The sequence below is a fragment of the Callospermophilus lateralis genome, chromosome 15 (genome assembly GCF_048772815.1).
Source record: "Callospermophilus lateralis isolate mCalLat2 chromosome 15, mCalLat2.hap1, whole genome shotgun sequence".
Classification (NCBI taxonomy): Eukaryota; Metazoa; Chordata; class Mammalia; order Rodentia; family Sciuridae; genus Callospermophilus; species Callospermophilus lateralis.
The window spans coordinates 16,756,370-17,327,869 of NC_135319.1; the positions used below are offsets into that span (position 1 = coordinate 16,756,370).

The 571,500-nt window shown below is 36.5% G+C and overlaps 3 protein-coding genes and 1 pseudogene across 13 annotated transcripts; 1 reads left to right on the plus strand and 3 right to left on the minus strand.

Annotated features, from left to right (window-relative positions):
* Nucleotides 1–75,686: 75,686 nt before the first annotated feature.
* Nucleotides 75,687–76,589, minus strand: LOC143381548 (geranylgeranyl pyrophosphate synthase pseudogene; annotated as a pseudogene).
* Nucleotides 76,590–221,110: 144,521 nt separating this feature from the next.
* On the minus strand, nt 221,111–348,530 carry LOC143381360 (uncharacterized). Of its 11 annotated transcripts, none has more exons than XM_076834926.1 (6): nt 348,451–348,530; nt 345,149–345,394; nt 343,667–343,728; nt 307,876–307,950; nt 285,448–285,570; nt 221,111–221,665 (listed from the first exon to the last, which is right to left on the minus strand). In XM_076834926.1, the coding sequence occupies exons 2-5, from the start codon at nt 345,250–345,252 to the stop codon at nt 285,515–285,517; spliced, it is 297 nt and encodes a 98-aa protein (XP_076691041.1). In that variant the 5' UTR covers nt 345,253–345,394; nt 348,451–348,530; the 3' UTR covers nt 221,111–221,665; nt 285,448–285,514. The 11 variants fall into 11 exon arrangements, 10 of the variants coding, with proteins under 10 accessions (XP_076691041.1, XP_076691039.1, XP_076691042.1 ...); XM_076834927.1 differs by lacking the exon at nt 221,111–221,665 and adding an exon at nt 252,664–252,790; XM_076834928.1 differs by lacking the exon at nt 221,111–221,665 and adding an exon at nt 261,194–261,463.
* Nucleotides 348,531–348,638: 108 nt separating this feature from the next.
* On the plus strand, nt 348,639–457,788 carry Ankrd30a (ankyrin repeat domain 30A). Its single transcript, XM_076834225.1, has 34 exons — nt 348,639–349,019; nt 353,000–353,114; nt 353,274–353,447; nt 357,169–357,286; nt 359,674–359,727; nt 361,865–361,898; nt 363,685–363,757; nt 365,900–365,960; nt 366,053–366,204; nt 374,961–375,081; nt 375,333–375,394; nt 379,025–379,115; nt 380,842–380,940; nt 381,529–381,557; nt 381,651–381,723; nt 386,361–386,431; nt 388,997–389,163; nt 391,718–391,885; nt 393,876–393,909; nt 394,399–394,540; nt 403,598–403,811; nt 412,597–412,780; nt 413,731–413,868; nt 422,769–423,725; nt 424,794–424,946; nt 431,397–431,467; nt 431,860–431,953; nt 435,548–435,660; nt 437,711–437,840; nt 442,902–443,195; nt 443,796–444,010; nt 445,335–445,560; nt 455,555–455,600; nt 456,749–457,788. Exons 1-34 carry the CDS (start codon nt 348,775–348,777, stop codon nt 456,877–456,879), a joined length of 5,049 nt encoding a protein of 1,682 aa, XP_076690340.1. The 5' UTR covers nt 348,639–348,774; the 3' UTR covers nt 456,880–457,788.
* Nucleotides 457,789–530,794: 73,006 nt separating this feature from the next.
* On the minus strand, nt 530,795–567,016 carry Znf33b (zinc finger protein 33B). The gene is made up of 5 exons (XM_076834999.1): nt 567,002–567,016; nt 565,911–565,963; nt 562,895–563,039; nt 562,537–562,632; nt 530,795–533,004 (listed from the first exon to the last, which is right to left on the minus strand). Exons 2-5 carry the CDS (start codon nt 565,917–565,919, stop codon nt 530,924–530,926), a joined length of 2,331 nt encoding a protein of 776 aa, XP_076691114.1. The 5' UTR covers nt 565,920–565,963; nt 567,002–567,016; the 3' UTR covers nt 530,795–530,923.
* Nucleotides 567,017–571,500: the final 4,484 nt, after the last annotated feature.

The window sequence follows — 571,500 nt, forward strand, 5'->3', positions numbered from 1 at the left end:
CATTCCATCATCGGCTAGCTCCGTTTCTCTAGGCCTGTGGTGAGACAGAACATCATGGTAGAAGGACATGGCACAGTAAAACTGTTGAGTTCATGGAAGCTGAGAAAATCTGGATGTGTATTTGTGTGTGTGTGTGTGTGTGTGTGTGTGTGTGTGTGTGTGTGTAGGGGGGCACACACACATGGGGTAAAGGAGCCAGGCAAGGGCACATCCCTAATGATCTACTTCCTCCAGTCATGCCCCACCTGCCTACAGTTACCATTCAAATTATTAATCCATCAAATGGACTAATCCATCAAATGGATTAATCCAGTGATGAAGTTACCGTAATCTCTTCACCTCTGAACATCCCTACATTGCCTAACATGTGAACTTCTCAGGGACTATACCTCATATCTAAACCATTACAAATTTGTAAGCAGCAATGGAGAGATACCTATAGTAGAACAGTGATTCAAATTTTAAATATTACAGTTTATTTCCCTATAAAATAACGACTCTGCATGTATAGAAATGAGATAGAAGCCTGTCCCTCAGATATCAGCCCATGAATTAGTGCTGGTTTTAAATGACTTTTATATCAACTCATGTCCACTGACCCATATGAATCATATTTATAGAAAAACACAGAGAACAATAAAATAAAAATATCCATACCCATTCCCTAGCTGCAATAACCATAGCAGAGATTGCCATGTTTCCATCTCTTAGGGGCACAAACTGTTAAGAGGAAAAGCAATTTTTCCCCTCTTTCTCTTCCATATTTTTTACCTATCTGTTTTCAGAGTGAGCCATTTTAAAAAATTGGGTGAGTATCTTTTATCCATATATTTTCATATTTTCACATCATCTTTTTGGGTTCATAAAATATACACGATTAGGTTACACATTTTAAAAAATTATATTTAATGGTATGATACTGCAGTTATCCTTCTGACATTAAAGATTATGTTTTTGAGATCTATTCATGTTAACACAAGTATTTCTAGCTTAATCACTTTAATTGTTTTCTGGAATGATTAAGCCACAAGTTATGACTCATTCCCTTATTATGAGCACAAAGGTTATTTCCATTACAAACAATGCGGCAGTGAATATCTTCACATTGCTCACATGTTGAGATTGCTTTAGAAATACACCTACCTTGGATTACCAACGGTGTCACAGTACTTATAAACAGTATTAGTTATTGGCAAATATAACTCTGGATAGACCTGTAGCAACTTAGGGCTCCCAACAGTAGGACCAAAAGTTCCATTTTTTTTCCATATCTTCTCCCAAATTTGTGAGAGCAAAATTGCTACCAACACAATGATGTGATGTAGCACTTCATTATTCAACTAGCACTAACATCTTAGCAAGTGAGATGAACATTTTTCCGTGTATTTATCAATCCTTTGGGTTTCTATTTCTCTGAACTACCTGTGTATATTCTCTGGCCATTTTGTACTGAGTGGTTTGACTCCTTTTATGTGGGAGTTCCTTATATATTTTAGATCCTAGCCCTCTGTTATCTAAATATTGTAAACAGCTTTTCTTAGTCTGTTCAAAATTTTATTAATTTTCAAATCATGACTTTGTTAAATTTATTAATCCTTTCCTTATGGCTTTTGATTTTTGTGTTTAAGAAACCCTGCCCATTCCTCACACCCATTAAGATGGCTGATATCAAAACAAACTTCAAAATAATGAGAACTGGCAAAGATGTGGAGAAATTGGAACCTTTTGTGCAGTTATGGTGCGAATGTGAAATGGTGCAATTGCTGTAGAAGAAAACATGGAGTTTTCTCAAAATAAAAAGAGAAGGGGATTGGCATATAATCCAGCAGTCCCACATCTAGGTGTATATCCAAAAGAGTTGAAAGCAGAATCTCAAAGGGAAATTTGAACACTGTGATAGCAGACCTATCACTGACCAAGAGGTGGAAGCAACCCAAATGTTCCTCAGAAAATAAATGGATTAAAAAATATGTTATGTACATATGATAGAATAATATTCAACTTTAATGGAAAACAATCCTGTCCAGGCTACAACATGGATCAAATTGGAGGACATTATACTAAGCGAGAGATACAAATCCTGAAAGGACAAATTAATCATGTATGAGCCCACTTACGTGAAGTATCTAAAGAGGTCAAAATGTTTGTAACATTAAGTAAAATGTTGGTTTCTGGGGACTAGGGGGAAGTGGTTTTAATGGGTATAGAGTTTCACTTTTTTAACAAAATTTTTTAGTTGTAGATGGACACAATACCTTTACTTTATTTATTTTTATGTGGTGCTGAGGATCGAACCTAGTGCCTCACCCATGCCAGGGGAGCACTCTACCACTGAGCCACAGTCTCAGCCCCTAGAGTTTCACTTTTTGTAAGATGAAAAGTTCTGGAGATTTGTTACACAATTATGTGAATACACTTAACACTGCTGAACTTTATACCCCAAAATGGCTAAAGTGGTAATTTATATATTTTTTAATTTTTTTAACCACAATTAAAAACTTCTTAAAATTTGAAAAGGAAATCCTGCCCAAATTAGAAATCATAAAGACATTTTTTCAATATTTTCTTTTAATAGCATTAATTGTTGATTTTTGTCCTTAGGGATTTAATATAACTAGAATCTACTTTTGAATAATGTGCTTGTTCTACCCCATCTTTGAATAGTCCATCCTTCTTTGGTTATTTGTAATTCTGTTTCTGGTCTCCTTATTTTCGACAGCAGAAATCCTTCTTCATTTTTTTTTCTTAAAAAAATCTTGACTGTATCTTCTATGAGAAATCTTAAAAGAGCTTGGAAAGTTTAACAGAAAAAATCTTGTTTAGATTTTGTTATTTCATGCAACTGGAGCATATTGCAAAGTTTATGATATTGAGTTTCTTATATTCATATTTTTTCCCTTTAGTTATTTATTTACTATTGTGCATGAGAGCCTTCTTTATGCTAGTATTTTTCATTTGATTCAAGTTGACAGGAAAGCTATTGATTCAGGTACATTGATTTTTGTATAGAACAACCATGTTGTGCTCTTTCATTAGAGTGTATATTTTGTGTATAAATTCCATCAAGATTTGTATGTAGAAATAATGGGAATTTGCTTTTCCGGTCTTATGCACTGTCAGCATGTTCTGTATAAGTTGCACAAGAGTGATGAAATAGCCTTCTTCGTCTTATTCCTGACATCCAAGGGAGAACTCACATGTCATGGTTTAGTATTTGTCGTATTTGCTGTAGGCTTTGAAAGATACTCATTTTCAGGTTATAGAAGTTCCCTTCCATTTCCTTATTAATATTTTTTGTCATGATGGGGGTTAATATATTCAAATGCTTCTAATAACTTTCTAGTTTGATTATATCATTTTTATTTTTGATCTGTTAATGTAGAATTTATTACTAATATAATGTCATATTATGACATTAATGTAAAAGGCCTTTCCACTTTGCACAAATATATACATACATATATGAAAATGTCACATATACTGTTAGATTAAGATTCTTAATACTTTTCATCATTTTCACATCTATGTTCATAAGTCATATTAACTAAAATTTTTTAAATTTGATCAAATTAATTATACATGACAATAGAATGCATTTTGACATATATAAATGGAGTATAACTTCTTATTCTTCTGGTTGTACATGATACAGAATTACACCAGTCATGTAATCATATAAGAAGATAGGTTAATAATACCCAATTTATTTTACCGTCCTTTCTCTTCCATTTTTTTAAACAATACCTTTATTTTATTTAATATTTTTATGTTGTGCTGAGGATCAAACCGAGGGCCTTGCACGTGCTAGGCAAGTGCTCTACTGCTGAGCCACAACCCCAGCCCTCTCTTACATTTTTAATAGACAAATTGGTAGCATTCCTTGAATCAGTTTTCATGAGGTAGTAATTATTTGTTTTTGTTCATTTGATAAAGTTCAAATATAAAATCTACTGGGCTTCGAATTTTTAATAGTAAATGTTTATTATTTTGTTGTCTTCAATGATTTAAAATACCAAGGAGACAGAATCTGAATATAATCTACTTTTTATAAGAAAGAAAGATCCTTTAGTCTTTTTTAATTTTTTTTTTATTTGTAGATGGACGGACACAATACCTTTATTTAATTTATTTAGTTTTTATGGGGTGCTGGAGAGTGAACCCAAGATCCTTTGGTCTTTTATAAATGACAAAAGAAAAAAATAGCATATATAAGAGAAAGAGGGAGGGAAGGAAAGGTGGAAGGAAGGAAAGAAGAGTAGAGAAATAACGGTAGAGAGTATTACAAGAACAGTCAGTCTTGTTTCTACATTTTGATGTAAACAGACTGAATAGCTTGCAGCTAGCAAAACAAACCAAGACCAAAACCTTGGGAGTTTAGTTGCTGAACATATTGACATGTTCTGAGTAATGTAATATCAGAATATCCTTCTGTTGGCACCTTCATGTTAGTTAGGCAAGGTCTGCACTATTTTAAATATAAAACATTTCTCAATTCTTTTTTAGCTTAAAGAATCTCCCAAAGGAACAAATTTGACTTTAAGAGTTTTTAGTTTCTCTGAGTGCAGAATCAGCACTTAGAAGTTGGCTGAATATTAGACAGCAGAGGAGAAATAAAACATAGAAATCACAAACATGAAAAAAAATATTTTGAAGGTATTTTGTATTCACTTTTAAAAGTCTGGTTAAGTGTAACCAGGAGTATAGATCTCAAAGACTAGTTGGATCAACTTCAGTTTACGAAGTGTTTTTTTCCATGCAATAGATTGATCTTGTTTACCCATCTATATGGAGTTGATCATGGCACAGACTTCACTCTGGCTGGCTAGTAATCAGGGAAATTTTATTGTTTAGAACTATTTTAATTAACATTTTATTATAATCTATTTGTCCTTTAAGGATTTGATTGCTGCATTTGCTATTTAAGTCATAATCAAATTGGAAATCACTTTTTCTGCTTTAGTAAGTGGAATAAAAATCCTTTTATAAACCGGTGAAACCTAATGTCTTGGATCCTTCTCTAAATTTATTATGTATGATTCTTAATAAAATGTTTCCTTAGGATGTTTGGAAAGGTCAGATGAGCATGTTTAAATATAGTTTGTCTGATTTTGGAGGGAAAAAAACCAACTTCCAACTGGAATTGAAATATTATGTTAGTGTCACTCATGTCTTTTTCTCTGTTATTATCTCTAGGATTCCTTATAAACCTGTGAAAATATTAATGACCATAGATAATTGTTGAGTCCTGGAATATAGTTAATGTATATAAATATATCAGGATTAACAGTACTTTAGAGAGTTTTTTGAGGCCAGTGGGAGATTTAAAATTTTAACCATTGGGAGGTTTGGAAGTAAACTATTAAAAAGAACTATTAGAAAAAAGGAACAAGAAGATACATAATAAATTTTAAAAAAAGCAAAAATGTAAATGTAAGTCTGATTGAGGATTCCCATCTAAAAGCGTTGGGAGGAAGCTCTGTGCTCATGAAATCACCTATTCCACCATAAAACCTTTAAGGGAATCGGTTACGTTAATGTATACTATTTATAGAGGTGTTTTAGTGAGCTTCAGGGTCAGATCTCTATTTATACTTAGATGTCCAGGCTACAGAGTTCTAGGCATATTTACATCAGAAAGCATGTATTCATAAATGTATGTCCTGGAGCTTAGGGCGATATTTATAATCAGAAGTGCTTGAAGTAGTCCTTTCCAATATGGCTGAAAGGCTGACTTTCACAGGCATCTCATAATATCCTTCTTCCAGCGTGTCTCTTGCGGGAGGAGATCATAAAGCTTGCCTATGTTGAGCACGTGACAGACCTTCAGGTTTTTTTTATAGTATTTAACAAGTTCTTACATACCTAAGCAGAATCTGTTAGAGGAGGATTCAAACCACGTCTCAGAAGTCTTTCCATAACAATTTTATATAACTAAAGCTTACAGGAATATAGAAATGTAGATCTCATGGTCATTATCATTAGGGTAAGAGGTGAAAGTATGGTTCATTGATATTTTTATTCTAAAATATTATTGTCTCTTATTTTTAAAAAAAATCTGTAGGGAAACTTCTGTTTAATAAATAGTTTTTAAAAAATATTTCTCATATAAAATTAAGTATTTTTTAATCACTGGAGTGTACGGGACACAATACCTATGTGGAAAGATAATATATAAAGGTATCTTTTTTCTTTTGCCAACAGAGATTGTTGGTGAGAAAAGAATTTTAATTAAACCAGATAATTTACAAATTATTGTTAAAGTATATTAAAGTTTGAATTAACTAAATAAAATTCAGACGTAAATGAGCAAATTAGAGTAGAGGTCCTGAGTATTGACCTACCTTTGCGGTTTTTCTTTGGTTACAGAAATGTTTGGCTACCCATTCGATCTATGGGAACATTTTTCTCCCCAGAGGTTTTGGAAAGTTTGAACTTTTTGGAAAGTTTATAAATAGATAGGAGGAATAATCTCTGGTGTTCTACTACACAGTGGAGTGACTATATTAACAATATGGTATTGAATATTTTGAAATAGGTAGAAGAGAGGAGTTTGAATGTTCTCACCACAAAGAAATGAGTTGGTGGGTGTTGTCAGTCAGATTTTCATCACAGTTAGCAAAATACCCAACAAGAACAATTCAGAGAAGATAAGGTTTATTGTGGCTCTTGGTTTCATTGATTTTAGTCTATGGTCAACACACTCCATTGCTCTTGGCCTGAGGTGAGGCCAAATGTCATAGTGGAAGTGGAAGAAAGATACTTGGCTCCTGGTAGCCAGGAAGTAGAGAGAGAAAGAGAAGAACCAGGGAGACATGGTATAACCCCCAAGGACCTACTTTACCCCTATGTGCTCCACCTGTCTACAATTACCACTCAGTATAATAGTCCTATCAGATCATTAACCTGTCAAATGGATTGATCTACTGATTATCAATCCATAATCTAATCATTTCACCTCCTACATTCACAGGAGTTTGGGGGGGGATACCTCATATCCAAATCATAACAGTGGGTGTGCTAATTATACTGATTTGATGATTATTCAATATGCACATATTAAAACACCACAATACCCAATAACTGTACAGTTATTATATGTCAGTTAAAAAAAGATTTAAATTCATTGAGGAATACTTTATGTATAGTGTAATTTCCCTGATTATGTGGTCTGTTCAGTTTTGACAAATACATGCAGTTTTGTTCATGGTGTAAAGATCTAGAACATTCTTCCCATTCCAGTAATTTCCCTCTTTCTCCTTTGTCTTCAATTCTTCTCTCCAACTCCCGTCTCCTGGAAATCACTGCTCTAATTTTTATCCTACGGAGTTACCTTTTCCAGAATGCTATCTAGGTGAAATCGTAGATATAGCCTTTTTTTATCATTTGGCTTTTCTGTCTTGGTACAATGCTTTTGAGATTCATCCAGATCATGATATCATATGTATTTCATTCTTTATGATGCTGATTGGTGTTACATTAAATGGTTTTATCATACTTTGTTTATCCATTTTCTAGTTTCTTTTTTTTTTTGTCAATTTTGAATAAACCTGCTACAAACATTTATCTACAGATGTTTTAATATCTTTTGGGTAAATAAATACTTGGGAGTAGGGTTGCTTAAATGTTAATGGCAACATCTTAAGTGCCCATGGGACCACCTGAGAAGCTGATAATTGTCTTCCAAATTAGTTGTACCATTGTATTCTGACCAGTGATATATGAGAATTGTAGTTGCTGTGTAGTTTTGCTAGGACTTTTATTGACAGTTCAAAATATTAAAATATTCTTTGGTAAAGTGTCTGTTCAAATCTTTTGTCCATTGTTAAAGCAAGCTATTGTTTTGGTCTGAATTGAAAGAGTTCTTCATCATTTACATACACATCCTTAATTAGGTAGCTGTATGCTTTGCAAATATTTTCTCCCACTCTGTAACTTCTTTTTTTTAAAAAAAAAAAACAATTTTTTTATAATATCTTTGAAGAGCATCAGTTTTTTAATTTTCAATAAAGTATAATTTATAATTTTTATGTTTCTTGTCTTTTGTTTCCTAAGAAATCTTTACCTAACCCAAATGTATTTTTATATAGTATGTTTAGTACCTTTTAAAAATAATGACAGGGCTGCGGTTGTGGCTCAGTGGCAGAGTGCTTGTCTAGCATGTGTGAGGCCCAGAGTTCCATCTCCAGCATCATAATCAAATAACATAAAATAAAATTAAAAAGTAAAAAAAATAAAATATGATTGATGGTTTTGTTTAACCTCCAGACTAACATCTTTTCAGTGAAACAAATGTCTAAAATTTTAGGAATGGATTCACTCATTTGTCAAAAAAGTACAACATATACATTATTTTCTGTTTCTAGATTGTTTTTGCTATTGAGTAATTTTTTTTCCAGATTGACAATTGAATCTTCTGCTTTACATGTAGAGATACTTTACATGAATGAATATTCTCCAAGTGTCATAATTGCACTTCTATATGTTTTCACATTTAAAATGTTATATATAAACATATATTGTATTAATATATATATTAATATATTATATATATAGTATTAATATATATATATATATATATATATATATATATATATATATATAGTTGTAGATGGGCACAATATTTGTATTTAGTTTATTTATTTTTATGTGGTGCTGAGAATCAAAACCAGTGCCTCACATATGCAAGGCAAGTGCTCTACCACTGAGATGGGCCCCAGCCCCAGACCCTATGTTTTCACATTCTATCTCTGTGTTGAATCTTAGATCACTAGCTCAGAGTCATTTTCTGGCTTGCTGATTTTCTCTTCGTCTATTTCTAATCTGTTGTATTCTATCCACTGAGCTTTTGATGTTAAAGGTTATACTTTCTTTTTTTCCCCTCATTTTGAAAATTTCTATTTGGTCATTTTAAAATTCTCCTATTTTCCAATTGTCCTGCTTGGTTTTTAAAGGATTCTGGTCATTTGATTTTATCTTTAATCATTTAAAACATATTGTTTTGAATTTCTTCCAAGATTTTTTTTTTAATGAATCCAAGTTCCTTGGGGGATAATTTGTGTGTTCGATGAAATACTTCTTCTTTTTGTGACCTGTGTCCTCAAGAGCTCTGCAACTTTTAATTCTGAATTGATGTTTTAGAGAGGAATGCATGTACATGTGTATTTATGTGCATTCTGTGGGCGTGCTCTAGGTCAGGAAGTGAGAACACAGAGCAATTTTTTATGTTCATTTGCTGAAGGGTCCTGGGGTGAGGGTAAGGTGCGGGTGGGGTTGTCAGTGTTCCCGGATGTGTTTGTATTAATTTATTGGCTTGAAATTCACACATCTGGAATATGGCATATGTTCAGAACTGTAGTTGGTGCAGGTCTATGGATGCTGTTTCATGGCCTTGATATTAAACAATATTCTTGCTTCTTCCTCAGGTGGTGGACAGATGTGTGTGTGTGTGTGTGTGTGTGTGTGTGTGTGTGTGTGTGTGAGAGAGAGAGAGAGAGAGAGAGAAAGAGAGAGAGAGAGAGAGAGAGAGAGAGAGAATAAGAGAATAAGAGAGCAAGGAACTCCTTCTTCTACATAGTGCAGGCTTGTAGTAACATTCTCTCTCCTTGAATGGGTGTCAAAATCTCTCTGACCTCTGACCTTGATCCCTACTCCCAGGCCCTGTGGTCCCAGTAGCTTAGTGTTCAAGCTTTGCCTTCATTCATAATATCTTACAGCTGGGTTTTTCCTACATTTTAAGCTTGTTTATATATTTGGGAATACTTTTTTACTTATTGTTTAAGTATTTTGCTTTTCACCACAGGAACAGGTGATCCATCACACTTTCAGAAATACAATCTCTAGAAGATTCTGGTTTCTTTTTCTTTTCTTTTCTTTTTTTTTTTTTTTTTGGTGGGTAGGGGAGGGTGTACCAGGGATTGAACTCAGGGGCACTCGACCACTGAGCCACATCCCCAGCCCTATTTTGTGTTTTATTAGAGACAGGGGCTCACTGAGTTGCTTAGCGACTCGCTAAATTGCTGAGGTTTGCTTTGAACTCGAAATACTTCTGCCTCTTCCCCTTGAGCTGCTGGGATTTCAGGTGTGAGCCACTGCACTTGGCAAGATTTATTTATTTTTTTATCAATTTTTGAATAGACCTGCTACAAACATCTATCTACAGTTGTTTTAATATCTTTTGGGTAAATAAATACCTGGGAGTAGGGTAGCTGGAATGTTATGATGACATCTTAAGTGCCTATGGGACCACCTGAGAAGCTGATAATTGTCTTCCAAATTAGTTGTACCATTGTATTCTGACCAGCGATATATGAGAGTTGTAGTTGCTGTGTAGTTTTGCTAGCACTTTTATTGACAGTTCAAAATCTTAAAATATTCTTTGGTAAAGTGTCTGTTCAAATCCTTTGTCCATTGTCAAAGAATTTTTAGAATTACTTAGAATTTAGTCTCTGGATTTATTTGTTATTTATTTCTGCTTCAAATGTTTTAAGTCAATTGCTGCATTGTTTTCCAAAAGAATAGATGATGAATTTTTCTACTTGAGCTTACAACTTTTTTTTTGTAAAAATTATATTATTACAACTTTTTAGATTTTTATCCAAAGAAGTTCTCTTAAAAAATTCCCCTTCCAGACACTTGTGCCCTCACCATCTAAGTCTCTATTTATTTTTCAACTTTATTTTCCAGTTAAATAATTTTCACTCTTAAGTTTTATTCATTAACTATGCCTTTTTCTCTTTGAATTATCAGGATTACTAAAGGAGCATAAATTTTCCTCTTATTGCTTTTTTTTTTTTTTTGCTTTTCTTCTTTCATCAAATAATTAATGCAAAAATATCCGACATGTCTATTTACTACATTTATGCATTTGGAAGTTTATGGAGAACAGAAAATTCTTATTTGAAGGAGCATTCCATTTTAAATCTGGAGCAATGTGTGAGGAACAGAAGAAAAGAGTCAAACCTGGTTACACCAGATAGCTTTCTAAAGGGAAGACTGTATCAGAATAGGAGGCAGCATGCAACCCTGCCCAGTAAGTACACAGAGAAGTGGGCAGCCAAGGAAGGAATAGGAAACAGGAGAAGATTCTCTGAGTCTGGTTGGATGTGAAGACACTGAAGGATTTGGAAAGACAGAGAGAGAGAGAACTTATCAGAAGCATCTCTCAGCACCTCCCTTCATCTTGTCTCATGATGGTTCTTCTCATAATGATTCCTCTGTTGCCAGTCCTTAGAAACTTAATTTTTCTCTAGACAAACTGAGTCACACTGGCAATCTTTAAGCAGCCCTAGTCTTGGTGGACAGAAGATATGCATTCACTGTTTTCAGTATAGACTGCAAAACAAGAGCCACAAGGGGTTATTTTTACAGGACTTTCTGATGTTCCCACCTGTGACCACCAGTTGTATCTCTGTCTTTTATGCTGAAGTTGATGGGAGTTTCACATTCTGCCCTGGATTCTACATGGGTTCTCATCCTTCAAGGGCAAGAACAAATTGCTGGCAAGCTCTTATGAACACATGTTTATAATCACCAACATTTGCATCGCTACAAATAAAAGATGCATTTCTTCCTACAAAATTCCAACGAAGATGGTCAGGGAAATCTGTTTTGAGTTAAACTTCCTCCCTTTGATATGTGTTTCCAATTGCTAACCAAATGCTGCTCTAATTTTGTTTGTAGGAAGCTGAACCCACACCAAGCAAAAGAAGTCTGTTGTTTGGACTGTTTTCGAGACTTGGCTCTTCCAAAAGTTGATGTCACCAACACTCAGATATCCAGGAAGAAGCCACCTGTTGGATTTAAGAAAACTCAGTAAGGTACTGTAACAATTATCCCCCCCCACCCCCGCCGTGTGGCTGCAGAGCAGAGGCCTAATTATCCAATGCACTTTTGCGTGGGAATTAAAGAAAACTTTATCTCAGACTGAAGAACTAGTGGGACCCGTGGCAGTCATTAACAGTTGAATGGAAAGTCTTTCCTGCCCATGCATGGTCAGCTGAGGGCAAACTTCTGCAGGTGGGCTCAGGTTTCTTATCTCTCTTTTACTGTGTCCTTTTTGCTCACAATTATCTCTTATTAGTAAATCTTATTACTCTTCCCATTCATGTTTCTGGGCTCTTTTGCTTGTTTGCTCCCCTTCCTCCACTGCACACTTCGCCCTGGTTTTTCTGTCTGGATCACATATCCACCACTTCTCCCCACATCCCTAGCTACTCCTCTTACCAGCCAGGGCTACCTTAGCTCTGTGCACAAGAAACCTCTTCCTAACTCCTTAGCCTAAGTGGAGACACCCATCCAGCAATATCTTTACTTGCTTTCCCAGTTTTGTTCTTCCCGTTCTTTTTTTCTCTTTCTAATCATTTTCTTGTGGTTTGTTTGGTGGATTGTTCTTTATTGCCCCCACCCACATAAAGAATATAGAGATCAATGCAGGAGTTCATTTATTGGGTATTTTTCTCCATGTCTGTGTCTACATCTGGGTTTCTTCCATCTAGAAAGAAGGCAGAAAAATGGAAAAGGCAAAAAGACCAAGCTAATTTCCAAAAGTTGTCAAGATTGAGAAAACTAAGGTCTCCTGTGGAATAGTTGTGCTCCATCCCTAATTGGAATAGTAAGTCTCCAGAAGAGTTTCTCTGAAGTCATTTGGGTTTTAATGAGGTCAGAAGTAATGAGGACACTGAAATTGGTATCATTGTCATAAATAAAGAATAGAGAGCAATTTCAGCTCTTATCATTAGCAGGCAGACAGATTGACGGTATTTGGTCCTAAAGCTAGGAACCTTCCTACTTCTCACTAGAATATTTTCTTTAGTTACATTTTGTCTAAAACTGTTTTATTGCTATTGTTCTATATACTCTATATGAGACACTACACAACTCTCTTTCAATCTCTTAACTAAGATTTATAGTAATTTAAGTACATTTCTTATAGTTTATTCTGTGGTCCACAGTGTGGTATTGAAACGTCGGCTGATGCAGTGAATTTCTCTACACTTTTCTTTGGACGGCAGTGTAAAATAATATTGGAACATTCATTAGAAAGAAGCTGCCATTTCTTTCTCTACTTTGCTGACTCAGTCCTCAACTCCAAGGCAAGAGAAAAAAGGTGACATATGCCCCTCCCACTCCCGGGTATAGTAACATCTCCAGCAGTGCTCTGCTTGCTCAGGATTGCTTTGACTATTCTGGGTCCCTTATTTTTCTAAATTAATTTTGGGACTGTTTCTTTTCCCTCTAATTCTGTGAAGAATGTCATTGGTGTTTTGATGGGGATTATATTACATCTGTATAATAATTTTGATAGCATGATCTTTTTGACAATGCTAATTCTGCCTATCCACGCACATGGGAGGTCTTTCCAGCTTTTTGTCTTCTTCAATTTCTTTCTTCAATGTTCTATAGTTTTCATCATACTTTCATCTACTTGATTAGATTTATTCCCAAGCATTTTTTTTAAAGATTATTTTGAATGAAATAGCTTCCTTGAATTCTTTCTCAGCAGATTCCTTATTGGAGTATGGAAAAGTGATTGATTTATGTTTGTTCATTTTGTATCCTGCTACTTCACTCAATTTGTTCATCAGCTCTAGAAGTCTTCTGGTGCAGTTTCTTTTTTGGGGGGCAAGGGGCAGAGGGAGTCCTCTAAGTATAGAATCATGCTATCAGAAAACAGAGATAATTTGGCTTCTTCTTTTCCTATTTGTATCTCTTTAATTTTCTTCTCTTGCCTGATTGCTTTGGCTAGAGTTTCAAGAACTATGTTGAACAGGAGAGGTGAGAGTGCATATCCTTGTCTTGTTCCAGATCTTGGAGGAAATGCTTTCAGTTTTTCTCTGTTCCGTAGGATGATATTTCTTTTTAGACTACTATTTTAAAACAAATTCCAGACCACATTATTTCTCCTACAAATGCTTCTGTTTATATTTCTGTTAAGAAATACCATTGTCATAGTTAATATTAACAGTGATTTCTTGATATCATCCAATTCTTAGTCTGTATTTCTTCCCCAAATTTTCCAAATAAATTACGTTTGACAAAATATCAAGATAAATATCAAAATAAGGAAACTGTATTACATTTTGCTGACCATATCTTGAAGATATTTTCCTCTAACATTTAACAGTTTTCCATTTTTCTTTTTTCCTAATATTTATGGGTTAAAGGAATCAAGTACTTTTTCTGTAGAACTTTCCACTTTGCATATTGGATGATTCATTTTTGAGGAACTATTTAACATGTTTCCCTACTCAATGTTTCCTGTAAATTGGAAAATGTATCTAGAGGCTCTATTTAATACAACTTCACTTTTCTGGCAATAATATTTTATAGGTGGTTTGTGTACTTCTAAATTGTACCCAAACAAGTGGCACCAATGCCTGGTTATCCCACTTTTAGTGACATTAAAACTGACCATCAATGTTAAGTATTCTGAGTTCAATCCATTAATTATAAAATTCTCCATCAGCTTCCCATCAAAAAGTCTTTGGTACCATTGTTCAAATCAAGGATTGTAAAGTTGAAATTTCTGCATCTGCCTTCTTTTGAATTTTTTAATCAGAACTCTTATGTAAAGAGGTTTCCCTCATCTACTATTTCTCTCCTGCATAATGCAGAGCATACAAGAAAGATCAATACCCTTGTTTTCAATTTTCTGATAATAAATTAATATACTAGAAACAGTATTGAATCAGAAATTGTTATGTTAGTTTGAAACTTTAATAACTTATTTTACATATCATATTCTATAATCTGATGCATTAAATAGTAGTCAATCAAACAATGTCCACAGGGAGCTCCTTTAACTTGGTCCTGTGTTTGATGCAAACACCTTCAGCTTCCTTGTCTCCTGGCACAATAAGAGGTCTAAGGTTCATGGAAATCTCCTGTTTCAAATGGGATTGGCCATTTTATAAGGGGTCCTGGTTCCTCTTATTGTTTGGTCACTAGGGTCATTATGTCCTGTAGACTTAAGAGAACATGAATAGTAGCTTACATAATGGTATAGGGTATTTATTTAACCTTTGTAATTTTTTATTTTTATTTTTTATCTTTTTTATCTCTTTCTTTTTCACATTGAGAATCTTGGCATCTAGTGCTTGTATGGCTTTCTCAAAATCCCACAGAGCAATTACTGCAATGAAAATTGGGAATTCCACGAGACTCCTTAGGAGGCATGTATGGCTCACCCATCTCTTTTGGGTGCTTAGTATTACATTGCACACACAGTAGGTACTCCATTCTTCGTTAAATTGAACTGAAGTCCAAGTAGTTTGCTGTTTTCCAAGGCCCTGGGGAAATAGAGGACCTAACTTCAAATCATCTTAGCCATTTTTTAACCTTCCCATCTTATTCAATATTGGGAAGGCAGCAGACATGGAGTTAAAGCAAGTGCATAGGACTAATGCAAAGGAAAATACACAGAATATGTAACTAAAATATAAAGCCAAAACACTAAAACTGGCTATTGAGAGCTATAGGAATATAAATGATGAAAAAAGAGCTGGATGAACAAATCATATCAACTCTATTAAGAACGGCCTCTTGTATATCTAGTGGGGAATAGAGAATGAGAAAGAAGAGCAGGGGGTCATGGTTTGTCCATGACTGGGGAAATGAGGCAGCCTTTCTGTCTTCTGAGGGAAGGCTCAGTTTCTCAGGAATAAATTCACCTACAATTGTTACTTCTGCTGGAGATAGATTTGCCCTTCACCTCTCTAAGTATAAACAGCAGGTTGCTCAAGTTTAAGCAGAGAAGGTGGGCAGGTGTGTTTGCTCTCTACCCCCAGAAGTCTCCAGAAATAAGCTGCCATGCAGGTAGACATTCGATTGAGTGATTCATATTCCTCAGATCTTCACATTTCCTAAAGTCTTTTATTAATTTTTAGGAATTGATTCTTTGGTTGTTGACTTAAAAACATATTATTTAAGAAAAAGCTTTTTAAAAGGCTGGCTACGTATTTCTGCATTTTTGTTTGTTAGAAAGCAATGTGATGTTTTGTAAAATATTACTGTTCCCATCCAAACACATTTCCCTGGAATTACAGATTAGTTCAGTGTATAAAAACTCAACCAATAGTTACTGAATATTTCTAAGATGCTTATAAAGGAATAAGTCTATTACCACGAGCAGTTGGTTGCAATTTTAATCTGCAAGTTAATAAATACATAAAGGAGTGTATTATATGTGCCACTAGAGTCATTTTACTTCCGGTGCTTAGAAAATAACCCAGTAAAAAAATGAGCCTTGATATGCTTTCTATCTTTTTGATGAGCACAAGCATTCCTATTTCAGTTTCATATTTTCATATGTTTATCTGGGGGATGAAACATCTCCGGGCAAGCAGCCATCTGTAAGCCTCTCCTTGGATTTCTCCTTTGTCTTTGATATAATAGTCCAACCATCATGTTTCCAGAGAATATATCTGTAGTGAGTGCCAATTGTCCTATGTAATGTGTATCTTTTAATAAAAAGTAAAAAAAAAAAATGACATTTTTTTTTAATTTGAAAAAACCTTTACAGGAAAACTTACTTACTAACACATTATACAGAGGAATTGATGTAACAGCTGTGAAGAAGACTTATGAGCCCTTGATTAAAAATTAAACTGGAGATATAGGTAGAACTGTGCCAAAGCTATAGAATTTCCTTTAATTTTAAGTGCTTGCATTCTCAGACATGATGAAATTTCCACCCAGTTGGTGTCTTCTTCATCCCCACTTCAGTAACATAGACACTTCTACACCCACCTTACAGCATTATTAGATTGCATATTTGGATTCTCTCCCTATTCAAAAGCAAATAAGTGCCATACCAACTTTTGCCGAGTAGCACCCTGATGTACTATCCACTTAAACCTAGAATAACAAGAGCATAAGAGCAGGGAATAAAAATCATAGCTATTTCAGGAAAAAGTGTCAAATAAAGTGGAAGAAAACCCCCATTTAGATTTAATGAAAACTAACCTAACTCCTTACAGGCAAGGTGATTGCAAGGAATTCCAAAAGGATTCCGATTATGGGTCACGAAGGAAGCATGTCTCACACATATCCTGTTTGGGGTGGCTGAGGATGAAAGAAGTGTAATGTTACCTTTCATCGGTGGAAGTAATAGGGAATTGAGAAATTATGTGGTGGATGGTGCTGTGTGGCTCTGTGAAGTACTTTGCTGTGTTTCCCCCGAGTGTGAGAACACTTTCAATGTAACTGTGTTTTGTCTCTTGCTGCATGAAAGCCCTGAAAATGAATTTTGGATGGTTGAGAATGAGCCCCAGGAGGAAATCCGGAAAAATTTTAAAAATATGATATGAATAGTTGTTACAATATACCTAAAAAAAAAAAAATGAAATGTGTTTTGAAGGAAGGATTTACTTGGGCTTATCTCACCACAGGACTGTCTGGGTTTTTACCCCCAGTGGAAAAGCAAGGCGGCTTCCTTTCCAGTCCTTTCCTTAGTTCTGCTACAGTCATCCATCCAAATCTGAAGTGTGCTAGTTTCCAATCACAGATTTCTTTCTCACCGCCGCCGTGGGGCTGAGGCATTTGATGGTATTTGGAAAAAAAATAAACATCCTCTGTAACAGGCCAAGATGGCAAACCCTGGTGAGTGGGATCTATCAAAAGCAAACTTGGGTAATGATCAGGGAGAAAAATCAAGCCTTTCTTCTTGGCTGCTGAGAGTAATGCCATTCAGCAAGGCTGTTCTTACTTTTCTTGGTTAGGGTGAATTTAAGTACACCTAACACCCAGAGGGGATAACACTGTTGAAAGAATTCAAACCTGAAGGCTTGTAGAAATTCTAAAGTTATAAACACATTTAGCTGGGCACCATCAGCACATTCCATATCTTAGGGTACTTTATTTTCAAGTTCTCATTCAGTTCCCATAAAATCCTTGCTTCCTCTTTCTCAGTCTTGGCTAAAGGACTGGACCCTGGACAGGAGTTGGAAGAGCCTTATGGATGTCCTGTGATCTGCCCCCGGCAGCCTGTGGATGCCCGAGATGCCCTGCCTGTCAGTTCAATCTCACAGTGCTGCCTAATGGGCACCATGTTGCCCCAGAGTGCTTTTCCTGGAACTATTTTAATGACTGTGAATAATAATTTGAAAGGCCCAGTACCTGATCTTCTATTAGCAGACCTGGCTATTTTGTTGTTAAATGTCCCCGAAAGCCAATTTTCCTGCAAATTTCTGATTAAGGTGTACCAATTGGAATCACTGAAGTGTATGTTTCGGGAACTCTCCCTGCAGTCCACATTTGTCCAATTGTGGTTGGATTTTTATGTACAAAACATTTCTTTTTTTTTTCTTTTCATTTTTGTCACATTTCAGAATATTTACAGTGTCTCTTGCTGTTGGTAACAGAAGGGAGGGGCCGTAGTCTGGGATTCGTGTTAGTCAGCTTTTCATCACTGTGATTGAAACATCTGACAGAATTTGGAGAAGGAAAGGTTTATTTTGAATTGTGGTTTCAGAGGTTTCAGCTTCTGGTCAGATGGCTCCAAAGCAGAATATCATAGTGGAAGGCATGTCAGAGAAAATCTACTCAGCTCACGGCTGTTGAGAAGAAAAGAGAGAGCCCAGAAGGGGCAAGATGTAATTCCCAAGGTCATACCCCATCTGCCCAGAGTTTTTACCTCCTCCCAGTAATCCATTCAAATTACTAATCCGTCAATGGATTAATCCACCGATGAGGTTAGAGCCCTCACAATCCAGTCACTTCTCCAAATCCCCAGCCCTGGACATTGCTGCAATGGGGACCAAGCTTTTGATTCGTGAGCTTTTGGAGAACATTCCAGATCTGAACCATAATAGTGTTGAACCTCTCGAAAGGCAGTGAGGCAGTGAGCAAACCAAACCTCTCCCAAGCTCTTACCGGACTTGAAGGAGGACATTAAACCCAAATGTTGATTTTTTTGCTTGATGTGATATTTTATATCAAATTTACACAAGACCTAATATCAAAGAGGATTCTGTTCAAACAGTGGGCCATATTTCAGGGCAGGGTTGTCAGAACCTGGACAAAGAAGATGCCATCATCTACCTGGAACCAATCTCAGTTATTAGGAGGCCCAGGGAAGGAAATAAACACTGAAGAATTTTGATAGGAAAATTTTCTAGCCTTCAAATTGTTCTCAGAAGTATCTGCTAAGCGGCCACTGGGTAGGGATTAAGAACACCCAGCTTCATGATGGCCTGGGTTTTCTGTGTGGATTTCATTTGCGAGTCACATAGCTGTCCCCACCTGCATCTCCTTTTGGCATATCCAGGGCAATTTGATGATACTCATGTTTCTGAAAGGATGTAGATTTGGGGAGGAATGGTAGGTGGTGCCTGGCACATAGTAGGCAATAAATATTGGTTGGCTAAATGCATGACAAAATTCATCTTTGTTTATTTTTACTTATTAAATGCAAAAAGTCTTAGTCTTGGAGGAGAGCATAGTATTGTATCTGCTACATCAGTTTTTGTTTTTAACTATCTTGGTTTTACATTCTTCTTATCATTCTGGCTAAGCGGAAGCAGACAGCTCCATCTGGCATGGAAATAATTAGAAAACATTTTTGTAGATTTTCATTTGTTACGTCCTTTTGTACATGTTGTAGCTACTAGGGGAGCATGGGAGAGGAAAGGTAGTGGTAGTATATTGTCAAATATTTGGATTTTTGCCAATGTGTGAGTAGAAAACTTTTAATCTACATTTATTTTCTATGAGCAAGGTTGAGTATCTTGTTATATGATTAAGGACAACTTGCATTTCTTTTTTTTTAAAGCTTTTATGTTGTCAATTCATGCCCATTTATATTAGGTTGTTTGTCTTTCCCCCCTCTACTTTAAGAAGCTCTTTGCACATAGAGAACATTAATTCTTTGTCTGTCTTCATGAGCCATGTGACAAATATATTTCCCTAGTTTGTCATTGGTCTTGTACCACTTCAAATACATTTCAATTTCCTATAGCTAAATGTATCAGTATTTCCCCTTGATGCTCTGTGTTTTAAATCATTATTTGAAATGTTTATACAATTCCAGTTAATGAAGAAATTCATTTTGTTTTCTATTCATACTTTTGTTTTTGTTTTTAAAAAGTATCAAAATTGTTAATCTATTTTGAAATTTCCTGGTGCCAATTCTATATTTTAAAAAATATAACCTATTTTATTGTCTTTCATGACATAACTCGGTTATTCCATATTGTTATAGTTAAAGCTTCGTCCCGGGGTTCATAAACTGACTTCCAGACCACTCCCATATAATCTAATTAAGCCTTTATTAACACACACCGGTGGTGACTGAACAGAAATAAAGCTGTTCCCCTGATCAGCCCTGAACAATTGCAAGGGCACTCCTTATAAGCCTGAAAACTGCAAAAGGCTTGTTGTGGGGTCTAGCCAATGCAAGCAAGCCAGGTTACAGAAACAGGAGAGTGCAGTCAAGCGGAGGGAAGACTAACCAGTCAGTTAGCCCAATCACCCCAGTTACAGAAACAATGCCCCATTAGGTAGTTCCATGTTCTTAAAGGTTCCTATAGCAAAAGGAAAAGAACATCTTGCCCCAGTCATGACCCTTCTACTAGGCATGGTTGTTTTACAGAATGGAGTCACAAAACAAAATGGAGTCACATTTGCTTTTACTATCACAATATCACTTTGTAAGAAGCCAAGTAAGAAGCTAACACCTTGGGACTGGGTAGTAGAACACATGCTTAGCACATGTGAGGCCCTGGGTTCAACCCCAACAGCCACACACACATGCACCCCAAATCCACTCTTTCTACATTGATTTGAAATTCTGTCTCTCTCACATGCAAAATTTTCACATGAAACTAGGTTTATTTCTTGGTATTCCATTTTGTTCCATTAGTCTCCCTGTATATTCATGAATCAAAATTATGCTATTTTAAATTATATGGACTTTATCACCTAAACAGTCCATTATCATTTATGATGCTATTTTATGTAGGGTAGGAAAGGTTTCCCCACCCATTTGACCTGCTGTGCTCTTTTTACAGGGTTTTTTGAAATTCTTGCTTGTTTGTTCTTCCAAATGACCTTTTTGGCTACCTTGTCCAGCTCTAGGGAAAAGAGCTATTGACATATTCCTGAGAAGGCATTAAGCTTATGAATCAATTTAGGGAGAACTGACATCTTTGTAGCACTGAGTTCTTTCACACCAAGATATCTTTCATTTTTCCATTAAGTTTTTAGGTTTTTCAGGCCACTTTATGAGTTTCCTCAGATAGGTTTTATGTATTTCTTAATCTTGTTAAGACTATGCTCATTTTCTTTTCTAAATGTAAATAGATTTTTTCTTTTCTATTTTATTTTGATTTGGTTTTGTTTCATATGTGAGACTATTTCTTTAAAGTGTTAATTTAAAACTCCTTCTTTCCTTCTTATTGTCTGTTTTTTTTTTTTTTTATGTTGCTGGAAATTGAACCCAGGAACTCACCTATGCTAAGCACGTGCTTTTCTAGAAGGAGAGAAAACATGAGCAAAAATGCAGGTAATAGGGTCTCAGTGTTGAGCATGAGAGAGACAAAGAAATCTTAGAAACTGGGTTATTTAAAATTAGGACTTGAAGATCTTCGTGAATTTATGGCTCATATGAAATGTATCTTTAATGCTTAACATTTGAATGCTTCCATTTTTTTTTTTGGAAGCATTTGACATAATTGTTCCCTTAATGGTGAAACATCCATATATTCATGGAAACGTTTAACCTGATTTATTTCTTTTGCTAACAAACAATGAAGGATGAGTGAGGGTTTAATTTGGATAAGAAGGCCATCTTATGCCTTCTATCTAAGCCATTTCCCTAATATTCTCCTAACATTAGTTAGGGTTTCTAGTGTCAAGTTTTCACCTCATTGGTTTTACAACCACCAAACTGAGGTCTTGCTCAAAGGTATAGAATTCATAAGAAGCATAGAGGATTGAAAACCAGGACTGCTGCCTCCCATGTCAACTGCTCCTAAAAATGGCCCTAACTATTAGATGTGAACGTGCATCCTTAATGTGTATCTTTTTGTGAGATGTTCTGGGGTAGGTAGGTTTCATGGCTGTGCCTGAAGTAATCTCCAATTATCTCTAAATGATCATTTGTGCTACCATTATAAAAATTTTAATCATGTTAAGAAGCTAGGTGACCACATGGCTTTGGCACATCTGTTGACCACAGTGAATGACTCAGTGTATTACCCTGATGAATTGCATTTTAATTCTTTGAGGAGGACATTCAGATAAGGAAACCATCTATCTATCTATCTATCTATCTATCTATCTATCTATCTATATTTGCTGCACTATTACTTAATTTTAGTATAGTTGGTTCATGAGACTTCCAACCGAAGAGCCATGGCCATGACAGATGGCATGTTTTAAGATTTCTCTCTCTGCTGCCATCTGAATTATTTAGAGTAAAGCTTTAGAAAATATTTTTTTTCAAAAACAGATTCAAGAATGAGTTTTTGCCTTTTTTAGAGAATAAGCTTCACATGTCTGAACTGAATGAGTTTCACATGCTTTGTATTAGAATAAGAGTTTTTAAAAATACTCTATGCTTTTATGAAAATGTTTTGTGATGTTTAAAGTGTTATGCATAAAAATAATAAGAGAATTAAAAGGAAATATATATATATATATATATATATATATTTTTTTTTTTTCATTAGCAAGTATTCAGCAATGTGTCAAATCCTGATACAAGCTAATTTGTCTTATTTGAACTTGACTTTTGGATTTCCTGATTCCAATTTTTCAAAAGTTGACAGACATCATGTTATTGTCACTCATTCCTCCCACTCAGCTTGCAGAGGTTCATTGTTCTAAGAAAGAAGTTGTCATATCCCCTCTCCCCTGAACTGGTTCATTTTAAGAAAGTGAGGCAGATGGTACGTCTTTTGCATGTGCCCCACCACAGGCTGACATTTGATTCTGGAACATCTTGAAACCTGTTCTAGAAAGTTTCAAGTCTTTATCCTCTTCATCTTCTGCTCTTCATCTTTATGACCTGATTGTGGCTAAAGAGGAGGGCATCAAATATGAGTTTGCTGTTGTACCAGTAGGAGGAAGCCCTTAAGTGCTGAGAATATCTCTTCTAACATTTGAGCTTACAAGACAGATTGGTAGAATCCAGTTTCATCAACAGGTCAGCAAAGTCAGTTCCATACAAGGCCATTACATGTACTTATAGAGCACTCCTGTAACTTCCCTTTGAAGTTCAGATACAACCTTTTCCATGGACCACCCAGGCTGAGATGTTTTCACGGTTATTTAGTATGACCCAACTGGTGGACTCTCTAATTTAGTCTAATTTTGGTTGCGCCATGGTAGTAGGCAGTGGTAGGTAGTAGGCAGTGGTAGGTAGTAGGCAGTGGTAGGTAGTAGGCATGGTAGTAGGTAGTACTCAGTCCCCTTCTGACAATGTGTCAGGATGAAAATTTAAAACTTTGGACTAATAATGTTGGTATTTTGGGGAAAGCTTTTGTGTCTGTGTGGGTTAAGCCTAACACTGAAGCCTCTGAGGATAGTGGCAGACACACTGGTGGCTCACTTTTACAGGCAAGGGATACAACGAGGTGTCCAAGCTTATTTTAATTTTAAGTAAAAGACCGATTCTTGCTATTTATGATTATACAAAATATAGGTTCATCCTACACATTAGTAGGATCTTGGGAGGGGATCCCAAAATTGTCAGATCAGCTTATAATATCTGCTATCTCAAAGGGTTCTTGTAAAAATTAAATGAGACACTATTTGTAAACACTAAGCATGATGCTGAGGTGTGGTTGTTGTTACTATTCTTGGTGTCTGTAAATGATCTTGTATTCTATTGACATTCCTGGGATCATTTTGAAATAGTAGAATGGTGTTTATGGGAGAGCACTAAGGATAAGTATCAGATATGGCAGATTTTTTTAATCAGAAAATATGGATTCCAGAGGCCGGAATCTAGATTCTCTTAATGACTGGCTCTGTGACCATGGGTATGTCACTTATTTGTGTTTGCATTTTCTTATTTATTGGGGAGTAAAAAAAATTGTCCCAATGCCCTCATATGACAGGAAGACCATATGGATCAAAATAAATCATACATGTTAAATTATTTTTTAAAATATTAGGCATGAGGGGCTGGGGATGTGGCTCAAGTGGTAGCGCACTCGCCTGGCATGCGTGTGGCCTGGGTTCGATTCTCAGCACCACGTACAAACAAAGATGTTGTGTCCGCCGATAACTAAAAAATAAATATTAAAAAATTCTCTCTCTCTCTCTCTCTCTCTCTCTCTCTCTCTCTCTCTCTCTCTCTCTCTCCTCTCTCACTCTCTCTTGAAAAAAAAATATTAGGCATGATACCCAAGTGTGATAATTGTGTACTGTATGAAAATTAATGACTAGAGGCACTTTGGTGAAATTATCTGCCTGGTGGGGTTCCACTGGAAGAGGCAACTTGAACATTATTGCTCATGTGTGGTATGCTCCTTGTGTCTAATTTTGGTGATTGTCTTGGCCATCTCATCACAAAGCCTAATGAAAAGCCCATCACAGAAGCACCAATGAAGAGCACTTACTTTAGATGCACTTGCTTTACCTCTCCTTGCCACTAGGGCTAGGGTTAGGGAACTGGGTTCCAGCCCCCGCACCCCTTTTCCAGATGTGGGATTTGGGAGAGGCCAATTCACCTTTCTGGTCTACAGTAAGGGATTGAGAGCATGTCTTTCAAAGCCATCCAGTTACCATCTGCTGCCTAATGGGTGTGCCCATCTTACTGCCTCACCGATCCTTCCTCCATGTTTGTTTTCAATGGCCACCTTCTGTGACTTCCTGTTGCCCCTGGAGTAAAGAAAGCCCCTTCCTCAGGCCTCTTGGCCCTCCTGGTCTGATCCATATGCCTCTGCAGACCCACCTCCTATGTCGATTTGCCTTGTCCCCCTTCTAGCTACACTTTTCTCTTCTCACTTCTCTCTCTGTGGTGGTCTTACCACCCTTGTCTGGTCAAGCTTTGGTCCTGACCCTCCCAGCACTGAATCTTTCCTTCCTCGCTCGCGTCTGCATTGCATTTCTATACTACTTATATATAATCATATGATTCCTCTCTGTTTCCTCACCTGAACACAGCTCCTGAGATCAGAATCCACGTTTATCTTTATTCACCATGTATCTCTCAACCTGGATTGGCACACTGAACTAATTTTTAAATGAATTAGATATACGATAACTGTAAGATAATTTTTAAAATATCACGTATTATGATTCTATGCGTTTTCTTTTACCTACCAATTCGGGGATATTCAGCATAATTCTGATATGAGATATTCCAGTGTTCTATGGGGTGTCCCATCAGTTCTAGACATCTAATTTCTAGGATTATAATTCTAGGGATTTGGTAATTTAAATGGACACAGGTGTTCTGGAATTCTTTCAAGGGCATGAAATATCAGCCAAGAAAGGAAAGGAACCAGAGGTTCAGTAGATCCCAGGGGGTCAGTACTGAACCAACCTTCCCTGTTGACTTTGATCAGATCAGAGTTGGCCAGATTCTCTGCCAGAAGGAAGCTGAAGTTAGAACTGTGTTGGAAGCCTGGCTGTTCTTTAGCTTTTGGATTGCAGGAACCTGTGATACCGTGATCATCCTTAGTCCGTCTTGGTCCTGTTGACCTTCTCTGGCTCCTTCTTCTTTTCTAGGCTATGATTCCCCTCCAAAAGTTCTTGAAGGATGAGCACAAGCCCCATTTTACTTATTAAGTCTATCAATTCCAGGAGGCAGCAAGCATCCTGCCTGATGTGCACCTCTCTCCCCATCACCTTCCAGACACCAGTAGGCTTTGGTCTTCAGTCTCTCTCCTTCCTTGTGGTTTCTGTCCCCAAGACACCTGGCTTTGGAGTTCCCAGAATGACTCGGTATGACTTCTTTTAATTTAAGTAGACAAATTTTAAGAGCTCTGCATTTCATTGGAAGTGAGCGACAACTTTCCTAATTCAATGAGCTACATCATCAAAATCTTAAAAGTATATTAAGAAACAAGACCCCTTAAAGCTGGCTTTCTATAAGACAGAATAGGTGAAAGAAATGGAAAGTCAATAGCTTGAGGTAAAATTTTTCAAAAGGCAAATTTTCTCAAAAAAATCTGAGGCAGGAAGGCAGTTTCTGAAGCTCCAGGGCATGTGGACCTCTTCCAAAGCAGGTGGCATGCTTCAGGGTTGAGACCCAGTACTGCTGATTCAGAGGACTTGTCACCAGAGCTCAGAAAGCTAACTGTTAAGGACCACAGGTGATTCTGAAACTGAATCACCTGACGCTGAAGCTGGTGGACAGAAGCAGCAGTACTCACAGCCCAAGCATGTTTTCCTTTGTGCCACCTTCTGGGAAGAGCAGGCACAGTGGAACAAATTCCTAGGTGAAGACTCGGAAGAACAGGTCTTGGTTAGACACGAGATGGACTGCCCTCCTCTGAGGAGGCAACAGAAACTAAACATGGCAAGTTTGGGTCACAATTTAAAAACCGTTATGATGACTTAAACAGCTGTTGGGTGTGGTGGCACATGCCTGTAATCTCAGAGGCTCAGGAGGCCGAGGCAGGAGGATCTCAAATTCAAAGCCAGCCTTGGCAGCTTAGCGAGACCCTCAAAATCTCAACATAGAAAAAAAAAAAAAGAAGTAGGTATGTGACTCTGTGATTAAGTGTCCCTGGGTTCAATCCCGGTACCAAACAAAAAACTGGCTTATGAATCAAAAACTTATGATGACACTATTAAGAAGATATTTTCCCTTTTTAGATGAAGAAATGATGATGTAGAAGAATCCAGTGCCTTACTCATTTTAATTCTCAAAGGGAACTACTGGTTTGTCACTGGTATTTCTCTGTAGGTTTTTGTCCATCTTTGCTTTGTGATTTGGAGTAGAAAAGGGTTTCTATTCCTCAGTCAAGGGCAAACACTTTTTTACCCCCTGATATCCAGAGACATTTCATTCTCACTGCTGCTTGTCATTTAACTGTGACTACCCTGCCTGCTGGCCTGGGGAATCAGAGCTGTTAGCTCTGATTATGTGCTGTGGAGTTGATGGGCATGTATCAGGCTGTGCTGATGGCTGGAGTGGGTGAGAGCAAGCTAGTTGTCTTCCATGGTCACCAGAAGATAGCAAGAAGGTCAGTAAGTTGCTTAGGAAGCAGTGAGTGAAGTTATGAGAAATTTATGTCTAGAAAGAGGGTGATTCTGATTATCAAATTCATCAGAGGATTCTTAAGTGTTTTTTTAACCATAAAATTATAATGGGCTTAGTAGAAAAAAAATTAGATAATATCTTAAAGTATAATGAACAATATAAAAATTTCCTGTCAACCAGATACTTGGAAAAAACTTCAGCAACATTTTATATATATTCCTTCAATATGAAAAATACATATTTATTTATAACTTCTATTATGCTATTGATATATTGTATACATACATATTCTATTTCTAAAATAAACAAATAGAATGTATACATATAATATTTAAGATTATTTAAGTTATATTTATGTTAAATATATAATATATTTAATATTGGGAAAAATTGCACTAGTTATTTTTATATTACTTTATGTATGTAGTATACATATACACATATATATATAGAATATATATTTATATATTTTATATATATATATGTGTATATATATAAGTACACACACAGAAACACACACACAGAAACACCTACGAACTATTTTTAAAATTTGGAATGATTGTATTTTACTGTTTTCACTTAACATAATGTTGTGACAGTTTCTCAGGAGATTCAGTAGCTATATAATATTCAATGTCAAAACAAACTATTATTTTATTTTGGCCTCTAATATTGTTTCTAAATATTCATTATTATTTTTAAAAAAACACTTCAATGGGTGACCTTGAACTCACATTTCAGTCTGTTTCTTTGATAAATTTTAACTTGTGTTTCCTTCAGTAAGTCAAACCTAGGGATGACTGTGTTCTAATTTATCACCTCCCTGGGACTGAGTCAAGCAATGGTTGCAAAGTGAATTAACTGAATCGCTTTCCAAATCTCTTGCTCTCAGAGGAAGGAAAGGAGCCTGGGAAAGCTGCTCTCCACCTCCTTTTCCCTACGCCTTCACAAAAAACAGCCCTCTTCTCCCTCTCCTTCCATTATGCATCTGCAAAGTCAGTGGGTACCCTTGTTCATTCTGGCATTGTGGTAGGAAAAGCAGTGTAAGTACCTTAGCAGCTATTTCTATAAAACTTTTCTATATGCTATTCATATATCTCAGAGGACATAACTTGGCTCATGGAGTATCTGATTTCATATAGCAAGACTTTGTTCTGCTGGATCTGGGGAGGAGACATACCAAGTTGTTAAGAAAACAATCCACAGAATTTTGTCAGACAGGATGTCATGCTTTGAAAGAGTTTAAGATTGCTACTAATTGATTGGTGTCAGACTCATCAAAGAGATGAAATCATTAATACATCATCTGTCTTAAGATGTGTGAGACTAGAGTTCTACAATTTCCAGCATCGCCAGTTTCAGTTAAATCATGACAAAAATGCAGAATGTAATTTTATCACCAGCTTTAGTAATTAGCCTGTAAAATATGCTTTGGTACACTGAGAAAACATTAGTGTTGGTTCAACTTTAACTGTGGGGAGTGGAATTTTGGATAATGAGTTAGAGTTACAAAGAAAAAGACAATTCCACAGGAATATGATTAGAAGCACATTTCTTTATCCAATGTAGATGTGCTGGTGGTTCAAGTCTTGTCTCTGGACAGCTTCTTTGGGGTGATGCCTCAGAAGATGTATTTGGAAGAGATATTTGCGATTGATGTCTCTGAGGGGTAAGGGACATCCTCGTTGTATTCAGGCTGCAGTCATAGCTCTGAGATACACCCTGAGCTCAGAGCAGCCCTGGGCTTTACTTCTGTCATGTACGGAGGATACATGCCTGCCTTCTGTACTGCTTGGATATTCTGTCCTTCTACTGTGTCCCTGGATATCCCTTGACCTACCACACATGGCCCTGGTAGGGAGTCTCTGCCCACTGCCAGCCCTTACTTGCATTGTACTCTTATGTTGTGAGTATTACCACCAGGCATGTGTGAGTTTGCTTTTTGTCACTGTAACCAAATATATGACAAGAAGAGGAAAAGATTATTTTGGCTCATGGTTTCTGAAGTTTCAGTGCATGGTTGGCTGACTCCATTGCTCTAGGCCTGAGATGAGGAAAACATGGCGGAAGGGCATGGCAGAAGAAAAGCTGTTCAGTCCATAGCAGCTAGGAAGGAGACAGGGAGAGGGATAGAGAGAGAGAAAAAGAAGGAGGGGGAAGGGAAGGGACCAGGGACCAAGGGAATGGCCCCAGGGACCTCCTTCCTCCAGCTACACCCCACCTGCCTACAGTTACCACCCAGTAATCGATTCAAATGATTGATCCATCCAATGGGTTAATTTACTCCTGAGGTGACAGCCTTCACAATCCAGTCTTTTCACCTCCAGACATTGCTGTGTTGCCTGACTCATGAGATTTTGGGGACATTCCAGCTCCTAACCTTAACAAGTGCTCTTGCCTGCTTAGGGGATGGTCCCCAGCTTCACCCCCTTTCTGGGTAACCTTGAGGTATATATTCAGCTTCTCTAAACCTCCATTTCTTCATCTCCAAGATGAGCCTAATAAATGGAGTAGACGTCATTAGGCTTTGAGGCTGAGATGAGGTAACAGATACCTGAGACAAGGCCAGGATCCTTTGAGTGTTTGCTCAACAAATGGACCATGCTATTACAATTTGGAAATCAGTTCAGAGCTCATCCAAGTCAGAGAATTGGCTTTAAGCTTCCTATGTTATCTTTACAGGACAGAACAGGGGAGACTCTCAATACTTATTGGTCATTTGATTCTCTTACCTACAATTTGATGATTTTCTGTTACCACAGTCTTCTTAGAGGTGCTTGCCTTTCCTGACTGTGTCCTGTCAGGAGCCTGCAGCCTCTAACCATTTTACACACAATCAGTGATGTGTTTTTGAATGTTTACTAACAAACTAAGAAAGAAAGAAAGAAAGAAAAAGAAATAAAGAAAGAAAGAGAGAAAGAAAGAAAATGATAGAAAGGAAGGAAGGAAGGAAGAAGGAAAGAGGAAAAGAAAGACAAAGAAAGAAAAGGGAAGGAAAGGAGGAGAAAAACACCCTGGTTTATGGATTTCAGTAATAAATTTACCATGGCCAACTTCAAGTCACCATCATGCTGTGAAATGGCTTGCAAAAGAGACATTCTGCAATTATCTCTAAACCTGTATTTGAGGGGATTTGTGTGCTGCATCACTCTGAATTCACTGAGGATGGGTTAATGTCCTGCATGCCGTTGAACTTTCATGGGACTCTGAGTCAAATCCAAATTCATAGCTAACATCCATCATTGAAATCACAAGGCAGCACTTTGGGCCATGATGCTGGATCTCCCTCACAATCCTTGGTGTCACAATGAGAAATGTCATATTTTTTTCTGCTTTACAGTTATGGTTTGTAAAAATGGATCAAATTAGCAATAGCAATAGATGCCTTGGAATTCTGGCCTGTTTATGCCAAACATATATATATATTTTCCTTTATAACCTATCATTCAACTAACAAATGAATAAGGACAGTGCAGGTAGTAACCATGTCCATTAGAGTGTCCCCAGGACTGTGGCATATAGTCACATGGGTTGTACGTGGCATGGCTCCAGAACTGCCTTTCATATCAGTTACAAGTGAACGATGTCCCATGGAGTAGAGCAATGCTGCTGACCTTTCTATTTTTACTTACATGTATTCCCTACCATGCTCAGTGGAGAAGTTGACAACCCAACAGCTAGAACATCAGAAACATCAGAAGTCTCTAACACTTACACATTAATAGAGCAGTTTCTTACATCTATAGAACAGGAGTCAGTGACCATTTAACCAGAGAGCAGATGAGTTGCCTGTATCCAATTCAACAAAGATCCATTGAGTGGTTACTACATCTAAGGACTTGCTAAGTGCAACTCTACTACATTATAGTGCCCTAACGTGCCAGCACATATTTGCTGCTACCAGTTGCTCAGCCTTAGAAATTTCCTTTATAAAGTGATACACTCTTCATCTTCAGTGGATCAAATCATATACGTCGGCAGATTCTCTAATGTGCCCTACTGGGCATGATAGGGGTAAAAAAAAGGCAGAGAACAAAGGCCAGCTTCAAAGAACTTCCACATGTGCACACATGCCATATGGGAATAAGAGTAATCATGTCACTCTACAGTGATCTGCTGACTTGATTTAAAACATAAACATGAGAAATGTCATCTGTTTAGATGCTTGCTGAGTATCTTAAATGAATTACTTTAGGAATTAAAATAATTGTCTCAACCACTGCTACTATTGTTCCAATTCTATTTTCATCTCCTCTTCTGGTGTTTGCCTGCAGATTCCATAATAGGTTCTCTCTATCTCTCTCTCTTTTTTTAATACTGAGGCCATTTATTTACATTAAGAAATAGTTTGTATTTAAAGCTCATTATTGAAAAGAAACGTGGATCATCAATCACAAGGGGACTTTAAAGATAAGAAATAAGAGGATGACCTAAATAATTATAATATGTTCTTTTGAATAACCAGTCTCTACAATGTTTTTCGAGGATGGATTTAGGACTAATTCTTTGATAAATGTGTATGCTTATAAACTGACTATGAAGATGTAAGATATTATAGGTTGGTTTATTCAATATGCATCTCAACCCAAACCCCTGGTCCTTGGTCTTTCTTTATTATAGAAAGTGGGAAATTGAAATATTCAATCCCTGGCTTCTGTGTGCAGTTCAGTGTGGTCAGACAATGCAGTTCTGGTCACTAATATGTAGATGAAGTTTCTGTTAAGGATTCTTTTTCCCTAAAGAAAAGGCAAATCTTCAGGTGTGAAATGGTTTTGGCCCTTTGCCTTCTTCTATACCTATGTTCAGGATTCAGGGACTATTAGCCAAGTTGCAACCATGAGAACACCTTGGGTACAAAAGCCACATTCTCGGGGTATAAATCATGTGGCTTCCATCCTGGTCCTAGACCGCACAGCTTCTGGATGTCCTGTTATTTGAGCAAATATATACTTTTGACTTATTAAGCCCTCGCTTATTTGCTTATCTGGAATGTACAGCTGAGCGTGTTCCTAATAGAGTCCTGAAGACCATTCCTTCAGAATTCTAAACATGTCTCTTGCCATAGCAGAAGTATGGAAGAAGTACTGCTTTCCATCTGTATGAGGTCCATGGCTAAGATTTAGATAAGTGGAGAAAAGGGAGGGAACTAATATTTACTGAGGGTCTCCTTTATGCCAGGCACATTTCAGACATTATTTCCTATAATGATACCAGTGAGTTCAGAATGAGTATGATTCCCATAGCCACTAAGGAGAAAAGCTGGGGTCCAACCGAGGGTCTGTTTCACTCATGGGATTAGGATATGTGTAAAGAGAGCAGGTGTGTGTGAAGCAGGGAGACCAAGGGCATTTCAGATGGAAAGCTACATAAACAAGAACAATTGTAAATAGGGAACTTGGTAGGAAGACTGGCCTCACTGGAATTTAGATTTTTTTTTTTTTTGGTAATGCTGGGATGGAACCCAGGACCTCACACATGTCAGGCCAATGCACTACCACTGAGTTATACTTTCAGCCCCCTATGATTCATTTAGAGAAGTACAGAAGACAAATGTGGGCTGAAAAGAGCAGAGGCAGATTCTGAAGGGTCACAAATCTTAATCCATGATTAGATTCACTGGTCAGTAGGAAACAATCCCGTGTTCTTTACAATGAGGATGATTCAGTGTGTTTTCCTAAGAGTTATTTGGCACCAGTTTTCACTATAAATAAAAAAGGGAAATAGACTTAATAAAAGCCAGCTAAGATTACTTTGCCAACATGCTACTTCTCAGATCTTAAATACTGAACACCCAGGGACACTTTCCATGACTAGATGGTATACAGTTCCCCTGCTAGAAATCTCAGGCAGGTGCAGACAACAGCACAGATGTTCATGATATAAAGGGAAGAGGGATTTGCTTCTTCTTTCCGTGTACTTTTAGCAATTTGGCATTCTTAGTGCTCTTATTTCTTGGAATTTTATAAAGGATAGAAAAGCATATTAAGTCTAGGATAGGAGGAGAAGGCAAGCAAATTCTTTGATAATTTCAAGTTGTGCAAAGTAGCAGAAAATTTAAGTCTGATGGTCTTAGAGGCCTATTTCATGATGTAAGCTGACCACTAAGTGTACTTAGTCTTTAGACACAGACTCGTTCTGGTGTAGTGATAACTCTAAACAAAACAGTTAAATGTGAGCTGCTTAGCATAGCTTTAATAAAAGAAATAGCTCACAAGATTTTTCTTCTCTTCCTCTTCCTCTTCCTGTTTAAGAGGCCTATCCAATTTAGGAGGCCTCACTAGAGCAACTCTCACAAATTAACTACAGAAGGAGTCTTCTGGAACCAGAAGATCAAACTTGACCCTAAAATTATGGCTAAGTGAATATAAAACAATTTTCATCCATAGATCTCCTTGGTTTCACTCAATTGTGTGATCTTTTCTGATCGTAATGACTAGTTTCCATTTTCTTTTCCTGCTAAAAGATTATCTATTAAGTCTCGACTAGACTCTAGGTTCAGCCTTCTAGGAATAAGTTGACAGTTTTGCAAAACTTAGCTTTCAGGATCTCCTATTTTTTACCTTTTTGTTTCTAGTTTAAAATCAGATTGCCATTTAGAAATGGCTCACTGAAACTTTTATTTGAGTGAAAAATTTCCTTCAATTTCGTGCAAATTTCAACATCTTCAAAGTCCGTTAGGATTTAAAATAAACTACAAATAGCCCAGTTCAATTATATCAATATTTCTATAAACAAGGACATATAACTTAATATATATAGAGTGATTTTATATTTCAGTAAAATATTCTATTAATTTAGCTTCAAGGGAGATAAACTAATACATATCCTCACCCAAGATATTTCAGAATAATTAACACACTGTAGTTATGCATTGGTATGCAAGAAGTTCATTTATAATGTCTTATATATAGCCCTAGTATGAATCACCATTTTGGAAGTAGATTTTCATTATAAACCAAGATATACATATTTTTAAATACAAAAAGTCAAACTCTTGCCTCTCTGCAAGTTAGAATGCTTAAGCAATTACTGATGCTTCACAAAATTAAACTTTCTTTTTGTGATTTACAATGTATCCTAAGGTTTTGGCACTTTAGGGAACATATTTCCAGAGGCTTCTCTGCATTGCTAGAACTGAAGACACATTAAAGCTGTATTTAGCTGCAAAAGCTGATCATGGGTTATCTAGAACCACACAGCCTGCTCTGGAGCCTGCCTGGGTGGGGAGCTGCCTCCTACCCACCCATTAACTTTTCTTTGATAAATCAGCTACCTGTCCTTTGCACAGGTCTCAGTAGGAAGCCCTCTGTAGTTCAGAGGTGAGGCAGCCCATTGTTCCTGAAGAGAGGTAGAGTATCAAGGAGACCAGAGACAGGACAGTTTCACTGTGATGATTCAGTCTCAGCCACAGCAACTGTGCTGCATCCATCTGTTGCTTCCCCAGGGGCATTTTAAATTTCCTTTAAGTGCTGGTATTACTCTCCCAGCAGGCACTCCATTCCTAGTTCTTCATCCTGAAACACCCTCCCTGCCTATTTTTCTTAATTCTTCTTGCTTCTGTAACAAAGCAATGCAAATTTTCTGATTTTTTAAAAAATTTTTATAATCTTATTCTTTGGTTTATTTATAGACAAAGACTATTCTAAAGGATTTGTACCTCAAATCAAGCAATGTGTTGCAGGACTTTAAAGCCAACTTTCCTGATCTGCATGTGGAAATTTCATGATATCAGCAACCACACTTTTAGTATAATTTTTATTAATGTATTTTGAAGTCTTTTTTTTCCATACACATAGACCAACAAGTAGATAGTGAACAAAATCATCAACAATCAGCCTAATTAATTATTTAGAGTATAAAATAGAAGAATTTTGGGCTTTGACAGATAACTGGTAATATTCTTCAAAACAACAACAACAAAAAGACACTTTGTAATTACACACACACACACACATACACACACACACACACACACACACACACAAACCATAATTCTTAGAATAGTAAATTCAAGCTGGGTATCTCAAATAATTTAAGAATTTTCCAAAGGACATTGTCATCCCAAGAGCAATAAAATTGAAATAGGTACATTGTCAATATGTTAGGTTAAAAATACTTTGTATTTTGAATGACAATTTTAGCTTTTAATTTTAGCTCAGAAGTTCTGCAAATACCTGAAAAGATCTCAGCATTGCTCACCATGTCTCCTACACACCCCTGTCAACTGCATATACTGCTGATATGATCAGTATTAGTACTTGTGTGAATTTTCCATGTGAAGTTGGAATTTAGAAGTGCTGCTTTTTTTTTTTTACTACCTTACTTTGGATAATTTCTACTTCTTTAGGAAGGATGAATAACCATATCCTTTCAAGCTTTTTCATCAATAGTGCACAATACCTGAAATAGAATAAAATATCACTGCAAAACAAACAACAGAAATACCCCCACAAAACTGCTAGGAAGCACTGGCATTAGGACTTGCCTCAGAGGAGCAGGTTCAAACATTCAGTCTGACCTTTGTGAGGAGTGAGGATCAGACGAAGTGCCTTACTTTAGCAGGTATTGATGTCTAAATAGGCTTTAGCAGGAAATGATAGAGTGTGTGTCTATGTATGTGTGCAGATCATTAAAAGGAGTATCTGTTCTGTACAAACCTGGCGTCTTAATCAATTTTCTGTTGCTATAACTGAATATCTGAGTCTGGGAAATTAATAAAGAATAAAAGTTTATTCAGTTCATAGTTCTGGAGGCTGTGAGATCAGTGGTTAAGGGGTCACATCCAATGAGGTTCTTCTTGACAGAGGGGACTCTGTAGAATCCTTAGGCTGTCCAAGGGAGCACATAGTGATAGAGGCATGTGAAAGAAACAGAACCAAATTGGCTTTTACAACAGACCTACTCTAGAGATAATCCATTAATCAATTAATCCATTAATATATGAATGGATTGAAACCTAATCAGATCTTAAAGGTCCTATTTGGTTCTCTTAGTATATCACAAAGGAGATTAAATTTCAACTGGAGTTTCAGTGGAGACATTCAAACATAGCACCTGGTATACTTATCCAAGTCCACAAGACTTTGGATGATCAGTGGGAAATGTCATTAGCTTGAGGGATTAATGGAGCTGCCATGGTACCCAGAGATCTGCAAATGGAAGCAGGTACTCCAAGGAGCTTGCCTCATTAGTTTCCAAGAAAATGGTGGAAAAAGATTTAGTCATGGGGTTAAGGTTGCACTTTACTTCTCAAGGAGTTGTTTGTATTTGTGGTCCCAAACAGTGAGAACTTTATGAGAGGAATTTGTCAGGCTATCCTTCAACTTTTGAAGAAATATTTTTCTACAAAGTGGATTCTACCTCTGTAGGAGGACAGATGGCCTAGGCAAGAGTATGCACCTGCAGGAATGGAACATCACAGAAGGCCTACATTTCTTGGTAAAATACTTGTGAAAGACCTAAGCAATTTCGTTCTGCTTGGGATCTTATTTTGCTCTGAAACTTAACCTCTGACTTATTGTAATCCTAAAGTCAAGAAAAAAATCTACAGAAAAGCTCTGTGGAAACAGTTCAGTTCTCAGAAAAGCCGGAAAAGTCGCAGATAGGCCAAGATAACCACATATCTGAAATTCCAGATGGCTTCCACCTAGGTGTGGTGACCAATATCTAAACTAGAAGCCCTGCAGTTTGGCACGTACTCCCCTTGCAACATCCTCATGGTTTAAACCAATCAGTTTAAATGAATCCCCCTCTTGTAGTGACCAATCCCTCCTACCCAACTTGTTCCTGCCAGTGAATGTGCTAATCATGTTTTAGAATTGTTATTTGATTTTCCCGCAGTGTGTGATGATTTGCTAGGAGATGCTATGATGTATGTGGGGGTCCCTGCCTTCTCCAAAGAATGTATAAAACTGCTGCAAAACCTGGGCTTGGGGCCTCTTAGCGTCACCTGTTGCTGTGTGTGTGCGGAGGACTGAGGTAGCTCGCAATAAACACCTCTTTGCTGCTTACATCGATCTTGGGTCTCTGGTGGTCTTTTGGGGGTCCCGAATTCGAGCATAACACTTGAAAATATTAATTTATGGTGGTGACCACAACTTCAGTAGAGTTCTCAAGTATATTGGGTGCCTGTACTCTATATACCAGCCTCTGCTCCAGGCTCTAAGGGTGCTCAATAATAAGACTGAGCAGGTCCTGTCCTGGACCAGCTTATGTTTTATAGAAGGAGACAGACAATGTTCTAAGAAGTGATAAATAATAAGATAATGATAGAAGAGGAGAAGAGCCAAAGAGGCATGTCTTAGACCACTTTTGTTGCTATTGCTGAGTATCACAGACTGGGTAATTTATAAAGGAAAGAGGTTTACTTAATTCATGGTCCTGGAGGCTGGGAGTCCCAAGAGCATGGCCCCAGCATCTGGTGTGGGCCTCCTTGTTGCATGTTAACATGGTGGAATGCATCACATTGACAGATCCTGCTGGTTTGGATCGCTTTCCATCTTCCTATAAAGTTATTAATGCCATGATGGGACATCTCATGACTTATCTAATCCTAATCACCTCTTCATTTCCAAAAGCAATTAGCAAATGAATTGGAAGATTAAGTTTCTAACACATGAAGTTTTGGGAGACACATTCAGACCACAGCAAACCACTAAACAACAGGGTTCCCATAGGAATGTGACTCACTCTTCACTACTCACAAAGGTCAGACTGAATGTTTGAACTTGCTCCTCTGAGGCAAGTCCTAATGCCAGTGCTTCCTAGCAGTTTTGTGGGGGTATTTTATTTTATTTTGCAGAGATATTTTATTCTATTTCAGGTATTGTGTACTATTGGTGAAAAAACTTGAAAGGATATGGTTATTCATCCTTCCTAAAGAAGTAGAAATTATCCAAAGTAAGGTAGTAAAAAAAGTAGCACTTCTAAATTCCAACTTCACATGGAAAATTTACACAAGTACTAACACTGATCACAACAGCACCCCATGCAGAAGAATGTCTCTCCAAGTGGTGGCTCTCATTGTATAGGATGAGAAGGACCCAGAAGTGGAAAGAACCAGAGGACAAGTGTTCTGGGTGAAAGGAACAGCAACTACAAAGATGTTAGAATCCTTTTCATTCAGGGAATCACCTGATTTGGGCCATCTATGAAGAGAGATTTGCCGCAGTCTGCCTGGGCACAAAATCACGAGCCACTCACAGCCTTGTAGATTCAAACAGCAATTCTTTATTCCTGAACTCACACCGGCACTCTACAAGCACATTCTGGGCAAAATCCACACTCTCCACCAGGCTCTGAATCCCAAATACTCTCTGAATCCCGCAAGAACTCAACGGGAACTCAAGGCGCCTGAGGCAGCAGGATACGCCCTATTTCCAGCAGGAATCACCTTAAACCTGGAACTGCCCTAAACCTGGAATGCCCTAAACCCTGATCCGCCCTAAACCCTGATCCACCCTAAACCTGGATCCGCCCTGGTCCTTGAGCAAGGTCACCTTTCATGCAAAGTCACTGCAAATGACCTGGGTCCACAATGGAGAGTCCTTCCTCTAAGCAACATGGGGTAGGCTGACAAAGAAATTGCCATGCATCATTCCTACTTGGCAATGGCTCTCAGCAGAGATTGTGCATCTTTTGGCTATTTTACTTGACATTAGGTGTGAATAGATAGATGGACTAACTTTCCAATGTTATGTTCTGGGATGGAAATAAATAGAGTGCAAAGTTTTCTGATTTGTTGTTTGATACTCTTAGAGCTCTTTTTCAACCAGAAACAAAAACATGCCTTTAATGTTAATATCTGATTAATAATAAATATACATGTAGGCATACCTTTTCCCTCTGTTCTAGCCAACATCATGAATATAGCTTATTTTAAAAGTAGTTGTGAAACACAAATGGTGATGTCACTAGAAATCACATATTTTTGAAGGGATATAATCCTCCCACAAAACACTATCAATGGGATCTATTTTATTATAGAGAACCCATTGTGTTCTACTTTGTTGTTTTTTAATAAGTTGAGAATAATGTTCAAAATAAGGTGGCATTTTAATCTTTTTGATAAAGATAGCAAGTGTGCTGCTTTGAATTTCAAAGCATGACAGCATTATTACTCAGACAGGTTTCATTCTCTTTTTAAATAGCAGAGTTCTTTTTCTCAAACTGTTGTAACTGAAATGAAGTTAACTTCAACAATAACATAGTTAAAAATATTAAAATTCTAGAAAACAGTACCTAATATGTTAAAAGGAAATTTGTGCTTATATTTAAATCAGAACAATGAATCTATGTTAAGTTTTTTATAGAATCCTATTATTTTTTATAATAAATGGATATTTATGATTTTGGAAACATGGTGGAATTTACTTTTCATCATGCTGCCAGTTTGGGTTGGTGCATACTACATAGCAAAGAGGGGGAATCCACAAACGCTCAGTTGTAAAATATGGGCAGTGGGCCAAGTAATCTATTTTCAAAATGCTGCTTTATCACAAAGGACTTATCTTCCTCATGCCCAAAGGATCTAAACCAGACTCACTGCATGAGCCAAAGAAAAGCACAGAAGGAAACATTGTTCGTAGTGTGTTTGTTTAATGTTGTTTCAGCTCAGGGTGTTAGGTATTGGAGCATCTAAATAAAACTAGACTGCTACAGGAACTATTAATGCAAAGAGCTGAAGTACTTCTCTGACGCCCCCACCCCTCACCCCCACCAATTATCTGGAAGGTGTGACTTTTCTTTGTAAAGGTACTGGGGAATTATAGTGATTTCTTTGTGATTCTGCTTCAAAGCCTGGGACTGTACAAGAAGGGAGGCAGAAGGCAGGAGAGTTAGAGGCAGATAGGCAGGCAGCAGAGCATGCAGGATGGTAGAAGTTCTGCACCTTGTGTGATGCCATATTGTACAGACACTGATGTACCTTAAATATCTTCCAGAGAGTCTCGGTTACTCAGTTCTCCAATTTCTCATATACCTGGAAACTTATTACAAATATAATTTTGAACCCCCTTCTGTTGAGGTTCCCAATGCCCTGACACCCCTTCAGAGCTCACCTACCTGAGCCTGCTGGGTTGCCGGTTCCTCTCTTCTCCTGTCTATCATCTTTGCCTGACCCTCTGTGTGGCTCCCTCTAGGTCACAACCTTATTCCTCTCTGTGAGCTCTATGAGAACACCAACCAACTCTCTATGGCTTTCATTTTTCTCACAAGTCCCCGACCCAGGTGTTCATTTGCCTTCTGATTGATTTCTCTGGAAGCTTTAGACTTTCAAGTTAATTTAGGTTAATCCAAATTTAGGTTAATCGCCATCCAGTTTAAAAACTATCTGCTTTTGCTGGAGAATGCCTGCCAGTCATCTATTTTTCACAGAGTTAATTTTGACTTCAACTTCTTGGTAGTTCCCTGGACATCAGGCACTCTCAATTCTGTGGCACAAATATTTAAAACTTGAGAAGTCATCACAGTATCCTGCTTCCAGTCCCTCACTATCACAGCTGTTCCCTGCTATCCCCAACATACTCTGTTGCTTAAAGTGGTCCATAGAATCTCCTCTTTCAGTCTAATTGTGATTAGGATGAAGTTCAGACCCAGCATTACATAGAGCCTTTTAAATTCAATTCCACTTCACTCTCTCCTAGGTTCAAGTCAATAAATATTACTGCACACCTAGTATGTGCGAAGGCACTGGGAAAATAAATACAGGTAAGACACTTCATCCTGAAAGGGGAGATAAACTAGCGTAAAAATAATGAGACGTACATCCATCCAGTTTTTATACAGGCATACTGACCTCCTCCCTCTTTCCCAAGTAGTCTGAGCCTAGAGTTTATATGCTGACTTTTCTTCTTGGAATTTCCCTTCACCCTTTTCTGCATGGTCAATTCCTGCTCAGCATTTCAGAGCCCTGTAAGGACAGCTTGCTTTGTGAGGAATTCCCTGTCCACAGCTGTTCACTCCTTGCTTCATGGATCCTAGTGCATGAGGGTCATGTTTCTATCACCTTGCTGTCTCTCAGAGTGCTGGGCTGCCTTTTCTGTCTCAGCATTCTTTTCTTGGCACTCAGAATATGCCTCATACTGCTCAGTAAATAAATGAGTCCCTCATTGGTTCAAGGTCTCCTTTAGATAGAAGCAATGTGCCTGGAGGGGAGCGCACCATCTCCCTGGAACTCACCAGTCATCAGTACATCCAGGTATCAGGTTATCTAGTTAAAGTCTTAGAAAGCAAGGCTTCCATTTCTGCATATTCATCGTTGCTTCTATTTACCAACCTCGAGTATAGAGAACCTGAAAAGTGCTAGCATTTGGAAGAATGGGGATGGTGGTTGGGAGGTCACCTGAGGGCTATTTGGGGAAATCTTGGAGGGAAAAAGAAGACTGTGGAAAGCCAGGGCAGCCTCTGCCCCTGGGACAAGCCAAGGCTCATGCACATGCATTGTTCAGCCACTTGTGTGTCAGTCCGTTTTTCATTGCTGTGACCAAAATGCCAGATAAGAACAACTTAGATGAAGGAAAGTTTATATTGAGCTCATGATTTCAGAGGTTCAGGCACCATGGTGGTGGAGCACTCTCACCTCATGGTGGCAAGAAAACTGAGAGAGAGGGAAAGAGCCCTTAAGATAGATGAACCCTTCCAGGGCATACCCCCAGTGACCCACACCCTCCAGCCGTGCTCCACACACCCAGGGTTACCATTTAGCCCATTAAAACTAGGAAGGACTGATGAGGCTACTCTCACAATCCAATAATTTCCCCTCCAATCATTCCTGCATCAACACACAAGCTATTGCAAGACACTTCACATCTAAACCGTAACAGATGGTGAATAGGGTTCCACACAATTACACTTTTACAACATAATTGGTAATAGCTACACAATATTCTTTTCATGTTTGTCCTATAATTTACTCAACTGAGCCCCTTTTATTTCAGTATATCTTTCAACAATCCTGAAATGTTTTTTTTTTTTTGTTATAATTTCTACCTTGGAGATAAGCACGCCAGGTTTTATAGATCCTGTCTACTATTGCATGACTGTAACCTGCCAGACCTAGACCTGAATAAAGAGGTATGATTCTGGACAGAGGAAATGACTCTGAACTTGGGGTGTGACTTCAAATAACAGGGTGCTATTCTGAAGTTTGTCATCTTTCCACGGTACCATGCTGTCTCTAGTGTTTTTTTCTTTCCACTACTTTAAATAACAATTTGACGTTTATTTTTTGCATGAAGAACTGTATAAATTTCACTTTCTTTTCCTAAGGGCAGATTTGATGAGTATTCTTGAAACAAAATAATTATTGTAATCAGAAGAAAGAGTGAGGCCACTCAAGTTCTGAAAAAGGGAGATGAAAAGGAACCAGGGATCAATGCATTCTTAGGTCCACTGTAGAAATGGAGACTCAGCAGACACTTACAGATAATGGTCTTTTCTTTCCCCTGTGTCAGTTATGAACTCTGCTACTACCACTGCTATTATGTTATTATCATGGTCATTACACATTCTCCCCAAGATGACTTCAGATCTTAATATTGCCCAGCAGAATTTTGTGTACTACAGAGTATTTCCCATTATAAGTTGGTTCCAAATCATCTTATGTGATGTGGGCTTTGTAATGAACTTTTGTTCAGCCCCCTGATACATTTCCAGTTGAGTTGAGCTGAGAAAGCATACGCTGCAGTCCAGAGAGATGACAACTGTCACACCAGTCATTTACAGCATGGCTGTGGGTTTCCTGCTGCATTATGTGTAAGGAAAGGAAGTATGTGTGGATTTTCCTTTTTGTAAGTACAAAGTTGGCATCTGTCATGTTCTACCCAGCCATTTGTGTTGGTTGTCAAAGGCAGCTGATCCTTTCTTAAAGAAGGAAAGATAGAAAGGGATACTTATATACCATTCTCAAGACTTTTCCTTATTAAAGAAAACTATGATCTTTATCCCAAGGGTTATGCTGTATCTCTCCCAAACCATGTGTTTTCCATCTTCCCAATGCATGAGTAGAAGCAAGGAAGCTGTAGCTCTATTGTTGAGTTAGGAATTCAAATAATCCATGTCAAAAGAGAGGAAAGCCAGAATGAAAGAACTGCAGGTAGAAAAGAAAAATTGCAGCTTAAAAAATTCAAAGAATGAACACTGGGATCTTCGTGTATAATTAAAAATTAGAGCACTTAGAATACAATTACAAAAACAAATTGCACCTGAAACGTCTATGTCTAATTATGTGATTTAATGCCGCAGATTTTTTTTAAAAAATCACTACTCATTTTTATTCATGTGTCAAACATTTAACTTCCAAATGGTATTTTTCAGGGTCCATTTTTATTGTTGCAGAGAAATAATTAAAGCTTTTATAATTAACTTTCCCATGACTCAAAGACTCTGAGTAATGTGAGCACCTGCTGATATATGAAACACAGAATAATATAGTGTCATTAAAAATACTGCCAATTTAAAGTAATTTGATACTTAACGGTAAATTTCCTCAGGAGGAAATTTCTGGAATGATTGTTGGCAAAACTAAATACAACTCAGAAATTACTAAAGTTTTATTTAGGGCTTTATTTGAAAGATGCCCATGGTTCAAGGAGATTAATTCATTATGATGGTAGGTGGCTATAAATTAAAATACCCATGTCATGTTTAAAGCAACAATACATAGCTCCAAATGTGAAACTCTCGGAGAACCAGTTTCAGCCTTACCTCCCTTATAGCCACATAGAAAGAGATGTGCTGGGGGACTCAAAAAAGAATTGGCGAGAGTCTCAGAGGTCCTATTTTCCTCACTACCTTCCAAACTGGGTATCATTCCTACAGAATCCCAGTCAATCTCTTAGGTGCTACAGTAAATTTTGTATCAGGCTGAGTCTACTGCCTTGTTTTATTCAATTGGCTGCTTCACTTTTCAATTCATCATTTTCCCAAAGACAAGATGCTGAAGTCTAGGCCTTATAGTCACAACTTCCTGCCACAACAATAGGGAAATGATTACCCTGGTTGTAACTACAGTCACAATTCGATGCCATAAACAGTCAGCCCTCTGTGTCAGGACATTCTGCATTCTCAGATTTGACCACATGTAGACTGAAAATACTTGAGAAAAGAAAACAAGTAAAGTTGTACAATGCATGTACATACTTTAGTCATTATTTCCTAAAAAAAATATAGTGGAGCAACTATTTGCATAGCACTTACATTGTATTAGATATTATAATCTAAAGATGATTTAAAGGGAGATTGTGGTAGGTTATATGCAAATACTATGTCATTTTATGAGGGACTTGAACATCCTCATGTATTGTTATTTGAAATTCCCTAGGATACAAGACACGACTGTATTGTCTTATGAAGGAGTTGGTGACCTACTGGTTGACAATGAGTTGTTACTGAATTAACAGGAACAGAAGCTTGAGTTCAGATTTTGGCTTGGTTATCAGTTGGTTGCGAGACTTTGAGTATCAGTTGGTGTTGCTTAAACCTCATTTTTTCATCCTTCAAGAACATTATGATGCTTGTTTTAAGGAATAATGCCTAAATTTGGGTGGCTTCTTATTACTTTCTAAAAATTGCATAAGTTGGAACCAAATTTATATGTTCTTAATATAAACTAGTGGTATCAATGGTATGAATCTTATAGGTATATGATTTAAAGTTCCTTGTAGTAGAGGTAAAATATTATAAGATGACTCTGAGACACAAGCCATACTCTTAGAATAAACTGCTTTAGAGGGAAATGAACTTCCCACTTTGGGAGGTAATTGATGGCCAGAGACCAAGAAATTCTGTAGCCACATGCCAGATGCTATAAAAGAGCTTCAAGTATCAGACTGGTGAGTGCACAGACAGACAGGTAAGATTCCTAGAAAGCTTGAGGGTCTATGATACTATCTTTGAAAACTGTACAGTGTTGTACAAACTAAGGTGAGAAAAGCTGAAGATTAAAAGGAAGTCTTCTTTTAAAAAAGCTAGGGCTGGGGATGTGGCTCAAGCGGTAGTGCGCTTGCCTGGCATGCATGCGGCCTGGGTTCGATTCTTGGCACCACATACAAACAGCGATGTTGTGTCTGCCAAAAACTAAAAAAAATAAAATAAATATTAAAAAATTCTCTCTCTCTTTCTCTCTCTCTTGCACTCTCTCTCTAAAAAAAAAAAATAAATAAATAAAATAAAAATAAAAAAATAAAAAAGCTCACCCACTGGAGATTTTAATAAAGGGATTATCCTTTTTAATAATTCAGGAGAAAAATATTTTAATTGCTGTGTTGGGAAGTGTAGTTGAATCTTTTAAAATTTATTACTTAGAGTTTATTTCCGAGGATAAGCAGTATGATAAATTCTTTCTTTTCTACACTTCATATGCCTTCTCTCATGCTTCTCATCTTTATTCGTTTAGCATCTTTTGTACATTTTGATGATTTAGAGTTAACTGGGCAATTATACCACTGTTCCTAAAGGCCACGGCAGACCTCCATGTGACAATCTTTGTAGATATGACATTAGTCAGGCTGTTCTCTTTGTACTATTTAATAAAGAATAAATTTAAAAAATGATAACTCTCTGCTGTAATTCAAATAAAGGTGCTATTTTTTGAAAAAGTCAGGGAACTAAATGAGATTCTGGAAGAGTTGACATTTTTTCAGAATAGGGTATGACAATGGTTATATATTTTAATTGCCACAAAGAACTAGTTTAGTGTTGGATGATATAACTCAGTGATAGAGTACATATTTAGAATGCATGAGTCCCTGAGTTCAATTCCCAGCACACCACACACACACACACACACACACACACATACACACAGAGAGAGAAATAGGGAGAGAGAGAGAAAGCTTTAAAATCCTCTAGATGTAAGATTTACAATGCAACACACTATTACAAAACACTTCCTGAATGGTAATCAGGTACCTCAAACTCTCTACTAACAGAAGTGGTTTATATGACACATTTATCTCCCTCACCCTAAAGAGCAAAGTCTTATGCAATGAGGGATTTTGAGCCACCATTTGAATGATTTCTTGTGATTAGAAAACCCTTTTAACTGGGGTCGTGGTAATGAAAAAAAAAAAAAAAAAGGTCCTTATTGTTCTGATTTCCCCAATTTCTCCTGCATAGTCAAGGAGTGTAGAAAGGAGGAGGAATGGAGAACAGAAAGAGAATTTAGTTATGATGTAATGAGAAGAAGAACATTTAGCTAATCAGAAGCCTTCACTTTGGTGAATACAGTGTCTGGAAGGTTAAGGGCATGGGGGACTGGTGAGTCAGGCAAGTGCCCTCTGCCAATTCCTGCACGTTCTCTCATGGGAGACATTCCTACCTTAGAAACACAGGGGAAGTCTCTTGCCTGGGGCAGATGGTTGATTCAATATGGGGTCTCCTAGAGTTGTGGGGCATAGACATTTTAGAATCTGGACTCTTCCTATATTTCCATCTTGTTATCAAAACTGACTTCTTGCTCAGCTTGTGTCTCCCTTCTTAATCTGTTCTTGGATGTGTGCTGTCTAGTTCTCAGATAGCTGTTTTCCTCTCATGTACTTCTCTGCCCTCACTTACCATAGTTCTTGGCATATAATTCATTTTTATTAAAGATAAGTTGAATGAATGCACGGTTATGACATGGAAATTTGCTTTGATATGCCTGTCTGAGTCCAGTTAGATTGCTATAAATAACTACTCTAGAGTGGATGGTTAAATAAAAATTTGGTTCACCCAGTTCTGGAGGCTGGGGGTCTAGATCAGTGGGCCAGCAAGGTTAGGTTCTGCTGGCGCCCTCTTTCAGGTTTGCAGTTTGCTGTCTTCTTACCACACACTCATGTGGAGATAGAAAGAGGAGCAAGCTCTCCAAAGCCTCATCTCCCAAACCCATCACATTAAGGCTAGGGTTTCAACATACGATTTTGAGGGGACACAGTCAATACATGGCAGTACCTAGTTGTCTAGAGACCCAAGGCTCCTCAAAGTCTCCCCAGTTTGCAGCTGTTGTTGCCCAGTGTATACTTCTATATATGTAACTTCCCTGGGATGGATAGCCTTTCTGTTTGTTTTATTTTTCTTTTTATCTATATTTAAAACCTCTGCAAACTGAGGGCTGATCACCTCTGACTCTACTGGTGATCCAAGACATGTGCTTTCTGATGTTAATTCTCCCACTGGGCCTAGGAACCAGGGGAGTCATTTAAACTTGCTGTATTTCATCTTTCTTATCTACAAAGTGCAAATGTTGTAAATGCTCTCCAGGATACTAGAACTTCTAGTTCCAATATCTCCTCACTATAAGAATGCCCCCTAACATTCCTTTCCTCTCAGTGTGTTTGATTACTGTTCATCAGCTTTTTCCTCACCATGACCAAAATGTTTGATGGAAACAACTTGGAGAAGGAAAAGTTTCTTAGGGGCTCATGGTTTTAGTACATGGCCAGGGGACTCCCTTGCTTTGGGCCTGAGGGGAGGCAGATCATGGTGGAGGCAAGATGCTCGACTCATGGCATCAGGAAAGCTGATTGGGGGAAGAAGCCAGGGACAAGACAAGTTCCCAAGGGCATGGCCTGATTTCCTCTAACCACATCCCATCAGCCTGCAGATTCTACCACCTCCAAGTTGACCATTCAAAATGATTAGCCCATCAATGGGTTAATCCACAGTTGAGGTTAGAGCTCTAAATCCCCACCCTTAAACTTTGTTGCTTTGGGGACTGAGCCTTAAAACATGAGACTTCAGGGGACATCCAGATCTAAACACAGCAATTACTTAAGTTCAACGAAGTTGAGAGGCATGGCTACGCTTTCTATTTTTTTCCAACAATGACTATGAATTTATGCCCCGCCCCCCTATTTTTTTGGTATTTTTTAAGCTTCAAGAAAGTATCACACAGATACCATTTTTGGATTTCTTTTACCTACAAGCTGGTTTTTGTATTCTACTTCATCAGTTGTTATGATTCTAGAACAGGGCACAGAGAAATAACCCTCAGGGAGGGAGGAGTATGAATGAAGGTAAGTGGCTCCTTCTAGCACCTGGATTTTGGGAGACAATCAGCAAAGCTGTGTGCTGTTTTCAGCCCCCCTGAGCCTACATTTTAGAAATGGGTGGTATTAGAGGGGATGGGAGTTCACTATCTTGCAAAGGTCCCACCAAAAGTATCATGCAGCCACATCAAAATAAATAAAATAGCCTTTGTATATATTTAATTAGAGAGGAGAGTCTGACTTATTGACTACGGGTTTATTTTGACCTTGGATGTCCTGGAATGTGTCTTGGAGTTCCCATGTATCCAAGGGAAAAGTTGGGGAGATTGATAGTGAGCTACTAAGTGAGCAAGCTGAGGCCTTGCCCTGGGGACATGCTGACTCCATCAACTGGTCTGCAGGGCAGGAGAAATAGGGCCGCATGCAGGAATACACTGACAGAGATAAGGTTGCCCAGGTGTGGGGGTCAGAAGGAGATGTGAGGAGGGCCCAGGTAGAGAGGACTCCTTTGCTGCAGAGGCCAGGAGGGGCCAGACAGAAGTGCCACGTCCACCATCCTTCAGACCTGAGACCCATGTTTCCCATAAGTCAGCTGCTGTCATAACAGTGGGAGAAGCATTGCCAATTGAAATGACATCTGGGAGGAGAAAAGATGACAGAAACCTTCAGACAGTACTGGTCAGCTTTTTGTCACTGTGACCAAACAACTTGGAACCAAGTTCATTTTGGCTCATAGTTTCGGAAGTTCAGTCCATGGTGTCCAGCTCTACTGGGCCTGAGGTGACACAAAATATCATGGTGGAAGGGTATGAAAGAGGAAGCTGCTTAGCTCATGGAAACTGGGAAGAAGGGAAGGAGAAAGAGAGAGAGAGAGGGGAGTCAGGGAAAAGATACAGTTCAAGGGCATGCCCCCCAGTGACTTACCTCCTCCAATAATCTCTTATCTGCCCACAGTTACCATCTGATAGTCCATTCAAGTTATTAATCCATCAAATGGATTAATCCACTGATGAGGTTACAATCCTCACCATGTGATCATTGATTAAAAGCTCCTCCTCTTAATCTTGCTGTATTGGGAACCATTATTTAAATACATAGGCTTTTGGGGGGAACATGTAAGGTCCAAACCATAACTATAGTATAAACTGTCAAGTTTCAAAGTCCTGTTCCCTTCCTCACTATCTGGTTGGGCTGCTGGAGTGAGAAACTAAGGAAGGAAAGATTAAGAGCAGAAAATGAATCAGGCCAATGTTCTTCCCTCACCTGAATAGAAATGAGTAGAATTTCAATCAACCATGGAAGGGTAGTAAAAGCAAACTGGTCACTCTGGGTTTCCTATACAGTAGCATGCTGCTATCTGTCCTCCTTTTGTCTGCCATACTTTTCTAGCAGGTGGTCCAAGCCCCATTGTTGTCAAAAAGAGGGACAATTTCCTTATTTCCTCTGGGACCAACAGTGCACAGAAGGGATGGTCTTGATGGGGGAGAGATTATGAATGCTCAGTTACAATACTGCTGTCCCTGTCCTGTGTCTACTGAAGGTCTCTATCTATAGGAGTTGTTCTTTTCTGATAAACAACTGCACATGAAAGAAGAGAAAGGGTAGCTCTCATGCCTGGCACATTCTATTTTTGTCACACAGAGCACTGCTAAAAGTCCTACTTAGATTTTTCCATGGTGCATGGAAATGGTGAAGGGTAACAACCTTTATCAATCTACTGGAGAACCCATCTAGCAGTAGGTCAGGTAATAGACAATGGATCTGAATTCTTGCATCATGATGCATTTGATCCTAAAACCTCTTAGAATTGGGATGGATTTGTTTAAAAAAAATCCCTAGAACAAAATTAATAAGATTGAAAATGTCTTTTCCTTTCCCCTTTACAACGACTGTGCCAGGAAATGGCATTTGCAATCTCACACTGAGAAAAGATACACTGTAATGGGAGAGGGGGAACACTGAACATAAGTGGCAGAGGGGCAAGGAGGGACAGAAACACAGCTTGTCAAATTCCCCTGCATTGGAATAATTTACTTGGCATAGCCTCGTGTTCTCCTAATAAAGAGAGTAACTATCCTTCTTCTTTTCCCGCGAGGCAAAACAGATGCTGTCTCTATGACAAGGTGCTTACTCTTCAGCCCAGCAACCGTTGCCACAGCTAAATAGCTCAACAGCACACTCAAATTCCTAGGCCAGATGTCCTCCCTGTGTCCAGCCCTGAAGCAGGTGGAGGTTGTGCTTGCCTAGAGCCCCAGCTGGGGTGTGAGAGTAGTGCAAGGGGGGAAGGGAGAAATAGAGGGGCAGGGGGAAGTTGAGATTCATTCTCTCCACACCCACCCCAAACTGACCTCATGGAGTAGCACAGGAGAGAGGCAACCTAGCCACTGGCGATCAGAGTGGAGAGACCCCTGGTGTTCCCTTCTGGGAACAGAACACAGGCCTTGGCCTTCCCTGCAGAGGCCCTAGAGGCTATGTGTAACCTGGGAACATATGGGCCCATCAGTCACATGGGACATGCAAAGAAAAGGGAAAAGTACTTTGACCTCAGGAGCTGACATGCAAGGAGGTACCAGGGTGATATCTGAATTGTGTCCTTGAACTTAAAAACCTTTTTTAGGAGTTTTTGCTGCATTTGTTCCTTACATCCAATCTGTGATATTTTCTTGACAGGTTGTGTTATTATCTCCTGGTATGGATGAGAAAATGCAGGGTTTTAGAGTCCACCCACTGCCCCGGCTCCCAAGCTGTAAGTGGCATAGCCAGGATTTCACTCAAGTCTGCTAACTCCACACTGATGACCCTTCTTACTATATCTCATTTCCTCTTGCCGCAGTCCGGCTGCAGCAAACTAACTGGGGGATGATGAACAACTTGTGTAGATTGATACAGCAGGAGTGGGAGCCGTTTATTGTAGGACAACAAAGGTATTTATACATTTCACACAGCTTATCTAATTAACATAAACTAGATACAGCAGTCAACCAATAAGGAATCTCCACACTTAATGGCTCGCTGGCGTTACTTCACAAACCACTCCCTGTGGCAAAATGCCAGGCGCCATCCTGTCTTGTTTACAGACTCTAACATCCTCTTACAGCATTCATCCCTCACATGACTCAGTAGAGACCTGATAGAGTTTGTGAACCTGGGTCTTCAGTAGGGCTAGGTAGATGGGATCAGTTATGGTATAATGTGTGCCTGTCCCTTCAGGTAACAGTCACCGTTAGACGTTATGAACACTTCCTTTAGTGAAGAAAGAGGCTTATTAGGGTATAATATTTCTAGGTAACCTGAGGGAATTTGCAAAACATAGTCTGTTTTCTCTGAAAGTTTAGAACAATGTTGAAGCACTTCATTTTGGTTTTGTCCATTAATAACATACAGCTGGAGGTTTATCTGAAGTCATGCTCAGAGTAACACTTTCTCTACAGTAGACAATGCATGTCAGCTCCCTGGGATCTTCCCCTTTATTTCCAAGGTATATGTCTTGTCAAAACAGTAGGCACAGAGCCAGACATGGTGGTGGCATGCTTGTAATCCCAGCCACTGGGGAGACTGAGTCAGGACGATCTGAAGTTTGAGGCCAGCCTTAGAAACTTAGAGACACACTAAGAAACTCAATGAAAGCCTGTCTCAAAATAAAAAACAAGGTCTCAGAATATAACTCAGCGGTCTTGAGTTTGCACAATTCTGTGCATTAGGAGCACTTTGATCAAAAAAGAAAATTTCTCTCTGTTTCCAGATCTACTCCTTCTTCCAAGGAGAACACACTTGAGAAAAACAAAGGGAAATAAAGGGCACAAACATTCAACAGATACCTGAGTACAGGCCCCGGTCTTGAGCAATCTGTCCTCCTTTGAAAAGACCCAGATGAGCATGGTCAGCCTAGGTTCAAAGGAGGTGAAGGTTGTGCTGAATCTTGTCATCTCTCCATGGTACAATTGCTTCTGCCCTTTAAACATTCTACTGGTGGACTTGAGTGTTTGGCTGGGGATTAGGAATTCATATTAGAAAGTTAAAGTTCCAACTGGGCAGACCTCTCTGGGATACTTTCATTGGTGAAAGCCTCCTGTTGAGACTGCATAATCCCAGGCAGTGGAGCTGGAGCTCCAGGATGATCTGCCTGGATCCTTAGCTATAACACCGTCTTCTAGACCCCTGTTTATAGCTATTTACTGCCATGGGTATATTAGTGGCATGGCAGAAAAGAAATGCAAAAGCCACAAGCTTCAGTTGCATGAGCCTCACCTAGCTCACTAACTTTCCCTGAGGACAGGGGGAGGTGAATCTGCAAGGGGGCACACCTCACACCTCTTCATATCCTAGCAGCAATGAATGCTCCAAATAGCATCACCTGTCAGAGTGTGTTCAGTTTCTAGATTGTTAGGCAAAAGCCTCAATTAGAAAGAGCACAAGAAAAGAAAACCCACCAGGAAACTTAGTTTGAGAGCATGTCACATTGCGGGGAATGTGCCAGTTCCAGGAAAACTTTTCAGAAGGTGAAATATTCATGGTGCTCTACAACGGAACCCTGTTCCCAGTGTTGCAATGACTAATTCTAGGGTTTTAATTCCTCTTCTGAGAAAGACTGCCACACTGAGATGCTTTGGGACATGCAGATGGAAGAAACCAAGTCTTTTATATCCTGCGGATGGCATCCACAATAACAAGGAGATTAAATCTTACAACTGTCAGGAAAATGGATTTGCTGCCAACCACTGTTCTTTGGGCAGTTTATTAAGACTAGATTAATCTTAGGCTGTTCTGCCCTCAACACAAAATGTCAGCTGAAGATGAGAATATGTAATGAGAGCGGGAAGGCAAGATGCACAAAAGGGAGAAAGGTTTGTTATGGGTGATAGGTGAAGTGGAATGTGGCTTTCATGTCCCCAGTGTCCCAGGGAACATGACAATACAGATGCTTCTTTAGAAAGTGGTTTTGAGATGACCAGCATACTCCATGCCTTTTCCATTCTTGTTCTCAAAGAGAGGCAGGAGTACTTTAACTTTTTGGCACAACCTACTGCAAAGGGTTTGCCAGGTTCAGTCTTGATTGGGCCATGGAAGGACTATTTTGGGTGTTTTCCCTTTGAGCCAGAACTGCTAAGTGTTCTTCCAGTGCTGCCTATCATCTGAGTTTCCACATAAGAGGTCCTTAGCTGGGGGTTGGAGTACCTCCCTACATTAGGTTGTGTCTCCTCAGTTTGTGGATAATAGTTCACTCCTCTCCTGAGAAAGGCTGTCACACTGCAATACTTTGGGGGACATTCAGACTTAAGTCTTTTATATCCTGTGCATGACTGATGCCTCTGGATTTTTGTCTTGCCTCTCTCCATTTTCTCAGTGGCTGTGTGTTCATAAGAGGTCCCGTTCCAGATTTCAGAAAGTATGGGAAACTGAGAGTTTAGACAAATTTAGAGTATGCACCGGTTGCCTTTATTACTTATATAGCTCTGTGACTTGTTTTTATGTGATTTGTGCACCTGGTGAACTGTTATCCACAAACTGAGACGACATAGCCTACTGTTCCCTGTGTGCATTAATTGTGTTCTTTTATTTATTATTTATTTATCAATTATTTTCTGTTGTTATAACAAAATACCTGAGGTTTGCAACTTTGTAAAGAAAAATGGTTTATTTAGCTCATGGTTCTGGTGGTCAAAAAGCAGGAGAACAGCATCTGCTCAGCTCTAAGGGGGTCTTCTAGCTACATCACAACATGGTAAATGGCATCATGGTGGGAATGCATATGAGAAGGAGAGATCGCGGGGTGAGACAGAAAGCCCAAGAGATTCAGGGATCAGGATTGCTCTTTTAATAACAACTCACAACACAGGAGCTCACCAGGATCTCTTGAAAACTATACTAATCCCTTTAGAGCACAACACTGGAGGATCTAATCAAATCCTATTGGGCCCCATCTCTTAAAGATTCCACTATCTCAACATTACCACCCTGGTGACCAAGCTTCCAACACAAACGTCTGGGGGACAAACAACAATCAAACTATGCATCACTATGCTTTGACCAAATATCAAATCCCAAATCTCAACCTTTCCTCAATGTGCTTTATACTTTTCTATATCAGTGATTTTCAAGCAGCTGTTTGGGAGATTTGGAAATCTCGCTCTTCTTCTATCTAGACACATTCTTTAAAGTCTAGACTGAGACCCAACTCTTCCTGTGTTGGTTATGCCAGTCTATGAATTTTTTTCCTTTCTGCTCACTGTGTACCAATTTGCCTTCAAGTTACTTTTAGTATGATTGTTTTAGAAATACTATTTATCTTGTTTTACATTTTTCCTTTCTAAAATGTAAGTAATGTGCATTTTATTTCCTTGGATGCCTATAGATCAGCATTTAGAAAAAGCTCAATATTGATTGCTTTGTAACATCGCCTGAGATGCTGGGAGGACCTGGTTTATGTGTGCTCACTGGAGACCCTCAGCTGTGTGTGTGTGTGTGTGTGTGTGTGTGTGTGTGTGTGTGTGTTTATGTTTTGATGGACATCAATCCTGTTCCATGTCTTAGGAAGTATGTTCAGGCAACTGTGAATTCAGATAAATCTAGAGTATCCACAGTGTTGTGTTTAATGCATAAAAGTACTGTGGCTTATTATTATTATTTTTTGGAGGGGCTGGGTAAGGATACTAGGGGTTGAACTCATGGGAACTCAACCACTGATCCACATCCCCAGCCCTATTTTGTATTTTATTTAGAGACAGGGTCTTCTGAGTTGCTTAGCACCTTGCTTTTTGCTGAGGTTGGCTTTGAACTCGAGATCCTCATGCCTTAGCCTCTTGCGTCCAGCTATGGCTTATTTTTATGTAGTTCGTTTTGTATCCCCCTTTCTTTTCTCTGCCATTCTGTGAGTGTTGTCTCTGCATCTGCAGGATCCAGCCCAAAGCCTTGCACACAGTAAGTACTATGAAAAGGTTGTTGATCAGAATGAAACAAATCATCTGGAGTAAGCATGATTATCTCCCTTCCCCATTCTCCCATCTTGAACCATAATAAGAAATACCAATAATGATAATAACAGCAAATAGGAAGTCCTTCCTTTCTGAAGTTTTAGAGAAAAGTAGCTTCCCTCCTTCTCTTGCCCTGTGTTTGCCTTCCCCAGGGATAAGGGAGCAACTAGTTCCATTGTGAGACCAGGAGAAGGAGCAGGAACTCCCATCTTTGGGACTGTGTCTTTCTCAGGACAGCTAGTCCTAGAGCCACCTGCTCCCTCCTCCCTGTGGAGAGTTCTGATGTCTTCCAGTTCTGTCTGTGAACCAGGTGGGGAGTGCACATGGATGGCAAGAGTAAGATGCCTTATGATGTCCCTGGGTGCAGACTTCTTTTTTTCCCAACAAATCTGAAATGCTAACCTCCATCTGTCTGCCTCTGAGTCCTCCTCAATTATCTTCTGAACTCTGGGCAAGGAAAGAGCCATCATTAACTGTCACTCTTTGCATCTCAATGAGTACAAGGGGATAATGCTTGAAACAACATGAATGCATGCCTGGCTCTCTCCCTGCAGAAGCCTTGTTCAGGTCTGCTCAGTTAGTGCTGCAGTGCTGGTTGAACCCTGGTGGGTGGGTGTCTCTGGATTGCATAAGGAAAACAGTGATGAACTTTCTTGAGAATCCCCTTTGCCCCGGGCTGCCTCCATTCTTTTGGTGGCTGTATGCTCACAAGGGGGGCTAAGTAATTACTTTGAGAATTCCAGTGAAGATAGATGAGGAAAAGCATAGAATGAACTAAAATACACTTCTCCAGAGGTTTGGAAGGAAGGCTTATGTAATGGACCATGCCTTTTATTTTCTCTGTACTTTGACAACTTGGGGCCTTGTTGACTGCAGGAACTATTCCTCCCAGGGTTAGCAAAGTTTTAGAAATAACAAACAACTCTCATGGGAGCTCATTTTTCAGATGCAAAACTACCAGTCCACAGCTTACCTCCTCTACTGGTATTTACCCTCCTGGCCACTGTCCTGCCTTAATCACCTCTGGCTTAGGGACCAAACAACAAGGGGCATTCTAAGGTCCAGAGCCCTGAAATTATTCAAACTAGCAAATCCTCAGTCTCTTTATTTTGTCTTCTGTATTCTTCCACGTGGAAGTCATGCTAAAGACTCTGGCTTCTGTGTGGCCCCCACTCTCTCTGCTTCTCAACTGCCTCTTATGCTTCTCCTCTTGGCCCCCATAATATGACGTGCCCCTTCCTCTTGATACTTGTGAGTATAACAGCAATATCTCCTGGAGTGTTGGCCTTGTCATATTGAAATAATAATAAAAGCTGTGTTTTCAAACAGTTGAGAATTACTAACCAGAGGGAAAACTGGAACTGGAATAAGAAGAATAACACAGCTACCTTTCTTTGGAAACTTACTTTATGCCAAGCCTTCTTATAAATACTCAACATGCATTAGTTTGTTCAGTCTTTATGCAGCCTTTACACTAAATAGATGTGTTTTTTTCAATGAGGAAAATGGCTGTTACAGGGGAGGTTCAATTACCTTCCTAGAGTGACACATCGAAGAAGTGAAACAGCAGGAATGGAAGATAGTACATGTTTGTAGGAAAGAAAGAATACAGAGCAGCTTCAAAGTGAAGCATTTCAGGTTTGTGAGAAGAATTGGAAATTGCTCCATCATCTTCATCTCGAATTTGCTGCAAATAAGCCAGCTGGTCCTTGCACAGGAAAGATCTTTGCTCCTGGTGTTTCAATACATGCTAATGAAAACCAATGGGTTGGCTGGACTCCCATTGTAAGTATTCTGCTTATCAACCAAAGACAGGGCTGAGCCTTCACAAATCCCTGCCAATTTTAGACTCCTGTTCTCACACCCCAGATACCTCAGAGATAACTGGAAGTATTGAATCATATCAAGTCCTTTCCTGAGGGACAGTTTCTCATTGCCTTGCTGTGCTTCTATTGCTTAAAGGCTCCAGGGAGTGAGTTGTGAAAACCCCAAATCTGTTTTACAGTTGAATGTCAACTATAATGTCTTTCTTACTCCAAGGAAGTAAAAAAACTAAATTTCTCCAAAAGTAAACTCCCCAAACTCTGGCTTTGGTTACATCATGTCAAAACAACGAGTTGAAAATTCAAGTTCAGTTACTGCCCCCTGCCTCCCTGCCAGTTTCATTTTGCTATCAGAGAGATGAATAAGAGCTGGATTTCCTTTTTTTTTTTTTTTGGCCAGATTTCTTTTGTAACTTAAAACCTATTGACTACAGTCAATTAATGTATGTGGTGTAGATAGTCCAGGGGTTCCAAGTCCATATGGACAAGTCACCGTACTTCAAAGAAGAGCCCAGAAGGGGAAGCTTTAGTGCTTCCAAATTCAGTGTAAGTTGATGGTCAAAATCATCTGGCAGATTCTACAGAAGTGACCTCAACTAAGAACCCTTTGACACAATTTGCTAGAACCAAGCTCAATTGAATCAGCTCTGATTAATCACTTCTCCCTTCAGAAAATCCTGCATTAGCTTTTCTTTATCTGGGAGGTTCAGAGACAAATCTTTCTCTTTAAAAAAAAATGGTTGAGACCTAAAGGGTCTGGACAAGAGGATACTTTGAATAATTCTTATAAGATTTCCCTGCTACCATGGACCACCCCATCAAGGATGAGCATCCTCAGCATCTTCCAGAGAGTTCAGTTGTGGGTACTAGCAGTACACAAGGAACTGATGTTTGCCAACATTATGCCCTAGAGGAGAAGCCAGCATCCCAGGAGTCGAGTCTTGGATCCATCATGTCTGAAGTTGATAATTAATAGACTGCGCCATGCAAATTTGCCATTTTGGTAGAATATATGGAAATAGTCAGAGAGTCGCAGTTCTGTATGTTTGGAGCTTATTGGGCTCCATCTTACTATGATCCAGAAGAGAGGGTGATCAACATCTTGTTTGCCTAGAACTATCCTCGTCCCAGTTCTAGCATTGAAAACTCACATCAAGGGAAACCCTCTGCCATGAGCAAGTTACAGCGGTTCATCCCATGAGAACCAGATTCAAGCTCCTCCTCTTGGTGTATAGGGAGCCTCATCCCATCTACCCCCTCTGCTCTGTGATGATTTCGTTAATAAGGTTAAACATCATTATAGTCACTAGGTGATGAACGTTGTACATGATCTCTTTAGTCCTCAAAACAATTATCAGAAGTTTAGAGAAGTTAAGCAGCTTCTAGAATATCTCATCTATATCGAGGATGGAACTTTCCTGGATGCCCGAGCCGCAGCTCCTGCTATGTGACAGATATGCTGCTAATCCCTGGGATCAAAGTGGCGAAGAAGCCAGACAAGTTTTCTGTCACCAGAAACACACATACGTCAAATAACTCCTATTCAGTTTTCAGAGAACATTCTTTTGAAAATGTAGGAATGAAGAACATTGAACTTCAATCCCATATTGGGCTTGAAGACACTGAAGTTGGTTGGAGGCACTGTGGGGGGCTTGGTGGCAGGGGTGTGGTTCCTTGAGGCTCATTGTGGAAAAAGTGGGCAGGAGGGGAGACACCCACAGGATGGGTGATCTGGCTGAGAGGGGAGACCTGGGCAGGCAAATTGGCTGCTCCTGAATCCCACGCCTGACTATTCTGTTTGGACATTTGAATTAATCTTTCTTTAGGGTTCTCTTCCTATGGATTGCTGCTGTTATGATAAGCTATTTCAGAGGGAATTACTGATGGCTTTTTCTCCTTCTCTTCCTCCTCCTCTTCGTTCTTCTTCTTCCTCTCCTCCCGCTCCTCTCAAGAAGAAAACTTGTCAGAGCAATAAAACCGTCTTTCCAAAGATAGCCAGTGACCTCCTGTTTTAACTGTATTCCTCAAACTTGGGTGGGGGGATGCTGTGATTTTTCATGTCACTGATATATGATCTCCCAGTGGAAATGAGAAAACCTTAGTGCAAACATGGGTGTCTTGGTGAAGAGTTGATTACAGCTGAAGATTTAGGAAATTTTTCTCTGTTAAAAACCTGATTCATATAAGAGATTGAGTAGACAATTATTGTTAAAGTTTTATATAAAACTTGCAGAATTAACAATTTTGAAGTTATTTCAGGTTCTGTTTCTAGGTTCTCAGGTCACAGAGGTAGAGTTTGAGGGGCACTGCATTGGACTGCAGTAATGCATCATAGAGACCTGAGCTCACACATCACTCAATTGTCCTCTGACCTTAATTTTATCCTAATATTCTCTGTAAAATATCTTTTTCCTCTTTGGTCTTGTGGGTCACCAATAATGTGGGATCCATTTTATAGTGACGAAATTACTTTTAATCAAAATTATAAGTTGGTGAGGATGATGAGACATGTAACTATAATTTTCTGAATAGATTTTGGATATCTGCTTTTGAAAGCATCTTAAAGTGTCTACATCATAGTAAAAGCTTGAATTAAGCTATTTGATACTTCATAGTCATTGTGGTTTGGTCTCTAAAATTATGCAAATTGTCATTGAATAAAATTCTCCTTAAGCAACTAGAATACCTGGTTGATTTTAAGTGACGAATTGTTATAAGTATTACATGAGAGCACCTGAGGTACATTCTGCCTTAAAAATAAAGCATGGCAAACTTTCCCCTGGTTTGCAATTCAAATCCGATGGCTTAGAGTCATTAAAGAGCAAGTGATAAGAAGATAAAAACCTACTTTGTAAAAAGGAGCTATTTTTGGTCCTGTCTTGGCTTTGCTTGAAAGAATTGTTGAGGGCTGAGTGTTGGCAGTAAGGTTGATGTAGGAGTGGGGCTCAGTTCTGTTTCATTAGTTCAGTTGGCCAAGTCATTAGCCTAGCATTTTGAAACGGAAGTATCAGAAACTCCAACCATTCCCCATAAGCACAGAATGAAGAGTGATTTACACATCCAGAATAAAGGAAAAGTTGCTGTGATGTTGAGCAGGCTCTGTGGAGGAGGGCAGATGAAGTCAGCAGTTTTCTGGCCCCTCACGACTGAATCTTTGGGAGGATGTTGTTCAAATGGATTTATGTTTTGAAAATGTCTTAGATTGTTTTGATGAAATCGGCTTAGCAAGAATGTGTTTGTTTCTCTCCTCCCTTCTGGGTAAAGATTTTTATATTCTTTGAACCATCCTGTGGCTTGTGATTGTTCTCTTTGTTAGGAGAAAGTTAATAGATAATATACCCCCTTTGCCCTTTCACTGTTCTCAACACATTTTGCCGTGAATGTGACTTTTGTATTGCATTTTAGTGACAGTGCTATTATGCAAGGTAGCAAGCATTTAACAGCTATCAAGAATTAAGTTAGATTCAAACCTGCCCATACAGAATTTCATCTGAAGCTCAAGTTATGGATATCTTTCTTTGATTTTCATGGATTTTGCAATTTGTAAGCAAACAATATTTCGATACTCATCTTCTCAGTAAGACACAAGAAAGCATCTGAAACCTTTTAGCCATCTCAGAGATGATTCCTCATTTCTTGTTTTTCTAACAGGGTATTTCATTTATAGGTAATCAAAGGAAGTGTTTCACAGAGAGTTATGGGTGAAATATAAAATCTGTTTTTCAGTATCAGCTAACGATTACTAGGCAGCACATTGGTACAAAAATGTGTGTTTGAAAAGGAAAAAATGTGAAGGAGAATTATTGTTGTTTATAAATTGCCATTGGCACACCAAAAAAGAGATTAGAGTCATCCAAGAGTTGTAAACTTGAGTTTCTATTATTTTGTATGTATATATAGGGAATCAGACTAAACAGCTAAGAAAAGGAAAGAGAAAGTAGCACTGGGGTTATCTTGGTGCAGTAAGTAGATAAGAGTGATCACAGACTGGTGGCTTGAGCAATGCCTTTTTATTTATTTCAAATCATAGTGTTTTGGAAAAGCAGCAGATTTCTGTGTCCCAGGGCTGCCTTTGAGAATGAATGATGTTTGAATTAATTTGTTTTTCAACATCTTAGATGATTTTGATCTGATAATCTTGGCAAAGTGAATGTATCTACAATAAATTTTAAAAAGACTAATAAGGTAGTATTTGGGAGCTGGGGGTATAGTTCAGTAGCAGAGTGTGTGCTTAGCATTTGTGAGGACCTGGATTCAGTCTCAGGCATCAATAAATACATACATAAGGTAATATTTGTAAAACACAGGGACTCATTGGAGCCACTTCTTTAACTCCTAAGGAGTAAACTCTGATATTAAATTACAGGGCCCTGCAGTAGAAAAATGTGTACTATTTTCTCTCAAAAAATTTCTTAACTATTTTTTTTTATGTATTACTCAGTCTATCCATGGTCAATAACTAAGTATTTGACATATATGATGAAAATATTAAAAATTTTGGTAACAAAATAAAACCAAAATTGATAATAAAAAGATAACAAGTAAGCACTGGATTTTGGTTCACTGTGGTTAATTTTAAAGGGTGTTAATGTTATATAATCTTAGTATTAATCATTATTAGTTATTTTATGTATAAGTCTGGTTCCAGTCAGGAGAGAGAAACCACCTAGAAGTTTGAACAGAGAAATTTATCAAGAATCATTAACTGTGGGCCTGTGAGTACAGCTCAGTGGTAGAACACTTATTCAGCATACGAAAGGCCCTGGATTTGATCCTCAGCACCACAAAAAGGAAAACAACAACAACAACAAAAAAAAAAAAACAATTAACTCTATCAGTACTGGAGCAATTTGAGTTTGACTGGGAAGAGGTAAAGAGAATTCTAAAGAATACAGGAATATCAGCTTTTAAGGAGCAGCCACCACCCCTAGGGCTGAGGAAAGGAAAGGAAAGGCTGAGAACCAAACCTCATGGGGGTTAGGGGGACACAATGCCAGATCACTGGATGACTGACAAGTTATAATGATGTTGCACTGGTAGAATTTTCTGGAAATTCAGCCTCTAGAACTTCCTGGAAATCGTCCCTTCAAGGTGGCGTGGAAGCTATTCGTGGAGATGTGTCTCCATGGAGCTATTGAAACTCTGCCACAACACTGTCTGAGAGGAACCACTGAGGGAAGCTACTGGGTGCTGGGTGATGAGGCCACCATTCCCTGCAGGAGTCTTCCAGAAGCATGAAGCAAATCACTCCTTCAATGTCTCCCTAGTGGCCTTTACTGACAAAGCTTAACATCATAACAGTTAGCAAAGGAAAATATTTAAATGGCTCAGCACCATTTTTATAGAGCATGAGAAAAAGGGGGAATTTGAAGCTGAGCACCCAATATGGATAATTTCCAGTAAATAATTATTAAAATACTTTTCTAGACACACATGCAGAATATACATGGTAAGACAAGAAATAAGTGAATATAAGGATACAAGTACACTATAATTTTTCTTTCTTTCTTTTTTTTTGTTCTGGGGATCAATTCCAGGATATAATTACCCCGGTCTATGACAGAGAGCCTGGGCTGTTTTATTTTGCCTCTCTGTATGCTTCTTCTTCTTATGCTTTTCGGATGTGAAGCTCACACTGAGACTCTATTAAGAAGCCACATTATGAAATCTGGGTTCATGGCTCTAAAATATTGAGAAGAACAGTATTCTTCATGTTACCTAGGGTATTCAAATGAGAACTCTGTAGAGAGTTTTCTCTCTCTCGTGCACTTTGCTAAGCTATAGCTCTTGCTTCTCTTAGAAGGTGAAGGCAAACACCAATCATCACTGGATGTTAAATTGAGCAATTGACAGGATTTGGAGGAGCTCTAAAAGAAGAAAATAATGAAATACATAGTTCTTTTTTAAAGAAAACAAATAAGACTAACACAAACATTCTTAATATAAATATATTTCCCCAAGTATAACATAAATTTTGTCCTAGGCTTTCTTTCCAGTAGCCTTATGAATTAATTAGTACTTGATTGATGGATTAATTACCAACAATTGTAGGTATTAACTAAATTGAATCAACTGGAAATAATGCCTTGATTACTTTGTCAGGATTAGTCTTCACAGAGATTGAATTTGGTAAACTCAAAAGGGCTTTCATTTTTCAAAAGTTCCTTAAAACACCCTATCTCACTATCTTTTTTTGGTACCAGGGATTGAACTCAGGGTACTTGACCACTAAACCACATCCTCAGCCCTATTTTGTATTTTATTTAGAGACAGGGTCTCACTGAGTTGCTTAGCCCCTAGCTGTTGCTGAGGCTGGCTTTGAAATTGCGATCCTCCTGCCTCAGTCTCCAGAGCTGCTGAGATTACAGGGGTGCACCACTGGGCCCGGCTCCCCTCCATTTTTTCTTTTCTTTTTGCCTATGTATTAACTGCCTACTTTTTTGGGGAAAAATGTTATTTGAATATCTAAGGAATTAAATCTCACTTGAACGAATGTTACCTTTAACCAAAGGCAAGAATTTTCATTAAAAGAAGAAAAAAAAAAGACAATAATCTCCAAAAGATGACTTTTGTGCTTACATTTATTTGACTTATTTAAATCTGTTGAAGGAGACATGAGTGTCTTATAAACATTTGTATATACATTGACCTTTTATGTCTATTTAAAAAATGTCTATGGGTATTTCATATTTGTATTTCTTCTCTCGCCATTTAAGATCCACCTCATTTCTATTGGGAAGGAACTACGTATTCTCTGCTTAAAACAAAAACATTGCACAATCAGCTTTTATGGTCTATGCTCAGTATACAGAAAGCAAGGAAGTTTAGCATGACAGAATTTCATTCCTATCAATTTTATATGGTAGTTAATGAAAAGTACGTAGGATTGTTTGCCAGTAACAGAATTTATGAATGCTTCCTAGTTCATCTTTTTGGTGATCTTTGTCAGCTATTAAAAACTGGTTTCTTTTTAAAAAAAATCTTTCAGCAAAACATGAGTAAAAACTTTTCTTGATGCTTCTTGGAACTCAGCCCCATTCCCTTTACTCATAGAATTTGGATGAACTTGCCCCATTCAAATGCTATGTGTTTAGTGGGAAGAACACATGAGAACAGCAGGAATTACTATCTGTTGCATAAATATGAATTCCTAATTAGGCATAATGAGAACCCCAGAATAGCTCATCATCACAACCATCCCCCAAACCTGTTGAGGTTTTATCAGGGGGAACTTTGCCATTTATGATCAACCCAGACAGATACTTGCTGTCTGGGATGATGTTTTCTGAGAGAATATTCAAATATTTGTACTTAAATCAAGAGATTAATGAAAAATGTCAATTAATTCTGAAAGAGATGCTTACTGAAATCATCTGTGGGAAAAATGGAAGCAGCATTGTTCCTCTCAAATAAGAAGGCTGAAGAATAATTAGACATCAGTAACATACCAGCACATTACTTGGGGAAGGGAAGAGTACAGAGACTTCTAAAATTCACAGAAATAAAAATCAACAGGGACCAAGTCCCTCACTTGTACTGAGTGGTGAGATGACTACTAACGTTGATGAATGGCCATTTAAATTCTGCATTCCAGAATATTCCTTGGGATTATTTGGGTAATCAGAAAGCAATATATTTCACAATTCTTTTTGTATTTAAAATGATCAAATTCATCTTGCTAACATTTACCTAAATCAATACAGGCTGCCACAAGCCAAGTTCAAGGGTGCAATTTAGCATACATTCAGTGTTACTTGCTACTGTTAACCACTACCTACTTCTTTTCCTTGAGTCAAAGCCAATTAAGATACATATAGAAGATTTTAAAGCAGAGATCAAAATACCAGTTTTACAGCTTATCAAAGCCAAATGGGAGTATAGGCACTTATGTATGGGCCAAAGGGTACACCAATCCCCCTGCCCCATGAACAGAAGTCAACCCCTAACATTACCTAGGACCATGCTTTTCTGACACTGGAGGGGAGAGGCTGAGTGTTGCCCCTTATAGGAGGTCCCCGGTGAACACAGGGAGCACCAGATACCAACGAGCCTCTCTTTGGCTGTTCTTCCACAGGCTGTGTATAAACATGTTTTCTGTGGATTCTAGTGTGCAATTTTCATCTGGATTGACTCTAAAAATTGCTTTCTGTGTAGCCATGAGGGAATGAAAATCTTTTGTCTGGTAGATCCACTAAGCTACTTCCTTATTTCTAGTCAAGCTCATGCCTTCTCTTTCCCTTTTAACTATAACTCACTAGTCTCTGGGTTAATCATATTCTTCTCACTTCAAAAAATAAGTTGAAATGAGACACTAATAAAGTATGATAAATATAAACTAAAATTCTTGCTCATTCTTACCAAAGTTTCAAGAGCTGGTTCTGGAATAAAACGAGTCAGAGCTCAGAATTTTCTGGTTCTAATTCAAATAAAGTTTGTGCAGTGAGTTTATGGCAAAGTATGAACCGAATGTCAGCCCTCCTATCTCCTAATCAAGTTCTCACTTCCAAGTATTTGCCACCCTAAGACCTTAAGTTCTGCAGGGTAGCATAGCAGTTGAGGGAGAACTCTGGAGGAGCATGGATTGAGTTTGAATTTCACTTCTCTCCTTAGCTCTGTGACTTTTAGAGAGTCCTTGAGCTTCCTCAGCCTTAGGTGCTTCCTGTGCAAGGCACCCCATCTCCCATGCAGTCCTACTATGTTTATAGAGTTTGACTGGGTTTGAAATGTGTGCCCAGCCCATGGTTAGCACTTAGCAGGTGTCAGTGTGACCCTCATAAAGCTGCACTTAAACATAGCACTGCACTTCAAACTCATGTTTGAGCTCAGGAAAACGAATTTCTTGTTCCTCAGTGTTGAAGATCAAACACCTGAGAGACCTTGAGTCTAGAGAGCAAGTTTTATCGAAGAAATTGAAAGAGACAGACTTCTCCAAAGAGAAGGAGACTATTGAAGCCGAAAGCCTGTGGAAGGGGTGTGACTTGCTTTTCTATAGATCCCAGATTTCCCCTTCTTAATTATGGTCTTATCTTTCTTCCCCCACAGAACCCCCTACTTTTATCACTGTCTTCTCTGTCTTCCCTGTATATGTGGCCACTGTGGGAATGCAGAGGTTAATTGTTAACAGCCTATTGTTGTTTCTTTGATAACTAGTCATCATCTTTTCCACCTGACCATTCACTACCTACGCTAATTGCAGACTTTTGCCCCGCCTCAGTTTTCTGAGGAATGTGACATGCTGTGCACTTAGGCCAGGTGGGGTTGCAGGCAAATTGCTTTTAGGCCAAGAGAGCATGTGGGGGGGGGGGCGTCAGCACAGTGGGCCCATTTTAAAGAATTTTTCTCTTAACATTTTGGTTTTACATGAGGTGTAAATGAAAACCAATGGGAGGCTACCTCAGTTGCGTGAATGCCTCCTAGTAGATGCCACCATTAGAAGCGCTTCAACCATGTCTTCTTAACTTTCTCATATTCTGGCTTGAGTTGGGGGCTCCCCATTGTTTCTCCTTCATGGAGGCCTTGGGTCCACATGAAACCCTTGGGGTTTGTCCCCCATCTCTATCCTTCACATCTTACCAGGAATGCCTTTGCTTCTCCTCACAGCCTGACTTTATTTTAAGGGGTTCTATTTTCAAGAAGTAACTTAACAGCCTTAATAACTGAGATTCTTTTGGTTCTATAACAATTCAAAGCTATCTCTTTTTTTCTTATAAAAATTTATTTAACAAGTACCAAGTAGTACTTCCGAGGTGCCAGACAGTATTCTAAGCACTCTGTAAGTATTAACTCATTTTATCCTCATAATATCTTTATGAGTGGATTCTATATTTAATCCAATTTTTATATAAAACAGGAACCAAGATCTTAGGAGGCTGAATGACTTACCCAATGTTACATTGTTAGAACTCGGTTCCGGAGCCAAGTCTCAGTCTTTGGGGTTTCATCGGCTTGGCTCAGCTGCCTCTTGGCTGCTCTCCTGAAATTAGCTTCAAATCTCAAAATGCCTAATTGTAGGAATTTTAGGCTTAATTACATGAGGGTTAAAGAATTTAAGAATGTAAATTTTAAAATTTTCAGCACCTCAAATATTTGTCATTTCTTTGTGGTGAGCACATTGAAAATCTATCTTTTAGTTGTTTTGAAATATATAGTACATTTTATAATTCTAGTCACCATGTTATGCAGTAGGACGCCAAACCCTATTGCTCCTAGCTGAAACTTTGCGCCCTTGGTTCAACATATCCCCCTTTCTCCATCTGTCTTCCCATCACATGCATATCCAAGTATTTGACAATTGGAAGAAAAATAAAAAATAAAATAAAACAAAGTTCAACATCATTTGCATTTTCATTGCCCAAAATACTGAAAGGAAAGCTGGTTAGGAGAACATCAGGTTTTTGAGGGTGTTTTTGGTTGATTGGTTCTTTTTTTATTGGTAGCACCAAGATGTGAGAGTTCAGAGCACAGAAAATGAGCAGGGGCCAAGAACTGGAGCAAGAGACAGGAGAGTTGCAAGATGTCAGGGTTGAAGTTGCAGACCACAAGAGGGAAAGTTGGCTGAGCTTCTGGGACTGCTATAAAATTTACCATTTGTAAACTGGTAAGTCTGGATCTTTAGTTTCCCCCCAAATCTCATATGTTGAAGCCCTGGTCCCCAATGCAGCATTGCTCAAAGGTAGGACCTAAGGGCTCTAACCTCAGGGATAGATAAATCCACTAATAGATTTACAGCTAAATGTGCTGTTGAGTGGTGGTGGAAAGTTTAGCAGGTGGGCCTGGTGGGAGGAATCAGGTCTTTGGGAGCATGCCCTTGAAAAGTGCTTTTGGTACCCAGGTCCCCCGCATTCCCCCACCTTTTCCAGCCACCAGGGACTGGGCAGCTTTTCTTCACTTCTGTCTTATCACAGCACCAGAAACAAGAGATCTAAGTGACTATAGACTGCAGCCTCTGAACTGTGAGCCAAAATAAACATTTCCATCTTTTAAATTGTTTACCTCAGGTATTTTGTCAGAACAAAGCCTGGAGGTGAAGGATGCACACTGGATAAGGTGTCAGCAGAGACCAGACTGAAATTTGATGCCATCTTTTCTCAAGCAGGATTAGCTGTGCCATTTCTTCTGGGCTTTGTGACATGCTAAGTTGGGGGCTGATTGTGCCTTAGAGTTATACTGTTGGAGGCAATTGATACACACTAAAAACAAACGTCACCATCAGAGGTATGAGTGATCCTAATGAAGGCAATGACTGGAAAATGTCTAAAGCTGGAAGGTACCACTCTATAAACTTTATATCACAGTGTGCAGGAAAGAAAAAATAATATGTGTTAATCATAGCAGAGAACTGCAGGAGCAAGACAAAATACCACAAAGTGACATAATTCTTTTTAAAAATTATTATTTAAATATTTTGTTTTTCAAGAATACAATACACTGTCATTAAAATCTATAGCCACCAGGTTGTACCATAGATCCTTGAATTTATTCCTCCTTTCTAACTGAAGTTTTGCATCCTTTGACCAACATCTCTCCACTTTCTGAACCCCTGGTAACCACCATTTGACTGTGTTTCTGAGTTTGACTTTTTTATACTCCACCTATAGGTGAGATCGTGTGGTCTTTATCTTTCTGTATCTATTTCTTTCATTTGATATATCCTCCAGGTTCATCCAAGTTGTAGTAAATTGTAGGATTTTTTTTCTTTTCAAAAGTTGTGTAGTATTCCATTTTTTTACACCACATTTGCTTTCTCCATTTATCCCTTGGTAGACCCAAGTGATTTCATATCTTGGTTCTTGTGAATACTTGAGCACTGAGCTGGAAGTGAAGATATCTATTGAACATATCAATTTAATTTCCTGGGTTTGCTAGATCATAGGGTAATTTTGCTTTTAAGATTTGGAGGAACCTCCACACTGTTTTTTCTATGGCTATACTGATTTATATTCTCACCAACAGTGTATAGGGCTCACTTTTCTTCATTTCTTTTTGTAGTGACCTTTTGTCTTTCTGGTAACAGGCATTCTAACAGGTCTAAGGTAATAACCCAGTATGATTTTTCATTTATGTTTTGATTAGAATTTTTCATATATTCATTGATCATTTATGTGCCTTCTTTTAGAAATGTGTATTCAGGTTCTCTGCCCATTTTAAAATCAGGTTATATGTTTTCTTGTTATTGAGTTCTTTATGTTCCTTATATATTCTGGATATTAATATCTTATCAAATATATGATTTGCAAATATTTTTTCCCATCCTAATGTTTTCTCTTCACTATGTGGATTGTTTATTTTGCCATGAAGAAACTTTTTGGTTTAAAGTGATCTCATTTGTCTATTTTTTCGTCTGTTGCCTGTGTTTTCAAGGTCATATTCAAACAATCCTTGCCCAGGCCCATGTTATAGAGCTTTCCCCCTATGTTTTCTTCTAGTAGTTTTACAGTTTCAGATTTTATATTCAAGTCTTTAATCCACTTTGAATATGTTTAATTATTTATTTTTTGGTATGGTATAAGATTCAATGTTCCAATTTAACTTTTTTCCATATGGAAATTCAGTTTTTCAGCATCACTTATTGAAAAGGCTATCCTTTCCCTCTCTATGTGGTCTTGGCATATTTGTTGAGTAAAGTTGCACAATTCCTAATGGTAGTGTCAGAAAAATAAAACCCAAGAAAACCGAGAAGTAATAGGTGCTTCTGATATTTTCACTTATTACCTGTGTGATGTGGAACAAGATAATTAAACTCTCTGTGCATTCAGTTCCTCAGCAGAAAAGTGCAAAAAAAAATAATACCCAATGGTGTCAGTTAGAGATAACATTTACAAAGGGTCTTGTTTAACACCTGGCTCAGAGTTTAGGTATTTAAATATTTGCTGACTGAAGAGTAGGAATTAAAAAATACTAGCTATCCACTGGAAACAACTTATATAGAAAAATCCTATTTATACTGAAAATTTACAAAAGCATAGAAGAGTGGGAAATAGTTTATCAAAGTCCACAGTTCTATCACCAAGAATGGATGGTCATTACAAATTTGTTGGAAGTTCTTAATTTTCTGAATAAAAGAAAATAAATAAATTATTGTTTCTTTCGACATTCTCTTTGGATCTAGGAAATGTACAGGTATATTCTCTGAACAGGTGATATATGTGGAAGAATTGGGAAGAAATACAGCTTTTGCATAGTTTCTCTTAATTTGTGGCAAGTAGGAGGATATTTTAGAGTAGGAAGACTCTAGGCACACAAATGATCTGAGTTCTTTTTCTAGAAGCATTTTGTCTGAAGACAGAGACAAACAGGGATGGTTCAGTATACCATAGGCCACCTGTTATTGGAGGAAGAATGGAGAACATGACATTTCCAAAGAAGAAAAGGAGGACAGATATTCTGCTTTTCCAAAGGAGAACCAGTTGTAAACTGGTTTACATTTTTTTGCTCAACCAAGGCTACACAATGGGTCAACTCTCAAATGAAGAGTTAGGAGGAACCTTGAAGAAAAAGAGCTGATTTCTGGGAGTCAGCACTGTTTCCTCAAGAAAATTCCTTCCAGAAAGATTTATTTTTGAATATGCAGTTATTCCCTGTTTAACAATGTTTCAGTCAATAACAGTCTATGTTATATATGTGGTCTGTTAATGAATTTTAATGCATTCTGCTGTAATACATAACAATTTTTTAAATGAAAAAAGCATGAAAGATTGACAAAACTTAGTTATGCAACAATGTTCCCATATGGTTGTTTTACCCAATGATGTCATGGCTTAGTGTATGTAAGTATACTATGATAGTCTCACAATGATGAGATCAGCTAATGATGCATTGTTCAGAACACATCCCCCATTGTTCAACCATGCATGACTGTAATTATGGACATCAGGAAAATGACACAGCTAATTTTAAGTGAGGGCTTGCTAAATCCCTTATGATAACTGTGGATGAAATGATGAATGTAGGTAGGGTGATGAGAAAATTAGGTAGACTATTAGGTGGTGGAAAAATATTCATGTAGGATGCTGAATAATGGTGGTGACAGCTTCTGGTATCTTCAGCAGTAGTGAATTGGTTATGTTTAATGATGAAATAGCACAGACCACGCTAAAGGTTATTTATAGGCTTTCAACATTAACATGGAGACACTTTCCTACAATTTCATGTTTCCTTTTGGAGAACTTATTGATTAAGTTTAACAAATGTCATTTAGTAAATGTTAAAGGTCAGCATAGGAATAGAAAATGATAAATCCCTAACATTCAGTAATGAATGTTTTAAGGTCAATATCACAGACTTAGAATTATCTTCAGAGAAGCAAAGTGGGAATAAAACTCTTTCAACCTTTTATTAACACTTCAACACTTTAGGTCTAGTATTTTGTCAATCTTTCATACTTTTTTTTTCATTTTTAAAAAAAATTTGTTATGTAGGACAGCAGAATGCATTATAATTCATATTGCACATATAGAGCACGATTTTTCGTATCTCTGGTTGTACACAAAGTAGAATCACACCCTTCGTGTCTTCATACCTATACTTTGGGTGATGATGTCCATCTCATTCCACCGTCTTTTCCTACCCCCATTCCCCCTCCCTTGCCCTCCCTCCCCTTTTCCTCTTTGCCCTATCTAGAGTTCATCTAATCTCATCTTACTTCATTGCATGTCCCTGTTTGTGTAGTCACTTTTTCATTGCTGTGACAAATACCCGAGATAAAACAGGGGAAGATTTATCTTGCCTCATGGTTCTAGAGGTTTCTGTTCGTGGTTGGCTAACTCCATTGCTTTGGGTCTTAGATGAAGCAGAACATCAGAGTGACTGGAGCATGATATGAAGGAGGCTGTCAACCCATGATGTGTTGAGAAATAAATAAATAAGCACAAGCACGCGTGTGCACACACACACACATGGAAGAGGCGTGGTTTGTTAATGACTGAAACATTGTTATGCAGTTCATGACTGTATATCCCAAAATACACACACACACACACAACCACACACACACACACACATGTGCTGGGGAAAAGATATACCTTTCAAAGGCATGCTCTCACTGTCCCACCTCTTCCAACAAGGCCTCACCTTCTCAAGTTGCTACCATCTCCCAACAGCTCATTCAATTATGAAGCTATTAATGGATCAGTCCATTGATGAGATGCCAGCCCTCATGATCCAATCACTTTCTAAGAGCTGCACCTCTCAACATTGCTGCACTGAGGACCAATCCTTCAACATGTGAGCCTTGGTAGTCATCAGAGTTCCAAACTATAACACTCCTCAGTGAATTAAATTCCTAATAATGGAATTACAGGTATGTCTTTGAGAAAAAAAAAATGCATGTTTTTTTTGGTTGATTTAATTCATCTAGAAAACAGTAAAGTCTTTTTCTGTTTGGATAGTGGAAAGCCTCTGGGATTGAATTGTAATTGATTGAGGTTGATCACATTAATCCCATTTCTTTTGTCAGTGATTGACCCAGTGACAATGTGGTGGCCAGTGAGCTGGTCCAAAGTGGGGGCATGTAATTGATCCAGAAGTGTGAATTTGACCCAGTTAAGATTGTGCAAACAAAAACTGTGCTGGGGATTCTGGAAAAGATTTCCCTCATTTATAGAAGAGGGTGGAGAAAGGAGGCAGTTCCTTTTTCTTTTCTTCTTTCTCCCTTTGAGTACCTTTGTGTGAGCACTTGATGTCTATAAAGAAGCAAGCCTTAGTGTGAAAATCCACATGCTGAGGATCCTGGGTGAAAGACTGGAGACCATAGAGTCCTTGGAGGTGATGTAGCAAATCAGGTTAACCCTGGGACTCCATGCCTCCATATTCTACTAAATAAATGACATTTGAAGCCTTGTTGTACACAATTGCCATTACCTCCTGAGGAATGCTACCTAATGAATGAACTGTTGTCCATGGCTTTTCGTAGGCCCCAGAACAATTTATTCTAGCTACTTAAGTATAAGTTTGTGTCAAAAACCTGCAAGTTCTAAGACAGTGCATTTGTTTACCCCAGAAGTTAATATGGCCTGCTAATGTTCTACTAAGGAAGAAAAAAAAAATATGGCATAGCCATTGAAAGATTGTTTTTTGTGTTTGGTGTGTTCTTGATATGGAAATTAAATTAATTTGGAAGTCCCCTTTGAATGGGCAATTTGAAGATAATATTTAAACATTAAAAAGATATATGTGTACTAAAAAAGCAAAATTAAACATAAATGAGATCTGATATCCTCTTTGAGTACATTTTTCACTTTTATTCTCTACGCTATTTGATTTATTAAGGCTTTTTGGCTGTGAGCTTATCATACTGCAATCTTCCCCAGGAAAAAGCAATTTAAAGGTGGTTGTGGCTGATGGCGCATTATGATGGCGGGAAATCAAATAGCACGCTAACTTTCATTTAAGATTGTCAACTTAATGGATAGAATGGTGTTGACTTAAAACAGACAAGACCTGATAAAGATGTTCAACTCCCCACAGGTGGAAGGCATGTGAAATGACAGTTAAATAAAAGATTTTATTGCTGTGTTCTAGAAACAATATGTTTTGCTGCTGTTGAGCATAAAGACATAATCTGAGTTCTATAGTCTTTCAAACCCAAACCTCTTTAAATAATGTTCATTTTGATCAACTTTGAGATCATATATGTACATTTTTTTCTTCTTTTTACTTTGGTAGGAATTTTATTTCTTAGCCAAAGTTTTCTACTTAATGTGGAAAAAGAATATGCCTTTTCCTGTTAACCCATTTTATTTTCTCATTTGGGATAAAATCTTAATCCTGTGTGATTAACCTTGTACTCTGATTTTTCTCACATAGTACTTAGGCAGGTCCTGATAATCACTCAACATTATTTATTCATCACATATATGGATTTCTTAATTGGTCATGAGATACCAAGAATTGTAAAACACATATATAATTAAAATTATGGAACTCCATCTTAAGTTTCTTGAAGGAGTAGTCTGTGGATCCTGATCTGGTTTTTAGGGTCATGGGGAATTTTTCTAAGTTTGCAAATTTTGAGTCTAAACTTGAAAAAGAAAATTTAACACTTATTTAACATGCATGTTTAATATACATACAATGTAAAAATATACATATTATTTTTATCCAGTGTTGTTTTCTCACTTGGTAATTCAATCTTGGGTATAGATGTGGTGCTCAGGTGATTTTCCTCTGGAGAGAACTGACCTGAAATTCAGATATATGGAGAATCAACACCCTCCCAGTGAGGTTAGGAAGGTGATTATCTAAGTATTCCAGAAATGGCCCAGAAAAATCAAGAAGGGAAAGCTCAAATGGCAAGTGTTGTGCTGGGATCCATGAAAATAAAATCAGGTTATTAATCTTACATGGACAGGACTCAATTTTATTTTCATCTCCTTTTATTCAATCTTTGAGAATCACAGAATCTCTGAATAGGAATAGGAGCTGTGATGAAAAATCATCACACACAGCCCTTAGCAGAGGTGCATCTACCTGCTGTGAAGCACACCTAGATATTTAGAGGGCAGTTTTACAAGGAAGGACTGAGACACTAAACTAACATTTTTATCAGGTACCATATTTGTGGATTTTCACAGCTCGTTTATCATTGGAAGACTTGTGAAAAGACGTTTTAAGTAATACAACATGATTCAAGTTTAAGGAATGAATCCTACAGATTTACCAGAAATGAGAGTCAAACATCTAAACTAATAATTTCCACAATCTCTAAATGTATTTATTTAACCTTATCTTATCTCCCTCCATCCCTTCTTCTACTTATCTTTCTTCCCTTGCAAATAAAATAAAAATCGCATAGTCCTATTGAATTCTTAACATGTACCAAACTGAATATAGAGGAGGGATATAACAAGGAACATTTGCTTCTTTAAAGGAGGCACTTTTCAGAGGAAGAATAAACAAGTTGTTATTTGCAAAAATAATATTGAAACAGACTAAATAAGCCTGTGGATGGAAGTTTGGAGAGTTTTATGAGATTATAGAAGATGGGCTTCACATAAACAAGTCAGAAATGATGGAAGAAAACATTGGGTGATTTGCACCAACAGACTTTCCAGGACATAACATGGTTCAACGTATGATTTTTCAGCTTTATGATGATGCAAAACCAATATGCACTTAGAGGAATTCAAACTTTAAATTTTGAATTTTGATCTTTTCCTGGTCAGTGATATGTAGTACGATAGTCCCTTCAGAGGCTAGGTAGTGGTAGTGTGTGGCAGCTTCCAGTCGGCCAGTTGATCCTGAGGGGAACACAATATACTGTTTAATGCACTGTTTTGGCAAGTCTATGATGTTCAGTAGGTTAGGAATATTGAATGCATTTCACCTTATGATATTTTCAACTTATAATGGATTTATTGGAACACACCCCCACTATCAGTGGAAGAATATATATATATATATATATATATATATATATGTACACCAGTATTACATAGTTGATATCTATATCTTTTTTTTCCCTGCAGAAGCTAGTACTTTTTATTGACAGAATCAATAGAATATTCGTGTAGTATGACAGAGTTGGCCACAATATCCTTCCAAAACAACTTCTAACATTCTAATTAGACCTACACAAACATTATTTTTTTTCGTACTTTTAACTTTGTATTACATATGTGGAGGGGTTTCTACATTCAAACAATTACACTCACACCATCTCTATTTACTCAGAGGACTCAAGCTTGGTCCAAATTTGTGAAAAGATAATAAGCTAAAAGAAAAACCAACCAACTAAAAGAAGCTTTTGGACCCAATCAAGAATGGCTTAATATTATTCATTTTCTTCATTGAACATCTTACTTAAGTGATTTATTAGAGCCACTAGCTCAGTGTTCCTACCATGTGCCTCAATTTGTTTACGGGTTTTTAGATTCAAGGTCTTTGAGAGTATTCCAAGTATATTCAAAAGAACTTACATCCTTGAGATAATGTTCATAATATTTTTTTAATATCTGGGTTTTCTGCAGCCATAAGATGTTCTGCACCTGGGTGCTTTCAGGCCTTGACCAAATAGCATGAATAATAAGAAATGTGAATTTTCCCTCTGTTAGATCTTCACAAAACCTTTTTTTTTTTTGTTTTGACTATATTCTTTGGAGTGCAGATTAGCATAATCATGTCTAATTTAAAAAAGAACCCAAGTGTATTACATAATGGCTTTAAATCTTCTTTGTAGTCAGAGAAAAACTGCATGAGACCTACTACTAATCCTAACAGTCCACCTGTCTTTTTCAGCACCATAGCTTGATATTCTCCTTCAGTGGGACAAGTGTAATTATCCCTCCAGTACATATCCAGGCCTTGTCCCTGATGGAGTTCCAAGAGCTGGGGGGTAAAAGTTTCACTGCATCTGGATGATGAGTTAAGACTTTCTCTATGCCAAGGAAATATACATAATTGGCAGAATTGATGACAGATGGAATTCCATAGAAGCTGTGTACCACTGGAAAGCCACGTTGGAGTTTTGACCTGTCTTTGAGATCCTCAATGAGTAAACTGGCATATGCAACATTTCTGCCACTTCAATGTTAATCTGTAATTTGTCTTCTGGAACTTTCAGCCAATGATTAAATGCCTGTGAAAGTTTGGTTCTCACTTGTTTACCTGGTAACTGAAGTAAGCACTTGCAGGGCTCCAGAATAATTCTCTGGACAGTTTCTTGAGTCTTCTCCATTGTTTCTAAATTTCAAAGCTGATGATGCCACGTTGATTTCACGACTTTTTGCCTTAGGCAGCAGTACTCAGCATCTACATCGAACTCCGTAGTGCAGACCAAAACTCTTTCCAGAGCCTTCATGAATCCCTTCTCCTACTTCATCACTAAACTCTCTGCTCTCATCTGCTGTGGTGGCACACGCCTGTAATCCCAGCAGCTCAGGAGGCTGAGGCAGGGGGATTGCCAGTTCAAAGACAGCTTCAGCAACTCAGCCAGGCCCTGAGCAACTCAGTGAAACCCTGTCTCTATAAATAAAGTACAAAAAGGCTGGGGATATGGCTCAGTGGTTAAGGGCCCCTGGGTTCAATCCCAGGTACCAAGAGAAAAACAAAACAAAAAACCAAACAGCAAAATGCAAAATCTCTCTCTCCTTCTCAGCTACCAGTGTTGCCACCTTACTCCCAAATCTATATCTTACATTGGGGAAAAACTTAAGAATGAATGAATTCTAGGTTCTGATAGGCTAAGTTCACTGGTTCGAACCATCGATAGGTCAGATATGTGTTCTTTGTACTGGACTTCAGCTATTATGAACTCATGATGGTCTTATATGATGTACACCACAAGATTATTTTGGGTTCCAGACATTATATAATTATATCTGTGTTTTTGTATTTGTCTTTATAAGTTAATCCTTGTTTTCTGAAAGCATACATAGTCTACTGTTACCTAAAGTATTAACAGTTATTTCCAAATATTATCACATTATTCCATCAATTTTCAAATTTTTCACATACATTTTTCCCCAGCTGATTTGATTAAATCAGAACCCAACAAGATTCACTAATTACATTTGGTTGATAGGCAGTTTAAGTCCTTTTTCATCTACAAGTAACCATATCTTGACATTTTTGCTTCCCTGCAATTTATTCATGAAAGAAACCAGGTTGTTTGTCCTGTAGGACTTACCTCATTCCATACTTTGATGACTAACAGAATGGGTATACAATCAAGCTAAAATAGTTAGCATGTTCTCCTAAACAGTGGCATTATAGAAAAGTCTATGATGGTACATCAAAAACAAAACAGAAATTCCTTTGAATGAAAACAAAAAAACAAAAACCCAAAAACAAAGCAATGGATTTCTAAGAAACAGGACTTATCAGGTAACTCTTTATTTCCCTTTTTACTTGTCTTACTTTGCATTTGCCAAATAGGTGAAAATGATAACATGATGAGGTGAGGAGATATTCCTTTGCTTTTCAATTCTTCCTTACTAATTTGTAGCCTAGCGTAAAAAGTTGGTAGAATGTGCAGGTAGCAAGAGGTGAAATGAAATGATTAGGTTAGGTTTATGCAGTGTTTCTTTTGGTAAGAACAGGTGCATATCCATGTGTGAACTAGAAGATGATGATTGCCTAAATTTGGTGATTCTGCATTCAATTTAGATGTCTTTATATTTGAATTTAAAGCAACAGAAATATGTATGACAAAATTTGTGCTAGTAATTCAAAGTTTTAATTCGTTTTCAGAGTAACATTAAATAGCAAATAAAAACCACTAGGGCAAGTAGTGGGATAGAAATCAAATAAAAAAACTGTATGTTCTACTATATTGAATGGCATTTTTTTTGTGCTACTTTTCAAAGAGTCCCTAATTTCAGTTTGCAATGGGCCTTTCAGCTTATGCAGCCAGCCTTGTCCATAAGCACTACCGAGTTTTATGAAATTTTTTCTTCCCAATGTCATTCTTGATTAGTTTTTTTCCCCTTCTCTTGATTCTTTTGTTATTTTTGATAGTCCTAGAAAGCCTGACTTGATGAGTGACTTCTTTTATATTTAGTCAGTGCAATGGACTAAATGTTTGTCCTTTCCCAAATTCATACGTTGAAAACCTAATCCCCCAAGATGACAGTATTAGAAAGTGGGGCCTTTGGGTGGCGATTAGGTCATGAGATTGGAGTGCTCATGTTATTAAAGAGATCCCAGAGATTCTCCGTCTCTTTCTGCCATGGGAGGATACAAAGAGAAGATGGCACCCTGTAGCCCAGATGTGTGATCCAGAACCCAGCCCTGCTGGAACCCTAATCTTAGACTTTCAACTTTCAGAATCATGAGAAATAGATTACTTTTGTTTATAAGTTACCCAGTCGACACTTTATCATAGCAGCCCCAACTAAGATCATCAGTAAAAGGGTGCTTCAAAAGCCCCAAACTAAAGTAGTTTTAAGATTTTTGCTTATTTGCAGAAATACAGGGCCCTGGAGGAGGAAGGATGCTTAGTTGATGTAATAATCTTATAAACCAATTATTCTGTCATATTATCTTACATTTAAAATTTCATTCAAAGAAGAGCACAGATTCAGGTTTCCTCTGAAGGGCAAGGGAGATTCATAAGTGACAAAGCAAAAAGCCCCTCTTGCATGTAGTCAGCTCCTACAAGGCTTCATTCTGGCCATAAAGTTTGTTGTTAAAATTGAACTTCAAATTGATCAAGTTATGTTTTAGTATTTCTTGGGGTGCAGAATAACAAAGAAAGGTCACTGGCTGAGGTTTTACACAAAAATATAGCAATTAATTTATTTTCTCTGGTTTTTCTATTTTTTTTAAATCAGACTATAATAATACATGCTACATTTACCATTTTATTAACTTTAAAATTATCATTTTGTAGTTTGAAATATTTTCACATTGTTGTAAACCCATCACCACTATTCATCTGCTATACTTTTTCATTTTTATGAACTGGAACTCTGCACCTACTAAACAATAATTCCCATTCCCTTCTCCTCTTTAGCAACTGGCAATTGCTGTTCTATTTCTTGTCTGTATAAATTTGACTACCTTAGGGACTCAAATCATGTCTTCAAGTTAATCCATATTGATTTTTTTCTTCTTCTTTTGCCTTTACTTAACTTAGTGTCATATCCAAGAAATCATTGCCAAATCCATTAGTCTTCGATTCATAGTTAATCTTTGTTATTGAAGCTTACCTTAAACCAACTTCATCTTTTTTCCATGTGGTCTCTCTGTTTTTAAGGAAAGCTTATTATTACAGTTCTGGGTTTTGGCTCCCCTTATGGGTTGCCGTTTACCTCTGTGACTCTTTTATTCTTTTTTACTCATTTTTTTATCTTTTATTGATTTTATTTTTTTAAAATATATGACAGCAGTGGAATGCATTACAAAAAAATTTTATTACACATATAGAGGACAATTTCTCATATCTCTATATAAAGTATGTTCACGCCAATTCATGCCTTTATACATGTACTTTTTTTTAGGATTGCAATTCTTAATACACATATATACCACAATTTTTCATATCTCTGTTTGCATATAAAGTATGTTGACACCCAATTCAAGTCTTCATACATGTACTTTAGATAATGATGTCCATCACATTCCACCACCCTTGCTAATCCCCTGCCCCCTCCCTTTCCCTCCCACCCCTCTTCCCTATCTAGAATTAATCTAATCCTCCCATGGTCTCCCTCCCTACCCCACTATGAGTCAACCTCATTATATCAGAGAAAACATTCAGCACTTGTTTTTTGGGGATTGGCTAACTTCACTTAGCATTATCTTCTCCAATGCCATCCATTTACCTGCAAATGCCATGATTTTGTTCTTTTTTTAATGCTGAGTAAAATTCCATTGTGTGTATATGCCACATTTTTTTTTATCCACTCATCCACTGAAGGACATCTAGGTTGGCTCCACAGTTTAGCTTTTGTGAATTATGCTGCTATAAACATTGATGTGACTCTGTCCCTGTAGTATGCTGTTTTTATGTCCTTTGGGTATAGTCTGTGGAGAGGAATAACTGGGTCAAATGGTGGTTCCATTCCAGCTTTCCAAGGAATATCCATACTGCTTTCCATATTGACTGCACCAATTTTCAGTCCCACCAGCAATGTTTGAGTGTATCTTTTTCCCCACATCCTTGCCAACACTTATTGTTGTTTGTCTTCATAATAGCTGCCATTCTGACTGGAGTGAGATGATATCTTAGAGTAGTTTTGATTTGCATTTCTCTGATTGCTAGAGATGATGAGCATTTTTTTCATATATTTGTTGACTGATTGTATATCCTCTTCTGAGAAGTGTCTATTCAGGTCCTTGGCCCATTTGTTGATTGGGTTATTTGTTTTTTTTGGTGTTTAGCTTTTTGAGTTCTTTATATACCTTAGAGATTAGTGTTCTGATGTGTGAAGGGTAAAAATTTGCTCCCATGATGTAGGCTCTATGTTCACCTCACAGATTGTTTCTTTTACTGAGAAGAAATTTTTTAGTTTGATCCCATCCCATTTATTGATTCTTGGTTTTAATTCTAACACTATAGGAGTCTTATTAAGGAAGTTGAGGCCTAATCCCACATGATGAAGATTAGGGCCTACTTTTTCTTCTATTTAATGCAGAGTCTCTGGTTTAATTCCTAGGTTCTTAATCCACTTTGAGTTGAGTTTTGTGCATGGTGAGAGATAGGGGCTTAATTTCATTTTGTTAAATATGGATTTCCAGTTTTCCCAGCATCATTTGTTGAAGATGCTATCTTTTCTCCAGTGCATGTTTTTGGCTCCTTTGTCTAATATGAGATAATTGTAATTTTGTGGGTTAATCTCTGTGTTCTCTATTCTGTACCTTTGTTCTACCAGCCTGTTTTGGTGCCAATACCATGCTGTTTTTGTTACTATTGCTGTGTAGTATAGTTTAAGATCTGGTATAGCGATACCACCTGCTTCACTCTTCCTTCTAAGGACTGCTTTAGCTATTCTGATCTCTTATTTTTCCAGATGAATTTCATGATTGCTTTTCCTATTTCTATGAGGAATGCCATTAATATTTTTTATTGGAATTGCATTAAGTCTGTATAGTGCTTTTGGTAGTATGGTCATTTTGATAATATTAATTCTGCCTATCCAAGAGCAAGGTAGATCTTTCCATCTTCTAAGGTCTTCTTTGATTTCTCTCTTTAGGGTTCTGTATTTTTCATTTTATAGGTCTTTCACCTCTTTTTTTAAGTTGATTCCCAAATATCTTTTTTTTTTGAGGATATTGTGAATGGGGTAGTTTTCCTCATGTCCTTCTCAGAGGATTTGTCACTGATATACAGAAATGCCTTTGACTTATCGGTGCTGATTTTATATCCTGCTACTTTGCCGAATTCATTTACTAGTTCTAGAAGTTTTCTGGTTGAGTATTTTGGATCTTCTAGGTATAGAATCATATCGTCAGCAAATAGAGCTAATTTAAGTTCTTATTTTGTTGATTCCTTTGAAGATAGCAGTACTGGTTACTAACCTAATTCATTGATGAACTTCATAGAATTTATTTTTTTTTCTTTTTACATAGACATACTAAAGGTTGCTTATATTTTGCTACTTATAATTTTCCCTTTGTTTCTTCTTTTCATTGGAGCAGCTCCTGTTCCACCTGTCCCAAGTTGCTTAGTTCTGTAAATAGCAGGTAGTTTCATACACTGTTTGTTGAATATTCATAGACAGAAGTTGCAAATCAAGAAAGCAAAGCAATCTGGACACAGAGTCTAAAGAAAGACCCTCACACTTGGACCTTCTCAACAGCTTCCTCTCTCTTCTTCTAGTGCTATCCCCTCTCTACCAGCAGCTAAACTGGTCTTCCTAAAATGTAATTAGACTATGTCATGCCCCTACTTGAAACCTGTGAATAGTTCTCTCTCTTTTTAAATTTATGGATTTAAAATTTTTAGCAGTTTTAACTTTGCAAAAAAGGAAGAGGAAGGTAGAGATTTTCTAGCTTCCTCCTGCCCTAATATATGCATAGTCTCCCCATCATCAACATCCTTGACAGATTGGTGCAGTTGTTATTGTATCTGTCTTGATACATCTATCTTGATACATCATAATCACTCAAAATCCATAAAATCCACTAGGATTCATTCTTGGTATTGTATATCTATGGATTTAGCTGAATATATAATGACATGTATTCACTATGACAGTATCCTACAGAATAGTTTCAGTATGCAAAAATCCTTTGTGGTCCACCTATTCATCCCTCTCCATGCTCAGCCTGTGGCAACCAGTGATCTTCTTATTGTCTCCATAGACTTACCATTTCAGAATGTTATATAATTGAAATTACATAGTATAGAGCCTTTTCAAATTTTCTTTCATTTTGTAATATGCATTTAAGTTTCCTTCATGTATTTTTGTTGCTTGACAGCTGATTTCTTTTTAGTGCTGAAAAATTCCACCATCTGAATATACTACAGATTATTTATCCACTCACCTAATGAAAGACATCTTGTTACTTCTATGTTTTGTCAATCAATTAAATTGCTACAACCACCCATGTGCAAATTTTTGTGTGAACATATTTTCAAGCCCTTTGGTTAAACTCCTAGGGAACTGCTTACTGGATTGTATGATGAACACACACTTAATTTTCTAAGAAACTGTCAAATTGCCTTCCAAGGTGGCTGTACTATTTTCCACCAATGGATGGCAGTTTCTAGTACTCTCCATCCTCACCAGCATTTGGTGTAGTCAGTGTTCTGATTATTGACCATTCTAATAGGTGTGAAGGAGTATCTTGTTATTGTTTTAATTTTTGTTTCCTCAATGCCATATGATATAAGGCACTTTTTTATATTTATTTATTATTTATAAATATGCTTTAGTGAGATGTGAGTTAAATTCCTTGGAAGATTTAAAAAAAATTAAAAACTTTTTGAATTTTAGAAATTCTTTGTATATAATTTTTATTTTTCCACCTTTACCAAGCTATCATTTACAAAAAATAGTCCTCATTTAAGGTATAGATCATGGTGTATCAATGTAAATATGTCTTGTCTAATGATCCTCATAATGAAGCTAACTAAAATATCTATCACCTGATATAGTTATTTTGTGTGTGTCTAGTGAGAACACAAAAGATCTGTTCCCTTAGTGAGTTTCAAGTTTCAAGTACTTAATACATTATTATGAACTATAGGCACTATGGTGTACATTAGCTCTCTATAACTTATTCATCTTATATCTGAAGATTTGTACTTTTTCACCAATATTTTCCCAACTCCAACCCCAGACCCGGAAACCACCATTATACTCTCTGTTTTTCTAAGTTTGCTGATTTTAGATTCCACATGTAAGTGATATCATTCAATATTTGTGTTTCCGTCTTTGTATAATGTTCTTTATCAGCTGTATCTTTTACAAATATTTTCCTAGTTTATGGCTTGTCTTCTAATTCTCTTGAGACTTTCTTTTGCGGAATAAAAGTTCTGATTTTAAAAAGGTCCAACTCATCAATAATTTATTTTACAGATATGCCTTTGATATTATACCTAAAAAGTTGACACCATATCCAAAGTCATTTAGAATCTCTCATGTGCAATCTTCTAGTATTTTAGTTTTGTATTTTAAACATAGGCCTGTGACCCATTTTGAAGTGTTTGAGGTCTGATTGTTTGTTTTGTTTTGTACTCAATGCTCTGTTATTTCAACATCATTTGTTGAAGATACTATTTTTTTTTTGCCCTATTGAATTGACTTTGCTCCTTTGCCAAAGATAAATAGAATTACAAATATTTAGGCAAGTCTATTTCTGGACTTTATTCTGTTTTATTGATTTATTTGTTTTTTTTTTCTTTCACCAATATCACACTGTCTTGATAGTATAGCTTTACTGGATGTGTTAAGTTAAAGAGTGTCTATTTCTCAGTGTGGTCCTTTCCTTCAATATCATGTTGGCTGTGCTGAATCTTTTGTCTCTCCTTATAAACTTTAGAACAAGTTTGTTGATATACACAAAATAATTTTCTGGGATTTCCACTGGGATTGCTTTGAATCTGAATATTATGTATGGAAAATACTGACATATTTATGAACATGGACTTTGATTCCTTTGTTCAGAGTTTTGTAGTTTTTCTCATATAGATTGTAAATATTTTGTTAGAGTCATATGAAAATATTTCATTTTTGAAAGTGCTAAATGGTATTATTTTTATTTAAATTTCTATTTGTTTATTTGTTGGCATATAGGAAATCAATGCATAGATTTTTAGAGCCCTTCATAGTGTATAAAGCAATAAGAACAGAAGACTGAGGCATAGTCCTGGGCAGCATCAACATTCAGAAAGTAGGAAACCTTGTTAAAAGAAAACAGTAGGTAGAAATGTGAACATGCAGAGTGAGGAGCAGAAGAAGAGCACAAATCACACACACAGGGAGATATTTTGGGAAGGAAGCTAAATGACCACTGAAAGGGCCTTGCCTAAATAAATTATACTTCATGCCACATGGACATGCAGAAAGTATCCTCCAACGAGGTAGAATGGACAACAGGCTGATGGAATCATTTGAGGAAATAACACAGTCACTATTCAAACCATTGCTGTCGATAATTTTTATTATAGATTAAATTTAACCAAAATTTTAACAAATACAGAAACTAATGTAAACAAACATACCTGTAAAGTTTTGTACTGAGGCCAAAAAAGGAAAGGTTCATCTTCACAGAATCGTATGTTCAAGCCATTTAGCTAAGAGCAAAAAATTATGTGCATGGAGGTCAATAGCTTGCCCCTTCAATTGCATTGAAAAGGCCAATGGTCTCAATTCTATTGCTATGCTCATCCCAGGGTCCTCCTGACACTTACTTGTAATTGCCGCTCCCTTTCCTGGAATGCTGTTCCCCAGACACATGTGTAGCTCATGTCCTCACTTCACTAGTCTCTAAATAATCTCTTAGAGGTATCCCCATTGACCATCTTATTCTGAGTACCTCCCCCTACACTTTTAATTTCTACCCTTTGATTGACTATAGTTTCCCCAATGACACTATCCTTGACTGAATTTTATTACAGGCTCATTTGTTTAATGATTGTTTATTTCTGTTTCTAGAATGAACAATCAACAAGGGGCAATAGGGTTTGTCTCATTCACCTTCACGTTGCTGCCTTTAAGGGTGTTATGGTTTGCAAATCCTTGAAATCTCACACGTGAGGCAACACAGGCATGTTCAGAGTTGAACTGACTAGACTGTGAGAGCTATATCCTAATCAGTGGATTAATCCATTTTATAGATTAATAATTAGAGAGAACTACTGTATTGGGTGGCAACTGTAGGCTTATTATAGGATGTAGCTGGAGGAAATAGGTCACTAGGGGTGTGCCTTTTAGGTTTCTATTTTGTCCCTGGGGAGTAGAGCTCTCTCTACTTCCTGGTTGTCATGTCCAGAGCTGTTTTCCTCCACAACACCTCTACACAATAATTTTATGCCTCACCTTGGGTCCAGAGCAATGGGCCGGCTGACCAGGGACTGAACCTCTGAAATCATGAGCAAAAAAAAGCCCCTTTTCCTTCTGTAAGTTGTTATTGTCAGGTATTTTGGTCACAGAAACAAAAAAGTTGACTAAAACAAAGGGGTTCATTCTGGACCTTTCATTTGCATTATATAGAAGGCATTGAACATTGATAATAGGCCATATCAATCCAGAGGGTCCTCTGGCATGTTAAGTCTCTTTAGAGGCCTTCATAGCATATAAAGCAATAAGAACAGAAGACTGGGACATAGCCCTGGGCAGCATCAACATTCAGGAAGCATGAAACCTACAATCTCTCTCTCTCTCTCTCTCTCTCTCTCTCTCTCTCTCTCTCTCTCTCTCTCTCTCCACACTCACATCATTATTAAACTGTAATGAGGAGAACAAATATTATTACATGAAGGGTTGGTATCAGAATGTCTTTAATATACCTCTTAGGAGAGAAGGAGAGACTTTTCTGAACAGGCTCAAGTAACCCTTGCTAAGAATAGGATCTAAAGGAAACTTTGTGGTATTTTGGAGGTGGTGGTGGGTGACTGGAGTGGGAAGAATGAGGAAAAAGAAATATCAGGAGAGAAACTGAAAGAAGCAGAGGTCAAGGGGTAGTCAGTGAAATGCCAGGGTTGGAGTAACAGAGGACATTTCAGGAATATTCCTATTTTATTGTACCTTTACTTGTCTACAAATATATCTTGAGGATAGATTTTTATTTTGTGCTATCGCAGAAAGAGGAGATCCAAAGGCAAAACACTGCCTGATGTTGTAAGCACCTAGAATTTGTTCCAGTCTGGGCTAGTGCTTCAATTATTATGTGCTGAGAAAGTTGGAGTTTTAAAACAATATATTGATACCCTGACAAGGCAGGGGGAAAATACCTGGGCTATAAAATATAACTACATAATGGACTTTGAAGGTGAAAGAGTGGGACCTGGTTCTCTTGGCTTACGTATTATTATTTTTTTTTTTTTATTTATTACTGCTTCTCTCTTATCTCCCAGCAAATCCTTGTACCTTTCAGTGTGGAACACACAGTAGTCAGGGCTCATTAGTGTTTTGTGGAGTGGTTCAAAGACTGTGGTGCTGGACCCTGAGATCAAATACCAGCTCACCATTTTTTTTAGTTGTATGGGCTTCCATGTGTCCCTTAACCTTTTTTTTCCTGACTTGTCCATCTTTTAAAGTGGGGATCCTATTTCCTAAGAGTGCTGTGAAAATTTGAGCTTAGATGTAATTCATGTTACATAAGAGCCATTTTTTTTCTTATTCTTCAGATAGAGTAGAGCAAGGTTGAGACTTAAAAACATAAATTGGTTAGCCCAAGAAAACTGAATGTCGTGACTGAATTGAAAATGAAATCTGGCTTCTTGAATTGCATCTCTTCTGAAAGGTTCAATGTTATTTTGAACAAAAAGGAAAGAAATATTTTATAAGCTGAGAACCCTTCTCCTCCCTCAATTAGATGCTAAAAATCTCAAACTTTATCGAAAGTTAAGGTTGAAGTACATTTTTTTTAGAAAAGGGGGACATTTCCTTTTTACTGACTCTCACGTTCTCTAGAAGTTTCACAGCTGAATTTGAATTACCCCCACTCTCAACAACTCAATCCTGTAAAAGATGTATCCAAGTCAATCCTAAGTAAGCTGTGGGCAATGAGTGTTGGGTTTGGCCACAGCAATATCATAGGACAGAGACCTGGTCAAGGTGTTCTTGTGTTTGTGTTTGTAGTCTTGCACATAACAGGAGATTGTAGATTCTTTATGAACGCTGAAACTTTGCTTATGAGTTCAAAGAATAGCTATGCATTTCTAGCAGCTATTGGACCAGATGAGGATCTCAACCATGCAGAGGAAGAGATCATCATGGCTGGTCTCTCAGGTTCCATCCAGATACCATGAAGCCACAGGGACTCTTGACAACCTCATGGGGCCAGTTCTTTCCTTCTCCTTGCAGAGAAAGGGGCTGGTACACCGCCACACTGGAAGCCCCCCATCAGCTTTTGAGCAGTCAAAAAAGGAGGATGGTATTCATAGCTGTTGAAAAGACAAAATTGAGTATAGCCCGGAGGTTATGGGACCCGTGGAAAAGTCCCACATCTTGCCCTACAAAAATGGTTAGTGGGCTGGCAGATATTTGAGGCCATGGGCCAGGATCTGGCTGGAGGGACCTAGGGAAATACAAATTGATCTTACCACACTAGAAGAGGAGAAAAGTGTTCCTAGACTGCCCATTCACACCAGATAAGAGAAGATGTGCCACTCTGTTGCCAGGGCAGAGGAGAGGCAGTTTACATCAGTTACAGGAAGTAAAGGGAGAAAGTAGAGAACCTGTATTCAATCTATGAATTTATACTAAGATACAGATGAGGGTAGTGGTATGGGACTCACTTGTGCTGCTGAAACTGTAGCAATTATGCCATCCACAAGCAGGTGCATGGTGAATGTTGTGGTTTGGATGTGAGGTATTCCCCAAGAGCTCACATGTGAGGCAATGCAATAAGGTGCAGAAGAAAGATGATTGGGTTGTGAGAGTCTTAACCCAATCAGTGATTTAATCCCCTGATAGGGATTAATTGAGTGGTAACTGAAGTGGTGAGGTGTGGCTGGAGGAGGTGGGAATTGGGGGCGTGGCATTGGGGTATATATTTTGTATCTGGAAAGCAGTGTCTATTTTCTGATCATCATGTGAGCTGCTTCCCTCTGTCACACTCTTCTGCCATGATGTTCAGCCTTACCTGAGCCTCAAGGAATGGAGCTGGCTGGCTATGAACCGAGACCCCTGAAACCGTAAGCCCTTAAATAAACTTTTCCTCCACTACAGAAACTTTTCTTCAACTATTCAGTTGTGATGGTCTTTAAATTACAGCAGTAAAAAAAGCTGAGTAAAACAGTGGATATGTGTTTCTATGTAATGAAGAGAGGACTCCATGGAAAACATATTTTGGGGATAGATCAGTATAAAGGCAGTTGGGGTTCTTAGGGTTCTGGTTACCCTCATGCATTTTCAGCCTTCATTGTTGTGTTGAATTTAAGGCTCCAGTCTCTCAGTAACTCTAAGGACCTTCCAGGATTAAGAATGCCTAGAGTCATGGGTAGCGGCACATGCCTGTAATCCCAGTGGCTCTAGAGGTTGAGGCAGGAGGATTGTGAGTTCAAAGCCAGCCTCAGCAAAAGTGAGGCGCTTAACAACTCAGTGAGATCCTATCTCTAAATACAGTACAAAATAGGGATGGGGATGGGGCTCAGTGGTCGAGTATCCCTGAGTTCAATCCCTGGTACAAAAAAAAAAAAAAAAGACTGCCTGGAAATTGCATCTCACTCTGGTCCACTTGACCCAGGAGGGACAAAGGATGGTGAGAAGAGCCTTCCATGTACATTATTCTGTGGGGGAGAGTTGTGGTCTCTTTTCTGTTCTTAAAGTCCCTAGAGAAATCTGAAGCTCTTGCTATGACTATCCATGTGACACTGGGAAAGATTCTTGGTATATGCATGCCTTCAACTTGGCATTGTGACTTCTGTGACTTCCTGTTAGACACCGGGTGGGACCTTGTCAGAATGCCCTTGGAGTTGTGAGGTAAGATGATTTGCCTTTGGTTCATAAGGATCTCCAGGGACTTACTGTCCACTGGGACCCTTTGCCTTTTCTGCCATACAGGGATGCAAAAGAAACAGAACTCAGTTCCTGTCCTTAAGAAACTCCCAATGGAGGCAGGGTGAATGCATATGATAAAAGACATTTGAGTCCACCAAGAGGAAAATACAATTTCTTGGTGATTTAAATATTCATTGTTCCTCCTATTTATTATTTGGATTGTATTGGATATCTGTCTTTTTCAATGAATGTTTCTGTATCTAATTACAAGAGAGTGACTCACTCAAAAGTTATGGATGGACTTTAATTAGTTCATAAAGTATATAAAATGAGTTTATATAATAATGATAAAAATTTCCACTTTTACAAATGCCAAAGAAAGTAGGAATTTTGAACCACATTTTGTTATGTGAATGTAGCTTGTTTAATTTTTCATCACTTAATTTCCAATGCACTGAAGTGTTCTAGAGAATTCTTAAATGTTTCAGCTTCCGACTTCCGTAATTTGTTTTTAGAAATACTGTGGTGTTCCCTCTTGACAAAATTTCCATACAAAAATTATGCCAGTTCCCATTTCTTTAGTCATTGTGGCCCCAGAATTCTCCTCAAGGGTTTCTACGACTTTCTAAAATATCTATCCTTGAAAAAAAAAGGCACAAAGATAGTCAACATTCATTTAAAAAGGAATTTTAGAATTGATTCAAGAATTAACACAGTGGTTTCAGGCCCATCCCTTGCTTGTAGAAAAGGAGATGCCATTCCTGGGAAAATAAAGCACTCAGGGAGGTATGATATCTAAAATGTTTTGAAGTCCTCTGTAGAATCCTTTATATTTTTATGGATAAATTTTATGATTAGGGTGGAAGATAGCAAAGTGTTAGAGCTGTTGTTAAATAAATATTCCCCAGGGTTAAGGACAAGGGACATGACCAGCCCGAAGCAGCCCCAAATACCTTAGTATGAATTAAGATCATATTTACACTAAAAACAATTTGGAGATTATGTACTGCATATTCTTCAATGAATCTATGAGGATCCTGAGACCCAGAGGACATTGATTTTTGCCTGCAAGGGTGATCCCAGTATTCAGCCTCAGAGCTGGAATATCATTTTCAACTTTAATTCTACTTCTGGGCACTTTGCAGTGGGACCATACTGACTCTGATAGGCTGTTTGTCTTCACTGTTGGTTATTTGAAGGCTTTCCTGAGACATCTAGGAGGTACAATTACAAAAGAGAGCAGGGACATTTTCTGGGTATGCAATGTATGGGTGTGCTTACTTTTCTGGGTGGTGGGGGATAAGAATCTGTGTGAGGGGAGGTCTGGGAGGCAGGGAAGAGCCAGCAGGAGATAAGAACAGAACTGGTAAGCACCAGGACACCAAGGTGCTGCAGAGAAGCCACTGAGAGGGAAACCTCAGGAGGCCCAGGAACCCAGGCCAGTGTGGTGCTGAGGGGTTACTTTATTAGAACATTTTCATCAGGTGAGTTATATTGACAGTTCCAAAGGCAAGTTCTTGTTTACATGAGACGTTCCAGGGTCTTTAGAGATCATAGGCACACTTTTCTGTTCTCATCTCGCCAATAAACAGGGAGCAAAGTGTTTCATTGTCAAGAAATTAATACTCCCATAATAATGAGCAATTTATCCCTTCTCTCTACTGAAAAAAAATAATGGCCCCCTGGAGAAACCCCTTGGAGCTACTGAGGCATCTGGGGCACCAGGGAGCCACTTGGTTTATTTCCCTTATTGGTTGTAGTTGCTAAATTCCTGTCCCTAATGAGCTAATAGACCTAGCATGCACATAAAGCTCATTTATTTCCTTTGATAAGTTTACATACTTATAGAAAAACAAACCCCTTTGAGCACTGAAGAACAAAGTCATGCAGCTGCCTAAAATACTTTAATTATGGCCGAAAAGACTCTTTTATTTTAAATCAGTAAAACAAAGTTAACCCAAAGCTCATGCCTGACAAATGTGTTCTCCCAAACAGACTGGGTTCTCCAAGATCAGTTTACTAGATATTTTAATTCATAGACTTTATAAGAAAATCCTGACCTTGGTAATATATTTTGCCCCCAGAAGCATCAGATTTGGGATCTTAAGTTTAACAATGAGAGGCTTTTAATGTTAAAAATTATTACTTAGGAATTACAAACAAAAGCTTGAGTTCCCTATTGGAGGACATGGAGAAAAACATTTAATCAGATAAGGAAATTTATTTCAACAATCTCAATTATAGTTGTATCCCAAATTAACTATAATACATAGAGAAGTTTGATAAGATTAAATTTATGGGAAGTCTAGCATACTCAGTATTTGCTTCAATCATTAAAAGATTTAAAATTAGGCAAATATAATTAAAAGTTTATTTTCTCATGACTCCAGGAGAATTTGGTCTTATTAGAAGCATTTAATTGTTTTAAGTTTCTAATTTTACAATTAAAAATATACTGATTATATTTCCTTGAAATTGTTTCATTTTGGAGAATAAATCCTAAATCCAAATATGTGTCAGATTTCAGGGTAACTAATATTTTGAAAGGAAGTGAGGAGAGGAAGGAAACTCAAGAATGTTCTCAGGAATCAATTTTATTGAAATGGTGCTCTGAATTTGATAACTGGATATTGAGATTCTCAGATCTTTGTTGTTCCAAATATTCCAGAGCCTGTTTAAAACCTGGCAAATAAAGAAATTGCTTTAGGAGAAAGAAATCAGGCAATCCTTCATAAACTACTTGAAAAATTCTTTTTCAAATAAAAAAGAATAAAGACATACTCTAACATCTGAAATAGTAAAAAACAAACAAAAAATCCCCCAAACTCTTTTTTTTTTCAAAGTAAGTATTTGACCTCAGAATTCCCTATTCCTAAATCTTAGCCTGTTTTCTACCTAGTGTATATTGCTACCCCAAAATTGTTTTTTCTACATACAGTGAAGCTTTTGCCTTATTCTGGAAAGCATCCAAATAAATTTGTTTTCTTCCAAATTTTACAGGAGCCCAAGACTCAACACTGAGGGGCACTTGAAAATTTTCAAACATTTTTTCTATTTCAATTCATGACATCTTGATATGTACCATAAAATGTAATCGACACTAGCACAAAGAATTTATTACTCAGTGAAGCTGAATTTTGCATGTCACTCCAAATGGCAACAGTGAAACAGTTCATGGCTGAGGTCACAATTTTGACTGTGATAACACAAAATGTATTTTTCCCTCCAGAAGAGGCAGGCGGTAAATTGAACTCACTGATAATTTACTGGGCTCACAGATTTATTGCTCATTCATTCAATATAGTCCACAAAGATTTCTCAAACAGCTGTTCTGTGTCAAACATCTTGTTCTGCACTGGAGATGCCTTGATGAAAAACAAAAATACCTGCTCAAGGGACATCCTGGAAGGGGCTTCAGTGTGTGTCCATGTGAGGGAGCACCAGAAAAGATGGCATCTTCCCCTCGCTCTGTAAGACAGCAATCTGTCACTTGTTTATAGGCAATCAAGTGCAGCACTGTGGAATATACCACACTTACCTCTTAGTGTGTGGTTGCAGAACTATAGAATAAATCAAGAATTTAATTTTACTTATTGAAGAGTCATGGATAAGCCTGAAAGCAGTAGTCTTGGAGGTGGGAAAGGATGTTCCCATAGGGAATACGAGGTACAAAGGAAGCAACTACATACTCACCCTCAACCCTTCTCAGATGGACATTGGCAATGACCAGCTTAGTATAGAAACTCTCTGGATGACACGGAGCATTGCCTGGTCTGTTGATCCATGTTGAAAGGAAGCCTGTACCATCTGCCTGGAATGGGCAAGATAAGAAAAGTCAGCCAATAAGTAGAATAATAGAATGTCAGCCAAGTGCCCCTCGACCTGTGCATTCATAGCTAGAAAGTCCCGAGCACCTGGAGAAATGTTTCTACACACACCCATTCAGTTTGGTGATTCCCATGTTGAGCACAGAGCCTGGTACCTAATAAATGTTGGTTGAATGAATTTGTACCAAGTTCCTCTATTGCCACTTGCTTATACACATGACATAGTACAGAAAAAGATAAATCCCTTCCTTCATTCATTAAGAACTTGGTGAGCTCATGATTATGAATTTCTAGAAATTAAGACAAAACTTTGGCTTTAAAAACAAAGCAGTTTCTTCCTTCCTTGGGATGGTCCTTTCCTTGCAAATTGGCTGTCTTCTCCAAAAGTCTGTGAACATTCTTATGAATGAAAGGAATCTGCTTTTATTTACATCAATCTCACCTTATTGGCATTCTTCTTCTTACTGTTGCATTGTCTCCAAATCAAATGACTTCAGGGAAAAAGCTCATGATAAAGTTGCAAGAGTCCTGCTGTTACCAACAAGAAAACATAGATGCATTTTTTTTATCATGTTCTATGTGTCCTATAGAATAAATCTTTTATTATTCCTTTTCCAAGCTAGAGCTGACTACTACATTTTTTTCCCACAGGTAAAACCCTGCCTCTAATTTTAATTTGTATCATTACACTTCTGTTTGATTCAGATAAAGAGCAAAACAATAGCTTTTTATTTAGAAAGGTTCCCATCATATACAAAAGCAAAGACAGTCAAAAAATCAAAGTGTGCTCACCTTTAGTTTCCATAGCTGTCAGCGTGGGGTTAACCTTTTCCATCTAGACCTCCACCCACTGCCACCTGTCAAATGTGATTTTGAAATAAACCTATATATGATATGGTCTTAGTATATATTTCTAATAGAGGAAGATTCTTTCAAAAGCCTACAAGATCCTTATTACATGTAAAAATTAATAATTTTTAGTGTCATCAAATATCTAGTTAGTAATTGCATTTCTCCAATAGACTGATGATTTGTGTTTGAACAAGAATGAAATAAGTGCCATCCATTGAGATTGGCTCATCACTTCATTTCTTTTCACATTCTGTAGGTTTCCCCTCATCTCTGCTTAGGATTATTTTTATTGCGATGATCAAGTGGTTCATCTTGTAGGTTCATATTTCTGTGGATTGCATGCCTTTGAGAGTGTGAAATATGTTTTTTGTCCCCTTAAATTGGTAGTTAGGCCCGGAGGCTTGACCATTCAGGTTTGGAGGGATATTTTTGCGGGGGAGGATAAGACGTTTCTGCCTGCATGGTGTTCGTCTTCATTGGGAGATGCTGAGGTCTGGCTTGTCTCTCTTCTCATCAGGCTATCAGCCATTAATGAGTAGTGCCTAGGTTTGCTACTTTCCTAGAAACTGTGAAATGGTGGAATTCTAGTTTTTATTTATTAGCTAGAAAAGTTCTATAAATAGCAATCTCTATAAAAAGGAATGCTTGCCAATTCTTGGGTTACCCTGGTGTATGGGTTGCATTGAAAAGCCAGATTAAATGGTTTCCCCTTGATTTACTAGTTTTCAAAATAATGACAGGTTCATTCCTAGCTTCCAAAGATAAACAGCACATTTTAAAAGTATAATTATAAACTTGTGGGTTGAATGTAATTACATTTACCATTTTAATCCATTGCAGTTATCATCCTCACTGATACTCAAATCAACATACATATGGCAGTGGGTGCCTTTGATACAGCTCTAGGAGTCTATGATAGTTTCCTTGTTTTTATTATATCCAGATAGTAAATATTTTAGGCCTTGGTGGTCATTAATTATCTGTTGCAATTGCCATTGATGGTATGTAAATGAAAAAGTCTGGCTGTGTTCTTTATTCATAAGACAGGTACATGCATCATGGTTGCAACCCCCTGCTCTGAAATATGAAATCTATGTAGTAAGATAAAATTTAATATCTTATAGCTGAGCATGGTGGTGTATGCCTGTAATCCTAGGAGTTTGGGAGGCTGAGGCAGGAGGATCGCATGTTCAAAGCCAGCCTCATCAACTTAGTAAGACCTTAAGCAACTTGGTGAGATCCTGTCTCAAAAATGAAAAATAAAAAAGGGCTGGGGAAGTGGCTCAGAGGTTGAGTGCCCATGGGTTTAATCCCTGGTACCAAAAAAATTTATTTTTTATAAAAATATAAATCTATGTAGTAAGACAACAGTGCATTATTGTTAAGTATATCTAGCCCTTGCTCTGTCTTTTCACCTTACCAAAAAGAATGTCTGCTTAACGAGTATGAAAAGGAAAAGAAGACAAGCATGACAAAACAGAGATGGAGTGGGTGGCAGGGGTAATGGTATTGCTTTGATCAAATAATAGTGTTAACTTCTTAGTGTGATTAGAAACATTTTACTAGGGGCTGGGATTGTGGCTCAGCAGTAGGGCGCTCGCCTAGCAGGGGCGGGACCAGGGTTCGATTCTCAGCATTATATAAAAATAAAAGGCATTGTGTTGTGTCCTTCTACACCTAAAAATAAATAAATAAACACATATTAAAAAATTAAAAAAGAAACATTTTATATATATTTTATACATTGTATATGTTACATATGTGTGTCTGTATATACATACGCCAAATATATATAGCGATATATAACATATATGTACATGTATATACATATGTAACATATATTTAATATTTAGAGAGATACAGAGAGAAGTAAATGTCTCTGTGTACATGTATATACATATGTATGTCAATGTCTTGAGTTGCTTGGAAAAATGCTGACTTGTTTTGTAACTATAGGACAATATTTAATATGATCCTCTTAACAGCCCACTGGCTAGGTTTTTTTGGGATAGCTTGGAGGTCCTGATGGTAAGTTCCAGGCATCTAGTAGTTGAATGGGTTCTCCGCTTATCTACTAGAGCCCTGCCTAGTGTGTGGCTTGCTTTATGAGGCAATCAACAACTACCAACAGACACCATTTGATCATGTCTAGTGATGAAAGGCTCACTTCCTTTAGAGACAATCCATTCCGAGACTGTTTCTTTAAATGATTTTCTTTGGGTAAAGCCCATATGTGTATTTTCAGGAATCACTTCTATGTGGAAGTCATTCCTATCCTCCTGGTTTGGTCAAAGTCTTTTCTTACACGTTTTCCTATACCTTGTGCTTCCCCCCATCATACTTTTTATTTTTATTTATTTATTTTTTTGTAAAACTCATGTGTGGATATTTGATTAGTTGTTCTCTCTTATACTATACTCTAAACTTCCGGAAGATAGGAATTACAGATGTTTTTATTCACTTTATATACCAAACATCTAACACATGTCAGAGTCTCAAGAAGTATTTGTTAAATGAATGAATTCACTTCTATCTTTTCCTTTATAGTTATTAAGAATGAGTGCAAGTCCTTTAAAAGTTATACTGGCAGTACTGTAGTCCTTAAATCTTATTTTTCTTAGCACGAGCATCTAACCCTCTTCTTCCCATTGCATGGTTTGATTTATTGTTACTGTGGATGTTTTCCTTTGGATGGCTTCCAGTGGGACACTCAAAGTTGAACAATAGTCCAGATGTGCCCTGACCTGGTACCATGATGGCACCATCATGTCCTTGTTGCAGAGATGGAAGTGTATCAGACACACCATTCCCGTGATGCGTTAAAAGTATCTTGTCATACTTGTTTCTAGTTAATACCAAATCCACATGTGATCAATCCTCTTGGGATGTTTGACTTATTCAAATCTATTGTATTTCCAGTTTCTGCCCCCTACCCATATTATATCGGTTTATTTAAATATCCTACTTACCATATTTATTTTATATTAGTGATATATAAATATAAAATGTGTGTAGAATCTCTGAGTAGCGCAACTGAATGTAAATACATTATTATTCTTCATCAGACAATTTAAAAACTAAGAGTTACTTCATGCATTTGACTCAGCAGCCATCTTCCTGAATGATTTAAGTCTTTTCCCAATGCCTCCTGACAACAACATAGCATTTCAGTTCACCAGGAGTTTAGTCTTTGCATAGCATACTCTTTTAGAAGCTTCTTTTCAATATATTTTAGTTTCTCAATGCCTACCAACCTATAATTTCTGAGCTGCTTCATTTTGGATCATGATTTTTTTTCCAGAAGACTGCAATAGCAGTATCACTTTCCACACTCCTGATTAATGCCGCTCTCCACCCAAGCAAGCTACCTTTTCTGTAGGATTTGCAGTAGTAACTGAATGTCTGGATCAGGCATCTGTTCCCATGAATCCCTTCCCTGGAATATATTCAGAAACTGTCTAGCATCTCTCTCACAAACACCATGGGCCTGGAACATTGTGATCTCTCTTATTAATTAAAGGCACACAGAGCTTGGGACCTGCCGCTCTGAGAGATTCCAGATCATCAAGGGCTCTGGTGAATAGCTGACCCATGCAGAAATACTGGCCAACCTCTTCCCTCCTGGGGTACATATTCATCTGATTTTCATTCATTTAAGGAGGACAGAATGCACTGAATTATAGATTTCCTCTCTGCCCTTATAATATTTCATGGACACCAGAGTCATGGTATAAATATGGATGATAGAATGCAAACTATGCAGGGTTTTTGTGCAGTTTTAGGATGCAAAGGTTAACTTAGTGTCTCTAGTCTTTTTCTTACCTTCTTTCTGCTCATTCTCAGATGTTTCTACCATGTCTGTTTGTATTCTGTTGCATAGATTTTCAAACCTTTTTTTCCCAGGCTTTAGGTCCAGGATTTTCATTACCAGTTAGATATCTCCATCCAGATTTTATAATGTTCCCTAAACTGAACACATCTAGGATCAAAGTCATTAACTTTCACTCCAGAGTCTTTCAAAATTCCATCTCCCCCTTGATACTAATAGCAGTTATTTGGTTCCTTAGACTGGATGCCTCAGTGTTACCCATCTCCCTTTGTTCACCTTATGTCCATCCAGACTCTAGCTTCTGCTATTGAAATACCTCCTTATCCCTTCTCAAACCTCATCAAATGTTTAGTCCACTGTATATACTTGAATCTTGCACAAGCATGCCTATTAGGTGGACATACTCACAAAGGCAGGGACTACGATTTTCTTATTCATGGCTGTATTTCTGGCACAGAGACCTGTGTCTCAGACATTGAGAAGTGTTTTTCGAATGCCTTGGAAATGCCACAAATTTCTATCCCGTGTCATTGTGTGCTGAAGGACTTCTTAGCTTGGGAGTCCCAGTGTTCCATGATTTAGCTCTATTCCACTACTCAAAATCAAAGCAGTTCATCAAGATACCAAATCTAAGGATGAATAAAAATACTAAACAATTGATTTCAATGAAAGGCAACTGGCAACTTGAATTTTGTTTTCTTTTCTCTCTCTCTCTCTCTCTCTCTTTTGCACAAAGAGGTCTGCCGTGAAAGGCAAGAACCTTCATAGCCCATTTCACAGACACAGCAATGGGCAAAGAAAAGGGAAAGAAAGGCTATTATGACATCATTTGGACCACTTTACAGAGAGGGTTCAGTTTTGATTTGGAACTAGTCCAAGAGGTGGTAAGACTGCCAAACTCCTTTTCATGGTGTTGAAATAGTGGAATTGCTATAATTTTGAATGATTTCATGGCTCAAACTTACTTTGCATTCAATAAGAAGAAATCGCAGCCCATTTTGAAGTCTATACATCAACAGGCAGCTGACCCAACATCTGTGTATTTATTAAGTGATTTTTGGGGTACTCTTTTCCATTAACTGTATGATGTTAAGTCTATTTTGTTGATATTGTTGTTTTGTATTTTGGAGCCTGATGGAGAATGAATGATAGGAAGGCAGGTAAAAGGGAGCTCTGGGAAGGAGGTTCCCTGAGCCAGCCCTTGGCTAATTAGTTGAGCTTTTGACTAGCAGAAAACAGCAGCAATGAGGCAATTTAACTCACAGAGCTGGTTTCACAAGTGGACATTTGCAGAAAGCAGGTGCCCATTTGTTGTGTGATTGATCAGAGGAGCCAGGAAGGACTTTTTACTCCACCGAGTGTCAGCCAGTGAATGCCTGGACTTTTAGGTTTACCATGCACCATGCATTTGCTTCCAGGTTTCTCCTATTTATGTGGAATTGGCCTTGGGTTCTTAACACATCATGCCTTTGTAGTCATTTATACCCTTAGGATGGTGACATTTATTTATTTATTTTCTCAGAAATGAAAAAGCTGAGGAGCGCCACAGAGCATACTCTGGAGGAAATGGTGAAAGTGGAAGGGGGCACTCTAAGTTCTTTCATTCCATAAATAATTATTGAATTACACCATGGTCTGTTTTGAGGGATGGCTTTGCATAGACTAGAGGTAATCCCCATACTTGGTATGAGTGTTTCTTAGGATAAGGACCTGAGAGGTACAGCGTGCAGAGAAAATGGTGACCTATATCTGAACAAGGGTCAGGGAAGAAGTGTTTGAGGCAATCTAATTCTTACAGGGATTGCATCAACTTTTTTTTTATTACCTAGGCTCAAACTTACTTTTCTTTATTATTCAAAAATTGATGCATCATAGTTGTATATATTTATGTGGTAAAAGTGTTATGCTTTAAAAAAATACTATGAAATGATTAAATCAAGCTAGTCAATATATTCAACACCTCAAATATTTAACATATTTTGTGATTAAAACAGTGAACATTTATTGTTAGTGAAATTTAAGCATGCAGTATTTGATTGTTAGTTATATTCATCATGCTGTGCAATTGATGTAAAAAGAGAACTGTAAAGGAAAAAAATCCAACTATTTCTCCTCTCTGAGGTTTTGTACTCTCATCACCCTGGCCCAACCTCATTGTCTGGTAACTTTCTTTCTACCCTCTGCTTCTATGAATTTAATTTTTATCAATTTCACATATTAGTGAGAATATGCAGTATTTGTCTTTTCTGTTTGGGGATTATTTCACTTGAATTTAGAGGCTGTCCTTAGAGTTCATACCACAAATGTATGTGTATTTGTGTGTGTGTGTGTGTCTGTGTGTCTGTGTGCTCAAACTGATGGGTATGTGTGATCTGTTTATTCATTAAACACATATTTCTAGAGCATCTTTCATGTGCAAACTTTGCTTGGGGCATGAGATTCAATGGCTTCCCAAAAGCTCCCCCTACCGGCTCTAACCCAGCAGGGAAGACAGGTATGAATAGGTAATCACATGCATGGTTAGGTGCTGTGAAATACATGGAGGAGTGGATTCCATGAGCGTGCAAAGTGAATTTTGGGGGAGATCTCTCAAGGATTTCATCACCAAAGGAATAAGCAGATGATTTAGGAAGTTCTAGGCTGCTTATTGGTCTGGACTTTACCCCTAGGGTCAAAGGGAATTGTTGAAAAGATTTTAAGCTGGAGAGTAACATCATACTTAGATTTTCACAAAGAACATTTTGTTGCAGTGTGGCTTGGAGAAGATGTGGGGGCTTCTGGTGACCATTGTAGGATTTCAAGGAGCAGTGATGTTGAAAAGGTTCAGTGTAAGTTGGAGAGAAGTAAATTGGTGAGAAAGACAGGAGATAGTGGGTTCCACACTGAAATTTGCCTGGAGGTGCCAGTCATGATAAGGAGGAAAAAAGAAAGCTTCCAGATTGTCATCTTGAGCAAGTGGGTCGGAGGATGTACCATGTCCCACTCCGGGGGAGGATGGAGACAAGCAGGGCTGTGGGACAACTCCTGAGTTCATTTTTCTGGACATGGAGTTTGAGGTACTAATGAGATGAGCACATGACAATTTTGAGTGGATATCTCTTAGCATGGCAGAGCCCACGGAGGAAAACAGATTATTCCATAGGCTTTATCTTGCTGCTTTGCATTTTTAAAAGGCTCCTCATCTCCTTTTGTATCAAGTCTAGTATTCTAGGATGAATCATTTTCTGGCAACAGCATATTTGGACTTGTTCCCTTGATTTGGTCAGGAAGTTTTTAACCTTTAGGTTATGTTGGAGATAGAGGGAGCATAAGACCTCTTTGGAATGCACAAGAAAAGCATGATCAGGTAGACCTGTTGCTTTAGGCCTCTGGTGCGTTTCCAGATGGCAATAATGAAGAGTATGTGGGACAGCAAATTGCTCAGCTTCTGTCCAAAAGAGAACAAGGAAGGAGCCTTCAAGGGCACAACTCTAATCACCTAAGGATCTCCTGCTAGCCCCATGTCTTAAAGGTCACCCCACTTCCCAGTAGTACTGCCCCAGGGACCAAGCCTTTAACAGATGAGCCTTTGGGAGACATTCAAAATGTAAACAACAACACTTCTTTCTTTCCATTTTCTCTCTGTGTCTCTCCTTCTTTCACAGGGAAATGAAAAGTCCCCAAATGTCCCTCTCCTGTGAGGTTCTCTGCACTCGTGTGTTCTGCTGGCCAACAAGTCCTTACTCTGGGCTCTGTTCTCTCTCCCCCACAGCTTCCTGTCAGGTAATAGGCTGGTATATCACCAGCACAGCTCTGAACTCAGCTTTGTACCTGTGTAAACTCTGGGAAGAGAAAGGAGAAAGAAACGTTATGTTGTGCTGGTTTTATTTCAAAACAAACTTAATTACCATATATTAAAAAACACCCTTTTCCCAAGTTCAAGTTGACACACAAGTGAACTGTGTTCTGGAGAAATCCCTGCATTCATTCAGACTCTTTGCTTCACAGGGTTCTGCCAGGAAGAGCCAGCTTTGCCAACCAGGGGGTGTGCCCACGTTTGGCAGTCCTTGTGTTTTTGGCCACACCCTGGAGTGTTCACATATCCTGTATCCTCCTGGGGTTTCCATTCAACTCTTAGGAGAGTTGGAGGACTCTGGACACAAATCATCCACAGCTTGAAATACTCATAAGCAGTTTGACCCCAGCTTTCAGTCAATTATTTCCTGTCCTTTTAATAATGTTAGTGTAGCTTATCTTTTCAGTGGCATCTATGTCCTTTCTCATGGAGAATCTCCTCCAATCTCATTATCAGAAATACCAACTACAGTTGGGTCTGGTGGTGCATGCCTGTGGTCTAAGTGACTCCAGAGGCTGAGACAGGATGATTGCAAGTTCAAGGCCAGTCTAGGCAACTTAGTGAGACCCTCAGCCACTTAGTGAGATGCTGTATCAAAATCAAAGAAGAAAAGGACAAGGGATGTGGCTCAGTGGCAGAGCCTGCCTGTTCAATTCCCTGTATCTGCCTGAAAACATGAAAGAAAGAAAAGAACATCAAGCATTTATTCATTAAGCTTCATCATCCTTTCACAGATTTTAAAATTTTTTTTCCATAATTATTTATAGATGATAGTAGAAGCACTTTGATAATTCGATACATCATGCATAGATGGAGTATAGTTTCTCATTCTTCAGGTTGTACATGATGTGGAATCCCACCAGTCATATAGTTATATATAGGTTAATAATTTCTGATTCCTTCTAGTATTCTTCCTACCTCCATACCTGCTCCCTCCCTTCACTCCCTTCTACCTAAAGTAACTCTATTCCTCCATAGCCCCTCCCCTTATTGTGAATTAGCATCCTTTCACAGATTTTTTATTCAATACATGCAGGAAAAGAGAAAGAGAGAGACCAAGAAAGAGAGATGAACTAATTTTCTCAGAGTTAGCTGGTGTTGTAAACAGTGTGCTTTGCCTTTTCCCCCCCATTTTTGGCCTTCTTTGATGAAGAATCTAGGGTACAGAGAGGCTTTGTGGGACTCCATCAAGGACTCAACCAGTCAGCAGAGAAGCTAGCACCAGAAGTCAAGTCCATGTGACTCCACTGTCTCCTACTATATACCATGCTATGGGTGAACCCATTTTATTTGGGAACCAGCATAGACTCTTGATAGAGTGAGACAGAAATGGATAAATAGATGGGTAGATAGATATCTATCCCAGGTGATTTTATACCCTTTAAATTCTAGTTCCTTTTCTTCAGTAATACCAAGGCACATTTATAAGTTCTTAGCATATGCCAGAAACACCATCATAGAAAGACACCTCATTGTCTTTCAATCCTTATAGCAACCTTATTATTTTGCTCACATGAAAACTGAGCCAGACATACATCTTGCCCTCATAAGTTTGAATCCAGGCAGGTGACCTCAGAGTTCTTAACTACTCCTCAATATCTTCTTCCATCTCTTCTCAGATACTCTCTCATCCCTTTGTGTCCACCCTGTCCATACCCTTGACTGCCCTATCCAGAAATATTCCATATACAATGAGATCAATCTGCCTTGTTCTTTCAGGCTTTCAAGAACAGGACTGGAATTGATTGAATTTACTATTTTACAATAATGAGGCTAACACATAGGAGGGTTTTAAGGGCAAAAGCAAATTGGTGGAAGAATTTTGGAAGAGAAGATGGATACATTCATTTAATCACTTAGTAATTACATTTAACTTTCACTGGGGTACAAAGCATTGCAACAGACAGATGTTGGGGGTAGGGATACAAAATGATTTATAAGCCCCAGCCTTCAGGAATATATGATGTAATAGGAATAACAAACCACAGAGAATTACTTTTGGAAATGGAAAGAGCTGAATATATTCAAGGGAGACAGATCATTTGCAACTAGTAACACTGAAAGCTCAGTTCCTGTCCCTGATGTCAATCCAATAATGAGGGCAAAGTTTTGAGAAAAAGGAAAAAAGAAGTTTTATTGCTTTGCTAGTCAAGGAGAAAAGCAATGGACTCACATCACGGAGGCCACAGTCCAACTTCCAGGGGGAACAGAAGGCTTTAAAAAGGGGGATATAAGGGCTGTTTTCCAAGTATCATTATCAGCAGATCTAATTAATGTTTAACTTACATCCTTCCAGGTCTGGAGTTTCTTTATTCTTGTGGACTGTGAGTGAAAGTGTGGATAACTTGACTTAGAGCAGGAAGAATGTAATCTTGTTTCTCCTGCTGCTAGGAAGAGGAGGACTGAGAAGAAGAAAGAAGGAAAAAAATATCTACTTAAAAATAATCCACCAGTGGTCAAGCAACAAATTTTATATTCAAAGCATGAAGTTGACCCTCATCACATGAGAGGGACCCCTGTTTGCCGCAGTCCGGCTGCAGCAAAATAACCGGGGGGTGACGAGCAACTTGTGTAGATTGATATAGCAGGAGTGGGAGACATTTATTGTAGGACAACAGAGGTATTTATATATTCCACACAGCTTATCTTAATTAACATAAACTAGATACAGCAGTCAACCAATAAGGAATCTGCACACTTAATGGCTCGCTGGCGTTACTTCACAAACCACTCCCTCTGGCATTTTGCCAGGCACCATGCAGACTTGTTTACAGACTCTAACATTTCTCTGGCAAAATGCCAGGCGCCATCCTGACTTGTTTACAGACCCTAACACCTGTTACATTAGCAGAGAACATTGGCAATACTTAAATAAATTTGAAGTTCAATAAAATTGATTATTAGGTGACGGGTTGGACAGGGCAGCTGGGCAGAGAAAGCCTTGGCTCCCTCATGTCCTTAACACACTGTAGAGTGGCCACAGATTGCTGCAGCCTGCATAGAGCACCATTCTCTTGACTTGATCTCCCATACCTCAACCTGAGGTCTAAAGGGATTGGGAACATAAGGTTATAAACTGAGATATTCAGAATGTAATCATATTTGAAGTGGTGTTTGAATCAGACTCCAAATCTTTTAGAAAAGTTGAGAGGCAATTCCACATTTTTTTTTCCACATTTCCTGAAAATTACCAAAGAGATGATATTTGTCATTATAATCTAAAGGATTATGATGGAGGTCATGGTTAGTCACAATATTAAGGGCACTTGAAAAATAAAACTTAATACTGGGAGGCAAAAATAGGTCACTGAAAAAATAAATTAGAGAGGCACTTTTGTCTGGCTTGATTTTCAAGAGTCCTATTGAAAACATTGAATACTTCTGAGAATTTTTTTCAGTTCTAAGAAAGTTTGCCTCTTCACTCTCTAAAAACAAAAGAAAACTTTAAAAGATAAAATAATCACCTTTTGTTTGCTCTAAGCAATTGTTATCTTTGAATATTTAAAAATGTCTTCTCAAATCATTTGGACAAATTTTTTTTTAAATGCATTTGAGATTGCTCAGAGGCTGGGAGGCTTGTGGTGGCATCCTGGTATTTTCCCCTTTTATACAGTGAATAAAAGTTGTAGAAGGTCATTGATTTGCTCTAGGTTTCTGTACTGTGCTCAAGGGACTAAACCAATATCGAAACATTCATGCTAAATGTACCTAAGTTGAAAGTATTCTCATGTAACAAGCGTTTGAGTTTCAGCTAGTTACAGTAGCTGAGTTTCAGTTGATTATAGATAGTCAACTGTTTCAAATAGGGCAAACCCTTTAAGTTCTTCTGTTTCTATACCTCACGTTCATTTTCTGTCCATAAATTTTGCCTGACCATGTTGCAGCCCTAGGGTTGGAGGACTGCCTGTTTCTAGAATTGTAAATAAAACCCAATCAAGATCTTTAAAATAAATTTGTTTTTAATTTTGTCTTTGGACAATCAGTAGTCCTCCTACTTGCATGCACTGTTTAACCTTCTGTGATTGAATTTCAGATATAAACAAGATTTATAACTTTAATTAACTTTTATTATACCATATTATGATAATGGTTCTACTTTATTAGTAGTTGCTGTTAATCTCTTATTGTGCTTAATTTGTAAATTAAACTTTATCATAGGGATATAGGTTTAGGAAAAAAATGTACTATGTGTAGGTTTGGTGCTATGCACCATTTCTGGTATCTACTGGGGGACGTGGAATGTATCCCCTGCAAGTAAGGAGGGGAGCTACTATACTCATGTGTGACTCCATTAGGTTGAGATACTATTTCCTCCTTACAAGGCTACATATGGAGGAAGAAAACATGTGTTTTCCTTTCTGAGTTTTACTTGGAATGGAAACATATGATGCAAATGTGTAGCTTTCTCAGTGTGCCTCTATTTTCATCTCACTATTTCACTTTTGGTTTGTGATTTGAAGTGCAATCACACTTTGGTGGTTTGCCTTCTGTTCAAACCTCTAAAAAGCAGAACCAAAGGTTTGTCCTTTCTTAGACGCTGTATGGATCTGGAATGTTCCCCAAAGGCCCATGTGCTGAAGGTTTGGTTATCAGCCTGTGCTACTATTTAGAGGTGGTAGAACCTTTAAGAGGTGGGGCTTAGCGGGAAGAAGTTAAGTCATTGGGGGTGTGTCCTTGAAGGGGATATTGGCACAGAGCTTCTTCCTGTCTTTTTCCATTCTAGCTGACATGAGATGATCAGCTTTGGTGAACTATATGCTCCTGACATGATGTACTGTGCTACCTCAGGCCCAAAGTATGGCCAAGAAACCATGGACTGAAACCTCTAAAACCGTGAACCAAGATAAAGTTTTCCTTTCTTTAGGTTGATTTATCTCAAGTGTTTGTCACAGAAATGGAAAGCTGAAAAGAATGTGAGCTTTGGTCCCAATTCTAAGGCTTTCCTTTTAGATAAGAGGCATATTCAACCTAGGTCATTGGTTTGATTTCCTCTGCTCTGCCCTGTGGAACAGTATCAAAGGATTTAAAGTACTTATATCAGGGACAAAGAAATGGAACCCTACTTTAATAAGAGTATAAGCAGGCAGGTGTGGGGGTTGACAGGGCTTGCAATATTTTATTTAAATATTAGAAAAATATTTTTACTTGGAGTAAAAACATTGTTTAGAAAATTAAAGAAAATAATAAACACTTTTGATTTCAATGTGCTTACTGATGTTTACTAACATGTCTGACAGTGAGTGAAAAGGTCTGTTATGGTATGGTATGACACAAAACCCACAAACACCTCCAGTCAAACAGTTAATAGGGAAAGGTTATCCTGGTGTAGTTAATTTTATCTGAAACAAAGTCAAGGGAGGAGTTTCAGATGGATAGTCACTATAGAAGGAAAGGAAGTCAACAAGGCTCAAATATGACCCTAGTGAAATCTCTTAACAAGCCCAAGGCAGCCTCAGCCTCAGGTCTTGTTGACTGGAGGTATCTCTGTTGACTGGAGTCACACATCTGTACAACCCCATTACCTTTCCAAGTCTGCCATGACTTTATTGCTGCTTACAAGAAAACCTGGTTTCACCAAAGCTAGGCTTACGTAAGGCAGGTTCTCACTCTTCTTGCTCAGAGAACCCCAGAAACCTGCCTCTTGGACTGCTCTCCCTCCTCTTACCTCCCCTGGAGGTGTGACTGACAAAGTATTCGCAGAACAGCCAGAACCCGGTTGAGCATCCAACAGCCAGCCCCCAGGTGGGTTCCCTTGAGAGTATTGGATGAATGGTGACTGTGGCAGGGACTAGTGAGAGGTGCAAAGTGGAGAGAATGATCTGGAAATAGCCTCCCAAAATCTTGTTGGGAAATTGATGCACACAAAGAGGGCTCAAGATTATTGAAGTGGTCCCCTCCAGTCATGGATCCCTCTCTCTCTTTTGTTTGTGCATAAAGCAGGCATTTTTAATAATGTCGCAGGAAGATGATTTTACAATGCCCTAATCCTGTACTTCTTAGGTGACCCAGTGGCATTTCTATCCCACTCTTAATTATCTTTGAGGACAGGATACGTGTAGGCCAGAAATTCCTCTCCAAGTGGGCTAGACAAAATCAATTGGGTTGAAAATAGCTGTCAGGTGCCCGCCCACCAGACAACCTTTAACTTTATTATACTTCCATGTGCATGCTAAATGACCTCTCTCCAACAGTGCTGTGACAGTTGACAATTACCATGGCAATGACCAGAAAGAACCATGAAAGCAAAAACAGGCAGAGCCCAAATTCCTGGAAAAGTCTTCCTCATTCTCTGAAAAGATTTGGACACCTCTTCCTGTTACTAACTATCCCTCTCCTCATTTATTTTGCCCTTTATCTGTAACCTCCCAACCTACCACAGGACAAGAAGGTGATTTGCTAGTCTATCTCCCACTCTTTCTACTATTGGCCAAGAATAAAATTCTCCTTCATTGCTCAACTGGCACTGGGTCTTATAATAATTGTTCCCACAATTCCCAGAGGGAAAAAGAACCTTTTTTATGGTCAAAAATTGTTGACAATGAAAGATGATAACAATGGTTAAACTTTTCAAAGGTCAAATCTTATGGGCTAAGTACTTTACAGCATTATTTTGCTTTCTCCTCACCCACCACCATCTTTGTGACAAGAATTATTATCCCCAATGGACAGATGGGGAAACAAAGACTTAAAATACTAACTAATTTATCTAATGTCTCAGGGTTGTCAAGTGATGAAGCCAGTATCAGTAGTTAGACAATTTGAATGCAGAGCCTACACTTTTCAATACTGCATTCTACAGTTTTAATTAAGGATGTGAACATTCAAAGTATGAGACAGGAAAATCATTGATGTGTGTTCAGTGCTTGTATTGACTATCCCTCCTTGACCAGTCTTGAGACTCCAGCTTGCACTGCCTAGGTTAAAAATGGTAATTACCACCAAGCCTCAGATTTCTACCCTGAAAACGTGCGTAACTGACTAGGTGAGCCCTATTCTTTCAACTTAAATAACAATGATACCTTTGATTGTCTGAATTTTGGCAAGGCATTTTATACATGTCAGTAAATTTTTGATTTTTCATATTTAGTCATCTGCAAAAGGGACAGAATTCTTAAGAATTTTCTTTAAATAGAACTAGGTGTGGTAGCACATGCCTGCAATCCCAGCAACTTAGAAGGCTGAGGAAGGAGAATCAAAAGTTTGTGGCCAGCCTGGGCAACTTAGTCTGTCTCAAAATAAAAATGATGGAAGTTAGTGGTAGAACACTCTGGGTTCAATCCCCCAGTATTGAAAAAAAATATTTTTTTTTCTCTAAATGAATGGACATGAAGGATTTTCTGGGGGATCGGGCCCACAACCTAATAACATGAGATCCTGCAGTTGTCATGGGTTGGGAGCCTCCACCTGTTGCACCGTGATTGACAGAGACGAGGAAGACTGTTGGGCAGGGTGACTCTCATTCAGAAACTTGTGGCAGGAAGAATTACTAAAGATTGGATTATTTCTGTGTGCAAAATGCTTGCTGGTTCATTTTTTTTCTCTATGTGGACCTACAAATAAGTGAATGGACAGACCTAAGCACATGTAGACAGGCTTTCCAATTAGGAGGTGGTAGATCTGCTCACAGAACAGTGGTGAGGGGTGCCTTAAACATGAGTTTTGTTTAGTGGAACATTCTCTATGCCACTAGAGTTTCTGTCATGGTTCCCATTTCTTAGTTATGTTCATATTAATGGATATGATCATTTGAATATATATACATCACTTCCCTATCTACTGGCACACATGTTGGAAGAACATCTTTTGTATACCAATGTCTGCTGCATAAAATATGGTGACTAGTGTCATGGGGCAGTCTCCCTAGTAGCCGAGAGCCTAGGAGCCTTTTCTTGGATAGCATCTGGCTCAGGCAGCCCCAGACTATGGCCAAGACCCTAGGGGATGGAGTTGCATGTAGATACTCAAACCCAGTCCACATGAGGCAGTCAGCTTTCTTTCAGAACAAGTTCTATCTCCTGGCATCCCTTTTGTCAGCGACACCATGATTCCTGTTGGCAAAGCAACAATTTAAGTGGCTCTAGTAGTCACAGGTACTCCAGCTGCCAGTAATTAGTCTTCCCAGTTCTTCCCTCAGGAACCTCCTGCTGACTTAATAAACTAAATGCAGAAGAGGCTGTTTCCTCGGTAGGTGGGAAGAGGCTAAGCTAAGGCAGGAAGATGTTCTGGAGAAATGATGTGTGAATCCCAAATGACTCCCGGGACATGTCAGTTCTGCTGAAGGGCCCAGCTCAGACACACATACTGTATGCCTTAGAGCTGAAGCTCTGCTCTTTATTTTCAATGAACTCCAAGTAAGTGGAGAGATGGAGACAATAGAACATAATCCCTTTTGTTAATAGGGAAAGATGCTTTACTGGCTCATGTTTTCATACATGTTCCCCAATTAATAGATGAGTTATTTCTGACCTTCTGCTATAATAGAGCCAACTCTACTATGCAGACACTAAGCATTTCAAATCCTTCAGAATGCAACTCCTTACCAGAATACCAGAGTAACTTCTAACATCCAAATGAATGTTCTAATATCCCTAATTGAATACAGATATATGGCAAAACATTTTGCAATTTCACCCAGTGCATTTTCTGCTACTCAATCATTTGTTATTTTGTTTTCTTCCTGCATATTTTCTGTTTTAATGAAGTTAAATCTTGGAGTTAAGGTTGATTGCCTTGGGAAACGGAAGGATTGATCAGTTTTGCATTTTGATCTCATCTCTTGAATTTCAAATCAGCCTTTAAAAATTCCAGCATGAGATAATAGTATTCATTTAAGAAAATGAAAGGTTTTTTTCTTTTTTAAAGAACTCTTAAAGCTGACTTTACAATGAAGAGTCTTAGAAGTGTTCTAGCTAGAACAATTAAGAAGTGATAATGAGACAGGAATTTGGAGATACATAGAAAAAAATGTCATACTAAGTCTCAAAAGAAAAGCACCTATAAACCACTGGAATGCAGGAAATGCCCATGAAGGTAAAACAAGAAATTCAAGAACAACCCAGTTCATCCTTGGCCCATTTTTGTCCATAGAAAATGCTGTTTGAGGGCTACGAGTAAGTGCTGGAAAAAAAGCACCAAATTACACAATTCCACACCAACTCCACCTCCTGCCCAGCTCCTAGCTGCTGTTCATCTATAAATATTAATACCCCAGATCCAAAGGTTGCTGTCTTTTGCTCTCAAGATGACCCACATTGTCCCTTGAATGTGCCTCTGCTTTCCTAAATAAATCTGTCTGGGTCTCTAATTGACATGTCCTTAAATTTGCTTCTGCGATGTTTGTCAAGGACCCTAGTGGTCCTGAGTTCCCCCTCTCCGGGAACTCCAGGGACCACTTCTGGTGACAATAGAATTAGAGTAACACAGTTTTTCAATGAACAGTGATATATTCATTGTATTAAAGATCTAGGTCATGACCATTGATGACTACTAACTCTACAATAAAAGAGAGGATCAGATGGTATGTTCTTCCTGACAGAACACTCTGCTACTTATGGTGTGTTCTTGGGGTGAGGTCGGGGCGTGAGAATCAACAATTGATTTTGATAAAGCCTCTGAGTCCAACCTTCTACTTATAGGAAATGAGATCAAGGAACATGTTGACCTATACTTCAGGGGGAGTAATCAACAAAATCTAAAATACTGGAAAATCTACAAGAGTCAAAGTCTAGTTTCTAAAGAGAGAGAGAAATTTCACAGAGAAGAGATTTCAGATGCAAAACCAAAATGCATTGGGTAGACATTGTAACAAGAACTCAGAGGCTGCTTTTGCTAAAAGTTATGACTGTTCTCTTGGGCTGAAGATATCTGCAATGGGTATCTGAAAGAAAGATAAAAGCTTGGCCTCCTAATTACATCTATCTTCTTTGCTCTGAGCCATTCCCTCCAGCGGTCACCTTGGATTCCAAGAACAATAGGTGTGACAAGGGTTGAAACTATCCTGGAGGCAAGAGCAATTGTCTTATCTTGGATAAGGCCCCTGCCTCACTAAGCCCAAGATAAAGACTAACCAGACCACAGTTTGTCCAAGATGCTTAGGAATGCCTGATTCCATTGTGTTTCCAATATAGCTATATGGAATAAATTTCTTTCCCTGCCTTTCAGAATTACTTTAAAAAATGATTTTGCTAGCGCATAATAATATACATAACAGTATGGTGATCTTGACATGATCACATGTGCATGGAATTTAATTAGCTCCATTTCAGTCCTGTATCTCCTCTTTTTCTGCTTACTTTCCTTTATTCACCTTCCTTTCCTTTACTGACCTTCTGCTTGTTTGTTTATTTATTTATTTTTACTTGGTGCTTTATAGATATATATAAAAGTGGAATTCACTGTGATATATATTTGCACATGGTCTAATTTTGTCAAATTCACTCCATATCTCCTCCCATTTTCCAGCCCTCCTCCCTGCCCCTCAATCTCCTTCTTCACTGATCTTCCTTCAATTTTTATAATATCTGACTACTACCCCCCAGTACATTCCTCCCTCCTCTTACTTTGCTCTGGCTTCTTTATATGAAAGAAAGCATTCAACCTCTTGATTTTCTGAGACTGGCTTATTTTAATTAGCATGATGTTCTCCAGTTCCATCCATTGACTGGCAAATGTCATAATTTCATTCTTCTTCATTCACCATCACTTTTTATGTTTGACTTCACAGATGAGTAGCTGGACTTGATTCATTAGGGCCCTCAAGATTCAGGCCTCTGGCCTTGGACTCAGTCACAATATTTAAACAAACCATAAAAATATAATATTTAGGAGTTAATTTGAACAGTGTTTCATTCATGATATTGGGAAATAGTTCTTTTGTTTCTTAGCATGTTAGTGATAATGTGTAAAACTTAGGTAAGATGCATGATAAAAAATTACAGAAAAAATTGAGGTGGATGTGGGGTTTACTTCAAAATAATCTGGAAAAAAGAAAGACAGTGGGGCTATGGTTGAAATGAGATTAATTATGGATTGATAATTACTGAAGTTGCATGACAGGTCTTTGGTGATTGATAATAATTATGCTTACTTTTGCGTGTCTTTGAGAGTCTCCATTTAAAAAAAATCTTAAAATTGAGGTCATTAATAAAATAAAAATTCTAGTGTAATCCAATGATAATGTGATTTTCCATACTCACATTCAAGAAAATACCCATTTCAAGCAACCTCATGAGCTGCCCCAGTTGGATACATGGTGTTCTTTAACCCTGGAGAATATTACTCACTGCAAAATATTTTAAGGCTTTGTTCATCTAACAAATACCTCAAGGTCATCTCTAACTGTTAGTCAGTACTTCCCTCCAGTACAAAGAGTCATGCCTCAGAAAGGAGCCAGTAAACTAGACTGTCTGTCTAGAGAAAATGTAACCAGGGCTTCCTTGAAATATCCCTTTCTTTCCCTCTCCCTTCTGCCTTTCTGCCCCTCCCCAAACCTCTGAATGAAGAGAATCCCCAGTTAATCTCAACTGCCAAATCTTTCTTTAGATTCATAGAACTCAGATGGCCTTTATAACACCATTCATAAGTGTTATGGTTTGCGTATGAGGTATGCCCTGAAATCTCATGGGTGAGATAATGCAAGAATGTTCAGTAGTGAAATGATTAGACCCTGAAAACATCACTAGTGGATTAATCCATAAAAAGGATTAGTATTTTGAGTAGATTCATGGGTGGTAACTGTAGGCAGGGAAGGCCTGGCTGGAGGAACTGGGGACATGCCCTTGGGGTTTATGTTATTACTGGTAATGTTATCACATTGCCTCAAGATCTCTCAGCTTCCTTGATGTCATCAGCTGAGCAGCTTTCCTCCACTGTACCCACCTGCCATGATGTTCTGCTCTATCTTAGACCCAGAGCAATGGAATTGGCTGTCCATGAAATAAACCTTTGAAACTATTTATTTATTTGTTTATTTATTTATTTATTTTTTTAAAGAAAGAGTGAGAGAGAGGAGAGAGAGGGAGAGAGAATTTTAATATTTATTTTTTAGTATTTGGCGGACACAACATCTTTGTCTGTATGTGGTGCTGAGGATCCAACCCGGGCCGCACGCATGCCAGGCGAGCACGATACCGCTTGAGCCACATCCCCAGCCCTGAAACTATAATCTAAAATAAACTTTTCCTCCTCTAAGTTGTTCTTGTCAGGTCTTTTGGTCACAGGGATGAAAACCTGCCTAACACACTTAGTAACTGCTCTAAGAGGTGGAAATCCATGTGTTGTTCTGGAGAAGATGCACACCCTAGCTGATGAATACCTCACCTAGCCTGCAACCTTACTACCCCTATTACCTCTCCATGACCAGTCTTCACACCTCTGAGTCCCCGGCCCCCAAATGGAATTTTGAAGAGCTAATCTTTATATCTTCTTTAATGCCAGCTCTGACTAAGCCTGACTCCTTCCCACCAACTAATTCCTGAATTTTGGTCACTTTAGGCAGTGAGTAGCCTGAACATTTGATTCTGGCAACAAAAACAATTTCAAAATGCAGTACTAGCACCGAGGGGGAATGAGCCCTAGCCCACAATATGTATAGAACTCCAGGGCTGGTTATAAAATACTGATTTATCCTGGATTTAAAATGGCTTTATATAACAACATGAAAAATGTATGAAAACAAGAGACAAAACTAATTAGCCTACCATGACTTACTGGATCACATTGTTGAGCTATTAATGTAAATCATTATAATTCATCAAAAGACTTTATTTAGTATATTCAAGAACTGCATGACCCCTTGAGTTTTGTTCCCAAACAACCTGGTCTTGATATATTATGATGAGTTGCTATGAGAGCAAAGAAACAGGGTAGAACCAATGTGATACTGCAATCTGTACATGTGGAAAGATAAGAATTCATACCCCACTTGAATCAAATGTATGATATGTCAAGATCATTGTAATGTTTTGAGCAACTAATAAAAAAATTTAAAAAAAGAAGTGGGAGAAGAAAGCAAAAAAAGAAAAGAAAGAAAGAAAGAAAGAAAGAAAGAAAGAAAGAAACAGGGTAGAAAGATCCAGAGTGAAATTTATTGGGGGATTTACTCACAGAAGCATGGTCCTGAAAGGCAGGTGGATCCCTGCTATTTGGGTCAGAAAGAGGAGCATATATATTGGTTAGAACAATATGACTTCATCCAATTTGGACTGTACCTGGTTTATCAAAGAGTCAGGCACATCTCTGGCACCAGGGTCTGTTGCAAAGCTCCATGTGCTACTTTAATGGTTTTGTCTATTTCTATTCTATTGGGAAACTACCGGGGAAAACTGATTTGGGGGGTGACCCAGGGGCAATCATGGTGGTTATGACTCAAGATGGCTGAAGTCATGTCAAGCTGAATCCATTCAAGTTCTCACAAGAGAACTGTTTAAAAGGAGCAGTGCTAGCTCCACCCATCCTCTTTTTTTTTCTGTTCTAGGTGTGACTTTTTGCTTCTTCATATGCATACTATGGATGTTGTGTCATGTTTTAAGCACTTTCAAGTGTATAGCTCAATAGTATTAAGTAGTTTCATATTGGTCTGTCAAAGCTCTTTTAACATACATTTTCATTTAAATCTCATAAAAATTTTTAGAATTCTCATTATCAGACATGCAAGGAGAAAGATACATTTAAGGAGTATATAAATTATCTCATAAAAAAGAGAAAGGCTACGTGTGTGTCTGTCTGTGTGGCTTGCTTATGTCTCAAGTTTTTGTCTTGGAATCAAGCCATTGATTATGTAAATTACATGCTAATTAATAGTTTTCCTAGAGAGAGATTATTTTGTTAGCCTTTCTTCTCAAGTTCAGGATTTTCAGAGTCAGTGAACCTATCATATTTAGGATTAACAAGAAAGTTTCACATTATCACCTGGTGAAAAATCCATTTAGCTGCCCCAGACCAGAGCATCTCTCTGGCAGCAGGAGGTTAAGAATAAAACAGATTATCAGTGGAGGTTGTGAAATTGCTTTCTTGGAAGAACTTTGTGAGCAAGAGGAAATACTGTGTGTCTGGCATGATTGATTCAGTTCTTCAGCACTGAGTTTTTCAACAAAAGAGCAATCTAGCTTCTTACCAGAGGGAAGTCCTGACTAATGTGATTTCCTTCTGTGATCTGTCCCCCAGGAAGTGCTGAAAAATTTAATACTGGATGTACACATTCAGAAGGAGGCAGAAACAAAAGTTGAAGGCAATCAGAGTGATCCAGAAGGCTACCATTTTCTACCCTGGGGGCAACTGTGCACTCTCTTATTTGTCCTTTTGAGCCACACAGTGGTGACTCTTGGTTGGGATGGCCATTTTTTTTTGTCATATAAACAGACCAATAAGCATTTATGAGCTTATTATTGTGAATAAAATAACTTAGATCTTGATAATTTTAGGTACAAACATAGTAGATTAGCAAAGTATTTCAATTGGCACCATGTACCATAAAACTCCATGTCTATGCCGGGCTTGGTGGTGCACATCTGTAATTCCAGTGGCTGGGGAGGCTGAGGTAGGAGTATTTCGAGTTCGAAATCAGCCACAGCAAAAGTGAGGTGCTAAGCAACTCGGTGAGACTCTGTCTCTAAATAAAATACAAAATAGGGCTGGAGATGTGGCTCAGTGGTCAAGTGCCCCTGAGTTCAATCCCAGGTAGCCCCCTGGTCAAAAAGAAAAACAAAACCAAAAATACCCTCCATGTCTGAGTCCTTTGGAAAGAACACATGGAAGATCTCAATTGTGCTGCTTCAGTCCATTCGAAATTATGGATATTTAAAACCAGAGGTACTGGCTAGCCTTCCTACACTTGCGCCTACATTTTTTGAAGCAAGACAGGCTCCAGGTATTTGACTATCACATGCCTCCTTGAGAGTTGAGAGACTGAGTAAAGTCACATGCATCTTTGCTACATCTTCTCTTATTGCTGACTAGTTGAAACTAGAAAGTGTTTATATTTATCTACATATTAGTAGACATCTCAGTGATTATTTGTCAGTTCATGGATGACCTGAAGAGCATCCAAGTTTTGCTCATTCTGGTCTAGCTGTACAGTTCTGGAGCCAATCATTATGTGGACAGCTTCCCCGTCCCCGCACCATAGCATTTGATGTGGTGGAGTGACTTCTCTTGGAAGGTCAGTTCCTTGGTATTATATATCTTTTCCCAAACTTTAAAATGAAAATATATATCTAGGATGTAAACAACATTCAAAAATGACAAATATTATTTTATATAGAATTTTGATGGTGATAGAAAGATTTATATATTTTTGTTAGCAAATTGTACATGTTTACTTGGTTCTCAATGTAGTTCTGCATGTAATAATGAGTTATTTGATGTAGAATATTTCTCCTTTAAGGGAAAGTCATTTTCTTTTGCATCTGCTTGATCCTTGTTTGACTAGAGGATTGGTTCTGGATTGGTTGTTATAATGGAGCATCTTGCATAAGTGTTTAAGCAAATCATTGTTGTTCCTCTCATGAAAACAATCTGGATGCTACACATTCACAGATCTGCTGCTCCAGGTAAGCAAGTAAACAAAGCACTTGAAGAATGGGTATTTAAAACAGATTGCTGTGGCAGAAACTGTGAGGAAATGCTGTTAACATCTCTACTTCAATTGAGGAAGCAAGGTAATTCCTCTGTTAAAACGAAGATTTCATTTTAATTGTTATGTAGGCTGAGGTATATAGGGTTAAAATACTGAAATTTTGTATCAGAATAGACTAGAAGAACAAAGAGGCGCCATGGATATCTACTTAGGTGTCCTTAAGATCCCTGTGTGGATAGTTATAAAAATCAGCAAAGTTCTCAGGTAAATGATTTTTTGAAAGCATAGTTTTCCAGGAGGGAAGTGAGATAGGGAGAAAAGTACAAAATATGATTAAAGAATACAAAAAAAGAAAAAAATTAAAAGGAGCATATTTTGCTGTTATCAGAAAAAAAATTAAATACAAACTTTCTTCTGAAGGCCAAATTCTGTGTTCAACCCACAATCAAAATTAGATTACCCCAAGCAAGACATCACAGCCTTTCATCTCTGGTATCCAGGGATAAAAGAGAAAGAGGATTATACTCATAGGATGAAGAAATTATTCAAGTATTGGCTGCAAAGGTGAGACAGAGCAGGATTGGGAACTACAGTTAAAGAGAAGAATTAGGGGAGGACTAAATAATTTAAAAATAGCAATGATAAACAACAAGTAGCATCTACTGAATGCTCACCGAACTAAGCACTTTTTTAAAAAAATTTATTTTTTAGTTGTAGATGAACACAATATCTTTATTTCATTTTTTATGTGGTGCTGAGGTTTGAACCCAATGCCTCATGTGTGCTAGGCAAGCACTCTACCACTGAGCACAACCCCAGCCCCTCCCCAACTAAGCACTTTTGTAAAATCATCTTTAATCCCCTAAAGTGAACATTGAAGTGGATGCTATCTCTGTTGTACATCTAAGGGGATTGTTCCTTAAGGATATTCACAATGTGCCTGAGGACACATCCTGAAAATTAGGTCCAAGATTCAAATCCAGGTCTAGACCACTCTCAGTCTTTACCTCTCCCCACAGAATCAGGTATCAACAGGAGAATTTTCCAGTCATATCAGGAAAAGTGTGAGAAAGCTTTATATCCTGGGGAATTTACAACCTTTCTGAAACTCAGTTTCCCTCTCCTATAAATGGGATCAATATCAACCTCACAGTATTGGTTCAAAGCTTTAAAAGTCATAAATGAGGATGCACTTTGTAAATGGTCAAGTGGGGAAGAAAGGGCTGTAAGGTCACAAGGGGCTACACTGGCTGGGTCTGGATGCAAAAGGAGATGGAGTTTCCCCAGCTACCCCCAGGAAACACTGCATGTGAAGGCTAAAGTCTGGCTTCAGGGGTAGGTGTTCTTGGGGACCTTGGACTTGGATTATGTCAAGTTAGAGATATCCCAATAGGTAGGGCGCAGTTGCGCACAGGGGATAGGCAGTGCAGATAGAATGACCATTTGGCAGCCTGGAAATTTTAATGCTAATTATTTTATTGTTTTTAGTGTTATTTTACTCTTTTAAAGGAGATTCACTTTAATATTTTGACTCCTAAATTATTCTAACCTTATTAGACAATGCTCTTCAGAGTATTCTTTTTTCATCTCTATTACCTAACAGCATGCCCTACCACACTCATTTTTTCTCTTCCTCCTCTTCCTTTCCTTTCTCTTCCTCTTCTCCTTCTCCTCCTTCTCTTCTTCTTCATCATCATCTTCTTTTTTTAACAGTTAAATAAATGCAAAGTATATAGACTCTATTACTAGACTCTAAGAATACTTCCTCAGATATTAAAAAATAGGGCAATAGTTTATTTCAACATTTAACATCATTATATGGGTCCTTCTGTAATGTCTAAATAGAAGACTAAAACATTGTCTATAAAAAAGAAACAGCCTGCTCAGTTATAGACCCTACTACCATTAATTAATATTTATTGAGTACTAAGTGCATAAGGTAGCTGCTATTTTATAGGCCATCAAAAAGCAAATGCTGATTTTATGGAAAGAATGACAGCATTATAAAGCCAAACTGCCGACTAAATTGAACAGAGCTGGAAAAGTACAAGAGTGTATAATCAAAATATCAATTTACAACCTTCTGTAGAAACTGGATGATGCTCAGCAGGCCTGAGAGAGGAACAGATCTTACCCAGCTAATCAAATACTTCAAAGCTTGTGGATAGAGTACTTCCCTTATGATAAGTGTTAAAACCTTTCATATCCCCTGAGTGCTAATGATCAACAGGAACATTTTCAGATCAGAATAAAGAAAAACATAGGTGGACATTTTACAGCAACAGTGTGAACCCCTGGGAGATGAAAACAGATACTGGAACACTTTAAGACTGAGTACTCTTCTTAAAACTGGGATTCCAATGAAAAGAAACACCCAAGAATCCACATATAGCGGTCTTGAACAGATAGCCACTTTCAGCTTCTGATAACCTCCAAAGAAGAAGTAATGATTATTATGTGTTTTTGTTTTTGTCCAACATTTCCTCCCATGATGAAAGCATAAGATTATTTTTATAGCTTCCCAAAGAGCCCCATGCATGACAGCAGAAAATAGCACAATAAGAATGAAAAGTCCAGATGACATGGGGATGGGCAGGTCAGGGGAGGAGCTAGGAGGCAGAATCTGAAAAGAAACACTTGTCTGGGATGAGGATCCCAGGACACTGGGTGTGGGTGCTCACCTGCAGATGTGGGTTTTCTTATCTTGCACCTAGGGTTTTCCCTTGCCAGACTGACATGACAGGAGACGCCAGACACTTTAGCTTGAACAGAGATAGCACACTTGTTTTCATCAATTTGAGCTTTTAATTTTCTTTGCTTATCCTTCCCAGGGAGAAATATATATACATACATACATATGTGTATATATATATACACATATATATACACACACACATATATATATATCTATATAGTTATCATATATATATTTAGAAATATATATATCATATATACATATAAGAAATGTATGTATATATATATATATATATATATATATATATCAATGCTATACACACACAACCATATATATATACATATACATGTGTATATATATATACACACACATATATATACCATTGTGTGAGTGTGTGTGTGTGCGTTGCATATATATATGTATATATATATATATATATATATATATATATATATATATATATATACACATACATATCCTTGACTCCTTTGTTTAAATATAAGGTTGATAAGAAAAGTCAGAGAAAAGTATTAGTGAAAACAGTACCAAATTATAACAAGATGTTGTTCTTACAAAATCATGTTCAATAGTATGTTTTTTGAATATTGTGCTTAGATATTTTAATAAATGCAAATTATATTTGAGTTTTTACTTGAGTCTCAGATAACCATTCCACAAAAATTCCAAAACATGCCTCTGCCTCTGCCAGCAGGATACCTGAGCCTTTGTGAGGTATTCAACAGGAAATAGCTCTAGGAGTGCTGTGAAGTGTAAAGCTAATCTCATAAAGTAGGAATAAAACCACGGGAGAAAGAGCAAAAGCAACAGTCAGTTAAAGGAATCATCAAAACAAGTGAAACCTCCTAGTTTTATTTTTTTTTCTCTACTTCTCACAAGTTGCTTGGAACTCAGAGAGAAATTCCATCAAATGAATCCAGGGATTTAAAGTTTCAGCTAAAGCTGATCTACTTTGGGTAATTTTCATATCACTACAATTTTGAAATTAGTAAATTTAGTGAGATTTATTATCTCTGTCAGGGATACTTCCCCCCGGCCCCCCAGTTCTGGGTTTGGAACCCAGGAGTGCCTTACCACTTAGCTACATCTTCAGCTCATTTCTTTTTTTAAATTTACTTTGAACAGGGTCTTGCTAAGTTGCTCAGGCTGGCCTTGAACTTGCGATCCTGCCTCAGCCATCTGAGTTGCTGGAATTACAGGTCTGCACCACTGTGCCTGGAAAGGATATTTTTTTATTAGCCAAGTAGCTGGGGTACAGATTTAGTTCTTGGGACTACTTAAAAAGTTACTACTAAACAAATTCTTATGACCTAAGTTTCACAGGGAAAAACTAGGATTTAAGTATAGAATCAATTTATATTTAATAAAATTCACACAAGAACGCTGAGTTTTAAATACAGGAGAGATTATACACAACCAAATCTGGGGGCCAATGACAGGTTACTAAGGGAAGAGTGATGGAGCTGGAGTAGAAGTCAAGCCCTGTGGTACCCACCCTCTGAATCTGGACATCATGCTAGGCATTTTACCCATATTATTTAATATGGACCTGGACTATTCCATTATGATTGAAAAAAAAATGAAGCTTTTAGGATAACTATCTTGAATTCCATGGCTAATAATGCTGTAACTTGGATTTAAACCAAGGTCCATTTGGTACCACAGTTCATTCTATTTTCAGTATATAGGTGAAAATGAGAGGAAGTCAGGGGGCAGGAAGCAAAGTCATAGGGAAACTGCCATGATCACCAAGCTTCTAAGTGAGCTTATGTGTGGTTTACCTTCCTGAATTGATGGGTGAGTGAAGAATGAATGGGTTGGACTAGACTAATGGGTTAGGGGCAGGGCTGTTAAAAAGCTATGAAAATACTTAAGATTGAGGACAGGCTTACCAACAGAAACCAGAGTAAAAGCAAGAGTCTGCCAACTGTTCAAATCAAATCTGTATGCCACGGAGATTGGTTTGATCTTTTCCTACATGAGGAGGTGGCTTCTTGGGAAGACCCCCTGTTTCTCCATGCACTGGTGTAAAATTGCAATGGTTGTGAGAGATGATGTCTTCCATCCATTCTCTCATTAATATCTGGGTTTAAAGGCTTCCAGATAGCATTTGTTCTCCATGTAGGTCATTCAAGAGGGGTTACCTTTGTTTCAATACTGGTAGGTAGACTCTCCTTCCCCTGGCTAATGATCATGAAGATCAATTGGTACTTGCTGGTGACTAGAAACCATCCCTTTTTATTCTGGTGGAGTAAAATTTGAAAAACTAAATACAAGTCTCTCCTCTATGGTATATGATACAGACTGTCAGGGTTTTCTTAGTACTTCAGTGAAGTTCCTTGGGTATAGATTTTGTTTGGCTGTTATACTTCTTTCTAAGTTCTATAGTATTCAGATTTCTATAAACTGTGCTTCAGCAACCTCACAAGAATCCAGTAAGGACCAGTCCTTTCACATTGTCCTCATCCTAACACAAAGGATTTTGGTTCAATGGTTCAGCACTGTCCATCTTGAACTCTTAAAACTATGTCTGAGAAGAAAACATTAAAAACGACAAATCAGTATGTAAACAGTCATTGCCTATATAGTTATTGTGACATGCAGAAAATTCCTATACCATTGCCTTTTATAAATTGTACTCAGAATTATTTAGTTTCAGAATGGTTGTGAACCAAAATTGAAAGTTCTGTAATCCCTACCTCTCCACCCGCGCCCCCATCCTTCTTAAGGGTTGTCCTATTTGTATGTGTTCCACAAATTCATAAGTGATTTGAACATAAAAACCATTTTTTCCCATCTGAACAATCCCTGGACAAATTGTCTTAAATGTCACTGTGAAAAAAAAAATTATTCAATGATACTTGTTGGCACATGATGAGGAAGACTTTATTCAGGGCCTTTGTGATTATCATAGGACCACAGCAATGTGATTTTGCAGTGAGGAAGTGTTTAGTCATCTTTTACACCATTGTGACAAAATACCTGACAAGAACAACTGAGAAGAGGAAAAGTTTATGTGAGGCTCCTGGATTCAGCGGTGTCAGTCCATAAATGGCTGACCCCATGGCTCTGGGCCCAAGATGCAGGCAACATATCAGGAGGAAGGGCTGAGCAGAAGAAAGATGCTCAGCTCATGGTGGGGTCAGGAAGCAAAGAACAAGAGAGAGGAAGAGGAAGGGGCCATAAGGAAAAGTTATCCTTCCAGGGTATGCCCCCAATGACCCACCTCCTCCAGCTATGACCCACTTGTCTACAGCTACCACCCAGTCATTCAAGTAAGATGGACTGATTAGGTTATAGCTCTTGTAATCAATTCCTGCATTAACAGGAGCTTTGGGAGGGCACCTCATATCCAGAGAATAACAGGGAAAGTGATAAGACTCTATTGCCAATACAGTATGTAAAAGTGGGAATTTACAGCCAAGGAGCAGGGTGGGTGTCAATGGATGGAAATCTAATTTTAGCAAAGAGCCCTGCCAAGGTATTTAACAAGCTACCCTCAATATCTGATCAATATTGATATCAGATTGGTTTCCTATTTTCTTCTATCTTCCCCTAGATGATGACTGGTCATCCAGGCCTGTCTTTATTAAGAATCCTGTTAGGGCTATTTAGCCAGAATCTCCTTATATCCTGATGTTTATTTTTAGTGATTTTCTGTCTATCAACCACACACCCCTGCTCCTAGTCCATAAATTCCCATGTAACATGCTGTATTTGGAATTGAGTCCAATTCCACACCGCAGTCTTCCCCCCCTATTATAATAGTGCTGAATAAAAATCTGTTTTTACTGTTTTAACTACTGTTCATCTCTGGTTTTTCTTTGCCAGCTTCATAAAGGAGCACTAATTAGTTTTATAGGGAGATGTCTTAGTCAGTGCACGATACTATACCAAAAGTACCAGACTAGGTGTCTTACAAACAAAAGAAATTTATTTCTCACAGTTCTTATGGATGGATGTTTGAGATCAACATGGTTGGGTTCTGGGGAAGGCTCTCTTCTGGCTTATAAATAGCAAGTTTTTTGTTTTATCTACAGGGGGCAAAAAAGAGGTGATCTAACTCCCTAGCATCTTCCTGTAAGGGTACTAATCCCATTCATGAGGGCTTCACCCTATGACACAATGATCTCCCAAAAGCTCGGCCTCCTACTATCATCACATTGTGGGAGAATTAAAATTCAATATATGAATTTTGGAGAGACACAAACATTTAATCCCTAATAGGTCTATAAAACTCAAACCAATATTTTTGGCAACAACTTATCTGCACAAATTACTAGAGGATAGTAATGGTTTCAGTCTTCTGTTTGCACTCATGGATTCACTCTGCCTCCCCCTAGCATACATCTCCCCTCTCAGGTATCTGTTACCTGTTCCCAAGGTAGAGAAGCAGAGCTCTTGCATTATTTAGCATTACTACAGGGAGATGTTGGTCTGTGTTTCTAAAAGGGAGGAATAATTTATTGTGTTGTTATTGAAACAAGGCTTCTAAAACATGTAGTGTTAATTTTCATCTATGCTAAATGGAAATATTACTGTGCTACTCAAATTGCACTTCTAAGTTACAAATCAACAGATTTTATGTTTAGAAATTTCACACCTGTGTTTATTTACTGTTCCTATTTAAAGAAAAAAAATTTAAATTGCTAAACCACATGGCACAGAGACACTACTATACAGAGAGCAGCTGAGTAATTACCAAGGAACAATAACTCCTTTCACATGGACTGTCCTTCTGGGTTTGTGAAAAGAATGAGAGCCAGTCTAAAAAAGAACCATAAACACAAAATGCCAAGCATATACAGTTAATTGTTTGCATGGGTAATAGCCAGAATTAAAGAAAATTTCTTAAATAAAATGGTTTCTCATTAAGATTTCAAATTATGTTGGAAAATTGCCTCTGGTTTATTCAAAATATGAGTGAAGTTTTGCATAATCTCTACTCACAGTATCACTAGCCTACTTTAGTCCCTTGTCATAAGAAAGGTTAAAAGGTATTTAGGAATTGTAGTTGAATACTATTAAAATGACAATTTCCCCTCTCATATTATTGTAGTTAATTATGAGTGTTGTTAACTAAGGTAAAGTCACAGGCTCCTCTGGTCTTCAGAGCTAATACAGAAATTAGATGTTGGCCTCATTTTCTCATTTTGAGGAATAGGAATCTGAGTATAGGGGATGGTCCAGGGTATCCCAGGTAGACCAGTGGCCTCAGGAGCCAGTCCCAGATATTTCCTACCATGTGTGTACTCCACCAATGCAGAGGAGAGGACTTGTGCACATTTACTTTCTCAAGTCCATTTCTTCTGCCTGCATTTAAGCTTTTATCATCTATTGTTGGATATCATTTATATTCAGTCCTTTATATTCTATGGCACCATGCCAACATCACAATAAAATATCATGTTGGTTTGTTAGCAAAAATAACCAGTTTATCTTTATTCTTTCTAAAAATACAGCTGAACCATCATTAAATACCAGGATCTCCTTTGAGAAAAATCACTTGTGTGATGTATTTAAATAGGCATTTAGCAAAAGTTTGTTGAAATGATGGCTGGTTTTTGTTTTTTGAAAGAGAATGAAGTGGTTTGCCTACACTTTTCTATTTAAATTCATTCTCCACAGAATTTCCAGATGTCCTTTCAAAATTTGTATCTGGCCATGCCATTGTCCTCTGTGACAGCCAGCAAGTGGACACAAGATGGCACAAGCACGGACCCACGTCAGTGGCCTCCAGCATTCTATAGAGCAGCACAAAATAGTGGTAAGAACACAAATTCCAGAAAACCACTTAGAAAATCAAGCCCAAATCAATAGGAAGCTGGGACAACTGCTGAAGTGTAGTGAAATTTCATTTATTTCCTATTGTCACTTTTTAATTAAAGGCTATAGAAGAGTGATTCTAATATTCTCCTTCAGTGCATTCACAATGTGATCTTGGAGGACAGTCCAACTAGCAGTGAATTCGTTTTAAGATGCAGAATACAAACTACCTGCAAACTTCAATGGATTTTTTTTTTTTATTTCTTCAGATTGTCTGAACCCTTTAGCTACATACAAATGCCCAAATTAGATACTGCTGAAGTTAGTGTGAAGCAGATCAAAACAAACAAAGTTGAAACAGGGACATGAACTTGAAGTTATATCTAGGTCTGGGAGAGGTTTGATACATATATTGAAAATATTCCCATAAGGATATGTTCAAAAATTTTTAAAAATTAGATCATGTTGGTATACCTTTCATTCATAATTTTCCAACAGTGTAAAATAGAGTTAGACTTTTATTGGATTTTCTGCATGACCTTGTATGGGTGAGATATACACCATTGGTTGTTAATCATTTTTTTCTCCAATTTGATAGTTGGGTACCATTGTATGAAGCTCTGTCCTTCCATAGATCAGGAGATTAGGGCTCCATTAACTCTGTTCCTAACGTTTTCATAGTCAAAGGAGAAAAAATTATAGATGTATTCATAACAGAAAAGAAGTCCAAACCTTGGACATTAGCTCTGTACAGTCCTGTACATTGTTTGAAGTCCCAGAGAGCATTTCCATTGAGGCCTATTGAATAATGGAGTTTACTGTGACATATTCACATAATTTGCTCCAATTTATTCCTCAGTGCTTTCTCTCATTTCCTCCCTCCCTTTGTTCTCTTTCCTCCATTCTTCTGGTCATCCTTTTACTATATGTGCATGTGTATATACACGTATGTACACACAAACATATAAAAGAGGGATTCATTGTGGTATATTCATACAAACATATGCATGATTTTGTCAGTTTATTTCCCAGATCTGATTTCTTTTCCTTCCTCCTTCTCCCTTGGTCCCCGAGTTAGTCATTTTTGCATCACTGATGTGAATATCTTACGGGGAGGAAAGGGAGGAAATTTTATTTCTGGCTTCTGGTTGCAGAGGTCTGGGTCCACCAATGGTTAAGCCCATTGCTGAGGGCCCCAGGTGAAATAGGACATGATGAGGGAAGGTCATAAGGAAGGAATACTATTCACCTCATGGTGGTCAGGAAGCAGAGAGAGGGAGAAGGGAGAAGGGACCACAGGGAAGATGAACCCTTCAAGTCACGCTGCCAGTGACCCACCTCCTCTAATCATGCTCCACCAGCCTACAGTTACCACCAGTTAGTCCATTCAAATTAGGGTGGACTGGTTAGATTACAGCTTCATGATGCAATAATATTACATCTGAATATTGCAGCATTAACAGAGGAGATTTTTGGGGGGACACCTGATACTCAAACCATAATAATCCTCTACCTATACTCTATTGATCTCCCTTTCATTTAAATGAGATTACCACCCTTTTTAAAAATTCCTTTTTTCCCCCTCTATAATGGACCCAATGAAAAAGAAATGAGAAAAACAATTCCGTTTATAATAATCTCAAACAACAACGACAATAAACTTGGGAATAAATCTAACCAAGGAGGTGAAAAGACCTCTTCAATGAAAATTACAGAACACTGAAGAATGAAATTGAAGCAGATCTTAGAAAATGTAAAGATCTCTCATGTTGTTGGATAGGCAGAATAAAAAATTGTTTAAATGACTATATTATCAAAAGTGATCTACAGATTCAATGCAATCCCCAGTCAAAATTACAATTGCATTCTTCAGAGAACTAGAAAAAACAGTCCTAAAATTTGCACGAAAGAATAAAAGACCCAGAATAGTCAAAGCAATGTTAAGAATAAGGCTATAAACATCATAATATCCAATCTCAAATTGTATTACAGAGTTATAGTGACAAAAAAGCGTGGTAGTGGCATAAAAATAAATATGAAGATCAAAGAAATAGAAGACACAGACAAACCCACAAAGATATAATCATCCCATCTTTGACAAAAACATAGGTGGCAAAAACATAGGGTGGAGAAAAAGACAGTCCTTTTAACAAACCATGTGCTGCAAAAACTGGATACCACTTATAAAAGAATGAAACTATCATCTTGCACAAGAGTCAAGTCAAAATGGATTAAACTCTTGGGAATTATAACACTAAAGCACATGAAATAAAAGTAAGACTCAATATGTGGTATGCCATCAAATTAAAAATCTTATGCACAGCAAAGGAAACAAGACATGAGAAGACAGCATATGTATGGGAGAAAATCTTTGCTTCCTACTCTTGTGACAGAAGATTAATATCTCAAAAACCCATAACACCCGAAACAAAAACAAAACAACAACAACAACAAAATAACCCAATCAGTAAATGGGCAATGAACTAAACAAACCTTTCTCAGAAGAAATGCAAATGGCCACCAAATATATGAAAAAAAATGTTCAACATTATTAGCAAACAGGAAAACACAAATCAAATCTAAACTGAGATTTCATCTCACCCAAGTTAGAATGGTGAATATCAAAAAATCTGGAACTACTCTGGTGACTATTAGTCTTCTAGAGAGTCCAATAAAGCAGTAGCACAGAGGCTTAACCAACAACTTATTTTCTCATAGTCTGGAGTCTGGAAATCCAGAATCAAGGTGTTGGCTGGTTTGTTTTCTCCTGAGGTCTCTCTGCCTTGTGGATGGCCACCTGATGGTAATATCCTTACATTGCGTTTCCTCTGTGTGCACACCCATTTATATGGAAAGTTCATTTCCTATAAGGACACCAGTCATTGGATTAATGCCCACCTTAATGCATCATTTCAAGCTAATCCCCTCTTTAAAGGACTTAACTCTAAACATTGTCACATTTTGAGATTCTGGGCATTTAGAGTTTAATGTTTGAATTTGGAAGAGGACACAGCTCAGTTCATAAGAAGTGGTTAACTTCATGTCTACACATCTCTTTTTCCTCCTAATTCTGCTGCCCTTACTTCCATGATGAATCCAGTTATTCATGAGTTCAAATAGTGATGATCCTTGAGAGGTACAAGGTGATAACCTGCCCAATGGAATGTTTTGGGTCTGAGCTGTTCTCAATTGGAATAGACTTCAGTTTTCATTCACTATTTCCCACATCCTATGTTTTCACCAGATGTCCTTATAGAAGAACCTGTAATCCTTCTCTCCAAGGTTCTATAAACCAAACTGTGCAGTTGTGATTGGATATGCACTGAAGGTGAGTGCCTAAAGCCTTGGGAGTCTGGATAATATTCTCAAAATGACTATGAACCTACAGATGTAATGAGTTTCCTAAGTATGTAAGATATGGCATTGTGTTGGTTGAAGTACCATTCATTTGTATGCATTTCTGACTCTTGTTCCATGTTGAGTCTGATCCTCTGTTTGAATTATCTTTTAATTGGATTTTGAGTTATTTTGCATTGGGAATTGTCATTCAGTACTGACCAAATATATTTCTATTAATGTAGAATCCAGAAATAACAGTTATAGAATAAATATTTTGCAGATGGGGAGAAAATAGGAAGATTATAACTATTAGTCAAATATATTATCTTGGCACCATTGGATGTTCCCATTCTTAGGATAATTTATCTACATTTCTAATCCAAAATCAATTAGAGGGTTTGGGAGTTCATAAATAATTCAAATACTTTCAGAAAATGAGAGTTTATTTTCAATTTTGTCTATCAAGCAATGTGATAAAAAACACAATGAGGAAACATGTGCTTCTGCTCTGTAAAACAAATAGAAACTTATTTCATTCATTCTTCATGGCCATCTGAATTCCCAGCACAAATGACAGGACTCTCTTATCCTATAAAATGTGTCATTTCTTTACTGATTAAAATTATAATTTGTAAAATGCTTAATATATATTTTCCAGTATAAAGTTAGTAAATATGACATGCACAACATTCATACATTTTCCAAATTAATTCATTCTCAAATAAGTAATTATCAGCAATGACAATCATGCAGATTACATTCAAATAATATGATTTCATGAGATTCATCTTCCTAAGAAACTAATAAAAATTCAACAGCAAAAAATAATCTGAAATAAATTAATAAAAAGTATATTTTTAAAAGAGCTATAGAAACTAACTATAATCAATTGAGTGAAATTGCCATGTTTTTCTCAATTGGATGTTGTTGTAGCATAAATAACTGACTTCATAGATGAATTGAATCTGGATAGATTATAAATGACAGGCTTTTAATTTGTATTCTGTAATTAATTGCTTCAAAATTTTGCAAAGTAACAAAGTGAAATTATATTTCTATGCAGTGAAATGAATGTCACTTTTATTTTGGTTTGTTTGTCATGAAAACATTCCCTTCCCTGCAAATATCATTTCTTCAATTTAAAATTTTGCAAAAGCTTTCATAAAAGTATTAAAACAACTAGCTGCTTTTGGATGACAAGACTTAAAATGACCATAGTCAAAATTTAATGCAAATTTTTCATGATGCAATTGACAAGGGAATTTTGTTATTTCTGTAGTATACATTTTAGCACAATAATAAAAATTTTGACTGGTAACATTTTACCAGGACTTATTATATTTCTAGGAATTTTATACAGTTTCTGGGACACTAGAAAAAATATTTCTTTTAAGAGAAGACTCAATTTTCTTTCTTTCTTTTTCTTTTTTACAGTATTGGGGATTGAACTTGGGGTGTTCTGCCACTGAGCTTTTTATTCCTCAGCCTCTTTTATATTTTATTTCTGAGACAGCATTTCCCTAAGTTTCCTAGGCTGGCCTCCTGCCTCAGCCTCCTGAGTATCTGGGAGTAGCTAGATTTCAGGCATAGTGCCCGACTACAGTTTTCTTAAGCAATCAAATACTTAATCAAAACAATATGAAGCACAGGGAATTATTTTCAAAAAGTCAAAAAACATATTTGTTTTGAAGCAGATGACTCAAAGAATTAAGGGAAAAAATTTAATAAAGATTAGCACTCCAAGAAAACTCTGTCCTTCTAACAGAGGAAAAACTTGCTTCTGGTTTTCAGTCAATATACTATAATTTTTTTTAAAATTTATTTGTTCTAATCAGTTATACATGACAGAAGAAAGATCTTTGATTCATTGTACACAAATGGAGCACAATTTTTCACTTCTTGGGTTGTAAATGAATAGGGTCACACCATTTGTGCAATCACACATGCACCTAGTATAGGGATGTCAATGTACTTTTGATATTAAGGCTTTTTAGAAAATCCTTGTGGCCCAAGTATCTATAGAGAATGTCAATATCTAGGCTTGGATTTTGCTAAAAAAAAAAGTTACTTAAAAATTAATTATTTATTTAGAAGGATTGTTACAATTATAGTAAGACCCTCAAATATTTTGTGTAAATACACAAAAGAAATGTTTATACAAAAAACAAAACAGAGCTGGGGATATATGTCAGTGGTAGAGCACAGGCTTAGCATGCACAAGGCCCTGGCTTCAAAACCTACCATCATCAAAAAGGAAAAATCAAACCAGGTTTCTATATTAGATATTTATATAAAAAGATACATTTATATAAAATATTATAAATTTTTGCTACCAGGAGTTATTTGATTCTCTGGTTAAATGAAACATATTGGTTAGAGTTACACGGTACTGTAGTAAGTATAACGTACTTATTTATAGATAGTAAATACATAGAATTCAATATAATAGAACAGGTGTTATTAAGACAAAAATATGATGCTGGAGTAGAATCTGGAAATACTTATTAAGGGAAAAGTGAGCAGTAGGGCAAAGATTATATTGGTAGAGCTTTTTATAGTTGACATCTTTTACATACATTTCCATCACATTTCGTCTTAATCAGTCTTGGAGGAAATCAAAGCAGCGTTATAATTTGCATTTTAATGAAGAGGAAAGTGAAGATGGGTGATGTAGGTTATAAGAGGTTGCACAGCTGATAAGTGTCAATCTGTAACAAGCTTCATCTGCTTGCATACAGAATCCAGAAGGCACATCTTTGATAGGAAATCCAGATGGTTCTACTCAAAGAAGAACCATTGTGTCTGGCATTTAAGATTGAGAGAGCGGGGAGGTGTTAAAGGCACCATGAAGCAGAACTTTCAACTTATAAATCTGCCTGTTCTCATAGGCAGGTTGGATGTGCTTTCTCAATCGTTGTTCCACAGGTGGCAGAGAGAAAAGAGATCAGTACTAGAGACTCTACTAGGATATCATGGTCATGACCTCCAAGCCATCTCCAAAGTGACCACATCACAGAAACCACATAACTAGGTGGAAAAAAATGATGCCAGGGAAAATAAGTATTTCAGATTCAAAGACATTCCAAGAAGAGACATAAGACCGTATTGAAGCAGCTCCACAAAGTTCTGGAATGAGAATCAAAAAGTGTAAACTCAGATCATGTACTAGATTGAATGGGTGAGCAACACTGATTCACTTCTTGACAAAATCCTTTCTATAAACTACCCTTCAAGGAATTGGAACATATGTCTCAATTGCCTTATTCTCTATGTTGTTAAGCTTCATTTATTTTAAATACTTTTGAAATGCTTTCATACCTACCTGTGTTTGAAGCAGATTCAGACTGGAGTACATTTTGCATACTTCCATACTGACTGACAGTTTGATGATTTTTTGAAAGATCTATTTGTTTACAGGTGAAGTGAAAACAGTTTGTCTCAACTTGCAGAAATAGGAGTGGGATGGGGAAGAGAGCTATTGTATCAGTCAGGCTTCTCAGAGAGAGGGAGAATGAGAGATTTTAAGAAATTGGAATTGGTTCATGAATTGTGGAGGGTGGTAAATAGAAATATCAAATCACAGTCTGGCTGGGGATTCAGGTAATAATTGAGGCCTGGAAACAAATAGTATTTCTTTATCACATCCTGGAGGCAGAATTCCTTCCTTTGGGGGAAACCTTAATCTTTGTTTTTAACCCTTCAACCTATTGGATGAGGCTCAACTACATTATGAAGGGTAATCTGCATACTCAAAAGTCTACTGATTTAAGTATTAAAATATCAGTCAAGTTTAAAAAAAAATACCTTCACAGCAAGTTCTGGACTTATTTTGGAAGAAACACCTGGGTACCATGGATAACCAAATTGATATACAAAATTAATCATCACTGTTATACAAGAGGCAGTATGCATTCTATTTTAGAGTCTTAATTTATTTTGTTCTCAATACACATTCCCTCCTCTTTTTGTTGGTTCTAGGGATAAGAATCAAAGCCAGGGCCTTGTGCATGCTAGCCAAGAATTATTCTACTGAGCTACATCCCCAGCCACATCTATTACCTATGTCACATAAATACAATGAATGACATTGATAGAAAAGATTCTGGTGTTGAGAGTAATTATTGTTGTTGATTTGGGCATATGGGAAAATTTGTGAAATTTTAGCACAGAATTTGGACAGAAAGAGGGGTGTTATAGCTATCTTAATGAAACCTGCTATCCATTTTTTTTCTTTTACACATTAGAATGTTTCCTTACTTTAATCATGTGCTGCTAAGAGTGAAGGGAAATCCATTTTAGTATGGATCATCCTTAGTTACAACTTTGATTCACATTTCACAATAACAATGTAAAATTGTACTTAATACTATTTCTGAAAGTTTATGTAGGCATAGCAGAGACTTCAAACTTCTCTGATCATGCTTCAAGCTCATAAGAGGTTTTAAGAGGTTTTTCAACATGCACCTCAATGTTAATATGTGATTGCATTTGGAATTTACATACGTAATGTTATATATTGCATACATTACAAAACATAAAAAACATAATAGAAAAAGTGAGAGAAACAGAAGAACAAATGGAGGCTCTAATATTTTTCTTGCTACCCAGTGGATTATCCTGGGTAGAGGAGGCTGGTATTCACTTCCTAAATTGCATATACTGTTTGCATTAGAGACAATTGAAGTGTACCATCTTGGAGCACCAAAACCAGTTTTGAGAATTTTTATAATAATCTTCCTAAATTGTAAAGCTCATTCAACTGCCCTTTGAAAAGAACATACCAACATAATCTAACTTTTTGGAGTGATTCATGGCTGTCAAGTTTTATGTAGAAATTTCCACAGCCTATAGAGGTAAGGTTATTTGATTCTTCATTAAGTGGATCCCAGAGCTTTATGCTGCTCTGTCTTCTCCCTGAAGTTGCATATCCTTGGCCATGCTCTGTCCTTCAGGGGTCATTTCTTAGCAACACAAACTCTTTATCTTTTCCATAGTGCTTCTTTTCTGTCTTTAACAAGGAAAGCTACAACAAATAGTGTTATGTTGTCATAAATAACTACCATGAAAATATGGAAAATAAATCCTACTAGTAAAGTAGAATTGACTTTCATTTTCTATAATTAACTCTAACAAAACAAGAAGTAAAAAAAATATCAATTAGCAAAACCAAGCCCTGGAGATTAAGTTCTCCCAGGAAACAGGGAAAGGTAATGGGAATCAATGCACATATCATTAGAAAGTATGTTCTTTAAAAATATTGGAGGGCTGGGGATGTGGCTCAAGCGGTAGCGCGCTCGCCTGGCATGCATGCGGCCCGGGTTCGATCCTCAGCACCACATACAAACAATGATGTTGTGTCCGCCGAGAACTGAAAAATAAAATTATAAAAATAAATAAATAAATAAATAAATAAAAATATTGGAAACAATTCTAGATGTTTATCTTTGAAATAAAAACAACAACAACCACATTCTGGGAACACTAAATCCTTTACCAGAAAGTGCTAGTTTTCCTGAATCAAACTTTTTGGTGATCTAAGAAAGCCAGGACCTCAATGTAGAGCTCTCAAACTTGGCTTGGCTTGCTGAAAATTAAAGTCTTTTGCATTTAAATATTCACTGTTTAAACCTCTCTTCAAAATATTTGTGTAAATGCTGAATCTTTCTCCAAATTTTTAGAATGTTCAGAGTTAGATTTTAAGGGCCTGAAAATCTCTATTATGTTGGCTTGGGAACTGAATTCCTCAACAAGACTCCTAAAGTGCAAGAAGTAAAATCAAGAATCAATAAATGGAATGGTATCAGACTAAAAAGTTTCTTCACAGAAAAGGAAACAATTGAGAACGTGAAGAGAGAGCCTACAGAATGGAAGAAAATCTTTGCTACATACACTTCAGATAATCTCCAGGATATTTAAAGAAATTTTAAAAAAACTAGCATGAAAAAACAAATAACCTAATGAATAAATGGGCTAAAGAACTGAAAAGACACTTCACAGAAGAAATACAATAATCAACAAACATATGAAAAAATGTTCACAGTTGAAAAATGTTCATCTCTAGCAACTAGAGGAATGCAAATTAAGACTGCGCTGATCTTTCACCTTACTCCAGTCAGAATGTCAATTATCAAGAATACAAGTAACAATAAATGTTGGTGAGGGTGTGGGAAAAAGGTACACTCATACATTGCTGGTGGGACTGTAAATTGGTGTAATCAATCTGGAAAGCAGTATGGAGATTCCTCAGAAAACTTGAAATGGAGCCACCATTTGACCCAGTTATTCCACTCTCAGCATATATCCAAAGGACTTAAAATCAGCATACTATAGTGACGTGGCCATATAAATGTTTATAGAAGCTCCCTTACAATAGCTAAGCTATGGAACCAATCTAAGTGCCCTTCAACAGATGAATGGATGAAGAAAATGTAGTATATATACACAAGGGAATATTATTCAGCCATAAAACAGAATGAAATTATGACATTTGCTGGTAAATGGATGGAACTAGAGAATATCATGCTAAGTGAAATAAGCCAATCCTAAAAAAAACAAAGATGGAATGTTCTCTCTGATATGCAGATGTTAACACACAATGGGAGGACAAGGGAAGAATAGAAGTTTATTGGATTAGACAAAGGGGAAAGAAGGGAAGGGTGGGGGGACAAGAATAGGAAAAACAGTAAAATAAATTGGACACAACTTTCCTAGGTTCATTTATGAATACACGACCAGTGTAATTCCACATCATGTGCAACCAAAAGAATGGGAGTTAATACTCCATGTATGTATGATATGTCAAAATACACTCCACTGTCATGTATATCTAAAAAAGATATCTAAAATAGGATAGTAAATGAATTTTTTAATGAAATAAATTTATAAGATTAAAAAAATAGATTTTGAGGGCCTGGCTTTCATCTCTATGTTGGGTGGACATAGTTTGAATTAAGTTTCTCCCTTTTGTGTTATGTTCTCAAACCCATCTAGCTGATATAGAGATCAGGGAATGAATGCTGACAATTGTTCTGTTTGTTTTCTTTTCCTTCCCTTTAGGGGGAATGAAGTAAACCATGGATATATTCAAAGTCATAGATTTTTAAAATTTTGGTACATAGATAAAAAGTCTTATTTTTTTTAAAAAATTGCTGTTATAGACTTACTGTGCTATTAAGCTTTCAAGCAAGAGTTAGGAAACATTTCTATAAAGGATTAGATAGTAAATGTCTTAGGCTTTGTAGGAAAGAGGAAAAATCAAGGCTATTATGGTATGTACTTAAATAAAAATGGAAAAAATCTATATTTTATTGAAGAACCTTAAAATATAGTAATAGTTGAGTATAGAGTATTTTACAAGATGGGCCTATTAGAGAGAAGAAAGGAATGATTTTTTTCAGGTTACAATGTTTCACTTATTTGGGATTTAAAGTTAGTTTTCCCTCTCATCAAGTTGATTGTGAGTATTGTTTCTAAAACCATGCTAAGCTTGAGGGCCACAAAGACAGAGGTGATAATCTGATTCTTGCTCTGAAGCAGTGATTCTCAACGTTTTATTGTCATTTTTTTCCACAGTAATTCTTTGGGAGATTGTCTTGAGTACAGATATCTGGGTCCCAGTGAGAAGGTTTTAATTTCATTTGCCTGAAATAGAACCTGATACTGAATCTGATATCCTTGGTCTCATGCCACATTAAGGAGGACATAGAGTAAAGGCCTGAGATTGGTTTTAGACTCTCTGCAAAGCGAGCAGAGAGGTCAGGTTCAGTTTTGAAAGTTGAAGTTGAAGATTCAGGGTCAGAGAATAAAAGGGATTTTTAGTTTTCTGCAGGGGGAAAAAAATACTTTTCAGGCCACCCTCACCAGTTTCCACGGCCAGAAGTTCTAGGCCCACTATTTTTCTCTCTGTTCAGGAAAGTCTCCTTCACTTTTGACTGGTTGTAGCTGCAGAAGTCTAGCTTTGGGGTTTGTGAGTACTATAGTCTATCAGGGTCAATTCTAGGACTCGGTCCAGTTATGATTCCATGTTCTACATGCTGCTTGTTCACCTCTCTCCAAAACCTTGCAAAACTTTGTAATAATTGCAATTCTTAAAAAATTCCTTTTCTAAATATGGCTTACCAAGGTACTTAAAGTATAGGAAACTGATACATTCCTTGAGTAAAAAAGATGAATTTCAAGTAGGTTCTAATCATTATCTTAATTTCTTGTTATCCGTGAATGCTCCTAAACTGAGGAGACGTTGACCAGTGCCAAGGGATGTAACAGAAAAGCTACAAAGGCAATGTTGTATGCAAGTAGGTTGTATTTGGGAAGGGAGAAAGAGGCATTTGAATTGAGTCTTTAAAAGGTAGACTTTAGATATATGAACAGGGGAGTATGGGAGGAACTGGCACATGGGGAGGCATTGCAGATGAAAAACTAGAATGCAAAGACATGGAAGTAGGAAGTGTTGGTATGGCCAGGTGTTGGTTTAACTTGGTAGCATAAGGGAGATATGAGAAGAAGAAGTAACACTAAAATCTCACAAGTTCAAATTCCTGAAATGAATATTTTCCGGTGGAGACCTTCTGAAGATATCTGATCAAGGACATACGGCAAGATCTGTTCTTTAAGATTAGTCTGAAACCAGATTATGGTAGGACTGAAACACAGAGAGAGGAGAGGATCTAGTGGCCATTACTATGATAATATGAAGACCTGGCTCTATGAAGGTGGGGACATCAGGGCGGAAGGCGGAAGGGAGCACATGACCAGTCTCAAGAATAGACAAGAATATGAGAGAAAAGATGCCAACATGTGTGTTCCTGGGCCCTTGTGAGGATGCTGCACTATTAGCAGATGATGACCACAGAGGGATAGGAACTGGTTTGGTTCATAAACACTGTGCATGCACTGCAAGGTAAAATTCCTCAATCACACAGGAATTTAACATTTGCTTAGAAGAAGGTGGCTGTGTTGGGCAGAAGCAGAAGCACCACTGAGGATCCCAGAGCATCCGCCAAGGCCTGCTCTGACCATGACCATGAGTTGGACTTCACTAGGTAGGGCAGTTCATTTCTTCCTGAACACCATCAACCTAGTCAGCAGCATAGGCCCTGGAGCCAGATGGTCTATATGTAAGTCAGAATCCTCTGCTTGGATGCTTGTGAAACTCTATGCAAGGCACTTCGTCTCTCTTGGTGCCTTTTGTCCTTCATAAAATGGGGATAAGGGCAAGGCCTACGTCTAGGGATGGTATGATAATTAGATGTGAATGTGGGGAACATGTGTAGGACAGTGGCTGGCACCTGATAACTTAGGAATTAACTGTGTTGACATTGACATCACAATTTAAATATATCCCAAACCACATCACTAATATCTCTGATATGGGTAAATGTATTTCTGAATGTTGTTTTTCAAACAAACTCAACATCAGAACACTCCAGATAATTGGAAACTAAATCAGTATGAAATTGATGGAGTATTTTCAAAGTGTAATAATTACACTTGTAAAAGTTTCAGGCAGCAACTTGTCTAGGTAAAGCTAAAGGGATGCCTCAATAGTTGGTAAAACATTACTTCTAGGGGTATGTGTGAAGGTGCATCCAGTAGAAACTACCATTTCAATCAGTAGATTGAGTGAAAAAGATCTGCTTACTCCATTAAGAACCTGGATGAACCAAAAGGCAGAGGAAGGAGAATTCCCTCTCTTCTTTTTTTTTAAAAAAATATATATGTGTGTTGTATATGGACACAATACCTTTATTATTTATTCATTTTTATGTGGTGCTGAGGATCAAACCCACTTCCTCAGTTGAGCCAGACAAGCACTCTACCATTGAACCACAATCCCATTCCCTTCCCTCTCTTTTTGACCTAGGCATCTACCATCTCCTTCTCTCAGAGGTTGATGTCTCTGGTTCTCAGGTCTTTGACCTTGAACTGGATCATACTAGTGAATTTACTGGTTCTCCAACTTGTAGATGGCAGATCATGGAACTTTACAGTCTGCATAGTCATGTAAGCTCATTTCTCCAAATTTCCTCTAATATATCTATATAAATACTTTGGGTCCTTTTTCTCTGGGGAACTTTCACTAATACAATGCTCAAAGGTAAACTTCATTCCTTGAAGAATTAATATCAATGATCAATGTACTTATGAAAGAGATTGATTATAAATGTCCAGAGCTCCCATTTTATTTCTTGACTCATTTAAAGTCTTTCAAACCTCATCCTCATTTTTGGCAAGAGTGGGGTCAGCACATATGGATCCCCCTATAGCCTCTCTCCTTACACCAAAGCACTATGGAACTCCTTTGAAAATACTCCATCAATTTCATACTGATTTAGTTTCCAATTATCTGGAGTGTTCTGATGCTGAGTTTGTTTGAAAAACAACATTCAGAAATACATTTACCCATATCAGAGATATTACTGGTGTGGTTTGGGATGTATTTGAATTGTGATGTCAATGTCAAGAATTAGTGAATTCTTTCAACTTCCATCAGAACAAATCTGGTTCATGTAGAATAGAATAAGACATGAAGTCAATGCTTCTGCCAACATTATCAGCCACTCATGGAAGCTAATCTCTTTGCTCTTCCTGAACCAAAGCTTGAAAGCCTTTGGAATCTTGAAATCCTTTGGAATCTTGAAAGCCTTTGGAATTCTGTAATTTCATTTACTAGTCCTTCTGACCCTGTCTCTCGATGCTACTTATAGTTCAAAGTTTTACCTTTATGGATCCCAAGTATTTATTTGGAGCTGCTTGGTTTTCATGTTTCCCTTAGAAATTTTAGCCATCCCTAATACTTCTCTATGTATGACTTTCAAAATGTTAATTTAAAGCCTAGGTACAATCTCTAATTTTTTATTATATTTTTTACTCCACATTTCAGAGCTCCCCCATCAAATTAATATGTCTAAATATAAACCAATCATCTTCCCACACCCAGACTTGCTTCTGAACTTCCATATATAGGTCAGTATTTCTCTATGCTTTGTCATCTTGTAACCAATCTACAAGTCCTACTGTCTTAGTTCAGGCTATTATACCAAAAATAACATTGACTAATTCATTAAAATAATAAAACTTTATTACTCATAGCTATGGAGGGTAAGAAGTTCAAGGGCAAGGTGCTAGCAGATGTGGTCCCTGGTGATGGTCTGCTTCCTAAGTAGTGGGTGGGTACCTTCTTCATTCTGACCTCACATGTCTTAGGGAAAGGTAGTGCAAGATCTCTGATGTTTCTTCCCATAAGGGCACCAATACCATCATTTCAGTAGATCGTGTGATGCTTATGACATAATGACCTCTTGAAAGTGCCATCTCCAAATATCACCACATTGGGAATTAGGATTTCAACATGTAAGCTTGGAGGAAAACATTCAGTTCATTAAATCTACCAATCATTCTGCACCATCTTTCCAATCTGGCACTTTGTTAAATCTAGTCTAATGCTTTGGTTTCCTTCTCAATATGCCATTATACCTACAATATCCTAGAAATAGTCTGGTTATCATATTTCTATTCTATATATTCTTCACTCTATTTGATTCTGTCAAGTGAATGTTTGAGGTAACAAAGCTGGACCATGTGTAGTTGTCCTAAAGTACTTTGAGGTAAAGTTTGAATGCCCTTACTCCCAGAGATACTGAAGGAATCTCCAATTAGGGAATATGAGACCTTAGAAGACCACTTAGACATAGCTTGAAGGAGGCTCTGGCAAGTGTTCAGTGCCATAGGCTGGGAGGGTAGAATTACAAGAAAGTAATTTGGACTATGTCCCTTTGGAGAGGAGTCCATGACACTGGGCAATCCTATAGAAAGATAACTGGATCTTGCTTGGTTCTGCTTGAGTAGCTCTTCTTTAGAGAGGATGGTCCCTTGCTGCACACATAATCCCCTGATAAAGTTGCTAAAAATACAAATGGAGTCTGAGAAAGAAGGTCTTGGATGGGTCTAGAGTCTTTGCATTTTGAAAGCTCAATGGATAGTTCTAGGCTGGAAACTGAATTTTAGGGTTTAACTTCCCTTTTGACCAGAGAATTAATTCCCATAGAACTACACTGGTTTTTCTAAACCAGAGCTGGTTGTTTGAGGGGAACTGGAAGCCAATTCTGTAGGCCTATGGTTGAGGAGTAGGAGTGGTACAGATATTCACAATGACCCTTTCCAGCACAAAATGGTCTTCAGAGGCCGCAGTTCATAAGTAGGGCAGAGCCTTCTATGAAACAAGGAAGAGGTCATCTGAACTAGATTGCTTTGATTGGCTCAAAGAAGGGATCTTTGAGATACATTGAAGTCATAATCCTCAGTATCCGGGAATGTGACTACATTTGGAAATAGATGTGATAAAGAGGGGGCAAGTAGGCTGAGTCCTAATCCAATATAACTTTTCACAAACAAAGAGGGAAAGATAGTCATGTGACAATGGACATAGAGACTGGAGTGATGCATCTATGAGCCAAGGAACATCAACAATTGTGTATAAGCACCACCCTAAGAGGGAAGGAAGTGTTTTTGCCTGTGGGTTTCAGAGAGAGCACGGCCGTGCCAACACCTTGATTCTGGATATCTAGCTTTCAGAACGAGAAAAAAAAAAACTTCTGCTATTGTAAACCCACTCAATTAGCTGCACTTTGTTCTAGTATCCTAGAAATGCATACAGAGCACTTTCAATCCATTCTCATTATTTGAAGACTGGGTCACCCACACTGAAGGGTCCCAGTGATGATCAGAAGCTGCATTAACCCACAGGTAATACTGATGGACTTAGCGAGAGGGATCACATTGAAAAACTGGCCTCTAAACCTCCAATTAGAGAATCAGAAAGAACACATTTAAACCTTTTAAAATATCTTCCACATTTAATCTTAATTCTTTACTTAGAATGATAAATTCAGAATTAAATTATTAATTTTTTTATCAAGCAGTGTTTATATTTTTCCTTTAAATATGTGAAGATATAACTTCCTTTTATCTTTATGCACTCTGTGACTCAATTTGGAGGTTGGCAATGTCCAAACCAAAAGATTGTGATGATACCTGAGATGGTGTTTCCTTACATATTCTTGTAAAAGGTCTTTCATGAAGTAAACTAAAATTCATTTTCCCTAATTTTTTTATAAACATCATTTCACTAACTAACTTCATACTTCCTATTCACTCTCACACACATCACCCCATTTGTTAAGGAAACAATAGAATTGTAAGGAGTATAATTAAAGACAGATGAATTTTGCTCTTTCATGAAGGCAGGGGAAGAAAGGGTAACAGTCACTATAATTGAGTTGAATGTAAAAGGTGCAAAGTTTGCTGTGTCCTTGAGTCTTATCTAATATCTACAATCTCTCTTCCATTTGCTCTCAGTTGGAATCCAGTGTACTATTTCTTTTTAAAAAAGTATCTGTAATAGAACTTTGTTAATTTTTACTCATGCAAGTTTATGAGTACATATAGCTCCTTAGAAGTGTAGTCTTGGTTCCTAAGAAGATACTTCCTACAAAAGCCTTTATCACTGAGAGTGAATGATAATAATAATAATGATACTAATAAGAATAGTTAACATAATATAGTTATATATTATGCTGTATTACTAAGCATAATATATACATATATGTATATATTATTATATGTATATATTATCTTCAAACATAAACTAGTATCTTTGTTATACAGATAAAAAATTGAGGCTTTTAACAGGTTAAATAGGTCATTCTGAATCGTTAAAAGAACCTCCAGGCTTTAAATCCCTCCTCTGGGTGGGTGGCTACTGGATGTCTGGCCCATATCCCAACCATCCAATGGTTCGTGGTTTTAGAGTTTGAATTGTCTAGTGTGACTAATGTCTTGTATGAATGGACAACATTTCATTGTGTCTCAGCCTATTTTCTGTTACTATAACAAAAACAGTAGGTGAGAGTGGGTGATTTATAAAGAAGAGAGGTTTATTTTGGCTTATGGTTCTGCAGGCTGTAATGTCTAGGGTTGGGTGGCTACACCTGGTGAGGACTTCAAACTCTTTCAACTAGTGGCAGAAAACAAAAGGGTGAAGTCATGTGTTGACGAGACAGAGTGAGTGACAGACTCATTTTATAACAACCCACTCTACCCATAACTAATCCCATGGAACGCAAAAATATACCTCCGTGAGGTGGCATTGATATATCTGTGAGGACTTTTTGCCTGTGACCCAAACACTTCTCACCAATCCTCACCTGCCAGCGCTGGCACATTGAGGAATTTAGCTTCCACATGAGTTTTTTTTTTTTTTTTTTTTGGTGTGTGTGTGTGTGTGTGTGTGTGTGTGTGAACAAACCATAGTGTAGTGGGTTTTTTTTAATCAGTAGATTTCAACAAGGTACCTGTATATTTACTCTTTAGATTAGAACCTAATTTACTTTATTAGCTCCCTGTTACTGTGGTAACAAATTCCTACAACTGAGAGGCTCTAGGGAAAATTCCTTTCTTGTGTCTCCCAGTTTGTGAGAGCTGTCAGATGCTTTGGTGTATAACATTTTTCTGTGTTCCATCTTTGTTCTGCCTTATCTAGGTCTATTTATTTTCCAAGTGTCTATTTTATTTTTGACACCAGGGATTGAACCCAAGGGTGTTCAACCACTGATCCACATCTCTAGCCCATTTTTAATTTTTTATTCTGAGACAGGGTCTTGATAAATTGCTTAGAGCCTCACTAAGTTGCTGAGGCTGGCTTCAAACCTGTGATCCTCCTGCCTCAGACTTCCAAGTTGCTGGGATTATAGGTGTATACCACTGCACCCAATTTTAGTTGTCTATTATATAAAGATGCTTGTGATTCCATTTGGAGTCTACCTGGATAATCCAGGATAATCTCTCATAATATTCTTACTTAGTATGTCATTTCCCATTCATGGTGATATTCAGTCTTTTGTTACATAAATTATAATCACAGTTCTGGAGATTAGGACATACCTGTCATAGAGGGTCACTGTTTAATTCAGTACGTCCACCAGATACAGAAATGCTTTCTCTATAATTTCACAATTTTCTTTAATAAAGTATTTGCCTTTTGCACTTTTCAGAAAATACATACACAAGTTTGGTGCATAATAAATGACCAGTTCTGAATTTTCTGCTCAATGTTCTTCCCATTGCCTGAGGCACAGCTTGATTGAATCTCTTCTTTGTAGACAAAATCTTTTTTATTTTTAATTTTCCTTTTGCACTGAATACTAGAGTTCTCTGTTGTATTCATTTATAATATTCTTTCACAAAACATGAAGCTTTGGAATTGAGAGATCTAAATATTAAACCAATCACCCAATTTTACAAAGGAGCCAATGAAAATCATACAGCAATAGTAACAGCCATGCTGTAGAATTTGTGTAACTACCAATCCTCATCTTTTCTTAATCTATCCTGTTTTTTTTAAACCTTTTATTTAATGGACAAAGGTATTATTCATTTATCTCTTCAATCAATGGGACCACTGAGAACTAGGCTCTATGCTTTGCTTATCTGGAATATATAAAAGTTATAAAAATTTTTGCTATTAAAAATTATTTTTATATGTCAGATAATTTTCCAGTGCTCATTGCCTGGAGACATCTTATGTTTTTCATTGGTCAATTCCTGAGGGCAAAAGAAAGGAAGACAAAATAGAGGTTTTCTTGCTCTTCCATGTTCCCATTTTTTTTCTTCCTATGTTAGGAGCAGGATTTTTTTCCATTTTCCCCATATCCCAGAACTTCACGCCATTAATTTTACTGGCTACTCACATCTCTGCTTCCTTCCTCTAGGAAGCTCTAGGAGACAAACCAGTGCCCCATCTTCACATAGGAAGCTGCATATGAATCCACTGGTTCTTACCCAGAAGTTATGAGATTTGATTAGAGTCGTCTGTATTTTTTTCCTGGCTTGACTTGCAAATTATCTTCCATTTTTCAAGGTGGCCTTTGGCTGATTAGAACCAGAGGATGTCATCAGTGGCTGTTATTAATAGGTCATGTGATTTAGAAAAAAATGTTTGGGACCTAATTACCTTATGATCAGATAGTTGCCCTATGAATTCCAGATAAGTTTTCTATGAGTATCATCTTCAGGTTCTCTCAGCAAAATTGTCCCTCTGCATTCTTGGCTTCTATATCTGTGGTTCTATATTTACAGATTTAATCACCTACAGTTGAAAATATTTGAATAAAAATTTGTGTTTGTACTGAACCTATACAGACTTTTATTATTTCCTAACCAATAAATATAATAACAGTTTGCATAGCATTTACACTCTATTAGGTATTTTAATAATCTAGAGGTGACTTAAAGTGTTCTTAAGATGATGGAAATACTAAGCCATTTTAAACAGGGGACTTAAATATCTGTGGATTTTGGTATCCATAGAAGTTAGGAGCATTGGGTAACATCCTGGAACCTATCCCTCAAGAATACTGTATTTATTTCAAGAAAAAAAAAGGCAAAAATCACCTCTTACTTTGCTAAAATGATAGTAAATGATACAACTTGTTATCTTGGGAGTCTAACTAGGCTCACTAGAATTAGTGTAATAGTAAGTATCAACAAATATTATGTGCTCCATGTTAAGTATCATGACCTAACTATGTGCTGATAGGTCTGTTTCCTCCTTTAGACTATACAATCTTCGAGGACATGATTTGTGTCTTGCCCTGTTGGTTTCTTTATGCCTATCATCAGACAGGCCCACAGGAAACCCTCAATAAATACTTTGTTGGATTGATTCTATCTGTACTGTGGGGATTCTTTTCCACCATTTATTTTATTCACCAATTGTAAGAGAAACATTGGTCTTTTTCTGGATATTTCTTCTTAATTTGAATACTATTGAAGTAGTAGAAGAATACGCCATACAAAAATTAGTTATTTAAGGACTGAATGATTGAGTCATTCTAATTCTTTTAGCTACTCTTCTCAGTTTTTCACATAGGTTGCCTCAGCATTTTGTTAAGATTATGGCTCTTTCCAAAATGACAAAATATACAGGGAGTGTGCACAGGTGCATGGTGCAGGTGTGTGTGTGTGTGTGTGTGTGTGTGTGTCTATGAGCATGGTTAGTGTGTGCTTGCACACACAAGTGGTATAGCAAATACAAGCAGATTTGTAAAAGATCTCATGACAAAATTCCATCTTTAATTACTTTTCGTTTTTTTTTTCTGATGTGAAGAAACACCAGAATGAATTAGCATTAGTGGCTGCAGACTGTTAATCATGTTTGAAAAGAAGGACATGACACCGCCCATGTGAGTGCTATGAATTGCACTAATTACAGGAGTCATTACCATGCTCCATCACAGCACTCAAGTGCTCTTGTGTCTGCTATTCACAGCACAAATTCAAATGTAGCCTCATCAGAAACTTCCATAGACCCATCTAATTAGACCACATGATGAGGTGGCATGTCAGGAATCTGATCAATGGGAAGAGCTCTAGGAAGAATTACTCACGCTCAAAGAATATGCATATTGTCTACGTGGCTAGAAACATAATTGGGATGGTTGAGGTAGAAGAAAGCAATGATCAAAGTAATCATTGCCTCAGATATTAGTATATTTTCTTGTTAAATTTATGTGCAGAATGGAAAGATAGGTTTGAGGATAAACTTTGAGTACATGAGAATTTAAGGATGATTTCAATGAATTAATCTTCTTTCTAAAAAAGCATTTTAAAATATTTTGAATACATAGATAAGTAAACAAATTATATTCAAACATGCCAACAAATTTTCATATTCCACAAATTTTCACATATTTTCATATTTTGCCATCTATGCATCTAGCACCCATATTAAGAAACTGAAGATCACCAATACCTCAGACCCTGACTCTCCAGACCCTGCTCCCCATCCTGTGAGCACCATCTTGACTTCTAACTCTATATATTTATTTTGAGGCTGGAATTATTTTGGGGGAATACATACTAGCAAAGTAAAAGGATAAAATAAATATTCAGGAATTTCAGGATCAAAAATCCTCTGCAGAGCCAAAAGCAATTAGGAATTTTGGGTTGTTTTTGGTTTTGATAAAGTAGGAGAAATGGAAGGAGATGGCAAAGAGGAAAGGAAAATGTATAAGGGAGTGAAAAATGATTTTTTTTTTCAGAGCTCTCATTGTAAAGTGTATCATTTGGTTATTTTGGAAGCTATTTTACAAATACATACATGGTCTTTCTGATAGGTCATACATGTTTTGAATGCAAGGGCTTCTAGAATCTCTTTTTAGTAACTTTTCCAAAAGAGAATTTGAACAGTGTTGATATTTTATTCTAAAATCACAGTTACGTTTAGTTATTGGTGTTGTTTGCAATGCTGAGGATAAAATCTAGGCTCTCTCGTATGTTAGCCAGCATTCTATCACCACGCTACATCTCTGCCCCTGAGTTATATGTTAAATAAGGCCAAGGAGAAAACATTTAGAGGCAGAGAGATAAGCTTGTCATTTGGATGTTAGCAGTGGTTGTCTTATGGAGGACGATGACATCTGTCCTCACACAGAGCACCTGTACCCAGAATGTGCCCTAGGTCTTGAGTGTGAGCAGGAAGAAGGCAGATGGGGACTTTCTGCAGAAGAGAATAAATGAAGAATGGAGAAAGGAAAGTGCACCTTTAATCTGAGGTTTAATTATTTCAAGAAGAAAGCAGTGATAAGTAGTAAATAGTTCAGAATGGAAAGATTTAAAAAAAAATGTGAAAATCAGGATCCTTGCTAAATGGAGTTTCTATGGAACATTGGCTATAGAAGCAAGATAAGGGTTAGCCAAGAAGATACATCCTTGCCCGGTGTGGAGGAACCACTTAAGTCTGCCTAATAAGCATAAAAGTATATAAGGCAACTTACGTGGGTGAGATATTCATACTCTTTTCACGTTCACATAATGATATGCCCCATTGTTCCTTTTCCTTTAGAGAATATATTTGGCACTTAAAAAAATCTAACTAGCAGCAGTATAATCGCACAATTAAATAGCAATACCTAGATTAATTTTGGCAATTGAATGCTCACTTGAAGGCTTGATGGCATTTATTTTAATATAGCTAATTTAAACTTTCTATAAAAGCAGTGTCAGTTAATGCAGGTTGTAAAAGTACAGTGCACAGCTCATTGAAACCACCCCCTGGCACAGAAGAAACCTATCTCTAGATGATTTAGCAAAAGAGCTACCATTATCTGATAACTCTTTGCATCCTGGGTCTCAGCATCTCAGTAATGGATTTGTCAGACTTCTTAACTCCAGCTGGTGTATTATACCCCATTGTCAGGGAAGAAAAATAGTGGGGAGAAATACAAGCAGCAATGATACCTGCTGCCAGCTGCAAAGACCCTGCCAAGTCCACAATCAATAACATGTCAATTTGTTTTTAAATGGTTTTTGAACTGATTGTGTTAAAAGCTCTGTAACTGTAGATGGTTTTTCTGCACCGAGTTCTGGTTTACTTGGGATGGTGGAAATTGGTTAGCAGAGGATGTCAATGTGCCTAAGTTTCAAAGAGGAGGTTAAGAAGGGATTTGCTTCTGCATATGATGAGCCCCTTAGAACCAGTGCAAACTCAGAAGTTGGTGAAATATGAAGGGAAAAAAGATATGGCACAAAAGGGGTCTCATGCCTCAGGATCAGCAATTCTACATCTAAAATATTACTTTATCTGTTAAAATTGATCAAGTCACAGGGTCAAGCAATCAAATATCAAAGTCAATTGGCCAGATTAATGGTAATGCAGAGTCAGCATCTCCCCGTACAGAAAATGCTTCAAGATTGACTTCACATTCAGAAATGGAAACTGCTCTGATGCAAGTGCATTTTAAAACCTATTCTTAGTCTAACTAATGAAAAGTCATTATAAAGTTTCTATATACATGTTGGCAAAAACACTTTTGAGCCAAAAGAATCACAAACTCTTATTTGAAGGTCTATTTTATAGTGATGTGATTTTTTTTTATATTATGGAGTACATCAATTAGAGTTGTCAAAGAAGCAGAATCACAAAGATATAGTCTATATAATGTATTTATACATTAAAGCATATCCTAGCAAATATTACCTATATATAATACATAATGTTTAATATATATAAAGGAATTAATTATAGGGACTTGGTTCTATACAATTGTGAGAGCTGGCTCAGTCTCATCTGTAATGTTACTTCTTCATGCATGCCTTATCTGGACCTTGGCTTTGTAGGAAAGGTAACTGGGAAAGACAGAGGAATATAAAGAGGGGGGAAAAGGGCAGAACTAGAGCCTAACCCCATGATCTGGAACCCAGGAGGATGGACTAAACCTCCATACCTCAAACTTCAACATTGTGAATGTTTTTTAAAGAAGAAATAGTGCTCTTTCTTCCAGATTTAAAATTGATTAAAAAAAAAGCCAGCCCTTGGAGATGCTCCAGAAATATAAGATGGAGCAGCTACGGTACCAGCTGATGCCCATTCCGAAGAGAGAAACCAGCAGAACAGTGAATGTGTGAGCAGCAGAAGCACCTGATGCCCACGTGGCTGCTGGTCCACTTCTACTGTCAAATGCTTCATGGAATGTCTTTCGTCCCACCGTAATGGGAAAGATTCTGGGAAGCGAACTCTGGAAATCATAGCTTAGTTTAATCAAGTTGACACATTATGAGGCCATTAGTCTACCCCTTGTCATCATGGCATCCCCAAACACTCTAAAACCACACTTTAATTATAAATAGTAAACTGATTTTTCATCTAACATACTACAGTTATCTCACGTATAATATTAGAAAACATGCTGAACTTCCCCCCAAAAAAAGACGCGGTGTCCTTTCTATATTTGTGAGGTGCCCTTCTTCTAAGTCTCACTCTTTCTTTGATATCCAGTAATACTGGGATACAAAATTTGCTGTTAACACACTTTGTGATAGCTGAGATGAGACTAGGAGAGAGGAAGTAAGGATTCTGGCTGTGGAAATGTACAGGGCAGCGTTCCTCTGGTGAGCTAACTCCTGGGTGGTGACAAGTACCCTGTTTTCCACACTTGGAATATTCTGCAATTTCCCCCAGGAACTAGTAAGATAACTAATGCATGTACAATGCCTAGCTTCTGCGGCAATGCCCTGCATGAGGAGGCTCTATGCTAGAGTCTCAACCTTGGTCTTAGGTACTCAGCTCCTGGGAATATAGGAACTCTCTTGTTAAACAACCACAATGTTTCCCCAAGCTCTGCTGAGCTTGAATCTGTCCACATAACAGTAACTTTAAACAGTGGACTTTCTTAGCTACACAAAGCTCTTAACATTGCACATTGCAACTATAGTATGTAACAGGAATAAGCAGCATAATGTTGTTAACTCTGTAACCTGCCTAATGACAAATGAACATTAATGTACTACTGAGCCAGTGACCTAATGAAACCTATTGATATAAATAAAGCTGGCAGCTTGGACAAGGGCTTTTCAGCCTTTGTGCCATTCTGCCATCCTGCCAGTCTGCCACTGTACCACTGCACCTTGCTTCTGTCTCCTTTTGTTCTCTTTACAAGAGGATAAAACATTAATATCTACAAACACATTAATATTAAAATAAGGAAAGTGCTCATGATACTGAGTTCTTTTTCCTGCCTCTGGTCATACAGAAATAGCTGGTGCTTACTTCACTACCCATTCCATATCTCCGTTGCCCCCAAGTAGGGGTTTCTCACATATGGGGTAAGTTAGAACTTCTTCCTAAAGAAGTACTTCCTGAATTGGATTGCTGAAATCTCTCCATGGACTGAAATCAATGGACTTGGGCATATTAAATGGCACTGTAGGTAATCTATAATTATCCAATCAATAGTTGCACACTAGGTGCCTGAAGTTGTGTTGATCTGCTCCAACAATGAAGCCATATTTGGAAGTCAGCTAAAATTGGGGTCACTAGCCATTTATGTGTTCAGTAATTACTACCATTCACTGGGATCCATTTAGTCTCTGCCTACGCCCAGTAGGTTAGTTGAATGGGGATGTGGCAGGAATCACCACTCTTATATATTTTAGTTCCTCAATAGTGGTGCTTATCTCGGCAATCCCTTTTGGAATATAGCATTACTTTTGATTTATTTATGAAGAAAGAGGCAGTTTCAGTGACTTCTTGCTATTATCACACTCACTATAAAGGCAAGGACTTTGGGAGTGGCTTAGCTAGGCAGTTGCTCTGAATGTCTTGTGATGCTCCAGTAACGATGCTTGTCAGCCCATCAACTACAGTTTTGACTGGAGCTACGAGAAATCTACTTGTAATCCAGCCAGTGTTATTAGTGTGAAAGAATTGACATAAATCCATGGAATAGAGTCCAGAAATAGACTTACATACACATGATCAAATGAGTTTTAATTAATTTATTTTAATTAGGTATATATGACAGCAGAACGCATTTTGATTTGTTGTATACAATTGCAGCACAACTTTACATTTCTATGGTTGTCCATGATTTAGTGTCACACCATATGTGCAGTCATACATGTACCTAGGGTAATGACGTCCATCTCATTCCACCATCTTTCCTGCCCCCATGCACCTTCCCCCCATTCCCTCCCCTTTGTCTAATCAAATTCCTCTATGATCAAATGATTTTTGACCAATTTGTCAACTTAATTCCATGAGAAAAAGAAGTGATGTTGAATCAGCTGTCTGTCTTTATGGGAGAAAAGTGAACATTAACCCTTACTTTACATGATATCCCAAAATGAAATTAAAAGGTCTTTGCAGACCTAAATGTAAAAGCTAAAGCTATAAAACTTCTAGAAGAAGTATGACAATATTGGCAACATTTTTGTTGTTGTTGTTGTGCTGGGGATCAAACTCCGAGGCCTCATGCATGCCAGGCAAACATCCCCAGCCCTTGGCAATGTTCTTGTAGGCAAATATTGATTAGGACACCAAAATCATTACCCTATTAAAGAAAATTTAAATATTCAACTTTATCAAAGTCACAAATACTTTTAAGAAAAGGGAAAGAATCTAATAAAGGACTTCTGAACATATAAAGTACTGGTTAACTTTAATAAGAAGTAGTCAAATGATCCTCTTAAAAAGTGTAAAATATTTGAGCAAACTTTTACACAAGATGAAAAATTAACAACAAAAAAATAAGCTCATGAAAAGTTTTTGAACATCGTTACTTAACAGGGAATGTAAATGAGGTAATCACCATCCCTTAAGATAAACAAATTTAAAAAGACGGGGGCTGAGGTTGTGGCTCAGCAGTAGAGTGCTTGCCTAGCATGTGTGAGGCCCTGGGTTCGACCTTCAGCACCACATAAAAATAAATAAAATAAAGGTATTGTGTCCAATTTACAACTAAAAATTAAAAAAAAATACTGACAATACCAAATGTTAGTGATGATGTGGTACAACTGGAACTACTAAACAAAATGTAGGAATGAAAAATGCTACACCCAATTGGAAAACATTTGGTTAATTCATTAAAAATTAAACATATCCATGATATGCCCCCAGCATTTTCATTCCTGGGTATTTATTCAAGAGAAATAAAATTTAGGTATACATAGGTCTTGTATATAAATGTTTATAGCAGCTTTATTTGTGATAGTGAAAAGCTAGAAACAAATCAAATGTCCATCATCAGTGGATGGATCAATGAAGTTGGTATGGCCACACAATGGAACAGGTCACTGATCCAGCAACAACTAGGAGAAATCTCAAAACCATCCTGCAGGTGAGAGGAGCAAATATAAAATAGCATACACTATATGATTTTATTATAGTATACTGTGGAAATGAAATGTATACAGTGACAAAAAGCAGACAAGCTTATTACTAGGGACCAAGAGAGGGAGGGAGTTTAAAGGGGCATGAGGGAGGGTGTGAGGCAGAGGAGAATGTTATGTTTTGAGTTAGACAGGGTTTCCAGGGAGAATGCATTTTCAAAAGTCAAGGAACTGTGTATTTTAAATGGATGCAGTTTGTCCTACGTGGATTATACCTCAATAAAGCGGTCATTGAGAAAGTAACAAGCAAAAAAGGCTTCTTTTCCACTATCTGTTGACCCAAAGCCTATGCATTCCTAAAAGCCCTGTTTGTGGTCACTCCCTTAAAATTCATTTTGTACCTGAACTTTGGTGGCCTCAAACATGGCCAGCCTCAGAGACTTCAGCTGTCCCATACACAAGAGAAAAAATAAATCAACTTAACAAGCACATTGTATTGTCTGTGTTCATATCACTGTGAAGCAGGTCCTAAACCTTTATGTTAGGTTGAAGCTTTTCATCATGTAGAATTTGCTTTTTTTTCATATGTCTCTTGTTTACATTCAGTGGGTTAAGATCAAAATCAGTATATGTGTGTACATGTGAACGAGAGAGGTTTCTAGATTAAAGTTTCTTTCAGTGTGCGTGTGGGAGGATAGTTTTTATGTGGTAAAAATGAACTTTACAAAAGAAGCTGGGTTATCCTGTAAAATCAACTGTTTCTCGGCAGAGAAAACAGAGTTGCAATGTTAAAGTACAGTCCATTAGGGAGGAACAAAAGTAAATTGGTTGCATGTAGGAACTTCTGATTTTCAACGAGGCTGGGTTTGAATCTTAGGATGATTGAACAGAGACTATCAAAATCAATCTTTTATAGACTGATAGAGCAGAGGAATGAAGGGCAAAGAGATGGTAAAACTCAGGATAGGCACCAAGCTGCCCAAAGCCAGTGCAGGTGGGTGAAGTGGAATCCGGAGGGGTAAGAGGGTGAACAGGACAGGACTCACTGACACAAGACATCTGTAATGAGATTCCTGCACATGAATCAGACTTTCTCTGGGTTTCCACCCTGGAGTTATATTCAGATCAGTCTTCAAACTGAAACTAGCAGTCTTTGCCATTTTCTGGTCTCTGACTTTAGTTTTACTTCTTTATATCATATTGCATAGTGGTTATTTGATGTGTGTCTGCCTTCATCTGCAAGATTTTAATCTCCTTAAGGGTAGGGATTCTACCTCCCTGTCTATCTTTCTTTGTTTCTCTTTCTTATCACTGTGTGCTCAGCATAAAGGAAACTTCGAATGTTTCTTAAATGAAAGAATTATTATTAGTGGCATATATCATATGTAACACACATATATCTTATACATAATTTCATTTGTACTGATTTGTATTCTATTTTCAGTTTATGCTTTTGTACAGCTGCCTTATCTTTATATAGCATGTACTTATGATGTGAATTTTACTACAAATTAACAAAAGTAATTGCTCTTGTAACACTACTGTTTTAAAGAGAAAAACAATTGATTTTACCTTCTCTGTAGTGTTGCCTTTATTTGAATAAGCTTTATAATGTTATGGATTATCCTCACTCTGTTCAAGTGTAACAGGGTCCAATTTTTCATCAATGTATGTTCTGATAATTTGAAGTTAGCATAAAATTAAACTGTCAAGAAACCAAAGGACACTGATAATCTTAAAGTCATCATTGAGAAAAATGATTGCCTTGAATTCTTCTGTCTTCAGTTTTTGATTTGCAAACTGATATTTCAGAGTGAATTGTTCATTTAACTATTCCAATTTAAAGTCCAGTCATGGGAAAATTTTAATATGTCAGTTGTCATATTTAATTCTCCCTAAAACAAGAGTGGATATTGTGTAGATCCTTTTGAAGTCAAAGGATCTTCCAGAAAAATTAACAGCTGTCAAAAAATGAATGTTCTTGCAAAACAGCTATTATTTATAACAATACCAAAGAGAGTTGTCTCATTTCTTTCCTGAGTTATTTCAAGATACCAAGAATGATAGATAACAGACAAAGCGACAGGCAGGGTACAATTAAAATCCTAACCTGTTCCAGCTGGTTAAATCTGCATTTAAAGATGCATTAGGTTTTTTTTTTTTTTTAAATCTGTATCTGTAAAGCTCTTATTAGCTCAAGTTAGTTTTGAGTCTTTCATCTGATGAAGATTAAATGAAGGATACTGCTCCATAACTTCTTGTGTGTGTGTGTGTGTGTGTGTGTGTGTGTGTGTGTGTGTCTGTGTGTGTGTGTGAGTGTGTGTGTGTGTGTAGTGGTGGGGAGTGCTCAGAATTTGTGAGAAGCAAGTCAGTTCATGTTGCTTCTCCACCAAAAGCTATTTGCTGGATTTCCACTGGTTTTTAAGAAATAAAAACTGAAAAGCCCAAATGCTTGCTTTTCATTGGTCTATGATGCCCTTCCTGATTCGGCTGTTACTTCCTGTCCATTTCCTCTCATATCCTTTCGCCTCTTGCTCACACTGACCTCCCATCACTTTCTTAAACAAAAGGCCTCTTTCACCCTTGAGGCCTTTGCATGTGCTATTTCCTTTGCCTGGGCTATTCTTTGACTCTGGATGACTGGTTCCTTTCCCTACTTATATGTCAGATTAAACAAGAAGCAAAGATGAATAGTAGCAGGGGATCAGGGGCAAGGCAATAAATAGGTCAGTCACCATGCTAGTCTCAGGACTCTCTCTCTCTCTCTCCCTCTCTTTTCATTTTGGATGGATTACCTTTTGATAAACCCATAATAAATTGAAAACATAAGTCAAAAATGTATCCAATACTCCTAACCTTCTGAACATCTTATTCTAGCAGCACAGCACACTATAGAGTGTTGGTCACTCACCCTCATGGCCATGGCTGACTGGGAGCTGTTGTTGGCTGCTGCCCAGTATCCCAAGAAAGAATTATGAAACACATTGCTAGATTGGGAAAGGATCCAAATTTAAACTTTGAAGTATAGTTAATACTAAATGAATATTGGTTTTGCATTATCATGATGTAAAAAAACTCAAGTCAAACCATTGCAAACCAGGGCCTGTCTATGTGTAAATATTTCCATATTACTCCATTACTCCATAGACTATTAATGCAAGAATAAAGATCCATACAGGCATTGTCAAAAGATTTTTAAAACCACATTTTGAAATAAAAATATTTTTCTTGTTAATTTTGAGTAAAACAAGATACTTGCTTAACTAGAGAAATGTGAGCCTACTGTAAGCTGATTGAAATTTATTGCTTAAAGAACAGGACACTACTTTCTGATAATATAAAAGTCTGAGATAGAACAGAGATCATGAATGGATAGGCTCTTCACTCATTGTGTAAACAGATGTATAGTTTAAAACCCACAATAATATAAGCAGATTCAATGAGTTTTCTCTACTTAGTGTTTTGAGGATTTTAAAACAAAATACCTGTATGTCAATTGTGAACTTTATTTAGTGCAAAATGAATTACATACATTTTAAAATACAACACTGGATATTATACAATCAATAATTGGAGTGAAAATAGTAGTTACTTTTGAACATGAAGTTTATGGTTTAAAGAAATCTGTGTAAACCCTGTATGTATATATAATGCATTTTCAACATTTAATCATCACTTTTAGATAAAACTTGCATAGATTATACCACCATAATATTAAATTAACTTCAGGACATTTTCCAGGTATGTATAAATTGCTTTAGGAAACTTTAATTCAATATACTGCTATAAATAAGATTGTGGAACACTGTTTGTCAAATTACATTCTTCCACCTTAAAGGAAAATTTGTTTTCCTGATCTGAATTCCCAAATAATAATTAGAGGAGATTTTTATGATTAACTCAATAAATGTTAAATTATGCATAATTACAGAGCCCAGTTTAAATATGACTTCAGAAATATTTTCTTCCCAAGAACATAAGCAGCCATTCTATTGGAAATGGTGGAATAAAGATACCTTTTGAATTCCTCTTCTTCATGAAAGTAAACACAGATACAGACAACGACTGCCAATTAAATCAGAAGCTTGAGAGTAGAGCTTATGGAGAACCCTCTGAAGTAGGTAGCCACACTGTACAGTGAAACAAGTCCCCGTTGTTTGTAAGACAAAGATGAGGCAATGCTGTGGCTGTAGGAGCACTCCTCATGCAGAAAAAGTTGTGGGTAAAAAAGAAAGGGAAAGCGGAGATACCATTTTTTTTTCCAAAGCAGATTTTCTATGTGAAAGGAGACAAAAAATGTTAATGGCAAAAAATCTAATAGCTTTGGATCTTGTTGCATAAGAAAGGGCTATGCTTCTACCCTAACATACACATGTACCTACATTGGCACATTTTAAAAGTTTAGGAAAACTAATTTTACATGAAGATGATCAACAGATAACTGTAAAATTCAAATCCTGTACAAAATTACCCTAGGAAAATAAGTGACTAAAAAAATCAATGCTTTAGAGTCAAGAACATGCCAGAAAGTTGTGCACAAAAAATCAATTAAAACTAGGACCTATTTTTTTCAAGACGAGCTAACAAATGTTAAGAAATTCTCTAAGACAGTGCTCACTTTTCATCTGAAGATGAGAGAAATGTCCTTAACTCACATCCTATCATACTTAGTTAATTTTAAGTATGTAAGTCTGTCTCTGGAAGTGTCCTAGCCCTGGTACCAATCCTAGAATTTCTCAAGACATCCAGTAAGTAAGTAACAGAAGTGAAACAGCAATGAAAATTTATTAATAATAAAGGGATTTCTTGATTCAGATAGCTAAAAGTCAAGGATAGAATTGAAGACTCAGGCATAATACAAACTGGCAGCTCAGATTATGCCTTATCAGGACAATTTAATTTCTATCTTTTGTTCCTACTTGTTACCCTATTAGGAACATTATGAGACCAGGACTTTCAGGCATTGGGAGACAGGATCTCCAGTAGCTATGACATTAGTGTTTGCTCCTTCTTACAGCCCAGATGACTGTGTCCATCTCTTTCTTAATGGCTCCAGTCAAGATTCTGATGGTTCTGTAAGCCCATCTTGGGTTAATAACTACTCCTGATTCAATTGCCAGAGAGCTAATTACTACATATTACCTCATCGAATCACTACTGGCCTAACCCAGATTCTCATCTGCATGCGGACCTGGAGTAGGTCTTGTCAGTCCTAACAGGGTCAAGTGAAGGAGGAGTAGAGGTGGATTGACTTTTAAAAGAGAATGAGAAATTCATTCCCAGAAAAAGGAAGAAAAGCATAAACATAAAATTTCCCCTGGAAGTTACCAAGATGAAAGGAATAAAAACCTTTCACTAGCTTATCATTGTGTAATTTGGAGAAATCAAATAGGATTTTGCTTCTGCTGTAGATTGTTAACAACAGCAACAACAGAAATGATGGAAAGAAATGTACAAAGTGTAATAGTAAATAGTCTTGTTTTATTAACACCACCCTTGGGCTGCTATATGAATAGTGATTTATTCATTTATGCATTTCTAATATAAGATGAAACATACCTTTGTCAGTCCTATGGTGAATTCACCTTAGAAGATTGCCATGGATTGCCATATTAACAAAAATATTGGATTGTTTTTGACTGACATTGCTATAGTTTGGATTTTGACTGCCTCTAAAAGCCACATGTTGAGGGCTTGGATCCTAGTCTGTGGTGCTGTTGGGAGGTGGTGGAACCTTCAGAAGGTGGGGCTTAGTGGAAGGAAGTTAGGTCATTGGGGTCACGCCCTTGAAAGGGGATCCTGGAATGCTAGTCTCTTCCTACACTTTCTCTTCCAGACCTCTTCCACCATATTCTCCCACCACGATGTACCCAAAGAAGGGTCAAGCAACCATGGGCTGAAACCTTTGAAACCAAAATAAAACTTTCCTCCTTATAAGTTGATTTTCTTAAGCATTTTGTCATAGTGACAGAAAGCTGACCTACACAGAGCATCACTTAAAAGTACTCTTTGGATTAGTTAATCCAAATTTCCAATTAATTACCACATTCCACTTACTGTCTTCCTTTATACATATCATCTTTTGCCTGTATTAAAAATAACTACTAAGAATTTCATAAAATTCATGGATAAGCAGAAAAAGGAAAAAACAAGGTCTCATATTAAGGAATTTCTTTTCTATGGTCTTTTTAAGAACTGGTAGGTTTACCTTTGAGACATTTTAATTGCAGTGATCAAGTTTCCCAGTTGCCATAATTTAATTCCCAGGTGTCCTTCTCTTGTCTTGGACCTATTTAAAAACAAACAATAAATTAGGAAAATTTTTTAAATGTTAGCAGGTAATTATAATTATTTGTCTTTATTGATACACACAACTTAAAACTTTATCCATGTCTAAGTTATGGTTAGTTCCTAAGGACTCCAAAGAATAACATGGGGTTGGAAAATGACAGTAATTTATGGGAATTTCATAACTTATGCTGTTTGAGATAAGAATTAGAAAGGCTTGAGAATGAAAGGCTTGGCCATCCTTAAGATGTCCAGTGAAAATCACGGAGTCATTCAAATACAGCCTATCAAATCACAGAAGCCTGAACAGAGTATTAAAACGTATTTGTTGTGTTAGTTAACAAATGGAATCCTGGGTAAAGTTAAGAAGCTGGGGTTTCCAGCTAGGATTTAGTGTTCTTATGTTCCTGTGTACACATCTAATATGCAATCAACGAATATTAACTTTCTTTAAATTCCTCCCAGTGAAACAATGATATGAAAGAGAATATATATGAAAAGCCTTAAAGAGGGAAATTATGTAACACAAAGTTATCCAAGTAACTCTTAAATTCTGAGATTTTCTTTTATTCGAAAAAAGTTTTACTTAATAAAAACAAAAATGACACTGCAGTTTTTTTTTTCTACAAAATGTTGATAAAAGTTACTCTCACCCCAAAGGGCATAATGTTCTTTTATATTCCTCCAAATATGGTTACATGTCTAAGTAAGTCATCTTTTATTTCAAATTGAAGAGGAAAGAAATAATTTTTCTAACTGAAGGAGAGGCTGCATCATACCTCTAGTGATCGTTATATAACATATATATGTTACACATATAAGCATATGTATGTTTGATATGGATACAGATACGATGTTAGAGATATATCTAGCAGTTACTCACCAATTAGTATTTGTGTCCAAAGATGAACAAAACCTTGTCTTCTCTTTCTTCAGTCATTTATCAACACAGATTGTTAGAGAAAAGACATCCTCCGCTTAGAGCCTGGCTCTTTATCTCCCGTTTTTTCCGAGTGTAACTCTACACTCCTCCACCTGAGACTTTGCATTTTTGATAAACATAATTTGATGATAATAAGGATGGTCATCATCACTTCTTTAAGTTCTTACATATTTAATGCTATGGAAATAAACTAAATTGAAAGTTAGGGATTCTTGCGTCCCAACCCTTTCCTCTAAAGGGTGATACTCAGTTTTAAAACATCTATTCTAGAGAATAACAGATTGGAATGTTTAGTCACGGCTACTGATATCAAATGTTCAAAAAATTGCTATTTGTTATTTTTCGTTTGCTGCTGTGACTATTGAACAATACAGCATGCAAATTTAATTTATTGCACATAGAGAGTACCATGAATCTAGCAATATACATCTCAAGAGAAAGCGATGAGCATTTAGTAAAGAAGACAGCATAATAAATTCACAAAGCAGATCACAACAGATTTGGAAAAAATCAGTGCCATTCGCAATGTTCTCACTACACAAAAAATATTTTTTCATAAACAGCCAAATTAAAATAAAAACCTCGTACATTTTAAAGTTAAAATGCAAACCTACATGATTATGATTGAAAGAAGAATTTTTAATTGATGTTAAAAATATATAGGACTGAGGGCTGGGGCTGTAGCTCAGTGGAATAGCCCTTGCCTAGCGTGTGTGAGGCACTGGGTTTGATCCTCAGCACTACATATAAATAAATAAATTAAGTAAAGATATTGTATCCATCTGCAACTAAAAAAATATTTTTAAAAAATACATAGGACTGAAACACAATGGTAATAATTCATAAAGTTGTAGCATACAGCAAATATATAAAGGGGAGTTTATAGGCTGAAATTTCATATTAGAAGAAAATGAAAAAGTCAATGGAAAAATAAGATAATGTTGTAATCGTGAGGAATGTAGAAGGAGCAAACAAACATTTAATAGTAAGAGTCAAAGAGCCTGCAAAATTACACTTTGAGAATATAAAAACAACATTGATGATGCTAATAAAAAAAACAGAATAAAGAAGGTCTAAATTAGTGTTGTAATGAAAAGGGAAAATGCAAATATTTAGGGAAAATTAAAAAGAATGTGAATACCATAACTTTATACCAACAAATTTAAAACCATGGGCTAGTTTTCTTAATCTCAGTCCTGTTAACATGGGTTGAACACTTCTCTTGTGTGTGTGTGTGTGTGTACATGCTGGTGTGTGGGTGGGGTAGAGGGAGGTTCTGTGCGTTCCTTGCAGTTGTTAGCAGCAACCTTGGCCTTTACCCACTTATTGGCAGTAAGATCCTCAACCCACACACAGCTATCTGCAGATGTGGCCAGATGTTCCCTGAGAGGCAAAAGCCCATGTGATATTGGTCACTTGGCTCTAGGATTTCCTATGTTAGTTCTCTGATTTGTAGAAATATTTATTTTTAATCTGCTACTGGAACATCTAAAACTTACTGTGCATGCCTCTTTGCCATTTCTCTGATGACATTCTGTGGATAAAGAGACTTTTGGATTTTGATTTTTTTTTTCACTTCCAGATTGAGCCATCTTTGCGATATGTTTTTGCCTCAGTGGTAGCCGGAGAAGTCAGTGAATGCTTATGAAATTCCACGAGTTAGCATGTGTAGAATGCTTGGCATGCTGTAGGCATTCAATGAATACACACCCTACCTCTATATGGCCCTTTGTGTTTTCATGACCAGTCTCAGAGTTGCTCAGAGACTGCGGGTTGTCCAAGGTTGTGTGCGATTAAACATAGCTGATATCCTCATTTTGCACACTGAGCTAATGCTGCCCAGCTCACCAGTGCTTTCTTGACAGAAAATTCATCTAGGAGGAGACAGACGCAAGGAACACTTCAAGTTCTGTCTCAGAGTCGGTTGCCCTTAGGCTGCCTGCTCTTCTCTAGTGTGTAAAAAAAGCCTCATGAGTGTTGGGACAGGGACCAAGCCTTTACCTCATGTCCAGGAGCTGAGAATTCTGCCTGAATGGTTGGTAATTAAAATAGCTCTCCAAGAAACCCTTCTCTTGTCACTTCACAGTAAAACGTTTCAGTTCATTTCTTGGGAGAAGTCAGCAACTATCTGGAGAGCTTTCCTCTGACTGAAAGCTGAATTCCACCTTTTTACCTTTGTGAAATTCTTCCACTTTATGGTTTTCCACACATATAATTAATTTCATCTGTCTTTCAAAGATGAACAATGACTGTTTCTCCCCACTGATTTATTCTCAGGCTTGTATTCTTTTATAACTCAGGCTTAATTCCTTTAAAAGTGATGAGAAAGAAGTTTCTTTAAAAAAATAAAAATTTTTATTGGTACATTATAATTATATATAATAGTGGGGTTTGTTGATACATATTTATACACACACAATAGAACAATGTAATTTGTTCAATTTTGTAGAAGTTTCCTTTCCTTAAAAAAAAAAAAAGCCAAAATATTCATTTATTCATCCGTACCTTTTTGGTAAAATATTCATGGAAAAAAACAAAAACTAGAATTGTCCTTTTCTGTCCTGTTTAGTAAAGAGGTATTGTCAGTATTTTAGTATCCTAGAATTTATATATGGAAATAAAATTTCAAAACAAATTCAATATTTCTCCCCAAGGAAATTTGAAGCAATAATTTCTTCCATCAGTTCACTTCCCTATGATCTGTCCTGAAAAAGGAAACAGCTTAGAGTCATAGAAACACAAAATTGAATTCAAGAAGAGTCTCTATTCATCCTTTCACATACAGACCGTTATCATTATTTTAATTGATAGTGGAAAGCAATGAGGATGAATAATTATGTGAAGATCCCACATCCAAGCTTCCAGATAAGGCAGCATTATTTAAAAAATTGTTGTACTTATGAAAACTTCCATTGTTCAGAGCCTGAATTTGGTTCAGAGCCTGAATGACAGTACAGATCATTGTTTCAGAGGCTCCCAAGGGAGCGTCATGGAATCCAAGCATCAGATGAATGTGATTTGAAAATATTTTTTTCAAGGGATGCTAGAGACTTGTCTAATCTGTTTCAATAGAGGTATGATTATATTATAAAATGGGAGGAACTAAGTTTTCTGGTATTCGTTAATTATTTTCTTCTAGTTCTGTTGATTCATTCATTGACTTTTTTTTTTTTCATTCATTGACTCTTAGATGACATCTCTGAGTATGGCTTCAGAATAATTTTCCCTCACAGATGGCAAAGGTCCATGTCTTTCATTTCCATCTATCACAGAAGAGCTGTTATGATTATTTTTTTGGCAGAGCAAAAAGCAATTTCTTTCCAATGTGGGTGTGGCTTGACTATGTTGCTGATTGGAAGTTGGAGGATATGCATTGGTTTCCAACTGTTGAGGGTGTACCTGCACAAGTAACAAAGGTATTCTACTAACCTGGGCATTGCTTATGGACAATTACATCTTTCAACTTCAGCACTCAACCTTTACCATTTTTATTTATTTAAAAGCCAAGCAATCTGTTGTAAATATTCATAGGTATTTTATTTTACTAAAATACATTGAGGTTCAAGAAATTGGATATATGACTCGGAGTGTTATGGGAAATCCCCATGACCAGTAGATGAGATGTACAGAAATTTTATCCAGTTTGGGTATGGGAATTTATGTTTGTCAACAGGATGGCTTTATCGTGGAAGATTTTGTTGCAATTTTATTTTATTTTATTTTGCAATTTTAAAAGCATTACATTTTTTATAAAAAATAACAATGAATTCAATTAAAATTTGATTTGTCCCATTCAACTTGCCAGATGTTGATAATTTAATCAATAATCAGACTTAGTGAATCACCAGATTATTTCTGTTTATAAGATTACAATATTAAAATATCACACTTAAAAAGTAGTTTCAATATAATTGTAGTAAATATATTTTGCTATTTATAAACTTTTAGTAAATATTTCCATTTGAATAACATTACCTTTCTTTGGCCTTTCATATGCATTATTGGTTGATGTTTATTTTATAGGTTTAAGCCTCACAAAAAAAGTTTATATGAAAACCAAAAAATATTTCTTTAACCTTGGTAGATCCTATGTAGAGGTTATCTGGTGACTAAGAATCAAGCACTGTAATTTTATTTGGAAAACATGTCACTTCAAGCACTGAATAACAAACACAATGACTTTATATTTGTAAAATGTAATTTTCTCACTCAAATGCACTCATTTCCATTTCTGCTCAGTAATAAATAGACATTTTGGGGGCATGAATATTTCTGGTTACTCTCTCTTCTGCTCCCATTACCTTATAGAACAGGTGAATCTATTCAGAGAAATCAGAGAGGGCAGCAGGACCACAGGCTACCATTCCTGCTGTGGCCCCAGGCACCCTGGGCTGTCTGCAGGGCCCCAGAAGGCCCATGTGCTCACACCCACCATCATCCATTCAGATGTGGGTCAATCTTCTGTCCTCACAGTGTAATCTCTGTAGCACAACCCTCTCTGGCACTTATCTCAAAAAGAGTTCATAAGGTGGTGTGATACTCCATCTCCACTATTTATCTAATTTATATGTGTTTTTTTTCTTTTTAAATAATTTTTATAATAAGGGAAATCATACTGTCAAAGCAAACAAGAGCACTTGGCGTGTGTATCTGGCTTTCATGTGGACTCTGCTTTGTCTGCAGAAATTCAAATGTGTGCTTGGATCGCTTCACTTTTGTAACAGGAAACATACAAATAGTCTCCTGTTTCCAACTTCTTTTGACCTTTTCCCCAAGATTTGGTTAACCTATACGTATTTTCTTAACTTCTCAAAATTTACTTCATTTCTACTTATTAATATCTTTCTCTTCTCTTACTTGACATATCCCCCTTTGAGTCCCCTCTTGATTAGCACTGCCCTTTGGAAGCAACAAGCTTTTCTGTTCGAGAACCATTTTCAAGTGACTCATGGTACCACACATTCTATTTTAAGGAAAGGTAGGCTGGGCCATGCAGGGTAGGGTTGGGGCAGGCTGCTGGAAGGAATAAAAAAAAAATTCTGGTTGCTAGGCAACTCATGAACATGCTCAGAGTTCACAGATGACATCCCACGTGACATGTGACCAGAGACTAGGAGTGCAGTCAAGCATAATAACATTGATTTATTTCCTTAAAAATAATAGAATGTTTTGGGTAAGAGATATCATGTTCTTTCCTCTATTTCTTTCTTTGAAACCCACAGTAATCAACAAAGAGAACAAGAACTACAAAACTTACATTTTCAAGAAATAAGGAACTGGCTAAACTTCCAAAGAACAGCCTTTGAAGAATACAGCCAAATATGGTGAACCTTGGGCCAAATGGAAGGAAAACATTGAGAGCCAGTGCATGATTTCAGATTTTAAGTAGATTGCAGCAATTACTATTTGGAGAAGGTGGATAGGCCAAAGGAAAACTGGGGACATCCTTGATGAGTTGTGGGGAAGTGAAAAGAGTTCTTATTCCAAAAAGCAGAGGGACAGTTCTGAAGGAAGAATGACATATTTTATTAACTCTCTTCAAACTAATGTAATTACAATGAGAAATGGTCTGGAGGTATGACAGAATGGAGGAAAAACCACTAATATTTGATTTATATAGGTAGGTATATAGGTCTTGCACAAATAGATGTACCTATTGTAATACTTGGAGTCACTTATCTCTTCTCTGAGTGATATGCTCTGTGTTACCCAGCTTTTTGTAGCTACGAACTAAATATCCAAAAAGAAAAATTTAGAGGATGAAAAGATTATTTTGGCTTACAGTTCTACAGGTTTTAATTCATGGTGGGTCCACTCTCCTGATCTGGGTCCAAGGTAAGGCACACCATCATGGCAGAAGGGCATGGCAGAAAAAAATCTCCTCAGTTTGTGACATCCAAGAAGAAGAAAGGAAAGGGAAGAGACCACATGGAAGATGAACCCTTCCAGGGCATAATCCATCTTCATCATCCAGCTCCTCGAATCACGCCCCACCTGCCAAGAGTTACCACCCAGTTAGTTCATTCAAACTAGAATGAACTGATTTGGTAACAACTCTCATAATTTAATCATTTTATCTCTGAATATTCTGCATTAACTCAGGAGCTTTTTGGGGACTTTAACCACAATCTTTTCCCCCTGGTGGCTACAAAGCTCATATCCATCTTGAAATGCAAAATGCATTTAGTTCGTATCCAGAGTGTCATAATCGTAAGTTCCAGCATCACCCACGAAGTCCAAGTTCAAAGACTCCTCTTAGATGGGGGGCAAATTCTTGCTGTAAACTTCTGTAAAAATAAGAGCAAGTTCTATATATATTCAGTACACAATTGCCCAGATTGAAAGTTCCCATTCCCAAAGAGAGGTATAGGGGCTTAGAAAAAAAGGATGGAATCAAAACAAGACTGAAACTCAACCAGACAAAAAAGTCCCAGAATTCCTGGCAGAGCATCCGGGACACACAGCAGTGAGGTGTGTTCTCAAAGGACTTGGGCACTCCTGCCCCTTTGACCTTGCCAGTTGCAATACACATGACTTCTATTTTGGCCTGCTGTCTCTGCTGCCAGCAGCTGTTCTTGACAGGAAGTCCACATTACTAGCATCTCTTGATTCCTAGGATTTCTATACCAGCTTCATCTTCACCTTCATGTATCACCCTCTCAGGAGCAGCCTATAGGGATTCTTTCCCTGCTATACTTTGCCTGGCTTTCCAGGCCTTCCTTTGAAATCCTGATATAAGCCTCCATGACTCCTTAACTTCAGGATCCTAAATCCCTGAAGAACCAGCACTATGTGAATGAGATGCCAAGGTTTGCCACCAACTTGGGCAGAACCTGGGTTTCTTGAGCTGATGGCTGCTGTAACCTCTGAGTGCCTGGATGACTGATTATAGTGAAATAACTTCCTAGGACCACAAGAGCAAACTTGGTGCTCCAAGATCTCTTCTCCAATAAGTTTTCCCATCTGTACCCTTGAACCTGTAATGAGTATGGTAATGAAAATTCCTGAGATACCCTCAAGGTATATCTTTTTCTATTGTCTCTGCAAAATACTTAGCATCTCTTTAGTGGCTCCAATTTCTTCAACAACCATACTTTTATTGGCCCCAGTTTTGTAGGCACATTTCTGCCCATACTACAAATCTTTTGTTCTGATTTCTGCTCCTGATTCTCACATTATCTCTGCATTAAAAACTGCCAGCAAAATCCAATGCATTGACTGAATGCTGTGCTGCCTTGAAATTTCCTCCACTAGATTAATTAGCCCGTCACTTTTAAATTTGGCATCACATGAAGTCTTAGAACATAGGCAAAATGTAGACATGTTCTTTGCCAGAATGTAAAACCAGTGGTCTCTAGTCCACTTCACAATAGAAAAAATCCTAGTTCCCCTCTGAAGCCTCATATGCACAGTGTTTACTGCCTGCATTGTGGTCTTCTGAGCTCCCACCAGCCTCACCCATTAGGCTCCACTTACAACATTCTCAACCTTCTTCAGCCTACATATCCAAACTTTCTCAAACCCCCCTGGTAAACCAGCTCCAAAGGCTTTTGAACCACAGTCATGTTAGTAACAGAAACAACCTCACTTCTCAATACCAATTTCTATGAAATTTTGCATTGTTGTGATCAAAACATGTGACAAGAACGACTTGGAGGAGATAAAGTTTATTTTGTCTCTTTCAGAGGTTTAGTTGGTGATGATGGGCTGACTCAGTTGCTCTGGGTCCAAGTAAGATGAACATCATGGTAGAAGGGCACAGAGGAAGAGTGCTACTCACCAAATGGTGGCTGTGAAGAATAGAGATAAAGGGAAAGGGGACTGCGGGGAAGAAGAATCCTTCTGGGGCAGGCCCCCCGTGACTCACCTGCTTCCATCATGCCCCACCTGCCTATAGTCACAACCAGACAGTTCATTGAAACTAGGATAGTCTGATTAGATTGTGTGTCTCACAAACCAATAATTTCATCTTCAAATATTCATTTGTTAACACAAGCGCTCTTGGGGGATACCTCATACCCAAGCCATAATATCCTATCTCCAAAACAGGCAACAGATCACTCTTAAAAATATACATATCCAGTTAGAAAATGTAGCAGATATGGTGTATTGAGGCACATGTGTCCACATGGGCATGCATGTGCATGCACCTGAGCACACACATACACCCCCAGGAAGAAAGAACAAAAAAAGAAAATTTCAAATTCACTGCTCACTTACATCTCTCCTCCAACCAAGCCCCTTCCCCGAGTGAATAGCAAACCTAGATGAAATGCTTTTAGTTCAAAATTCATAAAAATGAATTTTTCTATACTAGCAAAAAGTTTTAGAGTCAATATCTATAGAACCTTTAAAGGCAAGATATTGATCAAATAACAAAAGAAAATCTCCTGTAAAGAGTTGAAAAGTAAGCTAATAGATCTTAGCAATAAAGTAAAATTTAGCAACAAAACTACTACAAAAAATAAATATCTATAATAAAAAAAATGCAATGACAGTCACAATAATAAACAAACAAACAAACAAAACTAAGAAAACAAAAATAAACAAAAAATAGAATGAGGTTTTACCATAAGCAGAATGAGAGACACAGAGAATAAACTTGAAAATATTTCATTAATTATAATGGAAAGAAACAAGGAAATAAAAGCATTTTAAGGAAAGATGAAAGAAAAGAGTCTTCGGGAGCAGAATTCTATTCCTAAGATGATGTATCTAACGTGCATTCAATGATATAAATAAGAAAAACATTTTTAAAAATAAAGAACTAATCTGAACATCGAAAGGTATTTGTATCAGTGAACTTTGCTGTCATCAATCTAACTGACAAAAACAACTCAGAGGAGGAATTAGTCATTTGAGCTCATAGTTTTAGAAGTTGAGAGCTTTGGGTATGAGGTGAAGCAGAACATCATGAAAAAATTCAAGGATGAGAAAACCTGTTGGGTTCATGGCACTTGGGAAAGAGGGGGTGGGAGGGAGGGAAAGAGGGAGGGAGAGGGTGTGTGAGCATACACTCAAGGAGTCAGAGACAAGAGGTCCACCCCCAGTGACCTTCCTCCAGCCACACCCCATCTCCCAGTAATCCATTCCAATTATTAATACATTAATAATTACTCCTGTAACTGATGAGGTTACTGCTTTCATAATCTATTAATTTCAGCTCTGAACATTCCCGCATTGTCAACATGAGATTTTAGGGAGAAATATCTCATATCCAAACAATAACAATATTTCTATAAAAACTATACAGAAAATACAGATCAAGCATCCTCAATTAAATAATCTAAAGTCTTTCAAAATAAGAAACATTTTGAGCATCAACATGATGACACAAGTTTAAAGTCCCATATATGAAACTATGTTTCATACCTAAAATTCTTAAAATATTAAATTAATTTCATACTTACATTTGAGTATTTTACCCCAAATTTCTTATTATGTATATGCAAATATTCCCAAATGCAGGAAATCTGAGGTGCCAAACATTTCTAGTGCTAAGTATTTTGAATAAAGGATATTCAACCTCTATGTCCTTCGAAGGTATATCCTGGTGAACTTAAAAAGCAACACAACAACAAAAGTTCCCATGGACACAATGGTAGGAAAAAGTCACCTTCATATGGTTCAGGTTTGCAGACCATCAGATTTTCTATGGTAGCAATCATTGTCAGAAGACAGTAAAGCAAAGTCTTTGGGTACTGAAGGGATTAAATGTAGTGTGGCCCAGGGATTTCACAGCCACGTTGTTTTGCTGTCATTGATAGATAAGGGTAACAGATCTACTCTATTTGTAAATACTTCAGGAATATAATGGCCACGGATCTCTTGACAAGAAAATTCTTGAAAATAAAATAAAATAGAGCCAAATAGGAAATGGAACCAAATAAAGGAAGACTGAAAAGGAGGGAGGGAATAGTAATGAGCACTGAGACCACTGAAAAATACACACAGGGTCAACAAATTGTGGAACTTATCATTACATAACATAAGGTGATATTATAAATATACGTTGTATAAAAATAACCATTGGGAGCATTAGCAGCATTTTTTTTTTTTTTTTGGTTAGAGTAGGAAATAAAAATGTCCACAAACTTTCTTTCTGGAAATTTGGAATAAATCAATCCTATGTTTAATAAATCATCACAGAGAAATTCAAGTATTAAAGTTATTTTTTTTTAATTTCTAAAAAGAGAAAAAAATCATAAAGTGCTAACAGGACCGGAAATGATTATAAACCTTCCCAATCAGCACAATGAAAAAACTCACTAAAGATACACAAAAAGAAAAAGAACACTCTAAACACAGGGCAACATAGTGGATGAAAAAAAAGTAATAAAATCTAGAACCTTTATTATAAAATGAATTTATGCTGTGAAAACTAAATTATTATACTGTAAATGAAAATAAAATATCTATAAAATTAGACATCAGATGAGGTTGAAAAGAGGATAATCAAATAATTCCAAACAGGAATGCTTAAATAAGTGTGTAAATTCAAAAAAAGATCCAATGTCCACTTATTTTCTTTCTACTAAATAACGAAATATTTAAAAGTGTAAAACTGCAGAAAATATGCAAATGTCTTACCATGAAAGAAATGCTAGTTAGAGTATTTAGCTCACTTCATTTATCCTTTGAAAGATCAATCAACAAGGCTATGAATCCAAAGAGCATAAATACTTAGATTGACCGCCTCGCTACACACACAGAATTTACACCCTGACATTGAGAATTAACTTCCTTTTCAAATGTCATTTGATTTTGACAAAATAAACATACACAGGTTCCAAAGGAAGCTAAATAAATTATGAAGAGAGTAAAAAGTTATTCAAAATTCATACATGTATTCCTAAAAATAAGAAAAATTGATGTATCTAACATTTGAAAAATATTTTGAATCATTGATCTTAATTAAAAAATTATGATGTCAGGTTTAGCTTGTCTAAGACTGCTTTTATTTGGGACGGTTTTTTCCTTTCTTTTAATTGGCCTAACATTCCAGAAATTAACTAACCTTCCAGAAAGATCCAGGAACATCGATTTTTCCGAGTGTCTAGACAATCAGTCCTGAACAATCACAAGTCCTAATTCATGCCAGAAGAGAGAGCCTGGTGTTTCCCTATCCATGAATGCCAATGTACAGATTCTTGCTGGTCACACAGCTTCAAACCAAAGGTTGGACCCCAGTTCCTAATCATACCAGGGACAAGGCATGTGGTTTACTCAAACCTAAATGCTGAGCTCACAGGACTGATCTAAATGAAGCTCAGGTCCTGTCACTTTGTATTACTTTTGTCCCAGTAGGGGAGGGGCCAGTGCCTCCCAAATTGTGAAGCTTCAAAAGCTCCAAGTTCAAGGGCTGTGGTTGCTTCCCCAGAGTCTCAGTCATGCCCTTCTACATCCCTATGTGTGTCCTGGAATGCACAGAACAAGGGCTCTGGCCACTTGTGCTATTTGTATATTGAAAACAGAAAAATATACTTTTTTTAAAAGCCATAAATTAGGAGTTAAGAGAACTAGAGTTGAGCTCTCTTAACTCTTTGTTGAAAGGAAAATAAAAACTAAAATGGCAAAATAATAAGGAGTTAAACACTGTATATGAAAAGGTAAGATGCGATCGCCAAAGCCAAGTTCAGAGGAATGAGTATATTACATTATACATAATTAATATGTATAACTATAAAGTGCTCCTATGAACTAAAAAAAATGATGAATTATTTTATTTTCTGTTACAAATAATACAATACCAGAAAAGGTGTCTATTTTGACTTGTAGTTCTGGTCCAAGGTCAAGGACCTGCATCTGGTGATTATTTTATTTTTTGCTAATAGAGTCCCAAGGTTGTGTAGGGCATCACATGGGAGAAGGCAGGAACAGACACCTGTGTGTATTTGTGTGAGTGTGTATGTGTGTATATGTGTCTGTCTTCTGGTCTCTCTTTCTTCTTATAAAACCACCAGAATTCCATCATGAAGGCTGCACCCTGATGACCTTATCAAATTCTAATTATTGCCCAAAGGCTCCATCTCAAAACACCATAATTAGATTAAATGTACACCACCTTAATACCTAGAAATGGAAATTGAACTCCAACATGAGACAAAGCATATTCAAACCTTAATACATGGCAGTAAATTATTTAAATTTTTCGTTAATGCATTATAATTATACACAATAGAGGGATTCATGGTTAAATATTCATACAGGCACACAAGATAATTTGGTCAATTTCATTTCCTGGTATCTTCTTAATTAATTTTTAGTCTTAAGAATTAATAAACAGATCCAAAGAAAGAAAAAAACCCCAGCCAGTCATGGATTAGAAAACAAATTTAAAAAGGATTTATGTATGAAACCAAAGAGCTTAAAGTAAGTGTGTAAAGTCAATCTGGTTCTCTGAACAAATAAATAATAACATGATTAAACTTGTAGCTAGTTTTATCGTATTTTTTAAAAACCCTCACATTTGAGGGAAATTAAAAATTAGATGATAAAATATATTTATTCATTCAACAACTGTTTATGGGATTCCTACTACGTGCCAGTGTGTCAGGCGTAATCCCAGGTTGTTGACTTCATGGAGCCTGCATTCCCATGGAGATGACAGAAAATAAATAAATAAAATATATAACATGTTGCTAAGGGATAAGTCCTAATATAAAAACCACAAAAGGAAGTGAGGAATGCAGAGTGATTGTTTACAAGGGAAGTACAATTTTCAATATAGTGTTCAGGGAAATGACATTTGAGAAATGACTTGAAGTTGGTGAGGGAACAGGCTTGGTGTACATCTAGAAAAGGTGAAAAAACCCAGAGAGAAAAGCAAAGCCAGGTTCTGAGGCAGGAGCTGTTGTAGGCACAAAAAGGCTTTGTCAAGAGAGACTTGATCTGATTTATATTTTTAAAAGACCAGGTTGGTTAATGGCCATTATAGACTGAATAGGAGTACAGGATAAGAACAGAAAAATCAATTTATGGAAAAAGAATATTATTATTGGGAAATAAGGAGATCTTATTCATATGAAATAGGAAGTTTGCAATTTACTTTCTCCCTTCATGTGAAGTAGAAAATAGAGAATCTTGCTCATGGAAAAGAAAGGCATGCCCAATCTATTCTTCTTGTAAACATGGCAATTCTTGATACATTTAGCAAAAAAGCTAAATAGTTTGTTCTAGCAGAACTGTTTGTATTTTTGGAATGCTTTCACTAGGATATAACTGTCATCATGAATTTATGAGGCACAACCTCCCTGGAATATGTTGTACATGCTACTTTCCATGGCCAAAATCTTTGAAAGTCATGTTACTTTGGACATCATATGAAATCTCATCTAATATCCTTTGCTGGAGTGCTTCTGCAAAGAGAAGGAAAGACCAGAATATCTCTTTCTCTGATTCATCTCGTAATTACATTCAACCTTGTAATTATTAGTAGTTTACTTGATACTGAATACCACCTCTGATTCAGTGGTGTGATTTGACAATCTACTCCTTGGCACTATCTAAGTAATAATCCAGGTGAGAGGGGACGGTGGCTTGCATCAGAGTAGTAACAGAATTTGGTGAAACAAAGAAGTTGGTCAGATTCTGGATCTTTTAAAAGCTGGAGTTAACAGCTTTTTGAGAGCAATTGGATGAATGTTATAAGATAAAGCAAAGACTCAAGGTTATTCCAAAGCACTTGGCCTAGGAATTAGGCAAAATTTAGAGGTTGACTCTCCTTATCCAAAATGCTTGGCACAAAAGTATATAGAATGCAGATAATTTTGGATTTTGGGATATTTGCATATGCTTGAAATATATTGGAGATGGCATCCAAGTCTAAACATGAAATTCATGATACCTGATATATACCTTACACCCATAGCCTGAAAGGAATTTCATACAATATTTTTAGTGTGCCCATATTTTGACTATGACCCATTACATAAGGTCGGTTAGGGAATTTTCCACTTGTGGCATCTTGTTGGCAGTTGGAAATTTCCATGTTCTGGAGGTTTTGGGATTTTTCTATTAAGGATGCTCAGCTTGTGCTCATTGTTATCATCACAGATGGAGGAAATTCTAGGACATCAGATTTTAGTAAAATTGAGATGTTTGCATTAGACATGTTGGGTTTGAGATGCTCAAAATGTCCTCAAGCATGAATGTGTAAACAGTTGGCTCTAGAATCCTGGAGTTTCAGGGAGTGCTGGTGTTGCATAGAAAGTAGGAAGCCTTGGCGTGTGGTGGTCTTTAAAATCATAGGGTTAGAAAAAGTTCCTGCAAGCACAGATGGAAAGAAGAGGACCAAGGAGTGAACCACCCAGCATTTATAGGCCAGAGAAATAATGAGAGGCCAACATAACAAGGAGAAGAGGAGAGGTGTTCAATGATGGGGGAGAGGTTTAGGTAGTTACAGATCAAGTCAAATGCTTTTAGGTCAAATAAGATGAGGCTGAGAAATCGCCACCATTGATCTCAACCAGAATTGTTTAGCTAAAGTGGTGGGGGCATAAACCTGACAGGAGTAGGGCCTAAAGGATACAAAGGGGCATAAATGAGAAATAGCAAACGCAGGTAACTCTTTTTGAGGAATTTTGCTGTTTCAGGAAGGTAAGAAATTAATATCAGCAGAAGAGTGAAATTGAATCAAGAGGATTAATTGTTAAAGGTGGAAGAAATAATAGTGTATTTGGGGGGAAATAAAAGAATAGAGAGTGGGAGGAACTACTGATGCAGCAGAGAAGAGGAGAATTGCTAGTATCATGTCCAGAGAGCAAAGGAGGGCACCCCATGCAGCAGGAGACACATCTGAGCATGAGCAGGAAGGAAGACTGCTATGGAAGGCTTTTTCTCAGTGAGTTAGATAGCACACATCATTAGCTGAGAGTGAGGCTCCTCTGGCAAGGAGAAGATAGTATGAAATAGAAGAAGAAAAGAGTGGACAAAGAAAAGTTTATTTATCTTTAGCTGTAAAGCACCCGCAGTGCCGAGTGGTCCTAACTGGAAAGAGAATCCCAGCATAGTAGCTGTGTTTTCTTCTCTAGCCACATCCAGCTGCAGAGTGGGTGCATGGAGGAGGCCAAAGTGGCAGAGCTCAGAGAATGTGACTAAGGGGAGAGGAACACGAGACATGGAAGTGCATGCAAGGAAGTGATTTCATTGTGTGACCATAGATGGCATGGAAGATGGGCAAGGAGAGAACTAAGGACACAAGGAGACATAAAACTTGTTAATGCTGTTATCACGTGTCTTTGGGCACTTATAGGATCTTAGCAGTTATAAGGTACAGATGTTCCTCAACTCACAATATGGTTGCTTCCTGATAAACCTCTTATACATTGCAAATTAGAAAAGCATTCAGTGCACCTAACCTCTTGATCATCATAACTTGGCAGCACAGCTCACTGTAGAATATCAGTTGTCTCCTCTCCTGATCTTGTGGCTGAGTGGGAGTTGAGTTGCTGCTACCACCCAGCATTAAGACAGAGGATCATACTGCATATTGCTAACCCAGGAAAGATTAAAAGTCAAAATCCTACATAGGGTTTCTAATGAGCTTGTATTGCATTAGTTTCATCATAAAGCAAAAATTTGTAGGTTGTGCCTTCATGCCCTTCACAGTCTGTATGTAGAACCTTTGCTTTTCATGAGTATTTCTTTTCTTTCCTCTTCTCCCCTACCTACCCAGCACTGGGAATTAAACCCACAGGTGCTCTACAACTGAGCTACACTTTTTCTGTCTCTCTTTCGGATCGAACCCTTAGTCCTTTTAAATTTTTTATTTTGAGACAGGGTTTTTGCTAAGTTGCCCACCTTAGCCTTGAACTTGCGATCCTCCCACCTCAGCCTCCCGAGTCACTGGGATTACAGGTGTGCATTACAGTGCCTGGCTCATGTGTATTTCATATGAGGAAGAAGTGACAGGGTTCCCAGATTTCTTCTTGTAAATCTGGACATGACCACCGCTAAGACAGGAGAGAAACATAGGAGTCCAGTCCGTGTGAGTGTATTTGCAAGAAGAAAACCCATGGTCACTTATTGTAGGTGTTTAGTTCTATGCAGTGAAACAAAGGTATTATTTTCTACTCTAATAGCCTTTGATGTGTCTCTTGCATAAGCAGGAATCTTCTTTTTTATCTATTTCTTTATCCCTTAACAAGGCTTTATTCACACATTGTAATGAATTATATGAAAAATCATAAACTTAACTGCTCCTTAAAATATTTAGTTAGAATTTTATTTTAAAAAATTATAGACCTTTTTAAAGAAGAAAGGCCTTTGAGCTGTCATTAGAATTACTCTTTGTTACGATAAGGCTGTGTGGACCCAATTACTTTGCATGTGTAGATTAGATGATAAAGTCTTAAACAAAATTTCCAGTTGGAAAAAACCAGCATATCTAAATTGCTACATGTTTTTTAAAATTGTTAGTCAATAGAGAACATTTCAAGGATAGCTGACAGATCTATTTGTAAGATTAGAATAATATGCTCTTTATGGTAGTTCTAAAAATAAAAACTATTCTTAATGTCTTTATATCCAAACACATTTTCCTGAGATGCCAACAAACTTAATATTACTAGAATATTTGCATAAGTGCTATTTCAAGTTAGCTAATGTTCATTTTGCCAAGGGGAGGAGGGTTTTCTGCTAAAGCTGAACAATTCTCTGGAGGAGTCCCTAATGTAAGTCTCAAGATGTCAGTTGGAAGGTATTATTTCAAACAAATGATTTCCATTGTATTCAAACACACCAGCTCTTTTTAATTTATTAATGAATGTTGATGAATTAATTGACTACAGAAGTATGTAGACACAATTTACTAATTCACATAATTGTCATTTATTGTGTCCCACTGTGAATCAGGTGCTATGCTGCACACAGAAACAAGCCTTGGATTTTATCCTTGACTCAGGGGACAGACACAGGTATCTTTAATTGCACACCAGTCTAATAAATGCCATTATATATCTTTGATAAGTGGAAGAATGAAGATGACAATGAAATACTTCCTGCAAAAGTGCTCTGATGTTAATAGATACGAAATGAAAAAAAAAAAAAAAAATATATATATATATATATATATATATATATATATATATATATATATATATATAATTACATTTTGGTTCAGTTCAGCAAGCATTTAGAGGACATATGGTGACAATGCTTTAAAAGTGGTGGGGAGCCTTGCAAATAAAATTATAATTGTAATGACAGAAATCTCTTTTGGAAGACAACACACATACGTGAAAAACACTGTAGTACAATCTACCAAAATAATTCTAAAAAACAACAGAAGCTGAAGTAGAAGTGTGGGGACTTTAGTCAGAGATTAGTCAGAAAAAGCAGTTCCTAACTAGAAGGATATATTTAAAGAAGATGTAGAAAATGTACTCTCTGGATACTAGACCTTAAATAATCTAGACATGAGCTCTTAAGATCTGCTTGGAGATGATTATAAACAAACACTAAAGAATTGAAAGAGTGTAGGGCACAGTTTTAGAGTATATTTATCTAGGTCTTAAGGTACAGTTATCTCCTGGACCAAGATCTGATAAAAATAGAATTAATAAAAGGAAAAATATAAGCCAATTTTACTTATAAACAAAGGAAAATCCTTGATAGGTATTTGCAAAATTCAGATGTATTACAAATTTCACCATAAATTTTATTTCAGATAGGCTAGGAAGCTTTACCATTAAGATTCTTTTGGTGATAATCCTTAAGTTAACAAATTATTGAAAAATATAAAATTAGTAAAACATTTTATCAAAATAGCCTTTGATAAAAATTCAGTGTCATTTATGATTTAGATGAACAAGCTTTAAAATAGAAAAGGAAAGAAATTTTCTTAAAAGCAAGTTTAAATCTAGACAATTTTTTAAACCCAACTTCAACTAATATATTCAGTTGACTAAAATGATCATCCTTTTATTTATATTTGGGAACAGATATGGTGCCTGCTTATAGTACTATCAATCAGCAAAATTTTGGCATTTCTCACTAACATGACAAGAAAGACAAATAAATGGAATAAATGTTGGAATATGAGACAAATTCTAATTATTTTAAAATAATTGGATTGTCTACTGAGAAAACACAAGAAACTCAATTAAAAATATATTAGCCCACAGGAAAGTTTCAGTGGGGTACGTGGATACAAGATTTTATATACATTTCTTTCATTATAAAGACTACCACAGTAAGAAGAATGTTCCAATCTCAGAAATCTACAAACAACTCAGAATCAATAAAGAAAGGATTTTGTTATTGTTGCTGCTGTTGATAATGGGTAAAGGAGAATCCAGCAGAGGTCAGCAGAATATTTGAAGGGCGAACTGGACAGCCAATGCAGGTAACCAGTGAGGTCTCACAAGAAAGGGGCCTCACTGTGATCACCCAGTTTCAAGAAGCTGACAAGCATTTTTTTTTTCTTTTTATACTTTCCCAAGTTTGGGGAGCAAAAAGAGATCAGAGGCCTACAGAAAAGAGACATCTAAGAAGTTTTTTTCAAGACAAAGCAGGGAATAAGGAATAGGGCAATTGTGAACACAGGTCATTCACTGAATATACATTTTTTAATCTTCTGACCAAAACAAATTATAGTCTATGAATAACTTCAATAAAGATATAAGACCTTTATAATGAATAGTATAAAATTGATAATTAAGAATACAAAAGGAAGCCAGAACACATACTATATTCCTGCATGATTAGCCCTACTGCCATAAAATATATATTATTTTTACATTGAGATACATATTTAAGGCAACCAGACTCCCACACACTTTTGCAGATGATGTGCTGATTTTAAACTTATTGTGAAAAAAAATAAATGTGGATGAATATTTTTTGAAATCTCAAAAAATTCTTGGTAAGGACTTTCCTCACCAAATATTAAAATGTCTATTGTCAGAACAGTATTTTGCACTCAGCTAAAATCATATTTAATTGTTAAAGACTAAAATTAGAAAAAAGGCAAAGATGCCCACTTGTGCTGCTTCATTTAAGCATTGCAATGGAGGTTCTAACCTAGGCAATTAAGCAAGAAAAAGAAATAAAGTATATCTAGGTTGAAAAGAAGGAAGTAACACTATCTTCTTTCATAGATTACATAATCATGTATATAGAATTCTGAGAAATATACCCTCACATATAAACTCACACATTTTTAGAGCTAATCACCAAGGATTCAGAACTATCAATTGCCCTTCTATACACTCACAAAAGACAACTAAAAGACTGAAATTTCAAAATAACTCTATTTGCAGCAAGATTAATGGAATAAAATACTTAAGGATAAATTTAATAAAAAACTATATATATTTTTTACAGTAAAAATTGTAACACCTAAGAAGATCTACATGGAAATATAACCTATTTTCATGGATTGGAAGACTTAGTATTATTTTCCTAACTTTTATTCTAATACTTTAAAATTATACCTGTTATATTGCAATCCCATTGGGACTTGTATATATAGTAAAACTGAGCTTCTAATTTTATCGTTTTCCAAATAAAAAGCTGATTTCCTGAACACGTGTTCAATTATTGAAGAGTTAACTTTCTCCATTGATTTGTAAGGCAATCTTTAACAAATACATTCTTGTATATATTTGTGTCTTTCTAAAATGATGCATTTATTGTTTTGTTGGTACCAAACATTTTTAAAAACTTCATTAGCTTTATCTTTTCTTTGTATTTACTTATTGCCAAGCACATACCTTATTTAAATATATTGCACTACCATAAAATTGATCCCTTCTAAGAGTGGTTTTAGTGGGTTCACAAAGTTGTACAAGTGATCATCAACTATCTAATTTGTCACCTCAGAAAGGAGTCCTATAGACTTATTATCTGTCACTCTTCATTCCTCCTTCCCTCAATCCCTGGCAATTAATAATCTACTTTCGTTTCAATGTATTTTCATGTTATGAAAATTTTTGTTAGATGGAATTGCACAATAATAAGATGTGAAGGTCTCAACTTCTTTTTCAAATATGTGTATTCAGTTGTGCCAGAGGCATTTGTTGAAAAGATTACTTTTTCTCAAGTTAGTTGTTTTGGAACACTTGTTGAAAGTTGATTCCCCATACATACATACATGGGTTCATTCTGAATTCTAAATTCTATTCCATTTATCTATAGATGTATACCTATGTCAGCACCACACAGTCTTTATTACTGTAGCTTTGTAGAGTTTTGAAACCGGAAATGTGAGTCTTCCTAATTGTTCTTCTTTTCAGGATTGTTCAGCTACTCTGGGTCTATTGCCTTTCCTCATGAAAGTTAGATTCATCTTGCCATTTTCCTGCAAAAAAAAAAATCCAGCTAAGATTTTAATAGGATTGCCTTGAATCTGTAGCTCAATTTGCAGAGTACTGTTTGTGTAGCCAGAATGCAGAGATGACCTTCTTAATTGAAGAAGTTAAAATCCACAGAGGAAACAACTATTGATTGCCATGTACTTTTAAAATACAACATTTTAAAAGTACATGGCAATAAACATAATATAAAATACCGAGAGAAATTGAGAGTGAATATTTCTCAACAGCTATTCTTAATAAAAAGTTTATGAAAAAAAAGAGGAAGGGGATGTGAAAAATTGTTCATGAAACAGAAACTGTATATGACTGGCAAGCACTCTAACGTTGACCTACATCCCCAATCTGACACATGCAATTTTGTATAGTGGAAAACAATGAAACTGTTGGGGTGAGGGAATATTTTAGCTGTTACACATCATTTTCTTTGAGTTTGCATGTTATTCCATCTATCTAGGTATAGCTTCCCAGTCACTTTTTCTCAGAGGACTTCTCAACTTCCAGCCAGCTCTACCCGGGAAATTTTTGCCTCATCCTGATGAAAATCTCACTCCCTGTTTCTTACCAATAGATTTTACTTATAATAGTGTATTATCTTCACTGTTGCATCTTAGAAAATAAGGGTCTATATTGTTCTGTGAAGGCTGCCATAAAAAATATAAGCTGGATAGCTTAAACATTAGAAATTTATTTGCTCACAGTTCAGAAGACTGGGTGGAAGTCCAAGATCAAGGTTCTGGACCAATTAAGGTTTCTGGTAAGAGCTTTCTGACTGAATGGCAGGTGCACCACTTCTTGCTAGGTATGTAGACAAAGATCTTGAATATGTCCTATTGGATTAGAGTCCCAATTATGACCTGACTTCACCTTGATTACATTCTTAAAAATCTCATCTCCAAACACAAACTCACTGGTACTTAGGGTTTCAACTTATGAATTTGGTAATGAAACAAACATCCAATCTCTAACAGGTTTTCTGGGTTATTTTCTTCTTTATATCTTTTATACCTTGTTGAGACAGTGAGTCTACTAAGGTGGTTGTTAAAATGTGGGAGGGAGGAAGAAGAAATGCTTCCAAAATATTGTGCCATTGCATTTGCAATAGCAAACATGTAAAATAAGTTTGAATATTCTTCAATAAAGGGGATAGTAAATATGATAAACTTATACTGGAGACTATCATAGTATTTTTAAAGTCATGAATATACTTCTCCTCAGACTATACCCAAAGGACTTAGAAACAGCATACTACAGGGACACAGCCACATCAATGTTTATGGCAGCACAATTCATAAGAGCTAAACTGTGGAGCCAACCTAGATGCCCTTCGGTGGATGGATGGATAAAAAAAATGTGACATATATACACAATGGAATTTTACTAGCAATAAAAGAGAATAAAATCATGGCATTTGCAGGTAAATGGATGGTTTTGGAGAAAATAATGCTAAGTGAAGTTAGCCAATCCCCAAAAAACAAATGCCAAATATTTTCTCTGATATAAGGAGATTGACTCATGGTGGGGTAGGGACGGGGAGCATGGGAGGAACGGATGAATTCCAGATAGGGAAGAGGGGTAGGAGGGGAAGGGAAGGAGCAGGGGTTTATCAAGGATGGTAGAATGTGATGGACATCATTATCCAAAGTACAGGTATGAAGACACGAATTGGGTGTCAATAAACTTTATATATGAACAGAGATATGAAAAATTGTGGTATATATGTGTAATAAGATTTGTAATGCAAAAAAGAAAACAAAGTACATGTATAAAGACATGAAAAGTTATGAATATACATTAATCTGAAAGGAAAGCCTACAGGATATATACATACATATGTACAGATATATATATGCATATCCATATCTAGATAGATAGATAGATAGATAGATAGATAGATAGATAGACAGATAGATAGATATTTGGTCCTGGGGACTGAACCCAGGGCTTCATGCTTGCTGAGTATGCACTCTACCATTGAACAACACTCCCTAACACCTTGACATGTATTTAAGTGAAAAAAGACAATTATGAAACAATATGTATAGATGTATCCCATATGCATTAAGAATTAAATCAAATTATTTATGTTGGTGTACAGATGTAACAGCCAAAAGAAGTGTGGAAGTGAGGCACAGATTGCCAATGGGAAAGTTGTGTTGGTGATGCATGAGGGAAACTCAATTCTCTTAAACATACCTCTGCCTTTTGAATTATTATAATGAGCAGGACTTATATTTGTAATTCAGATGGTAGACATTTTAAAACATGTGAGAAGAGAACATTGCACTTAAGGTCAGAGAATGATAGCTGTCTGAGATGGACAATGGATGTTCACCTTGTCAATCCCCATAGGAGGTAAGACATCATCATTTGGACCTTTCTTAGTCAAGAAACTGGATTGTTTTTCTCTGTCAATACAGAATTTACCTTTTGGGGACAGACTACTAAACAAATTCATAAAATAAGAACACATATTACTTGAGTATTAATTCTAGAACACTACTTTATTAACAGCTGGTTGTGGGGGGGAATGTCCAATTATTGAAATGCTAATTTGTTTTTGACCCAAAATGCCTTCTTCCTTATGTAAAGGTACTAGGGAATAATAATTTATACAAAAGTTTTTCTCTCATCCATAGACATTATGTTCCAAAATCCAGATGATGTGTAATTTACAGATGGTACCAAAATCTGTATATACTACTCTTTCCTATATATATATATACACATAACTATGACAATTTTTAATTTCTAAATCAGACATAGTGTAAGAGATTAAAAGTGACAATAAAACAGAAGTATAACAATAAAATTGATAAAGTTTGTTTAAAACTTGTGAATTATTATTATTTTTTTTTGCAATTTTCTGCCTAATATTTTTTGACATGATAGACCATGGGTAACCAAAACCATGGAAAACAAAACTGTTAATGGGGGAATGGTTATGATACCAAAAATACACTTTGTGGGTTATCTCGGGCAAGCTAGAGAACCATCTGGTGACAGACTCTAGTCCCACTGTGGTCCTTTTTGGCTTTCTAGGTATTTGGAAGTCAGCCTGACGTTTGGGAGTGGATAATGTATCTCCTGTTTTCCTCCTTCCTTACTTCCCTTTCTTTACCCTTTCAGTTTCCTCTCCTTCTTTGCTCCCTCCCTTCTTCCTTTCCCTAACCCTGTCCCCTCATTTTATTCCAAAGAGAAGTGTTGTGGCTTATGTATAGAGTCACCTCTTTGGTGACCTCAATACACATTATTCCAGGTTCAGTCTCCTTGCACAGTGCGGGTTCTGGACACGTCCTGCCAAATGCCTACCCTTGAGGTTCTCCTTTTAAGCTTTATGTAAACAATAACCTTCCACTGGGGCCTTGGTTTTTCACTTTTGCAAGAAAAGTATTAGTATGCTTGATCTACTCCATTTTTGTTTATTCAAGACATAGTTTTTCTTTAATTTGGGGTCTATTGTGTCTCTTTGAACTTTGGTTCAAAGTTAATTTCTGCATGGATTTACTTTCGTTTTCTATTTTTTCATCTCCTATCTAAGGCCCTGGAGAACCTTCCACATGTTAACTTTAAGAGAAATTAAAAGTATCATTCGCAAGATATGATCGTCTGAGAAAATCCACCTTACTGTTTGAAAAATCCATGTCTGAAGTTTGAGAGTAAAAAAAAAATAGATTTTGCATTCATTAATATAAGGAAAATTAAGTCTACTGTAGTTTTGATAGAATACCTGTTCAAAGAAAAGAATTTAAAAATTAGAGAGATAATAAAGGATAGAAAGTTAGGGAAATATTACAGAAACCAATGGACACATGATAGAAATTTGTCATTTACATTCAAAAGGAGCTTCCTTTTTAAAAGCCCCCATTTCTTTCTTTTTACATTATTACATTGTTAGGCTTACAGAGAAAAGCAATGATTTTTTTTTTTAATTTAGGTAACACAGTGGTCTCATGTACTGTGCTATTCAATCTGGGTAAGTTGTCCCTCAAATATTTTTTTCTTCTGTGTTAAATGATATTAAAAATAATAAGCACCAGCAAGCTGACAGCTTTTCTTTGTCAAAAACCTCAGCTGCTTAGCAAATATGCTTGTGAATTTAATCCTGCTAATAATGAAAATATCTGCTCTCCTGGCGGGTGAGGTTTGGGCTTACTAGTCCCATCATGGCTCAGGATGACAGCAACAGCACTACCTTGCACTGGTGACAGGGCTTCATTAACGCTGAAGTCCTACCTTAGAATTAGGATTTACTCCACTTCCCCAGGCAGTATCTCCAGACCCCAGCTCCAATGCTGTTGTCCTCTGCTTTCAGCCTCACTTTATCTCAGCTAATTCTTTTTTTTTTTTTATTGTTGGTTGTTCAAAACATTACATAGTTCTTGATATATCATATTTCACACTTTGATTCAAGTGGGATATGAACTGCCATTTTTACCCCGTATACAGATTGCAGAATCACATCAGTTACACATCTATTAATTTACATATTGCCATACTAGTGTCTGTTGTATTCTGCAGCCTTTCCTATCCTCTACTATCTCCCCTCCCCTCTCCTCCCCTCTTCTTTCTCTACCCCTTCTACTGTAATTCATTTCTCCCCCTTGTATTATTTTTCCCTTTCCCCTCGCTTCCTCTTGTATGCAATTTTATATAACCCTGAGGGTCTCCTTCCATTTCCATGCAATTTCCCTTCTCTCTCCCTTTCCTCCCACCTCTCATCCCTGTTTAATGTTAATCTTCTTCTCATGCTCTTCGTCCCTACTCTGTTCTTAGTTACTCTCCTTATATCAAAGAAGACATTTGGCATTGTTTTTTAGGGATTGGCTGGCTTCACTTAGCATAATCTGCTCTAATGCCATCCATTTCCCTCCAAATTCTATGATTTTGTCATTTTTTAATGCAGAGTAATACTCCATTGTGTATAAATGCCACATTTTTTTTCCATTCGTCTATTGAAGGGCATCTAGGTTGGTTCCACAGTCTTGCTATTGTGAATTGTGCTGCTATGAACATCGATGTAGTAGTGTCCCTGTAGCATGCTCTTTTTAGGTCTTTAGGGAATAGACCGAGAAGGGGAATAGCTGGGTCAAATGGTGGTTCCGTTCCCAGCTTTCCAAGAAATCTCCATACTGCTTTCCAGATTGGCTGCACCAATTTGCAGTCCCACCAACATTTTTGAGACCCTCTAGGTACCCAGGTTAGGAATCTGTCTCTATCACCCTATATAATAGGTGTAGCCAATAGCCACATGTGGCTATGTATGCTAAGTTGAAATAAAATCTTAAAAACTACATCTTCGGGCTGGGGATGTGGTTCAAGCAGTAGTGCATTCGCCTGGCATGCTAGGGGCGCTGGGTTCGATCCTCACACATAAAAATAAAATAAAGATGTCGTGTCCACCGAAAACTAAAAACTAAATATTAAAAAATTCTCCCTCCCTCTCTCTCTCTCTCTCTCTCTCTCTCTCTCTCTCTCTCTCTCTCTCTTAAAAAAACAAAACCTACATTCTCAGTTTCCTTTGGCACAGTAGAAGTGCTCCATGACCCCACGTGGCTGGTGGGTACAATAATGAGCAGGACAGAGAATCTTTTCATTATTTTGGACTTCTTTCAGACAGCTGCTTCAGAGGACTTTCCATTATGTCTCTTCTGTTGCATGGCGACACACGTCATCTGACATTTCTACAGCTGTGTCCTTGTGGTCTAGTTCAGTACTTTAAACATGGTATATGTTTAAGTCACTAAATGAATAAATGCATGAAATGAATATAATAATCAAACAACTAGATGAATGAATGGGTATTGGCATTAGCAATGGCTTTGCTTGGTCATCTTAAAGTTTTTCATGAATTAATCCTTATAGATTCTTTAAAAAAAATTTAGTGTGTTATACTTTATAGTAGTGGGGTTCATTTTGATATATTCATAAATGCATATGACACACTTTTCTCCATTTCAATCCCCAATAGTACCCCTTCCCTGATTTCTTTCCTCCCCCATTCCCTTTCCTGTGCTCAATTGGCCATCCTATTTGCTTGTTTGTTTGTTTATTCATAATCAGTACATAATAGAATGTTGAAATTGGAATGCATTGAAATATATACATACGTGCACATAGCACAATTGGGTTAACTTCAATCAATTTTTATTCACTCTTACTGTCTCAGTTTAGGTTATACCTTGCTAGGGAACCCTGCCCTGTCTCATCTCCCAAAGTGGGATAGGTTCCCTTCTCATATCATCAGTATTTATGCTTTTCTGGTGATACTTTCAATATTTTGTGACAGCTTGCCTTTTGGTCTCTCTCCATAGAGAAAATTTCTTGAGGGCAGGACCTTTGGCTTCTCATCTGTGTATCCATCTTATAAGTATAGTGTCTGGTTGATTAACTGAGTAACTGGAGTAATATCTGTTCTTTAGGATTCACTTCTAGGCTACTTAGAATGAAGTCTAGAAGTGCTTATTTTACCTTTCAGAGTTTTTCCTTAGAAATATACACAAAAGAAATCTAGATTCATGCAGTTAAAGAGAAACAAAAAATCTATACATAAAACCTACTGTATCTTAAGCTTTCCTTTATTTTTTCTTTTCTTTTTGTAATCAAGGCAGCAAACACTCTGGACAAAACTGTAAACAGGAAAGATACTGAGTGAGCACAGGCTGTCTTCACTGTCTTTGGTGTATTCTTGCTTCCCCATTATTCCATACCTGTTCTACAGCAATATAAAGACTAACAAGTGAATGAAAATGCAAAAATATGGTGGAGTAAGTTACTGAGCATCATGTCGACTTCTAAAAGTTCTTATTTTCTTAATTGGTTTTCTTAGAAAAAAAAACTTGCAAAAGCAATTTGACTAAAACATTGAAAGTTACTCTAAATCAATGCTTTTAAAAGGATACGACGAATAGAAACCACCTGCAGTGTTTGTGGAACCTCAGAATGAATTCTTGGCTTTCTCTCCTAGAGGTTTGATTCGGTAGATGGGGCAGGGAGGGGCTTGGCATTTGAAGCATCTTCAGTCAAGTTCCTAGGTGGCACAGATACAGCTTGTATGTGCCCTGAAAGAATTCTCTATAACTAGGGTTGATTGCCCCCCATCTTCTGTCTTAAAAAGGCAGTAATTTTCACTTTATGTTTCTTATTACATGATTCAGGAATTATGTGTAAGAATAATCTAAGTAGGGCACAGTGGCGCATGCCGGTAACCCCAGCAATTTGAGAGTCTGAGGCAGGAGGATTGCAAGTTCGAGAACAGCCTCAGCAACTCAGCAAGTCCCTAAGCAACTTAGTGAGACCCTGTCTTAAAATAAAAAAATAAAAAGTGCTGGGGATGTGACTCAAGGGATAAGCACCCCTGGGCCAAAATCCCATCCTCCCCTGCTCCCCCCGCCAAACCCTATAATCTAGATGTTTAAATCATATCTGATTGCCTAAAATTTTAAAAATTTCAACTTGACTAGCTCAGTGACTCTTTGCTGCATGAAACCTCTCCGTTTCTAATTTCTGTAATAGCTGCGTATCAAGATAACAGTGTTATAGTAGTTTGGATTTATAATCAGTAGGCTCTTAAAGAAAGCTTATCTATGTCTATGTAACACACCATTTCATATACCAGCTGCAAAAGCGTCTTCCATATCAATTGTGCCAAGAGCTTAATGAGTAAATAGCACTGCAACCACTTCAGACCACCTGTTGGTTCATTTCAGGGAATTTTGTTAAGTTTCCTCAAACCTCAAAGGATTTGTGACTCAAGCTTATAAGAAAAGCTTATATCTTCCTATGTAAGTTCAATTTCCTTAAAAATTTTAGGTTTGTATTATTCGCTCTCTTTTAGATTGCCACAAAAAGAAGTCAAAGAATTGAGAGAATGCTGAATAAAGGAGAATTGGAGGTTACTGTTATGCACAGTGACTGAGAAAATTGCCTGAATTCTGATCAATGAGGGATATTTGAGACAGTGGGTCAGGGAAAGATGGGAACACACAGTACCCACGAGGCAGCTGAGATTTTACATCCTAAAATCTAACTCATGAGCAATTATTTTTTTCAAATGAGGTCAGTGCACAGGGAGAATATCACATTTGGTTTGTTGCTTTCTCTAAAATAATCAGCCTAGCCTGGCTCTCCATTGCTATACAGTGTGAAAAAAAAATAGAATAAACTTTTCATAACTAATTTAACTCACCCATTCTAATTGCAAAATAAAACTACAGTTTTAGGAACCATTTCAAATTATTTGAAAACTTCCATTTCCTACATCTGTGCAGTATAAATGCAGAGAAGAGCTCAATGTACCTTTGAGGCAAAGAAAAAGATAAATATCAAATAATGCTCTGTAGAAAGCATTTCTTGGAAGTCTTTTTGATGGAGTTTCCACATTTCAGCCTCAGTGGCCTCACTATTCTTCTCAAGCAACAAGACATCAGAAATCAATTAAAGTTTAAAGATTTATAAGAGTCATTCCTCTCTTGAGTAGCATATACTCAGATACTATAAAGGATTTTTCTTCCTCTCTCCATTGGATTTCCTTCCATGAGTTGCTCTAGTTGGGTTTTTATATAACAAAGAACAACTTCAAGGCTTCCAGCTACTGTTTCTCAGTCATTAGCCTTTAACGATAACTTTTTAAATTTGTTTTATTAGAGAATGACAAGGACTGCTACTGGCTTTGACCAAGTAGTTATCTACCAACCTATCAAAAGCCCTGCCAACTCTGTCACCAAGATAAGTTATAGATGCTGAATAAAATGCAAAAATAAACAAAACAGTTTTTTGAAGGCATCAGAGGATGACCAGGGAAGTCAGGCCTTGGGGAACCAAGTATAGGAGGTTACATTTCCTCTGCTTTTTTTTTTAATTTTACCTGTTTATTAGTTCCTAAGCAACATAGACCATAGCAGCTAAGCAGATGGTGTTCAACCTTTGTCAGTATAGGAAGAAAATATGGGAGTTCAGAGTTATAAAAGCAGCCAGGACTTGAAGGACCTGAGCATAACTGGCCCAGAGAGAAGTAAATCTAATATTTATTCTTCATTGGGCCAATTCTGGCTTAGGCTTATAAGAAAGGTTTATATCTTCCAATATTAGTTCAGTTTTCTCTTGAAGATGTCACCAGTCCCTACACTACAAGGAATGGAAAAATAAAAATGAAGTAGAAAGCAGAACTTTCATAGTCAAAAGACCTAAAAGTTTGAGCTTATGACTGACCAAAAAAGGGGATCCCTACTAATCTCTTCAGGCTTTCATTAAGGCACTTTTAAAATGATAAACTCTGGGAATAAAGTGGACAAAAGGTGACAAAAAATAGAATCTGTCTGGAATCCTCTCAGTCCTTGCATCAATTTGGGCCCTCCCCCAGCTGCCTAAAACAAGACAATTAAATCTGTTCTGTAGAAAGGTCATGTCTAACAGAGTACCTGAAACATTTCAGAGATAATGTCTAACATTCCATCAAAAATAGAATGTGTCAAAAGAAGTCCCAATGATCAAAAATCAAGTGTAGGAAAAATCTATTAGGAATAGATCTGTAAGTGATCTAGATACTGAAATTTGGGAAGCAGACTTGACAAATAATGGTGGCAAACATTCAAAAGATAATTTTTATGATGGAGAATTCAGCAGAGAATAGTAATTTATTTTTAAAAAGCCAAAGGGTTATTCTAGATTGAAAGGGCACATTCACAAAAACTAATAACTCAACAGGTGAGTTTAAGAGAAAAATTTGACCCAGAAGAAGAAATATTTGGTGAAGCAGAATTCAGGTCAGCTGAAAACACCCAAATTAAACAACATATAAAAGAAAATGAAAAAATACAGAATGTAAAAGACACAGCAAATATTGGTGCAAGATATAAACTGGGTATAATTGGAGAGCAGAGGATGACAGGAGTAATATATAAGGAAATAGCCAATATTTCCAAAATATGAAACAACTGATTAAATAAGTTCTATGAATCCCAAAGAAACCCACACACAGGCAAGTACATCATGGTAAACTGATGAAAACTGAAGAGAAAAAAATAATCTTTACTTCTTTAGGTAGAGAAAAAAGCACCAAACTGTATTTTTTATGCAGATGGGAGATTGAAAAAAGATAAATGTAAAAAAGGTGAACATTTAAATATAAGTGAATACTGATCATCTAAAACAATGATAATGTGTTGTGAAGTTTAAAATATTTGGAATTAAAATATACATCAACAAAAATACAAGACAAGAAAAGAGAGAAAAAAAGAATAAAGAATTGATGAGACAAATGGAAATAAAATGGTAAATTTAATCTCAAATATGTTAGTAATGATATTAAATAAAATATAAATAGAACAATAATTTAAAAAGAAATACCATCATATTGAATAAAAATGTCAAACCCAACTCTATGATGTTTATCTCAGAAATATAAGAACACAGAATGCTTGAAAGTAAAAAGATGACTAAATCATGGAAAAACTAACCAACAGAAAGCTCTCATAACTATACTAATAGCAGGAAAAATAGGCTTAAAGAAAAGTTTTTACATAAATATATTAGAAAGATACAACGTTTCTTAATTCATAGGTTTCTTATAGCACAGATTAAACATCCTTTTTTAAAAAACCCAAGAAAACTAAAAGAATAATAAATTCTAAAATTAGGGGCTGGGGATATGGCTCAAGCGGCAGCACGCTCGCCTGGCATGCGTGCGGCCTGGGTTCGATCCTCAGCACCACATACAAACAAAGATGTTGTGTCCGCCGAAAACTAAAAAATAAATATTAAAAAAATTCTCTCTCTCTCTCTTTAAAAAAAAAAATTCTAAAATTATAGTGGAAGGTTTTAATGTCCTTCTCAGGTATATATAGGAAAAATAGATAAAAACTGGACAATAACATAAAGGATTTGAGCAATGCCTTTAAGACATCTGACCTTAACGTATAAATAGAAAATACTACCCCAGATGTATAGACACATTCTATTTCCATGTACATAGGGAACACTTCTTAATAAGGCACCATAAAACATGTTCAGCCAACTAAATAAAATTGGAATTTATATTCTCTGGTCACATTAGATAGTTTCTGGGCTAATAAAAGGATTCCTAAGAAATCCCTAAAGGTTTAGATATTATGCAAAATTCTTATAAACAACCTGTGGCTTAAAAAATAAATTATGATTGAAAAAGAACATATTTTAAACTAAGTGATGAAATATGACATATAAAATCTTGTTCAATTCATATACAGCTGTGGTTAAAGAAGCAATTGTAGTATTTAGTTCAAAGATTAGAAAAGAAGACTGTAAATAGTGATATAAACAACCATTTGAAGAAGTTGGAAAGCAGTTATTTTTTAACAGGTAGAAGAAAATAAATAATTAAAAGAGTAGGCAACAATGAGAAAGAAAAATGTGTCATGAGAAAATTCCATAAAGCTAAATGCTGTCTTTTTTTAAAAAAAATATGGGTGAAATTGGTAACTTTTGGAATGATTAAAAGAGTACAAAAACATGAATGCTGAATGTTAAAAATGAAAAAAATAAAATAAACAACAACAACAACACCAAAACCAAGAGACATCACTGTAGATCCTATCTGAATTAAAAATACTAAAGGAGGGAATTATGGGTAATTTTACACCAACAAATTTGAACATTTAGAGGGAATAAACACATTTCAATAAACTAAAATCTGACAAAATAACATCAAGTAAAAACTGGAAATATAAGCAATACTTTGCTTATAGGGAATTTAGTTAAAAAGTTTAAATTTTATCATTAAAAAAAACCAAAACAACAAATCTTAAAAAAACATTCCAGTACAAAACTGCTTCATTAGTAAAATATTTCTATATTAAAGAATGAAATAACAGCATTTTACATACATTCATTAGGAGATTAGAAACAAAGAAACAAAATGCTTCCCAACTTGTTTATGAAGCAAGTCTTGACACAAGAACTTGACAAGGACATTATAAGAAATTTAAATTATAGATCAATCTTTCTCATAATTATAGATATAAATATTTTAAAGAAAATATTAGCAAATTGAACTATATTTAGAGAAGATTTTCCAATTATGAAAGTTTGGTTTACCATTTGAAAAATCAATCAATGTAATAAGTTGTATTTTGGGGACAAGGGAGAAAAAATAGACCAAATCATAACAGAAAGCAGTTTATAAAATGTAACATTTGTTTCGATGAACACGGCCAGCAATCTGAGACTAGCATCATGCCTTATTAGTGTTATAATATAGAAAATATTGTATTTAATGATTTTAGATTTGAAACATTTCCTTCAAGATCAGGATAAGATTTTAGTCAATAAAATAAGAGTAAAAAAGTTTAAAGTTATTAAGATTAGAAAAGAAAAAAATAAAATCACTAATTTTTCTCAGAAGACATAATTATATACATGGAATTACATTAAAATCTAAAGATAGCTGATTAAATTAATCCACACATTTATGTATTAGTGTATGTATTACATTGGCTAGGACCTCAAGGTCAATACACAAAAATAATAGTATTTCTGTATACTTTAAATACTTAACAAAATAAAAATTCACAAATGTACACCATTTACAACTATTGTAGTTCAGGCTGTGGTAACAGAACACTAGAAACTGGGTTTCTTAACCAACAAACATTTATGTCTCACAGTCTTGGAGGCTTCACATCTGAGATCAGGGTGCTGGCATAATGGGTACTGGTAAGGGCCCTCTTTCAGGTTGAAGGTAACTGATTTGCTGGTTTATCTTTGCATGGCAGAAAGAAATGAAAAACTCTGAGGTCCATTTCATAAGGACACTAATTCCATTGATGAGGGTTCCACACTCATGACCTAATTGCCTCCCAAAGGTCTCACCTCCAAATATGACCACATCTGGTCTTAGGGTTTCAGCATACAAATTTAGGGAAGATAAAAACATTCGTTCGACAATACTATCAAAATAAAAATACCGGAACTAGATCTGGTGAAAGACTAAACTGAAATGACCAATTTGGAGAGCAGTTTGGCACTATTTGCTAAAGTTCAGATAGCATATATACCCTTGGGTCCAGAATTCCGCTCATATATAAATACCCCATGGAAACATGAGAAGAATGTAGATGGCAATATCATTTATGATAAACTCATGACCACCAAACAAAGATATTTTTCCCCCTAGGTTATCCCAGGGTCATAAAATAACATATTCTCTTTCAGAGGAAACTGATCAAAAATCTTACCATCTTTCAAAACTGGGTTGCAGAGGGTAAAAATGGATAAGAAAACAAGAGTGTCACTTTCTATCCTCAAAGATGAATGTTGTTTGCCTAGAAACCAAAAGTATAATCGATCAGACTGAACAATAAGTTGTATTCTAAGATACTAATTAATATTGAGGGGAAAAAAACCATTCTTTAGGGCTTATTCATTTTGTATCTTGATTTCATACTGTTTTTTAACACTGAAGTGTTTAAACTTCCATGTCATCTGTTTAAGTAATATACTGTTTTTATTCTTTTGATTTCTTTGTTGCCAAAATAATCATATTTAGATTTCAGAATATATGGTTCTTGAAACTCTGTAATAATGCTTATAATATTGAATAAATGCATGAATGAAAATATGAAACCAGATAGGTAGCAAATACTGTCATTAAAATTTAAAAGATATATGACCCTGTAAGATAATCAGGTACCTTTGAAAGAGACAAAGATATAAAAGATTTTTCATTTATGGGTAATTTTTTAAAATATTTCTTCATCTTTATACTATTTACTTATTTTTATGGTGTTGGGGATTGAACCCAGGGCCTCACATGTTCTAGGCAAGAACTCCACCACTAACCTACAGTCCCAGACCCTTATGTGTAATTTTTAAGGCTACATGTGTGTACGTGTGTGTGTGCATGCTACAAATAAAATATTTGCAAAAGTCATAGCTTTTCAATTTAGAAAGTTGTTGGTAGGGGCTGGGGATGTGGCTCAAGCCATAGCGCGCTTGCCTGGCATGCATGGGGTGCTGGGTTTGATCCTCAGCACCACATAAAAATAAAATAAAGATGTTGTGTCCACCGGGAACTAAAAAATAAGTATTGAAAAATTCTCTCTCTCTCTCTTTAAAAAAAAAAAAAAAGAAAGAAAGTTGTTGGGAGGTAAGCACAATTTTCCATTAGCGTGCTTATGATTTTTTATGACTATTGTACTAAAGGGACATAAGCTGTGAAGCTTATTGTAAGGGTAATATTATTGTCATGGTTGTTCCTGCTGCTGTTATTGTTGTTTTTATTGTTATTTTTAAAAGACAAATCATGGCTTTCCTGATCTTAGAGAGGAAGTTATGGCTGCACTCTGCTTGAGTTATTTGCCAGACAAAAAGAGAAGATGATGATTAAATAAGCACATTGAGGAACCATTATCTGAGATATTCTCTAATCCTCTCCTGCTGACTCGGAAAAGTCATTTAGGATGCATTCAGACGGGATGAGCAGAAATGAGATGCAATGAAGATTTACTCCATCCCATCTGCCATAGACCCTTCATGGAAACTCAACCCTCTGTTTACTTAATGCATTTTGGCTAATATGACCACATTTGTTGTCTGATTGACTACATGTCAGGAAAAACAACAACAACAACAAAAAACTTTAGATATCATCTTATCTAACTATAACAAAATAATAAAACTAATGGTTTATGTGTTTTGGCTTTTAATGCATTTTTATATACATGACCTCATTGGATACTGAGATTCTTGGGGAAAGAGAACCTATTTTCAAATGGTCGTTTCTTTAATCTTAAAAGAGTTCTCTTCTAAAATAACAACAACAACAACTACAATAGCAAAAAAAAAAAAAAAAAAAAAAAAAAAAACCACTATCCTGAATTTCTAACATAGTTTTGTCTGATTTGAACTTTAAATAATAGGAACCCCAGGGTGAATACTCATTTGGGTCTAGTTTTTATCACTGAATATTATATCTCTGAGATTCTTCCATGTTTTTTCATGTGCTAGGAGTTTGTTCCTTTGTATCACTGTGTAGTCTTTTGTGGTACGAATACAGAAGCATTTAAAATTTTTTCTTTTTGTTGTCAATGGACATTATTTTATTTATTTATTTTTATGTGGTGCTGAGGATTGAACCCAGTGCCTTACATGTGCTAGGCAGGTGTCCTACCACTGAGCCAGAACCTCAGCCCCAGAAGCATGTTTTTACATATATTATGCTGATGGCTAACATTTTGGTTATTAGCTCTTATGAACTGTAATGCCAGGAACATTTCTATACATGTCTCTTGATATAAATATGGACAAATTTTTGCTGAGTGTGTACCTAAGAGAGAAGAATTGCTGCATCATAGCTTATTTTCATGTATAAATTTTGAGACCTTGTAGTAGTTTATGCTCCTCCCAGCAGGAAATCAGAGTTCTCTTTGTTCCATACCTTCCCTACGGTTTAGTGGTTTAGTCTTGACAGATGTTTTAGCTTTAGCTGGTCTGGGGACTGTAAGGGAGGTAGAGGGTTTGCATTAGCCATTTGGGTGACTTACAAGGTGAGAATCTTTTCATCTTTATTGGTCATTGAGACTTCATCTTCTGTGAAATGTTTGCTCTAGTCTCCGATCCCATTGTTTTGTGTGTTTGTTTTATATTATTTTTTTAAGTAGACTTCTGTTCTTTTTTCTTATTTACTCATCATTTCAATTATTAGTCCTTTATTTGTTGTTTATGTTGCAAATAACACCTCTGATTCTGTAGCTTTCCTTCACACCCTTCAAATCATATTTTTGATGACCAATATTATAAATTTTAATGCATTTTGTGAACCATGGTTTTCAGTTTGTGAACCATGTCCTTTATTGCCAGTGCTTCATGTATTTGTTATAAGAAATTACTTTCCACTGAAAGCCTTGAAGGTGCTTTCCTAACTTGTAGAAGCTTCTTCATTGCTTTTACCTTGTACATTTATATTTATAATTCATCTGAGATTGATATTTTCATTATGTTTTAAAAGAGAATAATATTTTCATTTTTCTCCATGTACTTATCTAATCAACTGTTATTGAATGAAAATGCCATTCTTTCTTCATTATTCTTTATGTGTCAAAACCAAGTGTCTATACACAAGAGGATCTGCTTGAGTTTTCTCCTTACCCAACTGTGCCTTTTCCTGTTTTGCCACAATACTACCAGTTAGAATTACTCTAGCTTTATAATATACTTGAAGTGCTATAGAGCACATTCTTTTACCTTGTTCCAAATTCACTGGAATTTGTCTTGTCTATACTTGTCTACTGTCTTTCCTACACTTATTTCATCAACTAGCCTCTCAATTTTCATAAAATATTTACTAAGACTTTGCTTGGGATTACTTTATATCTATGGACCAATTTTGGGAGAATTGAAATTCCTTAGTACTTTGAATCTTCCAAATTATGGACATAGTATGTTCTCTATTTATATCTTCTATACTTTTTCAAAAGATGGGTTTTTTTGGTAGAAATTGTATGTATCTCTTAATATATTTATCCCTATGTGTCGATTTTTGGTACTATTATAAATGATAATGTTAAAATATTTTATTTTCTAGTTGTTACAAATGTATGGAGATACATGATTTTATATATTGACCAGTGACTAGTAAACTTACTAAACTTATTCTTTAATTCTCCAATTTATCTAAAAATTTCTTGAAACTTTCAACTTATAAAATAATATCATCTCTAAATAGTAATTTGTTTTCCCTTTTCCAATCATTGCTCTCTTTTTTTTTTAACCAGGAATTGAACTAGGGCCCTTAACCATTGAGAGGCTTCCCCCACCCTTTTTGTATTTTTTTAAGTTTGAAACAAGGTCTCCTGAAGTTACTAAGGGCCTCAGTTGCTGAGGCTGGCTTTGAACTTGCAATCTTCCTGCCTCGGCCTCCCAGCAATCTTGATATTTATGTCTGTTGAGTACTGCAGTGGCCATTGCCTGAAAGAAAATGTTGAGTACCAGTCATAAGAGGCATTCCTATTTTATGCCTCATTCTAAAGGGAAACAATTCGAACATTTCACCATTTAGTACAAAACATATTTTTGTAGATTTTTAAAATCAATATTTACTTAGTAAGAATTCTTGTTTAAAATTTTCATTACTAATAGATTTTGGACTATCAAATGCCTTTCTGAAACTATTGAAATCGTCTTATGATATTTTTTCTTCTTCAGTCTGTTACTATGGCGAATTCCATCAATCGAGTTTACAAATGTTAAAGAACATTGCATCCCTGTAATGCTTCCTGTATGGATGAGCAAATGTTTAATTTTTAAATGAGAGACCTCAAAAATAATATGTATTTTCAGTTATTGGGTATAATGTTCTATTTATGTCCATTTGTTATTTGTGCATTTCAGATCTCCTATGCTCTTACTAATTTTTTGTCTGCTAACATTGGTAGTAAGAAATATGTTAAAAACATATGTGTGTGTCTTAGAATATTTTTAGTTTATTCAGTTCATTTATTCATTCATTCAACAAACAATTATTCTGGGTCCTTCCAATGTTAGAAAACATGGACTATGAAATCAATTGAGGACATTTTCACTAACCAAAAAGAGTAGTTCTAACTTTACTCATTGTGAGGCAATGCTATTAATTTGCAAATAAATTTAAGATTATTATATCTTACTATTGAAAGAAAAATAAAGCTTTCCTTTTAATGAAATGTTCATCTCTGTTAAATACTTCTTGTCTTATAAACTACTTTGCTATGAATATGGTTACACAATATTTCTTTGGGTAGTATTTGTAATCTACATATTGTTTTCATTCTTTAATTTTACCTTTCCCTTTAAGGATTCCAAACATGTTCATTTTTCAAACATTTTTTGGAAATCTTCTTGCATCTACAGTGTGAATTTATATATAAATACATTTATAATACTTAATATGCCAGGCCCTTAACTATGCACTTTGCATAAATTCGTTTATTTAATCTGCCCAATGACCCTATGACATAAATGAATGTTCTTCTCATCACACTTGTTTTGCAAGAAGAGAAATTGATAAGCAAAGAGGAAAAAAAAGTACTTGCCCAAGATTACACAGTTTGTGGAAGGCAGAGCCAGCATAGAAATCAGCAATGTGACTCCAGAGCCTGTTTTCATGCTGACGACACTATGCTACCACTTTGGAAAAAGTTAGAGCCCAGAACATCAAGTGATGATGGAGGGCTTCATGGGCTTTCCACCCACCTAGCCACCTGAAGCCCTGTGCTCAGAAGGGTCCCTGTACATGGGGTGGAATGCTTTATCATCTCCAACTTGAAATTCTTAATAATTTTATCTATAGATTTATGCTTTGTAAGTGGAGGGTCATGAGATAATGGAGGACGCTTGGAGGACTTAGAGCCTCCTTGGCATACTGGGATGGATTCCCAGTCACCTGCTTCCCTGACCCCATTCAGTGGGCATCCAGGCCACAGGAAGGAGTCAGCTCTTGTGCTCTGAGTCATGAGTGGTCCCACGTGAGGTCTACACATACCCTGTGAGTACCCCTGCCAAATAGTACCACATTCAGTAGCAAATAAAGACCACATGCAAGAGAGACCACAGAAGAAAGATGGTTTCTTTCCCTCCTTTCCTGCCTGTAACTTATATCTCCCACCCTGACAGATGTGATTTTTTATGTGTTGTTTGTTAACATGGCACTTTAATTTTCTTTCACAACTTATATTTTAAACATCTTTAAAATGAATTTTTATATTAAGCAGTAAAAAATGCATGATCCTTTCATAGCTCCTGTACACAATTTACACTTCACTGTTGATGTGTGCAGTTTACTGAGCCCCCATTACATGTATTCATTCGTTTCTGCCTCCTGAGTCCCCAGAGTGATCTGAGGGAAATATTTTCATCCTTATTTTGCAAAGAAATAAGTGAGTTCCTCAAGATTTCACAGTGAACAAATAGATGAACCTGGGTTTGAACATCCATGTCCTATCTCCAAAAGTCCTCTTCCCCCCCCCATTAAATTATAACTCACTTTTAAGAAGACAAAAATATTTTGACTATCAGAGAAGAAAATTTTATGTCCAAACTGACTATGGAATTTCCACCTGGCTTCTTCAAAACAGCTACTTATTAAGTAAACAATGCTACTAACATGTTTTACTCTCGTGGCACTTTGGTGCCAGTTTTACAGTGTTTTCAGCCACTATCAAAGAAACAAGTAGCTGAAAGTGGGTAATTAGGATTGTACTGGGAGTTTGGAAAGTGGGTGGAATGTTTTTAAAATTTGAACATCTGGTTGTTACACTTAGTGAGCAATAAATGATTAAAGCATTGCTGACACCAGCTAGTAGAAATATATGCAAAGCTTCAGTATATGTGGGTTTTGTTTTTAAAAGGACCAATGATAAAATTATAAATATCATCTAAAATGTGACTAATCCACATGATTCACCGACGCTTTGTCAATTCATCTTATTTGGCATTTCACACAGTATATTAAAATGTTTGTTTGATGTCATGGTGTTCATGATCATTGCTGCATCTACAGTTCCTCCAAATTACATCCAAATATCCTTCCTCATGATCACTCTGAGGTCTTCCAGACTCATCACTGGGGGCACACCACTGAGATTGTTTTCTTATCCTGGTATGGCCTCTTTGCTAGTTATCTAGACTTGAGAATTTAATTCATTTTTTACTCTCCGTTCACTTATTACATAACAAAATGGCAAATTATTAAAAATAAGAGTCTCGTATTAAAAATAAACTGAAAGCAAATAGTGGAATAGGATGATTCTAAAATTATTCCCACCCCCGCACCCCCAAATTTACTGTTTATTGCAGAACACACTCAAGAGCTGTTGGGTGCTAAACATATGTTGTTTCCTTATAGAGAAAGGTGAGGCAGTGTCCTGCATGGTGAAATAATTGCATGAAACAACATTCTTGCCAAGGCTCTTTTGTGTTACCTTCTTGTTTAATGGAAGACTCTGGGTTCCAGATTTAAAACAAAACAAAGACACTTTAAATTTTTTTTAAAAAAATGGAGGGTTGAAAGCAGAAGTATTATGAAACACTTTTGAATGTGTAATGAAATTCTCAAATGTTAAGGCAAATGCATTATGGGGCATGGAGGAAAGTTTTGAAGTTAGGATCATAAAATATTATTGAAAATCTGGGAGTGATAAAGGAAGACCATTTGGCAGGTTCTGCACAACTCAAGACATTAGAATAGAAGGCATGACATGTGGTTAAAAGGGTCAAAGACTAGTCAGTGGTCTCGGGAGTTTGATTTTGTATGATTACTTCTTTGCTCAGGTTCCAGACTTTGCCCTGAGGCCTGTGGGTCCTCCACTCCTGTCTGCTATCATGCCCATCTTCTGTAGGTATGCTCCTGTCAATTCTCTGGGGACAAAGCTCTGCTCTGCTGCTGCTGTTGCATCTTAGGTCTGTACTTGCCTCCCTCTGATGCTAGGAGATGGTCTAATCACACCTAGGATGAACATCCTTAGAAAAGAAAAGTGGAACTTTCTTTCACTTCCATGTCTTTAGATATAAGCCACCTTTTGATTGAAATGAGTGGTTGTGTTTAATCAGGTCTATAATAATGCCACTTTCTTCCTTACTGCAACCAATTTCTGGCCCTCATTCCTACAATGGAAAAGGGTGGGGACTTCAGTTTGCTCATGAAAGTAAAGCCCATTTCTTCTAGCAGAAAGCAATCTCCTCCTCCTCTTCCTCCTCCTTCTTCTTCTTTTTGGTACTATGGATTGAACTCAGGGGCACTTGACCACTGAGCCACATCCCCAGTCCTATTTTGTATTTTTTTTTTAGAGACAGGGTTTCACTGAGTTGTTCAGTGCCTTGCTTTTTGCCGAAGCTGGCTTTAAACTTGTGATTCTCCTGCCTCAGCCTCCCAAGCTGCTAGGATTACAGGTGTGCACCGCCGTGCCCAGAAATTTCTTGAATTCAGATTCAAAGCCTAGTTTAGATCATTTCTTCTACCTCAGAAGATCTCCCCTTCTCCTTCTCTAGGCCCAGAAATGTTTGAAGAGCGGGAACTCCAGTCTTGATGTAATCACATGGCCTTAGACACTGAAGTAGCAATAACCCGATGGATAGTAAGCTGAAGATTTTCTTCAAGAAGAAATAGTCACTGAAGATAAATCTTTTGTTAGGCAACATTGTGAACATTAGTTGTGTTGAGTCACACCTTGGACGTAGAACCACATAATATTCTATTCTGATGCCCACCTGCCACTTAATAGCTCTTTAAGTTTTGGTAAATCAAGTGATTGCAAATCACATAATTTCTCTGTTCTTCAATTTCTTCACCTTTCAGGGGATTTTGTTAGGGCTAAATCAGATAAACTCAGAGGATATCTAGCTCAGTATATGGTGGCATATGTTACATATGCTCAATAAATGTTAATTCTTCTCCTCACCTTTCCCTCACTTGAATTGTTTTATTTATCTAAAAATGATATATTCTTTGGTGTTTAAAAAAATGGCTTAGGTTTTCTATGGATTTAAATTGCCCTTCCTCAAATCAAGACTGATTGCTATAAACAAACCCAATGATATCCTTAGAAAGGGATCAGAAATTTGCTTTTTGCTTTGAACTCTGCCCTTAGAACAGCAACTCTAAGTTCAGGTTGCTTACAGAATGGGTCAGATGTCAACGCATAAGATGGGTTTTTTTTTTTTTTTTTGCATCTATATTCTGGAGACAACTGAGACTATATACTTGGAAGTGCCACAAAGAACTTGTGGCAAAAGTGGCTTTGCCCACTAACGATGCATGCTTCCCTTCTAATGTGCTGAACTGAGGTGGTTGCACTGCTAGTCCCTCACTTCTCACATGCCCTTTGTCCGGTGGTGGAGGCCACTTGTTGTCAATGGCAGTATTAGTGCACATACTCTGCCTCTTCTGTAACTGTGGTGTCCTCTCCACACCATCATTCTTCTCACACCTGACATTTGGTTGTCAATGCTCATGGTGACTTTGGAGACAATGTGTTGAAGACCCCAGAGTTTTCATGACACCCAAAGGTAAATTAGCTCCATCTGTAAACCCACTGGGATCAATCAGCAGCCTCTATGATTCACCTGTACTACCTGAAGGAAAGAGCCAAGTCTTTCAGAGGGCCTGTGGTCGGGGGAGCAGAGTCTGGTTCCATGACACTGGATTTGGGCAGTGATATGGTTTGGATAATGAAGTGTTACCCTAAGCTCATGTGTTTGGTAATGCAGGAATGTTCAAAAGTGAAATGATTAAAGTATGAGAGCTATATTCTCATAAGTGGATTAATCCATTTACTGGATTAATAATTTTAATGACAACTGGGTGGTAACTGTAGGCAAGTAGGATATAGCTAGAGGAAGTAGGTCACTGGAGGTGTGCTCTTAGACTACATCTTGTTTCTGACTCCTTTATCTCTCTCTTCTCTTCCCAGATGCCATGAGTTGAGCAGCTTTCATTTGCCATATCTATCTCAATAGATGGTGGCACTATGATGTTTTGCCTCAACTTGGGCCTCGAGCGATATAGGTGATCAGCAGTGGACTGATCCTTTGAAAATGTGAGTCAAAATGAGCTTTTTCTCCTGTAAGTCATTCTTGTCAGGTATTTTGGTCACAGTGATGAAAAAGCTAACAAACTCAGACAGTTACTATGAGTCAAGTGGTGGAGAAGAGGGGCTAATCCATCTATTCAGTCTATTGTAAAACATTTAGTTCATGAATGAATACTTTGACAGTACAGTGTTCATACCTTAGTGTTAACTAATGACTCTACTCCTGAGAGATTAACATTTTCCCAATTTGTTTCAAAAATCAGATTTCTACCAGTGGCAGGAAAGAATATGAGAAGGGGAAGGAGAAAGGTTGACCATTGGGTACTAAATTGGTAAGATAAGAGAAAAAAATTCTAAGGACTATAGAAAACAGATAATGAATGTATTGTCCATTTCAAAAAGCTAGAAGGGTTTTGAAAGTTTTCACCAAAAACCCTGATAAATGTTTGAGAAGGTGTTTAACCTGATTTAAATATTACATGATATACACAGGCTTTGAAACATTATATGGCACCCCTTTATTGCGTAAATTTTTAATGTTTTATGTATCCGTTAAAAATAAATTTAAAATATTTTAAAATATCAGATTTTGCAGGTGGAGAGCCATTATCAAGAGAGTGATTTTCTCAGAACAATGTGTGTTGCTTGATAATCAGGATTTAAAATGAAGACTATGAAACCCTTCCAGTTGTCTATATAAAATTTCAAGTTCAAGTGCTAAACATAACTGAATGAAAAGGAAGTCTGTCAGATGCTATCTGAGAATTCAAGCTGTCATACTTTAGAATAACTCTCCACTCCTTGGTAGTAAACAAGAGATAAACTGAGAATTCTCACATGTCCTGTTTACCAGCAGGTGGTATTCCGTTCTTTTGTAATATTTGGTATCTATAATCTGATTTTTGGTTATTCAGTGTGCTTTATTAGAAGGTTAAGAAGATGACAGAGTTGCACTGAAAAAGGTGTCCTATAAGTTGAATGTCTATATCATGCATTTCCACTTCTGTGAAGTCCCTCAGCAGTTTTTAGAAAATTTTAGCTTCTACAGTGAGCAAAAGATATGATGCATTATTAAACTATACCAATGCAAAGTGTGGTTTATTTTTCTCTGTTTCTTTTGGATGTCTTTCATACCCTGGGACTGTAAACCTCTGAGTCCATCATCTCATAATACAAGAACTCTATTTTTTTTTTTTTATCTTTTCAGTACCAAGTATTGAACTCAGGGGTTTTTAACCACTGAGCAACATCCCCAGCACTTTTTATTTATTTATTTTTTAAATTTTGAGAGAGTGTTTCACTAAGTTGTTGAGACTGGCTTTGAACTTGCAATCCTCCTGCCTCAGCTTCTAGAGCCTCTTGGATTACAGATATGGGCCACCATGCCTGGCTGTTTATTTTTGATGTAACTTAATTTTTAAGATTTCCTGTCTGCTTAATTACCCCAAACCCCTCCTTCTTCCTCCACTCTACACACAGAGCCAAAAATGGCTAATTAGTTCATTTTAAATCTAAAATTATTATCGTCAAACTAACCTAAGATTGCACGGCTCTCAAATCTTCCCATATTCACAGACAAAGGGGATGTGTTTCTTTTCCTGTGGGTATACTATTACATGGGCAGCAAAATCACTGTTTAGCCTCTAGTTTATATTCTAGAAAACTGAAAGAAGTATTTGAAGGTAAAGCCAATGCTTTTTGGTGGTACAAACAAAAACACTGTGTGTAAAATAGTAGCAGGTGTGAGCGACTTCACTGTTTTGCACTTGTGGTGTAGGATTTACCCCTTTCCTGAGGGCAGCTCTGGTACCAACTGAAACAGCACTGGTTGTCTGTTCCATCTGCCCCTCAGGCTGGCTGTAGGAGTGGTGAGATGCAATCATTGCTGTTGTTGAAAATTCGAAGTATTTTGAGATTCTTGCTCTTTTTATTTAAATACAAGTTCTTCTGGAGGCGGGAGAACAATTTGAGAGTGACTGACGTTATTAAGGGGGTTTATAGTTTATATGCATTTACACATATGAGCTTCGAATTTTCATCTTGAAAATAAAGAGAGGGAGATGAAGAGGGAGATGGAGAGGGAGATGGAGATGGAGAGGGAGAGGGAGAGGGAGAGGGAGAATGAGAGGGAGAGGGAGAGGGAGAGGGAGAGGGAGAGGGGATTTAAATTGTGTGTTAGTCAGCTTTCAATCACTAGGATGATACACCTGAGAGGAGAAAAGGTCTATTTTGGCTCCTAGGTTTGAAGATTCCATTCCAAGATTGAACAAACCCATTGCCTTTGGGGCTCTGGTAGGTGTGCCAGATGGAAGTTAGTACAGGATAGCAAACTGCTTACCTCATGGCCAAGAAACAAAGAAGGACAGGAAGAGACAGCATCCTGCAATCCCCTACATGCCCCAATGACATAATGACCTCTCATTAAATCCAGCCTTCCAAGGGTTCCATCTCCTCTCCACTCACCTTACCTTGGGGACCAAGTCTAAGGTATGCTCTTTGGAGGTTGTTCAACATTCAAAGTACAGCAAACTATTTATTTAAATATGTGGTTTCTAAAATGTAACACAGGAAATACATGCAATATTAAGCTTTATTTATTCAGTTATTAAGATTTTTTTTTAATTAAAGACACATATACTTCTGGCAGTGGACATGTGTATTTTAGTCAACAGGTAAAGAAACCTTAGAAAAAAAACAGGAACTCTGTTCTGAAAACTAAGCCCTGTATTTTGTGCCCTTTTTGTAACCCATCCTGATATAGACAAAAGATAATATATATGTGCTTTAGGAGAAAAGCAAGGTTATAAACAGGTACAAGAAAAACAAATCCCCAACAAACAACAGCATAAATTCCAAGAAAGTAGGAGGTTCTTAAGGGAGGGGGGGAAGGACATTTATTCAAGTCATTATTTATTCTTGATAGGTTTGCAACAAACATTATATAGAAATTTTACTCGCCGTCTAGATGGCAGGAAAGAAAGCTGAAAAGAAAAAAAAAATCACAACCAAAATGCTTCTTCCAGTAGCAAATAGAAATCTTGGATTTTCCATATATTTGTGTTTGGCAAGTATCCTAAAGGGCCAGAGGCTGTGTGCATTTCATTTGGATGAAAGGACTTACCAAGACTTTCCATCACTGAAGAGTCTGTGATGACCCAACAGTTGGCTAAAAATTAAAACTTTGCTTCCCACTTCCATACAACAATGTCTGTCCAGTGAGAACTGACGGGTTTTGCCAGACAGTTCATGAGAACTGACACTTAACAGAACCCTTTCTAGTAAACATGTGGAGGAAGCCTCTAGAAATTGAGAACCTCTGACTTCCATTCACCTGACAGTTATGCCTGGAGCTCTCCTCTTCTGGTCTTCCTCCTTCCTCCTCCTCTGCATTTGCTCTGATCTGTGTCTTCCATCCTCATCTTGCATTTCTTTTTAAGATTACTTGAACCAACAGAAACTCATTCCTCCTCCTTCTGAAAGATGCCTGGGGGTGGGGAGTGGGAAGGCCATTTCTTTGGTCTTCTACTTTGAATGTATAGTGACTCTGAGCTGAAAAATGGAGAGGAGAAAGGGAGACTTAAGGCAGAAGCCATAGAACTCCTTTTCTCAGACAGTACTCTTCAAGAAGTTGGCCGTGTTTCACTGTGGTCAGTTACACTGTGGTACCAGACACTGGAGCTGCTGACTCTTTGCCCACAGGCAAGGGACCCACGAACCCCTGAGGCTGCATGTTGAATTGACATGGGGCACTTTGGATTGCTTCACCTGCCCAAGCTCTAGGTGTGTCTCCTCTGCCTGATGACTTCCTCCAGCACAGTCTCAAGCCACAGTTACCAAAATCTTGGTCCTTGTTCCTGTGCCAATCCCATAACAAGGACACAATTTTGAGAAAAAAGAAAAAAAGAAGTTTTATTGCTTTGTTAGCAAAGGAGAAGCACAGATGACTCCTGACCCTCAGGGTGTGCTTCTGTCCATCAAGGGGAGCTGGGGTCTTTTAAAGAGGTGATTCCAAGGCTACATGCCATGTGCTCCGTCCAAGTTGTAATTCACTGGTTAATTTGGGAGGTAGTCATTTCTGAGATCTTCAGGGAGTCAGAATGACTTCATTCCTGTGGTGGGCTTGTGCTCAAGGACAGATAACACTGCCTAGGATGGGTTAGAAAAGTAATCCTGTTGCCCTAAGAACAAGGAGGAGGAGAGATTAGGGAGGAACAGGGAGAGAGGAAGAGAAAGAAACTTGTCTATTTTAAAAATAAATTGCAGTGGCAGAGCAGCAAGGGTTAGATTCAAAGCATCAAGTGGACACTGTTATACAACCAGCTTGGAGAAGGAGGAGAAAATGTTCAGGACGGGGACTTACACTTCAGGGAACACTTCTTATCCCCTAGGTGTCACTAGAGGTCTGAGGAGTTCCCAAAGAGGGAGACCTCAGCTCAGGACAAGTGGGTCCTGGGCATATGCGAAGGAAAAGAATTTCAGTACATACCAGTTGAAGACCCAGAGAGATTTATTTAGGAGAGCAGATACATATCAAGGGAGGATGTGGTCTATCTCAGGGAAGAGACATATTTGGGGGTAAATTGAGGCATACCCATTCCAAGGAGAATGCCATCCATCCTGAGAATGAGAAGATTTGGGGGTAAACCAAGGAATACATACATACCAAGGGAGAATGTGGGCTCTCTCCAGAGGGAAAGACAGCAACCTCTTAGGATGGCGTGTTAATATTTATAGAGGAAGCTTGCTAGGGGCTGGTCTAGTGGTGGAGTCAGGGTAGAGTTACTCAATTTGGCACCAGGTTTTCCAGCACTTGGACATTGTTACTTTTTACAGGGAAGGGCAGGGGTCAAGGGTACAGGCTAAGGACATGAGCCAGGTACTAAGGAATGGTTGTTTTACATTTCATAGGTTCATGGGCATGTCCTGCATGACAAGGACTGACTGGTACTTCTCTTTTAAGACCCAGTCTTTATTTCCATTTCTGTATCCCCAAATTCACAAGGATGGGTTGGGAAGATCATTCCATAAGGCGTCTGGAGGATCCCCGGTGGAATTGAGCCTGACTGCCCACAGCAGGAGTTAACTTGCTATTACACACTTTATTGAATTGTCTCTTTGCTGATACTCTTCTTACCTTTTCTTAGGCTTCCTGGGTCACTTCCTCACCACCTGTCCCCAAATCTTCTGCTTTGGGTCTGTCCTAGAAAGAGTCTATGTTTAGACAGTCACTGTGTAACAGTGGTCCATGGCATGCTCTGAATATATACTCCTCGTTGCTCTGCCATTGCAATAGCAATTTATTTTTTAAGAAATACATGTTTCTCTTCCTCTTTCCCTTCCCTCCTCATCTCCTCCTCCCCAATCTCTCCTCCCTATTCTCCTCCTTTCCCTAATCTCACAAAACAGGATTACCCTTCTTCCCTATCCTAGGCTAAATTATCTGTCATTGAGCACAGGAATGAAGTAACTCAGGCTTGGGGATGGCACTAAAGGTCTAAGAAATCTCCCAAATTTACAAGTGAATTAAGACCCCTGTCAGGGCACACCTGAAACTCAGCAGCCTTTGAATCACAGCTTTAGAACTCTGGGTTCCCCCACGGAGAGAATCACAACCTCTAGCACAGGAGTCTGCTTTGTTAGCAAAGCAATAAAACTTCTTCTTTCCTTCTTCTGAAAACCATGTCCTCATTATTAGATTGGTATCAGGGATAAGGACAGAGCTTTCGGTAATAGCTGTACTGAAAATCACTGATGATAAAAGGGCTCAGAAACTTTCATTATAAGCATCCACAGGTTTCTGATCCATATATTTTAAGGGATTTTCTACAGGTGTGTCATATTTAGACAGTGCTTGTGGTTAACTGCAAGCCTTCAGACACATTATTTAATTTGATCCTTAGAGCTTACTAGTACATGCAATTATTATTAATATTTTACATATGAGAAAACAGTGTTGGAGAGGGTAAATGACTTACCTAACGTCATAATGAAGATCTAGAAAGAAAATCCATGTTTCTTTTTACACGGTGACCATATGTGTGAAATCCTATCCTATAGTTAGGACATTTGTCCTTTATTGTCAAATTTATAGAAAGAGATTTTTTTTTCTAATTTTGATGAAATTTTAACTGCAGAAAAAAAGGTAATATATTTTTTCCTACTTTTTACAGTGAAGAATATAAATGAGCAATTTAATTTTGTAAATCACGCTATAGTCTATCCTTTTATACAATAAGAGAGTGGTATAATTCAAGAATGAGTATATCCCTGGAAATAGCTCATTAATTGGGAAATTCTGTTACATGGTAGTGTGATGGCTCTTTTCTCTCGTTCCCAAAGCAACCTTCTAGGAGAGATGGGAATGGGGGTGGATGAGGTGGGAGTTGAGGAGAAAAGATGAATTGTGTTTACCAAAAAAAAGCAAATCTTGGGTGATTCACTCCAGAAGCCTATGAGGACTGTCATGTTAGAAGAGACGTATTCTCCTAAGACTTCCCGACCCACTGTGCATAATATTAAAGGGAAAATTCCAACAAGATAAATACCTTGTCTTTGAATAGGAGTGGCATTTACCTTACTAAAAAAACACAAATCTACCAGGTCCAGGTCTACAGTTCTAAATGCTGAAGCTTCATGTTAAAACCACAATGAAATTCTTTATACTTTCCTAAAGAATAAAGAGACAGAATCTCACATATGACTGGGATAGACGTGTGTATTTCTTGAGTTCTTTACATGTTAGTGCACATATAATGGTGGAATTTATCCCCTAGTCTTAAAAGGGTGTGAAATTCTACTAAATCCCAGTAAGTTTTTATGAAGCTTTCTATTTTAAGGGTGGCCTGGGGAACTTATGAAAGGAATGAATACAGTCACTGTTGACGAAATTTCCAAAATAAAGACATTTTATTCCTAAACCTCCAACCCATTTGACTTCCTCAGTTGACTTATGTTGCCTTTTGAGTTTTGTAGTGAAGAGTAATGACATTAAACACACAGAATACAAAAATAAATACAATGTATGCTCAAGAAAAAAAAATCTCATATCATTTCTTCAGTATGCAGAAGCTGTCTTATACTTGGTAATCCTGTTAATTTTTGTTAAAACCTTTCTAAGATAAATTTGTCTGTCTCCCAGAAGTCTCAAGTCCTCTTGGACCTCTGACTGTGGTTTCATATCTAGGATAGTAAATATGTCAAGGAACAGCTCTGTCTCTCAGCATTCCATTTCCATAGAATCTTGCTTTCCTTTTACAATGACTGTGTTTGGGGAAAATAAGGGACAATCAGTTGCCACATTTTTAGCTCATGCTTCTAGTGGACTTTTGATCTTGGACCATTATAATATGATGGTGAGTTGAGATGAGCGTTTACTTCCACTGACATATCTAGGTAATGAAGCCAAACATTTACATTTGATTTTATTAATCCAGACAATTGCCTAATTTCTATAATTACCTTACATGATTACAAATAACTCTGAAAAAATGTAAATGTTGTTTTTCAATTCTCATAAATGACTTTAACTGACTCAGATGTGTTCCTCAGGATTTAGGTATAGGTTGTATAAATTCCATATCAAAGAAAAAAAAATTTAAGGTCTGAGCTGTTGGTTTGTGATTTCATTTCTCATGTATTTAGCATCTCATGCTGAACTTGGAATATGGTAATGTAAGTTCTGGACTGACATAAATTTTGTCATTAACAAAGAGAAATATCTTAGCTGTTTTCATTATGTTTTTCTAAGTTGTTTGTTGTTGTTATTGGAGGCTAGAAATGTGAAAAAGGTAATATATGGGGACTTTGATTTCCTTCATTTAGGAAAATGACTATTTCAAAGAAGCTTTTATTCCTGGCTAATATGAAGGAGAAAGGAATGTTTTTAATGAAAAACTTTAACATTTCCACCTCCTCTTCTTTTAATCTAGAGTCAGGAAACATTTTTAAAAATAGGATCGGATTTGACACATTTGGTTGTGTAGGTGAAAGAGAACTGAACTGAACTTCAGTAGGAGATTTAACAGAAAGTCAGAGTTGAAAACATATTTTTCTCCAAATGAAGAAAGTAGAGGTTTTGCATTCACATTGTTAATTAACTAAAAAATTAATTAAAACTTTTTCTGATGTTTTCTTTACTAATTCTTATAGTGATTATATATGATATATATATATATATCATATATATGCATATCCATATATATGTACATATACACACATCTATATTAGCAGAATTATTTGAAAATATAAATCTAACAGGTCAGATAAAGGCTAGTCTCTTAGAATGTTACAATTTCTTTTTTCCAAGATTCTTTACTAGCTGTGAGATCTTGGGTTAGCAATATTTCCACTCACTGGCAATATTTTCACAGTATCCAATTTTATTTCTAAAACTACTTGTTTTACTATAGTTTTGGAAAAACCCCACTTTTGATTTTTTTTTTTTTTTTGTGTGTGTGTGTGTGTGGTACTGAGCATTGAACACATAGGCGCTCTACCATTGAACTACATCCTCATCCCTTTTTAAATTTTTATTTTGAGATAGGGTCTCTACAGGTTTGCCGACACTAGCCTTATACTTGCAATCTTTCTGCCCCAGCCTCAGGAATTGCTAAGATTACAGGCATGTGCCACCATACCCTGCATCACTTTTGCATTTTTAAAAAAGCAAGTTTTACTTTTAAAACAGGAGAAATTTTAAATTTCATCATCTGACAGGTAGGAAGTCTTGGAACAATAGAATTAACATTTATTTGCCAGTATAAAAGCAAAAATTCTCCAAGGACTTCTTTGGGGAAAATATATTTCAATCAAGTTGACTGTTCTGCTAAGTGAGGAGTGAATTCTTATTACCTTTTATTATATTCTGAATTTGAGTTCTGAGAAGAATCTCTGGAGACAAGAAAGCCATCATTTCTGTGATGTCCTAGTTGCAGGATAATAATGAAATCACTTTCCTGTATTCTGAGAATGTGCCTCACACTCTCTTGGCTAAATTTTAGGCTACACAAAACTCTATATTACCTGATATGTGTCTAAAATAACTTTGGATTGGAAGTACTAATTTGAATTTCTGTGTCAGTGTTGATGCTGACTTGCCATGTGACATTAAATAAGTAACTTAATTTCTCCAGATCTCCATTTCTTCATTTATTATGCAGCAAATCTTTGTTCTAATCTTTACAGTGCATCTCATATGAATATATTGTATCCATGAAGACTCTTTCGAATGTGGAAAAGCTAACACTTCCATAATCCATAGGTGTTTCTCTCAGACTCTTATATTTTTCAAATGAAGATGTTGAATTCTACACTCAAGTCAGATTTAAGAAATATTTGTGATGATTTATCAGTGTTATTTTCTTCCGCTACTGACTAATCCCATTAGATAAGGAATTAACATAGTAGGATCTCAAGTATCTTGAACTGGAAATCCAAACAATAACTTCAGAAACATTTTTAAGAGAAAGCTGTTTGGGAGCAACAGCAAAGAGCATGAGAACTATAGCAGCTAAATCAGAAATGAAGTGTCTTAAGCAAGACCCAAAGTCAGTCTCAACAAAAAAAAGACCCAAAATTGTTCCTACATTTAAATTAAAAAATACTGTAAGACAAGAGACATAGGAAAAATCTTAGAAGAACAAAGACAAATTGGAAGATTTTTGCAGTGAATGCAACCCAATGAATTTTATATGTATGTATGCATGTCTGATTTGTACAAATAAAGAGGTTTCTATGGAAAAATGAATAAAGTATATTTGAAAAATGCTTTAAAACAGGAAGATGTAGAAATGGTCATTAAATATCCAAAAATTTCTGACCTTCGCTAATTAAATAATTGCAAATTCTTATTTCAGAGAAAACATCTTTCACCTATTACATTCACAGATTTTAGAAAGAATGGAAACATGGTTGCTACTGACATGGGAAAAGTGTTTGGTGGGACTAGAAATTGATACACTTAAAGGGCCTTTAAGCAAATCTATCAGAAAGAACATATGTCTTGATCCAACAATTCTATTTCTTCGAAACTTATGTTAGGAACCAACTTGGAGAGTATAATAGAAAGCATAATGATATAATATTATTTATAGTATTAAAAATTGGAAATGACCCAAATGTTGAAAAAATTTGGCTATATAACTTATGGGTACATGTTTAATATAGAATGCAATACAGCTCTTAAAAATAACGCATGTATTTAATGTAACAAATAACTGATATAATTTTTTAAAAGTTACTGATAATTATGCAGGCATGAAAACATTTTTTAAAAGAAAAAGAAGGGAAAAAGACATGTATTTGCAATCGCTAAACAAAAAAGTTAAGGTGAGGTAGCCAGTTGTCGCTGCATTTCAATTTTTTGGAAATTTACATCTTTTTTATGTGTACCTATATTTTCTAACTTTTCTATTTATTCTTTTTTTTAAATTTGCTTTAATTAGTTGCACAGGACAGTACAATGACCTTGACATATCATGCATTTGAATCAGATGGCATATAGTATCTCATTTTTCTGAGTATACAGGTTGCAGAATCACATTGGTCATGCATTCACATATATACACACAGTATTAATAATGTCTGTTTTATTCTACTATCCTTCCTATCTCCCCAATCCTTCCCCTAATCTAGGGTAACGCTATTCTTCTTTTTTTTTTTTTTTCTATTCATTCTTTGTGGAATGAAGAAAGTAAAATATAATAAAAAGATTAAGAATAAAGTTAACATTTAGCATTGTAATTTCACTGCTAATAACTTTTCTAAGCAAATAACAGAAGCTCTGAAAAAGACTTTCATGCATTGATATTTATTAAAATGTTACTTAAAACAGAGAAAATATGGAGGAAAACCTAAATGCCCAATCAGAAGTGGTTAAATAAACCATATTTTTGCCAGACAATGAGATGAGAATGTTTATTTATATTAAGAAAATACTATGCAAAGGAATAAGTGGAAGAAAGTGAGATCTGAATTATGAAGAACAACAAAAACAACATATATAATGGGGCAAAAAAGATGGGTAAGCACACACACACACACACACATACACACACACATACACACACACACACACACACACACACACACAACCTACCAACACCATCTAAAGATACCCATACACACGTTAAGGCAGACCAAATCTACTTGGTGAGGATTATGAATGGTTATGTGTTTTTATATGTGATTGTATTTTCTAAATTCTCCACATGGAATACTTATCACTAGTTTAAAATATCCCAAATCACATTTAATGCTCCTAAATCCTGGCATAGGGTAAATGATGTTGATAAGAAAAAGTACATCATTGGACAAACACACTGCAGATAAATAGCTATGCTTTTATCTACCCATAACACCCATATGAAAATATGTTCTCTGCGCTCTGGCTGGACTGCTTTCATGTTCTCTCTCCTCCAGTTTAATTTTAGCACAGACTGTTTATTAAAAATTAATTCCTAGGCCAGGCATGATAATCCATGCCTATAATCCCAGTGGCTTGGGAGACTGAGGCAGAAGAATCATGAGTTCAAAGCTATCCTCAACAACTTAGGGAGGCCATAAGCGACTTAGTCTCTGTCTCTAAATAAAACAAAAAGGACTGGGGATGTGGCTCAGTTAAGCACCTTTGGGTTCTGTCTCCAGTACCCCCACCAAATTGGCTCCTACATGCATTCTCATGGAGGATTAAGCGAATGTTTCTCCATAAGTACCACCTTGCCGTGATCATACATGTGTACTTACTAAAACATCAAGTGAACAATAAAGACTGCTATGGCTAACTGGGATTCAGGGGTTCCCTGAGAGCATTTTTCTAATACCAGAGGAACAGATAGTGTGGAAACCTCTATGGTGCAAAGATTGAGTTAAAGAATTTATTTCTTAGATCAAATTTTTTTTTTCTTCAAAAATGTGTTTAACTTGTATTTCCCTAATGATTTCTGGTATTAACACTATGAAAATCACCTTCCCTTCACACCTGTTAAGATCGCCATTACAAAGAAAGAAGGGAGAAAGATGTGCTGGCCAATATTGAATGAAGATTGCATTTTAGCGCCACCTAATTATGCAATGTTATATAGTTTTCAACATGTTCTTGAAATACTGGTTATTTTATTACAAAGCAAACCCTCATTATTTTTGAGAAACTATTTCCATTTTTTACTAAAATTCTTTATTAGAGGAAAATTTTATTACACTAGAATTAAAATGTGTTTTCTTCTAGACTATAATGAACAGAAGTCTTTCAACTGTTGCTATTTCTTAGGCAAACATCTACAAAAATATCTTTCAATTGGATAAATCATATACAAAATTGGAAAGTGAGAAAAGAAAACAAATTACTAAGGTTTTATCCTTTTCAGGAATAAATGAATATTTACTTATTTCCCTTGTTTCCATCCAGTTACTTTTTGAACTGGGAGTTTTTAAAATCATAGGCTAAGGATTTAAATGGTAATTTTTAAAAAATATTTTTAAGATGGACACAATATCTTTATTTTATTTATTTTTATGTAGTGCTGGGGATCGAACCCAGGGCCTCACATGTGTGAGGCAAGTGCTACACCACTAAGCCACAGCCCCAGCCCTTAAGTGATAATTTTAAACAAAACTGTTTTGGAAATTCAAAATTTCTTATTTTATGAGTGTTGTTTGTGTTTTATGTTTTATTTTTTGTTTTTTTCACAGTGCTGGGGACCAAATCTAAGCCCTCATGCATGCTAGGCAAACACTCTACCCCTGATCTACATCCCCAGCACTTTGAGACCATTTTATGTAAAATAATAATAATTGTTTATGCATGTATGACATAGAAAAATAGATTTATTACATTCTCACATTCAGAATTCAATTAAATAAAGTAAGCAATTTTCCAAATAAATGTAAAGGAATATATATTTAAGTTGATATTAACAATGGCTATTTATATCTACTTAAGCATGTGATACTTTATTACAAATAAACCCAAAGTAATTGTACTCTGTTTCGAGACACAGTGTCTGCTCAGCAGTGTGGACCTCCAACTGTTTTGCTCTGCTGTCATTGAAGGTCTGGGAAGGCTGTAGGTTAAGACAATATTTAAAGAAATGGCAACTTTTCTTATGGTTATAAATAGACAAAATTGAAATGTTTTTCCTAGCATACATAATCAAATATATGATATGTTCAAACAACATCAAAATATTTTCTGCAAGAAAGCTTTTCTCTGATGTTGGATATGTAGGTAATTTTTGTCTTTCATATTATATATTTTCCAAATTGTTGTGTCTTATTTTTATAAAAGTAAAAGGAAACTACTTTGTCTTTTGTCTCAAACTTTTTTCTCATATCTGAGAAAATTACTATTTTTCATAAGATGATTTTTATTTAAATTGCCCTGGAAGTGTATCCAAATGTTCCTTCTAATTGACTAAGAATTGTTTTTAGATACAAAATTGTACATCCTACCATTTTTTCCTGTCTATGCAATATGTATTGTACATGGAGTATAGAGTATATATATTTTTTTATTACTCTGGCAACTTCTAGTTAGTGATCCAGGTACAACTTCTATCTTTTCTGAAGATTTTTTAATGATCAATATTCCCTTTTTGAAAGGGTGTGTGGCTTCAAAATCCTGTTCAAACTATAGCTCAGGAACATGGATCATATCCAATGAACTCCCCCTCCTACACATTTACTTTGTTGTGGATTGTTACCTCTAAGTTTTGCCAAAGGAGAGTTAACTGATACTAAATCCTAGTAAAGATCATGTAAAATACTCTAAAAGAACAAATTTTACCTGAATTAACAACTGATATCTAGGCCTTGCTGACCAGTGCTGTTTCCTTTCCAGAATACAGTGCCTGTGCCCCAACATGCATTGATTTTGGGGACAGTTGCTGTCTGATCCACTCAGGCCCTTGAGTTTTACTGGACATGTTAAGCACACAGATGTCTACTGCCCAGACATGTTAAGCACACAGATGTCTACTGCCACCATACCATTTCAGGGTTGCTGTATTTATCATGGGATTTGCAGTTTGCAAACATTATGCACTTTTTGTCTCAACTGACTATATATTTCACAGCACTGACCTCCTCATTTCTCTGCTCTGGAGTAGATTGAGTCTGAAGTGTGGTCTGATGTTGATGGCAGGACACTTCACAACCACAATTCAGGCCTTGCTGGGTCCCAGAAAATTGTTCTCTTTCACTCCCCAACCTCTTCTTGAAAGATGCAAATGGATGCCAGAGAGTAACAAAAGCATTCACATCCCAGGAACTATCCCAGAAAGTGTTCAGCATTTCCTGACAACTGTACATGTGATTTTTTTTTAATGTTATAGTTAAAGGAGTGGGCTGTTTAATTAGTATTTGAAAGTTGTGGAAATCTGGGATAGAAAAGAGAATCTCCATCAGGGGAACACACGAATTATCTGCTGATCCCTAGTGATAAGCTCAGGCTGCATATTTGTATAGTGCTTTATATTTCCCACAGTATTTTTATACATTCAAGTTCATTTTTTACTTTTCTACCCACCTATGAGAGTCAGAAAGTCTGATTTTATTTCAACTGAAACTCAGAATATTGGTATAAGAGAGGATTAGTTCTGAGTAGAAACATTGCCTGTTTTGCTCACATTCTAACCCCCGATGCCTAAAGGTGTGCCTGGAGTGTGTTCAACTTCCCCTAGATCTCTGTTGAATGAACAGATGAGAGGGAAAATATACAAGCTTTCACAAACAGGATTCACATCCCCTGACTCCTATTCACCGGCGATTCACACTTCTGGTTCAGTTTATTTCTTTATACCACTATATAATTCTTAGAATGACTGCTTGAACAAACAAACAACAAAAGGAAATAGTATTTGTTTTCCAAGTTTTACTTGAAAAGTTTTCAGTCCTATAAGTATAGTCTTGGTTGTGTGTTGGTACGTGGTTATTAATACGATAGTCCCTCTTATTCATGGGAGATATGTTCCAAGATTCTCAGTGAATAGAATCTGTCTATATTTGTCTATCTATATTTGTCTCCACTAATATTAGTGAATCCTATTAAAAAATGTCTCTTTCTATACATACATACCTATGACAATTTTTGATTTATAAATTGGTCATGGCAAGACATAAGAAGCAATAACTTATAATAAAATAGAACTATTATAGCAATATACTACAGTAAAAATGTATGCTTAGGAGCCATTATGTTTATTTTATTTTATTTTTTAATTTTTGGGGACCATTATTATGTAAAATAAGAGTTACTGGAATATAAGCACTGTGATACTACAATAGTCGATTTGATAATCCAGGTGGCTACTGATGGCTGTCAGAGGGATAGCCTATACAGCATGGATACGCTGAATGAGGATGATTCATGTCCTGGGTGGGATGAAATGGACTGTATGACATTTCATCATGTTGCTCCTAACAGCACATAATTAAAAACTTACGTATTGTTGGACTGGGGATATGGCTCAAGTGGTAGCGCTCTCGCCTGGCATGCGCGGGGTGCTGGGTTCCATCCTCAGCACCACATAAAAATAAAGTAAAAATGTTGTGTCCACCGAAAACTAAAAAATAAATATTAAATCTCTCTCTCTCTCTCTCTTTCTCTCTCTCTTTCTCTCTCTCTCTCTCTCTCTCTCTCTCTCCTTTTAAAAAAAACAACTTATGTATTTTTTATTTTCATACAATATTTTTGTATTCCCAATATTGCAAATGTGTACTAAGGTCTTCAGTTACTGGGTGAAGGGTTTTGTGTGTGGAATCCTACTCGCAGGTCCCGAGGGCTGGATCCTCGTCCTCTTCACCCCAGGTGGCTTGTTATGATGTGAACTGAGGAGTCCCCATCAAGTGTGAGGCTTGCTGAGAAGAGTTAACACAGGCGGTGCCATTTATTTCAACTCCAGAATAAACTCTCCAGGAGGCAGCAGTGTGGTTCCCAAGCTGAGTGGTTTAGAAGGGGCATGTTCCACATTTGCCTTTGGTGGCACTTGCTCTTCCCCCTTCTCATGAGCCCTGCAGTTCTTTATGACCAGTTTATACTGATCCAGTTTAAAGAGTTTGTGGGTAGGAGGGGTTGTTGGTTAACATTCCTTCATGTATTTATTGTCTCTTTCCTACTGAATTGAATGACTCACACATGACCCTGAGTGGTCCTTGTTTTGCTTCAGGTTAAACAACATGCCTTTCATGACTTTGAACATGTGAATAGGGGTTGTGTGTTGCAGAGACTGCATACATTGCACATGAACAAACTTTTGTGTGAAGTAGTCAATCAAATTGCAATGTAAAGTTTATTTTTCTTTTATATGTAAATCATAAAAATAGTCACCTATTTTTTTCTACACGCCTGTGGATTGTACAATTCAGTTTACACATGGAAAAAATCATAAGCATTTGGATTTTTAATTTTCAAAGGTGTGTAGGAAAATATATCTTTTTATTCCTATTGTGACACCTCTTTTCTAAATTGGCTGAAGTTTTATAAGTCAGGTGAATATATACCAGAAATTTTATGATCACTCATAAAGTTTGTGAGGGTCTCTGAATATGGCTATTACAGTATCTTATGTTCGACAAATTGAATCCCAATCTTATTTAACATTTTGAGGAAATATACCAATGGAATTCTTAAGTATTTTCCTCTACTGTGGTTTATAAGTGCTGGAGTTATACTCTAGGAGTTTGAATTTGTAAATCCAGTGACACTAATTTATGTTCAAAGAAGATGTGTAAATCTTTGGAAAAAATAGCTCAAGGCTAAAATTTAAGCTTTCCACTTAAAAAATAAGAATTTTGTATTTCACTTGACCATGAATAACTGAAATGACAGAAAGCAAAAATTCAGATAAATGGAGACTACTATATTCCAAATTCTTGCTTTATTAAAATCTGTGGATAGCCATGGATTTGATGATATCAATGGAGGTTTAAAGATATCAAACTGAAGTAAAAATTTGGTGTTGGAGATACATTAAAAATGACCAACTTTTGTAGATAAATCAACTATCAAAGATATAAAAGCCTGTGGCCTCTGAATGTACTACTTGTCTAACTCACGCTTACCTGAACATTGCCAATGTATCCTTTATTTGTGTTTTAAAAAGTCGTGAGCAGTGGTTATTTATGACTAATAAAATCCAATGCTGCTGTTTAAGACGACAGAACTTCAGCATCCAAGCGCAAGCTTTGTGTCGTTAGTATTTGACTCAGAAGAAATGATGAAGAACATATTCAGAAATAATAGGAAATTCTTTCTCATGTTGAAGCCACCGAGAAGAGACCTTGTTATCAGTGTCGTTCACTGGCTCCAGACTGAGCAGGACGCACTTGTAAGCCAAGAATTGACTGAGCTGTTAGAACCGAGAACAGTTTGATGACAGATACCTAGAGATGGTGACTAGTTCTCCTCTAAAGAGCAGCCCTAACATCCTAAAATGGCCCGTTGAACAAAGTGGGAAAGATCTGATGAAAAATGTGAGAAAAATAAGGCTATAAATGTAGCAATAAGAGTGGCTGGATGTGGAACATTTTTCCATATTCCAGAGCCAACTGCTATTGTAAATTATGAAAGTTCCTCGTTCCTGAGATGGAGAGGCCAGGGCTTCATGAAGCTCTTTTGCGCTTTCCCACGGATTGCTTATAGATCTTTTCATCATTCTGACAAGTAGTAAAAGTGATAGCTCTTTTGTGGCCTTAATAATAAATTTTTGTAAAACTCTTAAAAAAAGCATCTTCTGCCTAAAATAAAGGGAAATGATGATGACAGTTTTTCCATGTTTTGTGGTTTTAAAATACTTTAATGTGTTATATATAAAAGTGTTTCATTTGCTCTCTTCTCTCTTCATTAAGAAAGAGCTTCTTAGAGCAGCACCAATAAAAGTTAACTTGAAAAGAAATACTTCTGCTGTTCTTTCTGATAAAGTCAGACATGGATTTAATAAATAAGTTTGGACAACTTAAATTAAAAATAAGAGTGTTTATTCTCCTTAATTATTTCAATTAATAACAAAAGGAAATTAGTCAGATTCTGGATACAACCCAGCAGAAGAGAACCACCTTTTGTGTCCACAAATGTCATTAACAAGTTCACGATATTTATCAATGGAAAACACATCTGAGATAGTATTTGAGCCTATTTTATTCCATGAAGTACTTAAATCCTTTCATGAAATATTATGTAAATTATGAATTGCTAAACTGTACATTGTACATATTTCTAAATAAATGGGTGTAAGTGTGAATAGGACTTGGATATAGACTTCTTTTACATGCATCTGATTTTTTTCAGCAATATTACATTTATTCTTGATTTGAAATATCGTATTTGGTAAATTCTTGCAAATGCATTCTGTACAAATGAATACGATTTTCCCACTTCTCTAAATCATACATTTGAATTATTTATGCTTTTCAAGTTACTCAAATATTTAATGACTGAAAAATCATAACCTTTTTGTTTTTAATCTCAGAGCTTCTTTAATTCAATAATCCCAAAGCCAAGTACATGGTGATGCCAGCCCAGGTCTCCCATGAGGTTTCAGGCCAGCTTCTTGGCCAGGGATGCTGTCATCTGAAAGCTTAACTGGAGCAGAAGGGTATATTTATTTCTCAGAAAAGTCATAAGATGACTTTTGGCCTAAGACCTCTGTTCCTTCCTGATGTTTGCTGGAGGCCTCAGTTTCTTGCCTGCAGGGTCATCCCCATAAGACTTCTCAAGAAGTCTAGAGAAAGAATGAGAAGAAAGTTACATTATTTTTTATGACATAGACTTTCTAAGTCTCACATTTTCTCTTTAACATTGTTCATTAGAAATGCAACCTACCCTTAATGAGAAAAGAATTAGACCCTAGTACTGGAAGACAGGGAGATCAAAAAATTTTTGAGCCTTTTTAAGCACTATCACATTGTACACAATAACTACATAATAACCTAGGATCTCTTTCTTCAGTATCGACTAACGTTAATTTCTAAATAAAACTGCTGCCCTCTGGAATGTTAGAATACAACTTAAAAATCACATCTGAAAATTAATTAAAGGAAATTGAGTGCACTTACCTACTTTTCCTGATTTTTACATATTGAAGTTAGAAATATAAAATTTAAAAAAAGTATATACCTCTGTTCTAGAAAAGAAGAGGGTTCTAACACAGGCCAATAGTCGAAGATAAAATTTGGGAGCTGGAACAACACAACATTTAAATAACTAAATGAAGTATGGCTGAAAAGATGGATCTGATGCAACAGGAAGCCATCCTTAGTGAAGACATTGAGTAGAGGCCAGTTGGAGCAAAGATATCAATTGCGCAGAGGAACACAGGTCAGCTGCATTTCAGTCTTTCCTTCCTATAGTATTCAAAGACTACTGAACAGTATGTGATAGTTGGGAAATATATAACATTATTATATGAAACAAATACCTCAAATATTATGAGATATTTGGGGAAATTATAAGTATGAAATATTTTTAAAAAGAGAAGAAACAGAATTTATCCTACAGGAAAGGAGATAATTTTGGCAATTCTTCAAAAATTTTGTAGTAAAAAATCATTCAGAGACTCTGCTCCAATACCTGGCTGGAAATGGAAGTGTAAAGAATTTTGTAAATAAAAATAAAATCTCTAAATTCATTATGAATAGTATCAACTATTGGATGAGGAAAATATTTTAATGGGAGAAGAAGCCCAGGACAAGGAAATGAGAGGAAGAAAAAAAAAATCACGACTTACTTTTAAAAATGCAACAAACGATTTGTTCTGACCAAAAGAAGTTTCAAGATCCAAGCCAAGATAGAAGTCAAATGGACATTGAAAGCGAGCAATTGGACTTCCCACAGAGTTCCTGTTAAACTTCTGAGGCATCTGGCTGCCTGCATTAAGAAGATGGCTTTGAGAGGCCAGCCCTTTCTGCTCAGTTTATCTAGGGAGTCTGACCTTCCAATGAGGTATTGTCGGAAACTCATAATGATCATACCCCTTAGAATGAGGCAGAAGAAGTAATTCTCTAATAAATCGCAACTCAGTTTTGTCTTTAAGGAGAGGTGAATTTCTTTTTTAGAGAACGTCACATAGAGTAACGTAAGATCACAGATGGCCCTTATTCTACCTTCCACTGGTTCGGTTAGAAGAAACTGGTCAGTCTTAGCTGGTAACTGACTTGTGGAAGAGGAAGGACCCACAGAGAATTTTTGACCTGATTTTGCTTTGAAATTTTCTGCCTATTCCTATAGAAACTCCCTATTTCTGTATACTGGCTTTTTACTGCGTAGTTGTCATTAAAATACACCACTTCTTGTCCCACGGTAAACTAAATGGGTCTGGAAAAGTGTTGTTGGAAATCTACAAAATTAGACAATTTCAGTAATGGTGTCTGGTATTTTAAATTGAGAAAAACGGAAAGAGATTCTATTATTATGGCTCTGAAGAATACATAATTCCTCAAGAAACCTCATAAAAATGAATTCAGAGTGTGTCATCCCTAAGATGGAACAAAAGGAAGGGGAGAGGGAAATAGAGGAAAGTGTTTGATAGATCATTTTCAATCTCAGAAAATGTAATAAAGAGCATCAAAATTGGAGCTAAAGGGAAAATGCAAGAGCTTTATGAAAACAATTATTTAGTTGTCCTTTTTTTTTCCTTTAACTTTTTAAAAGATATTTGTACCATTAGGGCTAGTTCTTAATAATTCATGGAAAACAATGAGATTGGTGGTAAATATTTTTTGTCAACATAAAACACAGAAATGTGTGCTTAGAGTTGAAGCCATAAAAATCGTATGCATTTATTTGGTTCTTGTTTTAAAAAATATAATTTACTTCTTTCTTGCTTTTTTTTTTCCTCTCTTGTATAATGTGAGTCAGCACTGTGAGAGGTAAAAGAAGTCTGAATGCAATGAATGTTGTCCACATGGTGGGTTCTTTTTTTATAGCAGCCAAACTCATTCGAATACTTCATTTTGATTGTATTTCATTCTATGAGGAGGAAGTTGATAACCTAGGGGATATCCGGAGGGCAAGATATTGTACTAGGCTCTACAAAAGATCTCATGTGACAAACAGGTGAAAGAACTGAGGTTTCTGAATCTAAAAACAGAATTATGTAAACTGTTTTTAGCTATTTAAAGACTCCCCCCCTTTTCCTCATTTTGTAGGATGTGAAGTAAATTTGGGCAGAAAAATAGATTGGAATTAATTAATGTGAATTTAAGAGGGCAAAACTGGGAGCAAGAGACTCTTATGAAGCAGATTTAGACTCAAGATAAAAAAGATTTAAGAATTGGAAAAATGTCACAGTGGAGATGCCCGTGGGACACTGTGTCCCCATCAATTTAGATCAAAGGCAGACCATCATTTGTCAGAAATCGCTGGAGGAAGATTTCTCATTCTAGAAAGGACTTTGGGTAAAAATTATTCCATGGGTTCTTTAAAACCCACAGGCATTAGGGAGGTCCTTCAAGTCAGTCTTTCTCGCCTTAGGAGAAGTATAGTGGCCATAGAGGAAGCACAGTGGACAACTAGAGTGACCAAAGAAAATGGGATTCTTATTAAAAATAAAAACAGGGCTGGGGATGTGGCTCAAGTGGTAACAAGCTCGCCTGGCATACGTGGGGCACTGGGTTCGATCCTCAGCACCACATAAAAATAAAATAAAAGATGTGTCCACTGAAAAACTGAAAAATAAACATTAAAAAATTCTCTTTCTCTCCTTTTAAAAAAAAATAAAAAACAAACAAAAAAACACTAAAAGTAACAGAAGTCTCATGTGTAAAGGTAAAGATATGATTTAGATATGATTTAAAGCTAAAAAAATGTTGAGAGTTTATTTACATGAATATCAGGAGATTAAACCAACAAAGTTCATGTCCAATGTTTTCCTTACATCAGCTGACTGCCCAGACTCACTGCCTGCTCTAAATGCACCAGCCAGCTGCCTTGAACTCTCCAAAATTTCATACCCTAATGTTCCATATATTGGCATGATTTTTTTTTCACTTGCAAATGTCCAATTCCTACTTACTCTTTGAGACCTAGTTCAAATACTCATATCCTCGTAAGATATTCCTGATTTCCTGGATGGAAATAATCTTCCCTCTAAATTCCAAAAGCATTTTATATGTCTTTAATGTCACTGAAATTCTTTACAAACACATCCTAGTTCACTTCCTCAATTCCTACAAGCAAGAGCCAGCCAGCTGTGATGATTTCCCATAAGGTCTGCAGTATGGTAGGGGCTTTATGAATGCCTGCTAAGTGTATGACTCAATAAATTGATGTTCACTTTGCCTATCTAACAGTTTCTGGAGATGCCATTAGGTCCCAAGGATGGTCCAGCCTGCTATTCTGTTTGCATACAGCTAACACAGGGATTCTAGCTAGGAGTGTCCTAGATCTGTGAGCCAGTTACAGAACTGCCCCAACTGGCCTCCATCCCTCATGCAGACTGCTTTTTATTCCTCTCCTTTCTCTCATCTTTGTTTGAAGACATATCTCAGCACCGCCCACAGAGGCTGTTGAGATGTATATTTGCAAATGGGACTCAGAAGCATCCTAAGAGAACACCCTCAGTGAAGGAGGGAGACAGGCTTGATAAGTGTAAGCCTATTAAAAGGTTGTGAGTAAATTAGTAGGGGGAGAGGACTTCTGAATTTGGATGGTGTCTGTCAACTGGATTGGCATTCCAAATAACCAGGGACTAGATCCTATGAAAACAGAGAACTGTAAACAGAAACTGAACAGTTTCATTAATTTCACTGGAGTCTCTTGCCGCAGTCTGGCTGGGCACAATTTAGGAGCCACTTGTCAAAAGAAACTAACTTTATTTTTAGAACCACACACGCCAAACAAAACAGCTCCTCAGGAAAAAACCCTCAGAGCCCAATTGCCACCACCGGCTTCCCACAAGCCACACTCCCCAATCCAGCCTCTTCCTCCCACAATCCGCCTGCTCTTGAGGCCGATTGGCTGGGTCGCATGGGCGGAGCTAAAAAAGTCCCCCAGACTGCCAGCTGATGGTCTCTAACAGCACCACCGTCTCTACTCTCATCAGCAAAGATGTTGTTCCACAGCCATCTCATCTTCTTAGGTCCTGCAGTTGATGGTAACTTGGACTGGAGCACCACCAGTGCCCACAGGAACAGACATTTGTGTGATATATCTGTGAATTCTGAGGAATGTCACAGGGTCACTGTATGCCACTTTGAGGACATGTTGTTAGATGCATTAAGAACCACTGACATTAGGTTGATACTCTAAAGGGGACCCAACCTATGCTCCTGGGCTGGTGATGTATGGGCTTACTTGGGTTTCATATATTACCTGTGTATTACCCAACATACTGAGCAACACCAAAAGAATTACACACACACACACACACACACACACACACACACACACACAGACTATACTTTTGACTTCTCACCTTCAAGACATTCCTTAATAATCATTTAAACCACTTGTGTAAAAAAAAGATCAAAAAACACATAGTCCGGTTCTTCCTAGAGCCTGTACACCTTAAAATGTATCTACCCTCTATAACACCACTTTGTTGCCTGAGTAAACGTAGAATAATGTCTTTCTTTTACAAGTGCAGCAGAGTATAAATAATTCAACACTAAAGTCTGATGCACTTCTAACAGAGTTTTTATTCTGTATCCAATATCTCACTAAATGTACAAGCAGGTGGAATAATTTATAGCTGTATTATCTTATAAGTGCTGTCCTAGGTAACTCCAAAGAGCCATTGCTGACAAGTTGGATGGAATTGATATTCCACTGAAAGACTTTTGGGGTAACAGAGGGCCTGAGACAAGTATAAAAATCCGGGGCTGGGTAATGGCATCTCTGGTTATTGCTGGTAGTACTATTGAGTAAAAGTCATGTTCTCATTCTAGCTTTTGATACTGGTTCTCTCTGGGCCTTCCAAAAAGAGCCAGTTGGTACTAATAACATAGAAAAGGCATAAACATTTCTGAGAATTGAATATTAGTTCTGAAATGGGTTTTTTGCACCTGGAATAATAGTTAAGATCTACTGTTTGGTCTGCATTCAATGTTTGGGACCCAGAAAGGACCATTACAACCAGTTATAGGTAAGATATAATAGAAAGAGTCTGCCATTAAGGTAGAGTAATGCCTCTCCTAGTACTTCTCCCCAGTAGTGGAGTAACCGTAGACCTCATAGAAACCGACTAAAGGGCATCTTGCTGACATTTAGCTCCTGAATACTAACTGTGTCGGGCCCAGGAGCTTGAATTTCTAACAAGCTCTCAGGTGATGCTCTTGCTGGATCAAGGACAGCAAATTGAGTAGCAAGGATCTAATAAGATAACAGCTTGCCAAACCAAGAAACTTGGGAATTTTTCAGTGACAAAACAAACTACACTAAAATTTTAAGCTGAGATGTTTCTCAGCTTAATTAATTATGTTTACAAGATTAACTCATGTTTGAGGAAGATGAAGATGAAGGTTTGTGCCAAGTAAAGGATTGTGATGGATACAATGTACATACCAGGAACTTAAAATGTCCTGCAACGAGATTACTATCTTTTAACTGGCAAAAGACATTGAACATTTATATTTTATTGTAATCCAGACATATGAACTATCCATGGATTCAAATAACTGCGGGTAAACTTTTTTTATAGGTCTTGGTTCTGACCTTTGTGTCCTTGCCTCCCTTTTTCATTATTTCCAGGGGTTCTCCACAATGTCACCTCTATTCAGGAACTATTCCTTGGTGTTTTTGATTTTAGTTTCCTGTTGCTATCTACTTAAGCAAAGCCATTTGAGGGTAAGGAAGGTCTTTGCCTTGTGTTCTGTGGCTCACTGCCTTCTCACTGGGCTGGCTTCTAGTGGACAGAGCTTCAGGATGCTGGTGCAAATATTAGGACATGCTATTACAGGGATTCTTTATGGCCTACCCAGGGGGCTTTTCTTCTATGCAGAAGAACATCCAGCCATGTAACACCACTTCCTGTGCCCCGCCCCATGCCCTCTAATCCAATACACTCCCCCACAGAGAAGATATGTGGCTTAACTGACTCATGCATTAGGAAGGGAAAAATACCACGTAAGGTCTAGCTTCTTTCTTTTCCATTTCCCTAGAATGGTGGTTCTTGAAGTGTGGACTTTGAATCGGCACATTAGCATCACCTGGAACTTGTTAGAAATGCCAATTACTGAACCTGCCCAAACCTACAGATTCAGAAACTTGGGGGTGCAGTGGCAAGTGAGATCTAGCATCCGTGATTCAAATGCCCATTCCAGGTGGAGTCTGGGGCAATAGTCCTCAAACAGAGGGCATAAGAATCATCCTACAGCTTCTGATTCTGGAGACAGGATGGCTATTCTTCAGGGTAGGAGCATCCTCTGGTACCCCAGGAGGTAAGGTGTTGCTGTCCTTAAGATTATCATAAAAGCATTGTCTACTTATTCTTCCTATAGCAAGCAGATATGTTCATCCAAAAAAATCAAATATTTTTTAATTTTATGATGATGATGATAATCATGATTTTATTACAGTAGTAGGGATTAAACCCAGGGCACTTTACCACAGAACTATGTTCCTAGAATTCTTAACTACTACTACCTCTTCTTCTTCTTCTTCTTCTCCTCCTCCTCCTTCTTCTTCTTCTTTAATTTTAGACTAGTTTTTGCTAAGTTCCTTAGGACTTCAATAAGTTGCTGAGGCTGGCCTCAAACTTTGGATTCTCCTGCCTCAGCCTCCTAAGTCACTGGGATTATAAGTGTGTGCCATCTTGCCCAGCAAAAAGAAAATAAATAAAGAAAGAAAAGAATAAAAAAGAATTTTTAACCAAAATAGTACAGCATGTCAGTATCAATATGTACTCCCAAGAATAACAAACACAATTTGTGGGAAAAATTATGTGACTATTGAGAAGTAAGAACACTCTGATCTAGCTGAGAATTTGTAACCAGGTAGGAATGGGATGCTTAGTTTGAAAAATAACTAAGAACTTTTCTTTAGTGGAAAGAATTTAAGTGGGTTTAACATTAAGTTTAAGCTCATGGTCTTAAAGAAACTGATTTCTGAATTTATTCTACTCTTCAATCAGCTGTGATTATTTGTTAGGGTCTGTAAACAAGTCAGGATGGCGCCTGGCATTTTGTCAGAGGGAGTAGTTTGTGAAGTAATGCCAGCGAGCCATTAAGTGTGGAGATTCCTGATTGGTTGACTGCTGTATCTAGTTTATGTTAATTAAGATAAGCGGCGTGGAATGTATATATACCCCTCCTGTCCTACAATAAACGGCTCCCACTCCTGCTGTATCAATCTACATAAGTTGTTCGTCACCCCCTAGTTATTTTGCTGCAGCCAGGCTGCGGCAATTATTTACTACAGAAACAATCTAAACAGGTTCTACTGGAGAGATGGTGAGAAAGAAGACCTGATAAAAGTGTATCTCTTGGGCACAAGCACTACACAGGCCTCGCTTGGGCAGCCTTTGCAATAGCTCATAGACTCAGAGTCTGCTTGCTTTGGTAAAAAATGAGCCTCAAGAAGAGATTTAATTTATTTATACTTTTTTCATTAATAAATTCCATACTTTAAAAAAATATGTACTAACAGTCAAGTTCTGAGGCTATAAACAAAATACTTTGAAGATATTTAGCTACATATATGAAAGTATTTGTTGATATTTTCATTAGCTATCATGTGTGTTTGTGTATGTGTATGTGTGTGTGTGTGTGTGTGTGTGAGAGAGAGAGAGAGAGAGAGAGAGAGAGAGAGAGAGAAAGAGAGAGAAATTGACAAAATTATTTTACTTGGGGGTCAGAAAATTATATTCTACCGTGATGCAAAATCTCTTTCTGATCTTCTCTTGTCCTCCTACTCCTGTTTTCCTTTGTCCCCTAAAGACAAGACACAGACACTAGAATTTCATCCCTGCAAGGACGGTGGTCATGGAAAACTGAACCATTTTCCCAAAGCAAGCCCAAGAACTTGAAAGTATTACTTTAACTTTCCTCCACCTTTCTGTGTTGGAGCTGGTTCATTAAGAAACTCTCTAACCTCCTTTGTCTATAGTTGGTCCTAAGATCCTCATTCCAAAGCAATCCTGAATTATACTAGAGAGGAAAGAATGCCACAGAGAGACCAAGAAGAGTCTGAACAGTCAGGACCTGCTGGGTGCTTCTCTCAACCTATTTCCAGTAGGTCACACACTCTTTGCCCAGTCATATTCCATGCAATGGTCCATGCTTCACCTAACCTGAGCATAGGAATAGATAGTTCACTCCAGGTTTTTTGGTCTTCAGTCTGAAGGTTCTTATGGTATGTAAAACTATGATCAAAATAAATATATTAGGCTTTTCTCTTGTTAATCTGCCCCCTTTCTTTTTTAGGAGTATCAACCATAACATTTCATAATGACCAGGAAAAGTGTTGGGAGTCGCCCCGGCTCTAAAGACTAACTTCCCCATCCCCGAGAAGAGCCGTCCAATGGTGAGCCCTACTGGCTCACATGATCCTTACCCACCTGTTAGGGTCCGTACACAAGTCAAGATGGCGCCTGGCATTTTGCCAGAGGGAGTGGTTTGAGAAGTAACGCCAGTGAGCCATTAAGATGATAGAGATTCCTTAATGACTGACTGCTGTGTCTAGATTATGTCAATTAAGTTAAGCTGTGTGTAATCATTAAAATGATGAGGATTACTTATTGGTTGACTGCTGTATCTAGTTTATGTTAATTAAGATAAACTGTGTGTAATTAGTTAAGTATATATACCTCTGCTGTCCTACAATAAAGCGGCTCCCGCTATATCAACCTTCACAAGTTGCTTGTCACTCACCCCCTGGTTATTTTGTTGCAGCCAGACTGCGGCATCCACCAATCAGACTATCCTTGCTGGCTCACATGATCCTTACCCACCAATCAGACTAGCTCTGCTGACTCACATGATCCTTACCCACCAATAAGAAAGCACCCCATGCCAACTGTCAAACTGTTCAACCATTAAACTGTCATAACTGTCAAACCACCTCCCGGCTCTATAAATATGCAGAACTTGTTCCTCAATAAATGGGCATTTTCTCCAATGGCAAGCCTTGTTTGGTCTTTCAAAAAGGACCTTCCTTTCTTCCCCTACAACAAAATATCCAGGATCCTCACATAGAGTACTCTTTGTTCTGTTTTTGAACTGCCTTTCTTCACCTCCCCAAATAGCTTCTTGTTCCGTGCAACTAATTATTTTATTCTAAAGTAAAAGTTCCTTTTGAACAGTAGATTATAGGTGACATTATTCCTTGAAGCTTTTGTAGTGATTTAAGTGGTGCCCCCTCCAAAAGATATATCGGGACAGAACCAGTGGATATGAACGTGTTTGGAAAAATGGGTCTTTTCAGATATAATAAAGTTAAAGATGCTGAGATGAGATCATCCTGGCTTATCGAGGTGGGCTCTAAGTCCAATGACAAATGTCCTTATAAGACGAGGAGAGAACAGGGGGAGGATGGCCATATGGGTGAAGATGAAGGCAGAAATTGGAGTAAGGCTGACACAAACCAAGGAACACTTAGAGCTCCCAGAATCTGGAAGAGGCAAGGAAGTCTCCCCCGATGGAGACTTCAGAGAGTGTACAGCCCTGCAATACCTTGACTTTGGGCTTGTGCCTTACAGTGTTGTGAGAAAATAAATTTTTATTGTTTTAAGTCAGTATGTTTGTAATGCTTTGCTACAGCAGCCCTAGAAAACTAACATGGCCACTATCAATTCATTTGGAAAATTACTTTCCTTGGTAACTCTAAACCACATGGGTCATCTTCCTTTATTCTAATCTCCTGATCAATGAAGACTGTTTTTAGTTGAAACTGATTCTGTTAAAATGCTTGCCAGCAAAGCATCTTTGAAGAAGAGATTGAAGTAATGGGGGAAACTTTGTTAGTTTTAATGAGCATGCAATTGCCACCCACCCAGGACAAAAATAATTAAATAAATTGAAGAGCCAGGTGCAGTGGCGCATGCCTGTCATCTCAGCAGCTTGGGAGGCTGAGGCAGGAGGATAGAGTTCAAAGCCAGCCTCAACCAAGGCAAGGTGTGAAGCAACTCAGTGAGACCCTGTCTCTAAATAAAATACAAAACAGTGCCAGGGATGTGACACAGTGGTTGAGTGCCCCTGAGTTCAATCCCCCATACAAAATAAATAAATAAATGAAATAAAAGAAAAGAAAAAAAGAAAGACCTATTCAGTTCTTTGTAATTACATTTGTAATTGATTTTATTCTACTATTAACCTTTGAGGTGACTCTGTATTTTTTAACTTATTCATGCTAATTTCTTACAGGACCTCTGTGAAGATTATAAAATGAGAATGTACTCTACCTAGAGTTAGACTTGCCTCCTGTTTTTATCTTTGGGTGCCATTAACTTCCAGGGGTATTTTGCTGCTCCTGGCAATTGCTTGCTTTCTGCAGTTGTAATTACAGACAGTATATTTGTTTCTAACAACTTGAATCTTGGTGCGTTTCCTTTTGGGGAGGGGGTTGCTAAAAAATATGGCTCTGTAGAAAACCTCCCTACTAGATCATGTTTGTGAACAATTCTTTTTATAATTGTCTTTTATTTATTTCTTTATAAAGTGAAAGAAAGCAAAAAAGCAATTGATTTTTCCCCTAAATGTCATTTTCACAGTGTAGTATGCTATATAATTAAAAATTTATCACAATGAGTGGATTCAGGTTGAAATTTTAATTGCACCTTTAGCTAGCCAGCTTTGGAAGTAAGCATATATCAAGGATTTAAAATGCAAAAGCAAATTTACAATTTAGCATGACTCTTGCCACATGGTGCTTGGACATGCCAATGACAGAACTTCAGAGATTCAGAGCTCCATCTTCTAAGAAGGAATGCTTTGATTGAATGGCCCTTGCTTTTTAGAACTATGGGAAAGTTGTACATAGAGCACACACATAGAGTTCCTGTTGCTCTCATAATTTCATTTTAGGAGCAAAAATAATAAGTATATGTTGCATGTAGATATTTCTGCATTGAATGAAACATGGCTTATTAATCTGAGGTGCATTCTAGATGGTTCACTCAGGTAAAATTTTTCTCAAAATACAACTGGAAATAGGACACTCCATTGAGAGTTTTTAAGCAGGTCACGTAACTGGAATTTCCTCAGGACTTTAAACGACTATTTACTTTTGAGGTGTTTCCAACAATAATCTCAGCTAATTTTTCTTGCACTGGTAGGAAATTTAGAAGTTTCTTGAGTCTGATTTTTAAAAATGGGTAAAAAATTCTTGCTCTTTTATTTCTGCTTCAAATTTCTTAATCAGAGCCACTTGGCTAGCCAGGAATCTGAGTGGCTTCTCTCACCAGGATTGCCAAGGCTGTCTTGTAACACCCAAGATGATAATGAATCACAATTCCTTTCTGTCACTTCTAGTTGATGAGTGTTTTCTTAGTCAGTAACTCTCTTCTAAGTGCCCTCTGATTTATTTGGTAAAATTGTTCTACATGATAGAAGTGATATTAATTATTTCTTTTTTTAATACATATTTTTAGTTGTAGATAAACACAATACCTTTATTTATTTTATGTGGTGCTGAGGATCAAACCCAGTGCCTCACGTGTTCGAGGCAAGATTTTTACCACTGAGCCACAACCCCAGCCCGATATTAATTATTTCTGTGACTAAGGCAGAGCCATTTCTTGCCAGATAGAAAAGTGGTAGGAGTGCCTAAAATTACTGTTCATAAGTAAGGGGGGCAGAAATCAACTCCAGGGATCTAAGTAGAATTTGTGTTTCTCTGAATATGTAATCACTAACACTGCTAACACTGAATCTATCTGTAGTATAGAAAGACCATAGATAACAAGTAAGTTTTAGTCTACCTTGTATTTAAATGAAGATTATCTGTTAGATCTTAGAAGGAATTTAGTACAATTCAACTCATTGTAATAAACATTAAAAGTTGAATATGTTTTCAGGAGCACTCTCTTTGTCTAGTAGGACAAAGAGAAATTTAAAAAACTGAATGCCAAGTAGAATATAGCAGGTGCTTTCACCTGAAAGGAAGAAACTGGTTTAGAAGAGGACTGGGTGTTGGACAAGATTATTACAAATAGATGGCTCAGGAAAGATAAAAAGCAACTCAAAGAGAAGACATAGAAGACCTAAAACTATCAAAGTACTAATATAAAACAGGGGGGAAGCACTATGGCTCTGGTCTAGTCAATGGTCCATGATTATTTTGATATGGTCCCCCAAAGTGAAGTCAACAGAAGCTTAAATAGATAAATAGAAATCACATCAAAGTAAAAAGGTTCTCTATGATGAAACAACAGAGGAAATAGACAATCCATAGAATGAAAGAAAATATTTGCAAGCCACATACTTGTTAAGGGATTAATATTCAAAACATACAAGGAACTCAACTCAATATCATGAAAACAAATAATCCTATTTAAAATCAGGCAAAGGGCCTGAATAAATATTTGTTAAAGAGAGATATACAAAAGGCCAGCAATTCCATGAAAACATGCTCAACATCACCAACTACTAGGGAGATGTAGATATATCACCTCATTCCAGGTAGAATGGTATTATCAAAAAGATGAAAGAGATGCTTTGCCTAGGACATGAAGAAAAGAGAATACTTGCAGTCTCAGTGTGGATGTAAATTAGTATGGTCCTTATGGAAAACAGCATGGAAAGTCTTCAGAAAAACTTGATACACATCTGAGTATATATCCAAGGGAATTAATCAGTATGTCAAAGAGATATCTGCATTCCCATGATCACTGGAGCATTATTCAAAATAATAAAGATATGGAATCAGCCAAAGTATCCATCAATGGATGAATGAATAAAGGAAATGTAGCACATATAGGCAATGCAATACTATTGAACCTTAAAAAACAGGGAATCTGTCATTTGTGACAGCAAAGCTGAATTGGAGAACATTATGCTAAGTGAAATAAGTCAGACAAAGTTAAACTTACAGATGTAGATAGTAGAAAGGTGATTACCAGAGAGTGGGAGAAGGAGAGAAAGGGTCAAAAGTTATAGTTAGGTGGGAATAAAAAGGCTTTGAGATATATGGCACAGATGGGTAAATATAGTTAAGGTATATTTCAAAACAATTACAGTCTCATCCCTCAAAATGGTATGGTAATAGATATATTAATTAGTTTGATCTAGTCACTCCACATTGGATACATATCCTAATATATCACATTGTGCTCCCTAAAAGTATATAAAGTCATGACTTTTCAATTAAAATGATACTAATGAAAGAAAGAAAGTCTTGGTGAAGGAGGTGATATTTGAGTTTTAGCATAAGAGGGTGGTTAGGATTTTGGCAGGTAATACCAAATGAGAAAGATTCTCTGGAATTCCACACAACAGGCTGAAAAATCGCAGTGAAACCAGGAGAAAAGAACATTTCCAGACTTGGAGGAATGCTTTCAATCTTTTGTAGCTGAGGAAGCGTAAAATTTGTACAGATCAGCTCCAAGGTCCCAGGGATGTCCTCAATTCCCACAGTCCACGACTAGTAAAGTGACTTCATGAACTATATGTCTGACCAAATAATTCTGTTGGCTCTTTCCTCTTTGGACTATTGCAGTTACAGTAATTCTCTACCCTGAGGGATTTTGGTTCACTTTGAAAAAGACCTATCACAGATATGATGTTGAGGGGAGCTGAAAGGATCAATTACTTAACTAACTAGAAAACTTCCAAATATAGGAAATCATTTTTAGAAGATAGTTGGAGCCATTATCATAATTTCTATAACCCGAAATGATATTTATAGTGAGGAAGAAGCAGTTCTCTAAAATGCCTGCCTTATTAATTCTGATAAAGTTAAGGTTATTTTTTTTTGAAACTATTTTTACAAGTTGGCCAATACTTTGCCAGGGATCTCATTTTACCTTTTTTTTTGTGTGTACTTATGGGAATATCGTGAAGAATTGTATAACTATTATTTAAAATATATCTAAATAGAACAATGCCCATCTGTTGAACTTTATAGTGAGTTGTTCTTTAATTCTCTTCTTAGATCCATCTTTGAGGATCCACTAACTTGTTAGGCAATACATTCTCATAAAAGAAGCACCAAGGAAGGAAACCAGACCAGTGATGTTGCTCCTATCATGCTGTGATTTGGGGCAAGGAACAGGTTTCTTGTGTATCACTTTATTATCAATATTTTTCCCTTTATACATAAAAGGGTAGATATTATGTAACACCTGTCATGTTTTCTCACAGAGGTGGAGTGGGAATAAAAGAAGATAAATAAAACATTTTGATTAGTGTAACAGCTCTTCAATAAATTCCTTTTGATCCGCTAAGGATCCAGAAAGTTATAGAGAGGAGTCTACAAATAAATGCATGGCTTTATCCTGAGCCTTTGCCATTGTGTCTGATGTGGTGTAGATTTTTGATAATTTAAAGAATGAGAAATTTGAGCAAGAGTTTTATAAATCACTGTTGTCTAGAAATCAGGCTACCTTCAATTCCAAACCATAAAATATAATCATAGACCTTTTTTTATGAGGAACATTTTTAAAGTCATTAAATAAAGGTCAGAATACCAATATAATACTTTAGATTTTAGAAAAGGTTTGTGAGTTAGCCAATGGTTATAAATCTCCTTGGAGATGCATGTCTTAACAGCTTTGCTGCCATAATTGCTATTTATACACTGTGTGTCTTTAGTAAGTCACATAAATACTTTTTATTATGGGATTCTTTTTGACTTATGATTGACTATTTCTTTATTCCTTTCTATGGTCTCTGTCTTTTTTTTTCTCCTTCTGGTTTCTTATATCTGAACTACCTGTACTCTTTTCTGAAGTACAAGAGTACTTGTACTTTATAACTGTACTTTATAACAGTACTTTATAACTGTCATTTATGAGTCATCATGGTGCATGCATCAGACGTGATGAGACTGTCTATTACTTGCTTTGGGTAGAGAAAATGAAGCTAAAGAGAAGTTGTCTTAGGAACTACCATAGAGATGCCTGAGCCAAAATTTCAGGGTGTTTTTAACCCTACCCAAAACTGTGCCTATACTTTCACTTTAGCAGAATTTGCAAAACTTTTAAAAATCATTGAATACCCAGCGATTTGCATAATGCCCAACAGGTAATAGAAGTGGGTATGAGATAAGATAGAAGAAATGGAAAAGATAAATAGGAAGGAGATAAAAGGAAGGAAAATGAGACTACATTCTGAAAGCCGTGTGCTAAAGTCCTTCATACCTTCACTTTCAAAGCCAGTAATTTTCAAGGCCTATTACTTCACAAGCATCTTGTCCCCAGGTCTGTCATTTCCAAATTTTTGAGAAATCTCTAAGTATTCACTCATAATGTTAAAGTTATCAGAAATTCACTGACTTATGAAGATTGCTCAGTGCAATATACTAACACATGTGATTTGGGGATAGATTGAGCAAAGAGAGATACAATTTGAAAAATAAAAACACATAATAGAGAGTAAATTCCAAATGTTATGTATTGGTCAGATTGTTACAGGAATGGGGCAATTCTGGGAAATTGAGACAGAATGAAGCCCCCGCCCCCTCCTTCAAACCCTGATTCTTGTAAACAAGTGAAAAGGTTTCAGACATGTTACTTGGAGTAACAGGCATGAGAAGGGATGGGGAAAGAGAAAAGGGACACTCAAGGGAGAGAGTGAGTCCTGATGGAGAGGGATATTGTGCCTCTCCTGCACTTCAGTTTTATTGGGGGATCCCAGACAACTTTCCAGAAAGCTTGGCCCAGGTCCACCTTTGACTGTGGACTGACAGCAGGATAACATCAATCAGACTTTCAAGTTTTCACTGCCATGACAACTCAAGGTCACTTTGGCCCATGACGACCGATTCTAATTGGATTCTTAACTGTTAATTCTCCCCTAATTCTGAGATGTGTGTGAAAAGAGTCACAAAATCTCTCCCTTCAGGTAATTTGGGTTCCTTTCATTGACATTTCAGGCCTGCATTTCTCCTGCAGATAACAGGTAGTTTGCTGAGGAATGTGACATATCCTGTCCACTTAAGCCTGGTGGGGTTGCAGGTTTGTTGCCTCTTGAAAAAGAAAGCATGTGGTAGTCAACACCATGGGCCCATTTTGTAGAATTATTCCCTTAACATCCTGTGTTCCCACCATGCACATCTGTCTATCCCCTATCAAGATAATGGAGACAATGTTAAGGATCCTGAGAACAGCCAAACCTCCATAAGTCATCTTGTGAATACCTGGTGGCTGTATTCCCATATGCTCACTCCTCACCAAGTTTCCTTTGAAAGACAAGAAGAGCCTGAAACCCCAAAGGTGTGTCTTATTCTCAAGATAGTTCACCTTCTCCCTTTTCTGTGGGCTTCTTTCTTTCCTGAATGAATCTTTTTTATATCCCTGACACATCTGAAACCTGATTTCTGTGACATTTGTCAAAACCCCATTGTCCTGAGTTGAGGTCCCTTCCTCTAGGGTCTCCTCATATCCCCTCTGCTCATGGCTAAAGCAAAGGAAGGCAGGATTGTGGGTAACTTAAACAAATTAAGACAACATGCCCAATCTCCCAGGTATAATACAGGTCAAGAGTGCTGGTAGCCAACTGCTCTTTAGAAGATGAAGGTGCTTTTGATACAGGTACAGGGACTGGATTAGTCAGGGTTCTCTTGAGGAACAGAATCAACAGAAAGTATGATTATATAAAGGGGATTTATTAGGCTGGCTTACACAACCAGAAGTTGGATAGTCCGCAGTGGCTGTCTGCAGGCTGGAGAGCTGCAAGAACAAGTGGCTCTGTAGTCCAAGAGGCTGAAGCCTCAGAACAAGAGGGATGGATCAACAGTACTACCCTAGTTCGAGACTAAAGGCTTCTGGAGAATCACTGTCAGAGTCTGCATGTGGGATACATGGACTCATCCCAGTTGGTTTTTCAGTGACTCTGGAAGTGAGCACAAGTGTGTCACTGAAAAACCAAACCCTGGTTACACCTGAAAGTTATCACACCATCTCTAGCATTAATGATTTTCATTGTAGATTTGTCACATAGTTTTTTGGAGGTCTCCAATCTTGTACATTAACTGAGGCTCTGGGCTCTGACTATCTTTTGGTCATGTTCTCAGTTGAATGAAGTGGTAATGCTGTGGAAATGACCTCCTGAAAGAAAGTGTAATGAGGTCGAATAGGGTTTTGCCACTACCTTAAGGCAAAATTTGTGATGCATGCTTGGTTTTGTCATCTGGAAGTTGATGGAAACATCTAGAGATTCTTGTATTTCTCCCTTTCTATGTTCGATGCTGAATAGAATGTGCAGGTGGGAACTTGTGTCTTTTTCTCCTTCCATTCCTCACTGGATTATTCTATGAGGCCTTCACAGGATATATTCCTTGAATTAACACTTAATTTTAGTTACATTAGCATCACATCATATGAATTTTGATGGTCTCATGTTGCTGAATGGCTGATTGTGTGTTCTTGTGGAAACTTGATGTCCTTAGGGAACAGTAGTCATTTAGAGAGTAGAGAAGAGATTCCTACCTTCTCTCCTACATGTCTAAAATCTCTCATGTTCTGGGTGAAGAAGAAACACTTTATTTACTGTTAAATCGTAGATTTTCCCTTTAATTATAAAATGGACCACATTAAGGTCTTATATTTATAGTTGGTTTTATTAGCCAGGAATCATCAAAATAATGAGTGACAACTAAATGTCAGATGCAAGGCTAAGATCTCTATATGCTTTATTCAATCTACAGAATATTGTCATGATGTATATACCTTTATCCTTGCTGTCTTGCAGATAAGGACACTTTATGAGTTTGCTAGGGCTGCTGTAATAAAATACTCTAGACCAGGTGGCTTAAATCACAGAAATATATTGTCTCCTAGTTTTGAAGGTTGGAAGTCCAAGGTCAGGATGACAGCAGGGTTGATTCCTTCTGAGGGCTGTGAGTTGAAAAACTGTTCCAAATATCTCTCCTGTGTCTCCACATTATCTTCCCTAAGTGCCTATGTACAAATTTCCTATTCTTTTTAGGATACCTGCACTCTGGATTAGGGGCCAGCTTGATGATCTCAATTTACTTCATCTACCTCTTTGATGACCCTATCCTCATATTTGACAACATTCAGAAGTACTGGGAATTGGGATATCAGCATAGAAACTTTTGAGGGGACACGATTCATCCCCAAAGGCACAGATGTCCAAAGAGGCTCATTAACTACCTTAAAAATCATACAGCTAGGGTAAGACCAAAAATTATGTTGACTTCAATGATCAATCATGATTCAATTTACCTCTCCCCTGTAGTCTTGTTTAACTGGTAAAAAAAATCTACATGGGGAAACAGGAGAGAAAACAAGAAGTGGACTTTATATTTTCATGGAGTCTACTAACAATGGCTTTTCTTTGGGAAGGTGAACTGAAGGAGGTTTAGTACAAAGGACCCTGAAAAGAACCATAACTAGTATTCAAATTTACCAGTTCTCTGTCCATTAGAAGATACTTGATGCCAAGGTAGTATACAGACCCTTGTCCAAACTTGAATAAGCTTTTGATTCACTCTTATTAAAACACTTATTGTATAACTACTCTGTTATGTCAAGACAGTTCCACACAACCTGGGTACAAGTCAATATGACAGGAGTCCACGGCCCACATAACACTTGTATTTCATTAGGAAAGACAGGCAATGTGCAAATTATGCATCATACTATGTCAGCCAGGCTGGTCATTAAGAAGAAAAAATATGAAATGGGATAAGGGGTAGATAATGGTGAGTAATGCGAAAATCTGGGGTAAGTCCTTCAGACAAAAGAATTGTACATAAACAGCACCCCCTAGGTGGAACTGAGCTTGCCTGCTCAGGAAACAGCAAAACATTGGGGTGACTGGGACATAGTGTGACAGAGACCAGGGTAATAGAGAAAGAGACCAGGATGGCTTCTGGGCCTGATAAACCAGGTGAGCTGCTAAGGTTTTATTCTAGGTGTAAAGTAAAACCTCTATAGAGTGTTAAGTCTACATATGTTTGTGTATAGCAAAGGGAAGTCAAATACGCTGATTTATATTTTGAAAAGATTGTTCTGGGAATTCTGTGGAGATTGTGTGTTGTGGTTCGAGTGGGAAAGAGTAGAAGCAGGAGGGTCAACAGAAGGTTCACTCATTACATAATCAGTCAGAATGTTACCTTGTAGTAGTCCCTCCTTATTCATGCTTTTGCTTTCTGAGGTTTCTGCTTCCTATCGCCAGTCATCATTCAAAAATATTAAATAGAAAATTCCAAAAATTCAAAAAAAAAAACTGATGAGTTTTAAATTGCATGCTATTCTGAATACTAGGAGGAAATCTTGCGCCATCCTACCTCATCCCACTTGGGGATGTGAATCATCCCTTTGTTTCCAGAGTATCCATCCTGTATATGTCACGGGCTTATTAGTCACTTAGTGGTCATTTCAATGATCAGATGTGCTGTTGTGCTGCAGTGCTTTTGTTTGAGGAACCCTTAATTTACTTAATGTTCCCAAAGTGCATGAGTACTAATGATGGCAATTTTATTAGAATATATTTTTGCAATAGTTTTATTTTATTATTAGTTAAGGTTAATCTCTTATAATGCCTAATTTATAAATTAACCTTTATCCTCAGCATGTATAAGGGAAAAAAAACAGTCTGTATGTATATGGTTTCATGCTCTCCAAGTTTATAAGCATTTACTGGGAATCTTGGAAGGTATCCCCTTCAGGTGAACATAGATATGAATACACTATACATGTAATATATACACGGAGGGCAGAATTACATGTCTGGAATCTCAAAGCCTGAGTTTTGGTTTTGGTCTGCCCATGGACTCCATTTCCTGTGATGTAAAATTTGGCTTTTGTATTTCTTGAGAGAGAATCAAACATGCATCATCACATACTGAAAAAGTTTGAAGATTTTTCTGCCTTTGGACTTGTGACCTCTAGGTGTTTGATAAAATATGAGCTTCTGTGTAGAGAGAGAGAGAGGACATAGCAACAGGCAGAATAGTGCTTGCCTTCAGACAATGGAGCCAGTGTGGTCATTGCAGTCACTCCAAAAGGTCACATCAAGATAGAGAGAAGCACTTAATGCTAGGATTATTGATGTTCCCATTAATATTGCTTTCCGCACAAAGGCAGCCTTCCTGTCTGGCTGAAAGCCTGCGGACAAGGCCTCTGACAACTGGATCTAGTACCAACTCTGCTACAACTAATCCCCTGTTATCCTGTCTGGCTACCAGGGTGGAAACTTCCTGCAGTTTCAGGCAGCCCCCGTGATTCCTCTGCAACCCAATTCTTCTGAAAATTAAGGGCCAAGCCCCACAGAGCCAGGGCCAGGAAATACCGGCTACCTAAGCTTCTGAGAATCAAGGAGTCAAAGAACCTGACAATGTCAGCTTGTAGTGGTTCACTTGGATCTGAGCCTCCCGAGAAAAATTCCTGTAAATGGCATGAATACATATTTTGTTTCTCACTGCAATAACATTCTAGGACATTACCTCTGTTCAGCGCTCTCCTAAGCAGGAAATAATTATGGGCAGTGGAACTAATCACTGTATATATACCTCTGTAAGTCTGGCTCTCATTGGTTGAAATTTTTTTTAACACCCCTAAAAGTAGAGTGTACAATTTTTGGCATTGACATTGACCTGAACCTGTAAAGGACTGTCGCAAAATATGACTCTGGACAAATGAGAATGGAGGGATACAGAAGTCCAAATTTCTATGTAATTCTATAATCTGTTCTCTGGACATGAAGTTAGAAACCATTTTTGGTGTGTTTGGCTACTTGATGGATTAAATCTGAGCAAAACGTGATGAAAAACATTAGTCAGAAATAAATTTTCACAATAGTAAGAGACTATTTAATGTGTTTAAGAGCTCAGATTATGAAAAAGGAAGGGAAAAAACCTGCAGATGTCTTATTATATTCATGGACAGCATTTCTTTTTTCAAGATAAGAATAAAACCATTTTTAAAAATTGCACTGAGTGAGGAATTCACACAGTGGGGGAACTTTCAATTGTATCATATACCAGCAAAATTGATTCTTCTTCTTCCTGTTTATTTTTCTTTTTTTTTTTAAATTGCTTTTATTTTTTTAAATACGTGACAGTGAAATGCATCACAATTCTTATTACACATATAGAACACAATTTTTTATATCTCTGTATATAAAGTATGTTCACACTAATTCATGTCTTCATACATGTACTTTGGATTATGATGTCCATCACATTCCACCATCATTCCTAACCCCCTGTCCTCTCCCTTCCCCTCCCATCCCTCTGCCCTATCTAGAGAATAAAATCATGGCATTTGAAGGTAAATAGATGCAGTTGGAGAAGTTAATGCTAAGTGAAGTTAGCCAATCCCCCCCAAAACAAATGGCGAATATTTTCTCTAATATAAGGTGATTGACTCATAGTCAGGTAGGGAGAGGGAGCATAGAAGAAATAGATGAGCCCTGTTTATTTTTCATAATAACTTCTATAAGTCTGTTAGTTACACAACATTATTTGTTTCAAAATGTGTAACTTGATTTTTTTTCAAAATAAATTGAGACCAATTTAGTATTCATCATACTCAGAGAAATTCATACACATGAAAAACCCAGAAGATTGTGACTTTCTTAAAGCCCTCAGCAGTAGAGGAAGAAGAACTAAAGACAGTAAGGGGAATGCTGTTCAAATAAGCTCCTTAAAATGTGCTACATGAAATAAGGAGAAAGAACATAAGTAAAGTGCATTAAACATTATCCATTAGGAGTTGAGCAGCACGAATAGAGATGGATGGATTAAACAACAGATGTTACAAGTATAACTTGGATCGATTTTGCAAGCTACTGTAGGCTTTTCTTCTTTCCTTATCATGCACCAGCTACCACAATAATGAGTTTGTGTTTTCCGAGCACACCTCCATGTCCAGGGGGGACAGAATTTAGAGGAATGTTAGTAAGAAGCTCAATAGAACCTTACTCAAAAATGTCATCCAACTGCAGATGACGGCTCTTTACTTTTTTATACATCTGCTGCCAAATAATAAAACTGAATCATTGGTCTAATGACTCAGTTTCCAGGAATATTCTGAGTGTGGGAATGACAGGAATTCCGTATGAGGTGGCAGCTTTTCATTTTTCAGTGTTTGCCACACTGTTAGGTCTTGGCCATGGGGTCAAGGGGAAACAATAGTCATGGGGAAGAAACTTCACGTGTCTATCCATACCCAGGGTGCCATATAGGAGAGGATCTGTACATTTACCCCTGCCCAGGAAGATTTATTTTCCATTAACTAAATAGTCTAAATTTCTTGTTTATATTTAAAATCAGTAATTGGCTTCTGAACCGGAGTGGTATGCTGTAATTTTGTTTCAAATTTTCTTTTCCATTTTTCAATCACTGGATGGTATTATTCACCCACACACACAGGGAGTTTAGAGGTAGCTTACATGGCTATTATTAACAAACATTATTCAGAATATCTCTGTGTGATCTTTCATATCTGCAAAATATTGTTTTTCAGTTTTTCATTGTCATTTTCTGAATCAAATATCACATCAGGTGATTTGCACTTAATATTTGACACCCATGTTGGCTGGTTTGGGTGACATTCAGGTGGCTGGTCTCTCTATTCTTTCATTAACAACTTGGGTTTTCTAATTCTCGGGAAAAATATTAAGTGGAGTATATTTTTTCTACTCAGAAAAAAAAAAACAATTGGCATATTGCAGTTTTACAAGGAGCCATGATTTGAATCTGGCTAACTGTGACCACATTCCATTGTTTTCAGTGATATTTTAATGTTCCCTGTTACCACTGTGCCCTAGTCAGCTGCAGAGTGGCCCATACTTAATCCAGTTCTAAATAAAAGGAAACCAAACTGTATTTTGGAACATTCACAACTGAGACCTTCGCTTTCATTACTTTAAACACGGAACGCCTTCTCTCTTCATTATTCATACTTCAGGAGTAAAATGAAAGGGAAACGACTGGATAATATGGAAATTCAAATATAGATGCTTCACATGTGGCTTGTGTTATACTAAAAGGTATATAAATCTTGGCAGCTTCACCAAACTCACTTCCCTTACCCACCAAATGAGGAGGAAAACCCTAAATAGAAAAGCATTTTTATGGTACGTAAGTACTTTCTAATCCCTTATAAATGCTTTAGGTAGGGGTTCTAGTTTTAGAACAAACTTGACGTACACTTTTCCACATTGCTGAGAAGTAGCATGTGCAGTTTTATGAGCTGCACGGTACTTTGGAATGAGGAATGCAGAGACGTGGGCCGTACCATGTGCTCACCTTGAAGAACCCCACTGGGTAAATCGACAAGAATAAAGATTGTTCTCTAAAGCAGCAACATACATTTCAATAGGGATCACATGTTTGCAGTGGTTTGTGTTCTTGTAGTTTTGATCATCAAAAATTCCATTTGCTCTGTGCGCTCAATTAAATTCAGAGCTGCCACACATCCTAGTCATCTCTCCTCACAGACACATATAGTGAAATGAATGACATTTAAACATTAAAAAGAAAATTCTGCCAACCTTGTTTCACTAAAGACTTGGAAGTCTCTGAAGTGCACAAAGTTTGTGTCTCATGGTTAGGGTAATACCTGCTAAGACAAAGTACACATTTCTCAGCTTTGACTGTTCAATTAGATTTCTTAGGTGTTTTGAGAAAGCAATTTGCTGAAGAGTCAAGTTGCGTTGAGGTACAGGGAAGGGAGACTGAACAAATGATGTTGTGTGCATGTATGAATAGGGCATTATGAATCCCACTATTATATATAATTATTATGTGCACTGAAATTTAAGAAAATGGAGTGAATTTTCTATATTGCTTTAGCATATCAAGAACCATGCTGGAAAGACTCCGCTCATAGTTTTTGAAACATGAAGGCAAGATCAATCTCCTGACCTAAGCCTAATCTATGTAGAGAAAGAAGCCTGTCTTTAATGGCAGCTAAGCTGATATTTGATGTTGCAGGAGAAGCTAAAAATGTGATGCAAAAAGAGGATAAATCCCAAACCCCCAGCTTCTAACATGAGACACTTAGGGGACGTGAGAGACTAATGTTGAGAGGCAAGAAATCAGCATTGTGCCCAATATTCTCTGAGTAATCATCAACCTAGGCAGAGGAAAGATATTATTAGGCAAGTCAGAAGGAACTTGGGGAAACTGAAACTTGGGTTTGAATTTACCTTTGTTACTCTCAGAAGAAATCACCTAGGAAAGAGCCCCACAGTTATCTGGGAGTGGCCAGACCTTAGGTCAGTTTTTGTGAGTGAGAGAAATGGGGAGATTTGGTAACAAGAGAGAGCCGGGTATTGTGTTTTCGTAGCCATACTTTGGCAGCTGGCAGAAAGCAAGGGCTACCTACTGTGGGTGGTGGAGCTGCAACTCAGACTGTGGGATACACAGTCCCAGCCAGGCTCCAAGCGAGACGGGGCAGAGTGAGAGAGGTCTGTTGTGTCATCAAGCCTCAGAACAAAAAAGATCAGCTAACAGGATACACCAGTCTCAGATCTGAACATCGTATCCCAGCCCAAGGGCACCTCAGCACGGAGAGTGACTCAGCCCAGAGACCAACAAGGTACCAGGCTGGGGAAAGATCTTCGGTGTTAGATATTTTACCTAAAGAGACTCAGACTCTTGTGAGTGTGTGTGTGTGTGTGTGTGTGTGTGTGTGTGTGTGTGTGTGTGACTTGTAACAAATTATCAAGAGGGTGTAAGACAAAGCCTAATTAAGAAACATTTTATAAGCATACCTATCTCTTTATCAAAAGCTAAGTCCAGAAATTTCTTAGACCTGGGGTGTGATAGATCTGGATTGGAACCGAGACTAGACATTCGGAATCATGGAACATGCCAGTTTACTCCCTAAAAATAACCACTTGTTGAAACCCAATCACATGTGATGGCACTAGGAGACGGGGCCTCTGGAGATGATTGGATCATGAGGTGACACCCTCATGAATGAGACTTGTGCCATTATAAGAGGCCCCAGAGAGATCCTCACCTATTGCACCATGTGCTGAAGCTGTGATAAAGAGTCAATATAAACCAGAAAGCCAGTCAGTCTGCAACAGACCCCCAACTCTGCTAGTACCTTGATCTTGGATTTTCTTGCCTCTAGAATGGTATAAGAAAGAAATTTCTGTTGCCACCCAATGCAGGAAATTTTGTTATGGCAACACAAATAGACTAATGTAGCTGTTTTGTGTTGATTCCTGAGATCCGGATCTTTTGGATTATTTCAGATATCCCAGAAGCAGATTTTGCATAGAATGCTTCATTTCACCTTGTGCACATTGTCCAGTTACCAAATTCAAACTGGGTGTTCGGGGTTGAACTCAAGATCTCAGGATAATGTTAGCCATGTGTGAGATTGGATAACTAACTAGAAATTCCTATTTGTAACTGGAGTACTAAACACTGGTCATTCTGAGTTCTACAAAGGTTGCTAATTACATATATATTTATATATGTAAGTAAAGGTAAAAAGTTAACTCTCAGTCCAGAGCTGTGTGCTTGTATTCAGGATTGAGTACCCCAATTAGAGGTTGCTAAGTTCCCTGCCAAGTTTTCTACCTAGCAGTCTAGACACAGAGAAATAAAGGCCATCAAGTAGTTTCTTTGTTCTACTCCCACCTGCTCTGTTAGAACTCTAGCAAACTTAGTTTAGGAGTTGTATTATAAGTCTCCCTGTGAGCCTAGTCACTAGTATATTGATCCTTTTTGTTATTGTAACAAAGTGCCTGAGACAGGATGACTTTATAAAGAAAAGAGGTTTATTTAGTTTCTTTCATTTTGGAGATTCTAAGGGCATGGTGCTAGCATTGGCTCAGATCTGGTGATGACCCTTTTTCTGGAAGACTTCCATGATGGCACGCAATCTCACATCACAAGAAATAGGAAGTTTGTATTTCTATGTCCGTATGTCTTGTCTCTGTCTTTTCATAAACCCACTGGGATTCAATCATAGTGGTTCCATCCCTAATGGTCTAATCTAAACCTAATCGTTTTCCACCTCTAAATACCAAGGTAAAGTAATAGTTCACATCCTCTCAATGTCATTCATAGAGCACTCCTACATGAGTTAAGGGGCACGTACCATATTCCATCCACATCAGCCAATGTTCACATACTGTGTAGTTCCCCTTGTATCCTGAGCCTAAATTAATCCAGTGGCTTAATTTAATCCATATAATATGATGGAAGTAACTCTCTTCAGTTCCAAACCTGAGCCCCAGTAGGTCTCTGAGCAGCAACATAAGTCTAGCTGTGGTGCTGGAGACCACGTGGAGAGACCACTAGGGAAGGGCTCTGAGACCCTCAGTCAGCCTACAGGCCGGCTGAGCTCAGCTTGGCAAACATCCTGCCTATGCCCCAGACATGTCAGCAAAACCTCCCCAGATAGTCCCTCCTCCCAGCTCTGATGGCATTGCATGGGGGGATCTCAAGCAAACCAAGTAGACTCATATAAACCATTGAGCCCAGATCAATCAATCAATCAATGTGAGAAATAATAAAAATAGTATGTTTTAGGCCAGTGAATTGTGTGTGGTTTGTTACAAACCAATAAATACCTGAAATAAAACTATCTAGCCCAGTATCAGACAACTCAGAGAATCACTGACAGTACTAAAGTGCTATGTTTATGCCATCGTGGAAATCAATTTATGTTATCAGCTTGGCTAGGTTATAACAGCGATGGTACCCAATTTTTGGTCAAATATTAATATAGGTGCCTATGTGAAAGTATTTCCTGGAGGGGACTAATATTTAGATCAGGACATCTTAAGTCAAGGAATTATTCTCTATAATATAGGTGTGTGTTCTCCAATGAGTCGAATGCTTCAAGAGAAAAGAAGGCAAAATTTTCTTTGCCCTCTTACAAGTGTCTGAGATTTTTGGATCTGGTGTGCTCTCTGCGAACTTTCTCTATTGCTACGGGAATAAATGCCCATGTCTGATGGGCCACCATAGCTCCCTCCATTGGTACTGAGTCCATGTGTACCCTCTGAAGGGACTGACAAGCCTGATGGCTGTGGAGGCACCATGAGCATCTACATGTAAGGCTGGACCTGAGCATCCCCATCATTTCCAGTGCCATGGCCCATAAAATCGTGGTTCTCTGTTCCATTAGCACTGCTAACTCCACAGACGCCCTTGGCACTGAGGTGATAGACACCTGGTAATGTCAGACATGCTGGGAGATTGTGCAGAAACGGTTCCTTCAGCCTTCCTGGTATTTACCTTAAGACTTAGGCACTGGTCCCTAGAGTCTGCCCATAGTCAGCCCTCAGCAGTGTCCTGCCTGCCCACCACCTGTCACTCAAAGTTGTTCACTTTGAAACTCCTAAATGGCCTGTTAGCATCAGCATAAGTGGATTACTGACTGCCTCAGCTCACTTTTCCTCCAGTCATGTTGGAATCTAGAATGAACACCATTTAAAACCCAGCAGAGGCCCCTGTTTTGGATCAATTTCTATCTTATGGAAGAATTATTTTAAAAGAATAAGTTTTTTTAAGTCTTTAGAGTTCAGAAGATGATGAATTCTCCAGAAGTTCCTAAATTCATGCACCCAGTCATTTGAGGTTTCCCCCATTGGTGGCTGGTTGCTAAATGGCATGTTAGAAATGAGCTGGCTTTCTCTCTGATGTTCCTGTGGAGTGGCAATGAAATCACAGATGACCTCAGAATTTAGATGGGGTTTGAATAAATGGAACCCTAACATTAAAACGTGCTATAGTTTGGATCTTTGGAAGGAAGTTTGGTCATTAGCGGAGTTCCCTTGAAGAGGATATTAGAAGCCCAGCCCCTCTTCCTCTTCTGTTTTCTCATCACCACAAGGTACAAAGGCCTCCTGCAGTACAAACTCCCTGCCAAGATGAACTGTATTGCCACAGGTCCAAAACAACAGACAGGCAATCATGGATTGAAATCTTTGAAATTGGAGCTCACATAAACCTTTCTTCCTTATAAATTGTTTGTCTCAGGTGTTTTGTCACAGTGACAGAAAGCTGACTAGCTCAAATACATTTTTCAAATTTCATAGCAAATTTGCCACATTGACTTTATTCTTCAAATAGTTTTATAAAGAATCAGTCTAGTCAATAGAAATAACTATGTTACTTTTACCTTGATGAATCAGACTTACCAATTGCACTTTCAATTTACATGAGAGTCCCAGGCACTGACAAAAAAATTCCTCCCAACTTTTTTTTGTCATTTCCAACCTCCTGGCTCTAGCCATTTTGTTTGAATGGCATTTAGACAAAAAATGGCAATTTTTGTCTAAATACCGTTTTAATAAAGATAAATGATAGATTAGGTAATTTGAATATTTTAAGACCATAACTACTTTGTTGAGATACAAAAGTATAGCAATTATCCCTGAATTTTCTTCAATAAAAGTACTAATCCTTTTATATTCAATGCTTTCATTACTTATGTTTTAAAATATACCTATTGTGTGCCTTCAAATTAACCACCTCTCTTAATAGATTTCCTGCAATTTTTTTTCAAGTAAAAGTAAATGGAGGAAATGAGTTATAGGAGTATGGTGTATGTTTAACCCAATAGGTTTCTTTCAAGGCTATAAAATAAAGAGGCTAAACAGAATAATTCATTTTTTTTAGTCATCAGATATCACACAACAAAAATTACACAAGGAAAAATTTGGATTTTTAGGTTTTATTTCATTATGCACCATAGGAATTTTTTTAAAAAGTTGGAAATAAAACAATGTTTTTGCTAGGTGCTTGAAACTTCCCTCCCTCAATTAGTTCTCATTGTGCACTGTCTTATTTGTAACTAAGCTGAAGAAGAAAACCAAAACACTCTTTTCTCTGAGTGATTTAGGAGAAAAAAGGAGAATATCTATATACTTGAAGAGCTCCAAAATATTTTGGGGGGGGGGATTTCTTTGAACCTGAGCAGTTTTCATTCTTTATTTAGCCTCATGAGTCTCCAAACATTTGGGTCTACTCAGTTCAATGGTTCACTGGCAAGAAAGGTGCTATTTTTAGTATGACATCCTTTTTGCCCTATAGGGATGAATGGAAATGGAGGATGAGATTTACAATTAGGGTTATGTTTTGAGTTAGATATTGGGGTTTTTTTCTGTGCACTATTTGTTCTTTACCTAAACTTACTCGATTCCAGATGTTTGGGTCTATTATTTTGAACAATTTGACGGCACGAATATTTTAATTTTTCTGGTTTTACCTCATATTTTCCTATAATTGTGAATTAAAATGGAAGTGTACATCAAAAAGGGTTTGTGGCACCTGCTTGAAACTTCACTCACTCAATTAGTTTTCAGTGTACATAGGATTGTTTGTTATCTTTTGAAGAAGCACTAAAGTGAGAATTATATGACATCCTTTTGCCCTATAGAGATAAATGGTAATGGAGGATGAGAGTTGCAATGAGGGGTATGTTTTGAGTTAGATTTTATAATTATAATTATTTTCTGTTTTTTTTTTCAGGATTCATTCTTTACCTAAACTTACTGGATTCCAAAAGTTTGGGTCTATTATTTTGAAAAATTTGATGGCATGAACATTTTAATTTTCCAGTTTCACCTCATTTTTTTTTATAATTAAGAATGGAAATGGAAGTATACATCAAAAAGGGCTTGTTGCACCTGCTTGAAACTTCACTCACTCAATTAGTTCTCAGTGTACACAAGATTGTTTGTTCTCTTTTGAAGAAGCCCTCAAGTGATGTAGAACCAAACAGCTTTATCTGTGACTGTTTTAGGTTCACAATGTAAAACATATATGTACTGAAATAGTGCTCAAGATTTTTGGTCGTGGTTTTGATACTGGGCCCAATTCAGCCTTTATTAAGCTTTATAAGGCTTTCCAATTTAGGTTCTTCTATGTTCAAAGGCTCACTGACAGGAACTGTTTGAATTCTTAGGTTTCATTTCATTTATGCACCATAGGATTTAAGAAAAAACAAAATCAGATATCAAACAGGGTTTTTGCTAGGTGCTTGAAACTTCCCTCCCTCAATTAGCTCTCAGTGTTCACTGACTTGTTTGTAACTAAGCTGAAGAAGATAACCAAAGCACTTTTTTCTCTAAGAGTTTTAGGAAGAAGAAGGAGAATATCTATGTATTTAAAGAGCTCCAAAATATTTTGGGGGATTTCTTTGATACCGAGCAATTTTCAAACTTTATTTATCATCATAAGGCTCCAAAAATTTGGGTCTATGTGGTTCAATGGTTCACTGGAAGGAAGGGTGTGAAATTTTAGTATGACATCCTTTTGCCCTATAGGGATGAATGGAAATGGAGGAAGAGAGTTATGATTAGGGTTATATTTTGAATTAAATTCTGTTTTGTTTTTTTATTCTGTGCAATATTCATTCTTCACCTAAACTTAAATGATACCAAAAGTTTGGGTCTATTATTTTGAACAATTTGTTGGCAGGAACATTTTAATTTTTCTGTTTTCACCTCATATTTTCTTATAATTCTGAATGGAAATGGAAGTGTACCTCAAAAAGGGTTTGTGGCACCAGCTTGAAACTTCACTCACTCAATTAGTTCTCAGTGTATACGGAATTGTTTGTTCTCTTCAAAAAAGCCCTAAGGTGATGTAGGAACAAACAGCTTTATCTATGACTGTTTTAGGAGCAAGCTGGAGAACATATATGTACTGAAATAGCACTCAAGGGTTTTGGTCATGTTTTTTGATACTGAGGTCGATTTCATCCTTTATTTAGCTTTACAAGGCTTTCCAATTTAAGTTCTTCTATGTTCAAGGGCTTGCAGGCAGGAACTGTTTGAATTTTTAGGTTCCATTTTATTATGCACTGTAGGAATAAAGAAAAAACAAAGTCAGAAATCACACAGGGTTTTTGCTAGGTGCTTGATATTTTCTCCCTCAATTAGTTCTCAGTGTTCACTCTCTTGTCTGTAACTAAGTTGAAGATGAAAACCAATACGTTTTTTTTTCTCTGAGTGATTTAGGAGGAAGAAGGAAAGTATCTATGGACTTAAATAACTCCAAAATATTTTTGGTAGGATTTCTTTGATACTGAGCAGTTTTCATACTTTATTTAGCCTTAAGAGGCCCCAAAATTTGGGTATACTTGGTTCAATGTTTCACTGGCAGGAATTGTGTGAAATTTTAGTATGACATTTTTTTGCCCTATAGGGATGAATTGAAATGGAGTATAAGAGTTAAAATTAGGGTTATGTTCTCGGTTATATATTGGTTTTTGTTGTTGTTGATGTTCTGTGCAGGCTTCATTCTTTACCTAACCTTACTGGATTTCAAAAGTTTGGGTCTATTATTTTGAACAATTTGATGGAAGGAACATTTAATTTTTCTGGTTTCCCCTCATATTTTTTTTAAATTATGAATGAAAATGGAAGTGTACCTCAAAAAGGGTTTGTGGTACCTGCTTGAAACTTCACTCACTCAATTAGTTCTCAGTGTACAGAGGATTGTTTGTTCTCTTTTGAAAGCCTTAAAATGATGTAGAAACAACCAGCTTTATCTGTGACTGTTTTAGGAGCAAGTCATAGAACACATATGTACTAAATAGCGCTCAAGGTTTTTGGTCATTTTTTTATACTGGGCATGATTCATCCTTTATTTAGCCTTTAAAAGCTTGCCAATTTGGGTTCTTCTATGTTCAATGGCTCACTGGTTGGAACTGTTTGAATTTTTAAGTTTTATTTCATTATGCACCATAGGAATTGAGAAAAAACAAATTTGGAAATAAAACAGAGTTTTTTCTAGGTGCTTAAAACACAGGATTGTTTGTTCTTCTTTGAAGAAGCCCTAAGATGATGTAGAACCAAGAAGCTTCATCTGTGACTGTTTTAGGTAGAAGCTGGGAACATATATGTACTGAAATAGTGCTCAAGATTTTTGGTCGTGTTTTTTGATAATGGACATGATTCATCCTTTATTTAGCATTACAAGCCTTTCCAATTTAGGTTCTTCTATGTTCAAGGGCTTGCTGACAGGAACTGTTTGAATTTTTAGGTTTCATTTTATTATGCACCATAGGAATGAAGCAAAAACAAAGTTGGAAATCAAACAGGGTTTTTGCTAGGTGCTTGAAACCTCCCTCGCTCAATTAGCTCTCAGTGTGCACTCTCTTATTTGTAACTAAGCTGAAGAAGAAAACCAAAGCACTTTTTTCTCTGAGAGATTTAGGAGGATGAAGAAGAGTACCTATGAACTTAAATAGTTCCAAAATATTTTTGGTGGAATTTCTTTGATACTGAGCAGTTTTCATCCTTTATTTTTCTTCATAAGGCATCAAAAGTTTGGGTCTACTTGGTTCAATGGTTCACTGGCAGGAAGGGTGTGAAATTTTAGTATGACATCCTTTTGCCCTATAGGTATGAATGAAAATGGAGGATGAGAATTACAATTAGGGTTATGTTTTGGGTTATATATTGTTTTTGTTGTTGTTGTTGTTCGTGTAAAATTCATTCTTTACCTAAACTTATTTGATTCCAAAAGTTTGGGTCTATTTTTTTTAACAATTTGATGGCAGGAGTATTTTAATTTTTCTGGATTCACCTCATATTTTTTATATAATTATGAATGGAAATGGCAGTGTACATCAAAAAGAAATTGTGGTACCTGCTTGAAACTTCTCTCACTCAATTAGTTCTCAGTGTAAACAAGATTGTTTGTTTTCTTTTGAAGAAGCCCTAAGGTGATGTAGAAACAAACAGCTTTATCTGTAACTGTTTTAGGAGCAAGGTGGAGAACAAATATGTACTGAAATAGCACCCAGGTTGTTTGTCATATATTTTTTTGATACTGGGCATGATTCATCCTTTATTTAGCATTACTGGATTTCCAATTTAGGTTTTTCTATGTGAAACACTTCACTGGCAGGAACTGTTTGAATTTCCAGGTTTTATTACATTATGCACCATAGAAATTGAAGAAAAAAAAACCAAAGTCAGAAATCAAACAGGGTTTTTGCTAGGTGCTTGAAACATCCCTCCCTCATTTAGTTCTCATGTCCACTGTCTTGTTTGTAACTAAGCTGAAGAAGAAAACCAAAATGCTTTTTTTCTCTGAGAGATTTATGAGGAAGTAGGAGAATATCTATGTACTTAAATAGCTTTAAAATATTTTTGGTGAGATTTCTTTGATATGGAGCAGTTTTCATCCTTTATTTAGCCTGTTTAGCCTTATGAGTCTCCTAAGTTTGGGACTACTCGGTTTAATGGTTCACTGGCAGGAATGGTGTTTTTGTTAGTGAGATATCCTTTTCCCCTATAAGGATGAATGGAAATGAAGAATGATGTTGAGATTAGGGTTATGTTTTGGGATAAATATTATTATTATCATTTTATTTTGGTTCTGTGCAGGATTCATTCTTTACCTAAACTTACTCAATTACAAAAGTTTGGGTCTATTATTTTGAAAAATTTGATGGCAGGAACATTTTAATTTTTCTGGTTTCACCTCATATTTTCTTATACATATGAATAGAAATATAGGGGTACATCAAAAAGGTTTGTGGTAACTTCTTGAATCTTCACTCACACAATTCTCAGTGTACACAGGATTGTATGTCCTCTTTTGAAGAAGCCCTATCGTGATGTAGAAACAAACAGCTTTATCTCTGACTCTTTTAGGAGCACACCAGAAAACATATATGTACTGAAGTAGCGCTCAAGGTTTTTGGTCATGTTTGTTGATACTGGGCAAGATTCATCCTTTATTTAGCCTTACAAATATTTCCAGTTTAGGTTTTTCTATGTTCAGAGGCTCACTGACAGGAACTGTTTGAATTTTTCGTTTTATTTCTTTATGCACCAGAGGAATGAGGAAAAAACAAAGTCCGAAATCACATAGGGTTTTTGCTAGGTGATTGAAACTTCTCTCCCTCAATTAGCTCTCAGTGTGCACTCTCTTGTTTGTAACTAAGCTGAAGAAGAAAACTAAAACACTTTTTTCTCTGCAAGATTTAGGAGGAAGAAGGAGAATATCTGTGTACTTAAAGAGCTCCAAAATATTTTTTGTGGGATTTCTTTGATACCAAGAAGTTTTCATTCTTTGCTTAGCCTCATGAGGTTCCAAAAGTTTGGGTCTACTCTGTTCAATGGTTCACTGGCAGGAATGGTGTGAAATTTCAGTATGACATCCTTTTGCCCTATAGGGATGAATGAAAATGGAAGACAACAATTATGATTAGGGTTATGTTTTGGGTTATATATTGGGTTATTTTTTGGTGTTGTTGTTGTTGTTCTGTGTAAAATTCATTCTTTACCTAAACTTATTTGATTCTAAAAGTCTGAGTCTATTTTTTGAACAATTTGATGACAGGAACATTTTAATTTTTCTGGTTTCACCTCATATATTTTTTATAATTATGAATGGAAATGGAAGTGTACATCAAAAAGAAATTGTGGTACCTGCTTGAGACTTCTCTCACTCAATTGGTTCTCAGTGTACACAAGATTGTTTGTTTTCTTTTGAAGAAGCCCTAAGGTGATGTAGAAACAAACAGCTTTATCTGTGACTGTTTTAGGAGCAAGCCAGAGAACATATATGTACTGAAGTAGCGCTCAAGGTTTTTGGTCATATTTTTAGATACTGTGCACAATTCATCCTTTTTTAGCCTTAGAAGGCTTGCCAATTTAGGTTCTTCTATGTTCAATGACTCGCTGCCTGGAACTGTTTTAATTTTTTTGGTTTTATTTCATTATGCACAATAGGAATTGAGAAAAAAACAAAGTTGTAAATCAAACAAGGTTTTTGCTAGGTGCATGAAACTTCCCTCCCTCAATTACTTCTCAGTGTTCCCTGTCTTGTTTGTAACTAAGCTGAAGAAGAAAACCAAAATGCTTTTTATCTATGAGAGATTTATGAGGAAGTAGAAGAATATCTATGTACTTAAATAGCTTTAAAATATTTTAGGTGGGATTTCTTTGATACGGAGCAGTTTTCTTCCTTTATTTAGCCTTATGTGGCTCCAATAGTTTGGGTCTACTTGGTTCAATTGTTCACTGGCAGGAACAGTGTAATTGTTAGTATGACATCCTTTTGCCCTATAGGGATAAATGGAAATGCAGGATGAGAGTTACGATTAGGATTCTGGTTTTGGTTAGATATTGGTTTTTTGTTGTTCTGTGCAGGATTCATTCTTTACCTAAACTTACTCAATTCCAAAAGTATGGGTCTTTTATTTTAAAGAGTTTGCTGGCAGGAACATTTTAAATTTTCTGGTTTCACCTCATATTTTCTTATATGTATGAATGAAAATGTAGGGGTACATAAGAATGGTTTGTGGTACCTGCTTGAAACTTCACTCAGTCAATTACTTCTCAGTGTACACAGGACTGTTTGTTCTCTTTTGAAGAACCTCTGAAGTGAAGTAGAAACAAACAGCTTTATCTGTGACTGTTTTAGGAGCAAGTCAGAGAACATATGTGAACTGAAATAGCACTCAAGGTTTTCATCGTGTTTTTTGATACTGGGCACAATTCATCCTTTATTTAGCCTTCCAAGTCTTTCCAATTTAGGTTCTTCTATGTTCAAGGGCTTGCTGGCAGGAACTGTTCAAATTTTTAGGTTTCATTTCATTATGCACCATAGGAATGAAGAAAAAGCAAAGTTGGAAATCAAACAGGGTTTTTGCTAGGTGCTTGAAACTTCACTACCTCAATTAGTTCAGTGTGCACTGTCTTGTTTGTAACTAAGCTGAAGAAGAAAACCAAAACACTTTTGGTATGACTGGAAATGTAGCTCATTCAGCACATGTATATTCTCTGGATTGCTTCTAAATCACTCACAAATAGAGCTGTTTCTTTCTACGTCAATCAGGGCTACTCTCACATAAAACAAACCAGAGTGTGCATTCTCATAACTAATTGAGAGAGTGAAGTTTCAAGTATCTAGCACAAAGTCTGTTTGATTTCCACTTCCATTTCCACTCATTTCTATAGAACTACAGTATGTGAAACCTGAAAATTCAAACTGAATGCATCCTGCTCAGTATTGAGGAATTCTGACCAAATCTAAACTTAACTCTGACCATTAAATTAATCCTAACCCTTACCCATACCTTAACCCTAACTCTAACCATAACCTGGTAGAGAACAGAGGAACCTAGGAAACCCATTCTAGGAAAGCCTTGGGGAGCTGGGTAAAGGATGAATTCTCAGTAACAAAAAAAATCTCACAAAAAATATTTGGTGCTCTTTCAGTACAGGGATTGTCTCCTGCTTACTCCTGAATTGCTCCCAGATGAAGCTGTGTTTTTCTACATCTGCTTAGGGCTACTTCTAAAAAAACAATGAGAGTCTGTGCACTGACTACTCATTTAGTGTGTGAAGCTTCCAGCAGAGAGCCCAAAGGCTTTTGATTTGCACCTCCATTTCCATTCATTTATATTGTGGAACCTGAAAAATCAAACTGTTTTCTCCAGAAAACCACTGAACTTTGTAAACCCACACTTGTGCAGCCTACTAAAGCAGCCTACTAAAGCTAGCTAAATCTTGCCCATTATCAAAGAAATACATCCAAACCTAACCTTAAACCTAATGCTAATCTGAACCTGAACCCTGACAATACACCTAACCCTTTACCTAACACTAACCAGGTAGAGACCCGTTGAACCTAAAAGACCCCAAATTTGAATGCTTAGTGGTAAAAGGTAAAAGGATGAATCCTACCAGTATCAAAGGAGTCCAATTATAACCTTAACCCTTTCCCTAAAGCTAATCCTAAAGCTAATTCTAAATCTATTCCTAAATATAACCTTAACCCTAACCCAAGACCTACCTCTAACTTGTAAGAGAACCAATGAACCTAGAAGATTCAATCTTGGAAAGCATAATAGGGATGGGAAAAAAGAATGATTCCTGTTTTGTATCAAAGAAATACCACCAAAAATATTTTGGTGGTTGCTCCTAAATCACTCACAGATAAAGTGGATTTTTTCTCCTTCAGCATAGGGCTATTTCAAAGAAAAAATGAGATAGTGCAAAATCAGAATTAATTGAGTGAGTGACGTTTAAAGCAGCTAGCACAGTGTTTGATTTCCAACTCCATTTTCATTCATTTTTTAGGACAAAATTAAATGAAACCTGAAAAATCAAACTGTTTCTGCCACTGAACCCTTGAACCTAGAACACCCAACTTGTGGAAGGCAAGGAATGCTCAGTAAAGTATGAATCCCCTGGTATCAAAAAAATCCAACCCAAACAATTTAAGGCTATTTTAGGACATGCATATTCTCTAGCTTGCTCATCACAGATAAAGCTGTTTCTTTCTTCTCCAGCTTAGGCATACTTCACCAAACAAAAAATGAGAGAGTGTGCACTGAAAATGAATGAAGTGAGTAAAGTTTCAAGCAGCTAGCAGAAACCGTGTTTGATTTACACTTCCATTTCCATTCATCCTGATGAGGAAAAAAAAGAAAATTTAAAGTGTTCCTGCCAGTGAGCCATTAAGCCTAACAGACCAAAATGTCAGACCTTGAGAAAGTTTTGACTGAAAATGAATCCTGCCCAGTTTCAGAAATATCCTCCAAAATCTAACCTAAATTTCACCCTAACCCTAGCCCTAATCCTCCATTTCCATTCATCCCTACAGGGAAAAATGAAGTGATACTTTAAAATTCAAAAATGTTTCTTCCAGCAAACCATAAAACCTAGAAGATGCGAACCAAAATATTTTGAGCTCATTTAGTATATGTATATTCTCTGGATTGCTTCTAAATCACTCACAATTAAAGCTTTTTCTTTATACTTCAATTAGGACTATTCCTACAAAAATCAAACCAGAGTGTGCACTCTGGTAATTAATTGAGAGAGTGAAGTTTCAAGCATCTACACAAAGTCTGTTTGATTTCCACTTCCATTTCCACTCATATACAGGGCAACAGGATGTGAAACCTGAACCATCAAACTGTACCTGCAGCAAACCATTGAACCAAGAAGATGGAAACTTAGGGTGATTGGTAAGGCAAGCTAAAGAATGCATCCTGCTCAATATCAAGGAATTCTGAGCAAATCTAAACTTAACCCTGAATGTAAACCTAAGCCTAAACTTAACCCAAACCTTAACACTAACCCTAACCCTAATCTGGTAGAGAACAGATGAACCTGGAACACCCACACTTGAGAAGCCTTATGGGGCTGGGTAAAGGATGAATTCTTCTCAGTAACAAAGAAATCTCCCCAAAAATATTTTGGTGCTCTTTCAGTAGAGGGATAGTCTCCTGCTTGCTCCTAAATTGCTCACAGATAAAGCTGGTTTTTTCTACATCTGCTTAGGGCTACTTCTAAAAGGAACCAACGAGAATCTGCACACTGAGTGCTAATTGAGTGTGTGAAGCTTCAAGTGACTGGCACAAATCCTTTTTATTTCCACCTGCATTTCCATTTATCCCTAAAAGGCAAAAATAAGTGAAAACTTGAAAATTCATATGGTTCTTGCCAGTGAACATTTGAATTTAGAAGCCATAAATTGAGGATCAGAAAGGCTAAAGAAGAATAAATTCTGCCCAATATCAAATAAATCCCACAAAACCTAACCCTAACCCTATCACTAAACTAACTCTCACCCAAACCCTAAACCTAACCCTAAACTATTAGAGAACCATTGAACCCAGAAGACTCAAACTTGGAGAACGTAGTAAGGGAAGGTAAAGGATGAATCCTACCAACTATAAAAGAAATCCAACTGAATCTAATGCTAACCATAATACTAAGGCAAACCCTAACCCTAAAGTAAACTGACACCTAACCTTACCTGTTATGGAACCATTGAACCTAGAAGACCCAAACTTGGGGAACCTACTGGGCCTTGGTAAAGTTTGAATCCTACCAAGTATCATCATAAAAATTCAACCAGGGCACAGATGGAAGGAAGAGCCGTGTGTTGCTTGGTGTGGATGGAATTCTCAGCCAAGCAGTGCTCAGCCACATTTGGTAGGCGGGGCCAGGTGGCACTTGACTGCAGATGGAAGGGGGGGCCGCATGGCACTCAGCCACAGATGGAAGGGGAGGACCACACGGTACTCAGCTGCAGATGGAAGGTGGGGCCAGGCCATGTGACGCTCGGCGCAGATGGAAAGTGGAGCAAAACCCATAGGCTTTGCTTGCGGGTCAACAGACAGAGCTCTGGGCAAAGCACAAGGTCATCCCAGCACCCTCCACCTCACCAAACACCTCATGCAGGGAACAGATGGAATCCATCTTGGAAAAACCTTACTTGCCATTTATCAGTGTCCATGGCTACCAGCGTGGTTCTGTGGCTGATCGGGTACCCAGTTTCCAACTCCCCCAGCCCAGCTGTGTTAACTCAAAATTTTTTTCACAAGCTTTTGGGGGCCATAGCTGTCAACGTGGAACAGCAACTGTAAAGGCATCTGGTTTCCATCTCAGAGTCTAAGAGTACAGAGGCTCCAGGTAGAAGCTCAAGCCCTGTCACACTGGCTACCTCCAACACCCTGAATTCAGAGACTCAAGTTAGGAATAGCAAACTCCACCTACTGGAAGAAAAGAAAACAGAATTATGAGACTTTTTTTCTTTTTTTCTTTCTTTTCTCTCTCTTTTCATCCAATCTCCTCTACCCTTTCCCCTCTGGTGCTCACAACCTCAACAAATGTGAAGCAAAGAACTTTGCACAAAATAGAACTTTAAGAACTGAATCACCAGAATAATATAATATAGATGAATTGCATATGCCCCAACTCCCACTGTTATTTTTCTTCTTTTTTCTTTCTCCCTCTCTCTTTTTTTCTTTCCTTGTTATCTTTTTCTTCTTCATCCCTCTATCCCATTTTCAACCTCCTAACTTTTACTATTTATACATAGGGTAAACTTCTAAATACAGATAAGAGTTTGAATGTATATATTCTTCTGTAAATTACCCGTTTATTCATTAGAGTTCTCCTTCAAAGTTGCTAAGTTCAATTAATCCCATACTTTCACTCCTTTCCCTGTTAACATAATGTCCTATGCCTGACCCTCATTTCTCTATATGCCACAAGAAATGGTATGCCTCTTATGAAAATAATGACTATATTCTAACTAATAATTAAAGCCAACATCTGTAGACATAGAGTCTAAGTATAAATGTATTAATAATGAAAATTTGCTCATAGATTATGTACTATTGATATTGGGAACTCTTAACATTGACTTTCTCCACAAAAGAGAGATTTTGGAACTATACAAGAGCAATATAAATCTATAGGGGAAAAACATTAACATGACGGTCACAAGGAGCTGGAAAGAAATGTGAGCAGCATGCAAAGACAAGGAAAGAAAGGACCACAAACAATGCAGGACAATTCAACATTAGATGAGGTAACACCTACAGCAGAAAGAGTTGCAGATAAAAATTTCAGGATATACATGGTTGAAATGATCTGGAGTCTTAAGGAGGACATTATACAGCAAATGCAGACAATGAAAGATCTCTTTGACAATGAATTGCATAAACAAATCCAAGATGCAAAATATCAACTCTACAGAGAGATAGAGGTTATACAAAAAATGCTCACAGATAAAGTTGTTTCTTTCTACTTAACATTAGCTCCACCTCATCAAGGAAAAAGAGAAAGGGTGCACCCTGAGAACTAATTGAGTGAGTGAAGTTTCAAGCACCTAGCACAAACCCCACTTCATTTCCACCTCCATTTCCATTCATCTCTTGAGGGCAAAATGAAGTTCCTGCCAGCACAGCTTTTAAACTAGAAGATCCAATCTTGGGAATCTTAGTAAGGCTAGATAAAGGAATGAATCCTGCCAAGTAACAAAGAAATCCAACCAAACCTTACCCTAATCCTAATGCTAAACCTAACCCCAACGCTAACACTAACCCTAAACCTAATCCTAACCTGTTAGAGAACAGTTGAACCTAGAAGACCCAAATTTGGGCAGATGAGAAGGCTGAGAAAAGGATGAACTCGCCCAGTATCAAAGAAATCAGATCAAAATATTTTGGAGCTATTTAAATACATGGATTTTTTGCTTATTCCTAAATAAACAAATAAATTTGTTCCATTCTACTTCAGGTTAGGTCAACTTCAACACTGAACAAAGGAGAGAGTGCACACTGAGAACTAATTGAATGAGTAAAGTTCTAGAAGCAAGCACCAACCTTTTTTGATTTCCACCTCAATTTTCATTTATCCCTATAGTGCAAAATGAATTAAACCTAAAAAATCAAACTGTTTCTGCCAGAAAACAATTGAACCTAGAAGACCCAAACGTGGGGAGCTTATTGAGGCTAAGTAAAGAATGAATTTTTTTTCTGTATCAAAGAAATCCAACCAAACATAACCCTAACTCTAATCCTAAACCTAACTCTAAAACTAACCCTAAACCCCACCCTAAACTCTTAGAGAACCATTGAACCTAGAAGTCCCAAACTTGGGGAGAGTAGCATGGCTTGATTAAGGATACATTCTTCCCAGTATTAAAGCAATCAGTCCAAAAATATTTTGGAACTATTTCAGTATATGAATATATTTTTGCTTGATCCTAAAATGCTTACAGACCCAGCTGTCCTTTATAATTCATCCTAGGTCTATCTCAACAAGGAACAAATGACAGACTGTACACTAGACCTAATGGAGTGAGTGAAGTTTCAAGTATCCAGCACAAACCCTGTTTGATTTCTGCTTCCACTTCCATTCAGCCCTAAATGCAAAATTAGGTGAAACCTGAAAATTCAGACTGTTTCTGCAAGCAAACTTTTGAACATAGAAGGCCCAAATTTGGGGAGCTTAGGAAGGCTATGTATAGAATAAATGCTATACATTATCAAAGAAATTCGACCAAAACTAACCCTAACCCTAAAGCAAAATCTAACCCTAATCTGTTACAAAACTGATGAACCTAGAAGACCCAAAATTGGGGAAACTAAAGGGGATGAGTAAAGGATGAATTCTGCCCAGTATCAATGATATTTAATGAAATATAACCTAACTGTAACCCTAAACCTAATCCAAACCTGTTATAGACTGTGAAACCTATGAGACCCATACTTGGTGAGCCTACTGGGGTTGTGTAAAGGATGACTTCTTCCAATATCAAAGAAATCCAACCCAAAATATTTTATAGCTATTTAAGCACATTGATATTTTTTGCTATATCCTAAAATGCTCTCACATAAAGTTGTTTCTTTCTACATCTGCTTAAGTCTACTGCAACAAAGAACAAACCAGAGAGTGTACACTGAGAGCTAACTAAGTGACTGAAGGTTAAAGCAGCAGGAAAAAACCCTGTTTGATTTCCACCTCCATTTCCATTTATCCCTAAAAAGCAAAATGAAGTGAATACTGAAAATTCAAATGGTTCCTGCCAGTGAAGATTTGAATCAAGAAGAACCAAACTTGAGGAGCTTATGAATAATAAAGGAAGGATGAATGCTGCCCAGTATCAAATAAAACCCACAAAACCTAACCCTAACCCTATCACTAAACCTAACTCTCACCCTAACCCTAAACCTAACCCTAAACAATAAGAGAACCATTGAACTTAGAAGACTCAAACTTGGAGAACATAGTAAGTCTAGGTAACAGATGAATCCTACCAACTGTAAAAGATATCCAACCGAACCTAATCCTAACCCTAATGCTAAGACAAACCCTAACCCTCAAATAAACTGAAACCTAACCTAACATGTTATGGAAACATTGAACCTAGAAGACCCAAATTTGGGGAACCTACTGGGTGTTAGTAAAGGATGAATCCTGCTGAGTATCATAAAAATTTGATCAGGGCACACATGGAAGGTAGAGCTGCATGTCACTCAGTGCAGACAGAAGTCTGGGCCATGCAGTGATCGGCCACACATGGAAGGTGGGGCCGTGCAGCTGCATGGTGCTCAGCACAGATGGACGTTAGATCAGAACCCAGAGGCTTTGCTTGTGGATCAACAGACAGAGCTCTGGACAAAGCACAAGGTCATCCCAGCACCCCCCACTTCACCAAACACCCCATGCAGGAAACAGACAGAATCCATCTTGGAAAAACCTTACTTGCCATCTATCAGTGTGCATGGCTACCAGCACAGTTCTGTGGCTGGTCAGGTACCCAGTTTCTAACTCCCAACTCCCCCAGCCCAGCTGTGAGAGCTCAAAATTTTTCTCACAAGCTTTTGGGGGGCATATCTGTCAACATGGAACAGCAACAATACCAACAGTATAGGCATTTGGTTTCCAACTCAGAGACTAAGTATATGGAGGCTCTGGATAGAAGCCCAAGCCCTGTCACACTAGCTACCTCCAACCCCCTGAATTCATAGACTCAAGTTAGGAATAGACAACTCCACCTACAGGAAGAAAAAAAAACAGAATTCAGAGAGACTTTTTTTTCTTTTTTTCTTTCTTTTCTCTCTTTTCATCCAATCACCTCTACCCTTCTCCCTCTGCTCCTTACAACCTTAACATATGTGAGCCCAAAAACTTTGCATGAAATGGGACTTTAAAAACTGAATCACTAGAATATTATAATATACATGAATTGCATATGCCCCAACTCCCACTGTTATTTTTCTTTTTATTTTTCTCCCTCTCTCTTTTTTTATTTATTTCCTTATTATATTTTTCTTTTTCATCCATCTATCCCATTTTCAACCTCCTAACTTTTATTATTTATATATAGGGTAAACTTCTAAATATAGATAGGAGTTTGAACTTATATATTTATCCATAAATTACTGCTGACTATTTATTAGAGTTCTCCTCAAAAGTTGCTAAATTAGATCAATCCCATATCCTCATTCCTTTCACCCTTAACATAACGTCCTAAGCCTGACCCTCAGTTCTCTATACACCACCAGAAATGGTATGCCTCTTATGAAACTAATGACTATATTCTAAAAAATAATTGAAGCCAACATCTATAGACATAGAGTCTAACTAAATATATTAATAATGAAATCTTGCTCATAGAGATGATGTACTGTTGATATTGGGAACTGTTAACATTGTCTTTCTCCACAAAGGGGAGATTTTTGGAACTATACAAGAGCAATATAAATTTATAGGGAAAAATATTAACACAATAGTTACACAGAGCTAGAAAAAAATGTGATCAATATGAAAAGACAAGGAAAGAAATGACCACAAACAATGCAGGACAATTAAACTTTAAAAGAGGTAATATCTGAGCAGAAAAAATGTCAAATACAGATTTCAGGATATACATGGTTGAAATGATCTGGAGTCTCATGGAAGACATTATATAGCAAATGCAGACAATGAAACATCACTTTGACAATGAATTACATAAACAAATCCAAGAAGCAAAGGATCAACTCTACAGGGAGATAGAGGTTATACAAAAAAACAGACATCCTGGAAATAAAGGAAAAAATAAATGAAATTAAAAACTCAGATGAGAATACCACCAACAGAGTAGAACACTTAAAAGACAGAACATCAGACAACGAAGACAAAGTATATCATCTTGAAAACAGTGTACACTGCACAGTGAGACTGATAAGAAACCATGGGCAGAACATCCAAGAAATATGGGATAGCATAAAGAGACCAATTTAAGAATTATTGGGGGACCTGAGAGCCACCGGAAGGTCAGGCCCAGAAACCCACGGAGGGGCAGAGACACCCCACGCGCCTGCAAGGTAGGAGGACCTGCGACCCACTGGCAGAACAGGCCCAGTGGCCCGCCATCTCCCCAGTTGGGGGAGGGGCAGAGCCGCCGTGCCCCTGCAAGGTAGGCGGACCTGCAACCCACCGGCAGAACAGGTACAATGTACAAACCCAATGCTGGGAGTAAAATCTCTATTTGGGCAAAAAAAAAAAAAAAAAGAGTACATCTGAATTAGCATGAACTAAAAGTATGTCACCCATAAAATGAAAATAACATCAGGGAATTTTTTCCTCACAGGTGTGATAGATTGTGCCACAAAATTTTGACATAGGGTAGGACTATTACGCATGCAATTTCCAGCAATATCTTTTAACTGGTTCTTTAAAATTAATTGCTGGGACACTAAAGGCAAACTTTTTACAGTCATCTGGGTGCAAAGGTATAGAGAAAAACAATCTTTTAAAACTACTATCAAATAATAATCTAAAGGAATAGTGTAGGAGAAGGAAGCCCAGATTGTAACATTCCAATGGGTTCTATGACTTGATTAATAGCTATAAGGTCTTGTAATAATCTCCAATTACCAGATTTTTTCTTAATTACAAAGATTTTTGTATTTCAGGGGCTGAGAATAGGCTCTAGATGACCATCTTGAAGCTGTTCCTCAACTAACATGTGGGCTATTTTAGTTTTTCCCCTGTTAAGGGCCATTGGTTAACTCAGATTGTCTCTTCTGTGAGCCAATTAAATTTTTATGCTGTTTTTTAGGGAAAGGAAAAATGTCAGGGCTCCCACCAAAAATTTTGATTGTGTGCATTAATTAATCTCTGTTGAGGAGACTGGGTCATAGGTAGATTTCCCTCAATTTCCTTAGGAGTAAATCCTTTATTAAGTTCCTCAAATGACATGATAGAATTTAGTTACTAATAATAATCCTAAACTGCTTAAAAAATCTCTACCCCATGAATTTACCAGTAATGTGTCCAGTTGAAAATTCCAGTATTACCTTCTTGGTCTTCTCAGCGAAGATACTGAACACTCTGGGCAGGTTTAGAGATCTGCCCTATGCCTTCTAAATTGGCAGGCACAATACATAAAGGCCAGATTTTGGGCCAAAATCTGCGAGATAAAACAGATTTATTTGCCCCAGTATCTACAATACCTTGATTTATTTTAAATATTGACTTTAAGTTCCAGTAGGGGGCACTCTTTCAGGATTAATTGAGCCGAGTACACTCTGTTTGGGAACCTGGAAGTTGAGTCTTAAGTGATCTGTCCACTGAAAGGCAAGGTAAAAGTACTAATTGTCAGCATGTCTTTTGTAGAGAGCCGAATGGCATGCTCTGATTTCACGGTAACTGTTAGCTCATCGCTAAACTCCAAATCAATCACTCCTGGCATTACTTGAATTCCCTCTTTAAAACCATTTTGCCCCAAAATTAGGGCTATGGTACCTGGGGGTAATGGTTCATGGATTCCAGTAGGAACTTGCTGTAGTCTCATTTCAGGTGTTAAGTTTATTACCATGGCTGGTCACAAAAGTACTCTCTGGGTGGAGCTGACTGTTAATAATAATGATCCGCCATGGTTGGCTGTGATGACATCAAGGCCTGTGACTCCGAATTCTCCTCTCATGTGTACTGTAGAGCCCCCCATTGTGTATCAGGCCTGGGATAGGCCCAAACCTCCGTTTTTTGGCCTGAAAGGAGACATAAGTGAAGTCAGAAATGGAGGCAGGCCACCACCACATCTGTTCCTGTCACCACGCAGCTTTCTGTCTGGTAATGCTGCTGGGGCGAACCGGGAGAGGTTTCTGAACTATTGTGTGGAGTTGCATTCCCTTGCCAAATGCCAAGTCCTGCCACAATTAAAACACCACCATGAGAATGACGCCTCTGGGAGTGGGGCTGAAGTATCTGTTTTAAAGCCGTGGTGAGCGTAAAACCTTAAAATTGTGTAAGACCAACATCCATACACAGGTGAATAAATTCAGAAACTGTTCCTTTCTTCTGATGGGGTTGGAGGACGTCCTGACAAATTTTATTGGTGATTTCAAATGCTAGCTGTTTATCTATGAATTCGGAGGCATTTGAATCTCCGATTGACCTGTTAGCTGCTTAGTACAGATGCTTTATGAAATCAGAAAATTTTTCTTTTGACTCCTGTTCTATCTGGCTAAAATCTAACTTTGCTTGATCCCGGGAAGATATCTGGAGCCATGCTCTTTTGGCACATGCAGTGATCTGATCATAAAAGGCTAGATCATAACTTGTCTCTCTAGGTCCAAAAATTCCCTAGTTCCAATTAGCATCTCCAAAGAGGCATCAAAGCCTTGACTCCTGTTCCTCACAACCTGTTCAGTACAATAATCAGTCCAGTGAGATTGCCAAAGGAGATAATCACCCCCCAAAAGGCAAGCCTTGGCCATTGAATTCCAGTCATTTGGGGGTAGAGGCACGTGGCATAACAAATCAAGCAGGCTTTGCACAAAGGGTGAGTTTGGACTATAGGTACCTCAAGCGCTTTTGAATTCCTTTAGAGTCTTAAAAGGAAACTTCAGCCTGCATGAGGATATATTGGTTATGTTTGTTAATCTGTTCAAAGACTGGAAAAAGCTGAAAACATGTTATGTCTTTCCCCACTTTCTGCACTCTACTAAGGCTATGTTGTAGGGGTGGAAGCATGCATGGCAATCACCAGTTCAGAGTAATTATTGAACCCTATTCTCCTGAAGGAGAGCGGCCAAATTCGAATGGGGGGGTGCTGGGCCAGCTACTAATTTAGTAAAACTCTCCTCCAGGTGTTCCTTATCTTCTGAGTCCCCTCAAATTGTGACTCTTTTTTGTCTGTCCATCTTGCTCCTCTCCATTTTGAATTTTCCTCACCAAAATCCAATCAGAGCTAATTTCCTCTCTGGAATGTGCCCCTTGGTACTCCTCTAAGCTTCTGGGTCTGACTGGCTCAGCAGAGACTAAATTTTTGATCAGCAGAGACTAAATTTTTTATTTTGGGTTTTGCCCCGAGGCTGTCTGTCTGCAGTTTGCGAGCTGCAGACTGAGCAAAAATTGAATCCGTCCTCAGACCCACCAGAGAAAGAGAGAACTGCTTGAAAGCAGTCTTGGGCCATTTCTCCTGCTCCAAACTTCTAAAAGCTCTCTGAAGCCCTTTCAGCAGGTCCTTGGGGACCATTGGTCCTGTTCTAGATCATCAAAAAGACACGTTTCTAAAGCTGTCTAGACCTTCTGAATACTCTCTATTGTACTTTCAGACAGCATGACAGAGACGCAGCCTTTATAAAATTTTCTACCTAGCCTCTCCCAAGTATATAAATCTGGTGAGTTGTGCTGGCAAAGCCACGGACACACCTCGCTAATCTTTTTCAGGAACTGAGCTAGCTGAGCCCTTCTGACTTGTTTTCCTCTCCAGTTGATTATTGTCTCCAGAATTGTCAAATGCATTTCTTAATCTGAAGACACAGAACTGCCCATAATAATTCTTTAAAGTCCCTGGCTCTGAAAATGTCTGCTTCCTCTGTGATCCCCCAAAGAATCATTACTATTTCTGTAGTGTGCTCTCTCAGTATCCCTGGAAATTTACCCCTGAGGGGTCTCTGGTTCCAGGTGCCACCTGCTGCCCCAGGCCTGTGGGGGCAGCTGAACTTAAGGTCGCTCATGTGAATTTCAAGGGACACCAAATAAAACACAGTCACACACTTGACTCTCAGCCTCAAGCTCCCCAAATGGGAGACTGATGGATAGTCATGAGAGGCTGGAAAGAGAGAAGAGAGAAGAGAGAAGAGAGACAGAGAGAGAGAGAGAGAGAGAGAGAGAGAGAGAGAGAAAATGTTTGGAAGTGGGCTTTTTTTTTTTTGGAATGGGAGGACTCTCATTCTTAGAAAGTTCCATCTAAAAAAGGTAAGAAGGGATGAAGTTACAAGGGACATGTGGGTGTAATTCGACCCAAGGGCCATAGGGCAACACCTATGTCTGAAGATGTGCTCAAATTTCTGGGATTGGGGCAATGTCCAAGTCACTATGAGATGTAGTGATGGTCAAAGCCTCTCTGCTCCAAGACAGAAAACACTAATCATTCAGAGTGGCTCCCCACAGTACCCCTAAGCAGAAAAACTTATCAGCACATGGAGGAATGCATTCTTATGAAGTGCATTTGATGGTACCAGAAATTACCAATTTACTGAAATATTTCCCCAAGATTTTCAGACAGATTTCATTGAAATTGACACAATTCATCTTTCCATCAATTACGCATTACTCTCCAAATTTTGTTTACCTAGGATCAAGTGTTCCCTTCCAAGAACACTTTTCCTTTTTAGCTTTTTTTGCATTTTGACCTTTATGATTTACTGAAGGGAATTGGACCTGCAAATCAAAACTGGTTTGTGCTAGCTGCTTGAAATATCAACATCTTACCTACTTCTCAGTGAGTACACTCTGCTGTGTTTCTGGTTGAAATAGCCCTAAGCAGAAGCAATTATCATCACATGCAGGAAAATCTTTTAGAAGCACTTTAGTTGCGAGAATGAAATTATCAATTTCCATGTAATTTATCCCCTAGATTTCCAGATAGATTTCATTGGAACTTGGTGAAATTGGTTCTTTCACTAGTCTCCCATTGCTCCCCAATTTTGTTTAATCTAGGCTCATGGGTTCATGTGCAAGAACACTTTTCATTTTTAAGATTTTTTTTTTTTTTTTTTTTGGTGTGTGTGTTTGCTTTCGTTTTTGTTTTTCCCTGTAAAGTTGAGTTGACCTGCATTGCTTATGGTCCTTTCTTTCCTTGTCTTTTCATACTGCTCGCATTTCTTTCTGCTTGGTGAAACTGTTGTGTTATTGATTTTTCCCCCTATATATTTATATTGCTCTTGTATGGTTGCAAAGTCTCCCTCACAGACACGGGCAGTAGCTCTGCCCCTCCTCCAATTGGGGCAATGTGCCTACCACGCCGGCAGGCCGCTGGGCCTGTTCTGTTGGTGGTTGCAGGTCCGCCTACCTTGCAGGCGTGGGCGGCGGCTCTGCCCCTCCACGGACTGCTGGGCCTGTTCTGTCTGTCGGTTGCAGGTCTGACTATCTAGCAGGCGCTGGTGGCGGCTCTGCCGCTCCCCCAACTGGGGCGATGGCGGGCCACTGGGCCTGTTCTGCCTGTGGGTCGCAGGTCCGCCTACCTTGCAGGCGCGTGGGGCGGCTCTGTCCCTCTGGGGGTTGCTGGGCCTGTCCTGCCGGTGGGTCTCATGTCCGCCTACCTTGCAGGTGCGTGGGGCAGCTCTGCCCCTCCGCAGGTTGCTGGGCCTGTTCTGCTGGTGGGTAGCAGGTCCGCCTACCATGCAGGCACGGGGTGGCTCTGCCCCTCCGCGGGTTGCTGGGCCTGTTCTGCCGGTGGGTTGCAGGTCCGCCTCTCAATTAGTTCTTAATGAGCACACTCTTCTTTGATTGTGGTTGAGGTAGCCCTATGTATCAGTTCTCAGTACATGGAGTAACACCTTCTTATGGAAGTGCTTTGGCTACTATCAAGAGAGTACCGTCATGGGGGAAGATGGCCGCGAAGGGAGTGCAGTAACTCCGAGTACTGCGTCACTGTGAGGGAAAATGATGAGTTAGAACGGCTAAAAGCTATCTTGTCAGGAATTTCCAGCAAAATTGGGGTGCTCCAAAACCTAGTGGAAGGACTTTCATCGCACGAGGATCAGCTTCAGGGGCTCAAAAGCGAGCGATTTGTCCGTACGGAGCGCTGATTGTTCGGCAGATCGCCCTGCGGCTGGAGTCTGCGGCGCGCACTGGGAAACGACGGGCTGGTGCCGCAGAGATACAGCGATGCTGATTCTGCGGGCTCCTGCCAGCTAGGCATTTGCTGAGCTCGGAGCTGAATTCTGGGTGGGAGACGGGGAAGGAAACGGTCCAGTTCGGTTCTCCACACCGGTCAGACCACGGAGGAAGCCAGCGGCCACCATCTTGGAGAGCTGACGTCACCATCCTTGTTTTTGACTGATTGCAGCTCTTTCAGCTATAGATCAGGTAATTTCAGGCTGACAATTGTCTGCGTCTCGCAGACAAATTGCTCAGACTTAGTGCTAAATAACACGCGGAAACTGCTTCCTGGAGCCTGCTCCTATCAGAACACGCACCGAGCCCGGAGCGGCGGAGCTCCGACTACCGGAGCTGCTCTGGCCCAGGGCTATAGAACCCGCGGAAACTGCTTCTTGGAGCCTGCTCCTGTCGGAGCATGCACCAAGTCCGGAGAGGCCGAATTCTGGCTCCCGGAACTGCTCTGGCCCAGGGATAAAGATCCCGCGGAAACTGTCTCTCGGTCCGGGTCCTGCTGAATACTGTGAAGGCCAGAGGGGCGGAGCAGAGCCGCCGCCAGAGCCCGGATCAGGTCCAGCGACCCGCAGGCGTGGTGTCGCGTCGCTCCGGCTAGAGCAGGGGCCGAACAGAGCCGCCGCCTGCACCCGGAAGAGGTCCAGCGACCCGCCGGCGTGGTGTCGCGTCGCTCCGGCTAGAGCAGGGGCCGAACAGAGCCGCCGCCAGAGCCCGGAACAGGCACAGCGACCCGCCGGCGTGGAGTCGCGTCGCCCCGGCTAGAGCAGGGGCCGAACAGAGCCACCGCCTGCGCCCGGAAGAGGTCCAGCGACCCGCCGGCGTGGTGTCGCGTCGCTCCGGCTAGAGCAGGGGCTGAACAGAGCCGCCGCCAGAGCCCGGAACAGGCCATGCGACCCGCCGGCGTGGTGTCGCGTCACTCCGGCTAGAGCAGGGGCCGAACAGAGCCTCTGCCTGCGCCCGGAACAGGTCCAGCGACCCGCCGGAGTGGTGTCGCGTCGCTCCAGCTAGAGCAGGGGCCCAACAGAGCCGCCGCCAGAGCCCGGAACAGGCCATGCGACCCGCCGGCGTGGTGTCGCGTCGCTCCGGCTAGAGCAGGGGCTGAACAGAGCTGCCGCCTGCGCCCGGAACAGGTCCTGTGACCTGCCGGCGTGGTTGTCAAAAAACCCCAATTGGAGTAGGGGGAAAGCAGATCCTCCACCCGCGTCCGCAAGGTAGGCAGGCCTGTGACAGTCTGGCAGAACAGCCCCAGCGGCCTGCTGACGTGGTAGACACGTCACACCACTTGGGGGAGGGGCAGAGCAGAGCCGCTCCCCGAGCCTGGATCAGGCCCAGCGGCCCGCCAGCGTGGCAGTCACATCACTCCATTTGGAGTAGGGGCAGAGCAGAGCCGACGCCCGAGCCTGCAAGGTAGACAGACTTGCGACCGACCGGCGGAACAGGCCCAGCGGTCTACTGGTGTGGTAGACACGTCACACAAATTGGAGGAGGGGCAGAGCAGAGCTGCCTCCCGGAGCCCGCTAGGTAGACAGACCCGCGTCCGACCGGCGGATCAGGCCCAGCGGCCTGCTGGTGTGGTAGACACGTAACCCGTCATCCCAATTGGAGTAGGGGCAGAGCAGAGCCTTCTCCCGCGGTCGGTGTAGGCCCAGCGGCCCGACAGCGTCGTAGTCACGTCAACCCAATTGGAGCAGGGACAGGGCAGAGCCGCCACTCGCGCACAGAACAGGTCCAGCGACCTGCCGGTGTAGTAGTCAAGACACCCCAAGTGGAGTAGGGGCAAAGCAGATCCTCCACCCGCGCCCGCAAGGTAAGCAGGCCTGTGACAGACTGGCGGAACAGGCCCAGCGGCCTGCCGGCGTGGTAGACACGTCACACCACCTGGGTGAGGGGCTGAGCAGAGCCGCAGCCCGGGCCCAGAACAGGCACAGCGACCTGCCGGCGTGGTAGTCACGACAACCCAATTGGAGAAGGGGCAGAGCAGAGCCGCCGCCCACGCCTGCAAGGTAGTCAGATCCGCGACTAACTGGTGGAACAGGCCCAGGGGTTCACGGACGTGGTGACGTGGTAGACAAGTCACACCAATAGGAGGAAGGGCAGAGCAGAGCCGCTGCCCGCGCCTCCAAGGTAGGCAGACCTGCGACCGACTGGCAGAACAGTCCCAGCGGCCCGCCAGCGTGGTAGACAGATCACCCCATTTGGAGGAGGAGCAGAGCTGCCGCCCGCCCCTGCAAGGGAGACTTTTCAACTATACAAGAGCAATATAAATATATAGGGGGAAAATTTCAAAAACACAACAGTTTCACTAAGCAGAAAGAAACACGAGCAATATGAAAAGACAAGGAAAGAAAGGACCACAAGCAATGCAGGTCAACTCAACTTTAGAAGAGGTTATAGCTGCAGCAGATGGAATGTCAGATAAAGAATTCAGGATATACATGCTGCAAATGATCTGGAGCCTCAAGGAAGACATTAGACAGCAAAATCAGACAATGAAAGATCATTTCGACCACTTCGACAATGTATTACATAAACAAATCCAAGAAGCAAAAGATCAACTATACAGGGAGATAGAGGTAATAAAAAACAAACAAACAGAAATCCTAGAAATGCAGGAAGCAATAAACCAACTTAAAAACTCAATTGAGAATACTACCAGCAGAGTAGAACACTTAGAAGATAGAACATCAGACAATGAAGACAAAGTATTTCAACTTGAAAAGAACATAGATAGCTCAGCAAAACTGTTAAGAAACCATGAGCAGAACATCCAAGAAATATGGGATAATATAAAGAGACCAAACTTAAGAGTCATTGGGATACAGGAAGGTATAGAGGTCCAAACCAAAGGAATGAACTACCTATTCAATGAAATAATACGAGAAAACTTCCCAGACTTGAAGAATGAGACAGAATCCCAAATCCTAGAAGCATACAGGACGCCGAATGTGCAAAATCATAAGAGATCCACACCTAGACACATTATAATGAAGATGCCCAACATACAGAATAAGGAGAGAATTTTAAAAGCTACAAGAGAAAGGAAGCAAATTACATTTAGGGGTAAACCAATCAGGATAACAGCTGATCTTTCAACACAGACTCTGAAAGCTAGAAGATCCTGGAATAACATATTTCAAAAACTGAAAGAAAATGGGTTCCAACCAAGAATCACGTATCCAGCGAAATTAAGCTTCAGGATGGAAGATGAAATTAAAACCTTCCACGATAAACAAAAGTTAAAAGAATTTGCAGCTAGAAAACCATGTCTTCAAAACATCCTCGGCAAAACATTACAGGAAGAGGAAATGGAAAATAACAATGAAAACCAACAGTGGGAGGTAGGACAGTAAAGGGGGGGAAAAATATTCAAAAAGGAAAACAAACCACGTATAGTAACATAAATAAACAATTATGGCTGGAAGAACAACCCATATCTCAATAATAACCCTAAATGTTAATGGCTTAAACTCACCAATCAAGAGACACAGGCTAGTAGAATGGATCACAAAACAAGACCCAACAATATGCTGCCTACAGGAGACGCATCTGATAGGAAAAGACATACATAGACTGAAGGTGAAAGGTTGGGAAAAATCATATCACTCATATGGACTTCGGAAACAAGCAGGAGTGTCCATACTCATATCAAATAAAATAGATTTCAAGCCAAAGTTAATCAAAAGGGATAAAGAGGGACACTACATACTGCTCAAGGGAACCATACACCAACAAGACATAACTATCATAAATATATATGCCCCAAACAATGGTGCAGCTATGTTCATCAAACAAACTCTTCTCAAGTTCAAGAGTCTAATAGACCAACATACAATAATCATGGGAGACTTCAACACACCTCTCTCACCACTAGACAGATCTTCCAAACAAAAGTTGAATAAGGAAACTATAGAACTCAATAACACAATTAATAACCTAGACTTAATTGATATATATAGAATATACCACCCAACATCAAGCAGTTACACTTTTTTCTCAGCAGCACATGGATCCTTCTCAAAAATAGATCATATATTATGTCACAGGGCAACTCTTAGACAATATAAAGGAGTGGAGATAATACCATGCATCTTATCTGATCATAATGGAATGAAACTGAAAATCAACGATAAAAGAAGGAAGGAAAAAACATGCATCACTTGGAGAATGAACAATTGGTTACTAAATGATCAATGGGTTATAGAAGACATCAAGGAGGAAATTAAAAAATTCTTAGAGATAAATGAATGCACAGACACAACATATAGGAATCTATGGGACACATTAAAAGCAGTTCTAAGAGGAAAATTCATTGCTTGGAGTTCATTCCTTAAAAAAAGAAGAAACCAACAAATAAATGATCTCATACTCCATCTCAAAATCCTAGAAAAAGAAGAGCAAAACAACAGCAAAAGAAGTAGAAGGCAAGAAATTATTAAAATCAGAGCTGAAATTAATGAAATCGAAACAAAAGAAACAATTGAAAAGATTGACAAAACTAAAAGTTGGTTCTTTGAAAAAATAAATAAAATCGACAGACCCTTAGCCATGCTAACGAAGAGAAGAAGGGAGAGAAATCAAATTACTAGCATACGGGATGAAAAAGGCAATATCACAACAGACACTTCAGAAATACAGAAGATAATCAGAAACTATTTTGAATCCTTATACTCCAATAAAATAGAAGATAGTGAAGGCATCGATAAATTTCTTAAGTCATATGATCTGCCCAGATTAAGGCAGGAGGATATAGACAACCTAAACAGACCAATATCAATTGAGGAAATAGAAGAAACCATCAAAAGACTACCAACTAAGAAAAGCCCAGGACCGGATGGGTATACAGCAGAGTTTTACAAAACCTTTAAAGAGGAACTAACACCAATACTTTTCAAGCTATTTCAGGAAATAGAAAAAGAGGGAGAACTTCCAAATTCATTCTACGAGGCCAACATCACCCTGATTCCTAAACCAGACAAAGACACTTCAAAGAAAGAAAACTACAGACCAATATCTCTAATGAACCTAGATGCAAAAATCCTCAATAAAATTTTGGCAAATCGGATTCAAAAACATATCAAAAAAATTGTGCACCATGATCAAGTAGGATTCATCCCTGGGATGCAAGGCTGGTTCAATATACGGAAATCAATTAATGTTATTCACCACATCAATAGACTTAAAAATAAGAACCATATGATCATTTCGATAGATGCAGAAAAAGCATTCGACAAAGTACAGCATCCCTTTATGTTCAAAACGCTAGAAAAACTAGGGATAACAGGAACTTACCTCAACATTGTAAAAGCAATCTATGCTAAACCTCAGGCTAGCATCATTCTGAATGGAGAAAAATTGAAGGCATTCCCTCTAAAATCTGGAACAAGACAGGGATGCCCTCTCTCACCACTTCTGTTCAACATAGTTCTCGAATCACTGGCCAGAGCAATTAGACAGACGAAAGAAATTAAAGGCATAAAAATAGGAAAAGAAGAACTTAAATTATCACTATTTGCAGATGACATGATTCTATACCTAGCAGACCCAAAAGGGTCTACAAAGAAACTATTAGAGCTAATAAATGAATTCAGCAAAGTGGCAGGATATAAAATCAACACGTATAAATCAAAGGCATTCCTGTATATCAGCGACAAATCCTCTGAAATGGAAATGAGGACAACCACTCCATTCACAATATCCCCCCAAAAAATAAAATACTTAGGAATCAACCTAACAAAAGAGGTGAAAGACTTATACAATGAAAACTACAGAACCCTAAAGAGAGAAATAGAAGAAGATCTTAGAAGATGGAAAAATATACCCTGTTCATGGATAGGCAGAACTAACATCATCAAAATGACGATATTACCAAAAGTTCTCTATAGGTTTAATGCAATACCAATCAAAATCCCAATGGCATTTCTTATAGAAATGGAGAAAGCAATCATGAAATTCATATGGAAAAATAAAAGACCCAGAATAGCAAAAACAATGCTAAGCAGGAAGGGTGAATCAGGCGGTATAGCGATACCAGACTTCAAACTATACTACAGAGCAATAGTAACAAAAACAGCATGGTACTGGTACCAAAACAGGCGGGTGGACCAATGGTACAGAATTGAGGACACAGAAACCAACCCACAAAACTACAACTATCTTATATTTGATAAAGGGGCTAAAAGCATGCAATGGAGGAAGGATAGCATCTTCAACAAATGGTGCTGGGAAAATTGGAAATCCATATGCAACAAAATGAAACTGAATCCCTTTCTCTCGCCATGCACTAAAGTTAACTCAAAATGGATCAAGGAGCTCGATATCAAATCAGAGACACGGCGTCTGATAGAAGAAAAAGTCGGCTACGATCTACATACTGTGGGGTCGGGCTCCAAATTCCTCAATAGGACACCCATAGCACAACAGTTAATAACTAGAATCAACAAATGGGACTTACTCAAACTAAAAAGTTTTTTCTCAGCAAAAGAAACAACAAGAGAGGTAAATAGGGAGCCTACATCCTGGGAACAAATCTTTACTCCTCACACTTCAGACAGAGCCCTAATATCCAGAGTATACAAAGAACTCAAAAAATTAGACAACAAGATAACAAATAACCCAATCAACAAATGGGCCAAAGACATGAACAGACACTTCTCAGAGGAGGACATACAATCAATCAACAAGTACATGAAAAAATGCTCACCATCCCTAGCAGTCAGAGAAATGCAAATCAAAACCACCCTAAGATACCATCTCACTCCAGTAAGATTGGCAGCCATTATGAAGTCAAACAACAACAAGTGCTGGCGAGGATGTGGGGAAAAGGGTACACTTGTTCATTGTTGGTGGGACTGCAAATTGGTGCAGCCAATCTGGAAAGCAGTATGGAGATTTCTTGGAAAGTTGGGAATGGAACCACCATTTGACCCAGCTATTCCCCTTCTCGGTCTATTCCCTAAAGACCTAAATAGAGCATGCTACAGGGACACTGCTACATCGATGTTCATAGCAGCACAATTCACAATAGCAAGACTGTGGAACCAACCTAGATGCCCTTCAATAGACGAATGGATAAAAAAAATGTGGCATTTATACACAATGGAGTATTACTCTGCATTGAGAAATGACAAAATCATAGAATTTGGAGGGAAATGGATGGCATTAGAGCAGATTATGCTAAGTGAAGCCAGCCAATCCCTAAAAAACAAATGCCAAATGTCTTCTTTGATATAAGGAGAGTAACTAAGAACAGAGTAGGGACGAAGAGCATGAGAAGAAGATTAACATTAAACAGGGACGAGAGGTGGGAGGGAAAGGGAGGGAGAAGGGAAATTGCATGGAAATGGAAGGAGACCCTCAGGGTTATACAAAATTACATACAAGAGGTAGCGAGGGGAAAGGGAAAAATAATACAAGGGGGAGATATGAACTGCAGTAGAGTGGGTAGAGAGAGAAGAGGGGAGGGGAGGGGAGGGGAGGGGGGTAGTAATGGATAGGAAAGGCAGCAGAATACAACAGACCCTAGTATGGCAATATATAAATCAATGGAAGTGTAACTGATGTGATTCTGTAATTTGTATACGGAGTAAAAATGGGAGTTCATAACCCACTTGAATCAAAGTGTGAAATATGATGTATCAAGAACTATGTAATGTTTTGAACAACCAACAATAAAAAAAATTAAAAAAAAAAAAAATAAATAAAATCTTTATGTAATGAAAAAAAAAAAAAAAAAAAAAGAGAGTACCAATTTACAAAAATTTCTCCCCAACATTTCCCAGATGTATCTGATTAAAATAGGTAGAATTGATCCTTTTACGAGTTCCACATTGCTCTCCCAATTTTGTTTTTCTACATTCAAGGATTCCCTTTGAAGGACAATTTTTATTTTTAGGTTTCACTGTGTTTTGCCTTTTATGGCTGAATGACGGGAGTTGGACCTGCAAAACAAAAATGGTTTTTGTGCTAGCTCCTTGAAATATCAACATCTCAACTACTTTTCAGTGAGCACATTCACTTTTTTTTTTTTTTGGTTGAAATACCCCTAACCAAAAGCAATTCTCATCAGATGTAGAAACACCTTCTTCTGAAAGTGCTTTAGTTGAGAGAATGAAATTACCAATTTACTGAAATTTATCCCCTAAATTTCTAGATGGATTTCATTGGAATTTGGCAGAATTGATCCTTTCATCAGTCTAACATTGCTCCCAAATTTTGGTTAACCTAGGCTCATGGGTTCATGTGCAAGGACAGTTTTTATTTTTAGGTTTCACTTTGTTTTTCCCTATAGAGATGAATGAATAGAATTGTACCTGGGAATCAAAAATAGTTTGTGTCAGCTGTTTGAAATTTCAGATTCAATTAGTTCTTAGTGATAACACTCTGCTTTGTTTCTTATGGAATAAGCCCTGAGCTGGTGCAGTTCTCAGCACATACAGGAACACCTTCTTTTGAATAGCTTTCTATGAATGCAGGAAATTACCAACTTACTGAATTTCTCCCTAAGATTTTCAGATGGATTTCATTGAAACTTGTCAGAATTGATTAATTTACCAGTCTCACATTGCTCCCCAATTTTGGTTTTTCTGAGATCATGGTTTCTGTGCAAAGAGATTTTAAATTTTTTAGTTTCAATTGGTTTTGTCCTTCCTCAATGAATAAATAGAATTGGACCAGGAGATCAAAAAGAGTATAGCTGCTTGAAATTTCAAAACTCAACTTAGTTCTTAGTGAGTACACTCCCTTTGTGCCGTAGTCTGGCTGGGCAAAATAACCGAGAGGTGACAAGCAACTTGAAGGTTGAAGCAGGAACAACTTTATTGCGAGTGAAGTCAGCAGGAACTGAGAACTTGGGCACCCAAGGTAGCAGGAGCCACTTCTCTGCCAGACCGCAGAGGTACATATACCCAACTAATTACACACAGCTTAACTTAATTGACATCATCTAGACACAGCAGTCAGTCATTAAGGGATCCTCATCATCTTAATGGCTCGCTGGTGGCTCAAAAACCACTCCTCCTGGCATACTGCCAGGCGCCATCTTAACTTGGTTGTGGCCCTCAACACTTTTGGTTTCTGGTTGAAGCAGCCCTAAGCAGAAATATTTCTCAGCACATGGAGGATCAACTTCTTATTGAAGAGCTTTAGTGGCTAACTAAAAATTATCAATTTACTGAATTATTCTCCCCAATATTTTCAGACTAATTTTATTTAAACTTGGCAGAATTGATCCCTCATCCAGTCTGACATTCCTCCTCATATTTTGTTTTCCTAGGATCAAGGTTTCCCTTGCAAGGAACCTTTTCATTTTAAGGTTTCACCTCGTTTTGCCATGTGTTGACAAATCAAAGAATTTGGGCCCAGAAATCAAAACTGGTTTGTGCTAGCTGCTTTAAATTCCAAAATATTGAATAAGTCCTAATGAGCACAATCTGCTTTGTTTCTGTTTGAAGTAGCCCTCTAGGCTGAGGCGGTTCTTAGCACTTTTGGGAACACTTTTTTTTTTTTTTTAAGCAGTTTAGCTGCTAGCAGGAAACTACATATTTCCTGAAATTTCTCCCAAAGATTCCCACGTGAATTTCATTAGAAGTTGGCAGAATTGATCCTTTCACCAGTCCCACATTGCTTCCCAATATTGGTTTGAATTCTGGGTGGGGCGGGGCGGGGCGGGGCAGTACTGTGGGCAGACCTGGGAAAACAGGAGACAGGCCTGCTGCAAACCCCGGCCAAGTGCACCACCTGACACATCTGGGACAACGTCGCAGGATAGCTAGCGGGGACTGGCAACAGGCCCTGTGGTGACACCCTGATCAAAAAGGCTTCTCCATGCACCTCGCGGACCTCACTCTTCCCCACGCCCGGGCGCAGCATTATCCGGAGGTCCGGGTGGGCCTCCCACCGTCCTCAGCTGCGGTTTCCCTAGGCTCAGGATTCCCCGGGGCGACTCCTCACGGGCTGGGCCACACTCTGCAGGCAGGAGGCTCTGGTATCAGACGGACCCGGACCACAAGCGATCTCAGACCCTAGAGATGCGCATCCAGCAGAAGACACTCCACTTCCACAAAAGTATAGAAGGCCCAGAGGGGTAGAACAGAATTGGCCGCTAAAGCCTCTGGGGAATGTAGTCCAATCAAGACTCGAGGATTCTGGGAAGTGTAGTTCTCTGCAGAGATGAAGCGCTGGCTGAACCTATCTAGTGCCCAGACACCAGTTGAGGGCTCCCTTTAGTAGAGCTGGGCTTTGCTGACGCCCTCAATGATCCATGTGGAATTTTGGATTCCAGGAAGTGAATACTTCATTGAGGGCAGTGTCTTGTACTCTTCATTTGTGTGAATGCTGGAATGTAATTATACAGCATTTTAGAGGAAAACCAAAAGAAGAGCATGGTTGGAGGAATGTGGCACGATTTTGTAGATTGAATAGGATAGACTAGGCAGGTGGGAATGGAGCAAAGATTCTGAAGTAGTGAGGGAAGGAGGAAATGAAGGAGTTGGATTCAGGTACTGAGAAGCCGTCGGGTAATTTTATTTTAAAGTAAATTTTTGTTTTCAGTTACAAAGCCCGGTGCAATGGCACATGCCTATGGTCCTAACTACTCAGGAGAGTGAGGCAGGAGGATCTCCAGTTCCAGGCCAGCAGGAACAACCTTGTGAAACCCTGTCTCAAATAAGTAAATTTCAATTACAAGTCAAATTCAGAAATATAGTTAGGAAAATTATGACTTCTGAGATAGATATTTTTGCTTTTCTTTATAGTTTTACCACCCATTTATACATCTTACAGAATAATTTCATCTGTTATTAACTTTATGTGATAAAATCATACACCTGTATTTTCAAGTCACTCAATCTAAGAAAGTCTAAAATAAGACAGGCATAGACAAAAACTGTCCTCCAAACATTTTGTTTGTAATTACCCTTATGATTTTCCTACTGTACTGTAGAGGACAATTTGTGTTCTTTCCAGACATTAGCTATTCAGGACCATGCTAACACAAGTATACCACATCAGTGATAAAATCTAGGTGGTTTTGGTATTTAGGTATTTATTATAAACTTCTTTCAGTTTTGCTTTGTGTTTGAAAATGTTCATCATAATGTGTAAAGGTATTTAGGTATTTATTATAAACTTCTTTCAGTTTTGCTTTGTGTTTGAAAATATTCATCATAATGTTGGAAAAATTCTATATCTTGAATTTAAGCCACAATGTAGCAGCTCTTCTTAGGTTGTCCTTATAATTTAAAAACCCTTGTCATGACACAACAATGAGCCTAGGAGGACTCTGAAATTTGGAAAGAAGTTAGGCAACTGGGGACTTTGAAACTAAGAAACAACTTAATAGAAAATTCCTTTATTTTCCTTATCATCTCCCATATTTTCCAACTAAAGAGTTATACAAGCTGTAGATAGGTAGTTTATGTCACCCCCCATGTCATATATTGAATCCTAAAACCTAAGATGATGATATTTGAAGATGGAGTGTTTGGAAGGTAATTAGGTCATGAGATTGGAGATCTCATGAATTGGATCATTGTCCTTGCATAAAGAGACATGAGATCTTGCTTTTCTCTAACTATCTACCAAGTAGGATACAGCAAGAAGTTGGCCATCTGCAAATCAGCAAGTGGATCACCAGATACTGGACCTTCCCGTAGCTTGTTCTTGAGCTACTTAGTCTCCAAAACTTTGAGAAATTGATGTTTGTTTTTAAGCCACTCAATCTATGACAGTCTAAGACAGACACAGACACAAATAAAATTCTATAAAGAAAGCTGTTTCCCTTAGCCAAATGACCATTTGGTGGCCTCTACCTTACTGCATCCAAACACCAGCAAAACAACAATAACAACAAAAATCTCATATCCCCTCATTTCATGGAGAAAAGAATAGCACATTTTTCTCAAATAAAAAACAAAGAACTATCGGGCTGGGGTTGTGGCTCAGTAGTAGAATGCTCGACAAGTACATGTAAGGCCCTGGGTTCGATCCTCAGCACCACATGAAAATAAATAAATAAAATAAATGTAATTCATCAAATGACTCATAATACAAAAAATACTGACTTTCCATTTTCAGATAAGGACAGAAAGGGCTGGAGTGTGACTCAGTGGCAGAGTGCTTGCAGCACATGGGTTCAATTCCCGGTCCCCATTTGCCTAATTATAATGATAATAGCAATATCTTTGGGATGTAGTACAGTGGTACAGAGTGCGTGGGTTCAATCCTCAGTATAACAACACAACAACAATAACAATAGTAAAGAAGGAGGAGGAGGAGGAGGAGGAGGAGAGGAGGAGGAAGAGGATAAAAAGAAAGTTCAGGCAAAAAAGAAAATAACAGGAGATTAAAAGATTGTGTGAATCAAAAGAAATCATGGGGCAGGAGTCAACTCACACACTAGGGAAAACTCTATAGAACATATAGGCTTGCTGTCAATATCCAAGTCCATGGACTCAAACAACTGTGGATTGAAATTATTTGAAAAAAATAAAAAATTTAGTCTGTGCCAACATACCTTAATCTTTTTTTTTGTCATTACTCTATAAACATTACTCTATAAAACAAAGGATGACTATTTAACATTTACATTGCGTTAGGTATTATAAGTAATTTGGATGTAATTTAGAGTATAGGAAAGTATGTGCATACATTATATGCAAATACTATACAAATTTTATATTGCACTTATGGATACTGGTATCCACAGTCAGTAATGGAACCAACCCACCATCAAATACTGAGGTTGGGTAGACCCACCCACACCAGCCTCTGGGGGCCCAGGTGCACAGCAGATCTGGTCCAGCCCTTTCCCAGAAACGCAGATAGAACCAGAGCCAAGCCTTTGGTGCAGGACTGCCCCTTCCGACCAGCAGACTAATGTGAGGGGTAAAGCCTGGCCTACATCCACCCACACCTGCCTCTGCAGGGCCCAGGCACACAGCAGGCCTGGTCCACCCTTTACCAGCAGGGCAGACACTGCCAGAGCCTAGCGTCTGGTGCAGGACCACTCCTTCCTACCATCAGACTACCAGGGGAGGTTAAGCCCAGCATCCCAGATCCTCCCACTCCAACTTACCCAAGACCCAGACCGAGGATGCAGTAGCCTTCATTAAGGGACATCAGCTGGGTCTGGAAGCCCAACATCAAGGTGAGGTACAAACAATCTGCATGGTAGAAACTGTAATATCTCGGATGCACACTGCAAAAAAAAAAAAAAAAAAAAAGACAAATAGACAAATAGACAACATAAAAAAACAAGGGAGGGAGGAAAGTGCCCCAAACAAACCAGAACCCATGGACAGCAAAGTGGATGAAATATCAGAGAAGGAGTTTAGAAGGTTCATAATTAAAATGAACTGTTAATTTAAAAAAAACATGACCTAAATGGGCAAATACAGACAAAAAATGATCACTCCAACAAGGAGATGAGAGAACAAATACTGTTAGCAAAAGATTACTTCAAGAGAGAGATACAGTCTCTGAAAAAAAGTCAGAAATTCTTGAAATGAAGGAAACAATAAATCAAATAAAATCTCAATAAAAAGCATAACCAACAGACTAGATAACTTGGAAGAAAGAACATCAGATAATGAAGACAAAGTATACAATCTGAAAAAAAAAAAAAAAAGTTCACCACACAGTGAAGAAAGTTAGAAATCATGAACAGAACATCCAAGAATTATGGGACAGCATCAAAAGACTAAATCTACAGGAAGGCACAGAGTGTCAAACCAAAGGAAATACACAATCTCCTCAATAAGGTATCAGAAAATTTCCAAGCATAAAGAACAAATTGGAAAACCAAATACAAGAGGCTTACTGGACACCAATGTATAAAATTACAACAGATTTACACCAAGGCACATTATAATGAAAAAGTCTATCATACAGAATAAGAATCGAATCTTAAAAGCCATAAGAGAGAGGAATCAGATCACATATAGGAGGAGACCAATTAGTATCTCAACAGATTTTTCAACCCAGCCCTCAAAGCCAGCAGATAGTTGAACAACATATACCAAGCTCTGAAATAAAATGGAAGCCAACCAAGAATCTTATATCCAGCAAAACTAAGCTTTAGATTTGATGATAAAATAAAAAAAAAACTTCCATGATAAACAGAAGTTAAAAGAATTTAGAGCAAGAAAGCCTGCACTACAGAATATCCTCAGCAAAATATTCCAAGAAGAAAAAAATGAAAAACAATGATGAAAATCAGCAGAGGGAGGGATTACACTAAAGGAAAATCTAATCAGAGGAGAAACCAAGTAATGTTAAATACCAAAAATAAATAAAAATGGCTGGGAATACAAATCATGTCTCAATAATAACCCTGAATGTTAATGGCCTAAACTGACCAATCAAAAGACAGACTGGTAGATTGATTTTTTTTTTTTTAAAAAGAGACCCAACAATATGCTACCTCCAAGAGACTCATCTCATAGATGAAGACATTCACAGACTGTAGGTGAAGGGTTGGAAAAAATCATACCACTCACATGGACTGTGGAAGCAAGCAGGGGTTTCCAACCTCATATCAAACAAAGTAGACTGCAAAGTAAAGTCAATCAAAAAGGATAAAAAAGAACACTACATATTGCTCAAGGGAACCATACACCAATAGAACTTAACAATTATAAATATATATGCCCCAAACAATAGAGCAGCTATGTTCATCAAACAAACGCTTCTCAAGTAGACCACAACACAATAATTTTGGGTGACTTTAACACACCTCTTTAGTCACTAGATAGACCTTCCAAATAAAAGCTGAACAAAGAAACTATAGAACTCAATAATACAATCAATAACTTAGACTTAACTGACATATAGAATATTTCACCTACCAACAAGTGAATATGCTTTCTCTTCAGCACCACATGGATCCTTCTCTAAAATAGACCATTTACTATGCCACAAAGCATCTCTTAGCAAATATAAAAAAGTAGAGATACTACCCTGCATTCTAGCAGATCATAATGGAATGAAATTAGAAATCAATGATAAGATAAAAAATAAAATCCACTCCAACACCTGTAGACTAAGTAATATGCTATTGAATGAACAATGGGGTATAGAAGACATCAAGGAAGAGATTAAAAAGTTTTTAGAGGTGAATGAGAACACAGATACAACATATCAAAATCTCTGGGACACTATGAAAGCAGTTCTAGGAGAAAAGTTCATTGCATAGAATTCATTCCTTAAAAGAAGAAAAAGTCAACAAATAAATGACTTAACACTACATCTCAAAGCCCTAGAAAAAGAACATATCAACACCAAAAGCAACAGGAGACAGGAAATAATTAAAATCAAAGCTGAAATCAATGAAATTGAAACAAAAGAAACAATTAAAAAATTGACAAACAAAAAGTTAGTTCTTTAAAAAAGTAAATAAAATTGACAAACCCTTAGCCATGCTAACAAAGAGAAGGAGAGAGAAAAGTCAAATCACTAACATACGTGATGAAGAAAAAATATCACAACAGATACTACAGAAATACAGAAGATAATTAGAAATTATTTTGAAAATATTCCAATAAAATATTGAAGGCACCATCAAATTTCTAGTCACATAATTTGCCCAAATTGAATCATGATGATATACACAATTTAAACAGATCAATTTCAAGTGACTCAAAAGCAGACACTATCAAAAGTCTACCAACCAAGAAAAGCCCAGGACTGGACAGATACACAGCCAAGTTCTACAAGACCTTTAAAGAAGAATGGATACCAATAATCTCCAATTTATTTCAGGAAATAGAAAAAGAGGCAGCACTTCCAAACTCATTCCATGAGGACAATATCACTCTGATTCCAAAACCAAGCAAAGACACATTAAAAAAAAAAACACTTCAATATCTCTAATGAAATAGATGCAAAAATTCTCAATAAAATTCTGGCAAATCAATTACAAAAACATATCAAAAAGATCATGCACCATGATCAAGTGGGATTCATCCCAGATATAAGGTTTCAACACTCAGAAATCAATAAATGTAATTCATCACATCAATAGACTCAAAGATAAGAATCATATGGATCATCTCAATAGATGCAGAAAAAGCATTTGACAAAATACAGAACCTCTTTATGTTCAAAACACTAGAAAAACTAGGATTAACAGGAACATATCTCAACATCACAAAGGCTATCTATGCTAAGCCTCAGGTCAACATCATTCTAAATGGAGAAAAATTGAAGGCATTCTCTCTAAAAACTGAAACAAGACAGGGATGCCCTCTTTCACCACTTCTATTTAACATTAGAGAAGCATGCCAAGCCAAGCATAAAAACAGTGTTTATTTAAAAAGGTGTAACAGACTTCTCCCAGAAGGGAGAAGGGGGTCATAGCTGGTATCCTGGTATCCCAAGAAGTGAGAGCATTCTGCCTTTTTTATATGTTAACACTGACCAGAGCAATTAGATGAAAGAAATTAAAGGGATATGTATAGGAAAAGAAGAACTTAAATTAGCACTATTTGCTGATGATATGATTCTATACCTAGAAGACCCTAAAAGTTTCACCAGAAAACTACTAGAATTCAGCAAAGTAGCAGGATATAAAATCAACACCCATAAATCAAAGGCATTTCTGTATATCAGTGACAATCCACAGAAAGGCAAATGAGGAAAATCACCCCAATTTCAATAGCCTCAAAAATAAAATAAAATAAAATACTTGGGAATCAACAAAAGAAGTGAAAGAGCTATATAATGAAAATTACAAAACCCTAAAGACAGAAATCAAAAAAAGACCTTAGAAGATGGAAAGATCTTTTGGATAGGCAAAATCAATATTATCAAAATGACCATGCTACCAAAAGCACTATACAGATTTACTGCAACTCCAATCAAAATTCCAAATGGCATTCCTCATAGAAATAGGAAAACCAATCATGAAATTCATCTGGAATAATAAGAGACCCAGAGTAGTTAAAAAAAAATCCTTAGCAGGAAGAGTGAAGCAGGTGGCATCACTATACCACACCTTAAACAATACTACAGAGCAATAGTAACAAAAACAGCATGGTATTGGCACCAAAACACATTGGTAGACCAATGGTACAGAATAGAGAACACAGATATTAACCCACAAAACTACAGTTATCTTATATTAGACAAAGGAGAAAACACAGCCTCTTCAACAAATGGTGCTGGGAAAACTGGAAATCCATATTCAAAAAAATGAAATAAAACCCCTATCTCTCACCATGCACAAAATTCAACTCAAAGTGGATCAAAGACCTAGAAATTAAACCAGAGACCTTGTGCCTAATGGAAGAAAAACAAAGCCCAAATATTCATCATGTTGGATTAGGAACCAACTTTGTTAATAAGACTCCTATGGCACAAGATTAAAACCAAGAATCAATAAATGGGATGGATTCAAACTAAAGAGCTTCTTCTCAACAAAAGAAAACAGTGAGGTGAATAGAGAGCCTACAGAATGGGAACAAATCTTTACCACAAGCACATCAGATACAGCACTAATCTCTAGGATATATAAAGCACACAAAAACGTTAGCACCAAAAAAAACAAATAACCCAATCAATAAATGGGCCAAGGAATGGAACAGATACTTCTCAGAAGAGAATATACAATCATTAACAAATATGAAAAAATGTTCAACATCTCTAGAAATTAGAGAAATGCAAATCAAAATTACTCTAAGATTTTATCTCACTCCAGTCAGAATGGAAGCTATCAAGAATACAAACAACAATAAGTGTTGGCGAGGATGTGGGGAAAAAGGCACACTCATATGCTACTGCTGGGACTGCAAATTGGTGCAGCCAATATAGAAAGCAGTATGGAAATTTCTTGGAAAATTGGGAATGAAAACACCATTTGACCCAGCTGTCCCTCTCCTGGGTCTATACCCAAAGGACTTAAAACAACATACTACAGGGCCACAGTTTATAGCAGCACAATTCATAATTGCTAAACTGTGGAACCAACCTAGATGAACTTCAACAGATGAAAGGATAAAATAAATGTGGCATACATACACAATGAAATATTACTCAGCAATAAAAAAGAATAAAATCATGGGAAATAGGAGGAAGAACATAGCGGCGGATGGGGAGAGAGCACTCCTGTGACCTCCTCAGCTATGCTGGCAGAGAGAGACTTCAGAATGCCTGGATGCTGTCTGCTCAGGAATGTCCTGCAAAGTTGAGCTGAGGTGAAAACTAAGCAAGGAGTTTGAGATTCTCAAAGGCCACAGCGTGCTCAGGCGCGGGTGAATCCAGGCCACCCAGCGTGTGGAGGTACTGGCTGGTTGATTGGTGACCCGCTGTCGACCCACCACCAACCTGCCATGACTCAGCACTAAGGAGACCCATGAGCAGCATAGAGAAACAAAACTTTGGACCCTTTGAGGAGGTGCCAACCGAGCCTCCATGGGCCAGCAGACCAAGATCTGAGGTAGGGACTTAGGAGAGTCAGACCAGACACACCCTTCCCATCAGACACCCAGGCAAGGAGACCAGTGCCCACCATGGCAGAGAACTGACATCATCAGAGTTCGGCGGAAGGGATCACTCCACAGTGAAATCGGTGACAGCCCTCCCTATCCATACAGCTGGGGAATCTAAAAAATCTCTCCCCAGTTCTCCGTGGGTGTGATTATCGGAGCTGAGGGAAACAGGAGGGGCACGTGACATCCAACTCCCCCTCCCACCAGTGGCAACAGCCAAGGCCTTTTTCCGCCAGCTCTCGGGGGCAGGGCTACCGGAGGGAATCAGGCAAAATAAGCTGACGACCCCCAGCTCCCGGGCTCCACAACCTTGGAGTCTGGGTGAATGGCAAACAGAGATAGTGCCCAGTTGTTCAAGAGAACAGGGCACCCCGGGGGCTGCAGGCCCGGCATGTAGCTAGATCTGTGGCGAATGTCACCAGTGAGTGGGTCCTGGCTGGCAGGAGAAGCAGGGTGGGGGGGTGGGGGGAGGAAAGGAGGCTGGAGACCAGAAAGGGCCCTGGGCAGCCAGGATTGGAGAGCTGCACAGTTGGGGAAGAGAAGCTGCCTCACAGGGATTGTTTTCTGCATATTGAGGGCAGAAGCTTGGCCAGGAGGGCACAGCTCCACCTACTGGAAGTAAAGATAATACTACTCTAAGACTGCATTTATCTTTTTTTTTCTTTTCAATTTTTATTTTTCACTTTTCTTTTATTCTATCTATTTTTCTCTATTTCTCTTTAGTGACTTCTTCATTCCCCTTCCCCTACCTTTCCTCCCAAGCATTATGACTTCTATTACATGTAATTTACTAAATGCATATAGGTGAATGTTCCAAGGCTGTCTATAGTGCTCCCAAGTCCCTAGCTACCCCCCAAATACTCCGGTCCATTTTCCTGTTAATATCCCCGTTCAGTAGAGCAATCTTCCAAGGTAGCTAAGATATACTAACCCCCATACCATCACATCACCCGACCTAAACATAAAGTCCTAAGACCAAACCGCAGATCGCTATACACCATCAGAATCCATATGTCTTTTTTTCTTTTAAGAGAGAGGGAGAGAGAGAGAGAGAGAATTTTTTTTAATATTTATTTTTTAGTTATCGGCGTACACAACATATTTGTTTGTATGTGGTGCTGATCGAACCCAGGCCGCACGCATGCCAGGCGTGCACGCTACCGCTTGAGCCACATCCCCAGCCCCTCCGTATGTCTTTTATGAAACGAATGAATTTGCTTTAAAATACAATAAAACCCAACATCTCTAGACATAGTCTCCCATCACAATGGAGAGATCCCGGAGATATACAATACCAAAACAAATTATAGGAAAAAATAGTAACACAGCAGTGAAACAGAGCTGGAAAGTAATGTGAGCATCATGATAAAAACAAGGAAAAAAAGATTACAAACAATGCAGGACAGCTTAAATTTACAGGAGAACCTAGAGGCATCAGAAAAATGGTCAGATAAAGAACTCAAGGCATACTGACTCAGATGGAATGGAATCTTAAAGAGGTCATTAGACAGCAAATGTAAACAATGAAAGAACAATTTGACAATGAATTACATAAACAAATTCAAGAAGCAAAAGAACAACTCTACCGGGAGATAGAGGTTATAAAAAATATCAAACAATAATCCTAGAAATGAAGAAAACTATAAACCAAATTAAAAACTCAAATGAGAGTATTACCAGTAGAGTAGATCAAGTAAAAATCAGAAGATCAGACAATGAAGGCAAAATATATCATCTAGAAAAGTGTCTAGTCAACTCAGAAAGGATGGTAGGAAACCATGAACAAAACATCCAAGAGATATGGGATATCACAAAAAAAAAAAAAAACAAAAAAAAAAAACTTAAGAGTCATTGGGATAGAGAGTGTATAGAGGTCCAAACCAAAGGAATGAGCAATCTGTTAAATAAAATAATTTTAGAAAACTTTCCAGACATGAAAAATGAAAGCAATGTCCAAATCCTAGAAGCCTACAGGATGCTGAACATACAAAAAACCACAATAAACCAACTCCAAGACACATTATTATGAAGATATCCAACATACAGAACAAGGAGAGAATATTAAAAGCTACAAGAGAAAGGAGGCAGATTATATTCAGGGGTAAACCAATTAAGTTAACAGCTGATTTTTCATCACAGATGCTAAAAGCGGGAAGATCCTGGAACAACGTATTTCAAACGCTGAAAGATAATGGGTGCCAACCAAGAATATTGTATCCAGCAAAATTAAGCTTCAGGTTTGACAATGAAATAAAAATCTTTCACGATAAAAAAAAAAAAGCTAAAAGAATTCGCAGCCAGAAAACCAGCACTGCAAAGCATTTTGGGCAAGACCATACGCGAAGAGGAATGAAAAAGAACAACCAAAACCAACAGTGGGAAGTACCTCAGTAAAGCGGGGGGTGGGGGGGTGGGGACTAATCAAAGAGGGAAAAACAAACCAAATTAAAAATAAATAAATAAACAAACAAACATGACCGGAAGTACAAACCATATATCAATAGTAACCCTAAACGTTAATGGCTTAAACTCACCAATAAAGCGACATAGGCTGGTAACCTGGATTAAAAAAAACGGATCCAACAATATGCTGCCTTCAGGAGATTCATCTGATAGGAAAAGACATACACAGGTTGAAGGTGAAAGGTTGGGAAAAATCATACCACTCACATGGTCCTCGGAAGCAAGCAGGGGTGGCCATCCTCATATGGAATAAAATTGACTTCAAGCCTACGTTAATCAAAATGGATAAAGAAGGACACTATATACTGTTAAAGGGAACCATTCACCAACAAGACATAACAATTATCAATATTTATGCACCAAACAATGGTGCTTCTATGTTCATAAAACAAACTCTCCCCAAGTTCAAGAGTCAAATAAACCACAACACAATAATTATGGGTGACTTATAACTGTAGAACACACCTCTCTCACCAGTGGACAGATCTTCCAAACAAAAGTTGAATAAAGAAACTATAGAACTCAATAACACAATTAATAACCTAGACTTAACCAACATATATAGAATACATCAACCACCATCAAGCGGATATACTTTTTTCTCAGCAGCACATGGATCCTTCTCAAAAATAGACCATATACTATGCCATAGGGCAACTCTTAGAAATTATAAATGAGTGGAGACAATGCCATGCATCTTCTCTGATCATAATGGAATGAAATGGAAATCAACGATAAACGAAGGAAGGAAAAATCCTACATCACTTGGAGAATGAACATTATGTTACTGAATAATCAATGGGTTACAGAAGACATAAAGGAGGAAATCAAAAAATTCTTAGAGATAAATGAAAACACAGACACAACATATCGGAATCTATGGGACACCATGAAAGCAGTTCTAAGAGGAAAATTCATTGCTTGGAGTTCATTCCTCAAAAAAAGAAAAAAATCAACAAATAAATGATCTCACACTTCATCTCAAAACCCTAGAAAAAGAAGAGCAAAACAAGAGCAAAAATAGTAGAAGGCAAGAAATAATTAAAATCAGAGCTGAAATCAATGAAATTGAAACAAAAGAAACAATTGAAAAATTGACCAAACTAAAAAACTAAAATCATGGCATTTGCATGTAAATGGATGGAATTAGATAAGATAATGCTAAGATAGCCAATCCCAAAAACCAAATGCCAAATGTTTTCTTTGATATAAGGAGGCTGATTCATACTGGGGTAGGGAGGGGGAGCATGGGAGGAACAGATGAACTCTAGATAGGGCAGAGGCATTGGAAGGGAAGGGAGAGAACATGGGTTATTAATGATGGTGGAATGTGATGATCATTATTATGCAAAATACAGGTATGAAGGCATTAATTGGTGTGAATATACTGTGCATACAACCAGAGATATGAAAAATTGTGCTCTATATGTGTAATAAGAATTATAATGCATTATGCTATCATATATAAATAAAAAATAAATTTTAAAAATACTAAGAGAGTGGCAAACTGATAAGGGATTAAAATACAAAATATATAGAAAATTCAACCACACAAAAAGACAAAATTCAACCAAACACACAAAAAGACAATCAACATTGCTATTATCAGCTAAATGAAAATCAAAACTACAATGAGATATTACATCACATCCATTAGGGTGGCTACTATTTTTTTTTTTTTTAAAGCAGAATGTAGCAAGTGTTGTCAAGGATGTAGAAAATTAGAGTGTTAGTGGCAATCTAAAATTGTAGTTACGTTATGGAAAACTGTGTGGTGGTTCCTAAAAAAATGGAAACAAAAATCCTACATGATCCAGATGATTTCAATTCTGTGTATACAACCATAATAATTCAAAGCAGAACTTAAATATTTTAACACCCATGTTCATAGCAATACTAGTGACGAGTCCTGCTTCCTCACAAGTTGAAGTGTAACATTAGAGAAGCATGCCGAGGCAGGCAAAAAATAGGGTTATTTTAAAAGGTGTAACATAGACTTCTCCCAGAAGGGAGAAGGGGGTCATAGCTGGTATCCTGGTATGCCAAGAAGTGAGAGTGTTCTACCTTTTTTATATATTCCAGGCTTCCTTCATTTTCCTGCTCTCTTCCCTTCATGTCTCTCCTTCCTGTATATATGACTAGGCTAGAAGATGCTTAGTGGAGTGGCCAAAAGGTGAGAAGCAGATGTACAAGGGGAAGGGCCAGATAACAACTTTTATAACCCCCTGTAGGGAGAGATAATCCTTGGGATAGGTTATGTTAGCAACAGGTTGGAGCAGGGGCAGATTATCATGATAAGGGTGGGGGAAGGACTCTGAAATATTAGCATTTCAATCCTTCAGGGGCAGTCTTCCTGGTCTCAAATTGGCCTCCTTGATCTGACCTGAATTGATTTATTTACCTATACTGACTGTCTAAATCTGGCTTCAATAGCAGTATTATTATAACAGTACAAAGGTGCAGAACAGCCAAGTGTCTATGAATAGATTGAGTGGATGACAAAATATATGTGTTTGTACAAACACACATTACATATTATATATTATATATATTACATTTAATATATATTGCATTAATGCATAATATATATAATATGTATTAATTAACAATATATATCACAAATTAATATATAATTAATATATATTACAAAAGGAAGGATGTGTGGGCAAAGTGGTGCACACCTGTAATCCCAGTGGCTTGGGAGGTGGAGCCAGGAGGATGGCAAATTCAAAGCCAGCTTCAGAATTTTTGCCCATCAGAATTTTGTGCTGTAATATTCTTGTAGTAAAGAGGATATTTCAGTGGTTATAATTTATGCTTTCCTGGTTTTAATGCTAAAATGTTGAATGAAAGGATTGAATTCATGTTCTATTCTATCTCCTTTCATGTAACTTTATTTCATGTAACCAGATTTTTCAAAATGAAAATTAATAAAACTCACTGTGCAAAAGACATTCTGACTGGAAAGAAAACTTTAGAATCCTACTACATACTTTCTATAAGGGCTGTCTTTAAATCAAGGACACACATAGGATGAATGAATGTTGTGTTGATATCAACCAACATTAGCCTGAGCCATTGTAGACCGGATGAGTACTGTAGGTCTTGCTATCACTAGGTCTTATCAACTGTCCACCATCATTATGGCTCCATGACCTCCCAGGGATCGGACACTGAGCCCTGAGTCCAGTCCCCTGGGTCTTGCTTCTCGGCACACTTTTCCCCTACAGGGTATTCATAGGCCATGCCCTCTCATATAGACCCACCCCAAAGCCCTGAAGCATAGCACCACCCCTCTCATGCATCTGATCCACGGTGCCACGTGTTTCTGTGGGTGTAGAAGAGGTGGCCAGGAACTGGAGAAGCAGGTTCCTCTGTATTCTGCAAGGTTTGTCCTTTTGTAGGCTGCCGGGACTGTTTGTCATAACATCTTTGCTGCCTTCCATGAATGAGTAACCATCATCCTCTCCATAGTGCCCAGTGAGAATGCCAGGCCCACCCACACTGGCCTTTTGGACTGCACCAGAGCAGGAGGTTGTTGTGGATTGTTTCCCCTGGAGCCCTAGTTTGGAGCATGGAGGGGAGGGAAGGTTCCCGTGTGCAAGGGTAGTGTTTGGTGAGTTGGGCCCTGGCTGTGGAGAGATTAGGGGACCAGGAGCTGAGTGAGATAGTGCATGAGGGAGGGGAAACCCACTGTGCCTGTTGCTGGGAGGCAGCACAGGGAAGGGGAGGGGCATGCTGCATCTGTGTGGGGGGCGCATATTGGGGCAGAGGAAGTAAGGGTGCAATTCCTGGGTGCTTGTTGGGTTTTCTTGATGGCTATGGCAGAGATAGGAGGGTTCATACATGGGTGGTAGAGTGGGGCATCAGATGGGATGGATGTGGGTGGGGAGTTTTGTGGAGTAGGGATGAGGGTAAATGGGTAAGTGGTGGAGGAAGAATAGAAACAAATTTGCCTCAGTATTAAATTAGCAAATAATTTATTTCATCGATCTTACACATTTGGAAATAATGCCTTCAATCCTATTTTGTATGGAAGTGTGGAAACATTGCTCCTATGGTTAAGTTTATATACCATTCATTCAATAAAACAAAGTCCATCAGCACTTAGTATATAAAGATGCATCAAAAGAAACAGTCACTGAGATCTTGTTTATGTGTGTCTCCCATCTCCTGTGGTTTGCCATAAAAATCCTGAAAATACCTCATAATAATGGTCAGTATGTCCATTACAGTATTTACTGCAATTATCCATTGTCACATTTCAGCTTTCCATATAATGTGAAGAGTTTACTTAAAGACCTTGGGTACTATTATGTGCCCATTTTGTACATTAGAAAAAAATGGTGACATTTCCAAAGTTCCTCAACTAGAAAGTGGTGTTTGGAGGATATGAGCCTTTGTCTTCTAATGTTGGAGCTTGCACTTTGCAGCCATTGTGGAGGTGCTTTTCCTAATTGACATCCCAGGTCAATGTTGTAATGAAGGAAATTTCTCTACATATTCTATTCTCACAGAGCATACATGGTGATCTCCTTTATGACATTGCCTGGGATATTTTATCTCTTGTTCTCTTTTGACAGCCTTAGTTCACATACCATACAATTCACCCATATAAAGCCTACAGTTTGATGATTTTTACTATATTCACAGATGTGCACAACCACTGCCACAGTTTATTTAGGAACGTTTTTATCACCTCAAAAAGAAACCCTGATCAGGCATTGTGGTGCATGCTTGTAATTATAACAACTCAAGATGTTGAGGCAGGAGGCTTATAAGGTCAAAGCCAGTCTAAACAACTTAATGAGACCCTGCCTCAAAATGAAAAATGCTGAGGGTGTGTCTCAATGATCAAATGCCCCTGGGCTCAATCCCTCCTACAAAAAAAGAAACTCTTGATACTTTTACTCATTCAACAAATAGATTTTAGACATTGATTCAGTAAATATGTTTTACAAATTGTGGGCAAATTTGTAAATAATCCCAGCTTTTATGGAACTTATAGCCTAAAATGATCAGTTGGACCCTAAACAAAAACTAGGTAAAAATATGTAGTTTGCCAGATAGTGATATTAGCTTAGATGATAAAAGTGTAAGAAAGGGACAAATTAGAATGGGGATTGGAAAGGATGAAATAAATAAAGTTGCTGAGAATGGACTACTGAGAAGGCAACATGTGAAGATAGGAGGCAAAGAACTGACCTGTGCCACATTCTAAGAAAGATGTTTCTAGGCAAGTATGATACCACTGAGTCAAAATCCCAGGAGAAAGATGTTCCTAGGTAGAAGAATTGAAAGACTAGGCTAGGAGTGGGCCTGGCTGTGGTAGAAACATTTGGTTTTCTCTCTGAGAAAATACAAGGTGTCCATGCAGTCATAAATGCAACATTGAAGTCAGAAAGAGATATTATGATCTTTAGGCCTTTCCAAGGCCACTGCATATCATTTGTAGTAAGGTGGGAACTGTTGGATGTTTCCAATGACCACTTTGGAGCCATCCTACTCAGGATGTAGTATGAACTGTTTCTCCATGAAGGGGAAGTCCCAAAGTACAGTTCAACAAATGGTGGACCAAGAGTAGTCCTGGGTTTTTGTAGCAGGTGACTCCAGTTGATCAACAGAACAGCTATTACTTAGAAGTCAATACAACCCCGTCATAATTATCTGAATTTTCCCTAGGGCCACAACCCCTGAGCAAGAGTCCATTCTCCAAGAAAAGAGACATGCAATACATATGAAAGGTGGCAAAGGAAGAGGACACCTAATATTCATAGATTTCTTAAAGAATGAGTATGGATAACAACAGAAGACCTATTGGGGAGAAGTAGCATGGGCTGTAGAAATGGGGAGGGGGGGTGGGCAGAAATGATTCAACAAAGCTGCAAAATCTCAGATTGCGCCCAAGGAATACCTGGGCATGAGGCTTCATCTGGCATTCCCCTAAAAAAAGAGTGTGAAAAGCTCCTCATGAGATTTCCTTCTGAAGAAGATTGGTGGGAAGGTCCAAATGAGCTTATAAATGGGAAAATCCTACCTGAGGGGCAGGAGTTGTGGGAGAAATTCTACCACACATGGAATCTCCATAATATGTTCCTCCACTCTCTTCTTCTTATGAAGAAGTATGAGTACACTGTAAAATTTTTTTTTTGGGGGGGGGTACCAGGAATTGACCTCAGGGGCACTCAGCCACTAAGCCACATCCTCAGCCCTATTTTATATTTTATTTAGAGACAGGGTTTCACTAAGTTGCTTAGTGCCTCACCATTGCTGAGGCTGGCTTTGAACTCACGATCTTCCTGCCTCAGCCTCCAGAGCCACTGGGATTATAGGCATGTGCCACCATGCCAGGCACATTGCACAATTTTAAAAGAGTTTTCAGAGAACATGAACACATGTCTAAGCCAGACTGGTCCATTGGCCAAAGGTAAGAAACCTATTCATAATACTCATTTCTTCACTGATTGTGGGTTTGGGGTGCACTAACTTTCCAATGCCTTTTGAACAAACTTGTATGGGTCTTTGTTAAAAAGGCTAAGGTTTTAGGTAAACTTTGGGTATAAAATCATGTAGAGTTTATATCATAGCCCTTTGTGGGGCATCCACAGTATCTACTAGATGACTTTGCCTGCTATATGTATACCACAGCTACCTATCAACTTCATTTGTAGTAACCAAAAATTATTCTGCCATGGAGTCATGGAACTGAAATTCAACCAGAAATATCAGTTCTTTGTTGGAGGTTCAAACATTAAGTCTAAACATGAAATTAGTAGGCTCCTTAATACAAATGAAATTATTATTAAAAATTGAGGAGGACCCAGTTAAAAAGGAATATTTGGATGATGAGAAAAGTCTAGCAAGAGATATTTCATCTCCCATAATTGCTTTGTGGATTTAATATCAGGATGCTTTGATTAAGGTTTATACATTATAATGCTGGCATCTACAGTTCAAGAATCAATAAAGAAACCATGCTTTCAAAAAATTTCCTAAGAAATGTTTATTGAAAACTTAATATTTGTAGAACAACAGTTACTAGAGATAAAAATGATTTAAAGTTATGACTTGGTTATGCACACTTTCAACGAGTATGTATAGCAAATAGTTCTTTCTAGTAAGTGAAAGTAAAGATGTTGGAAAACCAAGACTATGTCTTTGTGTCTTTATGGATGTCTGCTTTTCTTTTCTTCTTACTTTTGGTGTAATAAATCAAACCTAAGGCTTTTTGAATGTTAGAGAAGTGATCTACACTGACCAACACCCTGGGCCCTCCCACATGTTCTAATCCATCTGATTCCACTATTACTTGACATTAATGGCTCTTACAGCTCCTCCTATGTGTCCCACCATTAGTCATTCTAGAACTCCACACCAGCATCAGTACTTACGAACCTGAGTTCCCTAGTTCCTTGCCATCTCCAGTCAACTGACTGTTGTGTTCCAAACTGAAAGCTCTGGGTGAATACTGATCAGCTATGAAGAAATGGCACATCAGGACATGATGGTGATGAGAAGGGGTGTAAAATCCAATGTCCTCATTTTAAGACACTGTTCCCCTATTGCACTGCTGTGTAAGCACTCAGACCTTTAGTATTCTCATTTGCCCAGTAGAGAATAATTCTCATACAAATGTGTATTATAGTTATTCACAACCTACTACAGCTTGAGGAAACTCCTTTCTTTGAAGGTTTGAATCAGTCAGCTGAGAGATGTACTTGCATTTCCTCTCTTATGTGGTCACCCAGCTAAAGTATATACTCTGGGGCAATTGCAGTCTAGACAGTATTTCTATTAAATACTGTAGTGTTATTTGTCTTGTGATCTTGTTTCAGCTCACACGTGTGTCTTTCATTCAGCTACCAGTCATCTCAGAGCCCTGCTTCTGGAATCTGGCCAACTATCAGCTGGGTCAGTGCAGGTGATTAATCCTCTGTCTTTTACCATCCTGCAGGGTAACTGCCTGGGCTTATTCCAAGAAGTTGGAAACCTTTCCCATTCTGTTGGAAGATGTATGTCATAAAACTTGACTAGAAACAGCTAATAGAAAATAATGGACTCTTGTCTCCTGTTAAGAACACCTGCAAATCATGATTCCAAGAGTGGAAATAGAGGAGTACATAGAATTGGAGCTAGTTTTGGAAAAAAAAAAAAATGATGCCCAGCCTTCATAGTTTGTGAGATTCAATAACTAATCCATGGAAATTTAATGATATGCCTAGAATATCATCATCACTCTTTACCAAAGAATAATTTGCCAAGGATTTTGAGTAAGGAGACATAATTTTCATTTTACTGACATAATTTTAGATAAATTATTTTGCATTTTGAGTATCTATTACTATTTCTAAAACAACCTATTTTATGAAAATACTTATAAAGCGACCCTCTGACTGAAATTCTAGCTTTCATGAAGTTATAGAATGTAGAGATGATCCATCCGGTATATTGAAATATTTTATTAGGAATTTTAGATTAGGAGAATAGATTTTACAACTTTGATTTATTTTTGGTGCACAATGTTATCACTGCAATATATTTTTTATGGTGCTAATTATTGACTAGGAATGTTCCCCTTGACAAAATAACTCAGAAATAGGTTACTTTATGTTGCATTAACTGGGCCCTTTTTGTTTGTTTTTAGATATTCAGAATCCATGATCAGCCAGAAAATTTAGTAATTTCTACATGATCTTTTGCAGCCTCACAGGATGAGGATCATGTTAGAATTATATACATGTTGTAATACTGTTCAATCTTATAATTAAGGTCTCTTAAATCCTTGGCTAATCCTTGTCCAAACAGCGGAAGCTGTCCAAGTTACTTGTTCCACCTCACCTTCTGTTTCTCTCCATTCAAATGCAAACAGATATTGAGAGTCAGGATGTATTGGTATGTAGAAATTGCATGCTTTGAATCTAGTACTGAGAACCAGTTTCTGTCAGAAGGAGTTCACTTTAAGAGTATATAGGGATTCGGAGGTATTGGATGGATGGGAATGACTGCCTTATTAATTATTCTAAGTCTTGAACCAGAGGATTGTCCCCATTACTTCTTCTAAGAGCTAGACTTTGGGTGTTACAAGGTGCCCAGAATCCATGATTTAAAAATGTATTAATTAGGGAATGATTGGCAGCAAGAGTTTCAGGTTTTCAAGGATATTGCCTCTTGTTATGTTATGGAAATTGGTTCTCAAGAGAACAAGCAGCACTTGCAGGGTTGAAGAACTCAGGTTTATTTACACCAGCAGACCCACATGAGCTATCACTCTGAATTCTGGGCCCTGAGTTTAACTTCATTTCTTAGTTGTAGCATTTGTAAATTTGAATTCTTGGCCTACATGACAAAGGGCCATGAATGGGAATTTTTGTGGCAAGCCTGTTTACTGAAGCAGAGAGAGAGGTCTAAAGCAGGGCTAGCACCTACAAGTGATAAGGGGAGTGGTGCTTTTCACAGGCAGCTGTTTCTCAAAATAATTGCAAGCAAACATTCCTTAGTGCTGTCATTCCAATCTAGCATAGAAATGTTACAATTTAAACCAGTATTTAAACAATATCTTACAAAGACCACAGCTAGAAAGTAATATTTCCCCCTTCAGTTAGAGAAATTAGTAGGCTCCTTAAGTCTAAATATGAAATTAGTAGGCTCCTTAAGTCTAAAAATTCCCATTCATGGTCCTTGGTCATGTAGGCCAAGAATACGTTTTTTTGTTTTGTTTTGTTTTGGATCTTTCCTGGGATTCTAATGTCCCATACCTCAGGATTTACATTTGAATCTGCAGGCATTGTGAAGATGCCTTGTGGAATTTGTTAAAGTCTTAAATGTCATAGGTGATTCCTCTGAATTTTCAAAAACAATCTGAGCTCCCCTCATTTCTAATATATCTTGACCTAATGGAGGGTCTGGACAGTCAGGCTTATAAGGAAGGAATGAGGAAATGTCCAGTTACCCCATGTACAAAACCACCAGTTCATTAAAGTGTTGGGTCTGGATCTTTCCACCAATTCATGTTAACCTAGCAAAAGCTGGTGGATAATTTGGCAGAGAAAGAAATAAGAGCAGAATAAACGGCAACTGTATCAAGTAAGAATGACACTGGTTTGCCTGCAAAATCCAGTATTATCCTCAGTTCCATCTATGAATTGCAGTGGAAGTGCCATAGGCCAATGGAGTCTGAAGACCTTCTGATTTTTTAGCCACTGGGGCATCAGCAGAGTCAGTTGTCCTAAAGTCCCTTTGGTCCTCAGGGCAATCATGTTTCCAGTGTCCTTGTCACTCACACTGTGACTATTGCCTGGCTATGGCTTGGGCAGTTATACTTCCAGTGGCCAGGGGTTTTTTGTTTGTTTTGTTTGTGTTTTTATTGTTGTTGTTGTTTTCTATTTGTTTTTGTTTTTTTGCAGAAGTAACATTCCCCAGGTGGAGACATGATTTGAGGATGCCGAAAACTGGATTTGACTAGTACTGCCCTCAAGAGATGGACTTTCCATTCTAGTACCTTATAATTTCTTCTCCGGGCCATTAATTCCTTCTCTTTTCGTGGTTATAATACATGGACATGGAATTTTTAGTACTTCATCAATGAGAGTCCCAGGACTCAAGGCTAACTACTGTAGTTTATTCCTAATATCTGGACTGACTGAATGATAAACTTACCTTTTAAAAATCAACTGTTCTTCTAGAGAATATGAACTTATACAAGTGTATTGAATGAGTGTCACCTTACGGTGTTCCAGAAGGAAAGCAGGCTTAATTGTTCTGTTGTATCATTATTAATTCTGCATAGTTTAAAGGCTTCATTCTGCTTTCTCTCAGTCCTTCATTTAAGCAGAAAAGTTAATAGTTCTGCTTTTTTCCTAACTTCTTCCTCATCATAATTCCATTTTGGGTCTATAGTAGGAACTTCAGTAATTCCTATAGGATAACCTCTATCCACAAGATGCAGTTGATCTCTAAAAGCTTAGGGAGATCCTGTCACTATCACTCTGTGGTTTCTAAAATCTATACAAATAGTATTATTTATATCCTCCCAAATTGAGTCCAAAGTTTTGATTAAGTGTTGCAAGTTCTCAGTGTATTGCTATGTCCATGTATAAATTTTCCTAGATCTAGTCTATTCTGTTTTAGATCTTTCATTGAAAATAGGACTTGTACCCCTGTAATGCCATTAAAGGAATTAATGCCAATTGTTATGGAAATCACTCTCAGAAAGACACCAAGCACCACTCCAAGTTCTCCAAGGCTTGGAGAACTCAGTTTTCTTTACACTGATGGACCCAGATAAGCTAGAGTTCTAAAGTTCTGGACCCAAAGCTGAGGTTACAGGGAACTCTTAATAGGAAAGTAGACATCATTTCTTAACCAATACAACATTGGAGGGTTTGAACTCTTGGCCAATGTGACCAAAGAGCATGCACAGGAAATTTACAATAAGTAGTTCATAGGCGCAGAACAAAGACAGTAAAACACCGTGAGTGCTATCACCATGTGGCCTTCACCATAGGCAGCAGTAACTCAAGATAACTTAATTTTACCTCCCTAAAAGCTATAGTTCTAAGAATTAAGCCTACAAGGTACAGTTTAGATGGCAGTTAATTGGCCTAGCAATTAATCGATGTAGCTACATTTCTAGAGAGTTCAGAAAGTTATAAAGTATAAGAAAATTAACCCTTTCCACAGGGAAAGGTTCTTTATCTTAATGTTCTCATAATTTTATTTAATAATCAGGTCTGGATCTCTGTCACATTCCCCCATTTAGAGGCATGCCTATTTTTGTATAAGGCACCAACCTTAGAGATTTCTCTTACGTGGGATTGAATGTTTAGGGTCTTGCCATGTCACTTTAAGATGTGACATGACAAATCTAATTAATCTCATGTTTCTACCATTCATATCCATTTGTCTACTAACATTTTCCCCCTCAAGTACTGAAGACCCTGAATTACACAGAGAATAAGGGTGATGAAGTTCAATCAGTACCTATGTTCTGCTGATTAGGGGTATAGGGTAGGTATTTTTAATCCCTGTTATCTATCAGTGAAATGCTTAATATTTTTTATAAGGTCTATCCAGGGGGCCATGGTAATTGCATGGTTTGATAGATAACAAGCTATCTGGAAGGTGGATACCCTATGAAGGAGACAAGAAGATATAATAATAGGACCAAAATTGATAAAACAACAGACATGATAACATAAAAATACATCAATGCTATGAAAATGTCTATAGATATCAGCAATCTGTTCCACCAGGAAGTATCAGAAAACCATGAACTAAAAGGTTCATTCCATGCCACAAAATACAAGGACATAGCATCTAATTCAAAATGTAAATCTTTAAGGATTTATTTTAGTTACATTGTCAAGAGTTGTCAGGAATATACTGGATACTGGCACAAGTGCCACCCTGAGCTGTAATGTGAACACGCAAAGGCATCTAGTTTTGTAATACAGGCGTTTTTTTCTTTCTTTGTTTGTTTGTTTAATGTGACTTCTGTGTTAAGAAAAAAATCTAAGAATCCTTCCTTCATATCCTCTGATCTTACTTACTCTTGATGGAGCTGACAAAAGTGTACATACACACACAAACATATAAGAATAATCATGTATTTATATAATCTATCAACAGTTATATTTTAATACTTATATCTTGATTACAACATAACTTTATAGCTTTTACTATTCTTTATTTCATCTTGTCATAGATCATAACAGCAAAGTAGTTATACCAAGAAGTCTTTTTAAAACCTACAGGTTGCTTCTTTTAACATTCAAATGTCCAAATAAGCAAAATAAAAAAAAAATTTGAATACACATATAAATATTATATAGTACTATAATAAAAGGGAAATTAATTCTTTAAAATAATCCACTATGTTCTATTTTTCCTAAATATGCAATATTTGCTAAAAGAAGAAATAGTACCTATTAAACAAATTTCTTTTTATCTCTTTATTTAACAGTTCATTTTTATCAATATGTAGAAATGAACATGACAAGAAAATTTACAGTTATAGTCTTTTTGAACAAAGCATGATTATATTTATAAAATAATATTAATTTATTTTTTCTCAATATATTTGGCATTTACCTAATTTATGCTTTCACCAATAATACTATCAACCTGTTTTCTTTCTCAAATGATTTTGTTGGCAATTATGACAATTGAAAGTGACTTGCATGTGACCTATTACTAAAAATAAATTGATCCTAGAAAATAAATTAGTACCTAATTATAGAATGTTTTTAGAAAATTGTAAACTGCAAATCAGAATAAAATGAATCAGATGTTATTATATAATATGTTATTTCCTCTGTATTACTTCAATAAACCATATAATCATATACTTAATACCAGGATACACTATTAAAATGTACATTAGAATATATTAATATCTTTTTAAAAATAAAAAAAATGTTTTTCTTTTTAAATGTCCACTTATGACTATACTTAGGCTATTCTCTCCTGCAAGGTGTTTAAGACCAAGTAGGTCAGAATTGACCTTGTTTTTATCTATTGTTAAGAGTCAGCTGAGTTTCCTTAGAGGTCACCCTTGAGAACTTTAGAGAAGCTTCTCCTACCAGTTCTGCATCCACCAGGATGGGTCAAGTTCTTGCCAATCACATGTGGCTTCTATTAGAAGCATTAGGGATGTGTTTTTCCAATAACCCTCCTTTTTGCAGAATGTGCACTGGTTCCCTTCCTATTCTCTAGAGTTACATTTATCCTCCTGATTGGGAGGTCATGTGACCCAGAATTGCAAACCCCTTAGAGAAGCCCTTTCAGTCCTTGGGTTCAAGCCAACCTGAAAGAGCAAGAGTGACACATTGGCTCCACACCCTCCCTTGGCCCTTTTACTTTCTTAATTTTTAGTCTCCACGTTTTGGATTTAAACATCTAGCAAGCCAGTTTCACCAGTCATAAAGTAGGAGCACTGGGTTTCACAGTTACTTGCCCTTTCCATTTAATTGGGGTCAGTATTAGCATTGCAAGTTGGCCTTACATACCATCTGCCTGATGGATTATTATATTAAATTAATTTAGGTTGTTATATAAGACATTGGACTTCTTTCTTCAAGGCACTAGCAGGCAATAGTTGTCTTGTTTACCAGGAAAGTACAAAACAAAATTAATAAGAATAAAAATATATTCAATTTGTGTAATACCTGTGAATCAAGAAAAATGATTTTTATAATCTTAAACATTTATTGGTTACATACTTTATCCCCTGTTTGAGATCATAGTAATCTTTACAACAAAAAGTCACTCTTTTAAACCCAACTTCAAATGAGCTCAAGGATAGCCTATTTTGGAGTCATTTTAACATGGAGTAAGTAGAGGGACAAAGCTGAATCTCAGGAAAGGTAGGGCTCTTCACAAGTAACAATAAAATATTATATCTGAAACATGAATGCAAAGCTTTTAACTTTCTCTGGAAAAAGTGGTAAAATGTTTCCATGTTTTACAATGTCACCTTTAAATAGATCAAGCTCTCCTTATTACTTTCTAAAATACATTTAAGGGCTGGGATTGTGGCTCAGTGGTAGAGCGCTCACCTAGCACAAGCAGGACCCGGGTTCGATCTTCAGCACCACATAAAAATAAAGGCATTGTTTTGTGTCTATCTACACCTAGAAAATAAAAATATTTAAAAAATACATTTAAATTCTTATTCTAGTGTGAAGAGAAACACGAAATTGTATATACCAGCTATAAGACATCAAAAAACATGAATAAATACCAACCCACTTTGTTCTTTTTTTCCCCCTGATCAGGAATTGAAACTGGGGGGCACTTTTTATTTATTTATTTGAATTTTCTGTAGACAGGGTCAAAGACTATTGCTACAGATAATTTTAGTGTGGAGAATACCAACTTGGCAAAGTTCTCTCCTAAGCTTTATATTTAACTAAGTTTCACTTTTAAAGTACAATTTAGAATTCATAGTGTACAGTAACAACAATCAAGTTTGCATGGGCTAGCAAAAATCAAAGGATAGCCTTAAACCTCTTATATATTTAGGAACTGTGTTAATGATCAGAAACTAACTTAGTTAAAGCAAACAGGTATAAGACAGGTCTTCACAGACAGTGTTTCCCAAAAGTTTTATTGAAATTTAAATGGCAATCTCTTTGAGACAACTGCCAGATCCCATTTGCAATGAACTCACAGTTACCAATGACATACACTCTTGAAAAGTGACGCCTTGCCTGCAAGTACTGAGAAGTGGTAATGCTTCATGCTAATTCAACCAGGGACAAACCCCAGTGTGTTCACTGAGAAGCAAGTGAGTTCCTGCAAGTTGAAGCTGCTTACACATAGTGCTTCTGTTCTCATTCAGAGTTCCATTCAGAATTTGTATTAGAGTCTCCTAGGAAGAATTGTAATTTGCAGCTGAATTATGAATACACACCTCAAACATCCTCTCTGGGTGAACTATGGAACTTCTTATGCCACCAGTTTAGCAGCTGTACTTCTATGTGTTACATTCAATCAGGGAAAGTTTTGTAATAGGAATATGAAGGTTCTTAAGTGATCCAATTAGAGTAAGAACCTGGGACTTCTAAGAAGGTTAATTCCCCAAATTTTCATTGAAATTGACCTGGCAATCTTTTTCAGAAAAAAAAAAATCTCTTTATTTGGCAGATCTGGCTTGAAATTAATGGCCATTTACCATTGACACAGAGGATTCAAAAGTGAAAACTTCCCTGCAAGTACTAAGAAGAGGTAATTCTTCATGCTAATTTAACCAAGGATATACACCAATGTACTCATTGAGAAGTGAATCCCTACATGTTGAAGCTGCTTACAAAAACTGCTTTAGTTCTACGCTTCTTGGATGGTCTCAGCAAGAATAATCAGATCATGGTTCCAAGCCTGTATCCAGAGACTCCTAGAAAGAATAGCAATATGCTGCTGAAGTGTAAGTACATACCAGAAATGTTCTCTCTGGGTGAATTTTGGAAGTGCTTATGCCATGATTTTAGCAACTGCACTATTTATGCTGCCTTTTCTCAGACTAAATGTTTGGAATAGGAACATGAAGTTTCTTAGGGAGTTCATTTAGGTGCCTGAAGATAGAGAAAGAAACTGGGACTGCTCAGAAGGGTCAATTCCCCAAACTTTCATTGAAATCAAACTGGCAAACATTTCGGGAAACTCTCTTGAAGTGCCCAATCCCTCTTGCAATGAGGTGCTGTTTATCAATGACATAAACGTATCGAAATTGAAACCTTTAATGCAAGCTCTGAAAATCGGTAATGCTGCATGATAGTTTAATCAGGGACAATCCCCAAATGTGCTCACTGAGAAGTAAGTAGGTCCCTGCAACTTGAAGCTGCTTGCATTTACCTGCTTCAGTTCTGTTCTTCCTAGTTGTTCTCAGAAGCACATTCAGAGCACAGGAGCACAGTTCAGACTGTGTCCAGAGTCTCCTAGGAAGAATTGCAATGTGCTGCTGATGTGTGTGAGTACACTCTTGGACTCAGACACATCAATTTTTATAGCAGCATAATTCACAATAGATCATTTATGGGGCCAACCTAGGTGCCCTTCAACAAATAGATGGATAAAAAAATTCTGTTATATGTATATATACAATGGAATATTACTCAGACTTAAAGGAGAATGATTTTATGACATTTGTTGGTAAATAGATGGATCAGAAGAGTATCATGCTAAGTGAAATAAGCCAGTCCCCAAAATCCAAAAGTCAAATGTTTTCTCTGATATGTGGAAGCTAACCCACAATAAGGGGTAAACAGAAGGATCAGAAGTTCACTGGATTAGGCAAAGTTGTATGAAGGGAAGAGAGAGAGGTAGGAAAAGGTAAGACGTTGGAATGACTCTGACATATCTTTCCTATGTACATTTATGGTTATTCAGTGAATCTTATCATCATGTATATCCACAAGGCTGGGACCCTAACTTGAAAAAGATATGTTTCAGGCTTGTACAGTTATACCACAGGGGATTCTACTGTCATGTGTGTCTAAAAAGAACCAATAAAATGTATAGAAAAATAATAATTAAGTTCATTTTTAAATATACCTGCCAGTTCATCACTGCATTTCAATTTTTTTTTTTACCATCAATAAATCCTTCACAATCAACTCCATTTCAACTAATTCTGCAAAGTATATAATAAAAGTTAGAATCAGCTATTTTGTTTGTGTAACAATGGACTCTTCTGCAATGAATAATGTGCTTGAGTCAGTATAATCTATAAACACATGATATCAAAAGAAAGAAAAGCCAGGAAAATACTCCTTTTCACCTTGAATATATAAATGGGGTTAGTTTTGTTCTGTGCCTTATGTGGAAAGGAACTTCTTTGGTTTTTCCTTCTCTGTTTTGGTTGAAGCATGTGCAGGAGACTTATCATCCAACTATAAACAATTACAATGTTTGTGGTTTGCTTGGCTACCATTTTTACAGTAGTATATTGAGGATAACAGATAATGCAGAAATTATAGCTTTGGTTTGCTGAGTCTCATTTTCAGTGGTCTCAATGTTTAAAACTTGTTTTTTGTCACTAGTTCTTCTTGATCACTTTTCCCTCTGTCATCTTCATGCAATGCTGTTTTAATTATTTTTCCTCTCCCACCAACTCATGGTATGAGTTACTTAAAAATAAAAGATAAAATTAGTCAAGTGTAAAAAAAAAAGCACTATTTTAACTTGCTAAGTAAACTGAAAGATAAATTCTCAATGTCTACTGCCAAATGTCACTTAATTGCTTTCTTCCTGACATATATTCCCTAAAATCTCTCAGATTCTTTCATTGGTCATTTTATTTCTGTGTACCTCTTTTTCCCTTTGTTCTGTTCCTGTCTATCCATTGAGTTTAAAAAATGCAAGAATTGATAGCATGTACTAGAACTTGTATGCTGCTGCTTGTCTTTCTAATTAGGTGTATACTCTAATCACGTTCCTAGAATAAATCTCTTAATCTAAATTTGAGTATTCTCCATTGTAGCCACTCCTCTGGCAGTTTGGTTGCCCAGTAAAGATTGTTTTCAAGAAACAAAGAAAAGGAATTAGATTTTACTAACACATTTGCCAAATATATTGAGATTTGGCCTCAAGAGCATTTCAAGTTGTCATAACCTTATTTAGAATTTGTTTTTACCTTAAGACTCAGAAATCCTTTAGAATATTATTAATTTTAAGTCCTATGGTTGTATTGTCTTGGAAAAGTGTGGATTCAGAATTAAATGAAAGGCTTCTGATTTAAAGATAAGATCTCAAGCTATCTCTAAGCCTGTTCTCTATTTTTCTCTAGATTTGCTTCATTGCTTACTATCATACCTTTGCTGGGATAATTGGGAATAGCATCATCCATTTCAAGTAAATGCTGAGTTTAGGATAGCAACTTCCACTGAAAAATCTTTGTGTTTTAACACAGATTTTAATGACCTCACATAAAAACGGGGACTTACCTGCTTTGAAAATCAATGTATTTTTCACTTAGTGCCCCCAAACCAATTTATACATGCCTCAATGGTTGTAGTTCTTAGGTATTCCCATGAATTGATTTTATCATTATATATTAATAAAATCAGCATTGGCAAATAATCTCTATTTTTTTTTACGAAAACTATACACCTGATCTTAGCCAAATGCACAGAGTAATCATTAATGCAATAATAAAATGTGTTACACGTTTTAAAAAGTTTTAGGTTAAATCTATTGTTGTTGTATAAACTTCTGTGCTTATATTGCATATCTTCATTTGAAATGGAGCAGTAGCTTTTTTCCTCTTAACCTCTTTAATCTTCATTCAATCTACTGACTTAGGTTTGAGAGATACACACTGCAACATGGGTATAATAGTTTTATTGTTTGCATAATTATATTTGGCATTGTACATAGAAAGAATATGGCTAACTGTTCCTAAATCTGCCCTTTCTAAATTTCAAAATGAGAAAAGGATTATAAATTAATCACTAACATATAGACTATAATTTGATATAAAGCCAATGAATCTGAATTCTGTTACTCAACAATTAGGATGACCTAACTGTAAGCTTAACTGTTGCCTAATGAATTACATTAGCAACAAGGCAAATATTAGTCCTCTTTTTAGAAACAAACAGAATGTATATTTAAACATTTAACCCTGAATAACCAAATCCAAGAAACAAAACCCAAAGTTCAAAGACCCAAGTGCTAGAGAGTACACAATTATCAATATACAAACTGGTCAATCACAGAAACACACACCAAAAAAAAAAAAAAAAAAAAAAAGAATTTAAGGGTGACCTTTTTTATAAGTAAGCTGTTTTATATTTATTTTTGTTGTTTTTGGAGAACAGAAAAGCAAATTGACTGCATAAGTACCTGAGACATATATTTAAGAGAAGAAATTTCAACAAGGAAGAACAGGTGTTCACACTGCCCAGGATGAAGAAATTGTAAATAGAATTGTTGGTAATGTATTAATTAAAAAAAAAAAAAAAGCCTTGTTAGGAAGTAGTACCCTTTTTTCAGTATTGGGGATTAAACTCCAGGTCTCAAGCATACTAAGCAAACACTCTACCACTGAGATACACCCCATAGTCATTTTAATTTTTGAGGGTCTCATTAAGTTGCCTAGACTGGCCTAGAACAAGGAATTTTCCTGCCTCAGTTTCCCAAATAGCTATAATTACAGGCATGTACCACCATGCCCAGATAACTGTAGCTCTTATTTTTAATGAGAGGGAGAGGGAATATGTTCTTTTCTATAAATTTTGATGGGTATAAAAGGAATGACCTTGTTTATCTGTCATACCACTAAATGGATCAAAATAAATTATGGAGCTGGGTACACTGGCACACACCTGCAATCCCAGTGGCTCAGGTAGCTAAGATAGGAGGATCATGAGTTCAAACCCAGCTTCAGCAATGAGTGAGGCACTTAGCAACTCAGTGAGACCCCGTCTGTATATAAAATATAAAATAGGCCTGGGGATGTGGCTCAGTGCTTGAGTGTCTGTGAGTTAAACTCCCCCCACTCCCCCCAAAAATAGAAAATAAATAAAGTATAGAAATGCCACATGTCTCTCAGATTATTATTTTCTGAAGTTTTTTGTTTGTTTGTTTGTTTTAATAAGAACCCAATATAGCTAAGGATTCAATTCTGGATTCTATGATTTTAACTAAGAGTTTTTCTCTACTGTGCTTGAAGCCTGACATAGCAAAGAATATGTCTATCTCATATATATGTCACCAATATATATCTCAATATATATCACCAACAGGTTGTAATACATACTTTGAGTTGAACTGGAAAAGATTTAATTTAATCCTCACTGCCTTTAAAAGTATCCATAAAGGCCTCTAGTTGGCTTCCTTTAAAAAAAAGAATTCAAAAGATTTTTAATTTGTGTCCTTTTCCACAAATGTAGTAATATGAAATTGAGGGTCTATCAAGATATAGAAGATGTTAAAGAAACTTGCTTATTTTCTTCTTAGTTTTGATTTTAATCTTTTCAAGTCTCCAAGGACTGAAAACATATGTGTGACCTTTTTTTTTTTTTTTTGTCAAATGAGAAGCTGATTCTGCCTCATATGTTAGAGAGATATCCACTTAATTAGCAGTGAAATTAGTTTAACAAATCCCCAGAGAATTTTTAATCATTCAGGGTATAAAATGCCAACCCCACTTCTGTACCCTTCCAGCTCATTCTCCCATAAATATGGTATGATATAGTAGTTGGTGTAAGTTAGCATATGGGAAGGTGACTGGGAAGGCGACTGAGGGCAAAAACAGTGGGTTCTTAGTCTGCCCCATTCTTATGCTAAAAGGAAAAGACCATTAATTAGATGGAAGAGAATGTCTTCAATAGATGTAGAAATGTAGATTAATGATAGATGGATAGGTTTTTTTGATCTCTGATAAAGTGGCCTTAACTAAAGAAATCAGGCTGATAGATAAATAGCAAAAGGAAAGGTTAATTTTGACCGACATCACTTTTATATTTTGGCTAAGGATAAAATGGTTTGCTTTACGAAAGCCAGTGATAATAAAAAGCTGAGGTTATCAGGACATATACTGGATCAAAATGACTAAAATATAAAATTAATGGAAACTTTGGTTGCATTTATAAAATTATGGCATTCAGAACTGGGGAGTGATGGTGTCTCTGTGGTCCACACTAATGAGACCAGACCTGCAAAAAGTCTTCAGTTCTGGATCCTTTCTTTGGGTAGAAAAAAACAGTGCACACAAAGAAAGGTAGCCAAGATGATGAAAAATCTGGAAAATATGACAAATAGCAATGGTTGAAAGAGAATTATCAGCCTGCGAAAAAGTGTTGAAGGGTGTTTTATACGACTCATTTCATTCCCATTGTTTGTCAGGTACAAAATATTCAAATATAAAACATGTATTTGTGTGACTTTAGTTTCTAGGTTACTCCTACCCATTCACCCCAACCCCCATCCACTCTTTGCTGGCAAACACCTCCAGTTGAAATGACCATTTGTTTTTTCTTTTTCAGTTTTCTCAGGCAGTGTAAGCTATTTCAACCATGTTCTTCACATTTCTGGCTATTAGTGTGGATGTCTACAATACAGCCCTCCACCAGGTAGTTTCCTATTTGACTCATATGATTGACTCTCCCACTAGAGGGTTGGGTTTCCAAGAACAATGTCTGTGTCCTACTCATCAGTAATCTCTCTGCTTCTACTGTAGGGCTTGGAACAGAAGAAGCACTTAAAGTTTTAGTCTGCCCCATTCTTATGCTAAAAGGAAAAGACCATTAATTAGTTGGAAGAGAATGTCTTCAATAGATGGAGAAATGTAGATTGATGACAGATGGATAGGTTTTTTTGACCTCTGATAAAGCGGCCTTAACTTAAAGAAATATGAATGAAAGCATGCATAAAGAGAATAGATTAATGTGAAGGCTGTCCAGTGGCAGAATTGATTAAACTATGAAGGACCTTCTCAGTGACATTCATGTTTGGGTAGCATGTGGAGATTTCTGGGGATGCTGTGGGAGACTTTCAAGGGCACAAGTCCAAAAGAGCCTTGAGGTGTTCCTTCTTAAGACTACTGTTAACTAAGCAGGGAAAAAATGGTTAATTTTGGTATTTTCCCCTTTCCATAATATAAGCTCTAAACAAGACTATACAATAGAATATTCAGATATTGTTTTTCTTTCTTATTCTTCTTCTTCTTTTTTTTGAGATGGGATCTCACTATGTTTTAGGGGCTGGTCTTGAATTCCCAAGATGAAGTGATTTCCTTGCCTCAGCCATCTGAGTAGCTAGAAGCAGGGTGAACAATGCAGTACCGGGTTCAATTATTCTTTATGTCAGATTCAAATGAGTGCTGAGGCTGTAACATTGTCTGTCACTCAAGCAGCTCATTTCAATTACAACTCAAAAGGCTGTGACACCATCAGAATGTGGGAGAAACTGACACTACTCAGTAAGAAAGGAAAATGTAAATATCTGCAGATGTATCTTGTATAATATTAACATTCCTTTACTAAAGGTAAAACTAAAGTTTATTTAAAAACAAACAAACAGAAGAAACCATCAAAAGACTACCAACTAAGAAAAGCCCAGGACCGGATGGGTATACAGCAGAGTTTTACAAAACCTTTAAAGAGGAACTAATACCAATACTTTCAAGCTATTTCAGGAAATAGAAAAAGAGGGAAAACATCCAAATTCATTCTACGAGGCCAACATCACCCTGATTCCTAAACCAGACAAAGACACTTCAAAGAAAGAAAACTACATACCAATATCTCTAATGAACCTAGATGCAAAAATCCTCAATAAAATTCTGGCAAATTGGATACAAAAACATATCAAAAAAATTGTGCACCATGATCAAGTAGGATTCATCCCTGGGATGCAAGGCTGGTTCAATATACGGAAATCAATAAATGTTATTCACCACATCAACAGACTTAAAGATAAGAATCATATGATCATCTTGATAGATGCAGAAAAAGCATTCAACAAAGTACAGCATCCCTTTATGTTCAAAACTCTAGAAAAACTAGGGATAACAGCAGAAACATACCTCAATATTGTAAAAGCAATCTATGCTAAGCGTCAGGCTAGCATCATTCTGAATGGAGAAAAACTGAAGACATTCCCTCTAAAATCTGGAACAAGATGGGGATGTCCTCTCTCACCACTTCTGTTCAATATAGTTCTCGAAACACTGGCCAGAGCAATTAGACAGATGAAAGAAATTAAAGGCATAAAAATAGGAAAAGAAGAACTTAAATTATCACTATTTGCAGATGACATGATTCTATACCTAGCAGACCCAAAAGGGTCTACAAAGAAACTATTAGAGCTAATAAATGAATTCAGCAAAGTGGCAGGATATAAAATCAACAGGCATAAATCAAAGGCATTCCTGTATATCAGTGACAAATCCTCTGAAATGGAAATGAGGACAACCACTCCATTCACAATATCCTCAAAAAAAAAAAAAAATACTTGGGAATCAACCTAACAAAAGACGTGAAAGACTTATACAATGAAAACTACAGAACACTAGAGAGAGAAATAGAAGATCTTAGAAGATGAAAAAATATACCCTGTTCATGGATAGGCAGAACTAACATTATCAAAATGGCGATATTACCAAAAGTTTTCTATAGGGTTAATGCAATGCCAATCAAAACCCCAATGGCATTTCTTGTAGAAATAGAGAAAGCAATCATGAAATTCATATGGAAAAATAAAAGACCCAGAATAGCAAAAACAATGCTAAGCAGGAAGTGTGAATCAGGCGGTATAGCGATACCAGACTTCAAACTATACTACAGAGCAATAGTAACAAAAACAGCATGGTACTGGTACCAAAACAGGCGGGTGGACCAATGGTACAGAATAGAGGACACAGAAACCAATCCACAAAACTACAACTATCTTATATTTGATAAAGGGGCTAAAACCATGCAATGGAGGAAGGATAGCATCTTCAACAAATGGTGCTGGGAAAACTGGAAATCCATATGCAACAAAATGAAACTGAATCCCTTTCTCTTGCCATGCACAAAATTTAACTCAAAATGGATCAAGGAGCTTGATATCAAATCAGAGACACGGCGTCTGATAGAAGAAAAAAATGGCTATGATCTACATACTGTGGGGTCGGGCTCCAAATTCCTCAATAGGACACCCATAGCACAAGAGTTAATAACTAGAATCAACAAATGGGACTTACTCAAACTAAAAAGTTTTTTCTCAGCAAAAGAAACAATAAGAGAGGTAAATAGGGAGCCTACATCCTGGGAACAAATCTTTACTCCTCACACTTCAGATAGAGCCCTAATATCCAGAGTATACAAAGAACTCAAAAAATTAAACAATAAGAAAACAAATAACCCAATCAACAAATGGGCCAAGGACCTGAACAGACACTTCTCAGAGAAGGACATACAATCAATCAACAAGTACATGAAAAAATGCTCACCATCTCTAGCAGTCAGAGAAATGCAAATCAAAACCACCCTAAGATGCCATATCTCACTCTAGTAAGATTGGCAGCCATTATGAAGTCAAACAACAACAAGTGCTGGTGAGGATGTGGGGAAAAGGGTACACTTGTACATTGCTGATGGGACTGCAAATTGGTGCAGCCAATTTGGAAAGCAGTATGAAGATTTCTTGGAAAGCTGGGAATGGAACCACCATTTGACCCAGCTATTCCCCTTCTCGGTCTATTCCCTAAAGACCTAAAAGGAGCATGCTACAGGGACACTGCTACAGCGAAGTTCATAGCAGCACAATTCAAAATAGCAAGACTGTGGAACCAACCTAGATGCCCTTCAATAGACGAATGGATAAAAAAAAAATGTGGCATTTATACACAATGGAGTATTACTCTGCATTAAAAAATGACAAAATCATAGAATTTGCAGGGAAATGGATGGCATTAGAGAAGATTATGCTAAGTGAAGCTAGCCAATCCCTAAAAAACAAATGCCAAATGTTTTCTTTGATATAAGGAGAGTAACTAAGAACAGAGTTGGGAGGAAGAGCATGAGAAGAAGATTAACATTAAGCAGGGAGGAGAGGTGGGAGGGAAAAGGAGAGACAAGGGAAATTGCACGGAAATGGAAGGAGACCCTCATGGTTATACAAAATTACATACAAGAGGAAGAGAGGGGAAAGAGGGAAAAAAAACAAGGGGGAGAAATGAATTACAGTAGATGGGGTAGAGAGAGAAGAGAAGAGGGGAGGGGAGGGGAGGGGATGGGGGATAGTACAGAATAGGAAAGGCAGCAGAATACAACAGACACTAGTATAGCAATATGTAAAACAGTGGATGTGTAACCGATGTGATGCTGCAATCTGTATATGAGGTAAAAATGGGAGTTCATAACCCACTTGAATCAAAGTGTGAAATATGATATGTCAAGAACTATGTAATGTTTTGAACAACCAACAATAAAAATTAAAGAAACAAACAAACAAACAAACAAACAAAAACATTACAGCTATCTTCCACATAGTCCTTTGGAATAGAACAAAATTTAATTTTATTCAAGAGTAATTTACTCTTGAATATGTGCTGGGTGCATAGGCTTTATTACTCTAAATTTGCCCTTCAAATGTCTCAGGAGAATGAGAAGGGAGACTTATATGTTCCTGGGAGGTTATTTACTGTTCATGGATGAGAAGTTCTCAGGTAGCACTAAACACCAAACTCATTTCAATATTAGGGCAAATAACATTTGGATTCCAGAAGTTACTCATAAATGAGGGAACCTATACATCACTGCTTCTCTCAAAATTTCTTTTTTTTTTCTGCCACAGGAAACTTTTGATATCCAGAGACATCGAGATAAGTCTCTCACTTGACTGCAGAGCTGTGCCTGGAGTGGAGCTACAGACCTGTGTTGTGAGAACATCAGTAAATACAAGCCAATACCCGACTTTGCAATGATTAGTTATGTACATGGGATATGTTCTCTGAGGTAAAGCATATGAATGTACATCTGTACTTAAATGTGTTAACTTTGATCCATATACCTGGAAAGCATATGATAGATAATTTAATTATATAATGAAGGCAAAAGAAAAAGGTCATTTTAAAGTGAGGGACACAAGAACCAAATCTCTTCCCAGTATCCAACTTTCAAGTGACTCATTGCCTGAGGATGCAGTAAGAAGAATCAAAATGGGAACAAGGAAATTTGCAGAGCAGTAAAATTTCAGTGGTTCCTACTTATGAAATAAAACCTATAAAAACATCTGAATACTAACCAACAAAATAATACTAGTGTGTGGGGATCCATATGTGTGCACAGACTGTTACAACTTCGGGTAGAATAATATCTAAACATTAGTCATGTACATGAGTAAAGAAAATCTAACTTCATTGTAAAAGTTTAAGGCTTTAACATTAAGGAACAATATTAAAAGATCAGTTAATACCAACAAAGTATGAGAGAAATGAGTTTTCCATCCACTCTCAAAATATGAATTCTTATGAAAAATCTGGGCTCTATATAAAACTTAAAATAAAGTTACATGAAAGGAGATGGAATAGAACATGAAGTCAATCCTTTCACTCAACATTTAGCTTTAAAACCAAGAAAATGTAAATTCTAACCTCTGAAATATCCTATTTACTAACAAGAGTATTACGGAACAAAATTCTGATGTCATTTGCAGTTTTAAATAGTAAGACCATATCATTAAATATTATTACAGCTTATTACTAGAAATAACACAAAGGCAAAGGTGGCATTCAGACATCTCACAAAACACATTTCCCTCCAGATTAAACAAATTTTATTCAGACCAAGTATTTGTATATCTTTATAGGGTATATTATGGCAAATCAAATATTTGTAACAAATGTGTGAAAACATATACTTACTTGTCTTTCTATGTTTATTAATTTCAATGAATATGACTGCTAGTTCTATCCAAGTTGCTATTTTCCCTTTAAAGAAATGTCTGTTTAGTTCCTTTGCCCATTTATTGATTGAGTTCTTTGTTGTTGGGTTTTTCTGGTGTTTTTGTGTTGTTTATATATTCTGGATATTAATACCCTGTCAGAGGAGCAACTGACAAAGATTTTCTCTCATTTTGTAGGTTCTTTCATCACATTCTTAATGATTTCCTTTGCTGTGCAGAAGTTTTTTTAGTTATTATTATTTACATTTTTTAACAATTGTCTTGTGGATATACATAACGGAGAGATTTACTGCAGTATATTCATATATGTATATTGGCAAGTCAGTTCAGATTAATTCTACTATTTTTAATCTTACCTCATTCTCTCCTCCCTTGTCCCATTACCCCTTTCTTCTACTCCCCTGATCTTTCTTTTATTTTGATGAAATCCTGTCTATTTTTTGCTCTCTCTTTCCCCCTCTTATTTTAGATTAGCTTCTGTGTATCAAAGAAGACCTTCAACTTTTGACTTACTGGGTCTGACTTATTTCACTTAGCATTCTCCAATTCCATCCATTTACCAGCAAATGACATAATTTCATTTTTTTAATGACTAAGTAATACCCCATTGTGTGTGTATATACTACCTTTTCTTTATCCATTAATCCATCGAAGGGCACTTATATTTGTTCCATAGTTTAAATAGTGTGAATAGTTTAAATAGTGTGAATTGTGTTGCTATAAACACTGATTAGGCTGCATCCCTATAGTATGCTGATTTTAGATTTGGGGGAAATATACTGAGGAGCAGGATAGCTGGTCATATGGTGGTTCCATTTCTAGTTTTTTTGAGAAATCTTAACACTGCCTTTCAGAGTGGTTGCATTAACTTGCAGTCCACTAATAATGTAGGAGTGTACCTGTTGTGGTTTAGATGTGAAGTGCCCCCTCAAAAGCTCATATATGAGATAATGCAAGAAAGATTAGAGGTAAAATGATTGCATTATGAGAATTTAAACCAAATCAGTGAATTAATACCAACACTCCAATGTATTGGCTCAGGAACCCACTTCCTCATTAAGACTTCTAAAGCAAAAGACTTAAAATTTAAAAATCAATAAACGGGATGGTTTCAAACTAAAAAGCTTCTTCAAATCAAAAGAAACAACCAAGAACTCGAATAGAAAGCACACAGAATGGGAGATAATTTTTGCCACCCGCTTTTCAGATAAAGTGTTAATTTCCAGGAATTAATAGATAATATTATGCTTAACAAATAATATTATTATTTTATACATATTGGAAAGTCAATTCAGATTAATTCTACTTTTTTAATTCTACTTTTATTTTAATAATAATAACAACAAAAACAACAACCCAAACAATACATGGGTAAAAGAACTAAACAGACACTTCTCAAAAGAAGAAACAGGAACAGTTAACAAACATATTTTTTAAAAATTCAACATCTCTAGCAATTAGAGAAATGCAATATAAAACTACACTAATATTTCACCTCACTCCAGTGAAAATAGCAATCATTAAGAATACAAGTAGTGAGGCTGGGGCAGTGGCTCAGTGGTAGAGCGCCTGCCTCGCGCACATGTGAGGCCCTGGGTTCAATCCTCAGCCCCATATAAAAATAAAGATATTGTGTCCATTGTGTCCATCTACAACTAAAAATAAATTAAAAAAAATAAAAAGAACACAAGTAGCATTAAATGTTGGGGAAGATTTAGGGAAAAGGGTATACCCAAACATTGTTGGGAGGACTGCAAATTAGTGTAACCACTCTGGGAAGCAGAATGGAGATTTCTCAAAATCTAGGAATGGGACCTCCATTTGACCCAGTTATTCCACTCCTCAGTATATATAAAAAGGAATTAAAACCAGCATACTTCAGTGATGCAGCCACATCAATGTTTATCGAAGGACAATTCACAATCACTTAGATGTGGAATCAACTTAGATGCCCATCAACAGATGAATGGATAAAGAAATTTTGCTATATATACACAATGTACTATTACTCAGCCATGACAAAGAATGACTTTATGACATTTGCCAGTAAACAGATGAACCTGGAGACTCATACTAAGTAAAATAAGCCAATCCCCTCGCCTCCCAAAAGCTAAATGTTCTCTCTGTGGATGCTAACCCACAACAAGTGTGAGAAAGGGAAGAACAGAAGTTCAGTGGATTAGACAAAGGGGAATGAAGGGAAGGAAGTCAGGATTGAAATGGAGGCAGTGAAATGAATCTGACCTGATTTTCCTAAGTACACGTTATGGTTTGGATGTGAGGTGTTCCTCAAAGCTCACATGTAAGACAATGCAAGAAGCTTTAGAGGAAAAAATGATTGGGTTATGAGCGCCTTAGCCCAATCAATTAATTAATCACCTGATGAGACTAAGTGAGTGTAATTGAAGGCAGGTGCAGTATGGCTAGAATTGGTGGGGCACTGGGGAATCTGGCTTTAGGGTATATATTCATACTTGTCAAATAGAGATCTCTCTCTGCTTTCTGATCATCACATTAGCCACTTTCCTCCACCACACTCTTCTTCCACTGATGTCCCTCCTGCCTCACCTTGAGTCCTAAGGAATGGAGCTGGCTGTCTATGCAATGAAACCATAAGTCCCCCAAAAAACTTTTCTTCCTCTACAATTGTTCTGATCAAGTTATTTTAGTCACAGCAGGAAAAAAAAAAAAAAAGCTGATTAAAACAGAAATTGGTACCAGGAATAGGGTCATTGCTGTGTGTGTGATTAATCTAACCATGTGTTTCAAAACTTTTTGGAGATTTTTGGAATTAGTGGGAGGAATTTTGAGATGTTTAGCAGTGCAAGCTGGAAATACTTTAGATAGTTGTAAATGAAGCTTAATGGCTAAGTCTGCTGGGAGCTCAGAAGACCAGAATGCTTATAGAACTCTAGACAATAAAGACAGGGTTCAAGATGGTTTAGAGGAAAAGGAAGACACCACTGGTTGAACTAGAGAACATTTAAGTTATGTTCTGGCTGAGAAGTTATTTTCATTTTGCTTGTGTACTAAGATTTTCTGTGAGGCTCATTTTAAAAGTAATGGACTTCTTAATCTTGTGTAAGAAATTTCTAGGCAGCATAGAATTCAAGCAGTGGCATGGATATTGCTGGCAACTTTCAGCCAAATTTGTTGTGATAATCAGGAGTAGAAAGCAGATCAGAAAGATTTGAAAGACATGGACTTGAAAGTTGAGAGTAAAACTGGGGCTAAGGAAGTTGCAGTTTTAAAGATATTACCACCACTAAAGAAATGCTAAAAGACTACCAAGAGACAATGAGAAAGATTACTTGAGGGCATGTAAGGAATGACAAGATTATATGCATCTCAGACTCAAGGAAGTAAGCAAAAATTATGTTAAGAGACCAGTGGGGTACTCTTTTTGCACAAGGAGGCCTAGGAAGTTTTTCCAACATACTTAGTTACCTTTACACTCAGAGGCTTCTCCAGGTATGGTCCTTGGACTACTGCTAAAAATGATGGCAGACCTTGGCTTCAACCACGTTGTGTGAGTTATGCTGCAGTTAGGGGGTCATGGAAGCTTCCACCAAGATTTCAAAGGAAGGTCTAGGAAACCAGGCAAAGTGCAGCAGGGTCAGAGTCCCTATGGGCACTCCCTGAGAGGGCAATGTGGAGAAAATTGAAGCTACAGTGGAGACCCCCAAGATTAAGAACCAGTAACATGAGACACTGTTATAGCAAAGCTGCAGTAATTGAGCAAGAATAAGCTAAGAGAAAGTCAACATGGTCTGCAACCAACAGGGCCACAGGGGTGGATCTATACAAGCCCTTTGAGAGAATAATAGGATGCTATGTACTCCAGATGCCAGACACAGAACTATAGACTTGTATGCCCAGTAGGATTTCAGACTTGCTTTAGTCCCATCTCTTCTTTCTATGCCTTTATTTTACCAAATGGAAGTATTTACTCTGTCCTTTTATACATTGGATACTTGTAAATTGCTTCTAATTTTACAGGAGCTCACAATGCTAGATTGCCTTGAGCCTCAGAGAAGACTTTGGACTTGAACTTTGAGCAATTTGGAATCTTTGAGAATATACAGACTCTTGGGAATGGACTAAATGTATTTTGCATTGTCAGTTGAGTGTAAATTTTTAGGGGTCAGGGGCAGAAAGTTATGGATTGGATGTGAGGTGTCTCCCAAAGCTTACATGTAAGATAATGCAAGAAGGTTTAGAGAAGAAATGATTGGGTTATGAGAGCCTTAGCCCAATCAGTGAATTAATCACCTGATGGGATTAATTGAGTGGTAACTGAAGGCAGGTGGGATGTGGCTGGAGTTGGTGGGTCACTGGGAGCTTGGCTTTGGGGTATATATTTGCATTTGGCAATTGGAGACACCTCCCTCCCTCTCTCTCTCTCTCTCTCTCTCTCTCTCTCTCTCTCTCCCTCTCCCTCTCCCTCTCCCTCTCCTTCTTGATCATCATATGAGCTACTTTCCTCTACCACACTCTTCCTCCATTGATGTACTATCTCACTTTGAGCCCCAGAAATACAGCCAGATGTCTATGGACCTCTGAAACCATTATCCCACCAAACTTTTCCTTTTCTACAATTGTTCTGCTCAGGCCCTTTTAATCACAGCAGCAAAAATGCTGACCAAAACAACATATGAACACTCCATAGTGAATCACAGGATTTCCTTGATTCTATCATCCCATGATTCAGAAATGTTTCTTTATGGCATTTCTTGAGTATACGAAGCTAAGTAAGATTTTCCATTCACAGTAACACTGATTGCATTGGCCAACTTTACACATTGTGAATTTATAACCAAATGATTTAGAGGTATAACTGCAATATTGTAACTTACTGTTTGATTTATAAACTATTATCCACACACAGTTTTCTATATTTCTAACATATGTAGGTATAGTTTCTATATGTATTAGAATCTATGGTTAGGGTAATCTCCTCAAATGTATGACAATTTATTCTCCATTTCTGTGTCAATATAATATCCTGATATAATAAATTTCCTCTAGATAAAATTTGATATTTATGATTATTGCATGTGTGTTGTATTATATTGGAAAGCTATCAATAAGGTTGCATATGAAAGTCAAATTATGTATAGTGAACAATGTCCTGACTCTGAATATACAGAAGGTTCAGATGGATCAATTTATTCTATTTGTTTATTGATTTAAAATGTCAGCGTAGAAGGGAGAGAACATGGCAGAAGTGAACTAGGCAACAAGTCCCTATCTCCTCACACTACTGAAAGGAGGCAGTGAACAAAAGCAAAATTGTGAGGTGGGTAACAAAATAAATGCTCTAAGACTCAACACTACATAGTCTGAGACCTAGAAAGACTGGAAGATAGATTACCAGAGTAGAAAACAAAACTCAGTGCTCTAACCCAAACCTGTGGATGGTGGGGGCATCAGAGAAGGAAAGAGAGATGGAGGAACAGACATTCTCTTAAGCTCACCCAATTAAAATCTGTTTTTAAAAAATGGTTGAAAAGACAGACAAAATTTAAAACACAAAAGGCTCCTTAAAACAGCACAAAGAACTTAAAACCAAATTGTGAAAAGAAAGCTGAATAGGCCCACGATAGTCCTCAAATGTATGACAATTTATTCTCAGTCTGCAGCTGACCAGCTACTGTCTTAAATCAGCACAGCATCTTCTACTACCCAGACAGCTACAAATTAAAGCAGAGGGAATCCCCCCTGCCATGGGCCTTCTTAAGAATCTAGCCAGAAAAATCTTCTAGCTGTAAATCTTAAAAATCCCCTTCCTCATCTTCTCTTACTGTAAACAAGAGAAATGTAGCAGGTTGGTAGAAATCTGGGCCAAGAGAAGTGCCAGTCTACCCCACTTAAACCTCTATGATCCAGGCAAGGGTAAAAAGCTACCTGAACCCAAATGGAGGCCACAACAAAGCAGTTTTGGCCCCAACAAAGGAAAATTGATTCACCAGACCCTGACCACTAGCACTGGGGAGAGGTACCATGATTGCCATTCTGGTTGGAGTGAGTTAAAATTTCAGTATAGTTTTAATTTGCATTTTCCTAGCTGCTAGAGATGTTGATCATTTTTTTCATATATTTCTTGACCATTCATATTTCTTCTTTTAAGAAGTGATTGTTACATTCCCTTCGCCCATTTATTGATTGAATTTTTTTTGGTTGGCTGTGTGTGTGTGTGTGTGTGTGTGTTCGTGTGCGCACGCGCGTGCGCATGTGCATGCATATGTTAAGGGTTTTGAGTTCTTTGTATAGCCTGGAGATTAATGCTGTATCTGAAGTGCAGATGGCAAAGATCTTCTCCCATTCTGCAGGTTCCTCTTCACGTTCTTGACTATTTTCTTTGCTGTGAAACTTTTCAGTTTAATACCATCTCACTTATTGATTGTTGATTTTACTTCTTGTGCTTTAGGAATCTTGTTGAGAAAGTTGGTTCCTAAGCCAATATGGAGTGTTGGGCCTACATTTTCTAATAGCCAGTGCAAGGATTATGATCTAATGCCTAGGTATTTGATTTCCTTTGAGGTGATTTTCTTTTTTAAAGGTGAGAGATACGGGTTAAATTTCATTTTGCTACATATAGATTTCCAGTTTTCCCAGCACCATTTGTTGAAGAGGGCATCTTCTCCAATGTGTTTATGGCACTTTTGCCTAGTGTGAGATAACTGTAGGGTTTTTCTCTACGTCTTCTATTCTGTTTTATTGGTCTTCAATTCAGTTTTGGTGCCATTACCATGCTGTTTTTGTTACTACAGCTCTGTAGCATAATTTTAAGGTCTGGTCTTGTGATGCCTTCTACTTTACTTCTCTTGCTAAGGATTGCTTTGGATATTCTGGGCCTCTTATGTTCCCAAATGAATGCCATGATTTTTTTTTTTTTCTATTTCTATGAAGAACATCACTGGAATTTTAATAGAAATTGCATTAAATCTATATAGCACTTTTGGTAGTATGGCCATTTTGATAGTATTAATTCTGCCTATCCAAGAACATTGGAGATATTTCCATCTTCTAAGGTCTTCAGTTTCTTTCTTTAGTGTTCTGTAGCTTTTATTGTAGAAGTCTTTCATTTTAGTTAGATTGATTGCCAGATACTTTATTTTCTTTGAGACTATTGTGAATGGGATAGTTCTCATAATTTCTTTCAGCAGATTCATCTTTACTGTATAGGAATGTAATTGATTTATGGATGTTAATTTTACATCCTGCTAATTTGATGAATATTTTTATGAGATCTAGAAGTTTTCTAGTGGAATTTTTGGAGTCTTACAAATATAGGATCATTTCATTGGCAAGCAGAGATACCTTGAGTCACCTTTTCCTATGGGTATCACTTTAATTCCTTTCATTTGCCTGATTGCTCTGGTAGAGTTTCTAGAACTATATTGAATAAAGGTGATGAAAGAGGGTATCCCTGTCTTATTCTAGTTTGTAGAGAGAATGGTATCAATTTTTCTCCATTTATGATGATGTTGACCTTGGTTTAATATATATAGCTATGTTGAGAAAAATACCTCGTGTCCTTAGATCTAGGGTTTTAAACATGAATGGATAGTGAATTTTGTCAAATGCTTTTTTTCCAATCTATTGAGATAATCATGTATTTCTTGTCTTTAAGTTTATTGCTGTTGTGAATTACATACATTGTATGATGAACCAACATTTTTTCCCTGGGATGAACCCCAATTGATTACAGTGCATTATCTTTTAAATGTTTTTGTATGTAATTTTCCAATATTTTGTTAAGAATTTTTGCATCTATGTTCATCAGAGATATCGGTCTTAAGTTTTCTTTCCTTGATATGTCTTTTGTTATAGTATCAGGGTGATACTAGCTTCTTAGAACAACTTTGGAAGGGTTCCCTCCTTTTCTATTTTATGGAACATTTGAGGAGGCTGGTGTTAGCTCACATTACTGGAGAGGGGATAGACACTGTGTGGTTTTATGATGTGAGAACTTTCTGAGGAAGAGAAAAGAAGCCCTGAATATTGGTGCTTCTCCAGTTGGTCATTCAAGGAGCAGTGCTTTTAAAGTGTTGGTGGTTGTCTTTGACTCTATATTGACAGCACTGTGTTCAGCAACAGGGCATATTTTTGTTTGGTATGGAGTGAGAATTACTATTACTTTCCTTAGCTTTTAGATAAAGCAAATAAAAGTTAAGAAAAACAAGCAGATTTAAAATCCACTTTTAATGAAATATTCTTTTAAAAGTGCTTACTGCTTTTTTGTGTTTTTTTTTTGCTATTTAATATCTTTATTAATGATCTGAAGCACCAAATGAATTGTACATTATTCTTATTTGCAGAAAATCATAAACAATGAAAAATAGGTCAAGAGGACTGAATAATCCAGAGACCTTGGAGAGGCACACCAGTTTAAGTGTGATGAGTTCAATTTATAAGAACATAAAACAATACACTTTGGGAAAAATACTAGAAGGCATAGACATAAACTGAGAATTCTTCTGAAGAACAAAAAGGCTGAAGAGGTTTGGGGGGTGATAGTCGACAACAAATTCACAAGAGCTTACAATGTGCTGTTAGTAATATTTAAAAAAAAAAAAAAAAGCAATGGTGGTAAATATTTTAAAAGAGAAGCAATATGAAAGTACCACTACTGCAAAAGCCAGTTAATACATGCAGTAATGTAAATTATTCCAAGTCACCACATGATTTCCTAATTTCTTTTTTTTTTTTTTAGGGCAGTTATGTAATCTTTATTTTTTTTAATTTTTTTTATTGGTTGTTCAAAACATTACAAAGCTCTTGACATATCATATTTCATACATTAGATTCAAGTGGGTTATGAACTGCCATTTTTACCCCAAATACAGATTGCAGAATCACATCGGTTACACATCCACATTTTTACATAATGCCATATTAGTAACTGTTGTATTCTGCTACCTTTCCTATCCTCTACTATCCCCCCTCCCTTCCCCTCCAATCTTCTCTCTCTACCCCATCTACTGTAATTCATTTTTCTCCTTGTTTTTTTTTTCCCATTCCCCTCACAACCTCTTATATGTAATTTTGTATAAAAATGAGGGTCTCCTGGAGAGTGTGCCCAGTCTTTCATGAAAACAGGGCTCCCAGGAGCAGCAGACCTGGCATGTAGCCAGTATTGTGGTCAGCGGCCTGGCTTGAGGAAATGTGGGGAAGTGTCTAGACAAAAGAGAAGGCCCTAGGCACTCAGGATTGGAGACCGCCCAGTCTGGGAGGAGGAGCACAGTGATTGGTTCCCATGAATTGAGAGGAGAAGCTTGGCCTGGTGGGCACAGCTCCACCTACTGGAAGAGAAGTTAATCAAACTCTAAAAGTTAATCAAACTCTAAGACTGCATTTATTATTTTTTTTTTTTAATTTGGGCTTTTGTGTGTGTGTGTTCTTGAGTGAATGAAATATGAATAAGCAATGGTCATGTTTATGGATAGAAAAAATGTTAACAACTCTACATTATAAACAATATGGTTTACTGCCTTAGATGAGGAGAAACAATTTTAAACAGTATGCAGTTTCCCATTGCTTTATTCATTCTTAAGATTTGTCTTTCTTTTTCTGTACTTCATGGCAAAATTTTCTAAAGTATTTTGAGAAGCTTTTAGATTTTCTTTTAAGGAATAATTTGGCTATTGGATTATTAACCTAGTGGATTTCTGTGTTCTATTGAAGCTACAATGTATGTGGTGTGTGAGAGAAAGAATGAATGTAGATATAAATGTGCACATTTGAACATTTCTCAAATTGACATATTTTCTAACTGAAAGTGTTACATAACTTTAATTAGCAATATTGCACATTTGATACAGTAGTACATTAACTTCAACTGATAGCATCTTATATTTGATGAACTATGAAATTCAGAGAAGATTCAGGATGTGCTGGAGTAACTGGTAATGATTCAGTAGTAAAAAAAAAAATTAACTGTGAGTGTTGGTGTGGCCTGACCTGTGTGGAGAGCCCTGCTTTGTCACCAGCAGGAGGGCAAGGACAGTGTCTTACTGCCTCTGAGCCTTCACTTACTGAATACATTTGGCATTTGTTCACACACTGAACAGTGACTAGGAACACTTGTAAAGCTCACAGCACATAGTTTTGATCTGCAAATGGTATTTATTATTTTAGGCACTAATAAAAAGCTTTTTCATAGAAGCTTCAGATTATTTCTGCTAGTTGCCTCTTTATTTTATGAGAGAAGCCATTTATTTAAAATTTCTCATTTATGAAAAGAGACTTGACTGATATAGAGAAAAGACAAAGAAAACCTTTGAATCTGAGTAGACAAGCTTCATATATCTAAAAAATAAATATTGAATGATGACTTGAATAGTCCATCCTTATCATAGAAAAGAATCAAATAGGGCCTGGGGTTATGGCTCAGTGGTAAAGCGCTTGCCTAACGTGTGCAAGGCAGTGAGTTTGATTCTCAGCACACACTAAATAAATAAACAAAATATTTTAAAAATGCAAAAAATACTTTAAAAAAATCAAACTCCTAGTTATATACCATAACTTAAATGCTAAACTATCTTAATGGAGAATTAATTTTTTTAAAAAGTGGTTATATCTTTAACTCAACTGATAAAAACAGAAGCATTTGATAATTTTCATTTAAATGAGAGTATCTGGGGACACAAGTCATTCAGTCATTCAATCATTCCACATGTATGAACTAAGTATCTACTGTAATAAGCCCTGCAATTCCATGGTGAGTATATGAGCTGGACCTGGGCCTTATGGACTTACTCTTCTGTAAGGGGGAAAACAAGTAAGCAAGCTTACGTAAAGTATTCTGTTTATGTAAAGTATTCTGAAAGAAAGTTGTGATGGTATTGAGTGCACTGTGTGTTTGGGATGAGGGGTAGGAGTGGTGGACATCTGTCATTAATTGCTGCATCAGCCCACTTCCCCAAACCCAGGGTGCTATGAGAAGGAATTCTTCCCTGTGGTATGTAGCTTTGACTAGAGGGCTGTTATTGGTATCTGTTTCTCCTTGTCACTTTCCACTTTGGCCAGTCCTATAATTTTTCTGGGTATACTTGGAGAGGAACCCATCATTGCTCCTTGCCATGGCAGGTGGAGGAAGGGTATGGAAAGCATTGGAGGTATTCAGCACTATTCTGATGTATTTCTTATGGGTTTCTAGAGGCATCTGTTTCTACAGGATTTTTTTTTATAATTTGCCGTTTCTAGAGTGTCTTCTTTAGCTTTCTATAAACATAACTGTGCAAAATCGACCATTTTATAGAACTGTTGCAATTCTGTAAGATCTTGAATTTTTTTTAAATTAAAAGAATTTAAAATGTGGCTTGTTAAATAAATGGTACAATACGAATTTTTCTATAGAGGTTTTTTAAAAAAAAGAATACTAACAACAATTAATACTGGTGAGGATGTGGGCAAAAGTATACCCATACATTGCTGGTGGGACTGAAAATTGATGCAATCACTCTGAAAGCAGTATGAAGATTCCTCAAAACACTACGAATGGGACTACCATTTGACCCAATTGTACCACTCCTCAGTATATATCTCAAAGGAGTTAAAATCAGCATACTACAGTGACGCAGCCACACCAATGTTTACAGAAGCTCAACTCATAATAGCTAAGCTATGGAACAAACCTAGTTGCCCTTCAACAGATGACTGAGTAAAGAAAATGTGGTATATATACACAATGAAATTTTACTCAGCCATAAAAAGAATGACTTTATGACTTTTGTCTGTAAATGAATGGATCTGGAGACTACCATGCTAAGTGAAATAGCCAATCCCCCAAAACCAAAGATTGAATGTTCTCTCTGATATGTAGATACTAACACAGAACAAGGGGGAGGGAAATAATAGAAGTTCAGTGGATTAGACAAAGGGGAATGAAGGCAATGGAGGAGAGATAGGAATAGGAAAGATAGTGGAATGAATCTAACATTACTTTCTTATGTGCATAATATATGAATATACCACAGTAAATCTCCCCATCATATACAACCACAAGAATGGGATCCAATTAGAATAAGATACACTTCATGCCTGTATAATGTCAAAATATACTTTACTGTCATTCATATCTAAAAAGAATAATAAAAAGAAACAGATGCCAGAGATTCAAGATGATGGATTAGAGGCACCTAACAGCTGCTTCTCTACAAGTTAGAATCAAAATAATATGAGTGTAGCTGCAGATTGAGATGGGTGATCATGAGAGAATGCTGGAATGCCATAGTGGAGAGACTGAAATTTGGAAATACAGAGATTTTGGATAGTGGAACAGTGAGAGAATAGCCCCAGTACCAATCACAAGGCAGCACAAAGGGGAGGAGAAGGTATAGGCGAAGAAGGGAGAATCCCAGTGAGCTCTACTAGTGCAGGATTTAGCATCCTAGAGACATAATCTAAACAGATAACAGACCTATAATCAGCATAGAGAGGTAATTCTGGAGAAATTCTCCACATTTCCTAGCACATTCTCACAATGCTATAACTGGGAGTCATCCTGAGAAGGGTCTTACAGTCTGAGCTTACTTCTCTGAGAGTCAAAGTTTCCTGCATTTTCTTATTTCCAAGAGGAAGATATAACTGCACTGACTGCAGAAGCTTCTAAATACCTGGATGGCTGAGCAGGTAACACAAAACCTGGGAACAACTTCAGAAGCAGACTTCAAGTTCTCATTTCAAAGCAAAATCTTTTTTAAAAGTTTAGACTATTATTTGGGCTGGGGATGTGGCTCAAGTGGTAGCGCACTCGCCTGGCATGCGTGTGGCCCGGGTTCGATCCTCAGTACCACATACAAAGATGTTGTGTCCACCGAAAACTAAAAAATAAATATTAAAATTCTCTCTCTCTCTCTCTCTCTCTCTCTCTCTCTCTCTCTCTCTCTCAAAAGAAAAAAAAAAGTTTACACTATTACACTGTGATAAATGCAGTCTTGCCAATTCCTGAGATGCCCTGAAGGCATCTTCCCTATTGTCTGTATGCAAAATACTTGGTTTCTCATTAGTGGCACTAATTTCTTCAGCAACGAGATTTTCCTTGCACCAATTTTACACCTGCTTATTTTCTGAAGTGCAAGTTTTTCATATAGTTTTGTGTGTGTGTGTGTGTGTGTGTGTGTGTGTGAGATTTTTGCTCACTAATTATCACAGTAAACTTGGCTAAAGTGTGTGTGTGTGTGTGTGTGTGTGTGTGTGTGTGTGATTTTGCTTACTAATTATCACAGTAAACTTGACTAAAGGTGGCAGCAAATACCCATGCCAACACTTGAATGCCTTGAAATTTACTCATTTTAAATTCAGCTTCACACAACTTAAGATATGGAAAAATGTAGACAAGTTCTTTGCCAGATATTACATGAATAGCCTCTAGTTCAGTCCCCAATGGAGTTCTCATTCCCATTTGAAACCTCATGAGCACAATCTTCACAATTAGCAGTCTTACTAGCATTCTGGTCTTCAAAGCTCACACCAGAATTGACCATTAAGCTCTGTTTACAACATTCTAGTCCTTCTCTAGCCCATAACTCCAAGTCTTTCCAAACTCCTCAGTGAACCATTTCCAAAGGCTTCTGAACCATATGGTCAGGGATAGTCACAGCAATAACACCACTTTTAAATAATAGTTTTTTGTGTCAGTCAACTTTCTGTTACTATAACAAAAATACCTGACACAAGCAACTTAGAGGAGCATAAGTTTATTTTTAGCTCACAGTTTCAAAGGACTCAGTCCATGGTGAGCTGGCTCCATTGCTCTAGGCCTGAGGTGAAGAAGAACATCATAGTGAAAAAGTATGGTAGAGAAAAGCAGTCAGCTCATAGAAGCCAAGAAAGGAGAAACAATGAGAGTGGGCAGGAGGGAGAAAGTGGATGGGGAGAAGATAAACCCTTCCACAACATGCCTCCAATGATCTACTTCCTCCAATTACATCATACCTTCCAGTAGTTAATTCACTATCAGTGAATTAAGCTATCAAATGAGGTAAGATCAGGGCCCTCATGATCTTATCACTTTCCTAAAACCCCACTTCTGAACCCTGCTGCACTTCTGACCACTTCAATATCCACACCATACAGAACCCAAAACCCAAAACAGGTAAAAGATAAACACAAACATGAGAGCACAGGGAAGAGTAAACCTCATTAGAAGACTAGATATTCAAATGAGATATAGGAAAGAATCAAACATTATTAATATAGTAAACCATTAAGATTAAGATGAGAGGAAGAATCAATATAGAAAATTCAGAGTGACCATAAAATCTTAAGAAACAACAATACATCTTCTGATAATAACCCTGAATATAAACAGTGTTTGGAAAGACTTGGAGTTACAGGCTAGAGAAGGACTAGAATGTTGTAAATTTAATAATGCAGACTGGACTGAAGAAACAAGACCCCAAAATATGGTTCCTGCAAGAAACTCACCTCACCTGCAAAGACATACACAGACTGAAAGCAAAAGGTGGGAAAATGATATTCTAAACAAATAGAATCCAAAAGAAAGCTGAAATAGCTATGCTTATAGCTCACAAAGACGGTAAGACAAAATTAGCTAAAAGTTACAAAGAATTCACTACAAATTGATCAAGGGAACAATTCATCAAGAAGATAAAATGATTATAAACATATGTGCACCAACATAAAAGCACCCGATTTTACAAAACAAATATTCCTAGACAAAAAGGGAGAGAGAGACCCCAGTACAATGAAGGTGGGTGACTTTAATACCCTATGCGTGTTAACAAATAAGATTACCCAGGCAAAAAAAAAAAAAAAACACCAAAGTTAAATTATACCATAGCTGGGCACAGTGGTGCATACCTGTAATCCCAGCAGCTCGAGAGGCTGAGACAGGAAGATCACGAGTTCAAAAAGCAAGATGCTAAGCAACTCAGTGAGACCCTGTCTCTAAATAAAATATAAAATAGGTCTGGGGATGTGGCTCAGTGATCGAGTGCCCCTGAGTTCAATTTCTGGTACCAAAAAAAAATAAAAATTATAATATAAACCAAATGGACTCAACAGACATATACATAATATTTCATCCAATAGATACAGAACACACATTTTTCATAAGCACATAATACTTTTCCAAATAAAAATAGATAAGGCAAAACATCTTAGTAAATTAAAAAACACTATAATAATTTCTTGCATTTTTATCAGATCTCAATGGATTGAAACTAGAAATTAATAGCAAGCTAAACTACACAATTTATACAAACACATGGAAATTGAACAATATATTTTTGAATGATCAGTCAATGAAAACATCAGGGGAGGGGAGATTACAAAATCTGAGTAATGAATGAAAATGAAAACAATGCATACCAGAAGCCACAGGATACAGTGAAACAGTGAAAGCAGTACTAAGAGAGAAGTTAATAGTAGTGAATAGTTACATTAAAAAACAACTGAGACATCTCAAATAACCTAATGATGTATCTCAAAGTCTTAGAAAACCAAGAAGAAACTAAACTCAAGGTCAGTAGAAAAATAATGATAATCAGAGCAGGAATACATGAAATAGAGACTAAAAGAACAAAACTAAGTATCAATAAATTGATGAGTTGATTCTTAAAAAGATAAACCAAAATTGACAAATCTTTAGCTAAACTAACCAAAACAGAGAAAAGACCCATATACGTACAATTATAGGAGAAAAAAGGAGACATTACAGCAGATACCAAAATTCAAAGGATTACTAAGGACTATCTTGAAAAACTACATGCCAATAATTGAAAAAATCTATAATGGACAGATTTCTGGACATATATGAACCTACCCAAATTGAACCAAAATTATATGGAAAACAAAAATAAGTCTCCCAACAAGAAAAGCCTACAGCCAGATTAATTCATTTTTTAAATTTTATCAGATTTTAAAGAAGAACTAATACTAATGCCCCTCAAAATATTCTATATAATAGAAAGAGAAGGAATCTTTCCAAATTCATTCTATAAAACCAGTATTATAGATTAATACCATTGATGTATACACATGTGTTCACTTTTCATTATTATGATCAAAATACCTGACAAGAACAACTTAGAGGGGAAAAAATTCTTTTGAGCTCACAGTTTCAGAGGTTCAGTCCATGGTTGGCTGACTCCACTGCTGTGACCCAAGAGGCAGAACATCATGGCAGAAGGGTATAGTGGAGGAAAGGGTCTCAATTCATAGCAGTCAGAAAATAGCAAGGAGCCAGAGAAAAAATATATTCCCCAAGGGCACATAGTCCCAATGACCTCCTTGCTCTAGCCATGCCTTACTTGTCTACAATTACCACTCAATAATCCACTCAAACTATTAATCCATCAAATGTATTGATCCAATAGTTAGGTTACAACTCTCATCTAATCATTCCACTACTGAACATTCCTGCATTACCTAACAAAAGATTTTTTTTTTTTTTTTGTGGGGGAAGGATTTCTCATATTCAAATCCTAACAACTTAGAAGCAAAAACCTTCAAACTATTTGCAAATTGATTCAACTGCAAATTAAAAAGATAATAAACATGATCCAGTTGGGCTTTTTTCCAGGGATGCAAGCATATTTCAATATCTGCAAATCAATAAACACAAGACATCACAAATGGAATTATAGATTAAAAAAATACAAATCTATATCAAATCTCTGCCGTAGTCTGGCTGGGCACAAATCACCAGCCACTCAAGCAGCAACAAACTTTATTTCCGAACTCCCACAGCATTCCATGCACATTCCCCAGGGAACTCTCCCAAACGCCACCCAAGCGGCTCTTCCAGGAACACACCACACACCAACCAGAACTCCCTCCCCTGGGCTGCTCAGGCTGCTCCTGCACTCAGTCTCAGAACCCTTGGAGAACTCAACAGGAACTCCAAAGCCTGGGGCAGCAAGAGCCATCCTATTACAGTAAAGGTCTAATATACAATTGAATACACAACCTGTTTCAATTCCACATCATTTTAATGGATCGCCTCTCAAGCATACTTCCGGTAAACTGCCAGGGGCCATTCCGACTGGCTGTGGCTCTCAACAAATCTCACACTAAATGAAAGCATTCCCAATAAGATCATGATCAAGAAATGGTGTCTATACTCACTCAACTCTTATTCAATATTAGAAATTATAGCCAGAGCGATAAAATTAACAAATAAAATTGGAAAGGAAAAATTGAAATTGTACCTATTTACAACCTGATTTTTACACATTAAAAACTCTAAAAGCCTCACCAAGTCTTAATTCAAAAAAAAATCAATACATAAAAGATATGTATTTTCTCCTATAATAATATTGATGAGAAAGAATACAGAAAAGCAATGCCATTTACAGCAGCATGAATAAATAAATAATAAAATATCTAGGAGTAAATCTAAATAAAGAGGTAAAAGAACTTTAAAATGAAAATTATAAAACACTGAAGAAACTGAAAAAGACACTAGAAAGTAGAAAGGATTAAGATTTATAAGCTGGGAAAACTAAAGTAATCAAAATCGCTCTATTATCAAACAGATCTACAAATCAAAATATCAATCAAAATACCATGAATTTTTTTCACAGAACTATGGGGGTTGGGGGAAATCCTAAAATTCATATGGAAGAAAAAAAAAAAAAAAAAAAACTCTAAATAGCTAAAACAATCCTGAGCAAAAAGAGCAATACTGGGTACATCGAAACGTCTGATTTCTAAATACACCATACAGTCATAGTAACAAAAACAGCACAATATTGGCATAAAACCACATCCTTAACAAATGGTGCTGGAAAAAATGGATATCAATATGTTGAAGATTGAAAGCAGATCCCAATCTCTCACCCTGTGCCAAAATCAACTCAAAAATGTAAGATCTTAAAATTTGAAAGTACTAGAGGAAAGCACAGAGAAGACACTTCAAGTTAATGGCACAAGCATGATTTTCTAAATATGATTACAAAACAAGAACTGATAAACTATATCAAATTAAAAAAACTTCTGCATAGCAAAGGAAATAATCAACAGAGTGAAGAGAATCTACATAATGGAAGAAAATCTCTTGTCAGTTATTCCTCTGACAGAGTATTAATATCCAAAATGTATAAAGAAGTAAAAATATTTAACAGAAAAACAGGGAATCCAGTTAAAAATGAGCAAATGACCTCAACAGACATTTCTCAAAAGTGTTAGGGTAGCTGGAACAAATACACATAAGAGACCCATCTCGTGAGTTCAAGCAAAGGTTTACTGACAGAGAATCTATGCTAGGCTGCTCTTTCGCAAGGTGCAGCAGGCAGAGTCACTTGAGTAGAGGTTTTATATCTTTTTTAAAAAAAAAAAAAAAAAAACAAGGAACAAGAGCAAGCTGGAAATGATCTTAGGTGCAGCAGGCTCTAGATATGACCTTGGGTGAAGGTGGCTGAGTAACAGCAGATTTTTTATATAGGGACCTTGGAAGGGGGTGGTTATAGGAACAGGGTATCTTAAGTTTCTTTTTCTTGGCAGCGTGTAAGTTTTGTTTCTGAGGCCCAGAACCAAAATGGAATTACTTATGTCTAGGGATCTAACAAAACAAATTACAGACAATAAACATATGAAAAAGGGCTCAATGTCTTTGTAGCAATCGAGAAATGCAAATCACAACTACATTGAGATTCCATCTCATCCAATTGGAGTAACTAATATCAATCAATCAACAAATGGTGGCAAGGGCATGAACAAAAAGGAACACTCATATACTGTTGCTGGAACTATAAATTATTATAGTCACAAATTATTCCTCCACACATGGAATCCACGCGGAGGGTCTACAAAGAAAAATACAAAAAAAAAAAACATAACTGGTACATGATCCAGCTATGCCACTTCTTGATATACATACAAATGAAATGCAGTCAGCAAACAAAAAAAATACTTTCCTACTAGTGTTTATTGCAGCACTTACAATAGCTAAGATATGGATTCAATCCAGGTGCTAGTCAACAGATGAATGGATAAATTAAATATGGTATGCACACATACCAAATACTATTCAGCCATAAAAAAATAAAATCATTTCATTTGCAGGAAAATGGATGGAGGACATTGTGTTAAGTGAAACATGCCAAACATAGAAAGACAAGCATTGCATGTTTGGTCTCATATGTGGAAACTAAATATTTTTAAAAAGATGATCTGCAAGAAGACAAGCCCAGCCCTAAAATTCTGTTTTCTATATGATCTAATCTGTTGTTGAGACTGCCAACTGAACATTTTGATTGTGTCTCATTTCCATGATCTCTGTTTGGTTCCTTTTTAAAATCTCGATATCTCCTTATTGAAATGCTCTTTCATTTCCTGTATTTTCTCTCTTAGTTCATTTTCTAGATCTTTTTTTAGTTCATTAATCATTTTGCCCATCAGCTTTTTTACTTCTCTGGGATTTCATCTCACCAGTATCAGAGTATTCAATTATTGGGGGGATATAGAATTACTATCATGCAGTTATTTCACTACAGAAACAAAATTTTTCTTGTTGAGGTTTTTAAAATAGAAGTCTTTCTGGGGATTCAATCTTACAGTCTCCTAATTAAGAGGAAATGTGTGTAATATAGATATCTTGGGTCTCTTATGTGTATTGTTCTTATCTCTTACCCAAGCCAGTTGAAGTGAAAAGTCTATATGAGAGCACCGCTGCCTCCTTAACTTGCAGATTGTATCACATCCCCCCCACCCCCCAAAAAAGCCTCATTTGATGTGCTGGGGTAAAATCTGTAGTGTAGACAGGGGAGTAGACAAAAACAAAACAGAATATATTAAAGTATGAAAATTTCACAGAAAAGTCCATTAATTTCTACAATTAATGTGTTCATATAATAGGAAGAGGAGTGAAATGATCACAAGTTAATAAAACAAAAGTCAGTTATGTTTTGCCTAAAATTCATTTGAAATAACATCATTAAGAAAGAGTGAAAGATAAGAATGAAAGAGGATCAAAAATGGGAAATCAGAGGAATCCAAAATATCAGAGCAGCTCACCAAGACTTAAATTAAAGCAGCAGTTCTGTAATAGAAAATTGACCCTGTAGAGCACAGAAGAGCAAAGGACACCTTTGTTTGAATCTAGTAGTCTGAACTCTGCTTAAGGACTACAGTGGATAAGGACTGATTAGGGTCAGACATAAAGTGGTCGTTTTTAGGCAGGTTTTTTTTTTGTTGTTTGTTTGTTTTGTTTCGTTTTTTGCTGTGACTAAAAAGTCCCAACCAGAACAACTGTAGAGGAGGAAAAGTTTATTTGAGCACTCATGATTTCAGAGGTCTTAGTTCATAAAAGGACAGCTCCATTCTTCTGGGCTCCAGATGTGGCAGAACCTCATAGTAAGAGTTTCACAGGAAGCAGAGAGAGAGAGACTCCACTTTCCAGAAACAAAATATATACTTTGTATCCTCCCTACTCCTCCCCTCCTTCCCATCATTTCTCTCTATCCAATCTAATGTGACACACTTTTTTTTTTTCTCATCACAACATCACATATGTATTCTGTATAATGAGTTCTCCTTCCATCTTCCATGAACGGCAGCAGAATAGAATAGACATTATGATTGATGTATATATATATAGGTGACTCTATGACCAGTGTGATTCTGCAATCTGTACGATTAGAAAAATGAGAAATTATACCCCAATGATACAAATGTATGAATTGCCAAGATCATTGTAATGTCATATGTAGATAATATAAAAAATTAAATAATAAAAAATATATATATACCTTGCCCTTGTAGACACATCCGCAATGAATCACTTCCTGTAGCCACACCTTACCTCCCTATAGTTACCACTCAGTTAATCCCATTAGAGATTAATTCACTGATTTGGTTAAGGCTATGTATAACCCAACCATTTTCCTCCAAATCTTGCACTGTCTCACACATGAGCTTTTGGGGGACACTTTACATCCATACCATAACAGTGGTGTTTTCCACACCAGCTCTGAAGGGGCTGAAGGACAAACTGGCACATGTTACAGATTTTACCCCAGCACATCAAATGAGGGTTTTTTTGGGTGAGGGGATGTGATACAATCTGCAAGCTAAGGAGGCAGTGGTGCTCTCAAAGGCTGCAAGAAAACAGTATTAGATTACTTATGGGGGGACCAATTTGGACCTCAGCTGATTTCTCCACCCAGACCCTCAAAGCTAGGTCCTGGATTAACGTATATCAAGTTCTGAAAGAAAATGGATGCCAACCAAGAATCCTGTATCCAGCAAATTTAAGCTTCAGATTTGAAGATGAAATAAAAATCTTCCATAATAAACAAAAAAGTTAAAAGAATTTGCTACTAGAAAGTCTGCACTCCAGAACATTCTCAACCAAATATTCCATGAAGATGAAATGAAAAAAAGTAAAAACCAGAAAGGGAGGAACTATACTAAAGGAATCGTCAATTAAAGGAGAAACCAATTCAAATTAAAAACTAGAAATAAAACAAAATGACTGAGAATACAAATCATATCTGAATAATAACTTTGAACATTAATGGCCTAATTCATCAATCAAAAGATGCAGACTGGCAGATTGGATTAAACGCCAAGACCCAACAAAATGTTGTCTCTAAGATACAGTCAAAGACATCCACAGATTGAAGGTGAAAGAATGGGAAAATATATCTCACTCACATGGATCACATTAAGAAGCAGGGTTTCTATCCTCATATCACATAAAGTGGACTTTAAACCAAAGTTAATCAGAAGGGACAAAGAAAAACATTTCGTACTGCTTAAGGGAACTATACATCAACAAGGCATAACAATCATAACTATCAAGAAAACAAAAATGTACAAAGGTTTGTTTGATGTACATCAAACAAATCTTTTCAAAATCAAGAATCCAAAAAACCATAAAACAAAAATATTGGGTAACTTTAACCTGCATCTGTCACCACTGGATATAGCCTCCAAACAAAAACTAAAAAAGAAGCTATACAAATGAAAAAATACAATTAATAATTTATACTTAGGCTGGGGATGTGGCTCACGCAGTAGCGTGCTCGCCTGGCATGCATGCGGCCCGGGTTTGATCCTCAGCACCACATACAAACAAAGATGTTGTGTCTGCCGAGAACTAAAAAATAAATATTAAAAAATTCTCTCTTTCTCCAAATCTCTGTTTAAAAATAATAATAATAATAATTTATACTTAATGGACATGTATAGAATGTTTCATCCATCAATGACTGAATATACTTTCTTCTCAGCAGCACATGAATCTTTCTCTAATATATTACAATTGTATGCCAATGTATGTTATATAAGCTATCATATATGTTGGCATACAATTGTAATATTACCTTAATACATTTTCAGCATCTGCAAGGTTATTTTGATAGCTCCCTTTCCATTGATACTAATTTCTGTGTTTTTGTTTTTTTGATTAGACTTTTTTGATTTTTATCAAATTTTAGCTGTATTATTTCTTTTCTATTTCATATATTTCTTCTCCTACCTTTATTTTTCCTTCCTACTAAAAAATTTGAAAATATTTGTATTGATTAGAATTCTAGCTTCTTTCTGATACAAGTATTTTAAGTTATAAGTGTTCACCTCGTACTGTTTCTTCCCAGAGATCCTGATATTTTAAGCTTTTATTATCATTTAGTTCAAAACACTTTTCATTCACTTTCCTTCCTTGGCCTCTGAGATATTTATAAGTGTGCCATTTAATTTTAAAATAGTTGACATGTGGGGGTGAGGTTCTATATATCTTAAGATGATTGATATCTAATGTAATAAATCATGCAGGAAATACAGTCTGCATGATTTCAAATTTAAAAAAAAGTAATGGAAATCCTTTTTATATTGATTGTATTTGTTACAGACATGTCAAGACTGATCAAATTGCATACTTCAAATATGTGCATTTTATTGTACTTCAATTTTACATCAATAAAGCTATGGGGGAAAAAGAAATTACATAAACACATGGACATTAAACAATCCACTTCTAAACAATGAATGGATCATAAAGGAAATAATGAGAATAGAGGTAAATCACATCAGAATCTCTAGGACATTATGAAGATGGTTCTAAGGAGAGTTTATAGCTATTAAGTTTCTATATTAAAAAATCACCAAAAAAATGCATCACAAGGTCCTAGAAAATTATAAATAAACCAATTCCAAAATCAGTAGAAATAACTAAGAGCCAAATTAATAAGAGAACTTCAAAGAAAAGAATAAGCCTTAGCTGAACAAAACAAAGACCCAAGTTAATAAAATTAGAAGTTAGAAAGGAGATACACCACAGACATTTCTAAAATCCAGAAGATTTTTACAGACTACTCTGAAAATTTATATTACAGCAAATTGGAAAGTCTAGAATAAATGAGCAAATTATTAGACATATATGTGAACTACCAAAATTGAACCAAGAGGATATAGAAAATCTAAACATGATAAGAAGTAATGAGAGCTGGGATTGTGGCTCAGTGGTAGAGCGCTCACCTAGCATGGGCGGGAACCGAGTTCGATCCTCAGCACCAGCATTGTGCTGTGTCCATCTATACCTAAACAAATAAATATTAAAAAAAAAGAAGCAATGAGATTGAAGAAGTAACAAAAAGTCCAATACAAAGAAAAACCCAGGATCAGACAAATTTCCCGCTGAATTCTGTCAGACCTTCAAAGAACTAATAAGAACGCTCCTCAAATTGTTCCATAAAATAGAAAGTGGGGGTGGGAAGGTACTACCAAATCCATTCTATAAAGACAGTATTACTCTAATACCAAAATCAGAGACATAATTCATTACACAAATAGAAGTAAGGAAAATGTTCATCTCATTAGATGCAGAAAAAGCCTTTCATGTTAAAAACCCTATATAAATTAGGGACAGAGCTCCAATAAAAGAGTAGGGACTCCAATAGAAGAGGTAGGGAATATGAGGAAGGAGGAGGGAAGAGAAAGGGGAAGTTATGGGAAAATGAAACAGACCAATTAGACTACATTCATGTACAAATATATTATAATGAATACCACTGTTATGTATAATTAGGGTGTGGTAGCTTACACCTGTAACCCTAGCAGGTTGGGAGGCTGAGTGAGGAGGATAAGGAGGATCCCAAGTTAAAGGACAGTCTCAGACACTTAGTAAGGCCCTAAGCAACTTAGAGAGATTGTGCTCAAAACAAAAAATAAAAAGGGCTGGAGATGTAGCACAGTGGTAAAGCACCCCTGGGTTCAATCCCCAGGACCAAATAAATAAATAAATAAATAAATAAAATAAATAAATAGAGATAGAGGGAATTACCTCAACATCATTAAGGTTACATACAACAAACTCAAAGCCAACATTATACTTCATGGGGAAAAAAAAACTGAAAAAATTTTCCTCTAAAATCAGGATCAAGGATGTCAACTGTTGACACTTCTATTGAATATAATACTTGAAATTTTAGTCAGTGCAATTAGGCACAATAGGGAAATAAGAAATATAAAAAGGAAAGAAAAAAGTTTAGCTATTACTGTTCACCCATAAAATTCCACCAGAAAACTTGTAGAGTTGGTAAGTATGTACAACAGAGTAACAGGACACAAAATTAACATACAAAAATTGTAAGATATGAAAAATGACAAACCCCAAAATAATGTGGCCTGGGAAGAGGGAGTAAGGAAGAAGGCAACACATTGGTAACACTGATCCTTTCCCAATATATTTTGTTCCAGTGACAGGACAATCTCTTGGAAGGAAACAAACATCATCCAGTGACAAGACAATCCCTGGGAAGGAGATATCCAGCAAGCCTGAAATGGCAGTCTCTGGGAGGAAGCAAAAACATTGATCCTTCCCCAAATAAATCCTTTCCCAGTGACTATACAATGAGACTCTATTGGGAAAGAGACAAGCACTGAACATTGACCCGACCCTCCATTTTTCCCCAAGTAAAAATAATGCCCAGTCAAAACAAATCTCAAATTCTTACAAACCTGTTTCCTGAGTGCCCAAACTGACATGCTCTGTCAATAATCAAGTCATCACTCAATGTATCATATATAATAAGAACAGATTCCTCCTTTGGCCAGTGGCTCATTTTCCACGAGAAAAGTGGGTCCACCAGATGTACAACTCCACTGCTGAATAAAGGCTGTGCTGATCTGTGAAGTTTGCACCCAGCCTGGTCATTTTGTGCTAATAAAAATCAATAGCTTCTATATAAACCAATAATGAATCCCCTGGAAAAGAAAACAGAAAAGCAATTGCATTCACAATTCCCTCAGAAGACTTATAGAGCTGGTAAATATGTACAGCAAAGTAACAGGATACAAAATTAATGTGCAAAATTTGTAAGAAATGGAAAATGACAAATCCTAAAATAGTGTGTGTCATTTTCCATATCATACAGATGATTTCATAAATGAATTCTAGTAAACTTTAAATTTTAATGAATTTAAAAATATCCCAGACCATGTACAACAAAAATGGAGTATCAATTTTCATGACATTAACTTGGCAAAACATTAATATTAAAACCTCATAAAATGCTGCAAAAATGTCACCAATGAATAAAAAATGAAAAAAATATAGATAAAAGATTTGCAAAGAAAATCCATCAAACATAAGAAAAATGCACTCTAAGCAAATAAATGAGATTCCTTCTCAGAGACAGTCTATTTACTCAACAGTCTATTTACTCAATATTTTAAAAAAACATCTCAAGAAACAAGATTAAAAAATATGGGAAGCATTTCTGATCAAAACTGGAAAAAGGATTGGCAAATACAACAAACACTATTTCTAAAAATAAAAAATATACATTATCATTTAAAATGGTAAAACATTAGCAATATTTCAATTAAAATAAGAAACCAGGGACAAGCCAGCTATTTCTATTAGCATACAAAAGTAACGAATCACAAATAAATAAATGATCATAAAACAACCATTTAACTGGACTTACCTAGATTAAATTAATTTAATTAGATCAAATAAGAAATGAATTAAATGTCATATACTTGAAAAGTGATGACTACTTTCTTATTAATAATGTGATTATTCAGTTAGAAAACCTGAGACTATTGTAAAAATCATCACCAAGATTTTAAGTTTGCCATGAGATATGGGATACAAATTTGGGAAAACTAATACCTATAATCATATTAGGAAAAATGCCTTAAAAATGGAAATGGAGAAAAACTTCATTAATAATAATGTTTAAAATGATGTAATAACTATAGGGAATATAACACAAATCAAGATATGAACAAATAAAAAACACATCATGCTCTAAGATGGGAAGACTTAATGATACAAAAGTGACAATCCATACAACCACTTTGGAAAGCAGAATGGAGGTTCCTCAAAAGACTAGGAATGAAACTGACATAGGACCCAGCTATCCCACTCCTTGGTCTTTATCTAAAAAAATAAAATCAACATACTAAAGTGATTCAGTCACTTCAATGATTATAGCAACACAATTTACAATAGCCAAACTATGGAATCAGCCCAGATGCCCATTAATAGACAAACTGATTAAGAAAATGTGGGAGTCTTACTCTGCCATAAAGTGGATGAAACTATAGCATTTGTGGGTAAATGGATAGAAATGGAGAAAATCATGCTAAGCTTATAAGATAAGCCAGATTCACAAAGTCAAGGGTCAAATGTCTTCTCTCATATGCAGAAACTAGAGTAAAATGAGAGGGGAAAAAAGTGGGGATGGAGGGATCCCATGAAAATGGAAGAAAGATCAGTGAAATAGAGAAAGGGAATAGAAAAGGAGGGAGGGGGCTGGGAAAAGGGAGGAAATACAGAATAAAATTGACCATATTATGATACGTACATATATGAATATACTATACTATAAATTGCACCTTTATGCATATCTACAAAGCACCAATATTTTTAAAAATACTGTAAATAAATTGAAGGAAGACCAGTACAATAGAGTACAGAAGGGAGGAAGGAAGGGAGGAGGAAGGAGGAAGTACTGGGGACTGAAGTGCAACAAATTGTATTTCATGTATGATTATGTCAAAATGAACCCCAATATTATGTATATCTATAATGCACTAATAAAAACAAAAAAAGAATATTCACGTAGCTTTATGATAGTAAGGTACTAAAAAAAACCCATGTCTATTAGTACAAAATAAAAAATACATTTAGTTAAATAACTCTTCTGTATGTCATCATCAAAAAAGAGTAATAGTAAAAAGAACTTGCTTTATTATCAAAAATAATTTATGAAAGAACTCATGTAATTTACATAAGAATTTAAAACAAGACAAAGTAGATACACAATTTTCATTAGGAAAAAGCTTTATAAAGAAATTACTTTTCCCAAGTCAAACCAAAATTTTAAGATTATGTTGTTTTCTTCGGGTATCTATTCTGATCCAAAATGTACATAATCTCTTTACATATTCCATTAATTTTTATCCTAAAATTGACTCTCTATATTGCTCTATGGAAACTGTCACTTCTAATTCCAAGAACTTCCAAATGAATAGAGATTCCATGCAAATAAAGCGCTCTGCAAAACGAATCCCCTTTTACTTTCATAACCACATCCTTACGCATATTCCACCCATCCCCAACCAAATTCTTTAAGTACATTTTTGCTTTTAAAGACAGAGTTTATGTGCTTTTCTATAAGAGGCAACGGCAGGTGTGGCACTAGCAGGCTGGCCTGACCTGAATGCACAGAAACCAGGTGACTTGAAGTGTTCAACCTTTTACAGAGACCACTGTTTCTACAGAAATACAAAGTCCACCAAGAGACAAATTAGAGCTAAGTCCTGGAGCGCCGGGCGCACAGAAGCAGCTGCCCAAGTTGCTCACAGCAAGATCCAGGCCTGGCCTGGCCTGACCTGGCCCCAAGTCCCACACAACCCACGTCGTACCAGGAGAGGCCCGCGAAGCCACCATTTGTTGAGCCCCACCGAGGTCCCCTCCCCAGGAGAAGGGCACGGGCGGACGCGGTTGGTTGCCGGAGCTCTGGCAGTCTCACCTCCGACGTGTCCCAAGAGTTCAAGGGAACTTTTGCAAGCCCCGCGCCGGCCCCTCCCTCGGAACCCTTTCTTCAAATTCAGGCGGCCGGCCACCTCCGGCTGCCCGCGAGATGCTGCCTACACTCTCGGGCCCTTTATTGTCCGACCGCCAGGGAACAACTGCGCGATTTTCCAGCGACATGGCCTAGTAAGTTGGACTACCCGCGCACTAATTGCCAGTACCCGTTAGACTGGAGTCCCAAGCCTTCTCCAAGGAAGAGCACTTTGTAACAAACCTGACTCAAAGAAACACAGGAGGCCTAAAAGGCGGAGATTGGAGAAATGAGGCATTGTACATGCGCACTGAGCAACCTTGGTTACCGGCCTTTTGTGAAAGTGAGTAGCGTCTGCGCAGACTAAGAACGCGCACGCGCACTGGGACTTAAGTGGTGTTGCTTGGAGAGGATAATTTTTTCCTGAAAAAATGGAAACTTGGAGCTGCCCCTTTGGGTCGTTGTGGCGAGACTAGATTTGCTTATCTGTGACAGCCAATATTGAGTTCCGGAGGCGGTGAAAAGCCAAGGAGGGGGAAAGGTACCCTGAGGCGGTTGGCTTCTGCCATGAAGAGGATTTTTGGCTTCGGAAGTAAGGGCCGTTCGCCTTTGGGCTCCTCAAGCAACCTGCGAAGGAACTGTGTGGGCTTTGGGCTTGAGAATGCCAGTAGTCTGAACTCGCCCAGGTACCACATCCGAGACAAGGATACAGGAAAGATCCACAAAGCTGCAAGCATGGGCAATGTAGCCAAAGTGCAGCATCTCCTTATTCTTGGGGAAAATGGCGTGAATGATAAAGACAAGAAGAACAGGTAATAGGTAGGGGCTTTGAGCCAAGGGGGTTACGGGTTTGGTGCGGGAGGAGGGGGGCGTGGAAGAAACGGGCACCTCCCCTGCTGGACCCCCTCAGGCACCTGGGAAGTACAGGATTCCAAGGGATCCAACACCCAGAACCACTTCATGAGCAACAAAACTAAAACAAAACTTTAGCTCATTTCCGATCCACTTATGATTCCCATGTAAAGCTCTTTGACTATTGAAAAGTGATTAACTTAACAAAATTAAGTATATGCAACAGTTTATTTTTAAAATGCACAATTCTAAAACCATGTATACGGTGTAGAAAGTGCATGAGAGAAATATTTTTTTATCAGCTAAAGGGTTTTAAATGCTTAGAAAAAATAATATCCATGTTTTTATGAAGTGTATAACTATTGGGAAGATAGTTCTCTGTTGAACAAGGAAGACTTATTCCAAAAATGTGAGATCTTTCTATATTTATTTTAGATAAACCAGGTAAAAATATCAAAGTTAACATTTAAAAATTTTTTTAGTTGTAGATGAACATAATATCTTTATTTGTTTTTATGTGGTGCTGAGGATTGAACCCAGTGCCTCACACATGAGAGGCAAGCACTCTAACACTAGCTACAGCCCCAGCCCGAAAAGTTAGCATTTTTTATTTCCCCATGCTTTTACTATTGTGATGACAGAATTTTTTTTTTATAATAAGGACTTGCTCTTCTTGGTATTAAAATACACTATTAATTTTCACAAACTAATTGATACTGGCAACTGAAAAGACAGATAAACTAATGCAACAGAATAGAAAAATCCAGAAACACCCAAATGTATGTAAGAATTTAGAACTTGAAACCAGTGACATTCCATATTAATAGGAAAAGGTGAATTATTCATATATGAAGTGCCTGATAACTGGAATAAACTAGCTAGGTTATTATGTCACAAGTTAAGTTTCTCCATAGAGTATAGATTAAAAATTTTTAATAATACAGAATGAGAAAAATATGAAAGAAAATACACAGGCCTACTTCTGCATTATATATTTTTTATATTGGCCAAGACCTTCCTAAGAATAAACTCAAAAGCAAGCATTCTTTTTCCTTTTGTGGGACTCAGGATTGAACTTAGGGACTAGTGCTTAGGAAGCACACACTATCACTAAGCTATACCCCTAGCCTAAAAGAAACTGTTCCAAGGGTCATTTAGCAGAAATGAAAAATCTAAACCTCTGTATATCAGAAAAAGAATTAAAATAAAAAACTGTTGCAAAATATTTATACATATATAACATAATACAGATAAAAAATATATCTTCATTATACAGAAAATTCTTTCAAATTAACAAGGAAAAAAACTGAACTCCATTTATTTTTTTTTATACTGGGGGTTGCACCAAAGGCCTTGTGCTTTCTAGGCAAGTACTGTACCACTAAAGTTTACCTCTAGATCTTGAACTCTTACTTAATTTGGTAAGGGACACTTGTGCAGATCTACAAGTTACCTATGGACATTGGAAGAATTTCTTTGTCCCTGGTAAGAGAAGGAAATTAAGTTAAAAGAGGAATAAAATAGTGTTTACCAATTACAAAATTTGTGAGAATGAAAAACAGTGGTATACTTCTGCTTAAAGCTTAAATTATGACTTTTCAAATAGACAATTTGATCTACTGTACCCTATTTTAAAATGTATATGTTTCTACCAACAAATTTTATTATACTAGAATATCTTTAGGAAATAATAAATGACACAATTTGTTTTTCTCAGCACTGCTTAAAATAACAATGCATTAAGAAGAACCTAATCTCAGCAGCTTGGAAGGTTGAGGCAGCAGACAGCCTCAGCAATTTAGCAGGACCATATGCAACCTAGTGAGACCCTGTCTCAAAATTAAAAAAGGGCTGGGGATGTGGCTCAGTGGTTAAGCACCCCTGGATTCAATCCCTGATACAAAAAAAAAAAAAACAGAAGAAGAACCCACAGAATAGATTTTTCTAGTAATTTACAAATTACAATATCAATTGGTTAGAATATAATCATTGAATTTTGCATAAATATCATGTCTGTTGACATCGGAAGATATACTTTGTTTTATCAAGTGAGGAAAAAAGTCAGTTTGATTATACAGATACACAAATTATTTGACTGTGCTCTTGTTTTAGCCAAAAAGAGATACAAAATGATATAAAATTTTCTTTTTCATTTTCTATTACTTAGAAGTGTATTATTCTACTTCCAATTTGTGGGTTTCTCATCTTATTATTTGTTTCTAGCTTAGTTTCATTGACACTAGAAATATACTCTGTTAATTCAGTATTTGAATTTGATGAGTCTGGCTTTTTGGCCTAGCAAATGATTAATATTGGTAAAAGTTCTGCATGAACTTTTTTTTATTCTATTTTCTTTCTCTGATTTCTACAGTGAACATGTATAGAAGTTCCAGTAAAAGTTTATTGTTAATAAAAAATAAGCCTTGTGAAGATCAGGGATAAGAGTCCAGCACAGAAGAAAAATTCTCATTTTCTATTAGTTTGAGTGTATGTGTTTGTATGTTCACAAGTAAAGGAAATTTTTTTTTAATCTATGCTTATAGATTTTATTATATATGCATTTCTTTACACATTTTTATTATATATGCAATTTAAATGCCAACCATATAAACAGAACTGCCATAGAACTATTGTATTTCACTTTTTATAAGGCACCACAGATTGTGTGATAAGCTGATATTTTGTGTATTAAAATTTTTTAAATGTCATTTATAGTTATAACACTTTATGAACTATAATTGGCATTGTAGTTCAGATGTGTGGCATCTCCCAAAAGTTCATGTGTGAGAGAGCGAAAGAATATTCAGAGGTAAAAAGATCAGGTTTTGATAACCTTAACCCAATCAGTGGATTAATGCACTGATGTGGATTAACTGGGTGGTAACTATAGGCAGGTAGGGTGTGTCTGGAAGAAGTAGTTCACTGGCAAGCCTTTGGGGTTTTATAATTTGTCCCTGGTGAATGGAACTCTCTCTGCTTCCTGTTTGCCTGGAGGCGAGCTACATTCCTCCCTCCATATTTTTCTGCCATGATGTCTGCCTTACTTCAAGCCTACAGCTATAAAGTCAGCTAACCATGGGCTAAAACTCTGAAACCCCAAACCAAAATATACTTTTCCTCTTCTACATTGTTCTTGTTGGGTCTTATGGTCACAGCAATGCAGAGATGACAAAAACAAGTGGCATTCCAGTATCTCATATGTTGAAATGCAAGAAAAATAGCAGACTCATTGAAATCCATATCTGCAAAGTAGGTATAATTGTATTATTTTACTTAATTGAAATCTTGTTTTTGTTAGGTATTAGTAATATTATTAGTAATAATAATTATTACTAATAATGATAAACTACTTTTGCACAATGCAAATACTGAAGCCCAAAACTAATAATTATTAATAATAATTATGATATCTAATAATTGTTGGGATTTTTTAATTTAAAACAATTCTAAATACCTTGCATGGATTTTCATTTAAGCACTTTGGTGGTGTCCTGTGAGGTAACTATTATTTTTCATCCCAATCTTTAGGGTAAGAAAAATGAGACATAGAAAAGTTAAGGAATAACTAGTAAGGATCCGAGCTTAAAGTAGGATTCAAACTGAAGTTGATGTTCTTGCTATTCAGAGGCTGCTCTAAATTGACTGGGGGTGTAGATAGTTCAGTGGTAGTGCTTGCCTTACTATGCTCAGGGCCCTGGATTCTATCCCCAACACCACAAAAGAGAGAGAGGGAGGAAGAGAAAGGAAGGGTGCATGAATCAAATAGGTTGTATGTCTATTAATGTAATGAGTAGTAAGAACTATAAATACTGTACTTCAGAAGAAAATATTTGCTTTGAAGGCAAAGGAACTACATGTTATTTAATGTTTGTAGTCACATGAATAATTGTGTACCTTCAGATGGTGTTCTGTAATATCCAAAAAATTCTTTCACTGTCAGGACTGCTCTACACTTTGCCTGTGCCTATGGTCATCCAGAAGTGGTGACTCTTCTGGTAGAGAGGAAATGCAACATTGACATCTGTGACAGTGACGGCAGCACAGCACTAATTAAGGTAGGTAGTAGCCAACCATTTCGGCAGGAGATGAATTTGATTTAAATTCTTAAAATAAAAGTGAATTTATCCCATTTAAATATAACTTGTGAAACCTGTAGAATGTTTATCTTGAATTAACTTGAATTTACAGTCTGTTTCTTGGTATGATACTGACAGGCCATACAGTGCCAGGAAGAGGAATGTGCAACTATTCTGTTAGAACATGGCGCTGATCCGAATGTCATGGACTCCAGTGGCAATACAGCTCTCCACTATGCTGTTTATATTGAGAACACATCAATAGCAGTAAAACTACTTTTGCACAATGCAAATACTGAAGCCAAAAACAAGGTATAAATCAACCACCTTTATTTCCTAAATATTTGAAATGAAATACCTTTATATTAATAATGATGTTTATAGGGTAAATTTTCCATATTTAGAAACTCGAGCATTCCCTGAATTAAAATAATTTGAAATTACTTAATTGTTGAAGATTTCACTTAAAATATTGATATTTTTAAAGAAGTATTAGAGCGTAAGCTTTCTTTTATGCTTTCATGGCAAATATTGTGAAAACAATTAACTTCTTAAAGGTAAAATCTTTTTTTTCATATACTTTTTTGTACCAAATTTTTTTTTCTAATTAGTACAAAATAACACAGGAAAGCAAAATTTTCTTTGAAGTAAGTTTTATCTTAAAACAAAGACATTTAAAAATAAATAACCTACTTGTGCTTAATCAGCACAAGTTATATCAAAGTGATTGTCAGTAAGATTTAAAAAGGAGAAATGGAAAAGGATAGTGATAAGAAGTATTCAGTCCGTTTTGGAAATTAGATAGCTGAGGAAAAATACCACAATAAGTTTATTTGTTTCCAGTTTATATACAGAAAAGATGCCCTTAAATTTGGGTGATATTAATTCTTAGTTTGGAAAAGAAAGTTGTTGAATTGTAAACCTGCCTAGAGATTACTTTTATAGGGATTTTAAGGAAGCCAGATTGACAGGATCATATGGTAATTAAGTGGAAAAGAAAAAGGAAGAACAGATAATTAATTGACATCTAATCGTTTTCTGACAGAAGTAGACACTTAATAAGATTCTAAACTCTACTCTCAAATCTACAGTGTGTTGCTGAGAGGTGGGAGATAAGGAGTTTATGTAATGAAATCAAGTTAGCTTTTGAATTTATCTAGTCCCTGCATGTCCCTACCCAGGAAAATTAAATTGAGTATACAGCAAGTGACTTTCTCTTATTCTTCCCTCATTTTGGCCAAATCCCCAAATGATAAAGGTTTTATGGAAGAGAGATGATACTGAAGTGATGATTGTCTGCTTCTCTAGTTTTCACCTAGAATTGTGCATCACAGTGACCTGGGGAAATTTGAAAATTTACAAGTCTAGGCTCTTGTCTGAAAATTTGGTTCAGAAAATCTAATAAGTCCTAGACATAGATATTTAATATTTCCTCAAGATTCTGATAGAACTCCTAAAGAAGAACTACTGAATTAACAAGTGTAATTAGTGAATTCCCAGATCTTAAGAAATTTTCTAGAAGTGTTGGACTTCGGTTAGCCTCTGCACTGCACCCTTCAAATCTCTGCTTTCCAATATTATTTGTCCAACTTCATCTGTCTTTTCTACTTCCATTGTAAGAAAGTTAAAAGGAATATTGGAAATATCCGTTGACTTATAGAATAACACCTTTTTCCTTCCAACCATCAGTAGTCATCCACTGCCATTCAGAACATTTTTAGAGATTTTCTCATGGGTAGTCTTCCAATAAACAGCAGTCGGTATTTTAAGGATTTCATGTCTCTTTGTTATAATTCAGGTCATTAGGTCAACAAATATTGATAACACCCAGGGTTTTCTTGAAACTAAGTATATACATGGGTATTTTAATAATTTAGTTTCAAAGGTCCTATGAAACTAATTATTCATCAACAGTCTAGGAGAATTGACTACCAATGGAGTATAAATTAGTAAGTATTGAAAAGATCTTGAAGTGGGCATTATGAGTCTTTTCATATTTTAGGGCCTGATTTTTTTGATAAAATATGATATTAAAAAAAGGAAAGATTGGGGCTAGGCTTATAGCTCAGAGGTAGAGCACTTGCCTCACACACAGGAGGCATTGGGTTCCATCATCAGCACCACATAAAATAAATAAAAATATTGAGTCCATCTTAAAAAAAAAAAAAGGTAAGGTTTAACATGCAAATATTTAATTTGTACAAAACCATTTGGAAAAACCTACAACAAAGATAAAAACAAAAAGGCTATAGACTAAACGTGATCCATAACCTCCATAAATTCAGTCAACATTTAAAATTTAGGAGACTCATGTAGAAATATGAATTTTGAGCTTCTTTTAAAGAATAAATTCTGTCCTTCAATCCCGGATTACAAGTGGTCTGCTGTAAAGAATTTGTTCCCTTTATTTGAAGTATTCGGTCTCCAATTTGCTACTAACCCATCTCAGAATTCCCTCATGTCACCTGCTTTGCCTCTGTAAGTATTTGAGTCTACAATTTCTGTTTTATAATATACTTTGATAAAGATGTCAGGGTTTTCAAGGTAATTTATAAGAATATGGTCTATAGTTTGTATTAATCTTATAGAAATGGTATTGAGTTTTAGAATTTAGACATTTGTATTTTAATACCTTTTTCTTTACACTGTAAATGATCGTATTTTCATTAGAATGTCTGTCGGCCTTATTAGATTAATCAGAGGTATAGTTGAATAAGTAATGCATGTTGAAAATAAAATATCTTTCTTTTCAGCATGTTCCTTAAAAATGCAAGCAGCTCAGTGGCTTTTGTTAATGCTTTTGTTACACTAAAAATCATTAATATAGACCAGTATTAATTTTTGTGGTGATAAACCATTGTATTTTTATTCTAAAATTCTGTCTAAAATTATAAGCAACTTTCACAATTAAAATGAAAATACAGCAAAAAAAAAAGAATTAAAAAAAGGATAAGTATTAGGGTCCCAGGATTATTAGCATTATAATAAGTGAGAATAAAATTTTATATTGAGTTCTCTAACTAGTAAGGTAAATATCTCCCATCTTTATAGTATGAGAAAACCCGTGGACCAACTGGTAATAAGCAATCAAAGTTCATTTTGAAACCTGTTTCATTTAATTCAGAGCTCATTTCCATAGTGACCCATTTAGAGTACAAGTGCCTTGACAGTGGGATTGGAACCCTGAGACAATAAATAGAAGAAAATCATGACAGTTTCCTCCATGGGAACCATTAGCATTCTTAAAGGAATCACATTACTGAAAAGCCCTCAAAACTTTAGCCCTAAACTCTGGTTAATGTTTACCATCAATAAAGTATTGTCCAGGATGTGGCTCAAGTGGTAGCGGGCTCACGGGGCACTGGGTTTGATCCTCAGCACCACATAAAAATAAAATAAAAATGTTGTGTCCACAAAAAACTTAAGAGATTAAGCAAAGTTGGAGAGTTTAATACTGGACATAACATGCACAGTTTGTGATATTTCTCAAACAAATGATTATGGAGTCTTTCTGTTACAGTAAAGTACTTCTGGAAAAGTACATATTCCTTGGAATATACATCGAGAAACCCTGCTCTAGAAATGAAAATTAAGCTCATTAATTCAATAAAAATACTTAAAACCTTTTCAATTATCTTTTCAGTGTTTGGGGCTATTGAGATTAAAGATAGAGCCCCTACCCTCAAGAAGTTTTTGGCTAACATGGGGAGCATCACATAGTTTGAAAATAACATTAGAAATGCAGTTATAGAAGCAGAAGTTCTTGGAATCATTAAATATTTGCAGTAAGTTTTAGAAATGACTGGAGTTCATGTGCCAGCACTAGACAGAGGAGAGCATTTAAAAGGCAAAAAAACATGAAAGCACAACAGGGTAAGAAGGAAGGGTTTTTTGTTGTTGTTTTTTGTTTGTTTGTTTCTTTGTTTGTTTGTTTTTTACTCTGTGATGCACTTATGTTCCCATAGGGTGTTTTATAAGGTTTTTAGTTCAGTTGAAAAATATGTAATTTTGTGAATTATAAATTGTTTTACAGGATGGCCACACACCACTTTTACTTGCTCTAAGAGAAAACAAACAACAGATGGCAGAAGTTTTAGTAAATAAAAAAGCAAATATACCTGCAGTTGATGAGCTAGAAAGGTATAGTAGTTGTTTTCTGTGTTATTTTTAAAAACTTAGTGGTGTTTTAGAGTGATAACAGTCACTCAAGTCAAAAATTTTAAATTATTGGGATGATTAACATAATTTTTAGGATATTATGAAAATGTCAACAAACCATAGGCAGAAAAGCAATAATTCAGATTGGACAACACAAAGAAAAATATATGTTAAGATTCATATTCCCCTATATGACTATATTCATATTCCCTTATGACTATATTTGTTTTCTGATTTTGTTGATTATGTGATCTTATGTTAGCCAAAGAGTTTTCATTAGAACTCCTGTAGCTGAGGAATTAATAACAAGAAACAATAAATGGAGTAGTATTTAAAAGCCTCTGCATAGCAAAGGAAAACAACAGAATAAAGAGACAGGCTACAGGATGGCAAAAAAAATTTTGCTGGCTACCCTTCTGACAGAGGATTAATAGCCAGACAATATAATGAACTCAAAAAAAAATCAAGAATGGAGTATTACAAATATGCACCAATAACAAAAGTAAAAAAATTAAAAATGGGTTTCAGATTAGTTTAAAACATATGGACTTATAGTTTAATTTTTGATTTAATATTGAACTTCTTAATCTTTTTTGTAGTACTTTTTAACTTCTGCTTATATAGTTTGCCTTTAAAATGCTAATATCATAAAAAAGGGTTGAAAATCATTTTGTATTTTGAATGAGTCTTCACTTTAGATTGCTCTATTTGAAGATTATTGACAATAATATGCACTCAGAATTAAATATCACAACTTTTTTTAGTTCACCTATATATATGCTCAGCCATTGTTCCCAAAGTAGCAGCAACTCAGGTTTGACAATTGGGTATTCTAGCTTTAACTATGCACATAGTAAGCAAACTGACCCTTTCCCCTTTTCAAAACCTTGTGTGGAGCCCACATGTTAACCTAGACCTATATGGTAGTTTGAGGTCTTCCTTTTGTGTTTTTTTGCCAGCAAATATTTGTTGGGATCAGTCTAAACTAAAACAAATTCAAATATTGTTGCTGTATTACATCAGAATTTTCTTTCTACTTTGCTACCAAATCTGTTCCCAAAGACCCCTTTGTATCCTGTGTAGCACCTTTTCTTTAGGCTTGGAAGGTCTCATATCACCTTCCCCAGGGTGGATGCTGATTTTGATTAGCTTCTCAAATAATCTGTTTTCCACAGTAATGAAAATCCCTCAAGCTACTTCAGTCTACACTACAAGTTTTCAGAATATTTTCAAATTCAACTTCAAAAGGAGGCCATTAAGCAGAATTCTTTTTTTTTTTTTTTTTTTTTCTGTGCCATGAACCTTCCTCTGGCCTTTATTTTTTTTATTTTATTTTATTTTTATTAGCTACACATGACATTACAATGATCTTGGCAATTCATACATTTAAGTCATTGGGGTATAATTTCTCATTTTTCTAGTTGTACAGATTGCAGAATCACACTGGTCATAAAGTCACTTATATACATACAGCAATCATAATGTCTGTTCTATTCTGCTGCCCTTCCTATCCCCCCTACTCCTCCCCTCCCCTCCCATCATTTCTCTCTATCCAATCTAATTCTTAAATCTAATGTGAATTAGTTGGATTAAAAAGAACTAAAACCCATGATTATCGGTATCCATGTAAAACAGGATTTTATCTACCAAGTCAACTGGAGATAAACATGGAGATAAGCATCATTCCAACAAAGATCTGGTGATTTAGAGTTTGATTAGGAAGAGAAATAGCAGTAGCCCAAGTCTGGTCTTGACATTTTTTTTAGTTTCTGCCTTTGCTATGATTGATTAACATAATAATGAGGAACAATTTGAATTATAAGCCACAATGGAGAGAATGGAGCTAATAACAAAAATTAAGACTTAATAATATTTTCCAATAACTGCAACATTTGAATATTTGAATCTGTGGGGGGGGGGGCGAACATTAGCTTTTATTTGGGATTCCAAAATAGTTCTGCATGAAAAAACAAATAATTCCATTACTTTACTATTTCTCAGAGCATGTTTTTGTATTACCTAATTAAATTTTCATAACAGTCTAGTGAACTCCTTTTTATAAAAGAAGACTTTGAGTCTAAGAGAAAATATTTGTCCAAGAACCAATAGCTGTTGATAAAAGAGACAGGACTTCTTTCCACTGTGTCTAGCTAATCTAGTTAATGTGCTATATTCCCCTGATTCATGGTCTTTTTTTCACTCTACTTTTTTTTAATTATAAGCTTAATAAAAAGTTTATAGAGCTCACAAATTTGAGGTATATGGGAGAAAGTTCTGATGTTGTCTCAAAATTAAGAATTTGATATATGTGGTAAATGTTTTCATATCAGTATTAAAATAATTTTATTTATTATTTTTTTCATTTATGACCATAGGCAAGTAATTTTTGAATATGAAGAAAAGAGACTTAAACATTCTCAAATTAACAATTCAGGTATGTCTTCTGATAGTGAATTATTCTTGGTAAACCTACTCTAGAAAAAAATAAAAGAAACTTTTGATCACAAGAAAGCAGTTTTAAAAATTAGTGTGTGAGTTGCATTTATGTTTTCTTAATTTCTTTCTAATAGTCTAGAATTGAGAATTATTTAATGAATTAATTTTCAGAAATTTGCCATCTAAAACAGTATTCTCTGAAAAAATTTTCACTTATTTTAGCATCTGAAATCTTGTAGATCTTCGTATAAATAAGATTTTTAAATTAATATATTGTATGTTTCCTTTGTAGTCACATTATAGGAAATTGGATTGTTATGAAAATAGATTTTCTATTTAATTTTTACAATAAATGGATTGCATTATATAAATGAATATTACTTCACAGTTATTTGTGTCACTAAAGCAGAATAAAATATTTGTTCATTCCTAAGTATGCAATTTAAATTATTTGTTTTATGTATTTCCAAATTCTTATTTTAGGCGATAATACCCATATTCTATTACTTTGATCTTTATCTACAATTTAAGGTGACTATAACTTCCAATATGATTTTTTTTTATTAATAACTTTTTTTTCTCCCTACAGTGCTAGAGATCGAACCCAGAGTGTCAGCATCATGCATTCTAGGCAAGTGCTCTACCACTGAGCTAGACCTCCAGTCTAGTTCTTGTTTTCTTTTTTTGTTCATTAGCATATAATCTGACAACATGCTTTACTTGAAAAAGGATGATTTCTATATATTTGACACATATGGGGAGGGTTGAAAAAAATGACATGATACTCAGCTACACAACACTAACCACTAACTGTACCATTCTGCTCTTTTGGGTCCAGATAAACTCTTTAGCAATAGAGAAAGGTAATCTCAAGAGATTGTACTTTATAAAACAATTTTAAGTCCCATACCTATCTTGTCATTGAAATAAGAATAGAGAATGAATACTATATAGATAGATCTAAGTGATCTCACTTTGAGGAATGAGTATAAAAATAGTCTGTATTATTAGAACATGGCTGACTTTCTTTTTTATTATTTTTGTTATTATTCTTAATTTTGTTTTGGTTTTGTGCTGGGGATAGAACTCAGGGCCTATGCAAGTACTCTAATACTGAGACATACACTTTCAGCTCCTTTTTTGTTGTTTTTGTTTTTTTAAAAATGGGGTACCACTGACCTCCATGCCCAGCCCTAAGAATCTCTGAGTAGATTCTTTGTCATGGGAAATGCCAAGAGTCACACTATTTAGGGTCCTCCCCACATATATTACATGAAACGGAAAAAAAAAAAAAAAATTCCCTACTAGGGAAAGCTAATTGTTGGTCTATTTTGAAAGCTTTTATAAGTAAATGATATATATTTGTATTTATTTATTATATCTCAGATAGTACTTCCTGGAAATTTGTGCTATCATCCCAGTGCTTCCTTCTAAGCTTCTCTAATTATAATTTACAGTTTAGAATAGACAAACTCTTAAGGATGTGATTTTTCCAGTGCTTCTTTATATGCGAGGTAAAATAGCAGATGAAATGTGAGCCTTGTTTGCTCAAATCCTTGTCCCTTATCTCCTTCATTTGTTTTGCCATGCTGCATAATACCATGCCCATAGATCTGTCTTCCTTGTCATGAGGAGTTACATCCTAAATGAAACAGTTTTGACTGAACATCTGGGGAAGTATGTCAAAACAAAATAATTATGTCAAAATAAAATCAGATTTTTGTTTCCCAACAATCTCTCTCCTTCAGTATTCATGAGACAGGGGTACAATTGGCTTCTAATTGTGCTTAGTTTCATTAGTCCAGAAAATTATGCTTTTTGACACTGTCAGCTTATGCTACTGAATCTACTAATGATATCTTTTTCAGTTAAGATTATTGTACACAGCAGTTTCCTTTTAGGGGTCAAATTTTGATAAATTGCATCCTTCTTCCTTATATTTGATAAGTAAAAAGAAGGGACATAAGAATTCTTAATGCATTAATTGCTTATCACTAGTATATTTAATATTCATTATAGAATAGTCTGCAGGAATGGTCCTAAAGAAATATTTTCTAACAAAACATCAGAGTCTTAAACTTTTAATATTTTATTGTATTGTTGATTGAATGTTATTTTACCTTTTTCTTTAATAGTGGATGAGAGTTCTGAAGATGAGTCTTTAACCAGGTAGGATTTCAGAAGTTTTTTAAATTGTATTTTAACTAATTAGGGAATGCAGAGAAAAGAAACCAAGGTTTGTTGAGTGTTCTAGCTGAGCTAGACACCATGGATATAGGGCCCATAGTTGCAGTGGCAACCAGTACCTTATTTTTATCATCCAAGCTTTTAGGGCAGATTTTACTTAGTTTTGGCCAAAAGACCATGAGTTTTACATAAGAAAGTTTAGGTAAGTCCTAGACAAGAATTATTTTACTATAATGAAGAATATCTACATGTAGACCACATTATATTAATTATCTGTGGCATCTATTTAGAGGATATGTTTAATTGATATCTCTACTTCATGATTTCTCTGTTTTTTCCTTCAGGCTACTACTCTTAACTAGTACTAATGAGCATTTTTTTTTCCTAGTCTTTTTACTTCCATGACTATAATCTTGACTTTTTTTTTCTCTTTTACTTGTTTTGGTGTTTCTTTTCTTTTTTACATTTCTGGCAACTAAATATTTCTTAATAATCAAAGCACATAGAATTTCAGGAGGTTAAGGAACACTAGCAATTAATAAAAATACCCTCTGGTATTTCAAAATGTATTTAACTTCCTGGCCAGATGAAAACTCAGAGATTAAGGATATTGAAGTGACTTTTCTGGATATCTATAAAGTGGCAGAAATGAAATCTGAACTCATGTTCCTTAGTTCTCAGCCTTATTATCATTCTGTAAGTAAATGTTTTGTTTTCTTTTGTTGGTAAGACCCAGGGGCACTTAGCCGCTGAGCCACATCCCTAGCCCCTTTTATTTTTTATTTTGAGACAGGGCCTCACTAAGTTCCTGAGGCTAGGCTGGAACTTGTGATTCTCCTGTCTGCCTCCTGAGTTGCTAGCATTATAGGCATGTGACACTACATAGCTAGTGTTTTTAATAGAATGGGGAAGTGAGTCTAGTCAACCCAAATGCAGAGGATAAGAATGGACTTAGCAAATGAATGTAATAGTAGAGAATAAGAATGAAAATAACAGAAGAGTACATTTGAAGAGGAACAGTACTGGGTTGGTTAGAGGTAAGGATTTTAGAAAAGAGACCAGAATATTGAAATTTATGAGAACTTTGATAAAGATGATAAAGGAATTAAGGTCACAGATATCGGGAGTTATCTAGAAAGGAATATTAAAATAGGAAGTTTAAGGGAGTCCTGAACAGGTTGTTGGCTTTTTCTGTTTAGTTGGAATAACTAATAAAACTTCTGATAAAATAATTTAAGCATCTGGGAAGAATGTCTATAGCAGACAGGAATGTGCTATCACCTGTTTCAACCTCAATTTACAGAGGTTTCCTTAGGGTCCCTCAAGCACCAGAGGACTAGAAGTTGTTGAACTATTGGGTTGTAGGGCCTAGGCAGGTATCCCCTCACCTCCATCTCTTCTCCCAACTTGCTAATATCTTTCTTGGATATATGTAGGGTTACAACTGGCTTGCAAAGCTATCAGATAGCCCCAGTTTGTATAGTTTGTAAAATGCTTGTGCTGAGGTTATTGAGATTCTGTTTAGCTTGTTTTCCAGGAAGAGGGAAAGAGAGCTCTACCTCTTACCTATCTGTACCCATCCTTGTTTCAGGAATCTGCACCTTTATAGAATGAAGAACCTTTTTCTTTTTAAGGTTTATTTTATTTATTTTTATGTGGTGCTAAGGATTGAACTTAGGGCTTCACATGTGTTAGGCAAGCGCTCTACCACTGAGCCACAACCCCAACCCAAACTCACCTATTTTTATTGAATATTTTTCCTATAAAGGCTTTCTAACAAACCTGGTCCTGGTGATCCCTGGCCTACATCAGATGAGGAAGACTCTAATTTTGATACCAAGGTAAAGGTGATTTTGTGGAATTAATTTTCTTGCTCTGAATTTTCTTTTGTGTATTGTTCTTAAAATTTAGTAATAGTCCAACTCTCACTATATAAAGAAAATTAATCAGAGAAAACCAGTTTTTAGAATTTTGACTTTTGATTTTTTTAAAATGTTTTTACTTTTGTAAATGCCAAAAGACTGGTATATACTTTGAAGTAGTGTAAATGTAAAAAAAAAACGAGGTGGGGTGGGCTGGAAAATACATCATGACCAGAAAATCATATTAGGAAAAGTTTGCCCAAAATAGAGCAAATACGAAATTTGGTCAAGGATTATAAGCATAGAAACCCACTATTATAAAGATCTTGGGGCTGAAGTTGTGGCTTAGCAGTAGAGCACTTTCCTAGTGCATTCAAGGACCTGGGTTCAATCCTCAGCGCCACATAAATAAAATAAAGGTATTGTGTCCAACTGCAACTAAAAATAAATATTTTTAAAAAAGAAAAGATCTTATTTCATCAGGCACAGTGGTACACTCATGTTATCCTAGTGGCTTGGGAGGTGGAGGCTGGAGGATTGCCAGTTCAAAACCAGCTAGTGATGCCCTAAGCAACTTAGCACCCCTGGGTGTGATCCCTAGTACCAAAAAAAAAAAAAATTACTTACACATAAGAAGGATTTTTAATATTTTTGAATGTGAATAAATGAACAAATATATTTCTATTAATGGAGTATTACTTGTATAATGTATATGTATGTATGATATATCTAATGATATTAGGTTTCTAAAAATGTGACTTAAATTTATATATCCTTTAAATGTTTCATATATTTAACTTCAGGTTAGGTCTATTGAGAAAATGTATCCTCTTTTTTTTTGTATTAAATTTTTGTTTTGTTTTGTTTGTTCCTCCTCCCTTACCTTTTTCTTACAGAAAAATCTCTTCAGTGTTAATTCTTTCAAAACATTTGTCTCCCTTATTGTCATATTTGGTTACATCTTTCTTTTTAGGGGAAGAAGGTACTGGGGATTGAACTCAAGGAGCATTTGACCACTGAGCCACATCCCCAGACCTATTTTGTATTTTATTTAGACAGGGTCTCACTGATTTGCTTAGTGCCTCAACTTTGCTGAGGCTGGCTTTGAACTCTTGATCCTTCTGCCTCAGCCTTCCAAGCCACTGGGAGGTGTGTGCCTCTGAGCCTGGCTTGTTACACCTTTCTGTTTCATAGTTGAATGTGACTTTTGTTCATCAGTCACTGCCCCACAAGATTTATTCTTCATCTCCTTCATGGAAAGAGCTAAAATTATTATATAATCATTTTTTTTTTCATTTGACACCTTATTTTAAGTGCTCCAAATTACACACACAAATATGTTTTCCTAACCTCTTGTAGTTCATAGAGAAGTGGGAGTTTTAAAATGATTATTTATACTGCTTGTAATGCCAACTTATATAAATAAAATACTATTAAAAACTAAACTCATGTTTTCCCCTTGAAGTAATTCATGCAAATGTAAATTATGCAAACACATTCAAAATATAACAATTTAAAATTTGCTAAAATGTTAGTTTTTTTTAAAGTAAACTACAGAGGGATCATTTTTTTTCTAGAATATGTTGATTAAGAAAATTGTCTAAAGGGGAATGAAGGGAAGAGATGGGGTTAGGAATAGGAACAACAGTAAAATGAATTGGATATAACTTTCTTATGTACATATATGATTATACCACAGACAATCTCCACATCATCTACAACTACAAGACTGGAATCCTAATTGGAATGTTATACTCCATGTATGTTTAATATGTTAAAGTACTTTCATGTATATTTTTTTTTTATTGGTTATTCAAAACATTACAAAGATTTCAGAATCACATCGGTTACACATCCAAAGAAAATTATCTAATGGATATCATAGTATTTCTATAATAATTAGAGGTAAGGAGTAATATTTGTGGGATGTCTCTATAATCTCATAATCTTCAACCTATGATAAAATATAATTTAATAAATGGCAGAATTGGAGTTTGAATCTACATGTGAATGATTCCTAAACCTGTGTACTTTGTGTTAGATTGTATTATACTGGTGAATATTTGAATTTTCTATCAAATTTGATACTTGTTATTTTTCAAGTTTTTTTTTCCCCCCTAGAATTTCCCAAAAGTGAACTTAACAGAGCTATGGACTACTACTCAACAATTCAAGAAAAATCGTAAGTTATTTGAAGATTGACTCTTATTCTTCTGCTATTCACTAATTTGAAATTACAGATATTTACTCTGTAATTGGTTTTTATTTTTATAGGAGCAAAATATGATATTTTGAAACCAGAAAATAGAACCTTGTTTGATAGCAGTGATTCTGATAGTCAAAATGCAGACATGGATGAAACCCTTCCTAAAACATCGGTCAAACAGAGTTTTTCAGGTCCTTCCATTTTGTCATCTGACCCAAATGTAGGTATTTTTAAAGCTCTTTTTTCATGTTTTATTTATATCATCTCCCTAATCTACATAATGATGACAAAGATCCTAAAAGAAATATAAGGCAATAAGATCGTAACAGAAAACAAATATAGCAGGGATGGGGATGTGGCTCAAGCAGTAGTGTGCTCGCCTGGCATGCGCGGGGCACTGGATTTGATTCTCAACACCACATAAAAAAGTAAAAAATAAAGATATTGTGTCCACCTAAAATTAAAAAATAAATATTTAAAAAAAAAGAAAGAAAGAAAACAAATATACCAAAGTTGAGATATAGGTACAGGAATTCTTAGATATGCCATAATGGAAGGAAAAAATTAGAAAGCAACCCAAGAGAATATCAAATTGAGAAGGGGAACTTATGGGAAGAATTCACTTAAGAAAGGCAAGATAACTATCAAGATTAAATAAGAGTTAAGAGGAAAGACATTATAAACACATGTATTAAATGAGACCAGAAACTGTTGTAATATATGATAAAAATTAGATTTTTCTGAGTGATTTATTGTTGATTTTAATGAGAAACTGAAAGAAAATTTAATTCTTGCTTTTAAATTTAGCAAAGTGATATCTTATATTTAATTCAGCAAAACCTGTGTTCATATATAATGCAAACTGAAATCTGTTTTATGCCTCTTGAGATTTATTATGAATTACTAATTTTTTACTTTTTGTTCTTATAGTTTCTAACTTAGTATTATTTATCTAATTTATCTTTCTGTTTGGGTATATAATTTTGATAACTATTTTGGATTTTTTTTTTTCTCTTTGTGCATGCTAGACAAGTGCTTTACCAGTGAGCTACATTCATGTTTTAGATCTTTTTTGAGAATAAAGAATTAATAGGGTTGGGTATGTATTTTAGTAATACAGTACTTACCTAGCATGTGCAAAGCCTTGGTTTAGATCCCCAGAAACCAACAGAGAATAAAGAACAAAGAAGTAAGCATTTTATTTAATGTTTTCATTGATTTAAATTTCTGATTATATTAATTAGGTTCTTCTTTGTATTGCTGGAGATTGGACCCAGAGCTGAGCACATGCTAGACAAGTGCTCTACTACTCAGCTGCATCCCAGCCCAAATATTCATAGTTGTTAAACCTTATATGTAAATTCTTTTATCTTTAAAGCCTAATAATTCTGATGATTAGATATTTTTAAATTGTTTTCTTCTTCATATGAATATTGGATCCTGATTAACAAATATTTGAGCAGTATTTGAAAAGTATTTAAAGACTTAGAAATCTTCACCTTGGAAAAGTTTTTAATAGTCTATACTTTCTCCAATTTTTAAGCCCCATCCCACATAGTATAAATAGAAAATTAGAACTATTAGTATACTGTTTATAGGGAAACCATGTGAATTTTAAAACTGGGTTTTATACTTTTTCCTTACATCATACTGGTACTTTAAAATACCTGATCTATAATCACATAACCATTTCTCTTTTGTTTTTAAGATGAGGGTCATGCTATGTACCTAGGCTAGCCTCAATTTCCTGGGATCAAGCACCACAGCCTTCCATGTATCTTGGACTTCAGATGTGACCCACCATGTCTAAGTTTATAAGTTAAAACTTTTAGGATTATTTACTTATTTATTTTGGTACTGGGAATTGAACCCAGGGATACTCTACCACTGAGCCATATCTCCAGCCCTTTTAATTTTTTCTTACTTTTTTAACAAAAACTTTTATTGTAGTTAGCATTTCTTCCACAGTTTTTTTTTATTTTTTTAAAAATTAAATGACAGCAGAATACATTACAATTCTTATTACACATATATAGCACAATTTTTCATATCTCTGGTTGTATATAAAATGTTGACACCAATTCATGTCTTCATACATGTACTTTGGATCATGATGTCTATCACATTCCACCATTCTTGCTAACCCCTTGCCCCCTCCCTTTCCCTCTCACCCCTCTGCCCTATCTGGAGTTTGTCTATTCCTCCCATGGACCCCCTTCCTACCCCACTTTCAATCAGCCTCTTTATATTAGAGAAAACATTTGGCTTTTATTTTTCTTTTTCTTTTTTTTTTTTTTTGAGGGAATTGGCTAACTTCACCTAGCATTATCTTCTCCAATACCATCCATTTATGTGCAAATGCCATGATTTTATCATCTTTTATTGCTGAGTAAAATTCCATTATGTATATGTACCACTATTTTTTTTTTTATCCATTCATCCACTGAAAGGCATCTGGGTTGGCTCCACAGTTTAGCTTTTGTGAATTGTGATGCTATAAACATTGATGTGGCTGTGTCACTTTAATATGCTGTTTTTAAGTCCTCTGGGTATAGACCGAGGAGAGTGATAGCCATGTGAAATGTGGTTCAATTCCCAGATTTCCAAGGAATCTCCTATTGCTTTTCATATTGGTTGCACCAATTTGCAGTCCCACCAGCAATATATGAGCGTGCCTATTTTCCCACATCCTCACCAACACTTATTGTTGTTTCTCTTCATAATGGCTTACATTCTGACTGGAGTGAGATGATATCACAGAGTAGTTTTGATTTGCATTTCTCTTATTGCTAGAGATGATAAACATTTTTTCATATGTTTGTTGATTGATTATATATCCTCTTCTGAGAAATGTCTGTTCATGTTCTTGGGCCATTTGTTGATTGGGTTATTTGTTTTTCTGGTGCTTAGCTTTTTGAGTTCTTTATATACCCTAGAGTTTAGTGCTCTATCTGATTATGAGGAATACAAATTTGCTCACAGAATGTAGGCTCTCTGTTCACCTCACAGATTGTTTCTTTTGCTGAGAAGAAACTTTTTAGTTTGAATCTATCGTATTTATTGATTCTTGGTTTTAACTTTGTAGGAGTCTTATTAAGGAAGTTGGGGCCTAATCCCACATGATGAAGATTATCGCCTACTTTTTTTTCTATTGCACGCAAAGTCTCTGGTTTATTTCCTAGGTTCTTGATCCACTTTGAGTGAGTTTTGTGCATGGTGAGAGATGGGAATTTAATTTCATTTTGTTGCATATGGGTTTACAGTTTTCCCAGCACCATTTGTTGAAGAGGCTATCTTTTCTCCAACGCACCTTTTTGGCACCTTTGTCTAATGTAAGATGATTCTATCTGTGGGTTAGTTTCTGGGTCCTCTATTCTGTACCATTGGTCTACCAGTCAGTTTTGGTGCCAATACCATGCTGTTTTTGTTACTGTTGCTCTGTAGTACAGTTTAAGGTCTGGTATAGTGATGCCACCTGCTTCATTCTTCCTGCTAAGGGTTTCTTTAGCTATTCTGGGACTCTTATTATTCCAGATGAATTTCACGATTGCTTTTTCTATTTCTATGAGGAACGCCACTGGGATTTTGATTGGAATTGCATTAAATCTGGATAGTGCTTTTGGTAGTATGGTCATTTTGACAATATTAATTCTACCTATTCAAGAGCAAGGTAGATCTTTCCATCTTCTATAGTCTTCTTTGATTTCTTTCTTTAGGGTTCTATAATTTATATTGTATAGATCTTTCACCTCTTTCGTTAAGGTGATTCACAATTTTTTTTTTTTTTGAGGTTATTGTAAATGGGGTGATTTTCCTCATTTCCCTTTCTGTGGATTTGTCACTGATGAACAGAAATGCCTTTGATTTATGGGTGTTGATTTTATATCCTGCTACTTTGCTGAATTCATTTACTAATTCTAGAAGTTTTCTGGTGGAATTTTTAGGGTCTTCTAGGTATAAAATCATATCATCAGCAAATAGTGCTAATTTAAGTTCTTCTTTTCCTATATGTATCCCTTTAATTTATTTTGTCTGTCTAATTGCTCTGGCCAGTGTTTCAAGAACTATGTCAAATAGAAGTGGTGAAAGAGGGCATCCCTGTCTTGTTCCAGTTTTTAGAGAGAATGCCTTCAATTTTTCTCCATTTACAATGATGTTGACCTGAGGCTTAGCATAGATAGCCTTTACGATGTTGAGATATGTTCCTGTTAATCCTAGTTTTTCTAGTGTTTTGAACATAAAGAGGTGCTGTATTTTGTCAAATGCTTTTTCTGCATCTATTGAGATGATAATATGATTCTTATCTTTGAGTCTATTGATGTAATGAATTACATTTATTGATTTCTGTATGTTGAACCAACCTTACATTCTTGAAATGAACCCCACTTGATTGTGATGTACTATCTTTTTGATATGTTTTTGTATTTGATTTGCCAGAATTTTATTGAGAATTTTTGCATCTATGTTCATTAGAGATATTGGTCTGAAGTTTTCTTTCTTTGATGTGTCTTTGCCTGGTTTTAGAATCAGGGTGATATTGGCCTCATAGAATGAGTTTGGACCTGCTGCCTCTTTTTCTGTTTCCTGAAATAAATTGGAGAGTATTGGTATCAGCAGTATGTAATGTCCATCTTTATCTCTTTTGGTTAACTTTGGCTTGAACTCTACTTATTTGACACGAGGATGGAAACCCCTGCTTACTTCCTCAGTCCATGTGAGTGGTAGCTTTTTACCAACCTTTCCCCTTCAGTCTGTATGTCTTTGAGTCTCTTGGAAGCAGCATATTGTTGGATCTTTTTAAAAATCCAGTCTGCTAGCCTATGTCTTTTGATTGGTGAGTTGAACCCATTAACATTCAGGGTTATTATTGAGACATGGTTTGTATTCCCAGTCATATTTGTTTATTTTTGTTATTTAACTTGACTCAATTTTCTTCTTTAATTAGTTTTTCCTTTAGGGTACTACCTCCCTCTGCTGATTTTAATTGTTATTGTGTTTTTTTTCCTCTTCATGGAATATTTTGTCAAGGATGTTTTGTAATTCCAGTTTTCCAGCTATAAATTCTTTTAACTTTCATTTATCATGGAAGGTTTTTATTTCATCTTAAAATCTATAGCTTAATTTTGCTGGATACAAGATTCTTGGTTGGCACTCATTTTCTTTCAGAGCTGGATATATATTGTTCCAGGATCTTGTAGCTTTCAGGGTGTGTGTTGAAAAATCTGCTCTTATCCTAATTGGTTTTCCTCTGTATGTAATCTGATTCCTTTCTCTTGTGGCTTTTAAAATTCTCTCCTTATTCTGTGTGTTGGGCATTTTTATATAACGTTCCTTGGTGTGGATCTCTTGGGATTTTGTACTTTCAGCGTCCTGTAGTCTTCTTGAATTTTGATTTCCAATTCATTCTTCATGTTTGGAAAGCTTTCTGATATTATTTCATTGAATAGATTGTTCATTCCTTTGATTTAGACCTCTATGCCTTCCTCTGTCCTAATAACTCTTAAATTTGGTCTTTTTACGCTACCCCATGTTTCTTGAATGTTCTGTTCATGGTTTCTTACCTTTATAGTAGTGTGTTCTATGTTCTTTTCAAGATTATATATTTTTATCTGCATTGTGTCATGTCCTGTCTTCAAGTGGTCTACTCTGTTGGTGATGCTTTCATTTGAGCTTTTAGTTTAGTTTATTGTTTCTTTCATTTCAAGGATTTCTGGGGGTTTTTGTTTGTTTGTTTTTATTTTTTTAATTTAATTTAATGTTGTTGTTGTTGTTTTTAGAATCTCTATCTCCCTGTTGAGGTGATCCTTTTTTTCTTGACTTTGTTTATGCGGTTCCTTGTTGAAGTCAGTGATGTTTCACTGCTTGTATTTACTCTCTTATATATTCCTTGAGTTCACAGAACATTTTAACCATGTATATCCCGAACTCTTTCTCTGTCATTTTTTTCCTGCTGTGGCTGCCAATGATTCTAATGATGTGGTGTCTTGATTTGTTTGTGGTACTTTCTTCCCTTGTCTTTTTATGTTGCTTGTGTGTCTTCCTTTCCAGCTCTGTGGGTCTGGGGTGTTATTTTTTTTTTTTTACGCTATACGTTTGTAATGCTCTTGTAGGGTTCCCAGATCCCTCCTTTGTGGGGAAGGAAAATGTTAACAGATCCCGATTATCAACAATATATCATCTAAGAACAATTTTTTTGTTATTAAGATGTTTACAGTTTACTCTCAATGTAGAGAAATGTTGGATTCAATTATTTTCTAAAATATAATCAGTAGTTTCATAAAAAGATTTACAATTTCTGACGGTAGACACTGGGGTGGGGCATAGGACAATATGCTGAGGAGGAAGGATGTGAGGATATAGAGTTAATATATCTTAAGAAATGTGAAAGAGAAATCTAGTGAAGAGGGTTAGTAGCAAGAGAATAGACAGGAAGTAATTTAGGGTACGCAAGTACATGGAAAGACAGAGTACATAAAACAAACACACATGTATTTAGAAAAATACAGGATATTAAAATAGTAATATTTGGAGGAGGAAAGAAAAATGAAAGAAGAAAAAAAGAAAGAAAACAAAAGAACATATACAACCCCTCTATATTATATTATTCAGCTAACTCAGTCCTCAAAGTCCTATTTCATGCAAAGTTCTTGGTTTCACATATGGTGGGGATGTGAGTGCTGGAGAATAGAGTGGTAGAAGAGAAAGAAAAAAAATACTCGAAAGAAGAAACGGGTTGTTGCTAGTTTTAGAGATCTGTATCTTTTCTGTTTTTCTTCTCATCCAATAGGTGGGGTTGTCTATTCTAAGCTGGTGTCTCTGCCCTCAGGATGGTGTAGATAACCAGGATGGGAAGACTGGTCCTGATGTAGGGCGTCTGGAAGCGGGGAGTGCCACTCACCAGTTCCTGCAGGGAGATGGCACTTCACGGGTCTTTTTTTGGGACCTCCCGTCTGACTTGAGCAGCCAGTATTAACTCCCTCTCACTTAGAAGTTCCCAAGTGCAGGATCTTCCACACCCAGGCTCACACCAAGTGGTCACACTCCACACCTGCCCAACTGAGAGCTGTTTCTGTGTTGGGTGGTCACTGTGCCAAGTTACTGCCACCAAGGGTGGGGGGAGTTGGATACCTGGTATCTGGCCAGATGGAGATATGATCTGAGAGCTGCCCCCACCAAATAATGGCGAGAAAGGTTTCAAGAAGAGGCAGTCTGCTTCTATCACCAGGGTATCTGGGTAAGTGGGGGGAACCAGGAGATGACGTTGTGCTGTGGGTAGGTAGTAGCTGAGTGACTTGCGTGGGAGCAGATCACAATCTGGAGTTCTGCAGATGTGCTGATAGGTGATTCTGCTAAGCAGCTTGAGAGCAGTGCATGGGCTAGAACTGTGGGCTTTGGGTTTAGGAATCTAGTATTCCATAGTCCTACTCAAATGCTGAGGCTCTGAGCTCTGTGTGGGGGTCATAATGCTGGTGACTTCTACAGAAATCAGCTATATGGGGGTCCTCTTACACTCTCCGAGATGCAGTATTCCAACTAGGTGAGAACTGGGTTGAAGAGTGACACAGAATGCTGCCTTCCTCTTGCCCGCCATCTTGGAATGCTCCTTAATTTTTTTAGTTTGAAACTGGATCTCACTAGGCTTCTTAGGGCCTCACTTAGTTGGTGAGGCTGGTCTCAAACTTTTCATTTTTCTGCCTCAGCCTTCCAAGTCACTGGAATTATAGGCATGTGCCACCATGCCAGACTTAGGATTTTTCGTTAAAAGGGAGTCTTCTTGCAGCATCTTGAATTAGTATCTTAGAATTAAATATTTTCATTAGATTAAAAAATGCATATTAGTATATCCCAGAAACAAGTATTTGCATATATCAATAAGAGAATGTTTTTATATCATTGAAATAAGTGTTGATATATATATTTGAAAATGTGGTGCCCCGTTTTTCAACCTCTTTTGTTCATTTGTAAAATTTCAGAGTTCTATGTAGCTTTGCTTTATTTAATTATAACAGTTTAGTATATTTTACAAAATTTTATTTCTTTGGTCCACATGCATTTCCTCATTGAGGTCATATATTTCTACTTTGAATGTATTTATTCAATTATGGCATTTAAGTCCCCTGAGTGCCTTAAATTTTATATGTTCTCATCTTTAGACATTAATGTAACCCTTTGCTCACTCTATGTTAATCTGTCATCCATTTCCCCATTGTAGTAATTATCACATTGTAAACAGCACTGAAACACTAAAGCTAAGAAATTTTGAACTCAATCTCTCTCCCAAACCACCAGACTAGTTCTGTATATTCTGCTTACCATTTTTTATATCATATTACTGGGATTCACCTTCTCACTTGTCATTTTGAAATATATTTCTCTTGTTCTCCCTTCTGCCATAATGTTCATTTAACTATACTTTGCTGCCCAAGTGACATTTTAAATGCTAAAACTTATCTGCTTATTAAATAGATCCCCGTACATGAAGGGGAAAGTTCACATTCTAACATGACACATATTTTTTGTGCTTTGGTCCTGATCCTCCTGTTTTATCTATTAAATCCCATTCCTAGAACCTAGTATTCCAGTTTTACCACGTTACTTCACTATTCTTCATTTGTTGTGTGATTTCATGCTGTATCCTTTTGCTGTCCTGTCTAGAATAACTTTCACACTCTCACATTGTAGTTTGTATTTCTTTTGAAATGAGACCCTGTATTTGCAGCATTCCCAGAACTTTCTAGGTAGAACTGACTATTCTGTTCTTTTTGCGCTTAACTGCATGCATTTCAAATGTGGAACTAATAAATTATACTTTATTCTTATTATTTCTATATATCTCCGTCTCTACTTGATAATAGAAGAAATCTTTTCTATTTTCAATTTCTCCCATGATAGTGCTTAGGATTTAATAGATACAATAAATGTTTGTTGTTTAACATGTTTTCTCAACTTGATTTTTCTTTCCTCTTTTTTCAACAGGAAGGGGCAACAAAGCCAATAATTGGAAGAGAAGAAAATGGTACTAAAAGTGCTTCGCAAGATCAAACAAATAATGGGAATTTGACTTATGTTGATGCAGGACACAAAAAGAGTAAAAGTGGTAAGTTAGTGAATATCTATGAAAATTTTTCTAGATTTAAAAAACGTTATAAAGAATAAAGTGTGTAGATTCAAGAAAAGATACCTATTTCTTTTACATTTTACTTTTGCTGTCATTCTCCTGCAACCAGCTTCTTCTTGAAACTGCATTAATCTTCTGAAATTCCTTTTTGCTCTTCCATTTTATTTTATTGAAATATTATGATTGGAGATAGACTTGTACATATAAAGTATCTGTTATACATTTTATAGATCTGATGTCTGCATTAGGGTTAGGAGAAGACGAAGAGGAAGAATCACCTTGGGATTCTGAGGTATTGTCTGTTATTATTATTTTTGGAATAAGCATTGACTGATGGTAAAACATTAAATAGGATGCTTTATGTTTATTCCACTGTCAATCCTTTGATGGCTCATCCACTCTGTTAAAAGGATAATCAGTACTTTACAAATTATATGACAGAAGTGTCATCTTTTAAAATTAGTGATTAAAATAGTTGTCTTAATAAATTATACTGTCATCAGTCAGATTACTCAGATAGCACAGGAGTTACCATTTGATTTACTTTAAATATTTGGAATCATACTTTAATATATCTAAATGTGGTTAAACCTGTGTTACCAAAGTTTTATGGATTTTTTTTTTTTAAATCAGGGTTCACCATATTTTGATATTCCCATGGGTTTTTTAAGAATTTTTTTACTTTGTATTTTGACTCTCAGATTTCATATTGAATAACTTTTTTTCTTTTTGAAGTATAATCTTTAAAATCTTCTGTGGAAATTAAAGTTCTTGGTTTTTACTTTTGAAAATATTTTACAAGTGTTTTACTAAAAATGATTTAGCTAATTATTCAGTTCTAGCTTGAATATTATGTTTGTCTGAAATCCTTGTATTTTTTTCTCTAAGTTATAGTGTATCCTTAATAATGTGGGAATTCTGCTGTCATCTTTGTAGGTTATCTGTTTCTTTCTTACTGATTTTAAGCCTTTTCCTTCTCTTGTTGTTAGTTTGACTACTTTTGTTTTCTTATTTTTACTTATTCAACTCTTTCATTCCTATTATACTTCTGAATAAGAAGTATCATGTTTAGTTTGCAATTTTAGAAACTTATAAATCATTACTTTTTTGATGATTATTTGTCCCTCATTTTTTAATGATCAAACTTTATGTGTTTAATTCCTTCTGAGTCATCAAATATGTAACATTAATTGTATTTCCTTTGTCTTTTTCTTTCTGTATTATATTTGGTTATACCTATTCTGCTTAGTCTTCCATATCACTAATCTTCTCATCAGTTCATTCCAATTTATTGTTTAACCCATGTATTGAAAATAAACATTATCACATTTTTTAAAAAGGGTGGGGGGGCTTTGACTTTACTTTCTCACATCTGCATATGCCTAAAAGGAATAATTTCCTCACACTTTAACCTATAATTAATAAAGTAATTAGTTCTAATAAGTACATTACCACTGCACTTTAAAATTCTGATAATTTGTAGGATTTATTTAATGAAGCCAATGTAGTGTAGTGTCAAAAACTAAAGCTTAGAAATCACAGGGGATCAGCTTGGGTTCTGAAATTAACTCTATCTAAATACTGATGAATTATTTCAAGTCAACCTATGATCTATGTGACTCTGTATTATATATGGATATGTTAAGGTTCTAATGCGATTCAGAAAGAAAATTTGGACTATAATTTTTTGTAGCTTAGATAAGTGGAACGTGAAAGTATTATTATATACGGATTGTCAAGAATAGATCTACAAGGAATGTTTCAGCCTCTGAGGAGGAAAAGCATGAAAAATTATACGTGTAGGACTATAGTTAGTTTGATTTTCTAATGTTTTAGTTAAATACAAACCATTTTTTAAATAAAATTCATTGAATACCTTTATGTCAGCCATGCTTGCCATAACATAAGTATAAACAGTGATAAACTATTTTAAAGTGACCACTGCAGAAAGAGATGGGAAGGACCTGATTTCTTGTGAATAAGCAGCTGCTTAATAATGGTACCAGCATAGTAACTGAAGTTAAAAAAAAAAAAAAATGTTAATATTCTGGTTCTGTCATTTAGTAGCTCTGAAATCTTGGAAAATTTATTTAAACTATTACAATTTCAGTAGCCTTACAGTACTATAAAAATGGTACCATGTCTCTTAGATATATTCAATGAACAAATATGGTTAAGAAATGTGAAAATACTTTGTAAACTAAGAAATGTGTTCATATTTATTAGACAAAATGATTATTTGTTAGAATGATCACAGTGGTGTTCAATGACTTATTAAATATAGAGACTTGTTTTTAAACCTGAGGATAATAAAATAGTGTCAAGAAAATAGTGGAAAAGTTGAAGGGGGTATATATGTTTCTAATTTTAAAATGGTAAGTTTCAATAAACCGTATTATAGGAATATAGTGATTTGGTGCTTGAGACCTTCTGATGAGATTGTAAATGTTTTGACCTTGAATAATTTTCTGCTATTAACTGTCTACTATGTGGAAGGCAGTTTGATACAGAATACACCAGATAAGGGCTTATGCTATAGTGATAGAACAAAAAAAAACATAAACAATAAATACTTGTAAATCATGTGTTTCATATAAAGTAAATAGAGAATGCTTATTTAAAAAATACTGAGGGAGTTTGTAGGTGGGATGGATATGGGAATGAAATTTTGTACTAAGATCTCTCTGAAGTATAGATTGCTCTAAAGCTTATAAAGGATGGGAAGGAGCCAACCATGTGAATATCTAGGAGGGGAATATTCCTGAAACAACAGTGAATCACATCTGTCCATCATTTGCTTTCAGTCAGGGAAAGCAGGGAGTAAGATAATCATTGTCATAATCATTATTATTATTGTAATACATAGAAAAGAAAATGTACAAATAAGTGCCAGGCACATTTTAGACACTTAGTAAATGTTCTTATACATCCCTTTTTATTAAGACTTGCTATACTCTTTTTAAAATTCATTGTTAAATTGAGAAAGGATTAAATACCGTATCTAGTATTTGTGTACTATTAAACATAGCATAAAGATAAGTTTTTTCCCTACTCTGTCAATTTTATTCAACCATTTTTTCCTATAAGTAAAAATTTACCAAAAAATATTTGATTTTTTTTTCTTTTTATTATGTCTTATTGTTAGTTTTTTGTTTTGTTTTTGTTTTGTTTTGTTTTTTGTTTATGGTAACAGAGATTTGAACCCTAGGGCTCATACATGCTATGAAAATACTCTTTCGCTTAACTACATTCCCCAACCCTTCTTATTTTTCCTAGTGAAGCAGGATTTCATTGAGTTGCTCAGGCTGATCACCAGCTTGTGATCCTCCTGCCTCAGCCTCCCTAATAGTTGGAATTACGGACATGCATCACCAAACCTTACAAAAAATATTTAGATTTTCTAAATCCATGTTTACATTAATGAAGCAGCTTCTACAATGTTTTGTTTAGATTCAACATGCCACACTCTGAAGTTTCTTATCATACCAAGTATCACTAAATTATTTCTTGTCCTTAGAAGTGTTTGCAGTGTTTCATGCTGTATCATTGCAAGTGTACTTATAAGATTTTTTTAAAAATATGTATTTTTTAAATGTTCTCTTACATTTGGTAAGGAATACAAAGTAGAGTTAGGTGTTCTGGAGTTAGTTTCTTTTTGAAGTATGCACATTTGTTAGTATTTTATCTATTGATATGTTCCTCTGGCCTTCCAAGCTTAGTTTATCTACTCATTATCCATATGAGGATAAGAGATAGTATTGATCTAAACAAAGTATATGAAGTTCTTTATTGAAATATTTGGTTTTTCATGTATATGTCTCTCATTTTAAAATGTAATTGCTTTTATAATAGGAAATTTAACTATCTTATAAAATGATTAGGAAATCTTTATGCAACTCATTCTTAATATTAATTTCACTAGAGTATCTCTGAGAGTCTTCCACAAAAGGGTGTTAGTCATTTATCTGGGGCTGTGCATGAAAGAAGAAACAATATCAATGGACAAGTAGAAGGTAAGAGCTTTGTTTTATTAAAAAGTCATTTGGCAAAGTGTTTATTTGAAACATGAGTACTGACGTGTTCTAATAGCCAAAGAAATTTACTCATTAAATGCATAGTAAGTGGAAAAAAAGTGCAATGGTAGTAAATAGATGTCTTATCAAGTTTTAGCAGCAGGTTAAATTTAGAGTGTCAAAGGAGCTGAATTATTAGTTCCTTTTCAAGATACTTTAGGACATAAGGAAAGTTAGTAATAAGGAAATGGAAAAGAGATTAGGGAAAGAATTAAGAAAGGCAGAGAGTATGGGAAGTAAATGAAGGGAAAAGAAGCAGGTGTACATAGTGAAGAGTGGGAAAATAAAGTAATTTGGAAAAATGAAGAGCAGAGTATTCAAAATGTGTGATGAATATAAAGTAAGCTTCCAGTTCCAAAGTTTGACTGAGAAATAAAGCAAAATTTTTCCTCTCACCATTTTCCTCACTGTTGGGAAGGCATTAAGGATTGAAGTACTCATCATACAGAGCTATGTTTTATTTACCATAAATGAATATAAATGTATATATTCATCCATGGATGTATATTATTTACTGTCATGTACAAAAAAGACAATAAATTTTTTTTTTTTAAATGAAGAGAATTGTAAAGAAGAAAAGAGCAGGATCAGCTCTGGAGAGATCAGAAAAGCCATAGTCTGATAAAACCTTTACAAAATTTATGACTTTAGAGGACATGATAGAGATGAACTTGAGGCTGGAATCTAAAATGGTAAATTAAGGTAAAGGAATTGGGAATTAACTCAGACCATAATTTCTCAAGCTTTAACGAATCACTTTTTGTGGACCATTTTAAAAGGTCTGTAATTTTTTGTTTCTAATAAGGTCTAAGGTGATGCCAGTACTGCTGGTCCTCAGACAATACTCTGAACAACAAGGACATAGACTTCACTTTAGATAAATCTAGGACTAGCCATTTCATAATAATATAAGACATTACAGGGTCAAGGGAAAGTATAGATTTTGTTTTTATTTCTCAGCATGTTTTCTACCCAGAGGGAAAGGATCAAAGGGAAGATGAAATAGATATAATTCTAAGACACTACTGCAAAATAAAAAGAAAAGAAGTGGTGGGAATAACTCATTAAAAATATATATAAAATGGAGAAAATCTAGACCAGAATTTAGAGTTATTTTTGAAAAGAAGAGGAACTGTTTAGAGGAAATAAGAAAGGAAACAAACATTTTGGAGGTAATGATGCAGAAACTAGAGAAAACTCAATTCTGGTGACTTCAGTGTATTTTCACTCAAACCACAAATTAGATTATTGTTGTCTCAGAGATTATTGGAAACGGTAGGGAATTTGAGAATTGGGTAAACTACAGCTACTTACTTCTCCATTCTTTAACTATCTGGCATTAAAGATGTATGTTGCATTAATATTATTTACTCAAATGAAATTAATTGAGTATAGAAGCATTGCCTTTCTTAAAGCCATTTTTGGAATAAAATAGTTGTTTCATAAATTCCTTTAAAGATCAGCATGATACACCAAACCAGATTAATTCTGGACACAAGAGACAATAGAATTAATTCCTTGAATACCAAAATTTTTTTCTTAGTAAATATAGCACTGATTTTGAAATATAAAAGGTTATTAATATCAAATAATTCTGTGACAATTTAGTTTTTCTTTTTTGATAATCATATTTCAATATTAAAACTTGTTATACCTTATTTCTTAGATATGATTTATATACCATCTTGCATGAGTGGATCAAGAAACTTTAAGATGGCTAAACTAGAGAAAACAAGAAATGTAGGCATACCAGTAGCCAACATGGGTATGGAAACAAATGAATATTTTTATTAACTATTATTCTACAAGTATATATCCAAGCTGATAATTTCAGAAAACTTTCTTTGTTGAGAAATAAATTTATGCACTACTGAACTGTAATTACAACTTTGTACTTCCTAAATACAGAACAAATTGAGGGACTTGATAAATACTTGTAGTATAATGGTACAAATGATTCTAATGTGTTACATTAAAGGCCTATGCTGTTACATTCTGCCATCAGCTTTGACATCCTGTCAGTGTCATGTTTTGCTCCTCTGATTAGAGATCACTTTTCTATCCCTCAGACAGCATGTTCACATTGGTTCATGAGCAGACTTCTACTTTAGTTATGGTCATTAGAAATATAATCTCACTTTTGAAACCTTAACTGCATGTTTTCTTAAACCTATATTCTTATTTTTTCTTCAATACATTTTTCATATTGCTATCCAAACACTGGGGAAAAAAAAAAAACTTATTTCCAAACCTAAGCATGGGGATTCAGCTCCATAATAACCCTGCATAAAAATGTGTGGTTGGTTTTGTCATATTTACATATAATTGATTATATGTCCTGTTTGCTATTTAGAATCTCCTGAGAAATATCCTCAATTAACGGTAAATATCTTTTTTTTTATCTTGAAATTATTAACTACATGCTGTATGCAGTAAACATTATTTATTAAATATCTTGTTTCAAAATTCATCCAGACTACCAGTGAAATGAAAGATTCTCTTCTGAGTAAAGCAATAGGAATGAAGGATGTACAAACATTCAAATCAGGTAAACTTTGTAATACAAGTTACTCTGGAAAGAACTACATAAACTATTTGAAGTGTTGAGTCTTCTTATTCTCAATTTTTTTTTTCTGTTTGATGGAAAGATTTAATAATACAAATGTAATTATTGGTTCATGTTTGAAAAAAAAGCATGAAAAGTTTAGTTTAAGCTTTAATTCAGATGTTTCTATTTTTACATTGCTGTACCCTAAAATTCCCAATTTGGGATCCCTATACTTGTTAGGATTCACAGAGGTTAAATGAGATTATAAGATTTTTGCAAAGTTTAAAAAATGCTTATTGAGAGCTGGGCACAGTACTCATGACTGTAATTCCAGCTCCTCAGTGTCTCTGAAAAGAGTTTTACTTCAGTCAATATAGCAAGATCCTGACTCTTCTAAAAAAAAAAAAAAAAAAAAAAAAAACAGAAATGTATTGGATTCTGATGTTTTCCTAGAGTAAAGCTTTATTTACTAACACGTCAATTGTGATTTAACTTTATTTTTTCTTAGTATTGTTAATACTGGTGATCTTAAGCCAATCATATGGTCTGATTAACAGACTGTGTTTGTGTGCAAGCATGTTTGGGTATGTTTTGGGTTTTTTGTATGTTTGATTGTTAATAATGGGTAATCACATTTTAATAACTATTTGGTACACACAGTTCAAAACTAATTTTGAAACTTTGGATCTTAGGATCCTTTTGTAGTATTAACAATTTTTACACTCTAAAGAGCTTTTATTTAAGTGGATTGTATCTATCAAAATTTACTATATTAGAAACTATATCTGAAAGATTTAAAAAATAAGCATGCACGGTCATACTTTCCAATAGCCATTACATTTGACTCATTAGCCATTAGAACTATGTTTTTATGACACATCATATCTCTGAATATACATGTCTCTGAATATACACTACATTTATGTGAAAATGGCAAATAACATTTAGTATTAATTAGACTTCTTGGACCCCTGGAACAGATGCTGAATTCCGGGGATTCTCAGATCACGATTAGTACCAAAGTTTTAAACTATGTATAATGTTCATGGATATCAAATGATAAGGGAGCCTGATGAAATGGCTTTTAAAGTTTCATTTCTGTATTTCTTTTTCTTTCATTCTTAAAAAGTTTAAATCTGACAATTTTGTCTATTTAAAAAAAAAAGAAATTTTAATTATCTATGCATCCCTATTTCATGTCACTCTATATTCATTGGATTTTTTGAATGAATTATTGTGTACCTAGACTTATTACCCTTTCCCATTGAAAAATGGGAACAATTACATCACTTAAAGCTATCATTTTTTGTAAAAATTTATGATGTTTATCCAAGACTTAAAAGTGAATTGTGAGGCATTAAAGAAAGGCTATCTCATTGTAGTTAAAGTATATTTTCTATATAAAATGGTATTCATTAAAGCCCATGTTTTTATAATGCAAATACTATCATGCATATTTAAATTCAGAATAATTAGACCTAAATTTTAATACAAAATTTCTGAAGAATCTTAATGAAAAATAATGCTTTCTTGGAAAACAAAATATGACAGTGGTGACTGAGTGAAACACAAAATACTGTAATACCAATAAATTAAAATGTAGTAAAATAGGGAGATGATAAATAAGTAATTAAACTTATCTAAATGAATGGCAAGTACAGGATATATAAAATACAGTAAGCCATGAAGGAATAGATGTATGTGGGGTACAGGTGGACATGGGACTTTCTCTGAAGAAAAAATTTGCATAAGTTGGTTTCACTTCTATTATCATCATTTATGTTCTAATATATTAAAACCTTACTTTTAAAATTTTCAGATCAGAGTTCTACTGGTTTGATCCTCAGTAATAAGACTTGTCAAAGATCTAGCAATTTAATGCAAATCAAAACCACATTGAGATTTCATCTCTTCAATCAGAATGACAGTTATCAAGAATACAAATAATAATAAGTTTTGGGGAAGATATGGGGGGAAAGGTGCACTCATACATTATTGGTGGAAAATTAGTGCAACCACTCCCCGGTATGGAAAGTCTTCAAAAAACTAGGAAGGGAGCCACTATATGACCCACCTGTCCCACTCCTTGGTATATATGCAAAAGATCTAAAAGCAGCATAGTATAAGAATGTAGCCACATCAATGTTCATAGCAGCATTCACAATAGATATGGAACCAACCTAGGTGTCCTTCAACAGATGAATGGATTAAAAAAATGTGGTATATATACACAACAGAGTTTTACTCAGTCATGAAAAAGAATGAAATTATATCATTTGCTGGTAAATAGATAGAACTGAGAGACTATACTGCTAAGTAAAATACGTCAGACTCAGAAAGTCAAGGATCTAATGTTTTCTCTGATATATAGAAGCTATTCAAAACTTTGTGAGGGGAGAGTGAGAGGAAAGAAATGGAGGGATGAATGCCATCAAAATAAAAGAAAGCTCAGGGAGTAGTAGTAGATTGAGGGGGAGGGAGAAGAGACAGGGTAAGATTAAAAACAGTGGAATGAATCTTTCCAATGTACATATATGAATAAACTACAGTGACTCTTACCATTATGTATATCCACAAGACACTAATTAAAAAAAAAAAAAGTAAATAGATCTCTAGTGTTTAGGAAAGAGAGCAGGGTGCGGGGGAGATAAAGGTAAGTACTAGAGACTTAATTGGAGCAAACTGTACTCCATGCATTTATTATTAAATCAAAATAAATTCTAATGTTATATATAACTATTATGAACAAATAAAAAAATTTTAAATTATAAAAATCTGAAAAAAGATCTAGTAATATGAAACCTGTTGATAAATATCCCTTTGTATCACAATCAGTGACTAAAAATCAGTCACCATCCATAGAATTTGGAAAGATAACCTTAATCAATAAAGAAAAGATGAATATTTGGGCCATGTTTCTGTTAAGGAATTATTCTCCTCATGACCTGTGAATCACAGAAGGCAGAAAACAAAGAGAGTAAACAAAGTAATAAAGAAGCATAGAGAATACAACTATAGAGTACCTGTGTATGATTTCATGTTACTGTAGTTCTGACTTTTCAAAAATCTTTTTGTGGCAAAATTTCCTTATGTGCTTTTTTCTTTTTTACATTTTTTATTGATATTATACTTGTATACATTGAGGCAATGTCTTGTTACGTATTTGTACATGCAAATGATATAACAATATAATTTGGCCTCTAGTAATTTTATTTTTAGGAGATCCACTCCCAATGTTGTTTTCCTTTTTTTCTCTCCAGCTTCTGCATACTAGAAAAAACATAGGACCCTTAGTCTGAGTTTAACTTATTTCACTTAACATGATCATTTCTAGTTCTATCCATTGTTCTACAAATGCCATAATTTTATTTTCTTTTTGGCTAAATGAAACTCCATTGTGTATGTATACCACATTTTCTGGACACCTAGACTAGTATCATAGTTTTCTTGTAGTGTTTTGTTTTGTTGGTACCAGGGATTGAACTCAGAGGCATTCAACCAATGAGCCACAGACAGCCCTATTTTGTATTTTATTTTGAGACAGGGTCTCACCAAGTTGCTTAGTGCCTTGCTAAATTGCTGAGGCTAGCTTTGAACTTGAGATCCTCCTGCCTCAGCCTTCCGAGCTACTGGGATTACCGGGAGGCACCACTGTGCCTGGCGATACCATAGTTTTTACCTTGTGTTTTATTCTTCTTACCTACAACCAAACAGAATACCTTTTAACAAGGCATGTGGATTCTTCCCCTAACATAACATAAAAATAATGTATTCTTTCCCTTACATATAAATAACAAAAAGAATTAGTAGAAGGAATAACTTTGTTTAGCCTAGTATTTAGCATAAACTTAAGTGTGGGGCCCAGCATATTTAGAACTTTTAGGCTAAGTAGGAAAAATTTAAAGATTGCCTACTCAGACACAACATGTTTTTTGTTTGTTTGTTTGTTTGTTTTAGTTTTACAGCCTAGGAGCAAAAGGGATAGATATGGAAAGAAATAATTTACAATACAAGTAGTAAATATACAATAAAAAATTGATACAAGTATTACAGTAGCCCTTAGGAAAGTTAATAGCTGTTTATGTAGGGAATAATAACCACAATTAAGGAAGACTTCACCTAGCACATTGAGTCATAAAAGAAGAAAAGAAATTTGTCTGAACAGTGAATGAAAACATTTTAGAAATAAGGAACAAAGTGTTTACTGATAAAGGTGAAAAGTAACAGTACTGTTGGAAGCCATAATGATGAAGAAAATGTTCAGCAGGTTGTTTAAAAGTTACTATTATTGGGTAGAGAATAATATGTTATGGAAATTTATGTATTACTATAGGATTAAAAGTTTTAATTCTGGGGGTTTATTCACTTACTTTAAGTGAATGAATCTGTGGATGAATCTTTTGAGTTGTTTGTATGCTTTGAATGTGGTAAAATCTAGTGTCTCCAATTTGTTGAAGTTTTAGATTACTACAGTTTTTTCCAAAAGAAGTAAATATTCACTTAAAGATTAAGCATAATTTATATTTGTATGTAGGGAAATAAAAACTTATTTTAACTTTTTATTACTCTCTATTTTTATAAAGATAGTTACTTTTTTATCATTTTTCTAAGTAGTTGATGTTAACATTTGTAAACAGAACCAAACTTAGAAGTAACATCAGAAGAAGAGCAAAAAAGGCTTGATGGCAGTGAAAATAACCAGTCACAGGTATGTAAAAATTTAATTTCTAGTTTAATATTATTTTGCTTTAAGAAGGTAGCATAGGCCAAATAAAATTATTTTTCAGACTAGCCTTTTAAAGTCAGTAGATCATAACTTAATATTTAATTTTAAAAGCATTACAACTAGTTATAAACAAAATATTTTTATAATCTGTAATAATTTATAACTAAACTTTACTCATAGAATTTAGGCAAAATTTTTCTGAAGATTGTTTGCGCTTCCATTTGTAAAATCACCTTTACATGATAAAGAAGGTAAGATCAAATTTGAGTTTTTAAATGAGAGAGCTGAAGTTATGAACAATATAACAATTCAGTGACGACCACTGAATTGTATTCATGTTAAGGGATGATTATTCTCAGTGGCTCAAAACTTGTAGTTTTATATGTGCCAATACCATACTTAAAAATTTCATTTTGCCTTCTGATCTCTATTATTTCAGTGTCTGTGATAAGAGAGAAAACAGGGTCCTAAAATCGACCCAACTGCCTGTTAAGTGAATCATTTCTTCTAGAATGGAACTTTTGGTCTTAGAGTACAAACAATAACATTTTAACTTATTTTATTTCAATGTGGGAAGTTAGTAAATATTATAAAAATATTTTTATCCATTGTCTTCAGTGGACTTTAGAATATGATAGAACGAGATTTAAGGCAATCCATATAAATGCATAAAACTATCATAATATATCACTTGAGTTAAAATTTAGGATTTTTTTTTCTATTTGGTATTTATTCATATTGGCTTTCCAGTTACTGGTAAAAGGATTTAAATGTACAGTAAGCCCTCCCTATTTAAAGTCTAATGAAGTAAAATCTTTTTATATAATGAAGACTTTGTAATATTAAAAATCATCAGTTCATTTTGATAAATTTAAAGCATAATAAATTGTTTAGTTCAAACAAATAGTGACAAAGTTAAGTTTGTTCATTCATGTTTTTCTCCTAAATGTCTAACATGAATTACTTTTCACTTCTTAGTTACAGTCCAGTGATTTGGGAATAGCTGAATATACACTAAGAACTTCAACAATTAAATTTTAATTATTTTCTAACTTTTTTTTGCCCATGCCCTTTGATTACTTAAGGATAAAGTTATTTCAAAAGCATGTTCTCTTGGTTTTTCTCTTTATGAGCTATATTCTGATTTTTCTGCTTATTAAAAGCTCATTTATAAAATGAAGTTATATAAATATGAAATTATGTTTAGGAATAAATTATTTCTCCCATCTAAAATACAAGAGTTCAGGAAAACATTCTCATAATCTTTATTCTTTAATTATCTTTAGTCATTCAGTCTTCCAAGTAACATATGAACTAAGAAACTAATTTAGCTCTATACTATAAGACTTTCTAAACCAAGATGAGCATAGAAGTTACAAAAAATGTAGTAAGTTTGAGTTGTTGTTTCCCTCTGTAAACATAATGATAAAGAAAGAAATGAGTGAGAAAGGTTGTAGATTGAGAGTTGCAATAAATATTTCCAGCAAACTTATATGTTTGTTTTGTTTTTGTGTGTACAGTTATATTTATTTTACTCAAACTGTTCCAGTTTATAATTCCAACATGACCACTTTAAGTATTTTTTAAAAATATATAAAGGTCCTTATATTTTTATCACCACTCTCAAATGTTTTTATTTAATCAGCCCTTTACATATGTTGTTTTATAAAGTTTGTTAAATTTTGGCATGAATGAAATCACATAAGTAGCAGAAACCTTCAGCCAAAAATTTGGTGTTTGACTCCAGGGTAGAAAGGTGGAAATATGAGATGAACAAAAATATGGAGATATGTTTAAAAGAAAAATTAAATGAGGCTCTCCATCCCTCACAAAGACATTTAATTACTTTGGCAAAGTCACTTCTATATGTTTAATTTGATGATCTTATCCACTAACTTATTTTTTCTGACATTATGGAATTGTAACATTTCTTCAGGTGCCATAAAATCCTGTGTAATACCACTTAGACGCCTTGCAGGGAGAAAAACCTTTTGTTAAAAGTAGATAATGAGGCTAAAGTAGGCAATAAATTACATATCCTTCATTTATAAAATTTTATGATTAAGGAATATGAAATTTGGAAGGATCTCATTTTCCAGAATTTTGTAGTGGCAACTCAGCAGTTTCCCTTTATTCCATCTGGTATTGAAGCCTCACATGAAATTTTCTAAATCCAGCTGTTTAATGTGAAATCCATATAGTAAACACAGAAGAGGGCAGGCATATTTTGTATGTTTTCCTTTTTATTTCTGCCAATCATACAAGGAATACAAACTAGGTTAGATAAAAAAGTGTTGATAAAAATACAAGACATAAAATTAAGAATAACCCTTTGTGAAATTTTTGGAAAATTCTGTTCTCAAATAGAATTGAAGCAGAATTTTTTTAAAATTTCAATGACTTGTAATGATAAAAATCAAAGTAAGCACAAAATTTTTTTATGGATTGAAATCATGACAAACTTGGGTCAATTGATAAAATCATTGAAAACAATTTTTTTTAATTGAAAAGTAACAGGCACCCTTATTATCAAATTTTTTATTACAGGTGGAAGAAAAAAGGAAGGAGCACAAAGGTAATGAAATGAAAGTATCAGAAAGCCTATCTGATGGTTTTGTTGCCACAGATAATGATGATGGACTAATTCAACAAAGAAAGAATGAAAAAACTGATAACCAGAAATTTCCTATTGAGGAGAATAAAAAACATGAAGGGTAAGACTATGGCACTGTTTAACAGGAGATAACAGTTGCTGTCCTGTAAAACTAATACTAATTTGGGCTAATATTTGTGGTTGACAAATTTTATGCTGTTAGGGATATTCATTCTGGATATCAGAAAAATGAAAATAAACATAAGATAACTATTATCCAATTAAACTAATAAAAATTTTCTTAAAAAATAATAACTAGAGTTGAGTAATGTGAGGACAAAGGCATTCTCATGCTCTATTTCTAAAGGAAATTGGTAAATACTTTTTGAAAGGTTGAAATACTTTTTGAAGGGTAATTTAGTTAAGTAGCATGTATCAAACTTTCAAATATATCATTATTTTAACCTAACAGCTTCATTTCTGTTAACTAGATCCCTCTGGACAGGAAAACCAGCTGTAAATGCATGCTTTCACACATTTGTTAGACACATATTTTAAATATATATATATATTTATATATAAAATACATTATGATAAACATGCTAGGTATTGCTTACTATTATACATATTATATATAATGTACATAAAGAACATAGCATATAAAGAATATTTATATAAATGTGTTAAATACATGTATGTGAATGTTAAAGATATTTATTATAGCATTGTCATGTCAAAGTTTGAGATAGTTAAGTACTCATCAATGAGGAAATAGTTTATAATTTTATGGAAAAAAATTTGAGTATAAAATGGTTAAAAATGAGGTTACATCTATAGTGTGCACAATTAAAATGTATTTAAAGCAATTTGATGACAAATTCTAGTCATATTTTGTTCTAACACTTGTATAATCTGTTAATTGCAGAAGGAAGCTACATGCTATATTCACATTCTACCTTATTACCAAAAAAATAATCATTAGATTTGGGGGTTTTGTTCACAATGTCTAGTGCTTAAATATTTGACTCTCAAATTAATCTGAAAATTGCTAAGGGCATCCTTGTTCCATCAGTACTTCAGTATATTAGATAAAACCTATTAAAAATTTCATCAAAGAATTTTTGCTGTACTAAATCAGGAATTGGCCTACTTCTTTTCCATAAAGAACCAGATGGTAAATACTTTAGTCTTGTGGACCCGAAGTTCTCTGTTGTAATCCAGAATCTATCATAGACATTAAATGAGTAAGTGAGATTAAATTCCAATAAAACTTTATTGACAGGGGCTGGGGTGTAGCTTAGCAAAAAAAAAGAATGACTACAAAACATCTAAGTCAGTAAGTATGGACTCTTTTTTCAAAGGCTTCACAGCTAGGTGACATTGGGAATGACCTAAATTTTTCAATCCTTATATAATGATTAATAGTATATTTTAACACTTTAAAGTGTTTTAAATTACATATATATGGTACTAAAAAACTATTAGACCAAGGAATTAAATAATAAATTCTTAAACTAAGCTAAAAGATCCTTGAAAATGTCTTAGTTATATCTGATAATCACTTTGCCCATAAAACCAAAGTTTTATGGACAGTATTTCTTGCTTCATAAGAAATTTTCTAATTCTAGGTATTTTATACTATTCAAATATAGAAAATAGTGTTTCATTTTAAATTATTGAATTCTATAACAGGAATATAAGCAGGAAAATTCAAAAAATCATTTTATAAACTGAATTTTTATAAATTGTATATAAAGTTACTTGAAATATATGGTGTGGTACATATTGAAATATATCATCTTTAGAAAGGATAATGAGTTGGACTTAGGTGAACATGCCTGTAATTCCAGCCAGTCAGGATGCTAGCATGAAGATTTCAAATTTGAGAACAGCCTCAGCAACTTAGTGAGGCCCTAAGTATCTGCCTCAAAATAAAAAGTAAAAATACTGAGGAGGTAGCCAAGTGGTAAGGCACCCCTGGGTTAAGTTCCCAGTACCAATAAATAAACAAATGAACTAAATTAAAATAAAATAAAAAGATAATTACATGTATACATGGTATATTTAAAGATTTACTGCATTAACACTTGGGTTTTAGCACAAGGGTTAGAAAATCTAGCTTATTGCATTTCTATAAACAGTTTTTTTAGTGTGTGCTTGTGTATGTGTGTTGTTAAAGATGGAACCTATGGTCTTGTGCTAGTCAAATGCTTTACCACTAAGCTACAACCTCAGCCCTCCATTCCTTCTTGAACTCAGTAAGTTTTATTCCTGCCACTCCTCCACAATTATTTTCCCCAAGGTCACCACTGATTTTCACTTTAATAACTCTTGACATCATTTCTTCCACCTCATTTTACTTAACCTGTCAGCAATATTTGACCCAATGAAAAACTCCTCTAAAACACTTTCTTCACTTGGCTTTCAGGATATTATTCAGCTTCCTTGTATGTAGAAATAACTTTTCATATGTCCACTATTATGTAACACTTTGTTTTATAATTGTATATTCATTTGTTGTTTGAAGCAGAGAATATACATTTTATTTTATTCACTGGTGCTTCATAACTTTCTGAATTAATAAGTGAATTTAAATGAGGAAGATTTGGAATTTTTTATTGTTTATCAGTAGAATTATTACTAAACACAGGCTTTTTAATGGATTTTTAAATTAGTGATCCTGCCTTACATACAAAAGAAGTAAAGAAAAATGAAAATGAAAAATATACCTCCAAAGAATCTGTGACTACACCAGCATTTGAGATGGCTGATTCATTAACTGGTGGTCTACTACAAGTAAAGGATAGTTGCCACTTAAGTGAAATAGATCAGGATGAAGAAAGGTAAAATCTATAAATTTATTTCCTTGTGAAAGCATGTTAACAGTGATTACTTTTCTGGAAATAAAACAGTATAGCATGGTCTGCAGAAAGAGAATGATCCGTGATATCACACTGCTAACAAGTTGATTAAAATAAGGACAAGTGACTGACAAGGAGCAATTTCAATAAATGGTCACTATGGAAACCTGACTGCAATAGATAAGTATTGACAATAACTTAAAGAATTCTTAATTGGAAAGACAATAGAAAAGTCAGTAATAACCAAGAAGAATGTGGAATTAAAGAGAGTTCTTTTTGTTTAAAATAGAAGTTTTTAGTGGATGCTTGCATGCTGTTGGAAATGATTCAGCAGAAAAGGACATATTTATTCAATTGTGTTTGCATGTTGAAGTATTAGAAAGCTTCACATATTATTTTTGAGCATTTATAGTAAATTAATTGTTCTTAGAACTTCTATTCAGGTGTACGTGTATTTTTTTTTATGATAAGAGATTGTTGTTCATCATGAATTCGTTCAGAAGTGGAATATCCTAATATAATGGATCCTGGAAATAATGACCCAAAAGTTAATTGCCACACATAGATTTTTTTAAATTATGTAATAAAAAAAATATACAAACATTTAAGTTGCACTAAATAGAAGGTAATTATACCTTGTGCTTTGGATAGTTGTCATCATAAATAGCTATTATTTTGTATGTTAGTCTAAAATATCAGGTGTGTCAATTTAATAATTGTTTAAATTCTGGGGAAATGAGGAGGATTTAGCTTATGTACATAGGAAAGTAAAATACTAACAACCTAGCATGGATTATTACTTTTGAAATATAAAGTTTTAAAGTATAAAAAGTCTGTTTCCATATACCAGCAGTGTCACTGACATGTTTGATAAGTTTATGTTGAAAGATGAATGATGAATGATGAGTCATTAATTTCCTTAGGAAAAAATCAGTCATTGGTTTATTGAATGTAGATTTTCAAAATTGCCTAGGTTTAAAATATTTCTATTTTGAAAAAGATATTTGCAAGATTCAGAAATCATTATTATTAGCCAGGTGCGGTGATGCATACCTGTCATCCCAGTGGCTCGGGAAGCTGAGACAGGAGGATTGCAAGTTCAAAGCCACCCTCAGCAGTTGGCAAGACCCTAAACTTATCAAGACTCTATCTCAAAAAAAAAAAAAAAAGCAAAAATGAAAATGAGGTAGGGATGTGTCCCAGAGATTGGCGCCTCTAGATTCAATCCCTGGTACCAAAAGAAAGAAATTACTGTTTATAATTATAGCCAGAAATGAAATGATTATGCAGATTAATCTGCTATTGTATCACTTAAAAGCACTTGAAGATAAATGTTTGTTTCAAAACACATGTGAAACACATGTTATAGAGCCAGAATTCCTGGGTTTGAATTCTGGGTTTGCCATTGATTAGCTATATGGTCTCAGGCAAGTTTCTTGACCTTTCTTTGCCTAGTTTTTTCCTTTAAAAGATACCTAATGTGTACCTACCTCTCAGAATTATTATGAGCATTAAAATGAGCTTAAAACACATTTATAGTGCTTAAAATAATGCATACCAATTCCATAATAGATCCTGAAAAAATTAACTTCTCTTACATAAGGACTTAGCGATATTTTCCAAATGTCTTAGTGCCCATAAAAGTTCGCTTTTATTAAAAATGACAGTAACAAAAAAACCTTATGTATTTCTTTCTATAAAGTAACTTTATGTTTTTCCTTTTGCTTTGATCAAAGTTTGACCTAAATTTAATTCTTTGTTATGATATTATTATAGTGTCATTTGTTGTCCCTTTCTGTTACAGTTGAATCCCCTTATAGAAAATTATTACATTTTAAATAACCTGTTAGTTTTGTGAATGGAAAAAATAAAATTAAAATGCAAATATGTTATAAAATGATAAAAGTTCAGATAGTCTTTGTATTTTACATATTTAATATTTGCCTATAAAGATTTTATGCTTTTATTTTAGGCCCATAAAGAAAGCATCTATTGAAAAGGAAAAGGTATTGTAAAAGCTAATCATTATAAAAATATAAATTTACAGATACATTATAAAAAGTAAAGTGAAAGAATAGAGAATCTTTTGTTATATATACATATTTCCTTTGAAAAAGTGATTAAGAAATAGTGGCTATTGATAAAGGTATCCTTTTCACAAAAGTCAGTTCTTTTAAGAAGCACCTGTGCTTCTGCTCATATTATAACATGGATAGTTAGGCAGGGTGGCACACGCCTGTAATCTCAGTTATTCAGGAGGACAAGGCAAAAGGACCCAGCTTCAAGGCGAGCCTCAGCAACTTAAACCCTAAGCTCAAAATAAAAAAGTAAAAGGTCTGAGTATGTAGTTCAGTGGTAAAGCACCACTGGGTGGTTCAGTCCCCAGTACCAAAAAATAAAAGAAAAACTTAGGAGTAATTGTCACTTCTGTAAATTTAGTATATGGTCTAAATATTCAGAGGGGACATTTTGAAATACTAATATTTATTTTATAGGCCCCCCAAAAAATAAATGCTATGGATGACCTTGATGACTTAACTCAATCGTCTGAAACAGCCTCAGAGGATTATGAATTGCTTTACCCTAGTTATGAGAATATGTTGCTGCTAATTGAACAACTTAGAATGGAGTGTAAAGGTAGGATCATTGCATAAATATAGGGCCTTTTTGTATATTATATTAATATATACACACGTTGCTTAGCATTGCACCATAAACATTGATGTGTTACAGTGCTGTTCATATCAGAAATATGCTTTATATTAAAATAGAATGAGGGGCTGGGGTTATGGCTCAGTAATAGAGTGCTCACCTAGCACATGTGAGACCCTGGGTTTGATCCTCAGCACCACATATAAATAAATAAAATAAAGCTATTGTGTCCACCTACAACTGAAAATATATTTTTTTAAAAATGAGAACTTTTATACACACTCTGAGTCAAAGAGCTACAGTAATTCCCACTGTACTTTTTTTTTTAAATATTTTTTTTATTGGTTGTTCAAAACATTACAAAGCTCATGGCATATCATCTTCCATACATTTGATTCAAATGGGTTATCAGCTCCCATTTTTACCCCAAATACAAGTTGCAGAATCACATCGGTTACACATCCACATTTTTACATAATACCATATTAATGACTGTTGTATTCTGCTACCTTTCCTATCCCCTACTATCCCCCCTCCCCTTCCCTCTCCTCTTCCCTCTCTACCCCATCTGCTGTGGTTTAATTCTCTCCCTTTTTTTTTTCCCTTTCCCCTCACAAACTCTTATATGTAGTTTTATGTAACAATGAGGGTCTCCTTCCATTTCCATACAGTTTCCCTTCTCTCTCCCTCTCTCCCACCCCACTCGTCTCTGTTAAATGTTAATCTTTTCCTCATGCTCTTCTTTCCTGTTCTGATCTTGGTTGCTCTCTTTATATCAAAGGAGACATTTGGCATTTGTTTTTTAAGGATTGGCTAGCTTCACTTAGCATTATCTGCTCTAATGCCATCCATTTCCCTGCAAAATCCATGATTTTGTCATTTTTTAGTGCTGCGTAATACTCCATTGTGTATGGATGCCACAGTTTTTTAATCCATTCATCTATTGAAGGGCATCTAGGTTGATTCCAAAGTCTAGCTATTGTGAATTGTGCTGCTATGATCATTGAAGTGGCAGTATCCCTATAGTATGCTCTTTTGAGGTCCTCAGGGAATAGACCGAGAAGGGCAATAGCTGGGTCAAATGGTGGTCCCACTGTACTTTTCTTAGCATGAATAGTACTGCAGTCTTTTTTGTTAACTTTGTTTTTGTTCTGTGTCTTGAGCATAGACAGGTCAAAAAACTTTTGTTTGTATCTGTACTGCTGCAATAATCTTAGCAACTGTTTGCTCACCCCACCTCCTGAAACCATGGTCTGCTTTGAAACTATATTTACCTATTTTTAAAAATTCAGATCTTATCATTTTAACTCCTTCCTTAAAACCCACTCATCACTTCTCATTGTTATAAGGATAAAGATCTCAGTCCTCCAGCTTTATTCTGTTTCTTTATGTGTCATAACCACTATTTTAGATGTTTGTTCTTGCAATAGAACTTTTGGGTATTAATGGCTTGAGTGAAGTATTATTATTATATGATAAACTGCACATATGTGAAGTGTAGAATTTGATGTATTATGACATATGTATTAAACATATACAATAACTCATGTAATCAAGAGAGTTAAATTAATTACCCATGAACATCTCCTAATGCCCCTTTATATTTTCTTACTAAGAAACTGCCAAATTTTTCTCAAAGTATTTGTACCATTGCATTCTCAACAACAGTATATGAGAGTTTCAGTTCTTCCCTATCTTCACAAACACACAGTATTGTCAGTTTTGTTTTGTTAATTTTAGCCATTCTAATGGGTGTCTAATATCCATACATTATTGTTTTATTGTACATTATACTCATGATCAATAATGTTGAATATCTTTCCATGGGCTTTTTTTTTCCATTTGTGTATCTTTTTTTGGTGAACTGTCTTTTCAAATAAATCTCATTTTAAAACTTATGTTTTTTATTACTTGTTGAGTTTTTAAGTGTTGGTTATATATTCTGAATATGATTCCTTTATCGACTATATTTTTTGAAAGAATTTTTCCTCAATTTGAAGCTTGACTTTTTAATCCTCTTTTTTCTTTTAATGATGTGGTGTTATATAGAAGAGAAAATCATAACAAGTGTAAAATAATATTTCTTATCTTCAGGATAGTATTTTAAAGAAATCATACAGGTTTTTTAAATTTTTATTTGTTCTTTTTAGTTATACATGACAATAGAATGTACTTTGACATATTTATGTGGAGTATAACTTCCCATTTTGTGGTTGTACATAATGTAGTGTTACACTGGTCATGCATCATATGTGAAAATAGGAAAGTTATGTTCAATTCATTCTACTGTCTTGTCTTTTCCCATCCTTCCTCCCTTCCCTTCATAACCCTTTATCTAATCCACTGAACTTCTGTTCTTCCTCTTCCCCCACCCCCTTATGGTGAGTTAGCATGCACATGTCAGAGGGAACATTCAGCCTTTGGTTTTCTGGGGATTGGCTTATTTCACTTAGCATGGTAGTCTCCAGTTTCATCCAATTACCGGCGATAGTTATAAAGTCATTCAGAGTAGTATTCCATTGTGTATATATATCACATTTTCTTTATCCATTCTTCTTTTGAAGGGCACCTAGATTGGTTCCATAACTTAGCTATTGCCAATTGAGCTGCTATAAACATTAATGTGATATATAGTATGCTGACTTTAAATCCTTTGGGTATATGCTGAGGAGTGGGATAACTGGGTAAAATGGTAGTTCCATGCCAAGTTTCCTGAGGAATCTCCATATTACTTTCAATAGTGGTCACACCAGTTTACAGTCCCATCAGCAATATATGAGTGTACCTTTTCCCCACATCCTCACCAACATTTATTGCTATTTGTATTCTTGATAACTGCCATTCTGACTTGATGAGATGAAAGCTCAGTGTAGTTTTAACTTGCATTTCTCTAATTACTAGAGATGTTGAACATTTTTTTCATATATTTGTTGATCAATTATAATTCTTCTGTGAAGTGTCTGCTCAATTTGCCCAGTTATTGATTGTTTTTTGTTGTTTTGTTGTTGTTGTTGTTGTTGTTGTTGTTGTTGTTTTGTTTTTTGGTGCTAAGTTATTTGAGTTCTTGGGCTGGGGTTGTGGCTCAGTGGAAGAGCTCTTACCTAGCACGTGTGAGGCACTAGATTCAATCCTCAGCACCACTTAGATACAATTAATAAAATAAAGGTATTGTGTCCATCTATTTAAAAAAAAGTTTAATATGATGGACATTAATGCTCTATCTGAGGCACATGCAGGGAAGATTTTTTTTTTTCCTATTCTGTAGGCTCTATCACATTATTGATTGTTCCCTTTACTGTGAATAAGCTTACTAGTTTGCACCCATCCCATTTAGTGATTCTTGATCTTACTTCTTGCGCTTAGGAGTATTGTTGGGGAATTCAGTTTCTAAGTTGACATGATAGAGATTTGGACCTACTTTTTTTTCTAGTAGGCGCAGGGTCTCTGGTTTAATACCTAGATCATTGATCCACTTTGAATTGAGTTTTTATGCAGGGTGAAAGATGGGGGTCTAATTTCACTTTGCTATATGGATTTCCAGTTTTCTGAGCACCATTTGTTAAAGAGGCTATCTTTTCTCCAATGTTCGTTCATGGAATATGAGATAACTATAGTTAAGTGAGTTTGTCTCTGTGTTTTCTATTCCGTTCCATTGGTATTCATGTCTATTTTGGTGCCAATACCATGTCATTTTTGTTACTATAACTTTGAAATATAATTTACAATCCAGTATTATGATGCCTCCTGCTTCACTCTTCTCACTAAAGATTGCTTTGGCTATTCTGGGCCTCCTATTTTTACAAGTGAATTTCATGACTGCTTTTTCTATTTCTATTAAGAACATCATTGGAATTTAAATAGGAATTGCATTAAATTTCTATAGCACATTTGATAGTTTGGCCATTTTGACAATATTAATTGTGCCTATCCAAGAACATGGGAGACCTTTCGATATTCTAAAGTCTTCTTCAATTTCTTTCTTTAGTGTTCTGTAGTTTTTCATTGTAAAGGTCTTTAAAAACTCTTTTTTTAGATTGATTTCCAAATATTTTATTTTTGAGGCTATTGTGAATGGAATAGTTTTTATAATTTCTTTTTCAGTTGATTCATCACTGATATATAGGAACACCATAGATTTATGGTGTTAAATTTACATCCTGCTACTTTGATGGATTTATTTATGAGTTCTAAAAGTTTTCTGGTAGAGGTTTTTGCATCTTCTAAATATCAAATTATGTCATCAACAAATAGGCCTACTTTGAGTTCTTCTTTTGCTATTTGTATCCTTTTAATTTCTTTCTTTGGTCTAATTTGCTCTGGCTAGATTTTCCAGGACTACCTTAAATAGAAGTGGTGAAAGGGTATCCCTGCTTTATTCCAGTTTTTAGTGGGAATGCTTTCAGTTTTTCTCTATTTAGAATAATGTTGGCCTTGGGTTTAACATATATAGCTTTTACAATATTGAGGTATGTTCGTACTATCCATGGTTTTCTAGTGTTTTGAAGAAGAATGGATGCTGAATTTTGTCAAATGCTTCTTCTGCTTCTATTGAGATAATCATGTGATTTTTGTCTTTAATTCTAGGGTTTGTGTCCTCTTAATGATATCTTTTCAAGAGCAGAAGTTTTATATTTTCATGAAACCAATTTATATATGGATTTTTATTTTTGTGTCATATCTAAGACATCTTTGTCTAACTCAAGGTCATAAAACTTTTCTTTTATGCTTTTGTCTAGAATTTTTCTAGTTTTAGGTCTTATGTTTATCCAAATGATCCACTTCAAGTTCATTTTCTATAGGGTATGAGGTATGGATCCAAGTTCGTTTTGTGGAGATATCCACTTCTTCCAACACCATGTATTCAAAAACCTATCCTTTCTCCACTGTACCATCATTGTGCCTTTGTCAAAAGTAATTTGGCTATTTGGATATTCATATTTATTTACTTACGTACTTTCCATTTTATTCCATTAATCTATTTGGCTTTCTTTATACCAGTATCACAGTTTTGATTGCTATAGATTTATACTACTTGAAATCAACACTCCTATCCTTCATATTTTGTTCTTTTTTAGTTATTTTGGCTATTCTAGATTCTTTGCATTTCCATGTGATTTTTTTTTTTTTTTTCCTTCCTGGGGCTCAAACCCAGGGCCTTGTATATGCTAGGGAAGTGTTCTACCACTGACTTACATCTTAGTACTTAGATGAATTTTAGAATTAACTTGTCAAATAAAAAATAAATAAATAAAGAGCCTACTGGCTTTCTGGGAATTAGATTCAGGAGAATTAACATCTTAATCATGAATCTTTGAACTTCTGGACAAAGTGATTCCTCCTATCCAGCTGTGGCCTATACACATTAATGATTCTCTATCTCCCCTCTTCCAAACCTACACAGACTCTGATAACCATTGTTCTATTCTCTACTTCTATGAGATCAACTTTTAGCATGGAAGTTATGTACAGGCTTATCACTTTTATTCATTTCCTCAAAGTATTTAAATTTTCATTGATTTTTCTATATCTTCTATTTCCTCTTTTATTCTTTTTATCTTTGATTTTATAGCCCATTTAGGTTGCTATAACAAGATACAGAGTATGTAGCTAATAAATAAGATAAATTTATTTGCCAAAGTTATGAAAGATGGGAAGTCTAAAGATACTAGCAGATTTGGTGTCTGATGTGGATCTGCTTCCTAATTCATACATGGCTACCCTTTTCCTGTACCTTCACATGGCAGAAGGAATGAACAAACTCTCTAGCACCTCTGTTTTTTTGTGGATTTTTTTAATTTGTTCTTTTTAGTTATATATGACAGTAGGATGTATTTTCACATATCATATATATATATATGGAGTTTAACTTCCCATTCATGTGGTTGTACATGATGTGGAGTTATACTGGTCATGTATTTATATGAACATAGGAAAGTTATTTCAGATTCATTCTACTGTCTTTTACATTCCCATCCTCTCTCCCATCCCCCCATTCACCCCTGTCCAATCAAGTGAACATCCACTAACCCCCACCATTGTGATTCAGCCTCTACATATCAGAGAGAACATTAGGCCTTTAGGTTTGGGGGATTGACTGATTTCACTCAGCATGATAGTCTTCAGTGAGTCTCTGTTTTTAAGAGGACTAATCAGTTTTTTGAGTTCTGTGCCCCCTCTCTTCAACAGGCCCTATTTCCTAATCCATCACGTCTAGGATTATATTTCAGGATATGAATTTTGAGGAGATAAAAACAGATTATAGCAAATGTTTATTATATGTTTTCATGTTTATTATATCCTTTCTTCTGCTTACTTTGAGTTTAATTTGCTCCTTTCTAGTTTTAGGTGGAAGTCAAAGACCATTGATTTGAGATGCTTCAAATAGAAACATTCAGTGCTAAAAATTTTCATTTAAGTACAGCAGTAGTTACATTCCACAAATTCTGCCATCTTGTATTTTTATTTTCATTTACTTCAAAATACTTTCTAGTTTCTGTTTTCATTACCTCTTTAAACAGTATTATTTAAATTGTGTTAACTTACTTTTTAAATATTAATTTTCAGAGATATTTTCATTATTGATTTCTACTGTGATTGCTTTGTAATAAGGGAACACACTTTGGATGGCTTAAGACATTTTGATTTAATCATTTTATTAAGATTTATTGTAAGAAGAATTATGCGTTCAAGTCTACTGCATTCTTTTTTTATTTTTATTTTTTTAGTTGTTGTTTATTTATATGCATTGCTGAGAATCAAACCCAGTGTGTGCCTCACACATGCTAGGCAAGTTATCTAACACTGAGCCACAGCCTCAGCCCCTCTACTACATTTTTGCTGATTTTTCTGCCCACTTATTCTTATTTATTGAGTAAGGAATTTTGACATCTCAGAAGATACTTGTGAACTTTATCTTTTTTTCTTTTTCAGTTCTATCAATTTTTGCCTCATATACTTTAAAGATGTCATTGGGTGCATAAACATTCAGAATTATGCGTCTTCTTGATTAATTAAATCCTTTATCATTATGAAGTGACCTTCATTATTGCTGGGAGTAGATTTTGCTATGAACTCTACTTTGGAATTAATATAGCCATTTCTGCTAAGCCTTCTTTTATCAAGTATTAGTGTATATATTTTTTCCATCTTTTTAACAAATTTGTGTCTTTAAGTATGTTTCTTATAGGTACATATAGTTTGATCTTAGTTTTTAATCCAGTTTGACTATCTACCTTTTAATCGAAGATTTTAGAGCATTATAATGTAACATAATTACTGGATATAGTGAAAAATCTATGTGCATATTTTGACTCTACAAAACCTTAACTACTAACAGATTGCTGTTGACTGGAAGTTTTACTGACAGCATAAACAGTCCATGTATATTTTCTATGTTAAAAGTATTATGAATGGTGAAAAATAAGTAAGAAATGCAAGAGGTCACTTTTTACTAGTACAGGCAATTCACTGGAAAAATTAACTGCTTTTGTGAATATGATTAAGATTGAATGGCCTTTTAAGTGGATACTTATTACACTGGAATTCACAATAGCAATAAGAAGTACCTATGAAATTATATCAATAGTGCAGTTATGTAATACATCTTTAATTCTGTTTACATTTCTCTTGATATCAAATGGTATCATATACAGTCTGTATTTGTATGCTGAAGTTTTCATAAATTTTAACTTTCTATAATAGGTTTATATTTTATGGTAACAAATGATAAAATAGACTATTCCCTAGATTTTATGCATTCTGTCATGTCTTTTCCTTATTTTTTTTTCAGTATTTCTAGGCTATGTGTTCATCTGCAATTTTTTTGTATTATTACAAATCTTAAAAAAAAATCCACACATAAGTGAACTCACACAGTTTAGATTTGTCTGTTTGATTGTTTGATTTGTCTGTTTGATGTTTGATTTTTCTCAGCTTGCATCTCCATAAAGTGCAATTTGATTGTTTGGTTTTCTTGTGTTTTATTAAATCTTTCATGCTGGCTCTTTTTGAATTTTAGTTTGGGATTCAGTTAGGTTACTTACGTATCACTTGATCCTTCCTGGTCTTTTTATTTTTATGATTTGTTAGGTATATCAGAACAGTACTTAACTTAGAGTTAATTCCTCACTGCTCAGGCAAGATCTTTCTGATTACCCATTGCCCAGAGAATTACCAGTTTTTATAACCTGCCTGATGGGAATGACACTCTTCCTGGCATAGTTTCCTCTAATCTTTCCAGATGTTCTCTCATTTGGTCCTAGGTAGTTTCCTGGCACACATGTGGTGTTCATTACTCAAATACTCAAGGATGACCCCCTACAGATCTCCAGGGTTCTTCCTCTGTAGTGCTCCTTCCTCTCCAATATTCTATGCTGTGATGTCTCTCTCTTCCTTACAGACTTACCAGACTTCATCACCTCAACTCAGGGAATCTGTTAGACTCACTTTAGGTCCTCTAGTATAATGATCTGGAAGCTTTTGCACAGCAGGAAACAGGAATATTCATAAGGTTTACTAATTTCCTATCAGAGATTATTGCCTTCTTTACCTGAAGGAAATCCACTGGCTTGAAATTGTTATTTGATATAGTTTGTCTGTTTTGTGTTTGGTTGTTTCAGGTGGGAACATGAAGCAAAACCTTTAATTCACCTTGTCTAGAAATAGAGCTAATGTTCTTCTTCACCCTCTTCCTATCTGCTTCCTGTTCACCCTCATTTCTCAGTGTAGCCATCTCTTCCACAAGAAAATCATCCTCGGCCCAGTGTAGACCAAATTCCCTTGTGTGATCACAGAGTTCTATTTTCTTATAGCATCTTTCCAGAAATGGTCACTATTTGTCTTCTTTACTGCAAGACTTTAACCTAAACAAGAGTAGAAGTTTTGTCTGTTTTATCTGCAGAGTTTAATATAATGTGCTCCACATTGTAGGCACTCAGTATACTTTTGTTCATATATTAATATGTGAATGTGAAAATGCATAGTACATTTTAGACAAAATGTACTCATATGTTTTACTTCTATCTTGTTTTCTCCCTGATACAGATTCTGTTAGCCTATTAAAACTTTGGGATGCAGTTCATTCATATAAAAGATTAATAGAACTTAAAAAAAGTCATTGTGAACTACTTACAGGAAAAATTAAAAAAATGGAAAATAAGGTTCGTGAACTACAAAAGGAGCTGTCAAGCACAAAAGAAGTGAAATCACAGTTAGAACATGAAAAGGTGGAATGGGAAGGAGAAATTCACAATTTGAGGTATGAAATTCTATTTTAAAGAATTATTTATTTGAACTACTTATATACTATAGATATGTATTTGCATTATTTGAATTTTGTAACAATTGTTTAATATTTTAATATAAAAAGTTTAAAATATTCTTTGAATATCTAGCAATATAGTTGCATAAGGTATTTTTGTCCCTGTCTATTCAGTGAATATACAATTATGAAGAAAAGGCATGAGAAAGAAAATCTCTGAATTCTTTTGGTTTTAGTTGTTCAAGTGAACTCCATGTGGAATTTATCTTACATTTGTCTAAATCTAAGAAGGATATTTTAAATCACAGAATGATTTCCAAATCATTGTCCAGTATAGCATGTTTCTGATCTCTCAATGTTTTCATCAATATGCTTACAAAATATAAAATTGTTCTAAAAACAAAAAAGTAAAATAAAAGTACAAAGATACTTGTCAAATATTTCAAAGTAAAAAATGAATAACTTGGGCTTATTTAATTTGAGATTTTTATCTGCTAGTGGTTCTGAGTTGACTATATTTTATTTTCAGAATTGTTCAGGAGTGAAGATTTAAAATTTGCAATTGAAAATAAAAAATGTAGGACTGACTTATTTTAAATAAAAAAAATTGTAATTGTTGACTTACCTTCCAGGATATGCAAAGAAGGGAACTTCTTTAGTCTTGTGGAATATTAAATTCTTGAAAATAATAAATGACTTATCAACCATGAATACATCTTAACAATTATATGCATATTCTTCTCTATCAGAGTTTTAATGGCAATATAGAAGGCTGCCATATAGAAACCTCACTATTTGGCAAATAAAATTTGGGTTTGGTTTGGGAGTTTTTTGGTTTGTTTTATAACAATCCTAAACATTATATTGTTGTTTGTTTTTTTTTGTTTTTTTTTTTTTTTGATATCTTACCACTTTCTAGTTTCTAGTTTTAGGTCTTATATTTATACAAATGATCCACTTCAAGTTCATTTTCTATAGGGTATGAGGTATGGATCCAAGTTCGTTTTGTGGAGATATCCACTTCTTCCAACACCATGTATTCAAAAATCTATCCTTTCTCCACTGTACCATCATTGTGCCTTTGTCAAAAGTAATTTGGCTATTTGGATATTCATATTTATTTACTTACGTACTTTCCATTTTATTCCATTAATCTATTTGGCTTTCTTTATACCAGTATCACAGTTTTGATTGCTATAGATTTATACTACTTGAAATCAACACTCCTATCCTTCATATTTTGTTCTTTTTTAGTTATTTTGGCTATTCTAGATTCTTCGCATTTTCATGTGATTTTTTTTTTTCCTTCCTGGGGCTCAAACCCAGGGCCTTGTACATGCTATGGAAGTGTTCTACCACTGACCTACATCTTAGTACTTATATGAATTTTAGAATTAACTTGTCAAATAAAAAATAAATAAATAAAGAGCCTACTGGCCTTCTGGGAATTAGATTCAGGAGAATTAACATCTTAATCATGAATCTTTCAACTTCTGAACAAAGTGATTCCTATCCAACTGTACACATTAATGATTCTCTATCTCCCCTCTTCCAAACCCTACACAGACTCTGGTAACCACTGTTCTATTCTTTACTTTTATGAGATCAACTTTTAGCATGGAAATTACGTACAGGCTTATCACTTTTATTCATTTCCTCAAAGTGCTTGATTTTCATTGATTTTTCTATGTCTTCTATTTCCTCTTTTATTCATTTTATCTTTGATGTTATAGCCCGTTTAAATTACTATAACAAGATATAGACTATGTACCTATTAAATAAGACAAATTCATTTGCCAAAGTTATGAAAGATGGGAAGTCCAAAGTCAAGATACTAGCAGACTTGGTGTCTGATTCACATCTACTTCCTAATTCATAGATGGCTACCCTCTTCCTGTACCTTCACATGGCAGAAGGAATGAACAAACTCTCTAGCATCTCTGTTTTTTGTATGTTTTTATTAGTGCATTAAAGTTATACATAATATTGGGGGTACATAGCATGGTTTGGTCAATTTCATTACACCATTCCTCTCCTTTTACATCCCGCTTCACTCCTCATCAGAACTACCTTTCCTTTCCTCCAATGATCTCCCTTCTTTTTTCATGGAATTCCCTCCCTCCACCCTCACCCTTGTTGGTCAAGCTTCTGCATATGAGAGAAAACATTCAACCCTTGATTTTCTGAATCTGGCTTATTTCTTTTTTTTTTTTTTCTTTTTTTTTTTTTTTTTTTTTTTTGAGAAAGAGAGGGAGAGAGAGGGAGAATTTTTTTAACATTTATTTTTTTTTAGTACTTGGCAGACACAACATCTTTGTACGTGGTGCTGAGGATCGAACCCGGGCCGCACGCATGCCAGGCGAGCGCGCTACCACTTGAGCCACATCCCCAGCCCTGAATCTGGCTTATTTCATAAGCTTTAGCATAATATTCTCAAGTTCCATCCACATACCATCAAATGTCATAATTTCATTCTTCTTTTTGGCTAGTAAAAATGCATTGTGATTATACACCACTTTTTCTTTATTCTTTCAAATAATGTTGCACTACTGGGCTAGTTCTATAACTTGACTGTTGTGAATTGTGCTGCCTAACTTGATATGCCTATATCAGTATAATATGCTAATTTTAATTTTTTAAGATAAATAGCAAAGATTGGATAGCTGGGTCACATGGTGATTTCATCCCTAGTCTTTTGAGAAATCTCTGTTATTGCTTTCCAGAGTAATTTGCAATCCCTCCAATAATATATGAGTGTACTATTTCCCCCACATCCTCACCAACATTTATTATTTCTGTTTCTGATAATTGCCATTCTGACTGGGGTAAGATGAAATCTCAGTGTAGTTTTGATTTGCATTTCCCTGATTTCTAGTGACATTGAACATTTTTTTCATGTATTTGTTGGCCATTTTATTTCTTCTTTTGAGAAGTGTCTGTTTAGTACTTTTGCCCATTTACTAATTGAAGTATTTGGTTTGCAGGAGTGGAGTTTGAGTTCTTTATTTAGTCTGGATATCCCCTGATGGAAAAGCAGTTAGCAAAGATTTTATCCTATTCTGTAAACTCTGTCTTCACAACTTTTGTTCCTATTGCTGTGGGAAAGCTTTTGTTTTGTTTGTTTGTTTTCTTCTAATTAGTTATACATGACAGCAGAATTCATTTCAACTCATTGGACACAAATGGAGCATAATTTCTCATTTCTCTGGCTGTACATGATACAGAGTCACACCATTCATTCAATCATACATGTACATAGGGTAATAATGTCTGTCTCATTCCATCATGCTTCCCACCCCCAAACCCCCTCCCCACCCCTCACTCCTTTCTGCCCAGTCCAGAGTTCCTCCATTCTTCCCTAGCTCCCACCCCATTATGGATTAGCATCTGCATATCAGAGAAAACATTTGGCCTTTGGGTTTTTAGAATTGGCTTATTTCTCTTAGCCTGATATTTGTGGAGAATCTTTTTTAATTTGACGTCAACCCACTTATTGAGTCTTGGTTTTATTTCTTGTGCTTTACGAGTTTTTAATAAGGAAGTTGATGCCTATGTCATTATGTTGGAGTGTTGAGCCTGTGTTTTATTCTAGCAGGTTCAAAGTTTCTGATCTAATATCTAGGTCCTTGATCTACGTTGAGTTGACTTTTGTATAAGATGAGAAATAGGGATCTGCTTTCATTCTACATGTGGATATTTATTTTTCCTAGCACCATTTGTTAAATAGACTCTTTTCTCCAAAGTCTGTTTTTTATACCTTTGTGTGAGTATCAGATGACTATATCTATGTGGATTTATCTCTGTGTCTTCCATTCTATTCCATTTGACTTCATGTCTATGTAGATGCCATGCTGTATTTGTTATTAAGACTCTGTACCATAACTTGAATCTGATATCATAATGCCACCAGTATTGTTCTTCTTGCTTAAGATTGCTTTGCTATTCTGGGTCTCTTACTCTTCCAAATGAATTTTAGAAGTAATTTTTCTAGTTCTATGACAAATGTCATTGGTATTTTGATGGGGATTGCATTGAATCTGTCTTAAGCATTTGCTAACATGGCCATTTTGACAATATTAATTCTGCCTATCCAAGAACGTGGGTAATCTTTTTATCTTCTAAGCACTTTTTGAGTCTCTGTCATCAATGTTACGTACTTTTCTTTATTTTTTTAAATGACATTTAGATTATTCCTGTAGACACATTTTCTAAGTAAAGTTCTGATTTGGGGCTTGTCGCATTGAAAATAGTTGATATAAAAGGATAACAAAAACAAAAATAATTCTATTGAAATTAACAAATAATATACTCAACTAATTTATGCAATCTGAAAGGACTTATAGATCCCAGGAAGGAAAGTAGGTTATTGGATGGGTAGTCAAAGGTTTATTTCTCATCTATTTATATAGTTTTTCATTGTAGAAATTTTTTACTTAATTTGTTAGATTTATTCCCTTTTTTTTTCTTTTTGTTTTCTTTTTTTGAAGCTATTGTAACTGGAATAGGTTTCCTAATTTTTTTCTCAGTTGATTCATTATTGAAGTATGGGAAAGTGATTGAATTGTGTAAGTTAATCTTGTGTCCTGCTACCTTATTAACTTGTTTATCAGTTCTAGAAATTTTCAAGTGGAATGTTTTGGATCTTTTAGATATAGGATCATGTCCTCTGCAAACAGAGATAATTTCATTTCTTGTTTTTCCTATTTGTATCCCTTTAATTTCCTTCTCTTGCCTGATTTCTCTGGCTAGAGTTTCAAGGACTCTGTTTAATAGGAATGATGAAAGTGGGTATTCCTTGTTCCTAATCTTTGAGGAAATGCTTTCAGTTTATCTCCATTTAGTGTGATGTTGGCCTTCAGTTCATTGTAATCTTTTTAATGTTGAGGTAAGTTCCTCATATCCCTAATTTCTCCAATATTTTTAATATGAATGGGTGCTAAATTTTGTCAAATACTTTTTCTGCATCTGTTGAGATGATTGTGTGATTCTTGTCCTTAACATTTTTTGATTTGTGTATGTGGACCCAACCTTGCATCCCTGGGATAAAACCTATTTGATGGAATAGTGGAATAGGTGGAGTGTGTTTTTGAATGCAGTTTGTTTCATATAATGAATTTGGTAGTGTTCGCTTTCTTTTTATTTGTGGAATAATTTGAGGAGGATTGGCATTCTTTAAAGGTCTTGTAGAGCTCAGCCTTAAGGCTTTAAAGCCCTAGAAAAAGAAAAGTAAACTAATTATAAAATCAGTAGAAGACAGAAAATAATTAATATTAGAGCCAAAATTAATTAAATTCAGAATTTTAAAAATGCAAAGGATCAATGCAACAGAATTTGTTCTTAGGAAAGATAAAAAAGATTGATAAGCCCTTACCCAAACTAGCCAAAAGAAAGGGATGAATTAACAAATTAGAGATGATAAAGGAGGTAGGTATCATCACAAATTCCAATAACCTGGAAAATCTCAAAAATATTGGCATATATCTAGACACATATGACCTACCCAAGTTGAACCTTGAAGATATAGAAATTCTACACCAATGTCGAGCAATTAGATTGAAGTAGCCATTAAAAGCCTTCCAACAAAAAAAGCCCAGGACAAGCTTGCTTTCTTTTTTTTTCTCCACACTGCAATGAATGCTACAAGGAACACTTTATATAAATCATTTTCTATAGTCTAATTATTTACGTTGAATAAATTGTTCAATAGAGAATTATTTGGTTAAAATATAAAAACTTTTGAAAAGGTCTTTGATCAATATTTCTTAATAATTCTAAAGAAACTTTATATCATTAATTTCTTCAACAGAGTATGAAATGGCCATTATTCTCAATACAGAAAAAAAAATTTTAAAAATGCAAATTTTTTTTTAATTGTGATGGTGGTTCTGGGGTTGAATTCAGGCCTTGCATATGTTAAACAAGCATTCTGCTACCGAGCTAGAACCTCAGCTTCAGTTTTATTTATTTATTTTTTGTGACACATGCTTTTTATTATTTATTTAGATGTGTAAACTCTTGCACCAAGTTTTTACAAGCTGGTGAACACTGACAAATTATTTCTCCACAGAACTGTAACCACACATTCCAGACAATATAAATATATGGTTGAACTAACATTAATATATATCACAAAGTTATTAATTACTTAATAAAACAAAATTATCAAGTATCCAAATATTAAGTGACACAGATCAAAAGGCATATAAAATATTAACTGTCTGCTCAACTCGTTATCAGAAATGTACTTTTATTGATTGATTGATTTTTGCAAAAGGTTGGGAAGAAAAAATACACTTCAAACAAAAAAAAATTGGTACAGAATTTCTGATAATTATGAAAAACTTCTTTCCTTCCTTCCTTACAAGAATTTCAGAAATTTTATGATTAGAATTGTTTTAGCTACAATAACAGAGTATCTCTACCTTTTTAAAAATATTTACTAAAAAGCATATATTCTACAGATTCTGCACAAGACAAAGGCAACATTTTACTAAAAATATTTAATAGCCTCCTCTCCCAATTTTTTTTTCAGACCCTTCCTGTTAAGTTGCACCTCCAAGTGTAAACATTAAATTAACTGTAAGGGTTTTTTGTTTGGTCTGGAGATATTAAAGATGTGTTTCTGGAACAACTTATGTTTTCAAAATGGAGGTTTTCCATAAAAGCAAAATTTAAGACATACAGAAAGATATTAAATAATTGCCATAAGACTTGATAAAAATTAAACAAACAAACAAAAAAATGCAGTGATTAAAAGCAAACCTTATGTATACCAATATGAATTTGGGAGATATAAACATAAAATGAACAGGCAAATAACCTTACAGTGTTTGAAATGACTGAAGGAATAAATCACATAAAGTCTAGGGTGTTCTTAGTTCCTGGAATTTTGTTGGGTTTTTTTGTTTGTTTGTTTGTTTGTTTGTTTAGTTTTAGTTTTCAGTGGACACAACATCTTTATTTTATTTTTATGTGGTGCTGAGGATCAAACCCAACGCCCCGCACATGCCAGGCAAGCGCGTTACTACATCCCCACCCCGGAATTTTGTTTTTTATGATTCTAAAAATACACAAGTATTGTGCTGGGCATTTTGGTACCTTATCTTTCTAAACTTCTTATATAAGATTTGGCATAGAAGTAGATTTAAAGACATTAACTCAATACCACATGATTTCAGGAAAAATCAACTGGCACAATGATAAGCAGATTTTAAATTGTGAACAGCAAGAATCTTTTACTAAGTGTCCAAATAGGTTGATCATAACTCAAACATAGAGGCTGAAATCCTGTTAAGCTTGTGGCCTGGTAAAAGTGATTTCTAATAAAACAGTTCTTATGGAAGCTTCATCAGATTTATTCACCACACCAACATATTGACTAATATGGACAACAAATTAGGCCCCATCCTAAGTTTCACTTTTAAGGCAATAGCCTAAGTTTTATTGAATACAACAGGTGTCTGACTATTGGAGTCTTTGGCACTCAGACACATTTTAGGACAAATGTTGCTTGCTGTTAAAAGCTCCATGCTGCTTTTGTCTTATGAATTGTACTGCATCTTTATATTTTATTCCACCTTCAATTAATGCTAGCCCAACAAGCACTGGAGCTCTCCCAAGGCCTGCAACACAGTAAATAGGTTCTTCATGAAACTTAAGTTTTACAAGATTAAACCAGTCATCGACAATTTGGACCAGTCATGCACCATCATCAAAAGGCCAATCAAGAATATGGATACCTTCTTTCTCCGAAAGAGTAGTGTCATAGGTTGCTTCAAATACTCTTAGTATTATGGAAACACCAAACTTAAGTTCCTCTATAAATTTGCTTAAGGTTGGGAGAGTTATGGGAAATGAAATGAACCTTCTAACAAGAGTCATCAAATCTTCACTCCAGTAATACTGAGGCAATAGAAAGGAAGTGCACCAAGGTTTACCCCCTCCAGGTCAGAACTCTTGTAAAGTGCTCTGTGGACTTCAATTTAATACTTCTATGTCCAGGTTAAATACTCTTATGGGGGGACTTCTTTGTGAAGTAGTATGGATTTCTTTAGTTCATTTGTCGGCATAAAGGTCCTACTATGCCTAGCAATAATCTCCACTGCCCTTCAGAAACTCCATACATGTGTGACCAAGAACATTGCTCTCTATATTAGATTATGTACTAGATCCTATCTTGTTCCAAAGGAGAATTTTAATTTGCTTATAAAAAATAATTAAGGTAAGTTGAAAGTAATACAACAAAGAAATATAAAAAGGTAATAACAGACATTGGGCTCCTTAGCCTAGTCTTGGTTTATAGTGATGTGCAAATTTATGTTGTGTGAATACATTTGAAGGTACTATCTTACACTGTAAATCATTTTTAGGGACACTGGTAAAGTTTCATGAAGATAAAAATTTATTTCTGGTGAATTTATAAACCTGTTTATAAATAATTTTTTTTCAAAGTTAATTAACTTTAATTTATTATTTTTTAATTGAAGAGGAATTACTATGTTGTTAGAAAGATAATTTGAGTATATAACTTTACAGCAGAATTAGTACTAAAAGAAATTTATCAATTAAGAGAATGTTCTTTTATTATTAGTTTTCAAGTGTATATGTCCTTTGGAGGCGACTGAAGTGAAAAATCAAAAACATGAAAACTAGAAATGAAAAATATTCAAAAATATAGTAATTTTATTTGGATAATAAATCACTGTATGTAGAATAAGATCACAAAATGAACTTTTAATTTTTTAACAAAATACATTTTAAAATAAAGTATACTAAACTGTAGATTTGCCTTAAAAGAAGAAAAGGAAAAGAGAAGAAATGCTGATAATGCTTATGAAAAAATTAAACAACACTTAAGAAAGAAAGAAGAGCAATATAATAAAGAAGTTGAAGTGAAACAACAACTTGAAATCTCTCTCAGGACACTAGAGGTGGAGTTAAAGTCTGTAAAAATTAATTTGAATCAGGTAAATCTATCTTTGGTAAAATTTTCATATTAATCATCAATATTACTTATATCCCTTTGATATATAGTATGTCACCTAATGACAAGGATGTGACCTGAGAAATGTGTTATTTGGCAATTTCATTGTAATGCAAAGATCATAGCATATGCTTACATGAACTTAAGATATCTAGACAATATAATCTTCAAAGACCATCATTATATAAGTGATCTTTTGTGGACTAGAGCAATGTTAGTTGGCATATGACTATTGTTTATGTTTAAAACAATATGTTATTTTACCCTAAAAATAAATTATGATTCTTATAACTAAAATTATGCATTGTGAATCTTGGCTTCTAATAGATGTTCACTATATGTTTTTTGAATGAAGGAATGAAAAGTAAATTGATTTTAATTACTAACTAACAAAAATTGTAAATGCAGCATTTTTATGTTAAAATCCAAAAATACACATTAAATAGCTTTGAAACTATTGTGAAACTAATTAAATGTTTTATAAAAATGTTTATTTCATGATATTGTTTCTATATATTGTTAAGAACTGGTTATATTCTTTGACAAATTTAATTTTAATCCCAACAGCTCAGGAGGCTAAGGCAGGAGGATCACAAGTTCAAAGTCAGCCTCAACAACTTAGCAAGGCCCTAAGCAATTTAGTGAGACCCTGTCTCAAAACCTAAACAAAAAAAAAATATATATATATATATATATGGACTGGGGATGGGGCTTAGTGGTTAAGTGCCTCTGAGTACCAAGAAAAAAAATCTCTAGTACCAAGAAAAAAAAGCACAAAATTAAGTAATTCATATGACTTTAATAGACTACTTCCTTTTATAGTTGTGTGTGTGTGGGGGGGGGGTGTTTAATTTTGTGGATTGTGCTTTTAGTTAAGCTTTTAGAATTTCCCCAGTGTAACAAAACCAAAAACTTAATGAAATATATCTCTAGGTTTTAGAGGACCGAAATGACCTCCAGAGGCAGCTTACTCAAGAACAGAATGCTAGAATTTTACAAGATGGGATTCTGGCAAATCATCTTTGCAAACAAAAGGAAACAGAAACGGCGCAAATGAAAATGAGTTCAGAGGTATTTTCCTTAGTCATTGCCAATTTGTGTGTGTATTTTGTATGTCTTCATATTTTAAAAAACAACATATGCATTTTGGAAAGTATAGCCAATTCTTTAAACTATTTATTTTAACATGGTTTTTTATATACATAGTTATATATTTTGGAGTGATGTGGCATTTGGGACTCATTGAATAAATTAATGTTCTTAATTCAACTTCATTTGTCTGTAGTAGTTCAATAGAGATTTTCACAGTGGCCTCATTCAAAGAAAAGACTTTAATATTTTCTCTAGGAATTGATGATTTCACCATCTCAAAACCCTTTGTAGTAGCAATGGATGTTCTTTCTAGGTGTTTGCAGTGATTTCACCCCCTCGATATGAGGTTGTTTGTAACATCTACTACAAGAAAGAAAAGTATCAAAGCAGAGACCTATTTTGGATGTCATTTCCTCAAGCAACCTCTTATTTCAGTAAAAAGAGCTTTTGAAAACAATGGTATACCATAATATATACTTAGCGATATTTTTTGTTAAAAGTACTTTGTTTCTAGTGAAATAGGTATTTGTATTTTCCTCATTTGTATTAGTTTCTGAAACACCATGAAGAAGAAAGAAAGGTTACTACACCAGCAAGTAATATCAATATTGTCTAAGAACAGCCCCATAAATTTCACCTTATTTTCCACAGCATTTTGAATTACAGGACTTTTTTTATATTTATATATTTGCAATACAGAAACAACTGATTTGGTAGAATACTAAAAGTAGATTCAGAAAATATGGGGAAAATCCTGTGGCTTGCTCACATTTTTAACCTGTCTTGCAGAATTGTGATGATTGAGTTCAATGATATATGTAGAAGTGCTTATCATAATGTATAGATTTATCAACAACTATAATTTTTATAAATGACTATTAAAATGTTGGAGTATTATGTAATATTTTCAGGAAAAAGGAATCTAAAATCATTGGAAAATTTTATCTGTCCAAACATATGTACAGCTAAGGCTTTTATAATGCTGTATACATTAGATATCAGAGTATAAACCTAACTTTTTTAAAGTGATGAAATTTCTTTTTTTAATTAATGCATTATAGTTATACATAATCATGGATTTCATTTTGACATATCCATAAGTGAATATACCATAATTTGCTCTATTTCAATTTCCAGTACTACTTCCTTCATTCCTGTCCTTTCTCCTCCTGATGTCTTTCCTCTCCTCTATTGATCTTCCTTCAATTAATTTATTTTTTAATTGGTGCCTCATAGTTATATATAAAAGTGGAATTTATTATGATATATTCATTACATGCACATTTCATAGTTTGGTCAGTTTCATTCTGCAGTTCTTCCCTTTCCCATCCCTCCTCCCTCTCCCTGAATCTCTTTCTTCTACTCCACTGTTCTTTCTTCTATTTTTGTGAGATCTTTTTTTCCCCCTAATTCTCTATTTCTTTCTAGTTTCCACATGTGAGAAAAAGTTTATTTCATTTAGTATGATGTTCTCCATTTCCATCAATTTATTAGAAAATGACATAATTCATTTTTGGTTTTGGATGAGCACAAATTTTATATATACCAGACATTTATCCATTTGTCTATTGAGGGACACTTAGGATGGTTCTATAACTTGCTCTTGTGAATTGTGCTCCTGCTATAAATATTTTTATGCATTTGTCACTATAATATGCTGATTTTAGTTCTTAGATAGGTACCAAGGAGTGGGATAGTTAGGTCATATGGTGGTTCCATTCCTAGGCTTTTTGGGAATCTTCATACTGCTTTCCAGAGTGTTTGTACTAATTTGCAGTCCCACCAACAAATACATGAGTAAAACTTTTCCCCCATGTCCTCACCCAGCAATTATTATTTGTATTCTTGATGATTGTCATTCTAACTATAATGAGATGAAATCTTAGTGTAGTTTTGATTTGCATTTTTCTGATTGCTAAGGGTGTTCAACATTTTTGCATGTATTTGTTAGTTAGTCATTTGCAAGTTCATTTGCCCATTATTTGATGGAGCTATTTTTTTTTCATGGTAAGGTTTTTGAGTTTTTTATATATTCTGCATATTGATTTTCTGTCAGAAGAGTAACTGGCAAAGATCTTCTCCCATTCAATAGACTCTCATTTCACACTCTTGTTTGCTGCACCGAAGCTTTTTAATTTGAAGCTATCCCCGTTAATTGATTCCTGGTTTTATTTCTTGAGCTTTAGCAGTCTTATAAAGGAAGTCATCTGAGGTCTTCTTCAGCTTCTTTTTTCAGTGTTCTGTAATTTTGATTGTAGAAGTCTTTCACCTCCTTGGTTAGGTGTATTCACAGGTTGCATTTGATTTACTTCTATTTAATTCAGACTTGTTACCTTTTACTTGGGTATTCTTTAAGATTCAACCATTTGTTGTCTTCAATTTTTTGATGCATGATTTTTCCTTCCTTCTTTTATCATTGATTTTCAGTTTCATTCCATTATGATCAGATAAGATGCATGGTATTATCTCTGCTCCTTTATATTGTCTAAGAGTTGCCCTGTGACATAATATATGATCTATTTTTGAGAAGGATCCATGTGCTGCTGAGAAAAAAGTGTAACTGCTTGATCTTGGGTGGCATATTCTATATATGTCAATTAAGTCTAGGTTATTAATTGTGTTATTGAGTTCTATAGTTGCCTTATTCAATTTTTGTTTGGAAGATCTGTCCAGTGGTGAGAGAGGTGTGTTGAAGTCTCCCATGATTATTGTATGGTGGTCTATTAGACTCTTGAACTTGAGAAGAGTTTGTTTGATGAACATAACTGCACCATTGTTTGGGGCATATATATTTATGATTGTTATGTCTTGTTGGTGTATGGTTCCCTAGTATGTAGTGTCCCTCTTTATCCCTTTTGATTAACTTTGGCTTGAAATCTATTTTATTTGATATGAGTATGGACACTCCTGCTTGTTTCCGAAGTCCATATGAGTGATATGATTTTTCCCAACCTTTCACTTCAGTCTATGTATGTCTTTTCCTATCAAATGTGTCTCCTGAAGGCAGCATATTGTTGGGTCTTGTTTTGTGATCCATTCTACTAGCCTGTGTCTCTTAATTGGTGAATTTAAGCCATTAACATTTAGGGTTATTATTGAGATTTGGGTTGTTCTTCCAGCCATATTTGTTTATTTATGTTATTAAACATGGCTTGTTTTCCTCTTCGATTATTTTCCCCCCTTTACTATACTACCTCCCGCTGTTGGTTTTCATTGATATTTTCCATTTCCTCTTCCTGTAATATTTTACCGAGGATGTTTTGAAGAGATGGTTTTCTAGCTGCAAATTCTTTTAACTTTTGTTTATCGTGAAAGGTTTTAATTTCATCTTCCATCCTGAAGCTTAATTTTGCTGGATACACAATTCTTGGTTGGAACCCATTTTCTTTCAGTGTTTGAAATATGTTATTCCAGGATCTTCTAGCTTTCAGAGTCTGTGTTGAAAGATCAGCTGTTATCCTGATTGGTTTACCCCTAAATGTAATCTGCTTCCTTTCTCTTGTAGCTTTTAAAGTTCTCTCCTTATTCTGTATGTTGGGCATCTTCATTATAATGTGGATCTCTTATGATTTTGCACATTCGGGGTCCTGTAGGCTTCTAAGATTTGGGATTCTGTCTCATTCTTCAAGTCTGGGAAGTTTTCTCGTATTATTTCATTGAATAGATTGCTCGTTCCTTTGGTTTGGACCTCTATACCTTTTTGTATCCCAATGACTATTAAGTTTGGTCTCTTTATGTTATCCCATATTTCTTGGATGTTCTGCTCATGGTTTCTTAACAGTCTTGCTGAGCTGTCTATGTTCTTTTCAAGTTGAAATACTTTTGTCTTCATTGTCTGATGTTCTCTCTTCTAAGTGTTCTACTCTGCTGGTAGTATTCTCAATAGAGTTTTTAAGTTGGTTTATTGCTTTCTGCATTTCTAGGATTTCTGTTTGTTTGTTTTTTATAACCTCTATCTCCCTGTATAATTGATCTTTTGCTTCTTGAATTTGTTTATGTAATTCATTGTCAAAGTGATCTTTCATTGTCTGATTTTGCTGTCTGATGTCTTCCTTGAGACTCCAGATCATTTGAAGCATGTATATCCTGAATTCTTTATCTGACATTCCATCTGCTGCAGCTATTACCTCTTCTAAAGTTGAGTTGACCTTCATTGCTTGTGGTCCTTTCTTTCCTTGTCTTTTCATACTGCTCGCATTTCTTTCTGCTTGGTAAAACTGTTGTGTTATTGAATTTTCCTCCTATATATTTATATTGCTCTTGTATAGTTGAAAAGTCTCCCTTGCAGGGGCGGCGGCTGTGCTCCTCCTCCAATTGGGGTGATCTGTCTACCACGCTGACGGGCCGCTGGGCCTGTTCTGCCAGTCCGTCGCAGGTCTGCCTACCTTGCAGGCACGGGCGGCGGCTCTGCTCTGCCCTTACTCCAATTGGGGTGAGATGTCTACCACGCTAGCGGGTTGCTGGGCCTGTTCCGGTTGTGGGCAGCGGCTCTGCTCTGCCCCTACTCCAATTGGGGTGACGTGTCTACCCTGCCAGCAGGCCGCTGTGCCTGTTCCGCTGGTTGGTCGCAGGTCTGCCTACCTTGCGGGCACGGGCAGTGGCTCTGCTCTGCCCCTACTTCAATTGGGGTGACGTGACTACCACGCTGTCTGGTCGCTGGGCCTTTCCTGGGCGCAGGCGGCGGCTCTGCTCTGCCCCTACTCCAATTGGGGTGACGTGACTACCACGGCTTAGGGTTCCTGGGCCTGTTCGGGGCGCGGGTGGCGGCTCTGCTCTGCTCCTACTCCAATTGGGATGACATGATTACCCTGCTCTCCATCTCACTTTCAAGTGTGGAAATTTTTCTGATATTATTTATCTGACATTAAAGGTTAAGCATTCCTTTAGTTTGTGTGTTATTTCCTTCTTCTAAGCCAGTGTTTTTTAGACCTGGCCTCTTAATATTATCCCAGATTTCTTGGATATTCTGGTCATGTTCTCTGTCATCTTCTCTTTATTACTGTATTTTTAAGTTTCTATACCTTGTCTTTGAGGACTGAATATCTGTCTTCTATGAGTTGTAATCTATTGGTAATGCTTTCAACTGAATTTATTTTGATATATTGAGTTTTTCATTTTCAGGATTTCTGATTGGTTCTTTTTCAGAATATCTATTCATGAAATGTTCCTTCACTTCCTATATTTCTCTTTTAGCTCATTCCTTAGTCTTCTTTTAGTTCATGATTATTTTTAATTATGAACGTCTGTATGACATTTCCTCCACTGTGGTTATCAATGAAATCAGTGGTATCGATGAGATCAGTTATTGAAGTGTTGCGGGCTATTTGGGTGACTTCTTCCCTTGCTTTTTCGTATTGTTTATATTTCTACCCATCTGCTGAGATGATTTTCTCTTCTACTTTTGTGCAAGAGTCTATATTTAGCAAACTTCCTTCCCAAGAGCCTTAGGCTGGGTGAATATCTAAGTGTCAATACTCCCACTCAATGTTTACCCACTGTTACGCCTAATACCCAGCACCATTTTGACAGAATATACTAAACCCTATTACTTGCAACTACTTTAGAACAAAGCCGTGCATTAATAAACCTTAGGGGGGGAAAGCTTACTGAAAATGTTTTTCTATAACTCCCCTAACCCAACTATAAAATTGGAGTTATAAATATTCTTGAATAGGTTGAGAAATCACTTATTAAAAACAGGAAAATTATAACTACACTGAATAAGGGTTTGAAGAGTAAAGAGAAAGCAGACAAAGGAAAATTGAGAAATCAATACAAACTAAATAAGATAAAAGGAAGAAAATAGGAAAAAAAGGTTAAGACAGGAGTAAATGATGCAATAGTGGAAAGAGAGACTTAAAAAGAGCAAGTGTAAATCTGAGCTAAGAGATGAAAGATAGGATGATTCAGTTTATGCTTTAAAACATTTGAAGAAATATAATCAATTGGCTTGAGGACTGAAATATTGAATAATAAAGGAACAGCTATTAATTCAGTATGAAAAGTATTATCTGTAAAATCAAAACTAATGTTAGAGCTGTATTTTATGACAAGCTATTTGAGGTAGAGAGATGTCTTGTTGAGTCTTCCTGATGGGGATTTATAATGGGTCCTTTAGAAGATGCCCACCAATCCTTGACTTTACCGCTACAGTTCCCTGTGTGTAGAGGTAGTGATTACACCAGCTCATCTATGATACAATTTTAGGAGGCCACCTCAGATCTTGTTGTGTCCAGGCACCACCTGGCTTTCTGGTGGATCAGAAGAGATGATCCCCAATTGCAACTTCGCAGCTGGGTCACACTGTTAGGGGGTACAATTTTGTTTGCCCTCACAAAGAAAAGCTGCATATATCCAACACTGTCCTATCTGGTATGGAATCCCCCGTGTATACTTTGGAGTATTCTGGGTGTGGCCATCTAAAGTGGAGGTATTTTGTTGGTCTGGGTGAAGTGATGCTAAATGGCACATGGGAAGTTCAGGGCTGCTGCACCCTATGGAGTGTGCAGGTTTACTGATCAGTGGACTTGTATCTGGTACACTGGCAGTGGCTGGTGTCTGGGTTGGATGCTCCTCTGTAAGCTCCTTTGTGGGGTGACTGCATTTCATATATGAGGTTCTCCCCTGGCATCTTGGGGTTATCCTCAGGAAATGCCTTCTGTATGTTGGTGTGTGTCAACAAGAATTATGTCAACTGACAGTTCTGGAACTTGTAGCTCTAGACCCTCTAATTGGTGCACAGGAGCCAGTTTCCTGGTTGTTAGTTTGTACACCAACTGCTGATGTTTGTTGTCAGCCCAGAGGGCCAAGTCTTCATGTTTGTCATGTGCTCTGTCTGCTGGCCATTTGTGTTGGGTGCAGGGGTGCAAAACTCAGTACTATCACTGGCTGCTGTGGATCACTCCCGTCTGCTGGGGCATGTTGATACAGCTGTATCTAAGCACTTGATGACTGTCTGCAATTGTTAAGCCTACGAATGCAGGTTCTCTATGGGCAATTTGGCACAGAAGCCACCCTGGCTACTGCAGGTCACTGGTGTTTTACCCATTATCATTGATGTAGTGTCAATTGGTCTGTCTTCGACTGAGCTCATGCATCTGGCAGCTGTGAGGAGTACTGAATTGGTTAACTCCTTGGGAGCTTCTTGCATTGGGTTAGCTCCACCCCGCTCCCTTTGTCTGTCGTCAGGGGGAGAGAGTTTCAGTAACCTTCAGCTAGCAGTGATCCCTCTACAAGGTCTTTGTAGGCATATTACTAAGATAACACATTTCAGAGGTGTTTCCTGTGGTTTTATTTCTATAGATGGGGAGAAGTCATGTAGATTTAATTTCTTCTAGGGAGGTCAACCAGCCATGGTCTCTATTAAATGGCTGCCCTGCCCAGTTTTCTGCCAACAACTTGGGATGAATTGTGCAGTCTTCTTCCCTGTCTGATGCTCCTGTTCCATTTACTGCCTTTCTTTCTGCCTTTTTTTTTTTTTTCCAATTGTTGATAAGGAAGTAAGTTTTGGGGTTTTGCCTCTACTCTTTCCTATTTTGTTACCCACCCCTTCCCCCACACACTGGTCAGGGTTTGAGGTCAAGGAATTTTTTTATGTTTTGCTCCAGTAACCAAATTCTAAATCACTCCAAATCTCAAATTGTCTAAAATTGAGTTTCAGAGTACTTATTCTGTCACACACCTTTCTAGTCAGCTGTTCTTTCACATCTTCGATTCTAGATTGCAGAGGAATTGAGGGTTCCTGCCTAAATCCACTCTGCCATCGTTTTTGCACTCATTATCAAATTTCTTAATTTCTTATTTTACATTTTGGGTCTCTTGTAATTATTACCACACATTGAAAGATCACTGTGGAGTGACCCTCAGCCTTTGTGTGTCTTGTTTAAGAATTTAGGTAGTTACCCCTGGACAGAACCAAGAATAGCAAGGCCAGGATAGTAATTAGAGCAGGTTTATTTCAAGGCAAGGAAACAATAAAAGAAAGTGAGATACAGCCCAGAGAAAGAGGCAGGACAGATTGACTGTTGACCCAGATGTGCTGAAATTATTATGCTTAAGCTTTTGTTAGGATAGGGAGTGAAAATTTGCAGTGGCATGAAACCTTAGAATGGATGGTAGCCACTACTATTGGGTCGTGGCACTTGCACGACCATTACCCATTTGGGGGTAATCATAAACCTGCACTGTGTGAAAACTGAGAGTACACATCTATGTACTTGAGTCATTTTGTCATTTCTGTTCTAGCAACTCTGACAGTAGTTCATATAACATGGTCAGTTGACTTGGAGTGCGTGGTAGATACAAATGTGACCTTGTTAACATGATCTGTGCCCATAAATTGACCCAAGAATGTGATGGGCCCCCTCAATGTGGAGGGAGAAAAACTGGTAATACCAGTGTCTCTGAGTTGTCTACCTGCATTCCAATGGTAGATTTCTTAGCTTTACTTTCGCCCTACCCACATAAGGGGAAGGAGAAATATATTTCCTTACGGCAACACTTGATTAGTAATGAGTCCTCCAGGTCAGAGGCTCTTTAAAGCTTCTCCCCTCTTTTGGCCCCTCCAATTCCTGCTCATTTCTAGCTAACTACCTCCATTAATGTAGTTTAGAGAAAGATTTTTCCAATTCTGAAATTCCTTTTAAGTTATCATTTATTTTTTACTTTTATGGATTCATTTTCTTCAGTTAAATTTTTGAACTTTGGGGAATTTGTGCTTCTATAAGGTTTGAAGTTTAGAACAAGTTTTTTCCCAGTTGGTTGTCCATTGATTGCAACTCTTTCATTATATAAATAGGCAGGTTGTTATTTAATTTCAGATCACATTATGATATGTCATTTCATTGAGTAATACCTGTCTCCTTTTTCTTTGAACTTAGGTTTCTATTCGTCATGAAAAAGAAAAAGATTTACTGCATAAAAGTCACAGTTTGCAGAAAGAAATCTCCATGATAAGACTAGAAATAGACACAATAAAAAATAAGAACCAGGAAAAGGAAAAGAAATATCTTGAGGATGTTGAAATTGCAAATGAAAAGAATGATAACCTTCAAAAGACAATAAAACTGAATGAGGAAACATTTACAACAACAGTACTCCAATATAATGGACAGCTTAGTATCCTGACAGCTCAGAATACAATGCTAAATTCTAAACTGGAGAATGAAAAACAAAACAAGGAAAGACTGGAAATAGAAGTTGAATCATACCGTTCTAGACTGGCTGCTGCTATTCATGATTATGATGAAAGTCAGGCATCAAAAAGAGACCTAGAACTTGCTTTCCAGAGATCAAGAGATGAGTGTTTTCGATTACAAGATAAGATGAATTTCAGTATATCTAATCTAAAAGATAACAATGAGATTCTTTCCCAACAGCTTTCGAAAGCTGAAAAAAAATTCAATAGTCTAGAAATTGAACTCCACCATACAAAAGATGCTCTTAGAGAAAAGACTTTGGTTTTAGAACAGGTACAAAGGGACCTAAACCAAACACAGGGCCAAATGAAGGAAATTGAATGTATGTATCAAAATGAACAAGGTAAGGTGAATAAATATGTTGGTAAGCAAGAATCTTTAGAGGAGAGATTATCTCAACTACAAAGTGAAAATACATTGCTTCGACAACAATTAGATGATGCTCAAAACAAAGCTGACAATAAAGAAAAGACAGTAATTAATATCCAAGACCAATTTCATGACATTGTAAAAAAACTTCAAGCTGAGAGTGAAAAACAAAATCTCATGCTAGAAGACAGAAATAAGGAGTTAAACAATGAATATAATCATTTAAAAGAAAGGCTGTATCAATATGAAAATGAAAAAGCAGAAAGAGAAGTAAGTATTAAGAAAGATGAATATTTTTCAAATTTCCTGAAAAAAAACTCAAAAAATATTATTTCACTATGACTAGATGTTTAATATAGTTGAATATAAAAATATATAGATTATACATTTATTTGCTATATCATCTCAAAAACATATCTTGGTTCCAGGAAATATAGGATAGACTTGATTTCCAGCACAAAGAAATGGTTCATGTTTGAGGTGTTGAGTATGCCAATGACTTAATCTTATCATTACAAATTATATACATTTTTTTGTTTGTTTATTTGTTTGTTTGTTTTTAGAGAGAGGGGGGAAGAGAGAAGAGAGAGAGAATTTTTTAATATTTATTTTTTAGTTATTGGCGGACACAACATCTTTGTTTGTATGTGGTGCTGAGGATCGAACCCAGGCCACACGCAAGCCAGATGAGCGAGCTACTGCTTGAGCCACATCCCCAGCCCAACATGTTTTAAGCCAGGCACAGTGGTGCACACCTATAACCTCACTGGCTCAGGAGACTGAGGCAGGGAAATTGAAAGTTCAAAGCCAGCCTTAGCAACTTAGCAAGGCCCTAAGCAACTTAGGGAGACTCTGTCTCTAAGTAAAAATATAAAAAGGGTTAGGGATGTGGCTCAGTGGTTAAGTGCCTCTGGATTCAATCCTTGGTGACAAAAAGAAAGAAAGAAAAATAATCTATTGGAAGGATTCAAGCAAAGAATTGAATATGTGAGGAACCCTGAATTTTATTGTGCCTCTAATAAAAAAGGAAGAGCGTGTCACACTGTGTAAAAACTCATCACCACCGTTTCTGCCCATGTACCTATTTCTTTTTGAGACTTCAGTATGTTTTTAAGTTAAAACTTCATCAGGGGAAGAGTGGATAGAAGACTGAATCTAACATAAAGGGAATAGAATAGTATTAGGCAGGAAGACCATGCCTTCTGCATACACAGTTGAATTCAGTAATAAACAGAAGTACATAAACACTTGAGAGAAAGGTGAGTTGTGGTGATATTTTATTAATATAATTTAATACTAATGTGATTTATAAAATCAGTAACAGAAATATCTTATCAGGCAGTTGTGAGACAACTTCAACAAGAACTGGCTGATACCTTGAAAAAACAATCTATGTCAGAAGCTTCACTAGAAGTTTCATCACGTTATCGCATTAGTTTGGAGGATGAGACACAGGATTTAAAGAAAAAACTAGCTCAAATAAGAAGTCAAGTACGTATGAAATTTAACATGTCAGTAGTTAATTGACAGTTTAAAAGTGTTTTGTGATACTAATTCCAGCGAACAAGCTTTTCTCTTTTCATTATAATTAATGTTATTACAATTTTAGTATCTTTGTAATGCAATTATTTCTTAAATTCTAACTTGCATTCTTATAATTTCATACATCTTTCCTTAAAATATTTACTCTTAGGAAATTTGAGAATTTTACATCATACATCACAGAAGTTGAGAGAGACATATTTCTCTTAAATAGTATTTTTTTAGTGATTATTGCCATTCTGAGGTGAGGCAGATTAAATCAGAGAATAATGTTTAATGGAATGTTTTAGAAAATTACCTTATTTCTTCCCTGTTGTGAATAGATACAGAATCTGTATGTATTTATTTTGTGGATTTCAAGATGATTTGCACAGAAAAGCCATTATACTTTTCTCAAAAATGCAAAAGTTTTAGATTAATCTTAAAATTATTTGAAACATTAGGCATTTCCCTCAGTTTCTTTTCTTTCATTTTAGACATTATAAAATCATAGAAATATTCAGATCATGTATAGAATTTGTATCCAAAGTAGAGAATAAGAAAATTATCTAGATTCTGCCTTGTTGGATTTTTTAAAAAGCATCTTTATTGAGATATAACAACGTACCATACAGTTCACCAATTTTAATCATAAAATTTATAGTCTCTTAATATATTCAGAGTTGTATTACCATGCAATTTTAGAACATTTTCATCAACTTGAACAGAAACCCCAAATTCCCTAGCTATTATCACCCCCACCCCCCAGTCCCTTCATCTTCCCCAGTCCTGAGAAACTACTAATCTAATTACCTTGTTCTGGATATTTCACATAAATAGAGTCATGGGATATTTAGTCCTTTTTTTTTTTTTTTTTTTTTTTTTTGGCACCAGGGATTGAATTCAGGGGCACTTATCCAGTGAGACACATCCCCAGCCCGTTTTTGTTTTTGTTTTTGTTTTTGTTTTGTTTTGTTTTGTTTGTATTTTAGTAAGAGTAGGGACAGGGTCTCACTGAGTTGCTTAGGGCCTTGCTAAATTGCTGAGGCTGGCTTTGAACTCAAATCCTCCTGTATCAGCCTTCAGAGCTGCTAGGATTACAGGCGTGTGCCCAGCCAAATCCTTTTTGACTTGCTTCTTTCATTTAGCATAATGTTTTCAGAATCCATCTCTGTTATAGCAAGTGTCAGTACTTCATTTCTTTCTGTCGTCAAGTAATATTTTGTTATATGATTATGCCACTTTTTTATTCATCAGTTGATGAAATTTAGGTTGATTCTAGTTTGGGACTATTATTAATAATGCTGCTATTGACATTTATTTAAAAGTTTTTAAAAAGAACTTTTGTGAACGTGTTTTTATTCCCCCGCCATTGAATTTTATCCTCTGCTATTGAGCTGATTTCACCACTCTTTTCTGCCTTATTTATGCTGTCCTTTCTACCTTTCAGTTTTTATTCATTTGGCCTCATTTATTCAGAATTGGCTCAAAATTTGCTCTTTTTCTTGATGTTTTCTCTCAAAACAAAGATCAAACTTGCTCTTTTCAGTACTTGTCCCTGTAGAAAAATTTAGCCCTAAATTTTACATTGGTATTAATTTTTGGAAGAGAATAAAATCTTGTTTAAGTATACATTTACCAAAGTGGGGAACAGTATCTGATATGCACTTCACCTACCCTTGAATAAATTGAAAATATTTTTGCTTTTGCAGTCATTAGGATAAAATTAAGTACTTTATACTATGCCAGTAACATCTTTGAGACATTGGCATAAGACTTTTATTCTACCCATAGTTTAAGCAATTAAATGTAAAGTTGAAAGCACTAAATCTAACAAGAGAATTGTTTTGTCAAATGCTAATATTTTTCTCACTATGAAAAAAAAATCTAGATTTGACTTTCTTTATTATATAACTATAACAGGGATTTATAGATTTTTAGTACTTTACCAATCAAAAAGCTCTGGCTACAACTTTTCTGATATGTTACACTGTTATTGAGTCCTAGGCCTTGCCTGACACCAGAGGTTCCAACAAACCAGCAGGAAATAGAATTTTACTTTCAGTGTGTCACACTGGGAAGACAGATCTTAGAGCTATCTTTGGGGTGTCAGTAGCCATCTTGGGTTATAAGTAGAGGAAAAGAATAAAGCTGTAAATTGGGAGTTTGCACAGCACACTGAAACTTATCAATGGGAGAGTCTTCATTCCATGTGTAGGAGTTTCAGAAACTCATAAGGTTATTTCCATTTGCTTCATAGGATATTTATCTCTCAGGCCTATGATCTTAGAAGGGGCACATTCCATTAGCTTTCCAGGATGTTTTTTATCAGACTGATGATCCTAGAATTTAAGGCAAACTGAGGAAAAGAAAAACTTCAAAGAAGGCAGGTCAGAGAGAGAAAATGTTGTCATTTAGGTGAAAATTGAGTCCTCCTTCAATTCCACAGTAAGTTCCCTTTCCATTTCAAAGGAAATGGGTAATCATTTCTTCTGTAGGTAATTCTGACTAACAGAGGTGGATGTAGGGAACTTGGAATGAAAGACTGACAGCATGAGGTAGCCAGGTTTAAGCTGATATTGCTTGGGATCACATTTAGTTTATCTAACTGGATAGCCTGATATTTACCCACCCTTCCCTTCGTTAGCCATTATCCTTCGGTTTTGGTCCAACAAAGTTAGGACCTAGTTATGGTACATACAAGCTGTCCAAGTGTAAACTTTTCAGCTTCCTTTAGCAAATCATAAGTGGCTGCCACTGCCAGGAGACAAGAGGGCCATCCCTTGGCTGTGTGATCTAATTGTTTTGAAAAGTAAGCTTCAAATTGGGGAACTTCCTCCAGTAATTGTTAAGAATTCCAAACCAATTTTGTGCATTTTGTACATACAACATTTAAGTTTAGGGTTTCTCTAGGTTGGACAACCCAGAGGGACTTTGAAAGTAGTTTGACATTCTATTTTCCAGATCAAGGATTCAAGATCTTTTTACAATACCCTGTCATCTCCAGGAATTCTCATAACTTATTGTTGTGCTGAAGGGGCCTGGATGTGAGCAATAAAGCCTTCTTTTGGTCATCCACTAGGCTTCATTGACCTTGCTATAATTGGAACCCTAGGTAAATAACTCATTGCAAACCTGCACTTCAGAGGGAAAATACTTTTGTCTCCATACTCAGCAAAGCAGTTTAGAGTCTGGACAGTTGCCTCAGCACCTTAGGCCCTAAGCAAGTTGAAAAGTTAGACTGGTGATTAACAAGTCATCTATATATTGTAGTAGTGTTCCCTGGTTTAGTTGTAACATTCTTAAATTATTAGCCAATATATCTCCGATGATCGTGGGCAAGTTTTTCAATCCCTGAGGAAGCACTGCCCAACAGAATTGAAGGGTGGCTTTTGATTAGGGATATGTCCATTCAAAGGCAAAAAAAATATGCTCTTTGCAGAGCAATGCAAAAAAAAATAGCATTTTTTAAATCAAAGACAATAAATTATTTGTACTTTGCCAGGAAAGGCATTTAGAAGGATGTAAGTATTAGACACTGTTGGGTGAATGTCTTGGATGTTTTCATTAATAGCCTGCAAATCCTGAACAAAGCAATATTCCTCAAATCAAGATTTCTTTGCCAACAGTACAAAGGCTGATCACACCATACTTTAACAACTTTTAGAGTATAGATTGAACTCTTTCAAGTGTCTCCATCATAAGGAGTTATTGTTTTAAGGAAGGAGTTGGTGTACCTCCTTTTAGGACGATCTTAATGGGCAAGGCATTTTTAGCTCTGCCTAATGTCCCATCAGCCCATACTTCTTGAATAATATGTTGGTGGAATTCTGGGGATATTGACTCACTCTCAAATAGCTTCTCTTGGATCAACATCAGCTAGAGGTAAAGTGCCTACTCAGGATGGGATTTGCACTTGCATTTGCTATTTTTCCCAGGGAAAGGCTTATGTAGACATTTAGTTTGCAGAGCAACTCCCTGCCTAGGAGTGAAACTGGGCATTGAAGAAAACTGTTAGTTAAGTGTAAGTCTTCTAAGCTGTATTCCAGAGGCTGCAGGAAAACCTGTTCTCAGAGTTTTCTTTGTACTCCTATAATAGGCACACAATCTTATTTCTTTGTCAGGGGATCAGCAAGACGGAAAGAGGAGAGCCCATGTCAATTAGGAAGGTTAAGTGTTTGTTCCTACTGGCATTTATACCTGGGACTCCTATGAAGAGATAATGATTGGACCCAAAGGGTTATGGGAACTCCTAGGGTACCTTAGTCCTCAGTAAAGTCACCATCTGTTCTTCATTGAGCTGATTACTTAAGAATTTAGACCAAAAATAAAAAATAAGAATTTGGGAGCTGGGTGTGGTGGCACACACTTGTATTCCCAGTGACTTGGGAGGCTAAGACAGGAAGATTGCAAGTTAAAGACCAGCCTCAGCAACTTAGGCCCTAAGCAATTTAACAAGAACCTGTCTCAAAATAAAAAACAAAAGGGTTAGGGATATGGCTTAGTGGTTAAAGCATCCCTGGAATCAATCACTATTACCAAAAAATAAATAAAATAAAAAGAGTTTGGGACAGTGTTTCTTCCAATGCTGATTTTCTTTACAATATGTGCATTAGTCTTTAACTAAGGTCCTTTTTCTTTTTCAGGTTAAGTACCCAGTATTAGGCTCCTAGTTTTGAGTGAAGATGATGACCTGCTTAGCCCTTTTAATTTCTTGGTCATTAAAGACCAGCTGAGAAGGGTTTATACCCATGGCTCCTTTAATCTTTTAAAGCTCACACCTGATGTCAGGAGTGCTTTTTGTTTAATGTATGTAGGTCATATTGAAAATTCATGCATACTCAGGGGCCTCATTGTCAAGGTACTATCTGTACTATCTGTAACTCTGGTATATTCTTTTTAGCCAGGCTAAGGAGTCTTCAGTAGACCCCTGCTGTAGCTGTTATATTTTATTTACGTTCTTTGTCATGGCTACCTGCTACCTGAGCCTTCCCAAGATATACTTAATGATAGTGGTCCAGTCAGGCGATGTTGTTGTTTTTGTTGTTGTTCTTGTTGTTTGTATTCCAGTTCAGTTCTGTAGTAGGTATTGCATCTACCAGATTTGAAGTGTTTGGGGAACAGCCTGGTAAAGATTTGATTCCTTATTATCTTTATTTAAGACAAGTCATCTCTCATCAACAACAGTTAAAATTATGTTAAACAGAGTTTGTATAGCAGCCCAAGTGGGAGAATGGGTGACAAAGATACTAAAAAAAGAGTGGAACACACTTATAATTCCTGAAGCCCAGGAGGCTGAGACAGGAGCGTCATAAGTTCAAAACAGCCTCAGCAACTTAGCAAGGCCCTAAGCAACTTAGCAAGACCCTGTCCCAAAATAAAAAGTAAAAAGGACTGGGGATGTGGTTCAGTGGTTAAGCATCACTGGGTTTAATCCCTAGTACAAAAAAAAAAAAAAAGGATTTTAATTATCTTCTGGAGGTTATTTTGATAAGGAAGGTTAATGTTCTTTGCTAATACTATGTATAGCTCAGTATGTGCCACATACTCTTCAAGTGCTTTATGTCTATTCTCTTATTTATTCTTCCCAGCAGTCCAGTAAGTAAATACTATTATTTTTGTTACTTGACAGATGAAGAAACTTGAGACACAAAAACTTAATTTACTCAAGATCACACAACTTAGTGACTGGCCAGCTAAGATTCAAACCCCAGCATTCTGTCTTCTGTGTAGATACAGCCTCTCAAATTATTCAGTGAAACATCTAGTTGTCACCTACTGCATAGTATTTTTTTTGTCATTACTGGCATAAATGTGGTCATATATATATGACCATATATATCTATACATGTGTGTGTGTGTGTGTGTGTGTGTGTGTGTGTGTGTATATATATATATATATATATATGTAGTTATATAGAGAGAGAGATCAGATAGATAGATAGATAGATAGACTTTTCAAATCATAGTTGGGTAGGTGGTGCTTGGAATACAAAAATACAAATGTTTACCATAAAGGAATTTTCTCTTTTTCTCCATTTTTTTTTCAGTTTTGTTAGTTTAAAAGCAAGAGGTCTGGGTATATCCCCAGGCAGAGTGGGTTCAGTGGCAGAGTACTTGCCTGGTATTGGATGAAGCCCTGGATTCAAGATCAAAGCAAGAGTAATGTGTTTCAGCCTTTGAGTAGGGGTCTGTAAACTTTTTCATAAAGAGTCAGTATTATTTGAGGCTTTGTGGACCATTAGATTTCTACTGCAACAACTCAGTTAACTCTGCATCTGCATTTATAGCACAAAAATAGATACAATATTCGAATTAAGGGGTATGTCTATATCCTAACAAAAGTTTAGCAAAAAGAAAAAAACAAGTGATAGACAAGTTTATACTTGATTATTGATACCATTTTTTTCTTTGTTGTAGTTACAAGAAGCAGAGGATCAACACACAGAGGCTGCTCAATGTGTTGAGAAGATGCAAGATCACTTACAAAAGTATAAGCAGCATACAAATAACTTGAGTATAATTAAAATAAGCAGTGTAGTATGAGAATTATATTAGTTACTATAACAAAGCTGTGTGAAGTCAGGAGGAAAGTTCAGACTTAAGTTACTTAAAGTGTATAATTTAGGGTTGGGGTTGTAGCTCTGTATTAAAGCTCATGCTTTGCATTATGAAGCCCTTGATAGATTCCCAGTACTGCCAAAAGAAAAAAGTGCATGATATTTATACATTATCCAATAAACTTAGCTTGAAAAATAATAGTTACCAAATTAATGTCTTTCCAAATTTTGAAGAATTTATGTACTGTTTCAGATGTTTTTCCAAAAATTATGTAGTATTATAAATCGTTGTAAGAATAATTATTTTAAAATATATATTTTAGGCTTGAAATCCAAAATTCTAAGTTAAAAGATACGATAAAAAAACAAACAGGAAAAATTGAACAGCTTCAGAAAAACCTGTTAAGTGCAAATTTGGTAAGTCAAACTCTTATTAATCTGTGTCATGCTAAAATGGAATTTTTTATTTCTTCAGTAGTATATAGGAATATTTTAGGCAATATGAAAAATCTTATTGATAAAAATATTTGTGTGTTTACATTGATAATATTGTTAAGTCCTCCCTGTAGAAGTTGACTAAATGTATAAATTATTTTGATAGTAAGATTTTTAAAAAACAGTGTTTTACACATTTCACTTTTTGTTTATCTGTTCATCCATTAATAGACATGTGAGTTGTCATGCTGTTCTGGGCATTGGTATGCAAGTATCTGTTAGAGTCCCTGATAATATTTTAGAATAAGAATAACTTTTTATTCCTATAAATTTAAGTAATTATTTGATTTAGAATTCTGAATTTTTCTCATAATCTAAACCTTTCAGTGATGTTTTTAGAATGAAATACTTTGTATTCCTCATTAAGAATGAATAAGAGGTCATTATACAAGCATTTTTACCCAAAGGGATATATTTTCTCTTTGGATTAAAAAAAAAAAAAAAAAAAAAAACGACAGATGCCACTGAAAAAGTTGGCTTAGTTGCTTGCTTTAATAGGAACTTACAGAGTAACATCGTGCCCCTAGACTTATAGGTTCAGAAATAATATTTTTCCATTCATCTTTTGTTCATTAGCCTTTCAAAGACATAACAGTCCAATCTCAGAAGGACTGATGGTACATCAATTCAGGATGCCATTTTATTGATGTATAATAAAAATCATATAACTCTTTGTGGGCGGGGTGTGTGGCTGGGATTGAACCCAGGGCCTTGTTCATGTGAGGCAAGCACTCTACCAACTGAACTGTATCCCAGCCCAAAAATCATATAGCTCTTTACCAAGCAAAGTAGAATTCTGTTATTCATATTTTCCTTTGTAAGAATTATGATCACAAGATTGCATTGTGAACATTAAACTGGAGCAATGAGTTATTTGCTTCCACTAACAGTTTCTTTTTTTTTTCTTTTTTTTTTTAATATTGTTTTAGTTGTTGATGAACCTTTATTTATTTATTTACAAATGGTGCAAGAATCAAACCTAGTGCTTCACATGCTAGGTAAGCACTGAGCCACAACCCTGGTCCCTAATTGGTTTCTTTAAGTCATTGCAGCTAGATTCATGCAATTCCATTATATAGATACACTTGTCAGGGGAACTAGAACATTTATCTAGAACATCTAACTAGAACTAGAATGCAATAAGGTATGAAAAATTAAATAAATTTGTAATAGTACCCAAAACTATTGAACTTACTCAAAAATAATGAGGGATCTTCTAAAGATTCCCAAAGAAATTATTTAGGAGTATGACATAGTAATTAACTACTTTGAAGTCTACTCTTATTAAATGAAAAAATTTTTAAAAATTGGATTCAATCAGAAATTTCATGAGAGACAGCTTTCAGCCAACTCAATCAGTAACCCCTAACTTTCTGCAGAAAGTTCTTATTTTGTGGGTCTCTATGCTAGTTTACCTGGGTTGAGACATTTGATATACACAACTTAGAGATAAAGAGAAGTCTAGACTGGAAAGAATAGAGAGTTATAACTGACTCGGACTTCCGCACAATATGGTTGAGTATACATCTGAAAGGAAATTGAGAACAAGACTTCTTTAATGTTATGTCTTTATAAGAAATTACCTAAAAGGAAACAAAAGCAAACAACTAACAAGCTTCATGGAAATGTTTAGCATTATGAAAGAAAAACAAGATGAAGTATTCTGGTCATCATCCTAAGGGTGAGAACCTCCCTGCCACTCCCAAAATTAGAAAACTATTACTTAAAGTAACATTGTTTCAGTTAGCTTTTTTGCTGCTGTGACTAAAGGACCTGACCAGAACAACTGTAGATTAGGAAAAGTTTATTAGAGAACTCCTGGTTCCAGAGGTCTTAGTCCATAGAAGGCCAACTTCATTCTTCAGGGCTTGAGGTGAGGCAGAACATCATGGCAGAAGAGTGTGGCAGAGGGAAGCAGCTCACATGGTGATCAGGAAGCAGAGAGAGTTGGTCTCCACTCTCCAGATACAAAATATATTACTCCATAGCCATGTCCCCAGTGAACCACTTCCTCTAGCACACACCCCGTGCCTCCAGTTGCCATTTAATCCCATCAGGGATTAATTCACTAATTAGGTTAATGGTATAGCCCAATCATTTCTTCTCTAAACCTCTTGTATCACACATGAGCTTTTAGGGGACATCTCACATCCAAACCATAACAAATATCAGTAAGACTCATCATAAAAGTGCATAATGGGGTTGGGATTGTGGCTCAGAGTTAGGAAGAGTGCTTGCCTAGCATGTGTGTGTCACTGGGTTCTATCCTCAGCTACCTCATAAAAAATAAAATAAAGGTATTATGTCCACCTATAACTAAAAAATAACTTGAAAGAAAATAAAGTGCATAAGATTGCTATCTACAGAAGTTGTCTACACCAAGTCATAGCCTATGAGGTTATTGTCTATGAGAAGTTAACTAAAAGAAAGAAGTAAAATTATAAATGATCTCACTAATGAGGTTAGGTTTAGAAATGTGAATTAGACAATTCTTGAGAGTCTTAAATCTCTGTTGAAGTCTTGAGATATAAGGAACTCTGATGATTTTAAAAGACAAATAGGAAAGGACAGAACTAAACATCAAGGACTTCAATGTTTAGAAGAGAAGTGGGTCTAAAGGAGCAGAGGGAAGGGTTGTGGTCACTGTTATCATTGCTGCTGAGAAAAAATTACTTCTCAGAAATACTTAAAGAAAGGTTATTGATGGACCTCAAATTTTTTATTGGAATTATAGAAAATCAGATTTTTAGTGTAAGAGAAGATAATGTGGTGAAAATATATTTTAAATTGAGATTTTATACTAAACAATATTAAAATATAAGAGGACAAACAGAAAGCCACAAGAATCAAGAAAAAGTTATGTTTTTGTATACCAATCAAAGACTTAGGGTTGGGGTTGTAGCTCAGTGGTGGAGTGCTTGCTTTGCATGTGTGAGAAATTGGATTCAATCCTCAGCATCACATAAAAATAAATAAATGAAAGTGTTGTGTCCATCTACAACTAAAAAAAAATATTTAAAAAAAACATAAAGAGAAATAGCTTGAAACTCCTGGGGAAATGCTTACAAAGTAAAAGTATTTTTCTCATTTCAGAGTCAGGTGAGTATCAAAAATGTAATGGGAATCAGATGGGAGTTTCACCAAAATTATCTTAGCTAAATATGATTTAAATAAATTTGGAATATTCTTGAACTACTGATGAAAATGTTCCTAGAACATATTTAGAAACTAAATTTAAATATAACCTCTCTTTAAGAAACATTTTTCTTCATAACTTATGTGCAAAAACTTCTATTTTGAACAAATTATGGCAATTTAACTTGTAGAAAAGAAAATGATGAAAATGTAGATGAGTTTTAGCTATTTTAAGAAAATCATTATTTTTGAAGTCTGTCCATAATGGCATCAGATATATGAAATATCTAAATACATATTAGTCATGAATTCATGAGAAATAATATTTCTAAGAAAAAAGAGTCTACATTTTTTAAATAATTTTTTTAAATTTTTTTTAAGTCTGAAGATAATAAGGAACAATTAAAGAAACTTACAGAATTAAAACAATCTCTGGAATATACTTTGGATCAAGAAAAGAAGAAAAATGGCAAATTAGAAAAAGAGCTAACTGGGTAAATTTTATATTTCAAATATTTTTAGCTAATAATTAATTGATATTACTGTAATTTTACTAAAATCTAAATATAAATTTATTTTATATCTGCATTTTTGTAATTAAACAAGTTACTCTAGTTTAAAATTTTCTTTACCACAACACAATCCGAAACTTTTCAAATCCCCTAAAACAATTTACTCTAGTGGTTTTAGAAACAGCAGAAGTGCCTTTGGGATATAATCTCAATTGCACTGTTCTAATCATCTACTTAGAATTTTTATTTCTGAAGATGTTTTTGCTTTCTTTTTTTGATTCCTTGTCTTCAGTATTTATACATTTGAATATCTAAAAGCCTATCTTTGTCATTCCTTAACAACTTCAAAAATTATCTTGTTTTTTTAATTATAAAATATATTGTGGAGATATACTTCTTTATTCCCATATGTATATGAGAAATGTTATTAAAATTCTGGGTTTAATACACACACTTACACACATACATACATACCCAATATAGAGTCAGCCCTTGGTAATGTGCAGGGTTTTGTTCCAGGAACCCTGCAGATACAAAATTCATTGATATTCAAGTCCCTTATATAAAATAGTATAGTACAGTTTGCATGTAACCTACTCCATCTTCCTATATACTTTAAATCATCTCTGGATTACCTAATACATAATGTAATATAAATAATTGTTGTACTATATTGTTTAAAGAATAATGTCAAGAAAAATGTTTTGTACATGTTCTGATACAATTTATTTTCAAGTATTTTTGATCCATAGTCGGTTGAATACTTGAATATGGAACCTACAGATGTGGAAGGCTTAATCATACGTATATCTCATACAAATATATATGTCTGAGTTAAAAATGAAGAATTAAATCAACAGTTGTGTTTCTATCACTAGAGGCAGGGGGTGATGGGGAAAGGACAATGTTTTTCTCTATCTTTACAGCCACTTCTATGACTGCTTTTTTATTTATTTGCTTAGAAATTGAATTTATTCTCTGATTCTAGTCTATATTTTTTTTCTTGTTAACTATCTGTTTTTATGGTTTTGCATCTCTTGCATTTTCTGACACAAAGCCGAGCAAAAAACTCTCTTTTTTGTACGGGAATGAACCTATCAGGGACTTAACCACTGAGCCACGTCCCCTGCCCTTTTTATATTTTATTTAGAGACAGAGTCTAGCTAAGTTACTTAGGGCCTTGCTAAATTGCTGAGGCTGGTTTTGAACTTTCGATCCTCCTGCCTCAGCCTTCTGAGCTGATGGGATTACAGGCATGCACCACACCCTGCTACATTTTTTTAAAAAGTCTAATTTCTTTTTTGACTTGCTTCTTTTACTTAACATAATGTTTTCAAGGTTCATCTTTGTTGTATCAGAACTTAATTTCTTTTTATGCTGAGTAATATCCTTTACCCATTATCTGTTGATATCTTATAAAACTCTGCCTGGTTTTTGTTGTTGTAGTTTTATTTTCCCTCAATTCAGACTTCAAAGATTTTTTTCCTCTTTCTATTCTAAATGATTTCTTTGATATTTTGTTTTTGTTTTATTTTGCTATATTTTGTTGGGATTGAACCCAGGGCCTCTCACATGCTAAACACATGCTTATCACTGAGCTATACCCACTGTCCTGTTTTCTTCTTACATAGATCATAATCAACAGAGTCCAAAGTGTATTTTTGTATCCCTTTAAAACATGTCTTTTTTACCGTAATTACTGATCTCTGAGTTAAAACTAATATTTAACAATAAGTTATTTTTATATTAACAATAAAATGCATATTGATAATTATAAGAATTTGTATTAACACTTTGTCTGCCTTACATATCATAAAATTTTTCTTCATATTTATCTAAGATGCTAATTTTATTAGAATGCTTTCAAATAATGTTGGGTTAAAACAGATGAGAGCAGATCATAATTTATAGCTGTTTCTTTTCTGTGATAAAACATCTGATGATTTTACTAGAATATTATTGTTAATATATATATAATAATTATTAAATATTTACTCTTTAAAACTTCTACCCATTCTCTACATTCTTTCAGGTTTAAGAAACTTTTAAAAATGGCAAAAACAAAGTTAAATAAGTATGAAAATGGGGAGTTTAGTTTCCATGAAGATTTAAAAAACAGTTCATTTGAAATGGATATTCCAATTAATATGCTTATATACAAGGTAATTTTAATCAGTTTTGGAAAAATCAAGCTTATTTGGGGAAATATAAACTTTAAAATACTTTGCACAGTGAAATGAAGATTTTTTTAATTTTGTAGACTTTTTTGTATGATTTTTCTATTAAAAGAGCATAATGTTGACTTTATGATGTCTTAAACCCTGGCTAATAACCTAAAATCAAGCAGTAAACTATTATATGACCCCAAATCATGAGTACCAAATCAGTTTTTTCTTTCTTTCATTGAGAATTTTTTATTAGAGCTTTATACATAGTAATTGGGTTCATCCCAACAAACTCATATATGCATTTGTTGGGATATTATTAACATACCATGGGCTGGGGATGTGGCTCAAGCGGTAGCGTGCTCGCCTGGCATGCATGCGGCCCGGGTTCGATCCTCAGCACCACATACAAACAAAGATGTTGTGTCCACCGAAAACTAAAAAATAAATATTAAAAAATTCTCTCTCTCCCTCTCTCTCACACATACACACACACTCTTTAAAAAAAAAAAAAAAAAACATAAAATCTAGCTATTTAAACTACACAGATAGAATCTTTTGGCATGTTTGTTCAATCATCACCATAATTTTAGAATATTTTAATCAACCTAAAAAGAAACTATCACCCATCCCCTTCCCCACTTATGGAATCACCAAACAATTGCATGTCTATAGATTTGCCTCTTGTAGACATTTCATGACAACGGAGTCATACAATATGTGGTCTAATTTCTTTTATGACTGCTTTTTTTACTTAACAATATTTTCAAGGTTCATTCTTGTTGTATCAGTACTTAATTTCTTTTAATGCTGAGTAATATCCTTCTATATGGATATACCATACATTTTGTTTATCCATTCATCAACTGATGGACCTCTCAGTTATTCCACTTTGGGCTTTTATTAATAAAGCTGCTATGAGCATGCATGTAAAAGTTATTGTGTTTGCAAATGTTTTCATTTCTCTTGGTTGTGTACATATGAGTGGAATTGAATTGAAAAAAGATCCATGTTGCAGAATGTATTTAAATTTGCTCCTGTGGAAACTTTTTGCTGCTTGAAGAAATTTGTGCCTTGTTGACTTCATGACATGATGGGAAGTCATGCTTGCAAAGATGAGTCCATACCTTTCCTTTTCTACATTCAGTCCTTTAGAAATTCTTACCCAGAGCTTCCCTCTTGGTTCCCATTTCTATCAAATTTTCGTCATAAGATCTGCTGATTCGGTCTCCTATTTATACCATTGTTTTATTAGCTCATAACTTATTAAATCACCTATGAATTATTGAATTTTCCCATACAAGGAAGAATTTTTCAGCAGTACAGCAATTAAAAGTCAGGTAATGCTCAGGCAATTTATCAAAGACAAATAATAAAGAAGTAATATGAATTTCAAGATTTCAAAGCCACTTTGATATGCAGAAGCATATAGCACAACAAAGATGAGATGATCTTCTTTATATAAACAAACTTGAAATAAGATAAAGTAGAAGTTATATTCAGTTTCTTTATATTCAAAAGATAGTACATTTGTTTTATTACTCCTGAGGAAAGAAAAATGACAATTTAATACTAAATTACTAAATTCACAAAGCTGCCTCTCTCTTTTGGAATCCACTAATTTAAATCAGATAAAACATCTGATTTTGATTATTAAACCAAATATTTCTAGTTGTTTTTCAACTATTATACTTCAAATCATGTCTCCTTGCTTCCCATTCTTCTATATTCCCTAACTTTAGGGAAAATTCTATAAGAATTTGCAATTAAAGGAAACTTTTTAGAGAGAATTTTTTAATATTTATTTTTTAGTATTCGGTGGACACAACATCTTTACTTTATTTTTATGTGGTGCTGAGGATTGAACCCAGCGCCCCGCGCATGCCAGGCGAGCGCACTACCGCTTGAGCCACATCCCCAGCCCCAAGAAAAACTTATTCCTTGATGTCTTTCTTCTAATTGCTGCTTCCCATTGGCATTGTTTATCATTAATAAATTAGCTTCAATGTTTATTAGATCCTACTTTAAAGGAGACTAATTTCTACTATGTAAGTTTTCATTTATTATTGTCTCTATTTTAAATCCATCTTCTGTATTTATTGTTCCTTAATAAATTACCCAAAGTTTAGTGGCTTAAAACAATATTTCCTTCTCAAACATGACAAGGAAAATTGTCTCTGCTCTCCTGAGCTTCAGTGGAAACAGTTCAATGACTGGGGGCTGGAATCTTCCTAAAGTTTGCCCACTAGTATGTGAGGTTGGTTTTGGTTGTTGGTGCTGGTCACTAGCAGAAACTTCAGTTGAGACAGGAAGCTGGAACATCTACACTGGTATGCCTAGGCTCTCTTTGTTGCCTAAGCTTCCTCACAACTGGGTTTCAAGTGTCAGCAGAATGAGATAGCTTTATAAACTATTGTTGAAGGTCATGTGTCACCGTTTTTATCACACTCTAGTCATTACAAGCAAGTCAAACCCTAAATTCTCTATTTGATGGAATTAAGTGTGAAAGAATACCATGTTCTCAAACTAGTACATTCTGTCTTCTTCCACAATGTTTTTACATTGCGCCTACTTGCTACAAGTCTCAGTCATTATGGCATTAGGTTCAAGCTCAAAGTGCAACATCTTACCATCTTTATCAGGTTCAGATGGGGGCTGAGTGGTTTTTTTTAGCCTTTTTTTCCCTGAGGAATTTCCAGGGTCCAAAGGACTCTTCATTTTCACTAGTCTCTTTCAGTCCAAACAAGCAAGCAGGGTTTTTGCTACTACATTGTTTTAAGAACTTTTGAATCTACTATGAATTTCATTGGGGTTCATGCCATTAGAAAAGGCACTTTGACAAATCTTTTTGTGACAGGCTTTTCACCTTGGGCTTCCTGTGAAGATATATTGGGACAATTTCTTTAAGATTTATGTACCTTAATGATCCTTAACAGAATTTTGAGGCACTGCCTTCAGTCTTCCTGTAGTCTTCATAAAGGGACTTATAGTCATGTTCTTGGATTCATCTTTACATGGATCCAAGTAGCACCATAGTTTTGATATTATCCCATAGGCCAGTTTGATGTGTGGAGATAACTACAAATGGGAAAAAGATATTTGAACCCACTAATTCTTGATTCCTTTATTTAATAGTCTTTCTTTAGCTTTTCTTTCATGTCAGTTTTACTTTCAATTTCTATGTACCAAGATTCTTCTTTCTAGGTTTCAGTATTTTTTCTTCATTGGCTTTGAAGCCCTTTCTGTAGTCTCTTTTGGGGCTATCAGGCTTCCTAACAATCACTTTGAAAGACTTTTTGGCTTTTCTTTTTGTTTTCTTTTTCTAGGTCCTTTCTACTTCTCCCTATCTCCTGATTCTACATATTTTTGTTTGCTGCTGTTTTTAATAGTGGCAACTCATATTTAATGTCAGTATCTAGGTCAGTTATTGGTATACAATAAACCATCTCAAAATTCAGTGTCTCAAACATTTATTTTGCTAACAATCTGCAGTTCAGGCAAGGTTCAGTGATGCTCTCTCCTTTCTTCTCCACTTGGAATTAGCTGGGGTGACCTGAAGCTGGGGAGTTTAACCATGCTTGTTCTTTCACATGTCTGACAGTTGAATATGGCTTTTAACTAGGCCTTTAGCACAGTAAATCAACTAGACCACCTACATGAGGATTCACCTATAAATTGGGCTTCCTCACAATATGGTGTAGATTCTAAAGGTAAGCTTCCCTAGAGAAAGTTACACAAACTATATCACATTTTCTAAACCAGCATGAGAAATCACACAGCAGTCTACCATATTCTCTTCACTAAAAGCCAGTTATTAAGTCCAACTCATTCATATCCAGGAGAGGAAATTTCATGTGAGAAATGTCAAAGAATTTATAGATATTTTTTAAATCACCATTCTTTTTTTTTTTTTTTTTTTTGGTACCACTAATTGAACTCAGGGGCACTCAACCACTGAGTGCCAGCCACATCTTTAGCCCTACTTTTCATTTTATTTAGACACAGGGCTTCACTGATTTGCTTAACGCCTTACCGTTGCTTTGAACTCAGGATCTTCCTGCCTCAGTTTCCCAATCCACTGGGATTACCGGAGTGCACCACCACATCAGACTAAAACCACCATTCTCATTGTATCTAAAGGAAACTAATTTTTCCCAACTCAGTACCACTGAAATCCTACCAAATTTGTGTTATTTTTTTGTTTATGCTTCCTCATTATGTGGGTAGAATCAAGATTATGTGGGTACAGTCTACAAGATTATGCTATGGAATTAAGTAATTTCTGCCCCCTCCCCCCCCAAAAAAATGTATGGATTATTTCACTAAATTTTATGTGCTCCTTACCAAGAAACAGTACTTCTTGGAATGCAATTCAAATTAACATAGAACATTGGCAGTTCAGAAAGACTTATGACATATCCAAATTTACAAGTTTCATTATTTATGTCTATTTTCAAAGTGTTGTTCTGGAAGCCATCTATTAATGTAGATCTATATAACTCAATATGATTGTCCCTAAAACTTTATATATAATGGGGAGTGTGGATAGGAGGGAAAAAGTAAGAAATTTTCTACTGAGAGATGTCTTGGAATTATTTTAAGAAGGAAAGACATGCTGTATGACCAATGTGATTCTGCAACCTATACAATCAGAAAAATGAGAAATTGTACCCCATTTGATTCAAACATATGAATTGTCAAGATAATTGTACTGTAATGTGTAACTAATAAAAAATATGCATATTGAAACACAAAAAATAAATAAAGTCATCATTTCAGATTTTCCCCCAAAAAAAGAAGGAAAGACATGAAAAAATTTTAAAAATTAGAGATCAAGTGCTAATATTCTATGGTAAATATTGTGAGTGTAAAGATTATGTTTTTGTGGCTCCTGGTAGTTTTAATTAACTTTTTGGTTTTCTGAGTAATTTAAGGAACCACATTCTAAGAATACAATATTTTTGATCACAACCAATTTTATGTCAGAATTTGTTATTAGTTTTGTGTTAGACTCTTCTTAGCCTGCTTCATTATAAAGCTATTATTTTATTCATGCAGATTGATGATCTTGCAGCAAAACTGGAGACTGCATCTTCAAAATGTCTACATCTGGATAAAAAAAATCAGTTTCTTCATCAGGAGCTATTATCCATGAAAACTATGCAAAAAAAATGTGAAAAACTAGAGAAGAATAAAAAAAAATTAGAACAAGAAGTAGTAAACCTTAAAAGTCATATAGAAAAGAAGAATATGGAAGAACATGGTCAACTAGAACAGTATAAACAGGATATTGAAGACAGAGCAAGACAGGATTTAGTGGAAAAATTAAAACAAGTGAATCTATTTTTAAAGGTCAATTTATAATGTGCTTTAATTCATTTCACTGCAAATTATATTTTGAATGTATACATTTTGTTTTCTCTGTTTTGTAGGTCTTTTTAGGAAAATTATTTCTGATATTCCTTTTAAAAATTCAGTTTCTTTCATTATTATAATTAAACTGATATTTTGACTCTTAATGCCAACAAAACTATTAGGAGAAAAAGAAAAAATTATGATGTAGTAATTATACCACTTTTGAATTGTTCTTAAGTTACATTGTTCAATTTTTTAAAATTTTGAATTGATTCTATAATTTTTATAGTATTGAATTACATAAGTACTAACATGAAAATGATTCAGGGCTCAGGATGTAACCCAGTGGTAGAGCACTTGCCTGGCATGTTTGAGTCCCTGGGTTCCATCCCCAACACTGTGCAAAAATAAAATTCTAAATGACTCAATTTTTTATAATTTAGATTAATACAGTTGGTATTGATGGTATAAATATTTTAAACGCCAGCATATTTTTTCATATATTTGGAATTTATTTCTAAGTCACTGACTCAGAACTAAAGGAAATAAATATACAATAATTGTTTGGATTATAATTATTCTTTTAATTTGCTTTAGACACAAGCAGCATCTCAGGAAAATTTGGAACAGTTAAGAGAAAGTAATAATGCCTCAATAAGAAGTCAGATGGAACTCAGAATTAAAGACCTGGAATATGAACTGTCTAAAATGAAAACACAAGAAGATTCTAATAAAATAGAACTGGAAAAATATAAACAACTCTATGTAGAAGAATTTAAAATTAGAAAATCATTACTGAATAAACTAAACAAGTAAGTCGAAACAGAATCATACAGAATAAATTAAGTTCATTAATTTGTCTCTGAAAACAATCTTTAGTTAGATTCATAAGATCAGTAAGATGGGAAAGATAATTATTGACTTAATTTTGGAAAATATTGCTGGTAAATGAACTTACCTTTAAAAGTAAAAGTCTGGGACAGTTTATATTACTTCCTTCATTTGTTTGGTTGGTTAGTTGATTTGGTTTTATATGGTTTTTAACCCCTTAATATTCTCATATGGCTAACCTGATCTATTAGTCTTAAGAAAGTTTTATTATTATCAGATTGCTTGTCAGCATTCCCTTAGATGAAAATATCAACAAGTTTAACTAATTTGGGGAGATTATGACATAAACCCAAAGGGTAAATTGCTATGAGTAACACTCTCCAGGCACATTCTGCCACTGAATGAGTTAATTTTCCTTATTTTGATGATTGATATTATATTATATTAAAGTATACCTAGAAACAAAAAGTTCTTTAAAGTTTTTCTTCTCTATAATTAAAACAAAATGTGATATAGGAAAAGAGTAACAGTGATGAGAGAAATATAATTTGCAAAGTCATTAAAAACAAGTTCTTGGTCATGTGAGGGGGTGTTTAGAAGGCAGAAAGGGCCAGTCCCTCCTCTGAAGCCTTGGAAATTATTATATGAGCTAATTGCCTTAGTAGCAGCTTTAAGTTCTTTTTAATCACCAACCCGGCTGTCTCACTTACCCCTAAAGGTTGATGTCAAGTGTTTAATTTCTTCAAAGTAATGGTGAAGTAGATGGTCTAAGCAAATGCTTACAAATATCTTTGAGAAATGTTTTTGAAATCCCTAAAATAGTTGAGTAAATACAGTATTCCCAGCTTTTTTTTCAGTTTCATATTTTTAATTATATTTAAGGAGTACTATATAAGTTCTATTTTACATACTAAAATGGCTGTCATTGCCAAGAAAATTAACATATCCATCATCTCTCATAGTTACCCTTTAAATACAAATATTCCTAATGAAATCCTCAAGAATCTTGTAAGCAGAGCCCTTTAAAACATGCAACCAATAAAAAAAAAAAGAAAATACAAATTGCAAAAAAGAAAAATAAATAAATAAAATAAAACAGCACCAGGAGTTATCTGTACATCATTGATAGCCATTTCTCTCCCTCCTACTTTGAATTACTTATTTGTTGTTCTTTAAAACAATTTTAAACCAATAATTGTATAAAACATTTTAATTTAAAAAGTCAGTTTTTAAAAATTCAAGTCATTTATGAGTCCTTTCGGGAAATATAAGATACTACATATTTTCCTTTTGCAATCTTCACAGGGCTAATGAAAGACTAGAGGATGTCAATACTCAACTTCTTGTGGAAAAACAGAACAGATCTTTACTCAGCACTGTTAGTCCAAGGCCTGTCGTAGAATGCTCTTGTGTTGGAAGTCTTAATAATAGTTTGGTACTCAACAGAAGTTATTTTCCAAGAGAAAACTTAGTGGTTCCTACTTCTAACCCAAAGCCTTCAAATAAGAGCATGGAGAACTACTTAGCTGAGGTTAGTTATGTTTTTTTTTCCCCCTTTTGGTCTCAGATTTCTGTTATAATTTTATTTTTAATTTGGTAAAATACAGAGTTGTTTAATGTGTGTTAAGTGAAGTTGACAATAATCTGTGTTAATAAAATAAATTTAAGATTTTTTTTAAAGTTTCTGTTGTTCATTTTCAAGAGATACTCATTTGTTAACTTTATTCATTAAATGAATTGATTCAACTTTTTTGAAAAGCTGCCTTTAAATTAGATTTTAGAAGATGAATATTTCTGCTTATAACTCAGCATATACTTTGAGATGGTTTGGCTTACCTTCTAAGAAATTTTCATCTTTTAAACTCTAAGAAATTTAAAGTTTTCATGCACCATCCCAAGTTTTCTACCTCTAATCATAAGTGAATGATTGACATCTACAAACTAAACCACATATAAATGTTTATAATTTAAAGAAATCTAATATAACTTTTTAAAGATCAAACCTGCAAAAAAAAAGATTAATTTGTTTTTAAGTTACAATTTTTGCCATTTTCACAAATAAGAATATATTCTTACTATATTCTTACTAGGATCTTTATCTCAAATATAGTAAAATATGCTATTGCTGCATACTATTTATTGCTAATTATAATAGTTTTTAAATAGATCAATTAAGCGATATTTGAAATTTTAAATGAAGTTCACCTATGTCTATCTTGCCTTCATTTGAATGATTGATGACTAAGATGGCAGTGATACCAAGAGTCTTGTTTCATCATTTTATTAGCTTAGTTTTATATTTTTTAAGAAAAAAAAAATGAAGATGACGGTCTAGTACCTCAGAGGTATGTGGCATCTATACACAATGGAGTATTACGCAGCACTAAAAAACGACAAAATCATGGATTTTGCAGGGAAATGGATGGCATTAGAGCAGATAATGCTAAGTGAAGCCAGCCAATCCTTAAAAAACAAATGCCAAATGTCTTCTTTGATATAAAGAGAACAACTACGATCAGAACAGGGAAGAAGAGCATGGGGAAAAGATTAACATTTAACAGAGACGAGTGGGGTGGGAGAGAGGGAGAGAGAAGGGAAACTGTATGGAAATGGAAGGAGACCCTCATTGTTACACAAAATTACATATAAGAGTTTGTGAGGGGAAAGGTTAAAAAAAAAAGGGAGAGAATTAAACAACAGCAGATGGGGTAGAGAGGGAAGGGGAGGGGGGATAGTAGGGATAGGAAAGGTAGCAGAATACAACAGTCACTAATATGGTATTATGTAAAAATGTGAATGTGTAACCGATGTGATTCTGCAACTTGTATTTGGGGTAAAAATGGGAGTTCATAACCCACTTGAATCAAATGTATGGAAGATGATATGTCATGAGCTTTGTAATGTTTTGAACAACCAATAAAAAAAAAGAAAAAGAAATAAATAAATAAAAAGAAAATAAAAAACAAATTTTGAGAAGAAAAAAAAATGAGGATGATGGTCTAGTACCTCAGAGGTATGAAATTGGAATACTACCTGCAAAAAGAGAATGAACATTAAATACTTAAATAAATTATTAAGCATGATTCAAATATAAAATGTTCTAATCATTTTACATGAGAATGGTAAATGTAGTGTAAATGTAGTTGCAATGAAGAAGATGATTTGGGAAAAAGTTTTTTCCCAAATTTTTCTAGATGAAAGCAGTAGGTTTTGTTTTGTTTTAGTATTTCTGGACATGTTGAAGAATAATTTATTTTTAATTTAATCTATCAGTTTCAAGGTATACATTATTTCTTTGTGGAACATTATCTTGCCAATTCGCAGTAGATATTGAAAAGCACTCTCCTATCAAGATACAAATACATGTCTGTATAGCTACTGAAGAATGAATGCCTTGAAAGGTTTTTTAAAAAATAAATTTATTTTATTTATTTACTTTTATTTAGTGCTGAGGATTGAACCCAATGTCTTACATGTGCTAGGCAAGTACTCTACCACTGAGCTACAACCGATCCCCCTTTGACAGGTCTTATAAAATTTTCATTTACAAATTTTTTAAAGAAAGAAGTTCCCTTCTATAGTTGCAAGGAATTTTACTTTTCCTTTTAGGAAAATAAAAAATAAATAATACTACAAAAGGTGCTAACATACCATCTAAACTGATAGAAAATGGTAAGATATTTATTGTTTTTTTGGTTTTGGTTTTGGTTTGGTTTTGTCTTTTTTTTTTTTTTTTTTTTGTACCAGAAGTTGAAACTAAGGGTCCAATTCACTGAGCCACCTCTCCAGCCCTTTTTGTTTTTAATTTTGAGACAGGGTCTTACTAAGTTGCTGAGGTTGGCCTTGAATTTGCAATCTTCCTGTCTTAGACTCCCTATTTGCTGGGATTACAGGAATGTGCCACCACATCCATCGAAATGGTAGGTTTTTTAATGAGGTATAATAAAACAACGGACATAAAGACTTATATGATTCCAGAAAGAAAATGTTAAAACTAGCATTAATACTAAACCTTTTTACCCAACTTGCTTATTTCCAAGTTTTTAATATTTTGGACCATTCCTCTTATAAAGTTCTATCTCATAGTATTTTTTCCTAACTTTAAATAAAATTATTATATTATTGCTCTGTTCTATGATTTCAGTAGTACTGGTTGTTGATCAAGTTTTCTCCATGTTCTTATCATGTAGTTCTTATTTTATCTACTACATTATATGAAATTTAGCCTTGACACTTAGCACCATTGTAGTGACAATTACTACATATGTTTTGCTAATTTTTACTTTTAGTTTTTGCATTCTAATATAAGTCTTAGATGTTGTTCTATAGAACAAACACATAGTTTTATTTGTTTTTATTCATTTTTATTATTAAAAAATTCAGAGCTTGGGGCTGGAGATGTAACTCAGTGGTAGAGTTTGGGTTTGATCCTCAGCACCACATAAAAATAAATAAATATATTGTGTCCATCTCCAACTAAAAAAAAAATAAAAATGCAAAGTTTTGGCCTAAACAACAGATATGTCACTGCTTAGATTTTTGCTATGTAGAATTCTTTTCTGATAACTGAAATCTTTTTTGTTTTGTTTTGGGTGCCAGGGATTGAATCCAGGGCTTCATGGGTGCTAAGCACACACAGTACACTAAATTATATACCCTGCCCTGATAAGTGAAATCTTAAAAATGTATTCCCATTTGATAGAAGATAAAACTTACTTCCTAATACAGTGTGTGACACACAGTAGTAACTCAGTAAATATTTTAAATAGGGAAGTTTCCCCAGTGCCCCATGATGGTAGAGATAGGCAAGTGCTCCTAACACTGAGCCACATCCCCAGCCCATTGATTGGTTTGGGATTTTTGGTATATTACTAAAACTTCAAAATTTGAAGTGACTTATTTAAGCATGACTTATTTAAGCATGACTCTACTTCTCAAATGTCCATTTAATTTTATCAATTCTTATTCTCAATATGACGGTCCAAATACATCAAAACCAAAACAATATTCCTGAAACTTTTAACTTTTTACATGAGGGACCATTGTATCTCCACAGACTTTGGGGGGTCATATTTCTTCCCAAATAAATATAGACCTGTTTTCATCACCAAGGAAATGCCTGTCTGTTCAGAATTGTAACTCTAATCACACTCATATAGTTATGCTTATTACTGTGAAGACAGAGTTAAATAAACTTGTTTATTATACCAGCTAAATACCAGCTAAATGTTATATAATTACTCCAGTCCTCATTTCATTTTATCTATTAAGCCAGATGCCATTTAATCTTTTAGAAAATTCAGATAATCTTTCAACTTCTTCTAATTTTCTCCTTTCATTTATTTTTCTTTACAATATATGTATGGCTCTGTATTTCATTTTTCAGTTTCCCAATTAACAAAGGGACAAAATACAAGTGTTATTTTCTTTATATATTTCCCTATTTATAATTTGATAGTGAATTGCAGTAGTTTAAAACATAAACAACTGTTTTCATTATATTTGAGTGTATATTTTTATAACATTTGAGTGCTCCTTGAGAGAATGATGTCAAAATTTAATTTTTAAAAATTGTTACTAAAAATATATTAATGGTGGAAGGTATGTTTGTACATAGTACTATGTATATTTATAAAAGTGGTCTGAAAAAGAGAATGAAACATTATTTTCTAACATGTAAGCTCAAATATCATTTAATAGGAGCCTGTCAATAAATTCTCTTAAATAAATAAACATTTATTTTTATTGTCCTTTTCTACTATTGATTTCATTGTATTACTCTAACTCTAAAATCTTACTTTTAACCTTTCCCCTGTGTAAAATGGGGATTGTTTTGAAATATATACAATAAGAATACAAAAAGAAGAAAATATTAGTCTAAGTCAATAGTCATCTTTCATGGGCTGTTGTGTGATAGGCAGCAAATAACACTCTCCTCCCCATCTCAGTTCAGAATATAGGAGTCCAGCAGAGGGAGATCAACACACTAACTTTATTCCTAACACATAACAACTAATGGGTGATTATGGCTTAGATGTGCAGTATAGTGGTCTTCTGATGCTTCATTACAGATGAGATGCTTACATACAAAGTTGTAAGTAGAAGAAACAAATATTTGACATCTATTCTGGGAGCAGGCTACCTGCAGAGATGACAGAAGACCTGATTTCACATTATTGTGGGCAGACATATCTCTTAAAGAGACATATCTCTTAAAGAGATATTTAGGCCAGTGCATTCAGTGTGCTTCATCTAGTTTTTACACATTAGGTAAATCTCTCCTTCTCTCATGAGTAAGGTAGCGAGAATACAAGTTCTCACTTGAGGCCAGGGAATGAAGTTCTCCTGTCATTTCTGCCTAGATTTAAATTATAATTGAAACTAAACTCCCTTCTGTATATATCCCATTATCACTTCATATGTTCCAGTATTCCTTAAATATCTCTTAATGATGAGAAGTCAAGAAGTATGCTGGACAGTAAAAACAAATGTGTTTTGTGTATTTAATTTTTCTATAAATAATTTGAATAATTTATTTGTGGAATAATTTTGGTAAATCCTATTTGGAGAAAATGAATAGTTCTTTTTTAAAAAATATTTTTAGTTGTAGATGGACACAGTACCTTTATTTTGTTTATTTAGTTTTTTTAATGTGGTCCTGAGGATCAAACCTAGTGCCTCACACATGCTAGACATGTGCTCTATCACTGAGCCACAACCCCAGCCTATCAGTTCTTTTCCTTTAAGGAATAATTTTCTCAGTTTACAGCTTGCTTGGTTCAACATGAAAATTTTTCTCCTTTGATTTCTCTGTTCTGTAATGTCTAAACTTTATGCTTTAAAACTTAAGTTTACTTAAGTATTAGAAGTTATGATATTAATTTGTATTCCTTTATTTGTATTGATAACTTTTAGAACTTACAGTTTATTAGAGAGCTACTCTTATATCTTAGACTTAAACATTATTGAGCTACTCTTATATCTTAGACTTAAACATTATTAAGCTACATGAAAAAGTTTTACATATGAATTTTCTCTGAGCCACACTTAAAAATCTCTCTCTCTTTCCTAAATATGAGAGAAGTAGTTGCAGAGAACTCCAAGCTCAGTAAGAAGACCTAAAGCCCATTTCTGACTTGCAACCAGTTGGCTTTGTGACCTCAACCACTTTATGTCTGAGCTTATTTTGGTTCCTGTATAAAATTAGGATTGTTTTTACTTTCATAATTTTCTAAACATTTTTTCAAACAGTAGAACTTTTTAAAAATGGTATGAAACTGTATTATATTAAACAGAAGTAAAGCTATCTGACTAAAGGATGTCTAGAGGTTTTAAAGCTCTGACTTCCTTAACCCATTATCCTTCAGTCTCATCCTTTAGTATCTTAGATTTCTATGGACATAGTTTGAAAACAGCCAATTAGGGGATAATTCTTCTAATAAGTTAAATGCATGGTACATTGTTCTATTCTATATAATTTTCTCACTTTCTTACTTTTTTGAAAAATGGAAAAGTTTAAATGAAGTTGCAAATGTTCTCCCTTTATTAAGGTTATACTTCAGGCTTCCTTCATCATCTGAAACACAATCTCCACATAGAAATAAACAGAAAGGCTACAGAGAAAATGAGGAGTGTTTTTATTAAATATGTATTTGACTTCATAATGAGATAATAAAGCTTTCAATTTAATATTAAGCATAACATGAAGATTAACAACTTACTAAACTTTTTAAATTTCTTCTGATAACATTTAGTTTACCTTAAGCTATTTTACCTTGTGAATTTCAAAAGACTTTGCTATTGAGTGTAGTTGTGCACACCGTAATTCCAGCTATTGGGTGGCTGAGGTAGGATTGCAAGTTCCAAGACAGCCTGGGTAACTTAGAAAAAACCCTCTATTAAAACAAAATTTTTAGGAAAAAGGCTGGGGATATAGTTCAGTGATAGAGCATTTGCCTAGCATGTGTGAGGCTCTGGATTCAATTCCATTCCACCAAAAAATAAAAATAAAAAACAAGCATTTGAAGTACCCTTATCTAAAAATACTACAGTGATTAGTGTCACCAAGATACATTTCTTGTTTGTTTTTTCCTTCCATAATCTGTGGAACTCTATTAAACCATTCAACTGAATACAACAGTTCTGAATTTCTACTAAGGGAAATATAAGGAAACTATGATTTAATTGGAAAGTTAGAATTAAATGAAAGGCTTTGTTTCTTGTTTTGTTTGTTTATTTGTTTGTTTTTTGTGGTACAGGGGAATGAACCCAGGACACTTAACCCCTGAGGCACAGCCTCAGCCCATTTTTCATTTTTTATTTTGAGACAGGGTCTCACTACGTTGCTGAGGCTGGCTTTGAACTTGTGAACCTCCTGCCTCAGCCTCCTGAGCCACTGGGATTACAGGTGTTCACCATCATACACTACTGAAAGGCACTTTTTAAGTTATTTAATATTTGTCAAATTTAACTTGTGAACTAAACTACCCCATCCTCTCACCAGCCAGCACAAAATTGAAGTCTTCAGCACACTGGACCTCTTTAAGTATGCTTTCAGGTGACCATCTCCAGAGTGTTCTGAGTCTTTTTCCCTCTCAGCTTTCCTTTCTTCATTGTATCTCATTCCCAAAAAGCAGTTGCCCTTAGCTGTCATTAATGGTATAAAGTATTCAAAGGTCAGTGAAACCCTGGGAGGGAATTTATGGAGGGGGAGCCCCACTCCATATCCAGAAAAGAGGGTACTACTTCTACCAGGTGCTCTTTAAGAGTTCGGAGGAAAAACTGACTGCCACTTAAAATTTGTTATATCACAAGTATTCTGTAGAGAGAAAATTCATATATTGAGTACAGGGCTGAAGATACAGCTAAGAAATAGAATGCATATTTACCATACATAATGCCTTGAATTTAATCCCCTGCACCAAAAGGGGAAGAAAAAAAATGGAAGGAAAAAGAGAAAAGGGGATTTCTTCAATATAAAACATATCTTTTGAAAGCAAAATGTTTGTATTATGCAGATATTTGTGGGTGAGATATAAAGACATAATAAAATCTATTACCTATAGTTAATTATAATAGAAGAGCTTTTGGGTGAAAAGATAATAACACAACATTGGTAGTTGCTTAATTCAAGTCTTATAAAAATATATTTTACATTGACATAGTGTTTATTAATAGTAATATGATTCTTTCAATAAAGGCTTCTCCTTTCATCCAGTATTGAGTTATTTGTACAAAACTTGTCTGTAATGCTGCTGTCACAGAAATGTTAGCAAAAACAGTGGCTTAAGATATTAGGAAACCTGTCAATCAAAACAATTTGTCATCCCACCTAAAATTCCTGATATCACATTATCATCATATTTGTTATGTTCAGTATCTATGTTAGGCCCTTTTTAGAGCACTTGTAAGAGAATAGCTTTTCTACAAAAATATTTAAGAACATTCTAGATTTGGACACCTGCAAAATAGTTTGAAGTATCCCTACACATTTTGTAGTTAAGTAGATAACTATAACAAATCAATGTTTTAAAAAATTGACCCTAATTTCTGAAAAGAAATAAAAGTTTTATTTGAAGAGCTGTATATTTTTTCTTTGTTTCCAAATGTAGAAAGTCATGAGTCAATGAAAAGTTAACTTTGAAAACTGACTCTAACATATTTATCCTTTTCTTCAAGCAAATTTTCTGAAATCTTTGCATCCATATTAACAAAAAAATGTTTGTTCATAATCCAAATAGTATAATGTTTTAAATCATTTGTCAGTGGAATTTTTAGATAACAAATAATAGCATTTTATTTATTTAAGATTCTTTGCAGAAAAATTAATAGCATAAAACATATTAAAGTTTTGATTTTCTAAAAGTAGATAATGGAAATGAAAAATCCATTAGAGTAAAAAAATGAGAAATTTTATAAAGGGCAGAGTTGCTTAGAATCACAAAGTCATGCTTTCAGTATAAGATATGAATTGAATTGATTAACCTTTGTGTTAATAAAACAGCATCCTTCTTAGAAGTCTTAAGTCCATGGGAAAAGAAAACATCCAAGAGTTTGTGTCATTACCGTAATCACCTTACTAGCAATGTGTGGCTTTTAAAATATTAGAGATTTGCAGTCTTAGTCTGCAAAATGACATTTCAGATTTACCAAGTTAAAAATCCACCTGTGTTTGATGAATGTGTAAGTGCTAGATGTGGCTTTAGATTCTGTCCCTGAAGCTTAACATAGCTGGCCCTGCAGCATGGGGAAGCCCCCCATGAATGTAGTAAGCAGCTTGCCTGGGTCACCATGGCCTGACCTCAAACCAGCTTAAGGCTTTTAAATCCTCTCTCAGAATTTGCAATTCCAGCTTCTCTCCTTCCTAGTGAGAGAGCAAGTGGGAAAGGATTAAATATAGCCATAGAGGCTCATCAGGACACTTGATAACTCTGGAGTTTTAAAAGCTCCCAAGAGAGGATTTTTCAGCTAAATGCCAATCCCAGAAATAATTCCATTTTAAACAGTTCTCATTCATCCATCCTCCACTACAAAGGCTAAGCTTGACTGCCTTTACCCAGGCAGACACACTAATGTATGTTTTATTCAGCAATGTTATACAGAAATCCACTAGTTGAGTTTGGGAATAGGAAATGAAATTGCCTCTCAGTGTAAGGAATGGCCCAAGCCAGCTTCCTATTTGATTTTTTTTTTTTTTAACTGATGGATGGTGCAACATGTCTACATGGCTATTACTAAACTTTATATAATGTGTGATTTCAGTTCAGCTTGAAAAATAATCTCCTTACATGTAGCAGTACATTATATGTACCGTTAGTATTTCCATTTTGAATCCTTGTTATTGCAATGTAAAAAGTAATGCCTACTTTTTAAAACGTGTTTGATATGCTAAGTATTGTGCACAATTTAAACTTTTTATTTTTTGCTTTTTCTGTTTTCTGGTTGTGTGCTTCCTTTTACAACAAGCCTCTAAAAAATATTTCTGAAAGTTACTGAGCTGTTTATAATGCAGATGTACTTAGGGAATATGTAAAATAATCATTTTAACAAAAGAAATAGATATTTAAGATTCAATACTAATTCAGGAAAAGGGTCTCTTGTGTAAAACGTTTATCTTTGGGTTCAGTGTTTGTCTTTGGTTTTACAAAATAATGTGTATTTTCAGTATTTTCTATATAATACCATAAATTGTAGAGCGATTGCAATGTATAAATAAAATGGGTAAATTTTTTTGGAAAAAAAACATCCTTCTGAAATGATATATATATATACTTAATTGGCCAATATTATTTATATTTTTCATCAGATTAAGCAAAACATCATTGTACATATAAATTCTCTATTACCTAATACTGAAAATAGGAATTTTGTTTAATTTGTAATTTTTGTAAAGTAATTCTCAAGTTAGATCTAGTTTCTAAAAGCCTTATTTAATTTAGGCCACATGTTTGTAAGTGATATAACATTCTCATAATAATGTCTCCTATTTAGCTTAAACATTATAAATACTGTTTAACTTATTTCAGATGCAGCAGAAGTTGGAAAAAAGTATAACTAGAGAACTAAAAGAAGGTATGTGGACAAAATTCATTTCATTTAGATTAATTTATTTATGAAATAAAGTATAAATTGCAAATGGCATCCCTTTCCTTTGTTTAATAGATTCTACATTAAATATTATTTTCTAATATACTTTGAGTGAAAGATGTAAATTATAGACATTGCTAATGAAGAATATACTTATTCCTCACTTATTTATGTTCCATAGCTTTTAAAATTTTCAACAAGTCCATGTAACTCTTTTAACACTTTCTTCTTCACTTCTGCCATCCCTATGAAACTTATGAAACTGTCAATCTGCACACTGAAATTGTTCTTATAAAAGAAAGTTATTATCAAATACTCAGGTTTGTAACAAAATCCTGGCTCATCTAAGTAACACTTAGTCAAGCAATTGTAGTTCATTAACTATCACATGATAAGTCTCATTTTAAATCTCCTGTCACTTACTTAGTCATTGCTTTATGCTTTGCCCTAAGGAAAATTCCAAATTCCTTAGCATGAACTAAAAATACCCAAACCAATTTGATTCTTGGCATTTTCTTATTCAGTTTTATCTCTTTTATCACTTAGTGTGCTCTGCTTCTTGGCTCTAGACTCTAGCCATACTGAACCACTTATAATTCCACAAGTGTTCTTCATTACTTCTAGCTGTTTGCATGTACTTCTTTCCTCTTTCTGTCATACTTTGTCCTTATCCTTTGGGTATCAAGTTACATAAAGCCTACAATACTGATACAAACTGGGATACAAATCCCTTCTGTGTGTTTCAGTAGTGCCCTATTTGATACGTGATTCTATAGCACATGCCTGTCCATTTGTGTTTTCAGGTTGTGGTATATGATTGTTGTGGTGAACTGTATCATCTTGTCATTCCAGTGCTTGTCATAGTACCTTAGAACATAGTGGTTGAACTGATGACTGGGAAAACCAGAACTCTGATACCCAGCTATAATGATATTCAGTGTGCAACAATGAACAAATTATATTTAATAGTGATTCTGAATTATAAATATACATACATATTTTTCATTCTTATTAACACTGATAAAATTCTCAATTTTAATTTTATATTGTCTAAATAAACAATATAATTATGATAATATTATTTAAATAAACAATATAATTATGATAATATAGTTCTTTCTTTTTCTCTCCAGTGGCTGATGAACTTGAATCTGGGTCCCTTAGAGCTTCTCCCCTAGGATCTACTCATAAGTCAAGTCAAGATCTACTTTCAGAAGCATCACAAGAATATGTAGAGATTTTAAAGAAAAAATACATGATCTGAAAGATAACATGTCATCTCTTAGACTGTTTATATAACAGTTAACATGGTTTCCCAGACATATATGATGTGAAAATTTTGAAGTAAAATGTTTTTGGCTATCATATATGTATGATGAAATAATATATAATACTTTAAGCTGTTTCTTGGCATCTGTAACTAACTTTTAAATGGATTTTGCGAGTGAAAACTAGTATTATTGACTTTTGCATACTCAAATTCTCAAAATGCCAGCTATTTAAACAGTACCCAAACAATCTTCTTGTCACTAATACTTTGGTAGAATGAAATATCATTTTAGTGATAGCTTATTTGTACTTTTCAATTTTTATTAGTATATATGTCTATAAATTTAAACATCATTTTGGTATAATGATACTGTAGCCCTTGTCAGTGTTTTAATGTAGTACAATAGTTTCACTGCCATCAAACTTATATAATTTTAATTTTATTGCATTATTTTATTTTAAGCACTAATTGTTCTTTCCTCATGGAATTATGCAACTATAGCATAACAATCAAAGTCAGGAGATTAAAATTGATTCAGTATTAATATTTAATCTTCAAAGCTTGTTCAGATTTTGCCAGATATCCCAATAATAAGCTGTATATATCCATTATTTGTACTTTTTTGCTCAGTGATGCAAAGCTATTTAACACACAAGAGAATTAAACAAATAAGTTAATATTCTAAGCATGAAGGGACACAGGTTACTATCAGAAAAATTAACTACAGAGTTTAAGGTTGCCGCCACCACTAGAGCATATCACCAATACCAAACAATATAAACTTCCTGGAGGGCAAGAAGAGATAACTGTGACTGTCATGGAGCTGGAAAAAGTGGGCATGATATGACCCACCTATAGTCCTTTAAACTCCTTAATGAGGCCAGTAAAGAAACTAGATGAATCCTGGAGGGTGATAGTGTACTGCTTTGAGCTCAATAAAGTGGTTCCCCAATGTATGCTGCTGTTCCTTCAATGGCTTACCTGATGGACCATTTGACTATGAATAAGGTGTTCAAAAAAGACCTGGGGAGTCACCCAAGTAGTCTCTGTTCAGGGTCAGTAAGCAGAGGGGAAACTGACTCCTTTGGTTTTAGAATTTGTGGTATTGGGGCAGTACAGATATTTCATTCTAAACATATCTGTATGAAAGTATGTGAATGAGATAGTCAGCAGAGGGGTTCTGACCCTACTCAAGAGCCAAAGCAAGATTTTTTCCCGACCTACCACTCTGTGGTACCTCATACACTTTGAGACAGAATTCCACCAACCAAGATCTAGGTAGAAGCTCCAGATCAGGGGCTGATACTGACCTGAAAGGCTAACAAGACCATAAGTCCCCAAAAAGGGAATACCTGGAGATAAATGAAATAAGTCTTGTCCTTTGTGTAATACTAACACAGGGTAGAACATGGGAAGCACAGAAAGTAAACTAAGTCTTTTGAAATGTATATTAGAAAACTTTAATATTTTAATGGTTACTATGCGGTGAAACTCACTCCACAAAATTCTCTAATTCTCTGTGAATTAGAATGGCCAAGTAGGTAGGATGGCCACCAGAAGGATCTTTAGACAAAAGTGTCATTGGCGAGGTCCTTTTAATAGTTATCAGAACCCCTGGACACCCAGGCCAATTCCCTTATATTGATTGCTGGCAAAAGATAGTACAGAAACAGCCCTCTTGGTTGAGAGCCTGTCTGGAAGGACAGTCCAAGTTGATGTTATTTTAGACTGTATAGCCTCTAAGACCCACCTAAAGGAAACTAAACAGAGGAAAAACCTGACAAAGACAAGACATAAAGGAAACCAGTTTTTCCCCATTAGCCTTTGTGTGTGCCAGCCTTTCACCACCATTGATCTCTTGAACTGGAAAAATCATACTTCCTCCTACACACAGACACTTTACGCCATGATTGAGCTGATGCAGTCTAATATGCAGACACACCAACCCACCTAGATTGACAGAGGAATGCAGACAAGGTGTCCACGCAGCTTTAAAGTGGCTAGAGGAACACACTATGCACACACAAGGCAACATCCAAGCCTATGTCCAGTCCCAGTTTTCCAACACAGAGCCAGGGTGGGACCCCAACAAAGTGGAGGACCTCTTATAGATAAACATCAAACAGCCCTAATAGGTAGCCTGAAAGAAGGGAGAAGGAAAGGCTTTAACATAAACAAGATATCAGAAGTACTCCAAAAGCCTGATGAAAGGCCCAGCCAGTTCTATGAATGACTGTGTGAGACCTTCCAACTCTTCACTCCTGAAGACACCAGACAACAAGCAGGTAAAATAAACCCAGAGAGACATTCACAGAAAACTCCTAAAACTTTGCAGGACTTTGCTAAAAAAAAAAAAAAAAAAAAAAAAAATTACCAGTGAGTTGATTAAAATGGCTACCACAGTTTTCATCAACTGAGACCAAGAGTCAGACCAAAAGATGAAGAAAGATGAGTCTCCTTGCAGCTACCCTCACTGCAAACCCAGAGGTCACTCAAAGGGGGGTCCCACTAAGACAAGGTCAAAACAAGTATTAAAATTAAGTCCAGATGCAGGGCTGAAGAAACATAAATGGGAAGACAACCTTATCCCAGGAAAAGGCTGAAACTAACCTGATGTGCCTTCTGCCTTCTAGAGGGCCATTGGAAAAACAGTGTCACCAGCTAAAGGACAGTTGATCTGAACCAGGCAGCCACAGGGCTTTTTAAGAGCCTTTCCTGCAAAACAATATGGATGCTGACCTCTGATATGCATTCACATTGATCTGTTGCTGGCAACCTGAGAAAACTGCATGAAATAGACACAACTCATTCTCCTATGTAAAAACTGGCTACAAAATCTCAAAAGGAAGAAAGTCCACATCTATCAAAGAAAAGTTAAGTACCTTGGTTTTTATCGGACTCAGAGACAATGTCAACTGGGATGCCAGAGGGAACAGTGTGTTCAATCCCATTCCCTTCAAAAAGTTCCTATGTGCTACTGAATTCAGACAGATACGAATTCCTAACTTTTTGGTTATGGCCAAACCCCTCTATCAGGCCACAAATGGGGGGTGGGGGACAGGACCCTCTGATGTGGAAAAACAAAACAAAAACAAAAAAGCCTTTGAGGGCATTGAACAAGCACTCACCAGTGCACCTGAACTAGAACTGTCCTTGACCTCAGAAAACTTTTTTTCCTCTGTATGTCCATCCATGGTCTAGAATAGTTGTAGGAGTCCTAACTCAAATGCTGGGGACATGGCACCATCTAGGGGCCTATCTTTCTAAATAGCTGGATTCTATGGTTCAAGACTAGTCACCTTGTATATGGGCCCTTGCAGCCATAGCTCTTCTGGCATTAGAGGCTAACAAGGCGACTAAGGGACAGGAAATGACAATCTATAGCTATAGCCTATAGAGGTCTAATTTATATGCTAAACTGGATTACTCTCAAATTGTACTGGAAAATATTACTAATCAAACTGCTACAGCCTTTTCTTGCTATGGTTTTCTAATCTTGGTAGATTCAAAAGTTTAAATGGCATAGTAGGTATTATGCTTTAAACTTGTTTATTGCTTCCATGTTTGACTCCCTTTTAATTAAAGTTATTGAGTTTAGTATAGAATCAGCTATTAAAAGAAAGACAACAACTAAGATTATGGCATTATATAAAACTTTAGGCCAAGAGGATGGTGATGATCTTTAATTTAAATAATTATATAACAATCATCAAAGGGGGAAAAGAAGCAGGCCAGAGACCCCCACCCAGAAGACCCTCACCATAATTGTTCTTGTTAACAATATCAGAAAAAAATTCCTCAAGAGCTCAGTGTAAGCTGGGCATGGTGGTACATACCTGTAATCCCAGCAGCTTGGGAGGTTGAGGCAGGAAGATCGTAAGTTCAAAGCCAGCCTCAGTAATGGCAAGGCACTAAACAATTCAGTGAGATCTTGCCTCTAGATAAAAATACAAAATATTTTGTATTTTGGGGATGTGGCTCAGTGGTTGAGTGCCTCTGAGTTCAATCCCCAGTGCCCACAAAAAAAAGTGATCATTGTGGTTAGGACTTTCTGTTTCCTGTTGCTCTGTCTTATAAGAACTAAGTTTAACCATGGACTTGATGATATTACTCCTGCTTTTGTGGTGAGACATATAAAACCTCTGAAGTTTCTGAAAAAAAATGAGGAATAAAAAGAACTGAGAACTCAAAGAAAAAGATTAGTTTGCAAAATGTAAACCTCCAAGCCCAGCCTCCAACACACACACACACAGGATATAAAGTCCAAAGAGTTTCTAGACTCTTGCTCCAGAGGAGGAAAGGCATGAGCCACTGTGGACTGACTGCAGCCAATAAACTGGCTTCCTGCCAATTACTTGGGTGTAGAGCCTCATCTGTTCTACATCATTACCAACCCTATTCATATCACCCCTGGCAAGTGTCCTCAGTATTTGGATCCCTAACCCTTCCTTGCCTACTCCTCCCCCACTCTCCAAGCAGCAGCTTGCCTGGATTCAATACTAATGTTGGAGCTGAGGGCACAGAAGAAAGGAGAAATGGAGTCCATGCCAGATTTTATAGACTGCAGCTTCCTCCAGTCTCATTCACCTGGGGTGAGCATCAAACTTCCTGACTGCACCCAACTTCATTCCTGAGACTTTGAAGCCCCTAAATGTACTGGCCTGGATATCTTGGGACACTGAAGAACTGCTGCTGCTTCCAGTGCCATTACTGGGACATCTGCTGTGACAGACTAATACTGAACTCTCACAGACCTCCATCACACTCAGCTCCCCATCTACCAATGCAGGGCTCCCCTGGCCACCTCCATCTTGGAACACTGCAACCACTGCCATAGCTCCCTCCACGTGGTAGCCTCCACCTTGGGACATTAGACAGAGCCTGGAGGCAGCCACCAACCACAATACCACATGCCACAGGGCTGCATCTCTGAACAGGCCACCCAATGCTACCACACAGCCCACCCTGGCTGCCCCATCTCTGAAAGTGATCACCTCCATCTTGGGACACCTTCACTGCCATTTTTGGTTACCTCCACTATCACCATTGCCATCTTTAATTGAGGCAACTTCCATCTTCGGACACCAGCCAGGGCCTGGAAGCCTACTATCAAGGTACCTATAGTCTCCCAAATCTACCCCAGCCACCAACCTGATCCAGCACTTTTATCTACATGGCTGTCCCACAGCTCTCAAAGCCTGGTCCCAATCGGCCCAATACAGAACAATTCTGCACAACAGGCCTCCAGGTCTCAGTGCTCAGTCCTCACAATCTCTGGAGAGAGACATTTCTAACTAGGAAGTAGAGAGAGCAGGAGCAAGAGAGATACAGTTTAGAGACTAAATGAGAGACCAAGAATTGTGGAGTCCACAGATAATGTAAGGGGCTAATATCAGGCATCCATATCACATGAGTGGACCCTAAAGGAGAGCCCTGGTATGCAGTTTTCCAAAGGGAACCAGCAAGTACTATACTCCACCTCCAGGAGTTTCACCTCTAAGACCAACCCTCCCAACCTAATAACCTTTGTCATCCTGAGGATGGAGACACCAGCAAACTCCAGACAACCCCACCTATTGAAAGAGAAGGGAAGCAGCAAAGATATTGAACTCCAACAGAAACAATTATTCAATTTTCCTTTGAGATTTTTTTTCTTCTTTTCCAACCCTCACACCCCCAACATTTGTGAAACCAAGTACTTTCCATGCATTAGGCTACTAAGAACTGGGATGTCTAAATAGTATAACATAATTTTGTTGTATAATCTTTTATCTTTTATTTTGACATTTTTTTCTTTCTCTTTTTAATTTTTTTACTGTATTTTTCTCCCACTTATCTGTCTTTCCACAATCTCTTTCTCTCTTTTCTGCTAACAGCAAACTTCTTTTGATTCCTCTTTCATTCTTCATATAATCTAATACCTTTATATTCTCACCTCCTACCTCTTTAACATCTCATCCTACACCCTCCAGGTTCTCTCTTTTCTCTGTAGACCCTTTCACAAACCTACTGTTTATATTATAGATAATAATCAAACACACCATTTCTGGTTATTGTAACAAAACTGGAAACCTCTTAATAGGAGCTATTTGGTTTAAGACTGCATATTGTTTGCATTGGGTACTGTTAATATTGATCTCCTACTTAAATGAGAGGTATTGGAAACCTACAGGGACAAGATATGTCTATAGGGTAGAAACTGTAATATGGATCCACACTGCTAGAGGGGAAGATAAATGAACAACATGAAAAAAACAAGGGAAGAAAGTGCCTGAAACAAACCAAGATGCTACAATAATAGAATCCATTGCTAGCACAGTAGAAGAAAAGTCAGAGAAAAAAATCAGAATGTACATAATTAAAATTATCTGTGAAATAAAGGATGATACAAAAAAACCAACCACAGGCATCAAAAGATCAATAAAGAGCTACAAGAGCAAATACAGGAAGCAAAATATTACCTCAATAAAGAGATAGAGATTATGGGGGAAAAAAAGAAATCCTTGAAATGAATGAAACAATAAACCAAATTAAAAACTCCAACTCACTAGAAAGCATCACCAACAGACTAGATCACTTAGAAGACAGAACCTCAGATAATGAAGACAAAATATATAATCTTGAAAATAAAGTTGACCACACAGTGAAGATTGTAAGAAACCATAAACAGATTTCCAAAAATTTTGGGATAACATGAAAAGACTAAATTTAAGAATTGTTGGAATAGAGGAAGGAACAGAGATACAAACCAAAGGAATGAACAATTTATTCAATGAAATAATATTAGAAACATTTCCCAAACCTGAAAAATGAAATGGAAAATCAAATACAAGAGGCATACAGGACACCAGATGTACAAAATTACAACAGATCCATATCAAGGAACATTATAATGAAAATGCATAGCATATAGAATAAGGAAAGAATTTTGAAGGCCACATAAGAAAAGTATCAGTTTACATATAGGGGGGAAACCAATTTGGATCTCAGCAGATTTCTCAACCCAGACGCTCAAAGCTAGGAAGTCCTGGAAAAACATATACCAAGCTCTGAAAGCAAATGGATGCCAATAAAGAATCTTATATTCAGCAAAATTAAACTACAGATTTGATGATGAAATAAAAACCTTCCATTATAAACAAGTGTTAAAAGAATTTGCAACTAGAAAGCCTGCACTACAGAACATCCTCAGCAAAATATTCCATGAGGAAGAAATGAAAATCAGCAAAGGTAGTCAATACACTAAAGGAAAAGCCAATCAAGGGAGAACCAAGTCAAGTTAAAAATAAAAAATAAACTAAAATGTCTGGGAATCATGTTTCAGTAATAATCCTGAATGTTAATGGCCTAAACTTATCAACCAAAAAACGTAGACTGGCAGATTGGATTTCTAAAAAGGCCCAACAACATTTGGCCTTCAAGAGACTTATCACATAAGAAAAGACATCCACAGACTGAAGGTGAAAGGTTGGGAAAAAATATACCATTTACATGAACTGCTTGTTTACATAGTTCATGTAAGTAGACTTCAAGCCAAACTTAAAAGGGATAAAGAAGGACATTTCATACTGCTTAAGGGAATCATACATAAACAAGACATAATAATCATAAATATATATGTCCCAAACAATGGAATATCTACATACATCAAACAAACTCTTCTCAATTTCAAGAATCAAATAGACCACAGTAGTACTGGGTGACTTTAACACACCTCTCTCACAGTGGATAGATCTTCTAAACAAAAACTAAACATAGAAACTATAAAACTCAATAATTCAATCAATAATTTAGACTTAACAGACAAATATAGAATATTTCATCCATCAACAAGTGAATATACTTTCTTCTCAGCAGCACATGGATCCTTCTCTAAAATAGACCATATATTATGTCACAAAGCAACTCTTGGCAAACACAAAGAAACAATGGACATAATACCCTGTATTCTATCAAACCATATGAAATGAAATTATAAAATCAATGATAAAATAAAAGCTACTCCAACACCTGGAGACTAAATAATATTCTATTGAATGAACAGTGGATAGCAGAAGACATCAGGGAGGATATTTTTTAAAAAATTCTTAGAACTAAATGAGAACACCAATACAATATATCAAAATCTCTAGGAAACTAAGAAGGCAGTGCTAAGAGAAAAGTTCATTGCATTGTGTTCATTCATTAAAAGAATAAAAGGTCAACAAATAAATGGCATAGCATTACATCTCAAAGCTCTAGAAAAGGAAGAACAAATCAAAACAAAAACTATTAGCAGACAGGAAACAATTAAAATCAGAGCTGAAATCAATGCTATTGAAACAAAAGAAACAATTGAAAATTTTGACAAAACAAAAAGTTGGTTCTTTGAAAAAATAAAATTGATAAACCCTTAGCCACACTAACAAAGAGGAGAGAGAAAATTCAAATTACTAAAATTTATGATGAAAAGGGAAAGACCATGACAGACACTATTGAAATACAGAAGAAACTACTTTGAAAAATTATACTCCAATGAAGTATAAAATATTGAAGACATCAAAAAAATGTCTAGAGACACACAATGTACTCAAACTGAATCAGGACAACATACAAAATTTGAACAGACCAATTTCAAGCAAAGAAATAGAAGATGCCATCAAAAGCATATCAACAGGGGCTGAGGTTGTGGCTCAGTGGTGAAGCACTTGCCTAGCATGTGTGGAGCACTGGGTTCGGTCCTCAGCACCACATAAAAATAAAATAGAGATATTGTGTCCACCTATAACTAAAAATTAAATATTAAAAAAATGCATACCCACAAAGAAAAGCCCAGGACCAGACAAATTCTACAAGATCTTCAAAGAAGAACTAATACCAATATTTCTCATATTATTCCATGAAATAGAAAAGGAAGGAGCCCTTCCAAACTCATTCTATGAGGCTATGTCATTCTGATACCAAAATCAGACAAAAACACATGAAGGACAGAAAACTTCAGATCAATATCTCTGATGAATAGATGAAAAATTCTCAATAAAATTCTGGTAAATCATATACAAAAAAACATATTTTAAAAGATAGTACACCATGATTAAGTGGGGTTCATCCCAGGATGCAAAGTTGGTTCAACACACAGAAATCAATAATCATAATTCATCACATCAATAGACTTAAAAACCATGATCATCGCTAGATGCAAAAAAAAATCATTTGACAAAATACAGCAATCGGATAGCAAAAGACATCAGTGTTTTTTAAAAACAAACACTAGAAAAACTAGGAATAATAGGAATATACTTCAACATTGTAAAAGCTATCTATGCTAAATTCAAGGCCAACATCATTTTAAATGGAGAAATTTTGAAAGCATTCCCTCTAAAAACTGGAGATGCCCTCTTTCACCACTTCTATTCAACATAGTCCTTGAAACTCTACCCAGAGCAATTAGACAAAACAAATTAAAGGGTTATAAACAGGAAAAGAAGAACTCAAACTACCACTATTTATCAATAACATGATTCTATACTTAGAGGATCCAAAAAAGTCCACCAGAAAACTTTTTAAACTAATAAATGAATTCAGCAAAGTAGCAGGATATAAAACCAATGCCCATAAATCAAATGCACTTCTGCACACCAGTGATGAATTTTCTGGAAAAGAAATTAGAAAAAGTACCCCAGTCACAATAGCTCCAAAAACAAAATACTTGGGAATCAACCATGAAAGACTTCTACAATGAAAACTAGAGAACACTAAAGAAAGAAATTAAAGAAGACCTTAGACAATGGAAAGATCTCTCATGTTCTTAGATAGGAAGAATTAATATTGTCAAAATGGACATACAACCAAAAGTGTTATACAGATTTAATGCAATTCCAATTAAATACCAATTATATTCCTCATAGAATTATAAAAAGCAATCATGGAATTTATTTGGAAAAATAAGAGCCCCAGAATATACAAAGCAATCCTTAACAGGAAGAGTGAAGCAGGAGGCATCACAATACCAGATCTTAAACTGTACTATAGAGCTATAGTGATAAAATTGTCATAGTATTGGCACCAAAATAAACATTTAGACTAATAGTACAGAAAGAGGACACAAAGACAAACCCCCTTAAATACAGTTATCTCATATTAGACAAAGGCACTGAAAACATACATTGGAGAAAAAATAGTCTCTTCAACAACTGATGCTGGGAAACCTGGAAATCCATATGTAGCAAAATGAAATTAAATTCCTATCTCTCACCCTGCCTAAAACTCAATTCAAAGTGGATCAAGGACGTTGGAATTAAATATTAGACTCTGCACCTATCTCAGCAAAGTAAATAATCAGTAATATGAGGAGAGAGCCTACATAATGGTAGAAAATCTTTACCACACAGACACATCAGATAGAGCACTAATCTCTAGAATATATAAAGAACTCAAAAAAAACTTAACACCAAAAAATAAATAAATAACTCAATTAATATAGGCAAAGCTTCTGAGCAGACACTTCACAGAGGAAAATATGAAACGATCAACAAATATATGAAAAAATGCTCAACATCTCTAGCAATTAGAGGAATGTAAATCAAAACTACTCTAAGATTTCTTCTCACTCCAGTCAGAATGGCAATTATCAAGAATACAAACAACAGAAAGTGCAGGACAGGATTTTGGGAAAAAGGTACACTCATTCATTGCTGGTGAGATTGAAAATTGGTGCAACCACTCTAGAAAGCAGTTTGAAGATTCCTACAAAAACCTGCAATGGAGCCATCATTTGACCAAGCTATCCCACTTCTTGATCTATACCCAAAGGACCTAAAGTCAGCATACTACAGTGATGCAGCCACATCAATATTTATAGCATCTCAATTCATAATAGCTTAACCTTGTAACCAACCTAGATGCTCTTCAATAAATGAATGGATAAAGAAATTGTGAATACACACACACACACACACACACACACACACACACACACAATGGAATATTACTTAGCATTAAAAGAGAATAAAAATTATGGCATTTGCAGATAAATGGATGGAGTTGGAGAATATCATGCTAAACAAAGTAAGCCAATCCCATAAAAACAGAGGCCAAAAATGTCCTTTCTGATAAGTGGATGCTAATCCTTAATCAGGGCGGGGGGCATGGAAAAATGCAGGAACTTTGTATTGGGCAAAGGGGAGGGAGGAGAGGAAGGGAGTATGGGGGTAGGAAAGATGGTGAAATGAGATGGACATCATTAACTTAGGCACATGTAGATTGCACAAATGAGGCAACTCTACATTGTGTACAACCAGAGAAATGAAAAATTGTGCTCCATTTGTGTATAATGAATTTAAATGCATTCAGCAGTCATGTATAACTAATTAGAACCAAAAAATGTCATTGCTGAAAAGGTGAAACTTTGCTGTAGCTGGTGCTCAAAGCAACAGACAGTTGACTAGACACAAAGTTGGTATCACAAGCCCAAGGTACAACCAACACATTCAGCAATGCTATTTGGTTTGCGGTGACACTAGACAGGGTGATTTGGCCAGGTTGGATGGTTCTTAGCATGGGGTGAATACAATCTGGTCAGCCAAGTAGTCCTGGTGGTCCTGGTCCTGGTGGTTCCCACAGCCACACATCTTAGCAGTGTTTCTGGTGCTGGGGCTATGTTCTGGCACAAACGGAGGTTCTCATCTTGATTTCAACTCAAATGGAGTTAAGATGGTAGCCCCAGAAAACCCTTGATCTGCACACAGAATTCTATTTTCTGCAGAAACAGCTATGTTTTGGTTACCTAGTTACCTTTCTATGATCTACCTCTCTACATTTCTCCTGCAACCTACTCCTCTGGCCTACTGAGGAGTGTAGAGGCTTTTATATGACAGGTGACTTTTCTCTAATTTGTTTGCAGCCCTGGTCTTTAAAAACATAAAAGCCTATGATTTCTGGGGTGGTTCCCCTGAAGGGTCCACTGTGGCATCCAACAGCATAGAATTGTGGGCTGCTGCCTGAGAGGGACACCTGGAGAAGTGACTTTTGGTGCCTTAGGATGGATGGCTCAGGAAATCAATTCCCTAATGCTTTTGGCTAGCTTGGGGTGAGGTAGTGCAAAGTGTTGGGAAACCACTGGCTCTATAGGATCCCAGTATTAGGTGTGGACTTTCAAAGAATGTTCAGTACCTCAAACCCTTGACAGAATAATATAGGGCTGTGCAATATGTGACACCCTAGGGTGAAAATTTTACATTTTTGTGCCCCTCAATCTGTCTCTAATGTAATCCCTTCTGAGAGTACAAATTTGTGTTTCAGATTCTCCCCAACTCCTTACAAAGGACTTTCAGTCCCTGGAGTCTTTGGGGACAGAAGAGGTCATCATCCTCTGGCCCAGGATAATATACAAACTGCCTTCACAGTCCTGAGGGAGGCTTCCTTTGTGTAAATAGCTCACCAGTTCAAAAGACACTGGGACCAGAATATGTCATCAGTCCATCACAGGGTAAAGACAAAAGCAATGAAAACATACATTAGAGAAAAGATAGGTAAAGAAGAGGCCCTTTTATTCCAACTGGGAGAATGAGAATGGGACTGTTTCCAGTATTTTGTACTCCAGGGTCAATTTGCTCCAAGGATAAGATAGGCAGGAGACTATACACAGAAGTAAAAGTGCACAAGTTAACAATGTTCTCTGGGTTGCAACATTGTAATTATGGTTCATGTGGTTAAGAGAGAGTCAGAAGTCCATGTTGGGCCACTTGCAGAGGATTTTCCCATGCCTTGTGCTTCGCCAGGGTGTCCAGTGAGGTTTTTGGAACCAGGCCCAAAATGAACAGAGATCCAGGTAACTTTCCCTGCTGAGACACGGGGCCCACAGAAGTGGTTGGAAACACTTCCCTGGTCCAGAATGTAACCCTGTCTCCAACTCCTATTCACTGGAATGACTATGAAACAACACTTGGTGGCACTGGGAATAGAAAGGCAGCCTTACACCCAGGAAGAGATAGCTGAGGCCCACAGGTGGTCTGTATCTGGAGCTGCTGAGCCTCACAGTGAGCTATTCCAGGCTACTTCAAGTGAACCTGGGCACTATTCTTTCTACTCACTCCAGGGGAAGCAGCTCTTAGGTATCGTGTTGACAAAGTTGCAAGGCCTGTTGCCCCAGTGATGGACTGGTTCTCTAGAGAAGAACTGTTATGCTTTGGATATGAAGTACCCCCACATAGGCTAATGTGTTGAAGGCTTTGTCCTCAATGCAGCACTGTCAGTGGGGGAGGGGAGAACTTTGAAGGAAGTGATTGGATCATTAGGGCTCTGACCTCATAAGTAGATGATAGATCCAAATCTATTTGGACTATTGGGAGGCTGTGAAAACTGACGTAGGTGGGACCTAGTTGAAGGGAATGGATTCCTGGGAATATGCCCTTGCGTATATATATCTTATCCCTGGCCCCTTCTCCTCTCTCCCTCTCTCTTTCCTTCTCCTTCCTGGTTGCCATGAGCTTTCCTCCACCACTCCTTTCTTCCATGTGATGTTCTGTCTCCCCTCAGGCTCAAAGAAATGGGGCCAGATGATCAAAGACTGAAATCTCTAAAACTGTGAGCCAAAATAAATCTTTCCTCCTTTAAGTTAGCTTTTTTCACATGACAGAAAGCTGACCCACACAGGGACCTTGACCAGCTCATTCTCACACTTATACTTGGTCATCAGCAACACACTCCTTCCCTTCCTCATGAAGGCATTCTCACAAAGCCTTTAGTCACATGCATACCACCACATCATGGCCTGGAACCCCACACTTTCATCTTTACTAAGGTATACCAAGGACCCATATATACACATGTACACACAGGGACTCATTTCCCTTACCTTTTATTGCTCAACACAGGTACAGAATCCCCTATTGCATGGAAGAGGACACTGAACCCCAGCATCTAGGTGTCTCTTTGCATGTCCCAAACTGATCCTGCCTCCTACCATTCCATGGCTCAAGTCCCTTGCTCCCTATCTTCCTATCCTGACATTTTGGCTCATTTTTCTCAGCATCTTCGGTTGCAAGGAAGTACCAACCATCTCTGTGAAAAAACCTAGGACCTTCTGCTCCCAGCACCTTTCAAAAGCCCTGCCATGAGACACTGATAAAACCACAAAAGCAATATATTTTCACAAGATGATGAAGTTAACACTGAGGAAAAGCCAAAAAAAATCCTATAGCTTCACTTGTTCTTAGTCAACTTAAACTCACTAATTTTGTAGGTCACAAAGCTAGGCAATACATTATTCACTTCTCATTAGCTTTGCTGTACTGAGTTAGTCAGTCTTCTGTGCTGATAAAATATCTGAGAAAAACAAATTAAAGGAGGAAACATTTATTTTTGTTCACAGTTTTAGATATTTCAGTCCATAGTCAGTTGATTCCATTGCTTTGGGCCTAAGGCAAGGCAGAACCATCATGGCAGAAGGGAATGGTGGAGGAAAGCTCATCACCTAATGGCTTTCAGGAAGCAGAGAAAGAGTAAGAAAGAGACCATGGACAAGATATAGCCTTCCAGGACATGCCCCTAGTGACCCACTTATTCCTGCTAGGCCCTATCTCCTACCATTACTACCATCTCAAATTATTAATCCATCATGACACATTCCTTCCAAGAGCCCTACTTCTGAATACCAGAGCATTGGGGACCCAAGCTTTCAACACATGAGCCTTTGGGGGACATTCCATATCCCAACTATAACATATAGATAACACCTCTGACTTATGGTTTATGATGATAAGAGTTTCCTAGGTTAATTTTCAGGGACTTGAAAACCACTTTTGCTTAAAATATTGACTCTTCCCGTGGATCTATGGATGTCTGATGAATGACTAGAACAGATTGAAGAGACTTAGCATCTGTCTTCATATTATGTCTGTCCCATCTGCTGCCTACATTTGGGTCAGATTCTACTCCGCATTGCATGTTGACATACTGATTACCCATTGGCATCAGTATGCATTTTCTTCTACTCCACCCTTCTGTTCTTTCTGCAACTGCAGTATCTCAAACATCGAAAGTCATTCAACCCTATCCTAAGTCCCAGACTGAACCATAAGAGCAGGATGTTTACCCAGGATGATGGTATCCACTGCAAGAAGAAATGAGTTCCTAAGACAACTTGATCATGACTGCCTGGTGACCCAAATAACTCACAAAAAGTAATACATCTTTTGAAATGATGTTACTGGCTGATGAAAAATTAGTTTGAAAAAAACAACAAGCAAAAAAATTAGTCCATTCAAGAAAATCCAAAAAAGCTTCTATCTCCCTGTGTTCAGGAGCAGCTTGTTCTCCCTTTCAATCTCCTTTTCAATTGCTTGTTCTCCCTTTCAGTTGCTTCCCTTCAACTGAAGCCATAATTATAAAGCCTTGCCTGCCTGCATATGTAGTACTTGGCTTTTTCTTATTTCTATCATTTCCATGTCAAAAGATCCCATTTCTGGTAACCCTAGTGTCAATAACCTCAATAACTGACATATTCATTTCTCTAAAAGCCAGGAGCACTTCCCAGGGAATGGGTTGCCTAGCTCCCTGTTCTTGGCCAATAAACACCTTTCCCATGAGTTGAGACTTTTTGAGGTCAGGATCCAAGGCCATGTAAAGGCTGCCAGAACAGCCACTCCTTTGCTACTGAAGAAGCACTCAGGACCCATCAACTATCACTTCTCCTGTAGGTTCTTTCTTTAGAGCACACCTCAGGATCCTGAAGCCATTGTATATATAGAGAGAGTTGGGGGCTCCTCTTCAGAAATTTGTGTGTGTATGTGTGTGTCTGAGAGAGAGTGTGGTGCTGGGGGTTGATCCTAGGGCTTTGTGCATCTGAAGCAAGCACTCTATCAACTGAGCTATATCCCAAGCCCATTAAATATATTATTTAATGTGCCAGGGCTGAGAACATTCCATTAGGGAGATAATCTCAGATGCATGGGCATCCTACACACTCAGAGAGGCCTCAAGTAAATCTCAGCCACACCTCACAGCCTTCAGCTGGCCAGTTTGACTCTCTGCTGGCTCAGGACAAGGATGTGAAGAAAGCAACCCTGTTAACTTCATCTTGCCCCCAAACAGAGGTTATTATTTCTACATGTGTGGACTGGGAAGCCCCCTGAGCCCTCTGATCTCAGTTCCCTCACCCTCAAAATTGGACTAGTGAGAGATCCCAGGAGGTTTGGATGGTTAGTAAGGCTGATCATATCCACACTACAAGCAGTTCTGGGGTTTTGGGAAGTGCCTGTGCATGCTCTGTTGTCATTAAACAAGTGTCCTAAGATTTGCAAGAGCAATAGGCAGCAACATCAGAAGGGGTTACAGAGGCTTGCCAGAGATAGCAGGTGGGGCTCAGGTCGGTAGAGAGGATAGAGGCCAGGCACCCAAGAGGCTGAGCATTGAGAATACCTTAGCCACAGCTACAGACCCAACCTGTAAGTGGTGAGGGGTGGGCACTGGATGTCTGAGCAGACCAGGAACTGAAAAATGCTCCAAAAGACACCTGAGATTAGAAGTATGTGGGGGGATGCCCCAGGAAGGTAATAAGGCTTGAAGTCACTGAACCTCCAAGAACAGAGGTCATGAGATCTGCCTCCATGGATGCAGGAAAAACATAAGAGAATTGAGGAAGTCAACCAAGATAATAGGTGGGATTCCCAGTGGCTGCCCATGGCTCTAGTTTGGCACCTTAGCACATGTGGGGAGGAGGCATGGAAAGGGAAGGGCTCTGATATTGACAGATCTGGGCTCTTCCTTCTTGGTGGGACCTCACTTGGGTCTCTGCCTTCCCTGATCTATATGCTCCATGCTAAGCTTCATCCTTCTGGGGCTCAGGTCCCCATACCATGACTCTTGAGATAGGATGGATACAGGAAATGCTTCCTCTGTGAACTCCTTCCTGCATCCAAAGTAAAACTGAATTTTATGATTGTGTAGGTATAAGACATACATAATCCAGGCCATGTTATTATATATACCTTGTTATTTATTCCTTTTGATTTTAATATAAATTTCAATTTAAACACTTTTGTGGACACTGGGCATTGCATATATCACCTAATGGGGCATATGCCACAGAGAACATGCAGCAGCAACAGCAGCAGCAGTGCCTGTCAGGAGAAAAAGCTGCTCCCTCTCTAGGATTTCTGCCATGTCAGACCTGGGCACCAAGGATTGGTGCAGGTGGACAGGCCTGTGTTGTTGTGGCATGGCTGAAATAATTCACCGGGTCAGTCTTGAAGCAGAACAAGGACCTTTATTTGCCAGTGGCCAAAGTGTAGAGACCAAATTGTCTCTGCACCCTGTGACCCCCACCAGGGTCTAGAGCATTTCTTTTATAGCCCAAAACAACAAGCAAAGCAAGTCAAAGCAACCTGAGTAAAGGTACATTGCACGGAATTAAAGATAACATTTTTTCTTTTTTTGTTGTTTCATTTTATGTGTTGCCAAACAAGATGTACTAAACATGAGAAGCAGGCTTTGGGAGATGCAGGTGTGGGCTTTTGAATGGGAGGGGGCTCTTCTTATACAAACCCTTGATTCACCTTCTAAGTTAGGTAGAGGGTTGTAATGGCCATGAGTATATATTAACTTGACTGGAAAAAAAAAGTGTTATTTAATGAATTTGACAAGCCAGTTTAAAATCCAGAGGCCAATAAATAATCCTATAAACATTAGGGCTATGGATCCAGTTAGGCCAGTGAGAAGGATAGTTAGCCAGGGATTCCATTCAAACCACCTTTTGAACCAAGACTCGTTTTTTTTCTAACTCTTGATTCTGTCTTTGAATGTTTTCCCTTACTTTGGCCATGGAACTTTTGATGATTCCAGATTTATTAGCATAAAACATCAAGCCTCTCCTAGGGCCACACAAAGCCTCCCTTGTGACATGAACAAGGCATCTAAGTCCCTCCTGTTTTAAAGTACCTCTTCAGCCAGAGATTGAACTTGGTCATGTAGGTGGTCAATAGCTTGTTCTAAATGACCTAGGTCTTCGTTTATCTCAGGTTAGGGAGGTGAGTCCTTTTATTAGTGCTGCAGTTCCCATCCCAGTGGATCTTGCCATGCTTAATCCCACTAGGGCTAGAATGAGGAAATAAGCTACTCTTTTGACTCAGTGACCTTCACCTTGAAGTTCTCCGGTTGAAAGAAGATGAGTTCCCTCTGGCCCACTATAGGCACAGATCTGAGGAAATACATGTATAATAATGCAAATACTTGGGGAATGGTCTGAGGGAATACAGCAGGCCAGTCCAGTATCAAAGCAAATCAGGTCTCATTGGGGGAAAAAATAGGACACAAAGTAGGGTTTCCAGTGATATTATAAGAGCAAACATCAGTGGGGAAATTGGATAGCACATTTTTAATGCCAGAGAAGACAAGGCAGGTGGCATTTCCTGACATCTCCTAGGGTAAGTTTTGGTCCTGGGTTAACAGAAACAAAAACATTAGCCTCTGTAGGGCTCCAGAGTGGAACCCAACCCTATATAGTAAAGGGGTTTAGACTTGAGAAATAGTCAACAGTCATTTGCTAGTCCAGACCAGCTCACCTGGTCAAGTATTTCCTCACAGTTAATGACCTGGTGGGTGATTGCAGGGTGGGGAACAGATTGGGCTCCCAGAGTTTCCTAGGATGACTGGCTTGAATACAATGAGTGTGATTTGCCAGGGCTGGGGCTCTCTGGCTGTGACTAGAGAAAAATGTCTTATAACTCTGCTAGAGGACCCACTGACCTAGGGATCAGGGGGTATTTCCACTGTCAAATCTCCTCTGGTAAAAATGGATTCCCCGGGTATACCCAGTTTGGATTTTGTAATGGATGGATTTCATTATCTTAACCTTTTCATTATCTTAACTCTAAAGGTTCCAGATTGGGAGCCAAGTGGTGTCATTAGGTCCCCTCAGGATAAGTGGCTATGGTAACACATAGCCAATGGGGACAATAATAGTGAGAAGTGTCATTGAAACATTTGAGTTTCCAATTGTCTGGGGTAGGTTGCCTGGAAATAAATATATATTTATAATCAGTAAATCTCAGGTCTGTCCCTGTCTGGGGTAGGTTGCCTGGAAATTATAAATATATATATTTATAATCAGTAAATCTCAGGTCTGTCCCTGAACTCTTTCCATGGTATATTCCAATGGCAATAAGGTTTGGCATCTCAGACCTCATAACATAGTCTGAGCAAGAGAAAAAACATTTTTAACATTTTTTTTAGTCTTATCTTTAGAGAGTGGTCGGGGGTCTCTGAGGGCTGTCCATTTTTCTGCAGGAGACACCTTTGCTGTCTTGACTTGGATGTGATGAATCCATTCTGTGAGTCCCTCTACCTTTATGGCCATTGGGGAGTCAGGATGACTGAGTAAAGCCCCCTCCATCTTGGCTTTTGTCCTTCTTTCTGGAACCGTTTGACATAGATCTAGTCTCCTGGCTGGAATAGATGTTGGATATCAGTGGTCTCTCAGGGCTGGTTCTCTTGAAGGAATTTATGAGCTTCAAATTGAATCTGTTTGAGAGAATTAAGGTAGATTATGAGAGACTGGCAGCTAATCTCAGCCAAATGAATGTCAGTTACCTGAGGAAGAAAGGGAGGGGGGTCTCCTATATATGATCTCAAAAGGAGACAAATTTCTTTATAAGGAGTGCATCAGGCCCACAATAGAGCAATAGGAAAAAGTGTTGGCCACTCAGCACTGGTTTCTAAAACAAATTTACTGGGGGTACTCTTTAAGATCTAGTTCATGTGCTCGGCTTGTCATGAGCTTTGTGGTAAGCACATGAAGTTTCCAGTTTATATTTAAGGCCTTTGATATTCCCTGTGCTATGGCCACAGTAAATGCCAGTCCATATATCTATCACAGCTGATAGTCCATAGTGAGGTACAATTTCATTAAGAAGAAATTTTGTGACAGTCCAAGCAGTTTCATTTTTAGTAGGGTATGCTTCTGGTCAACCTGAGAACGTATCTATAAAAACAAGGAGATATTTATAATCATTATAAGGAGGCTTTACCTCACTGAAGTCAAATTCCCAGTGGTCTCCAGGTCAGTCACCCTGTTTTTGGCCCCAGGTCGTGTCTACCTTTCTTGTTTAACATTTTCTCATTGGCAGGCTGTATATTGCAGAGTGATGTCTTGAGCTGCTTGTTTTAGTCCTGGCATGTAGTAGGTTTTAGACAGAAAATCAGTTAATTTGTTCTTTTCCCAATGAGTAATGGCATGCAAATCTTATATTAATGATTTGCTTAGGGTCCAGGACACTATTAGTCTGAAAACAGGCAAAGTCCACCAGCTATCTAATTTTGGTCCCTCCTTTTCTTTAGTCTTCTCTTCTTCTTTTGGGTGATAGTGTGAAAGGGAGGAAGCTAATCCTAGGGTATAAAGCCAGACCAACTTTGTGTCTGGCTCGAATTCTTGGGCCACTTGGTGAGCCATCTCATCTGCAAAATTGTTGCTCCAAATGACTGGAGACTCTCCTTTTTAATGATCCTGGCAGTGCATGATGGCCACCTGTTTAGGTAACCAAACTGCATCAAGTAGGGCTAATATCTCATCTTTGTTATTTATGGACTTTCCCTCAGCAGTTAGTAATCCCACTCCTTATAAATGGCTCTGTGCACACGTAAGATAGCAAAAGCATACCGGCTGTCCATGTACATGTTGATTTACTTACCTTTGGCCCACCTCAAAGCCTGTGTCAGGGCAATTATTTCTGTTTTCTGTGCAGAGGTACCTGCTGGCAGCACTTAAATCCAAATAACTTCTTTTTCTGTTGTGACCATGGCTCCAGTCCTTTGAGTCCCATTTATGACCTGGCTGCTTACTATCCACAAACAGGATGGCTTCAGTCTGAGTCAGAGGGACATCAGTCAAGTCAGCTCTTCCTGAGCTCACCTGGTCAAGTATTTCCTCACAGTTATGAATGTGCTCACAAGGGTCATCTTCTGGCATCAGAGATGCAGGATTAAGAGCCCATGCCAGGGCAAAGGTGAGTCAAGAATGGTCAAGCAACAGATTTTGGTATTGAATAATATGACTATTAGTTATACATCTGTCTGGTTCACTGTTTAGGAGGGTCTCTAAAAAGTGTGAGGTGGTTGCCATGAGAAATTGTCCCACCCTAATTGGCCACCCTAATTGACTCTTTTCCAAAGTCCTAAATCCTGGGTGAGAACCCCCTTGGCAACTCTTCAATGTTGTGCCACAAACAAATTGAAGGGCTTGGTGACATTGGGCAGGGCCAAGGCAGGGGCCTGTGTTAGGACTTCTTTGATGGCCTCAAAAGCCTGCTGTTCTTTGCCTATTTTAATAGAACCAGTTCCTGCTGTGGCTTCAAACAAAGGTTTTGCCAATTCCATGAAGGAGGTAATCCACAACATACAGTATTCTGCCACTCCCAGGAATTCAAGACCTATGATTTTGTGGTGGGACTGAGTATCTGAATAATGGCTTGTTTTAGGACCCCTGACAACTGTCTGTGCCCTTTTTCTTATTGTGTAACACAAATAAGTTACTAAGGGATGGCATAATTGGGCTTTCTTGGCAGAAACTCAGTCTCTCAGTCTTGGAGGTATTTTAAGAAATCTGCAGTGCCCTCTAAAGAGTCCTTTGCAGCCAGGAGCAAATCATCTACATACTGTAACAAAATTAGTTCAGGATGAGTTAGTCTGAAACTTTGTGAGTCCTTTTGTAGAACCTCACACCAATCGGTGGGTGAAGTTTTGAACTCTTGAGGTAGGCGAGTCCACGTTAGTTGAGTACAGCCTTGTATTTCTGGGTCTGTCTATTCAAAAGCAAATATAAGTTGGCTGATGGGCACCAAAGGTATAGAGAAGAAGGCATTCTTAAAATCTAAAACAGAATAAAGTAGGTGCTGGGGGATAACAGGCTTAAAATTACACAGAGGTTGGCCACAGTAGGATGAATAGTCTTAACTCGCTTGCTTACCTCTCGGAGGTCCTATACCAGTAAGTACTCACTTCTTCCTGGCTTCTTTTTTGAAAATATTTATTTTTTAGTTGGACACAATATCTTTATTCATTTATTTTTATGTGGTGCTGAGGATCAAACCCAGGGCCTCGCATGTGCTGAGCAAGCGCTCTACTGCTGAGCCACAACCCCAGCCCCTCCTCCTGGCTTCTTTACAGGCAGGAACAGTGTGTTCCAGGCGGACTTGCGGGAAGTCAGTATTCTGGTCTCCAGGAGCCAGCATATGTGAGGAGAAATTCATTTTCAAGCCTGGAAACTCATGGGATATCTCATTTTACTCTTACCTTTTGTGCCGAAGATAAAAGTTTTTACAACCACTGGAGGGTGGTGTTGAGCCAGGCCTAGATGTCCTTGTTCAGTCCATACATCAAGATATTTTTGTTTCCAGCAGTTCAATAGTTCAATTTCTTTGGGAGAGTGGTTTCCTTTAGGTTGGGGAGTAAACATATATTCATCACTGAGCAGTATTGCCAGTAAGAGCTGCTAGACTAGTCTGAGAGAAAGAGTTGTGCCTATAGGAGAAAATGAGATAACAGCACCCAATTTTCAGAGCAGATCACATCCTAAAAGGATAAATGAGCAGTCAGGGACAACAAGAAAAGAATATGTCACTGCCTTTGTTCCTAGGTGTACAGTCCTTTTGGTGGTCATTGGGTAATGTTTGATGTTTCCTATTGTGCCTTTTCCTATTGTATGGTGACTTTTCCCCAGGGTCTATGGGAGAGGTGAGGACAGAATATCCTGCTCCAGTATCAACTACAAGATTAAGAATTTGGATCCCTATCTTGGCAATTACCATGGATGTGCTCATGGAGTCTGAGAGATATTGAGCCCTGGCTCCTTCATTCATCAGCCTCTGAATCAGAGGGGAAGGCCATGGTGAGAACCACCTGGGCTCTGTTCTTGCTCTTTTTTTGCCTTTAATTTAGGACAGTCCTTTTTCCAATGTTCATGTTCTTTACACCAGCCACATCAAACTTTGCCTAATTGGGGTTTTCTTTCCTTTTGGATTTCTGTTCCTTTGATCTGACTCTGAACTGGTTTTTCTGGACTCTTGGATAGTGGTCAGCAAGATTTTAAACTGGTATTTTGCAGCTTTATCAGCTGCACTGTCATGATTGTTAAAACCTTCTGGGCCACCTTGAGTAGTTGGGAAGAATTCATGCCTGCAAACCCTTTGAGTTTTTGGAGTTTTCTGCAAATATCTGGAGCTGACTGAGAGACAAAAGCCAAATTTATGGCCTGAGTGTATGTCCTCAAAGTATCTTTCAAACTTTTAAAAAACAAACATGGAGCCTCTTTGGGGCCCTGGAGTACCTCAGTGGTTTCAGAAAAACTGATGGGCTTTTTTAGCTGCCCCTCATAGCCCTACAAATAGGTTCGGGTGATAGGCATCCAAGTGTGCCTGGCCCACATCAGAATTAGGGTCCCAATCTGGATGGTATTAGGAAGGGCATCCTCTAGCAGTTGTCACCTCGGTTTCAGTGCAACGAGCAGCCTCAAGAAAAGCTTTGCTGGCCTCTGTCCTAATGTGGTCCTTGCTCATCAGAGGTGAAAAAAGTTAACAAGAGTTTTTGGGCTCTGTCTTGCTCTTTTTTTGCCTTTAATTTAGGACAGTCCTTGGACAGTTGTTGGCAATCATCCCAGGAGGGGTGATGAATGTGAAAAATAGACTCAAAGAGAGAAGTGAGAGTTATGGACACTCTGAAAGAGGAAGAAGAAGGAGATATAATAGATCCAGGGTAGGACACATGGAAATGTGCAGGGGTCTGGGGCCCATGAGAATTATATGGGGAGTGGCAAATTGTCCTCACCTGAAGGGGGCAGAACAGGAGACAACAGATGCCATGGAAGCTGTTGTCGATCTGTGCCTTGTATTTTATCCTGCTTTTGGCAACTCTGGGAGCCCTGCCACCCTGTAGAGCCAGAATCTTGGCCAACTATGTCACTTCCTTAATACACCACAGCAGAGGATTTAGAACCAAGCCATTGGTCTATATATGGGAAATGATCAGGATGACTAGACCTACAAATTACCACATTCCAGACCCTCTGGTCAGCATGGGGGTCCACTGAACCACACTTAGCCATTCCACATTGAATATGGGCCATTCCAACTCACACAGGGTCTGGAGGTGTCCCAGTGTCAGGCATACCCCATAATCATTGTGGAACCCAGATGAGAAAATTTTTAACATACATTCTAGTGGAGTCAAATGTTGAGACTGATTAGATCAGAAATAGACAGAAAGTTAGAGATAAGAATTTGATGAGACACCAAGTGTGACTGGAGTCTGAAGTTGGCATATCGGCCAGTCACTGATGGGTCTGATCTGTCAAACTAAAAGGAAAGTATGTACTGGGATGGACAATCAGATGAGAACCAAAAGTCACTGACAGATGGAGACAAACATCAACAAAACAAGAGTTGTACACTCTCTCCTCCCAGATTTCAGACTTTGACATTGTCTATTTACTGGATTTCTGGGCCAAGCCAGGAAACACTCTGCTATGAGAGAATAAGTGAGGTACCTTCAAACACATGCAGTTCCATGTCCTCTTCCATGGGCAGGCTTGAATCAGTCACTGCAGTGGGTCCAGACAATTTCAATGCAGAGAGATCCCACAACTTGAGAGGGAGGGTGCCCCTCTCTGGGTCCAAGGATCCAGGATCCTTATGTGCCCAAGAGCCACAGCCCTGACTCCAGTGATCTCACTGAGGTGTCTAAATATTGTGGCACATTTTTTATATCTATAAATGACAGCAGAATGCATTACAATTCTTATTACATATATACAGCATAATTTTTCATATCTCTGGTTGTATACATAGTATATTCACACCAATTTGTGTCTTCATACCTGTACTTTTGATAATAATGATAATCATGTTCCACCATCATTATTTACTCTATGCCCCCTCCCCTTCCCCTCCAACCCCTCTGCCCTATCTAGAGTTTATCTAATCCTCCCATGCTCCCTCTCCCTATCCCACTATGAATCAGCCCCCCTATATCAAAGAAAACATTCAGCATTTGGTTTTTTTGGATTGGCTAACTTCACTTAGCATTATCTTCTCTAACTCCATCAATTTACCTGCAAATGCCATGATTTTATTCTCTTTTATTGCTGAGTAATATTCCATTGTGTATATATGAAATAATTTACCAGGTCAGTCTTGAAGCAGGACAAGGAACTTTATTTGCTAGTGGCCAAAGGGTAGCTACCAAATTGTCTCTGCACCCTTCTACCCCCATCAGGGTCTAAAGCATGCCTTTTATAGCCCAAAATAACAAGCAAAGTAGGTCAAAGCAACATTGCACAGGAACAAAAGATAATATATTGAGAAACATTTTTTCTTTTTCCTTTTTTTCATGTTATGTTCTAGCAAGTAGGATGTATTAAGCATGAGAAGCAGAATGTGGAAGATGCAGGTGTGGGCTTTTTAATGCAAGGGGCTCTTCTTATATAAAATGGAGCCTCAATGTAAAATGGAATCAAGAGTAAAGATACATGTAGTCTGGCTTGAAACCGTGTGTGCTCTCAGGTCTCCTCTTAGTTGTTGTTGTGAGTGATCAGCAGCCAGCATAAGAACCACAACAGAACCCAGTGTGCTTACCTGTCCTAGGGCAGACAGCCAGGGAGTTGGGTTGGGATTTCAGATGAGCTGAGAACTTATTTCTTCTGCTTGGCCTCAGTTTTAGGTAAGGCATTAGCTGTAGTCATTTTTGTTATAACTCAGATCTCCCTAAAAGACACCAAAGGAACAGGTAACAAAGGAAAAACACATGAAATTTAACCACATTAAAAGTTAAAGTTTCAGTGAATCAGAGACACAACCAAAAAGTGAAAAGAAAACCTATGAAATGGGAGAAAATATTTGCAAATCATATATCTAATAAAGGTTAATAACTAGAATCCATAAAGACCCCCTACAACTCAGTAACAGCAAAAATTTTTCAAAAATGGGCTAAGGGTTTTCATAAACATTTCTCAAAAAAAAAAAGATACACAAATAGCTGAAAAGCACAGGAAATGATGCTTAACATCACTAAACATGAAGGAAGTTCAAATCAAAACTGAAATGTGAGTTAGGGGTGTAACTCAGTGCTAGAGCACTTACCTAGCATGTACAGAGCTCTGGGTTCAATCCCCCAGCAACACACACACACACACACACACACACACACACACACACACAATGAGATAACCCGTATTGCTAAGGATGTGAAGAAATTGGAGCCCCATGGGGCTGATGGAAATGTAAAATAGTACAGCCTGTGGAAAACAGTATGACAATTCTTAAAAAAACAAACTTTGTGGGATTACAGAATTCCACCTCTGGATTAAGACCAAGAATAATTGAAAGTTGGGTTTTAAAGATCCATTTGTACATCCATGTGCATTGTAGAGTTATGCATGGTAAACTAAATATGGTACATGCATTGAATGGAATATTCTGAGTGAGAGGTGGGGAGGACATGAGTTGGGGGAATGTAGGGATCAGCACTGGAAGCCATGTGCTGCAAACAGTGAGAGTTGATGCATGGTGTTATATACATGGTACGATTGGTTGCAGTCTTGCCACTCCAGTCATTATAGGATTCCTACTTACACATCCAGTATTCTCAGCTATATAAATGTATGTAGGTATATAATTCAAGGTAATAACATGTAGACAATGTGAGAGGGTGTGAACTGGTACAGAAAGGAAAAGGAAAGTGGTGTCTGGAAGGAGCCCAGATATTCTCAATAGTTCTTTGAGAATTAAGAAAGGTGGTTAGGTATTTTTCTGGGGAGGGTAGAGCTAAATCCCATAGAACTCTGTAATTGCAAAGAGTATCCAATTCCACTCCTTGTAAGACTTCACTCAGCTTAGATTCTGAGAACTGTGAAGATAGAGCGCTTGTACATTGGTAGACCCGGAGGAATCTAGACTGTATATTACCTAGAAGTTTATTTGTGGGACTTTGAAGAAGCAGGTATTACAAAGGAGACCTTGTCTCTTTTTTCAGGAATGTTTAGAGAGGTCGTTGGGTGTTTCTTGGAGAAAACAGTAGCTAAATCCCAAGGGACCCTGTACTTACAGAGAGTTTCCAATTCCTGTCATGTCTAGCCTTCTTCCTGCCGAGCTTCTCAGAACAGAGAACATGGGAATCTTTGATAATGGTGGATATAAAATATTCCAGACCCTATTCACGGCCCAGAAGCTAGCTTCCTGGGGCTTTCTTAGCTTCATAGCTTGCACATTCTTTATATGCACCCATCTTCTTGAATGCCAGAGGCTCACGTGGGTGTTTCCAAATCCAAGGCTTAGTGAAGAGTATGTAGCAGGCTTACTCAAAGGACCCTCTGCCCATGACATAAAGGATGGACTCCTGGGACTTTCTTACCTCACACATGCATATGCAGTATGCTTCCATCCTCTTGAATGCCAGTGGCCTACCCCCAGTGATATAGGGATCACTTAAGTCTTTGGAAGGCTTGATGACATACGGCCAGATTCAATCATATGCTGGGTGTTTCTTGGTGAAGAAGGTGACTATATTCCATGGACTACTGTATTTTAGGGAGTCTCCAATTCCAGCCCTATCTAGTCTTTACCTAAGATTCTGAGAAAGGAGGACATGGGGCCTTTATACATTAGCAGGTCCACAGGGATCTAACCTATATGTTTATGACCTGGAGTATGGTGTTCTAGGGCTTAGTGCACTAAGGAATAAGAAGAGGAAGGAGGTGTTTGTGATGAAAGCCTGTCTCTTTATTGAGGAAGGTAAAGATAAGTGGTTGAGTGTAGCCAGATGGGAAAAAGAAGTTAATCTCAAGGACACTTTACTTTCAGGGAGTCTCCAATTCCAGACCTAATTAGGCTCCCACCATTTGGGTACCTGAGCTTCTGACAACAGAAAAGATGGGTGGGGGCCTGGTGATTAGTGGAGCCAAAGGGTTCCAGATCTTCTGTTCATATTCTAGAATCTGGTCCCCTGGGGGGTTCTTAGCCTCATAGCTCCAAGTGTTCCCACACGGGCAGTATGTCTCCATCCTCTGAGAGAGGTCTGCCTCAAGTGATCCAATTTAAGGTTTAATTGAATGCCTTTGGCAAGCTTTCTAATATCCAACCAGATCCAGTCACATTTGGCTTGCATCTAACTTGTCTTGTTTAGTCTTCAGTGTCCTGGTTCAATATTTGGACACTCAAGAACTGAAGACATGGGCTGGGGATGTGGCTCAAGCGGTAGCGCGCTCGTCTGGCATGCGTGCGGCCCAGGTTGGATCCTCAGCACCACATACCAACAAAGATGTTGTGTCTGCCGATAACTAAAAAAATAAATATTTAAAAAAAAAAACGAAGACAACCCATAATTTTGTGTGGCCCTACTCTAGGTTTTACCTCCATTTCTGTCCCATTTATTAATCCCATCCTTTGACTTCTGACAGTGAAACCCATGTCTCCCAAACAATCCTTTATCATCTCTTGGGAAGTCTCATTTTCACCCAAGCAGGACAACACTCACCTGTTTGTCTCACCAAGTATTACAAAGATGAGAAACCTATGTGAGGAAGAGTTTTGTGTGAGGAAATCAGCATACCAACAATTGGCTGATGGCACTTTGGTAGGATTTGAAAATGATGGCACTGCCCTCCTCATGGTATTCTGCCCAGAAGCTTTGGCAGTAGCAATAGACTTCCCCTGTTGGATTTTCCTATCCCATATCAGTCAGTTTTATGTGACAAATCTCACAGGACACCACAGTAAATGTCTGCTTCTTCATTTGTCTCTATTTGCTTATTTGTGTGTGTGTTGCTGATATCCTGTGGGATTTTCTTGATACTTTGAGGGAGTCTCTAAAACCATTCTGACCCAGAGTTCAACCACTTGAGTTTCTGAGAACACAGGTGATGTGACTCTGTAGGTAACCAGGGATATTCCAAACATTCTATTCATTACGTAGAAGTTGGCCTTCTAGGGTATTGTACACTGGTTGGGTGGGGAAAAAAAGGTGTTTGGAAGAAGCCCCAGCCTCTCAAATATTGAGAGTGATTGGTGGTTGGATACCTCTGATTGGAAGGGAGCAGCCAAATCTCTTTGGATTCTGAACTTTTAGAGAGTTGCCAATTTCAGTTCTATTCCTACTTCACTCTACCAATCTTCTAAGAAAGGGGAAATTGGCATATTGTAGCTTGGGGTCCTAGAGGTTTGCTGAACCTTTATTCATGTTGACTGAACTTATAAAAAATACATAATCATATAAATATGTTAATGTTTATAATACAAAAATTTAGTCATATATATATGTAGTTTTATTTGCCAGCTTTACCGTATGACATAGGAGGTAACCAATTAATAGACTTTGCCCAAATTTATAATAATTATACTTACCTTGTGAAAATGTAATATATTGATTTACATATCAAAAAATATATTAATTTATAAATGACAAATAAACATCAAAATATATTGATTTGTAAATAAATATATAAAACCACAGACAAAAATACATAAATAATCATACAGAGAGAGAGAGAGAGAGAGAGAGAGAGAGAGAGTCATAAGAAAAATAAAACCTAAGGAAACAGTATTTGACACACACACTTATTCATTAATTCCAGGGATCAATGGGCTCACTCATCTTGTACTTGCAGCAATAGGGGAAGAAAACAAATGTCTAAGGGGCAGTTTTTCTTCCAGATCCTCAGGTGTAAGCAACTATCAGGGAAATTTCCTTTATCCAGACCTAACCCAAGTGACATCTGTCTCCTCAGAGAGCTGAATTTTCACAAAATTGTCCATCAAGATGACAATCCATCTTGCAAACACCAAAGGGGTGCTCAAAGAGTGGGTGATGATGGGGTAGGCAGAGTGGTGAATCTCTTGTGGGAAGAAATTTAACTAGCATTGAGTCCTAATATCATACTGGAGGCAATAGGCATCAAACAAGGTAACACAAGATTGCAGGAACAGTTTGACTCATGTTGGAATGCACTTATGATGTTAAGATTTCAAAGGGCCTAGGAAGGATCCCTAGATGCCAAACACTATGATTCTGGATGCTCTACATGCATCTAGAAACTACCAGAAGAATGAGTCTGTACCTGTAAGGAGAAGGCTGGAAAACAAATGCCTTAGGTTTCACCCATTTTTATTTTATATATTTTATGCAATTGCCAATCTCTTCTTTATTAAATGGTAAGAAAGTTCATTAATTTCACCTGAAGCTTAAAACTTGAGAAGTTCCCTGTGAAAGGAAAACTTAAACCATCCATAAAATTTCCAAAAGCCAGAAGCTGGGAAAGTGGGAGTCCAGGGTACATGCTGATTCCATGGGAGGAAGGATTCAGTTAGGAGTGGGATAGAGACTGCATGGAGCAAGATAGTCTTGGACGAGCCCATGGTGGGCAGAAAAGATGGGAGGGGTCTCAGAGAGTAGCTGGGTGCTGGGGGAGAGGCAGTGCAGTGGAATGGTTAAGAGTCAGTATGCCTGGACATGGATCTGACCTTAACCCTGACAGGCTAAAGAATCTTGAAAAGTCATTCAAAGTCTCCAGATCTGGTGGGTATGTTCACTTTTTAAAAAGATGTGGGATCACTTTAAATGTCCAGATCAATCAAGATCACATAGAGGTCATAAAATATCTCCACAGAAATTCCTTTCTCCTCCCTTTTTTGGAGAAAAGACTCCAGACCAAAGACAAGCCCTTGGGCCAACAAAATATGCAAATACCAATGTTACCAGATTAGATTCAGAGTGTTGGCCCCTCCTTACCAGGTAGATGGTTGAGGAAGGTAGCTAATGTAGGATACCCAGCTGGTGTAAGAGAAAGGTCTAGCCTACCTGTTGGGAAGGATAGAGTTGTGAAATGTGTATGAATAAGGTGAAAATCCAAGCACAGCCGAAGAAGCATGGGGCCAGGAAAAGGATCTTGGCTCAACATTCTTGTGAGGGTTATAGATGTCTCTCAGGTCACCAATGCTAGGCTGAGAACCCATGATCTTATTCTGGAACTTCAGGTAAAGGTAGTGATGTTGGGAATACACTGAGGTAAAATGGCATAGGTCTTTATAGACAGCCCTGACAGCATGAAATGCAGTGAAGATTTATTTTTTAATGAAGTACTAAAGAACCCAGGGCCTTGAGCATGCTATGCATGCTCTCCACTACTGATATATTCCACCATCCCTGCAGTGAGAATTTTTGTGGGATTGTGAATTGTGCAGAGTAAATGAGCCCCTAATCACCACCTGATCCTGTGGTGTTGGTAAAAGCTAAGCCTGGGAAACATTCCTTGCCAACAGCAAGGATGTTATAAGCCTTGACTCTCAGCTCTGACACTAACAGTTATCAGACATATCAGGACAATAGGTTTCCTGGATGCAGCAGAATGTTCCTAGCACTGCAACAGTAGATAGCTGCAAAAAGTGTTTCTAGCTCTGTAGGTTTTTAGTGCACACAAAGAAGCCTCTGACAATTCACAAGCTTTGGATAATTTACAATGCCCTTATAGTTAAACATCCTTATTATGAGACCCTATACAATAAATTTGTGGAGCTAGTTCTGGGTCACTATTCTTCCATCAGAGTGCAATGTCTCACCTGGCCCCAGTTTTTCTTTAAAATGTCTCTGTGCTTTTCTCCATCTCCAGTCACCCCTACTTGAGATCCTTTGTTGAAGCTGTGCAGGTCACATTAGTGAATGCCATGGAAAACTGCCAGATTCCCTAAATCACCCATTATTGAGCAAAACAGTTCTAAGACTTCCTAGTTACATTCAGAGAGCCCTATGTGAGGGTGCGCAACAAATTACTTTGATTAAATATGCCTGGGGACCCACATGCCTTAGACATGTCTGTACCATTTTCCCACATATATCCAGAGCACATATCTAACCATAAACAAAATCTTACATTGTAACCTGCTATAACCAACTTAGTGATATAATAAACAATAATGTACTAATTATGTCAGTGACCATATGTAACCTATTGGTATAAATTAAGCCAGCAGCTCAGACAAGCAGCCATTTTGCCATCTAGCCATTCTGCCTCTGCACCTTGCTTCTGTCTCCTACTGATTTAAGCTAGTACCCATGTGGGGCTGGGGAGAGTCCTGTCCCCACACTATCTCTCAGCCTCTCTGTTCTGGAGCCTGGGGCCCAGTAAGCCCAAAACAGGGACCCTTCTGGATGTGCTGATGAGTAAAGGGAGTAGCTTACTGCCTGAAACAGGCTTTGATGTACATCTTTCATTGGCTGATACTGATCACCATTGGTAAGCTATGGGAAATTCCCTATCTGATGCTCAATGTCATCATTATTGGGCTGAGCTTTCATATTTCGCAAGGATGGACATACCGTAGGTAATGCTGACTCATTGCTTTGCTGGCATAGATAGACTTCTGTTGCCCCCAGTACTCAGAAAGTGATTCTTTAAAAAAATATTTTTTATTATAGGTGGACACAATGTCTTTATTTTACTTTATGTGGTGCTGAGGATAAAACCCAGTACCTCACACATGCTAGGCGACCACTCTACCTCTGAGCCACAACCCTAGCCCCTAGAAAGTGGTTCTTTATATTCAAAAACTGGGAAAATATAGGTTAGAAACTTCATGAGGAGCCACAAGCTCCTGTGCTTGTGCGGCAAGCTTGATTTCTTTGTCATTATGCTGTTTCTAAGTTTTTTTGTTCCCCAGCAAAAATCCCCTCCCTTAGCAACAGCTGCTCCAGCATACTTTACAGAGGCATTCACTCCATCTTCACAGCCCTCTCCTCCTCCACCAACAATGCCCTGGATTAGATCTCCTTTGGCTGAATGTTCATGACAAGTGGTAGAGGAGGGAGAGACACATATTTTGGCTGTTTACCCTATTAAGTTAAATCCCACTAACCAGCCAGAGTATGAGCAATTACCTTTTGCTGTATTTAAAGAGCAATAGTAACAAAAAGGGAATGGTATTGGCACCAAAACAGACTGGTAGACCAATGGTACAGAATAGAGGACACAGAGACTAACCCACAGAATTACAATTATCTTACATTAGACAAAGGTGCCAAAAACATACATTGGAGAAAAGATAGCCTCTTCAACAAATGGTGCTGGGAAAACTGGAAATCCATATGCAACAAAATGAAATTAAACCCCTATCTCTTACCATGTGCCACAGTCTGGCTGGGCACAATTCAGGAGCCACGTGTCAAAAGAAACAAACTTTATTTTTAGAACCACACACGCCAAACAAAAGAGCTCCCCAGGAAAACCTTCAGAGCCCAACTGCCACCCTAGCTTCCCACAAGCCTCTCAACCTCCCCCACTCCTCCTGCTCTTGAGGCTGATTGGCTGGGTCGCGTGGGCAGAGCCAAAAAAGTCCCCCACTGAGCAGCTCCGTGGTCTGAAAGGGCAGGGAAATAGCCCAATGAGCATCACCACAGAGGAGCCAATCAGTTGGCAGCTAGAAGTTTGCTGGGGCCCCTTCGGCTGTGGCTTTCAACATCACCCCCTCTCTGTGTAAACAACAAGCATGTGGCTTAGGGACTGTGCCTGCCTTAGGTTGTCCAATACTACATATGGTCCTTACCCGTTATCGGATGAGCTGACCTCAAGGCGTCAGCCTCCTGTCTTAGGTTGGTACCATTGCAATTGGATCTTACCCGTCATTGACTACTGGTCCAGTATACAGCCACACCTATGGATAGGTCTTTGTACCAGCAGGGGGGTGAGGTTCTCTGCCTCACCTCTGTTGGCCCCAAAATTTTAGCTGAACGACCATGACAAGCAGAAGGGAGGAAGATACACCAAGCCAATTGATGGCTCCTTTTGGAGAAAATTGTACCACCGATGACACAATCAGCATAAATACCTCAACACTACCACAAGTCGCTGCACCAACAGATAGTTCACAATGCATACAAGTGAGTTCACAGTGCATACAAGTCAGTTCACAATGCATACAAGTGATACATAGTCCAGGCACAAGCAGTTCAGTGATGGCTATTGCAGAAGCTGTAGATTGGTTTTATCTTTGTCTTCACTGGCACTGGGATGAAGATAGGAATTCTGGCAATAATGGCTAAAGAAAAAATTATGTAACATTCCAGAAGGCACTAAAAGAAAACAATTTTCTTCTTTTTTTTTTTTTAGAAAACAATTTTCATAACAATGTACCTTATCTTCAACAGGATTATTAAATATAATAAAAAGAAAAGGTGAAAGTAAACAAACAGATCTGTTAACCTCCTTTTTTGTTCATATATTAAAACAATCCTCAACAGCTGTTTAACCAATTTAAATTAAACCATTTAAATCACGTGAAAAAAAACTATTTGGATCCATTTTTTCATGAGCACTCATTATATATGATATATGGACATACGTACATTCAAACATATAACACAAAACACAAGTGTGCACACATAATATAATACATATAACACATAACATAATAGTAAAGGCCTTATAAATTTTTACAGGTGAAATCTCCATTGCAATGTTTAAAAACTCTATAGTCAAAAAATAGAACTGATCAGCAAAACATTAACCTAGGTCTGTATGAGCTCAAAAAACAAAATAGAACTTCATGATGTGGGAAAGGGCAATAATAAAATAGATATTGAAAAAAGCATCCTGGTTCTGTCACAGATGTAAGGATAGCCAAACTGGAGTTCTGGATATCAGCTGTTATGGATTTGAGCCAAATCATCTTCTTTTTGGTCTGTAGAAATCGATTTAGTTAATCTCTCTGGAATCCAAATCAGCTGCTGTTCTCCCTGTGGAAACACACAAACAGACCCCCGACTCCAGACAATCACTGGGTCAGGACCTTAGTTAATCTCTCTGAAATCCAAATCGGCTGCTGTTCTCCCTGTGGAAACACACAAACAGACCCCTGACTCCAGACAATTATTTGGTCAGGACCTTTGCATTGTCCTGTTAGAATAGCCTTCCAAAGTACCTTGGGTTTATGCACATTTTTTGAACACATATGCCTTTCTGCAGCACTAAGTCCTGATGAATCCAAATTTTAAAAGTTTAGAGTAAAAAGGGTTATTTTAAGTTTATTTTCCCAATTCCCTCTTTTTGCTTTAATAAGTACATTTTAATAGTTTGATGAGCTCTTTCAACTATGCCTTGTCCCTGTGGATTGTATGGGATTCCTGTTATATGAGTAATGCCAAATGATGAGCAAAATTGTTTAAAAGAGGTAGAAGTATAACCAGGGGCATTATCTGTTTTTAACTGTTTTGAAATGCCCACAGTGGCAAAATTTTGTAAGCAATGAGCTATAATATCTTTAGTTTTTTCTCCAGTATGAAGGGAGCCCATCAAAAATCAACTGTAACATGCAAATATTTTAATTTTCCAAATTCTGGCAAGTGTGTGATGCCAATCTGCCAACTATGGTTAGGTATCAGTCCTCTAGGATTGACTCCAAGATTAACTTGTGGTAAAAAGGTCACACAATTTTGACATTGTTTTATTATTTGTCTAGCTTGTTCCTTAGTTATTTTAAAACACTTTTGTAAAGTATTAGCATTGACATGGAACTTTTTATGAAAATTTGTAGCTTCTAGTGTAGAGAAAATATGTATGTCATGTATAGTTTTATCTGCTAAATCACTGCCCAAACTAAGGGCTCCAGGCAATCCCGTATGTGCCCTGATATGTCCTATAAAGAATGGATCTTTTCTGTCTCAGATTAGACTTTGTATAGTGGAAAGCAAAGAGAAAACAGTAGAGGAAGGGGAAATCCTACCAGCATCTTCAAGGGATACTATAGAATTAACTATATACTGACTTTTGGAAAATAAATTAAATACAGAATCTTTAAACATCACAAAAGCTTGTAATACTGCATTAAGCTCTACCTTTTGAGCTGATTGTTTGGGTACTAAAAATGTAAAAGTTTGATCAGGTGTAACTATTGCTGCTGCACCATTATTTGACCCATCAGTGAATATATTTGGAGCATTCATGATAGGTGTTTTTCTTGACATTTTTGGAAAAATTACAGGATGCAATGACCAAAAAGACAATAAAGGATTAGATGGTAAGTGGTTATCAAATGAAACATTAGATTTGCACATGATTATTGCCCAAGTATTTAACTCATTAGCTAACTCATCAATTTGATTCATAGTATATGGAGTAATAATTTAATGGGAGAAATTCCAAACACTCCCTTTGCTGCTTTTATTTCTTTGAGTATTAATTGTCCTACAGCCTCAGGATACCTAGTAAGAATAGTGTTAGGAGAATAAGATAAATGTATCCATAATAATGGGCACCTTCTTGCCAAAGTACTCCTGTAGGAATATTTATTATTTGTAGTACAATAAATAATAAAGGCAAACATATATCAATTCTATTCAAATGCATATTTTCCATATATGTTTCAATGATTTTTAATGCCTTTCTTGCTTCAGGCGTTAACATGCGGGGTGAATTTGGATCTGATGGACCTTTTAGGATATCAAATAAACGTCCTGTTGATATACCTAGATAAGGCCTTATCCAATTTATGTCTTCTAATAACTTTTGAAAGTCATTAAGTGATTTGAGTTGATCTACTCATATTTGAATTTTTGGTGGATGGACCATGGTTGAGGATAATAGAACTCCTAAATAATTAATTGGAAAATTTAATTGTACTTTATCTATTGCTATCTCTAGATTATAATTTTTTAATAAGTTTGTAAGTGTGGCATAACATTCTAGCAATGTGTTTTTAGCTTTGTGTGCTAATAATACATCATCCATATAGTGAAATATTTGTAGTTCAGGATTTTGATTTCTAAGTGGCTGGATTACTTTGTTAATATAAATTTGACACATAGTTGGGCTGTTAGCCATCCCTTGAGGGATTACTTTCCATTCATATCTCTGATCAGGACCTTCATGATTCAGTGCAGGGATAGTAAATGCAAAACATGGACTATCCTCAGGATGAATTGGAATTGAAAAAAAAACAATCTTTAATATCTATAACTAAAACATACCAAGTTTTCGGCAAAGCAGACAATTGAGGAATCCCCAATTGAGCAGGTCCCATAATAACCATCTCATTATTAATTGCTCTTAAATCTTGCAATAATCTCCATTTACCAGATTTCTTTTTGATGACAAAAATGGGAGTATTATGGGGAGATACAGAAGGTTGTATATGTCCTTCCACTAATTGTTGTTTGACCAGGTCATGGGCTGCTTGTATCTTTTCTTTAGTCAGGGGCCACTGAGGAACCCATACTGGTCTTTCTGATTTCCAAGTAATTTTTATTGTCTCAGTGGCCCTTTCTGAAAATACAATCCATGTCTGTCCGTTCCTTGATCTATTTATATTGGTGCTGCTATACCTTGTTCTTGTTTTTCTAATCTTTTTCCTTTCCTAAAACCTTGTCTAGTCATAATAGTGGGTGCATTTTGGTTGATGTTATTTGTTACTGTCAAACCTAATTGATCTAGGACATCTCGTCCCCATAAATTTACGGGAAGATGATCCAATACATATGGCTGTATAGTTCCTTCACATCCTTCAGGATCCTTCCAATCTAATACCATTGCACTTCTATGGGGATTAGTCACCACTCCTAGGCCTTGAAGAGTTTGAGTGGCTTGTTGTAATGGCCAATGTTTTGGCCATTCTTGATGTACTCTTTCTACAGTATGACTGGAAAATTTATCATGTAGGCTGGGTATTATTAGAAACTGTGCTATTCTATCTCCTGGTGAAATTACTGATATACCCTTTGGAGAACTGACTATAATTTTTATTTCACCTTCATAATCGGGATCAATTACCCCAGGACTTATCATAAGTCCTTTTAGAGTAGAAGAGCTGCGTCCCAATAATAAGTCTACTGTTCTTTGGGAAGAAATCCTTTTACCCCTGTGGGAATGATTTGAACTCCCATCTCTGAAGTTAGTACTACTCTGGCGGAGGCGCAGATGTCCAACCCTGTGCTCCCTCTGGTTTGTCTGATGAGGAATCTGATGGACAATGTGTCCTGGGCACTACCCTGATGGGGTTGCTGGGTTCCTCCAGTGCTCTGTATATTTGTGGTTTGGGGCCCTGGAGCATTGTGCCCCCCTGTCCATTTTTTGGCAATGGAGCCCAATGCATTTCTCCATGATATCGTGGACAAACACCTGGTCCTTGTTCGTTTTTTGATAATGGAGTACCTCTATGGTGGTTTGAGAACAGCATTCATTAGCCCAACGTCTCCCTCTATGGCATTGTGGGCAAATACCTGGTATTCTACTCCTTTGATACCTAGTTTTGTTAAACCCTCCTCCTATGGGGCAATTCCTTTTAAAATGTCCTGTTTGTTCACAATTGTAGCATGTTCTTGGCCTGGCATCTAAAGCCTGTTTTACTGTACCTGCCATGACTTACCCTTGTTCTAAAGCCTGTTTTACTGCAGCTGCCACAATTTGCTCTTATTCATTAATGTCTCTACATAATTTAATATATGTGTTTAAATCTTCATGTTTCCATGGTCTAATGACTTCTCTGCACCAACGATTCGCTTGCTCATAAGCCAGTTGTTTTAGTAATGGCATTGCTTGTTCTGTATTCCCAAAAACTCTGGTAGCTGTTTGAATAAGCCTATCTACAAATTCAGCATAAGGTTCATTAGCTCCTTGTATTACCTTAGATAATTGACCTTGTAAACCTCCATGTCCTTGTAAAGTCTCCCATGCCTTAACTGCATCTGCAGCAATTTGTGCGTATACACCAGGATCATATGCAATTTGTTGCTACTGATCCTCATAAGGTCCCTTTCCTAACAACATATCTAGATTTCTCTGAGGATAACCAGCTGCTGCATTTCGCCTAGCCGTCTCCTTGCAAAATTCCTCATTGGCAACCTTCCATAATAGGTATTGTCCTCCATTTAGCACAGCTTTACACATATTAGCCCAATCTGCTGGCATCATGTTCAAGTTGTTAATGGATTCGACCATGCTTACAGTGAAGGGTGCTTGAGGACCATAGGTTGTTTCAGCCTCTTTTAGCTGCTTCACTGTTTTGAAATTTAAAGCATGGTGAATTCGCTGCCCTCCTGCCTCAAATACAGGGCATGTTAATATTTGAGATCCTGTCTCAGGATCCCAACTATTAACTGTAGGGGTTGGGGGCCTCCCAGCATATGGAGGAGGCGCTGTTGGTTGGACACTTACGCCCTCTGGTGATAGAAAGGTGTTAGTAGCAGTCTCCTGTAGAGGTGGCGCTGTTGGTTGGACACTTACACCCTCTGGTGATAGAAGTTTGCTGGGGCTGCTGTGAGCCAATTATCAGCTGGCAGCTGGAAGTTTGCTGGCAGCTGGAAGTTTGCTGGGGCCCCTTCGGCTGTGGCTCTCAACAACCATGCACAAAACTCAACTCAAAGTGGATCAAGGACCTAGGAATTAAACCAGAGACTCTTTGTCTAATACAAGAAAATGTAGGCCCTAATCTTCATGTGAGATTAAGCCCCAACTTCCTTAATAAGACTCGTATAGAGTTAAAAACAAGAATCAAAAATGAGATGGATTCAAGCTGAAAGTTTCTTCTCAGAAAAAAAAAAAAACAATCTGTGAGGTGAACAGAGAGCCTACATCCTGGGAGAAAATTTTTACCCCTCATACATCAGACAGAGCACTAATCTCTAGGGTATATAAAGAACTCAAAAAGCTAAGCACCAAAAACAAATAACCTAATCAATAAATGAGCAAGGACCTGAATAGACACTTCTCTGAAGAGGATATATAATCAATCAACAAATATATGAAAAAAATATTCATCATCTCTAACAATTGGAGAAATGCAAATCAAAACTACTCTAAGATATATCTCACTCCAGAATGGCAGCTATTATGAAGACAAACAACAATATGTGTTGGTGAAAATGTGGGGGAAAAGGTACACTCATATATTGCTGATGGGACGGCAAATTGGTGCAGCCAATATGAAAAGTGGTATGGAGATTTCTTGGATATCTGGGAATGGAACCACCATTTGACCCAACTATCCCTCTCCTAGGTCTATACCCAAAGGACTTAAAATCAGCATACTACAGGGATACAGCCACAACAATGTTTATAACAGTACATTTCACAATAATTAAACTGTCCTAGATGCTCTTCAGTAGATTAATGGATAAAAAATGTGGCAGATATTCACAATGGAATTTTACTCAGCAATAAAAGAGAATAAAATCATGGCATTTGCAGGTAAATGGATGGCATTGGAGAAGATAATGCTAAATGAAGTTAGCCAAAACCAAAAAAAGAAATGCCAATGTTTTCTCTGATATAAGGAGGCTGATTCATAGTAGGGTAGGGAGAAGGTGATTGGGAGGAATAGATGAACTCTAGATAGGGCAGAGGCATGGGAGGGAAAGGGAGGGGGCAGGGGGCTAGCAAGAATGGTAGAATGTGATAGACATCATTATCCAAAGTACATGTATGAAGACATGAATTGGTATCAACATACTTTATATACAACCAGAGATATGAAAAACTGTGTAATAAGAATTGTAATGCATTCCACTGTCATTTATTTTTTTAAAAAAATCAATAAAAATGTGTCTAAAGAGAAAAATTAGTTCCTTTAAGTTGAAAATGTAACTCATAAACACAAAATACTCTTAAAGCTATAAATTTACATAATTAGGAATGCTCCAAATTAATTTACCTTTTAGTGAAGGAATTATGTAAACAGTCACAATCAATAGCAGGTAATACAGATAGATAGGATAAAGGACTCTATAACAAATGTGGGAAGACTACATCAAAAGTAAAGCTAAACTGGGAAAGAGAAGTTTGACATAACTATACTTCCATTATTTTTATAAGAACACATTTAAATATTGGTGGCTGCACGCTAATATTAACCAACTCTCCCAGTTACTTTGATAAAGCCTATACACACACAAACACATACACATTCTACATATATTATAGGATTTTGTAAATAAGAATGAATAAATTTAACTTAATAAATAACATGTTGGCTTAGCAAACAGGGAAGCCAGGTTTTAGATTCTATGCTGCCTATAACGAGACATTTGTTTTTGATAAATTTTATATCAAATAATAAATGATAATTTTTTTCTCCAAAAATAAAACAAAGGGTCACAGTTTAATGGCCCCTTTTAGCTCTAAAATGTCATAAGATATCAAATCTAATTTGAATACTTAATATAACAAGTATGAGAAATTCCAGAATTGTGATATGAGGGCTCAACCCAGAGCTAGAAGACAGTCAGGCTGGCAGGTTTGGGAGACTGGTTACAAACAGGAAGAAAGATCAAATATTATATTGTAGATAATGGTAAAGCCTGGTTTCTTGCTGTTGGAGAAAGGAGTTAAAAAGATAAGAGAAAAGCTGTGGAGTTAGATTTTAACTAGAAATATTTATGTAAACTCACAATTTTTAACATGTAGGTAGATATATATATAAATATAAAAATAGATGTATATATGTGTATTTCTGTGTGTGTGTGTGTGTGTGTGTGTGTGTGTGCGCGCGCGCGCATGTATGCATACATACTTTCATGGATTTCCTAACTCTGTCAATTGAGAAAGTCTTAGGCATTGATAAGCTCAATGAGGATTCAGATACTGGTTTTTAAATTCCATCATCCACTAAAAAGTACAGTGCCTTTTGGATAAATGGCAGGGGTGGTGCAGTAAAAGGACAAGATAGGCCAGGCAAATCTCTTGTGCTACAAAGTAAGTGCTTAAAAACTAATGTGGGAGTCAGGTTAAAAATGGAGTATGGAGCTCTCAAACTCTATCCCTCCACCAAGGCAAGGATTAATCCAAGAAAAATTCCTCTTAGAATCAAGTTTTTCAGAACTCTAAGATCTAATCAAAAACTTGGAACAACCAGGGCGTTCCTAATATAGCTTCTAGAATGGACAATATGAACCCTGTTCTGAAAGAATTGTGGTTGTGTATTTTGATCTGTCAATGGAGGTGTGCTATAGTTTCAATATTGAATGCCCCCCAAAAGACCCATGAGTAAAAAGCTTTGTTCCCAGGGTGTCAATATTAGGAGGTACTGTGGATCTTAAGAAGATGGGGCATAGTGGGAGATTGTTAGGTTATTGAAGGGGACTATGGCATTCTGGATCTATTCTGTCTTCTTCTTTGCTTTGTGGCTCATATAAACAGTGTGCTCTACCATGTACCCCTGCTATGATGTGCTGCTCTCACCAAAGGCCCAGAAAATGGGATTGTTCAATCTTGGACTGGAACCTCTAAAAATCATATGTCATTGTAATAATGGAAAGCTGACTAATAAGAGTATATTAGCCTGTTTTCTCTTGTTAACACAAAATACCTTAGGTTGATATTTTATAAGGAAAAGTTTATTTCACTCACAATTTTAAAAAGTCCAAAATCAAGCAGCTCTATCTGTTTATTCCCTGGTGAGGGTCTCCTTGGCTGACTCACAACATGGCAGGGAAGCAGGAAGAGAAACAGCTGCATATGGAAAGGGCAAGAACATGGGCTGGCTTCCTTTATCACTCCACCAGCTCAGCATTAATCCATTCTGAGGGAACCACTCCCAGTGACCTAATGACTTTTTACTAAAATTCTGCCTCATTAGGGACCAAGCCTCTAGCAAATGAATCCTTGGGGTAAAAAAAAAAAAATTCAACTAGGGCAAGGGGTTTCTCAAGCTCAGATATTTGCCTTTGTTTTGACCATCTTGAAACTTTATGAGGGCAACAAGTAGTCTTTCAGGTGGTGCTTTGTTGAAAGAATTTAAAGGCAAATATATTGGCCACAGCTGCATGGGGAAAGGGGTAATAGATGAAGCAAGCAGCATATGAACCAATAAAACTGAGATAAAAATTGGGAAAGAAAAAACATGAGGGAATAAGGAGTTTGAAAATAAGTATTCAAACAAATATTTATACATACGTGTTCACAGTAGTATTTTTCACAACAGCCAAACATGAAATCACCCCAACATCTGTCAATTGATGAATGGATAAACAAAATGTAGTAAATCCATGTCACACTCTGCCCCTACAGTGACAAACTACCCACAGATAATACATAAATGAATGATTATGGTTATATTCCAATAAAACTTTATAGGGAGTGAAATATAAATTTCGTACAATTTTCATATTACTTAATTGATATTTTTCTAATGACCTAAAACTTACCATTACCAATTTGTGGGCCATAAAATAACAGGCAGAGGGCTTCATTTAGCCCATGAACTATAATTTTCTGACCACTGCTTTGTTTTCCCTGGTATTATTTCTACTATTTCATATGACTGTATAGACATTTTATAAACCTCATATCACTATTAAATAAAATTGAAAAAAAAACATGAACAACTTACCCACATATGATCACTTTCCATTGGTGTTGGAAAACTGTAGAAAACTGTGAGGATATAAGTTAGAAAAAAAGGGGAGGGGAGGGGGGATAGTAAAGGGGAGGGGAGGGGGGATAGTAGAGGATAGGAAAGGTAGCAGAATACAACAGTTACTATTATGGTATTATGTAAAAATGTGGATGTGTAACCGATGTGATTCTGAAATCTTTGTAATGTTTTGAATAACCAATAAAAAAATTAAAAAAAAAAAAGAAAAAAATCAGAAGACATATGTCACTTGTTCTGCCTGACCATCACAGCTGGCAAAATATCTCTCTCTGAAGGGAGATTCCTTGAGAAGAGACAGAAAGAATGACAGCAAGAAAGGGAGCACCCATATGTCCATGCATGATTCTGGAATAATTATGTAGTACTTGGACATGCTAGTTTTCAAATGTAAAACTATTTGTTTTCTAATAATTTATGATCTAACACAGAAAAATTCAAACCAACAATTATATTAATTAAGTAAATTAGTATAAAGCCAAAGAATGGAACATAATACTTTCATTAAAACCTATAATAAGCAAAAATACTCAGGTTTATGTTTATTATAAACCAGAAACTCTTCATGTGAATTATAAGTGAAACTACTAAAAGAAAAAAAAAAAAACAGATGTGGTGATAATTAGTTTCGTGGTATAGAGTCTCTAGAAAATTTAGATTACTGGTGTAATAGAATTTGATGTCACATAATATTCTGTAAACTACATAATTAAAATGTCATTGAATGTGAAAAAAAGACTCAACAAGGTTTTGAAAATGGTGGTGTGATGATTTAAGGTTTAGTCTTTTCTGGAAGGGAAAAAATTGCTCTAGCTTGGTTCTAGATTCTCAGAACTATCATTTGATTATAAATTATTTAATTAACTAATTAGAAATATCTGTTGTCAGCAGAAAACACATGCCTGGGTCTCTTGACTCTGCTATCACAAAAGGTGTCACTGTAATCAATGATGACATTTTAGGCATATTGTCTGCCTATTGCAGCCCCCTTCTCACCATCCTCTGCCCAAGCCCAAGCAGTAGGGTGGGGGTGGAGGTGGGGGGACACCAGGGCCTCACACATGCCAGGCAAGCGCTCTACCACTCAATCATATCCCTAGCTCCAGTCCTTTTCTTTTAAATGAAGCTGATTTTATTGTATTTAAACACTTAAAGACCTTCATGAAGTATCCCCTCCGATTTTGTAAGATCAAAGTGAGGCAGAATCAGTCTATCTCTAGTTATGCTGTAGTGGATGTGCAGGTCAGAACCTAGAAATGTGCTATTTTCTGTTCCTTCTGTTTGCCCTTGTCTCCTGCCACATCTTACATCTCTCCTGAGAGTTGGGACAGTTTCCACCATCACCCAGTTTGTTTGGATGTGACACTGTTTCTGGGCAAGTGAGCCCCACGTTGTTTCTGTCTGAATAAATTGAGTCTCTGCCCCATTGCCCACAATTCTGCACCTCTGCTGAGATCTTGGACTAATTGGCCAAGTGTCCTCCTAGCAGGGATTGTTGCTCCTGTGACCTCACAAAAGGGGCTTTATTCTCAGAAAGCTGGACCTAAGCATTTCACCTAGCATCCTCATCCAAGACCCTAAAACTCTTGGCTTTCTGGGTCACTTGAGTCACAAACTGGACCTTTCTCATAAATGTTACTTGGGTATACAAGACAAGGCCAAGCAGTGTTGGATGGGCCTGGGCGCCTTCACTGAAACTATCGTTTTTTTAAAAAACAAAAAATTCTCAAATCTAAAGCCACACTGACTTTAAAACTACTGCTTTGAGACGCTAGGGAAGGAAGTTGCTAACTGCTGTGACAGTTGCAGGCTTCAGATAACACAACGCCAAGAATGTGGTATGGAATCTGTACCTCCCACTCCCTTCTGCTCTGATCACCACCTTGGATTTCTTGGAGGATTTCTTGGAGGCGGCACTGACTACAGATAGTTGGGAGAATGAAGCAACGTCCAAAATAGAAATAAAGTTCTCCAGTGAGGAGAGATGTGAACCTCTGCTGAGCTCAGAAATGCCAGGTTCCGCGCGGTCCCACGGCGTCTCGTGGACCCTTCAACTCACGTTCAATTCACGTTCGCTGTGTGACAAGCGCTGGAGGGATCGCATTAGGAGAGCAAAAAACGAGAGATTAAACCCGAGGTCGTAGGCTTGGCTCCTGCTCACTTGACCCCCTACATCTCCAGGAGCAGGGTATGCCCCGGACACCACCATTGGCGCTCACCAGAGGCCCTCTGCGCCAGAGTCTCGCTCCGCCGGTCTGCGATTCCACAGTATACAGACCAGGCCGCCAGGAGTGACGTTACGCAAGAAACCTTGACGTGTCACCAGCGCATGCGCAGAAAGCTCACAGGTCCGCCAGGGCTCCGCTGTAGTCCGTCAGAAGTCAGAAAGTGCAGGCTACATTTCCCAAAAGCCCTCCGCCCACTCCCTTGGAAAAGATATCGGGGTTTCTGGCTCCTTCGGTAGACTGCCAGATGTAACAAATACTTCTGTTTCATCTAAGCTAAACCACAAGTATCTAAATTACGTACCTCTTATTAAATATATTTCCCTGGTGATTTGAATATCTTAAACAGTTCCTCATTTTGAAGCATATTACAGTATTTCTTGCAAATACAGTCTGTGTTCCTTTGACATTGTTATTTTCTACAGTAGCCGCATCTCACTTATTTCATTTCTTGTCCACTGAACATTTATCAAGAAGAAAGGAGGCACAATGGTAACAAACTTGTACATCAGTGTTAAACGTTCTGGGAATCACTCTACAAGCTTGACTCTGAACCATCTTTTCATGGCATAACTTCTCTTTTCCATTCTTCAGGATTACATTGGATCTCTTGATAAATGACTTTTCAAAAATATCCTTTGACCCTTTCTCAAAATAAAAAATAAAAAGGGCTGGTGATGTGGCTCAGTGGTTAAACCTTTAAAGTTCAATCCCTAGCACAAAAAAAAAAAAAAAAAAAGGGCTGAGGATTGGGGAAGCTATGGGTTTGATCTGAAAGAATGAGACTGTTATACAGTGCTATTTGCAACTTCCATCATAATTACTATATCTCAATCTGAATTATCAGAAATCTTATGATTTTCTTAGTATTAGTTGAGGAAATTATGCATTCTTAATTTCATTTATTAGTATATGCTGATTCTACAATTTTTACATACTGAAAAAAAAGCTTCATAAGAAATTTCTCTGGTAAAGGAGTTCCTGCACCCGCTGTTTGAGAGGGTCTTAGCTGAGGGATGCTGTGGCAGGGCCACACCATCTGGAAACCAGAACCATGGGGAATGTTAAGTGTTTTGTTTATGATACTCATGATATGGATAACAGGACATACTTCATTCAATAATAAAAGTTGCCTGAGATTGAAGGAAAATTCCCAGAATGAGTCTAAAGATACAATGAGTCTAAAGATACAATTAAGACATGCTCTGAGGTATGTTTCAGTATCTCTCAGGATACAAACAGTAGTGTTATTTCTCAAGCCTAAGCAGCAAGAAATGTTTATCAGACAGTTAACAATTTACACTAAGCTCCCCCCACCCCACCCCTGTCTAAAGCCACAACCTGTGCAACAGCCTAGTTACAGAAAAACAATTGCTGTGCCAACAGTACAAGGACCACTGTATGTAGCTTACTTAATTAAAGGAAGATTATGGTATCCCCCTAGAGGACAAGAGGCTAATAAAAATACATCCCCCCCCAACAGACCCTCCTTTGCCTTACACAGGAATATATGATGAAAACGGGAAACATATAGTTAATATTAATGGCAAATGGGTTGAGGTGCAGAGCCCGCCCTTTAGTTAAAGAATACAAAGATGTACGACTTGGTGTACTTTGACAAAGGATCAAAGAAACTCTTTAAGAAAGCAGTTAAGTAGGTCATATGAAAAAAAAATACCTTGAAGATTAAAATAATGTAAAATTAGCATAGATATATTTTAGAGGCACTGCATAGTAGTAGGCTTTTAAATAATAGGCTTTCACTATTTTAAGTGTGTTTTACTGGAATTTTAGATTAGAAGTAAGAAAGCATACCAATAATCATAGGTATGCTTTAAAGTTAAAAGTTTGGGGTTGTGGGTTAGCAGTAGAATGTTCGTCTGGAGTTGTAGCTCAGCAGTAGAGCGTTTGCCTCTGGGTTCAATCCTCAGCACCACACATAAAAAATAAATAAAGGTATTGTGTCCAACTACAATTAAAAAAAGATTTTTTTAAAAAATAAAAAAATAAAGCTCCCTCTGGGGCAGCATATCCTTCTGAAGGTTGTCCTAACTTGCAAGCTGTTGTCCATCTATCTCTTCTCTTTCACCGACACCACTCATCCTTCAGGATCCCTGGATCCCTGCTGGGGCTGGACCCTGGCATTTCTCCTTGTTCAATAATTCAGAAAATTTATCACAGTCTACACTTGCATTTTGGAATTTAGGATGCAAATATATGATTAAAAGTAAATACTAGCAACCACTGCAAACAATTTTTAAATGATTGAATTTGATAATCTCATGACTGCATTAGTATGTCTATTACACAAGTGGGTTGAACCATTTAAAGCACTGCAAACCTTTGAGCTAACAATAAGTTGAAATAGGGTGGTCATATTAATGCACTGAGATTACAGGCCTGCTTGCAAGGTTGGCCCTAGGCTGGTGCCTGGGAACTTGGATTTGGGGAAGGTTTAGGAATTGGATTGCTGAAGGCTTCCCACCACTTTACTAATCAGAGTGGCTCCCTGTGCCTAAATAGTAAGGTTTATGCTGAACACCCACTTTCCTTCCAGAGAGTCTGAAATTTGGGAATATGACAGGCAGGGGGTGCTTACCTGACTAACCCCCAACAAAAGGACTAGGCACTGAATCTCTGATGAGTTTCTGTGATATTTCACATGTATTGTCACAACTTGTGTCACTGGGAAAAGATTCTTGGGAGAATGTGCCTGATTTCCTCTGGAAATTGCCCCATGCCTCTTCCCCTTACTGATCTTGCTATAATAAATGATAGCCATGAGCCAGGTGTTGTGGCGCACACCTGTGATCCAGGTTATTCAGAAGGCTGAGGCAGAAGGATCAAAAGTTCAAAGCCAGTCTTGGCAACTTAGACCCTGTCTCAAAATAATAAGGGGTGGGGAGTGTCAGTATTTTAGCTCAATGGTAGAACCCCCCTTGGTTCAATCTCCAGTCTTGCAAAACAAATGATAGCCAGGACTATGACTATGTACTAAGTCTTTTGAGCCCTCCTAACAATTCACCAAACCCAGAGGTGGTCCTGAGTATTCCTGATACAGTTGGCATCAGAAGTGAGATATGCTAGAACCACCCTGACACATTGAAATATTCCCAAAGCACTGGGAAATAGAAGAATGAAAGGTGCAGTATAATGAAAATTTGGTGCCTGGGTGGCCATGAAGTCATCCATGGTTTGATGGCTGCTTTGGCAATGCTGGATAAAGTATAGATGCTGTGAATATGTAACTGAGTAAACAATGTGAATATGTAAATGGTGTGAATATGTAAATGCCTTTGGGTTTTGTTCTCCCCCACAGATGGGATAGAAAGAAGCCAATGGTGAAAATTTCCCAAGGTGAGTTTTGAGAGGCACCAAAACATTTTAAACTTCACAGAGCTGAAGAAACGAGTCAGTGTGACACTCCTTATTCAGCTTAGCTGCTCAGTGTGACAGTAGGCACCTTCCCCTCAACCCTGGTTTCTATCCTGGATTTCCTCACAGCAGAAACACTAACCCTATAAATGCTGAGTTTAAGTATGCTGTGGGCGAGGAGAGTTAATGGCTGCTATTGTATAAATATGTCTCCCAAAACTTCATGTAAGATTCCACAGAATCAAACAACAATATTGAGAGTAGGTGAAGCCTTTAAGAGGTAATTAGGTCAGGAAGAGGAACTAGTGACTTTCTCATAGGATTTAGTTAATTCTCTCATTATAGTAAATTCTCTCTCTTTGGGAACTGGATTAGTTAAAACAAAAACCAGTTGTTATAAAGCAAGGCTACCCTTTGTGTTTTTTTCGTTCACATACGCTCACTTGCCCTTCTGCTTTTTCCCTCCAGTTGAAGGAACACAAGACCGTCACCAGGATCTAAGTTGATACCAGTGCTATCCTCTTAGACCCAAACCTCCAGAACTGTGTCAAAATAAGCTTTTATTCTTTGTGTGCACGCTGTACTGGGAACCAAACCCATAACCTCAATTTAATAGGCAAGTACTCAGCCAATGAGCTAGACACCAGCTCCAAATATCTATTCTTTACAAGTTACCCAGTCTCAGATACTCATTATATCAATAGAAAATGGATTAGGACAATAGCTTTGTGTTTTGTGGCTAGTATAACTGGTTGTATGGTAAAATTGGAATTAAATGTTAAGGCTTTTAAATGTTATAAATTCTAGCTTCCCAATCAGTAGAAGATGCAAAGAAAACTTAGCGGAACATAAATTCCTTATTTTTTTTCCAGATATAGGCACATTGAAATTTAAAATCTGAACACTGGAAAAAGAACAATCTCCAAAAGTCACAATTGCTTATTACGGGCTCTGGATCAAAGGGAGGCAACATGAAATGAGAGAGAATTTCAAGATAGAAATGTAGTTTTGAATTTTAAAAAGCATTTCTTAGTTTCTAATGGGATCTTATAAGGTCAAAGATCTGAACCTTGGAGGCTGATGGCTTCTAACCCATGTGTCTACTTTTTAGTAGATCAACTTCAACTCTAAGGCAGATAAGGTAAAAACTCAGCAAAGCCCTACTTGTCACTTGAACTAGGAACATAGCTGTCTGGTCCTGCAGCATATCTTCTGTGCTACTTCCCAAGAAAAGCTGCTGGCTTTTCTGGAATCCTGTTTCATAGACCCTAATTGCTTGAACCTGACTCAGCTGAAACAAAGTGGGCAAAACTGAAAGCAGGCCCAGCCCCAGGGAATAATTCTTCAGAACTCTGCAACTGGTACAGAATTAGGACACCCCTCTGGGAGGACATAAATCGTGAAAACATTTTGCATATTGGCTGGACTGTCAAGGTCACTTGGAGATGCCCCCAACAAAGAGTTTGTGCCTAATGGTATCATCTTAAGCTATAAAGTTCTACATTTCTAATGAACAGGATTATGTTTCTAATCTGTGATTCTTTCTCCAAAGTACAAGTTGGAAGATGGCACAAGATGGGGACTGTAACCTCTCAGCAAGTTCTTGCAGATCAGATTACCGACCCCCTATGAGGGGTGGCTCCTGCTTTGCTGCTGATTGTTGCATCTGGGGTTTTTTTGGATTAGTTGCACAACAACTGATCATTAAATGCAGCTATTATCCCTCAAATGATCTTTTCTAGGGTGCTCACTGGATAAGTGACTAGGACAAAAGAGGTAGAAGTTTATGGAAACCCATTTCAAAATTATTCAAAATGCAGGTTTTATCCTGAACATGTTGAGTTTTTTATACAACTGCCTTAGTTGTACAAAAATATTGTTTTGTTTTGTCTCTTGCATAGGACACTTCCAAATGAATGTTCTGAGGAAAGAAGGAAAAGAAAAATTTTAAGGAAAAAAAATGTAAAATTTTGATTACTGAATATCTTGATCTTATCATAATAACCAAGAAAAAACAAAATCCCAGAATGCCAGTGTTATAAGAGTGCTATATCATTAACATAGACACAGGTTTGTCTTTCCACAATATCATAATTTATTGAATAACAATAAATTCACAGGCTATACTACTTTTATCAGTGGCAATTCACTGAATACTTGTGGGTTATCTGGTAGTCATCAGCTAGGCAAGCACAGGTTCTTTTATTCCAGTCTTAATATCCAACATCTTTTCCACTCAAATGATGTAAAAGCTAAAAAAGGTTTAATTAAGGCAGTCATGGGGGTTCAAGAGGCTGAACTGAGAGCAAAAGCAGAGAGCAGATATGAATGCAGAGTCACTATAGGTAGTTAGATAAAATTAGCTAAAGAACTTATTCAGGGTACAGATCTGTCAAAGCATAAGAACTTATTCTAGGCTGAGGTCTGGCAGACAGACTCAGCAGTTTCAGTGTCATCTTGAGATGTCAGTTTGGAGTGAGACTTGTACATTCATAACAGGCAGGAAAAACCACACTCTGCTAAAGCACAAATACAGAGATTTGGAGGTTTGTCACTGTGGCAATTTTTTAAAAATTTATTTTTATTTTTTAGTTTTCAGTGGACACAACATCTTTATTTTTATTTTTATGTGGTATTGAGGATCGAACCCAGCGCCCTGCACATGCCAGGCAAGCAGGCTACCTATTGGCCCACATCCCCTGTCCACTGTGGCAATTTTTGTGGGCAAGGTTTGTGACAAGTGATCACGTGACCACTGTATTCAGGATTGGAATGTGCCTCCTTTTATGGGGCTTGATTAAGGGATTTGAATCATTGGGAGGTCTGGTGTGTTCAATAAGCTCATGAGCCTGGTTTTTCCAATATGAATTTGATCCATCCACACATTAATTGTGCTTATGATTAATTTGAAAAGTTCACAGGTGGTTATTCTCATGAGCATGATTAATTTATCACTTTGTGCCTCATGGTTGTCCCAGGCAGACAGATGGTAGTTGTTCACTTCTACCTTAGTATTTAAAATGGAGTAGCTTATGACAAACTACTGCTTTACAAAATGAAGTAAATCAGATTTAGGCACAGCCTGAGACCAGCTGTTCTATACATCATGGAGTAACTCCAAGCAAGGCACAGTCTCCTCTTCATACCCAGCAGATGGGAAGGTGCAGAAGGAAAACAGCATTCAGTTTAGGTTGGTCTCACCATGCTGTATGGGTCCTCCTGGAAACAAGTTTGTTGTAATAATATCTTGGCCAAGTTACAGAAAGTTAATAATACAAGCATACTATTTGGTGGAGGCGATCCCCCACTCACTGTCTTGACAGGGTCACAGTGAGAAAAAGTGTTGGCAAAGCCGCTCTCCCACTGTCTTGACAGGGTCACAGTGAGGATGAATGCTGGCAAAGCCATGCTGGTTGGTGGGTAACCGAAACCATGAGACCCTTTTTTATGTAATTGGGACTTTGCATTTTCATGCTTATGTTTCTCACAGGAGGCATGAGTATGTTAAATGCCAAACAAATTAAATTTCAGATGGCTAGAACAGAACAGGCAGTTCATGCCTTGGAGGCCGTTCTACCCACCCCTCAGCATATCAAGGACAAAGTAAAAGGCTATTCTTCTATCTTAGTACATTGTGGACAAACCTAATAATGGACAACAATCATCCTCTGAAAAACAAATTCTTTGAGAACTAGTGCACCTTGACTGAGAAACAAACTCTTTGAGAACTAGTGTACCTTGACTGAGAAACAAAGAAACTCTTCGAGAAAGCAGCTCAACCAGTTTTATGAGAATAAATTTAGGAATTAATTAAAACAGCTTTATAAGACACAGTTTTAGAATAATGTTAAAAATATTATTTTATTTAGATTCTTAAGTTTAGAAATTCTTAAGTCTTTAGTTGTATAGGTTTCTGATATGTTTTAAGGATGATTCATAAACTTTAGGATATTTTAAATATAAGATTTAAAGGGACTTTTTTAGATGGAAATTTTAGATTAAAAATAAAGTACAAGTGTACTTTAGGTTAATGATTGGCTAGGAGACTTAGAGTCTGGTTACGTAGTTTGGCATTAGTTAATAAGGAAATAACATATCTTGGGAAAAATAGTAAATCTTGGGAAAATCTGAAGGATGTAAATTGGTGACATGTTTTATTGATGATTCTGTACTTTGATGATTGTATGGCTGGGGGTCATATCCTGGAAGAATGTAGATCGGTGTGCTCTCAATCATGGTTAAGGAAATGTCATGTCTTGGCAAAGTTTTAAATTATATAACCAATGACGTATTGTGAATCTATAATGATGAGAAAAATTGTAATAAAAAGGGGACCCAGAGAAAGCAGTTTTAGCTCTCTCTCTCTGGAGATTGCTCAAACGGAACGACTCCTGTCTCATCATTTCGCCGACGCCACTCCTCCTTCAGGACTCCCTGGACCCCGCTGGGGCTGGACCCCGGCAACTATTAAGGTTGGTTTTGGTTGGCATATAAGAACTTGGATTTCAGGAGTGTTTCCACCACTTCCAAAAATTCACTATACCCAAACTATACAAATAGTGCAATTATGATGAATAATTGTTTTCTTTGTGGGCTTGCAGAATCCTGGAATGTGCCAAGGCTATTTACTTGGCCAACATACAACTAAAACAATGAGCACAAAGTGTCTAGTGATACAGTACGGTCTGGTGCTCTTGACAGATAACATTTCACACACATTGTCACAACTTTTCCTTGGGTGAAGTGAGGATGTCCTTCTGTGGGAAAGACTCCACTGGGAAAGAACTCTTAGAAGCTTGAGTCTGATTTATGCTGAACTTTGTCCCATGTGCCTTTCATTCTGCAGATTTTGCTTGGTATTGTTTTACTGCAATCATTGTCATGAATAGACTATATACTGAGTCCTGTGAGTCCCTCATGAAACCTGGGGTGGTCTTGGGGACTCTTGACAAATAGACATGTACAAGTTTCTTAGAAAGGATTTCTCAATCTTCTAGAATTTTGTATTTGTGTGCCCTTTCATATATATATATTTCTAGAGCTTCAGTACCACTCAAAAACCACAGAAATACTTACTATACAGTATTATGAATGACACTGCTAAAGTACATGGTGAATTTTTTGCTAATCAAAATGATCTCCCGACCCCAATAGAATTGGCCTCCTCAAACCCAGTAGAAGTTAGAGAAACAACCCCTTTGCAACAATCTCTGAGGAAATTAACCAAATATTTCTTGAGAAAATAGTAAATGTCTCCCCTGATGCAGTTTCTGTGAAAGAAAATATTGACCACCTCTAAACTTATAATTAGATTCAAATCTCAGGAGACCCATAAAGGTGATGTACAAAGTGAGACTCATAAAGAAGGGTACTACCAGACTACTACATTTTATATGTATATAAGTAGAAATCCAGGGAACTGCAGTGAGGATGAATACTAAAAGTGTGCGATAATGATAGAAGACAGATAAACTTGGGTCAGGTCGAATTAATTGATCTGGGCCTACTAAGCAGAGGTATTTGCATTTAATTGTGTAGCTCAGGAAGTTTGTTCTGCAAAAAGTAGGCATACCATCTCTGGGGACATCCCCCGAAAGAGCGGTGAATGGAAATCTTCCAGATAGGCATGGTTCTGCACAGAACACTTTGTTGTGCACCTCTCTTGGAAGGAGAAATTGCCAGAAGTGAAATTGATGCAGTGAGTAGTCATGGACTTGGAGGGAACATAATGGAAAACTGAAAAGAAATTTAGGGAAGATGAATGTGGAATTACATTTCTGAATGGCCAAAAAATGTGAAGATTTTATATCCCAAGTGAATGCAAACCAAATGGTAACTTCAATTGAAAAAGATTCAAATCAAATGGATTAGAGGATTCACTGACATTGTCCAATGGATTTATGAACAAAGTGGCCATAGTAGAAGAAATGAAAATTATAAATGAATTAACTAATGTGATATTCCAAGGTGGATCTGGCTATGGACACCACTGTGTCCAGTCAGGCAGCAGCAGAATCCAACTCTGAGTCCCCAATATGGCACCATTCCTGGGGAGATCTGCCTGGTAGCAAGTGGATCAAAATGAATTCTGTCCATCAAGGCAGAGGTAGAATTTTATTCTTACTAGAATTAGACAGTTATTCTAGATATGAATTTACCTTCCCTGCATTCAATGATTCTGCCAAACAGTCATGGTATTCCATACAACATTACTTCTAATCAAGGAACTGATTTTGCAGCCAACAAAGTGTAGCAATGGGCCCCTTCTCGTGTATTTCACTGATTTTACCATGTTGCTTTCCATCCTCAAGCATTACATTTGAAAGGACTGTGATATCCTTTTGAAGACTCAGTTACAGTACCAGCTACATGGCAACTGGGGCAAGGTTCTCCAGAAGACTGTATTTTGAAACAGTACCCAACATATGGTAAGGAACTTAATATAATTTTCTAAGAGAGTAAGCCTTAGAAAATCAAAAGGGTATAACTGAAAATATACTTAGTGGCTGTCAAACAAGAAATTCCGAGACTGGTTTCCCTTGCCCACCCCATCCTTCCATATGGGAAAAATAGGTACTGAACAATGTTTTTATTCTGTAAAATGTGTAACAAAGCATCCTCACATAGACTCAGCTACCACACTATATACACAGGCAGGATTGGTTGGCTGGTTATTATTATTTATTCACTTATTATACTATATTTTTTTAGAGCATTTGTACAGTTACAGGAAAAATTGAGCAAAAATACAGAGAACTTCTCACATAACCCTTCACTGGTCCATCCTATCATCCTGCATTAGTGTGGTAATTTGTAATGACTAATGAATCAATATTGATACATTATTCTTAACTAAAGCCCATAGTTTCCTTTAAAGTTCATTCTTTGTGGTTTACATTCATAGGTACAGACAAGTGTATAATGACATGAATCTACAATTACAGTACCCTACAGAATACTTTCTCTGCCTTAAAAATCACCACCATCCATTTGTTCCTTTTTACTTCACTTTGAATCCCTGGAAACCATTCATATTTTTACTTTCTATATAGTTTCCCTTTCCAGAAAGTCATATCCATAGAATCCTATGGTACAAAATCTTTTCAGATTGGCTTTCTTCAAATAAAAATATGCTTTTAAAGTTATTTCCTGTCTTTTGGAGCTTCATACTTCACCAGTTAAGCTAACTGAGTGGTCTTTTTCTGGTACTGAGCCATGGGGGACTTAGGTCTCTCCTTGGGAACAATCCCAGCATTCCTGTGTGTAGACTGCCCAAGATGTGAGATCTCGCCCCTTGCTCTACTAGTGGGACAACTCTAGTAGCTCTGGAGTTGGGCATAACCCATTGAGAACCAGACAGCCCACTCCCCACCTTATTTGGCAAAGAACATTCCATGGAAAACCTTTCAATTTCCCCAACATAAATAAAGCAAACATGTGCTCTCACACCCTCCTTCCAGCATGGAAGCTTGATCCCTAATGCCAAAGAGTTGTCTCATACCTGCTTTCTAAAATTACTACCTGTGTCTTGTGGTTTCTTTGCCATATTTCTTTTTCTTAGCTTTGTTTCACAGCCAGCCTGTTAAAGGCAGAGGAAACTCAAATTCCACTGCCTGCATGGGATGTGGGCAAGATCATACTTGTTTTCTTTGTCTACATGAGCATCATATCCTTGCTATAATTGCTAATAAGCATTGGAAGGTTTTGGTTGTTGTGTCTTTGGATTTTTAAAGAGAATCTTGTTATCTGAAAACAAAGTCAATTTTTTACTTCTTTCCAAATCCGTGTATCTTTTATCTTCTTGCATTAGAACTTATCCTGTTTAGGATGTTCAGACAGATTTTGAAAATCTGTGGTGAGAGACATCCTTGCTTTGTCCTCATCTTAGCAGAAAAGTATCTAGTTTTAACACAAAGTACTTCTTGACCAAGTTGAAATTCCCTGTATTCTTACTTTGCTGTGTTTTATCATAACAAATATTAGATTTCATCAAATGCTTTTTCTTTTTCTTTTTTTTCCAACATGACTTTTGAAATCTATTGAAAATAATTTTTTTCTTTAATTTTTATTGTTGGTTATTCAAAACATTACGTAGTTCTTGACACATCATATTTCACACTTTGATTCAAGTGGGTTATAAACACCCATTTTTACCCAGTATACAGATTGCAGCATCACATCGGTTACACATCCACTGTTTTACATATTGATATACTAGTGTCTGTTGTATTCTGCTGCCTTTCCTATCCTCTACTATCCCCCATCCCCTCCCCTCACATCTTCTCTCTCTACCCCATCTACTGTAATTCATTTCTCCCCCTTGTTTTTTTTCCCCTTTCCCCTCACTTCCTCTTGTATGTAATTTTGTATAACCATGAGGGTCTCCTTCCATTTCCATGCAATTTCCCTTCTCTTTCCTTTTCCCTGCCACCTCTCACCCCTGTTTAATGTTAATCTTCTTCTCATGCTCTTCCTCCCAACTCTGTTCTTAGTTACTCTCCTTATATCAAAGAAAACATTTGGCATTTGTTTTTAGGGATTGGCTAGCTTCACTTAGCATAATCTGTTCTAATGCCATCCATTTCCCTCCAAATTCTATGATTTTGTCATTTTTTCAATGCAGAGTAATACTCCATTGTGTATAAATGCCACATTTTTTTTTTTTATCCATTCGTCTATTGAAGGGCATCTAGGTTGGTTCCACAGTCTTGCTATTGTGAATTGTGCTGCTATGAACATCGAAGTAGCAGTGTCCCTGTAGCATGCTCTTTTTAGATCTTTAGGGAATAGACCAAGAAGGGGAATAGCTGGGTCAAATGGTGGTTCCATTCCCAGCTTTCCAAGAAATCTCCATACTGCTTTCCAAATTGGCTGCACCAATTTGCAGTCCCACCAGCAATGTACAAGTGTACCCTTTTCCCCACATCCTCGCCAGCACTTGTTGTTGTTTGACTTCATAATGGCTGCCAATCTTACTGGAGTGAGATGGTATCTTAGGGTGGTTTTGATTTGCATTTCTCTGACTGCTAGAGATGGTGAGCATTTTTTCATGTACTTATTGATTGATTGTATGTCCTCCTCTGAGAAGTGTCTGTTCAGGTCCTTGGCCCATTTGTTGATTGGGTTATTTGTTTTCTTATTGTTTAATTTTTTGAGTTCTTTGTATACTCTGGATATTAGGGCTGTATCTGAAGTGTGAGGAGTAAAGATTTGTTCCCAGGATGTAGGTTCCCTATTTACCTCCCTTATTGTTTCTTTTGCTGAGAAAACTTTTTAGTTTGAGTAAGTCCCATTTGTTGATTCTAGTTATTAACTCTTGTTCTATGGGTGTCCTATTGAGGAATTTGGAGCCTGACACCACAGTATGTAGATCGGGGCAATGTGCCTACCACACCGGCAGGCCACTGGGTCTGTTCTGCCAGTCGGTAGCAGGTCCGCCTACCTTGCAGGCGCAGGCGGCGGCTCTGCCCCTCTGCGGGTCGCTGGGCCCATTCTGTAGGTGGTCGCAGTTCCACCTACCTTGCAGGCGCGGTTGGCGGCTCTGTCCCTCTGCAGGCCACTGGGGCTGTTCTGCGGTGGGTCACAGGTCCGCCTACCTTGCAGGCGCGGTTGGTGGCTCTGCCCCTCCGCAGGCCGCTGGGCCTGTTCTGCTGGTGGGTCGCAGGTCCGCCTATCTTGCAGGCGCCCGGCGGCTCTGCCCCACCCCCAACCAGGGCATGTGTCTACCATGCTGGCGGGCCGCTGCTCCTGTTCTGCAGGTGGGTCGCAGGTTATTTTCAGCCCTAATCTCTAATTGGGTTACATTCATTATCAAATTTTGAGTCAGTTTGCATAGTTGAAAAAAATTGCAGTTGGTCATGATGTATAATTCTTTAAATACACTGTTGAATTTGGTTTGCTAATATTTGTTGAGAATTTCTACATTTACGATCATGAAAGATATTGGTCTATGGTTTTCCTTTCTTGATATGTCTTCACCTAACTTTGGTATTACAGTAATGCTAGCCTCATGAAAATGCTCCCTCTGCTTTTACTTTTGGAAAGAGATTATAGAGAATTGGTATAATTTCTACATAAAGTGTGGCAAAATCCACCACTGAACTCATCTGCTCTTTGTATTTTCTGTTTAATTTGCTTATTCAGGTTTATCCTTGTGTGAATTTTGACAGAATATATTTTTAAAATAATTGGTCAATTTCAGTTTAGTTATCAAATTTATGACCTACTTTGTCCTTAAGATTCCTTTATAATCCTTTTAATCTTCATGGATCAGTAATGATGGTACCTCTTTCATTTCTCATATTAGTAATTTGTGTCTTCATTAACTTGACTAGAGGCCTATGAATTCTATTAATCTTTTCCAAAAAAAAAAAAAATTCAATTTTTGGCTTGTTGATTTTCTTTCACTAATTTTTATTTCTTATATATTCTGCTTTGAATTTAATTTGTTGCTTTTCTTTTCTAGTTTCTGAATTTGGAAGCTTAAATTATTTGCATAAACTTATATCATTTGCACTGGGCATGGCAGTGCATGCCTGTTATCTCAGCTATTCACAAAAGGATCTCAAGTTCATGGCGAGACTGGGCACTTAAAAGACTCAGTTTCAAATATAAAAGGAGTGGAGATGTGGCTCGGTGGCAGAGTGCCCCTGGGTTCTATTCCGAGTACCCAAAATGTAAGTAAGTAAAAAAGTAAATAAACTTGGATTATATGTATATTCTGATCATATAAGATATTACCTTTGTCAATAGAAACCCCACTCCAGCACCATTTGGACCCTGTTCTAGTGTATTTTTAATATTCACTTAATTTGCAATATTGTTTCCTCTGCTGTGTGTTTTCAAATGTATACTACATGTGATTTCCAAAGTTTAGCAAGTTCTGATTTATCGGAAGACTTTCCCACATGCATTACACTGACAAGATTTCTCCCATATGAGAGATGATTTGCATAAAATGATTTCCCGTATTCATCATAGGGTTTCTCTCCTGTGTGTTTCTCTGATATAAAATAAATCCTGAGTTCCAGCAGAAGAGTTTTTCACATTACATTTATTTTACATTACATTTATAGGACTTTTCTTCTACATGGGTTCTCTGATATAAAATTATAGCAGACTTATAGCAGAAACGTTTTCCACCTTCAGTACATTTATATAATTTCTCCCCTAAGTAAATTCTCTGATGCTAAGTTAGCTGTAACTTCTGGAAGTTTTTCTCACATTTGTTGCATTCCTCAGATTTCTCTCCTCAATTTGTTCTGTTGTGTTTAGTTAGGTATGATTTGTTGTACAAAAAAATTCCCATATTCATGACATTCAAATGGTCTCTCTTCTGTATGTGTTCTATAATGTTGAGAGAGGGTTGATTTATGGCTGAAGAATTTGCCACACACAGGACATGCAAAGGGTTTCTCTCCTATGTGAGTTCTCTGACATACTGTGAGGTCTGGCTTTAAGCATAAGTTTTTCTCACATTCAAAAAGTTCTAACCCTGTTTGAACTATCTAATATTTTATGATTCTCACAGTTTTTCCACAAGCATTACATGCATAGGGTTTATCCCCTATATGGGTTCTCCCATGCCAAGTAAGATGTGACTTTGACAACATGATTTCCCACATTCCAGGCACTCAAAGGTTTCTCACCTATGTAAGTTCTCTGATATACTATAAGGTGTGAATGCATAGAGAAGGACTTGCCACATTCATAGGGTTTTAGCCCCGTGTGTGTTCTCTGAAGTTTAGTGAGGTCTGACTTCTGGTACAAGTTTTCCAACATGCAGTACAATGATAGGGTTTTCCCTCTCTATGTGTCCTCCAGTATAGCATAAAGGATTGATTTGTGACTAAAGGCTTTCCCACAGTCATTGCATTCATAGTTTCTCTCCTGTGTAGGATCTCTGATGTTTAGTGAGGTTTGATTTTTCCCAGAAAGTTTTTCCACATTCATTACACTGGAAGTGTTTCTCTCCTGTGTGCACCTTCTGAGGCAATTGATTTCTTTTACAGCTTGGAATATTTCATTCTCTCCTTGATTTTAGGGTCTGAATTGAGAAGTCAGTGGTAAGCCTTATTTGGTGTGTTTCTAAATGTGACCTTATGTTTTCTTCTAGTTTTTAATATTTTTTCTTTATTTTCTACATTAGGCATTTTGATTATGTCTTCGAGTTTTCTTCTGATCCTATTTGGGGTTATGTATGTTGATGACTATACAATTTATAATATGGGGAAAGATTTCTGTGACTATCTCATTGAAAATGTTCTTAATATTTTTAGCCTGTATCTCCATGTTCTCTTCTATTCCAATGACTCTCAAGTTTGATATCTTGCTGTATTCCTAGAGTTCTTGTATAGTCTGACCATGGTCTCTTTTTTTCCCTTTATTACAGATTGAGTATTCAAGTTCATACACACTGTCTTCAAGGTTTGAAATTCGGTCTTCAAGGCTAAAATTCTACTTTCTATGCAATCTAATCTGACGATGATGCTTTCAAGTGAATTTTTTATTTGATTCATTGTATCATTCATTTCCAAGAGTTCTGATTGGTTTCTTTTTTAATGTTTCTTTATTGAGATAAGTCATCTCCTCTATTTGTTCTCTTAATCCATTCCTTAGATCTTCTTAGTCCATTGAACATTTTAATAATCATTTTTTACAGTCTTTCTCTGGAATTTTATCCACTTCTATATTTGTGGGAATCCTTTGTTGGGGAATTGTGAATTTGGGGGGAGATTTGTTTGCCTATTTCTTCATGTTTTCAGAGGTCTTGAACTTGCACAATTGAGATGAATTTCCCTTCCTCTTTTTACATTCACATCCTTTTGTGTGTGGTTATCTTTTTGGTTCTAGTACCTGTTTTTGATATATCAGTAGATGGCCAGGCATGTAATCTGGGGACCCCCTCTGATTGTTGTTCCTTGGGGCCTGATCGCTGGTTTGGGTTTTTGCCTCCCCAGTTCTATGATGTAAAGTAATGTTGAGGTTCAGGTGGGCCTACATAGTGTGTCAGGTGAGATTTGCTATTACTTGGCTCTGCAGTAGGATCTTCGCTCTGTCAAATTTCACTGAAGTGTCCCAAACACTTTGGAGACCCTCAGACGAAAGGAGGAGCTATGAATAGTACTAATGTTAGCGACAGATGTATAGCCTTAAGATGAATGTCTGGTGTCTACTTGGACATGTATAACACTAACTGCCATCTATATAGGATTGGTGGGTTGGCATTTAAAAACGGTATTGATAATTTTAAAAAACCTTTTAATTAGATCAAGCATTAGACAGCAGGTATCTACTACATCGCCTTGTATCAATCACAACATGAACAGGATAGGAATTACATAAACCATATAATCTCTGAGGGTGCAAACAAATTGGACTGCCTGTTCCCTGCAATGTGAACAGAGTTGAGTGATTTCGTTTGTTTGCTTTTTTCAAGGAGTCATATAAGACTATATAAGGTTATCTGATTTAAAAGTAATATTGCAATGGTTTGAATGTGGTTTTTCCCTCAATGACTCATGTTCTGGAGGCTTTAGTAATAGCACTGAGGTGGGGGCCCGCTAAAGAAGATAATTAGGTGATGGGGACATTACCTTCTTGAAAGGATTAATGCTGGTTTTGGAGTAGGTTACTTCTCCAGAGAATGGGCTGTTATTAAAAAGTGAGCCTAACCCTTCCTCATTCTCTTGCTTCCTCTCTCACCATGTGATTTCTTCTGCATGTGGCTCACTGTTCTTGGAGTCAGTTCTGCCATGTGATGTCATCTGCCATATTGTGATGTAGCCTGCGAACCCTTGACAGGTGCCAGGGCCATGCTATTTGAACTTTTTAGCCATAGAATCAGGGGGTAAATAAGCTTCTTTTCTTATAAAGTACATCGACTCAGGTATTGTGATAGCAACTCAAAATTAACAAAGAGAGAATTGATACTGAGGAGTGGGGTTGTTGCTTTAACAATAACTGAAAATGTGAAAATAGCTTAGAATTCTGCTCATGGAATGTTATAAGTTATTCTGGTGAAGGTTCAGAAGACAAGTAGCCTTAGGAAAAGCTAGAACTTCCTGGAGATTGCTTAAGTGGTCATGGACAGAATGCTGATAGAAATGTCAACAGTAAAGATGATTCTGAGAAGGTCTGAAATGGAAATGAAAAATATTCTACTGTAAGTTGGAGTAAAAGCCATCCTTGTAAACTTCAAAAAATGTGGATGTATTATATCAATGCTCTAGAGCTTTGCTGATGGCTAAACTTAAGAGATAACACAGGTATGATGATGTGAGGGGGAAGAAAAAAGAGAGAAATGTGTCACATTAGATTGGGTAGAGAGAGGTGATGGGAGGGGAGGGAAGGGGAAGTGGGGATAGGAAGGGCAGAAGAATAAAATAGACACTAGTACTGCTGTATGTATATATGTGGCCATATAACCAATGAGATCCTGCAACCTGTACACTTGGAAAAATGAGAATTCATACCCCATTTGATTCAAATGTATGATATGTCAAGATCATTGTATTGTCATGAGCAACTAATAAAGATAAAATAAAATCTTTATATTTTGAAAACAAAAAGAGATAACACAGGGTATCTGACAAAATACATTTGGTGTTCTGTATGTACTACTGCTCATATCCAATGAGACTTACAGTGAGATTTGAGGACAAAGGAAAGTACAGTGAAAATTTTGCAGCCTGGGAATGAGCAAAAATTAACATGGAAGGGTGCAGCAACGCAACTGCTTGCTAAAGAGATTAGCATGGATAAAGGGGTGTCAGGTACTGTGCATTAGGACAATGGGAAAAAAGTCTTAGAGGCATTATTAGAAATATATGAGGTCACCCCTCCCAGACCAGAGAACAAGGAAGGCAGAATGGTTTGCAGGAATGCCCTGGGATGCTTTCCATGTACCCTCTGCCCAGGGTCACCTGGAAATTCTGCTCCTGGAACTCTGCTGCAGCACTTGTCTGCCCCAGCAGTAGCTCAACAGTCTCAGGTATGGCTCACACTGACACTCTAGACATAACAGGCTGCAAGCTAAATAGCCTTTTATGCTAATTCTGCAGGCAAACAAAATATAATAGCTGTGGGGTTACAGGGGCTTCCACCAAGATTTCAAAGAAAAGCATGGGCACCCAGGGAGAAATCCATAGCATAATTCTAGTGAAACTGAGAGAGCAGAACTATTACCCTCAGGACCCCAAGGGAAAGCCACTGACAACAGAGAACCGGAGCATGGTAAAAACACAGGCGCCCAACTCCAAACCATAAAAGCAGCCACATGGGCTTGAGATCAGCAAAGCCACATGTGCAGGGCTGCCGAAGACCCTAGAAGTCTACCCCGGCCCCAATGTACACAGGATAATAGACTTGAGAGTCAAAAGAAATTATTCTCTAGTTTTAAGATCTAATCTCTGCCCTGTTTGGTTTCAGACTTGTGTGGGACATATGAACCCACTGTAGTTGATTATTACTCTCTTGGAATAGAAATGTTTAATGCTTGATCCACCATTGTATCTTTCGAGTATGTAACCTGAAAGCAAGATTTTGATTTTACAGTCTCACAGCTGGAAGAAATTTTCCTTGAGTCTCAGATGAGATTTTGGACTTTAAAGCTGGTGCTGGAATGAGTTGTCTTTTACCATATAGTATATGCATTTTGCATTATGAGGATGTAAACTTTGGGGACAAGGGTGGAATATTATGATTAAGATATGGTTTGTCTCCCAAAGATTCATGTATTGGAGGCTTGGTCTCCAATTTAACAGTAGTGCTGGGACCTTTAAAAGAGATAATTAGAGCCTTACCATACTGAATGGATTAATGCTGGTGTCTTAGAGTAGGTTAGTTTCTGAAAGTAGTTTTTATCAAAGAATGAGACTCAACCCCTCCATATTCTCTTGCTTCCATTTTTTTTGCCAAGTGATTTCCTCTTCATGAAGCTCACTGCTCTCCCATTAACTCCTAACATTCATAATGTTGTAATGTAGCCACAGGGCCCTCAGCAAACACTGGTGCCATGCTGTTTAGACTTTCCAGCTTCCAGGATTACACCAAACCTCTTTTTTAAAATAAGGTACCTGGTCTTGAGTATTTTATTGCAATAACAGAAAATATTACTAACGAGCTTAAGGAAAAACTGCTAAGTGGGCAATATGTTACCTTCAGAATTCAACATGTATTAACATTATGTGTTCTAAGAGGGTCTATAGTTGTTACTTGACAATATCAAGGATGGAACAGCCCTTGATTCACCAAATAACTTTTAGAAACAACTGAAGTGGTGGGAAAATGACCAAACTCCTTTTTGTGAGCTCTTCTACATGTCCTTAATGAGGTGTCAAATCAATCTCCTCAGAGGAAGACCATCATTGTAAATTCCTAACTTACGCTCAAGATATTCTGACATAAAGTATACTGCCTGCAAATGTAGTATGAAATGATAGTGTTGACATAACCCCATGGGTAGCCTGGTAAAGGGCAATCATTTCTCTCTGGAAGCGATTGGCACAGATACTGTTGAAAGGAGCTAAGAGTAGAACATATTAGCCAACTTTGCACAGAGTAGATCACATTAGCCAACTTTCTAATAAAATATTGCTGGCTGCTAATTGGATAGTATCACTAATTTCAGAAACAAAAAGTATTGGTAATTAGAACCTTAATAAATGGGCCAAGGGATAAATGACTCTAAAATAACCCAATGTGAATGCTAGCAACATTTCTAGGTTTAAGAACAATGTACTCTGGACTGTTAAGTGGATTAACAATGCTGTTCATCATCTCTTCTCTAAGCAGGTTTTATAACTAGGGTGTACAATGCACAGGGTCTCATTTTTCTAAGCCAGTTTGCAAGTATCAAAAAGTTTTACTAATTATTGGGTCAAACCTACTATGAATTGTGGTAAAATTAAGTTGATGAGTGCTATGACCATGAGGAACTTGGTAACAGTTCCACTGGTTAAACATGATATTATTTTATATTCTACAACATCCTTAAGATTTTAGGAGGTACCACAATTCAGAAACTATTTGTAGAGGTATAGAAAACAACCAATGCCTTTTATCTAGTAAACTTTGGATTTCAATTGGGCCAAACGTGGATATCTTCATTATTTGTTGTTACTTCTCTCATTATTTTTGGCCACTTCTTATACTTTCTTGAATGAGGGGGTAGAAGTGGGAGAGTCTCTGATCATATTTCTGTCATTCTCTAGAGAGTCCCAACTTAGTATCAACTGGGATAGATGCCTTTAGGCAGTGTTTGCTTCATATAGCTTCATATTTTGAATTAACTTCTGCTGTGCCTCACAGTGGGTGTTTCTCCCTCTAACCATAGAGATCAGGACAGTTGTCTTCAGAAGTATAACACCACAGTGGGGCAGCAAAAGCATGCTTGGTGTACATAAGCCAGAAGCAGGCTGAGTGAAATCATCTTTTGAAAGGGTTTTGCCTTTTTTTTCCCCCACCATGTAAGTTTTCCTCTTTTCTCTATAGAAATTTCGTGAGAATATTTTTGGACCTTGTCATGTAAAGTTCCATTTTTCAGTTTTTGTCTCTATCCAATTACCTGTGGCAAGGAGTCCCTAGATTGTTATGGGGAAAGCATGAGAGCCCACCAGTCAGCCTCATAGGTAGCTGCCTCTTCCTGTAATGAGTGCTAGTCAATCTGTGGTCAGGATCCACAAACAGTATGCCATTTTGTCTGTGGCCTGGGTGAAAGTCAAGTCCCATGATTTCAACATCAGTCCTTTGGCATGTTGGTAAACTGCAGTGCTGAGCAAAACCCAAGCACATTCTCTAATGGCTTCTGCATTAACAGAGTAGTTGAGCTACTTCTCTGAGTTACTTCTGAAGAGGAGCTGATCCCCTTTTCTTATCAATTCTGGCACTATGGATTTGCACCTCAATAGTCCTGGAGGTCTTGCTGGCACCAAGACAAGTGGCAGCACAGGAAATAGTTAAGGCTGCTACTCTTAACCTTAACACTTTGTTAGCCAAAAATAGTGTCATGCTTGATTTTCCTGAGTGGTTCTCTTCTATCGTTCCACAGACCTCATAAACAGAAACCTACATGTCCATCACATAGGTATATAAGCAGTAGTATGCAGGGTGCCCCAAGTTGTCAGTGATGGCTATGTGTACTGGAGAGCTCTAGCTCCAGTACTGATCAGTTAAGGTGCCATGTTGTCACTACCTTTACAGAAAGGAGCCTCAAAGGAACTTTGACAATATCAAGGATGGAACACCCCTGTTCCATCCTTGATACTGTCAAAGGGCCTTTGTATCTGCCAAAAAGACTACACCCAATGGAGTGAAGTAATAGCCAATTAATGATTACTGTCTTAGGACAAGAGTATTTTAGGGTGAAGGAAAGGATGCAACACCTTGCAAAAACTGACATTCAATGCAGGTCAAACTGCAAGACCGCCATCAATCAGTGATTCTACTCAAGTAAGCTTTGCAATATGGAACCAGTTAGTTAGCAAAGAACAGTTAAATCCTAACTAGATGATCTCATTCTTGGATTTGGCATTCTGTTTATGATGCCAACTGTTTTAATTGCTTCAAATTCACTCTGTTGGCAAGTGGGTTCTGATCCTGAAGTTTTGGAATGGTTGAACACATGACCCAGACAGATAAGATCCAATGGAGTTTATTAGTTACACATACTCTTAAACCAGCCTGAGGAAGATACAACATGCCATGAAGATACACACAAGGGTCCCACTTTGGAGCAGAATAAAGAAGGAGTATAAAATAAAGTATTTTCTTTGTAATGTCAAAGGGTACACTGGCCCTTAGGTGCTGTGGAATATCATGGGTTTCTATGAATAACTGTGGGTTGGCAGGGAAGTAAAATTGCTACTAAGGGATTAACAGAAACTGGGCCCCTTGATAAAAACAGTTGTCTGGCTATGGGATGTTACTGTGAGGGCAGAGTACGGAGGGAAACGTATGACTTGGCTATTCAAGGTTATCTCAGATTCAGATGTCAAAATGAACTGATAACATTGGGCCATAATTTCAGGCCAGCTAATACAATTTAAATACGGTGACTGTAGTTTCAGTGTCTAAACAGACTGACAAAAGACTTAATATAAAAAGATGCTCTGAAGGGAGGTGTGGAACTTAAAATACTTCTCAAAATATAATTCTCAAAAAACCGTAAGGCTTAGAAAAACAAAGGGGTATAATTGGAAATAGGCTTAGTGGTTGTCAACCTGAGAATTCTGAGACTGTGTTCCCTTACTCATGCCTTTCACCACACTACAAGGAAAAACTAGCAATTTTTGTTTTTATATTGCAAAATATAAAAAATGATGTGTCTTAAATAAATAAATAACCAAGCAAATCTGCTTAAGACACATCATATTTTAGAGCAGTTTTAGGATGCTAGAAACATTGAGCAAAAAATAGAGAAATTCCATATAATCCTTCATCCCTCCCCACAACTGCAACTATTATTAACATCTGCATAAGTATAGTATATTTGTTATAATTGATGAGCCCATACTGATACTACATTTTAGGGTGAGAAAAGATGTTAGCTAATATAACTATTAATTAACATCCATGATTTACATTTGGTTAATTCTCTGTGGATTAGGTTCTATAGGTTTTGATGAATGTAAACTGATGTATATCCACCGTTGTAAGTATCCTACAGAATATTTTCACAGCCCTAAAAATACACCTCTCCGTCTACTCATCCCTCCTTCAAAATCTCTGTATCTTCTTTTCTTTACCTGTCTATTTCTATTCACCACGCCTTTCAGAAGGATGCTGAAAAACAGTAGCGAGAATGGGCATCCTTACCTTGTTCCTGATCTTAACCAGAAAGCACCTATATTTAAGACATTAAATATAAGGTTAGCTGTAGGGCCCTTTGAAGTAATTATTTACCACACTGATGAAGTTTCTTCTATTCCTAGTTTACTGAGATGTTTTAACATGAATGGATATTGGATTTTATGAGATGCTTTTTCTCCAACTATCGATTGTGATCACAGTTCATCTTTGGCCCACTGATATAGGTTACGTTGATCACTGAATGTTGAACCTGCCTCATTGGTCATGGTATACAATTCTTTTTATATATTGTTGAATTTGATTAATCAATATTTTGATGAGAATTTCTGCATCTACATTTGTGACCAATATTGGTCTGTAGTTCCCCTTTCCTGTCATATATGGGTTGGCTATTAGTGTAATGCTGGCCACATGTATTGGGTTAGGAAACATTCCATCTGTTGTTAAATGCTGTAAAAAGCTGTTAAGATTGGTAGCATTTCTACCTTACATGTTTGGTATACTTTACCATTGGACCCATCTAGTCTTAGTACTGTCAGTGCTGAAAGGTTGTTAAGTATTGATTCACTTTCTTCAATATGCTTAATTTTTAAATGTATCCATTCACAAAGTTTATCCCTTCATGAATTTGTTAGAATACACCTTTTTAAAGGAATTGGTCCATTTCAGCTAGGTTATTCAATTTATGGGCAGAGCTGACCATGATATTCCTTTATAATCCTCTGAATGTCCATGGGATGGCCTCTCTTTCGATTTCAGATATTAGCAATTGGCCTCTTCTCTTTAAAATTAGTTAACTAAGCTAGAAATTTATCAAGTGATTTGATGTTTTTCAAAGAATCATTTCTTGGTTTTACTGCTTTTCTTTCAATGTTACTTTTCTTTCCCCTTATACTGGATTTAATTTGTTCTTTTTCTAGTTTCAGAAGACAGAAGACTAGTTTATGTGATTTGATAACCACTTACCATCTAATCCTTTATTGTCTTTTTGGTCAAAAATTACAAGAAAAACACCTATCATGAATGCTCCAAATATATTCACTGATGGGTCAAATAATGGTACAGCAGCAATGGTTACAACTGATCAAACTTTTACATTTTTAGTACCCAAACAATCAGCTCAAAAGGTAGAACTTAATGCAGTATTACAAGCTTTTGTGATGTTTAAAGATTCTGTATTTAATTTATTTTCCAATAGTCAGTATATAGTTAATGCTATAGTATCCCTTGAAGATGCTGGTAGGATTTCCGCTTCCTCTACTGTTTTCTCTTTGCTTTCCACTATACAAAGTCTAATCTGGGACAGAAAAGATCCATTCTTTATAGGACATATCAGGGCACATACAGGATTGCCTGGAGTCCTTAGTTTGGGCAATGATTTAGCAGATAAAACTATTCATAACATACATATTTTCTCTACACTAGAAGAAGCTACAAATTTTCATAAAAAGTTCCATGTCAATGCTAATACTTTACAAAAGTGTTTTAAAATAACTAAAGAACAAGCTAGACAAATAATAAAACAATGTCAAAATTGTGTGACCTTTTTACCACAAGTTAATCTTGGAGTCAATCCTAGAGAATTGATACCTAACCATATTTGGCATACTTGCCAAAATTTGGAAAATTAAAATATTTGCATGTTACAGTTGATACTTCTTCCGGATTTTTGATGGGCTCCCTTCATGCCGGAGAAAAAACTAAAGATATTATAGCTCATTGCTTACAAAATTTTGCCACTGTGGGCGTTTCAAAACAGTTAAAAACAGATAATGCCCCTGGTTATACTTCTACCTCTTTTAAACAATTTTGCTCATCATTTGGCATTACTCATATAACAATCCACAGGGACAAGGCATAGTTGAAAGAGCTCATCAAACTATTAAAATGTACTTATTAAAGCAAAAAGAAGGAATTGGGAAGGGGTATATATTCCCCAAAGATAAACTTAGAATAACCCTTTTTACTCTAAACTTTTAAAATTTGGATTCATCAGGGCTTAGTGCTGCGGAAAGGCATATGTGTCCAAAAAATGTACATAAGCCCTAGGTACTTTGGAAGGATATTCTAACAGGACAATGGAAAGGTCCTGACTCAGTAATTGTCTGGAGTTGGGGGTCTGTTTGTGTGTTTCCACAGGGAGAACAGAAGCTGATTTGGATTCCAGAGAGATTAACTAAGGTCCTGACCCAGTGATTGCCTGGAGTCGGGGGTCTGTTTATGTGTTCCACAGGGAGAACAGCAGCTGATTTGGATTCCAGAGAGATTAACTAAATCGATTTCTACAGACCAAAAAGAAGATGATTTGGTTCAAATCCATAACAGCTGATATCCAGAACTCCAGTTTGGCTCTCCTTACATCTGTGACAGAACCAGGATGCTTTTTTCAATATCTATTTTGTTATTGCCCTTTCCCACATCATGAAGTTCTATTTTGTTTTTTGAGCTCATACAGACCTAGGTTAATGTTTTGCTGATCAGTTCTATTTTTTGACAATAGAGTTTTTAAACATTGCAATGGAGATTTCACCTGTAAAAAGTTATAAGGCCTTTACTATTATGTTGTGTGTTGTATGTATTATATTATGTGTGCACACTTGTGTTTTGTGTTGTATGTTTGTATGTACATATGTCCATATGTCATATATGATAAGCGCTCATGAAAAAATGGATCCAAATTTTTTTTATTCACATGATTTAAATAGTTTAATTTAAATTGGGTAAACAGCTGTTGAGAATTATTTTAATATGTGAACAAAAAAGGAGGTTAACAGATCTGTTTACTTTCACCTTTCCTTTTCATTATATTTAATAATTCTCTTCAAGATAATGTAAATTGTCCAGAAAATTGTTTTCTTTTAGTGCCTTCTGGAATGTTACATAATTTTTTCTTTAGCCATTATTGCCAGAATTCCTATCTTCATCCCAGTGCCAGTGAAGACAAAGATAAAACTAATCTACAGCTTCTGCAATAGCTAACACTGAACTGCTTGCAGAACTTGCCTGGACTATGTATCACTTGTATGCATTGTGAACCATCTGTTGGTGCAGCGACTTGTGGTAGTATTGGGGTATTTTTGCTGATGGTGTCATCAGTGGTACAATTTTTCCAAAAGGAGCTGTCAATTGGCTTGGTGTATCCTCCTCCCTTCTGCTTGTGATGGTCGTTCAGCTAAAATTTGGGGGCCAACAGAGGTGAGGCAAAGAACCTCACCCCCCCCCCCCGCTGGTACAAAGACCTATCCACAGGTGTGGCTGTATGCTGGACCGGTAGTCAATGACAGGTAAGATCCAATTGCAATGGTACCAACCTAAGACAGGAGGCTGACGCCTTGAGGTCAGCTCATCCGATGACGGATAAGGACCATATGTAGTATTGGACAACCTAAGGCAGGCACGGTCCCTAAGCCACATGCTTGTTGTTTAAACAGAGAGGGGGAGATGTTGAGAGCCACAGCCGAAGGGGGCCCCAGCAAACTTCCAGCTGCCAGCTGATTGGCTCCTCTATGGTGATGCTCATTGGGCTGTTTCCTCGCCCTTTCAGACCATATAGCTGCTCATTGGGGGACTTTTTTTGGCTCCACCCACGCAACCCAGCCAATCGGCCTCAAGAGCAGGAGGAGTGGGGGGGTTGAGAGGCTTGTGGGAAGCCGGTGGTGGCAGTTGGGCTCTGAGGGAATTCCTGAAGAGCTCGTGTAGTGTGGCATGTGTGTTCTAAAAATAAAGTTCGTTTCTGCTTGATAAGTGGCTCCTGAATTGTGCCCAGCCAGACTGCGGCAATGTGTACTTTAGGATTATTAGACTGTAATATAACTTTTATATTATAATAAGTAATATATGACCTTTACATTGCCAATAAAAAACCCCACTCTAGCTCCATTCAGGTCCTGTTCCAGCTGCAACCCTCCTCTTCATACTGTCAGAAGTCTCTGAAGGCCCAGATTCCTATCTGTATATATCAGATTTCTGAATCTACAGCCCAACAAGCCCTCAGTGGCATCTAGTGTACATGTGTGGGCCTCTTTTATGGCCCCTATCTTGCTGGGCAGCTGTTTACAGAAGGTTTGGACAAGAGTTTACATACTTATTCCAGGGCACTCCATGGCATGGGATGAAATTTAGGTGAGAAAAGAAAGGGAGTGATATGGAGTAGGGCCTAGAGCTCTTCATGCATGGAATCGTTTGTTAACATTTTATTTTGATCTGTAGTTTTTGAATGGTTAGACATTAGCTATGTGGGCATTCATTTAAACTGTTATTCTGGTTTTATAAACATTGAACATGGACCTGATGTAACAAGCACTAAGGAAAGGATACCTACTTCCTTTTCAAAATTACATTAAGTTCCATTATGCATATGAAACACATAAATGCCTTATATACCTTAACACTTAGACACATATTAAGTCTATAAACTTTAGGAACACTTCTCACATGTGTTTAACCCTGTTGCCCAGATTACTCAATGATCTATACTTTCAAAAGATTAATATTCAATGGTTGCAGAAGGAGAGTATTTTTAACAAGAGGAAAATTCTTGAGATTAAATCCTGATGCCTAATCCTGCATAATCCTGATGCCATACAGACCCCAGATTCCTTTTCAGTTTTGTAACCTGACGTTAAATCTTAATAGAACTACATAGAAAACACAGGGTACATGTAAAAACTGGCAAAATCTGAATAAAGTCTATATATGATTAGCATACCAATCTCTTGTATTATAGAACATACAGTGGTTATATAACATATCATCATTACAGTAAGGCTGATTAAAAGCACATAGGAATTCTCTCTATACTCTTACTGAATCTTCTTGTGAATATACATTTTTTAGTACTTAAAATATGCTTTTTAAAGTTTTATATTCTGCAACATATAGGCATAAATTACTTTTTTTAAAGACAATTAAGGTATCAAACTCAAAATACAACTTGTAGTACACTATGTTACTTCTAAGTAAAATTTCATTTTATTTTTCAGATTCATAAATTTCTCAATATAAATTCTGACATAATTTAGTTTGTATTTTACCTAAAAAAATTTCAAAATTCAAAAGAATCTATGAGTTTTGTATAAGCATTACCTTAGGATGTCATTTCTTAACAAAGGCCATCCTAAGTTGAGTTTATCTCCATCATTACTCTGGAATAAAGTAAAGCCAATTTGTGGATAAAGGTTACTATAATTTAGGATGTCAAAAGAGCTTTCTGCAGTTTTAATATTTTGTATTATCAACTGATTTGTGGCTAAATATTTCAAATATTTATTTTATCTCATAAGATATTTCTCCTGTGTGTGTCCTCTGATGTACAATGAGGTTTGACTTTTGAGAGAAGGTTTTCCCACATACCTTACATTCATAGGGCTTCTCCCCAGTATGTGATCTCTGATGTTTAGCAAGGTCTGATTTACGATAAAATATTTTTCCACATTCATTACACTGACAAGATTTCTCCCCTGTATGAGCCCTGTGATGTACTGTAAGGGATGATTTGTGACTAAAGGATTTCCCACATTCATTACATTCATAGGGCTTCTCTCCTGTGTGTTTTCTTTGATGTAAAATAAGTCCTGACTTCACGCAGAAAGACTTCCCACATTCATTACATTTATAGGGCTTTTCTTCTGTATGGGTTCTCTGGTGTACGATTAGAGCTGACTTATGGCAGAAAGCTTTCCCACATGCAGTACATTTATAGGGCTTCTCCCCTAAGTGAATTCTCTGATGCTGAGTGAGCTGTGACTTCTGGCAAAACGTTTTTCCACATTCACTGCATTCATAGGGTTTTTCCCCTGTATGTGTTCTATTATGTTTAGTTAGGTATGATTTATTGTAAAAAATTTTCCCACATTCATGACATTCATACGGTTTCTCTCCTGTATGTGTTCTATAATGTTGAGAAAGGGTTGACTTATGGCTGAAGAATTTGCCACATTCAGGACATGCAAAGGGTTTCTCTCCTGTGTGAGTTCTCTGATGTACTGTGAGGTCTGACTTTAAGCAGAAGTTTTTCCCACACTGATAACATTCAAAAGGTTTCAATCCTGTATGAATTATCTGATGCCTGGTAAGTACTGATTTGTGATAGAAAGTTTTCCCACAAGCATTACATGCATAGGGTTTATCCCCTATATGCGTTCTCTGATGTTGAGTAAGATGTGACTTTTGACAAAAGGATTTCCCACATTCCAGGCATTCAAAGGGTTTCTCGCCCGTGTGAGTTCTTTGATGTACTATAAGATGTGAATTCATACAAAAGGACTTCCCACATTCATAACATTCATAAGGTTTCAGCCCCGTATGTGTTCTCTGATGTTTAGTGAGGTCTGACTTCTGGTAAAAAGTCTTCCCACATGCAGTACACTGATAGGGTTTTTCCCCTGTATGCGTTCTCTGGTGTAGTGTGAGGGCCGATTTGTGACTAAAGGCTTTCCCACATTCATTGCATTCATAGGGTTTCTCTCCAGTGTGAGATCTCTGATGTTTAGTGAGGTTTGATTTTTCCCAGAAAGTTTTTCCACATTCATTACACTGAAAGTGTTTGTCTCCTGTATGTACCCTCCGATGTCGAGTGAGGTGTGACTTCTCCCAAAATGCTTTCCCACATTCATTACACTCAAAGTGTTTCTCTCCTTTATCAGTTTTCTGAAGTTGTGAGAGACATAATTTCCTCCTGAAGTTATTCCCATTTTGATTATATTCATCACAGTGTTTTACAGGTAGCCCATCATATTTGAAAGAGGTTAGCTTCCTACAGGATTTCTCATAATCACTAAATCCATAGTGATTCTCCTTTGAAGTAGATATGTGAGGGAACAAGAGAGATGAATTACCACAAAAAATTCTCCCATATTCACTATATTCACAGTAATTCTCTTCCATGTTCTCTCTCTTGTATGTGTTGAATATTGTCTTTTCAAGGAAGGTTTCCTGATATATATTATACTCAGAAGTTTGCCCTAAGGTTTGAATCTTCTCTTGCTGAATAGGACCCTTGTAATGGCTGAAAGTACTCCTGTTTCTAAAAAATTCAATTTTCTCTCTAGTATGAGTTTTCTCATGTTTAATTTTGAGTAGCAATTTCCCACAGGCATTAAGTTCATCAGGCTTTTTTCTTAAGTACTTTTTCCTACTAATAATCAATTTGGAAATATTGTTGAAACTTCTTCCTTCTGAGTCACACTGACAGAGTATTTTCTTGGAAGGAAAAGAATCTATGTCCAAGTCAAATGGCCTTCCTATTATATTACCTTGTTCCTTCGTCAGCATTTTGCTACTGATGAATACAACTTTCCACAAATCTTCTTGGCTCTGCTCCTTCGGATAATCAGCTTTCCAAAGTTCTAGAAATAAGGAAAATTAATCTTACTTACCACTTAAATTCTAATAATACATTTTTGATGGAACAAGACCTCAAGATCTCTATATAAATGTTTTATGTTAATGCTGATTGTGGATTTTTGCCCTATTTCCAGGGATTGATATAACTGCAATGCATTTTTTCTTCTATTACATGGCTTTGAGGTGAAAAAAGTAAACAAAAGTTCTGGTAAAGCAGAAGAAGGGAAAAGGATCTGGCTATTTGAATACATACCTTTGGTTTCCAATGTATGAATAATAATCTGAATCTCTGCATGCATTCTCTAAAACACATATATGACACAAGGAGAGCCAACAGCATGATTTACCTATATCATAGCTATAACAGCATGATTTTAGCATAACTAGGAGACAGAAAACGCTAGTTCCTTCAACTCACCACGAAGAAAGGAAATAAAATTTCAAAAACAGAATAATTGAGAACCCACATATATGAAGAAAGTCACAAGTAAAGATGGACAGAGAACCCAGAAGTGATGAATCATAATTACTCCCAGAAAGATAAAGTTCTTCTGTGAGTGGGAAAATAATAAGAAAATGTCTGAGTCCAGGTGGATCAGAGCTTCAACTACTAGGAAATCCAAGAGAATGAACATGGAGTGGATAAAAAGTAAAGAGGCAAGGGTTTATTAAAGTCAAGAATAAAACTTTATGAAGGACAAAATGATTAGAGAAATTACCACTCAAATTACAAGAAACCTGTTATGGACTAAATTATGGTGACCTACAATGTAACTGATTATCTTTACTTCCTTAAAGATAGGACCTTTAAGGAAGTAATCAAGGTTATATGAATGAGGTCATAAAGACGGTGCCCTAACCTGATGGTGCTGGTGACCAAGACAAGGAAAGCCTTCAGTGCACATGCACTCTCTTTCTCTGTCTCTCTCACACTCCCCATCTACCACACAGAGAAAAGCGTACAAGAAGACACACCAAGATGATGACATCTGTGCACCAAGGAAAGGTAACTCCTCAGAAAGCAATTCTGATGGCACTTTCATATTGGGGAACCCTCTACAGTTGTGAGAAAATAAAAATAGATTAAGATACCTAATCTGTGGCATAATCAAATAATAACCCAAGAAGATTAATGCAGATACCAAGGAAAAAAAGATTGAAATTTTAATAAATAATATTGAAAAAGAGCTTGAAAGGAGAGGAAAAAGAAAAATATTATCAAAATAAGTCTAAAGAAAGAAAACTGGATCAAAAAAATAGGCCAGGATGAATAAGATAGTTTGCAACTAAATATATACATAGGAGTCCCTAAAGAGGAAAAAACACAATACATCAAATATTTGAAATTTTCAATCTAAGAAAAATTTCTAGAAATAAGACTTGATCCACATTCTCAAAAAAAATTTTTGTGATAATTCCTCATATATCTACCTCAGAGGCGAATCACAGTAGATTTAAGTATTTATGAGAAATCCTGTGGGATGCTAACCTCTTTCTAACATAAATGGGCTACTGGTAAATACTGTGGACATAACGAACGTGGGAATAATATTGGGAGGAAGTTATGTCTCTTAAAAAGGACTAAAACACTTTGAAATGTAATGAATATGGGAAAGTTTTTTGGGGAGAGGTCTCACCTTGCTTAACATCAAGAGGGTACACACAGGAGATAAATGCTTTTAGTATAATGAATGTGGAAAAACTTTCTGGGAAAAATCATTCATTGATTCATATATTTTTTCATATATTTGTTTTAATTGGGCTATTTATTTTTATTTTTTGTTTTTATTTGTTACAACAACAACATCCTTCACATTTCTGAGTGTTTACTTGAATGACAATCCTGGATCAAGAAAATGGAAATTCAACAGTAAGAAAAACAGGCAAAATCTCTGTTTTTATTATACCTTCATTCCATGCAGAATGAAAGATGAACAATACATGTAAATAGTATATTATATTCTTGAACTGCAACTTGATGTCTGACAGACTTGATGGAAGGATAAATTTAATCTACCTGCTCTTCCTTCTTGGTTGAACAGGGAAAACTATATTTTAACAGAAATCTTAAGGTAGTTTTATGTTTTCACTATAATTCAAAAAGTATCTATGATAGATTAACAATGACATACTTTTTTAAAAATGCAATGTTCTTCATAGTTTGATGCAAAAGCCTATCACAAAGATATAAAGTATAAAACTAAATCAAAAGGAATTTATCTATGTGATTGGGTTATGAGAGACTTACCCTAATAAGTGCATTAATCCTCTGATAGGGATTAATTGGGTGGTAACTGTAGTTAAGTAGGGTGTAGCTGGTGTTAGTAGGTCATGGGGGGTGTGTGTCTTTGGGGTACATGTTTTGTCTTTGATGAGAGAACTCACTTTCTGCTCTCTGGTGGCCATGTTCTGAGTTGCCTTCCTCCTCCATGCCCTTCCACAATAATATTCTGCTTTACCTAGGGGCCCAGAGCAATGAAGTTCACCATTTATGAACTGAGAACTCTATAATAGTGAGCCCCAAATAAACGTTTTCTCTAAAATTGTTCTTGTCAGGTCTTTTGGTCACAGCAGCAAAAAGGCTCACTAAAACACTATTCAACTATTCAAGATAATAAATTGTTTTCCAAATTGTTTTTCCAAAGTGGTTGAGCTACAACATTATATAAGAATTCCCACTACTCAACAACAGTACAAAGTAGTAGTTAACTCTGATCTTATGATATTTCTCTATTAAAAATGCAATTTCACATCTTTTAGTGTTTTTATATCCATTTGTATATACACTTGTGAAAAATGTTTGTTTACCCCTTTTAATCTGTTTTTGTTTTAATTGGGCTATTTATTTTTATTTTTTGTTTTCATTTTTTACAACACCAACATCCTTCACATTTCTGAGTGTTTACTTCATGACAAGCCTGGATCAAGAAAATGGAAATTCAACAGTAAGAAAAACAGGCAATCTCTGTTTTTATTGTACCTGCATTCCATGTGGAATGAGAGATGAGCAATACATGTAAATAATACATTATATTCTTTAACGGTAATTCTGAAAACTCTCCTATCCTTTCCTAGTTGTAGTGTCAGATCTATCCGAGAATCAAATTCTAAATATAAGACGGTCCTCTTCTAGGCTGTCCCTGAACCAAACCAACAATGAATCAGTAAACTTGAAAGTGGAACAATTGAGAATAAATAGTCAAAAGAATAAAGACAAATAAGAATGAAGATAGTCTCAAAAAATTGAGGAATCTCATTAACTCCCCCAATATATTCATAATGGAAGTATCAGGAGTGAGGAAAAACTAAGCAGCAGAAAAAATATTCAAAGAAATGAAAGCCCCAAAACACACAAATCTGTTCACAAAGAAAAAATACTGTAGACATCAAGAAAAATACACCTCATCACATACAAAGAATAAGAGTAACAACAGACTTTTCATCAGAGACAGTAGAGACCAGAAGAAGTAGGATGACAAACTCAAGTTTCCATTGTTAGTACATCAGCCATAAAAGACATACAAGTTTTTTAGGCTGAAGACAAGTGTTTCCAAACACTCGTTCAAATGCATAAAATTTGTGGGTAAAGGCAATCAGGTAATTGCAAAAGAGAATAAAAAGGCAAAATTATTTTCCTTTCTTTTCCCAAACAATTTGACAAGCAAAAGTACAAATTCCATCTGTACATAACTGTATTACTGGGCCTGCCTGTAGCATACAGAAATATACCTTTAACAAGAAAGCAAAGTGAGACAAAGGAACAAATCTACATTGGGGTAAGGAAATGACAACAGTTAATAAAAGAAATGAAGTAGAAGTCATTACTGAATAATATAACAACGACAAATATATACTTGCTACCTTTTTCTGTCTCATCTTCTTTAAAAGACAACATATTATATAAAGTAATAATTATAACAACACATTGTTATGCTTAGGCTGATTCATAGTTGGGTAGGGAGAGGAAGTATGGGAGGAATAGATGAACTCTAGACAGGGCAGAAGGGTTGGAGGGGAAGTGAGGGGGGCATAGGGTTAGAAATGATGGTGGAATGTGATGGTCATTATTATCCAAAGTACATGTATGAAGATAGGAATTGGTATGAAATATACTTTGTATAAAACCAGAGATATGAAAAATTGTGCTCTATCTGTGTAATAAGAATTGTAATACATTCATATATACAAAATACTAAAGTGGTATGTATTTTAAAAATGAGACAAAAATGGAGAAAGAGAACAGGGCTATATGAATAACCTGTCCATATTTTATTGGAGTTAATAAAGTCTAAATCTAAAATAGATTATAAGACTCACTATGTAAGTCCTAAGGAACTACCAGGAAAATAACTTTTAAAATGAAATGATCATTGGAAGAATTAAAACGTTAAATAAATTAATTTCATGCAAAAGGCAGAAATAAAACAGAGTGATTCAAAAGTTGTGAGATAGAAAACAAAAAGTAAAATTGTAGCTGTAAATTCAACTGTACAAAACATTTTGTACATTCTAAGTCATCCCTCAGAATCCCTAAGAATTCAGATACAAAAATTTGTGCATGCTCATGTCCCTTATATAAAAGGGCTTAGTATTTACATATAATATACATCCTCCCATATGCTTTAAAACATTACTAAACTTCATATAGTATATAATCAGTGAAAATGCACTGATTAGTCACCAATTTGTACTGTTCAGGGGATAATGAAAAGGAAAAGTTTGTACATATTCAGTACAGACATGATTTTTTCCCCTACTTTTTGACTGATGGTTTGTTAAACTCATGGATGCAGAATTCACTGATACAGAGGACCAAATGTATATCAATAATAATGAAAAAATAGAAATGGATTTTAAAATTCAATCAAAAGATAGAAATTCTCAGGTTGTAAAAATCCAAATACAAACTGTCAATAAAAGATGTATTTTAGATTCAAAGACATAAAAGACTGAACATTTTTAAAAGCACATGGCATTTGTAAGGCTGGAGAGGTTAGCTTTGTATCAAATAAAATACACTGTAAGAGCTGGTAAAGCATCTGGCTAGTATGCATGAGGCCCTGAGTTAGATCACCAGTACCAAAAAAGATAAAAGATAAGGGGGGCAATGTTATAATGATTAAAAGTCAGTTAATAAAAGACATAACAACTCTAAGCATATATGCTGACAATAACAGAACCTCAAGGCCTACATGAAGCAAAAAACAATAGAATTAAAAGGAAAAATATACAAACAAACAGAAGTAAGTGGAGACTTGAACACTCCACTTCCAGTAATGCAAAACTGGGCAAAATATAAACTAGGAAAACAGAAGACACTGTAAATCAACCAAATATAAGAGATATATGCAGAATAAAATGAAATTCAGAGTCCACAAAGATGTTGAAACAACTCAATGATAAAAAATAGCCTTTCCAGGAAATGATGCCAAAACAACTGGATATTTACATGAAAAACAATGAAAACAATTCCCTTCTGCATACACTACACAAAAATGAAAATGGATTACAGGCCTAAATTTAAGAGGTATTTAATTAAAGAATCTTTGTGCCCTTGTATAGACAAAACCATTTCAGATATAGTGTTCAAGTCTCCACTTACTATTGTTTGTTTGTATATTTTTCCTTTTAATTCTATTACATTTTGGTAGTCAATAACAATAACAGACAAAATGGAATAAAAACAAACAAAACAAACACTGCAGAACAGAAAGTCAAGGCAGAACAGAAAGTCAAGGCAGAAATGACAACCTACAAATGGAAGAAATTATTATCACATTAAGGACTTGCTTTAGTCAGCTTTTTTGCTGCTGTTTACTAAAAGACCTGACAAGAACAATTTTAGAGGAGGAAAAGTTTATTTTAAAAAATCCATTTCTATTTTTTGGTTATTATTGATATACATTTTATAAACTTTTTAATAAACTTTTCGGAGGCTCATGGTTTCAGAGGTCTCAGTCTATAGACAGCTAGCTACTACATTCCTTAGAGTTTGAGGTGAGGCAGGACACCATAGGAGAAGAGTGTGGCAGAGGGTAACAGCTCACATGATGATCAAGCAGCAGAGATACTAAACTCAACTGACCAAATATATACCCCAAAGTTATACTCCAATGACACACCTCTTCCAGCCACACCGTACCCACTTTCAGTTACCATTCAGTGAATCCCTATCAGGGGATTAATTCATTGACTGGGTTAAGGCTTTCTCAACCCAATCATTTTAACTCTGAATGTTCTTCATTGTTTCACACATGAGCTTTTCAGGGACACCTCACATTCAAATCATTACAAGACTGAAACACAATAGGTAAAGAACTCTTACAACTCAACAAGAAAAAATAATAATAAAATTATATAATAATTATATAATATTTTTGTATATTAACCTTGTATCCTTCAATTTCACTATGGCTGATTTATTTAGGGAGTTTGCAAATTCCCTGGACAATGATGCCTCTTGAACAATGATGCCTTCTACTTGGACAATGATACCTCTGCAAACAATGGGAATTTTATTTCTTCTTTCCCATTTGCATACTTTTAATTTTCTTTTCTCATTGCATTAACTATGACTTCCAGTAAGATACTGAACAAGAGTGGTGAGAAGACATCCTTGCTTTATTCCTTATCTTTAAATAAGAAAGGTTCCAGTTTTTCAACATTTTGTATATTGCTTGCAATAGGTATTTCATAGATATTTTAAATCAATTGAGTAAGTTCCATCTAATTCCTAATTTCTTGAGTTTTAATCATGAATGCTTTTAGATTTTATTAAATGTTTCCTCTGCATCAACTAAGATGATCATGATTTTTCTTTTGTCACCTAATGATGTGATGAATTATAGTAATTAACCTCTGAATGTTAAACTGGCCTTTAGTTCCTGTTAAATCCTATTTGATCAAGATGTCTAAGTCTCTTTATAGTGCTGGATTCTATTTGAACTTTATATTCATGAGAGTTACTGGTCTGTTTCTTTTTTCTGTATAATATCTTCAACAGTTGTTGGGATTAGTGAAATAAAAGCTGTAAAGAGTTAAAGAGGCTTCCTCTGAATCTGTTTTCTTGAAAGAAACTGAAAAGAACTGGTACAGTCCTTTCTTAAATGTTGTATAGGAATCATGGTGAAAACAAATAAAGCTTGATGATGGTTTCTTTTCTTTTTTGTAAAGCTTTCAACTATTGATTCCGTTTCTTTAACAGATATAGGCCCATTTAAATGGGCCTATTAATGGGCCTTAAATGATCTATTTCTCCTGTGTAAGACACAGTAGTTTGTACATTTCAATGAATAACCCATTTCAGGGCTGGAGATGTGGCTCAAGTGGTAGCGCGCTCGCCCAGCATGAGTGAGGCACTGGGTTCAATTCTCAGCAACACATAAAAATGAAATAAAGATATTGTGTCCACCTAAAACTAAAATATATATATATATATATATATATATATATATATATATATATATATATATCCATTTCACCCAAGTTTTAGGTCAGGAAAAAACAATAACGAACAAAGAATACAACAAAACAATCTGTTTTACAAATGATAATCATTGAAAGGAGTAGGAAAAAACATGCTGACCTAAATAACCTGAAAAATAAGTGAGTCCATAAGACTAAAGGCAAATCTGCATAAAATACTATACTTTGTTGATAAAACTACACAAGTATTTTCTATATGAGTGTGACTAGTCTGATGTACGATACATTTATAAGGGAAAGAACAATAAGCTAGGTGCAGTAGCACATGCCTGGAATCCCAGCAACTCAAGAGGCTGAGGCAGAAGGATCATGAGTTCAAAGGCAGCCTCAGCAACTTAGTAAGGCCCTAAACAACTCAGCAAGACCTTGTCTCTAATAAAATACCTAAAAAAGAGCTGGGATGTGGCTCAGTGGTTGAGTGCCCCTGGATTCAATCCCGGATACCAAACTAAAGAACAATTAAAGAAAATGGACAGTAGGTAGGATAGAGATGTATTTATTACTGTTGTAAGTGCTAATTTACAGATAAATTAAGGTGGGGAAAGAAGTTAGAATCAGTGCGATAAAGGAACTAAGAGTTGGAGAGATAATATAGATGCATGATTAACTTAATATACAAATGGTTAAATACAAAAAATATTAAAGATAAGTATGTTTATGGGAGTTAGTGATATGTATATGTGATTATACGTGTGTGTGTGTGTGTGTGAGAGAGAGAGAGAGAGAGAGAGAGAGAGACAGAGAGAGAGAGAGTGAGTTGAGAGGGTCAACATTCTAATAGCAACAAGCATACCAATGGCCAGATCTTGCACTTCTAATTCCATTTTCCAATAAAAGGGAGCTGGAGTTAATTGCATAAATGGCTGATTTAAAACCAGGAAAAAAAATATACAAGATGAGCCTAGAGTATATTATAATGCCAGAAAGCAAAAAAGTGCTCAAAATATGCACAAATATCTAATGTTTAGGTGTGAGCACAATAACATTGCTCCAAAGTGTACAGTATAGAAAGTGAGGGAAAAAATTTTTGTAGTGGAGTCATCTTACAAACACTGTCAGTCAAGTCACTAAACCCAATACTCACTCATAAAACATGGTAATGGTATACATGATTGATATAATGGGACAAAAATGGCACTCTACTACTGTGACCTTCCTCCCCCAAACCCATAATCCCAGTCTTAGGAAAACCATCAGACAAATTCCAGTAAGTGTAATTTATGTATACCAATAGGACTCCTCCGAACTGTCAAGATAGTACAAAACAAGCAAACTCTGGGAAACTACCCCAGCCAAGTGGAGCCTAAAGAGTCATGACAACTAAATGTAACATAGTATCCTGGTGGGGATCCTAGAACAGAGAAGGACATTACATGAAGTTAACAAAATCTAAATGAAACTATGACTTTAGTCAATAATTATGTATCAATATTGTTCAATAACTGTCACAAAAGTAGCATATTGATATGTTAATAATAGGATAAACTGGGTGCAGGGTACAAGGCAAGTCTTTCTACTATCTTCTCAATTTTTCCATAAGCCATGAAATAAAATAAATTTTTAAAATATGCAAAGATATACCAATGCCCAATTTAAAAATATCCAATATCATTAGACATAAGGGAAATGCAAATTAAAACCACAGTGAGATATTTAATAACTACTAGAAAAGTATAATAAAAAAGAGAATAATAACAAGTATTGGCAAAGATTTAGGAAAAAAAATCAGGTATTGCTGGAAGGTATATTGCAGGTGCTATGATTAAGAAAAAAAAATCCGGAAGTTTCCCAGAAATATGTTAACATACCAGCATTCTACTTCATATGTGAGGGGGAAAAAAAAAAACTACAAATATCAATATACTGAGAAATAGACAGATTAAACATGGAACAGTGCTATAAAAAATGAGTGAATTACTGATATATGCTACAATATGATTCCATTTATGTAAAATAACCAGATTAAGCAAATTCATACAGTGTTTATAGGGCTATGGGAAAGAGAAAAAGAAAGTAACTGCTAATGAATACTAACTTTGTTTTAGGGCCAAGGAAAATGTTCTAAATAAATCAATGTAGTAACAGCTGCACAATTCTGTGAATTTTCTAAAAATGATTCAACTATACATGTTAAGTTGGTGAAGTGTACAGTGAGTTCTGCCTCCATAAAACTTAATAATATTGTTCCCTACATTCTTGTTTGATAGTAAGATCTTCTGCAATACTGTTATTTATGTACTGTTCTTATAGCCAACCAACCACCTGTTTAACCTAACATTAAATTACTGTGTACAGACTATTTACTTTTATGTGAAAAGATAATCTACAAAATTACAACCTATCTTTCCAATCTTCACTTTTTTTTTTCCATTTGTGTAATGGACTGTATGGCATTTAGCAAAATTCATGATACAGTAAAACCATCATTTCCCAGGTATAGAAGAATGCTTTAATTTTTCATGAATCACAGTGTGAATGTCCTGTTTTTTACCATGAGCTATTGTTAAAGACTATGAAGTTATATTCTTATTTGGCAAACAATTATAGAAACTTTTTTATTTTTCTGGTGGTGCAGGATTGAACCCAGGGCCTTGTACGTGTGAGGCAAGCAATCTACCAACTAAGCTATATCCCTATCCCATAGAAACATTTATTTGAAGATAATTTTTAGGTTGATATTAGGTGTAAGAAATAAGATGATTCCAAATATTTCTCATCTAATTTTTTCCTAACTTAATATCTTTATTAAGTTTCAATATCAGTCAAGAACTGCATTTATTCATTCAATTAGATTTCATAATTTTTACATGCATTAAAGTTGAGTGTAGTTAGTTCAATGAATTTGACCACAATAGAGATTTGTATAAAAACCATAATTGTTTAGTTACAGAACAGTTCCTTCATAAGGATCCCTCATGCTACCCTTTCATAACTACAGCTACCTCCTACCCTACACTTGGCTTTGTAAATACCAGAAACCAATAATCTGCTCTCCAACTGTATGCTGTCATTTCAAGAAGGCTATAAAAGATGGAAATGGAGATACACAGTGTAGTCTCAGATACATAGAGCTCATGAGTCCAAGACCAGTCTGCACAACTCACTGAGACCTCCCTCTCAAAAAAAAAAAAAAAAAAAACTTGTGTGGGTCAGTACATGTGGAGCTGCCACAGCCTGCAAGTGGGGGCTAAGGGCAGCAGCTATAGTTAGGGCCCTCTCTGTGAGTCGTGTAGGCCTGAGGCTACACTGCTCCTCCCAGAAGTAATAAAACACCAGCACTATTTAGCATTTTGGTCCTCTGGACCCCAAAACCCAACTTACTACTCTTTCTTGGATACTTTCAGAGTACCTAAGATGGTACAAGTCTCCAAGAGAAGTGAGCCATGATTCTTCTAACCTAATAGGCATATGATGTTCTGAATTTACAGATTATGGTTTTGATGTGAGGTATCCTCCAAAAGCTCATGTGTAAGTCAATGCAAGAAGGTTTAGAGGTGAAATGATTGGGTTATGAGAACCTTCCCCAATGAAGGAAGGTATGGTGTGGCTAGACAAAGTAGATCATTGGGAACGTGACCTTGGAGTATATGTTGTCCCTTAGAACTCTCTCTGCTTTCTGCTACCATGTCCTTCGTCACTTTCCTTTGCCACACTCTTTTGTTCTACCACACCTTGGTCAGAGCAAAGAAGGACTTATCTATTGCCTAAGGCCTCTGAAACAGTGAGCCCCAAAATAAACTTTTCCTCCTCTAAAACTGTTCTTGTCAGGTCTTTTGGTCACAGCAGTGAAAAAGCTAACTAAAGCAAAGGGGCAGTGCTGCTACAAGGTGTTCAGGCAAAGGTGGGAGCCAACATCCACAATTCAAATTGTAGAGCATGAGGACTCAGACATAGGTGGCCCATCTGACTCTCTTTCTCAATCATGGGTATGGTACCCCAGCAATCTACACCAGTCGGGGGGTACAATTCTGCACCACTAACCACACACAGAAAGCCTGCAATCACAGATCTCATACTTGCAGACAGCCACCAGTCTGCCACTTTAAAGGCAGCCCTGTGGAGGAAAGTAAATACACAGCAACCCCCATAGCAGTCAGAGCGACAGCATCATATCCTCCTGTACCCAAAAGAAACAGCCAGCAGATGAAACACAGCACATAGAACCCTCCAAGCACTCAGCCTCATGCCCTTATTCCTGGGTTAAGGAACAAGAACAGATTGCTGAGAAATCCACAGCAACTATGGAAGTAGCTCCTGTGCCCCAGCATATCTAGGAAGATCCAAATCTGAAAAGTCAGACTCTTCTAAAGGTCTCAAGTCCTGATAAAACCCAAACCAGGAAGACTCAAATAAGGATTTTCTCTTCCTTGGCATGATTGACTATATATAAATAGCTCTAATGTAAATTTTGATTTTATACATACATATATGCATATAAAATTCTTCATTTTGATTGGATAGTTGTTACCCTAATATTCGATATTATATCACTGACCCATTTGATCATATTTCTTCTGTTTTTTTTTAAAGAGAGAGAGAATTTTTTAATATTTATTTTTTAGTTCTTGGTGGACATAACATCTTTGTTTGTACGTGGTGCTGAGGATCGAACCCGGGCCGCACGCATGCCAGGCGAGCGCACTACCGCTTGAGCCACATCCCCAGCCCAACATGTTTTGAACTTTAATTGAAATCATTTTTTTGTTTTCTTAGCTCATATTTATTTAGACTTGCTCTCTTATATTACCTGATACTTCCTCAAATCCACCTACCATCCATCTTTTCTTCTTTTTATCTTGGTTTATATTATTATTTCTTTCTCTGCCTAATTTTTCTCTCCTTCCATTTTCAGACCCTAGATAATATAATAGCAATTTCACTACCTTTAAAAAAAAAAAAAATTTAGTTGTAGATGGACGCAATACCTTTATTTTATTAATTTTTAATATGGTTCTAAAGCTAGAACTCAGTGCCTTATACATGCTAAGCAAGTGCTCTAGCACTGAGCCACAACCCCAGCCTAATTTCACTCTCTTTAATAACTAATTTTTCAACCTATTCCAGAACATTCCTACAAGTTTATACATGGATTAGAGGAACAGTGGGGAATATTTTTCAATAAATTTCTGTTTTTCCTAAGGTTGATTAGTATGTATGTGGCTTTGCTCTGAAATGATTGTAGTAAATAGGGTTTAATGTCTTCTCTCAAAGTGGTGTCGATACTGGGAATAGCAGAGGATACAGATTGAGTGAAAGTATCAATACATGGGGCTTTTAAGAATAAGCTCGCTGAATACTGTGGAAGGCCACCACACCATGTGACCAGCATTTTCCTTCCCTGATTGGTGAGGATCTGTTGGTCACTTTCCATGATCTGGTCACATCAAAGTGGCCCTAGACAGCGGCCCCAATCTTGAAAGTTGTAAAATGTCACAAAACGTGTCTTCATGCCTAGGCGTGCCTTCCTACAGCCCCAGGGGTCGAGTTACCTTACCTGTCCTTACCCTGCCCCTCTTGACCTTGGAAATTTCTAAAAAATGAGAGCTTCCCCCAATAAAAGGTCACTCCCAAACATGCTAGCTCTCTCTCACCAGCCTCTCGTGACATTCCTCGCTCTGCCATTTGGGGAGCTTAAGGCTGAGGGCAGAGGAGCCATCCCAGGGCTGGAATTAAAGGTAAATTGTGTGTGTTTTATCTGGTACCTTAGGAAATTCACTTAAGTGACACTAGTTTGGCTGCCTGCGCTGGCCGGAGCAGTAATTGGCGCCCAGAACGTTGGGCTACTCAAGAGAAATTGATTGAGGAAGCATGCTATAGAAACTTATTGGACCATGACATTTTTTGAAGGGTCACGGAGGAAGCAGACAGTTTTAGAGCCAAGGACATTAAAGAAATATCATGGGCAGTTCCATGTCTTCAGATAAAGAGATGTATTTAACAATTTTGGAACTATAATTAACCAGAAAGGAAAGCAAGTGAAAAAGAGTCAGCTAGCCTAGTTCCTGAGAACAGTTAGCAAGGTTTGTCCATGTTTTTACCAGCAAGATTTATCGGATTTACATAGTTGGGAGAGACTAGGAAGAAAACTGTATAAAGGCTGCCTCTCTACCGAACTGTCTAGAAGTACAACAGACAGTGTTCAGAAGGTCTGGACTACAGTAGAAATCTGTCTTTTTGATGATCTAGATCAAGGTCAATGGCCCCCAGAAGACCTTTTAAAAGGACTTCAGAGAGCAGTTAAGAACATAGAGCAGGAAAAATAGGCTGTTTTTTCAAAAAAATTTTCTCTTCCCATATCATGCCTGAGAGTGGATTCAAATTTCACTCAATCTGCCATCCAGCAGGCAGACCGCCTCAGGGAGAGACCTAAAACCAAGAGTTCAGTTTCAGCTGAACCAGACCAGATCAGTAATTCAGAGGAGCACTGAGGGGCATGTTCCAGAGAGGAAACAAGTCCGAGGGGCATGTTCCAGAGAGGAAACAAGTCCTGAGTGAAACTCTGTGAGGCAAATTCAAAACTGAAAGGAACAGTATGGGCAAGAGACAGACAAAGAGTCCTAGTCGGAGGGGACTCAGTCCAATGGTGAAGAGGAAATGGAGAAGAATTTTGCTAGGTTGCGCTGGACCAGTACCCGCCATCCAAATTCAGCCACTTTCAGATGGGAGAAAAGCTTTAATCAGTACTCTGAATTGGCCATAGCTATGCTTACGCCCTTACGACTTGGACTCAGGAGGGCACAGGAAGTGGGGGAAGATATTACAGGCTTTCAGCTTTTTCCAGTTTTTGAACAGGTTTAAAAGCAAAACCAGCGTATCTGCATACATGCTACAACTCCTTTTAAAACCTTAAAAGAATTAAAAAATGTTTGTGGTAGTTACGGCCCTAATTCATTCACCATTTGTACAAAGCTTGCTCAACTTGGTTTGCCCAGAACCTCTTCCACCCAATGACTGGGTGTCTATGACCAGAGCTTGTCTTAATTTGATTACCTTCTCTGGTGGTCTTACTGGACCGATTTCTGTACTGAGCAGGCTGAGAGAAACAGGAGACAAAATTTTGAGACCCCTTTGGAGATGTTGATGGGAACGGGCGAATTCGCAGATTTAGAGAGGAGTTGAACTCTGACAGTTTATAATCAGATTACTTCACGTGCAAAGAAGGCATGGCAGTAGATCTCTTCCCAGGATCAGTCTAATCTAGTTTTGACTAAGATAAAACAGGGCTCAGAAGAACTGTTCTTCAACTTTGCTGTGCGCTTGTACCCAGCAGCTAACAGGTCAACTGGGGACTCAGGTGCCTGTTAGTTTATTGTTAAGCAGTTAGCATTTGAGAACGCAAATAAGGTTGGCCAGGACATCCTCTGGCCTCTTAGGAAAAAGGGGACCGACCATCTCAGAATTTGTTTGCCTTTGTGCAGACATCAGCCTGATCCAATTGCAAGCATTTATGCTCACTGTGGCTTTAAAGCAGGTACTTCAACCCCAATCCCAGAGACACCATTCTCGAAGGTGGTGTTTTAATTGTGGGAGAAATGGCCACATGGTGTGAGACTTTGAGTCCCTACACAACAGGGCAGAAACTTTTCCCAGTTCGTGTGGTGACATTGCAAGGCAAGAGGCCACATGGCAAGGGGAGAAGTAAGTCAATATAGAGTCTGCCCGCTGCCATTTTTTCCTTTACTTCTGCCTTCGTTGGTGCCAAAAAACAAGGGGAGGGCCTTTCCCCAGGCCCACCAAATAGATAGGGAGAATGACTTACAGTCCTAGGCTCTGATGTCATCATAGCTGACCATGGCGAACCAACATTTTTATCGGCCAGTATCACCCAGACAGTACTTTTAGACCAGCCGTGGAAATTGATTTAACACCTGAAATAGGACCCCAGCGGATTCCTATCGGATCCATGGGCCATTACCCCCAGGCACTATAGGCTTAATTTGGGGACGGAATAATTTTAAAGAGACAATCCAATCCGGGAACTATAAATCCTATTTCAGAGGTGAGCTAACATTCACTGTAGAATCAGAATATGCCATTTGGCTTTCTACTAAAGACGTGCTAGCCCAATTAATACTTTTACCCTGCAGCTCCGCGGACAATCCAATTAAAACTTCGATATCTTGGGCTGAGGATGTGGCTCAAGCGGTAGCACGCTTGCCTGACATGCACAGGGCGCTGGGTTCGATCCTCAGCACCACATGAAAATAAGATGTAGTGTCCACCGAAAACTAAAAAATAAATATTAAAAATTTCTCTCTCCCTCTCTCTTTAAAAAAAAAAAAAAAAAAACACTTCGATATCTAAGTCGCCACACAGAGCTGTACTGGGCCCAATTAGTCCAGCATGAGCGCCCCTACTGGAACTTAAAATAGATCATAAAAAAATTTCAGGGAATTATAGATACTGAGGCAGAAAAATCTGTTTTATCTCACAGATTTTGGACCAAAAACTGGCCTCTACATACTACACCAACCAATTTAGAAGGCATAGGGCAGATTTCTCAGGCTGCCCAGAGTGCCCAATATCTTCGCTGAGAGGACCAAGATGGAAATAATTTATGTTTTAGACACTTTACCTGTAAATTTATGGGGAAGAGATATCCTAAGCAGCTTAAGATTATTATTAGCATCTCCAAATTCTATCAGGTCATTTGAGAAGTTTAATCAAGGGTTTACTCCTAGGGATATTAAGAGAAACTTACAGGATGAATACACCTACTTATGAATCAATCTCCTTGACAGAGATTAATTAATGCACCCAACCAAAATTTTTTGAAGGGCCCTGACCTTTTCCGTGGCCCAAAAGACAGCAGAAAAGATCACTTGGCTCACAAAAGAGTCAATTTGGGTTAGTCAGTGGTCTCTAACAGGGGAAAAACTTAAGATAGCTCATATATTAGTTGAAGAGCAGCTCCAAGCTGGTCATTTAGAGCCTATGCTCAGGCCTTGGAACACACGCATTTTTGTAATTAAGAAAAAAAAAATCTGGTAATTGGAGGTTATTACAGGACCTAAGGGCAATAAATTGTGCAATTCAACCTATGGGAGCTCTACAATCTGGGCTTCCTTCTCCTACAACTATTCCTTTGAATTATATAGTTTGATAGTAATAGATCTAAAAGATTGTTTTTTCTCTATACCTTTGCATCCAGATGACTGTAAAAAGTTTGCCTTTAGTGTCCCAGCAATTAATTTCAAAGAACCAGTCAAAAGATTTTGCTGGAAGGTGTTGCCTCAGGGAATGCGTTAATAGTCCAACCCTATGTCAAAAATTTGTGGCACAAGCTATCACACCTATAAGGGAAAAATTTCCCAATGCATATATTTTTCATTTCATGGATGACATACTTTTAGCTCATGCTAATTCAAATGTACTTTTAAAAATTTTTGCCCATTAGAGACTTCACTCAGCAATGGGTTTGTGCATTTCAACTCAGAAGGTGCAAAAGAAGTATCTCCTTTTCAATATTTAGGTCACGTAATTGAAGGACACATAATCTGACCTCAAAACTTACAAATAAGAGTCAAGGACTTGACACCCTTAATGATTTTCAAAAATTATTAGGAGATATTAATTGGCTAAGGCCATCTTTAAAGCTAACTACTTCAAATTTAAGTCCTTTATTCCAGATATTACAGGGAGATCCTTCTCCAACTTCTTCTCATCATCTCACAGCAGAGGCAAAGACAGCTTTAAGGAAAATTGAAATTGCTATTAAAAATGCTCAACTTACTAGAATTAATCCTTAAGAGCCTACATATTTATTGATATTTCCAACTGCTCATGCTCCTACAGGGGCATTATGGCAAACATTGGGAGTTTAGCCCACTCTCCTCAAAAGTCATTAACTCCTTTTCATGATTTTGTTGCTCAATTAGTGATGGAAGGCAAAACAAGAATTTTACAACTAGTTGGATCAGAACCTAATATTATAATCATTCCAATTTCTGCTCAACAGAATGATTGGCTCTTTCAAACTTCTAATTTATGGCAAATAGCTTCTGCTGATTTTCCTAGTCATACAGAGAGCCATTATCCTTGTGATAAAATTATTCAATTTGCATTAATAACGCCATTTATTTTCCCAAGGATTGTACATGCACAACCAATAAATGGAGCGCTAACAGTATTCACTGAGAGCTCAAGTTCAGATAAAGCAGGTTTTTATAGTAATTTCCATACACAGGTAATACAAACCTCGTATGCTTCTGCCCAACGAGCAGAACTACAAGCTCTCATCTGTGCTTTAAGCTATTTTACAAATGAGCCTATTAATATTTATTCTGACAGCTTATATGCAATTTGAGTTACCAAAAATATTGAAACTTCAGTTATTGTGTATACGTCATCACAAGAGTTATTCAATTTGTTTTATACCCTACAAAGGACGTTGTAAATGAGAAAGTACCCATGTTTTATAGGCCACATGTGGACCCACACTAATCTTCCAGGGCCTCTGACATCAGATAATGATAAGACTGATAAATTAGTTGCTGTTTGTCAGCAAATGTTTTTGTATGACTATGCACAAGCTTCGCATTCTTTACATCATCAAAATGTTTTAAGCTTACGTAAAAAATTTAATATTACTAGAGAACAAGCTTGTCAAATTGTACGTCACTGCCCCCAGTATGTTATACACACTCCATCTTTACCATCTGGGGTAAATCCCCATGGATTAAAGCCAAATCAATTATGGCAAATGGATGTAACTCATATTCCTCAATTCGGTAAACAATGTTATGAGCATGTAATTGTAGATACTTATTCTAGATTTATCTTTGCTACAGTCTATAAGAAAGAAAATACGCAACATGTTATTTCTCATTGTTTATCTGCTTTTAGGTCATTTAATTAAAGGACATACAATCCATCCTCAAAACTTACATGTTATTTCTCATTGTTTAGTTGCAGTATTAGGATGTCCTTTACAGATTAAAACCGACAATGCACCGGCTTATGTAAGCTCTCTTTTCAATAATTTTGCCAAGAGTTTTGGATTGACCATAAAACAGGTATTCCTTATAAGCCTGAAGGTCAAGCCATTGTAGAACAAGTTCATTTATCTATTAAGCTACAATTACAAAAACTAAAAGGGGAATAGGACCATGACTCCCCAAAATAACCTCAATCATGCTCTGTTTGTTTTAAATTTTCTAAATTGTGACTCAGAAGGTCACACTGCAGCTGAGCGACATATGTCTTCCACAGCAACAGGCCCTTTAGGCCGAGTTTGGTGGAAGGACTTAGAGACTGGTCAATGGAAAGGACCAGATCCATAGATTATGTGAGGCAGAGATCATGCTTGTATTTTTAATAAAGGTGCTTTTCATCCTATTTGGGTACCTCCAATCAGGCATGGAGGACATGGAGAACCAAGATTCAAATGACTGAAGATCAACCCAGAGAAGCCTTCCCACAGGAAGAAACCTCGGAAGAAGAGAAGAGTGGCTCGGAGAAACCAAATGAAGAAGCTGATCTCGTGGAGTGATCTAAGGAAATTAACGCTACAAGCTACAAAAATGATTTGACTTCCAGGCGAAGCTAAAACTCCAATGACTGCTGCAGTAATAGCCCTATTGGGCTATCAGGTAAAAGGGAATCAAGAGAGAAACCTACTGGATTTATTTTCCAGATCCACCTCTAGTACACCCAGCAGTGTAGACTGAAGAATCCATCCCAGTATTTACTAATGACTCATATATGATGGGAAGATTTACAGACACTCATAATGCTCCCAATCATGTGACTGGATTTAATTATTCCAGCTATAATGCCCAATTACCTTTGTGTTGGTCCCATGATAAACATGCTGGCAGTCTAAAAGTGTCATTTGAGGAAAAGACAGCAATTGAGAGACCTAGACCAACTAATCGTATTGTTAATGGAGACTCAAAACCTTATATTAGATCAGTTACTAAAATCAGTTGTGACTTTCTCATAACAAATCATTCATCTCAGCAGAACATCCCGGAATACCTCATTGTCCTAACCATTCTTCAATAGAAATTGGCACCTTTCCTAAATAGATAGATTGGATAAATACTTTTCCAGTACAATATAAGGTGTCTAGAAATAGTGGGTATATTTTGTATTGGTCTCCTAAAACTGACAAAAGAAAGTTACGCAAGAGTACTGCCATGACTCCTAGAGGATTTGTTAGCAACATCCTGATCTTCAGCAAAGGTGGCATTCAGAAAGATGTTTGATGCTTAACTGCTGCCTCAGAATTCTTACATTTTACTTAAAACTTTACCAGAATTTGTAGGCAAGAACTGTAAGGAAGGTTCTTGCTGTGGCTTACAAGCCTGTGTTCAATCTCCTTATGTTTTAATTACTGGAAATATAAAAGATAAATGAAAAGATAATAGATATCTTGTAACATGTAGTAAGTGTAATTTAACTAATTGTAGCACCAGATATAATACAAGAAAAGGAACACTGATACTCCATCAGCCTTCTTTTGTCTTATTACCAGCTAATATTTCAGAGCCATGGTACACTGATGCTGGTTTTCAAGTCTTACAACAAATACATGCCAAGCTAGTGAGATCTAAACATGCCATTGGACTCATAATAGTGGGAGTTGTTGCCTTGGTTTCTTTTATCGCTTAACAATCACAGCTTCAGGGGCTATATCTCAAATATTCAACATGCAAATTTTCTTAATAATTTATCTCAGAATACTTCCAAGGCTCTTCATAATCAAATAAATATTGATGAAAGTATTGAGACTAAGCTAAATGTCTTAGAGGCAACTGTCGTAAATACTGGTAATGAACTTTCGGCTTAAATGTCATGCTAGCTATAAGTATGTGTGTGTTACTGCTGCCAAATATGATGATTCCCAATGGGACTGGGAGAAGGTTAAAAACCTTTAGATGAGTATTTGGCAAAATAATAACAGCTTGGATCTTTTGGAGCTCCATCATCATATGGAGCTCCAAAAGATCAAAGAAGTAAGACTGATTTTTCGGACCTACTTCCTTAGCTAATCAAATATTAAACACTCTGCATGGTACATTCTTGTATTGTTCTCTTTGCTATTAATTCTCTTCTGTGTTGTAGTTGTAGGATGGCGAGCCTTCAAAACAAGGATTTGGGGACTCGAAAAAGTGACCCATCACCTGCTTTTTCAAAGAAAAAAGGGGGAATATGTGAGAGGCCGCCATGCCATGTGACCAGCATTTTCCTTCCCTGATTGGTGAGGATCTGCTGGTCACTTCCCGTGATCTGGCCAGCATCAAAGTGGCCCTAGATGGCAGCTCTGATTTTGGAAGTCGTAAAATGTCGAAAAACGAGTCTTCATGCGTAGGCATGCATTCCTACAGCCCCAGGGATAGAGTTACCTTTCCTGTCCTTGTAACTCTGCCCCTCTTAACCTTTTTTGGATGGAAATTTCTAAAAAATGAGAATTTCTCCAATTAAAAGACCACTCCCAAATGTGCTAGCTCTTTCTCACCAGCCTCTCGTGATATTCCTCGCTCTTCCATTTGGGAAGCTTGAGGCTGAGGGCAGAGGAGCCATCCCAAGGCTTGAATTAAAGATAAATTGTGTGTCTGTGTTTTATTTGGTACCTTAGAAAATTCACTTAAGTAACCCTAGTGTGGCTGCCCAAGCTGGCCAGGGGCAGTAAAATAGTCCCTTACATAAGTGAAGAAGTGATAATCATCCCAACATTTATGTAGACGCGCAAACAATGAAAAATCAAGGAAGGGAACAAATCACCTCAAACAGCCCACAACATTTCAGCAACACCACAGTGGAGGAAATGACAGAGCAAGTATTTTGAAAGTTTTCAGTTAAAATGTTCAGTGAGCTAGAAGAAGATGCAAGGAATGTACTTAGAAAATACAGGAAGTGAGGGCTGGGGCTGGGGCTCAGTGGCAGAGTACTTACCTAGCATGTATAAAGGCACTGGGTTTGATCTTTATTAAGCACCACATAAAAATAAGCAAATTAAATAAAGGCATTCTATTCATCTACAACTATCAAAAAAATTTTAAAAAGAAAATACAGGAAATGAAAGATCATTTCAATAAAGAGAGATTCTGTAAAAGAACCAAAACAAATCCTCAAATCAAAAATTCAATGAAAAACATTACCAAGAGATTAGACCACTCTGAAGATAGATTCTCAGACTTTGAAGACAAAGTGTATTAATCTTGAAAATAGTCAAAAATAAAGAGAGCATGACCAGAATATGAAAGAAATCTGGGATAACATTGAGATAAAATAAAAGAATCACTGGGGTAGAAGGCTCTAAAATATGAACTAAAGGAATGCACAATCTTACCAATGAAATACTACAGAATGTTTTCCAAATCTTAGGACTAAGATAAAAATTCAAACACAAGCCCAAAATAGGCAAGATCAAAAAGATCCTCTCCAAGACATAACATAATAAAAATATCTAACATACAAGATTTTTAAAAGCTGCAAGAGAAAATCAGCAAGCCACATTTAGAGATAAGTCAATTTAGATTTCAACTGACTTGTCAGTCCAGATCTTAAAAGCCAGGAGGGTTTACAATAATATATACTAAGCCCTGAAAGAAAATGGGTGCCAACCAGGATTGATATATGCAGCCTTCAGAACTGAAGATGAAATAAAACTCTATCATGATAAGCCAGAACTAAAAGAATTCATAACAACAAAGCCTTTATTACAAGACATAATGACTACTTCCATGCATAAGAAATGAAAAATAAATATGAAATCAGTATAGGGACAAATCACACTAGTACAACTAATTAAAAAAGAATCAAGTGTGAATTAAGTAAACATTGGATATAATCCAAAATATCAGGAAATAAAAATAATCTTTCTATAATAATAATAAATATTATCAACTCTCCAATCAAAAGATTAAAAAAACAAGATGCATGCAAATTGGTGTAATCCCTCTGGAAAGCAGTATGGAGACTCTTCAAAAAAACAGGAATGGAATTTGACCCAGTTATTTGACCCATTCCTTTATATATATCCAAAGGATTTAAAATCAATATACAACCACATCAATGTTTACTGTAACATAATTCACAATATCTAAGCTATGGAGCCAACCTAGGGGCATTTCAACACATAAATAGATAAAGAAAATATGGTATATATATACACAATGGAGGATGGCTCAGCCATTAAGAATAACTTTATGACATTTGCCAGTAAATGGATAGAACTGGACACTATAATGCTAAGTGAAATAAGCCAATCTCACAAATCCAAAGGTTGAATGTTTTCCCCAATATGTAGATGTTAACCCACAATAAGGGAGGGAGCAGGAAGAACTGACGTTCATTAGATTAGACAAAGGGGAATGAAGGGAAAAAAATGATAGGAAAAGGAAAAACAGTGAAATGAATATAACATAACTCTCCTATTTACATATATGAACAAAGCCCAAAGACTCTCACCATCATGTAAATCAACAAGACTAGGGACATAATTAGAAAAACATATATTCCATGCTTATATAATTATATCAAAATGGATTCTACTGTCATATAAAACTAAAAAGAACCAATTTAAAAGAAAAGAAAAAACAATACCCAACCACATATTGTTTATAGCAGACTCACCTTACAGGCAAAGATATCCATAGATTGTGGTAAAAGGATGGAAAAAGATACACCATGCAAATGGAAACAAAAACCCAGCAGGGTAGCTGATAAAGTAGACTTCAAGCCAAAATAAATCTGATAAAGTAGACTTCAAGCCAAAATAAATCAAAGAGACAAAAAAGGTCATTTCATGCTGGTTATGGGAATCATCCAACAACAAGATATAATGATTGCAAACATTTATGAACCAAATATCAGTGCACTTACATATATGAAACAAACCCTTCTCAATAAAAAGAAATCAAATAGATCACAATACAATAACATTGGGTAATTTCACCACTAGATAGGCACTGCAAACATAAGCTAAGTAAACACTCTTTAGTACTAAAATATTATTAATCAAATGAACCTAAGAAACATCTATTGAATATTTCATCCACCAACAACTGAATTCGCTTTATTCGCAGCAGCACATAGAACTTTCTCTAAAAAAGATTATATTTTAGGGTACAAAGCAAAGCTTTGCAAATACAAGAAACAGAAAATGTTCTTGCATCTTATCAGATTATAATGAAATGAAACCAGAAATCAACAACAAAAATAGAAGCCATTCTAACATATGAAGATTAAATAACACACTTTCAAATGAGCAATAAATCACACATAAAATCAGGGGATAGAGAAACAATATACCAAATTTCTGGGACAATACGAAGGCAGTTTTAAGAGGAAAGCTTAATAGCTCTGGGCTTCTATATTTTAAAAGTTGAAAAATGCCAAATAAATAATCTAATGTAGTACCTAAAAGCACTAGAAAAAGAAAATAATAGCAAAATCAGTAGGAGATAGTAAATAATTAAGGTCAGAATTGGAATTAATAAAATTGAGAATAAAAAACAATGAAAAAAACAGTTGGTTCCATGAAAAGATAAACAAGATTGATAAACCCCTAGCCAAACTAACCAAAATGAAGACCTAAATCAACAAAAATTAGAGATGATAAATTAAAGACATGTCTGAAATCCAGAGGATTATTAGGGATTATTTTGAAAATATAAACTCCAATAAGCTAGAAAATCTTTAAGACAACTGAGAAATTCTGTTATATAACCTATTCAAATTGAACCATGAGGATATAGAAAACTTAAATGAATTAATATCAAGCAATGAAACTGAAGCTGCAATTTTAAGCCTTCCAACAAAGAAAATGCTAGGATCGAATGGATACTCAGTTAAGCGCTACCACAATTTTAAAGAACTAATGACAATTTTCATATTATTCCATGAATAAAAAAGAAGGAATCTGCCAAATTTATTCTGTGAAGCCAGTGTCACCCTGATTACGAAAACAAAGAACACATCAAGGAAAGAAAACTTCAGTCCAATATCCCAGACGAACATACATTCAAAAATCCTTAAAATATTGGAAAACCACATTCAAAAACAAGAAGACAGTACACCATGATTAAGTGGGCTTCATCCCAGGGATGCAAAGTTTATTCAACCAAAATATTTAAATAAGTGTAATTTACCAAATAAATAAGAGTAAAAGACAAGAATCACATTATCATCTCCATACAGAAAATGTATTTGACAAAGTCCATCATGCATTCAATTTCAAAACACTAGAGAAACTAGAGATAGAGGAACTTATCTATAATGTTCAATATTGTGAAGACTATATACAATGAACCTCAGACCAACATACTAAATAATATATAGAGGAAAAACTGAAAGCATTTCTTCTAAAAACAGGAGCAAGACAAGAATGTTCCCTCTCACCATTCCTATCCAACACTGTCTTGAAACTCTAGCCAGAGCAATCCAACAAGAGAAAGAAAGGGATACAAATGGGGGGGGGAGGGGGGAGTCAAAGTATCTATTTGCTGATGTCATGATCCTGTATTTTGAAGACCTAAAAAATTCTACCAGAAGTCTTCTAGAGCTGACAAAGAAATTTAGCAAAGCAGCAGGATACATGATCAAAATACACAGATCAATCATTTTCCCATACTCCAGTAATTAATCTGCTAAAAAAGAAACAGGAAAATTCTCCCATTCCTAATAACCTCAAAAAATAAAACAAAACAAACAAACAATAAAAATCGGGAATAAGTCTAACTAAGGAGGTCAAAGAACTCTAAAATGAAAACTAAAGAACACTGAAAGAAAAAATTTTGAAGAATTAACACTGTCAAAATGGGTGTATAACCAAAAAAGTTATACAGATTCAATGCAATCCCCATCAAAATACCAATGATATTCTTCACAGAACTAGAAAAAAAATAAGTTCTAAAACTTATTTGGAAGAATAAGAGACCCCAAATAGACAAAGAAATCCTGAGCAAGAATAGCAATGCTGTAGGCATCACAGTACTAGACCTCAAATTAACTATAGAGATATAGTAACAAAAACAGCATGATACTGGCATAAAAACACACAAGACCACCAATGGAATAGAAGACACAGACAAATCCACATAGATACAGTTATATGATGCTCAACAAATGTGCCAAAACATACACTGGAGCCCTTTTGACAAATGATGTTAGGAAAGCTGGATATCCATATGTAGAAGAATGAAACTATCTTTAACTCTGGCAAAAGTCAACTCAAAATGGATCAAAGACCTAAGAATTCGACCAGAAACACTGCAACTGCTACTAGAAAACGTAGGCTCAACATTCCAACATATTGGCACAGGCACTGACTACCTTAACAAGACTCCTAAAATGTAAGAAGTAAAACCTATTATCAATAAGGGGGACAACATCAAGTTAAAAAGCTTCTGCACAGCAATGGGAACAAGGATATGAAGAAAGAGCCTACAGAACGAGAGAACTTTGCCATCTGCTCTTCAGACAGGGCATCAATATCCAGAATATGTAAAAAACTAAAAAAACTTAACAGCCAAAAAACAAAACCAACAAAAAATAATCCAATCAATAAGCAGGCAAAAGAACGAAAGAGCTACTTCTCAAAAGAATACAAACGGCCAATAAATATGACAGGATAAACCTCATGATATGCCTCCCTCCCCCCACACAGAGTTTCAATAAATTTGAAACCACTGAAATAATACAGTTCTTTTTTAGTCATGATGGAATGAAACTAATAATAATAGTATGGAAAACTGGAAGATTCACAAATATATGTAAATTAAACACTTAATGGACAGGTCAAAGGACAGGGGAAATTACAAAATGCTTAGAAACACCAATGAAAACTGAAACACAACTTATAAAAATTTATGGAATGCAGTGAAAACAGTACTCATAGGAAAATTTAAAGCTTTAAAAAAAAGAATAAGGAACTCAATTCAATAACCTAACTTTACACTTTAAGTAACTAGAAAAAGAAGAGCAAACAAAACCCAAAGCTAGCAGGAGGATATAAAGATTAGAAACAGACCTTGAAATAAAACAATGAAACTAAACTAGAAAACAGGGTAACAATACAGAGAATCAACAAAACCAAAAGTTGCTTCATTGAGAAAATAAACAAATTTGACAAATCTTAAATCTAGACAGTCAAAGAGAAAAAGGGAGGAAACGTGAATAGCATGAAAATGGAGATATTATTTACTAACCTATAAGAAATACAAAGAATTAAGAGAATATACCTTGTAGAGTCATAGGTTAATAAATTAGATAACCAAGATGAAATAAATACTTGGAAATAAACTGACTCAACAAGAAACAGAAAAATCTCACAAGCTCTATAACAAGAGATTGACTCTGTAATCAAAAAATGCCCAACAGAAAAAGTTAAGCAACAGATAGATTCACAGATGAACTCCACCTAACATTTAAAGAATTAACACCAGTTTTCAAATTCTTCCAAAAATTAGAAAGGTAGGAATAACTTCCTAATTAATTTCATGAAGTCAGTATTATTACCAACACAAAAGCCAGATAAAGATAAATACAGGAAAAAAATTAGACCCATATCCTCTATGACTATAGATGGTAGATTACATACACACACACACACAAACACACACACACATACCCACACGCCAGCAAAATAAATTCAACCATACATTTAGCTATATATTTAAAGGATTATATCCTATAACTACATGGGTTTTACCCCAGAAATGTATTTTAACACAAAAAAAATGAATGTTATAGACTGCACTAATAGAAACAAACAAACAAAAAAAAAAAAACCACATGATCATCTTGATTGATGCAGAAAAGGCCTTGACAAAATGCAATCCCTTTCATGGTACATACTAAGAAACATGGAATAGAAGACAACTTTTAAGCATGATAATGGGCATTTATAGAAATTCCACAACTTAATAAAGGATATCCTCCTAACATCAGGAATAAGACAAGGATTCCCACTTTCACCAATGCTAGTCAACATTGTAGAATAACTTCTAGCCAGTGAAAATAATAAAGAAAAGGAAATAAAGGCATCCATTAGGAAGAAAGATTTTGAAGTTTACCATATCTGAAATTTACAGAACCGTTCTTTGTTTTGATTAATTTTGTATAACTTATTTTTTCAAGATCTTAACCATATTATGTTGGTAACTATGCTATGAGTTTTCTACAGATAACATATTTTATAGTAATGCTTCTTGTTTTCTTTACCATCAATATGTATTTTATCTAATATATATTAATCATTAATATTTAAGACAAATTTTGCCACTTGACTCCTATTTTATTTGGTTTCTATATTTCTCATATTTGTTCCTCTTGTTTTCTTATATTCCATCAATGCATTTTTGGTGTTACTAAGTATTTCATGTTCTATAGTTTTTCTTAGTAGTTAGTTGATCTAGTTACCTATGTAACTTTTTAACAGCATCAATATTTTATCATTTCATATGAAATGTAGAAAACTCAATTTCATTTAAATTACTTCACCCTCCCCATGTCTTAAATATAATTGTCTTACATATTTCTTCTACAGAGAGCACTGAATCATGTGACACTATAAATTTTGCTTTAATCTTCAAATATAATTTCAGAAATTCAAGAGAGGGTTACTCTATTACATTTACCCCTATCTTTGCCAACTTTCAATTTCTTTTCTGAAGGTTCAAGTCTCATTGCTTTCTATTTAGAAAACTAGCCATTTTCTTAAAGGTAGATTTGCTAGCTTTTGTCTAATAATGCCTTCAGTTCCATTTCACAAGACAGAATATTTGTTTGATGTTATTCTCTTTCAGTACTTAAAAAGATACTACTTTCTTCTAGTCACCATGGTGTCAGATGAGAAATATGTTGTCACTTCCTACAGGTAATTCTCCTTTGGATTTAACTATGATTAATAAATTAATTATGATTAATAATTATACTTTGATCATCATGTGCCTTCAGCATGCATTTCTTTGGATTTATCTTATTTGATATTATTCAGATTCTTGAATGAAAAATTTTATGGTTTTGTTAAATTTGAGAAGATTTCAGTCATTTCTTCCTCAAATACTTGAAATACCTCTCTCTTCTCCATCTGTTACTGTTACAACTGTGAGGTCTTTTTCTGTTGCCCCTCTTTCTATATATCAAGAGAATCAAATTACTTCTTACTTCCATGCCTTCCAATTTAGTCTAAGTCACCATAATTACTCATCAGGAGAACTTTGAACTAATGAACTTTCTTTGTCCTTGTGTCTATATCAATGTTCTCTCTATAGAGTTGAGAGAGATCTTACACAATATATATCACACATTGCTCATCTGCAGAAAATCATCAATAAAATTAAATTACTTAACAGAGTTTTATGATTCTCTCATCTTCTGAAAAGTAACTACCTCTGTGACATCATCAGCTATTTCTCCTTCCATCAATCACTCCCCAAAGTTCTTGTGACTTTTTATTATTCCTCAGAAACACATAAGCACATTCCTGTTCGTGGGCTCAGCAGCTATTATTTCACCTTACTGAAAAAAAAAAAAAAAAACGCAGTCTTCATAGCTCATATAATCATTTCATTAAAGTTTTTGCTTTAACTTTAACTGCACTAAGGTTTCCTCTGATCACCACAGAACACTGACTATACATAAGTATCTGTGTTTAGTGCTACTTGTATAAATTCATTTAGACGTTGTTTTTTTCACTACTATATACTGAGTTCTTAGAAAATGACTAACACATAGCAAGAACTCAATATTTGTTGAGTCAAAAAATGAGTATATTAAAGAATGTGTGACAACAGAAGGAATATAGAACAATGGAAGTTAAAGTGGGCAACTGAAACTGCTTTGAGAAGCACAAAGTAACCAAGAAAAACAACAGTAAACATAAGACAAGCAAAGACTAGACAATGGGCAGGTCTAAAAATAGAAATTAGTTTTTAAATGAATCAAAAAATACTTGAGAATGGGGTTTGGAGGTTTGAATTAAGAATCAGTAAGGATTAAGTCTTCTAAAAAATGTTCTACAATTGCCAACCCCTGAATTAACTACAAGAAAATAATAAATCTCTTGATGTTTCTCTGTACAATAGAGATTAACTTACCTGGGAAGCTTTGGCTTGGGAATTCTGCCTCCAATATCCATGGTTCCTCTCCTTGCTCTAGCCTGAAGATCACCTCTGGCTTGGTCACACAATACCCTATCAACAGGAAATAATTATGGACTTGGCTGGCAGCCTAGATGTCAGGGCCTCTGACAGAGAAGGAAACCCACTGCCACTGTAACATTTTACTAGAGAGATGAACACAACTATCCTCGATGCCCCATAAGTGATCAATCAACACTGGTTTCTGAATTCCAATCTCAAATATTATTAAACTAAATAGAATTCCCATATATTTCATAATTAAAGAAATAAATAAATGTTATTTGGAATTACACAGTAAGTAAACAGGTCTTACCCACAGAGACAAGGTGACTGTAGTTCTCCAGCATCACCTCTCTATATAGGGACCTCTGGCTAGGGTCCAGGTGCTGCCATTCTTCCTGGGTAAAGCCCACAGTCACGTCGTTAAATGACACTAACTCCTGGAATTTCTGTTCAACCTGAAATGTTCATAATTAGTTGACATGGAAAAAGACATATGGAACTGATCCTCACTGTGTTTATTGATTACAAATTACCAAGATGATTTACAGGATATTTGTTTTTGCTTTATATATCAGGAGGAAAAGAGAAACAATAATAGGAATATTCTACTATTGCATTAAAGTATGAATTGATGTGCGAAAAAAATTAGCAAGTTCTCACAATGTACCTGGAACTACTATTATAGTAGCATGAAATAGAAAAACTGTTAAAAATCTTCTTGTATTTAAGAACCATACAACCTGATTTAAAAAAAAAAAAAAACATAATATATACAGAATATGTTGTAAATGTGAAAGTGAAAGTACATACAAGATAGACTAATATAAATTGGGAGCAAGATGAGTTCTATTTTGAAGCACAGCTTTTGGCTGAAGAGTAATACAGTATTCTTTACAAGACATGGCACAAGCAAAGGCAGGGAACTTTACACACTGAAGAAATCAGCAACAGGGCAAATGGCAGAGGAAGACATGAGAACATGGTCTGGTGCTGTCATGAGATACTGCCATGGAAGTATTCAAGGAATTCATTATGAAGTAATTTTAGACGAATAGTTTCCACAGTATATGACCATTGCAAGAATATTTTTGAGCACTACCAATTAACACAAATTACAGAAATTGTCAATTCATTTCTTATGAATTTCACTTTAATTCTCATTTAGGTTTTAAAATGTAGAAAGATAGCCAGATGTAATGATGCACACCTATAATCCCAGTTACTTGGGAGGGTGAGTCCCAAAATTTTTAAAAGGGGTGAGAATGTAACTTGGAGGAAGAATGCTCTTGGAGTTTAATCCCAGGGGTAACACACACACACACACACACACACACACACACACACACACAAATTTGAATGTCTAACATTTTACTTCACTGCAATACATATTCCAGGTTCTAACCCTTCAAGTTATAGACTATAATTAGGATGTGTAGAAAATGGGAAGATTTGGGATCTATTATAACATCTGTAGGATATTCAGTAGAAAATATCCAAATGGATTGATTTGGATATCTCTAGGGTACATTTCTTTATTTTAGGAAATACTGCTATGGAAGAGGAGAGCCAATGAAGAGAGAGGAGCATATTATATGATCAGGTTTTCATTTATAGAACCAATCTTTTCAAGAAAGGCAGGGGGCAACTAAAGTACAAAACATCACAACATTGATAAAATACAAGAAACAATAAACTACACATGGGCAGATCTGAAATTATTAGTAAGGATTCTGGCTGTGGAAATGTACAGGACAGCGTTCCTCTGGTAAGCAAACTCCTGGGGGGTAACAGGCACCCTGTTTTCCACACTTGGAATATTCTGCAGTTTCTCCCAGGAACTAGTAAGATAACTAGTATATGCAGTACCTAGCTGCTATGGCAATGCCCTTCCTGAGGAGGCTCTGACTAGAGTCTTATCAGCCTCAATCTTGACCTCAGGCACACAGCTCCTAGGAATAAAGGAACTCTCTTGTTAGACAACCACAATGTTTCACGAAGCTCCACTGAACCTGAACCTATCCACAAAACAGTAACTTTAAACAATGGACTTTCTTGAGAGCTTCACAAAGGTTCTAACATTGCACACTGTAACTGTAGTATGTAACTGAGAAATAAACTGTATAATGTTGCTAACTCTGTAACCTGCCTAATGACACAATGAATAATAATATTACTGATGCCAGAGACCTAATATAACCTATTTATATAAATAAAGCTGGCAGCTTGGACAAGGGGCTTTCTGCCTTTCTGCCATTCTGCCATCCTGCTATTCTGTCATTCATTCTGCCTTTGCAACTTTCTTCTGTCCCCTTTTGATTTCTTAACAGCTACTGGTGAAGTGGGAGGGAAAATGTGTATCATCTAAGCTTGAAGACACTTAAAAGCACTCAAAATAATAAACAGTATTGCTCCTCCAGCTATATGTTTTTAATGTACATATTTCAACAAAACAAGACTATAAGATAAAGTATGAAAACTTGGAACTGAACATGATAAGGAAGACTCCAGGAACAAAGCATCAAAAGAATGCTATCAGATACTGACAGAGGAGTCATCCAAGGACAAAAATCAGTAGGATAATGTAGCACTTATTCAAGGAATGCAACCACGATCTAGTCATTGATTGACCTTTATTTAGATAAACTCCAAAAAAAAGTGTAGAAACAATACTACATACTATGAGAGGAAATGTGACTGAGACTCAGAAACATTTACCAGAATGCTAACTTCGAAATGTATGCTTCATAACCTATATACAAAACCTAGCTAATATAAGATAGCTATGTAAAGTTTATGTTACAGGTATACATAACAGGCCATTTCTTCCTCTCAACATTCTAGTTTTATGCCAGAATCATACAAGACCATTCAGAAAATTGACACTATTTGAACCATGTCTTGAACCATGTCTGTAACCTGCCTAATGACACTGCTGAAGAACAGTTTAAGGAAATAGACTGCATTAATATAAGGCTATTATTGGAAGGTTATTCACTATGTATCTTTGTTATAAACAAACAATAAAAACAAAAGGTATCTTTCAGAAAGATACCATTGTTTTCATAGGATTCAGTCTTCTGCTGCAAAACTCATCAGCCCTGATGGTTGAAAACCCAAGAGACATTTTGCAGCTCACCTGAGTGATTTTAAGGTTATATAGTCAGTATATATCAACATGCCAATGTGACAAACCTATCTGTTGGTTTATATTTTCTGCAAAATTGGATTTTTATCTATTACAATTTTCTCATCTTCACATTGACTCTTACAAATCTTTCAAAATCCGTTGTAAAATAACATGAAGGACAAATAAACATACAACTTACCCTGTTCATCTTGTGCTGTTCTTGGAAAGATGTAGACAACTCTGAAGACACAGCTAGTTAGCAGAAGAGGAATGGGATCATAAAAGATCTGGCCTGCTCAGCAGCTCATGAATTCTCCTGCCCTAAAAAGCTACAACTCATTCACTAGATAAAATGATTCCTGTGGGAGAATTGATCTCAGGCACACAGCTCCTAGGAATAATGGAACTCTCTTGTTAGACAACCACAATGTTTTACCAAGCTCCCTAAGCCTGAACCTGTCCACAAAACAGTAACTTTGAACAATGAACTTTCTTAAGAGCTTCACAAAAGTCCTAATATTGCACACTGTAACTGTAACATGTAACTGAGAAGTTACATGTAGCTGTATAATGTTGCTAACTCTGTAACCTGCCTAATGACACAATGAATAATAATGTACTACTGATGCCAGTGACATAATGAATAATAACCTAGAATAATGCCAACACTCCACTGACCCTTCAGAATAATCAGGGGGAATGATGAAAGACCACCTGACTCTAATATAATCATGTAGCTTATGTGCACAATTTTTTTTTTTTCTGAATGAAAGTTAATATCTGCTTCCTATGGATCTCAACAGAATTCTCTTGTGAATACTAAGGATTCACAAAAAAATTAAAACAATAATACTGGTCAATTATGTTACTACATCTAATGAAGTAACATCAATATTTCACAGTTGTAAAATAATACTCTGGACTGATATCTATCAGTTTTCCTACTAGTGTTATTTAACCTTTGATTAGTGACTCCACAAAAAGCCACAAAAAGCAATGCTTCGCGAGGAAAAAAAAAATCTAAATTTAACTTTGTTGCTGTTACTCAAAATGTGTTTAATAAGAAACTTCCTTTCACTTTAAATGACAAAGTAGAAAAAGATGCAAAAACCTTTAGGATTTTTTCTTATTCCTTTTCAAATGAAATAAAAAGATAATTCTTGTAGATCCTTCCTAAACTTTAGGAGAATTAAGACAGAAAAATAGCACATATCAAGATGCAGTGATGAACATAATAGAGAAGCAGTTCATAATCTCTAAAGAATGGAGAACCAAGGAAAAAGAACTTGCCTAAACAAAGTTGATAAGAAATCCGTAGTGACTAACGAGTTCAAACTCCCACGCAAGGCGTTGGAAGAACCCTTAGCTCTCACGCAGGCTCTCCCTGCAGCATCGCTCCCTCTCCAGGAGCTCCTAGTAAATTTCGCGCACGTGCACACCTCCTCCTTTCGCGGCCCCACACACAACTTCAACAAGCGTGCCACTGAAATCTGTAGTGACGGGGCCTCACATCCTGACAAAGACCCCGCTGTCCCATGGTCCCGCCATGGGGTCCGCAAGGTTCCTTACTACCGCCGGATCCGGCCGCTGACCGCTCTCGGGGCCCCTCGTTCCTTGCCCAGCCTTTCAGGGTTCACTGGTCAATCCCCAGCCGTGTCGCATTGACCACAAAAGAGTAGGAAGACTGTGCTACCCGACCAACTCGGGAGTTGAATAAAACCAGGGAAGACGGAGTCCTAGAGGCAGCAGACGAAATGAGGCATGCGCAAAACGCGGTGCAGGGCCCGACGCAATAATGAAAAACTACCTTTCCCATGAGGCCCCGCGACCAATTCTTAGGAATTGCGGGGAACTGTGGATTTAGCTCTAGGGTTTGCGGTCCGTGTTGGTGTCTCAAGCAACCATCCCTGGTTCCCCTACGGATTCTTAGTTCCTTGTGTGGCTTGTGTGCAGTTTACACGCAGAACTGTTAAGGAAAGGAAAGCCGTCTGTCAATCTCACTTTTTAGAAACTGGAAAGTAGATAAATCCATACAATAAAAAAACTCATCTGACACCATCAGAGATTGTGTCTGGAAGGAAAAAAGTGGTCGCGGAATAAGAAACCTAGCTTATCAAAATCACTCAAAGGTAAATGGAAGCTAAATCAGAAAACGAGCACATGCGAAAGAAGAAAATAAATAGCACAGATTCGTAACTCTGCGATACTGAAATTAATAGGAAGACTATTCGTTGAAAAAATTCCAATAAAAATCTCAAAATGTGTTTTTCTCTCTCTTTAGTGTATTGTGCACATTACAAAAGCGTTGTCAACTTCATCAGTGTTAAACAAAAACCTAAATTAACAACGAGTATATTTTAACACCCCCCCCAAAAAAAACCCCTAAGAAATAGCAATATGTAAAATATTGCTGCATTAAAATAGTTTGGCACCTGCTTCAAGGAAGTACAATGCCATGATTAAGAGTATTTTTTGAATATAATAAGCGTATGCCAGGCCGGTGACACAGGACTGTAATCCCAACAACTGGGGAGCCTGAGCCAGGAAATGGCAAATTCAGAGCTAGAATGGGCAAGTTAGACCTTCTCTCAGAAAATAAGAGGCTGGAGAAGCATCTCAATGGTAGAATGCCCCTGATTTCAATAACTGGTATCACAGAGAAATACTGCTAAATAATAATTGTAAAATTTCAAAACAATGGAGTATTCCTAACAGAATGTCATCCCAATAAAGAACATGTATAAAGTTATGTTAGATTATGCATGAAAAAAATTAACGTGTTCAATTTTTGAAACATTTAACCCACAAAGAATGAATAATGTTGACAGAGTTTAAAAAATTGAACGGAGACCCTAAAAACAAACCATAAATTTAGTGCCTGATATATTTTATTGTAGAAAACAACAAACAGCTCAGTTCCAGGACTTTTTTTTTTTTTTTAAGATTAAAAGCAAATCTGCATTCTTCATTCACAAATTCAATCCAAGTATGTATCACAAAAATTAGGGCTCGGGGGAAGCATCTGTTCTGAACATGTGCAGATTTTGTGTCCTTGATTCCCTAAAAAATAAAGCATGATTATCACTGGAAGAGTTCCCAAAGGGGCCCTTGACTGAAGACAAGTGAGGTCCTTGGAATATGTGAAGGAAAATAATTTCAGCACCACCAGAGACAAAACTAGATTTACTTAGGAAAGCAAATACACAATTCAAGGTAGAATGTGTGCTCTCTCAATAGAGAGACATCTTTTGGGGTAAAGCAAGAAATACACATCTTGAGAAAGAGAAGCTTTGGTATAGCATGGAACTCACATTCAAGGGAGAATAGGGGCCATCTCCAGAAGAGACAGCAACTCTTTGGTCTTGTCTATTAATATTTAGCTAGAGAATAGCTAGCAAATGAGGTCTAGAGTTATACAATTTCAAGCCAGTTTTCCTTGTACTTGTGTATGACCCATATTATGCTACTAAAAGGCAAGTTTTCTGGCCAAGGACATGGACAGGTTGCTCAGAACTTTGATTTGCATTTCAAAGGTTCATAGGTGTTTCCTGTATTCCAATGTGGGGTTTTTTAAATTTTCTTTTTCTGTATCACCAATTTTCTATCTGATGATGATTACTTACATAGCATTTACATCATATTAGCTATTATAAGTAATCTAGAGAAGATTTAAAGTATATGAGAACATGTGTTCATGTTAGATACAAATATTATGTTCTTTTATATAAGGGACTTAATTAAGCTTCTGCAGAATTTGATATTCAAGAGGAGTCCTGCAACCAGTAATGCTTTGCAGGTACCAGTGAGCACAACTGGAGGAGGAGAGAGAAGGAGGAGAGAGGAATAGAAATCTATGAGGGTTTGTGATCACAAATCCTCATAATCTCTCCACACACACACACACAGAGAGAGAGAGAGAGAGAGAGAGAGAGAGAGAGAGTCATAAATTGGTATCTTCAAGGGATTGATTTACATGATTATGGAGGCCAAGAAAGTCTCACAATGTGCCATCTTGAAAGACCCTCCGATTCCCTGTCCAAGAAAGACGCACGAGACACTGGCTGCAAAAACAAGAGGCAATTTATTAATACACAGGCGCCTGCAGGTGCTCAGCAAAACCTCAGCCGGAGCTTTGGTGAACTGGCACACCGGGCTTTGGGGTACAGGTCTTTTATAGGATAAAGGGGCAGGTTTCGCGCGCGCGGGAAGTAACAGGTTTCTTATTGGTTATTTTGAACCCAACATATAGATTACCTAAAGGGCAAAGTTGTTTTTCACTTTATGTTCCTGGATAAACCTCATGACAGTTACATATTAACACTCTGGTTTTTCTGTTCCTGCTTATCATTATCAGTTCCTGTTTGTTCAGGCATGCCTTGGGATCTGTTTTTCTGTTCTTTCTCAACCATCCTGTCCTCTCACAATAGACTACCCTTAACTGATTGACAGATAGACCTCTCTGGTGTTTAGTGGGTTAGCAACACGCCCTGATGGTTTCACAATGGGGCCTGGGGTTTCTGGGCTGGGGTCTTTCAATCTGAAAGCAAGAGACACAGGGAACCTGCTGGTATAATTCTGTCTGAAGTCCTGAGAAACAGCAGAGTGATGATATAAATCTTATTTTGAAGCAGGAGAAGATGGGATGTGATGTCCCAACTTGACAGTGAAGTGTATTCAAAATAGTCTGGTATTTAATTAAAAATAGATACAAAGACCAATGGAACAGAATAGAGATCCCAAAAATAAATACAACCATAAACAGTCAACTGATTTTCAAAGATATCAAATGTTAATCTTGTCCAGAAATACCCTCAACAAACACATTTAAAATCATATTTAATCTGGGCACCCTGCAGCTCTGTCAAGTTTACACATAAAATAAACTATCAGTGCTAGTCATTTTCATTCTGAGTTTTAGTACTAGGGATTGAACCTAGGGGCACTTAACCACTGAGCCACTTCCCCAGCTCTTTTTCTAATTTTTATTTATTTATTTATTTACTTCCTTCCTTACTTATTGAGACACTAAATTGCTTAGGGCCTTGCTAAATTGCTGAAGCTGGCTTTGAACTCACAATCCTCCTGCCTCAGCCTCCCAAGCAGCTGGGATTATAGGCATGTGCCACCACGCCCAGCCTCCTTGTGAGTTTTATTCATGGAAAGTCTCTGGAGACTCATTTTATCAATTTTTAAAGGACTTTTAATCTAACAACTCTACCTATATGACTGTATATGACTTTGTAATGACAAAATACTATTTTTGATTGATTTTTTTTCTGTTCCTTTCCCTCTCTATTCTTTCTGTTCAGACTACTTCTGTTAAGGTTATATTAACGTGTTTAATGGCTTCCATGTTTTATTGTAGCTCTGTTTGTCTTTCACTTTTCCCTCTCCCTCTGTCGTTTAGATTGCATAATCTGCATCCAGTAATCTTCAAATCCACTGATTTTTTTCTAGATCATATTTACTATTGAGACCCTTTGTTACTAGTTTCCTGTCCACATGCCCCGCAAGTGGTAGATGTGAAGGTTTCTCTTTGGTGGAGTAGGCTGGCTGCAAAATAAAGCCAGGGGGAAAAAAGGCAGTGAAGAAATCACAGGGCACAGGAAGTAATTTTAGAAAGCAAGGGCAGGCCCAATGACATTCCTTATAGAAATAGAAAAAGCAATGATGAAATTCATCTGGAAAAATAAGAGACCCAGAATAGCCAAAGCAATCCTTAGCAGGAAGAGTGAAGCTGGTGCATCACTATAACAGACCTTAAACTATACTACAGAGCAATAGTAACA

Coding starts and splice junctions, on each gene's coding strand:
- Ankrd30a (XM_076834225.1), top strand. CDS start 348,775: ATGAAGAGGATTTTTGGCTTCGGAAGTAAGGGCCGTTCGCCTTTGGGC. Junction 393,910..394,398: donor CATCTATTGAAAAGGAAAAG/GTATTGTAAAAG, acceptor TTTATTTTATAG/GCCCCCCAAAAAATAAATGC. Junction 412,781..413,730: donor TAAAAATTAATTTGAATCAG/GTAAATCTATCT, acceptor ATATATCTCTAG/GTTTTAGAGGACCGAAATGA.
- LOC143381360 (XM_076834918.1), bottom strand. CDS start 345,252: ATGAGCCACTGGCCAAAGGAGGAATCTGTTCTTATTATATATGATACA. Junction 285,571..345,148: donor TTTGGGCACTCAGGAAACAG/GTTTGTAAGAAT, acceptor TTTTTTTTGCAG/TGTGCATCCGAGATATTACA. Junction 282,708..285,447: donor ATCCTCGGTCTGGGTCTTGG/GTAAGTTGGAGT, acceptor ATTACATTCCAG/CATTCACACAAATGAAGAGT.
- Znf33b (XM_076834999.1), bottom strand. Junction 562,633..562,894: donor CAGTCACCTTGTCTCTGTGG/GTAAGACCTGTT, acceptor TCCTGTTGATAG/GGTATTGTGTGACCAAGCCA. Junction 533,005..562,536: donor CCCAAGCCAAAGCTTCCCAG/GTAAGTTAATCT, acceptor CCTTATTTCTAG/AACTTTGGAAAGCTGATTAT.